Source organism: Girardinichthys multiradiatus, chromosome 19 (genome assembly GCF_021462225.1).
Source record: "Girardinichthys multiradiatus isolate DD_20200921_A chromosome 19, DD_fGirMul_XY1, whole genome shotgun sequence".
Classification (NCBI taxonomy): domain Eukaryota; kingdom Metazoa; phylum Chordata; class Actinopteri; order Cyprinodontiformes; family Goodeidae; genus Girardinichthys; species Girardinichthys multiradiatus.
Window position 1 is genome coordinate 24,414,582 of NC_061811.1, and position 576,716 is coordinate 24,991,297.

Consider the following 576,716-nt stretch of genomic DNA (forward strand, 5'->3'; position numbering starts at 1 on the left):
CAAAAATATTTGAAATATAGGCAACAGTAAAGGTGGACACAGACTTGCCTGGAGAAAAATTATTTTAACTTATTTGGAAAATAAACTTATCACAACAAGTAGGGAAGTTTGTGTTGGTTTGATATTTTTAAATAATGGTAGCCCCCTGACTGCAAGGGTAAGTGGATATACTGTAGCCAATGGACTGATAACAATGCTTCAAAACCTTTTTATTTCCCTTTATGTGATTCCACATTTGTAGAAAAACACATTTGTGTATTGAGCAGCTGAGTTAAGTATATGGGCTGTATCCATGATAAACTTGACAAATCCTCTTTGCTAATGTCAAACTGATTTTGGCTGAGGCAGTGTGATGGTGTGAGATGGCATCTCCCTAACTTGGAAAAACAAGTTTTCTCATCATTAGATGGGAAACCTCAATGCAGAGAAATATTAATATGAGATTTTACAACCAGTGACAAGCCTTTTCTTCACTCTTAGGGACCGAACTCTACATGCTGGAGACTACCACCAGAATTTGGGAGTGGAGAGGGTGGAATGGTATTAAAGTAAAAGGGGCTGAATAGAAATGTACACCACACTTTTCAGATTTTCATGTTACGTGGCTTTTTGCAGTCACCTAAATCACAATAAAAATACATTGAAGCTTGTGGTTATAATTTGACAAAATGTGAAAAGGTTCAAGCAGTATAAATACTGTTGCAAGGGTTAGGGTTAGAGCTTCATACCATGACTGCTGCTGATAACCTTCTAAAAGGATAGTATCATGTTCTTTAAAAATTATGTGGAACACTGATTTGCATCTCCACCCAGAATGACACTTCACTTCCAAGTACATATAAAATATGACTTGTTTTTTACATAGTAATCACTTTAAAAGGCATTTGGCAATGTTAGTTTTTAGTGCACTGCTTGTTAAATGTTTTTCCAAGTAATCCCTTGCTGGTGTGATTATTATTGCTACCGACGCATGAGGATACTTGATTTAGTGTGAAGGATCAAAGATAACAAGTGTGCAGTATAAATACCCTGAATGAAGCTGAGTTCCTCCAAGTTTCTTTAAATGATTTAATGATATACACTGCAGTGAAATGTATGTGCATATCACTTTAAAGCTTTTTTCAAAGAAACATGTTCCATTCACATACTGTCTGTTTGTGCCCATATAACTCGGTCATTAATGGATGCATTTTGATGACATGACCCAACCTCAGCTGTTAATAGTTAATAGCAAAAGCCATAATTTATAGAACAAAAAACCTGTTAGATTGGCACTGTCTGCTTCAAAACACACATCAACCCTTCTGCAAGTTTGCTTTATTGGCAAACTTCAAAGCTGTTTATGCTTTTGCTATAAATAAAATATACATAGTAAATAAAAATAATGCTACAGGGATTTTATCCAAATTTTAAAGACTAGTCTCGAAGTACTCACACACTGACATTGGTGGACTACATTGTAGCCACAGCTGCCCTGGGGCAGATTGACAGAAGTGAGGCTGCCTTACAATTGGTGCCACCAGGCCTGCTGACCACCATCAGCAGGCAAGGCGGGTGAAGTGTCTTGCCCAAGGACACAATAACTGAGACGGACAGAGCAGGGATTCAAACTGGCAACCCACTGCTTACAGGAAAAACCCCTACTACTGCTGCCACAGTCGCCCCGATGATTGTAGCACATTTCACAAGTTTAAAGCTAAAGGAACAGTGGCTATGCCACCTGGACTCAGCAGAAAGAGGAACATATCAACACAAGCCATATTTGGTCAAAAATCCAGAACTGACTGTTAAAGATGTTAAACCTTGCTGAAGTGCTCCATGGTTGAACTCCAAGATGTACACCAATACTAACCAAAAGGGCAAAAAAGTCAGCTCCAGTTTTCTCTTGTACTGTTTAAACAAACCAAAGTGCTTATGACATTTTGTTCTGTGGAGCGATGATCAAAACTGGAACTTTTTGGGCTCATGGACGAGCTGTGTTGAGAGGAGGAAAACTAAGCATATGCTGAAAAGAATATCATGCTGTCAGTGAATCATGGCAGTGGCTCAGTGATGCTCTGGGGTTGCTTTATTTCCTCTAACACTAGAAACCTTCAGCGGATTGTGGATTTACTCAAGTATCGGGAAATCCTGGGAGAAAATGTCCTGCTGTCTGTGGCCATTATTGGACCTTCAAAAAGGACAATGATCCCAAGCATATTTCAAAGTCCACGTCGGCGTTATCTCAGAGGAAGTCCAGAGAGATACATGAATAGCCAATCTTTGGTAAGATTTTAAAATAGGCAGTTATAGCTCACAGACCCATAAATATTACTGAACTTGAGGCATTTTGCCAGGAGGAGTGGGTTAAGATTTATCAGTAATGCTGCCAGAAGCTTGTGCTTGGCTTTGCATCACATTTGCACATAAGGCCAAATAACACTGAAAATGTTGCTTTACAAAGTACTAAAGAAGTTTGTCATGAACAAGTGGAATAATGTTGAGACTGCAATATAAAATAAAGGTGGCCTTTTTTGAGGATTTGGAAAATTCACTTGTTATATTAGTTGATACAATAAGCTAAAAAATCAGAATCCTAATAAAATATACTCTAGCACTTTTTTACATTTTTGCCCAGGGTTTCCAGCTTGGTTGCTTAAAAAAAGTTTCAGAAAGCTGCTTTACAGTGGAAGTCAGAGTGTGTGTGCACTAAAAATAGTTTGGGTGTGGAGTAAGAGGCAGGAATAGTTGTTTGGCAAGGCAGCCACTGTTTGATCTTTCCTTGGTGAGAGGGCGAGACAGTGGTTAGGTGAGAGGCCCAGGGCACAGAAAGCAGAGAGGAAGCTGCTTTAAAAGAAACTCCTGAGGATTACCATCCACAGACTGAGAAACCGTGGGACTGGAGGATGAAGAGGGACAGGCAGTAACATAGATGGAGCACTTCCTCTGTTGACTTTATTAACAATGTTCGTAAAGAATCTCCACCCTCACCTGTTGTCTCAAAAAGATGCATGTGTATTCAGAATTTTAAAAAAGAAGCAGCATCTTCTTGCACGGAGAGTGATGTATGGGTGTGATGAGAGAAGTAAGGCACACTAGGGGACTAAACTGAACAACAAATGCCTCACCGACTTAACCGAGCTGGACAAGAAAACCAGGAAGCAGAAATAGAAATATTATGTGTAAAGTACGCCCTTCTTGTGGTGGTTAGAGCTGCAATGCACAGAGTAAAACTGGGTGCAAATAAAAAAGGTTTGCAGCTCTGGACTGCGAAAACCACCCTGGAGAAGTTTGTGGCAGTCTTCTAGACTTTTAAAATAAGTTGAGTGTTTTCACAGGGTTTGAGGTTTGGTGGGAAGAATACCAATGTGTCAATACAGAGCAGTTGCTTGCTGTGGTTATAGTCTCTAGCCTATTTGAAATGCCTTTCATGCACAATCAAAACTCATTTTAGTGGGTGTTAAACAGAAGCTATTAAAACTATTTAAATTGTAATCAGTCATATTTGTAGAATGTAATGTTGAATAACTGGTGAATTCCTTACCCCACAGCATAAGGTTGAGAACATTTCTGCAAGATTTAAGTTTGTATTTTTTATGACTCAGAAAACCTCTTAAAATAATCCAGAAAGAGTTCTAACATGTTATATTAAGATCATTTGAAGTAGGTATCTAAACCACCACCGGTGGAAGTTTTAAACAAAGAATACTTGGAAACATTTATTTCAGCAAATTAAATTATTAATTATAGTTGATCTTAAAATTTGTTTTTTGCCACAGTATTTAGCTTTGGCTAACTTAGCAACTGCTAAAGGCATTCTTGCAAGGAAGGCAGTTGTGGCAAATAAAAAGTATATCTTAAGCTGTAGTGTCTGGAAAAAGGTTCTTACATGCCACCATGTCTGATTGATTTCAAAATTTGGCCCCACTCAGGAGATAGTATGATAGTGTTGTTTAAGTGTTCCCTTTATTTTTTTGAGCAGTGGACATTTTGAGTGGAAATTTAGGTGTTTTAGCTTTCTGAAATCAGAAATATTGCTTATGTTACTTTGTAGTAGTTTAAGCCATTAAGAGTAAAACCAGCAGACTTGCAACTTAAATACTATGGTTCCTTAGAAATCAATCCCACTTTTCCCAATTAAAAAACAATTAGCAGCCATGTCTAGAATTTAACAAGTATAATTAAAAATACTTGCGGTTTAATGTCATGCTTTCAGCTGTTTGTCAGATATTCAAATTAAAATGTCCCTTCACTTTAGATGTGCTCCACATGAGGGAGCTGTTCAGCAAAAGGTTAATGTGCATTCTTGCTCCTGAGACCCCTATTTTCTCTGTATACAAATTCAAGAGCATCCAAGCTTTTAGTAGATGTGTGAAAAAGAAAAGTGCACAGTGCCAATTCACGCGTCATCGCTTTATTCTTCAGATTTCACAGGAAACAAACTCAACACCTTGTTACCAGTTTTTGCAGGCAATGTTACATTCCATACTGAAAAAATGTGAGCCTCGTTATATACAGAAAGAGAAGCCGGTAGAGGACAGCGTCTAAAATCCTGACTGTGTGCTTTCGACGTGTGGATTCAGAGCGGTGTCGTAGTTATCACAGCTTGATGCAAAAGTCTGCTTAAAACATCTCCCAATTTTATTCAATCTTACAAATGGTGAAAAAAAGAAAAACTTCATTTACAATGGGTCATCAGTTAAAAACTTCAGTTATTAGGTACATCTCAGCCATAAAACCAGTAATATCAAAGTCTATACAACGTGCATTACTACAGAATTTTGAAACATTGGAATCTAATGGAAGGCGGTGAGCACCAATCATTGTTTTTGACAGCTAAATCTATTTCAGGAATGGTATGTGTTCACAGGAGTGTTGAGTTTAGAGAGTTGTAAACAACTGTACACTGCAATGACAACCTTTAAGACTCGCTTAAGGACTTTCCCCTTAAATATCACAATGTGTCACATCTTGCAGCACAGCTTTAGCTGCTACATCCAATTGCTCAGCACCAAATACTGTGATTAAATATATGAAAAAAGTCAGCAATGTTGTCATGGTGTAACCTTAAAAAAAAATCCACTCACATTTCGAACTTCCACACTCACCCATGGTACAAATGCAAGCACCAAGAAGCAGTGAGGAAGCAACACTCTCTGTTGCACCTCCTGTCCTTCACTGCTTGGGACTTTGCAGTCATTATGGATGAGATGGTTGCAGAGTAGTAAACATATACAAACAACAACAAAAGAGAAAATTAACAAAAAGAAAAACAAATTCCCTGGTTTTAGACAAGTCCTCATGTTCCTTCAGACAGGCTACATCGTCTCCTTCATTCTGGTGTGTTGTTCAGCGGGGTTACTCGGCGGCACCCATGGCCTCTGGACTGGCTGCCGTCTCTGGCTCGGTTGGAGAAGCTTTGGTGGGCTTCTCCTCTCCTTCAGCTGCTTGCTCTGCCTTTGGCTCCTCCGCCTTCACCTCCTCGGTTGCAGTCTCCTTGGCCTCCTCTTCACTTCCCTCAGCAGCGTTGGTCTCCCCGGCGGAGACCTCGGCGGATTTCTCACCTTCAGCCGGTTCTGCCGCAGCAGCCGCCCCCTCCTCAGTTGTCTCTTCAGACTCCTTCTTGGTCTTCTTGAAGGAAAAGCCACTGAGCTTGAAGGAGGGCTTCTTGAAGGAGAACCGCTTTTTCTTCTGCTTGCCATCCTCGCTAGTGGATGGGGTACCTTCCTCCGGCTTGGCAGATGTATCCCCGTTTGTGATGGATGGCTCCTTGTCTTCTTGGGCCTCGGCACCCTCTACTTTCTCACCTTCTTCTTTTGGTGCCTCTTCAGTGGGAGTGCTTCCATTGGCCTGTACATCGGCTTTGTTGGCATCCTCTGCAGCTGGAGAGGCATCTCCGTTGGTCTTGGCATGCCCGTTCTCCTAGGAGAAGGTCATAAAAACATCCAAATCACAGGGCTATTCAAAAAATTTAATCGAATTCCAAAGTTAGCAGTAGTCCAAAAAAATAATAATAATATATGTAGTCCCCCAAAAATTACAGACAACTGTTACTAGGAGAATGACGACACATGGCTCTGGCTTTTATCTGTAGGCTCGGGTTTTTTAAATTGCAATAAAGCCGGTACCCCACTAGAGGGCGTTCGGTCTGTGGAAACAACATAGGAATTTGGATTTTTTTAAAGACCAAATTTCTTCCATAAACTAACCAAATCGGTCTGCATTGTCCCAATTTTAATCGTATTATACATTTCAATTAAAATACTTTAAGATTTTCTTCGTTCTAAGGGGTTTATTTATGCAAAAAACGTTTATTTTCTTGAACCTGGCAACAAAGGCGTGGTACCGTTTTTTAAAATGGCCATGCCACGGCGAGGGGCGACTACAAACCCCTGCTGCACATTGTTCCACCAAAAAAGTCAAACATTCAAAACAGTCAAAACGATGAAATATTACAAACCTGACTTTTGCACATTTGTTAAATTAATGCAATCAAAGCTGCACAACATCATTCAAATGATAGGTTTCAGAGCCAGTTAAAAAAGCATTGTGATTAAATTTCGGTCCTGGAGCATTTTTTTTTAAAATACCAGGCTGCATTGTGGAGAATATAAATGCATGTGGCCACTTTCTCTGAATTCCGGTGAGCGTGGGGATGCGCTCCAGGGACCACGGAGCACGCCATTGACGCAACACATTGCTAAATTGAGACGAAATTCCGTTTGGGCAATTAAGAATTTAATAATTCAAGAAGTCTTATTTACCTGTCCGTTCGTCTTCGACGCAACTGCCGCGCCTTCTGCGGGCTTTTCGACCGCGGCTTCGTCTTTTCCAGCGGTTTTGGAGATTTGCGCTCCCATGCTTTTGTTCCAACAAAGGAGCCCAACCGATCAAATGAATGAACAAAGACCGCAAGCGTCCTCCCGAAAAAATTCAAGGCACGCCGATTTGCCTTTGCTCGAAACAAATAGAGGAATAAGCCTGAGACAAAACAAATGAGACCACAATGAGAGTAATTAGCACTTCGGGAAAAATGTAAGGAAGGCGCAAAAGAAATGCGATTTTTTTTTTCCCTCGAGCAGAGTTTGTAGATAGAGAGAAATTGGCCCGCTGCAAATGAGATGCGGAGTACAACGCCCAAGTCCGCTGATGAATGGGCGCTGAGGCGATGACGACAAAAGCCCCTGCGTCTCCGCCAATCAGGAGTCTGGAATGTAAAGCGGGGGGATGAACGTGGAGAACAGGGACGTGGAGTGGGGAGGGGGCGCGGACAATGGGAGAGACACAACAACATGGCCTACAACTTTGTGGTTCCACGTTAGAGGAAGGAGACAGGATAATATTCCACTGAGCTTCACTTTGAACATTGTATCTGAAGGCTGATTTAAAGATGTAACGAGGCTGTATGATGGCACTTTTAGGGAACACCACAAAAAAGGCTAAATATATATCTAATATTCTCATTTTTATTCATTCTTGTGTCTTGTTTGTTTTCACATATTTTCTTTTTTCCTGCGCATGAAATTCAAATCTAATGAACTGTATCATACATTTTATATTAAGTTGATCAGCTTTCTGGAAACAGATGTTTGTTTGTTTTTTGTCTTTCTTTTTTTTTTTTAATCTGTATTTTTATGAGATGTGATAGCCACTAGTTCAACAAATACAGTTGAAAACAGATATTTATACACAAAATACATTCTTTCATTAAGTCAGGCTAAACCTTTTCATGTTTTAGTTTAAGTAAAATTGTCATTTTTTTTTCTGTTTTATAAATGCCAGAAAATTTCAGGAGAGAATTTTTTAACTACTTTCTTCAAATTCAGAAGTTTGGGGTACAATTTCAATAAACAAAGATGATGATGTCATGGCTTTATAAACTTCTGATAGGTTAATTGTCAACATTTTAAATAAATAAAAAAGTACAGCTGTTGATGTATTTTAAGGCAACACCTCATACACATGCATTCCTTGTCATGGACACATCAAAATACATAAAAAAATATATTAGGAAGAAGTATAGTGAACCTTCAAAAGTCTGTTTCAAAATGGTTGAAGGTGCCATGTTCCTCTGTTTAAACAATTATATACATGTAAAAAAAAAACAGCCATCATACTGATCAGGAAGGTGGCCCGTTCTTATAGATGAATATACTTTGGTATAAAATATGTAACTCAACCCCAAATCAAAAGCAAAAGACCTTGTTAATATGTTGGTTAAATATGGCAAGAGAGTGTCATTATCCACAGTGAAACAAGTCCTTTACAGACATGGGTTGAAAGGCCACTCAGAGAGGAAGAAGTCATTACTTCAAAGAAACATAACAGGTCAGGTCACAGTTTGCAAATGCCCTCAGGATAACAGTTCTTAAAACGAGACATGTCCTGTGGTCTGATGAAACTAATATTGAAGTCATAATGACCAATGTTGTATTTGGAGGGAAAAGGGGGAATCCTGCAAGCTTGAGAGTACCATCCCGACTGTGAAGTGTAAGGCTGGCAGCATCTCACCATGGGGATGCTTTGAAACAAACGAGACTAGTTCATATCACAGAATAGATTGCATCACAAGGAAGGAACATTACTTTGAAATATTATAGCAGCATCTCAAGATGCGGATAGCGGAGCCCTCGGCCAGGGATGTATTCAACTCCCACCTCCGGGAGAGCTTCGACCAGATCCCGGGGGATGTTGGAGACATAGAGTCCGAGTGGACCATGTTCTCCGCATCTATTGTCGATGCTGCTGCCCGTAGCTGCGGCCGTAAGGTCTGCGGTGCCTGTCGTGGCGGCAATCCCAGAACCCGGTGGTGGACACTGGCAGTAAGGGATGTTGTTAAGCTGAAGGAGTCCTATCGGCTGTGGTTGGCTTGTGGGAATCCTGAGGCGGCTGACGGGTACCGTGAGGCCAAGCGTGCTGCGGCCCGGGCTGTGGCAGAGGCAAAAACTCGGGCCTGGGAAGAGTTCGGTGAGGCCATGGAGAAGGACTACCGGTTGGCCTCGAAGCAATTCTGGCAAACCGTCCGGCGCCTCAGGAGGGGAAGCAGTGCTTTGCCAACACTGTTTATAGTGGGGGCGGGAGACTGCTGACCTCGACTGAGGACATTATCGGGCGGTGGAAGGAGTACTTTGAGGATCTCCTCAATCCTGCCATCACGCATTCCGTGGTGGAAACAGAGGCTGGGGACTCGGGGTTGGACTCTTTCATCACCCAGGCTGAAGTCACCAAGGTGGTTAAAAAGCTCCGCGGTGGCAAGGCTTCGGGGGTGGATGAGATCAGCCCTGAGTACTTCAAGTCTCTGGATGTTGTAGGGCTGTCATGGTTGACACGCCTCTTCAACATTGCGTGGCGGTCGGGGACAGTGCCACTGGACTGGCAGACTGGGGTGGTGGTCCCCCTTTATAAGAAGGGGGACCGGAGGGTGTGTTCCAACTACAGGGGGATCACACTCCTCAGCCTCCCTGGTAAGGCCTACGCCAGGGTATTGGAGAGGAGAGTCCGACCGATAGTCGAACCTCGGCTTCAGGAGGAACAGTGTGGTTTTCGTCCCAGCCGTGGAACACTGGACCAGCTCTATACCCTCTACAGGGTGCTCGAGGGTTCATGGGAGTTTGCCCAACCGGTTCACATGTGTTTTGTGGACCTGGAGAAGGCATTCGACTGTGTCCCTCGTGATTTCCTGTGGGCGGTGCTCCAGGAGTATGGAATCGGGGGCCCTTTATTAGGGGCCATCCGGTCCCTGTACGAGCGGAGCAGGAGTTTGGTCCGCATTGCCGACACTAAGTCGGACCTATTCCCAGTGCATGTTGGACTCCGGCAGGGCTGCCCTTTGTCGCCGGTCCTGTTCATAACTTTTATGGACAGGATTTCTAGATACAGCCAAGGGCTGGAGGGGGTCTGGTTTGGGGACCGGTGGATTTCGTCTCTTCTTTTTGCGGATGACGTGGTCCTGCTGGCCCCATCTAGCCAAGACCTACAGCATGCGCTGTGGCGGTTCGCAGCCGAGTGTGAAGCGGCTGGGATGAGGATCAGCTCCTCCGAGTCCGAGGCCATGGTACTCGACCGGAAAAGGGTGGCTTGTCCTCTTCAGGTTGGAGGGGAGTCCCTGCCTCAAGTGGAGGAGTTTAAGTATCTCGGGGTCTTGTTCACGAGTGAGGGAAGAATGGAGCGGGAGATCGACAGACGGATCGGTGCGGCTGCCACAGAAATGGGGGCGCTGTGCCGGTCCATTGTGGTGAAGAGAGAGCTGAGCCGAAAAGCAAAGCTCTCAATTTACTGGTCGGTCTACGTTCCTACCCTCACCTATGGCCATGAACTTTGGGTCATGACCAAAAGAACGAGATCACGGATACAAGCGGCTGAAATGAGCTTCCTCCGTAGGGTGGCCGGGCACTCCCTTAGAGATAGGGTGAGGAGCTCGGCCATCCGGGAGGGGCTCGAAGTAGAGCCGCTGCTCTTCCACATCGAGAGGAGCCAGTTGAGGTGGCTCGGGCATCTATACCGGATGCCTCCTGGACGCCTTCCTCGGGAGGTGTTCCAGGCACGTCCCACCGGGAGGAGGCCCAGGGGACGGCCCAGGACACGCTGGAGGGACTATGTCTCTCGGCTGGCCTGGGAACGCCTTGGGCTCCCCCTGGAGGAACTGGAGGAGGTGTCTGGAGAGAGGGACGTCTGGGCGTCTCTGCTGAGTCTGCTGCCCCCGCGACCCGGTCCCGGATAAGCGGAAGACGACGAACGAACGAACGAACATCTCAAGACATCAGTCAGGAAGTTTATGCTTTGGCTCAAATGTATCTTCCAAATGGACAATGGGCATTAGTTACAAAGTGGCTTAAGGACGACAAAGTCAGTGATCTCAACCCCATAAAAAATAACATAAATTAGTCATACTAAACCAACATGTTTCATCTGACTGGAAAACATGTTAATGTTTTGGATTGGCCCAGCCATAGACATGACTTGAATCTGATGGAGAATCTATAAGGGGGGAACTAAAAGTTGGGGTGATGGCAAAGAGGCTTTCCAACCTAAAGGATTTGGAGGTCATTACAAATGCTAAATGGTCAAAAATATCTGTGGAGAGATACAAAAGGCTAATGAGAAATTTCCTGAATCATATGATTATTGCAATGCCAATAAATATTTTTTCATTGATTACAGGGAAAGATATGAATATTTTTTAAATACAATTTTTAATAAATCTTAAACAAAAAAAAGATAAATGACTCTTTTTATATTGGGTGATCTCTGTGCCGTTCCTTGTCTGAAATAAACGTACACCTTTAATCTTGTCTACATCTACTCTTCCATCTTCCACTTTGGTTGACTAATATCATCCTAATATAGGAAACTGTAAAGAGTTCAACAGTCTTAACACACAGCTTCTATTTTATTCAAAACTGAAGCTTTGTTGTCTCTGAATCTGAGTCATTAAATGACAGTGTGAAAACAACACGAATGGGTTCAGATGGCTGCAGCCTGTCTGCTGTTATATTATTAGGGCACCCTCCTGACATATGCCCCTGTGAGTAAACAGACCTCCCCTGTAACTATAAGTCCCTGCACCCATAATATCCCTTGTCGTTCCTCTTGCATAATAGTGTCTTGTCTGCTTGTTGCAGCTGGACCATCCCAGTGACCCAGATATAATGATACTTTATGGCTCTGCTGTCTGCTCTGCCATCCTGTAGCGCTCAAGCTCCACCAGCATCAACAAATCATTCCTCTCTTTCCCTTTCTCTCTCTCTCTCTCCCATCACTGTCTGACCCACATCTCCATGGTTACCGGTCCAAAATGGCTGTGAGGAAGAAGCTGAGCGCTGGCTGACGAAGTGCTTTAGCGACTGTGACCTCTGGTTGTGGAGGAGCGGCGTGAGGGGGAAGTCGAGACGGCACAGCAAACACACACTCCAGACTGAGGATTAGGGTGACTTCTTTTACCCCCATGTCTCTCACCCTGCTAACTAGGCCACATTTATTGTTGTCATATTCTGATCACATGCAAAGCTGCAATTATGATGAGAAGCTGCAATGAATATGTAAACCTGGGGACAAAGGCAGTGGGGCAGGGAGGGTTTTCAAAACACAACAAGAAGATTAAACATTTAGTTCACTGAACTGAACATTCTTAAATACAATGCTTGAAACCCAAGAAAAGAAAATATTGAACATTTACACCTTTGGATTTGTTTAAACCATGCAGTTTGATTATTTGAAGAAAGGTGTGTATTTTCAGAGTAACTTTTAAGTGGTCAAAAGATTTCTAGTTTTCAGAGATACAAATATAAAACAGTTGAGTATATCAAGGCAAGAAAGCAGAACAATAAAGCCAAAACTGTTAATAAAAAAATAAAAAAACTGCCATATATCTATGCAGTAAATGTTAAGGTCATCTAACTAAGTGAAATTTTTATTTTGAATACAAAAAGAATAGTGTCTGCACTTTGAAGCATAAGGGATGAATTTTTGTTGTATCTGAACAAAACAACCCATTTAGCAAACTCTCTATTTTAATTTGGGTCAGAACAATGAACAGCATCTTAGCTCCAACATGATGATTTCCAAAAACACTAATGGCTGAAAATCTGAAGGTTAATGCATCTCTCTGGTTCTGTGTCAGAGTTGCTGTTTTTCTCACTCTTTTGTATTTAGTGTTCATCAATTTGACCTTTCACACACATTTCACCATGGCCCTTCTCTTATCCTACACCAGTGGTGTCCTGAATCCTCAACATATGAATTTGTTGTCTGTTTTAATAGTGAGCATGAGGGCTGTTCCACACATACGTTCTTTGTTTCACAACAAACACACCTGGACTGTTTGTTGACCAAAAGTTCATTCTGAGTCTGATATTTGTCTTGTTTATCACTGCTGTTTTAAAAAGGAACTATTGCACCAATTGTAGATTTGGTTAGGTTTTGGCAAGTAGCAAGACATAAGACTTATCGAATTGAATGTACTCTTGTCTTTCCCATTTTGAAGAGTGGCTTAGAGAAATGGGTCACTGTGTCATGTCAAATCTATACTCCAGGGAAACTCATGGATTGTTGAATTCCTAGTCACTCAGATCAACTGAAAAAGATAAAGTATAAAGATGAAAATATTGTAACAGAAAGAGGCCTCATTTAAGTTAAAGTGGTGTTTCACAGATTCCATATGTTTATGCTTGTGATGGTAAGATAGAAAACTTTTTATTCAGACATCACTCTCACTAAACTAGTTGGCATCAAGACAGTGTCAAATGGTTATTATTGAAACTTTGGGATCCCAAGCTGACACTTTACCTGCATTTCTTTAACTGTAAACCTTGAAATTGTTTGCCTCCCTTAGCATCCGGCTGTCTGTGTGTGATGGCAAGGTACGCTTTGACCCTTATCAAGTCCTGTTTGTCACAGTAGAAGACTCTAGATATAGGTAAGTTTAGGCAAGCAATTTCCTTGTAGCACACACATCTGGCTTACCGTGACGGCATGTCTCTTGTCTTTTTTATGTGAAGAGTGGCTAAAGGCTGGAAAGCACCGTGTGAGTTTAAAATGGGTGCTGGCAGCACTGGGTCCTGGGTACAGGACTTGAACATGTCACACTGTGCAAGATCGATACTATAAAACCTGAGTTAGAATTCCTTCAATATTGCGTGAATATGCCAGACTGCATGACTTGTTGCTACAGCAGCAGACAAATCTAAAACATTTAAACAGAGATCTCAGTCCACAAGGATTGGACAGCAACTTATGGGTGCTAACACCCTTATTACTTACTTACTTACGTTATTTATTTTCTGACACAATATGCGGTCCATACAAAAACAGAGAACAACAAGAACACAGAAAATTAAAAAGCTTTTACAAAAAGGCTCAAATGCCAATGAGTTGATAAAATAGAAAAGTATCGCACTGAGCTCAGGCCAGGGTTAGTCTGTGTGGCAATGATGCAGTTTACAGATTCAGACAGCCTACACATGCATCTCTACATGATGTTACACCGTACCACAGGGCAGGTAGGCACACTTGCATCTACGAGCATTTTTCTCACACTACTCCATCATGGGACCCTCAGCACTATGCACATACCATCGTTATGTGCCACTTTTAGTCATTGCATACTACTCCTTTTATAGCTCCTCCACAGGTGAGCCATATACATTAAAAGTGCAGTAAGCCTTAAAGAGTTCAGACTTAACAGGTGTTGAGCACATTCCATACCTGTGAATCAGCATATTAGCTTGACCATAGAGCATATGAGTCTGCTCCACACGATGCATCATACAAAAGCTCCACACGCTAGGGCTTTTGTTAGAATTACGTTTTATATCAGTCTCTTCAATACCCAGAGCACACCTGCAGCAACTGTTGTAGGCCAGCACTAGGAACAAAAAACGACTAAATCATCAGCATACATGAAGTGGTTGATGATTCTGTTACCAACCCTACAGCCCGTTCCACAGTCATTTAAGAACATTGACAAATTATCCATAAATTCATTGAATTAAAAGGGAGAAAAAATACTGCCCTGTCTCACACCATTTGAAACACCAAATGGAACGTATGCAGAGTTTCCCCATTTTACATACCAAAAAGCAAGAATCCTTTCCAAACATTTAGGAACACCCCTCTTATACAACTCATAAATGAACTTTTCATGGTTAACATAACCAAAGGCCTTTGACGCATCAATAAAACACATAAAAATGCTGGTGTTGTGTCTGTTGTATGGATCTAACATTTATTTTAAAGCAAAAATGCATAGTCCATTCCATGTTTACGTTTAAAAATCAAGATGGTTGTCATGCTCCATAAATTAGAGAACCCATAAAACAAATGGCAAGCAGAGGGTTTTCTGCTTGCATATTTTAACTGGTCAGCAGAGACCCTGTCTGGAGTGGACCCCATGCTTTGTTGCTATCCAGCTTCATCACAATCTCATAGACTTCTTGTGGAGACACAATCAGTCTTATCAATATTGCCAACAATAACAGCATTTTAACAGCATTGAAAATGTCATAGTAACTTATTATTAACTGAGTCAGACTCTGACAGGAAGGCCAGAAGGATGAAAAAAACGTGTGATTTGGTTGCTGATAAGTAGAGTACAATAAACAGATGTGTGATACAGTTTTCCAAAAAGAGTAGCTTGATATTTGATATATGTACGATATTTGATATTCAGGTTGTCTTGCTTGTGCAAGTACTGAACCGGCAGCAGTGCAACTGTGACAGTAAACAACCACAGACCAAGCATTTAGTTTCTTTGCTCCTCAGCTCTAAAACCAACTCCATGAAAAACTGTGATATGTAGGAACTGTTGGTGAGTTTATATTTGGACAAAACATTACTGGTTATTGTAGGATTCCTATATAGTTCATAGATTACTTCATTAGTTAATTTTATTAATGTCTTAGCTACTGCAAAGAGGCGCAGTTGGTAGCGCTGTTTTCATGGAGCAAGAAGGTCCTGGGTTTAAATCCCGGCCTGGGGTCTTTCTGCATGTAGTTTGCATGTTCTCCCTGTGCATACGGGGGTTCCCTCTAAAAATGCCCTTAGGTATGAGTATGTGCATGCATGGTTGTTTGTCCTGTGTGTCTCTGTATTGCCCTGCGATGGACTGACCACCTTTCCAGCCACTCCTTGACCCTACAATGAAAAAGCAGGTATAGACAATGGGTGGATGGTTTTCTTTCTATTTATATGAAGCTTAATTTGTATTATTACACATTGTTTAGATGTAATTTCTTTTGATAATTTAGTTCTTTTTTATGGGTACACTTGCATTGACTTGCATCACCTTTATCCCTGACTGCATTTGCAAGCTGCAATTTGCCTTTTTTTTTGTGGTGCTTTTGGAGTAATATGTTATCTCTGGGACACAGAACCTGTCGTCTTTCTCAACGGTATGGCTGGACATTCCCATGGTGTTTATGCTTGCATATAGTTGCTTGAAAATATAAATCTGGCTCCTTCAGGCATCTGAAAATTTTACCCAAGGATAAACCAGATTGTCGGGGTCCACAATTCTCTTCAGCTTGTGTTTTTTCTTTTTTTTCTATGCTGACACACAAGGAAGCACTGTGGAAATGTTTAATGGTGCTTTACCATTAAACATACATCCACGGGTATGCCTCGTTGTAAATTAAATATTTTGAGTCAGAATATCAGAAGTCATGACAGTATCACCTGGGCCTTCACAAATTGCTTAAAAGTATAGGAATCTATGTAATGTAATAAAAATGTATGTCCCTCATTATTGTAGCATTTAGCAAATTGAAATAATTTAGTTAATTCTACCGGATCTAAAAAAGGAAACGTTTAGTCGATTTTATTGTCAGAGAGCACTTGTAAATATTTTCAGCAGTACTTTAGGGCTTTTTGCACATCTTTACAAAGGGAGCCAACCAGCAGGTGTGAAGGGCGCTGTACGTTTTGAAGCTGCTCTTCTTCATTAACCTCACATATTCTCATGGGAATGAAGGGGCAACAGTTGATTTCCCATATCATCAATCTTCCAGGCAGACAGGTAAACTCATGCAGGCATTCTGTGATTAAATAAACCCATTCAGGCCACATTTGAGCCCTTTTGACTTCCTCACTTCAAAACAAATAGCAGGGCTGCTTACAGAGAGCTGAAATTCACTTGATTAAAAACAAATCGCCAACAGTGCCCTGTTTTCCAGCGTTCTCGTGGACGAGGAGGTGCCCCACTTGTGCCCACATTGTAAACTCTCATTGGAGGAAAACGGTGTCAATCACGGAGGTCTGGCTCTGCATCAGCCCCACGCAACATAAAAAAACTGCTTCAAAACAAACCGGAAAATAAAGTCTTACTAAGGATGAACAATGGAAACGATTTATACGTAGAAAACGAATGGTGATGTTTATCATTATGCTTCTGTGTGATAAATAGTGAAACAATAATTGATAAAGTACGTAGAATTAAATGTGTTTTAACAGAATATTAACCTCCCTCCCGAATCAGTTGCTTTATTTTGAAAGTCTTTACCGGAAGTAATCATCACTGCTACTCTGACTTGACAGAGTTTTCTCTCCGCCGTCATCATCCGGACACACAGCGGCGACAGGCTCTCCGGCAGGGACGAGTCTCCCTCCTCTGTTCTCCTCTCTGTTTGAGAAAAAACAAACAAAAACACAGACAGGGGAGGAAAAAACATCAGCGACTTCCTCCACAAACCTCCCCTGAAGACTCCGATGGATTGATCTGATTTCCTGCGGTAAGCTTGGTTTGGTTTTAATTTTACTTTTGCTCCAACCGGTGCAGCCGCCTCGTCCTCTGTGGGCTGAATCCATCTCGGGAGAGAAGAGGGGAGAAAATAACACGTTTTAAAGCGTTGCGGTTATATGATCAGAACCACTTCGGTTTATGCTCATTTGCTTTATTTATAGTTTAAGCGCACTTGAAAGGAACAATCTGGAACAGAGGAGGAGAGCTGTGATTGCGGGTGATGTTTTGCAGCTCTGTGTTTCTGAAGAGGGGGCTCTTGTGTTGCATCTGCAGCAGGGACGGATGGGTTGCAGAGCAGAGCTGACTGCTGAGGCCGTGAGCACAACAGTCACCGCGACCCGCAGACAGCCTCCTATTGATTAGTCTCCTAGTTAATTGTCACATTCGTTGAGCTTATTGCATTGCCATGCTGTTAAATTTCCAATTAAAGTTGCTCTAATCTGGTTATCTGTTGTGTTCTGGAGGTGCAGCCATCCATCTCGGAGGCAAACACATATGGGATGATGTGCTTGCTGCCCTTGTGATACAAGTTAGGATGCAGTTGGTGTTTTGGCTGAGAAATCTTCACTAATTACTGATACTGGGAGTGCACAGGCCGTGTTAATGTTTCTTTAGGTCCTTTCTGTTCATAGACTAACATTGGTTTACAAACCTGGTCCTGATCAAAATATATTTTAGGGTTAATTATTTGCAAGGTAAATGTGATTGAATTAACTGTGCTGCAACAAGCAGCAGTGAGAAACAGGAGTTGTACAAGTGTACTGGGCTTTGATTCGAACAGAATCTACTCAAAGCAAAGTGCCCTGGAGAACATGTCAAGAACCAAGTAACATCAACCAAGCTTTTGGATTTGGACTGGCTGGCCACATGGATTCAATTTAGTCAAATTAACTCTAAGTTTAGTTTCTTAGCTTCACAAGTAAATGTATAAGCTTTTTTAACATAATAAACAAATGGTTTTTCTGATATTCCAAACTGTCCATGATAGCTAAAAAATCCACCATCACTGTGATTGAGGCTAATGTTAATACTCTGCTTCATGCTGCTTTTAAACCCACCTCTGATTGGCTGATCAGTAGTCCTCTCCCTCAAAGTATTGTGCTTTATATGTTTTCGCTTCTTGGATTGATATATGTCATAAAGTTTAGAATTAGACCACAAAAAACAACCGTCACCTTTTGAGTAACTTCCGCAATAACTGTACAATTGTTTGTGTTATAGATCTGTACTTTGTGTCCATCATATTTTCTTCAGTTTCAGTATTTCATTATTGAGTACTTGTAATTGATTAGTATTAAATGTGATTCTTCCTCAACAGGCTTTGGTAAAGTGTTACATTTTCCAGTTTTTTTTAAGTATAAGTTCTAAAAATAAAAGGAATCTCATCTTCTTCTTCCTTGCAAGTGCAGTTGTGGAATTTCACTGACAAGTTATAAGACTAATTAAAGTTTCGATAATCGGTAAGACTGAATGGTTTTTGCACGTTAAAGTCATTTATAGTAGCCAATATCTGCTACAACTGCCTATTCAAACAGTAAAACGGGATAGTGCTGGTCGCTACTTATGTTGTTACTCGTTTACCACTAATTTCAGAACATGGATCTGAATATGACACTAGATCCAACCTAACAATGTTCAATTTCCAAACTGGAAAACCAGTGGCATGTACTTATTGATATGGACAGTGACCAGGCTAACATATATTGGCATGGAAAGCTTTTAACAGTGTATTTCTCTGGGTTTTGTAGTTTCTAACACTGTAAGAACTACGTCATGAAAGGAGGTTGCCACATGAGTGTGAAATGTTTATTAAGTTACAAATCACTGGAAGCTGTGTCTAAAGAAGGCGACTACACTTTTCTTTCTCCTAGAAGAAAGACAGATTTGTCTGTCACATACTGCTGCCCCTTACCCACCTATTGCTGCACACTACCAGTCAGCTGGCTGAAACAAGGCTCATATGCTTTTTTTTTGTCCTAGAAGAAAGGAAAACTTGGCTGTTTGTAAATATTTCCAGTCATGAAAACATTAATAGTCACAGCAGAGAAACTGAAGGAGAGCCCCTCATCACTTTTTGTTAAAATAACGCTGTAAAGGATAAATTGATCGTTACCTTGTCCTGTTCCCATCTGCGGAAGTCTATGGGCAACATATTCATGTCTTTTTGTTGTTGTTGATCCCAGAATAATTGAATTACAGTGAAGTTAAAGAAAGGCCATCTGCAAATTTTCACATATCCATAGAGAATTTAGAGACAGTCAGTCATTTTCTACCGCTTATTCCAATATTCGTTCTCGGGGAAGCTGGTGCCTATCTCCAGCAGTCTATGGGCGAGAGGCAGGGTACACCCTGGACAGGTCACCAGTCCATCGCAGGGCAACACACATACAACCATGCACACACTCATTCATACACCTAAGGGCAAATTAGAGTGACCAATTAACCTAACTGGCATGTCTTTGGACAGTGGGAGGAAGCCGGAGTACCCACACATGCACGGGGAGAACATGCAAACTCCATGCAGAAAGACCCCCGGCTGGGAATTGAACCCAGGACCTTCTTGCTGCAAGTCAACAGTGCTACCAACTGCGCCACCGTGCAGCCCAATCTAGAGACAGATTTTAAATAAATGTGGGGCTGTACAGTGGCGCAGTTGGTAGCACTGTTGCCTTGCAGCAAGAAGGTCCTTAGGTCCTTGCCCTTAGGTGTATGAATGAGTGTGTGCATGGTTGTTTGTGTGTTGCCCTGCGATGGACTGGCGACCTGTCCAGGGTGTACCCCACCTCTTGCCCATAGACTGCTGGAGATAGGCACCAGCTCCCTCGTGACCCACTATGGAATAAGCGGTAGAAAATGACTGACTGATTTTAAATAAATGTCAAAAGAATTTGTCATGAATTCTTTTTTCTGTATCCTCTGTATCACCTGCAAATGGTGTGGCCCCTGTTTTTGGTTTGTATTGATTAATCGGCTTACGTTCAGCTGATGCATTTCCAGCATCCATTGCTGCAGAACAAACCAAGTGTTAGTGTAAGATGCCCAAATCAAGCTGGCTGAACAGATATTTGCAATAGTCTCAGTTATTTAACAGCATGACTCAACACACTTAACTGTGAACATTGTGGCACTAAAAACGCTGCTAGGCTTAAACCACATACTGTATGAAGCTCAGCTGTGGGTTTTATAACCCCACTGTTCATTCAGCACACGAAGAGCGCTTTGAAAGCTTTAACACTACATTTCATTGTGCTCATAATCTTGTGGCCAAGTGAAATGCGGCCATTGTCCTGCTGTTGATACACTGAATGAACTTGGTTGTCTGGCACAAGCAAATGTTGTAACTATCCAGAGAATGACAGCCATAAGGAGGAGATTGTCTGTGTCATAGCAAATCCAGCAGACAGAGCCGCTTTTTGTCACGTTTCATTCAAATGACACACAGCTTCAAGTGATGCTCTTCTATTACTCGTCTTTGTTGGTGGAACAAAAAGTAAAGTTTTGGACTTGGATAAGGTCAATGCGTGTGGGTTGTCAGTGGGAGGGGGGTGGAAAGTTCAACCTTGACTCTTACATATCAATAGTCTGAGGGTAATGTGACCCCACACTTTTAGAGAAACAGGCCTTTCTTTTGAAAGGATTGTTTGAATTGCAAAGTGATCATATTCATGAGAGATTCCTAAGTTAAGTGTTGTTAAATGATAAAGACATTCCAGGAGTAATGACAGGTTGAGCACAGTTTCACTGTCTGTTGGTTGGGTTTTAAAAGGCTCAATATTACTATTTTAATTAGGGTTTCTTTTTTGGATCATTTGTAACATGTATGGCAAAAAAAACAATACAATAACAAATAAAAGAGTGATTCCAATTAGGAATAAAATGCTTTCCCTGTTTTAGCTTGTTGGATTCGTTAATTTATAGGTGATCATATGATATAGTATAAAGGTTTGGATTAAATGCTGCTAAATATTTCGGACACCGTACATTTGCTAGATTTTCTAAACAAAATTGTCGACAAACGTTAACAAGATTCTGTTCAGAGCTTTTTTTCTCATATGGGAGCTGAAAAATCTAAAAAAACCCCAAAAATATAGCAAAGAACCATTTAAAATAACTTAAAACATCTTCATTAAACCTATTAGATTCACCAAAATAAACACAGTTTAGATACGTTTTCCTTGCAAGCACCGTGCCATAACAATGTCATTTTAAAAGGATTGCAGATGTCTAGGGAGAAGAGGATTGATGAATTCTACTGGAATCGTCTGGGGAAGCTTCCCACTAGAGGCTTCAGAGATCCAGACCTAAAGTGGCAGTTGTGTCACATCAATTAACCAAGCCAGATACGGGCATTCACAATGCATTCCAGGGCAGAGTAGAACAAATAGGTTAAATGCTGAAGATGAGGGAGGTATGGTAGAGGGATCAAGAAGGTACCAAAGAAGGCTGTGGGGATGAGGCTTGAAGGAAGTAGGGATGGGGGTTTAGGGAGGTCAGTGCTAGGGGTGAGGGTTGATGGAAGTAGGACTCAGGGTTTAAGGAGTTAGGTGGTAGCAGTGAGGGATAAAGGCAGCAAGGGTGAATGTTGAGGGAGTTAGGGATAAGAGTTAAAGGAAGTAGGAATGAGGGTTTAAGAAAGGAACAGGTGAGGGAGGGTGGAGTCAAGATAACATAATGAATGACGCTGAACAGTAATGCTTAGAATAAAATGATATCACTTTCATGTTATAAATTTAATAAGTCAAAGGGAATTTTCTTAAATTTACTTAAGCATTGTTTGAATGTATGCTTTGGATCTTCAAATAACATGCTCTTGGTGTTTTGAGGAATCTAGAATAGTATTGTATACATTAAATAATTAATAAATTATGTATTAGTTTATTGATGGTTTCATCTGTGTTGAGCAGTCACTGGGACACTTGTCAGGCCTATCTGACTATGTCCTGTTTAATCCATCAGTTTCACTAGTGGTTTTCAATCCTGGTCCTCACGACCCACTGTCCTTTATGTTTTAGATGTGTCCCGGCTGCAGTACGCCAAAATAAAATTATTGCATTACCTCCTCAACAGCATTCAAATGCGGCAAAGGCCTGTTAATCACCTATTTATTTAAGTCAGGTGTGTGAAGGCAGGGAAACACCTGAACATGCAGGACAGTGGGTCCTGAGGACCAGGATTGAAAACCACTGAATTAAACTACCCTGAAATTCCTATTATGTCACTGTACTATAGCTGCAGATTTTCTGAAAACAACACATTTTTTCATTATAGCTTCTACAGCTTTAGTTCTTATTTTAGGCGATTAATGTGTGTCATTTTAGTCATTTCATTTCCAGCCAAGCCCAAAAGGCTTTGGTCACATGCTAGCATTTGATTTATACGGACATTAGTAGATCAGAATCAGAGGTTTACACTTTAAAGCTGAGAGTACCTGTGTCTTTGTGTCAAAGTCAAGCCCTCCTACCTTAACTTCACCCCTTTGCACGCTGTGCAGGTACAGCTCTGTGTCTGTAGTAGGTCCCCTCTCCTTATCACGCTGCTGTGGGCCTCTTTGAGGCAAGCTGTTCATTTGGGTCTGAAAATAGAACAAGAAATGTTCTTGCTGAGACTGAGGTGAGGTCCTAAGGCTCTGATATCATCATGTGCTTTCTTTGGGGGTAAAGTTGTGTCACAGGTTGATCTGAGCTGCAATTCAGTCCCTTGAGAAGATGTTTATACCACCTGAATCTTTTTGCTCTTTGTCATATTACAACCATAAACTTCAGTTGGTATTATGGTGATTTTATATCAGACCAACACAAATTATAGCAAAATTGGGATGTAAAGGGAAAATAATATAAAAATAAAATAAAAACCTGAAAAGTGTGGCTTGCCTTTTTAAGTTGTCTACTTTGATCTGGCAGTTCTTACAGGAATATGCTTACATCTAAACCATTTCTTTATACACCGAATATCTGCCCCAGTTGCAAGTATTTTGCCTCTAATGCCTGGCACAAACTGTTCAATTTCAAAAATTGCACCAGCCTTGAACGTGTCACACTGCAGGATAGAAGATGTTGCTCAGCACAACCTATTGTGGGATCACAATTGCATCAGACAGAGCTGATAGATGTATCAGTCTATCAATAAGTAGGTACTAACGTACAGGAGCTAATGCACTTATTATTAGAGTTAGGTGCTGGAAAGAGGGAGAGGAGGACATGGGAATGGAGGCATCTGTAGAAGTGCAAACTGACGTCTGCAGCCCCTCCAGAGTTACCATGGGCGCCTTTGTTATTTATCTGATTAATGATCTGCTTTGCTTGCAGGTGAGTCTAGGTGATAGGTAACAGTTGTTCTGGATTTTAATTCGGGGTAACAGAATACAGGGAGTCAGGGTATGTTTATATACATCTCTGTAACTCTATGCGTTACATTAACGCTCAGCTTGGACTCCTGCTTACTTGCACTGCTTTACTTGCACAATGATCACCTGCACTGTTGTATTGCTCTTGCATCTTATACTGCTCTATATTTACTCTCACTCACTTAAAACTGTGCACTTATATTTATATTATATTGTAGATATGTTTGTACTGTTTAATTTGTACTGTATTGCACCGACTACGCCAAAACAAATTCCTTGTATGTCCAAAAACGTACTTGGCAATAAAGCTTTTCTGATTCTGATTCTGATTCTGATTCTGACATGACAAAGGCAGGAAGAAGTAAAATTTTCATTATCTTGTAGCCTGTTTGGACTTTTTATTATGATAAATGGTGTTGACTCATCCCTCTAATATAACTGAATAGCTGTCTCTTGGATCTAAATCTTTTGATTTGACATTTTTATGTTGCTACTGTAAGTGAGTTTTAGTCTTCCTGCCTGTGTTGAATTTGCTTGATTCATGCGATGCATCTTTTTCTGCCCTGAAACTTTTCCCTCCTGCCCAAACATGGCAGACTGCAGGCGTACAAGCACATGATTCACACACACACATTTATACAAAAGTAGCACATCCCTAAAAAAGCCAGTCAAAGAGAAATGGCAAGTGTAAATGGAGACGTCCCAAACGGTTTTACTTGAAAAGACGGGAGGTTTTCATGATTCCCCCACAGGCACCACAGTAACAGGAGATCTCCCCTTATTTACTCCACTCCCTCCAGGAGTGGATGCAGTGCTATTTCAACCTCTGTAGAGTCACACCAGAAAACAGACTATTACCATTTGTCAGTGCACTTAATATTTCATGCTTATGCAAAGCAGCAGCAGAACATTTATCTGGGATGAACTGTTTTGCTTTTGTTGGGATGGTGATTAAAATAGTAGTCGTTTCCACACTGTTGCTTCCAAGTTTGTGTTTAAAAAGGTCAGAACCTGATGTACAGGGGTTGGACAATGAAACTGAAACACCTGTCATTTTAGTGTGGGAGGTTTCATGGCTAAATTGGACCAGCCTGGTAGCCAGTCTTCATTGATTGCACATTGCACCAGTAAGAGCAGAGTGTGAAGGTTCAATTAGCAGGGTAGGGGCACAGTTTGGCTCAAAATATTGAAATGCACACAACATTATGGGTGACATACCAGAGTTCAAAAGAGGACAAATTGTTGGTGCACGTCTTGCTGGCGCATCTGTGACCAAGACAGCAAGTCTTTGTGATGTATCAAGAGCCACGGTATCCAGGGTATTGTCAGCATACCACCAAGAAGGACGAACCACATCCAACAGGATTAACTGTGGACGCAAGAAGAGGCTGTCTGAAAGGGTGCAACCCCGGATTGAATCCAAAAAACATAAAACCACGGCTGCCCAAATCACGGCAGAATTAAATGTGCGCCTCAACTCTCCTGTTTCCACCAGAACTGTCCGTCGGGAGCTCCACAGGGTCAATATACACGGCCGGGCTGCTATAGCCAAACCTTTGGTCACTCATGCCAATGCCAAACGTCGGTTTCAATGGTGCAAGGAGCGCAAATCTTGGGCTGTGGACAATGTGAAACATGTATTGTTCTCTGATGAGTCCACCTTTACTGTTTTCCCCACATCCGGGAGAGTTACGGTGTGGAGAAGCCCCAAAGAAGCGTACCACCCACACTGTTGCATGCCCAGAGTGAAGCATGGGGGTGCATCAGTGATGGTTTGGGCTGCCATATCATGGCATTCCCTTGGCCCAATACTTGTGCTAGATGGGCGCGTCACTGCCAAGGACTACCGAACCATTCTTGAGGACCATGTGCATCCAAAGGTTCAAACATTATATCCTGAAGGCGGTGCCGTGTATCAGGATGACAATGCACCAATACACACAGCAAGACTGGTGAAAGATTGGTTTGATGAACATGAAAGTGAAGTTGAACATCTCCCATGGCCTGCACAGTCACCAGATCTAAATATTATTGAGCCACTTTGGGGTGTTTTGGAGGAGCGAGTCAGGAAACGTTTTCCTCCACCAGTATCATGTAGGGACCTGGCCACTAACCTGCAAGAAGAATGGCTTAAAATCCCTCTGACCACTGTGCAGGACTTGTATATGTCATTCCCAAGATGAATTGAGGCTGTATTGGCTGCAAAAGGAGGCCCTACACCATACTAATAAATTATTGTGGTCTAAAACCAGGTGTTTCAGTTTCATTGTCCAACCTCTGTACATCTCCATCCAGCTCACATTAAAAGATAGTATTTTCTTATTCTTATTCTTATTATGATTAAGACATTCACTATCTAGCTGGAATGTATCTGCTCTACTGTCAGAGAGGGATTCTGTAAACACCAGAAGATTGAAGATGTGAATATAAACGTCAAAGAAGATTATCTGATATCTGGAGGATTAGTGACAAATCTGCAGTTTTCCTTCTTGCATTTCTGTCTGCGGTCTCAGCTTTGGTCCAGGATCATGCTGTAATGCTTGCTTCTATGAGCTTGTTCCCTCTTTTGGGTATTTTATGGGGGCTTTATGGGCAGTCATGAATCACACTGATCGCTCTCCCTCTGCAGTGGCTTCCCTCTTTGTCGTTAGTTAAGCAGAGTGGAGCAAACACTCACCTGCTTGGAGGAAGTGAAATAAAAACCCTGCACACAGGGTGGTGTGCTTCTCAGGATCCTATCATGTGCATTGCTGTTGGGTTCTTGTTCTGCAGGTAAAGCACAGCAGTGATTTATACTTGTCACCTGGTTTGCCAAAGCCACAGTTTGCTTTTACTGCAACCTGTTGACAGACAATGATTAAACATTTTCAGCAAAGTTTCAACAATCCTGGTATAACATCTCTTCCTCTGGAATACAATACCTTGCAAAAGTATTTGCTTGAACTTTTCTATTTTTTGTCACATTACAGCCACAAACATTGTATTATATTGGGTTTTTGATTTTATGGACCGACATAAGGTAGTGCATAATTGGGACACTGGGTGGCTCAGTTGGTAGAGCAGCTGTATCATGCGCAGAGGCTATAGTCTTCAACGCCATTGTCCTGGGGTCGATTCCCGGGTTTGCTGCGTGTCTTACCCTACCCTCTACACCTGTACTTCCTGTCAAAAAACTAATCAATCAGTCTTACAATCTTAAAAAAGTAATACATTATTGTTTAATGAAAGAAGTATACTTAACACATCAAAATCTAAGAAATGTGGTGTGTGTTTGTATTCAGCCCTTCCTGTTGTACCACTTTTTGAGGGAATTAAAGCTGTAAGTCTTTCTAAGTTTGCCTGTTGGTTTTTCACATCTACAGACTGAAAATTTGCCCATTCTTCCTTGGAAAAAAGATCAAGCTCAGTCAGACTGGATGGACATCCTTTGTGAGCAGCAAGTCTTGTCACAGAATTTCTTTTGGGCCTGGACTTTGACTGGGCCACTCTAATAAATGAATATGCTCTGATCTTATCCTGTGACCCTGGCTGTATGTTTAGGGTTGTTGTTCTGCATTAAGATGAACTAATATCGCTCTTATAAAAAAAAACCGCTGCCGCTATGAACTAAATAGAAAAAGCATGCAACACTTCAGGTTTCATTGTATAAAAAGAGATATCCTTTTCCTTTCACTTCACAATAATACACTGTTTTATATTGGTTTATCACATGGAAATCCCAATAAAATACATGCAAGTCTGTGGCTGTAAAGTGACACAATGTGAGAAAGTTTAGGGGATATGAATACTTTTTACTAAGTCGCTATAAATTATTACATGATTTGACAGATAATTTTTTTAAGTTCAATGCCAGTAATCCATAATCATGCCCACAACTGATATAGTTTTTGTGGTTGAGATTCTGAAGCATGCAAAGTGGTGGTAATATCTTGACAACCAAAAAAGAGAGGATTGAGATCTGAGTTATTTGGACACCAATATTGTCATTGCAGTATCCAATATTGTCGCAGTTGCATGCTTTCCGAACATTTTACAGTGTTTGTGTCAGTGTTGCCAAGCATATACTATCAATGATGGCATCAACTTCAATTTTTTAATTAAAGTTATAGAAATCTTTTAAATTCCTCATAGAATGTAAATCCTTTTATTGTAAAACCTCTTTAATTTTAAGCATAGAGGTTGATAATACTTTCACATCATTGTTCCTTTAACAGCCAGGACTCGTGATTGATGAGCCAACATCTCATCTTTTCCTTTGATGCGGAGAGCTGTGACAGTTTTCCTTCTCGCTAATACCACCTCTCTCTGTCCACAAACACTGTTAACAAGTATGTTTCCAATTAGCTGCGTCTGAAGTCAGTCGGCTTCTCGTTCTGATGAGAGACGACCCTGTAGTGAGCCATGTTTCACCAGCTTCAAGCCTCACGTCCAGGGACACCTTGAGCCTAGATGTTCATTAGCGTAACTGGGTCTATAAAGATGGCAGGGCTCCTTCTGAGGAGACCACGTCTCTCATTAGAGAAACTGGTTTAGAGAGGCCAAATGCTCCGTGCTCAGGGATAAAGAGCGGTGCCAGGAAGCGGTTTGCTGCTGTGTGTTTTTTACTTCAGTGCCCTAGATCCATAGATGTATGTGTGGAGCTCCTGTTAAAGTAAACAAAAATGAACTGCATGCCAACTCGTAAACGTGGTGGTGTGGGAGTAAATTATTTGCACATGTGTGGTCATGCAACATGTTGGCGAAGTTAACCATGAAAAAGTTTATTCATGCAAGTTGAAGTGGATATTTTAAAGTGAGCACATACAGCTCGGTCACAGTCTGTTGTTGTGTTAAATTAGAGAGTAAGTTTAATTTCAGCCTAATTGTAGGATTCTTCTGGAGGCTTTCTCTGGGTCTCAGAGGAAAATCTGAAATAATGGAAGATTAAATCATAATTTCCCCAGGAGAGGCAGCTTTGGATCTGTTATTTTCATCCACATCCTCATTCTCTCTGAATATCTCCCTCTCCCTCCCGCTCTCTCTCTCTGTCTGCTCACAGACGATAGAGGATGGGCTGCGTCCAATGCAAGGATAAAGAAGCAGCGAAACTCACTGATGACCGGGATACCAGCCTTTCACACAACTCGGGCTACCGCTATGGATCTGAACCCACGCCGCAGCACTACCCCAGCTTTTCCGTCACCACCATCCCCAACTACAACAACTTCCACACCGCCACCACGCAGGGGGTGACTGTGTTTGGAGGCGTGCACACGTCCTCGCAGTCTGGGACGCTTCGATCTCGGGGAGGGACGGGTGAGGCTGGATTAGCACAGCTTGTATCAGCAGGTTATCGGTGTGCAGATTTAATGCGCGCACTTTCACAACACTGGGGGCTAAAAACTGCGCTTTTAACTCTGTTGGTTATATTTAGATATTCTATTTACATTGCCTTGGAAAAGTATGTCCACGTCTTTGACATCTTCACATTTTGTCATGTGGCAATCTCAAACTGCGATGTGGTTGGTTAGGATATTAAGTGATAGACCAACTCAAAGTAGTGCATGGACTCCACCTGTGTGCGATTTAATCTCAGTGTAGAAACAGCTGCTCTATGAAGGCCTCAGAAATATGTTAGAGACCACTGATGAACAAATAAGACAGAAGTTTATAGCAGGGTTATGATATCAAACCAAAACTAAACAGTATGCCTCGTATATAAACCTGCCATGACGTGACCATCTACTAAACTGACAGTCCAGACAAGGGGATCATTAATCACAGGAGCAGTCAAAAGTTCCATGGTAACTCTAGAGGAGGTGCAGAGATCCACAGCTCAGGTGGGAGAGTCTGTTGACAGGACAGCTACTGGTTAAGCTCCTCAAATCTAGTCTTTATTGAAAAAGTGGCGAGAAGAAAGTCATTGTTGAAAATAGAGCCTTTAAGAAGTCCAATTTGCTGTTTGCCTCGGGCAATGTAGCAGACACAGCAAACACGTGGAAGAAGGTACTCTGGTCAGATGAGGCCAAACTACACTTTTTGGCCTTTCATGGAAAACTAATACTGCACATACGTGAACATATCATCCCCATTTTGAAACATGGTGGTGGAAATGCTTTTCTTTAGCACGAAACAAGCAGGTCAAAGTTGATGAAAGATGGGTTTCGCTTGAAAACAAGAAGCTACAAGACTTAAGACTGGGGTGGGGCTTTACCTTCTAACATACAGCCAGAGCTACAAGGGAAAGATTTAGGTTAAAACATTATTGCGTTTTAAAATGGCCCATTAAATTCCAGATCTAAATCCAACTGAGAACTAGTGGCTGACTTGATAATTGATGTTCACAGAAACTATCAATCCAGTTTGCATGAGATTGAGCTATTTTCCTATTGTTCTTTCAATGCATTTCTTGTTTTTATTGTGAATCACATAATTCTGTTATTTTTATCTTCCTGAAAAGCATTTTGACTTACGAAGTTGTCTTGCGAAGTTTAGATGAGGCAAAGCGGATGAAGACGTAGCACACATATATATTAAAATCCCAATAAAATCCATTAAGGTTTTTGGTTATAACTGGACATAAAGTGAAAAAGCTTTACAGGTGTAAATACTTGTATAGGTATAAACTGGTTTTAAGCCTCCAGTCTTTGTAACTGCATTTATCATGTGACATTCAACATAAAGCAGTATCAAAACTTTTAAACAGAGCAATAGAAATTGGAAAAAAATGTCAAAATACATTTCAAATCCTCTCATTCTGCAGCTTTCACAAAAAAAGCTCATCGTGGCTTGGTTATTTGATTTTTCTGTTCCAGCATTGCCGTGCTGCGATAAAGGAATCTCTCTGTGAAGGACATGTGACCTCAGCCTGCTGGTTAATGGAAAACAGAGTGACCTAATTTATAGCCGGTGCTCTGTGAGGCACATCTGACAAGCAGAAGGACCAGACATTTTGCTGAAGAGTGCAAATCCCTCTTCAGTGTGTGTGGGGCATCTGCTTAAGTTTTTTTAAACATACATATGATGCATACAGCATATCTTTATTTAATGCGGTTCTGAGTCTTCCTTGTCCCAAAGTATGTTGAGTCAGCATCATCATCTTGCCTGAATAAGAAATGTCTCGGATTATAATGCGAAGTGTTTATAATCATAGGATTCATAGGATTTAGATCCAATCAGAAAATGAAATAATTCAGGAGTTTCAGGCTTGTTGGGAGATACTGGGTCTGCAGAGTAATCTTCATCTTATAACAAAGCCAGATTGCATTCCTTATTTAGGACATTGCGTTAACAGTTTACTGGCAAAACTGCACATAACACGTAGATTTCTGTGATGAAGTCTGTGCCTGCAGTGACTCAACACCACAACATTAAAGTTGCATTCTATAAAACCAAGGCAATGAGCTGAAAAATGGCTAAATGTTCAGGGGAGATGATGCAGACTAGAATTTTGTGATGATTTTGATTTCTCACATGTCGCCTGTTTGCAGTTCAGTAAATAGAAAAGTATTTTAAGGGCCAAGCTTAACCCCCAACATCAGCATATATATCTTTCTTGTTTCCCTCCAGAGGAGATTTTGTTTGGGGTCTGTATGATTGTGAAGCCAGGTCCTCCTTCCTTCCTTATTCCTCCCTCTTTCACGGGGAGGAATAAAGAAGGAAGGGTGTGTCTATGTGTATTTTTTGCCTTAGTTCTCCCAACTTTCTCTCTTTTATCTGTCCTTAGTTTCCCTGCTTGTGTCTTTCTTTTGTGCCCTTGCATCTTTCCTTCATTGTGTCTATCCTTCATCCCTTGTGTTCCTACTCCTTCCCCTTTTCCGTCCTTCTACCCTTTCCTTTTTTGTAATCCTACCTGCCTCCCTTCCTTTTGTCTGTGCTTCCTTTCATGCTGCTTCCTTCTTTCCTTCCTTCCTTCCTTCCTTTTGTTTAGCCCTACATGCCTGCCTTAATTCCTTCTCTCCTTCCTTCCTTGTTTGTTTAGTCCTGCATGCCTCTCTTCTTTGTGCTCGTTCTTCTTTAGACCCTTGTGACTGTGCTTGCTTCCTTCCCTATGTGTTACCTCTCCATCCTTCTTTTCTTCCTGTTTTGGTCAAGATGAGGCAGACTAGAACCCAATAACAATTTTGTTACAAGACACTCTCACATATCACATAATGTGGTTTCATAAATATCAACGTATTTTAAGGTCAGACTTAAGAAAACATTTTAATTGAACTCCATCTCCCAGATCCTGAGGAAAAAGTTTTAATTACTACAAATTATAAACAGTCTTTAGGTCTTTTAGGTCTCTACAACATGTTGGCCTCTTCTAACCTTAACCAGCATATGTAACATTCTTGTTTTCCTGCAGGGGTAACTCTGTTTGTGGCTCTGTATGACTATGAAGCCAGGACTGAGGATGACCTCAGCTTCAGAAAGGGGGAGAGGTTCCAGATCCTCAACAGCACGTAAGTGTGAAAACATCTGTATGACAGCATGGGGAGGGTGGTGGTCGTGTTCTCCTCCTCTGACTTTTGTTTTTTAGGTTGTTTTTTTACCAAAATCTGAATGTTCTATCTGGGATGAAATGCCACGCAGGCGTAGATACTTAAGAGCTTTCATTTGTAACAGTTGAAGAAAGGAAAATAGTTCTCCTTGCAGGCTGACCAGACCATCCTCGAGGATGCTGTCAGCAGAACTCATCAACACCATTAATGAGTTAAACAACCAAGCATACACTGGAACCAGCTTGGTACCAGACTTAAATCACAAAAGCATTTGTACTTGTGGGCCTTTTCCATATTTTGTCATAGCCATGGACTTCACTATACCGGTACTTTTATGTGATTTTATGTGACCGACCAGGACAAAGTAGTTCATAATTATGAAGTGTAAAGATTCCAGCTCTAGACAAATTTCACGGGACAGGATCCAGAAAGGTTTCTGACCCAAGCCTAAAAACACTATCCTTACAGTAAAACGTGGTGGTGGCAGTATCATGCTTTGCTAGAATGGCCTAGTCAAAGTCCAGAATTAAACCCAATAGGTAAAACGTGGCAAGATGAATGCTCTAAGTCCAATCTGACTGAGATAATTGGGCAAAGATTTCAGTCTCTTGATGTGGAAAACTGGTATAGACACGCCCCAAAAGATTGCAGCATCAAGTGCAGCTAAAGGTGGTTTTACAATGGATTGACTGAATAGGACTGAATACAAATACTTGCACACTCTTCAGATTCAGAAAACATGCTTAACGTATTTCAACCTCACAGTTTTGCACTGCTTTGTCCTCGAAAGCCTGTTGAAAAAATCAATAAAGTTTGTTGTACCCTGACAAAAATTTTAAACAATTGTTGAAGAGGTATGAATACTTTTGCAAGGCACTGTAAGTATTATGCCATCCTACAAAATTGAGGCACTACAAAGCAATATATTTGCAGGAAGACTACCTTTCTGTGGGGCCGAAAGACGTCATCTTTTCATATTTTTGTCCAGATGTGGTCAGAAAGGAACAGATTGTCTTGCCAAGTGCTACAACATACACAAATATGTCTGTTTCAGTGTTTGTTTTTGAGTCCACGTATACATGTTTTCTCTTTAAAAGTACAGTGCCAGCTAACTGTTTCCCAAGCAAATTTTATTTATAAAAAAAAAAAATACAGGTTTGGGTTCATATTAACAAAAGTGAAAGGAGTAGTAAGATTTGGTAGAAAATATTTCACAATGTTTTGCTTGTGCCTCTCTTCACAGAGTTCTGCTGTTGTTCAGTTTTTGTTTATTCCAGCATGTCTGCTTAATTCACCCTCTTTCACGGTCCTTTCCAGGGAGGGAGACTGGTGGGAGGCTCGTTCCCTTACGACAGGTGGAACTGGATACATTCCCAGTAATTACGTCGCTCCGGTGGACTCCATCCAGGCCGAGGAGTGAGTTCACTTTTTCTCATAAGATCAGATCCTCTCAACCACAGCTGCACTCTGGGAGCAGTAGAGAGCCTGTCATAAATACTAAAAAACTTCCCTATCCGTCTTTGTTTTATTGTGACATGGTGTTACACCTGCTACAAAAAGTAACTGAAGTACATGCAGAACAAAGATTAAACCTCATGCGTTTTTGTTTCTCCTGCAGCTGGTATTTTGGTAAATTAGGCCGAAAGGACGCAGAGAGGCAGCTGCTTTCTGGTGGCAATGCCCGAGGCACTTTCCTCATCCGTGAGAGCGAAACAACCAAAGGTACCTCAGAGTCGTGACATGCTGTCATATTGAATGCTGTTGCTCTTTAGAAAAGGTGTGTGCCACAAACTAGTAATGTATACAAATACGTACAAGCAATATGTAGGGAATCTGCAGTCTTGAAAAGTCAAGAATTATATTTCAATAGTTTTCAGGGTTAGATATGTATGGAAAAAGAAAATACGAGAATGGAAAATGTCTGTATTTACAGACATTAACCTAGTTTTGCCCCACCTTCCTTTTTTTTTTTCTTGCTTTTTGATCATTCCTTTATTCCTCACATACAATCTTTCCTTCCTTACTCCCTGACTGCTTGCTCTTTCGTTACTTTCTTTTATGGGTCCTTCCTTTCTTGCTTTCTTGTGTTCATCCATCTTCCCCCTTAATGCCCTTCCTCCCTTTCCTTGTTTCTGTCCTTTTTATGTCCTCCCTGCCTTTCCTTTCCTTTCCTTACTACTTATTTTTTATGTCTTTCCTTCCACTCTTGTGTCCAACATATGTTCTTTATGTCCTCCCTACCTTCAACCTGCCTTACTTTTGTCCATCCTTTTTTTTCCCTTCCTGTCTTGGCTCTTGTGTCCTTCCATCCTTCCTGCAGATTCCATATTTCAAGCCTGCCCACTGTAGAAATATCTGCCATGAATTCATAGTGAGCTTTAGTTTTTGTATTTTAAAGTGAACATAAAGGACAGAGAAATTTGAATTTGAAGAAATAGTTAACATTTACATAAAAACTTGTATTGACCCTGACCATACTTCCATTTAAGTCAAATAGTCAGACATCGGACTCTTTTCTGCTCCCTGTTTTTTATAAACATCTGCCTGGCTATTTGTTGACGTACGTGTTGTCTCTGTTCCAGGGGCGTACTCTCTCTCCATCCAGGACTGGGATGACGTCAAGGGAGACCACGTCAAGCACTATAAGATTCGTAAATTGGACAACGGAGGCTACTACATCACCACCAGGGCCCAGTTTGAGACCCTCCAGCAGCTAGTTCAGCACTACTCTGGTGAGACTGCTTTGTTTAAGAGGTCAATAACCTATCTGAAAGTTTCTGATATTTTCTTATACATTTCCATCCATGTTTTCAGCCAGGGCTGCAGGGCTGTGCTGTCGACTGATTGTGCCCTGCCACAAAGGCATGCCTCGTCTGACCGACCTGTCCGTCAAAACCAAAGACGTGTGGGAGATCCCGAGGGAGTCTCTGCAGCTCATCAAACGCCTCGGCAATGGGCAGTTCGGAGAAGTCTGGATGGGTGTGTATCTTTTGGCACCAGCAAGGATTCGGACAGCTGTGGGCAAATTTGCAAAACAGCTGTATGTGATTATATTCCATATGAGAACTGTTGTTAATTTGCTGTTTCAAGCTGCACCCATTTTGCCTGGACCAAGATTTTTTAATGCGGATTTTGACTTAAGTTTCATGAAACATCTGGAAAACACAGCTTGTCCAATTTTCTCCCACAAAGTTGATTTATTTAGAACCTTGAAAATAAAGCAACTGCAAATTTTTATGTTTACTCCAGTAAGATGTCATTCGTGTTTCTCTTTAACCAGAATTTACTTTCTAAACTTTGATTGGTACCTAAGTATCTGTAGATTTTGCAATGTCAAGGCAAAAATTAATGGTAAATATGCTGTCCCTTCTTTAACGTCTTCACATTTTTCCCCATTGTTTCCACATAATTACTTATAAAGTTGCAGAGAAATTTAAATCAGAGTTAGATTATAAAGCAACAGTTTGTAACTTCTCATGGAGCATTGTTCAATCCATCATCTGAAAATGTAAATATGCAATGACATGGCCATCATTAATGAAAAAAGCAGCCAAAAGTCCCTTAGTTACTTTGGATGAGCTGCGGAGATCCACAGCTCAGGTGAGAGAATCTGGTAAACACTACTTTGTGCTGGTCTATCCCAGCAGGTCTGCAACCTGCGGAGGTGGAGCCACATGTGGCTCCTTAGGCCCCACCTACTGGCTCTGCTTTGGCTGACTCCACTTCGCTAGGCCTGTTTTGCGGCCATTTCCGTTACGAACTTTTTTAGCCCGTTACTGTTTTTCTTGGTACCTGCTCGTCAGCAGCTCCGAAATGGGACGTGAGCAGACTGCTGTTCACTGATTGGCCATGAGCATGGTCAGCCATATGTGCCCATGGTGCACAATTGTCTCGACCTAGGCTAACAATGAACCATAGATCAGTAATGCTTAACAGTGGCACAGCTCATGACGCTTTCAGCTGAATGCGGGTCTTCAAGCCAAAACTCCAGCGTTAATGAGAAAGTGGAAACACAACAGGTTTAGTGCAGAGTAGAGTGGAGTCGTGTGGTGCTGGAAATGTAAATGGAAAAGAGGCGTGTAGCTTGCATGATATAGAATTGAAAACTGTTTTTAAATATGAAGGTATAGAAAAGGTTAATTTAGCCATTTTATGTGTGTTTTCATGTAAAATATTCATGTAAAATTTGTGCCTTAAGATGGTGCCGCAGATGGTCGCCTCGGCGTGTTGGTGCGCACTGTTTTGTTTTGTTTTTTGCTTTAAAACGGTCTTCTGTGATGGTACCCGGAGCTCTCTCACCAGAGAAGAACTCATGAACATCAGGGCTACTACACCAGAGGAGTTATTTCCCCCTTTTCTGTTGTCCGACCGGACCAACACATGTCGTCCTAGCAGCCCTGGGAGGAAAGCACAGAGCGCCAGGAACACAGCCATCAGCTCCAGAACATTGATATGGACCCCGCACTGCCGCGGGGACCACACCCCCTGAGCCGCACGGTCTTGCCAGGTCGCTCCCCAACCCTTGGAGGAAGCATCCGTATGGACGACTTCCCTCCGACACGGAAGGGGGCCGAGCGGGACACCCGCCATGATGTAGGACCCGCTCTGCCACTGGGACAGAGACTGTAGGCACCGACGCACAACCCGAAGCCGTCAGAGCCGGTGAGTACGCCGGGAGGGTTCCAGGCCGACCCCGTTCAGCCACATCTGCAGGGGCCACAATGAAAGAATCCCCAAAGGCACCACGCTGGACGCAGCAGTGAGCATGCCCAGAAGACGCAGCCACTCCACAAACCGTGGAGCCCTGCCAAGACGGAAGCTCGGAAGCACGGCCAGGATATCGCCGACGCGCCGAGGAGAAGGACATGCGGTCATGGAACTAGAATCTAGAACCATGCCTAAGAAAATAGTCTTCTCCAGGTTCACCCTCAAACCCAGCTGACGTATGTGGGCGAGCACCGTCCGGGGGTCTCGGATCGCCTGATCGCGGGTTGCAGCACAAATGAGCCAGTCATCCAAATAGGGCAGGATCCACAGTCCCCGTGCCTGCAGGGGGGAAAGGGCCGCTGCCACACACCGGGTGAACACCCGAGGAGAAAGGGAAAGACCAAAGGGAAGAACCCGGAACTGGAAGTGCCTCCCGTGAAAGGCAAAGTGGAGAAAACGCCAATGGTCCGGAGCAATGGGGACATGAAAATAGGCGTCCTTCAGGTCGATAGCCGTGAAACAGTCTCCCGGGGAGATCGCCTGCAGAACCTCCTGGGTGGTCAACATATGGAAAAGCAGAACCTTGAGAAAACTGTTCAGACCCCAGAGGTCCAGAATTGGACGAAGACCGCCGGTCTTCTTGGGAACCAGAAAATAAACTGAATAAAAACCCCCGGGATCCCGCAGGGGGTCCACCGGAACAATCGCACCCTTGGCCAGCAAGTTGCAGATCTCCCGGTCCAGGGCCCAAGCCTTCATCGGGTCGTCATCTTGGCCCGGCTGGGGGTAGGAGGCCGGCGGCGGAACTGAAGACGGTATCCCCGGGACAGAGTGGACAACACCCACGAGTCCGAGGCGTGAACAGCCCAATAACTGAGCTGGCCCGGGGAGAAAAACCCCACCGCCGGCTCCAGAACATCACCGGCGGGCCCCCTGACCCCAGGAGGGCCTGGGGAAACGCCGACCGGGATGAGCAGACCGAACTGGGCGCAAACCCTGGGCCCCACCATGGTCCCCTTGGGCCCTTGTCGGTCTCGGTCTAGAAGACGTGCTTGTGGACCCCAAGAAAGGGACAGGAGGGGGGAGGGAACTCCGGAACGAGTCCCTAGCTGCTGCCGTGTTCTTGAGGCCTGGGCTGTATGCTCCAAGGCCTCCAGCGCGGCGGAACCAAAGAGTTCCCCTGGAACCACAGGAAGAGCCCTCAGCGTTTTACTGCAAGGCTCAGTCAGGGGCGATTGCGCCAGCCACACCTGGCGCAGAGCATGGACCGATGTAGAGAGCGTGCGACCAAGCTCACGTGTCATCAGGGCGAAGGCCTGCAGAGAGGCGTCCAACAAGCCCTGAGTTGACTGGTCCAAGGGAACCGACTCCAACAAAGAGAAGAGGCCCAACATCAGATGGGAGAGTGAGTTCCCCATGCGGCCCATCCGGGCACCTGAGTCGTAGGCCCTACACAGCAAATCGTCCGTGACACGGCATTGCGGTCATGGACAACGGGCATTAGTCCTTAACGCCTCATCGGGAGTAACGATAAGGGAGGCAATGGCAGACTCGACAGGGGGCATGCAGCCCAACCCGAACTTGGGTGCCTCGTGCATGGCAGCCAGGGCCCTGCCATCCGACTTCGGGCGTGAAAAGGCCATTGTGTCCGTCCAGCAAGCATGCAGATCCTGGACGTATTCTGCTGAGGGAGGAACAACAACAACAAAGGCAGCCTCGGCTTCACGGCGCCTAAAGAAGGCGCTAAATGGAGCAGGCTGGGCCAGGGGAACGTCCAGCTGCAAATGGCCCAGAGCAGTTTTAATAGCTGCAGACACCAGTTCCCCCGCACCTCCCAGGGAGGCACCGGAGCCCGAACTTGAGGTCCGGGAGCCCAATTCCGGAAAGGCCTCTCGAAAGAGGGTGCCCGAGGCCGCAACCGAAATAACATCATCCTCGCAATGCGAGGACCCGGCCTGTTCAGGAGGGGAAGACTCACTGCGCTCACTATCCCCCCGGAGAGACTGAAGGAGGGCCTTCATCTGGGTCAGCTCCGTAGAAAGTTGGTCCACTCTAGAGGACAGTCCCGGGGGCCCTCGCCGCTTGGCTCTTCTCCCAGACGCCAAGGGCACATCCTCAGCAGACCGTTTCGTGGAGGCCGCACCCTGACCAAGCAGCAACGGATCCTGCTGGACAGAGACCGTCCAGTCAACAGGCTGCTCCACCGAGGACAGCCGGGCCAACACCTGCATTCATCAACCTGCGCGCGAGAAGAAAGAAGGGGACTGGGCTCCCGGTGTCATGTGACTATATAGCCTCACGTGAGCCAACGGTAGGTCACATGTGACCATGTTGTTATTAATTTCTCGACCTGCGCATGCGCAAGAATGATTATTCAGTGCTTGAAGCACCGCCTCTGGCGGTCTGTAGGGATGAAATAGAACTGCTGTTGGGGAAAAACAGGGACTTTTATTCATCGGCAGTTTTGTGCTTCACGGAGACGTGGCTGTGTGGATTAATACCGAGAGCGGACAGAGACACAGAACTCTCCGGCAAAGCGAAAGGTGGAGGAATCTGTTTCTACCTCAACAGTGGTTGGTGCAACGATGTGACAGTGATTCAGCAGCACTGTTCTCCAGACCTGGAATCCTTCATCATAAACTGTAAGCCTTTCTATTCCCCCCGTGAGTTCGCTTCGTTCATCCTGGTCGGTGTTTACATCCCGCCGCAAGCTAACATGCAGGTCGCACAGCGCATGCTCGCCGACCAGATACTGAGTGTGGAGCGGACCAACCCGGACTCCTTAGTTATCGTCGTTGGTGACTTTAACAAAGGTAATCTCACCCACGAACTCCCCAAATATAGACAGTTTATAAAATGTCCGACCAGAGAAGACAGCATTCTGGATCACTGTTACACCACCATCAGAGACGCTTATCCCACGTGCTGCACTGGGCCAATCCGACCACATCATGGTCCACCTGATTCCTGCATACAGGCAGAAACTAAAGCTCTGCAAACCTGTTGTGAGGACGACAAGGAAGTGGAGCAGTGAGGCTGTGGAGAATCTCCAGGTGTGTTTAGGCTGTACAGACTGGGATGTGTTCAGGACTACTACCAACAGTCTGGACGAGTACACAGAGGCTGTGACTTCCTACATCAGCTTCTGTGAGGACAGCTGTGTACCATCATGCACCAGGGTGAGTTCCAACAACGACAAACCCTGGTTCACAGCTAAACTCAGAAGGTTAAGACTGGATAAGGAAGAGGCCTTCAGGAGTGGGGACAAAGACATATACAGAGAGGCAAAGTACAAGTTTGGCAAGGCAGTGAAAGAGGCCAAACGACTGTACTCTGAGAAGCTCCAAAACCAGTTCTCAGCCAACGCCTCTGCATCTGACTGGAAAGGGCTCAAGCAAATCACCAACTACAAGCCGAAAGCCCCCCACTCCATCAACGACCGACGCCTCGCCAACGACCTGAACGAGTTCTACTGCCGCTTTGAAAGACAAAGGGACAGGAGCAGGAGGCTGCGGTCCATCCGGACCAAAACCTCACGCCACAAGAACAGTTTTTTCCCCATCTGCCACCAGCCTTGTAAACAAAGCCCGGAAACCACCCTGACACTCTCCCTTTCCCCCACACCCCCCCTTTTTTGCTGACAGGACACCTGTAACCTGTAACTCTATGCGTTACATTAATGCTCAGCTTGGACTCCTGCTTTACTTGCACACTGATCATCTGTACTGTTGTATTGCTCTCGCATCTTATACTGCTCTATATTTACTCTCACTCACTTAAAACTGTGCACCTATATTTATATTATATTGTAGATATGTTTATACTGTTTAATTTGTATTTTATTGCACCGACTACGCCAAAACAAATTCCTTGTATGTCCAAAAACGTACTTGGCAATAAAGCTTTTCTGATTCTGAGTCTGATAAAAGAGTTTTAACATCAACATGACAAATTACATAAACAATTGTTTTTTTGTGATTAACTATGAAAACCCATGCTTTTTCATTAATATTCCATATTTACAATACTTTCAGTTAAAGAAAATGTTTATTTAAGTCTATTTTTGCAAAAGTCTGATTTCCTTTTATTAACTTTTGTTGCAAATACAAAAAAAGACATAAACATGTATATATTTGACCAAAAACAGGCTAATTTTATTTAACGGGTAAATGCAAACTTTGATAAACTTGAAAAGATCACGTAGGTCTTGCAGCTCAAGAATCATTGAACGTTGTGTTTGTAACAAGACAAAATGCAAAAATGTCTGAGGTGTAAGAATGCTCTTGCACGCCACTCTGCATTCATGCCTTTAAGGCTGATTCTACAACTCAGCCTCCCTCTGCAAGTTACCCTCCATTGATCTTATTCTATTTTGAAACCAGGTTGTTCAAAGACACACTAGTAGGAATCCTACTGCAGCTTCAATGCTTTTTATTTGTTTTATTGTTTTCATCAGGCACATGGAACGGCACCACGAAGGTGGCGGTGAAGACCTTGAAACCTGGTACCATGTCGCCCGAATCCTTCCTGGAGGAAGCTCAGATCATGAAGAAGCTCCGGCATGATAAACTGGTGCAGCTCTACGCCGTGGTGTCTGAAGAACCCATCTACATCGTTACAGAGTACATGAGCAAAGGTCAAGGCTCATCATATTATTTCATATCCTTCTTCTCAGGAACAAATAAGGAAATAACTGGGAAACTTCTGTTAGAGTGAAGTGAAATCCAACAGAAGATCAAAATTTAAACAAATAATTACCAGAATTACTGAAATATTTTGATCTCTTCTTTTTCTTTTAGGAAGTTTGCTTGATTTCCTCAAAGATGGAGAAGGACGAGGCCTCAAACTGCCCAATTTGGTGGATATGGCAGCCCAGGTATGCTGCTAACATTCCACTCTAATTATCACTGTGCCTTTTCTTTTCTTATGGTGAACTAATCCCATCATTCCCTTGTTGTTTTGTTTTTTATTTGTTGTAAATGTTCTAAGACATAAATCATTAGCCAAAACCTCAGCAACGATGTTAGCATTAGCTCTGCTTTTATTTTCTATAAAAAACATCCCAGTATCTGTGTTTATTAGTTATTTTATTTCTATTGTCTTTAATTAAACTGTTTTTATATACTTTGAATTTTATCTGAGTTTTATGTTTATGTTTTATTCTTTAAACGGCTAAACTGGGGAAAGTGGGTGAAAACTAGCTTTGGCTAGAAACCTTTGTCCATAACAGTGCATTTGTTCCTGCTAAATAAGTAAATAAAAACATTATTTCTGTAAATCAGGTTTGTTTGGTTAGCATCAGACAAAATCTATTCATTTGCATGAGTGCTTACAAACATCACATTCTTAAATTAGCAGTCTCCAATGAATGATTGTTTGAAAGTGAGAACTTTCAAGAAGTGCCCAAACCGCATTGAATAGAAAGATAATTAATAGGTTGTGTTGTGTAATAGGTGTAATAGCTTTGATAAAAGGGTCAAATGACTGATCAGGGTCTCTCAGCAGTTCTAGATTATTTTGTGATTAGTTGATTTGCAGGATTTGGTTTGTGGACTCACCGAAATGCTTTAGTGCATCTTAACATTTTCCATCAGTCAGTGGTTTTAATACCGTGGCTGATATGTATCTCTTTGCTTAACACACATTTGCTGACCTTGAAACTGTTCAGTTTCATGTCGTTCTAAATGTAAAAAAAACCCTCCTTTTCCCAGGTGGCAGCAGGAATGGCGTACATTGAGAGGATGAACTACATCCACAGAGACTTGCGTTCTGCCAATATCCTGGTAGGAGATGGCCTTGTGTGCAAAATTGCCGATTTTGGTCTGGCCAGGCTCATTGAGGACAATGAATATACAGCAAGACAAGGTAGGTCCGCTGGACACCAACACCCTATTGTTCTGAGGCTTTGTGCGGCTGTACACAGGATTATTTTCCTCATTGGGGGTTCTAAAACAACATAAACCTTTTTCTTCTTGGACAGTTTGATTGTCCAAGCAGTATAGGGCATAATGACGGTGCCAAAATCAGTATTTATAACTGAACAGGCACATGAAGAGGACAGTTTTCATGTGCCAACCACATAAATCTTTATCACATCACCAATCTTTTCTACAGCCGCACAAAACTTAGGCATTTTATTCACATAACAAATCTAGTTTACAAGATCAAAATCCATTTGCACATTGGTTTGCACTATCTTTAATCTAGCACGTTTCATTAAATTGATTGATTGATTACGAACAGTTATGGTGAATCGCCGATACATTTTAGAGATTGGAGTTTTAAGTTGACACAACTGGACTCAGTCTCACTGACCGTTTGCTTAAATATCTGGTAAAAAGTACTCTCTGTTTCTCCAAAAAGAGTAATTCAGACTTCTGTCATCTGCAGGTAAGATAGTGGCTGATAACAAGTTCCACTGAAACCCACTGAAAATATTCTAAGCCATCCATTTTACTGATTGTTCAGAAGCAATTGCATTTGAAACCAAACATTTACATATACTGACATTAGTTCTCTTTGCTAAATGACAATATAATGAAAAATAGATAATATTTATTACTTTACATACACTCTGCTGCTCTGCGATGGACTGGCGACCTGTCCAGAGTGTACCCCGCCTCCCGCCCGTAGACTGCTGGAGATAAGCACCAGCTTCCCCACGACCCACTATGGAAGAAGCGGTATAGAAAATGACTGACTGACACTCTGCCTTCAAAATAAGTCCTGATAATGATGATGATGCCAAGGTTTAGTTCTTCCTTAGGCACAGTTTCCAGATGAGCGTGCTACGTTCATCTGTTTGAAAACTGAAATGCAGGTATAAACGTCTGAGGTTCTGTCTCCCAGAGATGAACGTATTTTGGAGTAAACTGTGTGTTCCAGAACAAAAGCAAAAGCCAGTATGAAGATGCTGACTGAAGCTGGTGAAAAACGTCATTATCCACAGAGAAACAATTCCTGGGCTGACATAGGCTGGAAGAAGCCTTCACTCCAAATATGCAACTGCAAATCCAACATAACATGCATAACACAGATTACAGTTTGCTAATGCACTCGGGGACAGAGACCTTAATTTTAGAGACATGTCCCGTTGCCTGATGAAACTAAACGTGCTTGGCCATAATAACCATTGTTATTTTTAAGGAAGAAGGGGAAAACTTGCAAGGCGGAGAACATGATCCCAACTGTGAAGTAAGGGGGGTGGAAGCAACATGGTGTCGGTGTTTTGGTGTGAAGCTGTGAAATATTGAAGCAACATCTCGAGACACCTCCCAGGTTACATTTGTTCCTAAACTAATAAACAAAATTATCTTCAAAATGGACAATTACCAAAAGCATACCGCCGAATTAGCTACAAAGTGTCTAAAGGATAACGAAGTCAATGTTTTGGAGTGACCATCACGAAGCCCCGATCTCCGTCCCTAGAAACCTGACTCTATTACACCAGTTCTCTCTGCAGCAATGGGCCAAAGGTTGAACAATATACTAAGAGGAGCTTGTGGAAGGATACCCAAAACATTTGACCTAATTCATACGTTCAGAGTTTCCAGTCAGAAGAAAAACAAGAATTCCCACCAAAAATGGGAATTCGGTCTGGGAAAGTTGGGGCTCACAGACCAACCCTGAGTTTGGTACCCAAATGTGCTCGCACACAAATAGGATGTAGTGAACATTGCCAGTATAAACAAGAAACCATGCACTTCTGGTGGGTTGTATTTGAATAAACTACCTTCTACCTGCGTGTATGTTCCTCTTGTGTTCAAACGCATAAAATAGAGAGAAATCTATTAATACTGGCTTGTGTTGCTAAAAGCACTTAGCGCCAAAACAAATTGCAAATCCCGCTGTTTTCCAACTTGCAACTAGAACGCTCTCAACTCAGATGTGGTCTTTCCTAGCTCCAACGTCCCAGATAATCTGAACGCACCATAAACCTCTTAATTTAATGAACAAATTAGTTTGAATAAATTTAAAGAAACAGAAATAATACTGGGAATCGTAATTGACTTAAAGCACGAAAGGTTTAGTCTGACTTAATGTCATCTTAGACACAGTTGTAACATTGTAGTATGATCTGTGAACGCATTTCCCATCTTCCTCTAGTTTTCCTTGAATAGTCTTCTTGTCCCTCACCCACACAATCTTTTGAAATACTTGCAGTCAGAGGAAAAAGGTTGGTGGTTTTGTAGATGGAAAATGAGAAGAGTAAACATGAATTAATTTGTTCTGATGAAGTCTTTGGAAAACAGAAGGATGTGGTTGGGACATGGCTGAAAGGCAACTGAATATATACATAGGAACAGTGCATAACTTAGGCCAGAAGACTACATTTAACTGACTGAGATTCTAGTTGACAGTTCAGCTGTTTTCCTTCAAGGAGTCGGACATAAACTACGCCGAGGGAACTTCCAAGCTCCATTAGCCACTCTGTCAACATGTCCAGCTGCCCACTGGACAACAGTTCAAAACGTTTGATTGTTTAACCTGGGCCAAGTCCAAACGGAGACGATGAAAGATAATGAAATTGTTCTGTAAATTTTCCCAGTGGGATGCTATGATGTGAAACCGCAACTGAAGACTGTGACCTACTTACTCCTGAAGTATTTCTAGAGGATCTGCAAAAGTGAAGTAACAAACATGTTGCAGCAGCTGGAGAAACAAGTCTACCGTACACAACTAATGTCTTTGCTGTTTCAGGAGCCAAGTTTCCGATTAAGTGGACGGCTCCTGAGGCTGCGCTGTACGGGAAATTCACCATCAAGTCAGACGTGTGGTCGTTCGGCATCCTGCTCACAGAGCTGGTGACCAAGGGGAGGGTGCCCTACCCAGGTACGACTAAATCAGAATCAGATTGTGGAGCTTTGTGTGTTTTAAGCACGACTCTTCCTGTTGATTGGTCACATCTGATTTATGCTGCCTGTGCAAGGAAAAATACACAGTATGCTACATTTACAACCACAAACGTCAGTGAATTTTATTGGAATTTTAAGTGATAAACAAGCAAAAAGTGGAGTATACTATAATCTCCTGATAAGTAATAAAGTCCACCTTCAATATTAATGAATCTCTGAATAAATGCAGCTGTTAACTGTCGACACAGCAGACAGATCACAGATAAAGTTGAGGAGAACCTCAAAGCAGAGTAACATCATACATTATCCCATGCTTCAGCCCACCATATAAAAATGTGAAGTACAGGGGTAGCAACATCATGGTGTGGGGGTGTTTTGCTGTAGAAGGTATTGTTGCATTTTACAACCGAAAGAGTACGGCAGAAGTGCGAACTCACCAAGACATGGTCATCTACCTGAACCTCAGTCGCTGCAATAGCACCCTCATGCTCTGATTGTCCTCCCGTCTCCTCGTACTCTTGTAGACGCTCACACCGGACAGATGATCATGCCCAAGATGCAACAGGTCACAGAACGTGTTGGAAGCCAGATTATTACAACTTAGTTTCTAAATAGAGTGCTCCCCTAAGTATTTATGTACCTGTAGTACTACTTGCTGAAATCAAACGTAAAGTGACACAATCAGACTAAACATATAGTGAATTCAAGAGCTTTTTATAATGTTTTGCTAATTATGTTTTATAATAAATTAAGATAGAATAATGTTTCAGTTGCAAGAAAGTAGTTGCCAGCAGTTGATAAAAATCATGCTTGGTTTATTATCAATTATATTATTGTAATAATGGCTCAACCCTGACCTAAACTGACACACAGGGCAAGGAGAGCATTTATCAGGAAGGCAGCTTAGAGTCACAAGGTGACTTTGGAGGAGCTGCACAGATCAACAGCTCATCACAACTATTGGGTGTATTATTCAGGGAAACATGGTGGTGGCAGCATCATGCTGTGGGGATTCCTTTTTTTCCAGCAGGGACAGCGAACCTGATTGAGGCAGATGACAGGATGCCGTGAGCTAAATACAGGACGATAATCTGTTTGAGGGTGAAAAAGACTTGAAACCGAAGCAGAGATTCACTTTCCAATAAGACGACCCTAAACTCCCAGCCAGAGGTGCAGGTTTAGATCCAAGCATAGTCATATCATTTCCTAGGTATGCAAAAATGGTTGAGACATACTACAAAACACTTACAGCTGTAAGTGTTGAGACAGGTGGCGCTACAATGTACTGAATCAGGGTTTTTGTTTTTAAAAATATAAATGCAAACTATTTTTTTCTTATTTTTATTTTTTTTATATTTAAATCACGTTTCTTTCTTCAACTTGAATAATATGCAGCATTTTATGTTGGTTTGTCACGTAAAACTGCAATAAAATACACAGATTCTAACAAAAATAAAATCATTCTAAACATCGAAATGAGGTGAAAATCTTTTCTGCTATCATAATGAATCCACATTATTAAATGCCATGAATTATGTTGAAGTATTAAAACAGACAAAACATAGAACCAGCAGTATATCATGAACTGGTGAACTGCTTAGTGCTGTTGGTAGCTTTCAATGAGGTCAGTGAGAGTGAGAGGCAATCTGTCCACTTTCCTCTTCCCAAGGCATGAACAACCGCGAGGTCCTGGAGCAGGTGGAGCGAGGCTACCGCATGCCGTGCCCGCAGGACTGCCCCACCTCTCTGCACGAGCTCATGGTGCAGTGCTGGAAGAAAGACCCGGAGGAGAGGCCCACCTTCGAGTATCTGCAAGCCTTTTTGGAGGACTACTTCACAGCCACTGAACCTCAGTACCAGCCGGGGGATAATCTCTGAAGCGCCTCCACCCTCATCTCATGTCATTTCTTGGGTTTACCACTAGAGGGAGCCATGTACCTCCTTTTCTCTCATCTTAGAAAAGCTTTTTTTGACCGACTTCTTCCAGACGTCATGGAAACGAGAAAGGACGGCAGTGAACTGGCCATCAGCTCCAAGGATGTTGATTGGGCCAGAAGTTATTAACTTTCATAAATTAGCAACATGAGATGTGTACTTTGTATGTATTGTAAATATGAATTGCTTGTTTACTTAACTTTTTGTTGTTTAATTTTATATTACTTTTGATAATTTGGGAGCCTGTGGAAATTTTTTTTTATCCAAGGTCAGAAACGTTTCAGATTGAGTTTCTTGGAGCTTTGCTTGGCACTCACAGGTACTTAACAGTTTCACAAAACGATAACTGCTAGTGCGGTTGTAGGCATCTTGGACCCAAGTATCAGAAATTTTCCTGCAACATTTTTTACGAGGCTGATTTAACAATACTTCTCTTCTCAAGGAACTTAGATGTACTATAAAACCTGTTTTTGCCTTTTCATCTTTAGTACTCTTCTTATAATGCAAGGGAATGCCTTCACGCTTTATAAACACTAACCTGCATCATTGACTCGTCCGATTGAGCCCAAACTGTAGGGCTTCGGCACTCATACTAAGTGCATCCATAGCATTTGGGCTTAAGCCAACAAGTCTTAGCTCGGCTTAAAGTAATCTTTTAGTTTAGCTTTATGTAGTTGAAAAGGGGATGTCCTCTAAAGCTGCAACAATTGTTTAGGTGACTGCTTAGTATAACGGTCATGTATGTTGCATTGATGTATGGCGGCAGGCTGGATAAGACCTCTCATCTTTTTGCTTTGACATGCAGAGAATGAAGGATGTGTTCTAGTATTTGTCCCTGCATTATGTGTATTTTTAAATAGTATGGTTTTATGTTCAACCAGTGTTATATGTTACATGTTTTATTTTTATTTGTTATTACGAGGTGTCAAACCTGCCTTTGGAGATGATCCAGGACAAAGCGCCATTTCTGTGTGTATTTATGTTGCTTTCCATGGTTGGTAAAGTGAACAGTAACGTTTCATTTTCTCTCACTTCTTTTCCTAATTTATTAGGCATACAATATATATTTTTTTTTGCTCTCACTATTATTTATTGTCTGTCTGTTTCTTGTACACAGCTGGTTTTGAAATAAACAATCTTTCAATTATTAGATTTTTGTTACTAAAGTTGTTCTGGCTGTTACCATTCAACTAAGGCACGGCTCTTCCTTTAAGGCTGATGAGCAAAACCCTTTTTACTTAATGAAAAGAATGCATCATATGTAGAAGAATCGAGACAATATAAATTGAAATAACACAAAACCATAAACTGTTAGAATGACGTATAAAGGCCATCATCGGATGTGCAAAGAGGTTCCCCCACACATTCTTCCACTTTTCCTTTTTTTGTCACACTGAAATGTGACAACGTTTATTATCAGACAAAGATAACCTGAGTAAGTACAGAACAAAGTTTTCAAATGATGATATCATATATTAAGGCATAATGGCATAATGTGAAAAAGTAATTTTCCCCCTTGTTAAATCATGAATTGACTCTGATTACACACATTCTTTGGAAAGCTGAGTTCAACTTCACAAGCCACTTTATCAGACCTGTGAAATAAAAAAATGAAAGGGAACCTGTCAGACAACAGAAAGTAGGATAAAAGCTCTCAAAAAGCAACACATAATGCCCTGATCTAAAGAATACATGAGAAATGAAGTCTTAGACTTCAATCAGTCTGGAAAGAGTGACAAGGCGTAGGATTCCAGTGGACCACAGTGAAAGCTATTATCCACAAATGGAGAGGGCATGGGAAACTGGTGAAACTGCTGCCAAAATTACTCCACAGGCACATCGACAATCCATCCAGGAGTTGCTAAAGAACCAAGAAGAACATTTAAAGCAATGCAGACCTCACTTACCTCAGTTAAAGTCAGAGTTAGACACTAGGCAAAGAGTTCCATGGTGAAAACCACTGCAGACCAAGAAGAAAACAAAAACCCATCTCAGTTTTGCAAAATACATTTTGATTACAACAAAAATATTCGGTGGACTGATGAGAGAAAACTGGTACTTTTAAGAAAGTAAAACTGACAGCATTTCAGAAAAACCACATCGTACCAACATTTAAACACAGCGGTGGTATTACTACCACTGCTGAGGTAAAGTGTCCAGCCATCACTTTATGACCTTCAAGCATATTTGGTTACGCAGCAGGTGCAATATATTTCCAAATAAAGAATCCCATTTGATTTCAACTTAGTTCAAAGTAAACCAGTACTTTCCAATACAATCCAATAATTTCATCAGATTTTGATGGAATCACAGAGTCCAATTCAGTCTTAATTATAAAACCAGATTATTAAAAAGTTCTCTAAGCCCTGGTCCACTGCAACAAATCATTGACTTTGCAGCAATCCCTCATTTCTATCTAGCATTTGACTAAGTTTGAAATACGTATACACACTCACCAGCCACTTTATTAGGTACACCTTTTCAACCTGTCAGCCCATCTCATGGCATCAACTTCATGCATTTAGGTTTCTAGACGTGGTGAAGATGACTTTCTGAAGTTCAAATCAAGTATCAGAATAGAAAAGAAAGGGGATTTAAGTGACGATGAATGCACTGTAGTTTTTGCTGGGTTGAGCAGAGTAACTCAGAAACTACTGAGCCACTGGGGTTGTTATCCACAACCGTTCCTCAGGTTCACAGCGAATATATTGAAAAAGAAAAAGCCTCTGGTGTAGAGATCAGGGGAGAATGCACAGACCTTTTCAAGATGATAGAAAGACAACAGCAGCTTAAATAACCTGCTAAGATATGCAAAATAACACCTCTGATTGCCCAGCATTGGACCTTGAAGAAGATGGGCTACTTCTGGTTTCTTCAGCCTGACAAGGACTTTACTGCGCTGCAACAGCCTCCACAGAAGATCTCAGTCCAGCAGAGTACCATTGGTAGAACAGGAGATTTGCATCAAGGATATGGAGTCAACAAATCCACAGCAACTGTGTGGCACTAATATCTCAATATGGACCAACATGTGTGAGGTATGTTTTCAACACCTCATCTGCAATGAATGGTTAAGGCAGTTCTGAAAGTAAAAGCAGGTCTAACCCAGTACCAGTAAGGTAAAATGGTGGCCACTGAGCGTGTATTGACTTGGTGGTGACAGTCAATCAGGATGAAATTAGATATTTATCAAAGGAAATAAAAATAGAATTAGTGTTTACTTGATCTATTATTTTTCAGTTTGTCAGCTCAATATATTCTCATGATCATCTCATTACAAATTCTTATCAGTCACAGTTTAGTTTAAAGAAATATTTTTCCTTAAAATCATTTTAAATACAATTGGATTGTTTTATTATCTGGATCACTTGTTCTTTGTATTTTAATCATGGTTGAATTAAATCGTGTTTTAAAGTTTATGCTCTCTTTGTGAATCACTTCATGATTTTTATCTGTGAAAGGTGCTAAATAAATAAAATGCAATTTTACTTACTATTTTCCCCTCTCAGAATGTATTTGATTCTAGTTTAGATTCTAGTATTTGTTTAAACAAATGATGAAACTTCAAATTTAGTATACCTATATTGTGAATCAAACATTTTTGATTTATTTCTAAACAAGATATATTTTCTGGCATTCCTTATACATCTAGGTTGTAGATTGTTTAAAATAATCTGCATACTCCATGCTGAAGCATGTTCCAGGTTAGCTACACACAAGTTTACTGCAGCTCCCAGGAATCAGAGTACTTGATACCTCTGCTGCTGAGGGAGGAGAGATTCCTCCCTCCTCTTGTACCAATGAGCTCACCCTCTTTAGTTGACTTGGGCTTTAATCACAAGAGATTTTCTTTGCATGTCTGGAGGAGGTTATGTTTTAGCACAGATTGGAACCCTCCTCAGTCCCTTGACATTTTATTGTTATTTCTTAGTTTTATTTTGTGCAACTTTATTTGTGTTGATTTCAGTGGCATAGAATTTGACCCATTAAACTAAACAGAGTGATCCTTGTCCCTTCGAAATATTACAGTCATATTCAATTAATTAGAATGTGGGTTCAGACAAGGCTCGTTTGTCAGATTAAAAGCACCGTTTAAAAATAGCAACCATTAACCTGGTATTAAACATATTCTTCATTAAGCCCATGTTTCTGTATTAAAACATTTTTTTATTGGTCTGATGTAATATTCTAATCTTAAATGTTGTGTTTTTATTAGCTGCTAGCAGAAACTTATCATAATTAACAGAAATAAAGGCTTGAAAACATCAGCCTTTATCATCCTGTCCGCCCGATTCATCATCCAATCACCTTCCATCGCCTTGTTTTTAAAAGACCTTTGGCTGTGCTCGTCCTCGCTTGTCAGCTGAGCTCATCCCTCCTATACCTCACCTCCACCATCTTCCTCCACATCTATTCTGGCTTCCTTGCTCCCTGGCCGCCAATCCACCACCAGTGTCGGATCAGGAGGAAGACATCTCTAAATCTAAGCCTTACAAATGTTCATCTTTGCTCATTTCATTCACAGCATTCATGTCTTCCTCCCAGGTCCGAGCGCCAAAGATATAATAATGTAATTTCATTAAAACTTTTCTAATTGCCAACCCTCTCTTTGTGAGTCTTTTCATATTGAAATGACTGTATGTGCCACTGACTTGTATGAAATCTCTATTTCATTTCTGTGAGATTTCTATTTTTTTCTTTTTCTGTGTTGATAAAATCCTTCCGCCAGGTAAAGATATTTTGTCATTTTTGATAAATCTGCCAATTTGCATATATAGGGTGGAAAGAGTAATGTTTTGACAATTTATTTGTTGCTGCCAATTTATTACATTCCAAGGCTCAACCCCCTAAAACATTTTTCAATATAGGGACTTGGGAGGGTATGTATTTAGATTATAGATTTTAACCATTAAAACTGACTATCAAGGAGTCAAAAAATCATAAAAGTTATGAATTTTAGTTTTGTATTGGTGGAGAGTTATTGTTGTATTAATGTCTTTGCTCAAAACGTAAGAACTGATCACAATCTGTCATGGAGAGGTGTTTTTTTTGCAAGATTAAAATGCAAACAGGAGCGTGGGAGCCATATGGTGAGTTAATGGCTTTCATAACAAAACTGATAACTTACAAAGGAGTGCAAAGGACACAGAGCCATTTGGCTAACACTAAAATCCAGTAATAACAAGAGAGCTTATAAACATGGGGAGAAGTGAGACGAAAGGTATGACAAGCAGGTGAGAGTAATCAGATGAGAATGAGTAACAACTAAGACCAATGAAGGTAAAGGGAGAATGGACAGGAGCAGACAGAGAGAAACACAGAAACACGGGAAGGAACAGAAATCTAGAAGTACAGGAAAACAAAAATAAACTAAGAAGTAAGTAACCAGCTAGAGGACATAAACAACCAGGAAGAAACAGAGATCAAATAAGAAACTCAAATGCATAGAGATGACAGAATGTCTGTTTTTTAAAACTCTGAGTTGTTTAGCATCTTACAGAAAAAATCCAATTTGCATATATGAGGAGAAAAGAAATTGCTTATTTTTTAAAGGACACAAGCGGAACACAAAGTTAAGTAACCACCAAGAGTCAAAGCTAAAGCTGAATTAACAGCTCATGTTCTAAGCTGTTTTTTTATCCAATGTGATGTTTGCAGGATGTTTTATTCTAAAAATTAAAGACATAAACCTGCTAATCCTGCTGTTAAATACATTTTTATGGATGAGAGTGAGGGTACCATCGAAGCAGGTGACTGGTTCATCACAAAAGCACTCGACTGCTCTCAGACTGAAGCCTTGGGTTACTTCAGAATCACCAGCTATACATGCACGTTTTAAGTGTTGTGGGGTTGTTGACGAAAGCAGGAGAGAAAACAGGAAGCACGGAAAGAAGAAAGCCAACACAGAAGTGACTAATGTCTGTTACCTTGTCCTGGGAAGCAAAAACAACATGCTAAAAAACATGGGTTATTGAGTCATCTCACTAATTGATATTTCAACACACAAGAGCATGGGAAGTGTCCTCAAATATAAGGAGCCCTGTTAGCTACATAGCTGCAACATTATATAAAGAAAAATTCCCCATATTGTTGTTATTTCCAGGTTTGGGGAACATTGTTTGTTGTTTATTAAGCCAACTTCAGTTGCAGCCAATATGGGCTCCCCATTCAGCCAATTGATCTGACCTTGCACCCCCCCACAACTGCCATACAAGGGTTTGCAGAGCAGCTGGTGGGCAGAGCTTCATCTAAGAATAACCTGAACTTTCTGGGATGGAGGGAGGATAAAGTTATCCTGAAGTTATCTGGGGTCTTCGCTGACCAATACCCATGTGAGGCACCAATAACCCTGGGTGGGATCCTCTGCCTGTTCCCCTCACCCCATCCAGACCTGTTCTTTGCTTGGCTCCTTCCTCCCTTGCACTGCTGGTCCCCCACTGTCCCCAGATTCCTCTCTTAGCTGCCACACCGGCAGCTCCAAATTTCCCCTCAAGCTTTAACATTAAACAGTAAGTATTTATTTAATTTGATTTTCCGTTTTCCTTATCACATCGGATGACCGGAGGATGAAAGATCAACACGTGAATATGGAATAATTTACTTCGTGGGACATGGACATTTTTTTCTGTAACTAATGAGTTGATTTGGATTGGATATACTGAAGCTATCCCCAGTCAGCTCTACATGAGGAGGCTTGGTTCATCTCTCTGAGATAGTCTTCACATCACCATGGCTGAAGGTAGGACGGTTATACCTGGACGCACCAGCATTAATGTAAAAATAAACCAACTGCAAGTGTGCACTACAGCTCAAAAATCCTGAAAAATATCTGCTGTATTAATACATACTAAGTCATGGTTCGTGTTGAAAATGGTTACTATAAATACTGGATATCATGTTGCAGAAGAGTTTGCATTGCTCTCATGTGACGGACATGACCGCTGCTGCTGCTGACTTCAGGTTTCAAAACTGTGATGGAAAAAAAGTTCAGCTGTTCTGATTAAGGTTGTTTGGCTTCTTCTACCCAATAGTTTTAATCACTTCCAGCAGCTTTCCTGCAACTGTCAGGTCTTCATCTGCTGTTTATTCCTGAGAGTGTTGACTGCATTTGTATTTACTGAACCTTGCAAAGTTATTCATAGCCTTTTTCATTTATCACGTCACAGCCATGAACTACAGTGAATTTTATTGGGATTTTATGTGATACAATAAACACAATGTAGTGCTTGATTGTGAAAATAAAGGAAAATCATATATGGATTTAAATAGCTTTTTTACAGATAAAAATCTGCTAAGTGTGACCTGCATATTTATTCACCCCCTTTTACACTGATACCCTAATGAAATCCACTGCAACCAATTGCTTTTTTGGTAAACAGGGTCTATCTGTGTGTAAACAGGTCAGACATCTGCAACCCTACCAAGACATGACCGGCCACTTAAACCTAAAGTCAATATGACATCTGTTAATCGCACACTGAACAAATCAGGAAAGAAAGAAAGATATAATACATATATATAAAGCTAGAGGTCCTGTTTGTAGTTTGTGACAAACCATGTAGGAGACACAAGAAACACCTGGAAGAAAATGCTCTGGTCAGATAAGACTAAAAGGGAACTCTTTGGCATATGTGCTATGTGTGGTGGAAGACACTGCACATTACTCCAAACACACTATGCCGATCATGAAGCATGGCAGTGGCAGCATAATGCTTTAGGGATGCTTTTCTTTAGCTAGGGTCAGGATGCTGGTCAAACTTGATGATGGGAGATTGATGGAGCTAAATACAGGATCATCCTAGAAGAAAACCTTTTAGAGGCTGCAAAAGACTTGAGACTTGACCTTGCATCAGCACAATAATCATAAATATACAATGGATGGTTTATATGAAAGCACATGTTGGACCAGTCAAAGTTTAGACCCAAATCTACGTAAGAATCTGTGGCAGGACTTGAAAGTTCAACAACACTCTCCATCCAGTCTCACTGAGGTTGGGCTAATTTACAAAGAGCAATATGCAGAAATTCAGTTTCTAAATGCATAAAACTGGCAGTCTAAAGACTTGCAGCTGTAATTGCAGCAAAATGTGGCTCTACAAAGTATTAACTAAGAAGGGCTGAATAAAAATGCCCACAATAGTTTTCAGATTTGTATTTGGGCAATGTTTTGAAAATTATGTATAATTTTCTCTCCTGTTTAAGAATATAACCTCCTTTTATTGTATTGGTCTATCATAAAATTCCAAGAAAAACGTATTGAAGTCTGGATGTAACATGATAAAAGGTTAGGAGATAGGAATACTTTTGTAAGGCACTATCTCTGTCAGGGTGTGGCTTTGGCGCAGACAAGGGCTTGGATGCAGCATTTCAAAGCAGTCTTCAGCTTTATTCAAAAGGGTCAAAAAACATAAAAACACACTGCAGGTACTGACCAGAGTCTGAATCCAAAAAAAACGTACACATCTGTGACACTGCAGGAACATGGCATGATGAGGGTAGCGAGTGTGAGCAAAGAGAGGAACCAGCAGGGAACAAAGAGCACAGACCAACTAATATACAGAGAGACATGAGAGGAGAACAAATGGCAGATAATCAAAGAAACAGGGAACAGGTGTGACATGGAGACAGAGTGAGCAGGTGAACCTAATAGAACTAAATGAGGAAAAGGACTAATGACAAGATAGTGAGCAGACCTAAAAAGAAACTATAAACCAATACTGAAATAACAAACTGTGAATGAGGCAGAGGAAGCGAGGACAAGAATAAAAATAAACAATAACAATAGCTAACCTATAAAGGAGGGACTGGAGAATTAAGATAAAGAGAACCAGACTGGGAGGACTAGGAAACAAAGACCGAATACAGTGTAACTGAAAAGTAACAAAAAAAGAAACTAATAAGCAGAAGAGTTCAAGGGGGAGAACAAATACCTAACCACAAATAAAAACACAGAGATACCAGATGGGGAACTAAACTAAAGAACCCAAGGAAAACAGAGCACAATAATAATAATAATAATAATAATAATGGCAACAATGACAACAAAGAAAACCATACTAAGTCATTAGAAAAACAACAATAACTAAAGGAGCTATGAATGAGGGAGGGGAGAAAACACAGCCAAACACTCAACATAACACCAGGACACCACAGAGTCCAAAAAGGTGACAGATCCAGACAATCTCTGTATCACACTGACACCGACAAGTATGTATAAGGGATCCTGCTCTGTTTGTAAGGTTCTCACTGGTTGTCAGTACAACCGTTCTTCATTGCAGTTAATCAGGGAAATCACAGGATAAACTGGGAGAATTGATCAATAACAAAGCAACTCTTTGCAAATATTTCAGCAAACAATTGTTACAGCAACTACTCTTGTTGAAAGATATACCATTAAAGTTGCATTACACGAGGCAGCTTACCTTCTAGATGTAGATTTTACTCCATTTATTTTTAATTAATTCACATTTGTTGTTCTTGGTACTGTTATACTTTGACAAAGAGTTTTATACATAAGATTCAGTGTATTTGTTTTCACTGGTCAGAGTTCACAGAGAGGTGGGTAAGTGGTGTATTTGAGAGTTGTGATGTATGGCATCAGTCATTTGTTTTAACAATTCTAAACATTTATTTGAAAAGAGTTGTTTGAAAAACTATACCTGGGATGAGAAATCAATCATTATCTATTATTATTTCAGTGCCACCGACAAATACTGGCAACAACTAGATTAGTTGTGAACACTGTGGGCATCAGACAAAAACTGTTTTGTGTTATATTTTATCTTACTTAGATTAGGGTCATGCATTCTGAGACAAAAATTTAATATTGAACGACTATTAACTGTTATGGGAAGGGATGTTTTTTCTGACTCATCTTGTAGCTCAAACTGGAAGATTGTTTTGCCTCTTAGTGGAAAAACTATGCAATTACAGCTCATCCTATTTGAATTTCTACAACGCAACCGCTTGTTACTTTGTACAGGTTAACCTTCCAAGCATCTTATACTGGTCCTTCTCAAAATATTAGCATCATATTAGCAATATGTTTTATCAAGGGCAGGGTCAATGCAGCTAGCTATCAGGAGATTTTGGAGCACTTCATGCTTCCATCTGCTGAAAAGCTTTATGGAGATGAAGATTTCATTTTTCAGCACGACCTGGCACCTGCTCACAGTGCCAAAACCACTGGTAAATGGTTTACTGACCATGGTATCACTGTGCTCAATTGGCCTGCCAACTCTCCTGACCTGAACCCCATAGAGAATCTGTGGGATATTGTGAAGAGAACGTTGAGAGACTCAAGACCCAACACTCTGGATGAGCTAAAGGCCGCTATCGAAGCATCCTGGGCCTCCATAAGACCTCAGCAGTGCCACAGGCTGATTGCCTCCATGCCACGCCGCATTGAAGCAGTCATTTCTGCAAAAGGATTCCCTACCAAGTATTGAGTGCATAACTGTACATGATTATTTGAAGGTTGACGTTTTTTGTATTAAAAACACTTTTCTTTTATTGGTCGGATGAAATATGCTAATTTTGTGAGATAGGAATTTGGGGTTTTCATGAGCTGTATGTCAAAATCAACCGTATTAAGACAATAAAAGACCTGAAATATTTCAGTTAGTGTGCAATGAATCTAAAATATATGAATGTTAAATTTTCATCATGACATTATGGAAAATAATGAACTTTATCACAATATGCTAATATTTTGAGAAGGACCTGTATATTTCACACACAGGAGCCAAACCCCCCTCGGTGAGTGCAGCCGGGGGCTCCAGCAGAGCTTCACAGCCAAGCTCTCTCAGATTGAAAGGTCTGGAGCTCCTCAGAAAGGTCAAAGTCTCTGTGGAGCTGCTGATTGCACTGGCTGCTCTCCTGTCCTGGGTGGTGGTGGGTGTGGTGATGTTTGACTTTGTAGAATACAAAGCAGTACCAGGTGAGTCACAAACCCTTGGAGTGTGTTGGCTCAATATTATATAGATTTCTGAACGTTTTTTCCTATTTTTCCCAGATGTCCACCAAATCATTACGGACCCTGTCCAAGCTGTGAACGACGCTGTAGATGAGGTATCCAGTCTCCTCAAAAAGTTCCAAGGTACACATGGGATACATGTAACAAGACTGCATTAGAAGATGTCAAAATGTGAAAGAACTGAAATGGCTTGGTTATCTTTTTCAGAATGTGCTCCTGATTTAAGTAACCCCTCATCTGCTGTGTCTTACGCTGCTGAAGAGGTTATAGAAGCAAAAGATGCATTTGTTCGATATTTTTCAGATGACGAAGGTATGCCAAGGAACCTCTAGCCAACAAAACAAATGGAAACAAATATGATACTAATGTAATGTGCCTGTATCTAAACCACAGGAACCTTCTACCCCAGCTACATCAATCCTGTAGTAATTGGAAGAAGAGCTTTCCATTCAACCAATGACTTCATGTGTGGGATGATTGGCTCCTTCAAGAATACACTGTGTGTTATTGTGGATACTGTAATCAATGCAGAGTTGGACATAAGAAAAGGTGCATGCTCAATTTTAATTCCTATGTCTAATTTTATTATAATTAAATAAAACTTAATCAGTCTTCAGAAATTCCTGTTGCAATTGCCAGCTTGAACTAATTATAAAACAAATTTCCCCGGGTCGCCTTCTCCTCAGGACATTAAGACATTAAGAATATTCAACATTTCTTTATACAAAGTGAATATTTTATGGGGTGTCCTAATTCTTCATATAACTGTATCTCACATAGTTTGCACTACATTGTGAATCAGAATTTGTTTTATATCCTGTTTGTGTTTTTCAGGAACCACTGACATTAGCTTCATTGACCCTCTGGTACTCGGCAGGACATTTTTCAATGTTATAAATGACGCTGTTGGTGGAATAATGGGCTACATCCAGGAAATACTCTGTGCCATATTAGACACCGTGCTTGATATTTCTAAAGGTACTACATCTCAATTGGTTTTTTGTGTATTGTGCAGGATCCAGGTTCAAATAAGCTCAAAAGTTGTTAAAAAAAATCTAAATAAAAAGTGTAACTGGTCTATATTTATTTGAGTTCACTTTATTTATATTGTACTAATTCACAACAAATGTAATCTTAAGGCTGTTTACAAGAAAAAAAAAAAGTTATATACATGACAAGAAACAATCGAATCATCGAATACAATTCAATTACATACACTGAAACTGAATCTTGGATATATTATATTGCAGTTAAATCACTTCATAATGGCAATGTCAGTGATTTTGCTGAAACCCCTCCTTCTGAACAAGCATGTAGCGACAGTGGAATGACTCAGTTTTAACAGGAAGAAACCTCCAGCAGAACCCGGCTTAGTATGAGAGGCTTCTGTACAACTGACAGAGGGTTCAAGAATACCGAGCAGACAAATAAAACACAGAAACACCAGTCTTATTGTCTTTAATGTCTTTAATGTTAAAGAAAAACCGAGTAGACAGAGTTAATGGCAACAGTAGCTCAATTAGTGGCTTGGTCTGGGAGAAAAACAGCTAAAAAGAGACTGAGCCAGTAGTACTTAATCTAATTTACCTGAGTGAAGTACTAATCATTAATTTTAAAATGAGATGTATGTTTAAAATCAATCAAAACCCAAAAAACATATCGCTAGACTCATAGCGTATTTTATAGTCAGATATGTCTTAGGCAAATATGCCATGAGGCATCAGTTCAATTAACATAATACAATTATTTTACATTATGTTAATTGAACTGTTTAAAAACATAATATACTAATTATTTATTAGCCAACATTCACCTTTTTTTCTGGCAGTGGTCACTTAATGCCCTACAGCAACTCTTTAGTCTTCAATTATCTGTAACACTGAACATGATTCATGATGTAACTCACCTGAAGCTCTTCCTGACTGTCTTGTTCTTCTCAGGAACAGCAGACATCAGCTATGCCGACCCTGTGGTCATTGGCAGGAATTTTTTCAGTTTCACAAATGATGCTGTGAGTGGAATAGTGGGCTACATTCAGGACATACTTTGTGCTATTTTAGATACCATATTGGATATCTTTAAAGGTACGATCTCCCTGATTTCTTATATGTACTGTTTTGTACTAATAAAAACCTCACAAAAAATCCACCTTTAACTCTTTCCAAAGCCTGGATTTAGGCTTCATGTTTTTTTATATTTTACAAATATTTCTCTTGACTTTTTTTGTTTAAATACAAATACATGATAAGTTTCACATTTTAATAGTAGGATTTCAATCTTAAATAAGCTTAAACCAAGGACATCTTTTGTATTTTATTTTACTTTATTTAATTACTGTTCACACAGTTTAAAGTCAGTTTCTGATTTCTGTTAAAACTGGTAAAAGTTAATAAGTTAACTTCTTTTTTTTCAGCAGTGTTTTTTTTATTAACTTCTAACTTAAAGCAAGGTTGCTTTCATGCAAGCTGAACTCAGGTGTTTGCTATGATGTATTAATTCTTCCAGCTAAATTTGATGTTAGTAGCTTTTTATTTTTTTTGGAAAATGATTGCCTATCAGGGGCTGCACAGTGGTGCAGTTGGTAGCACTGTTGCCTTGCAGCAAGAAGGTCCTGGGTTCAAATCCTGGCTGGGAGTCTTTCTGCATGGAGTTTGCATGTTCTCCCCGTGCATGTGTGGGTTCTCACCAGGTACTCCGCCTTCCTCCCACAGTCCAAAGACATGCCTGTTAGGTTAATTGGCCACTCTAAATTGCCCTTAGTTGTGTGAATGGTTGTTTGTGTGTTGTCCTATGATGGACTGGCGACCTGCCACTTGCCACTGTTGTTTGGGCATGATAATGAATATTAATCATAATAATAACATCTTGTCCTTCCTTTCTGGTGCTCTTCACAGGAACCATTGACATCAGATTTGTTGACCCAGTGGTCATTGGCAGAAATATATTCCATATTCTTAATGAATTTGTGAGTGAAATCACAGGATACATCCAGAATGTGCTTTGTGTTAACTTGGATGTGGTACTGGACACATTAAAAGGTACTGTGTTAACCAGATTTATTGATTTTTATTTAAATACACAGTCCATTACATGGTATTCAAGGCTCTTGTTCCATTTTTATGAGTATTTTTAGTTTTTCTTTTTTCCTGCTGATTAGAAATCCAGGAGGCTGTGGGATTCAGCCCCTTAACAGCTCTGAAGACAACAGCAGAAATGATCAAAGAACAAATCAACATAATAATAAGCTACCTCTCCACAACGCTAATAGGTGAACAAGGTTTGTCATAACATATCCTTAAACATTATGTATTCACAGTGAATTTCATAACATTTATTGCATTGTTCACAAAAGCATGTTTTGGTTTTTCAGCGATCATTCCAGACGTTTCTGTGGACCCGATGAAAGTTGTTGAGGATGCAGTGTTGGAATTTACCGACAAGAAGGAGTTGTTCTTGGGTTACATGTCAAGTATGCTTGGCGGGGATCAAGGTGAGACTATTAGCAATAACTGTTAATCTTGAAATATTATGATACTTAACATCATATGCGTACTAATTTATCTGGTTTTAGGTGAGCCTGTCACTCCTCCGGTTGTAAATGTTGTCACTGAAAAAGGTTTGACTTTTTAATTATTGCTTTATAAAGCATATTGAAACATCCTGTCAGCAAATCATTGTAACACACTTTGATATGATATGATATGATATGATATGATATGAACAACGGCCCAGCCCAAAGCCTTGTGGTACTTTTCCCTATAGAAAGCTCTGAAACTGTTGTTTCTCCATCCGATATCAATCTGGTGAGAAAGAAAGGTAAGAGGTACAATATTTTTCTGTATGTATGTTGTGGCAAAATTACAGAATCTACCTCATTGAAACAGCTACATCTTTTTACTGTAGGGGAATTTCTACCTCCGCTTGAAAAAGGTGAGAAAATGTCGCCATGTTGTGAACAATTTATTTTTTAACAGGAGCAGGTGTGTTGCAAGAAAATAAAATGAATAGATTGGCGGAATGTTTTGCTAAAGACGTCTCTTGCATGTCAGCATTATCTGCATTTGTTTATCCCATTAATCAGGTTTATGATGTGGTTTTCCTTATTGAATGTCCTAATGTTTATTGTGTTACATATGCCAATCTTAAAACATTGTAAACTGTTTGGTGGTCTATGTTTTGTACCTCTTGTGGCATGACTGAACATGCATCATTATGTTTGTCATAATAAATATGTTAAACAACCCTGTTGTTACAGATTTACTGACTTATTTCCCTGTTATCACAATTTGTTGTAACCTTTCACAAAACTGCATTAATGTTTTTGGCTGTTATGACTTTGAGTCTTCATGTGTTCATGATGTTTCCTTTGTATGAATGCATATGAGAACTTAAAAAAATAAAATGTTTCTGTTTCTTGCATTTTCTGTGTAACTGAATGTAAACTGTATCTCGACTATTTATAGAGATGTTGTGTACAAAAGCAATGGAAATATTTGAACACTTACACTATTTTCTGTTTGCTTTTTGTCATTTAAATGCTTCAGAGCATAACAAATTTTCAGACAAAGAGAACCTGAGTCAATACCAAATGCAGTTTTTAAATGATGATTTCATTTATTAAGGAAAAAAGCTGTTCAAAAGCTATGTGAAAAGTTATTGGCACCTAAACCTAATAACTGGTTGTTCCAACCTTGGCCCACTCTTCTTAAAGTGTTTTTCATTCAGCTAGGTGAAAGGGTTTTTGAGCATGAGTGGCCTGTTTAAGGACATGCCACAGCATTTCAATTGCATTTGTATGGGCTTTGACTAGACCGCTCCAAACCCTTCATTTTGTTTCAGGTTTTTCTGGCCTTTACGGGGTGGAGTTGCTCGTGAGGTTCAGATCATTGTCTTGGTGCTCATTGTTAGGACATCATAATCCAAGTGCACTTGAGCTGAACGTCACAAACTGAAGCCTCTAAGATTTTCTGCTACAGAGCAAAATTCATGGTTCAAACAATTACGGCAAGTCATTCAGGTCCTGGATCGACAAAACAAATGTGAGACGGCCCTTCTGTGTTCTCCAGCAGTGGTTTTGGCTTTGAAAGTATCCCAGAGAAGCCATTTTCACACAGTCTCTTTCTTATTGTTGCATCATGAACTCTGACTGTAAGTGAGGCAAGTATGACCTGCAGTGCTTTAAATGAATTATTTTGTGACCTCCTGGATTAGTCATTGATGACAAATTGTGAAATATTGTCTTGAAGGGTTCACAACATTTTCTCCATTTGTGGATAATGGCTCTCACTGCGGTGACCACGACTCACCACGACTTTTTCATCTGCACTTAAATTCTACAGATCAGGGCATAATGTTATTTTTCACATCTTTTTGCCTACTTCATGTTGTCAGACAGGTTATATTTGATTGTGGCTTATGACATGTAACGCAGCTTTCCAAAAAATGTGGCGGATCAGTAAATTCATGATTTAACAAGGGTGAAGATTGCTTTCTTAAAATTGAGCCAGGTTGGTTTAGATAGCTTTATTTCCCTTTAATAAAATCACAATTTGAAAACTCCTTTTTGTATTTCCTCAGGTTACCTTAGTCTGATATTAACTGTTTTCAAATTTTAGGTTAGCAGAATGACAAATATATTTTCGTAGATTCATATTTCCGGGTCGCATGAAAAGTTCTCCATGTATAGAAGCCATAATAGTTAAATGTTTTTTTTTCACAACTGAAAAGGACCACCCTCAAAATAACCTAAGTGTCAGTGCCCAAATATTTCCAAACTTAGCTTTCCTGTTTATATTTGAAGTGTATTAATTGGATTATTAAGAGGATTTTACATGTTTTAATATTTGATTTGATTTGATTTGATTTGACTTATCATTTTCACTTATCATTTTGATTTGACTTATCATTTTCACTATTTCTGCAGTTTCCACAAATTAAATTTGATCTGCACCCTAAAGATCTTTTTAAGCTGCGTTTTATGTAGATTAGCAAAGATGTGGACAAGGGTTTGGTGATGATGACAAAAGTTCCTGATACAGTTGCAGAGATGATGCATGCTGTCGAAGATGAGGCTTCCTCTGCTGCAGTTGAGGCTGAGGCTGAAGAGGCCACTGGAGCTGCCGGTGAAGCAAGAGTGACCAAAGCAGAGGAAGATGAGGGTATTCAGATGTTTGTTTGCTTTATTCAGTCACATTCAGCAAATTGAAGATTAACAACTAAATATAATACTGTCACATTATTAGTGAAACATATTGAAGAAATGCAACGCAAGCTTTCACTGAAAGAGGAAATCATAGATGTTGAATTTGAGAAGGACAGAACTGTCGAAGAAGAAGAGACTGTAGATGAGATTCCATCAAAGCAAGATGCAGAACAACTAGTGCATGAGGAAGGCCAAGAGGAAGAAGAATGGAAATTAAAAACAGGACAAGAACAAGAGGAGAATGAAGTTAAAATAGAGGATATCTTGGTAGAAGAAGAAGATAAAGAGACACCAAAAAAAGAGGAAGAGTTGGAAGACCAAGAGGAGGAAGAGGAGAAACATAAGATTGAAGCAATAGTAGAAGATAAATTAGAGAAACAAGAGCAGGAACCTAAAACTAAGGAGGCTTTGGTAGAGGGTGAGGAGACTGAGGTGAAGGAAGAAATAAAAAGGGAAGGCATGGCACAAGATCAGGAGAAAGAAGAGGAATCCAAAGCCGACGAGGAATTAATTGACAGTGATGGGGAAGATGACAGAACTCTGTATGAAGGTGGTGAAGAAGGTTTAGAAAAACAGCCTTCAGTTCAACAACTTGACCTTCTGCTATCCAAAACCCCTGTTAACGACAGTGCTGGACCCGAGTCTGGTGAACACAAAGAGGAAAAAGTAGGAATATCTCCAGCATCTGATTACACTGAAGATTATACTGAACTAAAGCATGATCATGATGAAAACAACAACAACAGCGAGACCAAAAAGGCTAAACCTGAACTAAAGAGGAAGACTCAGATTCCTTTTGAAAAGCAGAAGAAAGCTGACTCCAAAACGCCACTAAAGGAACACATTGACCGGTATAAGACAGGTATTATCATCACATTTATCATTTTCATTTCCAGAAAGGCGTTGGATTATGCCTGAACGGTTACTGCTTTTGTTCTGATAAATGGCTGTGGTTTTGGACATTGTTTGCATTTTGCTGACATATATTATAACAGTCTATTGAACATTCTTCAACCAAATCATCATAAAGTGACCAAAGCCCAACAGATACAGTCACTCTCAAAAGTTTACGTCCATCTGTTAAAACGCCAAATGTTTTGGATAGAACAAAATAAGACCACAATAAATCATTTTAATCATGTGAACTTAATCAAAAAGTATGTTTAATACCTGCTTAAAGATTGTTATTTTCAAAGGGTACTTTTAATCTGATGAATGAGCCTCATGGGAACGCATATTTGAATCTATTTAAAATGACTGTATGTTTTAGCTAGGCAGTGTCATCGTTTTTGTAGCTGCTTTGACCCACAGGCAGAAATACACTCAGGAAAACAGGAAAAGTTTTAACAAGTTTATTAAGAAATATTTTGTTTGCTGGAGAAACAGGAACTCACCGCTGTATGGAGAAGAGATCAATGGTAAGTGACAGGTACAATTCTGGGTTGTTGATCTTGATATGTTTTTGCTTACAGAGGATGATAAAGAGATCCGCCAGGGGGGAGGAGAAGTGAGATGATGAAAACTCAGGTAAACACAGGTCATTCTGTTTTTCTTGCACTTGAGGTGGAGATGGCACCAGGTGGATGATCTTGGAGAGGAGCACGGTGGAGGGTGAGCCAGGTTCATTCACAGGAAGACTGAGGAGACTTGAAACCCGAATGCAGCCAACTGAGAAGATAATCCGTGAAGTTCTCTTGCGGAGAGAGAGTCTGGATCTTCTGCATACGCAGAATGGATGAGAATCTCGGAATTGGAGGTAACCTGGAAAGGAGGACACGAGAAGGTAAGTACTCAGAAAATAATCACAAGGAGACTTGTCTTGGCCAGCTAGAGTTACCACTGCAGGTTAACACTCAGGCGCCGGAGTGTTGGCAACGTTGAGTACTTTAGCTCCTCTCCTGATGAGGCTGATGGAGAACACCTGTGGACTCAGCTCCTACCGTGCATCTGGTGCCATCTAGAGGTTGGATGGGGTTAGTAGCAGGTAAAACAGGCGAACAGAAAGAAACTCTCAGAACTCCGACAGGCAGGAGGGATTTGAGGTCTTGCAGCCTTGTTAAAATGACAAACAATGGTGGTTGGTAGCCCAGAGAAGCTTCGAAAGGGGAGAAACCTGTGGCAGCAGAAGTGTCAGAATTATGAGCGTACTCAACTGATGGCAGGAATTGGCTCCAATCTGTGGGGTTGGTTGATATTACACAACGGAGGATAGATTCCAGCTCGTGATTCATCCTCTCCATTTGACCATTAGACTAAGGGTGATTTCCTGAGGTCAGAGATACTTTAGTTCCCAATGCTAAGCAGAATTGTTTCCAAACCTTAGCTGTGAACTGAGGTCCGCGGTCGGAGAGGATCTCCAGAGGTATACCATGGAGTCTGAAAACATGCTTCATCAGAAGTTGAGCGGTCTGAAGGGCAGAGGGTAGTTTTCTGAGGGGAATGAGATGACAGGTCTTACAGAAGTGGTTGATAATAGTGAGTATGGTGGTCATACCTCTTGAAGTGGGAAGTCCAGTGACGAAGTCGAGGGCTATATGTGATCAGGGCCGCTTAGGAACACAAAGTGGTTGCAATAGTCCTGTGGGTGGTTGGTTAGAGGACTTATTTCTAGCACAAATAGTACAGGCTTGTACATACTCCTTGACGTACCTATGAAGGGACGGCCACCAAAACCTTCTGGAGATGAGGGTGATGGTTCAACTAGAGCCACGATGGGCCGAGAACTTGGATGAATGGAACCAGTGGATCAGGTGGGACCGGACAGTTGATAGACGTAAGTCCGATTTAGGGTCCAGTTCCGGGACCTGGTTCATTTCTGAGGGCCTGGGATACCAAATTCTCCACATCCCACATGAGGGTTCCAACAACACAACTTTGCGGTAGGATGGGAGCAGGCTCCTTGTCAGAGTTGTCCGGGGAGAACTGTCGAGAGAGGGCGTCGGGCTTGATATTCTTTGAACCAGGTCTGTATGAGATCGAGAGGTTAAAACGTGAAAAGAAAAGGGACCAACGAGACTGGCGAGGGTTAATGCATTTGGCTGCTTGAAGGTTGGCTAGGTTTTTATGATCTGTCCATACCACAACTGGGTGTTCAGCGCCCTCCAGCCAATGACGCCACTCCTCCAGGGCCAGTTTTATTGCCAGGAGGTCTCGGTCTTCCACATCATAATTTCTCTTGGCTGGATTGAATCTGCAGGAGAAAAAGGCACAAGGGTGAAGTTTGCCATCAGAGTCAGAAACTTGGGATAGCACAGCCCCTGCTCCAATATCAAATGCATCAACTTCTAGTGTGAATTGTTATGATGGGTTTGGATGAATGAGAATGGGGGCTTGAGAGAAACTGTCCTTGAGCTTATGAAAAGCAGCATCTGCCTGTGGAGTCCACTCAAAGGGTATTTTGTAGAAGTCAGAGCGGTTAATGGGGCTGCAGTTTGACTGTAGTTTCTGATGAATCTTCTATAAAAATTGGCAAACCCCAAAAACTGTTGAAGCTCTTTACATGAGTCAGGAGTGGGCCATTCGAGTACAGCCTTAATCTTGACTGGATCTGAACGAACTTGCCCACCCTCTAGGATGAATTCGAGGAAGGTAACAGAGGTCTTGTGAAAGTCACATTTTCAGCTTTTACATATAGACGGTTCTCTATGAGGCGTTGAAGGACCAAGCGGATGTGTTGTTGATGCTCTGATAGGTTTCTTGAGTAAATGAGGATGTCATCTAAATACACAAAAACGAAACGATCAATGAAGTCCCTGGGGACATCATTCACTAGGGCCTGAAATACGGCCAGGGCGTTACAGAGGCTGAAAGGCATAACCAGATACTCAAAATCTCCAAAAGGGGTCTTAAAAGCTGTTTTCCATTCATCCCCCTGGCGAAATCAGACAAGAAAGGCAAGCATTACGGAGGTTGAGTTTGGAAAATATGGTTGCATCTTGTACAGGTTTGAATGCGGAAGAGATGAGTGGAACAAGATTAAGTCCCCTGTACTCAATGCATGGACGAAGGGATCCATCTTTTTTCCCCACAAAGAAAAACCCTGCCCCTAGTGGAGACGATGAGGGACGAATAATGCCTGCATCTAGGGACTCAGTGATATATCTCTGTCGTTCAGGGCGTGAGACATTATAGAGTCTACTGGAGGGCAGAGGTGCCCCAGAGAGAAGGTCAATGGCGCAGTCGTATGGCCTGTGAGGGGTAAGGACAGAGCCTTAGTTTTACTGAAGACCTTTTTTAGATCCACGTACTCCTTGGGAACTGAAGTTAAGTCAGGATACTCTGCTGTTCCAGGATCAGGTTCTGGTTGTTTGGGTAGAACGGCTGAATGTAAACAGGATGAGAGGCAGATAGTGGACCAGGAACTAATTTGACAGTTAGACCAGTTAAGGAGTGGATGGTGCTTCTGGAGCCAGGGAAAACCTAACACTAGGGGATTCTGAGAAACAGGAAGCACGAAGAAGGATATCAGTTCATGATGATTTCCAGGTATTATTAATTCTAAAGGCTTGGTCTTGTGTGTGATGTGTTGAAGGTTCTCACCGTTAATGGCATAAACCAGTCGAGGGATAGGAAGGAGTTCTGTGTCGATCTGAGCCTGTTCCACCAAACGTTGGTCAATTAAGTTTTGCTCACTTCCTGAGTCAATGAGACCGGATCAATAGAGTGAGTCTTGGGAGAACAAGATGGTAGCTGGTATGGTGAATCTGTTATTGGTAGGGGTGAAATGGTGGTCCGTCAGGTTCCCCTTTACAACAGGCGGACCCACTCGTTTGGTCGCACTGGGCATGAGGCGATGAAGTGTCCGTGTGTGCCACAGTATAAACACTGCTTGGATTCCATTCTTCATTGACATTCTTCTGGGGAGAGCCGAGTCCGACCAATTTGCATGGGTTCTGGAGAATGTGTAAGTGGTTCAGGGTGAAGTGCTGCAGCTGAGCTCAGAGGTGCCTCTGATCTCACAGCAAACCTTTCAAAACGTGACTTTCTTCTATCTCTCAATCTATTATCAACTCAAGTAGCTAAAGACTCGAGTCTTGAGTTTATCTAGCAAAACTAACTCATCCTTTAAAGATTCGTCAAGGGACTGGAAAAAAGTGGCTTTAAGAGCGCAGGTATCCCAACCTGAAGCAGCTGCTAGTGTACAAAACTCTATAGAAAACTCTGAAATTGGTTTGTTTCTTTGTTTTAACGCCCACAGACGGCGGGCTGTGTTGGTCTGATCAAAAATCTGTTTAAATTCACATATAAAGTCATTAGTGCAGCCGAAGCAGTTATTATCAGTAAAGCGAGCCTCAGCCCATCTTAGTGCTTTTCCAGAATGGAGACCTAAAGTAAAAGAGATTTTAACGTCATCATGGGGAAAAGATTGTGGGGAGCGATTAAACACTAGGGAGCACTGTAGAAGGAAACATCCGCAACTACCAACCTCACCGGAAAACTTCTCCGGATAGGGGGAAATGACGGGAATGAGTAAGTTGCTGTGAGACGGCGGACTCAGCGGAGTTTAGACTGTTCAGAGCAGGCTGGAGTAAAGAGGACATCTGTTCAATCTGTTGGTGTGTGTGGTGTTGATGTTCCAGGAGGGATCAAAGTGAGTTTCCGTGGGACTGGATCTGGAGGCTATGATCTGAAAGAGTCCTCCTGAGTGTATCTGCTGGGTCAGATTGGCCTGAGGGTTCTGTCAACGTTTTTGTAGCTGCTTTGACCCAAATGCAGAAATACACTCAGGAAAACATGAAACGTTTTAACAAGTTTATTAAGAAATGTTTTGTTTGCTGGAGAAACCGGAACACGCCGCTGTATGGAGAAGAGATCAATGGTAAGTGACAGGTAAAATTCTAGGTTGTTGATCTTGATATATTTTTGCTTACAGAGGGTTATTAGGAGATCTGCCAGGGGGGAGGAGAAGTGAATGGTCCAGGTAATTCTGTTTTAATTGCACTTGAGGTGGAGGTGATACCAGGTGGATGATCTTGGAGGGGAGCACGGTGGAGGGTGAGCCAGGTTCGTTCACAGGAAGCCTGAGGAGACTTGAAACCCGCATGCAGCCAACTGAGAAGATAATCCGTGAAGTTATCTTGCAGAGAGAGAGTCTGGATCTTCTGCATACGCAGAATGGATGAGAATCTCGGAATTGGAGGTAACCTGGGAAGGAGGACACGAGAAGGTAAGTACTCAGAAAATAATCACAAGGAGACTTGTCTTGGCCAGCTAGAGTTACCACTGCAGGTTAACACTCAGGCGCCGGAGTGTTGGCAACGTTGGGTACTTTAGCTCCTCTCCTGATGAGGCTGATGGAGAACACCTGTGGACTCAGCTCCTACCGTGCGTCTGGTGCCATCAAGAGGTTGGATGGGGTTAGTAGCAGGTAAAACAGGTGAACAGAAAGAAACTCTCAGAACTCCAACAGGCAGGAGGGATTTGAGGTCTTGCAGCCTTGCTAAAATGACAAAAAATATGTGTTACGGTTTGTAAAAATGTTTGTTTGGAACAGAAAACACTGAGCACCACCCAAAACAACACCATACCATTCCTTTTATACGAATGAAACTATTGCTTTTTATCACCAAACATGCATCCATATTCAAATTAAATGTACTTTATGAGAGGAAACTTTAAGATTTAAAACAACCTAACCAGAGTTAAGAGCATGTCAAAAGGCCTGTGGACAAGAAATGTTCTCACAATACGAGATATTTGGAGAACGTTTGCAAGGCAGAAAGGGCAAATATAATGAAATCAATAGGTGTTAGTCTGACAGACTCCTCTCAAAGAAGACTGAATGTTGAGATTGAATCAAAATGTGCTCCATCAAAGTATTAGTTTAAGGTTGTGCACCTATGTAATTCTCTATATTATTTTCCCCCAGATTTGTATGTTTTTAAGCTGAATTTTAAAGGATAAATGTCACATTACATGTGGAAAAGGTTTTTATCATGACTTCATTTTCTTACATGACAATCACAATACATCACAAACTGGATAATTTTTTGTATAGTTTCATACTACACCTGTGTGTGAGACGCAGAGAAACAGGAAAGGGTTCTCCTGGATAAGTTGAGCTAACAGCTACTAAGAGAGTGAGGCCTTTAAGGAGCTATTTTACTCAAAAGGTGGGTATTCACTAACTGCAGGAACCTAGCTCATTTTCTTGGGCCATTCTTGTAATAACCCCCCCCCTCCTTACCACTGCAGGATTTAGAGCTTTGTTTATTATTAAAGCCTGTGCTTAAAAATGGCTTGTAAGAATTTATTTCTGTTGTAAAATGCACCTGCTGTGAAAAAATCACTTTATGATTGTAGACCTTCAGGTTGTAATGCTGACCATGGCTTGCTTTCATCTCTATGGAACAAGTGAACTGGAAGCCGACGAAGATGTTGAGATCCCTTCATAGTTCATTACAGTAACACCTTTCCATTTAGTTTGGAGTCACTTACCATACACTATAAAGCACAATTACCATAACAGAATCAGTGTTTATTGTTATTGTGAGTGGAACTCCTTTTCCTTCCTCCCATAAACTCGATGGCAGAATAAGATATGATGTTCTGTGAAAGTATTTAAAATCCATTATGGTTGAACATTTCTGCCAAGTTTGGATTGACTTAAGGGAATTTGCCATAGAACAATTTATAAGTCATGTAATATTTGTCTCATGTCAGTTTTTTTATTGCTTGACACCCCCACGTAACGTTTCTACGTGGCTTGCCTCGTGGCTAAAATCCCTACCTTTTCATTTCTCTGTTAACGTTTTTATTATTGAGAAAATATATACAAAAAGGCTCAAATTTTGATTTAAATACATTTCAATCTGTTTTTCTAAAGATTGTTTTCTATTACACCTTGTTTTTCTTGTGGTTCTTATCTCCATTTTGGCCAGTCGATTTTTATGACAGAAGCGATTATAAACCCTGATAAATCAAAATAACCACGAGTGATCTGCTGCTGGTAGATTGTTTGCTGGCGTCACATAACCCCATTTTGATATGGTAGACTATAATAAGATTATAGTAGGTAAAGTTATCAGTTATCAAAGTGTGTCTAAAGATACCCAAACACAGATACAAACAGACACATAAACCTATAAAAGTTCTGAGGTGGAGTTGTAGATGAAACTTGCTTTGAATGAACGCTGCACTGCACTCAGCATGACTCCTTTCGGAGTCCAAAGTCTCTCTTTCAATTTCCGATGCATAAATCTACTTAAACACAATCCACACAACCCTTTTTAAAACTGTTAACCTGTGGGCAAAAAACTCAATGGAAGAATGTCTTCTAAAAACAACTTGCACTGCACAATAACTGAATTTATAACGACGAATACATCTTCATCAAATAGGACTTTTTTGAATGCTTTAATCAATGGCTAATATTTTCCAAGTGTCCTTAGCACACTTTGCCTGCTGCAGGAATATCTAGCCTACTGGATCAAGCCTCAAAGCAGTAAAAGCTCACACCCGATGCAGATGCTAATGTTCAAGATGCGAAAGGGCACAGAGGCCTTTGAACGGACAGATAAGAAAGAAAATAAAGGAAATGTGGATTGTCACAGCTGATACTGTCCTGGCAATTTACTCATGATAACACAATTATTTATTTCTAGACAATTATTTATTTCTAGACATTTCTGTTTGAAATGTCATATAAAAACACAATTTTGTATTTCCATATGCCAAAAATGACACATAAGCATATATTTTACTATCTGAAATGTAATCCAAACATTAAGATTACTATACCTTTGGACAATTTGGGAAAGCCCAGATGATGACATGAGTGCGTAAAGTAAGATTAATTCACGACCTCCGAGTTAAACAGAGGCACACCTGTTTTAAGGCTCACAAAAACAAGCTAATACAATGCCCCTTGTGTGAGGTTATGGGGAAATCAAAAGAAATCAACAAAGTCATCAGAAACAGAATTGAATGAACTTTTGAAGAAAATGGATGAGGCTGGTGGGAGAGTATGATTATCTACAGAGAAACAAATCTTGTACGTACATAGGCTGAAATGCCACTCAGAGAGGACGAAGCCATTAACCAATTTCTCAAGATATCTGCCAGGATGTTAAAACCTGGGAACAAAAAGTTCTACGAAATGGACAGTGACCCTAACGATTCCACTATACAGGTCCTTCTCAAAATATTAGCATATTGTGATAAAGTTAATTATTTTCCATAATGTCATGATGAAAATGTAACATTCATATATTTTAGATTCATTGCACACTAACTGAAATATTTCAGGTCTTTTATTGTCTTAATACAGATGATTTTGGCATACAGCTCATGAAAACCCAAAATTCCTATCTCACAAAATTAGCATATTTCATCCGACCAATAAAAGAACAGTGTTTTTAATACAATAAACGTCAACCTTCAAATAATCATGTATAGTTATGCACTCAATACTTGGTCGGGAATCCTTTTGCAGAAATGACTGCTTCAATGCAGCGTGGCATGGAGGCAATCAGCCTGTGGCACTGCTGAGGTCTTATGGAGGCCCAGGATGCTTCGATAGCGGCCTTTAGCTCATCCAGAGTGTTGGGTCTTGAGTCTCTCAACGTTCTCTTCACAATATCCCACAGATTCTCTATGGGGTTCAGGTCAGGAGAGTTGGCAGGCCAATTGAGCACAGTGATACCATGGTCAGTAAACCATTCACCAGTGGTTTTGGCACTGTGAGCAGGTGCCAGGTTGTGCTGAAAAATGAAATCTTCATCTCCATAAAGCTTTTCAGCAGATGGAAGCATGAAGTGCTCCAAAATCTCCTGATAGCTAGCTGCATTGACCCTGCCCTTGATAAAACACAGTGGACCAACACCAGCAGCTGACACGGCACCCCAGACCATCACTGACTGTGGGTACTTGACACTGGACTTCTGGCATTTTGGCATTTCCTTCTCCCCAGTTTTCCTCCAGACTCTGACACCTTGATTTCCGAATGACATGCAGAATTTGCTTTCATCCGAAAAAAGTACTTTGGACCACTGAGCAACAGTCCAGTGCTGCTTCTCTGTAGCCCAGGTCCGGCGCTTCTGCCGCTGTTTCTGGTTCAAAAGTGGCTTGACCTGGGGAATGCGGCACCTGTAGCCCATTTCCTGCACACGCCTGTGCACGGTGGCTCTGGATGTTTCTACTCCAGAGTCAGTCCACTGCTTCCGCAGGTCCCCCAAGGTCTGGAATCGGCCCTTCTCCACAATCTTCCTCAGGGTCCGGTCACCTCTTCTCGTTGTTCAGCGTTTTCTGCCACACTTTTTCCTTCCCACAGACTTCCCACTGAGGTGCCTTGATACAGCACTCTGGGAACAGCCTATTCGTTCAGAAATGTCTTTCTGTGTCTTACCCTCTTGCTTGAGGGTGTCAATAGTGGCCTTCTGGACAGCAGTCAGGTCGGCAGTCTTACCTGATTGGGGTTTTGAGTGATGAACCAGGCTGGGAGTTTTAAAGGCCTCAAGAATCTTTTGCAGGTGTTTAGAGATAACTCATTGATTCAGATGATTAGGTTCATAGCTCGTTTAGAGACCCTTTTAATGATATGCTAATTTTGTGAGATGGGAATTTTGGGTTTTCATGAGCTGTATGCCAAAATCATCCGTATTAAGACAATAAAAGACCTGAAATATTTCAGTTAGTGTGCAATGAATGTAAAATATATGAATGTTAAATTTTCATCATGACATTATGGAAAATAATGAACTTTATCACAATGTGCTAATATTTTGAGAAGGACCTGTATTTGTTACAAAGTTGTTTAAGAACAAAAAAAAGACAATGTTTTGGAGAGCATATCACAGAGCTGTTTTAATTTGAATATTCAAAACAAAAGTGTAGAATCTTGAGTTCTTAAAGTTAAAACTAATTAACAAACATTCTGTTTGTTTTAGAAGACACGTCTGTTAAGAAGCCTCCAAAAAATAGAGTTAAAGAAAAGGAAGCTCCAATTCTTGAAAAGAAAAAGGATCTCAAAGACAAACAAGAAGAAGGTGAAATTCCAAAAGAAAAAATAAAGATAGAAAGACCTACCAAAGGAAAAAAAGATGAAAGGCAGCCTCCCACAGAAGAAATAAAGGTCAAGATGTCTCGCAAAGAAGAAATAAAGGTTGAAAAACCGTCCAAAGAAGAAGCAAAGGTCCCAAAGTCTGTCAAAGAAGAAGACAAGGCCAAGAAGCTTTCAAAAGAAAAAATAAAGGTTGAGAAGCCTTCCAAAGAAGAAATAAAGGTAAAGGCTGAGAAGCCTTCCAAAGAAGAAATCAGGGTCAAGAAGCCTGTCAAAGAAGGAGAAAAGGCCAAGAGGCTTCCTGAAGAAAAAATAAAGATAGAAAGACCTACCAAAGGAAAAAAAGATGAAAGGCAGCCTCCCACAGAAGAAATAAAGGTCAAGATGCCTCGCAAAGAAGAAATAAAGGTTGAAAAACCGTCCAAAGAAGAAGCAAAGGTCCCAAAGTCTGTCAAAGAAGAAAACAAGGCCAAGAAGCTTCCAACAGAAAAAATAAAGGTTGAGAAGCCTTCCAAAGAAGAAATCCAGGTAAAGTCTGAGAAGCCTCCCAAAGAAGAAGTCAAGGTCAAGAAGCCTGTCAAAGAAGAAGAGAAGGCCAAGAGGCTTCCTGAAGAAAAAATAAAGGTTGAGAAACCTCCCAAAGAAGAAATAAAGGTTGAGAAACCTCCCAAGGAAGAAATCCAGGTAAAGGCTGAGAAGCCTCCCAAAGAAGAAGTCAAGGTCAAGAAGCCTGTCAAAGAAGAAGAGAAGGCCAAGAGGCTTCCTGAAGAAAAAATAAAGGTTGAGAAACCTCCCAAAGAAAAAATAAAGGCTGAGAAGCCTCCCAAAGAAGAAGCACAGATCAAGAAGCCTGTCAAAGAAGAAGAGAAGGTCAAGAAGCTTCCTGAAGAAAAAATAAAGGTTGAGAAACCTCCCAAAGACGTAATACAGGTTGAGAAACCTCCCAAAGAAGAAGTCAAGGTCAAGAAGCCTGTCAAAGAAGAAGTGAAGGCCAAGAGGCTTCCTGAAGAAAAAATAAAGGTTGAGAAACCTCCCAAAGAAGAAATAAAGGTTGAGAAACCTCCCAAGGAAGAAATCCAGGTAAAGGCTGAGAAGCCTCCCAAAGAAGAAGTCAAGGTCAAGAAGCCTGTCAAAGAAGAAGAGAAGGCCAAGAGGCTTCCTGAAGAAAAAATAAAGGTTGAGAAACCTCCCAAAGAAGAAATAAAGGTTGAGAAACCTCCCAAGGAAGAAATCCAGGTAAAGGCTGAGAAGCCTCCCAAAGAAGAAGCACAGATCAAGAAGCCTGTCAAAGAAGAAGAGAAGGTCAAGAGGCTTCCTGAAGAAAAAATAAAGGTTGAGAAACCTCCCAAAGACGTAATACAGGCTGAGAAACCTCCCAAAGAAGAAATAAAGCTAGAAATGCTTCCCAAACAAGAAATAAAAGTTGAGAAGACTCCAAAAGACGAAATTAAGGTTGATAAGCCTCCAAAAGCGGAAATTAAGGTTGAGAAGCCCCCACAAGAAGAAATAAAGGTTGAGAAACCTCCCAAAGAAAAAATAAAGGCTGAGAAGCCTCCCAAAGAAGAAGCACAGATCAAGAAGCCTGTCAAAGAAGAAGAGAAGGTCAAGAGGCTTCCTGAAGAAAAAATAAAGGTTGAGAAACCTCCCAAGGAAGAAATCCAGGTAAAGGCTGAGAAGCCTCCCAAAGAAGAAGTCAAGGTCAAGAAGCCTGTCAAAGAAGAAGAGAAGGCCAAGAGGCTTCCTGAAGAAAAAATAAAGGTTGCGAAACCTCTCAAAGAAGAAATAAAGGTTGATAAACCTCCCAAGGAAGAAATCCAGGTAAAGGCTGAGAAGCCTCCCAAAGAAGAAGTCAAGGTCAAGAAGCCTGTCAAAGAAGAAGAGAAGGCCAAGAGGCTTCCTGAAGAAAAAATAAAGGTTGAGAAACCTCCCAAGGAAGAAATCCAGGTAAAGACTGAGAAGCCCCCCAAAGAAGAAGCACAGATCAAGAAGCCTGTCAAAGAAGAAGAGAAGGTCAAGAGGCTTCCTGAAGAAAAAATAATGGTTGAGAAACCTCCCAAAGACGTAATACAGGTTGAGAAACCTCCCAAAGAAGAAATAAAGCTAGAAATGCTTCCCAAACAAGAAATAAAGGTTGAGAAGCCTCCAAAAGAAGAAATTAAGGTTGAGAAGACCCCACGAGAAGAAATAAAGGTTGAGAAGCCTCCCAAAGAAGAAGCAAAGGTCGTAAAGCCTGTCAAAGAAATGAAGGCCAAAAAGCTTCCAAAACATAAAATACAGTTTAAGAAACCTCCAAAAAAAGAAATAAAGGTCAAGAAGCCCCGAAAAGAAGAAATTAAGGTTGATAAACCTCCCAAAGCACAAATAAAGGCAGTGAAACAAGAGAAAAAAGAACCGAAGCCTCCTAAACCAACAAAAGAGTCAGAAAAGCCTAAGAAAGAACAGAAGGAAGAAAAGAAACCCCCTAAAGAAAAGAAAGAGGAAAAGAAACTTCTCAAAGAAGAAATAAAGGTTGAGAAGCCTCCTAAAAAAGAAACAGTGGTCAAGAAGTCTCCCAAACATGAAATAAAGGTAAAGATGCCTCTCAAAGAAGAGGCAAAGGTCCTAAAGCCTCTCGAAGAAGAAATGAAGATGAAGAAGCCCCCAAAAGAAGAAAGAAAGGTTAAGAAGTCTCTAAAAGAAGAAATAAAGGTTGAGAAACCTCCCAAAAAAGAAATTCAGGTTGAAAAACTTCCAAAAGTAAAAGTAATGGTCAAAAAGCCTCCCAAAGAAGAAATAAAGGTTGCGAAACCTCCCAAAGAAGAAATAAAGGTTGAGAAACCTCCAAAAGAAGAGATAAAGGTCAAGAAAACTCCAAAAGAAGAAATAAAGGTTGAGAAACATCCTAAAGAAGATATAAAGATCAAGAAGTCTCTACAAGAAGAAATAAAGATCAAAACGCCTCCACAGGAGGAAATAAAAGTTGAGAAGCCTCCCAAAGAAGAAATAAAGGTTGAGAAACCTCCCAAAGAAGAAATGAAGGTCAAGAGGCCTCGAAAAGAAGAAATAAAGATTGAGAAACTCACCATGGAAGAAATAAAGATTGAAAGACCTCCCAAAGAAGAAATAAAGGTTGAGAAACCTCCAAAAGAAGAAATAAAGGTAATGGTTGAGAATCGTTCCAAAGAAGAAACAAAACTCCCAAAGCCTGTCAAAGAAGAAGAGAAGGCCAAAAAGCTTCCTAAAGAAAAAATAAAGGTTGAAAAGCCTCTAAAAGAAGAAATAAAGGTCGACAAACCTCCCAAAGCAGAAGCAAAGGTTAAGAAGCATGTCAGAGAAGAAGTGAAGGCCAAGAGGCTACCTGAAGATAAAATAAAGGTTGAGAAACCTTCCAAAGAAGAACTAAAGGTCAAGAAGACTCCACAAGAAGAAATAAAGGTTGAGAGACATCCTAAAGAAGATATAAAGATCAAAAAGTCTCTAAAAGTAGAAATAAAGATCAAAAAGCGTCCACAAGAGGAAATAAAAGTTGAGAAGCCTCCCAAAGAAGAAATAAAGATTGAGAAACCACTCAAAGAAGTAATAAAGCTCAAGAAGCCTTTAAAAGACGAAATAGAGATCGAGAAGCCTCCCAAAGAAGAAGCGATGGTTAAGAAGCCTGTCAGAGAAGAAGAGAAGGCCAAGAGGCTACCTGAAGACAAAATAAAAGTTGAGAAACCTCCCAAAGAAGAACTGAAGGTCAAGACACCTCCAAAAGAAGGAATAAAAGTTGAGAAACCTCCCAAAGAAGAAATTAAGGTCAAGAAGCCTCCACAAGAAATAAAGGTCAAGAAACATCCTAAAGAATATATAAAGGTCAAGAAGCCTATAAAAGACGAAAGAAAGGTTGATATGCCTCCCAAAGAAGAAATTAAGGTCAAGAAGCCTCCACAAGAGGAAATAAAGCTTGAGAAACCTCCACAAGAAGAAATAAAGGCTGATAAAATTCCCAAAGATGATATAAAGGTAGAAAAACGTTCCAAAGAAGAAATAAAGGTCAAGAAGCATCCACAAAAAGACATAAAGGTCGAGAAACATCCTAAAGAAGATATAAAGGTACAGAAACATCACAAAGAAGAAATAAAGGTTGAGAAGCCTCCTAAAGAAGGAATTAAGGTCAAGAAGCCTCCACAAGAAGAAATAAAGATCCAGAAACATCCTAAAGAAGAAATAAAGATCAAGAAGCCTATAAAAGAAGAAACAAAGGTTAAGAAGCCTCCTAGAGACGAAATAAAGGTCAAGAAGCCCCAACAAGAAGAAATAAAAGTTGAGATGCCTCCCAAAGAAGAAATTAAGGTCAAGAAGTCTCCACAAGAGGAAATAAAGGTCAAGAAACATCCTAAAGAAGATATAAAGGTAGAGAAACATCACAAAGAAGAAACAAAGGTTGAGAAGCCTCCTAAAGAAGAAATTAAGGTCAAGACGCCTCCACAAGAAGAAATAAAGATCCAGAAACATCCTAAAGAAGATATAAAGGTTGAGAAACATCCTAAAGAAGATATAAAGGAAGAGAAACATCACAAAGAAGAAATAAAGGTTGAGAAGCCTCCTAAAGAAGAAATTGAGGTCAAGAAGCCTCCACAAGAAGAAATAAAGATCCAGAAACATCCTAAAGAAGATATAAAGGTAGAGAAACATCCCAAAGAAGAAATAAAGATCAAGAAGCCTCTAAAAGAAGAAATAAAGGTTAAGAAGCCTCCTAAAGATGAAATAAAGGTCAAGAAGCCCCAACAAGAAGAACTAAGGGTTGAGATGCCTCCCAAAGAAGAAATTAAGGTCAAGAAGTCTCCAGAAGAGGAAATAAAGGTCGAGAAACATCCAAAAGAAGATATAAAGGTAGAGAAATATCACAAAGAAGAAAAAAAGGTTGAGAAGCCTCCTAAAGAAGAAATTAAGGTCAAGAAGCCTCCACAAGAAGAAATAAAGATCGATAAACATCCTAAAGAAGATATAAAGGTCAAGAAGCCTAACAAAGGCGAAAGAAAGGTTGACAAACCTTCCAAAGAAGAAGCAAAGGTGAAGAAGCATGTCAGAGAAGAAGAGAAGGCCAAGAGGTTTCCTGAAGAAAAACTAAAGGTCGCGAAACCTTCCAAACAAGAAATAAAGGTCAAGAAGCCTCCTAAAGAGGAAATAAAGGTCGAAAAACATCCCAAAGAAGGAATAAAGTTGAAGAAGCCTCTAAAAGAAGAAAAAAGGGTTGAGATGCTTCCCAAAGAAGAAATTAAGGTCAAGAAGCCTCCACAAGAACAAATAAAGGTCGAGAAACATCCTAAAGAATATGTAAAGGTAGAGGAACATCCCGAAGAAGAAATAAAGATTAAGAAACCTCTAAAAGAAGAAATAAAGGTTAAGAAGCCTCCCAAAGAAGAAATTAAGGTCAAGAAGCCTCCACAAGAGGAAATAAAGGTTGGGAAACATCCTAAAGAAGAAATAAAGGCTGAGAAGCCTCCCAAAGAAGAAATAAAGGTAAAGAAGCCTCCACAAGAGGAAATAAAGCTTGAGAAACCTCCACAAGAAGAAATAAAGGATGATAAAATTCCCAAAGACGATATAAAGGTAGAAAAACCTTCCAAAGAAGAAATAAAGGTCAAGAAGCCTCCACGAAAAGAAATAAAGGTCGAGAAACGTCCCAAAGAAGAAATAATGGTCAAGAAGCCTCGAAAAGAAGAAATAAAGGTTGAGAAGCCTCCCAAAGAAGAAATACAGGTCAAGACGTCTCCACAAGAGAAAATTAAAGTTGATAAACCTCCCAAAGACAAAATAAAGGTCAAGAAGCCTCCACAAGAAGAAATAAAGGTCGAGAAGTCTCCCAAAGAAGAAATAAAGGTCAAGAAGCCTCTAAAAGAAGAAATACAGTTAAAGAAGCCTCCCAAAGAAGAAATAAAGGTCAAGAAGCCCCCACAAGAAGAAATAAAGGTCGAGAAGCCTCCCAAAGAAGAAATAAAGGTTGAGAAACCTCCCAAGGAAAAAAGAAAGGTCAAGATGCCTCCAAAAGAAAAAATAAAGTTCAAAAAGTCTCCACAAGAGGAAATAAAAATTGAGAAGGCTCCCAAAGAAGAAATAAGGGTCAAGAAGCCTCGAAAAGAAAAAATAAAGGTAGAGAAGCTTCCCAAAGAAGAAGCAAAGGTCCCAAAGCATCCTAAAGAAGAAATAAAGGTCAAGACACCTCCAAAAAAAGAACAAACGGTTGAGAAACCTCCTAAAGAAGAAATAATAGTAAAGGCTGAGAAACCTCCCAAAGAAGAAGCAAAGGTCCCAAAGCCTCTGAAAGAAGAAATAAAGGCCAAGAAGCCTCCCAAAGACGAAATAAAGGCTGAGAAGTCTCCTAAAGAGGTCACAGTCGTCAAAAAGTCTCCCAAAGAAAAAATAATGGTCAAGAAGCCACCCAAAGAAAAGCAGCAAGATAAGAAAGTTGTGGAAGAAAAAATAAAGGTTGGGAAGCCTCCAAAAGAAGCAACAAAGGCCGTGAGGCCTCCCAAAGAGAAGAAAGAAGAAAATACACTTGTCAAAGAAGAAATAAAGATTGAGAAACTTCCCGAAGAGAAGAAAGAATTTAAGAAATCTGCCAAACTGGAAACAAAGGCAAAGAAGACTCCAAAAGAACAAATGGTCGATAAGAGAGAACAAACTAAACTTTCAACAGAAGGAAAATCTGAGCGAAAACGCCCAACAGAAAAAAGAGAAGTAAAGAAACCTAAAGAAGGTAAGGACAAAAAGAAACTTCCCAAAGAAATTTCTTAAAGAAAACTTTTCTGAAATAATAATTTTAAAAGGAAAAGTTAAGTAGATGTGAAGTTAAGCCCACACATCTGTTTGAAATATATATATATATATATATATATATATATATATATAGGAGGAGGGAATGCTGCAAGTCACTGACTGGATGCAATCTGCTGGGTTTCCTTATATAGAAAAACTTTTTATTCTATTTGAATAAAAAGCTAACTCCGAATGCACTGTTCAATTGTTAGGATTAATTGGAATGTATGTACCTGACTGTTGTGAAATGCCTTGAGACAACATGTGCTGTGTATTAGTTGATTACCAGTCTATAGCCTATATTTAATAACCATCATAGGATTTCCAGTGTCCCTGATAGTGTATGAACAGCACCGTTTTCATTTTCTTTTATAAAATACAAACACAGCTGTGTCCCTCATAATACCCACAAGGCATCTTGTCTGTGCACAGCATGTAATGGTCAATGCACTGACACTACCTTGTTATATTTATTACTATTCTCATCTTTTTCAGCTGTAAACTAAACAAAAACAGTTTTTTTACTTTTTGCTGGCATTAACACTGCAATATCACATGTGGCAAGTGGGTAATAACAACTTAATCTTTAGAATCCAGAACCGAATTGCCAGCAATACCAAATACTAAACTTGCTGGATAACTGGCTCGTCTCTAACGCAGGTGCACCAAGGCAAAACAAAAAAAGCTAGTTGAAAGATTAGATGGTGAACATAACAAAAAGATAAACTAAATTTAACCAAGTTGATTCAGGCTTTATTAATTTGATTGGGCTCTCGCTCGATATGGGTTTTCTGTTCTGTGTTTTGTACATGCTCCTTAGAGATTTTACCATCCTCCATCTGGTCTGGGGGTCTTATCAGCATTGGTCCTTCATTGTTGTCAATCATTAACAGCTCACTAACGCAGAGTTCCAAACTATGTTAAACACGCTGAGGTAACTCCAATTCTAAAGAAACCCAATCTTAATGGCAGTTCTGTTGGTAATTATTTGCAGTTTCAAAACTGCCTTTTTGTAGTAAATTGTTAGAAAAATTGTAGAAAGTCACTTCAGAGATCTACTATGTAAGCTACAGATTTTTGACCCTTTTCAGTCTGGCTTTCAAAAACTGCACTCCACTGAGACTGCTCTTTTGAAGGTCTATAATTCAATTCAATTCAATTCAAAGATACTTTATTGATCCCCGAGGGGAAATTAGAATTCCAGTACAACCCATCCAAACATACATCATGACACAAGACAAGGGGGGGACGGGTCACCGAGGCTTTGCTGCCCACTCACAGGTGCTGCCCTTGCTAGATGAGAAAAGAGGCCACATTAGGTAAGTAGAGTGAAAAAAATCATATTTCACATTTTATCCTTAGCAGGATACAGTTTGAGATTGCAAAAAACCTCAGCACAAAGAAGCAACAAGTTTACAAAACAACATCATGCCGGGAACGGTGAAGGTGGTGTGGGGGTGCATATGTTTATCTTGAGCATGTGTGTGTGTGCAAGTAAGTCCATGAAGCACTGTCACAGAGGCCATTGTCCTTGATGGTTCGTTGGAATACATCAACCGGCCAAGTTCTGAGCAGGTCCACAGATGTCCTCAGGGAAGGGAGGGGGCAGAAGCATCATGTTTACATAACTTCCAGGAGAAGTTGAAGATAACCAGCACAACAAGGCCGTGCAGGAGAGCCATATTCAGAAAAACAATAATTATTTGGGTTAGGCTGACTTTTAATTTTCTGTCAGCCTTGAGAGTCTCGCTGGTGCTTCTCAAAGGCGAATCCAAACAGCCAAATTTCTGGTCTTTCTGCCAGATCCGAGCGAACAACTTTCTCCAAGATTTATCCCATTTCACCCCTGAGTCCAGGAACTGCAACCTGCCTGCAATCCTGTGTAAGGATCACATCCAGTCTGCGATTCAGCTCACGTAACATCTCAGTCTGAGTGTTGATCGCTCTGAAAATCCCATCACACATGCCAGACAGCCTCGCAATTGCCAGAACAGCTGCTGACACTCTCCGAATTTCTCGATATGCCAGGTAACCGCTGACTCCAAAAAGCAGAAATCCTGATATCAAACATCCAATTATATACACATCTTCAACATCCTCGACTGACATTTTCGACAGACACACAATCCTCCACTTCTGCCAGGAGTCCATCGTGTATCTAGAGAAAAATGTCCCGTCCGGGCAAGTGGGCTCTCCCGACCCCTGTCTTCTCGTCGAGAAAATTTGATCAATTGCATTGAGAGACCAGCTGACCAAATCCATATCTTGGAAGAATATGGAAGATGTGCAAAAAGAGGCTCCAAAAAAGACAAAAAAGACAAGATACAGAGCTGAAGCAGGGCAGATATGGGAGGGGTGCGGGAGACAGAGAAAAAGCGTCCACCTCCACCGAGAGCAGGAAAAGAAAAGAAAATATAATTATCTTTTAATGGCTTCTGATACAGGGAATTGTTCCGTAATAATTTTACTTGATCTTAGAGCATTATTCAATTCCATTGACCATAACATTTTATTAAATTGGCTGACGGTTTTTAGCTGGTATCTCTGATTCTGCACTGGATTGGTTTACTTCTTATTTTTATGAGAGGACTTTCTCTGTCATGCCAAACAAGGTGACTTCTAGGATCGCCTCTCTAATTTGTGGGGTTCCACAGGGGTCAGTTCTGGGTCTATTGTTATTTGCTTTTTGTATGCTTCCTTTAGCTAGCATCATTCAATCATTTAATGACATTTCTTATCACTTTTATGCTGATGAAATTCAACTCTATGTCTTTTAATCCTCGTCAGCTGGATAGGTTGTTCACCCTAGTCCAATGTTTATCCCAGATTAGTGATTGGCTTTCCAGCAACTGCCTTGTTTTAAACACTAAAAAGACTTAGATCAGAACATTCTCTACAGCTTCGTTTAGTAGACTCTGTGGACACTTTTAAAAAGCAGTTAAAAACCTTCCTGTTTAAACAGGCTTTCTGTTAAATGTTTATTTTTATTGTGTGTTTTATTGTATGTTATTTTATCTTATTTATGGCATTTCATTTTAATAGTTATTTAATTGATTTTCTGTACAGCGCTTTGTGATGGTTTTGTCTGAGACAGGCACTTAACAAATAAATGTTACTTACTTACTTACTTTACATGTGTGTCATATTATCATACCAAGGTTATTGTTTTAAACTTGTTTGTTAACATCTCAGAGAGTAGCAATTCAAAGGAACATACTCAAGGTTACCAACATACGCAAATAACATATGACCATTAACTTTAAAGAATGTTACTTGATAGGTATCAACAGGCATCTAAATAAGTAGTTCATCGTAACATTGTAACTGCATTCAGGTATGGTTATACATTTCAGTGATCATAATGAGGAGCATCAGTGTGGTATAGCGTCAGATTTCTGACTGTCTCCAAGGCTATAAATATCTCTTAAGTTGTTAAAGATATTGAATATCTTTAAGAAGTGAAAAAGACTCAAGAAAGAAGACAAGAAGACAATAAAAATACAAGGAAAATAAATCTAAATTGTTTTCAAACAGGAGAACATAGGAAAGCCTAGGAGGGAAGAAGGAAAATAGGACCAGAGAGACACACATGTTATCAGAGAAGTGCAGTTTGGTTGTGAAGTCTTCCAAATAGCGGTGCAGCAATTTTCCTTCCAAACAATAGCATGACCGGGCATTTTACTCTTTGTATTTTTGTTTCAGACATCAAGCCCAAAAGAACAATTAAGCGGGAGTTTGCATCTGTCCTCAGGAAGGATCATCTTAATGTAACAAAACCTGGTGAGACAATTTGCACTATTGTTAGATATTTATTGTGTGTTTTATTCAGGATGCAGTTCACAAACAGCTCTCAATTCAAAAATGGGAGTAAAAATACAGAGGAGCTTGAACAAGGTAAATCGGGACTGTTTTTGATTCTAAATCAAGTTTTGTTATTTTGCTCCAACATGTTGGTTTATGCAAGCCACTTATGAATTTTTTAAGGCACTTGCAAAAAGAAATACAAGCACATTATACTGTAAGTAGTTTCTTTTCATGTTTTTAGGTGTTAATTTTTCTATGGAGAACTTAAGCAAGCTTCTTCAAGGAATAATAAATTCATATACTATATGGCCAGTATTATACCCTGGTGGAGCTTATTTGCAACTTTAGGTTTCTAATGTTGTTTTGCTTCTTTGCTGTTTTGCTGTTATTGTGTAAAATGAAACTGTGTTTATTCAGAATGGTGTTAATCCTTCCAGTTAATGCCCATAAGGCTTGAAAAGTACAAAAACAAGCAGTCATACAAAATTACGAACAAATATTATGTTGAAAGGTATAAGCTGTAGCCCTTTATAGTGCTGAAATCTGAACATTTACATACATTGATGGTAAGACTGACTTATACTGGTGCTTAGATTTGTAAGATGTTGAAATCATTATGTCTTTACATAGAAACAGCTCCAATCAAAACCAAAAAGATGCCGACAGTGAAAAGTAAGACAATTGCTACGTTCATAATTAGATGAGGTGTTAGATGCTGCTTAAGTCCAGCTTTCACTTTCAATAAACATTTCTTTTTTTACAGAGCTGGAAATGCCAGACAGAAATGTGTCCATGACAAAGACAAAAGTGAAGGCTGTTCCATTGAGGAAAGGTACGTCTTTACAGCTAATCTTAAATTTTCTGAGTTATAACACTAGGGATGTCCCAATGCAGACTTTTTGTCCCTGATAAAAATCCTGGCCATGTAAGAATAGTCATCAGCTGATACAGAATCCCAGTCTAAATATTTAATCAAATTTAATACAATGAATTTCATGTGACTTTTGAAGTGCAGTACAGTCAACACTATTTCACCGGTATTACGACTCACTCATCAATCAGCATTCCAGACTCTGTGACATTCGTTTTACTTGACAGGAAAACATTTCTCATCCTAACCAGAGCTCCTGCAAGAAAGCCACGATATGCTGATCCAACACAGGTTAACCCCGTTAGGAAAGCTGCTATGATGTTGTTGCTGCACTTCATGTAAAACATGCATAGTTTTATTTGTTTGTAAACATATATTTGACTCAACATATCAGCTACAATCTTCTATAAATCACTCTCCCTGTAGATGCCATTGGAAAAGATTGTAAACAGAAAACCTAGGTTTGATCAATAGAATAATGTGAAAAATCTATAACACTGTTTTGCCACAAAAAAATAGATTAGGATTTTTAACCTCTTAAGCCCGAAGGGCCTTTCTTGAGGTTTATGCTCGAAATAACATGCCCAAATTGATTTGAGTTTTTCTCAGCAATTCCAAACTCTAAATAAATAATCTTGGTATCAAAGTAAAGCTAACACTTGTGAGATTCCACCAGAAGTGTAAATATCACAGTAGCTGCTATTGTTCCAGAGATAATGAGGATGGAAGAGAAAAGAAAATTGGTTTTTTTCTCCCGCAAGAGATTTTTTAATTGTACAGTATATAAACTTTTTACAAATATCATGAATAAAGCTACAAACTTTTGAAAACCCTAAATCCACTTGTGGACATTACCTGTGCAATGATTCATGGAGCTGAGGTAAACTAAAGCAAAGTTACAGAGCCTGCAGTAAAGACATACCTAGGCATTTTGCCCACTGGCACAGTATGGCACATGTTGGCACCATTTACAAAAAAAAAATGTTTTTACTTGGAAAACTTAATAAACGTTTTTTACATGTCTAAAATAGTTAGTTTTAACATATTCATTTTTAAAATTACGGTTATTTATTTTCTATTCTTAATAAAAAATGGAGAAACTGCTCTCTTTTGCTCCAACAGCATTCACATTCACTGACAGGCAGCTTTAGGCAGAGCAATAACTCGAGTTTGGTTGGTCCGAATTGCACAAACGACCCCTCCTTTTAATCCGTAGAGCCAATAGAATCAGATTATACCAAAGACATTGATGTTAGTCCCACCAATTACCAACTGTGTAAAGAGGAAGACATGTGATGCAGACTTTTTCTTTTGTCGAATCAACTTGTACCGCTTGAAAAGAACATTGGGAGGTGTAGTTACTTGATAAAAATAACGAAATGCCAGATTATTCTTTTAGAAGAGAACATTATGAAGGATAAAAACGTTTTTAGATTATGTTTTTCATTCGTGAGTGATACATTTGGTCTTCTTTTGCTGCTGGTTTGCTAAATCCTGGTTGGATTGCGATAAATTGTGTGTGTACAAGCTGCCGGGAGGGCATCTAAGACCAAGTTTTAGGGTGAGGGCATTCTGTGGAGTTTGATTACTTTCTGATTCAACTGCTTGTTGTTTTAACTGTTTGGTGTTCGTAGAAGTGGTTTATATCAGCTTTTAGCCAAGAGTCTGACGTTTTAGAGGATAGCACAAATGTCAATGTTTACCTAAGGTAAGGTAGAGCAATGAATATAATAGAAAATAAATAAGTACCCCTCCTAGGAAACTGGCTGCACAAAACAAGGCTGCATGCCCAAAATGTTTAATTTGGGCTTCCCAATAGAAATCTTTTGAAATTGCCTTGATCAGGACCATGAGCCAATACCTTGGACTGATGAGGACATCCCTATGAAAACAACCAAGCTTCTAACTACTCCGTTTACATTGTTGACTTCTGAACATTAATTCCAAAACAGAAAGTAAAAATCTTGTTTCTGTTATAGTTCCTGTGGCTCCAAAAGAAAAAGTGAAAGTGGAAAAAGTAGAAAAATGTAGTATATTAGCTGAAACTCTATAGGTTGGTTTTATACAACAACGTATGTATTTTTCATACTAGTGTATTTGCATTTTTTATTTGTTTTACCTTTATTACAAATCTTTTGTGTGAAATCCTCATCAGAAACCTGGTTTATTTTTTTTTACATCATCTGTTTTAGTTGCTGAGGTTCTTAAGGAGAAGAAGGTTGAACCAATCACTCCCAAGAAAGGTTTGAGTCTTTCAAGATATTTCTCTTTTTTTATTTATATCAACACATGATGTTTGTGTTATACTAATATCTTAGTAGTTTAAAAAATGTTTGTATTCTAAAGTTATTAGACGTTTTTTATATTTGTAGATGACAGTTTTATAGAAATGTTTAGAATTCAGTTCAACATCTCTATTGATTTTATTCCTGTGATTGCACCAGAAAATGTTTTTTTTTTCTTGTATTTTGCCTTGTTGTAAATGAGGCCAAAACGTTTCAGTGTGTTTAGAAAATGAAAAAGACTAATTATATTAATTCATCTGTTTTTCAGCAACTGTTATTAAGGAAAAACCAACACCTGCTGAAAAGAAGAAAGGTAATAAAATGAAATGGTTGTTTGTAAAATTAGAGTGAAAATAATAGATTCTGTAATTTCTATATTTACCTGGTGATAACGTGGTTTATTGACACATTAATTACAATGACAATTTACAGTTATCATTTTTTTTTTACAGTTATCATTTTGTTATTGTGTAGTTGTTACCTAGATTTTATAATTTGACACTCAACACAAAGTTGAAGTAAGGCAGGTTCCTATCAAATGACAGCAGTTTCATGTAAATTGATTGCTCGAAAGGAGATTAAAGCCGTTAGATGCCAGGGTAAAGACTGTTTAATTTCTTTTTTTGGCTTCAAGGTTTGAACTAGATGTTCAAGGTTATAAATAATTATACTTTCATGGATACATTTTAACATCCACAGAGGCCCCATTCCAATTGTTTTTCAACATTTTGGGGCAAGAAGTGTTTCTAACAGAGATTGTTTTTGGTGGATGAGGAAAAATCTGCCTTTTATATCTACTTACTGTCAAGAATCTCACCTATTTGGGAGATCTTTGGGGAAAGTAAGAGTGCTTGCTCCATTTTTGTTTTAAGTGTAGACAGCAAGGTGCTACACATCCATTTGAGATGTTCCTGTTAGAAAGGTATTTTTATGTCAAGAAAGTAGTCAATTTTCTTTTTAAAACAGCAGTCACACTCTGCTGTTACACACACTACATCATCATCCACATATGGTAATGTTGATTCTATTTATCTCAAAAGATTATTTTAATATTACTTTTCTGCTATGGAAAACAATGGAAAGACTGATTGTGATTTATTTATGTTTCATACTTTCTTTAGGTTTTTTACATTAAAAGCATCAGAACTAAAATTGTTATACTTGTTGCTCTGCTCTTGCTTTTCAGAAAAAGTTGTTCTGAAGAAGACCACTAAGCAAGAAGTTAAAGGTAAAGTATAAAAACATCTTTGTTGCCAACATACTTTAACTAAATTAAGCAAAAACCTTTATTTGAAAAAATGCAGAAACACTTTAAACTAAGTAATTATGCAATGGTGGTAAACAGTTATTTGTTAAATGTGTTGCAATTTGCAGAAGACAGAGTTCTTAAAGAGAAACAGGAGCCGGCAAAGACAGGTACAAATTTAAAACAATGTTCTTTTGTATAGTTCTTATCAGTGTGGCTTCAATTATTTATGTACAAAACTGTTAATTTAGGAAAACCTGGGGAGAAGAAGGTTGCCAGGGAGGAGAAGGCTGAAGGTACTGAATAGTTGCTGCAATTTCAGGTTTTATAATTATGTAAAATGTTTGGGTTAACATTATGCCCTCTTGTTAACAGAAAAGCTTATGGACAGCTTTCCCATGGATGGTAAGCATGAATTCCCCCTTAATGAATAAAATATACACAACTGTTCAGATTGGAAAATTAAAAAGATGATAAGAACAGTTGTGCTGGTATGTTTCTCTGCAGATGAGCTGCCGTACTTCCAGTGTTTCTTCCTGGATGAGGATGAGGCGCAGTTTCCGTTTTACGCCTTCTCCCCTCTGCACATTTAACTCCTAGTCTTTATCTAATCTTACGTTACCTTACTGATAATGACATGGTCCTATCAGACCCTGGGCTGCAGGGAAATGGCAGCACCTGTTTACTGGTCCAACTGGAGGTCAGAGCAGGACATCAGGGTAAACTGTGAAGGACTGATTTTATTTATGTGTTTTCAGGCCTGGTTGAGCTCTCTTTTTGAATACATGAATACAGTGGCATTGCCTTTATCTTTTATTTCCATTTCTTTCCACAACAAATTGCATTGCAGTAATATTTGCAAATCTTTTGCAAATCACTTTCCTAGGACTCAGTCTATATAGAAAAAGCCTATACGGCTGCAGAAAATAATTCATTTTGATGCAGTACTACAAGGTTAAATATTTGTAACTATTCTCTATCTTCATCTTGTCATCATCTCACTAATTTTAAGGTTTTTTTTTCCAAAACAAATTCCTCTTACCATATTTTTTAGGTTATGTGTAGTAGATCAGTTATGAGATGGAATGACCACGCGTTGCATCTGAGAGCTCCCAGACTGAATGGCAGGATGATACCTGCAATTAAGTTTTATTTAATAGAACCATCTGCACCAAGTGCTTGTTTAAACATTGGTGCTACTACATGTCCTGAACTCTCAGGTTTGAGTTTAGGTTGGTTTTGTGATGGTTTTTACCATCTGGTCTCTGTAATTCCTTGACTGTCCAAACATATGACATTGTTACCGGCTGTTTATTTGTGTACACAAAGAAGAAACTTGATATATTTGGGGTAAGTAGGTTCTTTTGTACTTAAGCCCAGGTAAATTTGTCTGTGTTTTGCTATGTACATATAACAATGCAAACCTATTAAATGCATCTTACAATACAGTGGAGACCTGTGTCATAACCTGAGCAGGAAACATCCTGATAGTGAGATGTTTACTGAGGGCTAAACCTGACATTGGTTATGCAGTAACAACTGATTTGCATATCCATTGCTTCTGATAAGCAATGTTAGTGACTGCATGGTTGATTTCATGCAGAGACTTAAATATTTTCTGAGCTGCGGTCCTACTTTGACCTGGCAACACAGAATTTTTGAGATGCTCACAGAATGAGCCTCACCAGCTGCATATGGTTCAATGGATTTTGCACCATATGCTGCACAGAAGACAGGAGTGTTCTGATTTAAGGCACCAAACCTGAGTCAAATGTAAAACTACATCCAGCTTCAAATTAAATTAATAGTCTAAGAATGGGGCAAACTTTGCAGCTTTCCAGTAAATTAAACTGTAAAAGCTACGATTTAGAGCGATGTTTAAAAAATACTCATAAAAGATGTGGTTGGTTTGTCCATATGTGACAGTGAGTTGTCCTCTCTTTGGATATTGTAGAAGAATGTGCAATACTTAGTATTTGACGATCCCATTGGTTTTATGGTATCTTTGGGATGTCAGTCTTTTAATAACCTGTGCATGTTGCGTGTGTGTTTTATGCTCTCAGATGTTGAGCCTACATGATGTTTTCCTCCTAATTAAAACCTAAATAATAGCAGGAATGCTTGAAGCTTTCAAGTAATTTGGAACCAGAAACACAGTTTATTTGACAAACATAATGTAAATAGTTTAATAAACAAAATAAAAATGTTTATTTTATCTTGAACCATTACCACTGGAACTGCATTTTCCCTGCTGTAAAATTGTATGTTTAAAGTTGTCAGGCATGCCCTCAGTATATTTGACAATAGAAACAGTCACTGTCATTTAACTGTCATTTAAACATTGTACTGTAAATTTTTTTTCCTTCAGGATTCCAACCACGACATCTATAACAATGACAATAAAGTATGTTTTTTTAGGTGGCAGCTGTGTTATTCCATTGTCTATCTACAGTGCCTTCCAAAAGTTGAAGCTTTCACATTTTGCCACACTACAACCACAAACGCCACTCTTAGTGCTAAACCCTACATTTCGAAAGGTTAGAGGGTCCCAATTGTTTTTGTGAACTACTTTTGTAACCCTTAAAAAAAGGGAGAATTTTCAGAGAAACATTGAGTAAATAAAGGAGTTGGAGCTCTCCTTACAAATCTCCTTACAAATTTTCTCGATTAATATGTCTTAAATGGGAAGTGTTTTGATATGTTTGATATCACTGTCAATAGTAGTTAATTACTAACTAGGTTACAACATAAAGGTAATAACTGATCACTGATCTTATCTTTACTACTGATAATTCAGGCTTTTGCAGGGTAAGAGTTGAGATCCCTCCACAACATACAAATGTCAGGTCATCATGCCCCTTATATAGAAAGACTAGGGTTAATGCAAATCAGTTTACACCAGTGACAGATTCCTCACAAAGAGGAAACTCTTCCCACTCTCCTGTAAAGAGGGTTAAAAGCACACCCAGGTGTTATTTCTATTACCAGAAAGGTGATAAGCGCTTTTTTCGGCATCTTTATTGCATACAAGCTCAAATATTTCTGTTTCTATTTAATGTTTTTCATTACACTAAAACTCAGGAAGCATATGGGAATTTCAGTATAAATCATTACAATGACAAATGTCTCCCACTCTTATCTGGAGGTGAAGAATGGCGCACTCAATCAGAGGAGTGGAAACTGCAGCTTGGCTTTAGAAAATGTGAGAAAAATCAAATGTAAAATAAAGTGTGTGCTTTTAATAAGTGTGAAATGCTCCAGTTTGTATCAAGGATACCTGTAGCTGGATAAAAGTGGACTGATGGGCTCCAAACTTGGATTTGAACAGCTAACATCAAAAAATTGGATTGATACAAACTCCCCATCTCTCAGTGCGTCCTGACTCTTTAGGGTTGGTCCACACACCATCGAATGATGCCTCTACGTAATGACACCACGACTTAAATCGGATTATCCCGAGGTAGGTGACATCAGCAACCCCCACCTCCCTCCAAGCTCCTCTTCGTCTCAGACCATCTGGAGGTTACTACAGGACATTCCCTACAATGAGTTCAGTGGTCAGAGTCGCTGCTCCCGCCGCACAGCCAGCTCCAGCCTACTCTGCAACCCTCCAGCTGTCACCTGGACCAGGCCGGCACACAGACACGGCTCTGTTCCCACGACTCGGGCGAGCATATCTCTGTAGCTGCATACAGAGCTGCTAAGAAAGGATGATTGAGTGAAAGAATGGAGATAAATGGGTATAGATTGTGCACTGAGGGGTTTAACATAATATAGAGGGTCTGAGAAATTAGCAAAGTTTAGTTCAGCAGTTTATTACATATTTTCTCTTTTAACACATCTGTCAGAAATAGTTTATCATCATCCGATCTTACAAAAGAATGGACAAGGGAAAGTCATCAGGGTTTAAAAAGTTACAATTACAAAACCAGAGAAATTTTCCATCATATTGTAACTATTGTCACAGCGTGGCACTGCATCCACCTCCCCCATCTATTCCAGCGTGCTACCAGTCTCTTCTGCACTCTGCCCTCACTTGCAAGAAAAAACCTTATCTGTTTGGAAGGTCATGCCATTGAGACTAAAGAAGCGCCACCCATCATTATTAAGAAAAAGCTGTTTTAAAAGTACAATTGCCAAGCTGTCCCGCTATGTCTTTTTGTTTTAAAGTTATACCGTGGTGTTTTTACTCAAGGTTATCATACCATAAGAATTTCATACCGGCCCATGACTACAAAAGAATCTCCATAATATTTATGTTATGAAAAAAAGTCAAGTTCAAACCATTGTTCGAAATGTATAAAAAGCATATTTAGTTTTCATTCCTGGTAAAAAAGTTTTTTCTGTTGTTTGTTGACAGTGCTGGGATGAACGATGAACCTGCTCCTTGAAGTTTAGGCCTTCTCATATGTTCGGACAGCTGTGACTCCCTCAAAGGTCAACGTCTAGAAAAAGAGAAGACAAAGCAAAAGACATCTTGCATTTACTGAGAGTATTTTGTAAAGGTAAAATAAGAGTCACAAAAACCTTCAAAGGTGAACTAGATCTGTGGGAATATTTGTTTAATATATCTGAAAAACTAGATTGCTTTAGAGCTATTGCTGCAGACAGTGGTAGTTTTCTAACTGGGCTCACCACCCAAGATGGCATTGTTTCAAAGGGCAGCACCGAGCACTTGACAAGAAAAGAAAAGTTCTCAGTCAGTTACGCCCTAGACAGGTTGTCTATTATTATTTCAAGTTACTTGGAAGTGGGTCCCTACCCCTGTATTGTGGATAAACTGACTAACAAAGCTGGTATCTGATTTTAGATGAGGTAGGTTAATGGGCTATTTCACTGTTTTTTAAAATCTGAAATTAGGTTCAATGATCTCTTGCTCACAATCTAGAAATACCTCAACTAGTTAAACTGAATACTGAGCAGAGATTCTGTTTGTGAAATAATTATAAAAACATTCTGTGCCTATTTTGCATTAAAATTGAGCCGAGCAAGAAAACCACAACATCTACTGAACTGAATGATTTTATACACTTTAGAGGTTCTGGAGATGGTTGGATTTATGAACTTCATTTCTGGAAAAATTAAATGAAATTTTTAATTTAATGTTTCCCAAACATATTATTAAAATTTAGTCTCATATCAGTCGTGTTAAACCAAATATTCTGGATTGTACATAGGGGACAGAATCAGGGGGCTCGCCCATAGGGGCATTCATGTAAGAACTGGCACTGGTGCTCTAAACTAATAAATGTAACCACAACGGCAAGTAAAAACAGCAGAAATGTGAATTAAACTCACCATCACCATCTTTCCATCCCTGATTTCTCTTACAAATTTGGTCTCCTTTCCACCCCACTTCTGTACCTGGACAAATTTATCTCCCTCCATATTGAAGGTAGACTGCAAGAGAGAAAATGAAATACATCAGCAGAACAACAATGAGTTGTGGCTCACACAAAACATTTTGCACTTTTTACCTTTACATGCCGGTCATCAGGTGTGGTCTCATCAAACTCCTCTCCCAGTTTGGCGGAGAGTTCAGTGTTCTTGAATGTGCTCAGAGTTTTCACCACCACCTTATCCCCATCCTGGCTGATCACTACTGTTGGTTTGGTGACATTGCCTACTTGTCTTGTGGCAAAGCCAACCCCTGCCAAGAGTATATAGTCCGATTTTACAAATATTTAATGCAGAGCAAAATTTTACTATAATTTATAATAAATATTCTCCCAAACAAAGGAGGAGATTTATGCAAATTGCTTACCTAGCGCCTTCATGTAGTCATCAAAGTTCTGACTATCCACCAGTTTCCATGTTGCGCAGAAAGCATCGACCATTTTTGTAGATGTAATCAGTCGCGGTCAGCCTGAAACTGTCACCTTCTTCTCTCTTCTAAGCAAACTCCGCATCCCGTGGGTCAAATTAATAGCGTCAGAGGGCGACACCCTTTTTCCACGGCCTCAAGAGCTGATTGGTTGTCCCAGAAACTGCGTGAACTTTGATTGGTCAGCACAAAACACGTTATTAGAAGGTTGTAACTGCAAGAAGAGATAGTGGGATAATCACTTCACACACTGTTAGATGACTATGGAAAACACATTCAAAAGTGATTGTTTATTGAAAATTGATTTCCTGATTGGTACAAAATTCTCTAAGTGAAACACATTAATTACACATAGGATGATGTTTTCAAGCCTTTATTTCTGTTAAATATGATTTTCCGCTTCCAGCTAATGAAAGCACGACATTTAGGATTAGAATATTACATTAGACTAATAAAGAACAACATTGTAATACAGAAATGTGGGCTTACTAAAAATATTTTTGAGGGTTATTTTCAAAAGGGACTTCTAATCTGACAAACGAGTCTCATCGGGACACATGTTCCAGTTAATTGAATTCACACACATAAGAGGATTTTAACTGGATCCAAGCGCTTTGGTCAGATGAGATTAGGATGAAGTATGTATGCCGAATGCTACAGCTGTTGATTTTGTTAAAAACGTTTTGCTAATGTGCATTTTCTTTTCTTTACCCCAAAATTTACACAAATGTAAAGGTTTGATTTTTTTGAATTTGTCATTGTGAGAGAATGCTGCTGCAATAAATGCTTTGATTCATTGTTAAACTTTCTTCCAAGGTTAAATACCTTGTGATGCACTGTTATGTTTTGTCATCTTTTGGTGAAGCTTGGACATCTGTGCTAAATGTCACTGCAACCCTTTGAAAATGTACCCCTGGCAAACAAATTCGTGGAGATCAATTCAAAGAAAACAACTCTCATTCCAAAGATTCTGCTGATCTGAACACAACACGCAATTATTTTATAACTTTATTAATCATTAGACTTTCTGTAAAGGCTACTTTAAATTGATACAAACAGCACTGCAACGATACAGCAGACCAATTCTTACCAATACAAGCAAACATTTGATATTAATAATCAATGTAGGATAGAAAACATGTTATTTCACTGTTAATACAATGCCAAGAAAACAAAGGTCAATTCAAAAATTTGTAGTCAAGAAAAGACTGATAAAAAACAGCATAAAACTTTTCAAACAAAAAAAAAAAAACAAAGAAAATTATTACTTTTCCCTAAAAACTTAACAGTTTAATTTCCCTGAAGGTCAAATATATTGCATGCAAACAAAACCTTAAGTATTCCTCAATGTAATGTCAGAGATCAAATGTTCAAGCATTACACTTTATTTCTAAAGCAAAATTTACAGCTTGTTAAAAAACTATCCAGTACATCCAGGTTGATGCGTGGATCAGAGGACAGAGAGCTAGAAACTGTGAGCATTCAAATGTAAAAACCATGATTTATTTTACGAGCGGGGCAACAGTTTAGAGTAAGAATAAACGGTGAAAAACTGAGTTTAAAAGAGGTAGAAGAAGAGGAGTAGGAGAGGTGGAATATGAGGTAGGAGAGACAGAGCAGCAGAGCAGCTTTTCCACATTAAGGCCCATCCCTCATCTCCCCTGAAACAAACGTAGCAATAGTTTCTGATCTAGAGACGATCTTTTTTATCCCTTCGACGCAATGAGAGGTTTCTGTATGAAAACGGCCAAAACTGCACCTTATAACGATGTAGATTTCAGGAAGGAAATTCATTCTTAATACGATTTAGTCATGAAAATCAATAAAAGGGAGAATTTTAAATTTACCTATAACTTTACTGTTTTCAAGGCCCAGGAGTTTAATCACCGTTTGTAAAAAGCAAAAGTAAATCAGCAGCAAATCAATGCAAAAAAAAAACCTGATTTACTTTTACTGATCAATGATATATTGCTGGAACAAGTTTGTTTTAAAAAGACCTACAAACTGTAACACAGCATAAGGAAAATACATATTACAGAAACACAGTCCAGAAGAAGAAATCAAAGTTTAAAAATTTGGTTTTGATGGATAACCAGGATGAGGGTTTATTTTTGTGGCCGTTAAACGATTTGTAGCAAATAACTGTATGCAAACACTCTAGAAATAAGAAATGGCACCAGACTTATTCAGTAGGATTGTCCAACAGCATCATGGCATTTTACTTCATGTGTAGGATGTAATATCATAGGAAGTCCTGACTTGTCTGTGCATCAACAGTAAAGAAGGATGCTATCTGAATACTCCAACGCTGATGGACAACGGCATCTCCAGCTTCCTGGATTTGGTTTTTCCACCACCATTAGAAGCTGCAGCCTGCTCCCTGAAAAAATAGGCAAAAATGCAGTATTTTACCCAAACAGCATAAATGACTAAAATAGACATTTCACAGAATTCCTGCTGCATCTATTTTCTACCACATTACTCTACAGAAACACCCTTGAAGCCATAAATGGATCACAATCATTTCCCAGGATTCATAGACTGTCCTAAAAAATCTGGAAAAGTAGGGAAACATTTTCTAGACCTTAATACTTATTTTATTACCTAAAAACAAAACACAAAAAAAAAAGCAACCACTTATACTGTTAGCCAAAATTGAGAAACCGACACAAAAGTCTTAATATGCGAGTTAAGAGAAATATGGAATTCTGAAATAAAATTTTGTAGGATCCCTTATTTCCCAGTTGCTGGAAAAATGGAGAAACAGGAAGTCACACCCTTTCCTGCATTGCTCTGCCTGTTCCTTGAGTCTCTGCTGGCCCTGCTGATCCTCTGCTGTGATGAAGTCCTTGTTGCTGTCAATCAAACGGTTCTGGGTAAGGGAAAAAAAAACAAGAGGATCAGATATAAAACTTTTAATATAAAGACCAAACAGACCGTTTAAAAAAAAAGGGTTTAATTGAGACCTTAATGCCGATTACGTCCCCATCTCTGATGTGAAAAGGTGGTCCCAAAAGTGATTCTGCCTTTTTCTTTTTCTTCTTTCTGGAAACCTGCTGAGTCTGAAAGTAAACGACACAAGATACATTAAATTCTTGGTAACAAGCCAATCAGCTCTTACTGTTACATCTCTGTGCAAGTTTCCTGCCTTGCTCTTTCAGGTGCACAAATAATACACATAAGAATCACTCAAAGTGTACTCCCAAAAACTAAGTTTCTTTTGTACAGATACCCAGTTGAAGATTTCTTCCCAGACATGCTTCTCAGGCTGGTGTTTGGCCAACAGCAGAGAATCAGGAGAGAGGCCGTAGTGTGCAGCCAGACTGGCGCGCAGAGATCGAGGAGAAGAATCATGGGAAGCATCCCAAACCAGCTCTTCTGAAGGATAGTAACTCCTCTCTCCTGGAACACCCATCTTTAAGTTCAGCAGCACTTGCTTTGGCCTTGTAATCAGCAAGAAATTATTGTTTTAAAGAAAACATAGAAAAAAATGCAGCAAAAGAAATCAAACATATAGGTAGGAAAATAGTCCAACAGTAAAATTTACCCAAGATCTTCTTCTTTCATAAGGCCCTGCACACAAAGATCTGTCCCACTGGTCAACTTCAGCTTCCTGAGCAGAAAGAAAACAAACTAAGTGGAGTAAGACCAACTCAAACATTCTGTATCTGTTGTCGGACAGAACCAAGAATGTATGAATAAAGTTTTCTGACCTGAGTGTGACTTGTTGTCCTCTAAGGATGCGCGTCAGCCGTCCTCCCTCCATCCACCAAACACGCAGGAAACTAGCAACAGGCACACATACGTCCTGAAGTGCTGGCAGCGTCAACACCTGAAGGAGCAAAAACATCATCTTTTAAAAAGCACTTCAAGATTAAACATAGATCCTCATTATACAACCTTCAGGTTAACCTGTTTAAAGTTGCAGGTTGGTGGAGTCTATACCCGATGGCTTACTCACACCCCTGGCAGATTTGGGTTGAAAGTCATATTTAAATTATACCAACATGTTGCTTCAGACAGGAAGTGATTTTAATGTTTTGGAGTGGCCCAGCCAGAGTCCTGACAGAGAATTTTTGGAGGGAGCTAAAGATTAGGGTGATGGCAAAGAGGCCTTACAACCTCAAAAGACATAGAGCTTATCATCAAAGATAAATCATCAAAATACCTGCGGAAACATGCAAAACGCTGCACAGCAGTTCAGGTTTAAATGGTGTAATGCTTCTCACTATTGATTACCACATGACTTCTTGTCAAATATATAAATTAAAAATAGACAAAAGGCTGAACTTTGTTTAGACCAGGACATTACTTAACTTTACAGTAAAGGCAAAGCTCTACAACACAACAGTCCAGGTGGTAAATTGACCAGCCTATAGTCCAGACCTATTACTTGCTAAACCCTTTAGAAAATCCACACATAAAGCAACAAATATAACAAAGGAGGCCTTGAAATGTGGGACAACTAACATCATTTTATTAAACAAAGTTCAAAATGTTTCATTTAAACTACATGATTCAGTCTTATTTCACAAACCCCTGAAAATGTTTGCAACAAACACAAGGTTCTTTTTTAACATCGGTCAGGTTAGCTTTAAGTAAATGTAGATATGTACCGTTTCTACTAAACTCCATCAAAGACAGAAGCGAAACTCTTCAGCTGGTTAAAAAGAACCATGAATAAAATCTAACACTGAAGGTGAAATGAATAGAATAGAATAGAAATTTAACAACACTGTGGACTTCCGGATAACACAAAACCTTACCTGAGTCTTTAAGTCCTCCAGCGTGGCATCGTCCGATATCTCGACCCTTCCTATGTTTCTCAGCTCCGCCATCTTTCCACCACTAATAAAAATCGACTGAGCACAAGATCCATCTGTAGTCTCTGCTCGGTCCATCTGCTGCTCAGCAGGACTGTTTTCTGTGGGATTACAGTCTGGTTCCACACATCTCAAGTCCATATAAAGCCACACAGGAAGCTTGAGAAAGCCCTGAGGAGGAGGAGGTAAAGGAACAAAATCTCAAAAGGGAACTTATGAAGATTTATCAATAATCCAAAGCAAACCTGGAAATGTTTGGGTACCTTTGGAGGCAAAAGTCCTTCAGTAACAACTAATGTCTCTCCATGGCTGATATTCAGCTCTGACAGGGAAGCATCCTGGGAATAAAAGGGTGTGGTTAACATGTTGCTCCTGAGCATTACAATCATCTTATGAAGGAGAATCAAACAATTTCTGCTAAGTAGCACTACATCCAGTAAGTAGTAGAACTTTTTCTGTTTGTTTTTTCTTATAGATTTTTATTTCAAAAACATAGACGATCCAATTGATTGTGATATAATTTGATGCCACCCGTTTCCTTTCAAAAGCCAACCTCTGCACCACATGTTGAAATGAATACACAATTAGACCAAATACCAAATAAAAGTACATTTGCATATGAATCAAGAACAGAAAACAATTGTTAAATTCTGGCATTTATTTTTTTTCTTCTTGAACGCAGCTTACATTTTCTTTTATATTGTGCCGTTTCATTTGTTTAATACTGCGATGTGCCAAATACTGATTAAAAAGGACTAACACTTAGTGTAACTTGGCCATAGTATAGAATTCATATGATTTTCCATACTGAACACTTCTGTCAGAGTCCAGTAAAGTAAAACATAACAGAACAACCAAACCACTTCAGTTCAGGGTGAGATGGACCAGATTTTTCCTTAAGTTTATCACTTGATTGCATATGAGATCAAACCGCCTATGTAGGTATACTGTTTATAACACCTATTGATTTACCTCATCCATTAGCGGTTCTCCAACCTCCTCACACCAATCTACCCTTCTTAAGTGCCAACTGGTACCTGAAAAGCAAAACATTAACCTCTGAGCAGGTACTGAACATAGAAACAGTAATTGTAGATAGTGACAACAAACGGAAAGAGAAAGAACAATGAAAACTTACCATTAAGTCCAACAGCATCCAACATAGCTTTAAGACACTGAAATATAAGTAATAAATAATAATTTTAAACAAGTACAAGTTTTGGGTGCACAATTGCATCGTGATGCATGTTTAATGATTATGACTTTCAGCTAATGAAAACCCCAAAATCAGTTATTCATAAAATTGTAATCATTATGTTAGGGTCTACAAAATCACAGGGAAGATTGCTAACGTGACAGTTGTCAAGTTAGTTAAGCCACGAAGTGTTATTTCTAAAGAAGCTGGTTGTTCACAGAGTGTTCCATATTAATGGAAAGTTAAGTGGAAGGAAAAAGTGTACCAATGCAACATACATAAAAGCCTTTATGAGAGGACTGTGAAGCAGTCCAATTCAAGGGGGAGTTTGGTCTGTGTATTTAACAGCCACCATACCCAGACCTATCCAGGACATGGGCTACAACTGTTAAATTACTTGTGTTAAGGCACTCCTTAACCAGAAACAACATCACAAGTGTCTTATCGTGGCTAAGAAATAAAAAGAAACAAAAAACTAATGTTTGTTAGTCATCTAAAGTTGTTCATGAAACAAAAGTGCATATACTGTACGGGTCATGGACATACTTTTCAGGAATATTAACATTTTGTAAGACGCTGAATATGGGGTTTTCATGAAAAATACCATTAAACATTTTAGCAATTACGTGGATGCTCAAATTAATTTTGAAAAGCCTGTTCTTAGCTTTAATATTTAATAAAAATAAGTGAAAACACTATTTTTTTTTAAATGTCCTCACTTCTTTGACAGTGCAAGTCTTCTCCACGATTATATCCATCTTCATGCCAGTAGAGGGGGCTGAGCCCACAGTAAAGTGCAAGAACAGCTGAAAAGCACAGAAAGAAATTCTCTAAACTTCAATCAGCCCACATACACTCACACCTCCTTGATTTGTTTTACGATGTAGGAAACTATTAAAGGTTCTGTAGTTTTCATCGGTGCCGCTGCAAAGAGAGACGGTTTTACTCAAGAAGCAAAAAAGCACACCTGTGATTCCTTGGGGGCATTTCCCGGACAGAGAGTCAACGTAGTCATGAGTCGCACGCCTGCATCCCGAACACTTAACTCCTCAAATACTGTTAGGCAAACCACAGTGAGTCAGCCAGTATGCAATTATAACTTAAAAAAAAAAAACTACAATTCAAAGACAGATTTATGGGGAGTACCTATTAAAGACTTTCAGGACGTCAGAGTTAGAGAAAGTGTCTACTGATATATTGCTAAAATGAGGGGGATTTCCAACTAAAACGGCCTTCAGCTAAGAAATGAAACACTACCTGGAGGAAGGAGTTTCCCAGAGCAGTCCACCTGCCTCAGACAGAGCTGCACACCTGCTTGGCAACACAAAGCAAACAGGAGTATGACCTTACAGTGGCTGGTAAGCCTTAAGCTTTTCCACAATTTAGCACATTATGACCACAAATCTGAATGCATTTTATTAAGATTTTATGACAGACTAACGTTTTATCTTTTTAAAAGGGGAATGGAAATGATACCCCCAAAATAAAATCCAGGGAATCCAATAGACTTCAGAAGTGGTCTAAACAGTAAATGGAGTCTGATTGTGTGTAACCCAATCTCAGTTTATATCCAGCTGTTTTTGAGAGCCTCAGAGGTTTTCTACAGGACATTAGTGAACAAAAGTATAGACCACGGAACACAGAGAACAGGTCAGGGTGAAAGGTTTACAGCAGTTAGGTTATAAAACAATATAAACTTTGAACATCTTACAGAGCACTGTTCAATCCATCATCTGAAAAAGGTAAGAGGACCCAGCTGCAAATCATTCCACTTAAACAGGCCAGCGAAGGAGACCATTAATCAGAGGGGCCAAAAGGCTCATTTTAACTCTGGAGGAGCAGCAAAGCGACAAAAAGAAAACCACTTTTAAAAAGAAAATGCTGCAGGCCATGAAGGGGCCACAGCAAAACGCTGCACATCTTCCTAAACATACCATCCTCTCCATAAAACATGGTGGTTGGGATTTTCATTCACAAATATCTCTCAGGTTTACAGAGCATGGTCCAAAACGAGAAAACATCAAGGTACAACAAGGTACCAAGGAATGCAGAATACTATCTCTAAAAGCACAAGAAGTAGATGGACTCCAACATTAGAGGACCAGAGCAGAAAGTGAGTACAACTGGAAGCCAAGAACAGGAAACTGGGGCTACAATTTGCACGGAACCAAAAACTTGACAACAGCAGATTGGAAAAACGTTGCCTGGTTGTTAAATAATAGCAATGTTTTCTTTTCAAAAATCCACAACAATTCTCGATTTCAGCTGCAACATTCGGTCCATCTCAACAGTACCAGCTGCAGGTGGTGTAATGCTGTGAGGGATGTTTTATTGACAGTTTGGGCCCCTTGCTAAAAACCGAGCATCATTTACTCCCCACAGCCTACTCGAGTATCGTTGATATGTCCGTCCGTTTATGACCACAGTGTAGCCATCTTCTTTTGGTTTCGTCCAGATAGATAACGCACCACGTCACAAAGCCCAATTAGGCTCAAACTGGTTTCTTGAACATAGAGATGAGTACCCGGTCCTCCAGAATTACCAGACCTGGGATGAAGTGAAACATCATGGATGCGCAGGCAACAAATGATGCAGTTTGCTCACAGATGTTCTCTGGATTTTATTTATATGTATCAGAGTAAAGGGGGGATACAGATGCATGCCACTTTACAGGTTTTTCATGTGAAATAATTTTTCAATTAGACATTCCTCTGTTAGTTTGTGCCAGTGATGTTCAACCCTGGTCCTCCAGGCACACTGCCCTGCCTGTTTCAGCTGTCTCCCTCCTTCAGCACACCATGCAGGGCAGTGTGCCTTAAAGACCCGCCTTGGAAAACATTGGTCAATGCTTTTGTATACATTAAAGTTTGTATGCATTATGAGACAAATTTGGGTAGGAATATTTTTGCTAGACAATAAAGTTACGCGAAGATTGAAAACAAAACAAAGTGAAAAAATCGTTTTAAAACAATAGCATAGCCATAGTTTGCAAAAACAAACTTTCTATAAAACAAATTGTAGCTTCAAGTTAATTACAAATAGTTTAAGCATCTTGCCTGAAGGTTGTTCCTGCAGCTGCAGCTCCTCTATGGCTCTTTGTTTCACTTCACATAGCAGCTGTGTCAAGACGAATTAAACAGAAAAAAAGCAGTCTCGGTGAAGAATATGATGCAATAAAATCATGATTAAAAAGGAAACAAGACAACAAAAAAGACAAATTACTGACCATGTTTCCTGTGGCTGGAACCTTTACTTTCTTCCTCTGTTCCTCTTCATCTCCATTTATTTGTGGTTGAAACTCCACCTGGAGCCAGCGGCAGTCAGACGGCGTTGTCACAGTGACCACATCCCCATTTCGGGTGAACACACTAAACCAGTAAAGAGCACTTTTGTTAGACACGAAAAAGAAACCATCCAAACATTCAGTACCTTGCAAAAGTATTCATTCCCCTATGAACTTCTTCACATTGTGAAGTTAGAACCACAGGCTTCAATGTATTTTAATGGGATTTCTTTGTTGATAGACCTACAAAAGGTATATATTGTAATTGCATATACAGGTCCTTCTCAAAATATTAGCATATTGTGATAAAGTTCATTATTTTCCATAATGTCATGATGAAAATTTAACATTCATATATTTTAGATTCATTGCACACTAACTGAAATATTTCAGGTCTTTTATTGTCTTAATACGGATGATTGTGGCATACAGCTCATGAAAACCCAAAATTCCTATCTCACAAAATTAGCATATTTCATCCGACCAATAAAAGAAAAGTGTTTTTAATACAAAAAACGTCAACCTTCAAATAATCATGTACAGTTATGCACTCAATACTTGGTCGGGAATCCTTTTGCAGAAATGACTGCTTCAATGCGGCGTGGCATGGAGGCAATCAGCCTGTGGCACTGCTGAGGTCTTATGGAGGCCCAGGATGCTTCGATAGCGGCCTTTAGCTCATCCAGAGTGTTGGGTCTTGAGTCTCTCAACGTTCTCTTCACAATATCCCACAGATTCTCTATGGGGTTCAGGTCAGGAGAGTTGGCAGGCCAATTGAGCACAGTGATACCATGGTCAGTAAACCATTTACCAGTGGTTTTGTCACTGTGAGCAGGTGCCAGGTCGTGCTGAAAAATGAAATCTTCATCTCCATAAAGCTTTTCAGCAGATGGAAGCATGAAGTGCTCCAAAATCTCCTGATAGCTAGCTGCATTGACCCTGCCCTTGATAAAACACAGTGGACCAACACCAGCAGCTGACACGGCACCCCAGACCATCACTGACTGTGGGTACTTGACACTGGACTTCTGGCATTTTGGCATTTCCTTCTCCCCAGTCTTCCTCCAGACTCTGGCACCTTGATTTCTGAATGACATGAAGAATTTGCTTTCATCCGAAAAAAGTACTTTGGACACCTGAGCAACAGTCCAGTGCTGCTTCTCTGTAGCCCAGGTCAGGCGCTTCTGCCGCTGTTTCTGGTTCAAAAGTGGCTTGACCTGGGGAATGCGGCACCTGTAGCCCATTTCCTGCACACGCCTGTGCACGGTGGCTCTGGATGTTTCTACTCCAGACTCAGTCCACTGCTTCCGCAGGTCCCCCAAGGTCTGGAATCGGCCCTTCTCCACAATCTTCCTCAGGGTCCGGTCACCTCTTCTCGTTGTGCAGCATTTTCTGCCACACTTTTTCCTTCCCACAGACTTCCCACTGAGGTGCCTTGATACAGCACTCTGGGAACAGCCTATTCGTTCAGAAATTTCTTTCTGTGTCTTACCCTCTTGCTTGAGGGTGTCAATAGTGGCCTTCTGGACAGCAGTCAGGTCGGCAGTCTTACCCATGATTGGGGTTTTGAGTGATGAACCAGGCTGGGAGTTTTAAAGGCCTCAGGAATCTTTTGTAGGTGTTTAGAGTTAACTCGTTGATTCAGATGATTAGGTTCATAGCTCGTTTAGAGACCCTTTTAATGATATGCTAATTTTGTGAGATAGGAATTTTGGGTTTTCATGAGCTGTATGCCAAAATCATCCGTATTAAGACAATAAAAGACCTGAAATATTTCAGTTAGTGTGCAATGAATCCAAAATATATGAATGTTACATTTTCATCATTACATTATGGAAAATAATGAACTTTATCACAATATGCTAATATTTTGAGAAGGACCTGTAGTTGTAAAGTGAAAGGAAAATGATAGATTTTAAAATCTAACAAATAAAAATCTATGGTGGGGAATGAAAATTCCCATCTGATTTTCCCTTGCCTTCACTTAACAAAAACATGCCCACAGCATGATTCTGCCACCACCGTGCTTAGCCTTGGGAACAACGTTTTCAGGGTGATGCGCAGTCTTAGTTTTTCATGTAGGCCAAAAAGGTAAATTTTGGTCTCCATTCATCAGAGCAATTTTGTCCACGTTTGCTATCAAAAGGTCAGATTTGTGGAGTGAATGACGATTGTTAGGTTGTGGATCTTGCCAACTCTACCAGAGTTAGTATGATTAATGATCTCCTTGCCCAGCCTGTCAGCTTAGATGGATGGACATGTTTTAGGGGTATCAGAGGAAAAGGAGCCAAATTCAAAGTGCACTTCATACATTTCGGGTTTCTTTGATTTTTCTGACATGAAACTTTCTGTTAGTTTATCACATAAAATCCAAACAAAATCCACTGATGTGTGTGGTTTTTACCACGACAACATGTGGGAAATCTCAGTTAGCATGATTACTTTTGCAAGGCACTGTAAAGGACATTGGGAGAGAGCTCACCTGCTGTCAAACGAGTCCGGCTCCAGGACTAGCAAAGCATCTCCGTCTTTCAGCGACAGCTCCTTCAAAGTCCGCTGCATATCGTCGGGCGGGAACACCCTCCATCCGCTTGCGCCCCCTCCCTCCCCTGCCCCCTGACCTCCCCCCCTTCCTCTTCTATTCTCCTGACACAGAAGACTCTCGCTTGGCTCCCCCAGTGCCTCCCTCACCTCCCCAAGAGTTGCGCCGCCAGCGAACCCTCTTGCTTCCCTTTGCAGTGCTGGACCCACTTTTTCAGAACCTGCGCTGTTATTTTGACATTTGACCCCATTTTGCCCCTCCTGCTCAACGTCTTCGCCCAAAAAAGGACGAACGACAGTGAGCAACACTGGTTCCCATTCAGCTCCACTTTGGACTGCGGCACCACAAACCTGAAGAAGCCAGAAGCACAGAAGTCTGAATTTTGTCCCCCTCCATAAAATACTGAGGAATTAGACCCATATAATGACAGTTTCCTTACCTGTTTACCATTCCACACAAACAGGTCAGTATTTGTGCAGATTCCTGCACTGTACAGAGAGACACTGTCATCTGCGAAGAGGAAAACAACAGAGAAATTACTGAAACTGATCACTCCTGAACCTAGTTTTTTCTTCACGCATTTTCTAATGCTTTTGCCCATAAGTGTCTAACCTGTAAGAGTATTGTATAGGTGTAAACCTGCAGGTAGACTCCTGGCCACAGTCAATGCCATATCTCCTTCCCAGAGTTCCTGCATCTATATTTTTGCAAAATAAAACAAGCTTAACCTTCCAGTGACTAAGAATTTCCAAACACAACAGCAGCTGTTCATTGCAATCACAGTACATGATAAATGGTGATCCGCAGATCCCCGACAGTCTTCCTACGGTCGAAGCTCAGGTTAATACTTCCACTTGGTTCCCTGCTGACTGGCTGCAGGACTCCATTTACCATCTTGTAGAAGGGGGCCAGGTGCAGATGCAGCTCTACTGTGTTATTAGCAGCTTCAAACACCTCACTGCAATAGAACAAAATAGTTAACTCCCCTCATCCATGCAGCACCCTCCATACTTAATGGCACCCCTGCTAAATCTGATTAAAAAGCCTCATCTTCTTTTAATAGATAGATAATAGTTTATTCATCTGTTTCTTATTTGTTTATTCAATGCCCCAAAAAAAATGTTAGATTTTCCCAGCAATGGATTTAAATTACTGGGGAAAAACAGAAATTGGAGTTTTGCCCTCTTATTAGAAAATACTATATACTGAAAAAATGTTTAAGACTTTCTTAAGTCTTTTCTAATGAGAGTGTAAAAAGGTGAAGGAAAAATACAGAATCTTGGTTAGATAACAGTCTTTCTTATTGCTTTATTCCTTATGCCTTTCTATAAATTCATATTTAATCAATTTAAATACTGAAATGTTCATTTATTTCATTAGCTCAAGTAACTAAGTGAAACACAAAATATTGATTAATTACAAACAGGCTGATGTTTTCAAGCCTGAATGTCTGTTAGTCAAGATGATTTTCAACTTACAGCTAATTAAAACATGACATCTGAGTTTAGAGTATTACATCAAACCAATAAAAATACTTTAATACAGAAATGCGGTCTTAATGAAAAGTATGTTTTGTAGCTCCTTAAAGATTGTTATTTTCAAAAGCTACTTTTAATCTGACAAATGGACTCATCTGAAGGCATACTCTAACTTATTGAATATGACTGTGGTTCTGTGTTAATATAATTATTATAATAATTATAATTATTTTGGAAAGTAAGTTTGTGGCTCAAAACAAATTGTATGTACAATGAAAGAAAGGAAAAATGGCTTCAGACTCTATAACATCAACACAATCCGTTCAGATCTTCTCAGCTCACCACATGGGTTTAATATACCTATGCCAGGTCTGGGGAAAAAGAAGTTTTACTTTGGATCAGCTTAAGATTTTCTGTGTTGATTTGGCCACAATTTTGGTTTTTGGATCATTATACTGCTGAAAGTCTCAGTGCGGACCTATTTTCAAAGAGCTCATGATGCCCTGACCTCTAATAAGGTTCATAGAGCCTTTGGAAGAGAAACAGGCCCACAGCCTAACAAATTCTCCACCATATTTAAGTCGGCACAAGTTGCTTTTCTATAAAGTCATCCTTTGTCTCAAGCCAGACCCATGGAGGGTTTATTGCAAAAAAAGAATTTGGTGTTTCTCTCTTATGACCAAAGTACACTGTTTAAGGTAAACTCTCATTGCATTAAACAAACTGCACATTTACACTGGATATACTTACTAGACAACTGGTTAGCATGAAGATAGCATCTAATGGTTGTTAAGGAGACTTAGAAACTCCTTGTAACTGCCACTCTGTGATGTTTTTTCTCTCACGCTGAGATTTGGAGATTTCCGTTTACCTCTCACTGTTAAAAAGTTAAATATGGATCCTCGTCCAGCATAATGGTCAAGTATTGTAAAAATGGACCCGTCTGCCATGCCATAATTAGAACCAGTAAAATTAGGCAGTCATGGATGACTAAAAGGTTCTTAGAAACCCCAATCAACAAGTAAAGTGCTTCCATTACATTTACTATTACTAGGCAAAGGCACTCGGATTAGAAGTTGTGTTTTCTGAAAAATTTCCAGAGATGTGATTGATTTACTGCTTTAAAAAGGGATTTTTAAGGCATTCAAACATCTTTATCAGGGTGGTGATAATAAATGCGGAGGGCTCTGGATAAGTATTGTAGTTTGCATTTGTCCTCAATCACAGCGTTACGGATCTTGGCCACAACTGAACTATAATGACTGAGTCAGATCCTACTAAGCAGCTGTACATATAATAACAGAGTAACATGTTTCACGTGTGTGCTGGTATCTGTACCGCATCTGCTGCAGCCTCCGGTTCTCATCCTGAGCCATCTGGATGAGCTGGGAAGGAACTTTATACTGTGGATTGTTTAGAGCTGCAAAAAAAATTTTTTAATTAAATAAAAAAAACACATAGAATTGAAAATTACTGCTCCTTCAATTTTAATCAATATATTTTATAATCAAGTTGTTTTACAGAAGTAATTTTTCCAATCACAAGATGCAAATATGTTACGTAATACCATCACTGGGCCTGTGCAGCTGTGTTTTTCTGTAGAACAGCATGTAGGCGCTCTCTTTGCCCTGGAACTGCTTCTCTATGTCAGACTCCCGGATGGAAGTCACAGTGGAGTCATTGAGGTCAAACCAGTGGCTACCCTGCTGACAGACAGGAGGATGCACCGTGAGAAAACAGTCACAAAATGAGTCACAAGACAGCCTTCAAAAGCCTAGATCAGACGTGGGAAACGTGTTTCCAGTGGGTCACATTAATATGGTTACATGGCAAATTTCATCATATTTTAGAGTCAGAAGCCCTAAATACAGGGGTTGGACAATGAAACTGAAACACCTGTCATTTTAGTGTGGGAGGTTTCATGGGTAAATTGGACCAGCCTGGTAGCCAGTCTTCATTGATTGCACATTGCACCATTAAGAGCAGAGTGTGAAGGTTCAATTAGCAGGGTAAGAGCACAGTTTTGCTCAAAATATTGAAATGCACACAACATTATGGGTGACATACCAGAGTTCAAAAGAGGACAAATTGTTGGTGCACGTCTTGCTGGCGCATCTGTGACCAAGACAGCAAGTCTTTGTGATGTATCAAGAGCCACGGTATCCAGGGTAATGTCAGCATACCACCAAGAAGGACGAACCACATCCAACAGGATTAACTGTGGACGCAAGAGGAAGCTGTCTGAAAGGGATGTCCGGGTGCTAACCCGGATTGTATCCAAAAAACATAAAACCACGGCTGCCCAAATCACGGCAGAATTAAATGTGCACCTCAACTCTCCTGTTTCCATCAGAACTGTCCGTCAGGAGCTCCACAGGGTCAATATACACGGCCGTGCTGCTATAGCCAAACCTTTGGTCACTCATGCCAATGCCAAACGTCAGTTTCAATGGTGCAAGGAGCGAAATTTTGGGCTGTGGACAATTTGAAACATGTATTGTTCTCTGATGAGTCCACCTTTACTGTTTTCCCCACATCCGGGAGAGTTACGGTGTGGAGAAGCCCCAAAGAAGCGTACCACCCAGACTGTTGCATGCCCAGAGTGAAGCATGGGGGTGGATCAGTGATGGTTTGGGCTGCCATATCATGGCATTCCCTTGGCCCAATACTTGTGTTAGATGGGCGCGTCACTGCCAAGGACCACCGAACCATTCTTGAGGACCATGTGCATCCAGTGGTTCAAACATTGTATCCTGAAGGCGGTGCCGTGTATCAGGATGACAATGCACCAATACACACAGCAAGACTGGTGAAAGATTGGTTTGATGAACATGAAAGTGAAGTTGAACATCTCCCATGGCCTGCACAGTCACCAGATCTAAATATTATTGAGCCACTTTGGTGTGTTTTGGAGGAGCGGGTCAGGAAATGTTTTCCTCCACCAGTATCACGTAGTGACCTGGCCACTATCCTGCAAGAAGAATGTCTTAAAATCCCTCTGACCACTGTGCAGGACTTGTATATGTCATTCCCACGACAAATTGATGCTGTATTGGCTGCAAAAGGAGGTCCTACACCATACTAATAAATTATTGTGGTCTAAAACCAGGTGTTTCAGTTTCATTGTCCAACCCCTGTATCTCGAAAGAAGGAAACAAAAATGAATCACAACCGGCCGTTGCATTGATTTTTAAACAAGACAAGTAACTATAAAATACACTTCTCTGACACAAAAGAACCTTTGGAGGAAAGTCATACGAAATGTGCACCATCATATATGGATATAAGCATGTAATCTGGAAACGTGGATCGTCTACTTATTGTCATAAACAGAAAGTAGATTGCTTACTTGACAAAAAAATCCTAATATGTTGAATTAATATGTGGTGGCATAATAGCGACACTGGAAAAGATTGAGTGAGTACTCTTCCTTTTCCAAAGATCCTCTAAAACGTGGCTGAAGTCTGTTAAAGGTGAGAGAGGCTGATTTCTACCCAACCACCAAAAACAAGTCTATTCTTTAAAACAATATATTTGTTCCAATATCTTGACACAATTGGAATACTGTCTTCAAGGGAAGGAGCAACCGCAGGCGGAGAAATGAAGACAACGCAGTTCATGTCACATAACTCTAAAGGAGTCAGCAGGCAGACCGTAGAAGCAGCAGCCATTGTTCCTTTTCTGCATAAAGTTTCTCAAGTGAGAAAATGCGTTTTTTCATTGTGAGTTTTATTTTATGGGTCTCCTCAGTCAGCACAAAGCATCTGATTCCCATGGCAATGATTGTTTACAAAAATCCATAACCGCTCTCTCCAAACGTTCCGCCAACATGTTTTCACAAGATAATTAGCTACAGAAGCAACCGGCTTTTATTACAGCCTTTTCTTGCCACCACATGTGTAGCAGCATTTACGCCAAGTAACCTCTTAGGGTCAAATGGCATGTTTGTTGTTAGAAAACAAAATGCAGACAGGCTCATAAAGTTTGAGCGGTGTAACAGACGGTTTCCTAAGAGTAACATGTTGACAGCTAAACTACAACTTTAAAGACAGAATATCTGTTGAAAAGTGAGACTTTCAACTGCTTCCATTCACTGCCACTAGATTTTACATAGGAGTGATAGCAAAATCCTAAAAGCACCAGACTGCCGGTCAAAACCTGACCAGAAATTGCAAGGTCTACCTGAATTTTATTTTTAGGCCCGAGCAGGAAAACTGCAAGGGCCTATTGTAATCGCTCGAATTCTTATTATTATTCCGTTGCCTCTTTGCGGGGCAATATGGGGACTTTGCCATACCCCAAAACTCACCAAACTTCACCCAAAATTGTCCCCCGCGTGAAATTCTTGATCCTTAATGTCGTCACCAGTGGGCGTGGCCAAACCACTTAGCCACGCCCCCAAATGTGAGGTAGCCCGAACCGTAAGTCGTAGAGATCTGAAATTCGGCACAATGCTAGAACTCCTCAAAACAAGAAAAAAAGTATCTTGGGGGTATGCCCTAAAATGCACAGGAAGTTGGCCATTTTGGGTCAAAGGCTGATTTTTGCCCGTTTTTCACTTTTACTCACCTCGAACTTAAACAAACTACTCCTAGGGATTTTGAGCTATCGACTTCATATTTGGGCTATATGCAGTTAAGGCATGGGGAATTAAAAGTTATCAAAATCGTGAGTTTTTGAACATGTTTAGGGGGCGTGGCCGGGGCACGAACTTGGCATTCGTGCCGAAAGTGAAAAATTGCAATAACCTTCCCAAAAAAAATACAAATCACACCAAAGTTGGCATGAAGGAGGACATTTGGGTTCCCGACGATCCTATGGGGTCATATGCTGACATCATCAAAGCCACGCCCCCTCAGAACCGGAAGTCACTTTTTTCACTTGGAAAGGTGCCTCTATGACCCACTTGACCCAATCAACTTGAATCTGTGTCAGAAGACAGATAACTAGTGGGTCTAACTTCGTTTGAAGCACAGTGACGTTTCATAAAAGGGCGTGGCAAGGGTGGCGCCGCAAAGTAGGACGTCACGCCATGGCCATACGTTTGGCTTTAATTTCCACATACATCATCTGATCTGCACCAAATTCCATGTGATTGAACCTTGTCCAGTTCTCAACAGAGATCTGATGACATATTCGGTGGGCGTGGCCTAATTCGTACACAGCGCCCCCTAGAAAATTTCAAAAAATCAGCCCCAAGTCATGCTTTGACCGAGAATTCTGAAATTTGGTACACATATGTAACTTCTCAAGACCTACAAAAAAGTCTATTGGAGCATTGGTCCAAACACCACAGGAAGTCGGCCATTTTGGATTGAAGTTGCCATTTTGACCCTCTTTTGGGCGTTTTTAGCCCGCATATCTGAGCGAACTCCTCCTACAGCTTTTGACTTAGAGATTTGAAAATCACTCAGTATACTCTTAAGGGATTGGGGATCAAAAGTTATCAAAACCTTTTTGATACATGAAAGTATGTGGGCGTGGCCACGCATCAAAATATGACTTCTCACCATAAAACACTAAATTGATATAGCTCCTACAAGGAAAGTCACAGACAAATGAAACCTTCTGGGATTGATCTGCCTCTAGGCCTCAACAATATTCACTGATCAGATGCTGACATCATCGAAGCCCCGCCCCCTGAGAACAGGAAGTATCATGTTTTCCTTTACAGACTCAATGTTTGATGTTCTTCACCTAATCAATGTCAAACTGTCCCAAGTAACAGATAACATGATGGTCTTAGACAGTCGCCAGTACTTACTGCTGTAGCTGGAGGGTGTGGCTATGATGGTGTGGCAAATTCTGATGTCACGCCACAGCCATACGTTTGGCTCTAAATTACACATGCATGGTCCGAATCACTCCAAACTGAATATGCTTGATCTTTGTCAGCCCCCAAACAGCTCTATTGGATTACATTTAAATCTGAATCAACAGCGCCCCCTAGGACACTTCAAGGGCTATATCTCCCTCATTCATCATCGGATCCACTTCAAATGTAGTATACATGATCATGAGTTAATGATGGACATTTTGACACAGTCAATTGATGATTTTGTTTTAGCCCCGCCCACAAACAAACAAGCGACTGCAGCGTCCTTCTGGAAGGTCCGATTTACTCGAAATTTTGAATGCTTTTTGCCACACTGAAACTCTGCATGACCGAAGATCATATGACATGTTGCTCACAGTACCACTTAGTGACGACGTGTTGAAGTGAAGCGGTGTCATCGTTGGTGGCGTGTATGAGGTGATGCCAGGCTCCTGCGGTCGCTCAACAGCCCGAGTTGCGTTGAGGGGTGCGAGAGCCTTCAAAGCTGCTTGCAGGTTTCTAGTTATTATTCCGTTGCCTCTTTGCGGGGCAATATGGGGACTTTGCCATACCCCAAAACTCACCAAACTTCACCCAAAATTGTCCCCCGCGTGAAATTCTTGATCCTTAATGTCGTCATCAGTGGGCGTGGCCAAACCACTTAGCCACGCCCCCAAATGTGAGATAGCCCGAACCGTAAGTCGCAGAGATCTGAAATTCGGCACAATGCTAGAACTCCTCAAAACAAGAAAAAAAAGTATCTTGGGGGTATGCCCTAAAATGCACAGGAAGTCGGCCATTTTGAGTCAAAGACCGATTTATGCCCGTTTTTCACTTTTACTCACCTCGAACTTAAACGAACTCCTCCTAGGGATTTTGAGCTATCGCCTTCATATTTGGTCAATATGGAGTTAAGGCATGGGGGATTAAAAGTTATCAAAATCGTGACTTTTTTGCCTTGTTTAGGGGGCGTGGCCGGGGCACGAACTTGGCGTTCGCTCCGAAAGTGAAAAATTGCAATAACTTTCCCAAAAAAATTCCAAATCACACCAAAGTTGGCATGAAGGAGGACATTCGGGTTCCCGACAATCCTATGGGGTCGTATGTTGACATCATCAAAGCCACGCCCCCTCAGAACAGGAAGTAACTTTTTTCACTTGGAAAGGTGCCTCTCTGACCCTCACGACCCAATGAACTTCACAGTTTGTCAGAAGAGAGATAACTACTGGGTCTAACTTCGTTTGAAGCACAATGACTTTTCATAAAAGGGCGTGGCCATGGTGGCGCCGCAAATTCAGACATCACGCCATGGCCATACGTTTGCCTCTAATTTCCACAAAGATCATCTGATCTGCACCAAATTCAAAGTGATTGAACCTTGTCTAGTCCCCAACAGAGATCTGATGACATATTCGATGGGCGTGGCCTAATTACTCCACAGCGCCCCATAGAAAACTTAAACAAATCAGCCCCAAGCCATGCTTTTACCGAGGATTTTGAAATTTGGTACACAAATGTAACTTCTCAGGATCTACAAAAAAGTCTATTGGAGCATTGGTCCAAACCCAACAGGAAGTCGGCCATTTTGGATTGAAGTTGCCATTTTGACCCTCTTTTGGGCGTTTTTAGTCCGCATATCTGAGCGAACTCCTCCTACAGCTTTTGATTTAGAGACTTGAAAATCACTCAGTATACTCTTAAGGCATTGGGGATTAAAAGTTACTTTTAAAAGATGATGTTGTTTTTGCCCCGCCCACAAACAAACAAGCGACTGCAGCGTCCTTCTGGAAGGTCCGATTTACTCGAAATTTTGAATGCTTTTTGCCAGACTGAAACTCTGCATGACCGAAGATCATATGACATGTTGCTCACAGTACCACTTAGTGACGACGTGAAGCAGTGTCATCGTCGGTGGCATGTATGAGGTGATGCCAGGCTCCTGCGGTCGCTCAATAGCCCGGGTTGCGCTGAGGGGTGCGAGGGCCTTCAAAGCTGCTTGCAGGTTTCTAGTTTTAAATTAGAATTGTTAATAGAAGCAGTCAGGGTTTCTTCTTTAAGTTATGAACTCATACTGGTGCTGGAGACATTGCTATTATGACCTTTGGTTTGGGTGTTGCTAGAGTTTTGTGTTCCACACATGGCACCATCCCTCTATGGCAACTTTTGATGGACTTGTGCATTCTTTCTTTTAGAAACATTTCTCAATTCCAGCTATGAATGTGAACATAATCATCGTGAGCTAAAAGCCAAAGCTCAACGGAAAATTAAAAATTTTAGAAATGATTATGTATTTACCCTTTAAACTAATCAAAAGGTGACACAAAAACATTTTTCGTTTGTGGTGTTAAAGACTGGGTTTTTTTTTTTTTTTTTGGTTAATCACAAAAAAATACTTATTCTACTAACTTTACTAATCAAGAAACTTCAGATGTAGACTTCTCATATCTTTAATGATTAAGCAGAAAAATGGAAAAATCAAATGTGGAACCTGTTTCTTAAATACCTCTATTTTTGGTTTAGGCTTTTGATTTGCCTCCGAGTGCAGATCAGAGTTCACGGTTTGCTCTGAAGGAGCCGGGGCATCGGCCACTGGGCTTAGGGAGTTTGATTTCAATGCCACTCGCGTCCCATTGGATATCAAAATGAAAACGTCATTGTGAGACTGCAGGAACTAAAAATAAAACAAACAAAAACTGGATCAGATGTATAATATATTTTTTTATTAGTATAGGAGGAAAAATGAGACATACCTTTCCAATGGGACCGTAGTGTTTTCTGAACCTTTTGCTCCAGGATGATCCAGTTTTATTCATGAGTTTTTGGCCAAGCTGATCCAACAAAACACTTTTTGATGACTCCTAGAGGACAGTAAAGGTACTGCAGTTTAAAAATGTAAGTCACAGTATGCCACAGTTGTACTGGAAAAAGAAAAATGGAAATTGTAGGTCAGAAGCCATCCATAGATTTAGGTGTACCTGAGCAATGATTGCAGTAATGATAGACAAAGGGTCATCTTCTTGTAGTTTTTGCTCAGGTAACTCCTTGACTTCCTCCTTTATTTTCTTTTGGGTTTTGGGTTTGCAGTCCTCTTCCTGACAACAAAATATGCATTCTATGACACATGCATGCTTACAAAAAATCCAAAAAGTGAAAATCTAGCAGCAACCGTTTCTGATTTTGAAAGAAAATCTGCATTTTTCCCCTCACCGGTGGCTCCCATAGTCCAAGCTCATCAATGTCTTTAATGTAAACATGGTAATGGCCGCCATAACAGCCTCCCTTATGGATAATCACGGAAAACAGTTCATATGTGAAATCAGAGTCCTCTGCGTCAGTCTGTAAGAAGGAAAACCGAGAGTTTTAAAGGAAACTCAAAGCAGCAGAACTTTTGTCGCCTCATCAGGTTATTGCAGGTGCATCTTAATAAACATTTCAAGCATTTATTTCTGTTAATTATGGTGTACAGCTACTGAAAAACCCAATATTCTGTTTTGAAGAAAATTGAAATATTACATAAAACCACTTTTAAAAAAGTATTTTTAATATAGAAATATCGGCCTACTGAGGTGTTGAGGAAGCCCAGGTTGTTGTAATAGTGGCCATCAGCTCTTCTGCATTGTTGACTCTGATGTCTCATCTTCCTCTTGACAAATTCTCTGTGGGATTTAGGTCAGACCAGATTCCTGACCAATCAAGAACACTGATAGCATGGTCTTTAAAGACACTATTGGTATCTTGCAGTGTTGGCAGGTACCAGGTCCAGCTGGAAAATAAAATCAGTATCTCCAGAAAGTTTGTTAGCAGATGGAAGCATAAAGTCCTCTAAAACCTCCTGTTGGATGCTTTGGTTGACTGTGGACACAGTGGACCAACACCAGTAGATAAAATGTACCTCAAATCATCACTGGCTGTGGAGACTTCGCACTAAAATTCAAGCAAACTGCTTTTCTAGTGCCTCACCATTTATCCTCTAAAATCTTCATTTCCAAATTAAATACCAACAAATGAGAACTTTGGTCTTCTGAGCCCAAGCAACATGCTCCTGACAATGTATCTGGTTCAGAAGTGATTTAACATAAAGAATGCGATGGTTGTAGCCCAGATCCTTGACACATCGGTGTGTCATGGCTCTTCAAGCACAGACTCCAGCCACAGCCAATACCTTGTGCATCTCCTTCAAGCTCTCATACAGTCTATGCTTCACAATTCTCTTAAAGCTGGGGTTATCTTTGCAGCTGGTGCACATTTTCCTGCATGTTTTCCTTCCTCTAAACTTTCCAAACACATGCTCTGATACAGCACTCTGTGAACCTCCTGCCTCTTTAGCAGTAACCTTTGTGGTACACCCTCCTTGTGGAATGTGTCAATGACTGTCTACTAGGTCATCATCATGGTTATGTCGGCCATAACATAGCCTTTCTTTATCATATTCTGTATATCTGATAAACTAAATCTTCAGTTTTCATTAACTGTAAGAAATAATCACTCAAATTAACAGAAATAAATTACATTTTTGATCAAATAAATTTTTTTTAATGACTTTCATATACAGAGAGAGAAGTTCAGCTAAAATCTTTCCAGTACCTGTTCACAAAAAGGTCGCAGATCGATGGTGAGTGGGAAGCTGTAGCGTCCAGTTTCCTTGTATCGTTCACATTTGGTAAAGTCAAAGCTGAACCGCAGCAAAGACATGGTCATAAACAGGGGCAGCTGCTTTAGCTTGGCAGACTGAGAAATGGCAAAGAAAAACTTTTTTTTAACCACAGCGAGAATGAACACTGCTTTCACAAAGCATTTTATTGAATTAAAATGTGTGTTATCGGTACTGACCTTGGCAGCAGTGACCAACCTGGAACACTGAGCACAACGATAAAGGTTATTGCCTTCAAACAACTCTTCCTCCACAAACATGTTCCACAAAGCCTCCTCCAGGCTGGAAACACCACAAACGCACACCGTCAGGTCCAGGAAGTCCTCCTGCAGATGACACAAAAACACATTTAAACCAAAAATGAGCAAACAAATATTTTCAGCATGATCTTTATGGGCACAAACCCAGCCTACATGGGACTGGTTCACAGTAACACACCTTCCTCTGGCTCACGTTTCCACACTCCTTGCATACGATGCTGTTGACAATAGTACCGTGGTAGAGGCGTTGGATCAATGTACTGCCACTGGTGCCCACAAGAGAGTGCTCCAATGCACTGAACAGAATCCTGTTCAGCTCCTGCACATCATGCTGATTCGTCCCCTTGAAAGAATAACAAAAAGGGCAGTTCAGATGAGGAAAGACACTTTGATCCTTTTTACTTCCATGTTGTAGCCATAAACAAACCATTTTGTACCCATATAATTTAAACAACTGTAAATTCATGTAGAAATTGTTACTTGATAAGCTTTCATGAAGTATGGAGATAGTAATAGAGATAGAAATAGTCGAAAAATTATTATATTCTCACATATATTTAATTGACTTCAGTGTTATTTCAATAAACTTCGTCTTTATATTTATTCTTGTTCTGAACTCTGTTTGGGCCAGCTGACCCTTTTAAAATATGACAAGTTGGAGTCATGTAACCCCATTTCCTTTCAGTAAACTAAGAGTGGAAAATTAAGGACATGCAAAATATCGCCCCAGTGGGTGCACACTGGCAAATGGTTAGTACAAAACATCCTGCAACATTAGACTCCATTTTGTTCAAGAAAAAAGTAACCGAGTCTTCTATTGATTCTTGTTTTCAAGAAGCAAACATCAAACCTATTTTTTTTCTTAAATAAAACAAGTCTGAGGCACATAAAATGCAGAAATGTAATATGACTGCACTGCAGTGAAGGCCAGACTAAACCTTGAGGCCTTCAGGACAACTGGTTCATAAAAGGGTTCATTTCTTGAAGCTTCATGGAAACAAAAATCCCCCAGCTGGTCAAAGACTGTTTCACCGCCAGTATTTCACGGGTAATTTCATCAATTGGTAACACACTCACTGCGTTGCAACAGCACAGCCATGGAAATGACCGCAAAGCAAAAACAAAAGTCAGTTAATCTTAATAAATACATTTGATGTATTAATTCATAGGAATAGCATCTCTAAGTTTGAGTGTAATGGGTATGTAACAAGACAATAAAATGGAATCTAATATTTCTTGGCAAATGTTTATGAATAGATAATTATTCAAAGTTTTAATAATCTATAATGAAGGAGGAACAACTGATTCCAAACTGCAGCAATGTGTTAGCAAGGTAAGGAAGAATGACCTAAGTACATGTTGTACTTTATTTCTTTACCACAACAAACACTTCTTGGATGGGAAAAACTGAAGATCGGAATTAAAAAAAGTGAACATTGCATTACAAAGAAAGTGACTTGGCTTTCTGCAAGTTTCAGCAAGTCACATGTAGGACTTTTTCAGATCCTTATAAGAGCAATATAAATGTAATTTTAGAGCTATTGGAATTAAACAAAATAACTTCTGTTACTAAACTGAACACTTTACCTCATAGATCTAAGCATGGTAGATATATCTGCTGAAGTTGGTGTTTTTAGCTATGGCATGGAACTTCAGTGCTCTTACAATTATAGGTTACCTAGGTGCAATGCATTCAAAGACAGTGGATACAGTAAGATCCGGTGGTTTTAGACAACCACTGAAATCCCTCATTTTAAGACAAACCTTTTCAAAAGTACACTTTTTAATGCCAAAGGAGCTGGTCATGAATAACCAAGAAGAAGGGTCTAATTTTGTTTCAAGAAAGCATCTAAAACAGGTCAGTTGTTTGGTGGAACGTTTTTTCTGGAGTGAATGTAGGGCATTAGACAGGACTGTTTACTGTCCTCTATTAGGGGGTGCTTTAGTTGTGTCAACACATAATAATGTCTTAATACCTTACCTTTATCCCATGTCATGTACAACTTGTGAACATTTACGTTAATTACTGTATCACCAGTCTGTAATCGCCACAAACCAACAGAAGCTATGGTTTTTAAGAGTACAGCTGCTTGTTTAATCACATCGCTGCATGTCTTTTTTTCCACTAGAGGATTAGGTTTACATGACCCATGGCAACTTGTGTCTCTAAAATGTTTTGTTCTCCTCGGGAAATAATTTGGCAGCTGGATGGCCTCCAGAAAGAAGTGGAATTCCAGTCAGGTTACTTGGGCTGACTACTATATTATAGTACAACCACGTTTTGTACACTTAAGCATGCCAAGGCGGATGTTACTGGGGGATATAATCAATCACTGAAAAAGAAAACCGTAATTTGAGCCTCTCCTTTTCCCCATCACGGACCTGGCTGCTGTTCCAGCCGAAGCTGTGGGTGAGGTCAGTGGTGCAGGCGCTCTGATGGTCTACCAGTAACAGACGGGCAAACAACTTCTGAAGCTCAAGAGGGATCACTCTGACCTGTAGAGAAAAAGAGCAAAACTGTAATATAAAATCTTGATTAACATATTTCTAATAATGTTATCTAAAGCATTTATAATATTTTTGTTAGTTTCATTTTGATGGAGTAAGGTAAAAAATTTTAATAGACATAATTTAGGGTTCGTTCTTGTCGTTACATAGTAACAAGTAAAACAAGGTGATATTTGCAGGTCTAACAGGGGAGGTAACTAGCCTGCAATCAGATACTTAACAGAGACAATTGCAACAGCCTGTCTTTTTATACTTGAACATATGGCTAATTGATTTCAGAGATATTTAAGTAAAATAAATACACAATAAAAAGAACCTAAGGAATAAAATAGGACATTCAGAATGGGTGAGCGACACCTTCTCTAGCATCTCATTAAAAGAACTGGGGTGACGCAAACGTTTAAGTGTTTTGAAACTGTAACTTTTTACTTTTTTGACATAGTTGATCACTCATCTACATTAGCTGCCTACTTTAGGACTGGACAAAAGTAATTGGCTATAGTTCAAAAACTAGTTCTCTGGTAGATTACGATGTTTTCCAGTAATTTCGCTGGGTGTTCCCAGGGTTCTCTTCTTGGACCAATTCTGTTCTCCCTTATCAATATTACATCTTCATTTTACAATTGTAAGTTTCCTCTTTTTGATGATGACATAGCTCTGTATTCTTATATAAACTCTGCTCAGGCAAAGAAAAACCTCAATTTAAGAAACCTCAATGATTTGAAACCAGAACTTATTACAACAGTTGACCACTCGACAGTAGTCGTCTTTAGGATTTGACAAAACTAGCTGCCTGAAAGATACCAGTGTGTTAAAATAGGAAATAGGACTATTTTTCCATGCATTCCCAAAGTTGTTCCACAGAGTTCTGTCCATAGACCATCTCTACTCTCCAGTTACGTGAAGAGTCCTAAATTTTAATCCAGTATTGAAAATGTGCCATTATCATTTAAAGCGTTCCACCAAATCCCCAATGGTTGTCCGCTAGATATAGATCTGGTGACTGTGGGGGTCACCGGAGCACCACCATCAGTCGTAACCATTAATGCAAGACAGGGTTGATCATTTTGTTTATGCCAAATTCTGACCCGACCATCGGAATAATGCAGCTGAAAGCAAGACACATTAAATCACACAACTCTTTCAACTTCCAATTGACAAATCTCACTCAGCCTGCGTGAGCTGTGACCTCAGTTTCCTGTTCTCAGATTACAGGAGCGGCGCCTGTTGCGGTCTTCTGCTGCTGTAGCCACCTACTGTAGGTTTAGAGGAGCTGCTCTGCATACCTGAGCAGTTATTTGAGCTACATTTTAAACCTGTCTGTTTTCCTCAGACATCAACAGCGGCTCACTGCATATTTTGTATTTTTCATAAGCTTTTTGATAAGCCCAAGAGAATGTTGTGGATAAAAATCCCAGTAGATCAGCAATTTCTGGAAAAACTCACACCAGCCTTAAAATAAAACCCGCCTAAATCCCTCTTTCCCCCTATTCCGATGCTGGATTTGAACTTCAGCAATTCATCATCACCACATCTAGGTGCCTACATGCAGTGAATTGCTGCCATGTTGACTGACTAAACAGGTGTAGAAAAAAAACAATGTCGACTGCGTCACTTACTTTCGCTCCTGGTTTGTCTTTGTCCTCAAGACACCCCAGTTCTTCAGGCCCCAAACTGAACAGCTCTTCTGTAAACACACATAGAAGACGAATTACTGAAATAAAAGGAGTCACCGGGTGACCTGTTGCACAGGCGGGGGGGGGTCAGCTGCCCGTACCTCTGAACTCTGGGGTGAACAGCAGAGTCTGGAGCAGAGAGTTGAGGTAACACGTCCCTCCCTGGTTTCTAATGCCGCACAGATTGCTTCTTCCACGGGGTGGAGGCGGTTCCTCGCTCCCCTTGGCAGTTCTTCCTTTGGTGGAGGCTGAGGCAAACCCCTCATCCTCCTCCTCAAAAAGGTTTCCAAACATGTTAAGTAGGGTTTTATTTCTTCAGTTTTCTCCCAGTTATGAAGGGATATATGCTCCCAATAAAACGCGTTAGCACTCCAGTGTGCACTCTTGCTATCTCATCTTGGTCTTGCCGAGCTCCCGGTTGATAATCGCCGGACTGACTCGAAAATAAGAGGAATTCACGGGGCTAAACATCGCGACCAGACCCTGATGTGAACGCTGTGGGTTTCTGGCTCAGTAAATCAATTGCAGTTTTGATTAAGCCCGGCGAAAAGAAAAGAAATCTCTGTCTTTGTCACAACTGTTCATAAGGAAAACACAATGCCGATTTATCCAAACAATAATTATAAATAAAACTTAGATTTAACTCAAAAATGGCTTCGATCGCAAGCTCTTTCTTCCGCTGTCAGCCTTAAAACAGTAAACAGGCGAAACGTAAATAGAAGCACCATAGCTGGACTGTAAGCGGCCATGTTTCTTCCTGGGAGAAAAATGGAATGATGCATTGTGGTATTTGTAGTACCTCGACTAATCAAAATATAAACTTGACAAGAAGATTATATATTATTTATATTTAACAGCTATATATTTTTAATTAGCAACTCAAATTACTGCTGTAAAAAACTGTTTGATGTTTCATTTATTTAAATAGAAACATTTACTTAATTGCAATGCTACATTTCCTACAAGATCATTTCACACAAGCCTTCTGGATCTTGTAGTCCTACAGCAACTAACCATGACAATGGTTAATCTAATCATGTGCTGGCAGTTAAAAGCTCAGCTTTGTGTCTAAAATGTCAAAGATTTAATTTTTTTAATTAATGCAGTCAGAGGCAAAATGCTGCAGTCCAGTTAACACAACATATCACATTATTTGTGTGTTTAAGTGACATCTTCTAAAATGAATTCCCTCTGTTGCTTTTAAAAATATTAGTTTTTTACATCTATATTTATAAATCCATTAAAAAAGACAAAACATAAAACATTTAAAAATTAGAGAAGAGTAAGGTAAAAAAAAAAAAAACATTGGAAACATTCAAGTTTGATATATTTAAATATATTACTAATATTAAATATGTAGACTAAACACATTGCCACATACAGGCAATAAATACATGTAGAATTTCCTGTTGTTAATATATTTTAGATATGCCACAAAACTTTCAAACGTATATTTCTTCATTTAAACACTATTTATGTTATTTAACACACTATCACGCACAATATTGTATTTATGGTCTATATTTTTCAATATATTTGTCTGCCATATAGGCACTCCATTAGCGAACACATTTGAATTGTTAAACAAAAATGTTAAATAAAAATATAACAGCAAATGACAAAGAATATTAACTGGTTTACAGAAATTTTATAATATTTTGGGGTCTGGAGTTGTATTTATTTCTCTCAGGATATTCACACAAACAAAATCCACATCATGACTGTGTTAAAAGAGGATAGCATGCAGTTGCTAGTAGTAGAGGTACTGCATGAAATTATACTGGCTAAAGCATAGGTAAAGTTTTCTTTCATAAATTTTATTAAACATTATTTTACAGTTAAATTATGTCCTAACACTTTAGGTATACAAAGAAATAAAAATATTCACAGGAACTTAATGTATCACACACAAATTGAAAACATAAAAGCCATGTGCACGCTCTTTCTTCTAGTAGGTTTTGAGCTTGAAAACTTTGGAAAGAGGTGCTTTGGCACTGGAGTAGATCAGATATGATTTTCCTTTAGAGGTGAAAAACTCCCAGTCACTGCAACCAATCGTTGGGAGCCAATGAACAGGAACAAATCCTTCATATCCCTGCCACCTATGAACAGATGCATAAAAAGAGATCAAATAAATGGGATATTTGCATATTCGCACTGGCCTAAACCTTTTTACGTCTTGTCGGGTTATAACTACAACCTTCAGTGTACTTTGTTTGGATTATATGTAATAAATAGGCCAACCCAGAGTAGTGCATAATTGTGAGGTGGATGGAAAATGAAACTTGGTTTTCAAAATTTTCTACAGATAAAAATCCTTCAAGTGTGGACTGCATTTGTACTCAGCCCCATTTATTTTGATGCTGCTAAATAAAACCCATTTTTATTTGTAAAAGTAATTTAAGAGCTGTTATTATTTTCCTTCCTCTTCATAAGTATGTGCTAAGTTGAGTTGGTCTAGCACATAAAATCCCAATCAAGTACTCTGAAGTTTGTGGTTTAACAAAATGTGGAATAAGATCAAGGGTTATAAACTATTTAGCAAGATATTGTACAGGTCAAAAATGCTAGTATTTTAAAAAGGTGTATACTAAATGTATAAGCATTTGTTTCTAAGAAGGTTTTATGACAATGCCCGTGGCAATAAGGATTGACGAAAGACGTCACACAGGGTGTGGACTTGTTGACATGCTGTATACCTGTAAAGAATGCTGTTGAGAGAGTAGGATTCTCCGTTATAGGAGTTTGCAACAACCAAGAAATATTCTTCCCTGAGGCTGAAGAACTCCCAATCCACAGCACTGGAAAGGAAGAAAATGTTTAGATGAGATGACGATAGTGTGAAATGACTGCAAACATCTTTAACCACAACGATTATCTCAAAGTCCATGTTTGTACATGCATCTGATATATCTCCTCTGCTAAATCCACATTGATACCTGTAGGTAACAATATCCTGGAAGCGAACAAACAGCTGTGCGCTCATGTCCAGCTCATAGATAGTTGAGTTGATGGTATACTGACTTGATCCATTACCCTGGAGTCTGTATCCATTGGCCACAGCCAGGAATACTCTGCTGCCAATCTGGAACATTTCCCAGTCTGTGGCGCAGAATGTCTATGGTTGCAGAAAGTCAGTGGGTCAGTCAAATATTTCTTATGGGACACGGTTAAGCCCAAAATTATTCATACCCCTGGCAGATTTAAATTTAAAATTATTATCATTCAACAAGATTTGTTTCTGATAGGAAAGGAGATATGCATCTCTCAAAAGATAACTAAACTACAAAAAAGTAATGGAATAAATATAGTTGTTTATATTTACATTTGATTTTAAAAAATATTATGTCGAATAATATGCCCTTTTCAACAATCAGTGGAAAAATCTCCATTGGTATTCTATCCACCAAACGCTTCTTATAATTGCCTTCCAGCTTTTTGCATGTTTCTGCTGGTATTTTGACGATTTATCTTTGTTGATGAGTTCCAAGTCTTTGTGGTTGGAAGGCCTCCTCTCCATAATCCCTAATCTTTAGCTCCCTTCACAGATTCTCAGATTAAGGCTGGGACTCTGGCTGGGCTACTCGTTAATTAATAACGTTAATATGACTTCCAGTAAGATGAAACATGTTGGTTAAATTAAAGCTGGAAAGGGTATGAATAAGTACTCATACTCGTCGTCTTCCGCTTTATCCGGGACCGGGTCGCGGGGGCAGCAGACTCAGCAGAGACGCCCAGACGTCCCTCTCTCCAGACACCTCCTCCATCTCCTCCGGGGGGAGCCCAAGGCATTCCCAGGCCAGCCGAGAGACATAGTCCCTCCAGCGAGTCCTGGGCTGTCCCCTGGGCTTCTTGTATCCGGGATCTCGTTCTTTCGGTCATGACCCAAAGTTCATGGCCATAGGTGAGGGTAGGAACGTGGACCGACCAGTAAATCGAGAGCTTCGCTTTTCGGCTCAGCTCTCTCTTCACCACAACGGACCGGCACAGTGACCCCATTACTGTGGCAGCCGCACCGATCCGTCTGTCGATCTCACGCTCCATTCTTCCCTCACTCGTGAACAAGACCCCGAGATACTTAAACTCCTCCACTTGAGGCAGGAACTCCCCTCCAACCTGAAGAGGACAAGCCACCTTTTTCTGTTCGAGAACCATGGCCTCTGACTTGGAGGAGCTGATCTTCATCCCAGCCGCTTCACACTCGGCTGCGAACTGCCCCAGTGCATGCTGTAGGTCTTGGCTAAAGGGGGCGAGCAGGACCACGTCATCTGCAAAAAGAAGAGACGAAATCCTCTGGTCCCCAAACCAGACCCCCTCCGGCCCTTGGCTGCGCCTAGAAATCCTGTCCATGAAAGTTATGAACAGGACCGGTGACAAAGGGCAGCCCTGCCGGAGTCCAACATGCACCGGGAACAGGTCCGACTTAGTGCCGGCAATGCGGACCAAACTCCTGCCCCACTTGTACAGAGACTGGATGGCCCCTTGTAAAGGGCCCCCGATTCCATACTCCTGGAGCACCCCCCACAGGGCATCACGAGGGACACAGTCGAATGCTTTCTCCAGGTCCACAAAACACATGTGGACTGGTTGGGCAAACTCCCATGAACCCTCGAGTACCCTGTAGAGGGTATAGAGCTGGTCCAGTGTCCCACGGCTGGGACGAAAACCACACTGCTCCTCCTGAAGCCGGGGTTCGACTATCGGCCGGACTCTCCTCTCCAATACCCTGGCATAGGCCTTACCAGGGAGGCTGAGGAGTGTGATCCCCCTGTAGTTGGAACACACCCTCCGGTCACCCTTCTTATGTAGGGGGACCACCACCCCAGTCTGCCAATCCAGAGGCACTGTCCCCGTCCGCCACGCAATGTTGAAGAGGTGTGTCAACCATGACAGCCCCACAACATCCAAAGACTTGAGGTACTCAGGGCGGATCTCATCCAACCCCGAAGCCCTGCCACCGCGGAGCTTTTTAACCACCTCGGTGACTTCAGCCTGGGTAATGAAAGAGTCAAACCCCGAGTCCACAGCCTCTGTTTCTACCAGGGAATGCGTGATGGCAGGATTGAGGAGATAATCGAAGTACTCCTTCCACTGCCCGATAATGTCCCCAGTCGAGGTCAGCAGCTCCCCACCCCCACTGTAAACAGTGTTGGCGAAGCACTGCTTCCCCCTCCTGAGGCGCCGGACGGTTTGCCAGAATCACTTCGGGGCCAACCGGTAGTCCTTCTCCATGGCCTCACCGAACTCCTCCCAGGTCCGAGTTTTTGCCTCTGCCACCGCCCGGGCCGTGGCACGCTTGGCCCCACGGTACCCGTCAGCCGCCTCAGGAGTCCCACAAGCCAACCACAGCCAATAGGACTCCTTCTTCAGCTTGACAGCGTTCCTTACTGCCGGTGTCCACCACCGGGTTCGGGGATTGTCGCCGCAACAGGCACCGCAGACCTTACGGCCGCAGCTACAGGCGGCAGCATCAACAATAGATGCGGAGAACATGGTCCACTTGGACTCTATGTCTCCAACATCCCTCGGAATCTGGTCAAAGCTCTTCCGGAGGTGAGAGATGAATACATCCCTGGCCAAAGGGTCCGCCAGATGTTCCCAGCAGACCCTCACTATGCGCTTGGGCCTGCCAAGTCTGTTCGGCTGTCTCCTCCCCCAGCGGATCCAACTCACCATCAGGTGGTGATCAGTGGACAGCTCAGCCCCTCTCTTCACCCGAGTGTCCAAAACATGCGGCCGAAGGTCTGATGATACGACAACAAAGTCGATCATTGACCTCCTGCCTAGGGTATCCTGGTGCCTAGTGCACTGATGGACACCCTTATATTTGAACATGGTGTTCATTATGGACAATCCGTGACTAGCACAGAAGTCCAATAACAAAACGCCGCTCGGATTCAGATCGGGAAGGCCATTCCTCCCGATCACGCCTCTCCAGGTGTCACTGTCGATTCCCACGTGGGCGTTGAAGACCCCCAGCACACACAATTATGTGTATGTATGTGAATAGGTGTAAACATGCAAACAGATATTTAAGTTGTAAACACCAGTTTAAAAGAAAAATGTCTGCTTCAGTTTATACTGGGAGGAGTTTGGGTTGACAAAATGGTTCGAAACCAAAATCAATGAAAACAGTGTAATATAAAGTCTTCAGAAAATAATATTAAGTTAACTTAACTTACAATACACTAGAGCTTTGTTTATTTTGGGATTTTGGCCAAAATTATAACTACAAAAAAAACAAAAACTGATGTACAGTGGTTTAAGAGATGGACACAAATGGGTCCGTGCAAATTGATCCATGCATGTTTTGGTAATTTGACATTGTCATCAGAAACCACAAATGAAAAATAAAACACAAGCAGTTATTTAAGTTTCTATTAAAAATACAAAATAAAAAAATAAAATGCAAACGTTTTTCTTTGTCGTGATCGGAAACGGACGAGTGTAGAATTTTAAATTTGGTTTAATTATCTTTGTATTCTTGAAATAATAAAAACAAAATAATTAACAAAGAGAAATGAAAAAAAAATATTCCACGACAAGCAACCAAATCTGTAACAATTCATATACAATGACTGTAGGAGGTGCTGTTTCTTCTTTACACCTCAAAGGTAATGCCCCACTTATTTTCATCAAAAAACAAATACAGATGACCAACAGCTTACAAAATAAACACATTTTCATTTTTTATTAATTTGGATGAGGATACCTATACAAAAATATTTTTAAAATCAGATTGTGAACCTGATGTAAAAGAAACCCTCCACTTAGCCTTTATAGGCAGGGACATCATCATGTGAAGGATTTACTTTGCTAACAAGTTCAATTGTAGCGTTTGTGACGTAAAAATATAAAAAAAATAGGTCAGCTTTTGGTTTCTTTGAGCCATTGATCTTATATTTTTATTATTTTCAATATGAAAAATTAATTAAACCAAACTTAAATCAGCTCATTCATTTTTGACCACAAAACAATCAAATAACAACACTGTTTGTTATTTGTTTTTCCTATTTTGGCTGGTTGATGAGAATATCAAATTAACAAAACACCTACAGACCATTGCTATTTGTTTTACAAACCTTCCAAGTTTTGTTTTTGTGATCACTGTTTTATATTGCCGGCCTGTGTGGGGGCTCTTGAAAATTGTATTATTTACTGAGGTAGTACTTGTTCCAAGTAGTGGTGTTTGACATATTGGCAACCTGGCTTGTCACCCAGGGCATCAATGTGTACGGGGTCAGCACAGCCATTCAAAAAGAATAAAAAATAGATTTCTATTGAATGTCAAGTGTTGTCCACAGTGAAAAACATGGGCAAACTAATGCCTCGCTAATGTCCCTGCAATTGAGATCTGATTTGAGATTTAAGAAAGTAAAAGGCTGTTTCAATGTTTTTTAAGACTTCATCTTTTAGACTTCTACACTCTATAAAGATTCTTTAAAAATAAGTTTGCTATTAGTGAAACCTTAACTCAATTTGTGAAAATAAAAAATGGGGGGCATTGGAGGGCCTTCAGTCATGCCACAAGTGACACTGCTTGTTCCTAAAAGTTTAAGAGCCGCTGTTTAATATAAAATCTGCATGTTATTTGGAGAGGCAAAACTTCTTTATGTTTTGAATATTGGTTTATTGGTTTTGTCTTTCCTATTTATAAGTCATAATTAATGGTGGGACCCACAAGAAAACGTTTCTCTGACTATGGTCAGATACTGGTACAAGTACATGGACTGAAAGTGAGCAAAACAGCAAAATGTATTAACGTTCTTCTCACGCATGAGCCAACATATTACGTCATGAAGCTTCACTGTTTGTGAAGCCAACATATATCAGAGATCCAGATTCTCGTGTTTCTCTGATGATTTCGGATAATTTATTGCTACCAGCCCCAAGGGGTTCTCACAAATCTCCACCCCCGCCTCTGGAGTTTCCCTTAATTACACATCTCTCTGTGTTTTCTCGCAGGGCAATCAGTGTGTCAACACTCTCACATCATTTGTGGCCAGACTCAGATAAAATTGTTCATATCAGTTACAAAGCACTTCCATCACTCAGGCAAATCATGCCAAACTATATCATCTATGTTTGCCTCTATCTTGATCATTTTCCATCCTTCCTTCCCATCTCTTATCCTTTTATCATTTTATTAATTCTGTTCTGACAAGATCTTTTTATTACTATCCCAGATACAGATCTCATCAACTGAAATCTACCCCCATAAAAATGCTACCTTCAAGTGATAACTTTTCACAGTGGTTAGATGGGTACTGTAATCAAATATGAGCCACTTTCTGCAACATTTTGCCCCATTTTGACGTAAATGTTCTTAACACACACCTTAATTGTCTGGAACACTTGAAATCTTCCATCGATCCAAATGTAGATGACAGAGTCAACAGAGGTGGTCACACCGTCAAAAGCATTTGCAACCACCAGGAAATGGTACGGTCCAACTTTGAAGAACTCCCAGTCATAGGCCCCCGAAGTGATCAGTGTCTGGTGGACCTCAAAAGACTTTGTTGATCTGTTCCACTTGTAGATCACACTGTTTATGGTGTGATTACTGTTTCCTTAAAGGAATAACAGTAAGAGAAAAATTTTATTTTAATCAAACAATTTAATCCAAAAAACTGCAAGGCAAAAAGGAGGATCCTGAAATACAGTGCCATGATGTAGTATATGCAAAATTTATAAACTAAATTTAATATCAGATAAAGATAACTTGTAGAGCGCGCAACTGATATATAGAGGCCTCAGTCCTCGACGCAGCCTGTTACGGGTTCGAGTCCCAGCCCGTTGACCTTTGCTGCATGTCTTCCCCCATGCTCTGCCCGTTTCATATCAGCTCACTTTCAGATTAATAAGAATGGTAAAGGCCATTAGTGACAAAAAAAAACAATAAAAAATGCTTATTTAATTCATTAAGGGAAAAAAGCTATTCAAACCAACTGATGTTGCCAGCCTTAGTTGTAGCAACTCCTATCAAGCTTTGTGACAACTGGCACTCAGCCTTTATGGAGGAACTGTGGCCAGTCAATTTAAGGTCATGCCGTGTTAGCCAGACATTCTCTTTTAGGGTTTTCTGCTAGCAGAAATCATACGGCGAGTTTTTAAGATCCTATTGCAGCAAAGCAAACCCAGCCCAACCAGCTATCACCACCATGCTTGAACATGATGCTCTTCATCTGAAATGCTTTCTGGGTTTTATGGCACACATAACGAGACACACCCCTTTTCTGCTCACAAAATATTTTCAGAAAAGTTTGAGGATGTAAGAAGGGCGTTTTTTTTAGGTCAGTAGAACCTTAACTGAGGCCTGCACAGCTTTAAGATGTTCTGGATTCATTTTTTTTGACCCACTGGAAAAGTCGCCACTATGCACTTGGGGTAATTTTCGTGAACAGCCACTCCTGGGAAGGTTCACCACTGTTTCATGTTTTGATGGGTTCCAATGGTGGTTCACTGGATTCTCAAAGCCTTAAAATGGCTTTGTAACCTTTTCTAATCTGTGTTTGAATTTCCTTTGATTATGTGTTGCTTTTTGAGAACTTTTGGCCTTTTTAATGTCAGATAGATTTTGTTTAAATTATTTATTGATTCTGCAAGTCAGTCAGTAAAAAGATGGTTAATCACAGTTAATCCACAATTTAACAAGGGGGTAATTATATTGAAATCTGCTTTTTGCATTTACTCGGGTTATCTATCTGATATTAAAATGTGTTTAATGATCCGAAACATTTAAGAGTAAAAAAATAGTAAAAACATGAAAAATACTTTTTTTAATGGTGCTGTAATATTTTACCCATTCTGTGATTGGCCACAGCAAGATAAGTCTGTTCGTTAATGTTAAAAGCCTCCCAGTCTCGAGCGCAGTAGGTCTGCAGAGTCTGGAACCTCACAAATCGTTTTCTTCTTTTGCTCCATTTATAAATTACAGAAAAGTCAGTTTCAGGGTCTTTGTCTAAAGACTTGTTTGTTCCAGTCCCAGAATTAGATACTACAAGATATGCCTAGGCAAAAACAACAAAACAGAGGTAATGAGGGTTCTATTTCAGGTTTTGAACTGAGGAAATTGTTATAAAAAAAAAAAAAGATGTGATTTCCATTGTCTAATACCTTCTTTCCTATTTGAAAATGTTTCCAAGCCAGAGCTCCATGAGTGCTGATGTTCTGGTAGAGCTGGAAACCCAAGTGGGTCCAAAGATACACAGCTGAACCAGAGGCTCTGTGAGCCATAGCAGCCATGAGACCCACGTCTTGTATCTGAAACACCTGAAAATCAGATGAAAATGAGTTCTAAACAAAACAACAAAGCAGTGTTGGGGGAGAAAACAGGTGGAGAAATACCTCTACATCATGTGTCTCTGAGCTGGTGATAAGGACCTGATGTTCCGAAACATAGTCCAGTCTTTTATGGTCTGTGTTTAGGAAAAAGTCATTTTATCACTTATAATAAGGAGAGACACTTGCTTGCTCTTAACAGTTGGATGCTTACCCTCCCACACAGTGATCCACGCCGATCCGTCACAGACGTAGAGGCCCTTTTTGAGAGGATTAAACCATAGCTGGTGTTGCAGCTGCTCAGAACATGGCCTCTCCAATCCCACCGACATTGTTCCTGCAGTTTCTGAAAGATCACATTTAGAACAGAGCAATCAGAGGTGATTTCCTAATGCTCTTACTATATTCCTTGAAGCCAAATGTACTAAATACCAGAGGAAGTGGCATGTCTGTCATTTTGCCTTCTGACAGGCAGGTCTAAGAGCAGAGGTGGAACTGACAAAGCTGCAAGCTGGGGGTCAGAAGACGGGCAGACCTGATGGGAGGCGTCTGAGTTTGGCACAAGAACAAGTTGTCGCATCAGGCCCTGAGTATGTGGTAACAGATGAGATGTATTTATCAACAAGAGCTTGGATGCTATCAGATCCTTGGAAATAAATCACAATTTAAAACTCAACTTACTGAAAACAAGCCTTTCCATCTCCCCCGACTGCCGATGTGGAATCTGGATCCCTGAATGTTGAGATCTGAAGGGAAAGCCCTGGGGGGAGCACTGTTTGCAATAAAGGACAATTATCCTAAATAAATAATGGACACAGCCTTCTAACCGTATTCATAACTCTTGATGTTTTTTAACATATTGTCACATTGCAATGCACATACTTTAATCTGTCCTAATGGTATTTTATGTGATAGATCAACACCAGTAGTGTATTAATGAAAAGTGGGGGGGAAAGGAAATAAGGTTTTTAAATGTTTTAACAAGTAAAACACTGAAAAGTGGCATTGCATTTGGATTTAGCCTACCTGAGTCAATGCCTCCTTCACAAAACATTTCCTTCACAAACTCACTAAGACAAGCCACCTCTAAGCGGCGTCTGGCCATTCATAAATCAAAAGTGGAGTCGCCAATATCCCAGACAGCTGTGAACCTTCAAAAATACAGCTGGCAGTGCAAAACACATGGAAATGGCTACAAATTTCTTCTTTGCAAACTGGCTTAAGCTCAGTCAGATTGGATGGAGATATCAATTTTCAAATCTTTCTACAAATGCTCAACTTTGCTTGGTTTGGACTTCCATCCCTGTCCCTTCTGAAGAAAAGCAACACCACAGCATGATGCTCCCAGCATCATGTGTCACCGTGCTGGGGAGTTATGTGTTATGGGCAGTGTTATTTTTCCACCACACATACTGTTGGGCATGTAGGCCAAAAAATCTAATTTTGGTCTCACCCGACTGGAGCACCTTACCACGCATGGTCCACTGTTGTGTCACGCTCATTGCATCATCCTTGTTGGATAATAGATTGAACAGTGCTCCATGAAATGCTTAATGCTTGGTATATCATTTATAACCAGTCCACATCAGTAACAGCCCTTTAAACATCTCCACTATTCTTACCAGCTAACCATCTTTCCACGAGCTGGGAATCTCCCCCACAGCTACCACGGGCCTCTTGGCTTCTCTGATTAATTCTCTCCTAACCAAGCTTTTCGGTTTAGCTAGAAAAGCTTGGTTTAGCAAGCCCTGGTAGCTTTGAGCTTGTGCCATACTATACATCTCACATCTGTGAGGCGTTAAAAGCTTGGGATATTGTTTTATAACCTAATCTCCAGAATGTCATCCCTGACCTGTCTGCCATGTTCTTTGGTCTTCGTGATGCTGTTTGTTCACTAATGTCCTCTGGCAAACCTCTGAGATCTTTACAGAACTGGTGGATTTATACTGGGATTAAATTACTCCCAGATGGACTATGTTAACTAAGTGGTTGCACTGGATTTTATTTAGGGTTATCATGTTAAAGGGGGCTAAAAACAAATGTTCACCACACTTTTCCTTTTGTAAAAAAAAAATTTGAAAATCATGTTTCCATTGTCTTTGACTGCAGAATTATGATCAACTTTGTGTTGGTCAATCAAATCCTTAAGTTTAACGTAAAGTTTGAGACATGTGAAAACATTTTTTAAAAGTCCAATACTTTCACAGGGCTCAGTGAGTCTTTTTTACTTCCTAAATAAGCTGAATTTCCTTTAACTAAAGTAACTTTCTTACATTTTGGACTGAAAAACGAGTCTTGAACTGTGTTCTTAGAGCTACAGAGATTGCTCCTTGCTATAGGTCAGAGGAAATTTCTTCTCACAACCATCTGCCACAAGACGCCATGGTATGACTGTAGGGTGCACATACATTTAGAGCAGCGACAGCATTTTTTTGTGGTGAGGCATCCAGTATTTGACAGGTAAACAGGAAAGGGCGATGATGGGAGACAGACAGAAATAAGGCAAAAGCATGAACAAACAAAGCTGAGCTTACATTTCCAGTGGTGAGCTGCAGTCCACTGTCAGCTTCATGTGGTGAATGCCGATAACTAAAACCAGTGTGTGCCACTGGTTAGGACTTAGATGGATGTTGTGAAAGCTCTGGTGCTCTGCTGCTTTTCCATTACTTTTAAAAACAAAGTTCAGGCCATTTTGGGATAATTTCAGTCCGAGGATGATCCCTCCAGGTTTCGCATCACTCTTAGTTTCCTTCTTCTGTAACTGCTGCTCATCTTCTGAAATAAACCCCAGATTTTTCGTTCCCAGTACTTCTTCCTTCTCTTTCAGTGCACTCCTCTCCACATTTTTTGGTCCCATCAGAGAAAATATATACTCATCTCTCTGCAAGAAAGTGAGTAAATACCCTGAAGACGGCTTTGGTAAATAGTAAAAGAGGACATTCACTTATAATACTATTTTTACAAACTTTAAATTTGTGTATTTAGTTTTACGTCACAATATTTTAGACCAAAACTGATATTTTGTCGTTTTTCTAAATTACACTACGGAGACACAATCTATTTTTCTTTCAGTTGTGTTTAACCATTAATTACCTGCACAATTCTACTGTGTAGTGAATGTTTGTATTTTTACATACATTTTCAATAGGACCTTTGCTTTTGTAACAGAAAATCATTATAATTGTGCCACTGGCTAATGCTTACCTTGGGTGAAATGGGATTTACTTTTACTGTAACAACAAGGGAGAATTCATTGGGAAAAAGGTCACAGTTTACCAGGAACTGGGAAGCAGGGAAGCTCATAGATGTATCCGGGCTGAGAAACTGGACCCCCCTCACCCCAGCCAACTCCTTCACACGGACCCCTGGGACAACTCTGGAGGTGTCCCTCTCAAGAACAAAAGACAGAAGATCCAAAGGAAGCAACTCTGAGGACAACACACAAATAAAACGGCAACAGTGCCTGTAAATGTTGTTCTATAAAGGGCTGGGAACTAACATACAAGTTACTAAATAAATCTGAAGAGATTCTGCAGAAATTAAATTCAGAAACAGTTTCAAATCCTCTGATTTCCAAGTTTATGTCTAAAGTAAAACTAGTTAAATGAAAAAAATCAACGCTTACTCCAACTTTTACGCTATTATAACAATTCTTTCCTCCTGGACCATTTGAATTTAGCTCCAATCATCTTCCCATTATTTATGTGAACAGGGAAATTCTGCAAATTGTCTATTTTAAAATCCCATCTTTTCCAGAGTCAAATTATGAATTTGTGACTTTTATATAAATCTGTCTATAGTGTTTTTGCTTGGTACCTGGACCAACTTAACTCCTCTTTAAAAATCTAGAATACTCAGACTAAACCAAACTCCTGAAATCAGTTTGTGATTTTTGATAATTTTTATTTATTTTTTTATAAAATAAAGTATCAAACATTTATTTTTTCTTATGTCTGTGGTTTGTGGTTGTAATTCGACAAAATTATAAAAGAAAAATGTGAACACTTTTGCAAGACCCCAAAACATTTGGTTGAACACTGAATTGAGATAAGTCGTGATGACTGGTAACCTATAAATACATTTAATTACATGGGTTGTTATTAAATATAACACCATTCTTAACTCAAAAGGCAGACTAATAGAGGAGAAATACTGACAGATTGATGAGATGTTGTTTGAATGTTTACCCTGTAAACCCTAATATCCTGATATGTATAGAAATATAACTGAATCCTAACCCCATGCAATGCCTGTACTTGTTTGTGGATGTTATTACACACACACACATACACACACACACACACACACACACACACACAAGCACTCCCAGTAAGCAGACGCAGACAGTTGGAATTATCCGAAAGAATTTTAGCTGCAGGGCTTTCCCAGCTTTTAGATGGGGCCATAAATAATCCAGTGGGTAATCATTAACTGGATCACTTGTGCTGAACTGCAATGAGGTGGACATTTCATAAAGTTTTGAATCAAAGAGATAACAATAAATAAAATGGTTTCCTACCTGTGCACTGTCTCCATGTGCCTGTCGTTGTCTCTGTGACCCTGGAAGCCCAGAGAAGGAGCAGTATAAATATCTGCATTGACATTATGAAAGGTGGTATGCTTCAGTTGCTAGCTAATAAGAATGTCTCCATGTCCAAGGTAATTTTCAGTCCGTTCCTTTTCCTTTGGACTTTAGCTTGAATGATGATTCATGAAAGAAAAGCTTGCATCATTTATCTTGATCCCAGTAAGAAAGAATCAGTTAAAAATTGAAGTCTTTCTGAATAGCTACTTGATCACATGTATTTAAGCAGCATGAAAGGTCCTCATGAGTGCTGAACAAAATCCACCCCTCTGTGAGGGGAATCCTGCACCTGCAGCTTCTTTTAAACACCGGAGCCATGCAAATCACTACTTGGCCTGTCACTCAACACAGACTGCCTGAAGGGTGAGCTGGCTCAGTGTATTTGTACAGTTATGGTTACAGCACACTGAAAGACAGATCAGCCTGTTCCTCCAGGCATACACAACTTCTGTGTGCAAACGGATGCAAAATGTCAGTTGAAGTGCCAATATGTTAAGTCTTTTTATTATAAGAGAACAAAATAGAAATAATACAGTACCTTTGGTGAACTAATGTTGCATTTACTGCAAATGATCTGAGCTTTGTCTCATTTGGGGTTTCTGCATATTTCATTACCTGGGAAACAAAGATTCAGTGCCTTGCAAAAGTATTCACCTTTTTCACATTTTGTCAAGGTACATTTCCAGTAAAATCCCAGTAAAATTTATTCACGTTTGCAAAACTGCAAACGTGAATAAATTTTACTGGGATTTTGTGTGATAGACCAAAACACAGAGCAGTGCACAACTGTGAAGTTCAAAAATTATACGTGTTTTTATTTTTATAACTAAAAACTGGAAAGTATTTGTTTGTATTCAAACTCATTTACTCTCAGACCCCTAAATAAGAGGTCAAAGGTCACATATGTAGTCAATTGCACCTTATATATACAGCTGTTCTGTGAAGGCATCAGAAGTCTGAATGCTATATTTAATGTTATATTCTGTTAAGTGAAAATATTTTTAAAGAAGCGATCAGCAAATAAAAAAAACAAAACACAATGGCTTTTTAAATTAACAAATTTACCTTCTAGAATTGCGCCGCTCAAGGTGGCAGCAGGTTGGAGTAGCTCTGTTACTTTTGATTCTGATTAATTCTTTTTTTTGGGAACTATTCCTCTTGTGGTGGATACAGTTGATTTTTTTTTGGGCGGCTGTCCACTCCGGTGTCGGATGCTGTGCAGCTAGGAGGATTTTTCTTAATACTTTCGATTTTTGGACATTTGTTATGATGCATTGCCATGGCAACGGGGTTGTTTCTTACAACCGGGAGCAGCTGATTAATATCTCAAAAGCTCAAATAATACTTCAACTACAACCCCAAATCCCTGATGAGTTGAAAAGCAGACGCCGTGGATGCAGAGCAGGAGATAAGAGAAGAGAGAGAAGGAGGAAGTTCAAACCATCTCATCCGTCGATTATGATGGGCAATGTGAGATCGTTGGGAAACAAGTTGGATGAACTCCAAGCCCTACAAAGGACCCATCCGGAGTACCGGGCATGCAGTATCATGTGTTTTACTGAGACATGGCTGCAGGATCATATCCCCGACTCCAGTGTCTCTCTGCCGGGCTTTTTAACCATACGAGCAGACAGAGATTTAAAGAGGAGCGGCAAATGTAAAGGAGGTGGACTGGCAGTACTTGTGAACAACAGATGGTGTAATCCAGGACATGTAACTGTGAAGTGTCATCTCTGCAGTCCAGATATTGAACTGTTGGCAGTACGTTTTCGTCCATATTATTTACCCAGAGAGTTCACCAGTGTTATTTTGGCAACACTTTACGTTCCACCTTCCGCTGTTGCCGACACTGCATGTGATGCCATCAGCTCAGTTGTTGCTAAGCTACACAAAACCCCAATGCTTTTGTGGCAATTTCTGGTGATTTTAACCATGCTTCACTCTCTGCTACACTTCCAACGTTTCAACAGTTTGTCAGCTGCTCTACCAGAGAAAACAAAACATTGGATTTGTTTTATGCAAATGTCAAGGACTCATACATCTCTACAGCAAGACCTCTAGGCAAATCAGATCACAATCTTGTTTTTCTCTGCTCGAAATATAAGCCCCTTGTTCAGAGACAACCTGTAATAAAGAAGACTGTGAGAAAATGGTCACAGGAAGCTGAAGAAGCTCTGCAAGGTTGCTTTGAGGCTACAGACTGGGACGCACTGTGCCAGCCACATGGAGAGGACATCAATGCCATGAATGAGTGTGTAACCGACTATATAAACTTCTGCGTGGATAACATCATCCCCACCAGAACCGTGAGATGCTTCCCCAATAACAAACCTTGGATCACCAGTGACCTGAAGGACCTGCTTAACAAGAAAAAAAGAGCATTCAGAGAGGGAGACAGAGAATTATTGAGGAGTTTACAGAAGCAACTTAAAGTCAAGATAAGAGACAGCAAGGAGGTGTACAAGAAGAAGCTGGAGAGCAAGCTCCAGCAAAACAATATCAGAGATGTGTGGACAGGGATGAAGAAGATCACAGGCTTCAAGCAGAAGGATGATCAGACTGATGGAGGTCTGGACAGAGCCAATGAACTGAACACATTCTTCAATAGGTTCAGTTCAGAAACAAGCTTCGCATCCTCCTCTCCTGCTCACAGCCAAACAGACATCCCACCCTCCTTTGACCCACAGCTGTCCAGTAACACCTCACATTTTTTATCTTCCACCTCAGCCCTAGACCCTTCTGCTTCTACATGTTCACCTTCAACCATATCAGAAGATGCTGATGCTTCCTTTGCTTCCTCCTTCCACCTGTGTGTCTCAAGAAGTCAGGTTGAAGAGACAACTGGAGAGACTGAATTGGAATAAGGCTGCAGGTCCAGATCATGTCAGCCCTAGAGTCCTGAAGGCCTGTGCAGAGCAGCTTTGTGGGATTCTCCAGCCTAGCCTGGCCCAGAAGAAGGTTCCGGTGTTGTGGAAGACCTCCTGTCTTGTTCCAGTACCAAAGAAAACTCACCCATCAGTCCTCAATGACTATAGACCTGTTGCCCTGACATCTCACATCATGAAGGTCCTAGAGAGACTCCTGTTGGCCCACCTGAGTAAGCAAACAGTAAACCATCAGGACCCCCTTCAGTTTGCTTATTGCTGTGGAGTTGGAGTTGAAGATGCTATCATACACCTGCTTCAACAAACCCACTGTCATCTGGACAAAGCCAGTAGCACTGTGAGGATCATGTTCTTTGATTTCTCTAGTGCATTTAATGCAATCCAACCTGATTTGCTGTCAGAAACTTCAGAAGACTCAGGTGGAGGCCTCAACAATCTCCTGGATCAAAGACTACCTGACAAACAGACCACAGTTTGTGAGACTGAAGGGTTGTGAGTCTAACCAGGTAGTCAGCAGCACAGGAGCACCACAGGGGACTGTACTCTCACCATTCCTTTTCACTCTGTACACCTCAGACTTCCAGTACAAGACAGACTCCTGTCATCTGCAGAAATACTGGGATGATTCTGCAGTCGTGGGGTGGATCAGAGATGGACAAGAAGATGAGTACAGGAAGGTGGTGGACCGCTTTGTGGCATGGTGTGGAAACAATCATCTCATCTTGAATGTGAAAAAAACAAAGGAGTTAATTGTAGATTTTAAGAGAAACAGGAATAAGTCAAACACTATTTCTATCATGGGAGAAGAAGTGGAGGTGGTGGAGGAGTATAAATACCTCGGTGTTCACCTGGACAACAGACTAGAGTGGAGATGCAACTGTGAAGCCATCTACAAGAAGGGACAGAGCAGACTGTACTTCTTGAGGAAGCTTAGGTCCTTTGGTGTTTGCAGCAAGATGCTGCATATCTTCTATAAGTCTGTTGTGGAAAGTGTGATCTCTTCTACCATCATCTGCTGGGGAAGCAGCATCAGAGCCAGGGACTTAAAAAAACTCAACAAGCTGATAAAGAAGGCTGGTTCTGTTCCGGGGACTCCTCTTGAACCTCTGGAGATCGTTGTGGAAAGACGGATTCTTCATAAAATGAAGAACATTATGGAGAACCCTGAGCATCCTCTTCATGAGACTGTCCTACAACAACAGAGTGTCTTCGGTCAGACGATTCCTCAGATCTGCTGTAAGACGGAGCGCTACAGGAGATCCTTCCTGCCCACAGCCATCAGCATCTACAACGACTCTTTGAGGAAACCTTCATAATATGAGCTACAACAACATCGAATTTCCCTTTGGGATTAATAAAGTATTTTTGAATTGAATTAAAAGTTGATTAAAGTTTGTTTTCATGGTCTCTGGACAGCAAAGACAAAGATTCTGGATCTCACTTTCTAATTTACATTAATATAACAGACCAAAAAGTAAGAACTCTATCCATTGAACAATCTTTCTTCCTGCGAGGCACAACAGGGCTGTGTGGTAAAATCCAGCTATGGTACAGAAAAGTCCATGTACACAGCTCAAACTGACGCGAGTTTCCTTATTCCTGGTTGGACTCATCAATCGCCGCAACAATCTTATCACTGTTCCTGTTGAGCTGAATTAGACCAGTCTGTTTATCAGAGATCTGGTGTTCTAAATCTGGACTATAGGGACAAAGAACCAAACTTTAACAGTGCTAAAACATTGTAAAGGTAATCACTTGGTGTATTATTTTCCTTTAAGTCTCCCAGGCTCTGTTAACTACAGCCTACATTTGTTTTCCATTTTTTGTTGTCAGAACTGTATCATCCTTAGATTTAATTAGTGTTTTTATTTTGCCTTGGATGTTTTTTTTTAAATAAATAAGTATCAAGCAATGTAAAGTTATATTTGACTACTTAGTGTTTCCGTATTAGGTATTTTAAGAAGAGTTTTCAAAATTTGGGGTCAGTCCTCAATTTAGAAATGCATAGAACAATATTGTTATGAGGGGCACGTTTATATCATCATAATGGCAGTATTATATTTGTCCATAACAGGTGAAAAGCAGTGGTCATGGCTGCAACTGTCTGGTTTAATTTGGGATGTTCCTAAAGTTTGGGAAGGGCCGTTTTAAAATAAACTAAAGCTATTCCAGACAAGCTTTGTTAGCATGCTCTAGTGCTGCCACCTAGCGGTCATTGTTTTACCTGTTTGTGAATCAAAACCCTCTGAAGACCAGACCAACTGCCAAATGGATAGTTGGAAAAACCTCAAAACATATTGCAGTGTGTGCACTTGCCCCTTTTTCCATAACTTTAATTTTCACTATCAAGCAGAGATGCAGCATTATCGTGTTTTAGACTGCGACAAATCCTTCTGAGCTAATGGAATGGTTTAAGAGTGAAGAACTTCAGCACTAACATTTTATAAGATCAACATGGTGTGCATAATTGAATATGATATCCGGTTTTCCCCATTTTTTTTTTTACAATCTGTAAAGTGTGGTGTACATATGTATTGATCCTCTAAGTAACTACTTTGCAGAACCATCAGCAGTTCTGCAGCAGCTGTGCAACTCTACAGGCTAGTTTTGCCAATTCTTCTTTAAATAGCTGTACAAGCTCAGATTGGGTGGACTCTGTGAACATCACATTTTTAAGTTTTACCACATATTTTCACAGAAATGTAGATAAGAACATTAACTGGGCCTTTCTGATGAATGTACTTCGATTCTAAACAATTTCATCTATGGCTGTTCGTTCAGGTGCATTGCCCTGCTGAAAGATGAACCTGCTTCCCAGTTTTAAGTTTTTTAACAAGTTTTCTTTCAGTATATCCCTGTATTCATTTACCATCCACATTCCCATCAACACTGACCAGATTTCCTGCAAGAAAAAATTCCCACTGCATGATACTGCCACCATCCTGCTTTCACTTTGAGGATGGTGTGCCTCATCAGACCACAGCACCACATTTCATTTACTCAACTCTCGCTCCATGTTAAGGTTGTGTTCTTGATGTTTGCGTATAAAAAACAGGAGATGCCGAATTCATACTAAGACTAATTTGCACACAGGAGACTTTTGAAGGGAGTAATTGAAGTGTATTTTATTTAGGGGTATCAGAGTAAAGGGAGTAGAATTACAATCCACACTTAATTTTATTTTAAAAATTAAACGTTTTCCTCTCACTTTGCGATTATGAGCCGTTTCGTGTAAGTCTATAATATAAAATCCCAATTGAATATACTGAGGTCTGTGGTTGTAAAGTTAATCATAAAAAAACAGAAAGAGTTCAAGCTACAAACAGAACCCCAGTAAATTATGCTGGGACTCCAGTTGGCTGAAAGTATTTGTAACCAGCTTAAAAAAATTTAAACACTAAATAACGAAGCAAGAGACAGCATATCTGAGTACCAAACTATATTTATTGTATACAGTAGTAAAAGACCACAAATAATGTACAAATCAGTAGAGAAACAAACAAGACAAGACCTGGACCCCATTCTTCATACATAACAGTGTAGTTCAGCCAGCCGCCAAAAAGACTTCTGTCCAGAGAAACCCAGTTGTTAAAATGCAAAGAATGTGAAAGGCTAATTTATAGGTTCTGATAAAATGTGCTTATATTTGTGACGAAAGTTAAACTCACAATCATTACCAGTAAATAATTTGTGCCAAGACGCGTCGCACAAAGACTTAGCCCTCCTCTAACACACCGTTTAACGAGGAGAGATGGCTGTTCGGGAGTCATTTGAGAACTTACAGTAAAATAAAGAGTTCAAATAGCAGATGGCAACTATGTATTTGTTTTCCAAAACAAATGGATACCGCAATATACTGGACTGCTAAAAAGGATGTATACAAAAATATAGCTGAATAAGATGTGAACAGGTTTAATATAAAAAGGAAATGGCTTTCTGACAGGCTAGTGGGAACGAAGGGGATTTGCTGTTATTTGTTTAGTTTTCTTGTTTGAAATGAGACTACACCTGCTCAGTTACAACAAAATTCAAAAACCAATGCCTTTTTTGATGCTTTGAACCTCAAAAGCAACCGTATTGCTCCATACAACTCCAAACACTCACTTTTGTGCACATCTGAAGCTGCTTCAAAAAGAATTCAGCTCATTTCATTCGGGACAGAAGGATCCACGTTTGTGTCGAAATAGAAACGGATCAAAACTAAGCAACTCTGTGGCCTGCGCTTATCCCCAAAACTCCACCGGTTGACCTTCCTGCTCTCCAGATGTGGAGTGATGCACCGAACGTCACACTCTGAACTCCAGAGAATAATCAGAGATGTCTCCTCTGTAACACTGCAGCAGAGCACATTTAAATACCACATCTCAGCAGATGATGTATCGTAAAAAAGTGATGTGCTTACAACGTTCTGCTTCGGCTGCATGTCCTTGCTTAAACTGGAAGCTGCTTGACCCCGAAAACAGCAGTCGGGAACAACTTCTCAGTCGCTGTCGCCCACAGCCGAACTCCTGCTGCAAGCCGAGCTGCTTATATCGCAGGGACAGATCACTGCCAGTTGTATAGCCCAAAACAATAAAAAATAAAGAGGAAAAAGATGCATTTGTTACTGAGAAACGACCAAAGCTAAGCCTACTTCAATGGCATAGAATTGTTTTACCCCCTGATCGAGCATTTCGCCTGAGCAAATGGCAATCTGTACAACAGATTGTTCTCTATTAGAAGCTGGAGAGAACAATACTAACGACCTAACTTAACACCTCAAAATGACACCGTTTTAACCTTGCAATTAGAGAAATATACATTTAGAGAGAAGCAGATGTTCTGTCTTTGGAGTATTGTTCTTAACCTCACAACTAATCTAACACCCATTTGGATATTTCTATACAGAAAAAAAAAACAAAAAACTTTAAAACGGGAGGCAAAAAGTACAAAAACAACGCAGAAGCACCTAAAACGTAAAGATACCTAAAATACATCTGTTCAAACAAACAAATAAAAAGCAAAGTGAAATAGCAAGCGGGAGGGTGGTTCAGAGACAATGCTTCACTTTCACGCCCCACTGTGACCCTTGGACAAAAAACCTGCAGACCCTTACACTCTGATGTGCTAGAAACAGCCACACAGCGGTTTCTGTGGTGAGCCGTTGGTCTGATTACAATCTGCAGCACCAGAAAGGAAATGGTGGTGCTACCTGACCAGCCGCAAAGACTGAAAACACAAGTTCAGTCTTGACTAAGAGAGTACATAAACCGCTGAAGAGCACTGACACATCAGGCAAAAAATGTCTTTGAAAAGAGAAAATAATAATAATATTATTAATAACAATAATAAGTTGGCCGGAGCAATCGGGGAGGGAGAGACAGTGAAGGTCTAGGGCATGGTCTGAACATGGCCGTCAGTGAGGTGGGGTGGTAGGGCTTAGCAGTTCCCGCCTGTCTGCTGCTGGAAAACATCTATAGTGTCTTCATCTTCCATCTCCAGCTGTAAAACGGATATGAACATAACCTCTCTATTAATAAATAAACCTCACAAAAAAAAAAAAGGATAGGATTGCATATTCCCAATTCATTTAATCCCACATGTGTAAAAAAAAACCTGCAATTATGTGTTAAATAAGACCAATGTCTGCTTTTATGTGTTTTCACCGTGTTGAAAAATGTACGCTGATTAATGTCATCGTACCTGTGCAGGTGTATCCGTCTCATTGATTGGCTGGCCATCAAACCTGAACCTGATCTGCCCTTTTGAAAGTCCCTGCAGAAGAAGACGGGTAATAGATGAACAACAACCAGCAAACTGAAGCATACAAATACAGGCTGACAGAGCATTCAATGTACTTTTTGAATGCAGAGCCTTGCAAAAGTGCTCATAGTTTAGATTTTGTCAGGTCACAACCACAAAAACATTTAAAATCCCAGATTGATACATTGAAAGTGAAGTGTTTTTGTATTCGTCTGCCTGAATCAAATTAGGGCCAGTGTCATGCGGAAGCTTTGTCCCAATCTCAAATCTTTTGCAGTCTCTTTCAGGTTGTCCCTGTATTTACCTCCAAGCACCCTCCCTGCAACTTTAACCAGCTTCCTGGTCCCTGCTAAAGAAAGACATCCTTAACATGATGCTGCTACCACCAAGTTTCACTGTGGGGAATGTATGTTCAGGGTGATGTGCAGCGTTAGTTTACTACTGCTTGAATAGTTAGTTTATTGCTTAGGCAAGATGCGAAGCATCTCAGCACTTTCTTTCCTAAATGGCTAACCTTACATGGGACTTCATTATGCTTTACTTTAGCCACCTGGCTGCTTCTAGAAGACTTCTGAAGGCAATTGGCTACACTGGATTGAAGTGAAGGGGGCTGTGTTGGTCTAATACAATTTTAGGAAAACACAGTTTGTGGTTGAAACAAAATGGAGAAAGGTTCAATGAACACTTGCTTTGTACTGTATTGGAAATGGATGTAATTTATACATTATGACAGCCAACTAGGGTTGCAGCTCACCTGTCGTTCGCAGTATGCCTTCATTAGTTTGCTGAGCGGCGTGTGTCGTTTGATTTTGAATTGGACGACTGACCCATCTTGCCCTGCAACTTTGAGGTTGATGTGGTCGTTCTCTGTCTTTACTCCTTCCTGCAGCGCAAACATGAATCAGAACCGTGGCAGTCGGAATAATGCACGTAAAGCCCAGTTCGGTCAGGGGCTTATGTTTTTAACCATCAGTGAAAATGCATGTCTTATGGTGAAGAGTTAATCAGAAGACCGTTGAAAAATTCAGGTAGTTACTTATGTGGCATAAACCAAGACATTGCATTAAATCAAAACTAAGTTATTTATTTTCCTAGAAGCCAAGCATGATTTCTAGCTTTTTAACATTTCAATACAACAGATTACACACAGAACGTTGCATCCATATCGTAATAGATATAGACTGTATCTTTCAATATTTATTGGGACTTTTGGGCCACAACAGATCTGGATATATTTATTTGATGACGTCTAATAAAACAAAGTAAATAAAAACGTGAAATAAATAATATGAGAATCGTGGTAAAAAAAAGAAAAAAAAAGAAAATACTAGCCAACACCGCCATATGTTAAATCAGGCCACAAGAGTATATTTTCAGAGGCTAACGTTAGCATAATTAGCTCTAGGCTAGGTTAGCACACCGGAGGTCCTTTGGGATCAATTGGAAGTTTAGCTGCCGGCTAACTGCTTTGTTTTGTTATGTCCCGATCGAAACCTTTATGAAAGTAAACAAGCACAAACACACCAACTGCAACGGTCATTTTTAAATGGGTGCGTCACAACCATTTGCGCTGTTTTGCCGCTAAACTACAGCTGCGGCGTGTGACCCTTTCGACAAAAGAGATGGGGGGGCACAACAAGATAAACATATACTGTAATACATTTTCTTCTAAAATGCATAGTCGAAAGACAGGATTAGCAGTATAGTATTTTTTTCCCCTTTACGGTCGTGTCGTTTCGGTGCTCATGGACTATATATAGATATGCGGGATCTCATTCATTTTGCGAAACTAACACTGCGCCGATTTGGAGAAACGTGCAAACCCAGGCCTTTCCATTGCACATTTGCGAGGCGATTTTGTACAAGCCTGACCCAGCCATCAGTACAGATGAACCGCTGTTTGATCCTCAGTATATTACCTTTGGCTTTTCCTCTGACATCTCGGTTAGTTTTTGTAGTTTTCTCAACAGACCGACACCGCGCTTTAAGTCTTCCTGCCGCCTTCTGCCCAACGTTTTCTTCGCTGGCGGGTACGCGCGCGGGACCACTGTTACGAATAAACGATTGGTCTGGGAAAACCACGTGGTGTCCCCATCCCGGAGCGCGAACTCGGGACCGCGCACGCATGCTGAATCCTGCATTACGCATACTGAAGAAAGAGTTTTTAAAGGTGACCTATTAATCTTTTCTTTTTTTTTTTTTACATTTGGGATAGGTCTAATAGGCTAAAGAAAACATGTTAATTACATTTTTCGCACAAAATTATTATCATACAATGAGATTTCACCTCCTCAGTTTCTCCTTTTTTGAGCTCCTTTCAAAATGAGCTGTTTTAGGGCTCTGTCACTCTTATGCAAATTAGCTGTGCCACCAACCAGCACTTTGTACACGAAACCAAAATAAGACACAATAATAAGTACTTACATTATCTGTCATGAACATTTCTTGCCATAAACAGTAGGGGATGGATTTTTCTTCAGTCTAAGTCTTTCTGCAAATCTGGAACTTTGCCCTCAAAAATAAAATGAAGCATGTGGGTCTTTGCAGCCAACAACAGAACATCTGCCTTTGAGGGTATCCATCGTAAAGCGCGTGTAACGTAACCCCGCCGGCGAGACGTGATCCTCTACTAAAAGTCAAGTGGGTGGAGCTCCGCTTCAGTTGCTAGTCAGGGGCGGGACTTCGGTAACGTTGCTAGGTGCCAGTGTAATTGTTACGTCACAATTTCACAGCTTTTGAACCTGCGCGTTTTATAGAAAAAAATAAAACATTCATTTATAGCCAAGAATGGCTGAATATTTTTCTTTGTGTTTGGACCATTTGTAGAAGCATTGGAGACCCAAATGGAAGTATAAAAACGATTAAAAAGTGAAAATGCATAATAGGTCCCATTCAAGCTTCCAAAGAGCGTCTTCCTCTATGAAATGAGTAAATTACATGAAAATACATGACAATTAAAATGTCATTTAACTTGAAATAGCTGGTCACATGCCTTTTAACCCATACAAATTATAATAAATATTTATGTACACATCAGCTTTAAGGTTTTTAAGGCCTTGATCCCATGAAATAGGATTCTACCTAAATAACAATACATCTACATACATACAAATAGTACAATAACAAAAAAGAAAAGTCCTGTCCAGTGTCTGGGGTACAAGAATTATTCTGGCAAACAAATTTCAGTGACTAGAAACTGATTAAATAAGAAGTGGTTGGACCAGTGAACATAAAAATATGATACACAGAAAAACACAGGATATGCTATTGCAGTGCACTTAAATGACGCTAATCATGATGTTTCCTTACTGCAGCTATGTGGTGTTGGAACTGGTTACTGTGCCACTATAGGGTGGGGACACTGATAAGCTACTCCAACAACGTAAGGTTAATTGCATTTATGATTAGAAAATACTTACTCAGCATTTTGTTGGATGTTTATTGCCTAAGGTTTTGTAGTTTGTTGTACTCCTGAGTTTTAAAGTGAGAATGAAGCAGAACTGTACTGTTCAACATAACAATGAACCAAAACATGCCAGTAAATCCATCAGTGACTGGGAAAAAAAGTCCTTGGCTGGGTCAAAGCCCAAATCAGATCTCTTTGAGATGCTTTAGGGTGACGTGAATCAGGCTGTACATGCAATGAGCCTTCTTAAAACATCTCACAGCCTAAAGTGATGAGTCTGGTCATCTTCAGACTGATGTTAGACACTGATAGATGGCTGCATGAGTTATTTCAGTCAAAGAGGGTAACACTAGCTATTAGAATTTAGGGTGTCCTAACTTGTTCCTCAGCCAGACAATGCATTTTGTTGGTATCTTAGCCATTACGAACACTTTTGTTGTTTAACTGTAATTAAATCACTATCTTTTTCAGAGGTAAATCAGAAACAGAATTCAATATCAATATGTGAAAATTTTTTACCATAGAGCTGAATACTTAGTTAGGTGTTCTAATTGTTTTTACAAATGTACAGTCTAAGTTCTTGGTCCTTGTATATGTAGATCTAACAAATTCTAAATTCTTTATTGTCATTATGTCACCATGATGAAATTTAGCTGAGACCTGGCTCAAAAGATACACATGTAGATTATGCTGAAATAGTCTGAGATGGGCTGCTGGTTTAGTTTGATTGTCAGCAGGGATGTTTGGTCTGCCTGCAGGGGGACAATTGCCAATTGCTTTAAAACTGCCGAGCATATCAATTAAAAATACTTGTACTTGTACTCGTCTTCAACTTCATCCGGGACTCAGACTCAGCAGAGACACCCAGACGTCCCTCTCCCCAGACACCTCCTCCAGCTCCTCCGGGGGGAGCCCAGGGCGTTCCCATACCAACCGAGAGACATAGTCCCTCCAGCGTGTCCTGGGCCGTCGCCTGGGCCTCCCCTTGGTGGTACGTGCCTGGAACACCTCCCAAGGAAGGCGTCCAGGAGGCATCCGGTATAGATGCCTGAGCCACCTCAACTGGCTCCTTTCGATGTGGAGGAGCAGCGGCTCTACTCCCAGCCCCTCCTGGATGGCCGAGCTCCTCACCATATCTCTAAGGGAGTGCCCCGCCACCCTACGGAGGAAGCTAATTTCAGCCACCTGAATCCTGTTATTGATGTGATCTTCTTAAATCATTTTCCTGTTGGAAGTGCGACAAACATTGCATTGTCCGGGTGGGTGTGGTCAGTGTCTGGCCCTTTTCTGGATTCATGCAGCTTAAATCGAGTCCAGATCTGGTAGACAACATCCCACAAGCGCCTGTGCTGTCTTCACCACTCGCAAAAACTATTCACTCGTCAGCCTTTACATACAAGGTAAATAAAGTTACATCCCAATCTTAGTCCATTGCAGCTACAATGCACCTGAGAAGGCTTTCCACAAATTTAGGAGTGTGTTAATTGAAATTTGTTTTTTTCAGAAGCATATTTCTGAGGGTCAGCCACTGATGTTGGAAGAGAAGACCTTAGCCCCTATCCCACTAAAAGCCCTGGGATTTAAAACCCCAGGATTTGTTTTACCTGGGTCAAAGGAATCCTGGATTATTTCTACATTAATGTAAAATGTCAAAATTTCCAGGGAAAATTACCATTTTATACTCTGGTACCATACCTGCTAAACGCTTTAAATTCACTTTCAGCTGCCACAAACAGATAACAGTTAGCAGGAAATCGCAGCGTGCTGTTGTGATAGATTAACTAGTGGCGGGTTAAACTGATTAACTTGATATGTGTATCGCAGATGTATCTAAGGGTACTTGGCTGCATCAATGCCTGATTAAAAACACTACCTCCAGGAACACAGAGGTTAACCATAACCAGTTCAACTTGCGACACACTAAGTTCCGCTCACATCTTAATATACCATATAAAATAATTGACACTGAAAAAATTTATAAGTAGCCGCAATATTAACTGAAGTGGACAATCTCTGCATTTTGTGATTAGCATATTTTTGAAAAAACATAATTATCCATTCATTTCACAGTTAAGGAGAGGTATTATACTCGTTTACCATACGCTGTTAACTAATCTAATATACCCATTATTCCGAAAAACTCCCTTAAGTAGGCAGCACCCAAATTCCCAGGATTCCTTTTACCCGGGTAAAAAAAAAAATCCCGCAGCTTTAAATCTTAGGGCTTTAAGTGGAAAAGGGGCTATAGTCTTCTCATCCAACATCAGTGGCTGACTTTCTGAAAAAAAAGCAACAAATTTCAATAAACACACTCCTAAACTCTTGTGAAAAGCCTTCTCAGAAGGGTTGAAGCTGTTCTAGCTGCAATCCCTATGCAGGAGTTTGGCCACAGGGGTGGCTGGGGGTGGCACCGGCTACCTCTGGAATCTGATTGGCCACCCCAGCTCGCCACCCCAACCAGAGCTGTCAATCAGTTTATATAGCGTTTGCAGAAAGGTTCGAGCAAATCCAGCATGTATTTGGTAAACTAACAGCAGCCTTCTGAGGAAGAAAGTCAACACGTGAATGAGCTGAATCTATTACCACGCGCTACAACAAGCTGCCAAGCGGTTCTCGCAGCACGGTGTCACAACTGGCAATGAGATGCACATGTGCAAAGTTTTTATTCATTCTGATGATGGTATAACTTTTTTTTTAAAGTTTAAGAACAAAAACATAACACAACAAAACATATACTGTATACACAAAAAATAATAATTTACTGCAGTAAACAAAAACAACTACGGGGTCAAAATTAAGTTGATGCTGTAGGGTTGAAGCTTTTTAATGGGAGATATAACTTTGGCAGTTTTATGACAGTCTCTCTTTTTTTTACCTTTATTAAAACACAGAAACGCGACAAAAACAGAAGGAAAGTATAATTACCCTTCTACAATCTGTGCCCCTACTTGCCCCACAAGAAAAAAAGTCTAGACACACCCCTATCCCTTTGAAATGAGAAAGGGATGCAACTCATTTTACTTTAGCCGCTTAATTTGCAGGAGCCAGAGGTCAGATGTATGGTCAATGTCTAACCAGAGCATTGAAAATTGTTGGTCCTATTTTGCAAGCAAATGTTTTAATCTCATATATATTTTCTCACTGTACAGATATTTGTATTCACTGTACATTATGTTATTCTGCCAGCCATATTTTAGAGGTTTCCCTGCTTTAACACGCCTGATTCAGATGACTGAAGTTCAGCAAAAGCCTGTTAATCAGCCGTCAATTGATATCAGGTGTACTGAAACAGGGAATCATACAGGGAAGTGTGCCTTGATGACCAGGGTTGGGAAACACTGATTTAGACTAATCTTGAGCCTGTTTAGAAATTTGCTTCTTTACAACTTACCTATGAAAATGTGATATTTTCACTCCAAGTCAAAAGCTATTGATTGCCTTGTGATGAACAATGTGTGTTGTCATAGTAGGATTCAGCTTTGGTTAGAGCTGTTTGGTGCAGGGCCGTTTCAGAAAGCGGGGTTAACAAGCTCCGAGTAGAAAGCACATACCCTGAGTAGACCTACTCCACTCTATCATGCCCAGGGTTTTCAGTTTGAGAACACAGGGTAACACGTGGGTTACTCAACTTTGAGTCCAATTCACCCCGAGTTAAGCACGAACGCGAGAGACCAGTCCCACTTGGCTTCCACATTGCTGATTATGTGGGCAGCGTTACACAGCAGCTTCACAGTACAAAACTACAATTAGCTGCTATGTCAACTACATTTGTATTGATTAAGTGTATTTAACACAGAACAGAATAGAAAACAGCAGAAAATGCTTTATTGTCCCACAGTGGCAAACTTTGGGTGTTCCAACAACAAAGCAAAATGCTTGAAAAAATACAGGTTCATACATCACTAAAACGATAGAAAACGTTACCTGACTAAACGCTATAAGAACTAGTCAGGAAAAACAATGTGGGTGTATAGTAAAGGAGAATAAAACCCAGGATAAATAACATTTTTTTTAACATACTGTGTGGTTATCAACAAGGCATACTTAACAATAATAAGTTAAGCCAGGTGACATTGGTGACAACATCAATGTTACCACTTGTTTATGGAAGCAAATCGTTACCATATTTCAAATGAAAAAGCATATTCAGAAGTGCTTTTTCATTTTAAGAATGTGGCTGCATTGCTTGACTCATAAATGAAATTAGTTATCAATAATCCTATTTGCATTTTAATTTTCTTCTTCAAGACTGCTCATTCTTTCATTTAATTAAAATGAAAAAGAAAAAGACATTTGAGATTTATTTTTCAAAATGTACCTCAGCAAATAGATACCAAAATTCAATTTGAAATGTAAAATTTGAAAATGAAAAAGCATTTCCAGAAATGCTTTTTCATTTTAAGAATGTGGCTGCGTTATTTGACCCATAAATAAAATTAGTAATCAATCATCCTATTTGTATTTGCATTTTCTTCTTCACGACTGCACATTTTATGCCATAATCAAAAAGAAAACAAAGCAGACATTGCTTTTTCGTTTTCGTGGTCTGCCCGCAAAGTACTGCCCAGAACTCGAAAACGAAAAAGCATTCCGAGCAGCGGGCGCAGCAGAGTGACGTCAGCAGCCGCTCTTCCTCAGCTCCCTGCTGACCGAGCTACCCATCTTGTTCGGTAGGGGGCGCTGTGCACGTCTGCAGTGCATTACATTGCAAACGTGCCGAGAAATTGATTGAATTGCAGCAGGACCGAGCTCAATTTGTGGCAGTGACAGGCGTTCCGGCGGCAGGCTGTGGCGAAACTGCCACAGCCTGCCGCAGGGTGGCAGGGGATTCCGCGAGGATGCCGGAAGGTGCCAGACCGGCCGTAAAAGCTTGCCAATGCGGTTGCCGCTGTTTTTGTGGAAGCTGATGCTGATTATCGGCAAATGGGTTGTCATTATTGTTATAGCCTGTTACCTTTACATAATGATTTAATTATTGATTATTATTTAATAAACAGCTTTAGACCCATAACATAAGGTGATTGTATTTACTTGACATGGAAAATAAATAGCACTATGTGTATGTGTGACGTGTTGAAAGGATGACGAAGATTTATTGCACAAACAGCCGGTTTATTATAGAGCATGAGTGGCTATTCTGAATCGTCACTCACAGAAAATTATAAATAAATGCTTAAAAACACGCTGGATGTCCCAGGCCATGAGAATGCCACCGGAACTAACTACCAGTTCTGCCTGCCACTGCCACAAATTGAGCTCGACCCTGCTGCAATTCAATCAATTTCTCGGCACGTTTGCAATGTAATGCAATGCAGACGTGCACAGCGCCCCCTACTGAACAAGATGGGTAGCTCGGTCAGCAGGGAGCTGAGGAAGGGCGGCTGCTGACGTCACTCTGCTGCGCCCGCTGCTCGGAATGCTTTTTCGTTTTCGAGTTCTGGGCAGTACTTTGCGGGCAGACCACGAAAACGAAAAAGCAATGTCTGCTTTGTTTTCTTTTTGATTATGGCATAAAATGTGCAGTCGTGAAGAAGAAAATGCAAATAGGATGATTGATTACTAATTTTGTTTATGGGTCAAATAATGCAGCCACATTCTTAAAATGAAAAAGCATTTCTGGAAATGCTTTTTCATTTTCAAATTTTACATTTCAAATTGAATTTTGGTATCTATTTGCTGGGGCATATTTTGAAAAATAAATCTCAAATGTCTTTTTCTTTTTTATTTTAATTAAGTGAAAGAATGAGCAGTCTTGAAGAAAATTAAAATGCAAAATAGGATTATTGATAACTAATTTCATTTATGAGTCAAGCAATGCAGCCACATTCTTAAAATGAAAAAGCATTTCTGAATATGCTTTTTCATTTGAAATATGGTAACGATTTGCTTCCATACTTGTTGAGCAGATGATAAACTGTGCTATATAATATAAAACATAACAAATAGAACATAAATCTCCTTTATTTAGTAAAGGAGCAGTGAATGTAACTGTCATGTATGCAGTCAATTATGCCTGGAAACCCACAAATATATAAAGATAGTGCTTGATAATCAAAATGTGATACCGACTAAATTATTGCTTTCACTGATACCTGCAAGTCACAAAAACAGTCCGACGGTGGGAGGGCTCAACTCCTGTCTAAAAGCTCCGTTTTAAAATATAATGTAACTAAACCTAAGCTATTTGCACCTGATGATAATAACATTAAAAAAAACATAACTAAACTAAAATCCCTGCCCTGACACAAGAGAACAATCTGACTTTAATGAAGGTTTGTGCTTGACATCATTGGCAAGTGCAACATCAACATTCCTGACAGCACAGCAGTTGCCTTTGAAAGATTTTCTGCATCACCTATGTCATACAAAAAGCTGCCAATGGAATAAAAATGAAATGCAGTCATTGTGTTATTGAGATAAATTATTGACTGTGGCAAATAACGGTAACGCTCGAAAATGTTTTTATTTCATTCATTTAAAATTCAAATGCAAATCAAAAAGGAGCAGAAAGAAACTTATAATACCTGCCTCCTATCAACACAATTTTTTTTATAATTCCAGTTCTTTTGAGCTGTCCAACACAACTGTACTATCAAATCATAATATCATAATATCAACAACTGAAAACAAGAGTCGACCCGCTACTCAGCAGAATTATATTTTTGTAACATCGAAAATTTCACTTTTTTTAAAAAAACATTTAAATGGACTTGAATGTTTTACTTTTACAGTAGACTGTTCCATAGACTGACCCCTATGATTAAAATAAACCTTTCCTTTAAAGTTGTTCTGAACCTGGCTTTAACAAAAACTTGAGCAACATTTTTTTGTGTAATTTCTTTGGTTGGAAAAAGACAAATTTTGTTGTTCGTGACTGATTTGTTAAAGCAATAAAAAAGTAAAACTTTTTATGCACACTGTATGTTAAAATAAAAATTATTGGTTGTAAAGCCTCATACATAATGTCTGAGTGTATTAATATGTTTGATAAATTGATTTGAAGGTGAAAATAGTTCATGACGTTATACATTAGTTTGTCATTTTCACATTTTTGAGTCTGATTAAGAATTAGCTGTTGACACCGATTAAATGATTTAATATTGTACATTTTGAAGTTGCTGACCAGAGATTTCACTTTTATCTAATTTAGCGCTTAATGTTTTTTGCTGTATAAAGAATGTTATATTGTTGTGAAAATGTAGTCATTTTCCAACTGCTTATTTAAATGCTTGTACTAGACCAGGAAGGGAAATCCATGGGCACATCAGCCCCACCAAGAATCTTTTTCACCAGCCGCCACTGATTGTCATGAAATCACTTCTAAAACATTTAAAACGTTTAAATAAATGTTTCCCCTTTTAAAAATATTCTATGTCTCCAGCTGTTACGAAACAGAGTAGTATTTTATACTCACCACTGTATCAGCTGCATTGAACTCTGCAACACTTCTGCTTGTGATCACTTCTGAATCCGATGTTTCAGACTTTGTGTCTGAGCTGGACTGATCTGTAAAGTACAAGATGACACATTCAATCACATTACTTATTGCATTAATTCTGCGTAAACAAATATTTTTGGCCAGATCAATTTCAGAATCACTTACAATAGGTAAGGTAATCCTGTACTTCACAAATGTATACGGTGATGCGCTGGTAAGCCTTGCCCACTGCATCCTTGAAACCTTTCAGAGTGAAGGGACTCTCAGTTTCTGGAATGTTTATTATCCTTGTCCCATCAGAATAGAGTAGATAAAAGGAGGCACTTTCCAGCTGTTTATTGAAGTCCTTCATTTTTTGTACTGCAGCTTTGTGCAAATGTTCTGCATCAACCTCTGGATTCACTACAAGGGGGAGGGCTGTTCCTCTTACAGGTTGTAGTATTCCACCCTTCAACTGCATCAGGGCTACTGAAATCTACAGATATAAAAAGATCAACGCAACTAAAATTCTTTACTGAAAAATTAAGCACTGTAGAATAGACTGAAGAACCAACAGAAGTTACCTTGACATCGTTTTCCCTGTGCTTTGTTTTTTTCCTTTTGAAAAATGATCGTTTCTCCTTCTGTTTTAAAGTCCGGAAATTGTTGCATGATTCCACTGCAGATGTTCCTGTTTTTCCAGGATCAAAGAATAATCAAATTTCATCAAGAGAGTTCCTACACCACCACTGTGGATTGTTCAGGCATACTGTGTATAAATGTATAACTATAATGTACAGTAAAGTCTCATTTGTTTTTTTATTTGTTTTACAAAATTACAAGTCTTTGAAAAGCTACCTTTAGTTGGACCAGTATCATCAGAAGGACACAAGAATTTTATGTCCTTGCCACACGAAGAGCAAAATGCTGTGGTTGAATGCAGAAAAAATCCACAAAAAGGACAATACATTGTACTCTGTAATAAAAGCATAAATATATTATTAGGACACCGGTCCAGATTGTACAGCAATCTCTTAGATGTATAATCCCAAGGTTGGAGCGTTGCTACATAACTTCTTTCCCCGTGTAACCCCTAAATTTAGCACAGTAAATGCATTCGTCTTTATGATAGTGCATGTCTACATTAGCTAAACAATATCAGTGTTTTACTTACTTTTCCATGCAAAAACCTTTGTCCTTCGTCCCTGCCTTCCGTTTAAGTATAACTTCCGTTGTAGCGTTTGGAATTTGTTGACCCCTCTGGGCCACCATAGTGAACTTTAATAAAATCCAAATTACATGTCTCCTGATCATTTGAGTTTACGTGTCCAAACAAGAGTAAAAATAATCAGTATTAATGTAATTAAACTCATGTCATATTGAATAAAATATAATGCAAATAACACAATGTTAGCAGCCAATATTGCTGTGTAACTGTGTTGTGAGTCATATCGACAGTATTTTCCCGTGTGTTCTCCAATGGGGAACCCACTGTTAGGGCAGTGTGTTAACAAGAGTAACTCAGGTAAACAATCCAGTCGCACTCCGAGCAACTGGCTGTCGTGGGGTCCGCAACACAGAAGTTTGGATAGGTTAGGTGGCTGTGTCATTGCCTGATTAAAACACTGCTAACGTAAATACACGGGTTTGAATAATGTCAGTTTGTCCTTTGGGGTCTATCCAGCACATATGTAATACTCCTCTGCGAGGGATGTAAAACAATATTGTTAAATCGTATTTAAAGATAATCAAAATATGTCTTAAGAAGAGACTGCGTTAAACATGTGATCCACCTGTATCTGGTGTCATTTGGATTGAAACAGACTGAAACATGCGGGATGGTACTTGAAATTAACAATTTACTATTTCTTTAGCTTAACAGTGGGAATTTGTCCAGCAGGTAGAATAATTATTATTTCACGTCTTTCACGTCGCATTCGTACTTTGTTATAATAAACCTGACATGTTCTCTAAGCCTGTAAATATATTAAATCAGCTCGCAAGTTCAACAAATGTATCTGTTTTTTCAGTCTTAAACCATATAATAAATAAACCTGTCCGAAAAATCGGTCACACAAAAAGAGTTAACCCGATCTCGGACTTACGTCCCCTTGTAATTGATCCAGATAATCGCGTTCCCTACCTGTCGTTCATTCTCAAACAAGCCCTTGGCGCTTTGGAAGACAGATCCAGATCAACTGGTGACAGTCACATTTTCAGAGTCCACTGATCACGGGGTTGATCTTAGTGTCAATAGTCAATATGTGTGCATATTGACGCAATGCGGATGTTAACGAGTAGAAGAATTGTTTTTCAGTGTTGCCTCTTACTACGGTGCGGTCACTTGGATGAAAGAATTAAGAGGAAAACTGTTCTGTAGTTTATATGTTCAAAGTTAAAATTAGGAGAAAAATATACACCAACATTAAGGTGAAATAGAAACAGAAAAAAAAAAAAACCTGCAGCCATATCTTCTGTAAATATGCTAGTAACTTCATAAAGAAATTCTTCTTTTAACATAATGATCAGCTGGGAACCTACATGCTTGGAAACGACAGCTTTTTCAACATTTCGCCCTTTCTTCAAAATATGACCTCTTCAATATTTTCACTTTAATCACGAAACACAGGTGCAACCTTTTTCTCTATCATGTTTTTCTGGAAATCACATTTCAAACCTTGACATTTCTACTTTATTATGAAACGAATAGGAGAAATTAATCCACCTCGTTAACTGTTTTTCTCCATGAAACCGTAATATGGTAGCGGTTTTGCAGGAATAATTTCAAAAATATGCAATACTATTACAATAAAATATCGACCTATTGAGAATTTCTTAAGATCTTAAAACGTGCTACGGAGTCAGACTGCATTTTGCAATGGTTTGTAGTTCTTTAAGCTGAACATGCCTTGCTTCCTGGTTCAGTAAAGGGGTCCTGAAAAGCCACGCCCACAGAACCATCAACGTATTCCAGCTGCCACCACAAATTAATCTCCGCCACACCGGCCGAGATCAGGCAGCGGGTCCCAGTCCAGCGTCCCGGTGTAAACTTGGCCAAAGAGAGTGAGGCGAACAAACGTAAAGAAAAATCCAAGCAATCCTTGTCGTTTTTTCAAAAGGTGACTTGCATAGAAAATTCTAAACTCAATTCTCACACGATAAGAGAGCAACAGGACTAGTGTACATGCACATTAGTATTATTATTATTTCTATTATTAAAACGTATTCTAGTAGTTGTTTTGTGTTGACACTTTTGTTTGTTTTTGTTTACAATGACATTAAATATAAACGGTCACAGGATATGACAGCTGTTACCATATATTGTGACCGTACTGTAACTTATAGCAAAACACTAAATAAGTGAACCAAACTGTTTCTGGTGAATGTTTTATTTCCCACAAAGCACAAAAATACTTTTGATAACTTATTTCAAAACTCTTACTGAAAATAGTATGTAAAAACAAAATACCTATAAATAATAGATTATATTATGACTCAATTTTCTTCATGTACAATTAACCCGTTTACATGCTGCAAAGTATAATACAAAGCCATTGGAAATTACAGAATTTCAACTAAACGTGTACTTTTTATTTAAAAGTTACATTTTCAAACATATGGTCTGTCAAAGGTTTCACTTGAAACTAATCATCTTTAAAAGATCAAAAACAAAATAAGAAGTATTTCTTTCTTATGTAAGTGCACATCTACTCTTCCAAATAAAAATTGTAAAGTAATTCCTCATAACTGTACAGTTATAGTAATAATAATCATGATAGTAATGACAGTAATAATAAAAAGGTATTTTTCAAGATAAACATATAAAAAAATACCATAAAAATGAACAACAATGATTATATGACAAACAGGGAAGAAAAGACGGTTCCATCTCAGCAAGCTGCTGGGGTTCGGATTTGCAACACAGTTGGCATGGTACCACCGGTCACATACATCACAGTGGATCTGTGAGAGTAAATGCAACAATAAGACATATTTGTAGGGGTCACATTACACATTAGTTATACAAATTTTACATAATGCAAGCTTTGTGCTTGTTAACTGTTAACTTAATAGAAATCACCTCATCCAGAATGTTATTCCAATGTGTTTTTGTTTATACATCATCTAATGCTTAATTGTCATGCTCTTGCCAGGGTGTCTGCTGCTGCACTCAGCAGTCAGGTTCATTGGCTGCACCTGTGATTCTCTGCCAGCAGCTCAGTCAAGCCAGTCATCTACATTTGTTTTTCTTCCCCTGTATACTGAGCTTCCAGAGTTCAATGTTGCCAGTTTATTTGAAAGCTTCAAATTGAGTAAATGTCCAGCGTTCCTTGCCTGCCTAACCTATTTTTGACCAAATCTTTTTTTTTTCTGGATTTTTCTGGAATTCCCCTGGATTTGCCCACGTTTGGACACCTCATTGGCTTTTGTTTTCTGGACATGACCTGGACTGTTCTCACAACCGCGATTTTTGCAAAGCCCTTTTATCTGTCAGCCTGTCAGAGATCAGGCCTGTCTTACGAACCTGCCTCAAGCTTCATCCCTGTCTGCCTGTCCCCTGTCATCCTTTCCAGACTCCAGATCAGGGTTTGTCTGCCTGCACCAAGGCTTGATTATTGTTTTAAATAAACATTTTAAAATGCAACACCGGTATCGGCTTCTCTTAATATCTGATTTTCTGTTGCCTATCACTTAAAAGTTTTATGGCACTAACATTTTTATATTTGACAGGAAAACACACTTTCTTCAACAGGTACAACCTGTCTCTATATATTTCCTTTGACTAATTTATTATTGTGCAAAACAATTACACACAGTGAAGATTTGAAGTACTTGCACCATGTGCAATTACATACACATTCTGCACAGCAGCAGACAAAAAGTCACTGCATCATGTGATTCACACTACAGAATAAATCATAGATAGATGTCTGTCCAATCTTCTCAACACTCCACTGTCATGCTACCTGAACAGAGCTTAGAACATTTTAAAGTACTGCAAACACCCAGGCTACTGCCTGTATTAGCTCATAGTAGTACATATATTTGTGAAACAAGTGGTCTGCATGTCACTAGTTGAACATAATTACCCATGTATTCGTTTTCTTCAGTTGTTTCTTCTGCTTGTCTCCAGTAGTTGTTTTCTCCCCACAATGGTGGCACAGCTCACTAAGATCATCAAGAGATAGTTCACAATAAATTATATTATTACAAACTACATCAAAGTTTTAGTCATTGCATTACTTTAAACTAGAAAGCAAAAAATTTAATTAAAATACTGGTCTCCATCATCAGCGTAAATGCAATATGTTTTCTGAATTGAGACACAGCTGACACGTCATTTCTAAACTGCAGGGATGCCTCTGCAAGTAGTTTTTCTGCATACTAATGATAAAACATAAAAAACATATAAACATGTGAAATACATGAAACACATTTCACATCTGTCACATTTGAAATCAATACTCATGGGGTGTTTCAGAATAAAATTAACATCTGGACCAAAGATTTCCTGTTATAAAAGACCTTCACATAAATTACACAGAAAAGACAAATCTACTTTGAGAACAAAAACTCCACAGGATGTTGAGTCCTTCTGAAGGGAGTGGGGCAGTGTACTTGCTGTCCATCTGGATACGGACAAGCCTCTTTTTCTGACGAAGGCCCTGTAAAGTATAAAGAAGAAAATATGTCAGTTCGATATTGTAAACCATATTTGTATGCTTTCAAAGCATAGTTATTTCAGTTCATTTTACTTTAATACCTTGTGAAAGTTAAGCATTGCTTTATTTTCAAACTGTCATTTCCCATGGGGTCCAAAACAACACTCCTTCTCTGTGAATGGTAGATTGCCTGTTAATTAGAGAAAACATTTCAATTTCTGAGCAAATATGACTAGCTATAAAAAACATTTATTATATATTTTTCATACTGCCAGTATCCAGTGACCAGGCTCATGAACTGCACCCAAAATAAGATGGTACTGATGTGGGTCACACTGAAAATTAAAGCAGTTAAATGAAATAGGTAAACATGTGTTTGGTCATTAAGTTCAGTGTAATACACTTAGAAAAACACAGAAAATATAATAAATAGTATAACTTATCTCAGTCCTTACCTTGAATCTTGAGGACTTTCCTTCCCAGATACGTGTCCACTCAAAAGAGTCTATGTGTAGAGCTTTTGTGTTTCCTCCCAAGTTATGTTTTTTCACTGCATTGGCTATGTATGCATTAAGAATCTAGAGAACAAATAAGTTTTTTTTTATCAGTGCAGACTTTGTTAAATTATTGAAAGATATCCAGCGCTTCAGATAAAACATTGAATCATTTTAACTAACCATAAATACATTTCCACCTCACTTTCAAGCTCTTGGTTTGGGCAAGTTCTGGCTATGTCCCAATAAAATAGTTTGTACGGGCCTATTTTTGCAAGCAAAACTTGGCAATTTTTGTCATCCCCTGCATCCTTCAAGCCTGTGTATAAATTATATAATTGTCATTTATGTAAAACATTTTAAGATTTATTAAAAATGTTACAATATATTGACAATGTTCAACAAGACAGACTTTTGCTTAAAGTTTATAAGATATTTACAGTTTTCATAAAAGGGTGTTACAGCAGCAGGAGGTGGTATGGCAAGAAATCTTCAAAAGAACTATCCACCTAGCAAGAGTCAACTATAACAAAATAAAAATAGGATCATTTTATGATCATTAGATTTTTAATGTTCAGAAATACGTAGTCAACATGTAAAACTGAAGATGAGTCTGTGTTTGTTTAGTCACTTCATAATGCTCTGGGATATCACAGAGATAGCTCGCTTTTCTGCCAAACATTAGCTTGAAAGGTGAGAATTGCGTTGTGAGCTGTTCTTTTGTCCTCAGTCTGTTCATTCACTTTTTGTAGTATGGCCATTTTTTGTAGTATGTTATTGCTCACCTCTGAATAGTGCCGTTCAGCCTCTCCACAAGCCCATTTGTTTGTGAGTGATAGGCAACACAGATACTTCTTTCAATTCCAAATATTTTGCAGACCTCTGTGTTGATCTGTACAGATTAATTATACATGTTTTAATTCAAAGTCAATTGACAAATTATTTGCCTAGATCAGTTAGTATGCGTTTAAGAACATCAAACTGATAAATAAATTTCAAGATGCAGTTTGTGACATCAGCAGCGGACTTGGTTGGAATGGGATATGCACTGACCCACCTCGTGCAGTAGTCAATAATAACGCAGATGTACTGGTTTCCTTGCTTGGTTTTTACCAACTTTCCAATAAGGTCCATTCCTATTAACTGAAATGGTACCTTAGCCTCGGAACATAGAAGAACATAATCATATTAAAGTCAATATCAACATGCACACACAAAAAAAATAAATAAATCCAGTAATGACTTTTTTGTTAATTTGCTGCTCGTCACAAAGTAATGTCTGTCTAACATTTGGACATGACATCTTTATCATGGCACTAATAACAATGAAAGAACAAAGGCTATATTGACCTACAGGGGTTGGACAATTAAACTGAAACACCTGGTTTTAGACCACAATAATTTATTAGTATGGTGTAGGGCCTCCTTTTGCGGCCAATACAGCGTCAATTCATCTTGGGAATGACATATACAAGTCCTGCACAGTGGTCAGAGGGATTTAAAGACATTCTTCTTGCAGGATAGTGGCCAGGTCACTACGTGATACTGGTGGAGGAAAACGTTTCCTGACTCGCTCCTCCAAAACACCCCAAAGTGGCTCAATAATATTTAGATCTGGTGACTGTGCAGGCCATGGGAGATGTTCAACTTCACTTTCATGTTCATCATACCAATCTTTCACCAGTCTTGCTGTGTGTATTGGTGTATTGTCATCCTGATACACGGCACCGCCTTCAGGATACAATGTTTGAACCATTGGATGTACATGGTCCTCAAGAATGGTTCGGTAGTCCTTGGCAGTGACGCGCCCATCTAGCACAAGTATTGGGCCAAGGGAATGCTATGATATGGGAGCCCAAACCATCACTGATCCACCCCATGCTTCACTCTGGGCATGCAACAGTCTGGGTGGTCCGCTTCTTTGGGGCTTCTCCACACCGTAACTCTCCCATATGTGGGGAAAACAGTAAAGGTGGACTCATCAGAGAACAATACTTGTTTCACATTGTCCACAGCCCAAGATTTGCGCTCCTTGCACCATTGAAACTGACGTTTGGCATTGGCATGAGTGACCAAAGGTTTGGCTATAGCAGCCCGGCCGTGTATATTGACCCTGTGGAGCTCCCGACGGACAGTTCTGGTGGAAACAGGAGAGTTGAGGTGCACATTTAATTCTGCCGTGATTTGGTCAGCCGTGGTTTTATGTTTTTTGGATACAATCCCGGTTAGCATCCGAACATCCCTTTCAGACAGCTTCCTCTTGCGTCCACAGTTAATCCTGTTGGATGTGGTTGGTCCTTCTTGGTGGTATGCTGACATTACCCTGGATACCGTGGCTCTTGATACATCACAAAGACTTGCTGTCTTGGTCACAGATGCGCCAGCAAGACGTGCACCAACAATTTGTCCTCTTTTGAACTCTGGTATGTCACCCATAATGTTGTGTGCATTTCAATATTTTGAGCAAAACTGTTCTCTTACCCTGCTAATTGAACCTTCACACTCTGCTCTTACTGGTGCAATGTGCAATCAATGAAGACTGGCTACCAGGCTGGTCCAATTTAGCCATGAAACCTCCCACACTAAAATGACAGGTGTTTCAGTTTCATTGTCCAACCCCTGTATGTACTAGTGAAAATAATTTCACGACTGGACTTACAGCATACAAGGACATCGACAGCACAAAGCATGCAAAAAAAAAAACAGTGTAAAATGTTTTATTAAGATTGTAACTTCATACACAAACAGCAGTAAAACAAGGCTAATACTAAAGACTAAAGTTGATTATGATCTAAAATACATCAGTGATTAAGCTTTTCACACACCATTGTGAATATGTTTTGCAAAAATGTTATTCCTAAAGGAACAAGCAACAATACAATCATAATTGCTTTTAGAAATATTAGAAAGATAATCAGAAACAAAAAGAGTTGTAACAAAAAATAACATCTCCAGTTATGGTTTTGGATTGAGCAGCAACTCTGAAACTGTGCAGTTACAGGTAGTTATACGTAGAAGATTATCGTTTACAATCAAAATGACTTCCATTTTGCACAATTAAACCAAATACTAATAAAAGGAACCAAAGAGAAAACTCCTCCGGCTTGGAAAAAACACTACAGCCCCATGTGTCCATTTTAGCTTCAGTGAAAGCCTTTTGGGTCCGTTTGAATCAACTCATTTATCAGCTTGTCAACTCTGCAGGCTGCCTACAGAAAACTGCTTTAAATTTCCATTTCAGCCCTTTAAGTTTCCATTAAATATTGAATTATGCACATTTTTACTGCCAAAAACCAAGCAGCAGATCATCAGATGTGTCCTTGGTTCAAAAAGCTCCACTTGTGGATCTCAGGAAAATCTTGCATATGGGTTTGGCCCACTCAGCCCTACAATGACAAAAAAAATAAAAAAAAAACCTTAAGTGCAACGTTTTTATTATTAATGAAAACAGTTAGAGGAAATTAATTCTGCTCAGGGAATCAAAGAATTGGCTACTTTTAACATTTATAACTATTTTCATGAACATTTGTGGAGTTTTATAGAATTAAAGGACTATTTAAAAAAAATTAGATGATGTGAAGATTCCTGTGATAAGAAACCAGTTATAATAAAAACTATATACAGTACCGCCCATAATTAATTGGCACCCCTCGTAAAGATGCATAAAACAAACTTTATATTTAATTTTTCTTTCCTTCAATAGCAAAGTCTAACCATCTATTTCAATTTTTGAATCAATCCTCAGTGGCAGAGTTGTTTGTACCCCTAATCTCTTTAAAAAACAGCATAATAGGCCTTTTTATTTATACTTTACTTTTTCAATTAATAAGGGCTTCTGCGAACTTCTAATTAGTAACCTATCACTTGTGAAATTGAAATAACAGAGAGGTCCATTCCATTCAAACACTGGCCATAAGCTTGATAAAGATTCATATTTATGTTGCCACCACGAGAGCAGGATGGTGAGGGGGGATAAAAAAGACTCCTCATTGGTAAAGAACTGCAGCAAAGTGTAGCATCTTGATGTCACTGAAGCTCCAAATAAACATTAGAAACCATCTACACTTCAAGTGACTTTTCCTCAGGCTGCGAGAAAAGAGCGATTTAAAAAAAAAAAAAGTTGTTTCTGTCCTACCATCTCAAACATAAATATTTGGAATTTGCCAAAGTCTTCATTGCTTTGATCAGTTGAAATTAAGATTGTGCTTTTGGACAAAGCTCCAGGTACATCGGCATGAGACAAATGATGAATATCTGGAAATGCACATCATGCCCACTGTTAAGTGCGGTGGAGGACTTGTGATGCTGTGGGTCTGTTTTGTCTTGTAAAAGTTCTAAAAATCTTGTTTTCATCCAAAAATCTGGCGGACTCTGGCAGTTAGAAAATAATCATTGGGTGTTTTAACAGGATAATAATTCAAAAGACATGGTCAAATCAACATAGTAGTGGTTCAGACACAGAATCTATCATATTCCATGGCAATCATAGTCACAGCATCTAAATCCAACAGAAAGCTGAAGAGAAGAGAACACATGAGAGCTCTAATCTTGTCAAATGTCATAAGAATTAAGTGCTATTCTATCGGGGATTGTGGTTTGCCAGCACGGGTGTCAATAAACATGCCACTGGTAACCAAATTACATCAGAAAAACTCACCGTATTTTTGCCTGATCTCCTGGTGTCTCTGATTCATCTCCGCTCTCCTGTAAAGACAGAACAACCCTCCATGAGCCACAAAGGAATTAATTCCTCAACCTGTCCAGCAACTGCAGAAGTCACAACCAGTTTGGGCTGATTACAGAATGACGTTTGCATTTTCCCCTCATCTGCACTGTGCTATGTAAGAAACCTGATACAGATCATGACTTTCAAAACAGCAGCAGCTGGTGGCACAACAACTTTGTTTTCTTAATCAGAAATCATAAAGAACAGTAAACTAGCTGTAATATTTATCTTAATATACTGTACACATAATCGTATAACTGCATAGCCTCTGAAAAATATATATGCTTGAAATAAATATATAGTATATTTTTATTCCCTGTACATCCATAGTAAAGTCATGGCAAACAACATACAGACTCACAGTGCTTTGCAAACGTAAATATATTGTCCCTTTAACATTTTCCGATTTTATAATGGTACAACAACAAACGTTATTGTATTTAATTAAAATGTTATGTCAACAGCATCCTGAAGACCAAGGGACACAACAGACAGTTCAGGGAGAATGTTGTAGAGAGGTTTAAAGCAGGGTTAGGTAGTAAAATAATATCTCAAACTTTGAAAATCTTAAAGAACGTTTTGGCCTAATTGAAAAATACTACGTGTGGTGGAAAACTAATACTGTACACACCATCTGCAAACGGAAACATAGTAGTGGCAGCATCATGCTGTGGACATGTTTTTCTTAACAGAGACAGGAAAGCTGCTCAGAGTTGATACAGTGAGAGCTACAACAGCATAGACTAAAGCAGGGGTCGGCAACCCAAAATGTTGAAAGAGCCATATTGGACCAAAAACAAATCTGTCTGGAGCCGCAAAAAATTAAAAGCCTTATATAAGCCTTATAATGAAGGCAACACATGCTGTAAGTGTATATTAGCTATGTTAACCTACTATCAAAATGACTAAGTAGGCTACAAATACATAATAAGCAGTCATGATTAAATGTTTATTTTCCCTGCAGCACATCCTGGAGAGAATGACGCACCACTTGACTACTCTGCTGTACGACGGTGCTTTAAGTTTAACTTCCATTACAATATTAATGTATTATGTTTTGTTGCATTGATGAAATTACAGAAATACAATAAAGAAATCAGATTTTTGATGTCATTTTTATTTTGAGGATTCGAAAAAAACGGAACGTGCATAACAGGCCTCCTGTAATTTCAGACCTCATCATGGAAATAAAATGCAGTCCTCTTCAATCCTCAATAATACTATACAATCCTATTCTCTTTCCCCCCTTACCTGGGCAACAGACAGAGTGCCATAAAACAGCAGCCTTTTGAAAAGGTAAAGTGAATAAAATTTAAATAATACAGTTTTAGTTTGATTTCTGTGCATCATCCTCTTCTCTTTAGTTTTCTGCAAATGCTAAGTCAGTGCAAGGGTAAAACGCAGCAGCATCCTCTTCTTTTTTGACACAACGCAGTCATCCTCGGACCTGAGCAACAAAACACATTAATATCCCTATGTGCCATTCCAAATATATACTGCCAAAAATCAGAAATCACTTTATAAAAAAAGCCACTTTATTACTAAATATGTGCCTATAACAGGATTGTGTTCTTACCCATTTAATGTGACTTCTGTTTTCGGACATCACTGGACAGCTTCTCAACATGTAAGATGTAACTTTAATCTTCACGCAACACCGCAAGGTTTCATCTGTAAGGCGGGTGCGGTATTTGGATTTGATGTAGTTCAGGTTTGAGAATATCTGGACAGGCATGTTGATGCAAAGATGGATAATGCTCCAAATGCATATTTCGTCATGTTCCTATAACTGTCAGGAAGAGCATTCCATGTTTCAAACACAAGTTTCTCAGGTGTTAGGAGGCTTTCAATTTCGCTCCATTTGTGGCTTTGGGCAAGCTGGGCTTTCTGGCGAGTGACGTCTTCAAGCTCAGCTGTCAGACTTTTGAATTTGGACACCGACAAATCTTTGTCAGCTATATCGGCCATTTCCATTTCAAGGTCAGCTTGATTTACTCCTGGGAATGTGTTCAACAAGGACAGGTCAATCTCCAGGGGTGTGACAGGGAAAGAAAGTGTCATTTTTTCCTTTTGGAACTCGTTAAATCTGCTCCCAAATGCAGTTTGCATATCAACGATCGCACCTTGTAAATAATCACCGTTGAGTGTGTGATCGTGGTGGGCTTCTTTGAACTCTCTCAGGGAGGGGAAGTGAGAGAGTGTGCCTCGCTGTACATCTCTGGCCAATACAGTCAGCTTGTGCTCGAATGACAAAATAGCTTCCAGCATTTACAGTGCATTGTTTCCCCGCCCCTGGAGACTTTTATTCAGCATGTTTAGGCGACTTGTGCAGTTTTTCCAGCCACTCAGTATCTTCCAGTTACGGGTAGTTCAGGTCTTTCCTTTTCAGGAATGTTTTCACGTGTTCTAAACAGGCAACGAAACAACGTAAAACTTTACCCCCGGACAGCCATCGGACTTTGTTGTGTAGTAGGAGATCGGAATATTTGCTGCTAACTTCGTCTAACAATGCACGGAACTGACGGTGGTTTAATGCTTTTGCAATCATCTTGTTCACCATCTCGATGACAAGGTTCATCACCTCCATACACTCTGGTGGGAATTTTTGTGCACACAGTGCTTCTTGGTGCAAGATGCAGTGAAATGCAAGCAGATTTCGATCCAACGCTTTTTGTAGTAAAGTCACAAACCCCTTTTGTGATACTGGGTGCCCCAGCTGTAGCCACTGAAATCAGGTGGTTGGTGTTTATTCCATTGTCATTTAAACACTTCAGCACAGAGTTCACATCCCTGCATAACAGCGCTACCTGTTCAATATCGATCACATCACATGACTCATCACAGGAAATTGAGTAGGCCGGCCTATGCTGGAGCTGAAGTAATGTCCTTGATTTGCTGATTGGTAACTTTGCCTGCTATTTTAATGGCCCTTTCTTTAACTGTCTTTGTACATCTTTAATTTTCTGTATTATAGCGGTTTTGTTTTTGAAGTTTGAAAATGGGTGCACTGATATTTTAATGAATGAATCTTGATGTAGCCACCATCTATGAACGGTTTTCCACGCTTTATTATCTCCCGGGTTGCAACAAAACTAGCAGCAGTAGTGGAGTTTGGAGATGCAATCTAAATCTTTCTTTGCGGTCCTCTAATTTCCCCAGAAGTAATGCAATCGCACTTTTTCTCTCACTCTAACTAGGTACTCGGCTGCAAATGTAGCATGCCTTCCCTGGAAATGTCTCGCCACATTACTCTTTTTGTTATTTGACAACTTCTCATTACAAAGCAAACGTGTTGGCAATCCTTCCGCATTGGCAATGAAAGCGAATGATTCGGTCCAAGAACTGATGAATCCTCTGTTCTCCTCAGCTATCGTTCTTTTTTTCCCTTTTGGGATCCATGGCCCATCACACACCCAAATATTAAAACAAAAAATATATTTCCCCCCATTTTTTCCAATTTTCATACATTTTTGAAAAAGCTCCAGGGAGCCACTAGGGCGGCGCTAAAGAGCCGCATGTGGCTCCAGAGCCATGGGTTGCCGACCCCCGGACTAAACCATACCCTCTGTTAGAATGGACCAGTCAAAAGTCCAGACATAAAGCCTACTAAGGATCTGTGGCAAGGGGGCTAAATATTAATGCATAACACAATTCACATTTTTGTTCATGATACACTTTGAAAACCTTGCATCGTTTTCTTTCGACTTCAAAATCATGCACAACTCTGTGTTGATCTTTTACATAAATTCCCAATAAAGTACACATGAAGTTTGTGGTTGTAACATGACAGCATATGGAGACTTTAAGGCGTATGAATACTTCGGCAAGGCATTGCAAATTTAAACTATGTTTAGGAGCGGAAGTTGAAATGAATACAAAAACAATTCAGCAACCTTTACTCAGACATTAGAAATACTCTACAGTGTGGAAATATAAATGCCTTATCATTAGTAGCTAAAGCTAAGATATATTTGGGATTTGCTGCTTATAGATTGATTATTATTAGGAGTTTTTAGTTATGCTTTTGAGAGTTAGAAAAATCCTTAAACAGTAGCTTCTAGTGTGGTCACACAATGAGTGTTTATTACTCAAGGTTAAAGCTTGCAGGTGTTTTCTGTCTGTATCGTGAGAAGCCAACAGTGGATTAGGGAGGCATGGTAACTCTTCTCCCTGAAGATTCCTGAAGACGTGTGGGAAACTCACCTTCAGCAAAAGAATGTGTGAGAAACTGAGAAGGGCTGCACAACAAATGTAAAATGTATATTTCTTGTAGTATGTGTGTCTTCAATAAAAGAACGGTGCAGGGGAGATAAAAACAGATGTGTTCCTGACTACGCAGATGCAGCACCTCTCTTCCCCGGCCAGGTGAATCAGCTTCAACCTCTTGTCCGTGTTTTGTTTTCTTAGACATTTAAGTTTAGTTTTTCTCGTGCAGAATTAAGATGCTTTGACCAAATAAACGAACACACAGGAGTTTAGAAGGACAACTCCAACAACAGTCAAAACAGAAACAAACTTCATGTCATGCTCTTTGATATTAATCATCACCTTTCCTCCTGCTTGGTTTTCGTCTTATTGGCCTGTCTCTCCATCTTGGCCTCAAATCGTTTGGATCTGACACACAGAAGAATTAGTGTCAGAAAAATATTTAATTATTCATGAGAAAATGGGCACATTTAAGGTATCCACATCAAGGCTGACACAAATAAACCACACATCAAAGCAAAAACAATAAGGCCCAAAAGGGATCTGAAACAAACCTACCACAAAACACGACACTTATCTGGAAGGCCTACACGTATATACTGTCTTTGACATCTTATTCCAATCATCATTGTAGAATAAACCAATAATATGCTAAACTAAAGGAAGTAATCATACCAACCTTTCCTGTAAAAACATATTGTTAACGTGTGCATGTTTTTGACATGACTAACTGTGGCTCAGTAGGAAGAGTCTGATGTCTTGCAATCAGAAGGTTGTGGGTTTGACTCCAGCTTCCTCTTGCCATATGTCGATGTGCCCCTGGGCAAGGCACTTAACCTCAAGTTGCCTACCGATCTGCGTATCAGTGTATGAATGTGTGAGCGTTAGTGAGTGTGAATGTGGCTCTAGTGCAAAGCGCTATGAGTGGTCTGTATGACTGGAAAGGCGCTATAAGTTCAGTCCAATTACCATTTACTAAATGAAGAAGAAAAAAGCAACTAGATGGCTCATTTTGCTTCTTAAAAAAAAAAAAGAGTGAAACAAGCCACTAGTTACTTACCCAAAGTTCTCACACTTGCAGCAGCAGAACATGCAGACCAAGACAGCAATGATGAGAACCGCACCAAGCACAGACAGGGTGATTATCAACGTCTGGAAGTTCACTACAGAAATAATGAAACAAATATTGTTTACAAATATTCACAATACCAACATATATAATTTGCCTGACTGCAGCATCAGCTTTTAATTCAATGTCATATTTAGAAAATGCTAATTTAGGTAATTTAAGCAATTTGGTCCCAACAGGAACCAACCAATGTGGGGTCCGAAGTTCCTTCTCAGAAATAAATAGATTTTTATGTTATGAATGTTACAGCAGTTAAAAACAGAATCTGTGTCCTCTCGAAACAGTAAAAAAAACACCTTAAAAGGATGATGGTGCAGGATCATTACTCTTTAGCCCTTTAAGATCACAACCTTCCTTCTATGATCTACACATGTTCATTATGCCTCACGATCTACTAAGGTCCTGACACGACAAGGGGGTTGAAGTCATCGTATCAACATTACACCCCTGATCCAACTTAGAAGGTTGTAATAAATCCATAAGCACTATAAACTGTAAGCAGTAATTACAGAATGAGCACAAAGCAAAGGCCGCAGCAGCAACTCAGTTCATGGGTACACAGAGAGCAGTGATATTTTAGCATCCTCCTCTGTCGGACCTGAGAATTATGTTGACCAGTAGAAGAAGGGAATAACCGTCTGAGGACTCCTCACAACTTTCCATTTAGAGCACTGAATGCTTTTAAGCAGCATGCATGAGGAGCGTAACACAGACTTCATCACTGGGGAAATCCCCAAGGGCAAATCCACTGCAGGTGAATTAAATTCAATTAAATTCATAAATAATTTAATTAGCCCAAAGGGAAATTAAATGTTGTTGTAGCTCATATTATGAAGGTTTCTTCAAAGAGCCGTTGTAGATGCTGATGGCTGTGGGCAGGTAGGATCTCCTGTAGCGCTCCGTCTTACAGCAGATCTGAAGAAGCCTCTGACTGAAGACACTCTGTTGTTGTAGGACAGTCTCATGAAGAGGATGCTCAGTGTTCTCCATAATGTTCTTCATTTTATGAAGAATCCATCTTTCCACAATGATCTCCAGAGGTTCCAGAGGAGTCCCCAGAACAGAGGCAGCCTTTTTTATCAGCTTGTTGAGCTTTTTTAAGTCCCTGGTTCTGATGCTGCTTCCCCAGCAGATGATGGTAGAAGAGATCACACTTTCCACAACAGACTTATAGAAGATACGCAGCATCTTGCTGCAAACTTCAAAGGACCTAAGCTTCCTCAAGAAGTACAGTCTGCTCTGTCCCTTCTTGTAGATGGCTTCACAGTTGCATCTCCACTCTAGTCTGTTGTCCAGGTGAACACCGAGGTATTTATACTCCTGCACCATCTCCACTTCTTCTCCCATGAAATAGTGTTGGACCTATTCATGTTTCTCTTAAAATCTACAATCATCTTCTTTATTTTAGTCATGTTCAAGATTAGGTCCAAAAGGGTCCAGAAGGGTGCAAGTCGTAAGCCCAACCCGTTTAATTTAGCAATGCCAAAATGAGCTGAACGCACACAGGCCCACTGACCTCAGCGAATCGCCTTGTAGGCTGTGGAAAGACAAAGTGATCCGTAATGAGGGATCTGGGGTGGTGTCCTTGTTGCAGAACTTTGATGTCAAATGGGCTTTTGATAAGCAGTGTCCCCCCATTTCAGTCATGGAAATGAATGTCTTTCATGAACGACAATGCTGAACAGAACAAAAAATTTAAGCTGTAATAATGACCATACATTTCCTGTAAAACTTTTGCAACCACTGATTTAAATAACTAAAAATCTGAATTTGGGATAAATAAATAAAATTAAATCTTAAGGAGACCTCTCCCTCTGTTTGAATGTGTTTCAGTCAGCTGAAGTATTGTGCATTCTGGGAAAATGCATTTGCCCTTTAACAGATTTCTTGTTTCTGCTTTTTTTGTCGCATCTAAAGGTTTCAGATCATCAAACAAGGTCTGATAGCAAACAAAGATAATCAGAGTAAATGCAGGAATTATTTTCAAATTATTTCATTTATCAGGGAACAATATGAGATCCAAACCAACCTAGCTCTCTGTGAAAAAGTGATCCCCCTCTTTGAAATAAGAATAATAATATGAATAACTACATTAACAATGCAGTCCAATGCAACTGCCTGTTCTATAAAATCAAGAAATGAGTTAAAAAAGAACCTGTCTGACAACATGAAGTAGATTAAAAGAGCTCAAAAATCAAAAACCTGTGCCCTCATCAAAAGACAATCAACAAAAGATGAGAAACAGTCATTGATATCCATCAGTCTTGAAAAGGTTACAAAGATGTTTTTAAGACTTCGAGACTCCAGCCCGCCACAATGAGAGTAGTGAAAACATAGAGCAGCGCTCAGCCTTCCCAACAGTGCCTAGCCTACCAAAATAACCCCAGGAGGAAATCAACAGCCCATTTCCAATCATAATTCGACATTAAACACACAACCACTACCCACATATTTCACTTTGTTCTGTCCCATGTGTGCTTACGCAACCTGCTTTGGTTTACAACTCACAGCACTCACCTAAGCAATGTTGTTCTGAAATTAAAATTCTATGATAATTAACCTTTAGGTGTTACAGAAAAAAACAACTGAAATCTGCAAAGGAGCAAACACATTTTCACAGCACTGTGGCAATTTTTCAATATTGCAATATTGAAATCACAACTATTCAACAAGATAGTAAATACCCTACATTTGTAGCATATAAAAAACAAAAGAGTAGATCTGCAGTGCAGAATGCGGTAGATTTTCTTTAATTAAATGTTTTGTGTAATCATTTGAAACTGAAATTGTAACACACATACCATTACTTGCACAGACCTATGAATTATCTTTTAAGACCGACTCGACATACCCTGTGGGCATGTCTTGAAACACGTGTTCGTACGAACTCATGTTGGAACATTTGTTTTCAACCTCATGAATTCAGCACAACGTCAGTACTGACAATAGACCTTGGTTTCCATTTTTTAAACACTACAAGAAAGTATAAAAAACTGTAGAGCTTACCGACATAAACATGGCAATGCATGACTTAACATTAGTATGCGTATACATACCTGTCTGCATTCTGAAATACATATAGATACCAATAGTAAAGGAGCACTCTATGTGTTACATTAACGCTCAGCTTGGACTCCTGCTTTACTTGCACTGCTTTACTTGCACAATGATCACCTGCACTGTTGTATTGCTCTTGCATCTTATACTGCTCTACAGGTCCTTCTCAAAATATTAGCATATTGTGATAAAGTTAATTATTTCCCATAATGTCATGATGAAAATTTAACATTAATATATTTTAGATTCATTGCACACTAACTGAAATATTTCAGGTCTTTTATTGTCTTAATACGGATGATTGTGGCATACAGCTCATGAAAACCCAAAATTCCTATCTCACAAAATTAGCATATCATTAAAAGGGTCTCTAAACGAGCTATGAACCTAATCATCTGAATCAACGAGTTAACTCTAAACACCTGCAAAAGATTCCTGAGGCTTTTAAAACTCCCAGCCTGGTTCATCACTCAAAACCCCAATCATGGGTAAGACTGCCAACCTGACTGCTGTCCAGAAGGCCACTATTGACACCCTCAAGCAAGAGGGTAAGACACAGAAAGACATTTCTGAACGAATAGGCAGTTCCCAGAGTGCTGTATCAAGGCACCTCAGTGGGAAGTCTGTGGGAAGGAAAAAGTGTGGCAGAAAACGCTGCACAACGAGAAGAGGTGACCGGACCCTGAGGAAGATTGTGGAGAAGGGCCGATTCCAGACCTTGGGGGACCTGCGGAAGCAGTGGACTGAGTCTGGAGTAGAAACATCCAGAGCCACCGTGCACAGGCGTGTACAGGAAATGGGCTACAGGTGCCGCATTCCCCAGACCTGGGCTACAGAGAAGCAGCACTGGACTGTTTCTCAGTGGTCCAAAGTACTTTTTTCGGATGAAAGCAAATTCTGCATGTCATTCGGAAATCAAGGTGCCAGAGTCTGGAGGAAGACTGGGAAGAAGGAAATGCCAAAATGCCAGAAGTCCAGTGTCAAGTACCCACAGTCAGTGATGGTCTGGGGTGCTGTGTCAGCTGCTGGTGTTGGTCCACTGTGTTTTATCAAGGGCAGGGTCAATGCAGCTAGCTGTCAGGAGATTTTGGAGCACTTCATGCTTCCATCTGCTGAAAAGCTTTATGGAGATGAAGATTTCATTTTTCAGCACAACTTGGCACCTGCTCACAGTGCCAAAACCACTGGTAAATGGTTTACTGACCATGGTATCACTGTGCTCAATTGGCCTGCCAACTCTCCTTACCTGAACCCCATAGAGAATCTGTGGGATATTGTGAAGAGAACGTTGAGAGACTCAAGACCCAACACTCTGGATGAGCTAAAGGCCGCTATCAAAGCATCCTGGGCCTCCATAAGACCTCAGCAGTGCCACAGGCTGATTGCCTCCATGCCACGCCGCATTGAAGCAGTCATTTCTGCAAAAGGATTCCCGACCAAGTATTGAGTGCATAACTGTACATGATTATTTGAAGGTTGACGTTTTTTTGTATTAAAAACACTTTTCTTTTATTGGTCGGATGAAATATGCTAATTTTGTGAGATAGGAATTTTGGGTTTTCATGAGCTGTATGCCAAAATCATCCGTATTAAGACAATAAAAGACCTGAAATATTTCAGTTAGTGTGCAATGAATCTAAAATATATGAATGTTAAATTTTCATCATGACATTATGGAAAATAATGAACTTTATCACAATATGCTAATATTTTGAGAAGGACCTGTATATTTACTCTCACTCACTTAAAACTGTGCACATATATTTATATTATATTGTAGATATGTTTATACTGTTTAATTTGTACTGTATTGCACCGACTACGCCAAAACAAATTCCTTGTATGTCCAAAAACGTACTTGGCAATAAAGCTTTTCTGATTCTGATTCTGATTAAAAAAGTTAAACAAAGACGTGTGTATTTAAAACTTGTTTGACCACCGTCTGTTAATACTTTAATGACGTAAGCATCAGCCAAAACAATCAGGACACCTGTACTCTAAAGGTACAATAAAAGGGTTTAAAAGAGACATGTGAAAAATATTCCTTTTGAAAATCCTTAGAACAGTTAGATCCCACAGAAGAAACTGGTTTATTTATAAAAACTGTGGCTTTGAGAAGCTGATATTTAAGGGCCTGGTTCAATCATAAGGCAGGGGGCGATGATTTTATTTTGGACAGAAAAGCAAAAATTCCTACTGCTTCTGAAGTATAAAACGCTGTCTGCATTATATATTGGTTATTTTTATACATTGACTGATATGTAAAATTAATATTCTCAAAATTTAGCAGCAGCTTAGTAACTAGCCTTATTTCACGGATTAGACCCCTGTTCTCTTTACAAAGTAACATAAGCATAACAAGCTAATATTAGCGGACTAACTAAGCCAGGTTTTCGCTCAGAGTAGTAGCCTTGCTTCAGCCAGCTAATTGGCAGTGTGTAGCAAAATGTGGAGGAGGGGCATCTGAACATGACCATGTGTGGCGTTCACTTTTTGAAGAACTTTATATTTAACAATGCTGTTTTTTGCATGAGGAACCTGAAGTGAGCACATCTTTTTTGTGCAGAATAGAGTCGTGACATTTACCTTTAAGAATTTGACGACTCCTCTGTGTGTGTGTGTGTGTGTGTGTGTGTGTGTGTGTGTGTATGAGAGTTCAGACTACTGCATACACATATATCCGTCTCCGTGGGGACCTGCTATTGCTACTGTATGTTTCTCCCCAGACTTTAAAGTTGACTTCAACATCTTCCGCTTTGCTTTAAACATAAAGAATAAGTTAAAGTCCTGTGCCCACCATCACAATGAGATGTGCCTGCAGAGCAGTCTGATACAGGCAACAAGTGAGAGTTTGCAGGAACAGCAGAGATAAACAAAGTGACGAAGTCGCAGCTTAATGCATTTAGTCACTTCTGTATAAAAGTACTCATTTCTAAAATGCAACCGAAATAACAGCCTAGCGTTTGTCCTTAATTTAGTTGACGTATTTAAGCTGAATATTTTAAAAGAGGAACACCAAAGGTATAGTTCTTTAATTAAAAACAGCTTTAATGAAGAAGTTATTCTGACAACTAAAAGATGAAAACCTGTGAATAAAAAGATGACTTTTTGAGGGTCGGCCTCATTATTATGCAGGTTGTGAGGACAAAGTGAACAAGAGAAATCTAAACAGTGGTAAATAAGATTTCAAACCAGAGGCAACAAATTATAGATGATGATATAAAAAGCAGAATAATATACGTATTTTATTTATTTTAGAAAAAAGATTTGTAAATGAAAGCGTTCACAAGCTGAAACTAAGACTCCGAACTTAGTTCAGATTGTTTAGGTGCTGAACTATAAAAACAAAATTTACCAGTGTGAACTGAACACTGAACTAGATCTTCAGGAGGTTGAACTTGCACAAAACTTTCCATGGTTCAGAAAAACAGAGAAAACCCAAGTCTTTTAAGCTGTCAAAACTTCAGATCAGTGCAGTAACTTAAATGAGTTATTTTCACTAAAATAAACCAGTCATGTACAGGGGTTGGACAATTAAACTGAAACACCTGGTTTTAGACCACAATAATTTATTAGTATGGTGTAGGGCCTCTTTTTGCGGCCAATACAGCGTCAATTCGTCTTGGGAATGACATATACAAATCCTGCACAGTGGACAGAGGGATTTTAAGCCATTCTTCTTGCAGGATAGTGGCCAGGTCACTACGTGATACTGGTGGGGGAAAACATTTCCTGACTCGCTCCTCCAAAACACCCCAAAGTGGCTCAATAATATTTAGATCTGGTGACTGTGCAGGCCATGGGAGATGTTCAACTTCTCTTTCATGTTCGTTAAACCAATCTTTCACCAGTCTTGCTGTGTGTATTGGTGCATTGTCATCCTGATACACGGCACCATCTTCAGGATACAATGTTTGAACCATTGGATCCACATGGTCCTCAAGAATGGTTTGGTAGTCCTTGGCAGCGACGCGCCCATCTAGCACAAGTATTGGGCCAAGGGAATGCCATGATATGGCAGCCCAAACCATCACTGATCCACCCCCATGCTTCACTCTGGGCATGCAACAGTCTGGGTGGTACGCTTCTTTGGGGCTTCTCCACACCGTAACTCTCCCGGATGTGGGGAAAACAGTAAAGGTGGACTCATCAGAGAACAATACATGTTTCACATTGTCCACAGCCCAAGATTTCGCTCCTTGCACCATTGAAACCGACGTTTGGCATTGGCATGAGTGACCAAAGGTTTGGCTATAGCAGCACGGCCGTGTATATTGATCCCGTGGAGCTCCTGACGGACAGTTCTGATGGAAACAGGAGAGTTGAGGTGCACATTTAATTCTGCCGTGATTTGGGCAGCCGTGGTTTTATGTTTTTTGGATACAATCCGGGTTAGAACCCGAACATCCCTTTCAGACAGCTTCCTTTTGCGTCCACAGTTAATCCTGTAGGATGTGGTTCGTCCTTCTTGGTGGTATGCTGACATTACCCTGGATACCGTGGCTCTTGATACATCACAAAGACTTGCTGTCTTGGTCACAGATGCGCCAGCAAGACGTGCACCAACAATTTGTCCTCTTTTGAACTCTGGTATGTCACCCATAATGTTGTGTACATTTCAATATTTTGAGCCAAACTGTGCTCTTACCCTGCTAATTGAACCTTCACACTCTGCTCTTACTGGTGCAATGTGCAATCAATGAAGACTGGCTACCAGGCTGGTCCAATTTAGCCATGAAACCTCCCACACTAAAATGACAGTTGTTTCAGTTTTATTGTCCAACCCCTGTAAATCTAATCTGTGAATGTGTATTTCTTACTCCAGCAGAGTCCCCAGCGGGCGTCATCTAGCGGGCAAAGTGAATGGGGTGGAAGGATGGTCTGCACCGGATACGTTACACATAACTCTGTCTTGATGCACCAGAGGCACTGCAAACAAACGCACACAGAGATCACTTTACTCAAACAAATGTCAGATTTCAATGTATTCATGCTAGTTGCATGTTGAGCTACATGACAAACCCATACACCGAATGGAAGGAAGAGACTGGTTACGAATCAGTTACCCCTCAAACCAGTCCAACAGGTTTGAACGTGGAAGACGAGCAACCAGCTAAAGCACCTCCACCTCGGACACATGTATTTCTCTGTCATGCATTAACAATTTTGTAGAGCCAGTATGAGATTATCTGAGCAGAAATCTGGACTCACCGTCACATTTCTCAGACATTCCTCACAGCTTGTCCCATTTTTTGTCTCACACACTGTTGGGGAGGGGAAATAAAGCTGGTTTAATTAGTGAAAAACAGGATTTTCTTTTAAAGCTGAAACCATTCTAGATCAAAAGGGGAGGTCCAACTAGCTCTGATATTACACAGATAAGAGCTTGAAATCCTAATTTTAAATACATTGATTACTGTTTGTTTTATTTATTCAGAGAGTTTAAAAAAAATAATAATTTAAAAACATGAAATTACTGACCAAATATATATTCGGGGAAAAGTTCAATAAAGATTTTAAGTTGCAAAATAACGATTCTTATTACATTAAATTCCGCCGCTAAATGTGCCATTTATTTATAGGTCATCGGTCACTTGTCTCCGTTCCTACCGTGCTCAGGTGTGGACTCGTCGGCCAAAACTGTCGCCAAACCAGAAACAAGAAGGAGAGCTGGGAGGAAAATCCACAAACACTTCATCATACAGCCGCTTCAACGACACTGATTCTCCACAGTTTTCTTCTTCGTCAAAGCTTTATATTTTAAAACCTGTGAGACACAGGAGAGGCCGAAAGTAGAAACGTTTTGCCAGCTCCTGGTAAACAGGAGAAACTCGAAACCGAAGTTACCGAGAAGGAAACAACACTGCGACGCAACCCCGTGACGCAGCGCAGACAAAGGGAGGCGAGGGTGGAGTAGTTACTTCAAAATACACTGCTCAAAAAAATAAAGGGAACACTCAAATAACACATCCTAGATCTGAATTAATGAAATATTCTCATTGAATACTTTGTTCTATACAAAGTTGAATGTGCTGACAACAAAATCACACAAAAATCATCAATGGAACCAAGGCCTGGTTAATAAATTTGGAGGCCTGGATTTGGAGTCACACACAAAATTAAAGTGTAAAAACACACTACAGGCTGATCCAACTTTTATGTAATGTCCTTAAAACAAGTCAAAATTAGGCTCAGTATTGTGTGTGGCCTCCATGTGCCTGTATGACCTCTCTACAACACCTGGGCATGCTCCTGATGAGACGGTGGATGGTCTCCTGAGGGATCTCCTCCCAGACCTGGACTAAAGCATCCGCCAACTCCTGGACAGTCTGTGGTGCAACGTGACGTTGGTGGATGGAGCGAGACATGATGTCCCAGATGTGACACACTCCAGCCACATGAGGTCTAGCATTGTCCTGCATTAGGAGGAACCCAGGGACAACCGCACCCGCATATGGTCTCACAAGGGATCTGAGGATCTCATCTCGGTACCTAATGGCAGTCAGGCTACTTCTGGCGGCCCTCCAAAGAAATGCCGCCCCACACCATTACTGACCCACTGCTAAACCGGTCATGCTGAAGGACGTTGCAGGCAGCAGATCACTTTCCACGGTGTCTCCAGACTCTGTCACGTCTGTCACATGTGCTCAATGTGAACCTGCTTTCATCTGTGAAGAGCACAGGGCACCAGTGGCAAATTTGCCAATCCTGGTGTTCTCTGGCAAATGCCAAGCGTCCTGCACGGTGTTGGGCTGTGAGCACAACCCCCATTTGTGGACGTCGGGCCCTCATGCCATCCTCTTGGAGTCGGTTTCTAACCGTTTGTGCAGACACATGCACATTTGTGGCCTGCTGGAGGTCATCTTGCAGGGCTCTGGCAGTGCTCCTCCTGTACCTCCTTGCACAAAGGTGGAGGTAGTGGTCCTGCTGCTGGGTTGTTGCCCTCCTACGGCCTCCTCCACGTCTCCTGGTATACTGGCCTGTCTCCTGGTAGCGCCTCCGGGCTCTGGACACTACGCTGACAGACGCAGCAAACCTTCTTGCCACAGCTCGCATTGATGTTTCATCCTGGATGAGCTGCACTACCTGAGCCACTTGTATGGGTTGTAGAGTCCATCTCATGCTACCACGAGTGTGAAAGCACCACCAACATTCAAAAGTGACCAAAACATCAGCCAGAAAACATAGGTACTGAGAAGTGGTCTGTGGTCCCCACCTGCAGAACCACTCCTTTATTGAGTGTGTCTTGTCATTCCCCTTTCCTCTGATTCCTCTAAACAAAATCCAATACCATCATCTTGAGAAGTCATTTAATTAGAAATTAAACTCCACTGGTGTGTAATTTAGTCTCAGCATAACATCAAATGTTCTGTGAAGCCCTCAGAGCTTTGTTAGAGGAAATTAGTGAACAAACAGCTTCATGAAGACCAAGAAACACAGCAGACAGGTCAGAGAGAAAGTTGTGGAGAAGTTTAAACCAGGGTTAAGGTATAAAATGATACTCCCAACTGCTGAACAATGTTTGGGCTGCATGGTGGCGCAGTTGATAACATTGTTGTCTTGCAGCAAGACGCTCATGGTTTTAATCCCGGCCTGGGGTCTTTCTGCAATGATTTTTCATCTTCTCCCTGTTCCAGGTTCTCTGTGTTGCCTTGTAAGGGACTGGTGATCTGTTCAGTGTGTGACCTGTCTCAAGGACAAGAAGGTATAGATGATAGAAAGAGTCTGGAATAATTGTGAACATACCATAACCGCCCACCTCATCCGACAGGCTGAGCAAGGAGAGGAGTAATCAGAGAAGCAGCGATGAAGCCCATGGTAACTCTGGAAGAGCTGCAGAGATTCACAGCTCAGATTGTAGAATCTGTCTTAATGGAGGAGTGCAAGAGGAAAGCCTTTTTTGAAAGCAAGCCATCTAGTTTGCAGTTCACCACAAGCCATGTAGGAAATACAGCAACCATGTGAAAAAGGTGATCAAGTCTGATTAAAACAAACTGAAACTTTTTAGGTTTATGGTGGTGTCAGCATCATGCTGTGGATGCTTTGCTTCAGCAGGGAAAAGGCAGCCAGTCAGAGCTGATGAGACGGTTGGAGGAAGCTAAAAGCAGGGGAAAGCTGAACACTTGTTAGAGGCTGCAAAATACTTCACACTGGTCTGAAAGTCCACCTTCCAGCAAAAAAAAAAAATGACCCTAAACATACGAGCAGAGCAACAATAAAATGATTCAGATCAGAGTTATTCATGTTTTAAAATGGCCCAGTCAAAGTCCAGACCTAAGTCCAATTGAGAATCTGATCTGATCGAGTCTTTGCCATTTTGCAAAGAAGAATAGCAAACATTTCAGTTTATAGCTTTGCAAAACTGGTAGAGACATACCCCCAAACACTTGCAGCTGTAAATAAAGCGCAAGGTTCTGCTACAATGTATTGACTCGAGGGGGCTGAGTACAAATGGATACTACACTTTTCAGATTTGTTTTGTTAAAAAGGTTGAAAACCAGGTACAGTACTATGTTCTTCCTTTTCACAACAATGTACAACTTTGTGTTGGTCTATAGCTTAAAATCCCAATAGAGTACACTGAGGTTTGTGGTTAAAATTTGTCAAAGGATAAAATAACTATGAGGTATAAATACTTGTGCAATGCAGTATATAAGAGCTTTGAGTTTAAACCACAACACAAATTGCTGCAGTTTCTATCTGGATAAGGCTGTTCTACAAGGTTACAGTATGAGATGTTCTAATACTGTACTTGACACTTCATAGTTTGTTTAATCTGGAGAAAGTGAAAACAATCAGAAACTTCTGTCTTTTTCTTATCTATAAAGTGCACAAATGAGACATTAACAGATCAGACAGTTTCCAATAATTTATTAAAGCATAATTTTGTAAAGCCATTTACAAATAAAAAAGAGACGACACACACAGCTCTCTCTTTCTCATTTTTTTTCCAACAAGCACAATGATTCACTATGTAGTGATGATAACAGGCAGAACAGGATGACGGGCTCGGCTTTGGCCGCCTGCGGCTGATAACAGGAGCCCTTGTGATGAAGTTGGCCTTGAAGACAAATTTGTGATCAGATATTGTAGACTTTTAATTTCAATTCCCTTTTTTGCACCAGCCGATCAAGTTTCAGCAGCTGCAGGGTGAGTTTCTCACACTTTATCAGTAATATCAGCAACAGATCCCCTCCAGGTTGCTCCAAAATTATGGCTTATGAAATGAAATTATCATACTTCTCCGTATAGTTTAGCCCGAGTCACGTGAAACTAGTGAGAAGATTCTGATTTTTATTGTATTTGATGGTTTGAGGAGTCTTTTCCAGGTAATTTTAAACCCACAGTTAAAACTGAACATGTAATGGATATTCTTTAGCTTATTGAGTGTTTATTATATTACTTCCTCATCAAAACTGCATGAAAATCTTTGTGGGTGTTCCAACTGGAAACGATTAGAAGCCTTGAATTTCCAATGTTAGTATTTTTTTTATTGTCGCAATACTATACAGTTTGACTTTTAAGCAACAAATATGTCCAATTTCTTCATCTTCTCTGAAATATCTTGCTTGAAAAGCCCAAAATTAATGTAGCTGAAGTTAAAACTCCACAGAAAATCAGTTAGAATGCAAGCTGAACTAAATGCACCAAAGAGTTGGACCATTTTTTAAACAATAATAGAAATCTCTTTGATGTGCGTGATATAGGTCTCTGGAGGTAATACATGTTAGCAATGCTGCCATCTAACTGCAGTGCACTTAATGATTAGACAGATCCGTACCACAACTTCTTAAAATGTCGTCAACAAGTTTCTCTCATCTGTTCCTCTCAGTGGTGGTTCATGTATAAAAAGCAACCTAAGCAAGCCCCTCCTTCTGCCACCGTCAAACCAATAGATAGTCATGTAAAACTGGTACATGTAAATCCTGCCCCCCATTTGTTTTGGTGCCCTGGGTAACAGTCCAAATAACCCATATCAATAACCCAGGATGTTTTCAGTTCCCTCCAAACAAACATTACAATACATACAATACATAGAGTGATAAATAAGCTCCATACCCTCCCTTTGAAACCCATGCTTTTTCTTCACTCAAACTCACAATTACAACACCATTCCTTGCAAAAAGTGGTCATATAAATACATCTCATTTTCAAAAAATACAGTCAGTACAACAGCTTCTCGTTCTTATTTCCATTTCCATTATATGCTCCCCCACACAGCAGCAATCCAGATTTCACATTTAAGGACATATAATATAGAGGGCTTATACAATAGTAATATAATATTGACAATAAATTGTTAAGTTGAAAGGTTTATAACCAGGCTGGAAACACAAACAGGAGCTTGTACACATGCATTTCAGTAACTTAGAAGATGAGTAAAGAGTTAAATTAGTTGAGTAATTAATTTAATAGGTGAAAATCACGTCTAATGACATATTTCAAGTGTTTATTTCTGCTCAGTTTGATGGCTTAAAATTCAGTTTCTTAGAAAATCTAAATATTACACTAGAGCAATAAAACATTATTTTTAAGGCAGAAATGTTATGGGATGTCCTACACTGTCATAGGGAGCTTTGTGATAATCCACAAAGGAGCATTGTTAAAGAAGTTGGCTGTTCACAAAGTGCTGGGTCCAAGAATATTAATGAAAGGTGGAGTGAAAGAAAAAAAATGTGCGTTAGCAACAGTGATAATTTGAATGGAATGTAAAGCAGAGCCCATTAAAGAGTTTAGGAGAGATTCACAATATGTCTACTGCAGCTGGAGTCAATGCTTTAAGATCCATTGCACACAGGCGTATCCAGGACATTGGATACAACTGCTGTGTTAAGCCACTCCTGAAACAAGGTTGTCAGCAATGTCTTACCTGGGTTGAGGAGAAAAAGAATTGGACTATTGCTCATTAGTCCGGTGTCTATTTTGTGGTGCACTTCATTTGGTAATCCAGATCCCAGAGTGTAGAAAAATTTAAGAAGCACATAATCCAAACTGCTTGAGGTCCAATGTGAAGTTTCCACAAAGTCCAAAGTCAGGGCAGGAGTCTTGCAGGAACTTTAAGACCACTTCCTGCTTCCCCCTGTTAACAAGCCTTAAGAAGATGCTAATTTCATTTTCCAGGAGAATTTGGCACCTTCCTCCCCTGCTAAAAGTACCAATACCTGGTTTAGCGACTATGGTTTTACTGTGCTTGGTTGGCTGGCAAACTGGCCTGAACCCCACAGAGAAGCTATGGAGTATTGATGAGAGGAAGGAGAGAGACACCAGACTAAACAATGCAGACAAGCTAAAGGCTGCTGTTAAAGCAACCTGGGGTTCCTAAACACCTCAACAGAGCCACAGACTGATCAACTCCATGCCACGCTGCACTGATTTTATGTAATATTCAACTTTTGAGAGAAACAGAATTTTCTGGATTTTCTTAGTCGTAAACAATAGCAAAAGCTTGAAACAAATATGAATCTATTTTTTTTATTATATTCTAGTGTACTGATACATGTGCCCCGAATTTCCTCCATAAACAAAAAAAAATTATGATTAACCAAACATGGCTATACAGTATTTTATGGCTCAAGGTAAAGTGGGACTGTGACTCCTGCAAACAATGACAATGGTAAACTTGTCAATGACTATGAAGACATGACCTTGATAGCAGCCAGCGGCAATAACCCGGTTTCTGCTTGTTTTTACTTTTCAGTGAGTCACAATAATGTCACAGCCAGTGCATGCTGCACAACATTGCCATCAAAATCCTCAGACGTACTGTGTCCATTATAACACTAATCTGCTGCATGTATTTTACATAACAGGTGTCACATTGTGTTTGGTATGGCATCTATAGGATTTACAGTGCAGTAGTCACCCAAAAAAAGAAATCAAAAACACTTTTCAACATGTGTGTGATTCATAGAAAATGATACATCTGTTTAGTTTATGTGTACATATTTGTGACTATACAGATTTATGCAGGATGTGTTATATCTTCACATAAATAGATATTAGTCCTTCAAGGTTGTTCAAGCTTGTTCTGTGGAAAGGTTTCCACAAAACAACCTTGGATCTCTTCATAAAACTCAGAACCACTTGCTGTTGCTGTATTTTGCTTGTGGCCACATGGTGGCACTAACAAGTGAGCATGTGAACACAATATGGGGCACGGATGCCCAAATCTCCGCAAATAATAATTATTATTCAGTACTTTTACTGAAAAGCATTGACGTTAAAGATAAACGCCTGGAAACGACATCAAAAAAGCAAGCAAGACAAAGAGTAAAACCTTACAACCTAATGGCAACAGAAATAAGATGCCATAAGAATAAAGAAACATGACGTGAAAGAGAGAGATCAAAAATCAGAGGAATGAGAGGCAAACAAAGATAAAGTGTGGCAGTGCGCAGAGGACGCAGAAGCCAACTGAAGACTGGGTGGCCAAATTGTGCTTGTTATTATTTTCTTTTCTCTTTTTTTGCCTGAAAATGGAAAAATGGGGAGCAGTTTGTGGTGTGCTTGAACTTCTACATACATTACAACAGCAGGGGGTGTGTGTATATTCCAGGTGAAAGTCAAATCTACTGATTTATTTTTTTCTGCCATGCTCTTTTTAATTCCAAGTAGAACTCAGACTAGAAGTGTTTGCATTTGGCTTCATTTTCCATATGTTCAAAATTCGCTTTTGACAGCTATTTATTTAAACTGACCCAACCTGTTGGATACGCTGGCTGCTGCAACTGCCGTCATCAGGAGCAAAACACTAACATGGCAGTTGAAGGAGCCCATTGCTGCTGAATGGATGAACTGAGGACCACAGTTTGGTGATCACCTGACCCAGGAACTAGCCACGCTGGTCACAGACATGATGCTACAACGTTTCTTCACCACCATGTTGATGTAGGCCTTCATGATCTTGGTGATCTCCCCAACCTAGAGAGGAAACACACATGATTTGGGCTGTGTATGTTCAGAATAGGGTCTGACATTGTCCTACTGGTTTTTGATATGGACGATGAGGCGTTCTGCCAGGGCAACACAGCCTAAGGGGCGCCACAAGGGGAAAAAATGTCCAGTTGCATTCCATATTAGTTTTGTAAGGCTTGTCTGCATGTTCAATCATGAAACATCTATCTGTCTGTCTATCATTTTCTCTAAGGAGTCTAAACTATTTTAATCAACAATCTTAAAAACTTAAATATTTAGACTGATCAGGCCTCTGCTGGTTAATTCTGTTTATCTTAGCTATTCTAAGTATATTTTTTGAAGTATATATTTTTGGTTTCAATGTTTCTAATAAGTTACTTTGCATGGCAGAAGGAGGGCTACAGTTTAAATATATATGAATCAATAGTACATTCACAAATCTGCAATGCAACTGGTACCAATGCTACCACATGTTTTGGGTTTAGCAGAGTCTGCATTTTTTTTTCACTTCTAATATTTGATGTGTGGATACCCACAATTATTTTACCAAACTATCTTGAATTATGACGTTACCTGATGCTTATCATTATACATCAATAAATTTGGTAATTTAACAATTCTTCATAACAACAGATCCCAAATTCAATAAAACAACACATGCAAGTACCTCTAAAGAAACTTATGTCCAAACTGGAAAATGCTCAAAAGCAGCTAAAAGCATCCGAATTAAACTTAAGCATGTTTAGTTGGAGGCCCAACAGGAATAGTAGAGGCAGTTAAACCAAGAAATCTCACCTGAGGAGTCTCGAAGTACATTTCCCTCTCATCCACAATGATCTTATAGGTGCAGGGTTGTGAAGCTCCAAAGAAGGTGATGTGCTCATACTGGAAGGTCTCCAGTGGTTTCGGTTCACCTCGCTTATACACAGAAACATTGTCAGCACTCACACCCATCCACAGATCATGAGGAAAACCGCCTTCCTTACACTGTCAGAAGAAGACATTTTTATTTATTTATTATCATCATCATGTCCACAAAATCCATCCTTATTTTATCTTTTCTCACCTCTACATCAAAGAGAGTGGAGCCATATCCAGGCCACTCCTTGATTATGCTCATGTACTTCAGCATGGCCTGGTGCTGTGGGATGCCTTGCAGACGGGCCCACTTCTCCAGTATGCTGGTGCGTGTTGCAGAGGTCTCCTCCTTCACCCACATCTCCAGCCTCTGCTCCCCTTCCACCTGAAACAACACACAAATCTCTGTCAAGCTGTCAAACAGTCAGCAAACCAGTGTGGCTGGCAGGAAAGAGGACTGAGAACTCAGGAGACTGCAGACAGTGAGGCCTGCACCTAAACATTATACAGTTTTGAAGGACTTTATCCTTCATTTATCTTTTCTGCATATATCTAGACAAAACATTTGGTACAATCGAACATTTTATAGGGTAAAAAATGTTTTATTTTTTTTACCACAGGTGGGAGAAATACATGTTCCCCTTATGTTAATACTTTGTAGAACCCTGTTTTTGCCAATAGGACAGCACATATCCTTCTTATAAAACATTTGACGTGGTGGAAGCATACAGAGAGCAGGATATTTGACCATTCCTCTCTGCCAAATACCTCTGGATCGTTCAGAGTCCCGGGTCCTCCTGGCATTCCTCTCTGGCAAACCATTCCTGAGCTGATTGGGTCATATTTGGATCATCATCCAATTGAAAGATCCACAAATGACCCATTTTCAGATGACTGGTCGAGTCCACCGGATTTCTATACAAAACCTCTCAGTATTTCAAAGAGGTCATGATAACAAGCACTCTAATGAGGTTGCCAGGGTCTATGGAAGAGAAACAGGCCCACAGGATGACAGATCCTGCAGCAAACTTGACAGTGGGCATGAGATGCTTTTCCACATATTCATCCTTTGTTTCAAGCCAACACACTTGTAATAACGGCTTACTACCTAAGAATTCCAAGAAAAAGTAAAGCATAAATTGGAAGAAAATGCTCAACTTACATTATTTTAAAGGGATTGTCAGGAGTACCAATAATTATGAAACAGGGATTTTGTAAAAAACTGTTATTTTGTATAAGATGTTTTTCCTGGGTCAATAAGTGTTCTCTAGTTAAAGAAAAAGATTGTGGTCCTGCAATACAAGACAAATTTACAAGGTAACTTACAAATGTGGCCGGCACTGTGAGATGCTTTAGGAAAGGTAGTTGGGTCCTGAAGGTCACATGTGTTGTTGCCACCTGTTAGATGTTTACTTAACTGAAAAACAGAATCTTTGTAATTTACATGTTTCTGAGTGTGAAACAGCCTCAACAGGAAAGTCAAGGTTTCATTGTAAGTATTACATAAATTATACTTATGGTGACTACCAACTGTATGCTTAGTGTTTGTTTTTTTTCTGTTTTTTCTCCCTGACAAGCGTTTCCCACTATTTGGTAGACTAGTCTATTTTTCCTTTCCATTTGCTGAAATGTTTTGAAAACAAGTCTTGATGCCTTGTAGTGGAGCAGGATTACCATAATCTGGATGACAAATAATCTAAAAAGACAAGAGCCACAACTAATTTGCACATTTGAAATTATTTTAAATAGTGTAAACATTTTTTCCTTATTGTTAATGGAAATCAAGGATCAGAGAGTCATACCTTCTGCTTCTTCAGAGAACCCGTTTTGCTCTTCCTCAAGGAAGAATCCCTGAAGGTTGGAGTCTTTCGTTTCTCAGTGCTGGACCCGGTCCCGCCCTGACCTCCAATAGTGCCGATCACATCTCCGATTCCTCCACTGCCTCTCGATCCGCCCGCAGCACCTACTCCCGGTTTGGTGGATTGCAAGATGCGATTCCGAAGGCGTCCGATTGGATAGACGCTTCCCAGACTCCATCCAGCCCGACCTGCCCCGTCGCCGTGGAGATACTGGAGACGTAAAGCTGCCAGGTGCTGCAAAGTCTCCTCTGAAGCTGGGAAGTGGCCGCTGATTAAAGACTCATGGGCCTGGGAGAAAAAAACATTGTCATCTAACAATCAAAATTTAAATCTGAACAAATCTGAAATCTTTATTCTGAAAATCTGTTTTTCACCTTGTAAAAGCTAACACTACCTTAATACAAGTTAATACCAAACGCAAACATGTTCAGCTTGTAATGCGTAGTAGACCTTATTTAGAATGACCCCATTGGAGATCTTTCAGGGCCAAAGGACAAACATGCTGATGTGCAAAAGCATTTAAGATTTATGCATATCCATCAGACTAATTTATCTTTCCTTGGCTTTGAGTTGCTGAGGAACCATCAGAACTTTGAAACAACACACGAGGAACGTTTCTGTCTAGTAATTCTGTGTAGAAATTTGAAACGGAGTAAAACTAAGTGATTTTTATCAGAAGGAACAATATACCCACAGTGCCTTGGGCAACTATTCATAAGCTTTTCTGCAGTTTATTACTTTACAACCAAAAACATCAATGTATTTTAGTGGGATTTTTTTTTTTTTTTGCAGCACTAGAGGTCTTTATTTTTCTACAGTAGGTAGACAGGAAAGAAGGGAGGAGACATTTGGCAAAGGTCGCTGGGTCTGGGACATGACAGCCACATTGAGGACTATAGCCTCTGCACATGGTCACACACTTAACTCCTACACCACCAGTGCCACGCCTGTTTTAGTGGGATTTTATTGTATTAATCCCCACATACTCTGACATCCTAAGTAAAATCCAATGCAACTAAGCATTTTTGGGGAGATGCCTAATACCTAACTACAGCCTAACTATGTGAGATTTAATCTCAGTGTAAATGCAGCTTTTTTGTGTAACAAATGGCACCATGAAGCCCAAAGAGCACAGCAAACAGATCGGAGACAAAGTTGAGAAGAAGTTTTAAGGTTTGGTTAGAAAACAGAATGCTGTGCTCTGAACATCTCAAGAACTGAATCCATCATTGGAAAATGATTAGAGCGTGGTACAACTGCAAACCTACCAAGACATGGTCACCCACACAAACTGACCATCCAGGCAAGGAGAGCATTTATCAGAGAAGCAGCCAAGAGGCCCATGGTGAATCAGGAGGAGTTGTGAAGATCCACAGCTAAGGGGAAAAAATTTGTAAACAGGACAACTATTAGTCGTATGTTGAACAAATCTGGCCTTTTAATAGTGGGAAGAAGAAAGCCATTGTGGAAAGAAACAAGAGATCTTTTCAAAAGTTGCTACAACTAACATAACAGAAAACAGCAAATATATAGAAGGTGTCCAGGTCAGATGAGACCAGAATGTTACTATATGGCCTACATGCAACGCACGACGTTTGGCAGACAACTAACAGTGACAAGGAAGCTGGTCAGAGCTGATAGTAAGATGGATGTGAATAAATACAGGACAATCCTGGAGAGAAAAAAACCTGTTTGAGGCTGCAAAAGACTTGAGACTGGGACGGAGGTTCACCATCCAGCAAGACAATGACCCTAAACCAATAGCCAGAGCTAAAAGAAAATAGTTCAGGAAGATGTAGCTGCAATGTGACAACATGCAAAAAAGGTTTGCTTTTGCAAGGTACAGTCTTTAATCTCAAAGAATAAAATGCCTTTAGTCTCTTTGTTTTTTGATGAAGCATACCTGTTCAAACATGAATGCAAACTCCACTCCCTCTTTGGGCATGCTCTCTACATCCAGGAAGCAGTACAGTTTAAAGTACAGTTTCCACTCTCCCTCCTCCTCATCCTCTTCACTGCCTGCCAGTCTGAACACAAAGAAATAGACAAATTGGATCATTGCACAAAACAAAACTATGAGTGCTGATAACAAAGCTTTGGTCCAAAAGGCTCCTACTTGCATTCTAACTTTTTAAGACACACTCACCTCTCGAACTTGGCAAGAACATCCGCCACAATCACTCTGCTCTCGAGTGCTCGGTCGGTAAAAGTGTTGTGTTCGAATAGAGAAAACAAGTTCTTGCTGTCCTCCATGGCCAGACCTCTGATGAGCTTCTCAACAACCTATGAACAGCAACAATAAATATGAAAGGCTTCATTGGTTGCATATTGCTAAGATGCACAGATCTATCTAAAAATAATAATTTAAACAAAGATTTTGTCTTGCAGAACCCTAACCTAATTTGTCCATTTTTTCCTGTTCACTTTGATGAAACATGGAAGAAGAGAATATAAAAATTAGGGCCCCATACTCTGACAGGCATTTTGATAAAAAAAAAATAAAATCCAAAGGTTGAACACTGACCTATTCTTTCAGTTGTGTTTCTGCAGTAAAACACTCCAGACATGTGCAATATGTTAATACTTGCACACACCTCTCCAGCTGTGGTGTGCGAGTTAATAGAGATCTTGCAGGAGCCTCCGCCATGGCAGTAAACAGTGGTGCTCATCTCCTGTCTCAGCAGCAGGGCCGCGATCTCCTCCTGAGATGGAACAAACTCACGAGTTTTGGTCTTCTTCAGGGATTCCCCAATGAAGCTCGCATAACGCTCAATCTCTGTGCCGGGATAACGCTCTCGTACCCTGAGTCACAAACACACCAACAGTGCGTTCCATAAAAACTGGTTTCATGAAACAAAGGCAAAGGATTCCTGTTGCAAAGCCGTACCTTTTAAGGTGAAAGCGGAGGTATCTGAGGATGGCTCGACTGGGCAGAAAGGTGCAGCTCATACAGGTGAGCAGGTGCCAGTGTGCCAGATTGGCTGGGCTGTTAGGTTGAGGCACATGATTGGTCTGCTTGATCACCTGACAATAAACCTAGTAGAAGAAAATATAAGGGAATTAACTAAAGGAATACATATCCTTACCCTTAAGTTTCACATTTTGTCATGTTTCCACCACCGATGCTGTAAGAAAGTCATCAAAGGTCCTATGAGAAGACTAAAATTAAACTTTTGATCTGCAGGTTATCATAAAACATGTAGTAGCAGCATCATGCTGTGGGGATGCTTTCCTTTAGCAGGGACTGTGAAGCTCATCAGAGGTGATATGATAGCTGGTGCTAATACGTTTTAGACAATGCAATACACTAGAGGTTACGGTGGAGGTTCACCTTCCAGCAGGATAGTGACTCTAAAGAAACAGTCAGAGCTTTGGACATCTTGTGGAGCACTGTTTAATCCATCATTAAAACATTAAAAAGACTATATCACATCTGCAAAATTACCTGGACATGGGAGTCCAGCTAAACTGAAAGGCCATGCAAGAAGATCATTAATCAAAGCAGCAGCCAAGAAGCCAATGAGAACTGTGAGGGAGCTGCAGACACCCGGAGCTCATGTGGGAGAATATGTTGACGGGACAACTATTAGTTGTTCCTTCCTTAAAAATGTTCTTCATGAAAGAGTTGCAAGTCGCATGAAGGGACACAGCAAACACGTGGAAGAAGGTATTCTGGTAACATAAATGTTGAACTTTTGGCCTACATGTGTAACAATGCCTGGAACCTTGAATGCCCCATCCACAAGGTGAAACATGGTGCTGGAAGCATCATAATTATGCTTCTCTTCAGCAGGAACAGACAAGCTGGTCAGAAATGATGGGAAGATGGATGGAGTAAGTACATGACAATCCTCGAATAAATCTGCTCGAGGCTGCAGAAAGACTTGAGGTTCTTGGAGAGGTTCACCTACCAAATCCAGTTAAGAATCTGTGGCAAAACTCTTTCCATCCAGCTTGACTGTGGTTGACCTACTGTATTTTCTTAAGAAGAATGGGGGAAAAAATCAGATGCTAGATGTGCAAACCTGGTAGTGATATACCACCAAATAGTTTTAGTTGTAACAGTGAAACATTTTTGTATAGTTAAGATTTTTTCAGATTTGTATTTGACAAACAGTTTAAAAATGCATCATTTACTTCACACAACCCAATTATCGCTCCTTTATGTTGATCTATCACATAAAATCCCAAGAAAATACATCATAGGTTGTATAAAAACAAAATGTGAAAAGGTCTAAGAGGTATGAGTACTTTTGAAAGGCTCTGGTATCTGTATATTTACTGACAAAGACACATACTTTCTTCTGGTGGAAATTAAATATTTTTGAAAATAAAACAAAGTACCTCATCCCTGAGAGGGCGCAGATCCTGGCAGGTCTGCAGGATGCCCTGAATGATGGGCACCGTGTCTGCCAGCGTCTCCATCTCCTGCAGTGAATTGAAAACTCTCACTGCCTCATCCTGCAGGCTGGCGTAGCCCTGCTGCCTATGCACTGCATGCAGAAAAAGCAATGTAGGAAAAAGAGAGAAAACTAGTAAAGAAGAAAGCCTTATAGAGAGCAGGAATAAAAATGAAACCCAAAGGGTAAAGCAGACAGTCACATGGGATGTTAGAAATATTATAGATTAACATCTATGAATATTTTCCAGTGCACAAGGAGAGCAGTAGGGAACAGAGTAAAAAACAGGGTCTGTTTTATGTGACGTCACTCACAGCTGGTGACCTCTCCGTAAGGTAGAGGCAGCAGAGGAGCATGCAACGGATGCTGAGTGTATCTGAGGATAGGGTTTCTCCTGTACATCTGCTCCACTATTTCTGGGTTTACACTGTTCTCCTGAGGAAATAAATTATGAACACTCATCTTTAATACTGATATAAGCTCATATATTTGAGTTTGCACTCCTATAGTGACTTGGTTTTACCTTGATATCTCTGATGAGCTGCAGAGTCGGAGTTTCGATTGGGGTTTTGCTTTCTATGACTCCCAGGATTGCAGCCGTCCATCTCATGGCTTCATTCAGCATTTTAGTATAGAGACGATAGCAATGCTTCCTTCCATACACAATGATGTTCCAGTAGCCTGTAAAGACCACAATCAATCAGTTTTTATGAATTTAAACCAGTTCCAGTAATGACAATATTAACTGAACCTTGGTTTTATCCTAAATCGCTTCTGTATGATCCCTGATTAAATATGCCCTTCATGCAGCTTCCCTTAATTTTCCATTTCTCACCAGTCTCCCTGTGCACCCGTTCATCCGGCTGGATGACAGAGCAGAGAGAGTTAAGGACCAGAGTCCCCATCTTGGAGGAGTTTTTCTCTGAGCTCTTGTAGTAATCCAGAGAGTTGTGGGTCAAAACAAACCAGCGTTTCTTCAGCTTCAGGGACGTGCTCTTAGCGTTCGTCTTCATCTCCTTGTGGAGCCAACCTTAAGATGATGAGAGGGGAGGAAAAGAGAGAGTAATTGAGAGTAATTAAACGTTACATATCAAGAACTGTCACAAGCTCCAGAATCGTGTCAGGAGAAATATACCATGTCTAAAAGAGGATCCGAATCATTAAAAACCATTAGACACTGTCTTTATGACAACCAGCTGTTTGGGAGTGATGCCAGAAAAATGCTTTTTTTCTCCTACTATTACTAACATAAACAGGTGGAGTTTTCCACACTTTGGTGCAAACATGTGCTTTGCTTAGATGGGAGCAAGTCTCTGAATTGCTTTCCCAAAACTCAGGTGTGTTTGAAGAAAAACATCCCCCTTGTCGCCAGAGGTTAAAGGAGGCTTTATAGAGCCCAGCGGGCTTGAGCCTTGTCACTTTGAGCCGCAGGTTCAAAACGCTGACTCAGCGATACCCAAAGCCGGTGCTGCTGAGGCAGTGGAGGACACAACGGGTCCAGTTTCTTAGTGCTAAAGTGATGTTAGGAGCATCATTGCTAACATAAGCTAACGTTCAAAGCAGTACAAACTTTCAGAAAGTTTACATTTACATGTAGATTTATATTATCTCAAGTAAAACATATGATCGAAGGTATAAAGCATAAAATGGTATGATCAATAGTTGCAATTCCAACTCGCTACGGGGCGTGTGTCTGGGTGAGATGGTTTTATATGCGAATGAGGATCTGTGATGTAAGCATGTTCCAAGCTGTACCGTTTGAACCAATAGGAAAATTAAACTGTAGTAGCCACTGTTCAACCCAAAGAGGGCAGCACTAAGACGGTTTTAAGACAAATATTGCTTAAGTAAACCAGTTTACATGAAAATGTAAAACATTGCACAGTAACATAAAGATAGCATCTTTAAGGCCCAATTTATACAGTGTACCTGCAAAAAAAGTCGATTTGGGGTTTTACTACCACTTTAAAATGGGTCGTTACTGTCGGGTTTTGGAATCTTTCTTTGTTTTTTGCCTGCTGCTTACACTGTTCCACCACTAGATGCCGTCTGAGCTTCGGAGGTGAGAAGGAACAGGTGCTCGCAACTGCTCATCAGTGAAGAGGAGGATAAGAGAGCAGTTCGCCAGCACTCCTACGCCTGAGTGTTTGCCTATTGTGGTAACAAGTGCCGGCCAAACCTACCTTAGCTTTCTGAAGCTCCTTTGTGATTCCAAAGTAACCTGCCTCGTCTTTATGTTTCTCTCCAGGCTTGACTCCAGTCCGGTTACAACTCTGTTGCATCCTCGTTTGTGCTGATTTCCTCATTTCAAGTTCCAAATTAAGTTCCTGGATTCCTTCTCCAGCTGGCGGCTGCTAAAACCTCCTCCTTTCTGGCTCAAGAATCAAGCGAACCCTGTCCACCCTCCGACGTACTTACCTCCGAGCCCGGCACCGATATTCATCGCTCAGTAAGAAAACAAACCTCAGAGAAACCGCACCACTGTGTGTTCTGTGTGAAGGAACTAATCCTGTATGCTGTGTGAAGGATCTAGTGGAATTCAACTTCAAGCAGGCACAGAATTCATCTATCCGGCCCCGCTTTGTCTCTCTCTCATACAAAGCTCCATCCACCCAACCAGTAAGTCTGAAAGAGTTTATCAAGAAAGTCTTATTACTATTTCCCATCACTTGCCAAGCCTTCTCTCCATACAGTGGGTGGAAACCAGTTCCAGTTCCTGTTATCATATCACTTCATCAAAAATAAACTCTTTAACTTTTTCTCTCTCTCCTGAGTGTTCTCTGCATGTGGGTCAGATCCTTAAACAAAAAGATGACAGTTACTGGGTCTTTCAGCAGGATAATGAGGAAACATCAGAATAGAATTGGTTCACCAGACACAAAATGAGCCATCTAGGCCATCTCTGAACTGGAGTTTGGCACCCTGTTCTATATGCTCCAATCTTGTGAAATGTTATAGAAGACTAAATGGTCCTCCAATGGCAAAATGATTAAAAACTATAATTTCTTCCCACAAATATAATATCCTTAAATTAAAGGTGGAATGTTTTTAAAATTTCCATTCCAATTTTATTTTGCAGAAATGAGCGTACTCGTACTCGTACTCGTACTCGTCATCTTCCGCTTTATCCGGGACCGGGTTGCGGGGGTAGCAGACTCAGCAGAGACGGTGGGAGGAGGCCCAAGGGGACCTGGAACACCTCCCGAGGAAGGTGTCCAGGAGGCATCCGGTATAGATGCCCGAGCCACCTCAACTGGCTCCTCTCGATGTGGAGGAGCAGCGGCTCTACTCCGAGACCCTCCCGGATGGCCGAGCTCCTCACCCTATCTCTAAGGGAGTGCCCGGCCACCCTACGGAGGAAGCTCATTTCAGCCGGGATCTCATTCTTTCGGTCATGACCCAAAGTTCATGGCCATAGGTGAGGGTAGGAATGTAGGCCGACCGGTAAATCGAGAGCTTCGCTTTTCGGCTCAGCTCTCTCTTCACCACAACAGACCGGCACAGCGTCCCCATTACTGTGGCAGCCGCACCGATCCGTCTGTCGATCTCCCGCTCCATTCTTCCCTCACTCGTGAACAAGACCCCGAGATACTTAAACTCCTCCACTTGAGGCAGGAACTCCCCTCCAACCTGAAGAGGACAAGCAACCCTTTTCCGGTCGAGAACCATGGCCTTGGACTTGGAGGAGCTGATCTTCATCCCAGCCGCTTCACACTCGGCTGCGAACTGCCCCAGTGCATGCTGTAGGTCTTGGCTAGAGGGGGCCAGCAGGACCACGTCATCTGCAATAAGAAGAGACGAAATCCTCTGGTCCCCAAACCAGAGCCCCACCGGCCCTTGGCTGCGCCTAGAATCCTGTCCATAAAAGTTATGAACAAGACCGGTGACAAAGGGCAGCCCTGCCGGAGTCCAACATGCACCAGGAACAGGTCCGACTTAGAGCCAGCAATGCGAACCAAACTCCTGCCCCTAGTAAAGGGCCCCCGATTCCATACTCCTGGTGCAACCCCCACAGGACATCACGAGGGACACAGTCGAATGCTTTCTCCAGGTCCACAAAACACTTGTGGACCGACCGGTTGGGCAAACTCCCATGAACCCTCGAGTACCCTGTAGAGGGTATAGAGCTGGCTCAATGTTCCACGGCCGGGTCGAAAACCACACTGCTCCTCCTGAAGCCGGGGTTCGACCATCGGCCGGACTCTCCTCTCCAATACCCTGGCGTAGGCCTTACCAGGGAGGCTGAGGAGTGTGATCCCCCTGTAGTTGGAACACACCCTCCAGTCACCCTTCTTATGAAGGGGGACCACCACCCCAGTCTGCCAGTTCAGAGGCACTGTCCCTGTCCGCCACGCAATGTTGAACAGGCGTGTCAACCATGACAGCCCCACAACATCCAGAGACTTGAGGTACTCAGGGCAGATCTCATACACCCCCAAAGACCTGCCACCTTGGAGCTTTTTAACCACCTCGGTGACTTCAGCCTGTGTGATGAAAGAGTCCAACCCCGAGTCCCCAGCCTCTGTTTCCACCAGGGAATGCATGATGGCAGGATTGAGGAGATCCTTGAAGTACTCCTTCCACCGCCCAATAATGTCCCCAGTCGAGGTCAGCAGCTCTCCACCCCCACTGTAAACAGTGTTGGCGAAGCGCTGCTTCCCCCTCCTGAGGCGCCGGACGGTTTGCCAGAATCGCTTCGAAGACAACCGGTAGTCCTTCTCCATGGCCTCACTGAACTCCTCCTAGGTCCAGGTTTTTGCCTCTGCCACCGGCCGGGCCGCGGCACACTTGGCCCCACAGTACCCGTCAGCCGCCTCAGGAGTCCCACAAGCCAACCACAGCCGATAGGACTCCTTCTTCAGCTTAACAGCATCCCTTACTGCCGGTGTCCACCACCGGGTTCTGGGATTGCCGCCGCGACAGGCACCGCAGACCTTACGGCCACAGCTACGGGCAGCAGCATCGACAATAGATGCGGAGAACATGGTCCACTTGGACTCTATGTCTCCAATATCCCTCAGAATCTGGTCAAAGCTCTCCCGGAGGTGAGAGTTGAATACATCCCTGGCCAAGGGGTCCGCAAGACATTCCCAGCAGACCCTCACTATGCGCTTGGGCTTGCCAAGTCTGTCCGGCTTTCTCCTCCCCCAGCGGATCCAACTCACCACCAGGTGGTGATCAGTGGACAGCTCAGCCCCTCTCTTCACCCGAGTGTCCAAAACATGCGGCTGAAGGTCTGATGATACGACAACAAAGTCGATCATTGACCTCCTGCCTAGGGTGTCCTGGTGCCAAGTGCACTCATGGACACCCTTATGTTTGAACATGGTGTTCATCATGGACAATCCGTGACTAGCACACAAGTCCAATAACAAAACACCGCTCGGATTCAGATCGGGGAGGCCATTCCTCCCAATCACGCCTCTCCAGGTGTCACTGTCGTTTCCCACGTGGGCGTTGAAGTCCCCCAGCAGAATAATGGAGTCCCCAGGAGGGGCACTATCCAGCACCCCCGACAAGGACGCCAAAAAGGCCGGGTACTCTGCACTACCACTCGGCCCGTAGGCTGAAATGATAGTCAGAGACCTCTCCCCAACCCGAAGGCGCAGGGATGCGACCCTCTCATCCACTGGGGTAAACCCCAACACGAGACGGCTGAGCTGGGGGGCGACAAGCAAACCCACCCCAGCCCGCTGCCTCTCCACGTGGGCCACTCCAGAGTAGAAGAGAGTCCAGCCCCTCTCGAGGAGATGGGTTCCAGAGCCCACGCTGTGCATGGAGGCGAGCCTGACTATTTCTAGTCGATATCTCTCGACCTCCCGCACAAGCTCAAGCTCCTTCCCCCCCAGCGAGGTGACATTCCACGTCCCTAGAGCCAGCCTAAGCATCTGGGGATCGGGCCGCCGAGGTCTCCACCTTCGTCCGCCACCCAATCCTCTTTGCACCGGTCCCTCACGGTTCCCCCTGCAGGTGGTGGGCCCACTGGGGGATGGTCTCGCGTCTCTCATTCGGGCTTGGCGGGCCGGGTCCCGTGAGGAGCAACCCAGCCACCAGGCGCTCTCCGACAAGTCCCAACCCCAGGCCTGGCTCCAGGGTGGGACCCCGGCTCCGCCGTACCGGGCGACATCACGTGCCTCAATTTTGTAGTCATTATGAGGGGTTCTTGAACCGCTCTTTGTCTGACCCGTCACCTACAGCCGGTTTGCCATGGGAGACCCTACCAGGGCCATTTAAGCCCCAGACAACATAGCCTCTAGGATCATTCGAGCACTCAAACCCCTCCACCACGTTAAGGTGGCGGTTCAAGGAGGGGCGGGGAGGCCCAGAAATGAGTGATTAATTCATTTTAAGGCTTTTTCCAAAACCCTACCAGGAATGCCAAACAATGTGGACTGGACTTAAAGATGTCATATATGTTAGTTTTTATTTTCTGTAGCTCTTACCTCTGACAAGGAATTCCTGTCCATCTATCCTGGCGTCTCCTTTGGGTTTCTGCAGCAGGCTGATCCAGTGGTGCATCTCCTCTGGTGTGTCACTGTTGCAGTGGATCACCCGGTTGGCCGTAATGATGACAAATGAATTTGGGCTGCAAAAAGTGAGGCGAAATTAGGTTAAATTAGACACTCTTCCATTCATCAAGCTTTTCTTTCTCAGTCTATTATCATCACTATCATCCAGTGCAACAGTTTATTTTGTCCCTAACCACACCTGTTACTTATTAGCTTTCTAGTCATCTGAAGTCAGATCTTTTTTTATCTATACATTGTATATCTATTTTTTATTGTTTAACATAAACATTCTGTGTTTCATTTCAAGACTTATACTATTCTCCCTGGCATTCTGGATGTCAGCTGTTCGCAATTATTTTTTCTACCGTTTGTTAAAAATTGACCACAAACCATCAATGGGATTAATCATCGTAATAATCTCTCAGCCATAAACATAAACTTTTAATGTTTTAATCCTTAGCTCGCTTTTGCCCATGACTTGATGCTCCATCGTGCTGAAAAAAGAAATGTCCCATTGCCAGATTGCTGCTACATTGATGGGCAAAAATGTTACTGGAAGATGTTTTAATTTTTATTAACAACAAGCAAAATGCTATTGATCCAACTCTCTTGAATGAGAGACCCCACATTGTTTCTTCGGCAGGCATCCTGTTGTCCTAGATGTCCTAAACAGATCGAAGGGGGCTCCATCTGAGTAAATAAACACCAGTCCTCTGCAGTCCAGTCCTGGCACTTACTGCAGTATGTCAGTTTGTTTTTGGTCTGTTATATAGACAGATATGGCCTCTTTGCACAAGAGAGTCCAAGCCAGAAAGCCTCACACCAAACAGTTGCAATTCCTGAGCAAGCTCTGCACTGGTGGCCACCCGATCCTTAAACTGAGTCCTTTTCAAGAGACATCTACCAGCCATTCTTGGGCACCCTGGAGTATTTCTTCATAGATAATTAGTCTCGCTCTCCTTGAAGTTCCTTGTTGATCTGGTAATTTCTTTCATTACTAGCAGCAGTGATATCTTTGCCTCTGAGTAAAGTGTAAAGTGACGATGAAAGCACATCTCTTTGTAGGTTAATGATTTCAGTTGCTGCTCCCCTCAAGACACCATTCTGCTCCGCTTACCTAGTTAGAATGACAGATGGATATCTGTTGTCCTGTCCATGTAAGTACTTTCCTCTGAGATTATTGAAATGATGCTACCAGGTCATTTTGTTGGGCTACCCACAGTGCAATGAAGGTTTATGTGATTAAGTGGGTTAACTTTGCGCTTAGTTGCATTTAATCTGATCACCCTATTCGTGACTCAATGTCACGCTAAAAACCAAAACACTAAAATATGTAACAGCAACATTTCTGTCAGGCTCAAAACATTTGGCTATGACTATGTGTTTTGTAATTTGGAGAATGTCTTGTGTCCTTGTCAATTACTGACCTTTCTACAAATACCCAAACTGTTCTATTGCAGTTTGAGACTAAATCCTTGGCAAAGAACGTTTTGCATTTTTCAGTTTGTTCTATATTGACGGCTCGGACTTACCGATCAGGGTTGTCTGATGCACAAACAGAGTCGATCAGTCCTACATCAAGAGTTCCCTGAATAAAAGATGAAGCAGACAGAAAACTTTAAATGTTACCACAATAAACATGACAAAAAAGTTAACATTATCAGATGAATGTATTGGTACACTAAGATAAAGCCTTACAACAGCATTTTTAGGATTGGCCTGCTCATGGGACATGTCCAGCAGCTGTTCAGGAGTGCACACTCTCACCTTACTGAGGACATTGAACCATCCACTACACAGGCAAATAGAAAATTAAATTACAAGTTACTAGTTTAAAAAAAACACGTTTCCATTTTCTGCAAAGAGCTCTATGTCACACCTTGCATCTTCAGGTGACTCAGCAAACACTTGGTACGTCCTCTCATCTGTAACGATGTTCAGAGCGTTCTCTTTTTCGTGGTTGTCCACGATCTCCCTGCAGAATCGCAAGCAAGGCAGATGTGTGAGAGGTGCAGCTGTTCGAACCAAACGGTTGAGTGTTTGAATAAGATGAATCTTTTAAAATCCGGCAGGTTAAGGTCCTACTTGGCCGCTCGGATGTCGATGGTTCCCTTCAGCTTCTCCTCGCTGTCGTTGTCATAGTACATGAGCTTGCTGTCTCTCAAAACAAACCAGCGCATCTTCCAGTTCCTTACAATGAAACAAGTGACAATTAGAACAGCTTCATACAATTTTGAGATCATTAGATTGTACTACAATGTTCTTTCAGTAGGCATGTCAGTAGACATGTTTTTATTTAGTTAGCATGCGAGCTGAGCTCAGTAGTGACTACAACAACCTCCGGGAAAGAGTGGAGAGCCCTCCCCCCTTCTTGTAAAGCCACCCAGACTTCAGTGACTCCTGCTTGGACCGGAACCACATGAAGGTCTCATCTTTTAACACACACCAACGCCTCTTCCACGGTATCATCAGACCAGCTGAAGGAACACAGAGGACATATTGACACAGCAAAAAAAATTTCCTTTCAACAGTGGCCTCATTTAGGCCAGTGAAATAACAAAGATTTTTTTGAACATGTAATAACTTTTGCTTATTTACATGAATGTTTTTTTTATTTAAATGTGCTATTTGGTGGTCTATTTTTTCACAAATATACACTGACAATAATTACAAAGCTAGGTTATAAAATACGGATTTCAATTCAGGATTTGACAAAATACATAGTTTTTATAAGATGGAAAAAAGCGACTGATTATGGTTTCTTGTATTTGGGTTGATGACATCACAGGAGGAGAAATAGTCAGGCTCACCTCCATGCACAGCGTGGGCTCTGGAACCCAGCTCTGCAAGAGACTCTCTTCCACTCTGGAGTGGCCCGTGGGGAAAGGTAGCAGGTTGAAGTGGGTTTGCTTGTTGCCCCCCAGCTCAGGCGTCTCGTGTTGGGGTTTACCCCGGTGGATGAGAGGGTCATGTCCCTGCGCCTTCGGGTCAGGGAGAGGTCTCTGACTGCCGTTTCGTCCTATGGGCCGAGCGGTGGTGCAGAGTACCTGGCCTTTTTGGTGTCCTTGTCGGGGGAGCTGGATACTGCACCTTTTGGGGACTCCGTCATTCTGCTGGGGGACTTCAACGCCCACATGGTAAACGACAGTGACACTTGGAAGGCTGTGATTGGTAGGAATGGCTTCCCCGATCTGAACCCGAGTGGTGTTTCATTGTTGGACTTCTGTGCTAGTCAAAGATTGTCTGTAATGAACACCATGTTCAAGCATTAGGGTGTTTATCAGTGCACTTGGCACCAGAACACCCTAGGGAGGAGGTCGATAATCGACATGCATGTCTTGGACACTCGGGTGAAGAGAGTGGCTGTGCTGTCCACCAATCATCACCTGGTGGTGAGTTTGATCCGCTGGAAGAGAAGGAAACCAGACAGACATGGCAGGCCCAAGCATATAGTAAGGGTCTGCCGGAAACATCTGGCAAAGCCGTCAGCCTGGAATGTATTCAACTCCCACCTCCGGAAGAGTTTTGAACAGATTCCGGGGGAGTTCGGAGATGGAGTCTGAGTGGACCATGTTCTCCGCCTCTGTTGTCGATGCTGCCACCCGTAGCTGTGGGCTACCAGTGGTGGACACCAACAGTAAGGGAAGGGAAGAAGGAGTCCTATCAACTGCTCTTGGCTTGTGGGACTCCTGAGGTGACTGATGGGCTGTGGCAGAGGCAAAAAACCCAGGCCTTTGAGGAGTTTGGAAAGGCCATGGAGAAGGACTACTGTTTGGCCTCGAAGCGACTCTGCCAAACCGTCTGGCATCTCAGGAGAAGGAAGCAGTGCTTCACCAACCCTGTTTACAATGGGGGTGGGGAGCTGCTAACCTCAACTGGGGATATTGTCGGGCGATGGATGGAGTACTTCAAGGATCTCCTTAAAATTGTCGTCACTCCTTCACTGGTGGAAGCAAAGACTGGGGACTCGGGGTGGGACTCTTTCATCACCCAGGCTGAAGTCACCAAGGTGGTTAAAAAGGTCCACGGTGGCAGGTCTTTGGGGGTGGATGAGATCCGCCCTGAGTACCTCAAGTCTCTGGATGCTGTGGGGCTGTCATGGTTGACATGCCTCTTCAACATTGCATGACGGTCAGGTACAGTGCGTCTGGAGTGGCAGACCGAGGTGGTGGTCCCCCTTCACAAGGGCGCTCCAGGAGTAAAGTGTCTTGGGCCCTTTATTAGGGGCAATCCAGTCTCTGTACAAGCAGAGTAGGAGTTTGGTCTGCATTGCCGACACAAAGCCAGAAATGTTCCCAGTGCATATTGGACTCCGGCAGGGCGGCTCTTTGTCACCGGTCCTGTTCATAACTTTCATGGACAGGATGTCTAGGCGCAGCCTAGGGCCAGAGGGGTTCTGGTTTGGGGACCGGTGGAATTCATCTCTTTTTTTTGCAGATGACGTGGTCCTGCTAGCCCCTTCTAGCCAAGACCTACAGCACGCACTGGGCAGTTCGCAGCCGACTGTGAAGCAGCTGGGATGTAAATCAGCTCAAGTCCGAGGTCATGGTACTCGACCAGAAAAGGGTGGCTTGCCCTCTTCAGGTTGGAGGGGAGTTTCTGCCTCAAGTGGAGTTCAAGTATCTCTGGGTCTTGTTCACAAGTGAGGAGAGAATGGAGCGGGAGATCGACAGATGGACTGGTGCGGCTGCCGCAGTAATGGGGACGCTGTGCCGATTCGCTGTGGTGAAGAAAGAGCTGAGCTGAAAAGCAAAGCTCTCGTTTTACCGGTTGGTCAATGTTCCTTCTCTCACCAATGGGCCTAAACTTTGGGTCATGGCTGAAAGAACGAGATCTCAGAAACAAGCGAGGAGGAGTCAGTTGAGGTGGCTTGGGAATCTATACCGGATGCCTCCTGGACGCCTCCCTCGAGAGGTGTTACAGGCACATCCCGCCGGGTGGAGGACCAGGGGACGGCCCAGGACACGCTGGAGGGACTATGTCTCTCAGCTGGACTGGGAACGCCTTGGGCTCCCCACGGAGGACCTGGAGGAGGTGTCTGGGGAGAAGGACGTCTGGGCGTCTCTGCTGAGTCTGGGTATTTTTAATTGATATGCTTGGCAGTTTTAGGTTTAAATTTATTTTATTTCAATTAAGAGGTCTTTTTGTGATAGAAAATATGATGCATTTCTCAAATGACAAAACAATATAAAATTATCTGCTTTTATTTACATTTTATATAATAAAAATTGTGTGTCAAAATAATTTAGAAACTTTTATTTCCATTGATACTTTCATGATTTATCTTCGGTCATGAGCTCTAAGTCTTTAAGGTTGGAAGGCCTCTTTCCCATTACCCCAATCTTTAGCTCCCTCCACAGATTATCTATTTCAGATTTTAGTCAGAACTTGCCAGGCCACTCTAAAATGTTAATATTTTCTGTTAATAGAAACATGTAGGTAAAATTAAAACATCGCTTTAAACTCAAATCTGCCAGAGGTATGAATAATGTTGGCCTGAACTGCATATGTTTGTATACACACAAGACTTAACACAGCTGTATGTATCTACGGTGTATAAGATGTCTATAAGCATCTATTGGCTGCAGATATTATGATCAATTATAAACATGCAGTTTGCTGAAGTACCATTTCAAGATTCTTACAGCTCAAAAAATACTAAAAACAACAAACCATGAAACATACCGTTTTGGAAATTTTGCATCAGAAAGAGATACTTAAATCTCTAAACAAAAATATCTGGGGTTATTTCTTTAAGCAAAATGCTGGGTTTGTGTTATTCGGTTAAACATTGGGTCAAAAATTGTGACCCAGTTTGGACACTTTCAATTTCCCTTAAATGTGAATGTGTGCATGCATGATTGTTTGTCTTTGTTTGTCTAGTGTTGCCCTGTAAATGACAGGTGACCAGCCAAGATGTACCCAATGACCGCCACGCACAGACAGGTGTAGTTTATGCTTGGATATAATTAATTTCATCCCAGAAATTGCTGGTTGTGTTATGTCGGTTATGCATTATTTTTTTAATCCCACTGATTGATAGTCTGAAAGTTAGATATAAGTCACTTTACCCAGGTTTTTGGGTTGAAAACCTAACCCAGTAGGATGGGTTAAACCCCAAACCCAAACTTGTTGTGTCAAGTCAACTCAGGCCAGAATAGGCCCACATCTGAACCCCGACTGAGTTAGGACAAAAAAAACAAATTGGGTGTTAAAACGTATCTTTCAGCCTCTGCAGTTTTTCATGCTTTGTTTTGTTTTCCATTGTATAAAAAAGTCCTAAAACTTCTTAAAGTAATAAATAAACAGGAATGAAAAGGATAAAAAAAACACACCCTTCATGTAGAGGTAACCATGGAAATACGGTGGCCCATTTCCATTGAGCAAAGTCACTCGTCCATTCGTCACCTCTTCATCAGTGTCCATCATGCCATCGTGTTCATCTTCACTGTCTGCATACTGCAATGTCACAAAAAAAACATCATCGCTTGTTACATAATGGTAACTGGAAATGCTACAAAAATATTCAAAATAGAACGCAATATGAGTTCAGAAGAGTGACCAAGGAACAAAGGATTCACTTTATAGCTGCTCATACATGTCTGCGTGCACGCATGTGAGGATGCGAGTAAGTGTGTGTCCTCACAGAGTCAGAGCTGCCTCTGTAGGACTCCACGCTGGTGTTGGTACAGGTTGACTTCCTTGGATGCTCCTCATCCGTCACGGCAGCACTCCCACGGTTGCTTCCAGACACCGAGCTGTCGTCCCCAGCAGTGACAGATCCCTCCTCATCTTCCTGATCGTAGTCGGACTCCGTATCGGCCGGCATGCTGTAGATGGGCTCCTCTCCATCCACGAGGCTCTCCACCATGCTCACTTTCCTCTCTGAATCTGGCTTAGTTTCCTCTTTTGTCTCTCCCTCTCCTGGAGGAGATGATGGTGGCGGAGGTGGAGGAACGAGAGTGCCATCTCCAGGTGGAGGGAGCAGAGGAGGCGGAGGAATTCCAACAGCAGGGATGCCGTCTACTGGAAGTGGAGGAGGCGCAGGGGGAACAGTTCCCTCTGCAAAAGCAGGAGGAGGAGGAGGGAGATGAACAAATATGTCCTGATCTATGGGAGCATCAGACTCAGCAGGAGGAGGGAAGTCAGGCAGGGGGATGCACTCTTCCTCAGCATGAAAGCCTTCGTCTACATCCTCTTCCTTAGATGCCCCTCCAGCTGTGCTTGCCCCTTTTGCCTTTTTCACCTCCGCCACAGGCTTGGCTCCAACGGCTTCCACTGAAGGATCCACACCCCTAAAGTTTAGGAGGTCTATCAGCTCTGTTGCCTTCCGGGATGCCTCCTTTTTCATTCGCTTGAGCTCAGCATCTCGACGCAACTGTAACTCCTGTTTGGAGGACTCGCACAGCTGCGACACCTCATCCTCTCGCTTTTTCTGCAAGCGTTCAATCTCTCTTTCCAGCTGGAGGATCTCCTCCATTTGACGAGCTTCATCCTTCAGGGGAAAAAAGAGATAGGGTCATACAGGTTTTTCATTCTGTAACTCAAACTGAGTATTATAAACTGCAGCATCGATAATTGGTTGGCTTTTAATTAGTGTCTAGTTTTCCTGCTTAAGGGGCATTGCACAATACAAGGATTTATATCACTTCACCTTTCCCACATTTTGTCACAATACAATAACAAAAGCTCAAAATGCACCAGTGAACAAACAACATCATGAAGACCAACACAGCAGACTGGTCAGAGATATTTTAAAACCAGGGTTAGGATATAAAACAATATCTCAAGCTTTGAACATCTTACAAAGCACTTTTCAATCCATTCTTCGAAAACAGAAAGAGCATGGCACAACTGTGGAACATGTGCAATAAGGTCTTGGTCAGATGAGCCCAAACGTAACTATTTTTTGGCCTATTTGTAAAACACTATGTGTGGCGGAAAACTGACTCCGCTCATCTGAACACAACAAGGTGTTGGCTCCATCACGCTGTGTGGATGCTTTTCTTTAGCAGAGACAAAAAAGTGGGTGAGAGTTGATGGGAAGATGGATGGCGCTAAATACAAGGCAGTCCTAGAAGAAAAACCTGTTAGTTGCTTTAAAAGACCTGAGGTTCAGCTTCAGGTAGGACAACAGATGTAAAGAGAGAGTCAGATCTGAGATCAAAGCTAACTCATTTGTTACAATTGTTCAGTCAAAATCTAGACTTGAATCCAGTTCAGAATTTGTGACAAGATCTGAAATTCTGTTAACATAGACTGTCCTTTAATCTGACCTTGAGCTATTTTACAAAGAACAATGGACAAGACTTCCAACCTGACAGAGACATGCAGCATCAGACCCAGATTGCAACTGTACAATTAACAGTGGCTCTATAAAGTTTTGGCTCAAAGTGGCTGAATACAAATACACACCACACCATTCAGGATTTTATTTGTAAAACATGTTGAAAACTATTTATCGTTTTCTTTTCCATTCCTGAAAAAAAAAAATGCTAGAAATGCAGCATTTGTGTCTGTTAATCTCACCTTCTTATCTGCTTCTTCATTCTCCTCTTCATTTTCCTCTTCACCCATCTTCTTCTTATCCTCCTCCTCTTTCTTCCTTTGTTCCTCTTCACTCTTCTTCTTCTCTTGCTTGAGTTTTTGAACGCGGGCTCGGGCCACCTGACCACGCCTGTATTTCTGCAGCACCAGCGCTGCCTTACGCTTCTTGACGAACTGTCCACGATGGATGCGCCTCCGCAAGTGTTTCTGCAGAACGACGATGCTGGAGCGAACCTGTTTGAAATGCTTCCTGTGACAGAAAAGGGAAAAAGTTGTGTTAGAACAGGACAAACACCAGGTAGGAGTCAATATCGTCCCTCAAGCATGAATTTATGATGGCTCTTACTTTGCAGAGAAAGTCAGTAGATGGGCTCGGATTATCATGGCAGCTTGACGCCGGACTTCATCCCTGTCTTTCTCTAAACGCTGCTCCAAAGATTCTTTCATGAACACCTACAGGACCAAGAGAATAGTAATATAAAGAATACTGATTCCTAGCATTAACTGGGAAAATCAAAACTGTATAATATACATCTGAAAACATACAAAAATATACACCTGTGTATTTACTGACACGTAACCTTTTTTCCTCACTGTCCAACATTAAATCATTTCAAACATTTCCTGTTTTGTGTCAATTAGGATTACCACATTTTTTTCTATTTGTTAAATCCCAAAATACAAATTAGGATGTTCACGTACGTGTCATCAGTATTTGTTAGAACTGTCTTTTAAGCGGTATGACTTGGATCACACATTTTGAAGATCCTTCCTTAAGCTTCTCACAATACATTGCTGTTTTTTTGGCCCATTTCTTCTGACAGAACTGGTGTAACTGGGTCAATTTTGTAAGTCACCTTTCTTACACATACCTTTTCACCTCTGCCCACAAAGTTTCTATGATCTCAGTTCTATGGAAACATTGTGGGTAGAGCTTTGTGATGGCCACACCAAAACACTGATTCCGGCCAAACATTTCAGATTTAGATGTGTCAAAGCATGGGCATGTCTCCTGAAAATTAGGCTCTTTTTTTTTTTTTTAAGATATTTTTTCAGCACTAGTGGCCTTTATTATTATTTTTTTATTTGACTGTAGGCAGACAGGAAAGAGAGGTAGAGAGAGTGGGAGGTATTTGGCAAATGTCACCGGGTCTGGGACTTGAACCCGGGACGGCCGCTTCCACTGTTAGTGTCCTTTTAGCCCAAGTCGGTCCAGGACTTGTTTACCTTTGGATAATGACACTCTCTAACTAGCTTCCTGTTCTTGTTCTAAAGGTTGATACGCAGATTGTACATAAAAACATGTTGATCTATATTGGCTGGACATTGCCAAGGTGTTCATATGTGCAAATAAACGCTTAAATTGATTAAAAGTTACTTTCAATTTGGTGACCTAAAACATAAAAGGGTAATTCTGTTTAATGTCAAACAGTGAGGAAAAAAGGGCAATGGTTTTTTTTTATACAGCGTATGTAAATATCTGATCTGAAAGCATCAACTTTCAAAAACTTGCCTTGGTCTTTCCCAGCTGCCACTCTTTCTTTGTCTTATCATATTTAGTTAAGAGATCAGTACTTCTTTTCTTATCATCCCATGCTGCTGGTACTTTGTCTTTTAAGATGATTTTATACCTGACACCGAAATGAAACACAATATGAGACAAAAGTAGAAACAACTCAGTAGGATGTTAAAAAGTTACAGAAATGGACCAGGTTAGTGTAGACAATAAGGAGACATGCCGTAAGAAGAAATCTTTGAATGTTCTGCGAACGGGGAACCCAGCACGACGGATCTTCACAGTCTCCAACATCCCTGAATATCTTAGCTGGTTCAGGACGGTCTCAGGGTCAAACACATGGGGATTCTACAAAGACAAAGGAAAAAGGTTTAAAATTCAAAGACTCTGAACACTATAAACCCCAATAATAAGAGAGAGAGAGGGAGAGAGAGAGGCATTAATGTCTGTTGGAGAAAAGATTCAATGATGCACAGAAAGTGACCTTTTCCATGTTGGGTTTAATGCAGCGAATGAAGAACGGATTGGATGCGCTAAGAGTGGCCATAAGAGCATGGAGGGAGTCCTGAGGAGACAAAGCCATAAATTAATATAGATTTTTTTTTCCCATAATGTAAAATAGCCCCATGGTAACACAATAATGAAACTCATTACTGCCACTTGGTAAAATAAACAACTGCTGATGAAGCCCAATGACATTTAAACACAAGCAACCTCAGATTCTTGTGTTTTATGATTCTGGCTTCAGTGTATTGTTCTGTCTTCTGCTTAGAAAGGAAAACATGTGAATAACTCACCCTGAACTGGGAGCTCACTGTGGGCTTACGTCTGGCTGTCCCCATCTTCTCCTCATTGTTTCTGCTGCCGACCTTCTCAAACAAGTCATAGATGAAGTCCAGCCTGAGAGGCAACAGGAAATCATTTACAGTAGGTTGTGCACCCGTAGGGTGCTTGCACTTAATTTTTTTCCTAAACTCCACTTTCGTAATTTGTAAATGAAATCAGCTAAAATATATACAAATACCATCATATTCAATAAATAAGAATATTTACTTCAACGATGCTCATTTGTGAGATTAAAAGTACCTTTTGAAAATAACCTTTAAGCAGGTATTTAACATACTTTTCACTAAGCCCACGTTTCTGTATTAAAAACGTTTCTGTTATTGGTCTGATGTAATATTTTAATCGTGTTTTTATTAACTGTAGGCAGAAAATCATCATAATTAACAGGAATAAAGGCTTGCAAACATCAGTCTGCGAGTAAATAATCTATATAATGTGTTTCACTTAGTGAATTGAGTTAAAGAAATTAAGTTGGACTTCCGTGATTATAAGACATTAATAAACTTTTTCTCAAATATCGCAGGAATCATTTGACGCACAATTATCGACTTTTTTGTACATTGAAATCTGCTACCTGCTGTCCTTGAGCATGTTCAGGATGTCATCCCTGAACGTGTCTCTGTTCTTCTCCAGGATTCCTCTCACATCATACAGCACCTGCTCAAAATAGGCACACTTCCAAAGGTTAGAACAACCATATGAAAAGTTTGCTGACATTAAAAGGTGCTTATTTATCCATAGCTCACCTCTCCAGCATAATGCTTGATCCCAAACTGATGATCTGCAACTCTGGGCTTCACATAGTATGGGTTTGTCTGCAGAAAACATAAACGGAGCACGGCCTTGAAAACACAAATAAATCAAAACAGCTTAAAATGTCAAGATGCAGTAATGTGTTGCATTAAATAACTCCTACAGAGTGTCTGCTGTGCAACTTCTCCAGCAGAGTGAAGTCTGTTCCTTTGGGGAATCGGCTCTCTTCATTCACTAGAGCCAACAAGCCAAGTTTCTGACATGAAGAAAAAAACAAGGTGTAACTACTTCTCGTTACAGAATCAAAATCAGAATTTGATAAGTCCTTTACAGCAGCAACTTCTCAAAATTAACAGCAACATTTCATACCTTCTCTATGAGGTCGAGACACTCCGCATTGTCCATCCAGTCAATGGCATCCCACTGAACACCTTCCCTATATAAACACATCCGAACCCCAACATTTATACTTTAAACAGGCAGCACCTTTTAAGCTGAATCTTAGAGAAACATGGCCCGTTTTTCAGTGTCACCTGTTGTACTCCAGTTGCTCCAGGGAGAAGATGTGCTTGTTGAAGTACGCCTGAAGTTTCTCATTGGCGTAATTGATGTTAAACTGCTCAAACCGATTAACCTGCAAATCAAAATATTCTAACTATATAAAACTATGGTTTATGCAAAATGAACCCTGAAATATACAGTACCTTGCATTTTGTCTGAATATAACCACATGCGTCAATATATTTTATTGGGATTTTATGTGCACAAAATGTTGCAAAACTGTGAAGGATAAATGATTTTATAATTTGTAGTTTTAGCTTGCAATAGCTCATCTTACTAAATACTTTTTTAGAACCAAAAAAGTATTGCTGAAATTCCAGCTAAATGTGGGTATTTCTTTGCCAGCTTTGCACATCTAGAGGCCAACATGTTTGTAATAGCTGACATTTTCTATTTCTATGTCATTGAAAATCCATCCATTTATTCATTTTCTATACCTACTTTTTCATGCAGGGTCGCGCGAGGGAGCGGGTGCCTCCCCATCACATGACAACACAGAGCAACGCAGAGACACACAGCAAAACATTTCCCATTTAAAATCTTACACTACTTTGTGTTGCTCTATCACACAAAATCCTCCCAAAATATACTGAACTTGTGGGCGTAATGTGACAAATACAGAAACAATGCTTTTCAAGGCACTACATGGTGTGCATTAAAAAAGGACAGTTTTAAATGCAGCTGATTACTTCCAGGAAGTTCAATAGTCAGGCCTAAGGATATAAGTCATTCATAATGATGTTAATAAAAGTCCCTTATCTATAAATCTATCATTTTTCTGTAATTGTACATCCTGTATAGGTTTACTGAGCTAGCTGCTTTGAGTTCAAGCATTTTTTCCAGCTCGCATTGCAGCACATCAGCAAATTTGTTCTCTATCAATTAGCTACAAAAGTGTATGAGTCTTGACCCAGTTTTGAGGCTGAGGAGCTTTTTGCAGAACAATGAAAGACTGGGCCGAATGAGCTCCAAAGCACAATAAACTTAAAAAACTTTCAGAGTTCTGACCTCAAAATTTTCAAAGCCGAAGATATCAAGGATGCCAATGGATTTGAAATTTTCCTTTCCTTTGATCTTCTGATTAATCTTGAGGATTATCCAGGAAAAACACTGGGAATATAACGCCATAGCAACAGAGTCCCTGGAATCGATGGCCTGCAGTAACGACAAAGTGAGTAAGGACAGGTGTGTAAATGGTTGAGCGAGATTATTCAAAAAAGGAAAATGTATATATGTGCTGACCTGCTCAATAGTGAGAGGCGAACAGATTTCCTCTCCTCTTAAAATTATGGATCGCTGAGTCAGGACTTCAGAGAGCTGGAAGGCATCCAGGCCCAGCAAATCACTGACATTACTGACCACTGAAAAACAAAACAAAACGTGTGTCACAGTTCTGCAGTTACTCAAATTCGATCCCTAAACTTACTGAATCATTTTAAATGAGTACCAGCCTGACCTTGCTTGGTGGTGATCTGAGCTCCTCCTGCAAGCATGAACTCCATGTTGCCGAGCTGTAGGACTCCTGACAGAAGTTTGAACATGTCTCTGATCTCTTCTTCTGTAAACCCTAAAACCTTCAGCGCCTCCTGCAAGGGCAGGACAAGGGCAGGAAATAGATAAATGCCGTGTTTTTTTATAACCTAGGTGAGTTATCTACAAGAACATTGTGATATGTTAAAATTTTGAACATTAATGTGAAGAACTAGAAATTCAAAGTTGCAGCATACTCTGATACGTTTGCAATTACACTAACAAAGAACTGAGTTAAATTATAGCTTAAACTATTCTTTACCTCTTTGTGTTTGTTGTTGATAAATATTTAAAAGCATTAGAACTGAACAGAAAAAAACAAAGACTGACCATAACACTGTTGTACAACTCTTTGTCATTCAGGCTCTTATCCTTCAGACAACCTGATTGGCTGAGGTAGTGGAAAGATTCAGCAGGGTCCTCCAGGAAGTAGAGGCCTGTTGGAAGAACCTTATTAGACTTTCAGACATGTAGATGTGTTCATACTTTATCTTCAGAATGATATGCTAACTAAAATATATTTCTCATCTCAGTTTAGTCTAATTGGTTATAGCTGTGTTGTAAAAGCTGATACATAGCTCAAATAGGAATCAGCATGAAGGCACACCAAAATCTGGTTCTCTCATTAAATCTATAAATTTTTACCACTAGGAATTATTATGTCATCACTTATTTTCTTTTCAATGTCCTGTCTTTATTTTTATGATAAATCCATTATAATTAAACTGACACAAGGCAACTGCACCCTGAAAAGACTACAATGCCTGAAATCTAAACCTGATTCACAAAGGAACCATATGTATAGTCAGTTGCAAAAGTATTGATACCCCTTAAGCCTTTTTACATGTTTTCATTTTACCACCAGAATATTTGTTGTATTTTATTGGTATTTTATTTGAAAGTCAGAGCGGAGTGAAAGGTCAAGACTGGGCCATTCAAACACATAAAGATTCTTTGACCTCCACCGTTGTAGCTCTGGCTGTACATTTAGGGTTGTTGTCCTGCTGGAAGGTGACCTTCAGCCCCGTCTCAGGTTATTTATATCTTCTGACAGGTTTTCTTTCAGGATTTCCCTCTATTTGGCCACATCCATCTTCTCATTAACTCTGGTATGTTTCCCTATCCCTACTGAAGAAAAGCATCCCCACAGCATGATGGTCCCATCACCCTGTTTCACTGAGGGCATGGTGTGTTCAGGGTGGTGGGTTATGTAAGCTTTCCTCCACACATAGTGCTTTGCATCAAGGGCAAAAAGTAAAAATTTTCTCTCATCTGGGCAGAGCACCTTCTTCCTTAAATAGTTTGTGGCTTCTTCTGGCTTTTTTGTTGCCATGTTTCCATTAAGCACAGATATGTGGAGTGTAAAACTAATAGTCTTCCTTATGAAAGATTTTTCCACTTGAGCTTCAGTAGGTTTGAAGATGCACCATACTTTTTCCTTATCTTGAAGGATGGACTGAACAGTGTCTGAATCACTTCTCAGGATTTTATTTGTGAAAAAGAACATTGACCATGTTCCTTCCACTATCACATAAAATCCAAATAAAGAACAATGAAGTTTGTGATTGTAACATACAACATCTAAAAAAAAGTTGTAAAATGACATCGCTTGTGTATCCTGACATGTTAGGTTATATTTATCATACTTGATTAATTTTGAGTGCTTTTAAGCACAAAATAAAGAAATGATTGGTGATATTCAAAGGATTTACTTTTATCCTCTTTACTGGCTCCTGCCAGCAGAGCATAGAAGATGTGGTAGTTTCTCTCTCCGGGGTTTTGTCGCACCACACGATTCTACAGATAAATATTTAAAAAAAGCAGCTGTCAATATTTTGATGATTTTTATGAGCTTGAGATTCAAAACTGAGTTTTAAGTTACTCCGTGTAAAGTATAACCTGACACATGAGGTATGAGGCATGTTTACCTTTTCCAGTAAATCTGAAAGGTAGAGTCAAGGAAACAACTATGACTGGAACATCTTTTCCAGTGATAAATATTAATATTTGTTGTCCCGCCACATACATTAAGGATACAGTCGATGACACACCCTCCTTGGATGTTGCCACACTCCGAGAAGTGAAGCTGGATGAATTTCCCAAAACGACTGGAGTTGTTGTTGTAAACAGTCTTTGCATTCCCAAAAGCCTCCATGATTGGACTGAAAAGGACACAAGAATCTACAGTTTTGGTGTCAAGCAGCATTGAAATGTATCGGCACGGCACTTCTTAACGATTGCATTGTTCAAACATCCAACAACGCTTCATATCTAAAGAAAACACTGCCACAACATTTCAGTGGTACTAAGAAACTTAGACTGGTCTGCTATGAGACATTTTTACCTGTCAATAAAGCAAAGGTAGTCTCAGACTGAACCCATCTACAGATTTTGTATTTATATTTTATTTGTCAGTTTTACTGACAAAGTAGAAAAGTTTTTAGCTGAAAATTAATCTGGTTCCTGTAAACGTGAGAGAAAGACAACAGGCCATCTTTCATGTCCAGGGTTTTCTATAAAGATTCAAATTTTACAGACAAAGCATAAACCAAAATTGAAAAGCTGTGTTTGAAAAACTAAGTGCACCCCATGTTTCAAGAGAGAATTTAAGTACACCCTTTCATCAAACTTTTTGACAGGTGGGTGGGACTTCCGGTGAGGGCGGGATTTCCGGTGGGCGCCATGTGGGCGCCATGTGGTTGCCATGTGGGCAGGAGGTCACGTGGTCAAGCAGGTGGTGTGTCCAAGGGGGCGTAACCGTGGTTGCTGATTGGTTGTCGTCATTAGGGGCAATACCTTAAATGAGTCAATTAAAACACAGGGGTGTGTTTGTTATAAATAGAACAAGACAAATATGGTATTATCGGAAACTGTTTGGCATCAGCACCAATTAAAAATAGAGGGGGTGTGTTTGTAAGCATCGTTAAACCTTGAATAACCCAATGAAAACAATAGGGCGTGCCTTAGTGTTTACTTTAAATACAGAGATAAAACTCTGCACTTTACATGCAGCATTCGTTGGAAAAAAAGAACACCCGTTCAACAATGGCTAGAGTTAAGAGAGTTTATCGTCAAGCGGAGGAGAAACGCAACGCGTGCCAAGATGATGATGATGAACAAGCAACTGCATCATATACTTCCTCAACGGAGATACCTATCGGAATTCCCGTCGTGACATACTCTACCGATGATGAGGATCCAACATCAACTTCAACAACCATGGTTGAAAATCAGACCTCGGTTCGGCCAAGAGGTATGTCAGTTCTGTGCGAAACCCCAGTGACCGTCTACCAGTATTCATCCCGTGAATTGAATGCTCCTAAGAAATCAACATACTACATCTGCAGGGTACAAAGACCCCCGTTCGACACTCTGCAGGAAGAATGGTCTTTGGAGCCATATGGCCTGGTTGGCAGCCGGGGTTATATTTTCATGTATGAAATAGGAGAGCTTTGCCTGTATCAATTGGATCAAGATGAGGTATTTAATGGATCACTGGCTCTGTGTACACTCACCCACAGCGACTGGGCTGTGTTAAAGCTTGCAATCCCGCACCTTAATGATAGCCCTGAAACAGTCTCAAGGCAGGAGAGGGAGGAAGAAGAAGAAGAAGAAGAAAATGAACTGTCTCCTCGACCTGTAAAACGGGCGAGAATGTTTCATATACCATCCGATGTTGAAATAGCTGAGAGAGAACCTCTCTTTAGCGCAGTGTGGGGGTCAAAAACCACAGCAAATGGCCGCTGGTCTTTTCGGGCAAGCAGACGCAGGAACAACCGGACGAGTCCCTCAGATCTGTTTGTGTTGGAGGCTTTCAATCAAGACTGCGGCGTATTCAAGACAATGCTGGCTCTGCCGTTTGAAGCTTGGGCAGAGAAGATGAGTGAAATTGGACATCGTCTTTCTGACCTTTTCCAAAAGTCACGAAGTTGGATCGATGTCATGTCAGTGAAAAAAACGCTGACGTTTCCTGTTTTACGTTTAGAACGAACCCTCTTCTGAGGACACGCCCCTTCCTATGATATATATACGGGGGGGATAACTGCAAGCTCACAGACACTGAGAATCGTATCATGAGAATGAGTGGACCGACACCATACAGGGATCTCTACAACCACCGAGCAGAGATCCACTTCTCTCCTGAGCACGATGAAAGCTTCAACATTGGACCATATCATCCGCCTTCCCCTGACCTCTTCTCACCATCCACCTCAACATCCTCATTCTCAGAGAACCACTTCAGTCCTGCATCACCTACAGGATACAACATGAAATATCTACCGCTTTCTCCAGACCTCTGCTCACCATCACCGCTATTCATGGCTGAGTCTGTAGACGCGAATGTCCTGCCTGAAGACATGAAGGTGGTCGTGGAGGAGGAGGTAGCCACCGGCTACTCACCCTCTACTGAAGCCCCTACACAAACCCTGGGACCGATGGAGGACCCTCAGCCTTCAGCAGAGGATGAGAGTAACCAGGAGGACGAAATTGACGGTTGGTTCTCAACCACCCTCATCAATACGGTGAAAACAGTGATACTTCATTTATTCAACATAACCTCTTTGAACTATCTCAGAGAAACCTGCTATGGATGTATAACGAACCACCCAAGCCAGCGTCAACACCATTGCCTGGAGGTACTGGGGGAGGATTATTACCAAGTCAACTTTCAACTATGACGACTCGTAACCCCCAGCATTAAAATGAGCCCTATGGAAGTGACCCCAGAAAATGCCTTTCAAGTGTTTCAGAATCTGTATGATGTCAAGTCCAACAGATATTGCAAGGACTCAGTGACAACGTTTAAACAAGGGGATCTTGTCAGAATATCCAAGGTCCGTGGAGTGTTTGACAAAAAATACGAACAGAGTTTTACGGATGAAGTGTTTACAGTCTATGACCGGATACCCCGTTCTCCATCCAAATCTTTGAGTTTGTATACAGGAGGAGAACGGGGTATCCGGTCATAGACTGTAAACACTTCATCCGTAAAACTCTGTTCGTATTTTTTGTCAAACACTCCACGGACCTTGGATATTCTGACAAGATCCCCTTGTTTAAACGTTGTCACTGAGTCCTTGCAATATCTGTTGGACTTGACATCATACAGATTCTGAAACACTTGAAAGGCATTTTCTGGGGTCACTTCCATAGGGCTCATTTTAATGCTGGAGTGGTAGGAATGGTTGTAGCTTCTAGCTAGGTTTTGCAGTACATCGACGTACCGCCGGGTATTGTTAGCTGTAAAATATCTCCACATCCTTGTTTTTAATGTGCGGTTAAATCTCTCGACCACTGAAGCTTTTGCTTCACTCGCTGTGGCAAAATGTTCAATACCGTGTTTCTCCATTAAAACCTTAAATTTCTCGTTAAAAAATTCTTTACCGGCATCAGTCTGAAGTTTTTTGGGGATCTGACTTTCTGTAAAAACTGATTCAAATGCCTTTACCACCTCAGCGGCTGTTTTCCTCTTCAAAACTCGTACATACGCCCTTTTTGAAAAGATGTCAATGACTGTTAATAAATAATTATAACCATCATTTTCCATGGCCAGAGCTTGCATGTCACAGAGATCAGCCTGTAACTGCCTCAATGGTCTGGTGACAAAAACTCTGTTTCTCGGGAACTTTATTCTTGCAGGTTTATGTAGAGTATAGGTATCTTCTCCTGATAAAAAATCTTTAACTTTTTCAATCGCAACCTTCTTTCCCGTTTCATCTTGCATAACCCTCCTCAGCCTATCTACACCCCCAAAACTTCCCGGATTTGAAGGGCTATAATATACTTTCTTCATCAGCCGTCTTCCTGCCATCTCTGCCTTATGCTCACTCTGCCAATTACTTGTTAAATAATGAGAAAAAACACACAGGAGGGTAGATTTATCCTTATTTTTTTTATTTTATTTTTGTATTTAATATAAACAAAAAACAACCAGAAAACAAAATCAGATAAAATGCAGATGAATTCAAACACTACTAGCTTTTAAACAACACTTTTGGGAAAGGTTACTATGTTCCTACTTTAATTGTATTTAATAGTAAAAAAAAAAAAAAGAAGAAAAATCATATAATGCAGATTAACTAAAGTACTGGAATACAAAAAAAAAAAAAAATGATACAACAAGTCATCAAACATGTGAGATCAGTTTGTCAGTCCATAGCACTCTGAAACAGAGTTAAGTTGTTTGAGATGTTTCTCATCGACCATGCGATCATAAACGTGCGCTATTGCACTGTGGATGCCTTGTACCGATTTCAGTTCATATAAAACCGTCTTGGCAATCGTCTTCACTCTGAAGTCATCCGCTTGTATGCTTCGAAGTACCAGAAGATTCTGAATAGCGGGAATGAGTTTGGGGGTTACGAGTCGTCGTACGATGCGTTGAAAGTTGACTTGGTAATAATCCTCCCCCAGTACCTCCAGGCAATGGTGTTGACGCTGGCTTGGGTGGTTCGTTATACATCCATAGCAGGTTTCTCTGAGATAGTTCAAAGAGGTTATGTTGAATAAATGAAGTATCGCTGTTTTCACCGTATTGATGAGGGTGGTTGAGAACCAACCGTCAATTTCGTCCTCCTGGTTACTCTCATCCTCTGCTGAAGGCTGAGGGTCCTCCATCGGTCCCAGGGTTTGTGTAGGGGCTTCAGTAGAGGGTGAGTAGCCGGTGGCTACCTCCTCCTCCATGACCACCTTCATGTCTTCAGGCAGGACATTCGCGTCTACAGACTCAGCCATGAATAGCGGTGATGGTGAGCAGAGGTCTGGAGAAAGCGGTAGATATTTCATGTTGTATCCTGTAGGTGATGCAGGACTGAAGTGGTTCTCTGAGAATGAGGATGTTGAGGTGGATGGTGAGAAGAGGTCAGGGGAAGGCGGATGATATGGTCCAATGTTGAAGCTTTCATCGTGCTCAGGAGAGAAGTGGATCTCTGCTCGGTGGTTGTAGAGATCCCTGTATGGTGTCGGTCCACTCATTCTCATGATACGATTCTCAGTGTCTGTGAGCTTGCAGTTATCCCCCCCGTATATATATCATAGGAAGGGGCGTGTCCTCAGAAGAGGGTTCGTTCTAAACGTAAAACAGGAAACGTCAGCGTTTTTTTCACTGACATGACATCGATCCAACTTCGTGACTTTTGGAAAAGGTCAGAAAGACGATGTCCAATTTCACTCATCTTCTCTGCCCAAGCTTCAAACGGCAGAGCCAGCATTGTCTTGAATACGCCGCAGTCTTGATTGAAAGCCTCCAACACAAACAGATCTGAGGGACTCGTCCGGTTGTTCCTGCGTCTGCTTGCCCGAAAAGACCAGCGGCCATTTGCTGTGGTTTTTGACCCCCACACTGCGCTAAAGAGAGGTTCTCTCTCAGCTATTTCAACATCGGATGGTATATGAAACATTCTCGCCCGTTTTACAGGTCGAGGAGACAGTTCATTTTCTTCTTCTTCTTCTTCTTCCTCCCTCTCCTGCCTTGAGACTGTTTCAGGGCTATCATTAAGGTGCGGGATTGCAAGCTTTAACACAGCCCAGTCGCTGTGGGTGAGTGTACACAGAGCCAGTGATCCATTAAATACCTCATCTTGATCCAATTGATACAGGCAAAGCTCTCCTATTTCATACATGAAAATATAACCCCGGCTGCCAACCAGGCCATATGGCTCCAAAGACCATTCTTCCTGCAGAGTGTCGAACGGGGGTCTTTGTACCCTGCAGATGTAGTATGTTGATTTCTTAGGAGCATTCAATTCACGGGATGAATACTGGTAGACGGTCACTGGGGTTTCGCACAGAACTGACATACCTCTTGGCCGAACCGAGGTCTGATTTTCAACCATGGTTGTTGAAGTTGATGTTGGATCCTCATCATCGGTAGAGTATGTCACGACGGGAATTCCGATAGGTATCTCCGTTGAGGAAGTATATGATGCAGTTGCTTGTTCATCATCATCATCTTGGCACGCGTTGCGTTTCTCCTCCGCTTGACGATAAACTCTCTTAACTCTAGCCATTGTTGAACGGGTGTTCTTTTTTTCCAACGAATGCTGCATGTAAAGTGCAGAGTTTTATCTCTGTATTTAAAGTAAACACTAAGGCACGCCCTATTGTTTTCATTGGGTTATTCAAGGTTTAACGATGCTTACAAACACACCCCCTCTATTTTTAATTGGTGCTGATGCCAAACAGTTTCCGATAATACCATATTTGTCTTGTTCTATTTATAACAAACACACCCCTGTGTTTTAATTGACTCATTTAAGGTATTGCCCCTAATGACGACAACCAATCAGCAACCACGGTTACGCCCCCTTGGACACACCACCTGCTTGACCACATGACCTCCTGCCCACATGGCAACCACATGGCGCCCACATGGCGCCCACCGGAAATCCCGCCCTCACCGGAAGTCCCACCCACCTGTCAAAAAGTTTGATGAAAGGGTGTACTTAAATTCTCTCTCATGTAAGACTACATTTTGCAGCAGTAACTTAAAGAGCTTATTTTCAGTTTAGTCTCTCAGATCACTGAAAGGAAATGTTGGCCCACTGTTCTTTATAATGTTGCTTCAACTCATTGAGGTTTGCAGAAATTCATTTTTGCTTTGGTATCCAGAGGTGTTTGTTTACTCAATGTATGCAAGCTGCCCAGAGGCTGTGGCAGCAAAATAAGCCCAACCCATTTACCTTCCGCCACCGTGTTTGAAATGTTTGTGCTGAAATGTTATGTATGGTGCTTGGCATTTATTGTTACCCTTCCACAATGATGTCAGCAGTCCAAGTTTTGTGAGTTATTCAGATGTAGTTTTTCAAACTAAATATGTACAGCTAGATCATTTCTAAAGAGAAACATGAGGCTCCCCCGATGAGCCTTCCAAACAAGTCATACTTGTTTAACCTTTATCTAATTGTACGACCATAAATTTTAAGACCTACCATGTTAACTCAGCCCTGTAGCATGAGAATGAAGCTTAAGGTTTTTGTAGTTTTTCTGAGCATGGCATGGTCTGACTTCAGGGAGAATTTGCTGGGCTTTAACCACTTGAAAGTGATATTTTTTTCTCAGTAGAACCGTGGACTTTGAACTGTTGAGAATTGGCCTTCTAACCATTTCCCATATTGATGGGCAACAATAACTGCTCCTCTAATGTTCACAAACAGCTGTATGCTGTGGACCAACAAACTGCCCGAACTCCTGCTTTTATTGAACTGTTCACACTGATCCAGTGCTTTAACTATCAGCACCTGGGTCGTAGTTTCCTTTCTCAATCCTTCTGAAGCAGCAAAGGTACACAGCTACACGATTTTTGCTCTGTCTTTGATTAATGAATAATGATTGGGTGCAATCGGTTGTGTAGCTCTGCAGACTTGAGGTGTTAGAAGCTCGTAAAAAACAGATAAGTGTTTGTTTCCTTATACGTAAAACCCTAGAACTGAAAGAGGGTGTACTTTCTTTTTCACATAAACAAGTGTGTTTTGCTTTAACACATGGCATATGGCACACTCAGCAGATTAAAATGTAAAATCATTAGTTTCATCCTGCATACCTGCTCTGAACAATGGCCTGCTCCACGTGTGTAGTTCTCTCTGATTGAGGAGTCCCGACTGAGTTCTGGCTCATCACCGACAGAAACTGCAGCAGCAGTTTAGTGCTTTCCGTCTTCCCTGCCCCTGATTCACCACTGGAACACAGCCCCACACACACACACATACACACACACACACACACACACACATACACAACCCAAATCCAATTATAAAGCCAGTGACCTTTTTCTGACATTCCAGTATCTCAGACTGGTCTGGCCATCTAATTGATACTGGGGCTTGATTGCTTCAGAGATATTTCATTAGCTTCCAGTCTCTTTCCATAAGGAGGACACAGAGGCTGAGTATAACTGAAAGCATGATTAGATACTGGACACTGCAGTCAGATCAGACCAGTAACTGCAAACCATCTTTAAGCAGTGGTGAAGGAGTATTTTTTGATGAAAGATGCAACAATTCATCAGTGACTTAAACTTAAACTTCAGTGTTCTGTTCTTTCATCAGCACTAGTCTACCTCCTTCAACACAAACTTTGAAACTTTTCTGCCTGACATTTTCAAACCTTTATTCTTTTTAATTCACCATTTGTTAATAATCTTTTTCCTGTTATCTTTCTTTATCTTCATCCTACTGATTCATTGAAATCCAAGGTGGACAAGCAGCAGATCCACACAGACATAAAGCTTCAGATCTGTTTAGGTTTTGATACCAATGTATCCAGCTCCTGGACTAATACAAAGTAGCTTATAATTGAATAATTAGAAGTAAAAGTATCCATGGTTTCTAAAATTGTTTACTAACAGAGATCTGAAAGGTGTGGCATGCATTTGTGTTCAATCCCCCTGATTTAACACTTTCTAGAACCCCTTTTAGCTGCAATTACAACTTTTTATTTTTATAGCTCAAGCTCTGTCAGACTGGATGGAGAGCAACTGTGTATGGCATTTTTAAATCTTGGCAAAGATTCTCAATTCTGAACTTTGATTAGGCCACACTAACACATAAATATACATTGATTTAAATCATTCAATTCCACCTCTGGTTGTATGTTAGGGGTGCTATGCTGTTGGCAAGCAACCTCTGTCCAAGTCTCCATTTTGTTTTGCAGCCTCCCAGTTCTGATCTGTATTTAACTCTATCTTCCTGAGCAGCTTTGCTGCTCCTGCTGAAAAGGACATCCTTACAGCAGACCAGTCAAGTTTTTTCACACCCAACTCACCTTTCCATGTCTTTCTAGACCTTGTTTTATATATTGGTGCACAATCCAGTTGAAACAGGAAGGGACCATTCCTAAATGTTACCACAAAGTTGGGAGCAAAATTGTCCAAAATGTTTTGGTATGGTGAAGCAATAACAATTTCTTTCAATGGAAAAAAGGGTCCCAAACCCAGCTCCTGCAAAATAGTCCTACACCAAAACTCTCCTTCCACCAAACTTTAAACCTTATACGGCGCAGTCAGTGATGTGACGCTCACCTGGCAACTGCCAAAACACAGATTTGTCGATTGGATAACTGGACAGAGAAGCATAATTCATCACGTCAGGGTGATGAATGTCTACACTGCCCTAGAGTCCATCAGTCACTGAATCTGATGCTTTGCAATGCACTTGGTGATGCAAGGCTTAAATGCAGCTACTCATCCATGGAAACCCATTCAATGAAACTTTCTACACACCTGAGCTAATCTGAAGACCACATGAAAAATGGAGATTTGTAGATTTAATGACCGCAGAAGGTTGGTGACCTCTAGGCACTATACGCCTCAGCATCTGCTGACCCTGCTGTGTGATCTACCACACTTAGCTGACCTGCTGTCCTCCCCAGTCCCTCCATTTTGTATTAATACCACTTACATCTGATTGGGGAATATTGGGTAGTGAGAACATTTTTACAACTGGACTTCTTTCACAGGTGGCCTGGTTACTGCATTTTAAACAGTTGCCATGGATGATACTGGAACACCCAAATTCAATGATTTGGAAGGGTGAGTGAAAACCTTTGGAAACATGGTGTATCTTTGTAACCTATTACTGCTTTAAACTACTCCACAGCTTTCTCCCTGACCTCTCTGCTGTGTTCCTTGGACTTCGTGATGCTATTTGTTCAGTAATGTTCTCTAATGAACATCCATGGTCTTTACTGAACAGCTGTTTATACAGAGATTGAATCCCACACAGGCAGCTTTTCACTAAGTGGCCTCTGACAGCAATTGATTGGATGTTTTTTAGGGGTATCATATTAAAATAGGGCTTTGAGATTATTGTTTGTGCAAAACTTTAAAACCATGTATTATTTTCCTTCCATTTCAAAATGATGCACTACATTGTGTTGGTCTATAGGATGAAATCACAAAACACTGTATTAAGGTTTTCAGTTGTAACCTGACAAAATGTGAAAACATTCAGGGGGCATGAAAACTTACACTCGACACAACCAACAAAGATAATTTGAACTATGAACTCACCTTATGAGGACACACTGACTGTCGTGGCGTTTCCAGATGCAGCGGTAACATTCATTGGCCACAGCAAAAATGTGTGGAGGGAGCTCCCCCAGATGGTGCTTGGAGTACAAGTCCACCCTCTCCAGGTCATACAGACCTGGGATCTGTTTATATGGGTTGACAGCAGCCAGGATGCTTCCAATATTGGTCTGAAAACAGCAATGAAGAAGTGTTTAAGATGACTTTAAAACGAAAATCATCTTGAAATGTATTAATACCCCTCTTGTTTGGGTTAGGGTTAGGGTTAGGGTTGTGAGATAGAAGGGCATATTTACACTACACACCCACTTACACACCTGCCTACAAACAGGACAACCCGCGTGGCTGTATTAGTGTACTTACGTAAATGTTATCCTTCTGGTAGCGTTGGTAAAGGTTGTGCATGATTGCAGCCTCATGCAACTCAGCCAGAGCCGACATGTCCTCTACCCCGTCGATACTGGACTGGTGCATAGCGTACACCCGCTCCCTAGTGACCTCAGCCTGCTGTAGGTAAAACACCTGCACACAAGGGAGCACACAAACTGTCACACATCACATTTTAGTTGTCCTCAGTCCATAAGGGGAGTAACTGCTTGTATAAAAATGACACACATCTGGTCTTTTTTTTCCAGTTGTTGAACTTAATGATGTTGTTGAACGTACTGATGCCAGTGCTCGATACATAAAATTAAATGATCTTGTTTTTGGAATGACAATAAATGCCAGCATTGTAGGATCTGTTATTTTTAGACCCATGATGACAATACAGAGCATTTTTGGCTCAGACCCCAGTTTCCTCTATGCTGTCCATCACCATAGCAACAGGACAGTGTAAGGGAAAGCGTGGGTGTGGATATCAGCCTTGGAGAAGAGGGGATCAAGCAAGACAGAGAAGGGAGTAGATGAGAGGAAGTGTTACAGACCTGATGAGGTGGGATCTGACAGGTGAAAACAGCTTGGTGCGTATTTAGGTCAGGCACGCACACAATGTTACTACGGATCCCCATGTCCGTGTTCCCCCCACACACACACACACACACACACACACACAGGTACTGGAGGTGGCTGCTGTTATGTTTCACCTTGAAGGTCCCTCACTTATGAAAGTTCAGCTTGTCTGAAAATGGAAACCATGCCATTTAGAGTATAGGGTTGCAGATATGACACACAGCAAGCCTTCATTCTGTAAGTGTGTATGTGTGTGTGTGTATGTGTGAGTGTGTGTGTGTGTGTGTGTGTGTGTGTGTATGTGTGTGTGTGTGTGTGTGTGTGTGTGTGTGTGTGTGTGTGTGTGTGTGTGTGTGTGTGTGTGTGTGTGTGTGTGTGCTGTAACAGATGTGGTGGAAGTCTGTTGAGAGTGGCGGGGGGGCTCGCTGTAGGCCATCAGACTGTTCCTAAATTAATCCTATTTCACTGCCTCTACATTTTTTTACTGTGCAGAGCTGTTACATGGAGGTGACTCTCCGGGCAGGAAAACAACCAAAAAATCAACATGCTATCATTTACCAGCTGTCTGTGATTATGACGTTTTTAGTCCAATTGCATGTAGTATTCTGCAGTTTGCATACACTCTTTCAATATCTAAATGTCAACATATAGATATTTTGTGTCTATGGGTAAATGTGTGACTTTCTTCCCCATAAAGCAGCTGAGCTTCTTCACTCAGCTGTGGTAAATTGACCTAAATATTTATCTTCTTTCATTGGAAATTATATATTGATGTTCGCTTATATCCACAGTTAACAGCAAAAATCTGCAATTACAGGGTGTTTGCCAGCGACAACCTGGCACTCGCCCACTGCCAATCCTGAGCCAAGTTGGGTTTAAATGGGGGCTTCTCCAAAACCATTACACTTACCATCCTTATTCAGATCCTTTCTGCAATCAGATTAACAAATTGTGCTTCTTATCCTGTTGCTTTGGTTACAAGGATAGTTCAGATTTTTTGAAATTAGGCTAAGATTTCATTTCACCATTAATAAAAAGGAAAAACATTCTCAGAGTTGTGGAAGGCTAACAGCTAATCAGAAGGACCCCTAGTCAGTGTTTATTTTGTTCTTATTTAGTTTTAGTCACAATTTAGTCATCTGTACACATTTTAATTTCAGTGTAGTTTTAGTGAACTAAATCTTGCTACATCTCTTCAGTCAACTCCGTTTATTAGAAAACATGGCCAATTAAGATAAAGTCGTAGAATACATTTTTAGTGGCCCTTACATCTTTTATGGAAAATTATTTGTTTACACCTCAGAGAATCATTCATCCTAGTACTTTGTATTTTACAATATACAGATTATTGATTCTATTTCGTTCAACTTTCTGTAGATTTCCTTTTTCAAATTTTAAAAACCAAAAATCTTAAGTACGATGTGCTTTGCATAGAAAAATACAAAATGCACATGCACAAACGTAACCGTTTCAGCTCAAGCTTTTGAAAACTAAACCTAAACTGGAAGTAATGGAGGCAGAACTGCAAAGACAATCATAAAAATCAACAAAACCAAAGGTAATAAGAGTGGAAATAAAGGAAAAAAAATTTACCAGAGTAAAAAAATAATGTATTTTTCACTCTAACATGTTGCTCATTAAAATTCTCCAATAAATTTAAAGAACATTTTGCCTTGAATATATCTAATATATCTAGGCACATTTATCTGCCTTTATCTTTCGATGAACCAGAAATACACGAGAGTAGACACTGAATATTGAAAATGTATCTCCCGCCCCCAAGGCTAAAAGCAAAATAAATCTACAACACATAAAAGCAACTGCATTTGACCTACATCAGCTTTTTGTGGATTCAATTAAAGTTACTTCCTGAAAACCTGACCATTAGATGGCGAAGTGACAGGACAGCAGTCTGTAAATCTCTGTGTGAGTTTGTTTGGTGATGGGCTAATCAGTGTCTGATCTGCGTGACGTTCACAGTTGCATGAGAGACAAGATGCAGTGACATGTCTTCCGGTCAAACGGTTTTGGCAGCTGTGTACTTGCAGCGATGTTACAGCTGGACCATGTTATCTGAATGTATGTCCAACCTCAGTTGTTGTTGGACAACGATTTTCCATGCTGCGATGCTCATTATGAGCTCTCACTATGTTGCATCATTCTCTTGTGCTCTTACTTTTTTCTTAATTTCTTCTTGGGTCTCCAAATTCCCTCCTTAGTCTCTTATCATTATTTTTCTTTGTATTTTGCTTTTCTTTTAGTCCATTGCATCTTCTCTTACATCAGCACTATAACGGAAATCCACAATTAAATTTCTCTTTTAATGTAATATATGTGGATTATACAGGTCCTTCTCAAAATATTAGCATATTGTGATAAAGTTCATTATTTTCCATAATGTCATGATGAAAATTTAACATTCATATATTTTAGATTCATTGCACACTAACTGAAATATTTCAGGTCTTTTATTGTCTTAATACGGATGATTTTGGCATACAGCTCATGAAAACCCAAAATTCCTATCTCATAAAATTAGCATATCATTCAAAGGATCTCTAAACGAGCTATGAACCTAATCATCTGAATCAACGAGTTAACTCTAAACACCTGCAAAAGATTCCTGAGGCCTTTAAAACTCCCAGCCTGGTTCATCACTCAAAACCCCAATCATGGGGAAGACTGCCGACCTGACTGCTGTCCAGAAGGCCACTATTGACACCCTCGAGCAAGAGGGTAAGACACAGAAAGAAATTTCTGAACGAATAGGCTGTTCCCAGAGTGCTGTATCAAGGCACCTCAGTGGGAAGTCTGTGGGAAGGAAAAAGTGTGGCAGAAAACGCTGCACAACGAGAAGAGGTGACCGGACCCTGAAGAAGATTCTGGAGAAGGGCCGATTCCAGACCTTGGGGGACCTGCGGAAGCAGTGGACTGAGTCTGGAGTAGAAACATCCAGAGCCACCGTGCACAGGCGTGTGCAGGAAATGGGCTACAGGTGCCGCATTCCCCAGGTCAAGCCACTTTTGAACCAGAAACAGCGGCAGAAGCGCCTGACCTGGGCTACAGAGAAGCAGCACTGGACTGTTGCTCAGTGGTCCAAAGTACTTTTTTCGGATGAAAGCAAATTCTGCATGTCATTCGGAAATCAAGGTGCCAGAGTCTGGAGGAAGACTGGGGAGAAGGAAATGCCAAAATGCCAGAAGTCCAGTGTCAAGTACCCACAGTCAGTGATGGTCTGGGGTGCCGTGTCATCTGCTGGTGTTGGTCCACTGTGTTTTATCAAGGGCAGGGTCAATGCAGCTAGCTATCAGGAGATTTTGGAGCACTTCATGCTTCCATCTGCTGAAAAGCTTTATGGAGATGAAGATTTCATTTTTCAGCACGACCTGGCACCTGCTCACAGTGCCAAAACCACTGGTAAATGGTTTACTGACCATGGTATCACTGTGCTCAATTGGCCTGCCAACTCTCCTGACCTGAACCCCATAGAGAATCTGTGGGATATTGTGAAGAGAACGTTGAGAGACTCAAGACCCAACACTCTGGATGAGCTAAAGGCTGCTATCGAAGCATCCTGGGCCTCCATAAGACCTCAGCAGTGCCACAGGCTGATTGCCTCCATGCCACGCCGCATTGAAGCAGTCATTTCTGCCAAAGGATTCCCGACCAAGCATTGAGTGCATAACTGTACATGATTATTTGAAGGTTGACGTTTTTTGTATTAAAAACACTTTTCTTTTAATGGTCGAATGAAATATGCTAATTTTGTGAGATAGGAATTTTTGGTTTTTACGAGCTGTATGCCAAAATCATCCGTATTAAGACAATAAAAGACCTGAAATATGTCAGTTAGTGTGCGATGAATCTAAAATATATGAATGTTAAATTTTCATCATGACATTATGGAAAATAATGAACTTTATCACAATATGCTAATATTTTGAGAAGGACCTGTAGACCGTCTGAAAGCCAAATGGCTCAGTCTGGGAACCCAGGCTGTTATTGAGCCGTCACTCACAACCGTTTGAAACAGAGCATCAAGTGGTCCTTGCAATGTCATTCAATTCAATTCAATTCAAATTCAAAAATACTTTATTAATCCCAAAGGGAAATTAAATGGCTTGTGAGGCAGGAGCTGTACCAAAACGCAGACAGGACCATGGAAGCAGCATGTACCATTGATTGGATTTAATAATAAGAAAACAAGAGAGCTTATATACAGAGGGAAGTGTGGAGAAAGACACAGAATGCAGGTGAGAGCAATCAGGAAGAAATAACACAGAGGAGCTGAATGGAGATTAAAAAAAAACTAGGAAAATCTAAGAAATAATCTAAATGTACAAAAGACTGAACGGACAATGAACTAAGAAAACTAATACACAACTAATACACAAATGATTGAACTAAAATGGCAGCACTTAGAGAACACAAACAACACGGAAATGATGTAAACAGAGACATAGAAGAAACCCAAAACTCAAACACCTAAGGATCATAACATCCAGAGTAATCTATAGAGCAGACAGAGAGGACAAGGCTTTACACAAAAAATCAACACATGCAAAAAAGTGGAAAAAAGGTAGATTTCCAGCCTCATGTGGAACCTGACTTGATCATATCAATTTTATCATGATCTTGATCATTTTAATTTGATCAATTTTAGCAAACTTCTTTTTTTTGCAAAATGCATTAAAAATTAAATGATTTACTTGTGCTCAGTATTATCTTACAATGGTGTTTTGTTTTTGTTGGGGTGGGGGGGTTCCACTTATTATAATTGTTTTTTTCATCTTTCTTCATGTGTTTTGCTCTGGGATTATTTTTGACTGTTTGATTATTGCCACTAAGAGCATTCTTGTAGTCCAGAGTGGTTCTGGTTCTTCTGGCAAAGTCCAATTTGTTTTCAACTCTCCAGGTCTTAAACATCAAGCTTGAGAAATGTATATAACTCGGGACGACCCACAGGCAAATGAATATGTGAAAGAAGGCCCTTTAAAGTGGAAAATTATGTCAGAGACATAAATACAGGTCCTTCTCAAAATATTAGCATATTGTGATAAAGTTAACTATTTTCCATAATGTCATGATGAAAATTTAACATTCCTATATTTTAGATTCATTGCACACTAACTGAAATATTTCAGGTCTTTTATTGTCTTAATACGGATGATTTTGGCATACAGCTCATGAAAACCCAAAATTCCTATCTCACAAAATTAGCATATTTCATCCGACCAATTAAAGAAAAGTGTTTTTAATACAAAAAACGTCAACCTTCAAATAATCATGTACAGTTATGCACTCAATACTTGGTCGGGAATCCTTTTGCAGAAATGACTGCTTCAATGCGGCGTGGCATGGAGGAAATCAGCCTGTGACACTGCTGAGGTCTTATGGAGGCCCAGGATGCTTCGATAGCGGCCTTTAGCTCATCCAGAGTGTTGGGTCTTGAGTCTCTCAACGTTCTCTTCACAATATCCCACAGATTCTCTATGGGGTTCAGGTCAGGAGAGTTGGCAGGCCAATTGAGCACAGTGATACCATGGTCAGTAAACCATTTACCAGTGGTTTTGGCACTGTGAGCAGGTGCCAGGTCGTGCTGAAAAATGAAATCTTCATCTCCATAAAGCTTTTCAGCAGATGGAAGCAGGAAGTGCTCCAAAATCTCCTGATAGCTAGCTGCATTGACCCTGCCCTTGATAAAACACAGTGGACCAACACCAGCAGCTGACACGGCACCCCAGACCATCACTGACTGTGGGTACTTGACACTGGACTTCTGGCATTTTGGCATTTCCTTCTCCCCAGTCTTCCTCCAGACTCTGGCACCTTGATTTCCGAATGACATGCAGAATTTGCTTTCATCCGAAAAAAGTACTTTGGACCACTGAGCAACAGTCCAGTGCTGCTTCTCTGTAGCCCAGGTCAGGCGCTTCTGCCGCTGTTTCTGGTTCAAAAGTGGCTTGACCTGGGGAATGCGGCACCTGTAGCCCATTTCCTGCACACGCCTGTGCACGGTGGCTCTGGATGTTTCTACTCCAGACTCAGTCCACTGCTTCCGCAGGTCCCCCAAGGTCTGGAATCGGCCCTTCTCCACAATCTTCCTCAGGGTCCGGTCACCTCTTCTCGTTGTGCAGCGTTTTCTGCCACACTTTTTCCTTCCCACAGACTTCCCACTGAGGTGCCTTGATACAGCACTCTGGGAACAGCCTATTCGTTCAGAAATTTCTTTCTGTGTCTTACCCTCTTGCTTGAGGGTGTCAATAGTGGCCTTCTGGACAGCAGTCAGGTCGGCAGTCTTACCCATGATTGGGGTTTTGAGTGATGAACCAGGCTGGGAGTTTTAAAGGCCTCAGGAATCTTTTGCAGGTGTTTAGAGTTAACTCGTTGATTCAGATGATTAGGTTCATAGCTCGTTTAGAGACCCTTTTAATGATATGATAATTTTGTGAGATAGGAATTTTGGGTTTTCATGAGCTGTATGCCAAAATCATCCGTATTAAGACAATAAAAGACCTGAAATATTTCAGTTAGTGTGCAATGAATCTAAAATATATGAATGTTAAAATTTAATCATGACATTATGGAAAATAATGAACTTTATCACAATATGCTAATATTTTGAGAAGGACCTGTAGAGCTGCAGCAGGACATAAAAAGAGATTTCTCTAAATGTCTTCCTCCATTTGCCCTCAGGTGGGTTTAAACTCTTTCTGTTAGCAGATCCTTATTTCATTTCAACACAAAGAAAATACACAGGAACTCTCTAACTTCATGTATGTGATGCAAGCCTACACACGTTGAGTTCTACGACCTAGAGTCTAAAAATGGACACCTCGCATTAAATAATTTATTATGAAGATAAACAGAAAAACGACTTCAGGTCGATCAGGGGGAAACAGAATAATCTAGAAGTGGAGCAAGAATAAGCAACTCTGATCTTTACTTAGTTATAAATCATACAGTAAGCACGAATAACTAGACTGTTCTTTGTTTTCTTCTCCCTTTTTGCCAGTAAATTGCATTTAAAAAAACCATGCATGCATGACTAATCTACATGCTGTAAGGCCATGCCAGAGATTATACTGAGAATAAAATATAAAGATTCATATTTTTAAAGGATAACTAAACATTTGATTTTTTTTTTTATTCATTTGATTTTTATTGCCAAAAAAGAAAGGAAACCCTATCATCAAACATTAAAAGTGACCAGAAAGGTGTAGGTAGAAGCAGAACTCACTTCACCGACTCTACATCTATTTTTGAACAGATCCTACACTCTATGTAAAAGTACAGTGCTAGTATAAATTTACCTCACTTATGTAGGCAATGATAATTTCTTATTCCTCAATATGAATTAAAATCTCTGTAATGTTTCAGTTCATCATTAAAGGAATTACATAAATTAATGATGAGGCGTTTTTGTCAAGGGGGATGAAATTACGAATACTTCAAAATCGCAGCCAGAAATACTCCATGAAACGAAAGCTAAAGGTTTTAGACTAGGTTGACCTCAGGATTTCCTAAGTAGAGCTGTGAACAAGAGAATGTAACACATTTAGAGAACGTTTTGCAAGGTTGAGAAGCAAATATTGTCAGGTCAAGATTTGGTATGCTGATAGACTTCTACCAAAGACAATTTCCTGTGTACTGAATGTTCAAATACCAATTATTACGTATTTTGATTTATTTAAATTAATACATAATTTATCTACATCAAATTATCCCATCATCCTAATACAGGTCAGTATAGAATTTCTATGACATATGTTTTAAATAGCAGGGGCGAACAGTGATAAAAGGTCATGCATCTAGGAACAGTTTGCATAGTATCCGTTTTAATGTGCAAAATATAGCATGATGTGCTAACTTGAATATTCCCTTTCTTGAGCAAACAACCAATTTTATCCTTTCACCATTTTCTACTGCTTCTCTTCTGTACAATTACTTTGCTCCTAACGTGATTTATGGAGACACTTATGCACATTCTGTGTGTGCACCTTTTTCATAAAGCTCTCTGATGTCTGAAGCTGCTTTGCATGATTCAGGAGCAGAGCCAGGGGAGACAAGCCTCTTCATTTGACTTCACATATTAACTGCAGCAAAAGTGAGGGAGTGTGGACCTGAGAGATAAAAATGGAAAGGCAGAGAGAAGAGCGCTGTGGGCACAGTGACCTATATGCTGAGCTGAGATACAGTATCACACAGTGCTGTGCACACCGGCAGTTCTCATCGCTGACCTTGGACCTGATCCCTCAGACCTCCACGTGTCTGATTAGGACAGGGGAACTGTCTTTAGGTAAAACCAAACCCTCTGATAGAATTACGGGTGAGTTTCTATTATCTCATCATTTGATATATTCAACTGTGTAACTCCTAAATCCCCAGAGAGTCAAAAGCTGTAAGACCATGAAGATAAAAGTGGGTCAGTAGATAACACAGTGTTAATCTTTTATATGCAGAATAAAACCAATAAAGTAATGTATGCACTTTTTATTAAGTTTATTTTACGGTGTAAGTTGTCAGCGGTGTGGTAGTTTTGTCTGTGCACATGAAGTAATGCATCCCTGCAGCCATTTCTGTCCTCGCCTGAGCTCTCACTGTGGCTTTTTCAGCTCACTGCTGTCATGTCACGCAAAACATAACCTGCATGTGTACATGCACACAAATGGGCGATGTTCACATTTATCATACAATGCATCTATAAAACCTAAATGTACATTTTAAGCTTTTATAAGGGGAATACGCTGATGCTAACTGTAGCCATAGCAACTATACCAAAACCGAGCTCAATAGAAGAAGCAGCATGTAAGATTTTTAATAAAAGCATGGTAATAAACACTTCTTCTGCATCAAGGAAAAATCTATTTTATTTTAATGCTGATTTTCATTACCTATAAAGCTATGTACTGACTCTGTCTTTATCTGACTTTCTAGTTTTTTTGCTGTCCCAGTTTCATCACAGGTTCATTCAACTTTCCTCTAATCAGATCTGATCCAAAACATATTCATAACTCTGTGAGATATATCCATGTTAAAGAGAAAGGGAAAAGTTGGTTGTGTGGGGTTTTATTGGTTTACTAGGAAAAAATACACAATTTAAAAAAATAAAGCACATCATCTGCAACCCAATGACATAAAAGGACTGAACAAAAAAAACATCCTTTGCACCATTGATGTCATTCTTTTGAATTTCATATTTTCATTACAGTTATTAAAAAAGTAAAGCCAAATCAGAACAAATGTCACATAAAGGATCTTTACATACAGGTACAGTTAAAATGCAGTTAAACTGTAACTGCAACAGTTTAAGAGAATCTGTGTAGCAAGGCAGTACGGCATCAAGATATTTGCAATACTATTGGTGAATATTGTGACGATGATAAAAAATTGCTATTCACACAATTTTCCTGATTCTCTTCTTTCTTTTCCATTATAACAGTTTCCCCACCATTTCAGTGAATTTTAGAATCTCAGTCACTGAAAATATACCTGATATCAAGTGTAGCTGGAGACCATCTAACTGCCCGAATATATTATTGGCATCTGAATAGATGTGACTCAAAATATGATATCCAACCAAGTATTGCATCTAAGCAGTCCTTTGAGATTGCAATATAAATTCCAATTTGATGTGTGCAGCTGTACTGTGGAGGGAGCTAAAGATTAGGGTGATGCCAAGGAGGTCTTCCAACCTCAAAGACATGGAGCTCATAACTACAAATAAATTCTCAAAATATCAGAAGGTAATTTGTTGGTATTTAGGTGTTATTGCTGTAATGCCACAAAAGATTTTTCCATTGATAATTGAAAAGGTTTTAAAAAAAATTAGGCATGCCGTTTTTTAAATAAAATGGAAATAAATCCAAATTAATACAGAAACAAACTTCTTGGTGGAATTAAATCTTTTTAATATCTAAATCTCCTAGGGGTATGAATAATTTTAGGTCTAACTGTATCTAAAATTCTAACAGTCCAAATCCCTAAAATCAATTGAAAAGATTAAAATCATTTCAATTCATTTTCAATTCGATTCAGTTTTATTGTGGAATTTCTATGCAGTGATCAGTGATTAAGAGGCAGGGTGGACCTCGAACAGGTCGTCAAAGCATCACAGGGCGACGCAGAGATACACGCGCCAATCCACACTGGAAATTTATAGCGTTCAGTTAAAGGAACCAACATGTTTTGGAGAGTGAGAGGAAGTCAGAGAACTTTGTATGTACTAATGTCTAATCCTAATTATCTTGAACTAGTGTTGCACACCAAAAAAATACTGATTTTAGATATCCTTAGCAAATGCTATCTGTAAACATAATTATTTATTTTGAAAAGAAACAGTGGGTATGGTCCTTACCAACTGTAATAAATGCAAACCAAATTTTTGAGCAACGGAGAATTGATTTCATCTTCTACTCTTAGTGGTTCTAAGTTTCATTCAGATAAACAATCAGCACTGACAACTGTGGTTCTCTATTAGTATGTCATTAATAAAGTGAAGTGATGAGGGATATGTTCGCTCATAAAAACAACAAGATAGCTTTAGTTAGGTTCACATTATAAACTATTACATTCTGTATGGTGCAGTAAACATATGTTGCACCTCAACTAATCTTAATCATGTTTTAAGTTTCTTTCAGAAAACCAAAAAACGTCAAACATGTGTATAATGGCAGCAACATGTTCTTATGCAGATTTAGACTATCGTTGAGTCACAAAGGTGAGTCCTTTAAGAGCAATTAAATCTTGCACCGTCATACAGGGACTTCTTTCTTTACAGTGAAGGTAAACAGCATGATATAGTTGTTTATTTTAGAGATAAAGTGCATCTAAACTGGCTTTATCTGGGTGATTTTGGCACCAAGAGCAATATACTAGACCTTTTTGTCTATAGAGTACAGGATATGATGTATGTGTAGCATACTAGTAGACTGTTTGAGTATCTGAAACACAGAGCGCATGCTGAGGAGAACTAGGTCAGGAAGACTATAGGAAGAAAGGAAGATAAAAAGGATGCAAACACAGAAAATGTAGCTGGTTTACTATTTAGTAGCAAGATGTTTGCAGGATTCACGTCCCTCTATGGCCCTTGGGATCAAACATGTATTCACAACCATGCAGGGGTACGTTATGCAAAAACAGTGGGGATGGATATGGAGTCATGGACGACAGTGGTCAGATCCTGCTGTACCAGGGTATAGCCCGCAGTCCTGCTGATTCTCTATCAAATATTCACCATCTCCTGCAGAGGCAACATTTAAACACCAGCCACTGGCAGAGAGTGGGAACACGAGGATGTAAGCAGAGCAGGATGGGGGTTGGGTTGGCCGTTTATAATCCACCGCAAAGAGAATGATCGTGCCTACAACCTCTAGTTTGGGAACTGTCTCTCCGTCCTTGTTGCAATCAAAGCAGATGCATCAAATGCTCGGCCTTTTAGGATTGTTTGAAAGGCCACAGAAACATGAATTAATTGCGCATTTATACAAAAGAGGTTAGAGATTCTGTGGTATGAAGGAGGGATTGAGTCTTAGGATTGTGACTTCAAAAGCATTAAATCCATCATTAGCTTGTTGTTTAAATGCTGCCAACTAGAGCAGATGGGCATTCTGAGTGCAAAACACATCCAAAAACATTTATTCCAAGGCGTAAAGTGTACATGTTTAATACACTAATATAGATTTTACATATACAAATACATAATTCAAAAACATTTGAATGTCCTGTTGGATTACTTTGGACCTCACGTTACAATGACAGATTTGTTGGCTCCCCTGGTAACCATGAGTTAAAGGCCTTAAAATAAATTCATCTTTTATTGTACCGGCATAATCTCAGACTAAATAAATTATTTTTTTTAATCAAACCTTTAATTTGGATACAACTGTTCATTGGGAGAAAAAAATCCCATCTTAAGAAATATTTCATGAATATTTGGTTTAAATAAAATCACAAGTGCTGCTAGGGCTCTAAACAATCCATTTAAAATAAATGCAATTTATTTTTTATTTATTTATACTTTTTTAAGTTGATTGACTTTCTGGAAACATTCCCTCATTACCTGTGGTATAAAAAGGTCCATTTCTCTTACCCATTAGGCTGGACCCAAGTCAAGGACTGGTATCTTGGGGTCTCCAACTCTCCTCATTGACCATTAAACACTTTTTCCATGACAACTGATTGTTTCAGAAGCATGCCAAGAAAGCTTTTCCTGTCCTACCATCATAAACATAAACATACGGAGTTTGCTAAACTCTACTGGGAATTTAACCAGAAACAAGAGCTTTAATCGGATGAAACTGAGATTCAACTTTTGGCCACAAACAGTCCAGGTCGGTTTGATGTGGAACAAATAATGACTGATGAATGATGTGGAAATGCTCCTTGTGCACATTGTAAAGTGAACATTCTGTAAATAAAGGTGCAGGAGGCACACTGCAGGCAAAGCGCACATCACTGAGTAACGAAGGTCCCCATTGCACTACTGTTGTCTGCATATTCCTTACCTCTCCATAGTCGGTTGTGACTACAAGGGTCCCATCTCCACAGGAGTTGACAATGGCTGGAAGCAGCTGCTCCTTCTCCCTGACCCAAACTCGAGCCCCCTGTATCGTACAGAAACATACAAACACTGAGGTTCAGCACTGCAACAAGCACAAAACATGTCTATGCAACGATTCTGCTGCTTAGGTTAAGTATTGCACCCTCTGCTGATACCAGAACTTCAAGGGAAAGCAGCAAAGCCAGCGAATGAAACCATATTAAAACCTGGGGTGTTTTTGATGAAAAGGGAACTGGTGTTTTCAGGGAATTGAGTCAATAAAGAGGGCTCTGGTAATAATAACAGAAAATGGAGCAAAGGATTGTTGACTGACAAAGTGCAGCAAGCCATAAGATTCTGTCCATATGCTAAGGAAGACAGATGTGCAAAATAGAAAACAGACTGTAACATCTGGCCAAACAACAGTATTTACAGTGGGATGATGTTTGCATCTGAATCAGTTATTGTTAGACAAAGTGACATTTGGATGTTGGCACCCCTGGTGCCAACATCCAAATGCCTTTCAGCACAGACAAGTCTCAGTTTAAAAAAATCACTGACCTCTGACCGGAAGCTACCTGAAAAAATGGGTGTAGCATGACGGAGGAGCTAAACATTAAAGGGCAAGAAATAGGAGACAAAACTCAACGACGCACCTGGAGCTGTGCAAATAAATGGGCCTCATGCAGTTCAGGATACTGCACCAGCACTGAATCTTTTATGCTGCTAAATCATGTGTCTCAAATCATGTCAGATGGTTTCAAATTCAGGTTTTTCGGGGTAAAACAATCATGATTCTCATTAATCTTTGATGCAAGAAAATTTAGGAACCATAATGAATACTTATAATTTTTTTTAACATTTTGAAAACTATGCATTTGATGAATAGCATAATGCAAAGAAAGCAGACAGAAGTTTAAGTGCTTATTCATGTGGAATTTATTTTAATGTGAATTTACAAGAAACTAGGTCTCTCTGTTTCCTTCTTCAGAATTCATTCTGTGACCTGCGAAATTGCTGTGTGAAAGAAACCTAGCACTGCACATCACCCTGATCCCCACAGTGGTGGCAGCATTATGCTGTGGGGATGCTTTTCAGTCCTAAAGAAAAACAGTTTGTGCCTGTAAAAGACTTGGGACTGAGGTGGAGGCAGGACATCCAGCCAGAGTTACAATGTGACGGTGTAGATAACAGCATATTCATGTTTATATTGATCCAGTCCTGACCTAAATTGAATTGATAATCTATGGCAAGACATGTAAATGACATAACGCTGGTAGAAAAGTACCTCAAAAACGAGATGCAATTCCAGTGAAAGCCGGTTCTATAAAGTATTAACACAGTCGGAACTGAATACACTTCCTTCCACAACAGAACTATGTACTACATTGAGTTTGTCTATCACATCCCAAATCCCGATGAAGTGTGTGGATGTAACACATAAATATGTAAAAAAACTCGTGAATGTGAATACTTTTGCAAGTTACTGTAAGTAGTACTAAAAGGCCATCCATATTATTCTTCTAATCCACATCATTCTTTCTCAGAGGAAATCAGATGTGTTTCGGAAACACATGTACAGCAGAGTGGAAATGGACTGTTTTAGGAATAGATGGTCCCGCACCCCCAGAACTGTCTGTAAAGTTTTTATTTTGTTCATTTTCCCTTTACTATTTATATTCTCTAGCCCATTTTCACATTTGTTCCTCTTAGCCCTTCTCCCATATAGACAGCCAACCATTTTTATACACATACAGTCTGCAGCAGTTTACTAAACATGAAGGGATTAATAAAGACTGAGTCTATTTGGAGGCTTGCTTTTTCCAAAAGTATAAACTCCTCTTGTTGAACCTTTGTAACTACAGTCTTTGTCAACTCCTGTTCCTTCTCTCTGTTGTTTTCTCCTCAGCATCTCTCGCTGTAAGTACTCCACTCCTCCATCGCTCTTCTAGATCCTCTCAGCTTCTAGTTGCAGTTTGTTGACTTCCTGGTTACTAATTCCATCTGATCTGTCAGATTCCAGCACACTGGCCTGTAACAGTGACCTGATGATCTCCACTGGCTCTAATCTCTCTGTACGTCACTATCTTAAAGGACAGTGATAATAAATGCATAAACACAAAGCACAATAAAAAATACCGGAGTTTAATAATAAACCAGACTTTAATGCATAGGACAGTTTTCTGTATTACGTTATCTGGCTCCTCTCTCCGGCTCAAAGGGCTGTCCTTGTTTAAACACATCTTAGCAGAGACAGGTTATAAACGACCTGCCGGCATTACAACCTCCACCCACCTACACACCACCACACTCCTCCCCCCCCCTCTTGCTGTCCTCAGCAGCTCCCCACTATAATGCACACTCAGACAGGCAGGAAGGGTTGTGCATATCAAGAGATCCTTTTTCTTCTTTGCATTCGAATATACAGATGAAACCTTGTGATCAACTTGCCTTCTCCTTTTTCCTCAACCATGTGAATCTCAAAACAGACAAATCAGGTCTTTAGCTTTGTCCACCAAGCATTTCCTCAAGCTTCATAAAATCCTAACCAACCTCAGTTGTCTCAAACATGACCCCTGACCTCCAACTAACAAGAACTGACTGAGTGTTACAGTGATGCTGTCTAATGAGTTTCTTGGTGCCAGAAGGGAATGTCAACAGGTGGAAAAATGTGCTTAAAATGTCAAAATGTAGCTTTATATATTTAACACACAATGATCTTTCTTCTAACTAAATATTCACAGCTTTCTGCCAGTTCACAATCTGGATCTTCTATTATACATTCATTTTAAGCAGTTACAGTGTCTTGTAAAATATTCCTACCTCTTAAACTTTTCACCTTTTTCATATCTCAACTATCTAGAATGAATTTTATTTTAATCTTAGCTTCCCTGTTTCTGCTTGTGAAAAAGCATCCCCATAGCATGTTGCTAACACCACCACGTTTCACAATGCGATGCATAGTGCTAGTTATATTCTGTATTTATTGTTTTTATGTGATTTATTATGAAAGTACACATAGGTGGACTCTATTTACAAATTACATGACTTCTGACAGCAATTAGTTGCGCTGGATTTTTTTTTTTTTTTGGGAGTATTTAAAACTATTTCTGGAGGTAGCATGACAAAATTTGGAAAGATAAAACCTAGTCTAGTTTGTAATATATTCAATAGTAAAAATGTAAACCTTTTAATCACTATGATGTCTTTAACCATGTGAAACCTTCAAAAAAAAAAAAAAAAAAAAACTGTAACATGTAGGTTTCCTCAAAGCTCAAACTGGAACTCAAATACAACTAAATTCTTTAAAAGGTATCCAGAAATAAGCATACAGTACATTAGTTGCAGACAGAAATCACACTAGAATGCAAACTCTTTGTCTACAGTTGGAAGCTAAGATGCACTGCTATCTACAGCAATAAAAGCCCTTCTGCAGAATAAAACTCCAAGCAGTGATTATACCAAGGATAAAAATGGAAGAACGACTAATGAAACCCTGCTCGACTAATAATATTTTATTACCCACAAAAACACAAAAGCCAGCCATCACCCCATAAGCTTGAACAACTGTGTGATAAATGCTTTGTTTCGGCTCAAGTAATTACATAGATGCTGGTGCTATTTGATCGAGGCACTGCCCCAGAGACCTCGCTTAATTAAGGACCACTCTCCCTCAGAGACTTTAGAGACACGCCCACCCTCCTCCACCAAGCACCAATAAATCCTCACCAAAACATATAACAAAATGGTTGGGAGGCTTTGAATACAGTTTAGGTTAAAATGAACGGATTGCTGTAGAACGTTAGAAATGAATAAAATATGAAAAAGGTGGCTGACCAGTAAGCAACTAATGGCAGACAGTTCATTGGCAGCTTAGAAATGGAGGGACTCTCAATCAATCAATCAATCAATCAATCGAACTTCAGAGCACTTTTCATATTGTCAGGCTTTACAGGGACTCTATAAGATCTCTACAGACTAAAGGCCTGTGGAGATCTTATAAATTGAGATAAAAGGAATGTTTTTAAAAGTATTATTTCAACATTTGGAGTTTTTTTTTTATTGTCCACCGTTTCCAGGAACAGTGTCTGTCTCCTCAGCTCCCTCGATTTGTACAGGTGAGATTTTCAGTAGAGCCTTGCTTGCATGCATTTGCAGAAATACTCAAATAGAAGTCATTTAATTTACATAATTAGTAGACAATTTGTATAATACTGAGTGCTGGTAAACCGCTTTGTAACCTGGTTCAGTAACATGTCATCTCATGTTTGATGTAATAGGTAGAAGAAATAGGTCAAAGCTGAGGGAACTGTTTTTATTCTGGGAGAGAATTGGAGGGCCACGGAGGTTCTGACTACTGATTTGTTGGTGTTTACCTAGACTGCGGATCTGACTAAAAATTTAACACTCTCTTGATACTGGACGTAGAACACCCTATGATGTCCAAGACCTCGACAACCATTCGAACATGGCTGAACTTTGCCAAATTTGGAATAGCTAATTCCAGTGTAAAGTCAACTTTGGCACCACTGTGCATTTAGTACAGTGGTGCCACCATGTATGCATGGTGGTGGCACATCTACTCTAAAATGTTTCTTCACAAATTGTGTAATTTTCCCATGTATATGGGAGGTTTCTATACCTCCACCATCAGTTTCAGTCTTGCATGGAGGAGCAACGACCATGTGTTTTGTCAGTTTATCAGCAGCATCAGTTAATGCAGGTAAAAGAGATTTTCTGTATTGAGTGCTCCAGACCAATTACCAGGCCATTCAGTGAAAAAAGGTAACGTGGTGCAGTGCCCTGTGCGCTTCTCTGAGCGAGTGCAGGAGGTCCAGGAAGTCACTCCTACCTGCACCAATCATCCTATATCTCAGAACAAGGCACTCAGAAAACTAAATTATCTGTTGTTTGTTTATCCCAGCTCCTGTTTGAGTTTTAGAGAAGAGAACTGATAAAACACAATGGATAAAATAAAGGATACCACTCATGAGATAAAGCTCTGCATTAGAACAATTATTTTCAATGATCCTTCTTGCCACCGCAGCCCATCCTGTCTCAGAGACCTAAACTGTGTCAGCCATATTCCACTAAAGGTGATAATACAATCAGGACAGCGAGGCTTTAAGCAGATTATGGCAGCTGGAAGGAAATCAACATCTGTTTATGTGTGTGGGCTGGGTGGGTGGGGTTGTCACCTGGCTGTATATAAGTCACATCTGTCACAGAAAGAGATTACAGAGAAAATACTGCAAAATAAAAATAATTTATTTGGAAGTTTTAATCCAGAACTTTATTCACGTTTTTTGTGACATGCCTATCTGTGAATGGAATGATACAGTTCTCTTGCACTGAACCTGCCTTCTCTGTTTTTGCATCTTATACACTAATAATTTATTGCATATTCCATTTTGACAACTCCATAAATTTTCACTTGCTGATTGCAAGAAAACAGAGGATGTTTTCCTAGAGGGAAAATGATGATTTCAGCAATCTGGCACACATTAAATGTCTTTACTCCAAAAGAAATAGTAGCATAAGGTAACTGTAACAGGAAACCCCACCGTTCTTTTTAACACTGACGAACAGTCTGGCTTTAGCTGAGATGTATAAGTCTGATCATCAACTTCACTGCAAAAGCAAAATGCAAGCTTTATCATTAAACACTGTATCCAAGCATAATCATAGAAAGTTGAGTGGAAAGAAAAAGTGTGGTAGGAAAAACTGCACCAGCAACAGGGAAAACCACATCCTTGAGAGAATTGTCAAGCAAAATCCATAACATTTTTGGGGGAGCTTAAGGAGTGGACTGAGGCTGGAATCAGTGCATCAAGAGCCACTACGCACAGACAAATGCTACACAAATCCCTCACACGGGCTACAAATGTCACATTCTCATATTTTCATTTTTATTGAATCTATAAATGAGTTTCACTTTCTGAAACGAGTGTAACAAACTATTGAATTGTTTCACCATATTCAAATCTTTTTAGATGTAGCTGTGTATGCACAGAAAATCAGGAAATTGTGCTATAAATCCATATGGAGTTAAGATTTCTGCATTTGAAGGAAATTGAAAATGGGCATAGCCAAGTGGCTCCTAGACCGCTCTAAACTGCAGCCCGTCAGAACAGTTTCACACGAACGTTGCATAGATGTTGCCTCAATACACTAAGACTGTTTGGTATAAGTTTTTAGCCCCAAAACAAATTTGCAAATACAATACTCTCAACTCTTGTGTAACATTATTCTGAGCTCTGAGCGCTGACTCAAAGGACATGTCCCCTGCATAATTTATGAAGGATCATCCAAACCTTACAGGAAGTCAGCCATTTTAAATCCTAGTCCTTCACAACCTAGAAGCTGGATGCAACTTTTTTTTCTGCTTCATAACAGATCAGTGCCAACTACAGGCTACATATACATACTGTGAGGGATTGAACGCATTGATTTGGTGGTTCCGAAGGGCCTCGGTTACACCACAGCTCTGAGCCAGAGCGTCGTTTAATGCTGCTTACAGCTTTAAAACAAATTGATCTTCCAGCAAACATCTTTTTGACACATGATATTGTGGTTGTGCATACAGAGGGTAGATTCCTTTTCAACACAAATATTAATTTGTAAGCTGGAAAGTAGATGTTTGTGTGGTCACTAAGATGTTTTTTTCTTTTTGCCTGGAGTGTAAAAATAACTTACAATTGGCTCAACTTTAAACTATGAAAACATGTCCTGTTGTTTCCTTTCTCATAAGGATGATTGGTTAATGTTAGAAACAAACAGAGAGCATGTTGGATCAGAGCACTGTCACATGTCTAGTCTAGTATATTGCAGATATGGAAGACCTATGAGTTTACAGAACATCCACATATACAGAGTAGCTTGTTTGGCTTCATTATGCATATTCTATTATTATTGTTCAGCTTTGGAAAGATGGTCTTTTAATCTGGAATATATTAAAGGGTAAAACTAATTATACAATTGTCTAAAGTTAACCAGATCAGAGGCAGTGACCAAAATCCACACAGTGAGTATACACATGCCTACACTCTGCATATGGTCTATTTACGTTAACACTGCAAATCCTTGAGAATGCTAATTATCATGTTCTCAGTCATTTTGATTAAAATATGGTCACACACCCTCACCAACATCCTGGCAACAAGACTTCACAGAAACAGTGTAGAAACAGGGTACCATGGAAACAGTGTTTTCCCTATCAGCATTTGTGGATGCTGGGAGTTTAAACATAGCAATACTAAATGTATGATTTCCACTGGAATGGTATGAAAATTATAGTGGTTTCGCTACTTTTTTAAATCAAGGTATACCTTCCACTTAACGGTAAAGTTTGAGTAGTTTTAAGGGTTATCTTCACTTTTTATAACGATGTACCTAAGTATTGATAACCAGTCCATTCCCGATGCCAGCATTGAAGGTGTGAGATGTAATAAAACATCCTTGGAGTGTAATGTGGCATCAGTCTTGATATTTGCTCTCTCTTGCACAGTGGCATCCAATGAACTCTAACTATAATTGCACAAAACTTAAAAGTTGTTCCCATTCTGTCTCTTGTCTCTTTCACACAGAATGACAAGTTGCTACATTGAACAAAGTCCTACCTTAAAGTAAACAAAATCTGTTGTGTATTTCAGGACTTAAGTAACCCATGATCTCTGCATCCGCATGGACCAGCTAAAAGGGCAAAATTAAGAGTATTTAGAGGCCAGCAGAGGATTACATCTGTATCCAAAGCCAGTTACTGTCTACCATCCAGCTACTGTCCAACGATAAGCTGAGAAATGAGAAGATGACTGCTCTCGTGTGAAACACAGTAACCCACTGCATCAACCACAACCCTGATCAGTCACTACAGCATGATAGGGTTCTAGGTTCTGGTTCTTCAAGAACAAATTTACATTTAAATCACAAGTTCAATCACTTAAAATCAAAAATTATATTAAGCTCAAGTAGTCATTTGACAAATATTGTTCAAACAATGTCTTGTTGTTAAAAAGCTGACTTACTTCTGAATGTACAAACACAAGGAATAAAACTAATGTGGTACAGCTCTGTGAAAATGTATTTCCCCTCTTTCTGACTTACTCAGACCAGAGTTAATAAAAAAATGCAGCTTTCCAAACCAACTTGGAGCTGTTCCAAAATGTAATTGCCCCATAACACCTAATAACTCATTGTGCCATCCTTGGTAGGAACAATTTCAATCAAGCAGTAGAGGAATTCGGGCCCACTCTTCTCTGCTGAATTGTTTTAATCCAGCCACATTGAACGGTTTACGAGCATAACCCGCCTCTTTAAGGTCATACCATAGTATCTCAATCGGATTTATGCTTCATAACCTAACAACGCTTAAGTTTAAGATCATAAACCGATAGTAGGATATTCTCCTTCAGCATTTTCTGCTAGAGAGCAGAATTCATGATTCCATCAATTACAGTCACCCCGGTCGTTAGGCAGCAATGCCGCCCCAGACCATCACACTACCACCACCATGTTTGACTGTGAGTACGATGTTTTTTATGAGGCTATTAGTTTTATCCCAAATTTAACTGCACGTAAGCCCTACAAAAAGTTTCACTTTTGTCTTGTCAGACCACAGAAAACTTTCTGAAGTCAAATTTGAGATTGGTTTTTCTGTTCTTTTTGGTCAACATTGGTTTTTGCCTTAAGCTCCCCCATGGAGGCCATTTTGCTCAGTCTTTTTATTATTGAAGAATCATAAAGTCTGAACTTAACTGAACTCATCTGTTCTTGAACATTTTTTTACACCTGGGCATGATGTGTTGCTTTTTGGGATATTTTTGGCCTACTTCCTCATGCCAGATATGTTCTATTTAAGTGACTGCCTGTTTCTACAGGTCTAGCAGTAATCAGTCCTGGGTGTTGCCAGTTAAATTTAAGCAATAAAAAGCTAATTTCAGTTAATTCATGATTAAACAAAGGTAGCATATTTATTATGTTCCCTTTATAAATAAAAATATTTGAAAACTGCTTTAAGTTTTTACTCAGGTTATCTTAATCAGATATTATGATCTAAAAAACAAGAATGATAAACAACTAAAACTAAAGAAATCTGTAAGGGGATAATAATTTTTATGACACTGTAAAATGTAAAATACAGTAAAGTATTTAGTGCAACTTTATTGCCTGAAATTTCTGGTCGGGGGGGGGGGGTTCTTTTTGCTAAGAGAACATGATGATTCTGGGGGATGTTGTTTCATCATGCAATGTCTAAATACCCTAAACGACATTTGAAAAAGGATTTCAGTTGCACACAAAAACCTGCAAAACAAGCAAGAGTGAGAAGGAGACAAGAGAGCTGCCAGAAGGGGGAAGGAGACCAGCAAAGCAACACTGAGCGTGGTTGGTTGAGTGAGATGAAGAAGCATCGAGAGAGTGGCCACAAGGAGAGACAGAGCATCAGAGGGAAGGAAAACCAAGGAGGAGAGTTGCAGAGCTGATGGAGCTCCTGAGAAGAACAAATGTGCTCGGAGCTGCTGAATATAGGTCACACATCTCCAGTGACTGCTTCCCTCCCTCTTCTGAACCAGATTCCTGCAGAAGCTACACACTTTACATCAGATATTATTATATAGCCTGCAATGTCCATCAAAACAGGCTCTCCTTAAATCCTCAATTATGTTTTACTGCATTTCGAAAAAAACTAAAACAAAAAGCATGCTCGGATATCTGCAAGTATATTATTTTCAGCTTATTTTTAAACATGCATAGATTTTATAGCCAGATAATACATATTTGTCTTCAAAGTAGTATTTTAAATTAATATGCTAATGTGATAGACAGGCCTGTAGCAACTAACAAGGCATATCGTTTGTTCTGTTTAACAACATGACAGAGAAGGGAGGTATCTTTAATGTAAACAGACTGATGTAAAGACTGACGATGTCTGTTGTACATTTGTGCATGTTGGTTTCTGGGACTAGTGATAATGCCAAATGTGCCCCTGAGACTAAATACAGGTCCTTCTCAAAATATTAGCATATTGTGATAAAGTTCATTATTTTCCATAATGTCATGATGAAAATTTAACATTCATATATATTAGATTCATTGCACACTAACTGAAATATTTCAGGTCTTTTATTGTCTTAATACGGATGATTTTGGCATACAGCTCATGAAAACCCAAAATTCCTATCTCACAAAATTAGCATATCATTAAAAGGGTCTCTAAACGAGCTATGAACCTAATCATCTGAATCAACGAGTTAACTCTAAACACCTGCAAAAGATTCCTGAGGCCTTTAAAACTCCCAGCCTGGTTCATCACTCAAAACCCCAATCATGGGTAAGACTGCCGACCTGACTGCTGTCCAGAAGGCCACTATTGACACCCTCAAGCAAGAGGGTAAGACACAGAAAAGAAATTTCTGAACGAATAGGCTGTTCCCACAGTGCTGTATCAAGGCACCTCAGTGGGAAGTCTGTGGGAAGGAAAAAGTGTGGCAGAAAACGCTGCACAACGAGAAGAGGTGACCGGACGGACCCTGAGGAAGATTGTGGAGAAGGGCCGATTCCAGACCTTGGGGGACCTGCGGAAGCAGTGGACTGAGTCTGGAGTAGAAACATCCAGAGCCACCGTGCACAGGCGTGTGCAGGAAATGGGCTACAGGTGCCGCATTCCCCAGACCTGGGCTACAGAGAAGCAGCACTGGACTGTTGCTCAGTGGTCCAAAGTACTTTTTTCGGATGAAAGCAAATTCTGCATGTCATTCGGAAATCAAGGTGCCAGAGTCTGGAGGAAGACTGGGGAGAAGGAAATGCCAAAATGCCAGAAGTCCAGTGTCAAGTACCCACAGTCAGTGATGGTCTGGGGTGCTGTGTCAGCTGCTGGTGTTGGTCCACTGTGTTTTATCAAGGGCAGGTCAATGCAGCTAGCTATCAGGAGATTTTGGAGCACTTCATGCTTCCATCTGCTGAAAAGCTTTATGGAGATGAAGATTTCATTTTTCAGCACGACCTGGCACCTGCTCACAGTGCCAAAACCACTGGTAAATGGTTTACTGACCATGGTATCACTGTGCTCAATTGGCCTGCCAACTCTCCTGACCTGAACCCCATAGAGAATCTGTGGGATATTGTGAAGAGAACGTTGAGAGACTCAAGACCCAACACTCTGGATGAGCTAAAGGCCGCTATCGAAGCATCCTGGGCCTCCATAAGACCTCAGCAGTGCTACAGGCTGATTGCCTCCATGCCACGCCGCATTGAAGCAGTCATTTCTGCAAAAGGATTCCCGACCAAGTATTAAGTGCATAACTGTACATGATTATTTGAAGGTTGACGTTTTTTGGATTAAAAACACTTTTCTTTTATTGGTCGGATGAAATATGCTAATTTTGTGAGATAGGAATTTTGGGTTTTCATGAGCTGTATGCCAAAATCATCCGTATTAAGACAATAAAAGACCTGAAATATTTCAGTTAGTGTGCAATGAATCTAAAATATATGAATGTTAAATTTTCATCATGACATTATGGAAAATAATGAACTTTATCACAATATGCTAATATTTTGAGAAGGGCCTGTATTATCTATGTTAGTCAAACAGAGGCTTTCTCTTGAAAGCCCATCTGTTTACTGTGCACCATACACCTGCCATCTGCACATAAACTCAGTAGCATTTCCAAATAAATTAAAGCTTCTTTGATGGAAAGGTTTAGTTAATAGCTCAAATATCAGTTTGTATCGTTTTATTCAGTCACAAATTACTGGTTGCAAAATGAAGATGATTTTTTGGTATATTTATAGAATAATTAGAAACACGTGAATCAGTTCTAAAAGAGATTTGAAACTCCTAAAAGACGGAACTGTGACTATTTACCTTTTAAATTTTGACAGGGCCACCTCCAGAAAGAGGTCGCAGGTGAGGGCCACTGATAATTGTGAGGTGACTTGCCTAAACCAAAATATTTACACTCACCAGTACACTAGTACTGCTTGGACCACCTTTTGCCTTCAGAACTGCCTTAATTCATGTGGCATAAATGCAACTAGGTGTCTGCATTTATGCCACATCTATCTTGGTCCACATTGACAGGAAAGCAGCATACAGGTGCTGCAGATCTGCCAGCTGCACATCCAGGATGCAAATCTCCCATTTCTCCAAATCACAACGTTGCTTTATTGGATAGAGATTGGGTGACTGTGGAGACCATTTGAGCACAGTGAACTGATTATCATGTTCAAAAATCCAGTTTGAAATGATCTGAGTCTTGTGACATCATGCATGGTCTTTCTGGAAGTAATCATAAAAAGAGCTGTACACTGGTCAGCAACAATGTGGTAGGCTGTGGCATTTAAACAATGCTCAATTGGTTTCAAGAGGCCGGAAATGTGCCAGGAAATTGTTACCCTGCTGTCTGAACGCTGCAGCTGACATTGCAACTCATCGGACCAGGCAACAATTTTCTGATCTGTTATTGTTTAATGTTCGTCAGCCTCAGATTCCTGTTCCTAGATGACAGGAGTGGCACCTGGTGTGGTCGTCTGCTGCTGTAGCCCATCTGCTTCAAGAGTCGGCATGTTTTCCTTTTAGGGATGCTATTCCACAAGCTTTGGTTGTAATTTTGGCTACTGTTACCTTTTTATCATCTCAAACCAATTTGCCCATTCTCCTCTCACCTCTGACATCAATAGGGCATTTTCATCCACACAACTGCTGCTCACTGGATGTGTTTCTCTTTTTCTGACCATTCTGTGGAAACCTGAGAGGGGATAGTGTGTGAAAAATCACAGCAGATCAGCAGTTTTTGAAATGCTTAGACCAACCAGTCTGGCACCAACAACCAGGCCATCTTCAAAGTATTATAAATCCCCTTCCTTCCCCATTCTGATGCTCAGTTTGATCTTCTGTAAGTCTTCTTCAAGAACCTTCTACAAACATAATATTTTTATTTTATATATATAATATGCCTTTCCCTGTTCATCCCCCTTGGTGGCACCACAGCAGTTTCATAACTTGCCTATTGCTTTATTCAGCCTGATTAGATACCATATTTTTCACTAAACTGCACACAACTTATTTAAGTAAAACACCAACTTATAAAACATTTGGAAAAAAATTACATTTATATGAGAGCATTTTGTTTCTTTTAAAGTGCCAGTGAGTTAGAAATTAACCAGTTGCTGTTTATGAGATATAGGCCGTTGCCCAGGGCAGTATTAAAAAAGGGGGTGGCACCAGATTAGGTTACATGATTTGTCGAAAATTTGAACGCATTTAATTTTGCCCCAGAATGTTAGATGACTTCCTGCATGTTGATTAATTGGCGGAGGCATAAAGGAGAGGCTTGCCCAGGGTGTCATTCATACAAGAACCGCTGCTGAACACACCTGTACCAAAAACATTAAAGAAATACTTTACAAAACCTTTAATAAATCACAAATTCCTTTCTGAGCCCAGTACAAGTGCTGATGACCCTGCCCTGCAATTTCTAGTAAATCCTTACTTTTATCCTACTATAATATCTGTCTCTGCTGACTGTGCCTTGTTTTTAGTTTACAGTGCATATTGTTTCAAATCTGCCATATTCCAATCCAAACCAGCTCAGTCTAAAAATATGTTGATTATACAGTAGTTTAATGCCACCTGACATTTCATGCTTGACTAGTGGGCCAGCCATCACATTTTCTGCCTGAGTTGACAGAACAACAAGGGATAGGGTTTAACTGTTCCCCTTCTCTGGTTTTAGGGAATAAAGCCACAAATGGACCCCTGCAAAAGTATTAGATGGTGGAGCGAAAGGAAGGAATTAGAGGAGGAACCAGTCTAAGTGGAGACTGGACTGACAACTTTGCTCAGTGCTCAGTCCTGCTGTATAAAATTAGGCCCGTGGGTATCAAATATGCAGCGTATGCAGGGCTCCGTCATAACTTAATAAGACACTCCATTTTCAGATCTCACAGAAGCTTTTAGCACGTGTTTTTGGGACTGGAGACCTTAATATATGGTGGCCTGCAGATCAGTGCCGGAATCAATATATTACAGACAGGCGGATGGGAAATGAAGTGCCATAGGTGGCTGTTGCATGTTGCTGTGGATGTATGAAGGCCCAAAGGCCTGTAATTGTCAGTCATCTTTTATCACTCAGAGTTATCACAGAAGGTCCCCACATGGAGAGCACTGATGACTCTGATACCTACTAAACCTTGGGTAAGTAGCAACATCCCAATTTTGCTGCTGGAAGATGAAACACCAACCTAGTCTCAAAGTTTCTGCAGGTTTTCTTTCAGCCCTGTATTTTACTATATCCATCTTTCCATCAACTCTGACTTTTCCATTAAGACGAGATTTCTGTAGTAGATGACTAGTAATTGCCTTGACAAGTCATTATCATACCTGAGCAAAAGATCTCTGTAGCTCCTCCAGAGTTAACACTGGCCACTCTTACTTTCACTAAATACAATTACTTCAAAGCTGCAAAAGTTAAATGATCTTTTAATTAAAGATAACATCAATTTGTATGAATTTTTACAATACAATAAAAATTTTATAAAGAACCACCATTTAAAAACTATTTTTAGGTTTTAAAATAAATAAAAATAGATAAAACATTTTCTTCAATGGATTACTCCTTTATGAAAAATAGCATCAAAAAGTAAAGTTTGCAACATGATGATAAAACCTATTCAGTGCAATATTCTGTGCAAATATTCCATGGAAACAGAAAAAATCACTTTTAGATTTATTAACACTCCTCCATTCTTTATCATTTTTGGATGAGCTTGTTTAAAGTCAATGTGGAAGGTCTAAAGAGCCAATCTCTGTAGTTCCAGGTTGCAGAGTCCTGGTTTACGCAGATAACCATGTTTATGATTTGGTGTTCTGCCATACTCTTTCTATTTTGTGTTGACAGTGAATGGTGCTCTGTGAGATGTTTTAAACTTCACCACAAATGTATTACATCAGGAGAGTTCTAATGTGTTCCTTGGTCCTCATGATGTTGTTAGTTCACTAATGCTCTTTAACAAATCTTCACAAAATAGATGCATTTATACTGAGATTTAACTGGATTCTATGTAAGAAAAAGGTGGCATCTGCAGGCAATTGGTTGCACTGGATTTCACGAAGAAGCATTAGAGTAAAAGGGACTGAATGCAAGTGTTTTCAGATTTTTATTTGGAAAAAAAAAATAAAAACCAATAGATGTCTGTCATTTCACTTAATAATTTTGCACCGCTTTGTGTTGGTATGTCAGACAAAATCTCACACGGAGATTTGTAGTTTTAGCATGGAACAAGCAGCACACACTTAGAGATTGCATGACATCGCTGCCAAAGTCACAAGCATTTAAACCCATATCAAATTAACTTAAAATGGGGGGGTGGGGGGGGGGCAGTTAAGTAGCTTGAAGAGGATGGATACTGGCACTGAATAAGACTTGTTATGAGTGGGTGACACAGAATGAGGTGCAATAAATACAAATAATCAATGTTTAATGATGGGTGACATGTTTCACCTAGGTGAATAATAGTATAATATAAATAAAGCTGGATTTATTCATTTTAATGTATATGAAAGCTTAATGTACAATATTTTCTTTTATAACCGACCTATTATTCAGTCAGTCAATGACACTATTTGCTTTTTCTATCTACACTATCGATCCACCCCCCCCCCCCCCCCCCCCCCTATCGATCCATCCCCCCCCCCTCCTCTGTTCTCCTGAACCAGCCCATACCCACCCATGGATGCCACTACCATCCCATTCACGGCCCAGTAATAAACGGTAGAAAGCTTCTTTCCATACAGTGCTGTATATTCTGACATGACTGTTTCTAAACACCATCGCTGTCTGCCCTTCCTTCACAGATTGGATTTAATCCGAAAGCCTTATGGATGCAAACGCCAGATCCAACACTCCTTTGGCCAATTTTGCTGCGGTTCAATTGCTCTGACAACACCAAGCAGACAGCCAGGCCCTGATGCTCTGCAGTGTTAATAAAATGAATGAGGCGCTTTACTAGTAAAACATGTGCAGATCTGCAATTGAATCAGTTCTGTTTCTTGTGCTTTCGTAAGGAAGAAGGAGACAAGCGGTTCCGACCCAACACCTGCTAAAAACATGACATGAATCAGAATGAAAAATGGAAAAAACGCATAAGGCATCTCGCAGCAGCCTTTAAAACCGCTTCGATGAATATGCATGCTACATGCACGCAAAAGTGCCGTTAATGTTTATCTGTAATGCAGTGACACAGATTCTGAGCGGCTCACCTCTGTGAAAAACGACTCCATCCCGTCTACTCCTCCCAGACAACGCGCGCCCGGCCCGGCTGAGCGCACACACGGGCTCCGCTGTAGGGTGCGCAAACCTCACCAATAGGAAGGCACACGTGTGTGTCAAGATGGGGGGAAGGTGGCGATGGTTCGGTGTGTCTGTTTCCCATTCACCGATTGCTTATTTTAGCCAGAATATTTCACGATTAGGCATAGACATGCACTGCCAGGGGGCTCTGCACAGAAACAGACACAAAACAAATCCAGAGAGGCTGGGATGAAAATAAAGAAAAAATGTCCACCCGGGGATCCGTCTGAGGAGCGCTAATTGAAGCGAGCGCCGTTTTCCAGCTCTGCCTCTTTTAAATAGTCCAGTATGCGTGTGTTTGTACGTGTTTGGATATGTGTATGCGTGTGTGAAGATGCTTGTGTGGATGTGAGAGAGGACCAGTTCGGGGGGTGAGCTTGAAACTATTCCTCGCACATACCGGCGGGGCGGTGCAGACCCAGCCTCCAACACAAAAACAACCATACATGTATGATCCTGGCAGCTTCAAACTACAAACCTAGACGTTTCTGCTTTTCATAATATTAGGAGAGCTTCTCTCAATCTATGAGGCTTGGTGTTAGTCCAAACCAATTAAAGAGCTGCTTTTCCAATTATCCTCCTGACATTGTGCATCATTCAGGAAACAACTAATTATTCATCATCAATTTAGCAATTAAACTGAATGACAACAAGTAGCTATATCACCCAGAAGGACTGGTTTGATCTGGATTATTTCTGGAGTATATAAATCAGTATTATATGTTTTCTACAGCTGGCACCAGAGGACATGCAAGGTGGAATCATGAGTGGAGCTACAGAGCCCTGCAAAAAAAAATTAAAAAAAATAAAAAAAATTGTGTGTTTTGGGCATTTCCTATCAGATTTATAGTTGAAACTGAATTTTTTTACACACTGTAAAAATACCTTTTATTTCACTGTCAAATATTACATCAAACTAAACTTCTGTTTTATGTACAGTGCCATTAAGAAACGTATCTCTATTTGCTACATTTTAGAACAATGAGAGAGAGAATTTTATAGAGACTTTTACATTTGTTAACTTTCAGCAAATGTCCTTAGTGTTTGGTAAAATTGCATGTAAACTGTATGATTTGGGTCAAATGTCTTGGACAAGCTTTTCTAAACAGCTTGCTGGAGTTTTGGTCCATTCTTCCAGAAAGAACTGTTGTAACCGAGTCAGGTTTTTAGGCCACTGCAATCAGATTTCTATATCTATTTTGTGCCACTAGTGGCCTTTATGCATTACTAGCTGAAAAGGAAGAAGGGCAAAGAGAAGGGGAAGACATGCAGCAAATGGCACATGACCGGGAATTAAACCGGGTATAACTGCATTCAGGACTGTAGCCTTCATATGGTGAGCCTGCTCTACCACCGAGCCATGGAGAGCCCCCGGAAGGAACCTTTAAACCCAATCTTTAAGTTCCAGGGTGATGCCTTGAGATGTTGCTTCAATATGTCCACATAATGTTCTTTCGACAAGATATCAGCTCTTACATGAAGTGCACCAGTCATCCCACAACATGATGCTGCCACCTATGTACTTTACAGTTGGGATGGTGTTTTTCCATCATTTTCACCTAAATGCAACAATGGTCATTATAGACAAACATTACAATTTTTATTCCATCAGCCCAAAGGTAATTTCTGTGAAATGTAAGGTTTCTCTCTAACTATTGTGACATTTAGTAAATAGAAATACATTTGGAAATTGTAACTCGCCAGAAGATGGGGGAAAAAACGGAATTTGCTTGAGAATTTTCTGCAGCACCCCTCCTTGAACCGCCACCTTAACGTGGTGGAGGGGTTTGAGTGCTCGAATGATCCTAGAGGCTATGTTGTCTGGGGCTTAAATGCCCCTGGTAGGGTCTCCCACGGCAAACAGGCTCTAGGTGACGGGTCAGACAAAGAGCGGTTCGAGAATCCCTCATGACGACTACAAAATCGAGGCATGTGACGTCGCCCGGTACGGGTCCCACCCTGGAGCCAGGCTTGGGGTCGGGACTCGTCGGAGAGCGCCTGGTGGCCGGGTTGCTCCTCGTGGGACCCGGCCGGGCCAAGCCCAAACGAGAGACGCGAGACCATCCCCCAGTGGGCCCACCACCTGCAGGGGGAACCGTGAGGGACCGGTGCACAGAGGATTGGGCGGCGGACGAAGGTGGAGACCTCGGCGGCCCGATCCCCGGATGCTTAGGCTGGCTCTAGGGACGTGGAATGTCACCTCGCTGGGGGGGAAGGAGCCTGAGCGGGTGCGGGAGGTCGAGAGATATCGACTAGAAATAGTCGGGCTCGCCTCCACGCACAGCGTTGGCTCTGGAACCCATCTCCTCGAGAGGGGCTGGACTCTCTTCTACTCTGGAGTGGCCCGCGGGGAGAGGCAGCAGGCTGGGGTGGGTTTGCTTGTTGCCCCCCAGCTCAGCCGTCTCGTGTTGGGGTTTACCCCAGTGGATGAGAGGGTCGCATCCCTGCGCCTTCGGGTTGGGGAGAGGTCTCTGACTATCATTTCGGCCGAGTGGTATTGCGGAGTACCCGGCCTTCTTGGTGTCCCTGTCGGGGGTGCTGGATAGTGCCCCTCCTGGGGACTCCATTATTCTGCTGGGGGACTTCAACGCCCACGTGGGAAATGACAGTGACACCTGGAGAGGCGTGATTGGGGGGAATGGCCTCCCCGATCTGAATCCAAGCGGTGTTTTGTTATTGGACTTCTGTGCTAGCCACGGATTGTCCATAATGAACACCATGTTCAAATATAAGGGCGTCCATCAGTGCACTTGGCACTAGGATACCCTAGGCAGGAGGTCAATGATTGACTTTGTTGTCGTATCATCAGACCTTTGGCCGCATGTTTTGGACACTCTGGTGGAGAGAGGCTGAGCTGTCCACTGATCACCACCTGGTGGTGAGTTGGATCCGCTGGAGGAGGAGAAAGCCGGATAGACTTGGCAGGCCCAAGCGCATAGTGAGGGTCTGCTGGGAACGTCTGGCGGACCCCTTGGCCAGGGATGTATTCAACTCTCACCTCCGGGAGAGCTTTGACCAGATTCCGAGGGATGTTGGAGACATAGAGTCCGAATGGACCATGTTCTCCACATCTATTGTTGATGCTGCTGCCCGTAGCTGCTGCCGTAAGGTCTGCAGTGCCTGTCGCGGCGGCAATCCCCGAACCCGGTGGTGGACACCAGCAGTAAGGGACGCTGTCAAGCTGAAGAAGGAGTCCTATCGGCTGTGGTTGGCTTGTGGGACTCCTGAGGCGGCTGACGGGTACCGTGGGGCCAAGCGTGCTGCAGCCCGGGCAGTGGCAGAGGCAAAAACTCGGACCTGGGAGGAGTTCGGTGAGGCCATGGAGAAGGACTACCGGTTGGCCTCGAAGCGATTCTGGCAAACCATCTGGCGCCTCAGGAGGGGGAAGCAGTGCTTCGCCAACACTGTTTACAGTGGGGGTGGGGAGCTGCTGACCTCGACTGGGGACATTATTGGGCGGTGGAAGGAGTACTTCGAGGATCTCCTCAATCCTGCCATCACGCATTCCCTGGTGGAAACAGAGGCTGGGAACTCAGGGTTGGACTCTTTAATCACCCAGGTTGAAGTCACCGAGGTGGTTAAAAAGCTCCGCAGTGGCAAGGCTTCGGGGTTGGATGAGATCCGCCCTGAGTACCTCAAGTCTTTGGATGTTGTGGAGCTATCATGGTTGACATGCCTCTTCAACATTGCGTGGTGGACGGGGATAGTGCCTTTGGATTGGCAGACTGCGGTGGTGGTCCCCCTTCATAAAAAGGGTGACCGGAGGGTGTGTTCCAACTACAAGGGGATCACACTCCTCAGCCTCCCTGGTAAGGCCTACGCCAGGGTATTGGAGAGGAGAGTCCGGCTGATAGTCGAACCCCGGCTTCAGGAGGAGCAGTGTGGTTTTCGTCCCGGCCGTGGGACACTGGACCAGCTCTATACCCTCTACAGGGTACTCGAGGGTTCATGGGAGTTTGCCCACATGTGTTTTGTGGACCTGGAGAAAGCATTCGACTGTGTCCCTCGTGGGGGGTGCTCCAGGAGTATGGAATCGGTGGCTCTTTACTAGGGGCCATCCGGTCTCTGTACAAGCGGAGCAGGAGTTTGGTTCGCATTGCCGGCACTAAGTCGGACCTGTTCCAGGCGCATGTTGGACTCCGGCAGGGCTGCCCTTTGTCACCGGTCCTGTTCATAACTTTTATGGACAGGATTTCTAGGCGCAGCCAAGGGCCGAAGGGGGTCTGGTTTGGGGACCAGAGGATTTCGTCTCTTCTTTTTGCAGATGACGTGGTCCTGCTGGCCCCCTCTAGCCAAGACCTACAGCATGCACTGGGGGGGTTCGCAGCCAAGTGTGAAGCGGCTGGGATGAAGAGTCTGAGGCCATGGTTCTCGACCGGAAAAGGGTGGCTTGTCCTCTTCAGGTTGGAGGGGAGTTCCTGCCTCAAGTGGAGGAGTTTAAGTATCTCGGGGTCTTGTTCACGAGTGAGGGAAGAATGGAGCGGGAGATCAACAGACGGATTGGTGCAGCTGCCACAGTAACGGGGGCACTGTGCCGGTCCGTTGTGGTGAAGAGAGAGCTGAGCCGAAAAGCGAAGCTCTTGATTTACCGGTCGGTCTACGTTCCTACCCTCACCTATGGCCATGAACTTTGGGTCATGACCGAAAGAACAAGATCCCGGATACAAGCGGCTGAAATGAACTTCCTCCGTAGGGTGGCCGGGCCCTCCCTTAGAGATAGGGTGAGGAGCTCGGCCATCCTGGAGGAGCTCGGAGTAGAGCCGCTGCTCCTCCACATCGAGAGGAGCCAGTTGAGGTGGCTCGGGCATCTATACCGGATGCCTCCTGGACACCTTCCTCTGGAGGTGTTCCAGGCACGTCCCACCGGGAGGAGGCCCAGGGGACGACCCAGGACACACTGGAGGGACTATGTCTCTCCCGGGAGGAGCTGGAGGAGGTGTCTGGGGAGAGGGACGTCTGGGCGTCTCTGCTGAGTCTGCTGCCCCCGCGACCCGGTCCCGGATAAAGCGGAAGACGACAAGTACGAGTACAAGATTTTCTGCAGCAATGCCTAGAATTACAAATAAAAACAAAGCCTCTAATTGTAAGAACTGCTTTCGTATCTGTGTTTCATTTCCAACTTTTGAGAAACCCTGCTAATATCAGAAAATGCATGATGCAGTAATAGTGAAACACAACGCTGTTGGCCATAATTACACAGCAAAATGTCACCAGTCTAGTAAACGCCTCCTTCCAATATGAACACAGAAGCAGAAATGGGTTAAAATGAACATGTTCTTAATCATGAGTTTGTCCACACATTTAAAGAATAAAATGAGGCAAAAGTTAACTCTAAGCATTCAGCAGATGTATCTCAATAGGTCTGAGTGAGAATGTGAGTAGACATCATATGTTGCATGTGCTAAAAGACATCACTCGCTGCGCCGCGGGTGATCAGTTTTACAACCGCTGCATTCATAAATCTCTCTTTCTTTATTACCCTCCTTCTCTTCCAGTTTCTTGCCTTCTGTGAACCCCCTTGTCTTTCTCCTCAGCACATCCATTAATGGCTTTGACAGAGCACACTATTTTTTAACATGAAAAAAAAACTCAGCGTAAAATGTCTGAACAATCATCCGCTACTCTTTTTAATATCTAACTGTTAAAGCCAGACTACACTGTGCATTTCCTAGCAGATAAATTTGATTTCTCTAAATGATTAAAAAATTAAAGTCTTGTGTCAGTTTCTCAATTGGGTTTAGGTCTGAACATTGACTAGGCCATTCTAACACATGCATAAGCTTTGATCTAATCTATTAGATTATAGATTTGGCTGTTTGTTTAAGGTTGTTGTCCTGCTGGAAGGTAAACTTCTTTTGCAGCCTCTAACAGATCTTCCTATATTTCCTTCTACTTAGCCCCATATAACCTCCCATCAATTCTGACCAGCTATCCTGGCCCTATTAAAGAAAGGTATCCCTGCAGTATGATGCTTTTACCACCATTGTTCACCATGGGGTTGGCAGTTTTGGGTGGTTCAAGGTGGTGTGAAGTGTTGGTTTTCAACCCAACATAGCATTTTACAGGTAAGCCAAAATGTTCTAGAATGTGGCTTTTAAATTGGCAAAACCTATTAGTAGGATTGTGTTTATGGACCTGAGTCTGCAATTAAAGGTTACACTATTACACTATTACACACACATGCATCATGTACACATACAACCTTAACAGGATTTTAGCAGGAAAAAACCTCCAGGACAACCAAGATGGCTGTCAGGGTACCTTATCCAGTTGGGCAAGAGTTAAGTTTGAAAGAAAATGACTGCATGAGGAAAAGGGACATCACATTCAACCCTGGAACCTCAGACATACACAGAAAGATAAAGAGAGAATAAATATAAGTTACAGCAGAGAAACATAATTACAGGGAAGAGTCTCCAGTTGCCACTTTAAAGCATCACCTAAGCCTGATTAACTGTTTCAAACAACAATGTTTTACAGCTAAAACATATGGATGTCAGTCTTTTGAATCCATGAAAAAGGAATCTTAAAGCTCATTTAACTTGTTGAAGGTCTTTAATACCAGACCTTAGTCATTAAGGATTATGGAAATTAAAATAAGATAAAATAATTTCTCTTTGTCAGCTTGCATTGGAGGGTTTACTTGATTTTTATTTATTTCAAATAATGCTGGAGCCCCCAAAACCCACCCCACCCCCCTTGATATTTAATGATGAATATGGAAGCATAAAACAGAAATGAAAAATGCTAAGTGCCTTTAATTTGTGACCACCAGGAGGCAATGTGGCAATTGGACGGCATTTAAATTTTTATATCTTTCAAAATATTTAGCCGCAGAAACCACTAACACCATTTTTATTTGAGTTTGGTATAGTGAAGGGGCCTGGTTGACCTTAGAGGACCTACCCTTAAACTTTTATTAATATCTTTAATATGATAGCTGCACAAATTAAGAATTTTGCTGCTCAAACCAGGATGAAAGTCCCACAGACATTTTATATCTGTTTAGTTTGATTTGAATAATGTGGGGGGGGGGATTTTAATGATATTTTAATGATGAAATCATAATGAAATCATAATGAAATCATAATTTTTTTAAATTAACAATTAAAATACTTACATTTGAAAGGAAAGATGCTACCAAGAGGTGTATTTATTCTGTCTCTCAATAGCATATTTTGGATTTATTTAAATATATTCACATGAAAGTATGATAGTTAGGGCTGCCTTAGGTACGAGCATTCAAATGAAAACTAACAATGATTAAACTACATTTTACAGTAAATGGTGCAACGTAACCTGCATAACTGCATGGAGATTTCATATATGTTTTGCTATATGCAGGAAAAGGCTTTAATCTAATTAAACAGCTTTGGAAAGATGCTCTCATCCTGATTCTCTAATCCATAAAGCAACCCCACATGCCACACCCTGCCCCCGCCCTTCTCTACCCCCTGCACCACCCATGGCTTTTACAGCAGCCTGACAGCCATTGAACCAAATCAGCATGCAGAACAACCCCCATAATTCCCAACAGGCAGCGGGGTAATTTAATCAGCCAGCTATAGACTGCAGCAGCTCACACATGCTTATACACACACCCAGACATATGATATCAGAATTACTCATCCCCCCCAACTCCAGACACTTCTCCCCTTTTATTAAAACAAGTACTTAAAAAGTATTTAAGGTGTAAGAGAAAAATGTTCTCTTAAAGAACACCATTTGTCACTCAAGGTTTGCGTGGTGGAACCAATCAATGAACTCCTCAAGCTTAATTCTGAAAGGTACAACACTTTCAGTCATTAGTGTTAACAGTGGAGCCGTCATACAGCCAATGAAGCCCAGCTGTCGCTCCTGAGGCTTAACACTCAAATATGAACATTTATCAAAGAAGACCAGAAAAATTATTTAAAAAAATAAAATTTATACATGGTTTTCAAAATTGTTTACAAATAAAAAAGTGTGCCATTTGTTTGTATTTGTCCCCTTTTAGTCTGTTACCCTTAAATAAAATCCAGTACAACCAACTGCCTTCAGAAATTATCTGATTAGTAGAGGCTACCCGTGTGTAATCTAAGCTCAGTAAAATCACAGCGGTTCTGCGAAAGAGAACAAGCAGGGGCCACATACAGTATAACTTTGGAGGAGCTGCTGAACTTCACTGCTCAGGTTGAGGGGAAAGTTATTAGCTAAGAGCTCAACTAATCTGGCCTTCATGGAAAAGTAGCAAAAAGAAAGACATTGTTGAAAGTAAGCCACAACAAATCCTGTTTAACGTTTGCCAATAACCCTATAGGTATGAGAAAGAAGGTGCTGTGGTCAGATGAGATCAAAATTAAACCTCTTGGCCTAAACCTACATATCACCCTGATTACACCATCTCCAGTGTGAAACATGGTGGTGGCAGCATCATGCTGTGGTAAGGTTTTTCTTCTGTTGGAAGCTGATCAGAGTTGATGGAAAGATGGATGGAAGAAAGACATTAGAGGCTGTAAACGACATGAGACTGGGTTGAAATTGTACCTTCTAGTAGGACAACACCCCTAAACCTACATGAAAATAATCTAACATGTTTTGTGCTAGTCTGTCAAATAAAATACCACAAAAATATACTGAAGTTTGCGGTAGTAATGTAACAAAATGTTAAAATGTTGACAGGGTATGAATACTTTTGCCAGATGCTATACTTATCTCACTGTGTGGAAAAACTTTCTTTCTTTTTGAGAAAAGCATTAGATAATCAGTATATAAAGCTCACTTAATTTCAACCGCATGGCCTTCCGTTCAGCTGGTCTTTGAGTTAATAGCACCAAATTCACAAAATCTATACAAATTTATTTAAGCACAAATTTGCAATTATTATTAGTTTGATGTTTTATCATGGTTCACACTAACAGCTTGCATCATTTTGGGTCTCTTTTTTGTCAGCCTCCAACCAGAAAAACCCCATTAAGAAAACTATCCTTCTGTTGTTGGTTGAAACATCAAAACATTGCCTATGAGCTAGTTAAACACAGGTAAGTGGACAATTAACACAGAAGGACACAGTTTTCCAATTATGTGTAGCCATTTTTAATGTTTCATTGTAAATTTTTAAACAATAATGACAAAAATATAATGTTAGATCAATTTGATTTCTGGAGATCACCCTAAGACACCTCAGTACAGCTGGGGTACTTGGATTCTGCGATCAGAAACCAGAAATGACAAACAGAAAAACAAGCAACATGATAAAGGAAGTTTTCAAAAATACGCCCAAACTAGTGAGGCAAAAAAAAAAAATAAGTGGGATAACAGATTTGAGGTATACAGAAGAAATAGCGCCTAGGTTTCCGTCTGAGAAAACAACAAAAACATGGGTCATTGTGTCATGCTTTACTATTTTAAACATAAAAAGAAAATCCAACCAAATTTAACTTTCTACTCATAAGTTTTTGAACACAAAATGAAACAAAAACCATCAGATATTTACATTTGATATTTTATGCTTTAAAATAAAAATAATCACTTGTGTTTTTGTTCTTCTTAACAGATTTCTGATGGATTTCCAATTAGCAACTTTAGAAACCAGTACTCTAATGGTCAGTCTCAAGGTGTATTTTCCTAAATAAAGGCAAAACTATTAAATAATAAAAAAAAGTTAATTAATAGTTCGTATATTGTAATACATTTCCTAATAACTGGAAACGTTTAGCAGAATTTGTTTACATTTGTATTTATCATTTAAGCATTAGCATTCATCCTTGCCTTTACTCTGAAAGTATTGTAGTACCGACAAATAACCAGGTGGTGGTGCTAAATACTAATTTAAAATCATTTAAATCAACTCACACCCAAAGGCGAAGGACCACACAGAGCCCTCATTTGTACACATTTTATTGGCTAATATCGTTTTTTGCGTCAGAGATACCCTTTTGTGATTGGACAATATTTCTGCCTGTTAGCTGTGACAGACGTCACATTTTAGGTGTTTCGAAAATGAAACTGGCTTGTGCCTGACTTCAAGAGAGAGTAGATAGAAAGCGAAAATAACACCGAGTCAACGGATAAAAAACACATTTCGACCCATTCAGAGAGGTACAGGAGAGCCGAAGGGTTTGGACTTCATGCAGCGAGAACCGAGACGGGATATATTTTTGGTGAGGGAGGCAGGCCTTTGCTGTCAAAGAGCGACAACACTCAGCGCAATAGCAGCTTCGGATGTTGCTGCTTTACTGATATACCTAACACTGTCAAACAACTCATTATAACAGAGTTGTTGTTGACATTTTAAGTACATTTAGCTGAGAGCTGCGTTGTTTCTTGCTAAATATTGTCAATTCCGTCATTCTTTTGTTGTCATGTCCACCAAGAAACAGGCAGTTTCAGGGAAAAGACTGTTTTATATATATTTCGTATCTAATTTAAGCATCTGATCTTTTTATTGCAGCTGGGAATGTTGATTAGCCTCCAGAGGAGGAGGGACCTGACCTGGCTGGAATGGATGTGAGTCTGTTTGTGTTTATTTGGGTATGTTTTTCTAACCTGCACTGAATATATGAGACCTCTACACTGATTATGCCTATGTGTTCTTACCATTTCCTGTTACAGGATGTGATTCTACCTGCATTACAAACTTCCTAAAAGAACAGAAACAACCCCATCTTTACATGCTATTTAAATTTGGGCTATTAAGTTCTGAGTCTCTGTGGGATCATTTCAATGTTGTTTATGTTTCGCTTCATTAGTTGATTCAGATTGTCTGTTGAATTAGACCACAGTGTATTCACGATAGATTAGGACTATTTCCCAGGCCATGCTTTACAAGTCAGTAATGTTGGCAAACATGCAATGTCTTGAATACTGACAGAGCATCTTGTTCAGGATGCTTAGTAAGGGTGGGCCAGAATTAGATTCTCAGTATGATAAGCTAGCATAATATCAAAGAATGGACACAAAGATTTTAAAACAAAAATGTAAAACATGATCTGACAGGTCTTATTTAAAACAGCTTGGCAACCAGCGTGGAGCTCATCAACATTTGTGTTAAAGGTGTTACCCTTCATAAGACTGATGGGTGGGGCTGTTTTAGTTTCCACACCTTGACTCCCTGCATTTTTTCATGACCAGAAATATTTCCAAATAGCCACCATCAGTCCTCTCCTTTATGGAGCGGTGTTTCTCTATGCTCCATAAATACAGGTCCTTCTCAAAATATTAGCATATTGTGATAAAGTTCATTATTTTCCATAATGTCATGATGAAAATTTAACATTCATATATTTTAGATTCATTGCACACTAACTGAAATATTTCAGGTCTTTTATTGTCTTAATACGGATGATTTTGGCATACAGCTCATGAAAACCCAAAATTCTTATCTCACAAAATTAGCATATCTTTAAAACGGTCTCTAAACGAGCTATGAACCTAATCATCTGAATCAACGAGTTAACTCTAAACACCTGCAAAAGATTCCTGAGGCCTTTAAAACTCCCAGCCTGGTTCATCACTCAAAACCCCAATCATGGGTAAGACTGCCGACCTGACTGATGTCCAGAAGGCCACTATTGACACCTTCAAGCAAGAGGGTAAGACACAGAAAGAAATTTCTGAACGAATAGGCTGTTCCCAGAGTGCTGTATCAAGGCACCTCAGTGGGAAGTCTGTGGGAAGGAAAAAGTGTGGCAGAAAACGCTGCACAACGAGAAGAGGTGACCGGACCCTGAGGAAGATTGTGGAGAAGGGCCGATTCCAGACCTTGGGGGACCTGCAGAAGCAGTGGACTGAGTCTGGAGTAGAAACATCCAGAGCCACCGTGCACAGGCGTGTGCAGGAAATGGGCTACAGGTGCCGCATTCCCCAGGTCAAGCCACTTTTGAACCAGAAACAGCGGCAGAAGTGCCTGACCTGGGCTACAGAGAAGCAGCACTGGACTGTTGCTCAGTGGTCCAAAGTACTTTTTTCGGATGATAGCAAATTCTGCATGTCATTCAGAAATCAAGGTGCCAGAGTCTAGAGGAAGACTGGGGAGAAGGAAATGCCAAAATGCCAGAAGTCCAGTGTCAAGTACCCACAGTCAGTGATGGTCTGGGGTGCCGTGTCAGCTGCTGGTGTTGGTCCACTGTGTTTTATCAAGGGCAGGGTCAATGCAGCTAGCTATCAGGAGATTTTGGAGCACTTCATGCTTCCATCTGCTGAAAAGCTTTATGGAGATGAAGATTTCATTTTTCAGCACGACCTGGCACCTGCTCACAGTGCCAAAACCACTGGTAAATGGTTTACTGACCATGGTATCACTGTGCTCAATTGGCCTGCCAACTCTCCTGACCTGAACCCCATAGAGAATCTGTGGGATATTGTGAAGAGAACGTTGAGAGACTCAAGACCCAACACTCTAGATGAGCTAAAGGCAGCTATTGAAGCATCCTGGGCCTCCATAAGACCTCAGCAGTGCCACAGGCTGATTGCCTCCATGCCACGCCGCATTGAAGCAGTCATTTCTGCAAAAGGATTCCCGATCAAGTATTGAGTGCATAACTGTACATGATTATTTGAAGGTTGACGTTTTTTGTATTAAAAACACTTTTCTTTTATTGGTCGGCTGAAATATGCTAATTTTGTGAGATAGGAATTTTGGGTTTTCATGAGCTGTATGCCAAAATAATCCGTGTTAAGACAATAAAAGACCTGAAATATTTCAGTTAGTGTGCAATGAATCTAAAATATATGAATGTTAAATTTTCATCATGACATTATGGAAAATAATGAACTTTATCACAATATGCTAATATTTTGAGAAGGACCTGTACGGGAAAACTCACTGCCACTTTCTATGCATCTTATTAAATGGACTTTAAACCATGTTGTCAGTAAGAATTCTGCTTCCAAGTTGCTGTCTCAAAAAACAAATGTTTTGCTTCTTTTTAATTGATTAGCATCTGAGGTATAAACCTCTACTGTTTTATTTGACACTTCTCTTCCTGTCTCCCTCCCTTTTGCCTTTGCATCATTTCTCCAGGCTGTAGCAGAAGCTGCTTTGTGAGACTGAACTAGCTCTATCACCATGGCGCACTTTGAGACCGAGTACCAGCGCCTGGAGGCGTCTTACGGTGACTCTCCTCCTGGCGAGGAGAACCTCCTGATGCACGTGCCCGAGGGAAGCAAATGTACGACACAAATCCTAAACAAGTGCTTTTATTATACAGAGAAACTCATTTATGTTACCAAACATCTTTCTTAGTTTGAAATTCTTCTTTTCCAGCCCACTGGCACCACATAGAAAACCTGGATTTGTTTTTTCAAAGAATATCCTTTTGGTCTTTTTTCTCCTTTAAGAACTTGTGTGCTGTGCATGAGAATACAGATGTCCACACACGCATAATATTTAACTTGTGATGCTATCCAATTTTTCCTTAATCTTGATTACGTCTATAATCTGCACCAGAAGAATGGATTCACCTGCATGCTAATGGGAGAGATCTTTGAGCTGGTGTATGTATCACATCCAGTCTACCGTTCTGTATGCATTTAACTAGTAGTGTTTACTGTGCGTCTAATTTTTGTTTCCATGCTGTGTATTTCATCTTATTTCTTTATGCCCACTTCTTTCTACCCTCTCTCTCTGCAGACAGCTGCTGTTTGTGGTTGGTTTCACAGTTTTTCTGGCTAACTGTGTGGATTATGACGTCCTCTTTGCCAACAAGTTTGTAAATCACACAGATTCATCTAAAGTCACCTTACCGGATGCAATCCTCCCAATGGATGTCTGCAGTGCCCAGTGGGTATCGTGTCTATATTACACCAATATATGTAAAGTGTTTTGCAAAACACCTTGGAACCTTTCCACATGGTGTCACATTACGACCAAATTCTTCAGTGTGTTTTATTGGGACTTTATGTGATTGACCAATACAGAATAGTGGAAGGAAAAGGATGCATGGTTTTCAAAATATTTACAAAACAAATCTTAAAATTGGACTATGCATTCATATTCAGCCCCCTTTGTTATGATATCCCAAAAATAAAAATCCAGTGTCTCCAGTTCCCCTCAAAAGTCACCTAGTTCGTTGGCGCGGCGCTGATGGTGTAGGGGTTAAGCGTGCGACCGTATGCGGAGGCTATAGTCCTCAAAGCGGCCGTCCCGGGTTCGAGTCCTGGACCTGGCAACATTTGCCAAATGTCTCCCCCTCTTTCTACCCCTCTTTCCTGTCTGCCTACTGTCAAAAAATTAAAAAAAATAAAGGCCACTAGTGCTGAAAAAATATCTTTAAAAAAAGTCACCTAGTTAGTCAAACATAGTGGTGGCAGCATCATGATATGGGGATGCTTTTCTTCTGCACGGACAGGGTAGCTTTTCAGAGTTGACGGGAAGATTCACGGAGCTAAATACAGGCCAATTTTGGAAGAGAACCTTTTGAAGCAAAGGTGTCCAAACTCTGGCCCAGGGGGCATTTGTGGCCCTTGGATAGATTTTGTGTGGTCATCAATCACAATTGAAGAATGTTCCGAATTTGGCCTACCAATAAAAGCTGTTGATAATGGACACTTTTAAACATTAGATTTTCTCTTACAAATAAATCTTAAACTGGAAAATATTAGCTACAACACAAAGTATCCATCTTACAATAATTACATTTGTATAATGAAGCGCCACAAATATCCAGTGACATTCCTCAAAGGCAGGCTTGGCTGCATATTTTCATTAGACTTGGCAAAACAAAGCTAGTGTTTTTGAAGGGGCGATCCATGCCCCATTCTTCTTGTTGAGCACACACAACAATTTTTTGTGTGCCAAGCCTGCCCAACCATCCGGCCATTGCCAGCAGCCCCAGCCAGCCCCTCCATGAGAGAGACGGGTGTAGGGATCCCAATAAAAAGCACCGAAGTTTCTGGTTGTAACGTGACAAAATGCAGACAAGTCCAAGACTCATGATTACTTTTTCAGTGCGCTCTGTATGTAAATGTACGCACAGATTTTGTCTCCTAATAGTAGAAGTGGACTTTCTTTTTCAGTATCCGAGACAATGCGTTTGTGATATTTGTTCTGATCATCTCTGGGGTGTTTTGGCTACATCGCTTGATCAAATTCCTCTATAATGTTTGCTGCTACTGGGAGATCAGATCTTTCTACATCAAAGGCCTCAAGATGACCATGGTGAGGCAGACAGTTTGTTTTGTCAGTTTGCTGTCTCTTCTTACTGATGTCAGTCATGCAAAGGTTCACTGTGTTGACTTTTGTAATGGTTACAAGCCTGACCTGTGACCTTTATTGTCCCTTTGCGTTCCAGTCTGAGCTCCCCTATGTAACATGGCAGGAAGTTCAGGCCAGGATCATTGAAATCCAGAAGGAGCACCAGATCTGCATTCATAAGAAAGAACTGTCGGAGCTCGACATTTACCACCGCATCCTCCGCTTTAAAAACTACATGGTCTGTTACAATCATCATGTAATAATATAGAAAGGGTTTGTTTTCAAGCACAATCAAATGCTGCAGCCTCATCCTAAACCTGACTTCTTGTACCTTTCTAGGTTGCTATGGTGAATAAATCCCTCCTTCCTGTACGATTTCGACTTCCTGTCCTTGGAGACTCTGTGTTTTACACCCGGGGTCTCAAATACAACTTTGAGCTCATCTTCTTTTGGGGACCAGGTGCTCGAACTGTTTATCTCAACATTTAATTTGCACTTGGTTTATGTGTGTATGGGGGAATTGGTGTTTCCTTACTTGCATGAACATGGTTACAACAAGGTTCTGAATGCAATTGGAACTTTTATATTGTTGCTTTCATGTTTTCATGCAGGCTCTCTCTTTGAGAACGAGTGGAGTCTGAAGCCAGAGTATAAGAGAGGAGGTAACAGGCTTGAGCTTGCAGATAGGCTGGCATCTCGTATCCTGTGGATTGGCATTGCAAACCTGCTGCTGTGTCCAGTCATTCTGGTGTGGCAGATTCTGTATGCCTTCTTTAGTTACACTGAGGTAAACGGCTAAAGCGCCCACTTTAAGGAACTCTAAAATTGTTTACACTTGCAGTTCTTATTTATTACAGTTGTATGTTATGTTTGTGTATGAAGGTAATCAAACGAGAGCCTGGATCTCTGGGGGCAAGATGCTGGTCTCTTTATGGTCGATGCTACCTGCGTCATTTCAACGAGCTGGACCACGAGCTCATGTCCCGCCTCAGTAAAGGCTACAAGGTCAGCACACCACCTCACCCCTCAAACGTGCCAAGAAAAGTCTGAAACCAGTTTTGTTTAGTGTTTCTCATTTCTGGTGTTTTAGATGTTTCTCTTCTCCAGCATACCTAATTTAAAGGAATGCATTCCTCCAAGTGCTGCTGAATCCTGTTAATCGCCCATTAATTTAAGTCAGGTGTGCGGCAGCTTAAAAACAATTAAAACATGCAGGACCGGAACTGAGAACCACTGCTGTAGAGCAAAGAAAAAGGAGTGGAGTGAAGTTAATAATTAATCCTGTTCTGTTTTCTTCTCTCTTTGTTATCTTTATATCCAGGCTTCATCCAAGTACATGAACTGCTTCCTTTCTCCGCTGCTGACAGTGGTTGCCAAGAACGTGGCGTTTTTCGCCGGCTCCCTCCTGGCCGTTCTCATTGCTCTGACCATCTACGACGAGGATGTTCTCGCAGTGGAACATGTTCTCTCATCAATCACGCTGCTTGGAGTCTGCATCACAATTTGTAGGTGAGAATCACTAAAATGAGTCTGTTCTCTTCCGGTCTAAATACAAACATGCGCGGTACCTGTTTTATGTTATGTTGGTAATTATTATTCTGGCATGTACAGTGCCTTGCTGTAATGTTCATATAAATCCAGCTGTTCTATGAAGGCCTCAGAGGTTTGTTAGAGAATATTAGTTAACAAGCAGCATCATGAGGACCAAGAAACACAGCAGACAGGTCCGGGATAAAGTTTTGAAGAAGTGTAAACCAGGGTAATGGTACAAAACCATAGCCCAACTACTGAAGACAATATGCACAGAGTGGCTCAAGTACAAACCTACGAAGACATGATCGTCCGCCGATTCCGACAGGCTGAACAAAGAGAGCATCAATGAGAGAAGCAGCCTCTGGATGAGCTGCAGAGATCCACTGGCTTAGGTGGGAGAATCTGTCCATGGGAAAAACTGTTACTTGTGCACTTCACAAATTGCTGTGAATGGCAAAAATTGATGCGTCACTTCTCCCTGAACACACCATTCCCATTGTGAAACATGGTGGCAACGTTATGCTGTTGGGATGATTTTCTTCAACAGTAAACAAATACAGGATGGAAATAAATAATGGGCAATTTTGGAAGAAAATGCGTTATATGGTGCATATAATCAACGTAATGGTTTCGTTTAAAGCATATGCTTGACTTGCGATGCCCTAGTCAAAGTCCAGGCCTAAACTAAAATGAGAGTCTTTGAAAATTACTTAAAAAGTAAAGCTCACTGGTTCTCTTCTTCCAGTCTGACTAAGCAAATAGAAACAAATAGGTCTGCAGTTGCATAGCTAGTAGAGTCAGAGCCCAAAACACTTGCCACTGTAGCTGTTGCGAAAGTGGGCTCTACAAAATGCTGATTGGGGCGGCAAACATTTTTAAACAATTTAAAAACAATGTATTATTTTCCTTTCACTTGTACAATTATTCACAACACAAAGGTGTTGGTCATCATATAAAAAAAAAAGGTTTGCAAGCCGGCGTACGGATCCTTTGTCTCTGGATGAATTAGGGTCCTAAGAGAAAAAATCACTACTGAGAAACACTGAGTGGAGTGCTTCCAGTGTGTCTGTTTTTTGGTTCTGTATTTGTAGGAAACTAAAACCCAGATATTTTTTTTCAAATAAAGCTTTGAATAAAACTACGATTTTCTTTATTATTAATCAGCCTATAAACATTTTAGTGGTAAAACTTCACCTGTTTAACAGAGTTATTTTTATTTTATTTATGTCAAAACTTTCATTCAGTAGATTAGTTAAGGTTATGCCCAGTATGGCATCTGTTTACACCTCAATTCTGTTTCAATATAATGTAATCATTTTCTTCCTCCTGCTTATCTCTCTTCAGATCATTCATTCCAGATAAGCACATGGTGTTTTGTCCAGAGCAGCTGCTGAGGGTCATCCTGGCTCACATCCACTACATGCCTGACCACTGGCAGGGCAATGCACACCGATATGAGACCCGAGACCAGTTCTCCCAGCTCTTTCAGTACAAAGCTGTAAGTGAAAAATAATACCCAGGATTAGATGTCAAGTGTCAGAAATTACTTATCCTACAGTATAATGTACGTTATACTGGCCGAAGGGCATGATGTTCTACCCCAAATTACTCTGATGCAATTTGGGGTTTAATTAATCATCATTTAGTCTGTGTCCCCAGATTTCTTCAGCTAACTGCTATGTTCTCCCTTCCAGGTGTTTATTCTTGAGGAGCTACTTAGTCCAGTGGTGACTCCCATCATCCTCATCTTTTGTTTGAGGAGGAAGTCTCTCGAGATTATTGACTTCTTCAGGAACTTCACCGTGGAGGTGGTGGGAGTCGGGGACACCTGCTCTTTTGCCCAGATGGACATCAGGCAGCATGGACACCCAGCGGTGAGGCTCAGCCTGACAGACGTCAGAAGCTTATGTCCAAATTGTGTGACAAACAGTAGATTAAATGGTGTTTGATCTCCACTCTGCAGTGGATGTCGGAGGGGAAGACCGAGGCATCGATTTACCAGCAGGCAGAAGATGGGAAGACGGAGCTATCGCTGATGCACTTCGCCATCACAAACCCACACTGGCAGCCTCCTCGAGAGACGACGCACTTCATCAGCCAGCTGAAAGAAAGAGTCCACAAGGAGGCTGCAGGCGCCTCCTCTGACACACACCCGCTCTCCTTGTCAGAGTCTGAAGTAGGGTTGTAAACAAAGACTTATCTTGGCGGTCATGTCTGATCTCTTCACAGGTTATTCATTTACTCTTTTGCCCTTTCTCCCTCTTGTAGCCAAGAAGTCTCGTTGCAAACATCTTGGCAGGTCCCTCAACACTAGCATCTGTTCATTTTGGCTGTGATAGCTCTTTGACTAATAATGCAGCCACTGGACTAACCAGCGGGGAAACAGCCTTGCGCTCTCTCTCGCCGATTAGCAGCAGTCTTCACCTGAGAGGCAGTTTGAGTGCTGCTCATAGAGCGAGTGGTTTTACTAGCAGAACAATGACAGGTTCTGGGTAAGTAAACATATTTTCAGATTGCTGGTCAGATATGCTAATATTTACAGTGACTTGCAAAATTATTCGGACCACTTTTTCACATTACAACCACATACTCCAGTGTATTTTAATGGCCTTTTATGTGGAACACCAACACAAAGTGGTGTATAATTGTGAATTGGAAGCAAAATTACGAATTACGCATGGTTTGAATTTATTTTAGAGAAAAAGTTAAAGAGGTCAGGTCTACATTTGTCTTTTGTTCTGTTGACTCTGATACCCCAAAATAAAATCTATTGAAGACAACTGGCTTCAAAAGTCACCTTTCTAGTAGTAAATGGAGTCAACCTATATGTAATTTTACCTCAATAAAAGAAAAACATCTGTTCTCTGAAGGACTCAAAGGTTTGTTAAAGGTAATTAGTGAACAAACAGCATCAAGAAGATCAAGAAACACACCGGACAGGTCAAAGATAGTGTTGTAGGGAGTATTCAGGTCCATGGTAACTCTGGGGGAGCTGCAGGGACCCGCAGTTCAGGTGGGAGAGTCTGATGAGAGGCCTTTATGGAAGAGTGACAAGACGAAAGCAAAGAATTTCCATTAGTAATTTGTCCCCATCCATGTAGGGAACACGTTAAACTGTAGAAGAAGGGTCTCTGGTGAGACGAGACCAAAGTTAAACAGAACTCTTAACACTGTACATCACCCTGTCGACACCATCTTCATGATGAAACATGGTGGTGGCAAGATCATGCTGTGGGGATGCATTTACTAAGCGGTGTCATGGAAGCTGATCATCACTGTTCGGCAATCCTGAAAGAAAATCAATTAGAGACTGGGATGGAGGTTCACCTTCCAGCAGGACATTGACCCATAACATTAACCCAGAGCTACAATGACATGGTTTAGATCAAAACATATATGCGATGTTAGAATAGCTCAGTCAAAGTCCAGACGTAAATCCAGTGGAAAATCTTTGACAAGACCTGAAAACAGAGGTTCAAAGGCTCTCCATTCAACCTGCGCTTTAACTATTTTTCCAAGAGAGAACAGGCAAATCTTTCAGTGTCTACATGAGCAAAGCTGGTAAGATGCATACCAGCTGCATAACAGCTGCATACCAGTATGCATACCAGTAACTGAGTTTAAAGGTTATTATTGACTGAATTCAGATTTTTATCATTAAAAAAATTGGAATGTCTTTTATCGTTTCTATTTCAGTGCACAATTATGGACTACTTTGTGTTAGTCTACCACGTAAAGCCTCCTGAAATTCACTGCAGTTTATGGTTGTAATGTTACAAAATTTAAAAATAGTTTAAGGGGTGGAAAGGCAAACGTTTAGAAAATAATGCAATGGTGATATTAGCGGTAATTATTTGTAAATATTGTGATGGCAGTATTGGTTTCCATAAACCCTTGTCTTCCTTGTCTTTGCAACGCACTGAACTTATGATCCATTTTGTGGTTTTAAGGACTTTATTCTGTTATTCTCTCATTTAGGTCTTATTTTGTCTCCTTTTCTACTCTTTCTCCTTAAGAACTGATGCCCGAACTGTGAGCTCAGGTAGCAGCGCGTGGGAGGGTCAGCTAACTAGTTTAGTCCTGTCAGAGTACGCCTCCACTGAAATGAGCATCCATGCTCTGTACATGCATGAGGTAAAACTTTAAGCTTGTCTATGTTAAGATGAATTATGAGTCTATTAAATCATTATTTCAACTCTGTCCTCTTTTCTTCTCCATTAAGATTCATAAACAGCAGTCTCGTGGTGATGTATCACGCCACACATGGCACAGGCAGGAGAGCGACGAAAGCAGCGACAGCATCCCTGATGAAGTAAGGAGCGAGCCCAACGCTCACTCCCGAAATTTCCCACGCTCGCACACTTTCCCAACCACGCTTACGAGTCCCGGTGCCAGTCCCGCCTCAGCCTCCGCCACAAGCGCCACCACCGTTGGCCAGGATGTGGCAAAGGCACAGAGCAGCACCCAGAGATGCCATAGTGGACCCGCTGCAGGTAACTGTCATTATCCAAGGTTCCTTCTTAAAATATTTTAATGTGCATGTTGTTTTGTTGATTTAACAAATTTGAGCTTTCAGTAACAGTTTTAGTGCTTTTTACCTTTTTGTGTGGGGTAGATATGATCAAAACGTGAGCGAAAGCACTGCGTTTTTTAAGCAGGAGAACAACTTTTTCTGCCTGTTTTGTCTACACATGATTAACTGGAACCAGATTGATATCTGTTCCAAGATATCAAGAATGATATTAAATTAGGGAGGAAGTGAGCAACTGTTCGCCTCCTATCTTTTTCTTTGGTTAATGATCTATTTTACTTGGAAGAACATAAAACATGCGTTACATCAAAACTAACATAACAGAAAACATGGGGAAAAAACACAGTATAGAATATTACTGAGATATTACCATAAATACAATCTGCCACTGCCTTGTAGATACACAAAATTAAAGGAATAAAATAAAGTGCATTCATTCAAATTCAAAATTTTGCTTATAATTGGAGAATTTAAAAGTATGGGGGAAAACATTTGATATGGTAACAAACAGGTTAAATAAAAAAAATGAGATCTCAGTTTTCCATGATAATCAGGGTAAACAAGACATTTTTCTTGCATAGAGTAAAGTTGACGTGACCAGAAAATAAAATTTATTTAAAATTTTTATCCATTTAATCAATTTAATGATTGGCTTTGACTGAGTTCTGTATATAAACACTGCCAAAATATACTACAGGTCCTTCTCAAAATATTAGCATATTGTGATAAAGTTTATTATTTTCCATAATGTCATGATGAAAATTTAACATTCATATATTTTAGATTCATTGCACACTAACTGACATATTTCAGGTCTTTTATTGTCTTAATACGGATGATTTTGGCATACAGCTCATGAAAACCCAAAATTCCTATCTCACAAAATTAGCATATTTCATCCGACCAATAAAAGAAAAGTGTTTTTAATCCAAAAAACGTCAACCTTCAAATAATCATGTACAGTTATGCACTCAATACTTGGTCGGGAATCCTTTGGCAGAAATGACTGCTTCAATGCGGCGTGGCATGGAGGCAATCAGCCTGTGGCACTGCTGAGGTCTTATGGAGGCCCAGGATGCTTCGATAGCGGCCTTTAGCTCATCCAGAGTGTTGGGTCTTGAGTCTCTCAACGTTCTCTTCACAATATCCCACAGATTCTCTATGGGGTTCAGGTCAGGAGAGTTGGCAGGCCAATTGAGCACAGTGATACCATGGTCAGTAAACCATTTACCAGTGGTTTTGGCACTGTGAGCAGGTGCCAGGTCGTGCTGAAAAATGAAATCTTCATCTCCATAAAGCTTTTCAGCAGATGGAAGCATGAAGTGCTCCAAAATCTCCTGATAGCTAGCTGCATTGACCTGCCCTTGATAAAACACAGTGGACCAACACCAGCAGCTGACACGGCACCCCAGACCATCACTGACTGTGGGTACTTGACACTGGACTTCTGGCATCTTGGCATTTCCTTCTCCCCAGTCTTCCTCCAGACTCTGGCACCTTGATTTCCGAATGACATGCAGAATTTGCTTTCATCCGAAAAAAGTACTTTGGACCACTGAGCAACAGTCCAGTGCTGCTTCTATGTAGCCCAGGTCAGGTGCTTCTGCCGCTGTTTCTGGTTCAAAAGTGGCTTGACCTGTGGAATGCGGCACCTGTAGCCCATTTCCTGCACACGCCTGTGCACGGTGGCTCTGGATGTTTCTACTCCAGACTCAGTCCACTGCTTCCGCAGGTCCCCCAAGGTCTGGAATCGGCCCTTCTCCACAATCTTCCTCAGGGTCCGGTCACCTCTTCTCGTTGTGCACCGTTTTCTGCCACACTTTTTCCTTCCCACAGACTTCCCACTGAGGTGCCTTGATACAGCACTCTGGGAACAGCCTATTCGTTCAAAAATTTCTTTCTGTGTCTTACCCTCTTGCTTGAGGGTGTCAATAGTGGCCTTCTGGACAGCAGTCAGGTCGGCAGTCTTACCCATGATTGGGGTTTTGAGTGATGAACCAGGCTGGGAGTTTTAAAGGCCTCAGAAATCTTTTGCAGGTGTTTAGAGTTAACTTGTTGATTCAGATGATTAGGTTCATAGCTCATTTAGAGACCCTTTTAATGATATGCTAATTTTGTGAGATAGGAATTTTGGGTTTTCATGAGATGTATGCCAAAATCATCCGTATTAAGACAATAAAAGACCTGAAATATGTCAGTTAGTGTGCAATGAATCTAAAATACATGAATGTTAAATTTTCATCATGACATTATGGAAAATAATGAACTTTATCACAATATGCTAATATTTTGAGAAGGACCTGTATTGTGGATCTCACAGAAAGTGCAGTTTACATAAGTTTTACCTTTTATGTTTCTAAAGGTTAGAAGTTAGTAGGACACAATCTGTGCAACATTTTAAAACAAGGTTCTTCTACCAAGAAATAAAAACATTTGTATATAGCACTTGCACATTTTCCGAGCTAATATTCACAAAGAAGCTAATTATGATTAGGAACAAGTGATATCTTGAAGAAAGATCTCAGGACGTCTGATTCTTCTTCTTAGAGGCAAAATGACGAATTCAAGCTGTTCTTTGTTAAAGGCCCTTTGTAAATTGCTGCCACATACTTGTTGCATTTTAAAAAAATGAAATAAAGTCATTTATAAAAGTAGTTACTGAAAGGCATGTTGATATGCATCATTATTACCCTTAAAAGGCAACATTTAACTTCGGTTTTTTTTTTAAGAAGGATTTATTCAGGTCCTCTACTTTAGCTAGATGCAAAAACAGTTTTTAAAATTAGCACACCCATCTTTGCGATTTGTGACTAACACGCTAACAAACAGACATGCGTTTTTGTTCAGTAATACTGGGAAAGAAGAAACACTCAGTTCTAGTACAAGAGATTCGTGTCTCAGGTGATGTAGGTTGGAATTATTCAGAGGAACAGCTCAGCCTGCAGCTTGACATGTGCTGTACAAAACGCTCTCATATAGTGTTTCTTCTCAACTACCTTTTCAAGACCATTTAGGTGCCAGTGGAAAGGCTGTGAGGACGGCCCGCATGCCAATGGGCGGTTGGGCAGAGGGTGGTAAAGCATCGTCACGACATCATGAGCCTCTACAAGAGGAAACTTCAGAGGATGAGCTGCCTCCTCACATACACAAGGTCAATTGTCTTTGTCTGGCAGAAGTTTGCTGTGTAATATTTTCTTTGTGTGCTGCTATTTTAATATATTTGTCCTCTTTTTGTCTTGTTTCAGGTTACATAAGCCATATGAAGCCCTACCTTCACAGATAACTAAACACTCATCCTCATCCTTCTCCATGCCTGTATCTTGGATTGAACTTTTCTTTATACAGACGGGGAAACAGAAATGTGCAGCAGGGTTTATCACAACCCCTTTAAACTCCTGAGAAGTGAATTTAACTGTATATGTTGCGTTAATAAATACAGCTGGATATTGTTGCAACCTGCTGACTTTTCTGTTTAAACAGTCAGATGGCATGAAACAGCATCTGTCGCAGGAGGACATGCAGGATCAAGTGTAAACAACAGAATGCACTAAACGTTTTTATGATGTCATATGATAAAGTGAAAGTCTTTGTGTTATTACAGCATAGAAAAACAATGTGAAAAATCAGAACTACAGGAAGTACCTAGCAGTAATCCAGACTTGCTTCTTAATTGCTCCTGCTTTTATAAATCTAAAAAGAAAAACAATCTAAATAAGTTATAAAAAAGTACAACAGAATGTGTTCAGAATGATGGGAGTCAACACAAGGAATTTCATGTGTATATATGTCCCCGTACTAAATAGCATTATTTATGTCCGGTTCTCTGTATTTTGATTTACATTTGACTGTTTTGCAAAAAATAATGTAAAATTACTATAATACTTTCAATTATATTTTGAATTATTTCTACATATGTGTTTTCTAAAATGGTTTAAGACTTTACCCTAAATGTGGTTCCATTTGAACAGATTTACGATTGTTGAAATGATTATTCATACAAAGCATCAGCCGTCTATGTCAACATATGCAAATTATTATTGTGGTTATTCCACAACAGAAAAACAGAATATTAAAATAAGGAAATTCACACAGGGCAGTTGGTAGCACTGTTGCCTTGCAGCAAGAAGGTCCTGGATTCAATTCCTGGCCTGGGGTCTTTCTGCATGGAGTTTGCATGTTCTCCCCGTGCATGCATGGGTTCTCACCGGGTACTCCGGCTTCCTCCCACAGTCCAAAGACATGCCTGTTAGGTTAATTGGCCACTCTAAAGTGCCCTTAGGTGTATGAAAGTGTGTGCGTGGTTGTTTGTGTGTTGCCCTGCGATGGACTGGTGACCTGTCCAGGGTGTACCCCGCCTTTTGCCCATAGACTGCTGGAGATAGGCACCAGCTCCCCCACAACCTACTATGGAATAAGCGGTAGAAAATGACTGACTGACATTCACACAATTCTTAAGCCAGCAATGTGGGATGTCTGTTAAGGTTTTGGTCTGATGTGACCCCAACCTTTGTTTATGAATAAAGAGGGCCCAAACACAAATGCATGAGAAGAGTTCAAATAAGATCACCCCAAACACTAAATCTTTGCCAGTCACAGCATGGCTGTTCTGTCTCCTTATCATTTGGAAAATATGTTAAATGAAGAATTGCACTTTGATCATTTGTTTTAACGCATAGGATGTATCTGTTTGGATCATTTTATATGCTTTTGTTTATTTTAAGTTATTTTACGTATCAAAGGGAAGTGCCATGATGAGTGACTGCTTTGACTTAAGTGTGTGCCTAATGATGTGCACTGGCATTTAAAAGAGAACACTGTAATTCTAAGGAACATGTATAGATGCAGGTCAATTTTAGTCATAACAGTTAATTTCTGTTTTGTAGATGCTGTATATTAGTTTGTACAGTTGTAAATTGATCTATTAAAGACAAAGCAATTACTTTGTTCACAGTTGATTACTTGTAGCCACTTCATAGCCACATAGAAGCATGTATCAATGGTGACATGTAGAAAGAAAAATTTGTACTACGGTCGCGGGTGGTAAAATATTTCTAGTGTCACCTCTTATTAGGTGCTTCAGAGCCCGGATAGCTCAGTCGGTAGAGCATCAGACTTTTAATCTGAGGGTCCAGGGTTCAAGTCCCTGTTCGGGCGTCAGATTTTTAATGGGTAAAATTTCCATTTAGTTTCTTATTTCGACTAACAGACCTTTAACTAACTTGATTTAAATGAATTATGAGCCCTTCTCACGCGAATGCCGGTCATTTAGTGCCAACACCGTTTAATAAGAATAGATACGAAATGGCGAGGTTAGAAATGACCCAGAGTAGCTTTAACACACGTGTGCTCCTCTGTGTTATTCATAAGTGTAGGTTGCTGTTCGACTTGGCTCGTATTTGGGAATGATGTCACACGCCAGTGGAGCGCGTTCTAACTGAATGACGTCACACGCCAGTGGAGCGCGTTCTAACTGAATGACGTCACACGCCTTTGAAAAGCGTCTAGTTGTAAGTAGGAAAACCAACAATAAGTGAGGACGAAATTTCCGACTGGGAAAGCCGGAGCTTGCCGAGCAGTCCATAGTTCCGCATCCAGTACGTCTGCAAATATCCAGTTTGTGGTGGCACAGTATACGTTAACGCGTCCGCCATATTGTGAGTGGCAAGTTCTGCTTGGAAACCAGTACAAATCCGGCTGGAAACGAAGTTTTACGTTGAACTTATTTTGATTAATCAGTTTTATATAGAATAATTTGTTTTACTGCATGTTATTAATTAAGTTTAATTTAATCAATTCTAACACTTTCCCGTCAGAACTGGCATTAAGTTCTTCAGCAATTTAAGCTACAGTCGCTCGTCTGTTGGATAGAACCCACGTCTTCACTGCACAGGTAGATCACTGTGCCTTAACCCTGTCAGGGAATAAACACCGTTAATTGATCAAAACATTAAAGTGGTAAAGTATGAACATGAATCAGTTTATTTTAACCTGGCTAAACTGAATTTTGAACTAGTTTCTGTAAAGGATGAACTGACACAACAGCAGGAAACAGAAGACTTTGAAGGTGGACATAAACTGGTTTCCTATATGTCGCCTTGTTCATTATCATTGCAGGGCACAGTTGTTTGCTTGAGGGCTGCGGTAACAGCACAGCTGGAGTGTTGCTGGTCCCACATCGGCCTGTTTTGCTGGACTGGGAGGTGGGAGGCATGGGTCCCCCCTTTTTTTCTAATTTGTGCAAGTAGGTGAGTGAGTGAGTTTATTTGGGTGACTGTGGATGGGGCTGGGACTGAAGCCTGGTACCCTCTGGCCTGCTCAGGTTGTTTCTGGTTGGGGGGAATTATGGGCTTGCCCCTCCTTGACTCTCCTCACTGCTCGCTATAACGGCCACCTGTGGCTGGTATAGGCTTAAGGGGCATGGTGCTGTGGGCGCTGTTGCACGAGCTGACCCAGCTTGATGTCTGGGGGACAAGTCCTCGGGTGCCGGGCTGGCCCTCTGCCAGGGAGAGGGGGCTTAGTCATGCAGGGCTCTGGATTCCGCATCTGACTCACACTTGGGTGACCAGAGCCTAGCTGGGTTGGTAGGCTGTCACCCTTGCTTCCTGGGGGTCCTCATGGACCTTCTCCCAGACTCTCTTTTGCTGTCCTCTGGGCGGATGCGCAGTCATCTTGTAGTGGACTGCCTGGCCTCTATGCTCCACGTGGCCCTCTGCACCCATCACTAGTCACAATTCATGTAAGGCCTACACCACATTTTGTATGCTCACACACACACTAATACACACATAAAACAGTAGCTGTGTTGCCCTGTAATTCTCACTATCAGTATAAACAGTTTCCTTCCATATTCTTGCTGCTGGTGTTGTTGCTGTCTGTGGTTTTTTTTGCCTCTTTGCGGGTGTTTTCCCCTGTTTCCTCATAGAGGCCATAGGATTGTTTGTTGGGTTTTGTCATTTTTGTCTATGCATTTCTTTGTCTCTGTCCTCTCTCTCTTTCTGTTACTGTCATTGTTATTCCTCTTCCCCTCTTCCAGAAGTGTATAGTAACTAAGTACATTTACTTCGTTATAGTACTTCAGTCCTTTGTTTTGAGGAATTGTACTTTACTGGGTATTTTTTTTAAATTCAGACTTTTGCTTTTTCGTTATATTAGAAACATAAAAATTGTACTTTTACTTCTTTACTTTGAAAAATCGGCGACATTGTTACTAGCTTTTATATTACTTTTATGTTACTAGGATTTATAGGTATAAAAGCAAATATGTTTGGCATAACTAGGGGAGCCAGAGGAGCATTCTGCTTGCCATGAAGCTGGACATGACAAGGAAAAAAAAGAAAATGAGACATGCATTTCTAAATGCAAAAAAATAAAATAAAATAGATACAAAATTGGAAAGCTCAAACGCATTTTTAAGACCCCAAATTATTGGGGCCTATCCTTTACCAAAATAATAGATTAGTTTACAGTTGACAAAAGGAAAAATATAGTGACAGATTCCTTTTGGCAACAACAATATAATACAATAATATATGTCGGCAGAGCACATTCTCCTATTTGTGTGGGGTTTATACATCTGGGGCCAGTTTCAGAAACCTGGGTAAGTGAAGACTTAGAGTAAGTTCTGGGGTAAGTATGTGCATACCCTGGGTATTCGGTTTCAAAAAGCCAGGTAGCCGTTACCTTGAGTCAAGTTACTACTGCGACATACTCCGTGACCCACCCCTGTTGTACTCAAACAGTTACTGTACAGCTTTGTGGTGTACCCTAGTCAGAGACCCACTAGGCTAATAAAAGAAGAATTCCACAGAATTGCAGCTATCACTGAAAGCAATAATATAGTCTGTATCACATTCTGAGTGATATATATTTATGTTTTTTGCGTTTGGACTGTTTGTAGAAGCATTGTAGAAGCAGACCCAAAATGGAAGTATAAACAAATAAATAAGTAAAATACAACTAGGTACATTTTGTTTATTCAACTAAGATATGCATGGTCTGTTTTCTTGTTTGATATTTTATTATTTCTTCATTATTATTCTTTTTACTTTAACTGGCCTTTACTACAGCTAAAAACAGGGACCTAACTGGTCCTTCAAAGAAAGAAATTGCCAAAAGACTAAATGAAGAAAACAAAAATGGGAGTGGCACAGGAGTGGGAGTCGTTCTGAATGGGAGCGGGATGGGAGTGGGAGTCAATTTACCAGGAGTGGGACGGGACAGGATTTTTTTCGTTATGCTGGCCTGGGATTGGGATGGGACAAGACATTTTTCTGTGGGAGCGGGATGGGACAGGAGAGAAAATCCACTCCCGTGTCACCCTCTACTGGACAGGTCACCAGACGATCGCAGGGCAAGATTCATAGTATGTTATATATTTTTTAAAATGTTATTGTAATGTTAAATCGAAACAACAAAGGCTATTGCTTTACACAATGCAAAAATATTTCTCACAAATTTTTACAACTGTGGTTTAAAATCAGTATTCACCCTCATAAGTCTCTTCAACAGTTTCTAAATATTTACAACTGAACTATTTTGCCTCCAGCGTGAACTTTGACATGTCTGTTTAAGTTACATTTTTGGCTAAATCTTTGTCCACAATCATCGCAACAGAAAGGTTTCTCTTCTGTGTTGATTCTCTCATGTATTTCCAATTCTGGTTTTACACAATATTGTTTACCACAAACATTACAACAGTGAGGTTTCTCTCCTGAGTGGAAACTCACATGACCACATAAACTAGGTCTCTGGCCAAATGTTTGTCCACAAACTTCACAGGAGAAAGGTTTAAGCCCTGTATGGACTCTCATGTGTGATTTTAACATGTCATTCTGCCTAAACCTTTGTCCACAAAGGTCACAAGAGAAAGGTTTCTCTTCACAGTGGACTACTTTGTGTATTTAAATTTAAATCTATTCAAAAACCTTTTTCTACAAAGATCACACCAGAAAGGTTTGTGTCCTGTATGGATTCTCAAGTATACAACTAAATTTGTTTGGTGGCCAAATCTTTGTCCACAAAGATAACAACTGAAAGTTTTTCTAAAACTTTTTTTTTTACCACAGTCATCGCAACTAAACAACTTCTGGATTTTCCTTTGCTTTGGGAGTCCATTTTCTTTACGCACTATAAAATGTTTCTGCTTATACAAAGAACCTGAAGACCCTAATCCTGAATGGCGTTTCATGTGCGCCTGAAGAGAGCAGCGGTGAACAAATTGTTTCGTACATTCAGGGCAGCTAAAAGGTATGTTGACAGTATTTCTGCTTGGCTCAGGAGCCATTCTTCCCTTCCAGGGACTGTGCAGGGGCCTCATGTACAAAGTGTACTTATGCACAAAAATCTTGGGGCGCAATGTTTTACGCACAACTTGGCATGTACTAAAATGAACGTTGCATGAAAGTGTGAGTAAATCCATGCAAATTTTGGACCTGCTATGAAAATGTCCAGAAGCCAGGCAAACTTTTTCAGTTGACAATAATAAAATACAGAAAACTAAAACTCACCTAAACACACGGAAATATGACTCCATTCAGTTTATTTAATTCATGGAGCATCAAACCTGATGTTTCTACATAACTTTGAGCTTTTATGCTGTTGTGTAAGGGAGTTTTTACTCTCTTTCCTCCTTGTCCGTTTCTCTCCAGTTCCAAGACCCAATCAGTAAAACCAGGAAAGTATTTACCTTGTGAAATAATGAGAAATGGTTAAGTATAAAATCAAGATTTAATGCCAAAATGATCAGTGTACAGAGTATACAATTGAACAGATACAGAGTGACATTCACCTTCGGTACCGGGCCCCCCTCAGCCCATCTTAGGGATGAATCGAGAGGAGCAAAGAATGGAGCGTGAGTCCTGCTTTTATTCAATTCAGTTTTATTTATATAGCGCCAATTCACAACACATGTTGTCTCAAGGCACTTCACAACAGTTAGGTACATACATTCCAATTAATCCTAACCATTGAACAGTGCAGTCAGAGTTAGTTATTTATTCAAATTGGATAAAAAGTTTTTCTGTCTAAGGAAACCCAGCAGATTGCATCCAGTCAGTGACTTGCAGCATTCCCTCCTCCTGGATGAGCATGTAGAGACAGTGGACAGTCACTGGTGTTGACTTTGCAGCAATCCCTCATACTGAGCATGCATGTAGCGACAGTGGAGAGGAAAAACTCCCTTTTAACAGGAAGAAACCTCCAGCAGAACCAGGGTCAGTGTGAGCGGCCATCTGCCACGACCGACTGGGGGTTTGAGAGAACAGAGCAGAGACACAAAGAGAACAAAGAAGTACTGATCCAGAAGTACTTTCTATGGGAAGGAAAAGTAAATGTTAATGGATGTAGCTCCTTTAGTCGTTTCATCTAGAAAGAAAGAACAGATCAACTCTGAGCCAGTTTTCAAGGTTAGAGTCTGAAAGAGAGCACACATAGTTAGTTACAGTAAAAGCTCAGTCAATTTCCATGTCTAGGAGAGAGAAAGGGTTAAACACTGTAAGACAGGGCCATGTGGATCATCGGTAGAGGGTGAGCATTAAGTTGTTGCCAGCAGAAGCTCGGACGATTCCCCTCTCCAGAAAGGTGTCACAGGCAGACACAGAGTCAGGCCAGGTGTAGCTTCTAGGAAGAGAATAGAGAGAACAAGGTTAAAAGCAGAAATAACAGCAAATAATGCAAAATTGGAGAGTAGTGTGAGAATGTAGCGAAGAGGGTGAAAGTGGTCATTAAGTCCTCCAGCAGCCTAAGCCTATAGCAGCATAACTACACAGATAGTTTCAGTTCAGATTATTTAGTTAAACGGCGCTTATTTACAACAATGTCGTCTCAAGGCACCTCACAAAGGGTCCCACTGATGGTCATTGTTATACTAAAAACCACAAGGATTGGGATACCTCTCTCTGTCAGACTGATCACAACCACCTGTTCTTAACCCTCCTAAAGGGTGTCATCCTCTTGTATCAGTTTATCTTTGATTGTGTTGCATCTTATGTGATATCAACAGTTATGGTGTGTAAGCTGTAGCAGTGAGCGGTGCGGCAGATAAGCAACAAGGACAGATGTATTTAATTAGGGCAGCAAAGAGATGATTAGAAAAGGCCACAGAATCATACATCCATAACAATGGTTTAAACCAGAGCGATGAAAATGAATCACATTTAGCATCATACAATAACCTAACGAACCTCAGAAAATGATGGAAACAACCTCAGTCAGATATAAACTGTGAAACTTCCTCTGTTTCTGTCACCTGCAGATGGAAATGCTCATCAGTCTGTGTGCTTAGGAGCACACAAACTGATGAGCATTCCTAAGGTGGACAAGCTGGCGACAATCACACATGTCCATAAATAGCTGCTAAAGTAGAGGGAGAGTTTTTTTTTTTAGAGATTGTACTGATCTGCTGGCACATGATGATGCATGGCTATTAAGCTGGTTTAGATTTCCCAGGGCAATTATTTTAGAGCTCTGTATGGAGCTGGCCTCAGTGTTACAGAGGGCAACCAGGGGAACCGTGCGATGCCAGTGCCAGTTCCAGATCTCACTACGCTGCGGTCCCTTTCAGAGGGAGCTGACTGACAAGTCGGGTATCTGTTTATAAACAGATAAATGACTGAAACAAAATGCTCAGGGTACTCAACCAGTAATAAATGTTTAGCATCCACCCACCAAAAAGGTCCTTCTTTTGTTCAGGGGTGATAAATAAAGCCCTGAACATAGTAGGGCCACTTTCTGGGTCTGCTCACATTATTAGCGGTAAGGAAATTTTCAATTGTTTCAAACAAGAACCAAACTGTTGTCATTTAAGTTGTTGGTCAGTCGAGGATGTATTGAACTGGTTGTTGTAGAATATGTACTTTGTAGGCAAACCTGCAGACTTGTATGACAGATCCAACCCAGATTGGGCCCCTACCTTGAGGCTGACTGACACAGCAACTTCATCAGAAACTGACCGCAAAACGAGACTCTATGAAACCAACTTCAAAAGGAACAGGCTTTGTCCCTGACATTATGTATCTGCAATTAGATAATGTAGTACCGGAAATTTGATGAACAATATATAGGAAAAGGTGGCTGTTTTGTGATAGTGATGATTAATCAGAATCAGCTTTATTGCCAAGTTCGTGCATACAAACAAGGAATTTGACTCTGGTACACTTTGCTCTTTTGTTCTGTTTTTGCATTACAGAATATACAAATTTACAATTTACAATGTACAATGTACAATGCAATATTCTGCATTACACAATATACAAATTTACAATTTACAATGTACAATATACACATATCTAATAGAAAAGGTGCATTTGCAACATCTGTATGCTGTTGTTTTGTACTCTATTGAATGTTCATCAGAGAAACAGCCTGGGGAAAGAAACTGTCTCTGTAGCGGCTGGTTTAAGTAAACAGTGCTCTGTAGCGGCGGCCTGAAGGTAAAACTCTAAACAGTTTATGTGCAGGGTGTGTGGGGTCTGCAGAGATTTTGGCAGCTCTTTTCTTGAGCCTAGACCTGTATAAGTCCTGGATGGAGGGAAGGTCAGCCCTGATTATTCTCTCTGCAGTCCTGATTATTCGTTGCAGTCTGGAACTGTCCTGTTTTGTGGATGAGCCAAACCACACTGAGATGGATGAAGACAAGACAAACTGAATGATGGCAGTGTAGAAGATGACCAATAGCTCCTGTGGAAGGTTGAACTTCTTGAGTTGCCTCAGGAAGTACAGTCTCTGCTGGGCCTTCTTTCGAACAGTGTCTATGTGCGAAGACCATCTCATGTCCTCAGAGATGGTGGTTCCTAAGAACCCGAAGTGGTCCACAGCCGATACGGTGTTGTTGAGGATAGTGAGGGGGGTGTATGGGGGTGGTGTTCTCCGAAAGTCCACCACCATTTCCACAGTCTTGAGTGGGTTCAATTCAAGGTAGTTCTGACCGCACCAGTGTACCAGCCGATCCACCTGCTGTCTGTATGCAGACTCATCACCGTCGAGGATCAGTCCAATGACAGTGGTGTCGTCTGCAAACTTAAGGAGTTTCACGGACGAGTCCGATGAGGTGCAGTCATTTGTGTACAGAGAGAAGAGGAGTGGGGATAGAACACACCCCTGGGGGTGAATTAATAAACCGTATTGCATTATAATTAATAAAATACCAAACAAAAATGCTGACCACTCAGAGTCATGATGGTGTAATGCATTATTTGACATATTTCATCCATTTATTGTTATTGGGCTTTAATATCTGCATTATTTCTGTTTCTCTATTGATAATAGCATTATGCACTTTTCCTTCTTACAACAGATATAAAAGAGTAAAGGACCGGTGTCACACAAAGGAGAAGTACAACGCAGCCAGAGTCTTGCTGGACCTTCACAATGTGCATGAACCAGAAATCATTTCACTGCATTCAACTGATGTTATGCTGTGCTTGACCTACCATCCAACTGTTTATTAGGAACAAGACCACAAAGTTACTAAATATGCTGCCGTAGATGCCAATTGGTGACATATCAGTCTACAACTATTAATGTACATTTATATAGCTTGTCAAGCTGTTTGGGGTTATAAAATAAAGACGTTGGAGGGGAGTTCCTGCCTCAAGTGGAGGAGTTCAAGTATCTCGGGGTCTTGTTCATGAGTAAGGGAAGAATGGAGCGGGAGATCGACAGAAGGAATGGTGCGGCAGCCACAGTAATGGGGGCACTGTGCCGGTCCATTGTGGTGAAGAGAGAGCTGAGCTGAAAAGCGAAGCTCTCGATTTACCAGTCGGTCTACATTTCTACCCTCACCTATGGCCATGAACTTTGGGTCATGACCGAAAGATCGAGATCCTGGATACAAGCAGCTGAAATGAGCTTCCTCCGTAGGGTGGCCAGGCACTGCCTTAGAGATAGGGTGAGGAGCTCGGCCATCCAGGAGGAGCTCAGAGTAGAGCCGCTGCTCCTCCACATCAAGAGGAGACAGTTGAGGTGGCTCGGGCATCTATACCGGATGCCTCCTGGACGCCTTCCTCGGGAGGTGTTCCAGGCACGTCCCACCAGGAGGAGGCCCAGGGGACAACCCAGGACACGCTGGAGGGACTATGTCTTTCAGCTGGCCTGGGAGCGCCTTGGGCTCCCCCCGGAGGAGCTGGAGGAGGTGTCTAGGGAGAGGGACGCCTGGGTGTCTCTGCTGAGTCTGCTGCCCCCGTGACCCGGTCCCGGATAAAGCAGAAGATGACGAGTGCGAGTACGAAATAAAGACGTACATGTGTTACACTCTGCTCTGTTTATTTGAATAATACCTTCAACAACTACCTGAGTCTTAGAGATCAATGCATTTTAATGTTGAATGTTAATAAACAGTTTCTATCTTAAAGGACTGAAGTACCCACAATTACATTGCATTATCAGTGTGTTAGTCCTCAAAGCAGGATCAAGCTATGAGCATAAAACTTGATGTAGTTCAGTAAAAAACCTTAAATGTGTTCAGTATAATTTATTTGTATGTCATAACAAACACAAAACGATGTCAATCTCACGCAAAGAAGACATAATAAAATTAGCAAGTGCACAAATTATGAAACGTAGGTAAGTACTTAATGAAAATGTCTTCTAGTTTCACCACGTGCTTGTAAAAAAAGGTTAAAAGTGCCCAAATACTTAAAGGATCGTAGTTTCTCCATAGTGTAGGCACTTTTTGTGAAGTAAATAATTCACAATGTCTATTGATGCCTTGCAGCTGACGTCACACGCTCACCGAACTCTAGCCGCCGCCATATTGAGTACCTTCTTTGGTGCCCTGGTCGTTGAAGATGCCGTCCGTGTGTTGTGCAGTTGGGTGTGATAATAAGAAAGGTGACTCAAATATTTCTTTTTATCACTCTCTACCAGTAGTGATGATAAATCTGCTTGTAATCTTGCATTCGAGAAGAGACTTGTCAGAGGTTGTGGCAAGTTCAGTTGGACAGTCTTTGGTATGTATTTGTCAGAATGACCCGCGATGACAGACAAAATAGCCGTTCCGTTGGGATTTCCTTCCTGGACATCACACTCATGCAGCTGTTGGAAGAACCTCATGTATTCATCCTCTGAAGGGACAGGAATGCTGGGCAGTGTAGTGGATTTTGATTTATTCTTCTTGGTCATTGATATTTTGCTCAGTTCCTCATACTGGATTTGAGATGTTTTGCCTGGAATGACCCAGGCACAGGCCTTCTGAGTGCTGGACTGTCCATCTTTGACATTGACTGCTGCCAGTAGTGCATACATCAGTGCAGCTGCATGGGAGCATGCTTCACCCAATCCAAACCCAACTCTGCTGACATTTTGCATTTGATCACCTCGTATGGATCTATACCGATTACAGCAATCTTTGCTTCGTACCTTTTTAAGTGTTTCTGTAACGCGCTCACACAAAATTTTTTATAAAGCCGCAGTAATGCCACTGTATTTACTATGTAACACCGTTTACAGGTAACAAGGCGCACATTCCCGTCACTTACTTCCGGTCTTGTGGGAACTATCCACGGTGTAAAAGCTCCAGTTTGAAACTAAATCTGTTGGCCAACCTACACAGGTCCGAAACTTTATTTGACATAAAAACATTCAAACCTAATTGGTTCACCATAACTCTAGGGTTAAAATCAGCCTCCATTGTTTTGTTGCCTCGCTTCTTGTGTTATAAAAGAGACCGTTCTTCTTTGGCCCTGTCCCAATACTCGCACTTCCACCTTTGTGTTCCTCAATTGCGGGTTCCCGCTGACAGGTTCCAATGTGTAGAATGTCCCAATTCTCCATAGTGGTCTTTCACACATCCCCTTTGCACCCTCGATCCACACTTCGGCTAAGCGCGCATCTAAACGTAAAGTTATGCATATAACTACTGTTCCCTGAAGGAGAGTAACCAAGTACAACACATGAGTATGGGATATCACGGCAAGCGTGTCCTGGCTGAAGCCACATCTTATCACACCTCCTAGGCAAATGATGTGATGATGACAGGCCCCGCCTGCACTATATACCTGTCCGTCATCGTCGTCATTATTCAGTTTGATAGCCGCTATTCACCAAGCCCAGCTGAGCAGCGGTGCAGCCATGTGTTGTACTTCGTTACCCTCCTTCAGGGAACAGTAGTTATATGCATAACGTTACGTTCCCTTTCAGTCGATTCACTCAGTACAACACATGAGTATGGGACATATATAAACGCTCTGCAGAACACCCATCAAACTTGGATCATGCACTCCATACTAGTGTAGCACTTCAGACCCAGCAGAAAGAACAGAGTGAGCCACAGAACGGGTTGTCACATCCAAACGATAAAACTTTACAAATGTATGCGGTGAAGACCAGCTGGCTGCAGCACAAATGTCACTCATGGGCACCCCTCTAAATAGGGCCCAGGAGGTCGCTATGCCTCTGGTGGAGTGAGCCCTCACGCCACGTGGCATTGGGAGACCCCTGTTGCTGTAAGCTAGAGAAATAGCCTCCACAATCTGGTGAGAGAGTCTTTGTCTGGACAGAGCTCTCCCCCTTGCTGGGTTAGCAATACACACAAACAGTTGATCACACAACCTCACAGTCTGTGTGAGGTCAATGTAACTGCGCAGTGCACGTAAAGGGCACAGGAAGTGTAACCTCCTTCGTTCCTCAGATGCAAAAGGAGGTGGACAAAAACTAGAAAGCTCCATAGTCACAGAACTGTAGTCCGAAGGTATAACCTTAGGAAGATAAGCTGCATGAGGACGCAAGGTGACCTTGGAACAATCAGGTGAAAAGTGTATGCAGGTAGGAATTACAGATAAAGCATGGAGGTCTCCAACCCGCTTTGCAGTTGTCAGAGCAAGAAGCAGAGCAACCTTATATGAAAGGAACTTCACATCTACTGACTCCAAAGGTACAAATGGAGAGTCACAAAGAGCTTCTAGTACCAATGTGAGATCCCAGGAAGGAAAACTGAGTTTAATCACAGGTCTGAGTCTATGAACTCCCTTTAAGAAGCCAGAGGATGAGTACCTGGTGTGACTCCATTAAAATCAATATGGCAGGCAGAAATGGCAGCCAAGTAGACCTTAATTGTGGAAAAGGAAAGACCTTTATCCAGCAGTTCCTGCAAAAACGTTAAACCTTCTACCATTGAGCACTGAAATGGAACAATGTGTTTGTCCTCACACCACTGCTCAAAAGCCCACCATTTAAAAACATATAAGCCTCTAGTGGAGGATGCTCTTGCCTTCTGGATTGTTGCCACCACATCAGGGGGGAGGCCTTAGGGTAATAAGCTGGACCTCTCAGCAGGTAGGCGTGCAGCTTCCACAGCTCTGGGTGTGGATGAAATATCTCCGCCCCTGCCTGAGTGAGGAGATCCCGGCAAATGGGGAGTTGCCACGGCTCTGCTTCCAGCAGGCTGATTATCTCGGAATACCATGACTTTGCAGGCCAACGGGGTGCTACCAAAATTAGGGACATACCATGTTTGCGCACCCTCTCTAGTACTGGTAGTATCATTTCCACTGGGGGGAATGCATACAGGAGTACATTGGGCCATGGATGGGCCAGGGCATCCACTCCCAGTGGAGCATTCTGATCTGTTATGGAAAAGAACGGAGGACAGTGGGTGTTGGCTCTGGTGGCAAAAAGACCTACTGTTGCTGTCCCAAACAGACACCATATCTGTGCCACCATGGAGGTGTGAAGTCTCCACTCTCTCACCCGAGATCCGCCTCTGGACAGAAAATCTGCACCCAGATTCAGTTGTCCCAGGACATGAGTAACTCTGATAGACAGAAAGCGCATGCTGCACCACTGCAAGAGGGTGTGTGATAGCTTCAGGAGAGGAAGTGAACGAGTCCCTCTCTGTCTGTTTATGTATGAAATCACAGTGGTGTTGTCTGTCCTGACCAGAACATGTTGGTTTAACAGAAACTGGCAGAAATGTTGCAGAGCCAGCAGAACCGCTAAGAGCTCCAGGTAGTTTATGTGGAGTTTGGATTGTACTGGTGTCCAAACCCCCCTCACCGCCACGCCTATTGGCAAACCTCGGCACAACAGTCCTGGTTCCCGCCAAGGGCTGAGAGCCGACATACAGGCAGTGGTTATCGTTAGCTTTCTGCTGCGGTGACGCCATTTACACAACCGGTGAGAACGGGTCCACCGCTGGAACGGGCGTATCTTCAGTAGACCGAACGGTACTACTGCAATCATAGATGCCATTATACCCATCAGTTGTAAGATAGTCTGGAAACGCAGTTTGTGTCCCAACTGAAACTGATTGAGGCACCGGTGAAATGTGGCCACTCTGTGGTCGGAAAGATGTGCCCTGCTTGTAAGGGAGCATATTTCCAGACCAAGAAATGAAAATTGCTGACTTGGGATCAGCGAGCTTTTCTGAGGGTTTACCAAAATCCTAAGGCCTGAATGTGTAACAGAACCTGAGACAGCTGCACTGTCGCCTGGTCTCTGGAACTGGCTATTAAAGCCCAGTCGTCCAGATAAATTAAAATGTGGACGCCTGTTTTTCTGAGAGGTGCTAGCGCTGCCTCAACACATTTTGTAAAGGTGCGAGGCGCTAGAGACAGACTGAAAGGTAACCCATAGCAACGGTCCTCTCCATCCAAGGTTGGAGTGCGCATGTGCGCCACATATGGAGATGTGCAGCTGGGCGACTGGCCTGTGGCACTGTTGGCGGAACGGTGCTGCCCTCTCCCGATGTGCGAGAGAGGGGGAGCCTCATTTGGCTGTCGCCTGCAGACATTTGATTTTGACTTTTTTCCATAGAAAAAGCTGTCTTTATTGAAACGTTTGGAGCATACATATAAACATTTGCAACAACTGTAGTGCTCAGAAACACATTCAACGCACCCAAACTGGGGGCTTTTAGTGCAAATGCATTTTTGGGGAAATTTTGCTTGGGAGACTGTGTGGGGGAAACGAAGCGCCTCTTGTGACTGGGATCCCGAAAAACACCAGCAAAACATATTTTGGACGGCAGCCACCAAAAACTGGCAAACATGTCTCCCTGCTCCTGAAACCCCTGAATCTTGAGCACCACAGCTAGGAGGACTGTGTCTTCTTCTTCCAGGACGTCAAGTCCCTCTGGAGCCCCGGAAGAGGACCCCTGCTCCAGGCCGTCTTTCTGGGAGTTTGGCCGTGGTTCTGTGGCTGTGCTGTCTGAGGGCTCAAGCTTACGGGCCGCGTCATCCTCTTCGGTTGGGGTGGCGGTACAGCTGGTTTGCAAGTGCCCGAGCTGGATTTGGGTCTCACATCTCGGCTGGGGATGACACATCGCAGTGCTTCGGTCTGCTTTTCCTTCAGCTCGAATTTCGCCTGTATGGTGTCGAGAGATTGCCCAAACAGCCCGTCGGCTACCACCGGTTCATCCAGGTAGATGGCTATATCCCTATCCGGGATGTCAGAGAGCGTCAGCCACAGGTGCCTTTGTGCAACCACCGTTGATGCCATCCCTCTGCCCAGGGACAGTGCTCCACAGCGGGATACACGGAGGATGTAGTCAGCGGTGATTCTCACCTCATTCAAGACCGGTATCAAAGGGATCCCCGGCGGTGTTGCGGCTCCAAGCTCGGCCAAGCGTATAACTTGGTATGTTTGCAGCATGGTAATGGAGCTCAGGGCACGAGCGGTGGTCGCTGGAGCCCTGTAGATTTTTTCCAATTGAGCAGCGGAGAACCTACAGTGCTTAGACGGAAGCAATGTTGGACCACCCACACCATGATTTTGGGACGGGGTCAGATATGCTGCCAAAGACAGTTCCATCAGATACTGTCCATAACCCGGCACCGTGACGCGGGTGGACAGTGGCTTTTTCCACGTAGACGTCAACTCAGAAACGAAGTCTGGGACCATAGGTAGATGGTGCTTAACTGCGGCTGGCTCCGAGGGGAGATAAAACCCGGTGAATCATGATGGCTTCTCCGCAGGAGGTGGGAGGGCCATTCCACCTCCAGGATATCAGCTGCACGACGGCAGAGAGAGAAAAAAGACGTGTTGCCCGGGTCTGCTGGCGCAGCAGCGGTAGTCTGACTCGGCAGAGACTCATCCTCATCATTGGACAGACCATGAACATCCAAACCGATGTCTAGTACGTCCTCCTCTCCCTGAAGGGGTTCTAGTTGAAGTTGAGACCGAGCACCTTCATTATCGGCTAACCCATCAACATACTCCATATGGTCTGCCCAGCTGGAAGTGGGGACTTCGACCGAAAAGCCGTCCTTGTCAGAATCGGACGAAACTGGGTTTTCCCGCCTCAGAGAGCAGTGGGTCTCGCCGTGAGACAGCCGCCCCTCCCAGCACCTTCTCAAGGAATTTAACCCGCCTCTCCAGGGTCAAGCGACAAAGCTGGCGACAGAACGCACATGCTTCGGGCTCCACCAACGCTCTGCGAGCGTGAATTATCCCGAGACAGATGGGACAAGCCTCATGCTGGTCCTTCTCATGAAGCGAGAAGCCGCACCCCTGAAGACAGGGACAAATAGACGACTTCTGCTTCGCTTGCGTTAGCTTTGTGCTCATCCCGAACCACGAAAGCCAGACCGAACTGCTTGAAATTAGCGCTTTGCGGACAGACATGCTTACCAGCAGGCAGCAGTGACTAACTCCAACAAAAGCAGTTGAACTAATTCCAAGTAGCCTTTCAAAAACAGACACAGAGCTAACCAGCAGCAGCTAGCTAGTCTGACTCAAAGAGGTGTTCTTAGCAAGGTTAAGAGCGCAAGACCTGAATAATGACAACGATGACGGACAGGTATATAGTGCAGGCGGGGCCTGTCACCTGTCGTCATCACATCATTTGCCTAGGAGGCGTGATTAGAGATGGCTTCAGCCAGGGCACGCGGGGCGTGATATTCCATACTTATGTGTTGTACTGAGTGAATCGACTGAAAGGGAACGGACTTAGTCAAAGTATATTACCCACAATTCATTGCTGCATATGAGGTTTTGTGCAAAAAGCTAACAAATTTCCATCTCTTAATGCATTTCTATATCTCCAATTTTCTTTTTTATTTCTCTAGAAACTGCTATCGGGCTTAGGTTACTATGTTCCTCCTCGTTTCTTAATTTTAATGTTATTTTAAATTCCTCCCTCAGTATTTTTCTTCTGACGATCCTCTTTTCATCGGAACTGCTTCCTTCCAACTCTTGCTTACTACCCTGACTTTCAACCTTCCCTTCTTCATCCATTTTCTTCTTCCACGTGCTCTTTCTCTCCTCCTACCTACCAAATACACCTTGTTGCAGCAAACAGAAAGGGGCGGGGACGGACCACACGACAGACGCATACCATATTTGAAAATGGTACCATTGTACTCTGGAAATGAAGGGGGCGCTATTTCCTATACCATCTGCAGTATCTCACAAATGGTACCATTGCACATTTCCAAATATGGTATGGGTCCGTCCCCGCCCCTTTCTGTTTGCAGGAGCCAGGTCCTTCTCCTACCTACCGGTGTCCATCCCTCAAAATCCATATCTTCCTTGTTCTCTACCTGCAATTCCATCTGAACCATTCACATACCAGTTTATGCCGTATACCGCCTTCACCAATATCCAAAAACAAGTTTGTCCAAATCAACAAGAAGCCAGTCCGGTGAGCTGCTCTCTGGTCCACTTCCTCATTCAAATCGTGTGGTCTCAGAAAACCAACACTTCGAGAGCTTGCCTGCTGTTGGTCTTTATAATTACATATTAATATCTATGGAGTGGAGGTTATTCTTCTTCTTCTTGTTTATTTTACCAGCGGTTGGAAAACAAATTAATGGTGCATTACCGCCACCAACTGGTAAGGACTATGGACCGAATGTCACTCAAAACAAATAACACCTCAGATCCTATCAAACACATTACTCTGTCTCAATTATAAATGGCATGGTAGCTTTTATGTCTTGAGTCTTTCCAAGATAAATAAATATGGTCTAGTTTTACTTTTATATTCTTAAGGTTTTGAATGATTTGATTTCTCTTATCCTGGTCATTCTGGCAATGCAAAAACATGTTCTATTGTCTTATCGTTCCCACAGTCACATTTCCCTGTCTGGTTTTCCTATTATGAATAAGTCTGAGTGGTGAAAGAATTGTCTCCTCCCTCCTGTTCCTTCGTGTTCTTCTCATATCTATTTTCCTTTGAATATTGTAAAAAACTGCCTTCCTTTCTTCCTCCCATTGCTTTTGCCACCTCTCTCTCATTTTTTTGACTTATTATGCCCTCTATTTCTGCTAAACTAAACCTAATATTAACAATAACTGAAAACCGTTTGGTGCCTTCCTTTGCTATCTTATCTGCTATTTCATTTGCCTTAACCCCATAGTGGGCTGATACCCATATAAAGTTAGTTGTAGGCCCCATCATATTGATTTTATAAAGTATTAGTTGTATCTTAATTAACATGCCTGTTCTGCTATGCTGCAAAATGGCCAAAGATGTACTATTGTGATCTTAATAGGCTAACCTCCTCAACCTACTGAACAGCTAACAGTATCAAAAGCATTTCTCCTGTATAAACTCCCACACTAATCCTTTCCCTACTTTGATCTAAAGTTGTGGGACAATGCACGCTATCCCGATTCGATTAGCTATTTTTTTTAAACATCTGTGTATATATGTACATAATTATAATGTTGCTTGATGTATTCCTATACTTTATACACATTGTCCTTCTTTTCCAATACTGTAAAATCAGCTGTAGCATCAGGAAGCATCAATGGTGGTATGTGTAGGTATAGGGACTGTTTGCAATACTGTATGTTTAATTGATCAGAATCAGAATCAGCTTTATTGTCAAGTTTGTGCACAGAAACAAGGAATTCGACTCCAGGAATGTTTGGCTGTCAGTGACGTTTTCTTTTCTTTTCTTTTTGTCAATATAAATAAAAATTATCTTTAAAATGTACATATATACACAAGTTTCTTTACAGAGAAGATAATGCGAAATTACTCTGGGACTCTGACTGTCATGTGTTCATCAGAGAAACAGCCTGGGGAAGAAACTGTCTCTGTGGCAGCTGGTTTTAGTAAACAGTACTCTGTAGCTCTAAACAGTTTATGTGCAGGGTGTGTGGGATCTGCAGAGATTTTAACTGCCTTTTTCCTGATGCTAGACCTGTATACATCCTAGAAAAAGAGAAGGTCGGACGTAATGATTATTATTACGTTTTTAATACCATAAATACTGAAATGTGTTTGCTTAAATGACGATCATAATATTCCTGTTTTATAATTTCCCAATCTAACCTTTAAAGGTACTGTTGCCTTTTTGTCAGTGATTTCTGTTTCATCCTAAACAACAGACAGTTTCACTTTTATCAAAATAAACTAAACTTTGTCTCTGGTGATATCAAGAAAACAGACCAAAGAACTTTGAAAAACAGATTTCCATCTGCCAGTAAATTACAAATAATAAGTTAAACTATTTACCACAATTGTTTCTACTTTGACTCTCAAATATACAAAAAATAAAGATTCTGTCTTGCGAATTTTGTTACCGGAATTTAAAAAAATTAAAAAAGGATTAAATGTATTTATGATGAATCAAATGAAGCCTTCTTTAAGTTTTAGTTTATGCTTTCTTACATTTTTTCATTATTTAAATTTTTTTTTTTTTCTAGATCTTACAAATATCCTAGTCCAACTTCAGATTACGTTCATACCAGATAGTTTTGCTTGATCTAAGCCTAGATGAAATATCGAAGCCTGAACCAGGGCTTCGGACCGCCATAACAGGGTTTTCTGGTCTATTGCATCATAGAAACGTTAACGATTCTTTTGAGATATAGGGATATAGTAATTAAATCCTGACATATAGTTGAGATATGGTTACCTTCCACATGTTCAGTATAAGCCAGTAAAACGGCATATTCAAACTGACGATAGGAAAGGTTAATTCATGAGCCTTATTTGAATGGCTAAAAGACCCGTTAATTAAACACTGCTGACCATAAACACAATTTTGATTGGTCAACTGTATTCTATCTTTTAGTGACGTCAACATAGGCGGGGCTATAAACGCTAAATTCATTTGATGAAAAAGAATATTACAATTTGATTGGCCCGTTGGTGGAAGAAAAGTGGTTAAGGGCGGAGTCAAACCGACTTGGCGGCCATACTGAATGTTGTCTGTTGACAGTTAGTCGTATAAGGCTCAAACATTTTAGTAAAACTAAGTAAGTATTGGATTAAAGAAGTAGAGTGGCTTTCCTTCCGGTACTGGGACGGATGGCCTAGACTGTCATCGACTGCATTATCAAGCTATGGATGAAGCTGAACGACAAAAGAAGTTAGAAGCTGGGAGAGCCAAGGTTTGTGGCTAACGTATGTTGCTAGCAGTTAGCAAACTCTTTTGTCATAGCTCTGCGTCCGTTCACAGCTAACTGCGCCCACTTTTGAAATAGTTTTTCGTGTAATTTAACGAGCTTCCATAGTTTATTGCTCCTGTTTTGTAAAATACTGGCCTTGGCCGTGCAGTTTAGTTTCTGTATTTATGAGTTAGCAAACACAACGTTTACTAGCTCGCCGCTAGTTAATCGAATTTGATATTTCTGTAACAACAGAAAGGTTTGCATTTTGATCTGTCCCTAATACATAAAGTGTTCATAATTCATAGCTTACATTTGAGGCGAGTCGAGGTGAAATGCTGAGGAAGCGCTGAGGAAGCCGATCTCTCAGGCTACATTATTACTTTGCATGGACTTTTTACAGTTATTTTGAGTAAATGTTTGTTACGACAGGTCTTAGAAGTTTGGGTCCGAAAAATACCTGCAGGATCTGCCTTATTACTTTCAGCAACCTTCTAACAGTCATAGTTCATGTTTTTAAGTACCTAGTCCACAACAATCAGGTAGTTTGTTACCTTGGCACACATTTTATCATCCCCCGAGTTAAAGTTACAGCGACTATAGCTCTAAAAAGGCTGTGGATCTTGGTATTATTTGAAAGTTTAGTTTATGCTCTTTCAAATTAATTAGATTTGACATAAAGTGCGTTTGAAACTGTCTACATGCCTACAAAATGTTTTTTTGTTTTTTTTGTTTTGCAATTGAGGACACGCCTCTTAAGTTATATGCTTACCAATAACCAACCACTTTCTGTCCTGTGTGTTTAGGGGATTGGATGTTTCTACTGCTTTTTAGTGTTATTTTACTAGGTTCATCTTTCATTAACTTTGAAAACCTAGGGCAGCAGCTCCACTGAGAATTACTGCACAAAATATTTGCATTTTATTTCCCTAATCTAGCAGTAAATTAGATTGATGGATAGACAGTGTCTCTATCACGAGAGTCTTGACAGAGTTTGAAAGCTTGGACACCTCAAATCATCTCAGCCTGGTTGAACACAGCCATGCTTTCTACTACCACCAACAACCAAAAGCAATTTGCAATACCGGCCTTTAAGACAGAAGTAAATGATAAATGTTAGGGGTATTGATGCAGTTTTGGTAGCATATGATGGACCAATAACATCCATACCAGTTTTGGGCTCAAAAGGCAGGGAAAGTCCATCCAACTGAACAAGGTTTGAAGGCTTATAGTCGGCCACATTTTGCATCCAAGCCTTCCTTTGCGAATAGTGTTGTAAACATTGAAATTCTGCTTTAATATTTTCTCTATTGTTTTTTTCCCCTTTAGTTGTCAGTTATCCTCAAACAATAGACATTCACAGACATTGAAAAATTGTTACATAGAAAGTATATCATCTGATATGTTAGTCATTGGTTAATGAATGATTTGTAGCTGCTATGTTTTCAGCATTGCCAAGCAACAGTTTTATATATATTAGTATTGGGCCAGTGATCATAAATGACTTGCCCTGCACTGAAAACAAGCTACATTGTCAAAAAATGACATATCAAACTGGGTCACTGGTTTAGGCCAGCTAATTATTGTATTCTGCTGTCAGTCACCTCCAGCTAATATTGGAGAGGATTGGTTTAAAATGCAGAACTACAATAATTATGGAGTGCAAACTTCCTAAACAACTGTAATGAAATATTGATATTTCTTATAACAGAATTTGTCCGACATGCCTCGAAACCAGTCGGTAAGTATTGAAACTGGTGACTAGCCGAGGCTTTTTTCTTTGTGTTGGGATTGATTAATGCTAATGTATTGGTTTTACTGATTCCTGCACATTATTGTTGTTGGGTGGCGGCCTGTCACTATAATCCTGTAAAATTATCAAGGGCTGGTATGATGACGATGTGGAAAAATAATATGGTTTCACGGTCTCACACAAAATTAAATTCAAAATGTTGGAACATGATTTATTTACTTCTAGTTAAAATAGAATGGCAACAATTATTAACACAGCTGCAAGGATATCTCTAGAAAAAATAAGCCTGTTTGCTTGTAAACTACCCCCACCTATTCTTTGAAGCGTGCGAAAAAAGTAGGAGCCTTATCACAGCTAGCCAACTGTCAGTGTTCAGCAACAGGTTGGGTAGGGACAACGCTATGTTACTTTATGCTGCACACAGCTGGAAAAGTTTTGTTACTCTGATCCGTATTCTGGCATCACATTAAAAGGCTTTGATCCATTGTAAAATGTGTGGTTTTGAATCTGTAACTTTTTAAGGCCATGCTACTGGTAACATGCCGGTTATCATGTAGTAAATAGACCTGACTTACATAGTTAAGTCATTTTGTAAAAAATAAACCTAGATTTTGCGCTGCAGATTCATTGTCATCATTATTTCATTGAATACATTGGCCACACCAAAGGTTTGTTGTGATGGGCCTTCCTGTCTGACAGTTATCACTCTTCTGCAATATGATATGATTGCTTTCATAAAAAAAAAAAATCATCCATGATCATGAAAAATAAAAAGATTTAGAATGTCAAGCTAAAACGATACTTAACATGTAATTGAAATGTAATGTATGCGCCCCATGAACAGTGCAGTGCTTTCTGAAGGCCATCAGATGGGGCAGTGGGTCCAAAAGATTACAGAAGCTTTGTTTTGCCTGTGTTTCACATAGGAGATGTTGCTATGGTAATGCTTTGCTGTTAGTTGCTCTGATTTTGCTCATGCTACCACATTGGAAGCACCGTCTGTCCCCAAAGATTTAACAAAAATGAAGATAAGCAGAGGGAATGGGGTTTCTTTAAGCCAGTTGTACGGCGTGTTTTAGTTTTGGCATTTAAACCATTTTTAACACTCTGCTTTCAGTGGAGTACGCTTCAGCTAGCTGCTTAGTCAGACTCTCAGCGGTGCAGAAAGGGCCTTGGGCTAAACACAACTCATCTGGCTTATGTCTTTCTGAGATTTTGATGCTCTGTGTTAGGTAGAATAGCTGAATATCACTGTGGTAGGAGGGTGGGTGCGTTTTCAAGTGATTATTGAGCCTCAAGCCAACTTTCTAGTATTAGAGTAGACATTAAAGGATAATGAAGCTGAAGAAACAATCTGAAATTTAAATTTGTCTTTTGCTATATGGGAGTAGAAAGCGAAACCTACTATGCGACTTTAACAGGAACACTGACATGCATGCACATACGGTGAAGTTGTGCATCATGTATGTGACTCATTGCACAGAGCAACAAGTAGGTCTCCACGGAGCGCGTAATCTCGGATTGAATTGAGCATGCACGCTCTGATGCTGCTTGCCACACATGGACCTTTGTCTCCTCCTCTCCGTGTGACTGCATCTCCCAGTCTCCACCCTCTACCCTTGGTCTAGACGTATGCCATCAGCTTTCAAGAGTTTGCGGATCCCTGTGCTCTGGATGATGTGCTGGGATGGTGGTTTTAGCAGACTGTCGTGCTGCCAGCAGGCTATGAGCTCTACATCAGGACCATTAAACCACTGACCCGATATGGGAGAAAAAGGCAGCTCTGACCCATCTGCAAGAAAACCAATCAATTGCAGACTGTTAGATATTGATGGACAGCAGTGACAAGCTCTCTGTCAAAGAGACAACCGGTGTGATCTGATCGAACCTAATGAAGGACGAGATGGGCCGTGAGAGAGAGGCAGCAAATAAGAAGAGGAAGGGTGTGTTGCAAAGAAGAATTGGATTGAAGAGAATTTGCACCAAAAAGGACCTTGAAGGAGTTCACATTAGAAGCATGGCTTAATCTGGAATTGTCTTTCGTTATGGAGTTATATCTCAAGGAGTTTCACAGAAGACTTGAGGATGTTTTTAAAAGTCCTCCTTGAGGAAAATTGCAGAGCAGCAGTACAGTGTCTTTCTTTTTCTTTTTTTTTTTTACATTGCTCTGTTTCTGGTCTACTGAGGTCATTCTGAGTCATTAAATTCTGCTCATCTCATGTGGGGGGCTGCAGTTTTCTGGAGATTGGATAAATTTTTAGCATACTCACTTTATTTTGAACTTTGCTGTCGTGGTAGGTTATGCTGTTCCCTATCATGGGTGCGAGTGGGATTTCTTCTCGCTTCACTGGCTTTTTTCCCCCCTTTGTATCTGATAGTTCCAAACTGGTTCCTATCCCTTTCAATCAACAACTTCTGCATAACTCTCTCTGTGAGCAAAAACCTATTGCTTTCTTTAGCTCAAATCTGGACTGGAGTCTTTTCTTTTTTTTTTTAATTCTTTTTTTCATTTGACGCCTGAATTTCACTATGCTAGTCGTTTGGTGGTGCTCTGTGATCCTGACCTATGTGTCCATCTACCTCTCGCTGTCTTTTCTGCGCAGCTTGCTAGTTTCAGAAAGAAGCGGGCGAAAAGCGACGGTGCGAGGGCGGCGAAAAAGACGCAGAAGGGGAAGGGCCAGACTGTCTCGAAGAATGACTGCTCAACGCAAGACCGTTGGGTAGAACCCCCTCTGCCACCGGTCAGTGCTACAGGGCTAGAAGGCAGGACGGATTCAGAGGTATAGTTGAGTATAGTTCTGCTGTGGAAATTTGATGTTAATGTTTTTTTGTTCAAATACTTCCTTCCTAACATCACACAGGCTTAATATGTTGTTCCTGCCCTTTGTCTGAACATAGACTTTAGAGAACTGGGTCACTAACCATCACATTGCCTTTAAGGCCTGTTGTCATAGCAACTTGACCAGGATTAACTGAAGCTTCATTTGTTTCTGTTTGTGTTCAGTCTACATGAAATGTACATTTGTTAACACAGAATTTGTACTGAATGTTTTGTTGAATTTCATTCTTCTTATTTTTGTTGTTATTAAGGGGGGCTCAAACTCTGAGAAGTCAGAAAATCAGCAAAATGACCAACAAGAGGATCAGTGCTCTAGTCCGGAGCGAAGCCTTTCCCCTGTAGAAGACCTGATAGAAGAGGAGCTGGATGCACTTACTGGCAAAGAGCAGCTCAAGGTATCCAGCATAGACAGCTAGATGCTCAGGGTTCTTGTGCAGTCCGGAAAGGTGCAGAATTATTTTCCGGTTCTGGATACTGAAGTGTGGAAATGACACTGTAGATTTTTTATTTTTTTTCCAGGATTTATTTTATCGATCCCTCCATCCATGTAACTTCAAACCCACTCCCCTTCTTCTCAAACATGCAATTTGCCCTAAAAAAATAAATCCTATTTAATTTGCATATAGATTTAAACCCAAAATTATTCATATTCCCGGCAGATTTAGATTTAAAATCCTTTTAATTCAAACAAGACGTTTGTTTCTGAGTGGAAATGAGATGGCCTTCTCTGAAAACATAACAGTACAAAAGGAGCAAAACACAAAAAATATTTCAGTTTTCATTTAATTTCACCTTTTCTTTTTTTTTTTTTTTTTTTTTTTAAACTAGGAACACTCATTAAGATTAAACATCTTTTACAGAAAGCTCCTGTCCATCCCTATGCATGTTTTCTTGGGTATTTTGATGATTTATTCTTGGCCATAAGCTTTGCGGTCTTTGACGTTGAAAGGCATCGTTGCCATTACTTTAATCTTTAACTTCCTCCACATATTCTGGACCACTCCAAAAAATCATTTCTTCAAGTCAGAAGAGACATGCTGGCAAAATTACTTTAAACCTAAATCTACAAGGTGTATGAATAATTTTGGACATACCTGTAGGTTTGACTATATATCACGTATTCCATTCAGGTTTTTGGTTCCTAAAGCAAACATTCTGTACCCCAGATGTACAGAGCTATACAAACGTCTGTACAAATAAAATTTTTCACCTCTCTAAAAACATGTTTTTGAAGAAATGAAATCATTTGTCTTGATTGTTCCTAAACTGGCATAAATTACTGTGTCTGCAGCTTTTGCAGCAGGCCGTTGAGAAGCGAAATGAAATCATTTCCAAGCTCAGCCATAACCTGCAAGAAGCCCTTGCAAGTAGAGACCAGGTGCAACTGGAGGCTCAGTCTCTTGCTGGACAGATTCAGGCTCTGCAGAAACAGCTCCAGCAGGTAAGCCCCTCTCAGAGCGGAAGCATTTTAGGATTTAGGTATTTTTGCTGTCCTCGGCTCCATATAGATGTTTCTGTTTGATTTCATACAGACCAGTGTAGAGTTCCTGCGAATAAAAGGTCACTCGGGGGCTGAAGCCTTTGGTGTTGTAGAGCATCACCATGGACTTTCTTCCCAAGCTACTAACATCAAGCATAACGAGGCAACACCAGAGGGACCAGGAAATGCCAGTCATGGCTCCCAGCAGAGCCCTGAAGGCTTCAGTACAGACAGCGACACTGAGACGGACACTGTTCTACACAAGCTGATGTTTGAGCTGGAAGAAGAAAGGAAGAAAAACCAACGCATAAGTGCTGAACTAGCAAAGGAGATGGAGAGAAACCTTCACGTGCTTTCATTGTTGGAGGAGGTGAAGCAAGGGAGGGAAGAGGAGAGAAAGGAAAGGGAGGCCCAACTGCAAGACCTCCAGACCCAGTTAAGCCAAGTACAAACCCAGTGCCTTACCATGCAGCAATACAAAGAGGAGAAGGAGAAGCTGAATAGGGAAGTGCTGGAGCTGAGAAAAGTGCTTCAGGAGGAAGAAGATTCAGAGAGGAGATCCAATTTGGGTACTGCCAGCTCTGTTTTTTCTCCCCAGACTCGTGAGGAAGAAAATAAGAGACTGAAAGATGAGATGAAAAGGCTCAAAGAGGAGGTTGAGCATGTCATGCAGCTGTTGGATAAGAGTGAAAGACAACTTAAGCAAAGAGAGAAAGAAGTGGAAGGACTCAAAGCTTTTAAGAACCAGGAAAACCATGCCAAAGCTGTCTTTACTGCTGAGGGGATTAATACAGAGGAAGCCAATCAGGAAAGTGGACCTGATGATAATGGAAATCTGGATACATCAGGACAAGGGGATATTCTGATGGCGCGGTACTTGACCTCTTTTCCTGCTGCATATTCACAATCTTCAGTGGTAAATGAAAGCTTCAAACAGCCCAGTCAGCTGGATGTGTCTGCCGACTGCAGGTGACAGAAGCTGTTGGATTATTATTTTTAAATTGATTGATTTCTTGTTGTTTCCTCACTTTTTATACTGGATGGCAATAACATTTCCTCTTCATGCCTCTCTGTACAGTTTTGAGCTTAACAGCGAAGTTTTCGGCGACCAGCCCCTGCTGTCAATTTCAAACCGCGTCTGTGAAGAAAACGAGAACATTGAGAACATCAGCAGCTCACAGTACGGTGACCCACAAGCCGGCAATCCCCGTGATCCTTTAGCCTCTCTCTGGCCTCACAGCTCAGCTTCTGGTGAAATGGGGTTGAGTCAAATGTCTGAGCAGCAGTTTGAGGATATTGATTTGGAGAAACAATTGCTGAGCCAGCAGTGTGGGGAGCTGCGTGAGGAGCTGGTTCTAAAGGAGCGGGACTTGGGTGTGTTAAGGGAGGAAGTCATCAAGACTGCAGAGGAGTTGGAGGAGGCACGGAGCAGGTAATGAAAATGGCAAGAAAATAGTTTGGTTTTGTCTCATTAACGACCTTTTTTTCTTTTGTATTAATCTAATCTTCCATGTTGTGTAACTGCTGTTGAGCTGTGAAAGACGTCTCTGCAAACTGTCCACCAACCTGCCAAAGTATGCTGGTGTGGTTTTCCTACTACTGGGATTTGTTTGACCAAAGCAAAGTAGAGCATGGTTGTGAAATGGAAAGAAAATTATGCATAAACTCTTTCTTTTTTTGTTATTATAAATGAAAAGCTGAGAGGTGTGGCATGGATTTGCTTTCAGCCCCATGAATCAGTTGTTTGTAGAAACTTTTGTTATTTTGTGGGAATCTCTAGGGGTCTCCAACTCCGGTCCTCAAGAGCTACTGTCCTGCAGCTTTTAGATGCATCCCTGCTCCAGCACACTTGAATCAAATGAAAGGCTCATTACCAGGCATTTGCCAAACTTGATGGCATGTAGAAACGGTGATTCAATCGTTTGATTCAGCAGTGTTGGAGCAGGGATGTATCTAAAAAAAATTTTGGTTTTTTTCCCCCTCCAGGATTACCCTGGAATCTCCTCTGTACCCCACACTTTTCAGATTTGATTTTGTAAAAACATGTGAAAGCCACCTGTTTTTTTCCTTCCATTTCACACTTTTATGCTTCTTTGAGTTGGTCTATTACAGAATGTTGGTGGTTCTCATGACAAATTGTGTATTTCATTTGATCATAGCTGCTTGCAGAGGCAGGCCATATGTGTCTGAGATAAATATGTAGAAAAACCAAAGACATTTCTTTAATGCATTAATGCTAGTTCATTAATCTCAAAATTTATGTCTTAAGCCTTTTTAAATGACCTCATCTGCTCAGGTGGGCCCAGGTAACAGAGGAACTGCAGGAAGTTCTCGGCGAACTTGAAGAAGAGAGGGAGAGAAGGAGACTTGTTGAGGAGGAGATGAACTTGAAAGCTCATGAGCAGGACAGCTCTACCATCAAAGCTTTAATGGACGAAATGGGAAATGAAACTGTAGGAACATTAATGGGACTAGAAGCTGGAAGAACTGCTGAAACCTCCCTGTTTAACTCTTCATCGGAATATGTGGGTGAACCTTCAGGGAAAATAAATGAGGAAACGGAGGAAAAGATTTCGCTTTTGGCCCCTCAAAATCAGGAGGAGCCGCAGGTGGAGATGAAGGCAAGTACAGATTCTACCAAAGACATTTCAAAGCCGAGTCAGGAGATCCAGATCCAAACATTACAGGCATATCACTGCAATACAGAATATATGAATATGCTTAAGATTTCAAAGTAAGGCAAAATGCCAGCTCGGTGAAATTAACTTATTTTTTGTTGTTTTCTTTCTATCTCAAGGCCTACTGTGACCATCTAAAATCCGAACTAGAGGAGACAAAGATGGAACAGAAAACTGCATCAACCCTCTTAAGTCTGAAGGTGGCCGAACTCGATGCTCTGTCCAAAGAGCTTGAAATGACTCGGGAACAGTTTCAGAAGCTCCAAGCTGAAGTCGACAGACTACAGCAAGAACTACTGAAAAGCCAGGACAGTCTAGACTGTGCTGAAAGGCAAAAACATGAGCTGGAGTCTCAAATTCACAGCCTGAGAGAAAACCTGGCCTGTATGGAGGAGGCGCAGGCTCTTTTTGTGAAACAGAGGGAGGAGGAGAAGAGAAAGGAACAGCAGATGGACGAACAGATACAAAAGATGGAACAGGTCCTAGAGGAGGAACTCGAACAGTTTGAGAACATGATGAAAGCCAAGGATGCTGAGGTGAGATGTGCAGAATATTAACAGGATTTATTCTTCCGTTTGGTTTGCTCCTATATGATTTATAACTTTATCCAACAGTTGGCTGAAGAGAAGGAAAAATGGGAGGAGGAGAGGCAGGAGAAGGAAAAGCTCATTGATGCGACTCGTTTGCTGGAGGAAAAAATGAAAGGAAAGGAAGAGGAGGTGAAGACTCTCCTTGAAAAGCAGGCCATGGCTGTGGAGGAAGCTTCAGGAAGACTTGAAGCTTCTCATGAGCAGGAAATAAAAGACTTGATGGCAAAACATCAACAAGAGGTGGGATTTACAAACTGTATAAACGTTGTCTTCAGATTGTGATTCTGGACATTCCAATGTTTCTATATTTCTTCCTGAATACACATGTAGATTTCTGAGTTGAATGATCACCTGGAGACAGAGCTGCTGAAACAGCGGGTCAGTATGGAGGAAGAGCAGAAGCGACAGATCACCTTCATTAAAGAGGTATCACTCAGTCGCTCTGACATATCTAAAAGTTCCCGTTATTTTTTTGTTTTTTTTTTTGTTTCTTTGCTTATTCCTTTTTCTGTTTCAGGTAACTGAACGGGAGCATGAGAGGATGGTGTCAGAACTGACGGCCAAACACAACGAGGAGCTTGAACAACTGAGGACAGAGTTGTTCCTGGAGCTGAGGGAGAGCATGGAAGCTGCCCACCAGGCTGAGATGCATCAGGCACAGGTACATTTTTATAATCCACAATTTCATAAAAATAAAAAAAAAGGGAAACATGTCAACTTTCACAAAAATTGTATTAAATTATTTATTGTATATAATAACAGTTTAGGCTTTGTTTAATATGGCTGTTGAGGAACTGGAAAAAACTAAAGTTTAAACATAGATGCTCTAACACTAGTTAGTCCTACTATGACACATAAAATCGCCAATAAACTGCAAACTGTGTTTAGGCCCAGAAGACCTTGGAGCTTGAAGCTCTACGTCTGAGCCTGACCACAGTTCATATGTCTCAGCTGGAGACTTCCCAAGCAAACGTGCAGCAAGAGCAACATTCTGCTCTCTGTAAGCTCCAGGCCTCAATGAGGGACACTTTCACCCAGGAAAGTGCTCTCCTTCAAGCTCGGCATCAGTCGGACCTGGACAAAATCAACCAACAGAACCAAGAGCAGCAAGACAGGCTGCAGAAGCTGCACCAGAAAGAGATTGGTGAGTACAAACACACTGGAACACTTGTCTGCAAATTTGTCCTGAAAATGTTTGCATTTTGTTCTGGTGTTTGACTGTTTTTAGATGAGTTGAAGCAGCATTGGGAGAGCCGCTCTGGTCAGGAGAGAGCTTCAATGGATGAGAAGCAAGATAAGGAAATACAGGTTGGGCTTGTTTTGATCTATTTATTGTTGTTCTTTGCAAAAACATCCATCTCACTTGAACTTTTTTATATTTTCTCACTTTTATATGTGATTGATGGAAAATAACTCAAAAGTTGTGAAATGGAAATGATACGTGGGTTTTCACAATTTTATAAGTACAATGTTTTGTGCGTTTGTATATTCAGGCCACCTCAGTCGGCCACCTTCAGCTATAATTACAGCTGAGCGTCTTTTGGAGGTATATCTCTACCAGCTTTTCATCTAGAGACTTAAAATGTTGCCCATGCTTTCTTTGAAAAATATCTCAATCCTAGATTAGATGGAGCATCACTTTTCAAGTCATGCCAGTGATTATTGGTTGGTAGGTCCGGCCAGTCTGTGTGAAATTGCCTATCTGCTGTGCTGTTCAGCTGGAAGGTGAACCCCTGCCCTAGTGTCAAGTCTTCTGCAGCCCCCAAGAGTCTTTTCCAGGATTGCTACGTTTTTTAGTTCTAGTCATCTTCCCATCAACTCTGACTTGCTTTCCTTTTTTCTGCTGAAGAAAAGCACACCCACAGCATGATGCTGCCACCACCATGTTTCTCAGTACATCAGTTGTGGGTTCAGAGTAATGTGTACGGTTAGTGTTCTGCCAAATGTACCATTTTGCTTTTTAAACAAGCAAGCTATACACTTCAGATTTGGAAAACGACTGTATGTGTCAGATTTTCCATTTCACAATTATGTGCTACTTTGTGTTGATCAAAATGTTTAAGACACACAAATATCTGTGCAAAGCACTGAATCAACCACTGTTACGTTATTTCAAAGCTAATAAGGATGTTTTTTCTTAGGCTCTAAGAGTACAGTGGGAGACGGAAGCTGAAACAATCTGCCAAAGGTCCTTATCAGAGATTCACAACCGTCTCAATGCCGCACAGACGGAACTGATCAACACCCAGGCCTCCCTTGCAGAAACAAGCAATGCTCTAGCAGATGCCAGAGCAGCTCTGCCTCAGACCCAGTCTGAACTGCAGGAGACGAAGGCCGCACTGGAGGAACTCCAAACGTCCAGTAAGGAGCAAGTCCAGAAACTAGAGGAAGACCTGAAACAAGCCTGCGCCGACAAAGATGCTGCTGCCAGTAAGTTGCGTCGTGGTACCCTTTCTTTCTCAGGTATGCCAATACCAGAGAAAGTAAAAAGTTGTACAGATTTGAGTCTTGCATAAACAAGTAAAGTTTTAGTTATCTGACTATTTTATGGAAGTACACATTTTAATAGAGTATTATGCACATTAGGAAATTAAGTAAACTTGTTTTTTTTTAATCAACCATAGACACTTGAAAATACTTTGGCACTTTTTTGTTATATTTTTATTCTTCATTTTGCATGATGTGATTAGTATATTTTTGTTTCTTTTTTTGTGAATTCTTAGATTCTTTGGAGGAGTTAGTTTGTAGTCATAAGACAGCCCTGCAGCAGAAAGAGCAGCAAATACTCCACCTTGAGGAAAAAGAGAGGCAACTGCAGCAAGAGGTCGGTTTACTCTAAAACATGATTGTTTTAAGGTCTTGGACAGTTAATCTGCTGTAAACATGCGTTTAAATACATTGATCTTAAAAGAAGTTTGCTCCTCATCATTCAGGTTTTGCACCTTCAGGAAGAGAAGGCATTGCTTAAAAAGAGCTCAGAAGAAGAAGTCGGTCTGCTGTGGACCCAGGTGGAAAGCATGAGAGCTAGCCGTCAAGAGCTGGGAGGTAAAATCACTACATCAGCCTGACCTCTGCAGGACTGTGTATGGGCACGTGTCTTTCAAGCTTGCTTTCTTTTTCTTCTCATTAGCACTGTGTTAAACATTTCTCTATAAACTGGTATTTTTGGGAGTGAAAAAAAACAAACGTGAAAGCAAAACTTGACACCGATTAAAACCATGTTTGTTCTTCCAGTATGGTTTTCAGACCCTTCTCTCTGTGTCTGCTTGGTCATCTTCCAGAGCTGAAGGAGCAGCTCATGGCTCGCTCATCTCAGGTCGACGACATCGAACATCTAAAGACGGAGTTCAGTGAGCAGAAACGAGAAATCAAAGTGCTGCATGAGACTGAGCTGGAAAACCTCAGGAAGTACGAGGACTCGCCAACACATTTAGGATCACACATTAAACTTGGACTCAGGCATGGCGTGGTGTGATATTTTTACTGAATGATAGCCTGTAGAAAAATTAAATCTATGGTTGTAGAAGTGACCTGCAAACAGATGGGTTACCTTTCAGATCTCATGTGTTCACTTTGCTATGACAGCATGAGTTTTTACACAAGAAACATTTGCTGAAATATGCAATGAGCTAAAGAGATGTAACAAATAATCTTCGTGTTGCAAAAATACATTTATCGCATAATTCGGCAACAGTAAAATGAAGTGAATGGAGTAAAATGATGTACAAGATATAGTACACCTGAAACGCCCACCTAATGCGCCAAGTGAAATAGGGTTTTACCCCATTTGAGCTTCCATACAAGGGCATAAACCATCAGTTGATTTCTGCTGTGGGATATTTGTGTGAGAATTTAAGAGTGTTACAGAGAGACGTTTAACACCTCTGAAAATAGAAATATATTTCAGAAACCCTGTTAGGAAGCTATAGATAATATTTAACATTTCATAATCTCATGATTTTAATAGAGACTGAAGTGTAAAGCTGCTGGTTTACTTGCATTGAGAAATTTTAAATGTAACTGCACCTGGATCTGTACGTTTGGGCAAACCACGAAGCAACAACATTCCAGTTTGTACTAATTTAAGGTTTTTTATTTTATCATAATACAAATTATATACACCTGTTTTATTGATTCAGTTATCAACCAAATTGCGTTTGACTTCAAAAACCTTTCTTATTGTGTCAAATATTGCTATTTAATTTAAAAAAGCCTGTAACTGATTTATATTTTTGAAGTTGTTTTCCACCGTTTTGATATCCTGTATGTAAAAACAAACAATATTTTTGCTGTTTTGAGTGCGACTATCTGCGTGGATAGCAAACCAGCAGGCTGCTGCTCTTTTAAATATTGTCATCTTAATAAGGCAAGTTAGGTTTATCTGCGTGGCAGCATTCATACACACAATTTAAAAAACAAAAACCAAATATGATGCTGCACCATGACTTAAAACTTTATAAATGGTATGAGTGGAATTTTACATAGATTTTCAAACATAATCTTTTAAAAACTTTTGAGACTGATAACCAGCTCATGCCTACTTTGCGCTGTGGTTTATTCCATTAACACAGTTTGCTTTGCAGTGCAATGTTGCACCAATAAATCTCAAAACGTCGTCCTTCCTTAGGTACTTTGAGAAGCGGCTGCATGCATCGGAGGAGACCTACAAAGAAGAAATAGCTCTGCTCCAGCTGAGGTTGGTCGAAAGTGCCTTGGAGGAATCTGTAATGAAAACTGCAGAGGACTGGTATGTTGGTAGGCCTTCATATGTCATGATGTTTCTCCAGTGCAGTTTGAAAACACCTTGAGCATTCATTCCTTTGGTCTCGGTTTCAGTACTTTGCATCACATTCCGGCCGAGGAAAAGGATGTAAAGGATGCACCTATTGGTCGCGCTGTAAGAATGTTTTGAAGCCAAATGATTTGATGTTTCATTAATTTACTTCCTTGAGTCTCTCTAAAGATACTTCATTGTTTGTTTTGTCTTATGCAGGAATTACTCGACAAGTTGAGGCTTGAGCTGGAGGCAAAGCATGCGATGGACCTTTCCAAGATTGAATCTTCTTTGGCTCTTTCTTATAAAGAAGAGCTGCAGCAGGTCAGGCACCATGTTTGACTCATGTATGCTAAAGAGTCAATAACCTGACATTTCCCATTTTAGTTTACTTTGTTGTTTCTCAGGTGCGCTCAGACCTCACCGACCATTACTATGAAGAGCTGCAGGGGATGAAGACCCGTCATGCCCTGGAATTGGAGCAACTCAGAGCCAAACTTTCAGAAAGTCATTTACAAGGTGTCTTACAATTACATTTCAACAAATAAATGCTCACTTTTCTTTTTAAAAGATCGTAACATTAAGAAAATCTTCATGCAGATCTCACTACAGTACACTTGAAGGCAGAACGGCAGGTAGAGGTAATAAAATAAATTTGGAACATTTGATTTGAATTTTATCTGCATTTTGTTTTCTTGTTTTATTTCAGTGTTTTATTCTTAATCAGGTTGAGGTAGAACAGAGGATGTGGCATCTCACTGAGGAGCTGCAGACAAGGACAACAATCATCCACACCCTTGAGAACAGCCTTGCTGCCTTGAGTAAACGGCAAAAAGCTGATCATGGGGAGGATATTCTGGAGAAGCAGAGAGAAGAGCTTCAACAGAAACATGAAAATGAGATCTCTGCCTTGAGGTCAGACCTAAAAAGGGAGAAGAAGTGCCTTGAAGAAGCTCTTGAAAAAAGAGCGCAGATGAAGTCTCTTGAAGTTGCTCTGAATGATGATGAAAAAGGTAAGCGTTCTTTAACATGAGTTATGTTGGTTACACTTAAGTGTTATAATTATTAAAAAACTTTGTCTTCTAGGCCCACAGCTTCTAATGGTGAAACAAAGATTGGAGGCTCAGTATGACAACGAGCTGCAAAAGGCAAAGAACAGCATGGCTGTAGAAATAAAAGAGCTCAAAGTTCGGCTTCAGGAGCAGAGCGAGGAGACGCTTGGACTAGCCCAGCAAAGGTCAGATCTAAAATGTCTGGGTTTTTTTTTTTTTTTTGACTGTCTTTGTGAATATTCTAATAAATCTGAATGTAGTTGAAAAAACCCAACTTTATTTTATTTAAAAGAACTGGAAATGCATCAAACAATTAGCCAGAGATCGCAATTGGCCAGATTGCCTTAATTGGCTCCAACTGGTGATCGGCAGGACAAATGAATCCATTTTTGTTCCCAGATCATTTGTAGTGAAGTGGAGGATTAGTTCTCATTGCCAAAGCCTAAACAGGATGCAAGGGTACCATCAGTGTATATTAAAATCATATCGGTGTCATTTTTTAGTTTTTATCCTGTTTGGAGGATGAATTCTCTTGTTCAGGAAGCCTAAATCAATAAAAGGATTGGAAGGACTATATTTTATTCTCAGAAATTAATATTATTATTTCAGTTGTAAATTGAATGATTTATATTAGGATTCTGTCACTAAAATAATCAACTATTTATAATCAACCTAATATAATCATTGACAAAACATTAACAAATATGAAACTACCTAAAGGGAATACTAATAGAGTGGGAGAATGAATATTCAGGTTTTCTTTAGCTGATTAAATATGTACCTAATATAATTTATTTTGCTTTACCTTTGAGCTTGTTTTTATCACCGTGTCTCCAGGTTCCGAGAGGAGAAAGCGGCTTTGGAGCAGCATTTGGTCCAGAGATATGAAAAGTCTATGGCAGAGCTGGAAGACAAACATAAAGCTGAGCTCGAACATGAGAGGACAACGCTCCAAAACAAGCACTCAGAAGACATGAATGCCCTCAGTGCCAAACACAAAGCACAGCTAGACTCACTCAGTGCCTGTCACAGAGATATGGTCATTGAGCATGAAAATAAGCACAAAGCTGAACTTGTTGCACTGGAATCAGCTCTCCATTCTAAACAAATGGAGGACCTTAGAAAGCTGGAAGCTGCTTTTCAGGAGACGAGTCAGGCACAGCTGGAGGCTTTGGAAGCAGAATTGGCTCGCACACACCAGGAAGAGCGGGATGAACTGGAAAAGAGAATGCTGGGTAACATGGACACTTTGGAGGCCACCTACTTAAAAGAAGTGCAGGTAAGTAGATTCAAAAACCATTAAAGTAAACCAGGTTGAGTTTAGTCTGCGCAATGCATGGTAGTATTCAAAAAATGCATCTTTGATTTTGTTTTTCCAGTTTAATGCTTTTACTTCATGTGTTCAAATTTATTGAAGGCTTTACGTGATGAAATTAATCAACTTGAGGAGAAGCATCGTCAGGACCTGATTTCCATGAGTTCGGAGCACAAACAGCTGATGGAGATCCAGGCTGCCGAGCAGCTGTCCATCAGAGAGGAGCTGAAGAGAGAACTGGCTCAGGTACACATGGAGAAGTTCAAGGCTATGGCAGCTGAGCTCAGCCACGTTCACAAGGTATGCAGTTCTGGCCTCATTATTGAAGTTCAATTATGTTAAAAAAAACACATCAACTATAATATTGTGTTGACTTTCACGATGATTTGTTTTACAGATTGAGCTGGCTGCTCAAAAAGAGACTTTAGACACAGAACACTGCAAAGCCTTGGAAGGACTTAAGCAGCAGGTACAGGTGTCCTTAAATTACTTTTGAGTTTCTTTTTTATTTTGGAAAGCCAAAAGTCAGACGTCTACTGGATCTTACATTAATTTGAATATCATTATATTATGGACTTTATTATTTATGACGTGGCCCTTGTTGGCATTTTTTTGTTCTGTTTCTTTTAATTTAAAAAAAAATAAAAAATTCACTTTGATTTAAAAAAAAAAAAAAAAACAGGTTCACTCAATAAAACTGCCGCTGTTTAGCAATTAATTGCAGATGTAAATTCTAAGGTTACATATAATTATCCTTAGGGCAAGATTACCAAATTTGACAGAGAGACATAGAGTTTAAAGTCAAAGTCACTGACAAATGAAAATATAAGACAAGAAAAGCCAATGCCTTAAAGTAGGACTGTATACATACATCGAATGTAAAGAAATGGAGGAGCAATTTTATATGTGAATTGCACAGGATGTCACAAATTAAGATTATGTATGAATATTAACTTGTGTGCGTTATGGTTATTGTGTACAGAGTAAAAAGAAGTGGTTATATACACAACGCTATTATATAAATTTTAATGCAACAATGTGGTGTACTGATTTATCAGACGGTCCCAATTTAGTTGCAGGGCTAAAGATGCAAGATGGTATAAGTTTGTGGAGGGTGTTTACTTTGGTGCATTGCGAGGGACAGGCAGCATTCTAACAGCCCGGTGTGTGAGGCTGTTACTTAGTCTGGTAGAACCGGGACAGAGGTTCTGGTACCTTCTTTAAGAGGGGAGGATCTTAAAGAGAGGGTGGGTTTAATTGGGTTGTCAGTTGTTAATAGCGGCTTCCTTCCGGTTCTGAAAGGAAGGGGAGAGGGGGACATTAATGGCCCCGCAGGCTGCATCTGCTGTAGATATATTTTTTGTAAGGTTTAGCTTTCATACTATTTGTTGTTGCTGGTCAGGACTGATGAACTTTCTCTGGTAAAAAGTATGCATGATTCGTGTAGAAGTCTTGGTGAGCTTTTGGCCGTTGAGGAGAGGTCCTTGGTTATCTCTCAGAAATTTTGTACTGCTGACTCTCTCTACAGAGGAGTAGTTGATGATCCAAAGAGGGTGCTCAGGGTGGCCTCTTCTGAAGTCAATGACCATCTTTTGTATTTTCTACATTGAGATTGTACCTGATTTTCTAGCTAATGAATTTAAGGAAGGACGACCCTGTGGTTGTCATCCACAGACATGACCAACATATTGGTCCGTTATTTCAGCTGGTAGTCATTTGTATGTAGGGTCAATAACAGGGAGCTGAGAACACATTCCTGAGGAGCCCCAGCACTTGGGATGATGACTGTGGATGTTTTTGTGGCGACCTTTAGAGCTTGAGTTGCTAATTGAGACAGTCCAGCAGATGGTTACAGGAAACTTATGGCAAAATGGGTTGATCCAAAAATCACTAGTTTGTTGTAACCACTGAGCATATAGTAAATAAATCTTGTTTTAAATGTTCTTGTTTCCACTAAAATGGATTCCTGTGCTTTTTTTCCCAGGTTCTAGAACTCGAGCAGCAGCACAGCACTGCCCTGCAGGAGCTCTCACAGTCTTACAGCTTTGAAAAGGAACAGCTCGTAGAACAGCAACAAACTCAGCTTCTGGTGCGTGTTATACATGAATGAGCAACACAGCATCTTAGTGTGTGTTTCATACACAATTATGAATCCTTTTTCAGTGTCCTGACCTGTGAATGATTGTGTTGGTGGCTCTTACAACCCATTAGAGAAGGGATTACACTAATGGCTTGTTTGCTCTGTAGATGCTGAGTATTTAGATTTTTTCTTTTATTTTGAAGCACTGAAATTGTTGCCAGCTGCATACCATGGCATTGAAATTGTTTGGATTTCTGTTGTAGGAACTGAGGGGAACTTCTGCACGTGAACTGGATGCTTGTCGCAGGGAGCTTAAAGAAGAGTCGGCAAGGCAACGGGAGCACTTCCTAGAAGAGGTGGAGCTCCTCAAAGTTCAATCAGAAGAGCGACTTCAGGATAAGATTAATCAACTAAAGGTAACAACTGAGCCGTTTAGGTAAGAGGAAAAAAAGATGAAAAGCTCAGAAATGTAATTTGGACTGATATCTTCAATTTTATTTTAATTTGTGTTTTAAAATGCGCAGTCTTTTCCAGTTAGTGCATTTTAAATATTGTGTAGTAATTGGAATATTGCATTCTTGTTGGAAATGTTACATAATAGCGAAGGATTATCCAGAGCTACAGTGTGTGCCAACTGTGATGCCCTCTCTAAGCTTCAGCTGCACCAGTTCAGTGGCTAGTTCCCTCAGTTGGACTCTGTCCCATCTGAGCTTTACTCAAACCCAGTTTTCTCATAATCCCACCATCGTTGACGTGGAACTGTTGACGTCCGTTTGTCTCCATTCTCAATCTGTGCTCTTCGGGGCAACGGGTTTCCGTTCATTCATCTGAACCACAGCTAAATGGGATGGATTGAGGGGTTTTATCCTGTAATGCTAAAGGTTTTAAGGCAGTAAAAGATTTTCTTTTAAATAGGCATTTAATTGTTGACCATTTGAAATGTGCAACCAGTCATTCAGTCAGACAGCCAAAGATCTGAAGCAGGAATAAATTCATAATTTGTTTTTTCTCTGCATCTTCTGATTCATGGAACCACGTCGCCTCTCTTGCTGAAGACGGAATTTGAAGAACGGAAAGAGGTGGAGCTTGAAGATTTGAGGCAGAGCTTCACATCTAAGCATCAGGAAAAGGAAGAAAGCTACACAAGCAAAATGAGCCAGCTCACCACCCAGCTCCAGCAGCTAGATGCTGTAGTTACCCAGGTACTGAAGACACTCGTACATAAAATCCCTTTGCACCATTGCATGGTGCAGATGGAAAGTTTTAAAATAACATTTAATATTGATTCCAATGATTGAATCACAGTTATGTCAGCAAAAAAAATAAAACCACCAGTTCATTGTCTTTACACAGCTTCTTTTGTTGAGACTCAAAAATTCAGAGTATGGGTTTAAAAAAATATGACATGTCTCTCAGCTGGCCTGTCAACACCTCTGGCTTTCCCCGGAGAAGCTGGAGGTGGTGTCTGGGGAGAGGGAAGTCTGGGCAGTCACTGCTGAGACTACTCCCCCCCCATTACCTGAGCCAGGATAAGTGTTGACATTTTAAAAGCCTAGTTGTGGCTGAAATCATTTTGTTCTGAAAATTACTAAAACATTTTCTTGTTTACTTCACCAAACCATGTTGAACCAATTGGTTACTATATATCAAAGGGCCTTCATTTATTCATTTTTGAAAAATTTGTTTTTAGTATGATGGACTTCATTTGTGGACCCCTAGGTTTTGTTGTCACGTGATTTTTCTGTTTTTTGTAAATCTGCGTCTCCCCCATCTAACTGCTGGAGATAAAGATGTTTGTTTGTTTATATTTGTTTCCATGGCACCTTTGCTCTTTAAAGTAAAATATTAACAAACACTCGGGTTGGCATAGAGAGCTTTAACAGTGGAGGTGGAGGCTGTTGCCATGGCAGTGGCTTTGTTTTATTAAGCCAGGTGGCTGCTAGAGATGAATTAAGGAGGGAATAGGAAGGAACAAGAGGGAAGAAATTGTGAAACCACAGGGAGAGAAAGAAGAGGTAGAGGAAGCAAAGGTAAGAATAGTAACTACTGTGCTGTGAAAAAAAACGTTTTGTCATTTAAACAAACCTGCAAACTAACTGCACTGACTTGGTACTCAGAACAGTTTCATGATTGAGAACTGGATGCCAGTAATGCTGCTAGACAAGGATATGTAAGGAATACTTTTGGCACTTGTCTGCTTCTAGCTGGCTTTAACAGGTGTTGGGAACTGTGTGAGCTGTAATAATAACGAACAAAAACTAACAGGAGATTTGATTTTTACTTCTATTTTTCCAAGTTTTTTTTGTGTAATTCTGTTCATACTTACAATTTAAAGACTTTATTTTTAATGGACCTTTATGTTAGGGCGTGCAGTTCAAAAATGTTTGTCTATTATATTCCAGATGTTGATTAACTTAATTTTACATGCTAATGTAATATTTAGCCAGTTGGACAGAGTCTCACAGCAGGATATGATGAAACCAGACACAAATGATATCACCCAAAATGCTAAGGGTTATCGAGTGTAGCAAACATATGAGAAAGAGGAAAGACAAAAATTGGGCATATATTGCCATATTTACCATAATTATTGACATCACGGTATTTTCTGGTATCGTGCAGCCCTGATTTGATTTAAGTGACTTGACACAATCCATAAAATAAATGAAAGAGACAAGAGGGAACACTTAGTTTTTGGAGTGAAATGATTTAAAAACTGTTTCCTCCTTCAGCTGCGAGCAGAAATTGGGTGCTTGCAGGTAGAGTTGCATGGAAAACGTTCCGAGATGGAGACGTTGGACACCCTCCTTCAAAGAAGGGAGCGTGAGAGTCAGGAGGGGGCCAACCTTCTCAAGATGCTCACTGATGACTTACAGGATGCCAAAGAGCAAAAGTACGTATTTGTTTTCTTAAGGTTTGGAGCAGGGTGAATAAATTGTTTCAGGTGTGTGAAATTGATGTTTGCTGCTTGATTTTTTAAGGATTCATATAACTATATAAGTTGCAAATTTTAGCACTGGCAAAGCCCCCCACATTTCAGATTTTAGTATTTCTTTAATCAAAGTTTGTACCTAAATCTAGTCATTTATGGCTGCAATAAATGTACTCCCAAAATGCATCAAATTGGATTTTCTTGTTCTCTCTGCCCCCAGGAGCAAACTGCACAATGCAAATGAAAAGATGAGTAAGGTGCTGATTGAGATGCTGCGTAGTGTCATAGCAACAGAAGAACTGATTGGACAAAAGATCAGCACCAGGATCCAAACAAATGAGCAGAAAGTACAGAGAAGTTCAACGGGGAATAAAGATCAAGAATCAGGTTCGTTGATCTTGGACTATAGTCCATATAAGATTCAATTAGTAGCAATAAAATACAATTCAGATTTTTTGACTTAAAGAGCAGCTGCTTAAATATATTTCTCTTAAATTATATGAAGTGAAAGACATTATTTTGCTTTTCTTATTCACAGGTATTTCAGTTGCAGATTTGACATCAGAGGACATGGAGCTGACCCAAATGCTCTGTGAGAGTCTGCTGGTTACAGACACTCAGATCAATCCAGGAGGAGAAGAATCGGCTCTTAAAGCTTGCAGCAGGTTACGTCTGGCGGTGGAGACACTCCTGGACCTGCTCAACCAAGCTCATACTCAGGTAAGGACATTATGAAGACATGGATAGATTTATTTGTACACCTTGGAAGGATGTCGAAGGACCCTTGATCAGGAAAAATCCAATCTTTAAATTGAACAAATTTGTTGTTTTTAGGAGGGGATATTTTGTATTATTCCTCTTTGACAATAGGACAGCACTTAGTCTTCTACACCATCTCAAAAGCTCGGAGCATTTGACAGATCTTGGACTGTTCCACTTTTTTGTTTAGGGGTTTACATGTTGGGACTGAAGATTTTAAGAGTTTATTTTGTGTCTTACAAACCATTTCAGTTCTGATTTGGCCGCGTGCTTTGAATCACTGTACTCTTGAGGCTAGCAAAGATTTCTATTTAAATTCTGCAGGTATTTCAAACATTTCTTGATGCCACTAAAAGAGTTCCCAGGGCCTTCGGTAGAGAAACGGGCCCTCACAGCATTACAGGTCCTACACTATACTATACTTAATAATGGGCATGAGGTTCTTTTCCACATATTCATACTTTGTGTCTGGTGCCAAATGCTAAATCTTAGTTTTGTTCCATCATTGGCTAAAAAAAAATGAGCCTATGTGTCATATCATTTTTGTACCAAAGGAAACCAGAAGTCATGCATTATTCATTAGATGTTCCTAAAAAAACAAAACTGATCAACCACAAAAAGCCAATTATTAATTGAAAAATGCTTCACTTATATGTGTTTTAATTGAATTGTGGGCGGTACCAATAATTATGACCAGTTATTTTGTAACATTGGATTTTTTTCCCCCTCCACTCTGAACAGATTATCTTAAATTAAAGGTTGTATTTTTCACACATCTTGTGATATTATGCTCTTGCAATAAAAGTCTTTTTTCAGTTTACAATCCCAACCAATCTGTCCGTGTCTGTAACTGAATTTGGATTTGTCTGTTTGCTTCAGCTGGAGCAGACATGCAGTGTTCATTTCACTCTTGAGGAAAAGTTCTCCCAGGGCAGAGAAGGCACCACCCAGCTACTTGAACAGCACAGGCTCCTGATGAAGCAGCTCGATGAGGAGGCCAAGCTGAAGAGCCGTCTCCAACTGGAGCTCCACAAGGCAGAGGGTCGGCTATCTGTTTGTTAACTTTAAATGTCAAAGTCTCCCATTGATTTACTAGGGGCATTCTTTAGGCTTTCACTAAGTTTTTTTTATTTATTTTTTATCTGCTTGTTGTTTTCAGGGCTTCTGGAGGGCTATGTGGCTGAAAAAGCTGCCCTAGAGGAGTCTCTGCAGCAGAAGGAGACTCGAGAAGAGAAGCTCGTGGAGGAGCTGGAAGACCTAAAGGTAAAGCTGCATAAGATGCAGGGCCTCACCGCGGAGGTGGACAGTGTCAGAGTAAAGTATCAGGAGCTCACTGAGGAGCACGGCATTCTCCTGCGCCAGAAGGAGCATCTCTCCGCTGGACTTGGGGAGAGAGAAAAAGGTGACTAAAATCAATTCAGAATCAGGATATAAATAAACAAAATCATGCAGAAAACTGCATCAGCTGTTTGAATTGGCCTGACCATACACTTATGTAATATCTGTGCTCAGATGTGCCATCTCTCCGTTGGCCATTGGCTCAATTTAGATCCTGACGCAGGTTTGTGGGTCAGAGTGGAGTGTGACTGTGTGTGTTTGAGGGGGGGATTACTTTGCAGTGTAGGGTTGCTGTGCCATTTGTTGTCGTTCTACTTTTAGCGCGGTATGCATATCTGTATGCATTAAACCAGCCTCTAGTGGATTATCTTGTTTTATTTTCTACATTTAAAAAGAGATCCATACCTTTCAGCCTTCTTTTTCTTTTTCTTCAAGCTTTGCTGGCAGAGACGGAGCGTTTGACCCAGGACAGACTGGACTTGCAGAGGCAGGCAGAAAAAGACCACAAGTCTCTCTCCCTGCGCCTCAGGAACCTGGAGAGAGAGCTTGAAGATCAGGAAACTAAAGGCCTGGAGAAAGAGCTGCAACTTAAGAATCATACTGAAGACCTTAGTCAGCGTGTTCAAGCACTCAAGAAGCAGCTGAAACACGATAGACAGTTTATAGAGGTGAGGTTATGATGCTTAATAAAAAATACCCTTTAATGTAAGGTAATACAGGGTATTATCATATCTTGCATTTTTATTAGGATTTTTATTGACTTTTTGAGTGTCACACGTCCGCATCAAGGACCGTCTTTCACGTAATTTGTTTTGATGCATGCAGGAGCAGGCTGTGGAGCGTGAACATGAACGAGACGAGTTCCAGCAGGAGATCCGCAGGCTTGAAGCCCAACTCAGACAGACAGTAAATGTAGATATCAAGGCACACAAGGTGAGAGCCATAACCACTACATTTCTTTCCTCAGTCTGGTTTGGCTGGATGCTGATCATTTCGCCTCTTCACCATTTTGCACCTTTTTGTTAGTCATCTAATACCTAACATTTTGAGTATTAAAAGGTGGCATCTTTCCATGGATGTTTCAAACCGATCCCGTGTCAGTTTGTTCAGTTTTCAAACCGAGGATTTAGAAAATGTGGTCATGTGACTGCAATAAATGAGCTGTATCAGCAGGAAGTGGGTCGGGGTAATTTTGTTTTGTCCAGAAGTCATTACCTCTCATAAGTGTTGAATGGTATGAAGACGGATCAAAACCACAGTCAAAGAAAATGAGAGGTAATATTAAATCAATGGAAAATAATTTATAATTAACATGGAGCATGGAGATGCATCCAGCTCAGTAATAACAGGCACCAAGTGGAACAAGTGTCTTCAGATTTTTGGATGTAAATGTGAAACTATATCAAGTAGCAGATCATATTTATTCACTGAAGTAGGCTTTTTCTAAATATTTATGGCCTCTTCTATGATTTTTGTTTTATTTTACATACATCTCTCTGTTGGGACGTCAGTGTCTTTGGTAAAAAAAAAAAAAGATATGATAATTTGTGTAAACAAAATATGATGTACACATGAGATTTGAGCATTTAAAATAAACTGCTTAACAATGGTAGGATTGTAGGAAACAGTTTATTTACAGGAATGGAAAAAGCCAGGGGTGGGTAAGGAATGATGGGAAAAATTTGCGAAGAGGTAAACTGAACCTCAGCGGATTTGGGCGCATAACTCAGCTTTTTTTAAACAAATGGCTTTGGTAACTGTTGATGTAGGCTCTTCAATTTGATTATTCATTTTTGATAAAAGCAATTTTAACTCCAAGTATTTGGTGTGTTTGGATTGTTGTGTATCTAACAGAAAGGAAATCACAAACAGAGTAGTTTTTCCCAACATAAATGCATAAAGCAGCTTGAATTCTTAAGCTAATGTTTAAACTTGTTTGATTTAAGGTGTGACTTTGTGCTTTCAACATGTAATTTCTGTGCAAGTTGCCAACTGGAATATAGTTGAATTAACTGAATTATACATACTGTATTATGTTTGCCAATGAGCCTGACTATTGCTATGTGCTTATTCCTGTGCTGAATGGATTGCTGTAGTTTGAAGACTTACTTCTTCAGGTATGAAATCTAATTGTAGCGTAATTTTTACTCCTGACACTTGTGCATGATTTCCCCTAGTCCTGTGTAATCATCCGTAGTCTTTTTAACTGTGCTTGTCATGAGTCCAGCATTCTTTCCCATCAATCATTAGCTAATAGAATAACATATCTCTATCATTACTCTTGGAAATGCTTTGACCTTAATCTCCGTATCATTGGCTGCAAATCTGGAATGGCTTGTACAACTTTATTGCAAATCATGCAATTTTCCTTTTTTTAAAATCGAACATCTCTACCTCAAACTTGAGATTGAAAAAACTGTCCCCGTTACCTCTGCAGGTGGAGAGTCTTCAAGCAATAATCAAAGATAAAACAGAAGACTATTCTTCATTACTTGAGGCCAATCAGCAAGCGCAGCGTGATCTAGCAGAGCGCAATGAGGAGATAGACAAGCTAGCGGGACGAATCCGAGAGCTGGAACAAGCCCTCCTCAACGGTGCCGAAAGTGTTGGAACTGTCAGTGATCTGGAGCAAGAACTGCACAAAGCAAAGCAAAGGGAACAGGAGCTCACACAAGTAAGAGATGCTTACAGACTTCCAGATCAGCAGTTTCAGTACTGGCAAACGACCTCAACAAAGTATTTTATTCGGGTTTTGTGTGCACAGTTGTTGGGTGATGAGACAATTTCGTTTACACATGTAAACCCAAACAGTTTGCCATGCATTTTTATTTCGCCTTTCAGAGTCAGTACTTTGCAGAACCGTCCTTTACTGCAATTACTGTAAGTCTTTTGGCTCAGGTCTCCACCAGCTTTGCACATCTAAAGATTCAAACTTGTTGCCCATTGTTCTTGCTCTGTAAGAGTGTGAACATCAATTTCTCAATTCTTGCCACAGATTCTCAATAGCAGTTAGTGTTGGACTTTGACTGGGGCTTTCCAACACATTGATATGGTTTGATGCTTATACACTATTCCATTGTCGCTCTGGCTGTATGTTTAGGGCCGTTGTCCTGCTAATGGGTCAAACGTCACTCCAGTCTCAAGTCTTTTGTAGCCTCTAACAGGATTTTTTCCAGAATTGTCCTGTAAGTTGTTCCCTCCCATCAACTCTGACCAGCTTCCCTGTCCCTGCTGAAGAAAAGCATCTGCACAGCATGATGCTGCCACCACCATGTTCCACAATGAGGATGTGTGCTAATAAAGGCTAAAAAGTAATATTCTGGTCTCATCTGACCAGAGTGCCTTTTCACACAAATTTGCCATGTCCCACACATGAATTGTGGCATTCTTCAAGAATTTCTTAACAAACATTACACTCAGTTTGACTACACTGGGTTTTACTGAAGGATATTGGAATAATCAGTGAGGGCTGATTATGAGATTAGCACTCTCTCTACTTTGTCACATAAAAGTCTATTATACTTTGAGGTTTTTGGTTAGAAGGTGACAAACATGAGTTTTAGGGTTTTGAACACATTAGCAGCACTGTATGTCAAGGAAAATGTTTTTCAGTGATCCTCTCCACTTTTCTATAAGGATAAGCTTGCTCTGGAGCAGCAGCAGCTGTCCAGCAGGCTTCAAATCTCAGCTCTCCAGTCCAAGCTGGATGAGACGAGGCACTGTTACCATGACAACACCCGTGACCCCACCCAGGAGCTTATGGATGCCTTGGATGCTGCTCAGCAAAATCTACATTGCAAAGAGCAAGAGGTCTGTTATATTCCATTAAAAAAAACTGCTTTGTGAATTATTTAGACACCAGATTTGCAGGTTTGACTGTAGTGCCACCTTTTGGTTGAAGTAGGAATGCTGGGATATCCTGTGAAACAGTCTCTTTCTGTTTTTAATTAATTATCATATCTCCTAGGTCGAAGTCTTGCTTAGCCAGTTGGAAAATGTGCAAAGTTGCTTGAACCAAAAAGAGGTTGAACTGAAACACCTCACAGCTCAGCTTGAACTACTGACGAATAAGAATGTGGCGCAAGTTCAGGAGCTCAAAAAGGAAATTTCTTCCCTCAAAGTAAGAACTGTTCTGTCTCTACATCCAATTATTTTCTTGTATGTAATTTCACTTTATAGATACTCTACAGGTATCTACATACAACATAAAATGCAAAACTGCATTAGTTTCACCATATTATCTTTTCTACCTGGTTAATTTATATTGGAAGTGTAAGCGAACTGCTGTGTATGACTTGCAGGACACAGTGTCCACCCTCACTGATCTGATTGAAAAAAAGGAACAAATTCAGATGGCAGAAAATGAGGAGGAGACCCTCCCTGCAGCACTTCTTCAGGAGAAAAACCAGGAGATCGATCATCTTAACTGCGAGATCCAAAAACTTGAGCAAGAGCTAGAGAGTGCAAGGAGCAACAAAGTCAGTGTAAGCGTTCTAACACAAAGTATCTCTAAAAGCTGTTTGCATGGATTAACTTGGGGCATCTCAAAATGTTTGCTTTGTCTGTATTTTTCTTTTAAAGGCTCTGAAGGTTGAGCTGGAGGATCTGCAATCTCGGGTCGAGCATCTTCAGTCTGAAATCACAAGAGTGCGTCAAGAAAAACAAGAAGAAGAGGAGCGACTTCATGAGGTCATTAGCACGCTGCAGGCAGAGCTCGCCACCCTGGGTCCCAATCTGCATGAGGTCAGTGACTCCCAAGATGGTGACAGCATCAATCCCTCACCTTCCCCCAGCCCTGAACCTCACATGGAGCACCTCCAGGAGAAGAGGGGAGGTCCAAACAGCCTGAAGCATGAAATCAGCCTCACACATTCTGCTGCCTCCTCTTCTGTTCGGTCTCGTCTCAAAGCCCTGCAGAGTCAGTTTGAAACTGCTGTGGCAGAGAAAGAAGGACTGGAACGCCTGCTTCTCTCTCAGGAGGAAGAGTACCAGACACAAGGGGAAGAGTTTGGAAAGAGAGTCAGAGCCGAGAGGGAAAAGTTGGATGAAATCCAGGGTCTCCTCAGACTGAGGGACACGGAGTTGGAGGAAGAGAAAGAAAAGAGAAAACTGTCAGAGGAGGAGAGGGACAGAATGAAAGTTAAAGCTGAAGAGGCAAACACAATACGAGAAGAGAAAGACCACCTGAACTCGGTTGTTTTGTACTTGCAGAAGAGTGAACAAGAGCGAATGAGAGAGATCGAAGCTTTAAAAACAAAGGACCACGAGATTAAGCTGGAAATGGAGGTCCTGAGAGAAGCCAGCCTCACTCTTGAGAAGCAAGTCCAGGAAGTAAGAGCAGAAAACGTGGAGATGGCTAAAGGGGTTGCTGAAGGAAGAGGGAGGATTAAAACCCTGGAGACTGTGAAAGGAGAACTTTCAGCAGAACGCGAGGCACTAAGGGGACGAGAGTGTCAGCTCCAGGAGGAAATCAAAAAGCTTAGAAAAGAAGTTGGGTCAATGAAGGTCCTCATCCAGGAGCTGACGTTTAAGCTAAGAGAAAAAGAAATCAGTCAAGAAGAGGCTCAAAAGGAGGTTCTGGTGAGTGTGTCACATTGTTAATCCAGCACCTCCCCCTAGTGTCTAACTGTCATGGCTGTAAGGGGCTTCTCTGATGGGATGAGTTGGATATGTCTGTGAGGTATGTCACTCATCCATTCAGAGAACCAAGGTTACATACATAACCTTAAGGTTTGCATTGCAGTCTAAATCCATTTATAAAAGCTATTGGAATCTTGTTTGTAGCACCATCTAGTGTCCAACCGGCATTGTTTTTTTTTGTACTCGTACTCGTCGTCTTCCGCTTTATCCGGGACCGGGTTGCGGGGGCAGCAGACACAGCAGAGACACCCAGACGTCCCTCTCCCCAGACACCTCTTCCAGCTCCTCTGGGGGGAGCCCAAGGCGTTCCCAGGCCAGCCGAGAGACATAGTCCCTCCAGTGTGTCCTGGGTCGTCCCCTGGGCCTCCTCCCGGTGGGACGTGCCTGGAACACCTCCCGAGGAAGGCGTCCAGGAGCCACCTCAACCTCTCGATGTGGAGAAGCAGCAGCTCTACTCCGAGCCTCTCCCGGATGGCCGAGCTCCTCACCCTATCTCTAAGGGAGTGCCCGGCCACCCTACGGAGGAAGCTCATTTCAGCCGCTTGTATCCGGGATCTCGTTCTTTCGGTCATGACCCAAAGTTCATGGCCATAGGTGAGGTAGGAACGTAGACCGACCGGTAAATCGAGAGCTTCGCTTTTCGGCTCAGCTCTCTCTTCACCACAACGGACCGGCACAGCGCCCCCATTACTGTGGCAGCCGCACCGATCCGTCTGTCGATCTCCCGCTCCATTCTTCCCTCACTCGTGAACAAGACCCCGAGATACTTAAACTCCTCCATTTGAGGCAGGAACTCCCCTCCAACCTGAAGAGGACAAGCCACCCTTTTCCGGTCGAGAACCATGGCCTCGGACTTGGAGGAGCTGGTCTTCATCCCAGCCGCTTCGCACTCGGCTGCGAACCGCCCCAGTGCATTCTGTAGGTCTTGGCTAGATGGGGCCAGCAGGACCACGTCATCTGCAAAAAGAAGAGACGAAATCCTCTGGTCCCCAAACCCAACCCCCTCCGGCCCTTGGCTGCGCCTAGAAATCCTGTCCATGAAAGTTATGAACAGGACCGGTGACAAAGGGCAGCCCTGCCGGAGTCCAACATGCACTGGGAACAGGTCCGACTTAGTGCTGGCACTGCGAACCATACTCCTGCTCCGCTTGTACAGAGACCGGATGGCCCCTAGTAAAGAGTCACCGATTCCATACTCCTGGAGCACCCCCACAGGGCATCACACAGTCGAATGCCTTCTCCAGGTCCACAAAACACATGTGGACCGGTTGGGCAAACTCCCATGAACCCTCGAGTACCCTGTAGAGGGTATAGAGCTGGTCCAGTGTTCCACGACCGGGACGAAAACCACACTGCTCCTCCTGAAGCCGGGGTTCAACTATCGGCCGGACTCTCCTCTCCAATACCCTGGCGTAGGCCTTACCAGGGAGGCTGAGGAGTGTGATCCCCCTGTAGTTGGAACACACCCTCCGGTCACCCTTTTTATGAAGGGGGACCACCACCCCAGTCTGCCAGTCCAGTGGCACTGTCCCCAACTGCCACGCAATGTTGAAGAGGCGTGTCAACCATGACAGCCCCACAACATCCAGAGATTTGAGGTACTCAGGGCGGATCTCATCCAACCCCGAAGCCTTGCCACTACGGAGCTTTTTAACCACCTCGGAACTTCAGCCTGGGTGATGAAAGAGTCCAACCCCGAGTCCCCAGCCTCTGTTTCCACCACGGAATGCGTGATGGCAGGATTGAGGAGATCCTCGAAGTACTCCTTCCACCGCCCGATAATGTCCTCAGTCGAGGTCAGCAGTCTCCCGCCCCCACTATAAACAGTGTTGGCAAAGCACTGCTTCCCCCTCCTGAGGCGCCGGACGGTTTGCCAGAATCGCTTCGGGGCCAACCGGTAGTCCTTCTCCATGGCCTCACCGAACTCCTCCCAGGTCCAAGTTTTTGCCTCTGCCACAGCCCAGGCCGCAGCACGCTTGGCCTCACGATACCCGTCAGCCACCTCAGGAGTCCCACAAGCCAACCACAGCCGATAGGACTCCTTCTTCAGCTTGACAGCGTCCCTTACTGCCGGTGTCCACCACCGGGTTCGGGGATTGCCGCCGCGACAGGCACCGCAGACCTTACGGTCGCAGCTACGGGCGGCAGCATCGACAATAGATGCGGAGAACATGGTCCACTCGGACTCTATGTCTCCAACATCCCTCGGAATCTGGTCAAAGCTCTCCCGGAGGTGGGAGTTGAATACATCCCTGGCCGAGGGCTCCGCCAGACGTTCCCAGCAGACCCTCACTGTGCGCTTGGGCCTGCCAAGTCTGTCCGGCTTTCTCCGGCGTTGAAGTCCCCCAGCAGAATAATGGAGTCCCCGGGAGGGGCACTATCCAGCACCCCCGACAGGGACGCCAAGAAGGCCGGGTACTCTGCACTGCCACTCGGCCCGTAGGCCGAAACGACAGTCAGAGACGTATCCCCAACCCGAAGGCGCAGGAATGCGACCCTCTCATCCACCGGGGTAAACCCCAACACGAGACGGCTGAGCTGGGGGGCAACAAGCAAACCCACCCCAGCCCGCCGCCTCTCCCCGCGAGCAACTCCAGAGTAGAAGAGAGTCCAGCCCCTCTCGAGGAGATGGGTTCCAGAGCCCACGCTGAGCGTGGAGGCGAGCCCAACTATTATTGGTTGATATCTCTCGACCTCCCGCACCAGCTCAGGCTCCTTCCCCCCCAGCAAGGTGACATTCCACGTCCCTAGAGCCAGCCTAAGCATCCGGGGATCGGGCCGCCGAGGTCTCCACCTTCGTCCGCCGCCCAATCCTCTTTGCACCGGTCCCTCACGGTTCCCCCTGCAGGTGGTGGGCCCACTGGGGGATGGTCTCGCGTCTCTCATTCGGGCTTGGCCCGGCCGGGTCCCGCGAGGAGCAACCCGGCCACCAGGCGCTCTCCGACGAGTCCCGACCCCAGGCCTGGCTCCAGGGTGGGACCCCGGCTCCGCCGTACCGGGCGACGTCACGTGCCTCGATTCTGTAGTCATCATGAGGGGTTCTTGAACCGCTCTTTGTCTGACCCGTCACCTAGAGCCTGTTTGCCATGGGAGACCCTACCAGGGGCATTTAAGCCCCAGACAACATAGCCTCTAGGATCATTCGAGCACTCAAACCCCTCCACCACGTTAAGGTGGCGTTTTTTTTTGTGTTTTTTGTTAATGGCCTAATTTTAACCCAGAGTTGAAAGCAAAAATCACAAAAATACAGACGCTGTAAAAACCTTCTCAGAAGGGTTGGGGTTGCAGATCAACTAAGTTTACTTTTTTAAATGTTAAGGTTTATTGAAGCAATATATCCTAAAAAATCTGAGCTCATTGGAACAAATGTTTAAGTTTCTATTTTCAACGTTTAAAGATTAAATTCATTTTATTTTTCAGTTTTTCATTTCTAAGCCACGTCTGCTCCAGCCATTTGTTACCACATTGAAGCAGTCCACCTAGGGCATTACGATGAATGCATCTACAAAATGTTTTTTCTACAAAATATGTTTATTGATTTTTAGGTTTATACAAACAGAAAGGAAAACATAGAACAAAAAAACAACAACCTGGCTCTAAGGTATAGGTGGCAAACTCAGAGTTTCACTTCAGAAAAAGAATAATGTGCACTCTAAGGAAGTAAGGACATGGTTACATTATAGAAAGCCCTACAAAAAAATTGCTGAAATATCCAAACCAACATACAACATAAAAGGATCTCAAATTTTATGAAGCACTTTCTCTCTATTGTGTAACTTGCTTGTTAAGTAATCTAACGACACATTCAAGTACAGTCCGCTGCCATTGTGATTTAGACGGAGCTCTTTCTGTAATCCAGTTCAGAAGATACATTTTCTTGCACAGAACGTAAGCATCATGTCAAGTTGTTTTTCACATTTCCCCTTAATGTTATTTGCATTCCACATAGGAAGCACAATGGGTTACATTCAGTAGCAGCAGAGAAGATCTTATCCAGTTCACTTTCTATACTAAACCAAAATTGCTGTATTTTTCTACAGGACCAAAAACAGTGGCTGAGATTACCTACCTCCGTTTTACACTTAGGGCAGAGAGGAGAAAGGTCTGAACTAAAACCGATTGCGTTGAGAGGGAGATATATGAGAACAATGTAAAATTTTAAGTTGGATGGCTTTTATCCTGTTGCAGATGTTCAAAGAGTTAGCATTTTCCCAAGCCTCCTCCCAGCCTCGTCACTGATCTCCATAACTAGCTCTTCTTCCCATGTCCTCTTCAAATGAGCTACGTTTGTGACCCCATATTCTTTTAGCAAAGCATAGCAAGTCTTAATTGAGCTTGTAAGTGTTGGCCTAAACAACTGTTTTTCACAATCAGAAACAGTTTGGTCTTTAAGTGTTGTTGTGTTCTTTCAAATGTAGTCCCTAACTTGTAAGTACCAGGAAAAAATCATGTCTATGAAGTTTGTTGTTAATTGGTGCAATCCCTTCTGATATAATCATTTATTAGTTCTCCCTAGTGTTGCCTGTTTGCAAATTTAGGTATTCTACCCCAGGATATTATTTAATTCAGATATATATTTGTATGTCAGAGATGGGCCCTTATAAACCTTTTAGCTATCTAGCCAGCCTTGAAACTGGCTTTGACCATAACACCTTATCTTTAAAATTTCAAAAATCATCTCTGATTACATGATTCTTTGTCTGGCTACAGTAGGCACATTTAAGACCATTCAGACCAATCTTAAAAGGAGCTTTTGATAGATTTAGCATTTTCTGTGATTTAGCAAGGAAAGATTATCAAAGGAAATGGGCATGGTTTAACTATTCCCATGCAGAGTCATTGAAGGATATGGTTCTGAAAGTGTGCCTTATAGCTTGCGAGTTATGGGCCAAAATGTGTTGACTCTAACAATATTGCCACCTACTGGTCGCTAGTATTGATTTTCTTTTGGCAAAGTAGCAGTGCAGGTACTTAAGTTGTAATAAAGGTCTTCAGATTTGCTCCAGTAAACGCTGCTTTATGAAATGAAATGTGAACATTTAAAACAATTGTTCCGCGGCTGAGGTGGGCCGTCTGTTTATCTGAGAAAAGGGCCAGAATTCGCACTACTCATTATTGAGTTCATTAAATAAAGTTGAATAAGAAATTCCAGATTTGCTGTCTGTGCTACACAGACTTAGGTTATATGATGCTGGAGTGCAGTGGCAGAAAGACGGAAGGAAATGTGGAAAATGATCCAACTAAACATTTACAAAAATTATTAAATTCAGGAATTATCAGAAAATTTCCAAAACAGCCTTAGAATATTAAGCCAGGGTTTGGTATGAGCTCGATATTCTTTTTAACGCCTCTAGAACAGAACATTTTTTTGAAAGAATAATTTGTTAGCAACTAACATTAAAATGTAGTGTGTCCTGGATGTAAATGGATGCACTCATCCCAACAATACTTCTTTACCGGAAGTTGTGTTGAAGAAGTGTGCAAACTTTTACAAATCCAAATGACTTGGATATATATATAAAGGTTAGCTTAAAAGTATGCTTTTTTTATGAAGGCATTGCGACTCGTAGAGTCTTAAGAAAGGTATTAGAGGTTTTTAACCAGTTAGCTCTGTAAACCTGCTTCTACAGGCCTTCATGCAAAGCTAATAATATCATGTTGCTTTTCCACCTCACATAATGCTGTTAAAGCCACTGCAGGCAGGATCACATCTGGTTATAGTTAGGGGCGTCGCTATTATGGTGCTACACAACACTGAGACTGCAGAAACCTCCTCACAGGGAGGAAGTAACTTTAAAATGAGGAAGAGTGAGGAGAATCTATGCTAGTTCATTGTTTCAACACTCTGTCGCAGTTTAAGTTTGTTTTTTAGTTGCTCTGTCGGGACAGGATGTGGTAAGAAGCAGCGTTTTTTTTTTTAAAAGGCACCATATTTTAGAGGTTTGGAGTGTATTGGAGTGTAGTTATTCTGCCCATCTGTTTCTAGTTGTGTATAACTGATTTTAGGCCAGTGCAGTTTTTCTGGTATGAATATTCTGCCTGCCTCAGTTATTTAAACTGGAAATCCTGCATGCACAACCGACTCTGGCATTCAGTCAGATGCCATTATGTTGCAAGACATTTACTCCAGTTATCCGATGCTTGTGAACATTTGTTAAACTGTCAAATGAAAAGTGACGAGTGTGAACTCAAACTTAATGAGATGATTATAAAGCTCACTTCTATTCATTTTTAACTTTCTGTCAGACCCATGCTGATGTAACCCTGGCCAAAGCAGACGTTGCCCTGAGACAGAGGGAGTCAGAGTTTGCCAAACTGAAGGCTGAAAGTGAGACTCTCAAGACTGAGCTGGCCGCAGCGAAACAGGGGCTGAGGGACAGCTCAGAAAGGGCTGGAGCACTTCATGAGAACAGACAGGTGGAAATATGCAAGCTAAAAACTGGGTATCTGTTATAATCTGTGAGTGTTTGATTGGTTTTGATGGAAGGCATCTCTGTCTTTCAGATCAAAGATGGAGATCTATTTGACATGGAAGCTGAAAACCAGCGAATGAAGGCAGAGCTTGAACGTCTTCAGGAGGATGTGGTTGTACAGGAAGAGGAGCTAGCCTATCAGCGGAGAGAACTGGAGCAGCTCCGTCTACGGTGTCAACAACAAGACATAGTTCCTCACCATCAGAACTACCAGATCAAGGGTATACGTAGCAGTGACTTACAATTACAGGAATATTCAATATATGCCTTTATTTAGTCAAGTTTCATTTTGTTCAAACTAAATATTAAAACTTGCATTTTTCTCTCAGATATTTCTCACAGAACCTTTGAGGAGGTTCTTATAGTCTCTCGTGATGAAGCCTCTCTGAGCTCCCCAGAGGTTTTGAGGAGACTCGAATGTTCTGAGGACAGAATCAGAGAACACATCCACGGCTCTGTTCTAGACTCCCGTCTGTCTGAGCTCAGTGGTCTGAACTGTACAGGCCTGGATCCTCCCCAGGAGAAAACATCTCCAAGGGTTGTGATGGAGCCTCCACACTCCAGGACCATCACCCCAGATCCAGCCACACAAAGTACCCACTCCCCGGGCTCTTTGTCCGTGTCCGACCGATTCTCTGTGCTGGATTCACTGGACCCTGACAAAGTAAGCAGTGAAATATTTGTATTATTTACATTTTAAACCTTATTTTATGGAACCTTTTAGTGTTTGGGTCAGGTGTCTGGTATGTCTGGTAATACTTTTTCTTTTTTATAGCTGGTTGAGTTGGAACTTGACCTGACAGCACCTCCGTCTCCACTTGGTTCCACCTCCTCCTTCTCAGCACAAGAGTGGAACAGTGATGGATACGGGAGCAGTAAGTTCTTCTGTACCCTGGTAGCAGGGAGGGTTTGACAGCTACTTCCGATTATGTGTGAAACATCTGTCGCCCAGGTTACACAGGTGGTTTCTGAGTAAAGCAGAAAGTTTTCTGAAACAATACTTTGACTCACTAACATTTGGTGCTCAATCTTTGTCACAAATGTTATTCTATAACATTAATATTTAACGCTGAGCAAGAAGGTATGTTTGAGTGTAAGCTTTTAGGTGCATTTGTTTTATTTTGTGTCGATAAAGACGAATAGAAATAAGTATGTTGGAATATTTACAGAGGAAAAAATTGTATTTGGGCTTTCATGGATAGCAGAACGCATCCCTCATCTACTCAAATTAAATTTAAAAAAGTGTCTACTAAAGGTCCTGGGCAGTCTGGAACAGTATGGGTTGAAGTTTTTACCAGGTTTGGATAAATATGGAGTATACGAGGCCGGCTTTACGCAGGGGCAATGCCCCTTCAAACAAATGCTTGACCCCCTGAAATTAATTTTAAATCACACAAGCACAAGCCCCCGCCTTGCCTCTCCCTCCTCCTCCTACACTGGCCTGATGTTTCTTTAAAAAAGGGCCGGAGAGGGGGGCATTTCGGCACAACACCTACTGAAAAACGCTTGCATTTTCTTCCAATCAGCATCCATGCATGACATGTTTTATACTCAGAAAATCCGTGATTTTCCTAAGACATGTTGACTGATGTTTGTCAGGTTCAATGAAGAGAAAGACAGGGAGATATACAACCAAACAGACAAATTAGACCATTTCACTAATTTCACTTCATTATTTTGATCTTAACGTCTGAAGAAAGAAAAGAAAAAGCATGGCTACAACCGTCTTTCTGAGTGTCCAGTAACTCTCACAATACAGTGTTGATAATAGAAACAAACATACAGTATTTTATAATTACAGAATGCTGGCCTAAAGTCTGTTCTGTGCAGGTAAAAGTCACTTTTACTCAAGGAGCTCTTTTCATGCAAGCATTTCTATTCTAACAGTTGAGGAATCATTTAGCTAGGTAGTTAACATTACAGGCTAATATATGTCGAAGGCTAAATATAATACTCTATTATATAGAGCAGCAAACACAAAATGATAAATAAATAGGAAATGTTACTTAGCTGTCTATCTGATTTTATTAGCCTAATAATAGACCCAATGTTAACATTAACTACCTAAAATGTTATAAATAAATTTGGCCTTTTTTTTGGCACCTGCCTCCAAAAATGTCTGTGCATGTTCTGAATGATTCTGGTTGTAGCTTTCTGGATATTTTTTGTATTTTCCCCCTTCAGCATGAAGCATCTCTCAACATCAAGCTTAATAAAGTAAAGGCTGCACTTCGGTATATATTAGATGAACTCTTAACAGGATTTTGGGCGTTTACAATTGACCAATATAATTTCACAGTGACAGTAATTAATGACCATCACTGATTGATGATGTCATGTTCAACAGATTCTCTTTTTCAAAATAAATGAACTACTGATGAGTAAAAAGACACATTTTGAGATGTGTAGGTTTTTACTTTTCTGCCACACAATGACAACTATTTTTGATAGAATTTTCCCATGAATAATTATAAAAACTCCAATTTGATTCAGTTTTATTTCTTTAGCACCAATTCACAACACGTCGCTTCAAGGCACTTTACAAAGTCGGTTCAATCAAATCATACAGATTTCAAGTACATACATTCCAAAAAACCCTAACTATCAAACAGTGCAGTCAGATTTAGGTTATTATTCAAGTTGGTTAAAGGTTTTTCCATCTAAGGAAACCCAGCAGATTGCATCCAGTCAGTGACTTGCAGCATTCACTCCTCCTGGATGAGCATGTAGAGACAGTGGACAGTCACTTGCATTGACTTTGCAGCAATCCCTCATACTGAGCATGCATGTAGCGACAGTGGAGAGGAAAAACTCCCTTTTAACAGGAAGAAACCTTCAGCAGAACCAGGCTCAGTGTGAGCGGCCATCTGCCACTCCAAACCCTCCAAATGTTGTGAAAAGCAACCCAAATTTGAACAATCCCTCCAAAGCTATTTTCTTCCTGCCCAACGTGTTCGAAAGAAGCCCAACTGGGGGGAAATCAGTCCAGTCTGGCAAATTGCACAGCAATACACAGTTTACCCCAATCCCATAAAGAAAACGCTAATCAAAAGCAACAATAAACATGCCGGTGCATGATGTGTATGCAATGCACAATAATGCCCCCTGCACACTTCCGCCTGCCCCCTCATATATGCATGCCTAGAACCGGCCCTGGGAGTGTGCCAAAAAAAATGTTTTTCTAGACTATTTCACTATCAAATGTTTTAAAAGTTGTATCCTTCATCTAATCAATCTGTCCATAAATAAATGTCTGATATCTGTTCATTCGTCCATCTGTTTGTCCATTAGTGCATTTATATACAGTACAGACCAAAAGTTTGGACACACCTTCTCATTCAAAGAGTTGTCTTTATTTTCATGACTGTAAATATTGTAGCTTCAAACTGAAGGCATCAAAACTATGAATTAACACATGTGGAATTATATACTGATCAAAAAAGTGTGAAACAACTGAAAATATGTATTTATATTCTAGGTCCTTCAAAGTAGCCACCTTTTGCTTTGATTACTGCTCCACACACTCTTGGTATTCTGTTGATGAGCTTCAAGAGGTAGTCACCTGAAATGGTTTTCACTTCACAGGTGTGTCCTGTCAGGTTTAATAAGTGGGATTTCAAGCCTTATAAATGGGGTTGGGACCATCAGTTGCGTTGTGCAGGAGGTGGATACAGTACACAGCTGATAGTCCTACTGAATAGACTGTTAGAATTTGTATTATGGCAAGAAAAAAGCAGCTAAGTAAAGAAAAACGAGTGGCCATCATTACTTTAAGAAATGAAGGTCAGTCAGTCCGAACAATTGGGAAAACTTTGAAAGTGTCCCCAAGTGCAGTCACAAAAACCATCAAGCGCTACAAAGAAACTGGCTCACATGAGGACCGCCCCAGGAAAGGAAGACCAAGAGTCACCTCTGCTGCGGACGATAAGTTCATCCGAGTCACCAGCCTCAGAAATCGCAGGTTAACAGCAACTCAGATTAGAGAACAGGTCAATGCCACACAGAGTTCTAGCAGCAGACACATCTCTAGAACAACTGTTAAGAGGAGACTGTGTGAATCAGACCTTCATGGTAAAATAGCTGCTAGGAAACCACTGCTGAGGACAGGCAACAAGCAGAAGAGACTTGTTTGGGCTAAAGAACACAAGGGATTTATTCAAAATTGAAGGCATACTGAACCAGCATGGCTACCACAGCATCTTGCAGCGGCATGCTATTCCATCCGGTTTGCGTTTAGTTGGACCATCATTTATTTTTCAACAGGACAATGACCCCAAACACACCTCCAGCCTGTGTAAGGGCTATTTGACCAAGAAGGAGAGTGATGGGGTGCTGCGCCAGATGACCTGGCCTCCACAGTCACCGGACCTGAACCCAATCAAGATGGTTTGGTGTGAGCTGGACCGCAGAGTGAAGGTAAAAGGGCCAACAAGTTCTAAGCGTCTCTGGGAACTCCTTCAAGACTGTTGGAAAACCATTTCAGGTGACTACCTCTTGAAGCTCATCAACAGAATGCCAAGAGTGTGTGGAGCAGTAATCAAAGCAAAAGGTGGCTACTTTGAAGAACCTAGAATATAAGACATATTTTCAGTTGTTTCACACTTTTTTGTTCAGTATATAATTCCACATGTGTTAATTCATAGTTTTAATGCCTTCAGTGTGAAGCTACAATATTCATAGTCATGAAAATAAAGAAAACTCTTTGAATGAGAAGGTGTGTCCAAACTTTTGGTCTGTACTGTATATAAACCTGAATATCACTGAAAGCTTAACGTATTTCAGTGATTTAATGTGAATAGTGACTTATATACATTAATTACACACAGCGTGATATGTTTCAGCTGTTCCTTTTGATGGTTGCGACGCACAGCTAACAACCCAAATATTCAGTTTATTAGAAAATGTAAATACTACATAAGACTCATTTAAAAAGAAAATAATATTTTAAACAGAAATGTTGGCTTAATGAAAGGCATGTCCATGTACTGTACAGTATATGCACTCAATACCTGATCGGGGCTCCTTTGGTAGGAGTTACTGCATAAATGGGCGTGCCATGAAGATGATCGGCCTGTGGCTCTGCTGATGTGTTTAGGAAGCCCAGGTAGCTTCCATGGCATCTTTCACATTGCCTGCATTGTTGGGTCTGGTGCCTTGTCTCATCCTCTTGAGACGACTTGATAAAACACAGTGGACCAATACCAGCAGATGACATGACTCCACAAATCATCATTGACTGTGAAAACTTCACACTGGATCTCTGGCAACTTGGATTCTGTACCTCTCCACTCCTTCTCCAGACTCTGGGACCTTGATTTCCAAATTAAATGCAAAACCTACTTTCATCTAAATATATTGTTATGAACCACTGAGCAACAGTCGAGTCCATTTTCTACTTAGCCCAGGGAAGTAATTGTCTGGTGGGCATCTATTGGGTTGGCAGTCTCATGATTGTGTAGGCCATAATTCAAAAATACTTTATTCATTCTAAAGGGAAATTAAATAAGCCACTACAACCTGCTGCCACCTTGAGTGGCGCAATTCTAGAAATATGATAATATGACCTTTCTGTATTAAAATCTTTCTTTAATGTTCTGAGAAAGGGAATTTTGTTGTTACCTTAGCTGTAAGCCATAATGGTCCAAATTAAAGAGATATACTTTAAATGCATCACTTTGTGTAATGAAGCAATGTTTAAATCCATTCAAAGTTTTATTTTTTGAATTGAATAGCTGAAATAAACCCTTCAATAATATATCAATGAAGTTGTTAATATTGTAAATATGTGTGGGCGATAGGGACTTAAAATTATCTGATATTTTCTGGTATTTATTGTGAAAACAAAACAAATAACATATGATTTACAATTTATTTTCAGTCTTTCTTAGGTACAGCTGTACTGTTGTGACTGCATGGCGCAGTGCCCCTTGCCTCACAAACAAATACTGCTCTTAAGACCCATTTTCAAATGGGCTTCTTCAGAACACCAGTTGTGTGAAAATTGTAAAAATATATTATAGTCAGTAAATGTGATTTACAATAAAAGTGATTAATCGTTGTCACAACAATGAAAAGTTTTTTTGATTAACAACTTTTAATGAGATTTTTCAATAACACACATATGGGAGTAATTGGTTACAAAGTGGTATCAAAACTTGTATATACAGGTCCTTCTCAAAATATTAGCATATTGTGATAAAGTTCATTATTTTCCATAATGTCATGATGAAAATTTAACATTCATATATTTTAGATTCATTGCACACTAACTGAAATATTTCAGGTCTTTTATTGTCTTAATACGGATGATTTTGGCATACAGCTCATGAAAACCCAAAATTCCTATCTCACAAAATTAGCATATCATTAAAAGGGTCTCTAAACGAGCTATGAACCTAATCATCTGAATCAACGAGTTAACTCTAAACACCTGCAAAAGATTCCTGAGGCCTTTAAAACTCCCAGCCTGGTTCATCACTCAAAACCCCAATCATGGGTAAGACTGCCGACCTGACTGCTGTCCAGAAGGCCACTATTGACACCCTCAAGCAAGAGGGTAAGACACAGAAAGACATTTCTGAACGAATAGGCTGTTCCCAGAGTGCTGTATCAAGGCACCTCAGTGGGAAGTCTGTGGGAAGGAAAAAGTGTGGCAGAAAACGCTGCACAACGAGAAGAGGTGACCGGACCCTGAGGAAGATTGTGGAGAAGGGCTGATTCCAGACCTTGGGGGACCTGCGGAAGCAGTGGACTGAGTCTGGAGTAGAAACATCCAGAGCCACCGTGCACAGGCGTGTGCAGGAAATGGGCTACAGGTGCCGCATTCACCAGGTCAAGCCACTTTTGAACCAGAAACAGCGGCAGAAGCGCCTGACCTGGGCTACAGAGAAGCAGCACTGGACTGTTGCTCAGTGGTCCAAAGTACTTTTTTCGGATGAAAGCAAATTCTGCATGTCATTCAGAAATCAAGGTGCCAGAGTCTGGAGGAAGACTGGGGAGAAGGAAATGCCAAAATGCCAGAAGTCCAGTGTCAAGTACCCACAGTCAGTGATGGTCTGGGGTGTCGTGTCAGCTGCTGGTGTTGGTCCACTGTGTTTTATCAAGGGCAGGGTCAATGCAGCTAGCTATCAGGAGATTTTGGAGCACTTCATGCTTCCATCTGCTGAAAAGCTTTATGGAGATGAAGATTTCATTTTTCAGCAAGACCTGGCACCTGCTCACAGTGCCAAAACCACTGGTAAATGGTTTACTGACCATGGTATCACTGTGCTCAATTGGCCTGCCAACTCTCCTGACCTGAACCCCATAGAGAATCTGTGGGATATTGTGAAGAGAACGTTGAGAGACTCAAGACCCAACACTCTGGATGAGCTAAAGGCCGCTATCGAAGCATCCTGGGCCTCCATAAGACCTCAGTGCCACAGGCTGATTGCCTCCATGCCACGCCGCATTGAAGCAGTCATTTCTGCAAAAGGATTCCCGACCAAGTATTGAGTGCATAACTGTACATGATTATTTGAAGGTTGACGTTTTTTGTATTAAAAACACCTTTTCTTTTATTGGTCGGATGAAATATGCTAATTTTGTGAGATAGGAATTTTGGGTTTTCATGAGCTGTATGCCAAAATCATCCGTATTAAGACAATAAAAGACCTGAAATATTTCAGTTAGTGTGCAATGAATCTAAAATATATGAATGTTAAATTTTCATCATTACATTATGGAAAATAATGAACTTTATCACAATATGCTAATATTTTGAGAAGGACCTGTAGAGCGTGAGCAGTTAGCTATATTATATTATGCTGAAAGAAAAACAAAACAATGAAATTTTTTATGAAAATGAGGCGATTAATGCTCCTTCCCATCTGTAATGTTTTTGTCCATTGATCCTTTCTGGTTTTTCTTCAGGATCATTGTTTTAAAGACTAACCTCTATAGAAATGTCTGCCAAAATCCTGTTGTTTTTTTGTTTTTTTTGTATTATAAAAAACAAAAAAAGTTGAAACCAGTTAACATTCTGGAAATGTGAAAATAGAAAAACATTTTTTATTTTCAGTTTTGAGATGAAAAATGTCAGATATCCTTGGTCTACCTGCAGTGTGGCACATCAGCTTTAATTTAAACTATCATTTGACTTTTTCCCTTTTTCAGATGTGAGTTCAGAACTAGGAGCTAGACTGAAAGTGGAGCTGGAACAGACAGAAAGGCTGGATGCTCAGTTTGTTCAGTATCTCCGCTGCAGAGGAATAAACCCCACCGCCAACACAGACAGTGCTGCAGGAAGTATGAGCTACAGCGATGACTTGTTGTCGCCTGAGCTTCAGGTAGGCTCTGCTTACAATAGAGTTTTCAACTGATGCTCGACCCTAAAATGAGTTTTACAGAGTTCTGATGTCTTTCTGCAGGGTCTGTTGAGAAAAGTTTACCAGGAAAGCTGCAGAATTCTCACTCTGAGCCAGCGCCGCAGCACACCTTCATCTCAACCCAACACTTCAGAGCTAAAAACCTTCTCATCTAGTCGGACCCAGCATCACTTTGAAGAAGGCTCAACCCTGCTGGACCACAGGGATAATTCGGCTTCCTCTAATCCTCCCATGAGCTGGCAGCAGGAGAAGAGAGCCTTGCAGGAGACTGTGGTCGCTCTTAGAGAGCTGCTTTGTCGAATGGCACAAAGACAAACACAAGTGAGTTTCCAAGATATGGTGTACTCCTGAGTTGGGTCAACCGGGCCATTTGTTTGGAATCTAGAGTAGAAATGTTTATTTTTGTAGATGTTATTGATGTTGATTCTTTCATCATTTGGGTTGAAGAACATTTTTGTCCTCCTCTTAAGACTGATTACAGTGATGATGGCTGGCACAGAAGTCAGCTACAGTCTGATGGACACATTGAAGCCCAACTGAAGGTTGAGCTGGAGGAAAACCAGAGACAGCTAAAATGTGCCCATGATGCTTTACAAGAGCATAAGAACAAAATGCTTTCACACAGGTATATTCGACACATTTTCTTTCTGTTGAAGGTTTGTGCCAGTGTTTAAAATGCATTTTGAAAGTTGTGCTTAAATGTTATTACTCTTATTTATTGTTTTCAGGCTGGCCGTAGAAGAGGCTGAAGAAGCTTTGAGAACTGAACAGAAAAGATTCCAGGAGCTTCAGCAAGAGCTGGAGCAAGAGAGAGCTCTGGTTCTCCGTAAAGACCGAGAGGAGGAGGAAAGGAGAGAGGTCAGAGAGGAACATAAGATAAGATTGACTTAGTTTCTCCATGGTGGGATCTATAAACTTGTTACAGCAGCTCTTAGTAACACTTAGCAGATAGTTATAAAAAAATGTGCAGTCAAAGAAGAACAAGTAGTAATAATAAAATAAAATTACTTATGTACAGTAAAAAGTGGAGGTCATTTGTGCTAAAGTAACAATGATTGCAGGTATTTACAAATGCAGAGGTTGTTGCACTAGTTATTATACGGTAGAATTGAACAGTCTGACAGCAGTGGGGATGAGGGAGCTGCGGTAGCCCTCCTTCCTGCACTGAGGGTCTCTCAGTCAGCGACTGAAGAAGCTGCTCAGCTCCTCTACAGTCTGGTGCAGTGGGTGAGAGTCCATGATGGATGTAAGCTTGGCTAACATCCTCCTCTCACCCACCACCTCCACAGAGTCACGTGGGCAGCCCAGGACAGATCTGGCCCTCCTAACAGGCTTGTTCCGTTCTGTCTTTTAGTCCTACTCTGTGCTGCCTGGGGCCCAACCCGGGGCCCATCATGTTCATGTTACAAAATCTGTAATGGTGTCAGCAAAACCATAAAAACCAGCGTGCCATGTAAAAAATAATTATATCTAGCCACTTTGTTTGTCAACACTTGATTGCTCGTACACTGAGACTGACCAGTATATGTTCAGACTTATGAACCATTCTGCACCCAATTCTACATCAGTTTCTGTAAATGAGGCCCAATGTATCTACTGATTACATGTTTAAAAAAGTATCCTAAAAATGACGTTAACTTTTGATATACACTCCTCCTGTTTCATTCCCAGGCTGTTCAGGTTTCCTCTGAGAAGTTTAAGTGTGAGGTTATGTCTCTGAAGGGTCAAGTTGAGCAGGAAAGGGTGGCCTGCAGCAACCTCAGGAGGGAGCTCCAAATCGAACAGTCCCGTAGTGTGCTGTTAGAGAAGCGTTTGGAGGATGCACAGAAAGAGCTAGAAGGTGAACGCAAACGATTTACCCTTCAACAAGAACTCCTCCTACAAGAACAGTCTCGAGTTCAGCGTCTCCTGATTGAAGCAGAATCTCACCTGACTGAAAGTCGCTCTAAGCTTGCAGATTCTCACAGGAAGCTTGATGAGGAGAGACAGCATTGTTCTAGACAGATGGATGAGCTGAGCCGCAGACATGAGGCAGATTCAGCAAAGGATCAGAAGTTCATCTCAGATTTGTGCTCCCAGTTAGAGCAGGAGCGAAGGCAGGGGGAGGACCTGGCGGCTGTGATGGACAAACTCAGGGCTGAGCTGTTGCAAAGCAGGAGAAAATGGGAAGAAGAAGACAGAATAAGACTGGAAGAGCTTCAGAAGGAAAAAGAAGCTGCCACCAGGCATAAATTTGCTGCCGAGGCCTTGAAAGAGCAAAAACAGGAGCTCAGCAGTACTCTAGAGATGGAACGACACCGGACCAGACAGCAAGACGTGAAACTAACACAGCTGAAGGAAATGCTTCAACTATTAAAGGAGAAGGAAAGGGAGAGAGATGACCAGTTGGAGAAGCAGAGGAGAAAAGAAAGACAAGAGCTCGTGGAAAGCGAAATGCAACAGGAGAGAACCAATAGCAACTTAGTGAGTGATCAGCATTGATCCTTTTTGTATGTGTACTACCTTTTGCTAAAGTAATCCTTTTATAAGTATATTTAAGGAGATGTTTACAAGCACATCACATCTTAAATGTTTCTTACTGAAGTTGGAGTTGGAGTTACTGAGGCAGAAGGACCAGCAGCGCATGCAGGAGCGGCAGCAGTCTCTTACAGACCTGGAAAGGGAAGAGAGGGAGATGGCTGCTCAGAGGCTGTCAGGAAAGACACCAGGACTGCTACACCATAAAGCAATGTCCCCACAGCGTCCCCACAGCAGCTCCCAGATGGATGGGGCCCAAGCAGGTGCCTCACAGCAGCACCTGCAGGTATTAAAATGCTCATTACCTGTGATCAGTTGAAATTAGATTAGGGATAATTGTGGCCCACCAGCATTTAAGTGTGAAACTCAGTTTCCTTCTTGTTCAGCAGATTTAATAAAAAAGCATATTTTGTCACTATAGATGGCATCCACATCATCATCCGATCTGTTTGAATCATTGGTGAAGGAGAACTCTGAGTTGACCCAACGTGTGACAACCCTGAGTCTGGAGAGGGCCACTTACAAAGGTAGACTCGCCAACCTGGAGAAACAGCTGCGCCGCACAGAGTGCGAGCTTGCCAAGGTCACCACAGAAACAGAAAATCAACCCATCAGTGATTCGGTCAACAGTAGGGTCAGTATACATACAGAAACACTACAGTGTTATTTAGTCTTTCTTATATGAGGATTGTTTTTTTAATCCAAATTCTGGCTGTAAAAGACGATTTAATGACTTCATGTTGACATTAGCTTCTGTTATTGGTTTAAAGCTGCAGCGTTATTATGAGCGCTACCTGCGGGCTGAGAGCTTCAGGAAAGCTCTGGTTTACCAGAAGCGATACCTGCTCCTGCTGCTGGGAGGCTTCCAGGACTGTGAGGAGGCCACTCTGTGTCTCATTGCTCGTATGGGAGTGCGGCCCTCGCCTCCCCTCATATCCCAGCGAAGACCCCTCTGGAGATTCAGGGCTGTGGTCCGAGTTGTGATAGCTGTGTCAAGGTGAGGCATAAATGAATCTCATCATTCTGAGCCTTGTGCATGAATTAAATGAACTTTAAATTGTGTTTTGTTTGTAGAATGAGGTTTCTGACCAGAAAATGGCAAAGAGCGATCAGAAGGGTTCCGTTATCTGGAACCACCAATGGGCATGCTCCAGGTTAGAAGACACAAATTAAAGAAATTACATTTTGACACATTAAAAGCTCAGATTTATGTTAGAGTGACAGAAAGTTGGGGAAATATTGTGAAGTGAATTGAAAATAATTAAGACCCCATTGTGTGATTCAGTTTGTCATTGCCATGTCTTCTGCAGGACCTAAAGCAGACGTTTTAAGGCAGCAGCAGCCAAAGATAAATTCTGACTCTGCACAGAACAGAGATGGCAGTGGTGCCCGAAGAGACGCTGTGTCATCTCTGGCTCCACCTGGCAAAACATTCAGACTGCAAAGAAGGTTTGGGCTACTGAAATGCACACTTTTGCATATTGTCATAAATTTGTAAATCGGTTCTTCATTGAGCTCTAATTTCTCCTCAGGCCACACTCCACTGCCTCTGTAGCCTCTGGTCACTCTGCTGGAACATCCCAGGATCCAGAACGCTCCCTGACAGAATATATCCATCATCTGGAGAAGGTACAGCAGCGGTTGGTGGGATCTAGACTAGAAGGTGAGTTCTGTACACTGCAGGGTGTTTAAACAAGCTTCAATTACAATGGGCCTGTCTCTCTGTCACTGTCCAGTCCTATTGAACTGAGCTCCATTGCAGACTGAGCAGTGCAGGGCCAAAATAAAAAGAATGATGATGTATACATTTTTGGCAACCCTCTCTGCAACATCGAACACTTGCTGTATTCAGAGTACATACAGTGAAGAGCAGAAGTTTTTATACACAGTGTAAAAAGACAAAGATTTTTCCTCACTGTCTGATGTTAAATCAGACGAAACTTTTCCTGTCTTAGGTCAGTTATGATTACCAAAACAATTTAATGATATAATGATTTGTAGACCCTACATTCAGTCAGACTCTTCAAGAAGGTGTAAAGGTTAATAAGTTCAACAAATATCAAGAATGTCATTAAAAACTCTAGGAAAAAACCAGAAACTAGTGCATGGACCATCTTAGACCTTAAGAGAGCTCCTAACGTGAGGAGATGTTAAGAGTAGCGAGGAGGACTTTTAGTGAGCCTAAGGGTGTCTTAAGCAGAAAAGATGGTGGAAAGACAGAAAGAACGAAGGATATTCTCTGTACGATGAACAACAATGGATTAATAAAACGCTACCGGCTCCATCACGCAGGGATCCACCCCTCAATAGTTGAGCAAATGAGAACCTAAACTGCTAAAATAGTCATACAATTATTAATATAGAGATTAAGATTAACTTTATCATTATTAAATAGTTTCAGCAGCAAGATTAAACAGATTAAAGGTGCACCTCTAGTAAGGTAATATTAGGAAGGATAAATAAATAATAGAAACAATAATGACTATGAATACAAAGTAAACAGAATTACAAATGTTGTCACATAATTATTTAAATATTTACAGACTGTGAAATACTTTCAAAAAATAAAAATTTGGCAAAAATTGGAAAAACCCGAAAAGAAGAAAAAGATAGATATAATCAGTCTTAAGCAACGACTCCTTGCAGGAATGTTTAGGCTGAAATAGGAGCTCTCTGAAAATCTTTGTGAACTCGGGTCCAAGGATAAATGTGGCTTTCCTAACAGGATTTTTGTGCTTCTGTTTTTAGGTTTATCTGCCTTCCAGTGTGACCCAAAGTAATCCAACCACTGAAGACTGAATGTTGCCTTTGTGTTTTAGCTCCAAACTGACCATACCTTAATGCCTTGAAGGATTTTTATAATATTTCTTTTTTTGTAATTTTACATGATTTCTTTTAAACACGTAAATTATTTTTGTATTTTTTAATGTAAACTTCTTTTTGTATGTCTGCTGTTTTTTTTAGGGTTATTCTAAAGATGCAGCTGGAACAAACATTTCTCAAGATTTTAAATAGTGCTTTATTTTGTGTTCTGTAGCTGAGAACGATTGTGCATCTTGCTAAATCTGCACTGGTTTCATACTGGAACTGAGCGATGCACACTATGCCGAGGGAGCAGATTGTTGTATAAAGATAAACTGTATATGCCGGTGTTTGTTTTTACTTTAACATTAAAGAAGACACTATGCTCTCTTAACTCAATCCAGAGGTCTAAATAATTGTGTTCTTGCTTATTCCAAACCCAAGTGTTTCTACCCCATTATTCAACCATGAACTTTGTGTTCTGTTCATAGAAAAAAAAAATAGTTTTTTCAGTATTATTATACATGTTCAGATTCTACCATAAATCACAGAGACCTTTAAAGCACAATGTATCATTGATGGATCACACTAGCATACTTTGAACTGGTGAATACTCCCTGCATTTTGGCATGCAGTAGTGGTAGTAATTCCTTATGTTATCTGGATAACAGGACAGACCCAAAATATATGCACATGGTCACCTATTTTCTTACAATTTCTTTAACATCAGCCGAGGGGTCCTTCACAAAGTGGGAAATGACAAGGGGTGTACAAATGCCTAACCTTTAGTTTCCAGACAATATCTTTCCATAATTGACTAAATACTTCATCTTCCATCAAGACATTACATTTTTTCCCACATTTCTTTTATATACATGATATTGTGGGTGATGTCAAATAAGACCTACTTATACAAATTTGAAATGTCTTTTTGTTGGAATTTTTCTTTCTATAGTTGAAATAATATATTATTGGACTATTAATTATTTTTCTTTATAGTTCATAATATGCCTACATTGGATATACCTACGCATTTTTTTTACATCCATCCAGACTAAATATGTGTAATCCATTTATACCCATTTTTCTATTTAATAACAAAGCTGATAACACCCTTTGTTTCACACTGCTTTATTTGATTCCAAATTAGTTCATCTCCCCTCCTACAGGTAACTGTGGCAGCTAATGGAGCTGAGACTCATGTCTTTGAAAGTCCAAAATTATGACTGACAATAGAAATATTTTGAGACTTTTTCAACATTTTGAACTATTGTAACTATCACTTTGAACCTCATAATTACGACATACCATGTTTCCTTTTTTATTCTTTCAAGGGAACTCAAATGGACTTTCACAGTTTTTACATGGCATTTACAGAGTCAACAAAGCAACATGAATTTGAAATGCAAAAATATGTAAACGCATGAAGAAAAAAACAAGGTGGCAATTAAGAGCATCAATAAAACAAGCCACAAGCCTGGCGTGTCCCAAATTACAAACAAAAAACATTTGCATAGGAATCAGCACATAGCCTTTTGGGGAAAAATAAGTATTGTTTCGAGTTTGTTTTCACAAAGAATGGAGAGGTCTGCATATTGGTCATCATAGGTACATCTGAGCTAGAGGCAGAATCATTAAAAAAGGAAACCACATAAAATGACGTTTTAATAATTAATTTTCATTTGCATGAAATAAGTATTTGAGGAAGAAGGATGAGTACAATCTTATGAACACTATCCCAACTGTGAACGACTGGGGTGAAAACATCAGGCTTTGGGGATGCTTTTCTGCAAAGGGGACAGGATGGATGGGGCCATGTATCACGAGATTTTGGGGAGCAACCTTCCCACAGTAGGAGCATTGAAGATGGGTGGTGGCTGGGTCTTCCAGCATGATAACCCTAAACACGTAAGAAGCATTTCAAGGTCGTGGAGTGCCCTAGCCAGTCTCCAAACCTGAACCCAATACAAAGTCTTTGGAGGGAGCTGAAACTCTGCGTTGCCCAGCGACAGCCCCGATACCTAAAAGATCAGGAGATCTGTATGGAGGAGTGGTCCAAGAACTACAAGAAACATTTGACCTTCCTTTTTCCATAGTAAAATACTTATTTCATGCAATAAAATGCAAATAATTATTTAAATATGCCATTTGATTCTCGGGATTTTTCTCACAGCTTAAGTGTACCTACGATGAAAATTACCTCACCAATGATTGTGTGAGTGGGAAAATTTGCAAACTCGTCAATGTGTCAAATACCTACTTTCCCAACTGTATAAGTATTACAAAGTCACGTCAGTTTGACCCTTTGGGCGTTCCGTAGGCCATTCACACCTGGATACATCACTTACTATTGGGTTGAAATTGAGTGTTATAATTATGTATTTTCCAGAACATGTGTCACAGTGGGTTTCTAAAGGTTCGGTTGCATTTTATAGACTATATTTTATTTATTTATTGCTCTTTAGAGAAAGTAGCTGTGATTGTTAAATGCAATCATGCAATAAATAACTATATTAACATGACTGCGTGGTAAAGACAGACTAAACATAGGACAGAGATGATGTTTGTTAGGGTCCCAATATGCAAAAAATAAAAAAAAGCTTGTCTTGTCTTTGCTGTCTGCATGGAAGCAACTCTGTCTTTAATGTCAGTTCAAACAACTGTGTGATGCCTGAAGAACACAGGCTTGTGTTGTGGAATTTTCTTATCAAAGTGTGAGAGAAGTTGACTCATAACAAGAGAAAATCCAGACTTTGTCTTTATAAGTTTTATTCAAAGGCATTCAGCGTTTGAATGACTGTCACTGAGCAAGTCAGTGAAACAGAGCCCCGATCAACATTTACACACAGTATTTATACCAAACATGACAGTGCTATCTCAACTTCAAAGAGTCTGTGTTTTATGACCCCAGACCCTTCTCGGGTTCAGAGGTGACAAAGTTATCTGGGAACCCATCTGTCCTTCCCAACACATCATCCTAACTGTGGGTTTTAACCATTAAACTTCTGATAATGGCTTTTACAGCTTCCTCCCCTAACATGTTCTGAGGAGTGAGGTAACCTAAAGGTAATACACTTTGGAACACTTAATAACAAGAATTTCCATCACACTCCTTTCTTCTGATTACAAGATAATCACAACTAAAGGAAAATTCTTCAAAACCATCACCCCTCTCAGCTAACAGATAATCCAAAGCCATTCTAGTTTGCAAACTCATCGTTCTAATATCTTAGGCTGATTGAAGTATAAGTCGTGACTATAGGTAGTAAATGATCTAGATAACATACTCCAGACCAAGTAGCAGGCAGATACAGATATAATCTATTTCCACACATCCAACCAATGTTCTGAGGACATGAGAACCCATCTCTACTGGGAAAAGTAACAAGAACCCTGGTTAATTTACCTGCCATGCCATACAACTTACCTCCATCCGGTAAGGCTGTCCTGAAATAGTAGAAGGAACAGTTCTGATAGGACATGACTCAAATTTATGTCTGTTGATTAAAGCACATAAAACAGATATAATAGCTTCGCAACCTACTGTCTTCCCAAGGAAATAAGGTGTACTTTCCTCCTGTGTAATACAAATATCTGGATCTATAATCGGATTTCTAATACCCCGAATTCTATAAAGAGTTCCTGTAGACGCACACGTTAAATTAATCTCACTAGAAAATCTACTAACATTTCTGCTTTCCCTTACACTATTATTCCTCAGATTAGCCTTACATTGTCTTTGCTGTACCTTTCCCAAAATGAACACAAGAGTTATAAAAAGACTTGCAATACCAATCATTAGCATCAGAACAGACCATCTTCCATTTAACTGCATCGTGACCTTAAAGTGGAATGTCCTTTCTTCTGGTACTGAAAGCAAACAGTTTTTTCCAAAGAAAACAAATTATAAACACAACTTAAAAAACAAAAAATCCTGCTGTCTCTCCTGAGTGGTCAGGTCAATAAATGGTCAGTTTTATGTAATCCAACTGTATCGCTGGAGAGTGTGATTGAGAATAAATAAGCTTTACAATATGAATTTTTAATGAAGAAATGTGCTATATGTTTTAAAAGTTTATTTATAATTCAGTTAGCATTATAATTTCAGATTCCAGGTAAACCCGACGAGGAATACACCTCCAAATGTAAGTGAATCTCAGTAAAGAAGTTAAAAGTTTGAAAGAGCTTGTTTTAGACATTTGCATAGAAATATTTTCTTCAAATTAAGACAAATGTGAAATTAAAAAAGGCTTTATTTTTGCTCTGATATTAAGCAAGATATTTTTTTTTTTAGGTACAAAGGAGCAGACAGGCCAGTTTATTAAGCTCAGGGATGAGAACCACCACCTTTTTACTGGAGCTAAAAACTCAGCCACCGTGGCTTGGAGGTACAATAACAACATTCTTTGCAGTCAGTTTCTGTCCAGTTTTAATAACTCCTATCTTTCTAACTTTCATAAATATCCATCCAGTGATTAACATACTTTTTTCGGTTTAGGACAATTCTGGAGAAGATGGACCAACAGGGGAAGGTCACCCCCTTTGCAGGACAAAACAATGTGGGACAATTTGAAAAAAAAAAAAGAATTTAGATTATGTTCAGAACTTCTCATGTCACACACAAATAAAAAAATATTTCTAAAAGTCTTGTTGGTTTCTCTGTTTAGTCAACTCTTTTTTTTTATTCCATCTAACTTTAGGATTGTAAGTATCCAGGGTCAGGAGAGGGAGTCAGTGAAAAGCCCACTGCTGCTACTAGGCCCTGGTTTGTCCTTATGGATGAGGTGTTGGGTCAGAGGTCTTCCACAACACCTCCTGTCCTAATTGCCTCCATCCCTGAGGACACTCCAGGGCCAAGCGGAGCGGTGGACAACCAGATGGAGAAGGAAGACAGTGAGCCAACAGGAAGGGGTCAGAAAAGAAAGACATTTTAAACAGAATGGGGGAAGAAAACATTCAAACAGATCAAGATTACAAGACAAAAGGCATAAAATAAAACTATGTACAAGTATTTACAATGGCGACAACAGGATCAACCTGAGTGACTGGTTCCTGGAAAAACCTCTTCAACAGAACAAAGAGGCAGATGTCTTTGTGAACAGAAAGTCTGGCGGTGTGGCTAAATCTCTCACAAGGTCAGAGACTTGGATGGGACGCTGCAACTGAGATCTGTGGTTAGTCTTTCTGGATGGTGAGCGAAGCATCACACAGGTGGTCTGCAGATGTTTGTGATTCCTCTCTCCACTGTCCACGGTATCGTCCATCAAGTGGGTTTAAAGGGCTGGCTGAATTGACGGCTGCCACATCACTAAGAGGTAATCGAAAAAATTCAGAATTAGAAGATGGTGCTCACAAAATATTACAATTAGTTATACCCCAAAAACATTAATCACATCTATAATATTATACTTGGCTGACACAGTAGTCATGTTCTGGTGGTACCTCCTCCAGGGTGGACACCTCAGCTGAAAGCTGGTCCTGCCAGAGAGCAACGCTGACTGCCTCAGTCCAAACCTCACCCTCATCCTCTTCTACAGCCTCCTCTGGGTCATCCTCTGGGGCCATGACATCCCCAGCACCAAGGCAGATGTTGTGGAGGATGGCGCATGCTGTTATGACCTGAAAACAATTTAAAAGAGGGTGCATATATATGTGTATATATTATGTATAATGTATATATAAAATGGATCTAGGTCAAGACTTACGTGAGGTACAAAGGTGTCATGCACCTCCAGCGCTTGCAGGAAGATGGCCCTGAATCTGGTTTTCATCATTCCAAAAACATGCTCTATTATAGAGCGTGTTTTTGGAATGATGGCTGTTAAAGCGCTGGGCTCCCACACCTTGTCTTGTCCTCTTGTAGGGAGTGATGAGGGGGAGTGGATATTGGAGGCATGGGTACCCTCCATCAGCAAGGATAAAATGCCCTGGAGGAGGATAAACTGTACAGTGGGCTGTGGCGGAGCACTCTAGAGTCATGCACTGACCCTGGCCAGCCCACATACGTATCAATAAAATGGCTCTCAGAAACTGCCAGCATGATTATGGAAGGGAAGAGTTTCCTGTTCCTGTAGCACTGACCATCAAGGCTGCTTGGACACCTGAAGTGGATATGGCAACCGTCAATTGCACCCACAGCTTTAAGAAAAACTCTGTGGCGTGCCAGCCCTGCAAACTCACGGGACACTGCCTTAAGTCCTCAGGGGTCTTTAGAAGGTAGATGACCTGGTGACGAATAGCCACGATCTCCTCTGTAACTCTGTGGACGATGCGATGGACAGTAGAGCGAGGCATCCCAAACAGTCTGCAGACCACTCTGTAGGATGTGCCACTTGCCACCAAGAAAAGAAAAACCAAGGTCTCAATAGTAGCACCCATCCATGTTGCCTATCCTGGTGCAAAAGATTAAGCAGCACTGCCAGAGACTCCCTGCTCAGCTGAAAATCAGGCCTGGTGTCCTCCTGGTCGAAGAAGCGTTTCAGGACTGGGACACTCAGGTTGATCCTGCAGTAAAGGGGTCTGGTCTAGAAAAGGGAAGAATGGAGATGGAAAAACACATTATTTTTAAGGCATACTTCTGGATATTTTAAGTGATCAAAGCAAGAAGATACTAATACACCAAAAACACTGCATTATTATATAATTATCTAAGAACAGCCAGAGGGGATCAAATACTTTATAATTCCCATATATCTTAAAATTTAAAGTTGTTGTTTATAATATATATATATATATATATATAAAATATGTCAACATACATTAGCCATAAAGTTGCTATCTCTTTGTTTATTGGCTAGTTAAATCAAACATCTTTTTTACCTGAACATGATTGTCTCTGGATTGTACCTGGAATCTTAAATTATAATGCTAACTGAATTATAAATAAACTTTTAAAACATATAGCACATTTCTTCATTAAAAATTCATATTGTAAAGCTTATTTATTCTCAATCACACTCTCCAGCGATACAGTTGAATTACATAAAACTGACCATTTATTTTGGTTAACCTTAATATCACCTGAAATGTTAAATCGATTTTCAGTAACAATTAAAATAATAACATAAACTGTTAGAAATCACTTGTGTTAAATGTTCACTGTGATGACTGCCAGCGGGAGCTTAGTGCCGATAGTCCGGTCAGATCTCTACCGGGCTAGCTCACCTCACCGCCGGTAGGGCTGGCGAGGCGAGCCGGTTACTACGCCGGGAACGGAAAACTCCGAACACGTGGGAGCACATTTGAAATTAAGCGATGTCTAGATAAATCAAGCAGATATTTCACGTCTACATAATTATATTCCCGCACTAAAAACATTGTAGAACTTAATTTGTGTCACAGAAAGTGTAATTTTCCACAATTTACTCACAGCTTTTGTTGCTATGGTCCGCCATGGCTTCCCCTGCTTGACCAATCCGCTTCGACCCGCAATGAATGATGGGAAATGATGGGCCGCGAAGGATATTCACAACGCATCCTTTAAATCGGGCAAAATAAGGACACATTTGTCGGCAGCATTTGCTCGGAATGATTCATGAATTGGAACAGCCTTCGTTGCCGCGCTGTGACGTAATCGGCCTACAAATACGGCCTTCGAAGGATGCAGCCCTGAGGCTGACTTCCGGGTCAGCCTCGGCGTTGGTACATTCCCTTTCCGGTTGATTTTCTGAAATGTAAATTTGTTTTCTGAAATGTAAAAGTGTTTTCTGAAATGTAAATTTGTTTTCTGAAAGGTAAATTTGTTTTCCGAAATGTAAATTTGTTTTCTGAAATGTAAAAGTGTTTTCTGAAATGTAAATTTGTTTTCTGAAATGTAAATTTGTTTTCTGAAATGTAAATTTGTTTCGCATCTTGTTAAATTGTTTTCTGAAATGTAAATTTGTTTTCTGAAATGTAAAAGTGTTTTCTGAAATGTAAATTTGTTTTCTGAAATGTAAAAGTGTTTTCTGAAATGTAAATTTGTTTTCTGAAATGTAAATTTGTTTTCTGAAATGTAAATTTGTTTTCCGAAATGTAAATTTGTTTTCTGAAATGTAAAAGTGTTTTCTGAAATGTAAATTTGTTTTCTGAAATGTAAATTTGTTTCGGTACTTGTAAAAGTGTTTTGCACCCCCCGGCCACCGTAGTCATGGCACACAGTTCTCTATCAGTCCAAAAAACAACCAGGGCCTTCCCCGGTCTGTTGGTGAGACATTGAATCATTCTTTGTCCACTTTAACTTCTCCAGGAGGGAGAAAGAAGAAACTTTGCTCCGGTTTCTCTTCTGCCCGCATAAGATGCTTTCAATATAAATCCAGTGTATCGCTCTTCTGGCTCTTGCAAACAGCATGGATCTTTGTCCATCTCAGTGGGTTCAGACTTCTTCTGAGTTTCGTTTTTTTTTTTAATAGAAACTCACACTGCGATTTTCAACATGCAGGAAGGCAGATCTCTCTCTTTCAGGCCGTGCCGGAGAAGCGTCTCTGGTGGAGTAGCCATGGAGAAGGGCAGGTTTCTAAAATCCAGACTCAAAAACGCAGATGTTGAACTCAAATCCCATATATGTGTGTATTTGTGTGTGAGAGAGGCAGAAGAAAAGTTTAGTATAGGTTCAGATTTTGCACAAAGAAATATTATCAGTCAGTCAGTCAGTTGTTCACCTGCCTGTCACTTCCTTTCACAACATGCATTATACTCCTTTCTAAAACAACTCTTTTCGACTCTCTAATGTCCCTTTTCACTTTTACCTTCTTTTCCGACTGATCGCAATATTTAAGACAAACAAAACTTCCTTCAGGAAAGTTTTAACTCTTTAACCCCTTAATTGATGCACTCTGTGCCTTTTAATCTTTTCCTTATGTTTTTTTTTTTTTCCATCAACTGTTTTACTTGAAACTATTTAACTTATTTACACTCAAACTTCCACGCTGTGAAAAACCAAACTTATCTTCCAAATTAAAGCACATTTAACACAATCATCCCCACTTTTTCCTCTCATTATTTTATAAATCAGAGTATGAAGAAGGAGACACCCCTGATGCCTCAAGGTTCTGGAACAATTTTTTTCCCCTTTTTACCCGTTCAGCAGCACGTCTGCCGTCTGGCTTTTCTCCTTTATGAGGTGTAGAAAATTGCTAAAAACCACCCGCAAAACCCTGTGTTCTGCTTTATCTCATTGTTACCAATGAGAACCTCCCTGCCATTCTTTTACAGGGTGACCTGGCCCTCAGCTGATGTCCTCCATCTCGCAACTCTGGAACCTAATTAATTAGTTAGGAGATGATGGTTAATGTGCAATAAAAATAATAATATACATTATATCATACAGAGCAACTTCTCACCCAGATATATTTGAAGACAAATAGTTCGGATCCAATCGGCCAGAAGCCGCAGGCGGGCACCCGGACTCTCTTCCCGTAATATGGAAGTGGACTGAGAACAACTCCCAGGCTGGCCAGGCGTCCGTGTCCCCGTCCTGCGGTCTCCTCTGGCACGTTAGATCCTGTTCGTGACGCCAAAATTGTTGTGGAATTTTCTTATCAAAGTGGGTAGAAGTTGACTCATAACAAGAGAAAATCCGGACTTTGTCTTTATAAGTTTTATTCAAAGGCATTCAGCATTTGAAGACCCTGACACTGAGGTTAGTCAGTGAAACAGAGCCCCGATCAACATTTACACACAGTATTTATACCAGAACATGACAGTGTTATCTCAACTTCAAAGAGTCTGTGTTTTATGACCCCAGACCCTTCTCGGGTTCATAGGTGACAAAGTTATCTGGGAACCCATCTGTCCTTCCCAACACATCATCCTAACTGTGGGTTTTAACCATTAAACTTCTGATAATGGCTTTTACAGCTTACTCCCTAACACAGATGTTCACTGGAGTGAGGTAAACCAAAGGTCACACACTTTGGAACACTTAATAAAAGAATTTCCATTACACATGTTATAATACATACAGTACATGTTGTGAGTGCAGGAGCAACATGTGATTACAGTGAGGACACTGCACCGAAACTAGCTTTGTAGTGACAACCCTTGGATTTGAACGGTTCAGTACATTTTGTTCAGAATGTTGGCTTTGTGGTTGAATGTGTGCTTCCAGTGTGTGAGATGGGACTTCTGAGGGAGCAGATGTTGATGCGGCTGAGGGGCCTGATGTAGCTGGAGCAGATGTTGATGCGGCTGAGGGGCCTGATGTAGCCGGAGCAGATGTTGATGCGGCTGAGGGGCCTGATGTAGCTGGAGCAGACGTTGATGCGGCTGAGGGGCCTGATGTAGCTGGAGCAGATGTTGATGCGGCTAATGGCAGGGATGAGGCATCTTGGCAATGGATATCCAAATGTTTTAAGATACCATTTTTATTTATGTACGTCTTTGAGCAGTGACAACAATGAAAGTGTTTAGCCTTTCCCGCACAACCAAGTCCACAGCTGTATATTATGTAGTCTATAAAGAACAAAAGACATGACTGTGATGTAAAAATCAATGACTCACAATTCGTAACAAAGACTTGTAAACGTACCCAGACATACCTCTATGATTGACTGCTTTGAGCAAGTGACTGGCAAGATGTGTAGCCATTTGTGAATAACCAGCAGGTCTATATAACTCTGGGGTACAGAAGGGACATTGATACAGGTCTGGATTTTCCAAGCTGGGAACAGGTCGAGGTTTTTCATCTCCTTTACGGTGCACTGTTATATGCTGTATAAAAATGTTTTTTAAAAAAAAGTGTAAGAATATTCAAAAAGACCACCAAGGGTACCATTTAAAATGTTTCTCTTATAGCTAAGCAAAAGAAAAATTGACAAATCCTAATTTGCAAATAAATATATATTTTACATGTATAACAAATTATATGACTGCAAATATTTTTAGTTAAGCCACATTGACACTTAATTTGCACAGAAGCCAGAGAACCATGACAGTGTTTTCCTATATCCACTTTATTTTGAATAATCAGTTGTGAGAATTATTTGGAAATATTTATTTTAATATCAACCTTACGTGATAGTCTGTTCAAATCCTGTGACGTTCTCCACTGCCATCTAGCAGACCGTAAATATAAAAGGGCGACTTTCCATTTACAAATCCCCAAAAACCTCAATGTGGAGGTCAACACTCCACCCATCTCCAAAATATATGACTAAATTTACAAAACTATTTTATATTTTATTTTTTTTCACTCTTCGACGTCGCTACGAACACGTTTGAAACGTTAGTACGATAGATTTCCTTTCTCCACTTACATTTTAAATCTGTACTTTTTCACCTACAAATTTGTACATGTAGGCTTCATAATACAAACTGACAACCTTAAAAATATAATTTCGAAAATTAACTTAATGACTTAATAATTGAGTTACCTTCATTCTGCGCTTCTCCGTAAAACTTCGTACAGGTTAGCTCTGGTTAGCTCTGCATTGATGCCTCCGTGAAAAACAGAGGACATAAAGCCAACCAATCAGAACCCCTTCTCATTGCCACTAACAAAAACATTCGCGCTTTGTGAAAACGTCACACTGACGGAGTGACGCACATCCTCTGCGTTTCAACACACCAATGCTAACGCTAGGCTAAAGCACCTATAGCCGTTGTGTCGTAGATTGCTGTTTGAGGCTTTAACCTGCGAAGAAATAGTCCTGGCCTGGGCAGAAGACCTCGTTCCATTTTTCTCGTATTTGTCTGGGATGTATGGATGGATAGTTGACGGAATATCGTCTCTGTTTGAACCCGTTACCGGGCAAGACCACACCGAGTGGCCCGCGAGAAGTAGCGGCAGTGGGGAAGGAGCACGGCGGCAGGACAGCCAAGGAAGACCGGCTAAACGGAATTACAAGAGGTCGGTGTTATTCTGATCCCGAGTGATTTAATTTCAGTCGCTCTATAATTCCTCCGTGACTTTTTTTTAGGTTTGTTTACTTAAGGCTGGCTAAAGTTCACATTATCTGCTAACAATGGTGGGGGGACATAGTAGGAAATAGTTAAAGATGTAAACGCTCTAGGCTAGGGCCGGTGGAAACTTGCAGCTTTTAGATATATCCTAGGTCCAACACATCTAAATCAAATCGCTAAATTATCTCTTCTGTACGCGATAAAGTCATTACTAATGGCTTAGTTATTTAACTCAGGTGTGTTGAAGCGGAGCTACAGAGCACAGGCCTCCAAGGACTGGAGATTGAAACCTGTGCCCACGATCATCTAATCCCTGTGTTCTGATTCTCTTTTCTCTTCTTCTCATCCCACTGATTTCCTATAAGTTGGGTCTGGGGACAGTGATAGCCATGAAAGGAGGCAGATTTTGGGTCTGTTGAACCATTTCTATGTTGGTTATGGCTTTCATTTAGGATTATTAACCTTCTGAAAGGCCCATTGATGTCCACTTTTAGGTTTCTTGTAGTGTCCACCTGATTTTTTTATTTAAAATCTCTGGGTATTTCAAAGCATTCATGATGCCATGAACTCGAACTGGTGGAAGAGAAACCGGTGTTGGGATGAAGTGCTTTTTCACATGTGCTTCCTGTGTTCAACATGAACCCCACCAGAAGAATCTTTTTCTTTTTTGTGCTTTGGTTATTTAACCAAAGCACATGTATCTGATGAAAGTCCATGTAAAGTATAGAAAACTCTATATGTATACATTTGAAATGGTAGAACAGAATACCCCCTCCCCCAAATAACACGTTGCCATGGAAATGGTGTCTGTTGGTTGTTATGGAGACTGGGTGATCCAAGTGTGCCACTCTGTGCTGTAGTTCTCCAACTTTGAGCTATTTTTGTTTCTATTTTTTAAATGCCCTTATCCTCTTAACTGCTCCATCCCGGATCCACTACAGTGATAAGCTGTGCCACTACCTACTCAACCTGACCTCCTGCTACAGCTGTACTCCTAGATTTTCTGAATTAATATTAATTGGGCATTGTTAGCATTTACCTGCTCTGCGTACAGCCGAATAGTAATACTTTCATCTATACTTTGTCCACTAGGGTTGTAAACAAGTGTTTCAGTTTTGTTCATATAAAAGGTTCCACCAGCTCCTAGATAAATATTACAAAAGGGGTTAAGTATTGTAAATAAGAGGCAGTGTTCTTATTTTCTGGTGTTACAGTGTGCATGTCGCAGATAATATTCGTCAGAGTGACCCGGTGGAGGCAAAACGACGCAAAAAAGGTATGTTGATCATGATTTATTTTAAAAACGTCTCTTGACTTGTAGTTCAGTAACTGTTTACTTATGTCCTGCCTTTTAGATGTTGTGGTCAGCTTTGTGAAGAAGACTGTAGCAGGTTTAGCAGGTCTACTGAGGCTGAAGAAACCGCTGTCAGGAAGGGGTGAAAATCCCGGCAGCCATGAAGAAACACATGTAGGTGTTATGTCTGTGTGTTCAATTGATGCATAATGTTTTGTAGATATGGATGATAAACTGTCTATTTGTTATAAACTGAGAAGTGGATTGAAACTGTCATGAGGATGTGTAGTTTTCAGTATTGTTTCTAAATGAGGACAGATTGAGAATACTTTTGATGTCAAATCCATTTTCAGGCTAAATGTAGGATAAACAGGGTTGATATCATTACACCACATCACAAACTAAAGTAGTTTTAGCTAACCAAATAAATACCTCTGGATTTTTATTTCAGTTTTGGGAAGGTGGTTTTTGTGAATCTGCACTCCTCTGTCAATGAACACAACATTCTGGAAGTGTTTCTGTCGGGCCTTAAAGCTCTTGAAAGCACAGAAAGTAGAATTTTTAAAGTTTTATTGATCAGATTCAGGTGATCTTGATACAGTAGATCACAACATTTTGACCTAAAATCTAGTCATTGTAAATACAATGGCAAAAAAATAATATTGCCCGGCGATCTCAGAAGATTTTCTATTCTGTTGAGTTAAGATATAAAGAAGGAATGGTGACTTACTATTTTGCGGTTGTTTTTAAATAATTTAGGGTATCGTATATTAGTTTTGGTTTGGTTAGTAATTTATTCATGGTTGGTATGGGAGGCAGCAACATCTGTGCCTTAAATAGATGACTGCCTTGGTCCAAAATCCACAGACGCTTTTAATGTATCAGAAAGGAATCACACTGCGGGGCTCCTGATGTGCATACCCCCTTTTACTCTACACGTTTCCCCTTGGGTCTGTTTTCAAGAAGCATTACATCTCTTTTCATAGTTACACGGGCATTACTCAGATTTGCATAGTTAAAACGTAACATTTGATTTTCTCTTACGCTGCTGTTTGTTTGTCTTGCTGAAACCAAATCCTGGTTACTTGATTTTAATAAAACACAAAATGTAAGTGATCATATTTGGATCTAGTGGTATTAGCAGAACTACTACTTTTGGTTCTGAGGAACCTGGAACCTTTTGTTAAACTGCGTGTGCAACATTTGAGTGCAGTGTCTGAGATGGTAATTCTATAGATAAGCCTCTAATTTTGAGAAATTAATCAGTTCTTAGTTTAACCTTTTTTTCTCAGTATTTAGTGACCAGGAAAGGGCAATCCTGGCTTTTATTACTTCCCAACTTGATTATTGCAACTCCTTGTATGTTGGTGTGAGCCAGGCTTCCCTGTCATGGCTCTAGTTGGTCCAGAATGGTGCAACTCGTCTTTTTGCCTTTTCATGTGCAGCACTGTGTGTTTAAATGTACATTACGGCTGGAATTGATTTGATTTAAAATATTTTTCACCCTATGTTTTAATTTAGCCTATCACTTTAATGGGCATAGACGAGCTTCACACTTCATGGCTAAACGGTACTGACTGGAAAATGGGTGAGTGATGATGCACATCTCTACGAAAACTCCTGGCTGGATTCATGTCTAATTTTTATTTTCTTCCCAGATAAAGCTGTAGGTGGGGTGAATGACATGAGTGCTAAGAATCCCTTCCAAAGCTCTTTACCTCCTTTAATAAGGAAATGCAAGTATGTGATCTAGTTTTTCTACAGCTTGTTTATGAGTCTCAATAAAACCTTTAGCACAAAGCCTCTAAAATGCTCTTTTTTTCTAATCTAGTGGAACAACGCTCCCTGCTGCACTCCCAGATAGAGGGAAAACCTGGGGGAGGAGAGCCTCCCTTCAGCTACTGCCTTCAAGGCCTGCTCTCAGAGTGGGAACTACTAATCCCGAACCGATTTATAATGGCTGCGGACACAACCGCTGCTATAAGCCCAGTCTTACTGTGGAAGAGGTATATTTGAACCTAAATCTTTTTGTTGTTTGGGGTATTCGGTTACACTTATATTCGCATTAAACCATTTTCTTCACTGTTTGGATTATCTTGCATGTAGTAATAATCAGGTCATCATTTAATGGTGCTTTATCATTCCATAACCACTGAGATCATCAGTTTTAATCTTTGTTTTAGGCCATAAAGCAGAACAACAAGGAGCACTACAGACGTTTACTGGAGATGGTGACGGAGAAATACAGCAAAAGCCAACCCCTACCCTTCAACCAAGCTAAACCACATGAGTGAGTGTTTTCGTCTACAGATGTGGGGTTTTCAAAGAGGTTTACTAAGCTCCAATCACCATGCACCTCTCATCCTTCCTCCGCCCCCCTAGTGAGTCGCTGTTACAAGTTCCTCACAAGACATCTGCTTCAGAGAGAACCTTTGACTCGGTCTCGAGGAGGGTGGTGTGCACAGGTAGGGCTCTCCTGTGGATACTGTTTGTCTTCAAAATAACGTCTTCTGTGTTTTTGGTTGTTTGTTTGTTCCAGGGGCTTCCATTGAATCAATGTTACTACAAAATGTCAGTGTGTTTGTGGGATCTTTGGATGGAATCATGTGAAAAAACTTTTAAATATATACATAGAATACATAAATGATCAAAAACATACTAAATAGGTTCAATGACCTATAATCCTAACAGAAGTTGACCAGTTAAACAGCTTAAGGCTGGTTCTCCTTCTCTGCTCCAGTGACCCCTTCAGGTCCCTTCTCCATCTTCTGTGGGGCCAACTTATCTGCCTTATTGCAGCTAAGTAAGCCTTTTGAACAAATAAGCTGGCAGTAAAAAGCCATGAAAAACCTTCCTAAACCCAAAGAGCTGTCCTTCGAAAAACATGTTAAAGCTGCAGACAATGTTTTGGAGAACATTGGAACATTGGAAAACACATCATACACGGATCTGAGCGTGAGGAAATGAAAAGGAGAAACATCATTTCTGTCATGGCTTTTTTTTGTTTTGTTTTACATGTTAAAGAATTAACTGACTGTCTGGGAATTAAACTCTCTAAGTAGTCAGATAATTATCTGATAATTATAGCCAAATTATCTGGGGAAGTCATGAAATCAGATTCAATTCAATTCAAAAATACTTTATTAATCCCAAAGGGAAATTAAATGTTGTTGTAGCTCATTATACAGGTTTCTTCAAAGAGTTGTTGTAGATGCTGATGGCTGTGGGCAGGAAGGATCTCCTGTAGCGGTCTGTCTTACAGCACATCTGAAGAAGCCTCTGAATGAAGACACTGTTGTTTTAGGACAGTCTGATGAAGAGGATGCTCAGGGTTCTCATTAATGTTCTTCATTTTATGAAGAATCCTTCTTTGCCTTGGAGTCCCCAGAACAGAGCCAGTCTTCTTTATCAGCTTGTTGAGCTTTTTTAAGTCCCTGGCTCTGATGCTGCTTCCCCAGCAGATGATGGCAGAAGAGATCACACTCTCCACAACAGACTTATAGAAGATATGCAGCATCTTGCTGCAAACACCAAAGGACCTAAGCTTCCTCAAGAAGTACAGTCTGCTCTGTCCCTTTTTGTAGATGGCTTCACAGTTGCATCTCCACTCCAGTCTGTTGTCCAGGTGAACACCCATTCAAGCATTCAGAATGCCAAACTGAACAAATGTCTCGATATCATAATGTGATATTAATACTATTAATGTGTCAGTTCTGTGATATTTGTTGTGTGGGTTCTCCTGCAGTGTTTTTCACATCCGTAGCAGCCTGGCTTATTATGATTAAATCAAGAAAGCATCGGTGTCAAAAGCTTAGTTAGGCAATGCAGTTAATTTTTTTTTTTTATGCCATTGAAACTTAAGGCAGATATGCAGTAAAGTCAAACGAGTAGTAATTCAGTTCCTTACAGTTTCTACGAGGTTTTAAAGTCACAAATTTAATAACAGAAAGTGTTGAACTTTTCCATATTAGGTCTTAACTTAATGAGTCAAGTTAATTCAGTTCAGTCTTAAATTTGTTTGTGCTTTAATTGCCTTTATCTTTCTCCATAAACGTGCTGGCTCCATTCATTGTTCTGGTTGACGATTTCAGGTGTTTTGCTTTGACAAAAAGCCCTAAGCAGGGAAGCATTAAATCCTAATGAAAAGGAACTGTTATGACGTTTGTAGTGTACTATAAGTGTTGAAATTAGTCAAGCTAGTTTTCAAACAACAATTCAAGCTGATAATTATACTTAACTAATAGAAAAAAACAAATACTAGAAGTTGGTTAATTAATGTAGTTCTTACATTTTAATCATAAGTCTTTAAAAGTATTGCACTTGCAGAAACGCTTCTCACATAATACTAATTTTCAGAAGGATTTAAATAATCTTCTCTTCTTCCCAGCTGCACCAAATGTGTTTACATACAGAAATACTACTGCAACTAAGGACAGGTTGGTTTTAAACTACTTTAATTTGATGTGACCAAGTGAATGTGTTTTTGTTTTTTCATCATCTCATTAACTTGTTTTTAATGCATCTTCAGGTGGGGAGGCCTAAGTTTTAATAAGTCACACAGTGAAGAGGAAATACAACCTGTTAGATATATAAAGGTAGGCATGTTTTAATAAACTTCCGCCTTGCCAAAGTATCCATCGGGTCCTGTGAGTAACGTTGACCTGCATCGCAGACAAAAGAGACTGCAGAGGTGGACCTTTCTACAGAAGTTGCTACTCGCCTTAATCTAGTGGACAGGGATGCTTCTGCACTCAGCGTCAGTGAAACTCAGTCTGGTTATGCCCCACATGTAAGGCACAGCGAAGACATACCCAGGCTGACCAAGGTGGTTAAATGTAATGTAGACATTAATGTGTTTCCGACCGCACCGTTACAGTTTGACATTTTACTGTGTCTCTTCTCTGTCTTACAGGAAATGGTCATGGAGGTTAGTGAAGCTTTGGCTCAGAGAGACCCCAACCTCGTTTTAAGCGCAGCTTTCAAACTTCGGATCACGCAGCGAGACCTATCCACTCTACAGGAAGGTGGATGGCTCAATGATGAGGTAAATATATGCTTAACTGCAGCCTGCAAAATCTTTACAATATGAATCTCAGAACACCAACGTTAACACTTTTTTTGTGTTGACTGAAGACCAGATTAAGCTCATGATATTTTGGAGAAAAATGTATTACATTGTGTCTGAATTTATTGTTTTGTGCCAATTTTTCTTTCAAGGTTATTAACTTCTATCTTTCCCTCATCATGGAGCGACGTTCCAGCGACAGTGGAAGGTTAAAGGTCTACACTTTTAGCACCTTCTTTTACCCAAAGCTGCGGGGTGGGGCAGGAGGACAGGCTGGAGGACATGTGGCTGTGAAGCGCTGGACCAAAGCTGTCGACCTCTTTATGTTTGACCTCATTCTCGTCCCACTGCATCTCGGTGTCCACTGGGCGTTAGCTGTGAGTCGGACTTATCACATAACTGTCAAGTTCAAATAGGTTGTATTTTATTCATTTTATTTAAATAAACATCGACAATCACGTACAAAAAACAAACTCGGATGAGATTCAATGTACAAAATTATGAGTAAAAAAGGAGCTGCTCTCACATTACAACAGAATTAATACAGATTGCTGGTCCTAATTTACATATTTTTTTTAAACGTAAACAAACATGAGCTGCTATATCTTTTTAAGTATTATTATTTAATACGTTCATTATGTCTCAATCATTTTTTTATAGGAATTCTTAAGGTGAATCACAGAAACTAATTTTAATTTCTCCAAATTATTTCAGTTTAGCTCCGTAAACTATAATCTGCACATCTGTCTAAACGTAGCCTGTCTATGCACTTTAAAACAATTTTTCTTACAAGTATTGTTGTTTGATGCTAATACAAAAACTTCTGCTAATTATTTATCAGTAATGTTAAGCCTTTTAGAGAACTAATAACATTTTCAAATTTTGAAACAAACATTTTGCTTAATTCAGTTGAAATGCTTGACATACTTTTCATCTTAAGTATTCTTTGAAATCAAGTTTTAATTGTTTATGATCTTAACTTTCTTCTAGAAAAACGTAACTGCAGATAACTTTTCTAGGGAATCTTCATGTATTGATATTAAATCCTTCCTTTAATCAGTTTAAAAATAACCTATTAATAAACCACTTCTTGTTTTGCATACAATATTCTCTACAATAATTTTAAACCATTTGCAATGCAAGAATATTTAGCATTAGAAAACAAAAGTAAACTTTAGTTACTTCACAAATGCAATTAAATATAAATTAAAAAGTTTGTGTTCCTAACTCTAAACCTTGTGGGACTCCACATTTAATCTGTTTCAGCACTGGTATTTCATTGTTAAAATGTATAACTGTAGATTTACCATTTGATTCCATGAAAGCATGCATTGGTTCTGTTTGATTTGATAAATGTTGTTTTCTTCCTTGTAGGTGATAGATTTAAAGTTAAAAACAGTGAAATCATATGACTCCATGGGTCAGAGACATGATGACATCTGTAATCTTTTACTGTGAGTCTAAGTTTTCTCTCTCTACTTTTGATATATATATATATTTTTTTTCTCAAGCTGCAATCTTTAGCATTCATTTCTTTGAGTTGAACTGTACTATAAATGATCCAGCTGTGCTCATTTTCCAGACTTTACCTTAAAGAAGAACACAAAGCAAAAAAAGGAAGGGAGCTTGACAGTGCCAGATGGACTGTTGGAAGCCTGAAGGTTGGTCAGCGTTAAACTCACTGTTGACAAAACATTTAATAACGTCATTTAAAATGTTATCTGTAACTTGGAGATTAATGTTATATTCTGTACAAACAGGACATTCCTCAGCAGAAAAATGGAAGTGACTGTGGTGTTTTTGCCTGTAAATATGCTGACTATATTGCAAAGGGGAAGCCCCTCACCTTTAAACAGGTAAACACAATATTTTTGTAAATAATGCAACCATTTGGTTTTTGTTGTTGTTACTGAAAGGTGCAGTTGCTTTTGCAGAACAGCTTTTGTCCTACTATGCTGCTACTTTGAATCAACAGATCATAACCCTTAGTTTTAGTTATTCAATTAAAGTGCTTTTAAAATATTTCAGTGTGTTTATACTACGCACCTTTTGTTCTAACTTTATGATCGCTTTCTTCAACTTTTGTAGGGCCACATGCCTCTCTTCAGGAAGTTAATGATGTGGGAAATCCTCAATCAGAAGCTGCTATAGAAGATTACAATCCCAGGAGCAACAGCAACTACATGTTGGTCTCACAAAGAATCGTGGGCCAGAAACATGAACTTTACTGCTTGAAAGATAACCCAGATATTTGAAGCAATCAACACTAGTCTTAACATTAATCATGTCTCTTTTCTTACAAAGAGACATAGACACTATTTTGAATCCAAGTTCTAATTGGAGATGTTTTGTTGATGGAAATTTGTGATGCAAAAAAGTTCTCACTTGTGATTAAATGGCTTTTGATTTAATTTTTTTTTTTACTGCTTCATATAGTGCTCAAAGTGCCTTTACCCTCTTGTTGAGCTCAGTTTAGAGCACGCTTTAAGGAGGATTTGTTTTTGTGTTTTTGCAAGTATAATTTTTGAGCATCTTGGCCCAGAATGCAGCGATTCTCTCCTAATGTAATGTGGATTCATAGCTAAATTCATTGAAGGATGTAAAGATAATTTTATTTAGTCAAGAAACTGTATTGTGTGAAAATGGTGAAATACCTCCTGTTTTGCCTTATGTCCAGAGACAATTTGCATGTCTGAGAGCTTGCTGTAATAACATTTGTTAAACATTATTATTTATAAATTGATTGGATGAAAAATAGGTTGTTGTTTTTTTTTGAATGCGTGTGTAATGTTTTTCCCCCCATAATTGGACTATGACTTTTGTTCACCCACACATAGTGCAGGTACAAGGACTTAGATTTTTGTATACTTCATAGGGAACTACTGTACAGGCATGCATGTTAGTCCTCATGCTTAAAATGTAATGCCCCCTCCTGTAATAAAGTGTTTTTTTTTTGTAATCGGAGTTTAAGTTTTTTTTATTAGTCCGGGGTAATCCTAGAGGGCTCCGGTGAACCAATGAGTGGGATTTTCTCAAGTCATTACAATCCAAGCTTATAAAGCAATGTGCTGTAACCTAGCTTGTAAAAGTTATTCACAACCCTTAAACTTTTACACAGTTTATCATTCTACAACCAGAAATTACAATGTATTTCAGGGAGGTCTTTTTTGTCAAATCAGAAGCTATTGTGCAACAGCAAAGTGAAAGGAAAATAATATAGTTTGCAAAAAATAACCAATGAAAATCTGGTTGCATTTATGGTGTGCATTTGTATAAAGCCCTTCCATACTGGGTGCTGAACTAAATTTGGCTGCAATTAGTCTCATGAGGTACAGTTTTCAAAATAATTAAATCAGTCCAACATCACCAGATCGATCTCTGTTTCTGATTATTATTATAATTTTTTTAAAGTCTATTTGGAAAATAATTTAGTGGTAGGTTTAGAGTAATAGAAACCCAACAGTCGAGCATTGTACTGATCCATTCATTCTGTTGCCAGCTCTGCAGCTAGCCCAATCCCCGGACATTGATACGATAGAAAACGTAAAGGGTGAAAAGATAGACATTAAACATGTTTCTGAGGGAAAACCAAGAAATGTGGAGGAATTGTGGAAATATGTCCAATCATCCCAGGGAGGAAAATCTATGGGAGCCAGAAGTTGATCAACTCCATGCAACACAGATGTGAAGCATAGTTCAGAAACAGCTTTGCAAATAAATGTTAGTTCAGACTGATATTCAAGCATTTATTCAGTTAATATGATTTAGTTTTTAAAAAACTGTTTTATTCTGAAAAGAACCGGAAGTAGCGTCATCAGCCTTAGAACATTATAGAAGGTTTCTGTTAGGCGGTCTGGACAGAAACGGCTCGTGCCGTGCGCTTTATCATTCTACTTTATTTACGTTGCTTTCCGGGTTCAGTATACATTTTAAACTCGTTTTAAATTTCTGACTCTAAAATGAGCGACCACGAGAAGGATTTCAGGGAGCAGGTGAGTTTTCTAAATTAAAAAATATCGAGTTACTTCGGTTAAGAGAGAAGCGGCTAGCTAACTTAACCGTTGAACGTCTGCAAAGGTTTGCTAGACTAAAGGATTAAGGTATGTTAGAACACATATCTGCATAAGACTTCATTGTATTTCACGTTACTCTTTATAAGCGGTTAATTACTTATAGTTGCAACACATCTAAATAATTGAAATTATAACCCAGAGCATGCTAGGCTAAACCATGCGGCCTGTGCAGATCGGGAAATATGGTTCCGCCTTTTAGAGGTACCTTCATTGTAATACATTCGTTTTAATTAACTCGAATTAAGCAATGAATTACGAGTGCTATAATATCAATATGTGATCTATGATCCTTAATTATTTGAAATTTAACGATTTTGAGCTAAATTGCTGAGTTTTTTTTTTCTGGTTTTTTCTTTATACCTTTTGGCTTCAACAGAAACCAACATGCTTTATCACCCTTGTTTGTTTTTTGTCAAGGTTAAGGTGGGAAGAAAGAAAAAGGCCCAAGACGTGTCAGATGTGACGTTTTTAATGTTTGAAGCTGATGGGGTTGATGCATGCTAATGTTTTGGAAGCTGAAAAGAAGCGATCAAGATCTGGCCTCACTTCTAGTGTTGTAATGGCAGATGGTAAAAGGGGGAAGAGGAGGAGGAGGAAAAAAGAAGTCAGATTCAAACGGAAGAAAGAAGAAATGAAGGGTTGTTATGAAGTAATGAAGTGAACGAAGTTATGAAGTTAAGATCAGAAGTATAACTGGGTATGAGTAATTTCCTAACAACATGTTATATTATTTCTCTTTTACCTTTTCTTTCTCCTAAGCATGCTTTATGTTTTTGCCCTTTCTGTATCAGACACATCTCTGATTGTTCCCTCAATTCTGTTGGAATTTTTTAAGTGGATCAGCTAATTTATTTAAATTATTTTTCACATTATGTTGTTTCAAATTTCCAAATAATTCCTGTTAAACCCTCTAATCGCCGTACTATGGTGCTTCTAAAAAGGGCATTAAGAGGGCTGAGGGTTCTCACCTCCTAGCCCTTTGTTACTATGATATAAACTTGTCTGTAAAGAGCGTCTGATACCTGTCTTTGGTCTGCTCAGGACTCTCGGGGAGGCTCGAGGAGTGCATCCCCTAGGGGCTCAGCAAAATCCACCAGCCACTCTCCCGCACGCTCTAAAGATGGCTCTCGGCGCTCCAGGTCCAGATCTCGCTCCCAGTCCAGATCAAAATCAAGGTGAAATATACCCCTTTCTCCTGTAATGGTTTGCTATTTTTAGAGTTCAAATGCTTTTATAAACCTTCATTTCTGGACAAAACAAAATAGATCAAGGTCCCATCGAAGTTCACGCAGACGCTACTCCCGGTCTCGTTCCCGGTCTCGACGCAGACACTCAAGGAGCCGCTCTCGCAGCTCAGATTACCGACGACGTAGGAGCCATAGCCGTTCCCCGATGTCAAATCGGCGGAGACACATCGGCAACAGGGTGTGTTACCTATTTGAAATTTGTGGAATAAGCTATGTATTTTAATTGTTATATATTTTTTTGGTTTTAAAAAGTCTTGCATTTGTAACAGTTACCACTTCTTTTTTTTAACTATATTTTACTTTTGTTTACCCTCCCAGGGCAACCCAGACCCCAGCGCCTGCCTGGGTGTGTTTGGTCTGAGTCTTTACACCACCGAGAGGGACTTGAGGGAGGTTTTTTCTAAATATGGTCCACTGGCTGATGTCAACATAGTGTATGATCAGCAGTCGCGTCGCTCAAGAGGTTTCGCTTTTGTTTATTTTGAAAACAGTGCGGACTCCAAGGAGGTAAGCATGTGACTGGGTTATGTATTTATTTGCAGTTCTGTTTTGCTGGTACTCATAATAATGTCTATTAGGCCAAGGAACGTGCTAATGGTATGGAGCTTGACGGACGCAGGATCAGAGTGGATTTTTCTATTACCAAAAGAGCTCACACTCCAACTCCAGGAATATACATGGGACGCCCCACATAGTGAGTGTTTGGGGGTTGGTTTTATTTTACATAGTTGGAGTATTTATCATCCATGATGTATATAAAGGTGACCCTTGAACCTGTCTGTTTGCAGTGGTGGTGGAGGGGGAGGAAGTGGAGGGAGTGGAGGAAGTGGAGGTGGTTCATCACGCCGTTTCTCTAGGGACTACGACCGTAGCTATGACAGAGGATATGATAGAGGTTATGATCGAGACTACGATCGTTATGAAGAACGAGAGTACCGATCGTACAGGTACAATTGTTACACAATGTATGAGATGTAAGATGAAACCACAGTATATTCTTCTTTAATCTTGTTCAATAAATCTGAAATGAACGTTGTTCTTCCTTTAACAGGCGCAGATCTCCGTCTCCGTACTACAGCAGAGGTTACCGCTCGCGATCTCGGTCCTACTCACCACGTATGTATATGAAATACACTTTTATCTTTTGTACTATGGAGGTTAAATGTATGGTTACCAAGGACAACTCATCCATGATATAAATTACCCGTTTGTTTATTAAATAAAAGCTTGAAATACAAATTAATTATCTAAATTTAAATTGTTCATGTACTTTAGTGAATGGTTATGTTTCTTGTGTCGTGCACTTCAATAATTTGTCGAATGACTAACAGATTCTAATATTTTATTGGGTAGCCTCCATATTTTACCAGAATCGTTTTGTTTGTTTTTTACTTAATCTGTATGCTTTGTTTTTGTTTTTTCTTTCAGGTCACTACTAGGCATTGAGGGTAGTCGGCTACAGTGTTACTTTTGGATGCTGTTTTCATTTTCGTGTGTGTGTGTGTGTGAGAAAGAGGCTTTTGCATGCATTCGTGTATAAGAAAGTTACACTTTTATGTCCAAACATGTCAAAGGCAATGTTGAATTTTCATGTCACTGGGTTCAGCAAAGATTATGGAGGATCAAAAGTCACGATTTTTCACTTTTTCAGCTTTGCTCTTTGCCTGACTAAATTCTGTATGTTGTGGCAAATAAAAATTCAGAAGGCTGTTTAAAGTTATTGGAAAAATACTTTGCTTGAACTGACATGTTATCTCTATAGGATTTTGTGCTTTTTTTGTTCTATATAAATGGCTTCTTTAAAATCGATGTTTTTTTTGTTTTTTTTTTTGTTAAAAATGAAATGACATTTTTGTCTTTGCTTGGTGGGTACTAGTGTATTGTTTTTGTATATAAGCAATAAAAATACCTGGGTCATTTCCTTGTCGGTCATTGATCATGCATGTTATGATATAGATGTTATTTATAGCTTAACTTAAAACTAAGTATACAATATGATTATTAATCTGCAGATATAACTAACTAGAGAAAAACTTTCATGCCACAGTTGGGCTGCTGTAGTTTTTCCTCAGTATCACATTTTTGATACAAATCATAAAAGTTGAATGAAACAATTGTTTTGAAAAAATAACCTTTTTTTTATTTTAAACACCTTAAAGGTCCTAAAAAGTGTTTACTGGTAATGTGGAGTTAAATTTGTCTATTATTCAATCAAACAAAAAACTAATCTCAATCAAAAAATATTAAGTTGTGATCAAAACTTTCAGAGTTGTAACAATTTTTTTTTTTTAATGGAATATTTTATTTTGAGGAGAAAAAAAATTTGTTTGATAAAACTTTTTTTTTGATTAAAATGACTCATTTTTTCTCACAGAGAAAAAAGTTATTTGCAAAACATAAACTTTTATTTGCGCAGGTCAAAAATCTTTGGTTACGAGTCTCGCTTTTTGGTTTTGACGCTCTCTGTTTTTGGTTGAACTCAACGAATTTTGAGTTCTGGAAACATGAACATTCTGGGCGGGGCCTAAAGACGAACGCTGTAAGACGTTTCCCTATTGGTTAGCGCTGACTAAAGCAGCAGACTCTGATCCCCCCACCTCTGAACTTCTGCTCGAACTGCAGGGCTTGCAGCGTCGCTTCAGTGAGGAGACATCAACTCTACAGAAGAAAACTGCGGTCAAGTGAGCCGAAAGTCAGAAATACGCGGTGACGTCAGCCGACACCAGCTCTCTCTTAAAGATTAGCGTCGCGCATACAAGGTTCATTACGGTAATGGAGCAGAAAGGACGCTGATCCTGGCAACGGTTGAGAAAATAAGAGGAAAACAGAAAAGTAACCTACAGAACATTTATATTACTTACATTTTTACAACTTTCACATTCATGTTTTATGTAAAAGAATAAATATTTTATATTTTACTGTACAGTTTTGGAGAAATATCTTGTCAAAATACCTCAAAATGCTCAACCTTTAAATGCATTTGTCCCACTTTCAGAAATTTATTTCTCCAAAACCATGAGAGGTGACAACACAATCTCTTCAGATTATATTAAAGGGTCATCTATATTATAACCAGAATTAGTATTTAATAATTTCACTGTAGGTTTCTGGAGAAATACACAACTACCCCAACAAAGTACCACCAACGCTTCTTTTTGGTGAGGTCGATGAGATTCTGGGAAGTGGTCTGGACAACTTAAAGTGCAAGAGCATCCAGATCTCCTCTGACCTCTCCTGGACTGGAAACGCCCCTCGCCTGTTGAAGAAGGTACAACAACAGCTCTTCTTCATCTCCTCAGCTGCTTACAGATATCTACAGGGCCACGGTGGAAAGCACTCTGTGTCTCAGCATGACAGTGTGGTGAGGGAACTGCACAGGAGAGGAAGTATCACGGGTTGTGAGGACAACACACAGGATTATGGGATGCCATCTGCCCGACATGGACTCTGTTTTATACTACACTTGGGGTAGTTGTGTATTTCTCCAGAAACCTACAGTGAAATTATGAAATACTAATTCTGGTTATAGCGTAGATGACCCTCTAATATAATCTGAAGAGATTGTGTTGTCACCTCTCATGGTTTTGGAGAAATAAATTCCTGAAAGTGGGACAAATGCATATAATGGTTGAGCATTTTGAGGTATTTTGACAAGATATTTCTCCAAAACTGTACAGTAAAATATAAAATATTTATTCTTTTACATAAAACATGAATGTGAAAGTTGTAAAAATGTAATTAATATAAATGTTCTGTAGGTTACTTTTCTGTTTTCCTCTTATTTTCTCAACCGTTGCCAGGATCAGCGTCCTTTCTGCTCCATTACCGTAATTCACCTTGTATGCGCGACACTAATCTTTAAGAGAGAGCTGGTGTCCGCTGACGTCACCGCGTATTTCTGACTTTCGGCTCACTTGACCGCAGTTTTCTTCTGTACAGTTGATGTCTCCTCACTGAAGCGACGCTGCAAGCCCTGCAGTTGGAGCAGAAGTTCAGAGATGCGGGGGATCAGAGTCTGCTGCTTTAGTCAGCGCTAACCAATAGGGAAACGTCTTACATCGTTCGTCTTTAGGCCCCGCCCAGGATGTTCATGTTTCCAGAACTCAGTATTCGTTGAGTTCAACCAAAAACAGAGAGCGTCAAAACCAAAAAAGCGAGACTCGTAACCAAAGATTTTTGACATGCGCAAATAAAAGTTTATGTTTTGCAAATAACTTTTTTCTCTTTGTGAGAAAAAATGAGTTATTTTAATCAAAAAAAGTTTTATCAAACAATTTTTTTTTCTCCCCAAAATAAAATATTCCATAAAAAAAAAACAAATCGTTACAACTCTGAAAGTTTTGATCACAACTTAATATTTTTTGATTGAGATTAGTTTTTTGTTTGATTGAATAATATTGAGACAAATTTAACTCCATACAGAAGATGCGGTGTCACAGTGTTTAGACAAATCTCCACAAGAGGGAGTTTTTATTTTTACTGTGGTAATCACGTGTTCATGCCGACCAATGACATCACAAGCAACTCAATCCCTTGCTGTGTTAGAAATGTACATGAACTATTGTAACTTGCTCTTTGTTTTTGGGGTTACAGCAATTTCACAAGAAGTCCTTTAGAAGTCCTTGTTTTTCTCTGCTCGAAATATAAGCCCCTTGTTCAGAGGCAACCTGTAATAAAGAGGACTGTGAGAAAATGGTCACAGGAAGCTGAAGAAGCTCTACAAGGTTGCTTTGAGGCTACAGACTGGGACACACTGTGTCAGCCACATGGAGAGGACATCAATGCCATGACTGAATGTGTAACCGACTATATAAACTTCTGTGTGGATAACATCATCCCCACCAGAACCGTGAGATGATTCCCCAATAACAAACCTTGGATCACCAGTGACCTGAAGGACCTGCTTAACAAGAAAAAAAGAGCATTCAGAGAGGGAGACAGAGAATTATTGAGGAGTTTACAGAAGCAACTTAAAGTCAAGATAAGAGACAGCAAGGAGGTGTACAAGAAGAAGCTGGAGAGCAAGCTCCAGTAAAACAATATCAGAGATGTGTGGACAGGGATGAAGAAGATCACAGGCTTCAAGCAGAAAGAAGATCAGACCAATGGAGGTCTGGACAGAGCCAATGAACTGAACACATTCTTCAATAGGTTCAGTTCAGAAACAAGCTTCGCATCCTCCTCTCCTGCTCAAAGCCAAACAGACATCCCACCTTCCTTTGACCCACAGCTGTCCAGTAACACCTCACATTTTTTATCTTCCACCTTCCACCTCAGCCCTAGACCCTTCTGCTTCTACATGTTTGCCTTCAACCATATCAGAAGATGTTGATGCTTCCTTTGCTTCCCCCTTCCACCTGTGTGTCTCAAGAAGTCAAGTGAAGAGACAACTGGAGAGACTGAATAGGAATAAGGCTGCAGGTCCAGATCATGTCAGCCCTAGAGTCCTGAAGGCCTGTGCAGAGCAGCTCTGTGAGATTCTCCAGCACCTCTTCAACCTTAGCCTGGCCCAGTAGAAGGTTCCGGTGTTGTGGAAGACCTCCTGTCTAGTTCCGGTACCAAAGAAAACTCACCCATCAGTCCTCAATGACTATAGACCTGTTGCCCTGACATCTCACATCATGAAGGTCCTAGAGAGACTCCTGTTGGCCCACCTGAGTAAGCAAACAGTAAACCATCAGGACCCCCTTCAGTTTGCTTATCGCTGTGGAGTTGGAGTTGAAGATGCCATCATACACCTGCTTCAACAAACCCACTATCATCTGGACAAAGCCAGCAGCAATGTGAGGATCATGTTCTTTGATTTCTCCAGTGCATTTAGTACAATCCAACCTGATTTGCTTTGTCAGAAACTCCAGAAGACTCAGGTGGAGGCCTCAACAATCTCCTGGATCAAAGACTACCTGACAAACAGACCACAGTTTGTGAGACTGAAGGGTTGTGAGTCTAACCGGGTAGTCAGCAGCACAGGAGCACCACAGGGGACTGTACTCTCACCATTCCTCTTCACTCTGTACACCTCAGACTTCCAGTACAAGACAGACTCCTGTCATCTGCAGAAATACTCGGATGATTCTGCAGTCGTGGGGTGGATCAGAGATGGACAAGAAGCTGAGTACAGGAAGGTGGTGGACCGCTTTGTGGCATGGTGTGGAAACAATCATCTCATTTTGAACGTGACTAAAACAAAGGAGATAATTGTAGATTTTAAGAGAAACAGGAATAAGTCAAAAACTATTTCAATCATGGGAGAAGAGGTGGAGGTGGTGCAGGAGTATAAATACCTCGGTGTTCACCTGGACAACAGACTAGAGTGGAGATGCAACTGTGAAGCCATCTACAAGAAGGGACAGAGCAGACTGTACTTCTTGAGGAAGCTTAGATCCTTTGGTGTTTGCAGCAAGATGCTGCATATCTTCTATAAGTCTGTTGTGGAAAGTGTGATCTCTTCTACCATCATCTGCTGGGGAAGCAGCATCAGAGCCAAGGACTTAAAAAAGCTTAACAAGCTGATAAAGAAGGCTGGTTCTGTTCTGGGGACTCCTCTGGAACCTCTGGAGATCATTGTGGATAGACGGATTCTTCATAAAATGAAGAACATTATGGAGAACCCTGAGCATCCTCTTCATTAGACTGTCCTACAACAACAGAGTGTCTTCAGTCAGAGGCTTCTTCAGATCTGCTGTAAGACGGAGCGCTACAGGAGATCCTTCCTGCCCACAGCCATCAGCATCTACAACGACTCTTTGAAGAAACCTTCATAATATGAGCTACAACAACATGTAATTTCCCTTTGGGATTAATAAAGTATTTTTGAATTGAATTGAATTAAATACAGTTTCAGTCAGCGTTGTATGTCTTCCCTCGCATCCAGTAGCCCCGCATGCTGCGATGGATGTGAGAATGACGTCATACCTCAGTTTGACATGGAAAAAAAGCGCAATTTGCATATCGTGGAGCTAAATACTGTTATAAAATACACTTAAAGCATTGTGTTTGATGAAAACAAATCAGTCTCCATTCTTTATGCATGTCGCAAAAATTGTGTGGAAATGTGTTTGATCAATTTTTTGGGAATGAATCTGATCATTGGAAATCATGTTTTTTTTTCCTTTAAATAATGACAAATTTGTAAAGAAAATCCATTTGGATGTTGTGCAGCAGAGCTGTTTAAAACTACCATCAACTGCAGGTGAGGCTTTATTTGCTCATTACTTTATTGTTCACATTTTTCGCGTGTTAATTAACACCTTAATAGATAGAATATAGAATGGCTGACAGCTGAGCAAACGAGATACCTTCAGATTTTGTTTTATGCCAAAAAATGTCGGGAAAAGCTCGTTTTTATGTAGTAAAACGGCTGGTTAGACGATCTCAACTAGCCTCTGACGTGTCGTCCGTCTGACCAATCAGAGACGTCTTGCGTCAAAACCCTTCCGCTTGGCGTTGCGACCTGCCTTTCCAGTGGAGTGGCTGGTGTGAGCAGACAGCAGAAAAGCAAACACCACGTTGGATAAGGGATTAAAGGTACCATACGAGTTGTTTTCTCTGCTAAACTGCTTGCCGGTGATTTAAAGGGATCTCTGAGCGCTTATATAACCCCAGTGGTCGGATACTTGGGGTGGTTCCAGTTAGCCACCTGCTAATGCTTAGCATGCTGTGTTTGAATGAGCGTACGAGTCGAGCTGCCTCCACGCGTTTTCAGCAGGGCTAGCTGAGAAGAATCTCGGTTTGTTGAGAAAAATATTAATGGTTTAATGATTCCATGAAAGATCTATAAATAAAGCACAGTATGTACATGTATGTCGTGGTTGAACATTCCTCTTTTACCTCCTACAGATGCCTCCAAAAAAGACAGAAGCTCCAAAACAAGCTCCAATCATTGGACGGTTCGGAACATCCCTGAAAATTGGCATTGTGGGGTTGCCTAATGTCGGGTAAATACCTGTAGGAGTACATGCTGAATATTGTAAATATTTTTAAGCATAGCTGAACTTAGTTACTGTGGTATTGCTGATGTTTTAATGGTTTTGTTGCAGGAAATCTACATTTTTTAATGTGCTGACCAAAAGCCAAGCTGCTGCGGACAACTTTCCGTTCTGCACTATTGACCCAAATGAGAGCAGGGTGCCAGTTCCTGATGAGCGATTTGATTACTTGTGCCAGTACCACAAGCCAGCCAGGTGTGTTGTTGTTCAGCATGGTTGTGATTATAACAAGCATCCACAGTGCCTGTCAAAGGTATTCATAGCATCTGTGAACTTTGAAATATTACCACGGATTTATTGATTGGGCCATTTTAATACACGGGATATGTCTTAGATCTAAACTATTCCATGTTCAGCGTCGTCCTTCTGCATTTTCCAACCTCTGACAGATTTTCCTCCAGGATTGCCCTTAAATTAACTTCATCCATTAGTGGTGTGCTTATGAAGCTTCATGAGACATTCTGCATATTATACCAGTTTTGAAGTTTCAAGCACTCAGGTGGCACCTAGTGGTTGGAGGAAACATTGGAACTTTTTGAAAGGAATTCACACTAAAATCTTTAAAGTATCTATGTATTACACATCAAACGTCCCTGGAAGGTGTGGCACGTAATCTGCCTCATGACTTTAACGAAATGAAGCAAGTTTCAACTTCCTCATTCTGTTACACTAATTTTCAAAGCAAGTTACACATTCGCAGTGTGGTCTGGCCCATCACCATCATCTGTCTACCTTTTCTGTCCCGGTTGTACCCTCCTCACAGCATGATGCTGCCACCACCAGGTTTAACAAGGGGGATGGTGTGTTCAGGGTGATGTTTAGTGTTACTTTTCTGGAACAAAAAGTGCTTTGCTTATAAATCAAAAAGCCCAACTTTGGTCTTACCTGACCAGACCACCTTCTTTCATATGTACACATGGTGTGGCAAACGTCTTATGCGTTTCTCTCTACTCTTCCATAATTTTATTGATCCATTATATAAAAAATAAAATTGCAATTATAACTTGAGAAAGTGTGTAAAAATTGGAATGCACTCTCTCACTGACTGACTTACTATTTTGTCTTCTCAGTAAGGTTCCTGCTTTTCTAAATGTTGTGGACATTGCTGGTCTGGTGAAGGGAGCTCACTCAGGGCAGGGACTTGGAAATGCCTTCCTCTCTCATATCAGTGCCTGCGATGCCATTTTCCATATGACTCGTGAGTAGACTGCTCCATGACTTCTGCAGCTGTTACCTAATGACATCTTCAGAGTGAGCAATTGTTGAGACCGTGCCAAAGCCAGTTGCACATTTCTGAATAAATGGAATAAGCTCCAATCTAAAAATCAATTAGAATTGTGTTTTATGTATGTAAGAGATGCTTTGGTCTGCTTAAGGTGCATTCGATGATGAAGACATTACCCACATGGAGGGCAATGTTGACCCAGTGAGAGACATTGAGATCATCTATGAGGAGCTGCGGCTAAAAGACGAGGAGATGATTGCTCCGATCATAGACAAGTTGGAGAAAACCGCAGTCAGAGGAGGAGACAAAAAACTAAAACCCGAATATGTAAGAAATTTGGACTTGTGGCTCTACTAGAAACGCATCTGTTTCTGCGTAACATAAAAGTTGGTCACAGAGCATTTCTACACCAATTTGACATGCTGATTGCTCCTTCAGGATATCATGATGAAGGTAAAGAGCTGGGTTGTGGAAGAGAAGAAACACGTCAGATTTTACCATGAATGGAATGACAAAGAGGTATTGACATGTTTGCATGCACTGGCATTGAAATACATGTATTTATGACTTGGGGTGAATTTTTGTTTTGAATTGCTCTCTGCAGATTGAGGTGCTGAACAAATACTTGTTTCTGACATCAAAGCCCATGATCTACCTGGTGAATCTCTCTGAGAAGGATTACATTAGAAAAAAGAACAAGTGGTATTTTCTTTTTGCTTTCCTCTCCTACTTGTTTCTACATTTTTCACAGATTTGCTTAATAATTGCCTTCATCAAACACTGCCTTATGATTTAAGGCTGGCAAAAATCAAAGAGTGGGTAGATGCCAACGATCCTGGTGCCATTGTCATCCCACTGAGTGGAGCTCTGGAGACTAAACTTCAGGAGATGGAAGAGGAGGAGAGGAATAAATACTGCGAGGAACAGAAAATACAAAGGTCAGACTAATAAAAAAAGAAAGTGTCACGTGAAGGTGTTAGACCCACAAAAATGGAGCTTAATATGCTGTGTGCCGTGCATTTGTTTTCAGCCCTTCTGAATCAATACTTCGTGAAATGAGTTTGTGGGTTATGTCCCCAACAGCTTCGATCATCTCTAGAGACTGAAAATTTGTCCATTCTTCTCATAAACTGCTTAAGCTTCATTCATTTGTGAAAAATTTTCAAGTCTTCATGCAAATTATCTATTGAATGTAGGCTTAAACTTTGACTGGGCCATACCAACAAATGAATGTGCTTCGACTTAAACCAATCCATCGTAGCTCTGGCTGAATGCTTTGGGCAGTGGTTCTCAAACCTTTCTGTTGCGATCCCCCCCCCTTGAAGAATGAACATTTATCATCCTAACAAAACAGGTCAAAAATGTAACTTTTATTAAAGAAGATAAAGATTATGACTATTCTTTAAAACTCATACAAATGACAAAATATGCACCAGATATGAGTCGGTCACTTTGTGCTAACTAACTTAATAGTATCACAGTAATATTCACAATGAGCCTTTTATCTACTGCACAAGTCTTTTCAATACAAGAATAATAAGGTGCAAACTGAGTAATGAACAAAGACAAGTGCAATTATTTGGCAAAAAATATCTCCTCAGCCATTGTCCCCCTTTGTCTTTGTTCTGGTTGTACCTGACATGTTGCAGAGGACGGAGAACCCTCTCTGGATCTGTCCGCGTTTCCCCGGTTGGAGTCAGAGTCCTCCAACATTCACATTACTTCTGCACATGCGCTGTATTTTGTGGCCAAACAAAACAAAAGGCAAGGCTGTTCTCCCAACCCCCCTCTCATGCCGACTCGCCCCAGTTCGAGAATAACTGGTTTAGGTTCATTGGCCTGCTAGAAGGTGAACCTCTACCTCAGTACAGCCTCTAGTGGGTTTTCTTCCATGGTGGCCCTCTCTATTTCTCTTCACCAACTTCTCCATCAGAGATTGTCTGCTTTTCTGCCCCAACTGAGGCTGCTGCAACAGTGTTTCAGGGCAGGATGGTGTGTTCAAGGTGATGTGTGTATTGGTGTTTTCCTACAAAAAACAATTCTTATTTTGGCCAAAAAGTTCAATTTGGGTCTCAATAACTCGAGCATCCCGGTCCACATGTTTGCTGCCTTCCCTACATGATTTTCTGCAAACGTCTGCAGGACTTTTAATGGTCGTCTTTCAACTAGGGGTTTCATCCCATTGATAAGATTGTCCCAGTTGAGCTGTGGATCTCTGCAGGTCCTGCAGAGTAACAACGGGCCTCTTGCGTGCTTCAGTTATTGTTGCTCCCCTTGCTAGCCATGTTGGTTTAGACAGATACAGCCATGTCTTGGTGAATTTGTAGTTTATATTTTTATTTTGGTGTATTCAGTGCCCAGTGAGATGTTCACGACTGTAAATTATATTATAATCCAACACTGCTTCAGTTGTATCCCTGACCTGTTTGCAAGAACAGCTGGATTTATACTGAGATTACCGTATTTTCCGCACAATAAGGCGCACTTAAAAACCATTAATTTTCTCAAACAATGACAGTGCGCCTTGTAATCCGGAGCGCCTTATATATGGATCAATTGGTTAATTGGTTAATTCATACTGGTTGTACACGGCGCTCTGTCAAAATGTTTCAGTACGACTGGTAAACTACAAAGCCGCACCGCTTGCAGCATTACGGCTACCGTAGTCAGGGGTGTCGCCGAAGTAATAGCGGTAAACACCTGTACTGTGCTTACTCCTAGTCCAACACCACTTGTGTGTGTATAACGACCCCAAAATTGCAGCTTTCAAGAGACACGCTTACGATGCTGAGTTCAAACTCGAGGCTGTCAGCTACGCAGTCGAACATGGGAATAGAGCAGCAGCGAGAGAATTCAACAGTTAACGCTACTATATTGTGAATGTACTAACGTTTGATTTAGTGCATCAAACTGTTTCTTTTACATGTTTACTGAATCAGGGAAAAGTTCCCTTTCACGTTTTAACTAACGTTTGATTTCAACTTCAACTTCATAGACTCCAATGCATTCCTAACGTGCGGTTGGCTCTATTCAATAGAATTCTATGTAGAGGAGACCTTACCATGAGAGTGAATGGAGTTATCAGAACGCTGGTTTGTAGTGTATTAATAAAGTTTGACTGACTGACTTATCTGACTGTTTTGTTGACATTCTCTTTAGCACAGCTCCATCTAGTGGATGCATAACGCAACCCCAGTCAAACGTTTGACTGTAGTAGCTTCTATTCTATGCGCCTTATAATCCGGTGCGCCTTATAGTGCGGAACATACGGTAAATCACACACATAAAAACAGTTTTTTTGCATTGGAATTATTTTAAGGGAGCTGAATAAAAGTGAGCGCCACACTTTTCAGATTTCTGTTAAACATTTTGGAAATTATTTTCTTTCCTCTTCACCAGCATGCACTAGTTTTTGTTGGTTTATCCCATAAAATCCCAATAAAATAAACTTTTGTTGTAATGTGACAAAATCTAACAAATGTCTGTGTACTTCTGAAAGGTACAGTATTTACTGACAAATACAAAGTTCACATTTTTCCAAACCGAAATGAGATGTACGTTTTATTTATGAGATTAAATTCCCTCCTCTGTTAAGCACATTAGACTCTGTGATGAAAGGTTACAAACTGTAGTTGTTGGTCTTTGTATTTGTTACTTATATTTATCATGTGTTTGTGTTTAGTGTTCTGACCAAAATAATAAAGACAGGCTATGCAGCACTCCAGCTGGAATACTTTTTCACAGCAGGGCCGGATGAGGTCAGAGCGTGGACCATCAAGGTGAGTGCTCTGAAATCCAGAACTTTACCTTGAAAATTCTGGTATTTACTGACGTCTTTGGAAAGAAAACTCTAAAGGTCCTAGTATCCATCCTTCCTCCTTTATGTCCTTGTTGTCTTATTTCTTTTCCCTGATTTTTTTTTTTTGTCCTTTCTTCATTCTTCCCTCTTGTCTGCCTTCACCTACCCATCCCTTACTTGTCCTTTCTTCTGCCCTTCAATCCTTCTTCCTCTTCTCTTTACTTCTTTCTTTCCTTGTTTTTCTTTACTTACCTCCTATTCTTTTATGTCATCCATTCTTGTTTCCTTTCACCCAGTTTTTGGTGGCATATTTACAGTACTTTCACACGAAATGCTTTGTACCGTGCCACAGTCCGGTTTTTGCAGCGGATCATGCCAGTGTGAACCCATCCATCCTTGGGTCCTAAAATGTACCAGAGAACACTGTTATAACTGCCAGTTTATCCGGTTCCTGGAGCGGTTCGCTTGCAGTGTGAATGCAGACCAGGCCAGCATAGCAAAAGTAGGAAGAGACGATGTAACCTATCTTCCTAGACCTCTCTTCCTCTCTTTTTCTACTCTGTATGTGCGGAGTAGAAGAAGTGGAGGAAAAACAAAGTAAGAGTGCAAATCCGAACGCAAAAGAAGTTTGAAAGTGTCTTGTGGGGTAACGTGGAGTAGTGAGAAGGTGCAGGCACACAACTACATTTGAACTACAAAGTAGCAACAGAAGCCCTGATGAGAAAGACTTTCTTCTTTGTGCTTTTTTTCTTCTCGATTGGCACAAGATTGAAGCAATACTGCCCCCGAAGCATTCCATTGCAACTGCATGACTTTATTTGCTCTAGTCTAAGAAATCTTTGTGTTAATGCAAACCTTGCCAACTCAAGGACCAGCAGTGTGAATACGCCCTTAAAGCCGTCCTACTGTCATATCTGCCATAAATGATGATGAACATTAAGGACTGGGACCTTGGTAAGCTTAGTCGGGATAGGTCTGACATTTTTAAGAAAGAAATTTGTCCGAACCCTGAGAAATGCAGCAGAAATTGAAAGGGACAAAATTGTATTAGTTTGCTGGATGTGGTTTGAAATCTCCTGTTGCTATTTTACTCCAATAGAAAGGGTCCAAAGCTCCTCAAGCGGCAGGGAAAATCCACACTGACTTTGAGAAAGGCTTCATCATGGCTGAGGTGATGAAGTTCAGTGACTTCAAAGAGGAGGGCAGCGAGAGTGCAGCCAAGGTGAGCGTATCTGCCGCATAGTTTTATCAAGTGTTGCTCAAACATGTTCTCTTGATTCCATCTGTTCGTTCTCAGGCTGCCGGGAAATACAGACAACAGGGCAGGAATTACGTTGTGGAGGACGGCGATATTATCTTTTTCAAATTCAACACACCCAACGCACCCAAAAAGAAATAAAGGGACCACATAATCGCCATGGGGGACGATCTCATTACAGTTCAGTTGGGCTCCAAAGAGCTGCACTGTCGGCTGGTTTTTATAATTCTCCTTTAAAACCTAAAATCAAATATTGGGCACAATTATCACAATCTCGTAGCATAATCCCAATCAAAGCATGCTTTCTATCTCAAGCTGGTTCATTATTTGTACAACATCCAAACAAGCTTGGACAACGTTAAGCTTTTATCATTGTCTATGAAAAACAGTAACTAAACTGAAAAAAACTGCACCAGAATGCAATTTTGCATTTTCTTTTATGATGATGCTAGATTTGGACTGTTTTTAACATTAAACATGCCTCTCTTCTTTTATTTTGTTTGTCTTCAATAATATTTCACCAGCAAATATCAATGAAGCTGTGAAACCTTTCTCGCTTTCACTTTATCTTCAAGCTTAGCAGCATACTTGTGGTAGATTACTTGATGAGCTGGTAGATCTTAACAGGACTCTTGGTTAGTGCTTCATTGATGACAGAACACGAAGTCTTCTTTTATTATAATCCTGACAAGGTCTTGGAGAAAAGCTTTGTTCTTGAAAACATACAAAGAAAACCTTTGTGACCTGTTAATGTAATAAAGGAGAATGAAAGCCATCATTCAGTGCAGGACTGAGCTGGGAATAGGATGGATGTTAAAGAGATGAGTCCAAGCTAACTGATGGTCAAACTCCTGAACTGAATTCATGCTACACTTATTCGCTTTTACTGACTTGCTCTGGCTTGGGTATTGAAAGAACAACAATGTTACCCTGTATCCTTTAATTAAGATGCATTATCATGCATCCGCTGGACTGTGCAGCTGCAGATTCATCTTGTACCACATTGAAAACGTTTTCATGTCATTAAACATTGTCCCTTAAAATGGAAATATTTAAAATGAAAGTGGCATTTACATAAGAAACGTTGCCCTCATTACATGCACGTCAGTAAAAGAAGAAAAATCAACTTGCTTTTGTGTTTTATTTTTCTGCACTGTAAAATGTCTTAAAAAATGAATGTAAATAAATTATATATAAATATATTTGTAGCAATGTTGCCTGGGCTGGTAACCAAAGTTGCTGTAAAATCACAGAGGTTTTCTGTCGTACTAGTCCTGTGGCTTAAAGTCTTTATTAATAAGATCCCAGAAAAACTGCCCCTCCCCCACCTCTTTCTGCATACTGCCAATCTGCAGGCTGAAAGATGATTACACTTGTATCCTCTGTTGGCAAAAAAAAAAAAAGCATGGCATTGAAACTAGATGAGTGCCTCCCTTCTTTTTAAGGTAATGCAGGTATAGAACTACTGTCTATTCTGAGTGTCTTCAGGTCGGACCAAGGAAGCCATTTGTTGCATCTTGAAAATGAAGAATTTTCCCAGGCTATGTTGTAGTCATAAATTTTTAAATCCTAAAAAATTTATTTAAAGTAATTTGAACTCTCAAAGTAAGGATTATACTCTGGACTTTAAGTTTTGAGTTTGGGTCGGCTATTTGAATATTTTTAAAAACTAAATACAATAAAATGAGTATATATATTGGTGCTAAGTTTAAAAAAATGCACAAATACTGATTCACCTGTATCTTTTAACAGGCTGATTTGCATATTCAAATATCACTAGGTCGTTTAGAATGCGCCATTAGAATCATGCTAACAATTTAATCTGGAATATGGGGAATAAAATTCACTAGTAATCATATATACATAATTCAAGGCTGCGAGACTTCGTACAAGGACAAAAGGGGGAAAAAAAGCTAAAAGATTTAAGATGGAAGGTAATGGGCAAAACAAAATGAAGTGTACAAAAAAGGACAAACATGTATGTAAATGTTTTATTTGAGTTGAAGTGATGGAGCGCTCGAACACTGGGATTTAAAGAAACTTTGTGGGGATTTTATCAAACTACATTCCATTTCTGGACGCGCTCGACAAACAGGAAATATACATTCTACAAAAAACGAGATTGGCATCCTGATCAGCCAATCAGGTTTCCCGACACTCCTGCGGAGCCAATTGCATCAAGGAAGAAGGGCGGGACGTCCTGTAATGTGATGCAAATTCGACGTCGAGCTTGTTTAGTCCCACCTTTTTGTGTTTCCCGCACCGTCAATCAAAATAGAAAAAAATCGACCCGAATTCAACGATCAACACTAGCCCGCCTTTGATAAAATAATCATGTTCGGAGTTTGGTTGGTTTGATAATCCTCCATAGTTACGCTATGACTGATACGTAAACGTCTAGCGCATCGAAGCGGCAACTAATCGGTGAGTTTGTGAGAGCAGCAGCGAAGCGAGCTGCGTCTTTTTATCATTAGCTCCTTCGCTAACTAGCTGGATATGGGCAGCTAACCGAGCTAGCTGCTACCTCTCAGAGTTGACAAAGTAAAACTCGTTCTGGGCCCGAGTGCTCCTGCAATCTACGTCGCAAAATTGAATTTCGCAGACGGCGGACCGGAGAGTGGGGATGCTTTGCGGGCTTTTCTGGCAGGCAGGAGTTGAAGATTACAGACTTTTGCTCGGTTTCTCCCCCTCTCCCTGCTAGCGCCAGAGCAGTCTCTGAAACAAGGAGAAATGGCGTCCGCGGACGTGGACAGCAGTCAGAGCGAGTTCCTGCAAGCTGGCGGCGCAGCCGAAACACAGGTATCCACCACATTTTCCACCTCCCTGCCGCTTTCCAAATCTGGTTGTGCTTTTTAGGAGCTTGAAGTTCACACGTTTTAAAATTTTGATGGCATGGGGTGAAAGCCGTACACTTCCTGTGTTCCCCTCAATAACGGCCACCCACTTTCCCCCTGTAAAACCCGCCCATAGTGGGTAGGACGCTGAAGTCAGTCACTTCCAGATAGCCGATATATACCTTGATCTTTGGAGGATGCTGGGATGGTGTTGTGTGTCACTGCTGTAATCATAAAAGTATCGTTCAGTGGTGTTGTAACAGCCACCCATCCCCCAACCTTTCCTGAGCCTGTTGTCTGTCTCCTGACTCAGTTCTTCCTCTCAGACTATTTCTGCATCATCTATCACTCTTTGCTTTACTCTCGCTTTTTGTATAGCGGGACATTATTTCTATACCTGACTGACAGACAGGAGCCAGTGTTATTCTCAGGTGATCCGCGTTTGATCGTGTTATGGTAATTCATAGACGGAAAAAGTGCGTGGGATTGTCTGGACCGGAGCTAAATTGTGTCGTTTGACAAGATTTGAGTGAACCAAGATCCTTTTAGTATGTTTTGGGAAAGTATTCATATACTTTGAACCTTTTCACATTTTGTCACACTACAAACACAAACTTATGTGCATTTTACTGGGATTTTATGTCATTGATACATAATAGTTTATCGTTGTGAGGTGAACAATTATGGTTTTAAAACTATTTTTACAAAAACATTCTGATTTTGGGGGTGCATTTATATTCAGCCCCACCTCTTGGGATATGTCCCTACCAGCTTTGCACATTTAGGGGACTTTTTGCCTATTCATCTTTGCAAAATAGTTCAACCTCTGTCAGACTGTAGGGCATCTATGAACAGCAGTTTTCAATCAGTTTCCACATTGTTAATTTAGGTTTGTACTTTGACTGGGCCATTTTACCACATGTATATGTTTGATCTGACCCTTTCAGTTGTATCTCTGAGTGTATATTTAGGTTCATTGTCCTGGTGAAAGGTGAACAACTGTGGTGCTCTTTTAACCATGTCCTGTCCAGCTTTCCTTCAACACTGACTGTCCTTCCGTCCACTCTTCCATGACGGCCCCATTTGGGCCAACTAATAGTTGTCCTGTTGGCAGATTCTCCCATCTGAGCTGTCCAGTTACCATGAACCTCTTGGCTCCCGTCGTTATTGAAGGATGGCCATGACTTTGGTAGTTGGTGGTGCTCCTTCCATTTTTAAATGGTTAATTGAACAATCCTTTTTGAGATGTTCAAAGCTGGAGATGTTGGCTTTGTACCCTAATCCTGACCTGTCTCTTGTGTTTCCTGGTATTAATGGTGTCTGTTCACAAATGTTGTTTAACAAACCTCTAAGGCCTTCACAGAACAGATATTCCTGCTTAGATGAAATTACACACAAGTGGACTCTATTTACTAACTAGATGGCTCTTGAATGCAGTTGATTTGGCTTTATTTTATTTAGGGTATTACGGGGAAAGGGGGCTAAAAACAAAATGCAAATGTAATTTTTCCGATTTTTATTTGTAAGACCCACGTATCCATTTTCACATTAGATTTTTCAGTACACCGTTTGTTTGTCACATACAATCTCAAAAAACCCAATTTTGTGGTTTCAAAAAAGTTTAAGGAGTGTGAATAATTTTGCAAGGGACTGTAAATGCTTCCCCTAGTTTATTGTTAGAGATCAAGGTCCGTATTCACAAAGAATCCTAAGACTAAAAGTAGCTCCTAGTGACGTCATTCTAAGAAAAATCTTTTTCCTTCGATAAGATAAAAGTTATTCACGAAGGATCTCCTGCCTTAAGAGAGCTCCTAACGTGAGGAAATGTTAAGAGTAGCGAGGAGGACTTTAGTGAGTCTTAAGCAGAAAGACGGAGAGAAAGGAGAGATATTCTCCTCACACTGAACAACAGTGAATTAATAAACCGCTACCGGCTCGATCATACGGAGATCCACCGCCTAAACAATCGAAAAAATGAGCATATAAACTTTTGTAACAATCATAATTATTATTATAGAGATAAGATAAACTTTATCATCCCCCTAGGGGGAAATTAAAAAGTTTCAGCCAGGTTAAAGGTGCATCTCTAGTTAGGTAATATTAGGAAGGATAAATAAATAATAGAAACAATAATAAATTACCATGAATAAAACGTGAACAAAATTACAAACAATATAGTACAGAATTATTTAAATATTTACAGACTGTAAAATGCTTTCAAAAAATACATTTGGAAAGAATTTGAAAAACCCGAAAATATATATACATAAATACAAATTCTAGTCCAGATAAATTACCGTAATCTAAACACTATATACACAGAAGTAGGATGTAAATGAGATGAGGAAGTATCTGCTGTGTTGTACATGATGATGTCAGCAGCCTAAATGGTCGTCTTCAACGCTCCCCGTCTGTGGAGACGTTCTGCTATCTCCTCTCTAGCTTCTGTTCTGGTACCAGAGCTGCTCAGATTCCAGGCCAGGTTTGTTCACACCGTGATCCCAGGTCCAAATCTACCTTTAAACACTCCTCTCTTCAGCCTGTGTTCTGATCGGTTTTCTCTGTTTTGTTTTGGTCATTTTACCATTGGAGATAACGAGGAGATCACAGTAAAATGCTGAATTTTAATATTAAGATGGAATGAATTAATATGAAATAGATACAGTATGAAAATGAAATAAGTAAACATATTAAGCATATCTAATTAATGATGAGCATGTAAATAAGCTACGTTTAAACCCTTTGGTGCTGTGTGACAACTGATTTAATTTAGTTAAGTTTTATCATGTTTTACACATTTCTAAATTAATTTCTCTCCACTAGGAGCCATTTGTTAGTGTTTTTGCTCAACCACTCCTCCTTTATAAGATAGAAGTTTCCGTCGTCTCCTCGCTCAGAGTCACTTTTAAGCTCGGAGTCCTTGCCAGGAATATTTCGGCTAAGATAGGAGCTCTCTGAGAGGACTCTGAGATTCTGTGTGAATACGGGCCCTGGCCTCAGCTAGACTCAATGATGCTTAGAAACTACAAAGCATGTCAGAAACAGAGGTACAATTATTAACTCAGACCCACATTTTAACAATTTTGTAAAGTCAATTAGTGAATCAGTGTAGCAGCTTCAAATGACTGAAAGAATAAGAGAGATATATTTAAAAACTGGTACCTGCTTTTATTTAGTAGTTTTAGATTAGATTATTTATGGTGTCCTTACTGGTTTATGTAAATAACTGGTCAGGATGCTGCCACCATAGTCCTGACCAGCACCAGCAAAATGGATCACACCACAGCAGTCCGTAAATCACTGCGCTGGTTCCCTGTTTGTAAAAGGAGAGATTTCAAAATTAAATTAAATACAACAAATGTGCCTCTGTCCTTAATGTCATTTTCCTTACCTTTGTTTCTTGATTTTGTAAAGGACTTTGAAATGGTCCTGCCTTGCCTTGAAGCTGAGATGAATCCCTGTCTCTTTGCTAATACGAGTGTTGTTTCTGCTCCCAGACAACAGATATGTCAGCCATTCAGTTGACGGGTTCAGACCGATGGGAGGTGTTGACCCCCGTCTCGGCTGCAAAGGAAGACCAAGGTGTCGTCCACATTCCAAACTCTGGGATTGTCACGTCTAACGGGCAGTACGTGCTTCCAATCGGGAGTCTTCCCAACCAGCCCATTTACGTTACAGCGTCTGGGAGCGAGGCCACGGCTAATGGCGTGTCAGGCATTCAGTATCAGGTAACAGACGTGACAGGAACGCATTGGTTATATTTTGTTAAGGTAACAATCATGCTCACAATTGTCTATTTGCGCTTGTAGGTCATTCCCCAAATCCAAAACGCCGATGGGACACTTGCAGGATTCCCAACACAAGGACACGAGATTCAACTTCTCCAAGATGGCAGCCAGAGCAATATCGGAATCAGCTGCTCCACAACAGCAGCTACAGACCTCCTCACACAGGCAGGCCAAGTTCAGTCCATCCAGGGTGTCTCGTTGGCTGGAGGTTCAGCATACGCTGGCACCGTACCTGTAGGGCTTCCTGGCAACATTACATTCGTCCCTATAAACAGCGTAGATCTTGAGTCTCTAGGGTTGACTGGGGCTCAGACGGTACCGATTGCCACTGGGGTAACACCCGAGGGCCAGCTGATTATGAGCAGCCAGCCGCTGGGGAACCAGAGCCAGGACAGCAACAACAAACAGTCGCTGGTGACCGTGAGCGACCCCAACACCAACCAAGAGATCTACGTGCCAACCACTTCCTCTTCTTCCTCCAACGCCTCCCAGCTCCCTGCAACCATCGATGGGACAGGGGTTCTGACCCAGGCCACAGCTGTGTCTGCAGGAGTGTCTGATCTCTCTTCCACGGAGAACTTCAACTCCCACAACCACCTACACCAAATCCAGGTCAGTATATCCAACAGATGTAGCTGAAGGAAACATTATGTTGACCTATATGTTGTTTCATCTCAGTATGAATACAACGGACCTATAAAGGCCTTTAGAGATTGACCTACTGGTATCCAGGAAACACACCATCCCTGTGGTGAAACATGGTGGTGGCAACATCATGCTGTGGGGATGCTTTTCTTTAGAGCCTGCAAAAGACAGCCAGAGCTACAATGAAGTGGTTTAGATCAGTGAGCAATCATGTGTCAGAACAGTCAAGCCCGGGGATTTTCAGAGATGTTCTTCCTGGTTTCTCCCTCAGCTTGGCTTATTTCACAAAGACAAATGGGCCAATAATTGTAGTGTGAAGCTGAGCAAAGCTGGTAAACGTTCCCCAGAAGACTGCAGCTGCTATTGGACCGGAACATGTTCTACAAAATGTTGACTGGGGAGGAGAAATTCATGCCACACTTTTCAGATTTTTGTGGGTAAAATTAAATTGGAAATATAATTGTAATAAATTCCATGGGATATTTTTAAGCTTGCAGTTTACTTATGATTTATCAACATTTGCCTTAAAGTGGGGGCTTGAGGTTAATTGCCGGGCTTCAATTAGAACTGTAGTCCAGTAATATAATTGTAATCACGTTCCTCTTTGTGAAGGTGTCCTCCTCCAGTGCCACCACTATCTCTCAGCCCATTCTGCAACTGTCAGGGGACACCCAGGCCCAGGTGGCTGCGGGCCAGGACCTGACCGGGGCCGGTCAGACTCTACAGAGTGTGCAGCTGGTCAACCCAGGTACCTTCCTCATCCAGGCCCAGACCGTCACCGCCACGGGTCAGATTCAGTGGCAGACCTTCCAGGTAGCGTTGTCCTGTTTCATGAAGATCTTATTCTTTCACAATCTGAAAGAATTTGTATAAATTCAGTTTTTCTCTCTCTCTCTTCCAGGTTCAAGGTGTGCAGTCGCTCCAGGGGCTCCAGTTACCCCAGGGACAGGGTCAGGCCCAGCAGTTGACTCTAGCCCCAGTCCAGACCCTTCCCCTGGGCCAGACAGGCCATGTCAGCCTCCCTAACCTCCAGACAGTCACAATTAACTCTATAACACAAACTGGAGAGCAGTACATACAGAGAGAGGAGGCGAGGAGTCCAGCTGGTAAAGCCACGGATGTGTTATCCTTAAATAGTTTGTGGTAGCCCCTTGCTGTCGGAGACCATAACCTCTCTGTTGTCTGCCTGCATTTGTCCTGGCTCAGGTATTCAGATAAAAGAAGAGCCGGACTCGGAGGAGTGGCAGCTGAGCGGCGACTCCACGCTCAACCCCAGCGACCTGAACAACCTACGGGTCCCGATGGTGGACGAGGACATGGAGACGCCGAGCGGGGAGGGCAAGAGGCTCCGCAGGGTGGCCTGCACCTGCCCCAACTGCAAAGAGTCCGGGGGAAGGTGGGTCTTTGATCAAACTGCCCTCCTATCTCTGCCTGTTGTCCTCTCCATGAACCTCGTGTTCTTACTTCTCTTTCTTTCCTTCCTACTGTCTTTTCATCCTGCCATTAATTTATTCCTTCTTTCATCCTTGCTTCCTCCTTCCCTTGTTGTATTCATTCTTTCCTCCCTTGATCTCTTCCACCCTTCTTTCCCTTTCTTTCCTTTCTTCTGTAGTACTCGTGTTTCTCTACTTCCACTTCTTGTGTTCCACCTCAACCCCTCCCTAGTTATATCCTCTAGTCCATCCTTCCTTGTGTCCTCCTTCCTTTCTCCCTTGTCATTTTTCCTTTGTATTTTGTCATAATTAATTTCCTCTATTTTTTATTTCCTGGTTTCATATTTAAAGATAAGCTTTAGTATTTTACAGTTTAAAACAAACAGAAAAGACTGAGAACTCTGGAAAATTTAGCCTGGACCTTTTATTGACTCCGTTCTTTCCCGCTCTGCTCCACAGGGGCTCTGGTGTCGGCAAGAAGAAGCAGCACATCTGCCACATCGTCGGCTGCGGGAAGGTCTACGGGAAGACGTCTCACCTGAGAGCTCACCTGCGCTGGCACAGCGGAGAGAGGCCCTTTGTTTGCAACTGGATGTACTGCGGGAAGAGGTTCACCAGAAGCGACGAACTTCAGAGACACAGGAGGACCCATACAGGCGAGTCCATCGCTGGGTTTGCAGATAGCCGCCTCGGTTCTCTGCTTGTTTGGATGTCTGTGGTGCTTGCATGGGCCTCATCTTTTCTTAGTCTGTGGGTGTTTGGTCGGGTTTACACGCTGAAGCATTTTGAAATCATAGTTTGACCTAGTAGACAGTTTCAGGGCTGTGGTTTTGAACCACAACAAAAACATAAATGCTGTCTTACCTTGTTGAACCTTCAGCCATTGTGCCCAAACTAAACTTTTAACTGGATTTTTTGCCCCAACCAAAAAGTGATAGAAAAGTGGTAGCTATGAAGTATGCTTGCTTTAAAGGTCTCTCCTATTGAATTATATTGATGATCCAGAGCCGGTTGCGGCACACCGCCGTGGGGGAGAGGTCCCGCGAGGGGATCCTCCCACACCGAGTGGCCGTCCCTTACCCGCCGAGTTGAATCCCCCGGGCAGACTGCGCGGACCCCACCCCCCTAACCTCTTAACGGTTTCACGCCCTGTTGAACTCTCTCTTCAAAGTTCTTTTCAACTTTCCCTTAAGGTACTTGTCGACTATCGGTCTCGTGCCGGTATTTAGCCTTAGATGGAGTTTACCACCCACTTTGGGCTGCATTCCCCAACAACCCGACTCCAACTTGTCCATTAGGAGTAGTAGTTCCTGCCCTCTAGTGGTAGCAACAGCACATTACACCGCTCAGGACAAAGGTTTACAGAACATAATAAAATGAAATGGAAGATAAAAGTTGTTGGAGTATATAATGTTTGGAAGTGAGCAGGCGGAACATAGTTTCATATTCATGTGTTCATTTAGGAGACGAGGCGCTTAAATGAACACTTTACCCCTATAGAATGAGGGGTAAGTAACAGTATATATAGGCACTTAGTAAATAGGCGTGGGCCAGTATATGATGTATATAAGCTATAACCTTGTAAAACTACAATGTATTAGATGATCTAATTGTATTTATTTCAGACAGAAAACAATTATTTCTTCTACTGCGAAAATAATCACACTTTTTAATTAGTTTTATATTAACTGTGGCATTTATTTTGATTTAGCCATATGGAATAAACACCTGCTCAGTTTAGTAGTAGTTCAATGTTTTGCAGAGTATTTGTTTGAGTTCGCTTTTTTGTTCTTATTTGATACATTTGACCATTTTCCTGGTGAAAAGCTTAAAGCTTGCTGAGTGTAACAATAGAAACAGTTCAGCACAGCTGCTGATACATTTGCTTTTTAATGGTTTCATTCAGTTTATTTATTTCTCCGGTTTTTCTGCTGCGGCTTCTTTCATTCTCTGTTAGTTCTGATAAAATTAACAATGGTGACGAGACACAGAGCAGTTTTTAGGGCTGATTACTGATGGGAAATCTACTGATTTCTCTGTAGGAGCAACAATTAGTTTTGTTGTTGGCAAGGATGTTTAATCTGTTCATTTTGTTTTTGTTTTTTTAACCTTTTTATAAATGCCATGTTTTTAAGTGTAACACCATTTGGCTTTTTCCCATCCAGTATATTGAAATAAGTATTTTACCGTGCATGAAAATATTTCTTTACCAAGTAGGAACGGTAAAATCTGATCTTCTGAAAGGACACCAACAGGGAATGTTAAATATATTGAAATACAAATTAAATTGCAATGGTTGTGGATCAATATTTTGAATTGGAGCAAATGGCCCAAAACTGTTACGGCTTCAAAATAAAATAAAAAAATCATGAATTAAAATTGAACCTGAAATACTTAAACACAAGTTATGCAAATCTAAAATTCAAAAAACCAAAAAAAAATGTCCAGATTTGATCCTGAGTACCCTTTCAGTTTGAACAAATGTTTAAAACAAACCTGCCATGTAAATCTCAGGTCACCTAACGAAGGTGTGTGTGTCCGACCTGCAGGAGAGAAGAAGTTCGTGTGCTCCGAGTGCTCCAAGAGGTTCATGCGGAGCGACCACCTGGCCAAGCACATTAAGACTCATCAGAACAAAAAGGGCGGCGTGCCCACCTCCACGTCTTCTCCCACCACCGACGCCGTCATCACCACAGACGGAACCACGCTCATCCTTCAGACTGCCACCGCCCACGACCTTGTAGCCAATCAGGAGATCCCTCTACAGCTGGTCACTGTGGCGCCCGGTGAGGTCCTGGAGTAGGGGGTGGGGGCTTTTTTTGATGACAGGCCGATCACAGGGACCTCTAGAGCTTTTCTCTCCCCTCTTCTTCTTTTTTTTAACATATGAATATATACGTAAATATATATGACAAATATATATATTTTAAGTGAGATTTATCTTGACTTTGTTTGTTTTTTGCAGGCTTTTATAGGGGGGCGAAAAGAAAAAAACATTAAATGTGGTTGCTATGTAAACGCGTAAACACGTCACAAAACGTGAACTAACACTCAAGAACACAACGTGAAATGCCTTACTTTGTATTATACTCTTGTATAAAATGCTGGAGGTTGCATGTTTTTTACACATTGCAGATGATGTGACTGTAACGGACTTTTACTGTTTGAGGAGGAAGGAGGAGGATGTCCAGAACCTCTCTCTCTGGGATGATCAAGGAATTTTCTGTTTTTAATTCTGATTCTTGTGGCAGGAGAGTTGTGAGTGAAACCAAGCGCTCTGTTTGAAGCAGCATGAAGCCCAGGTATAAATGCTGCTGCCAAGACTGGATCGCTGTTTTTAAAAGGAGTAGTTCAAAATGTCTTTTTGGCTTAACTTTAATACTGGAAACAGGCTTGAGGGAGTCCACAGAAGAATTGCAGCTGTAAAAGTCCACGCTGGCTCGTTCTTGTTGTGTTTCCAGTGTTTGTTAAACATGACCTCACTCACCTTTGGGCCACATGTAAATTAAGTTGGTTTCTACACATTTTATTTGCACGCAGCAGTCGTCTCCCAACAGAGCAGCGATGCGACGCTAAAAACAGAGTGCAGGTGGAGCCGATGGGCAGAGTGGGACGACGGCGCCGCCGTTTAGTCATCTGGAGCAGACAAAGAGCAACTTCTTCCAGTGTCTGGTCAGCTTGAGCAAAATGTCCCACCTGTCCTCCAGAGCACACAGTCCTCTGTGCTTTTTCACATATTGCAGAAAACAAACGCCCCTTTACTTTTGTTTTTGTTTCTGTTGTAAATTGATGTTGTATTTCAGTCTCTTTACTAATCCGGGTGTCATCTAAACCAGAACACACACGACGACGATCATAGATTGTGAAGGAGAACGTGTCCGAGTGTTGCCATGTGAGGAAAACAAAAGCAGCAGATTGTCATCTGACGGTCCAGCTACGACCGCGTCGCGTGGGACGGCTTTTGCAATAACAGCTCTGTTGCTAATTCTGGCCAGATGTCGTTCGAAAGGAAAACAATCACGCCATTTGATTTTTATTTTTTTATTTAATGTAATCCTTTCCTCAGTTTGTCTTCATGTTTGTAGCATTCTTTTACATGTATATTACTTATTTTCACCTTGTTTATAGAAGCCATTACTTACTTAGCTGAATTTGTTGTATCAAAACCTTATTTTAAAGTAATTTTTTAAAGATTTGGTGTAAAAATTGAATGTTACCTTTTGTAAAACCTTTTTTCAAATGGATCACAATAAAAGTCTAAAAGCTTCCAGTTTTTGGGAGATTTATGTTTAATAGAGTTTGGATCGTGTGAGACGAAGGTAAACGACATGAAAATACATCCTGAATCGATTTAATAAAATGAGCTGAAACAGTTTTCCCAGCCAGACGCTGGTGTCACGGCTGCTGCGCTGCTGATGGTTGCACCCAAATTAAAGGTCCCAGCTGCAGCAATAGAGCAAGAATTTCAGGGTTCCTACGAGGGTGGAAAATTATAGAGTTTGATATTTAGTGTTTTCCACTATGGAAAAGACTTTTTTTTTCTTCAGACTTCCCCTGTTCTCAAGACGTTACATTTGATCAATTTATCCATCTGTCATTGCCCATCCCTCCTGTCTAAATGTTCTGTATTTAAAACCAGGCCACTGTGGAAATATCTGCTCTAAATTTAATCAAGTTTTTTATTTCTACTTAAAAAAATGGTCTAAAAATTGAAGTCTGAAAAAGTGTAATTTTCACATGAAAAAGTTGTAGGAACTCAGATTTTTCATACATAATTTCCCTTCATGGTTGGGTTGAACCCAACACCAACCGTTAACCCCGAACCTTCCCTGTACCTGGAAATTATTCCTGACTCTGAGGTTGAAGGTCAAAGATCCTGCTCCTGTTGTGCTTCCACCACAGACCTAACCTGAAATCAGTGCAAACTCAACATCTGACATCCAATACAGAAAAAAATAAAAATAAAACACTTTATATTTGCGTCACAAAGTACATTCCTGCCATGTCAACCCACATATACATAAAATTAGAAAAACAGCAGAACAAGCGTTTGGACCAGTTTGTTTCTGATGTGTGGTCGGTGTGTCAGTGGTCCGCCCCCAACGCTCAGGAGGAACCTCTTCATCAAGCTGATCCTTTAAACAGAGTCCAAATCTCTGGTTTGTTTTGGATCTTTCACAGCTCTGAGTGAACATCTGACAAGAGGACAGAAACAAGATCACCAGGATGGTGGATGCAGATGGTTTGGCTGCAGAAATCAGCTGCTGAGAAGGTTCTGTACCTGTGTCCTGCTTCTTTGAGTGGTTTGCTCCCTCCTGGACTCTGGTCTGCAGGCGTTTTATCTCCTGGTCGTAGTCCGTCCACTCTGCTACGATCCTCACTGCTGCCTGCAGCTTTGGCTCTTTGGTCATTGGATTGTTGCACTGATTAGGAGAAAATAAAACCTAATTACAGACAAGCAGGTAGTCAGACTAGACCATGTGTGGCCCATGTGGAAACACCCATTATTATTAAATATTAATTATTCTGAGGTTATTCTTTCTAAATCATATTTGTATGCATTTAATTTTGGGTTTAACATCTATTATTAAATAATATACAATTATATATAAAAAACTATTAGACACTTAATGCACTTAATGATTTATTTGTCTTTCTCGAGGCCTTAGTTCAGATTTATACCGCTATCATTGCAGCTACTAATATTGGTCTCATATTGCAATTTATACTAATTGTCTTAGAACTAATTTTATTATGTAGTTATACACAATTACATAAATTTCTGATTATTTTATCAACCCTAAGGACGCTGACCAATCAGCAGCCTTCATTTACATCTCTATTGTCTACAATTATACGTATTTATATCACAATTTATAGCAGCAGCCTTTTTTAATTTATACACATTTAATTAACAGTGTGCACTAATTTTGGTATGAGAATATTACACAAATTGTTTTTATGAAACTATCTCTTTCTACATCTACGCCACCATTAATAATGTGGTAATGTAAAAATTATTAACAGAAATTGTCCTTTTGTGTTTACATACAGTTGAGCCCAAAATGAGTGTTTGTCCTGACAGGAGGGACTAACACGGCCCCAGCCAGAGTAGATTGAGATGCTAGGCTAAAGATTAGGGTGATGGCAAGGTGGCCTTCCAACCTCATCACCAAGACAACGAATCAAACCACCATAGGTTATAGGAAGGGTTTAATTGCTGTAATGCTAAGGAAGATTTTACATTTACATTTTATCTGAAAATGTAAATAAAAACTGCTACATCACTGATTCTCCTTTTATTTTGTTTGTCTTTTGACAGATAATTTTGGGCTTTACTTTAAAACTTATTTTAATTATATTATTATGGTCATTATTATTCTGCACCTGCATATAAGATTTGCTACTAAGCAAGACAAAAATACACATAAAAGACTTTGAAATAGAATTACTTCTATGCACTATAATCTGACCACCTAAGATATAAAGTATCCCTACATTGCCAGTCATCAGTCAGTCATTTTCTACCGCTTATTCCATAGTGGGTCACGAGGGAGTTGGTGCCTATCTCCAGCAGTCTATGGGCAAGAGGCGGGGTACACCCTGGACAGGTCGCCAGTCCATCACAGGGTAACACCCAAACAACCATACACACACTCATTCATACCCCTAAGGTCAATTTAGAGAGACCAATTAACCTAACAGGCATGTCTTTGGACTGTGGGAGGAAGCCGGAGTACCCGGTGAGAACCCACACATGCACAGGGAGAACATGCAAACTCCATGCAGAAAGACCCCCGGCTGGGAATTGAACCCAGAACCTTCTTGCTGCAAGGCAACAGTGCTACCAACTGCACCACCATGCAGCCCTACATAGCATTATTCTTTTATTGTTTGATTTACTGTTCTTAGATGACCATCACTAAATTGATGAAGAATAATTTACTGATGCTGTGCGTTCATTTCTTTGGCTTTCAGACACAGAAGCTGTGTCTGAAAGGTGATAGAAGGTCAGCCTTCTATCACCTAAAGAACATCTCCAGGATTAAAGGACTAATGTCTCAGCAGGACCTTGAAAAACTAATTCATGCGTTCATCTTTAGTAGAATTAATTACTGCAACGGTCTCTTCACAGGTCTGCCTAAAAAGTGGATCAGACAGCTGCAGTTGATCCAGAATGCTGCTGCCCGCGTCCTCACTAGAACTAAGAAAGTGGAGCACATCACCCCGGTTCTAAAGTCCCTACACTGGCTCCCTGTAGCTCAGAGAATAGACTTTAAAATACTTCTGTTAGTCTATAAATCACTGAATGGCTTAGCTCCAAAATACATTACAGTGTATCAACCACCCAGACCTCTCAGGTCTTCTGGCTCAAATCTACTCAGCAGAACCAGAACCAGAACCAAACATGGAGAAACAGCTTTTAGTTATTATGCTCTGGAATAAACTCCCAGAAAATTGTAAAAGCACTGAAACCCTATGTTGTTTTAAATCTAGATTAAAAACTTATTTATTTAGAGTGGCCTTTGACTGTTATCTAAACATTATTAGTTAAGTTTTCAGTCCAATTTTCCTTTCATTTTCTTATCCATCATTCTATTCTCTTTATATTTTCAATGACCTCTGTTGTTTGATTTTCTGTATCATTGTAATGTTTTTCCTTATGTACAGCGCCTTGAGTGCCTTGTTGCTGAAAAGCGCTTTATAAATAAACTTGACTTGTTACCAGATCTATTGTCTTTGCTGTCCTTTTGGAGCTGTCGTCACACCAGGTCTCGCACCACAACCACTCCTGAGGCAGAGACTTGATGGGAACCTGGTGGATCATGTTGTTGGGTAGATCCTGGAAAACACAAAAACCTGGTTAAAAAAGAGGTCCAAACAGGAAAACACGGTGCAATATTTGAAGAAGAAGATCATGACGAGGTACTCCAAAAGCTTCTGACTACAGGCAATTGTTTTAACTGTTCAAAATAAAAGAGAAATAAAAGAAGAAAAGACAGAATTTAAAGAAATATCCCTGATGCTTTGAGATGCAGCCAGGTTTGGACATGCCATAAATTCGCCTCTGAAAGTTTTTAAGCAAAATGCTGAAGGAAAGCAGTAGACAGAGTCTATAAGTGCACAGCAGTAAACAGTAAGTGTTGCTCAGAGACCTGGTCGAGGTTGGACAGACTGTTGGGGTCCTGGCTGAGTCCCTGGTACTGCCCTCTGAGGCGGTCTCCTGCAGCGATCTTCCTGAACTTCTTTAAGTCGACGACATACAAGGCGCTGCAGACCAGACATCACATTAACAACGATGTATAACGAAAGCGAGAGCATCGAAAAGAAACAGACTATGTATAGTGGCTTACAAAAGTATTCAACCATGAATCCTTCTGCTTTGTGCTGGTAAACATACAGGGGTTGGACAATGAAACTGAAACACCTGGTTTTAGACCACAATAATTTATTAGTATGGTGTAGGGCCTCCTTTTGCGGCCAATTCAGCGTCAATTCATCTTGGGAATGACATATACAAGTCCTGCACAGTGGACAGAGGGATTTTAAGCCATTCTTCTTGCAGGATAGTGGCCAGGTCACTACGTGATACTGGTGGAGGAAAACGTTTCCTGACTCGCTCCTCCAAAACACCCCAAAGTGGCTCAATAATATTTAGATCTGGTGACTGTGCAGGCCATGGGAGATGTTCAACTTCACTTTCATGTTCATCAAACCAATCTTTCACCAGTCTTGCTGTGTGTATTGGTGCACCGCCTTCAGGATACAATGTTTGAACCATTGGATGCACATGGTCCTCAAGAATGGTTCGGTAGTCCTTGGCAGCGACGCGCCCATCTAGCACAAGTATTGGGTCAAGGGAATGCCATGATATGGCAGCCCAAACCATCACTGATCCACCCCCATGCTTCACTCTGGGCATGCAACAGTCTGGGTGGTACGCTTCTTTGGGGCTTCTCCACACCGTAACTCTCTCGGATGTGGGGAAAACAGTAAAGGTGGACTCATCAGAGAACAATACATGTTTCACATTGTCCACAGCCCAAGATTTGCGCTCCTTGCACCATTGAAACTGACGTTGGGTATTGGCATGAGTGACCAAAGGTTTGACTATAGCAGCCCGGCCATGTATATTGACCCTGTGGAGCTCCTGACGGACAGTTCTGGTGGAAACAGGAGAGTTGAGGTGCACATTTAATTCTGCCGTGGTTTGGGCAGCCGTGGTTTTATGTTTTTTGGATACAATCCGGGTTAGAACCCGAACATCCCTTTCAGACAGCTTCCTCTTGCATCCACAGTTAATCCTGTTGGATGTGGTTCTTCCTTCTTGGTGGTATGCTGACATTACCCTGGATACCGTGGCTCTTGATACATCACAAAGACTTGCTGTCTTGGTCACAGATGCGTTAGCAAGACGTGCACCAACAATTTGTCCTCTTTTGAACTCTGGTATGTCACCCATAATGTTGTGTGCATTTCAATATTTTGAGCAAAACTGTGCTCTTACCCTGCTAATTGAACCTTCACACTCTGCTCTTACTGGTGCAATGTGCAATCAATGAAGACTGGCTACCAGGCTGGTCCAATTTAGCCATGAAACCTCCCACACTAAAATGACAGGTGTTTCAGTTTCATTGTCCAACCCCTGTATTTGATAAAATTCCAATAAAAACAGTAACAGGAGCTCTTTAGAAAGGCACCGTATGAACGTGTCTGAGGAAGATCGTTGAGCTGAACCAGCACCTGATGTGGTACTTGCGCCCGGCGAGGTGGCTCGCCCAGTACCCGGACTTCCAGAAGCGATAGCCGTCCATCTCCCTGCGGCTCTCGCAGAACGGCGTGTAGCCGTACGGAGCTCCCTCCAGGTCGAAGTCACGCAGATCCTTAAGGTCTGTTCGCACGATCTGGCAGAAAGCAGGTCAACTCATCACATCAACGCTGCAAATAGCTGCAGTTTCTGTTACAACATAACTTACATTGCAAATGCATTCTACATCTCTATGGTTCCTGTTAAGCCTTAAAAGGCCCAATCTTGTCACGTGAAAAAACATCTATTTGAAAAATCTATATTTCAAGTTCTTCTGTTTCTTCTTCTTGTTTGCTGGGCCCCTCAGCTGAAGAGCAAGCAGTAGGAGAACATTATCTGTTGCATTATCTGGACAGAAGCAGACTGAATAATAGTGTTTGTGCAGCAAACCTGGTCTGCATCCACAAACAAGATCTTGTCCACAGCGAGAGGAAACAGCACGTCCAGGAAGAGGATCTTGTAGCCCCAGATGATCCGCTGCTTCTCCGTCTGCTGGTGCAGCCAGCGGGGCCACTTGTACTGGACCAGCTCATACTGGAAACCATACTGCTTCGCCATGTGGGGAATGAACTCCTGCAGAGTGAAGCACATTCAGAAACATGAAGTATACAGCTAAATAAATTGAACACGATAATTACTAATAAAACAGCACGACTTGTCCATATTACCACAGTTCTACGTCCTTAGTTTTCATTTTAAAATACAAATTATTGAAGTTCACCATGAATTTGTGTCAGACTGTTCTACAGTGGGTAGACTGGAAACCTGAAGGAAACTGGAAAGTAGTAAGGTTGGGAGGGAGGAAGGAAGATAGGGAGGGAGGAAGGCCACTAGGAATAAAGGAAGAAATTAAAGATGCAAGGAAAGGCAAGAAGAGGGAAGGGATGGACAGACGGAGGGAGAACAGAGACATACATGACAAAGGAAGGAAGAAAGGACATAAAGGAAGAAAGAAGGAAAAGACAGGAAGGACAGAATGAAAGACATAAGGAGGTAAGTAAGTAAGTACAGAAGCAAGGAAGGAAAGATAAAGAGAAAAAGGGTGTGACAGAGGAAGGAAGGACACAAAGAATAAAGAAAGGAAGGACATAAAGAAGAGCATGAAGGAGGAAGGTAAGGAGGACACAGGATGTACATAAGGAAGGCAAAAAGGAAGGACACAAGGTTGAACGAAGGAAGAACAGAAGCAACAAAGGAAGAAAACAATGGAGGGAAGGAAGGAAAAAGAAATGACAAAATAGGAAAGAAGGAAGGACACTAGGAAGGTAGCATGAACAAACAGATGAAAGGTAGGACACTAGAATAGGAGAGAAGAAGCAAGGAAGGAAAGACAAGGTGGGAAAGAAGTAAGGACATGAGGAAGGAAGAAGGGACGCAAGAAAAGAAAAGGAAGGACACAAGGAGGAAAGAAAGGCAGGAAAAGGGAGCACATGAAGGAAAAGACAGAAGGAAGGATACAGCAGTGAAAATAGGATGGGGAATAAAGTCTAGAAATAAAATTATTTTGACATTCTGATTGTCTTTAAACATACTTATACTGAGATACTTTTCCAGACGTTGATAAACTACATAGGAACCAGGTTATTAGTTGTTACTGATACCAAGAACAAAGAGACCAGGTTTCTAAAACAATAAGAGTCTCAACGTTTCACCACTAAATATTTCAGTCCAGTTCTAGGTTTAAATCAACTGCAGCTGAAGAGAAATGCCTTAATGAAATGAAATCCCAGTCCTACCTTGAAAGCAGGGGACAGGTAGTTCTTCAGGAACCAGAACTTGACGGGGGTTTTGGTGTTCTTTAGAACTGACAGCATCATGATCCTGAGGGAGAAGAAAAAGAAGCGACTAAAAACAGTGGTGCTGACAAGGCATCAGGATCAATGCCAAAAATTAAAAGGGTGTCAACTATTTGAGGATTTCCAGGTGTATTTAATCCCCACCTGAGGAACCTTTCGTAAAGATGCCCCGAAGCCACGGAGAAAATGTTGATCACGTCGTCTTTCTCCTGCTTTGGCTCCTCAGCTTTCCCTCCACCTGTAAAACCTCTGAAAGGACAAAACAAAGCCAATTAGATGAGTTTGATAATACTGCTCATTAGTGACAAATATGCAATATATTTACAACTGAAGACACATGAACCTGAGCTGTACCTGGTCAGAGATTTCCAAAAGCCGGTGTCATTTTCCTCCGTCCCATCACTCAGCAGCTCCTCGTTCAATTTATCCGGCTTCTTTTGAACCTAAACAGCAAGAAATAATAAACTTCATTTAACGTTTAGAGGTTATTAGTAAGTAAAATGTTTAAAAAAAGAAACACTCAATTCTTTGCAGCGGTTCCTACAACATATTTGTAACGATTCTTTCATCAAGTCAATTAAAATCATCAAACATTAATGAACTGGATGAAAGTCAACTACTGGTAAGAGTTTAGTACAAGTAGTTGAAGGAGCTGTTAGTTAAAGCATTTTGGGAACATTATAAAGTATGAAAAAGACCGAGATCCATTCAACAGAGCAGGTCTTCAAAACATAGCTTGGACTACATGTTTATCTTCCCGTTCCTATTTTTTCCCGGACGTCTTGAACATATTTATGTAAACCAGGGGTGTCCAAAGTGAGGCGCAGGGGCCATTTTGCTGTCTTCCAAATGATTTTGTGCGGCCTGCGCCCACAGTTCAAAAAATTATACACATTTGGCACGCCAGCTGCAGGCTGATACAAACAAAACAAAATGCAGACATGTTAAAAATCTTAAAATGCACATGGCACAAAGTACTCGTCTTTACTTTCCAGTAATATCCAGTGACTTAATTAAGCAAACATTTTTAAAGAGTGATACAGAAAACTGAGCAGCAATTAGGGCAAACAGGGGAAACCCTTTTCATGTTTTAGAACTATTTATAAAACCCCTTTATATAAAAATCTGACCACTTTTATCATTTAAAGTGTTGAGTTTATTACAGATAAAAATAATTTCATCATTGATTCATTTGGTGATGTTCTATTTAAAACGAGCCTCTTTTTGTCCTCTTAGCTGATCTGGGGAGCAGTTCTTCAGGTTTTTCAAGCATCCTTTAAAGTCTTTGATTTTAGATCTAGCCTTTAAATATCCTATTTGTTTTTGACACTTCCTGCCACACATCAACACAGGCTCACATATGCCTATTAAAAGTAATTCACTCTATTATCACTGTAGTGTCTAGGCTAAAAATGAGCAAAAACAGCAATATTCAGAGCTCTAACTGTCAAACGTAATGAAGTTGACTGATGATATGAGCTTAAGTATCATCAAGTCAACTAAGAATATTACCGAGTGAAACTTGAGGGCTTCTGTCGCTGAAGCTTAGTCCAGACTGGACTGTTTATTTGGAGAGATAGGACAACGATCAGGTGCTGAAGCCAAATAAAGTCTTAAAACTGACTCAGATATGTTGTCAGGACTAGACTGATTATTATTATATTTTAACTGCACACGTTTCCACATATTTATGGTAATTCATTTTAGAGCATGAAACTTTTCTAGCTTTTAGAGTGCTGAGGCAAGAACATCCTGTTTCAGCCAGAGAAATTAAAACATGAAAACAGGCTAATAACAACCTAGACGAGGGAGGAAGATCTGCCTCCTAAATCTGAACAATTAAAATGGAAAATGTTTTTTATTTAGAACAGGCAGGAAGTTTAACACCTGTTTGTGTTCAGAGACCCTGGTGAGTGTCAAGCTTGGTGACGGAAAGTTTTGCGGCAAGATAGACACTGATTATTTGAGGAATAATACCCACGTAACGCTAAAAGTCACAGAACAGAGCATCTAAGAACCCAAATTAACAGGTCCTGCAGAAAACAGGAAATCAGCATCTCCACATATAAAGGCAGCAATCCCAGTTCAGTGTCATGATTGTAGTTAACGAGGGACTGAAGAGGGGATCCTCCGAACCCAACAGCTGGGTGAAGGTTTGGTTAAGACCCATGGAAGCTGTTATTAAAACTCAGGTTTCTCTTTCAAGCATGCTATGAGAGAACTGGAGGCAACCTTATGGCCTTTCTCAGTTAACATAGCAGGGTATTATTGTTTAAAAATGAATGTTAAGTGGATTTCTTTATATGAATTAATTTATTTTGACCAGTTGTTATTTTCTTCAAACAAATGCTCGAACTGTCAACATTTAATTTGGAATTAGGGACAAATGACAGTAATTTATAGAATAAAATCAAAATATTCACTTTACTCAAACACCTATTAGTAGTTACACTAGAGAAACCTACACATTGAAGTGGTCTCTATTTTTTCCAGAGCTGTACATATTTGGGTAATGCTTCTTTTACTGACCTTGCAGTAATTTAATTGAAGAGCCCTGCTATACACAGCTGCAAAACTACTCTGCCTGATCCACAACTACGACTTTGCTACATCCAGATCTTAGAGTTACAAAATGCTGTGCAGGGACATTGAGCCAAACTTCCTCCAGAACAGCAGCAGAGACTGATGAGGCGATCCAAGTCATTTCCAGGCAGCTGCTGTAATTTACAGGCAGAACAAAATTAGCTCAGCGCACCACAACATAAAGGGTGTAAAGGCCATCTTACACCCACTCAGAGGGACACCAGCAGTCCAAACAGTCTATTTACTGTACTGTATGTTAGAGTAGAGACCATAATTATGTTCTGACAAGTAGAACCTTTGGATTTCAAGCCGTTGAACCAAACACCCACTCTGACTGTATAACATGACTCTGAGGGCAGATTTGTGCCACACATTAAAGATGAACTGACCTTCACTTTAATGATTCTACTCTTGAAATTATTCAGCATGACTACAAGGTCGTCCGAGTCTGACGGGGAGTCGGCTCCGTCGTGGCTGCAGAAGAACAAAAGAGTTTATGAGCAGACTGCAGGTCTACAAGCTAAACAATGACTGAGTTAAAGCTTATTAAGGAATAAAAGTAGATCTCCACAATCTGCCTCACCTGTAAATCTTGTAGATTTCATCGGATCGTCCTTTCCTCAGCTTTAGCATCCAGGCGCCAGGGTTGGCTTTGAGCTGAAAGTAACCCTGTAAACCAACAGAGGTGTTCAAGATGAAAAACTTCATAAACTATAAAGTATGTCTGTAAATTTGTTGTTTTCAGGGTTCCAACTTTTCCAGACTAAAATTTCTAGAGAGGGATGAAGAATACGAGGGAGGAAGGAAGAAAGAAAGAAACAAAGAAAGAAACAAAGAACGGAAGGACACAGAGGAATACAAGTAAGGGCCAAAGGAAGGAAGAAGAGGGAGAGAGAAAGGTAGGTAAGGGGGGAAGGACAGAAATATGGACAAAGAAGAAAGGACAGAGGGAAGGACAACATTTAGACAATGCTACAGTGAATAAAGTCTGAAAATAAAAATATTTTTCCATACTTTTATTTTCTTTTTCCATACTTATCCAGACCAGGTGAACACTGAAACCAAATTCCAGACTTTTCCTGACTGTGCAGGAAACCTGTGTCCTATTGGCCAACAAGACAAGAAGCCTCTTACCAGGTTTGCCATGACGATAGTGTCCACGATGACGGGCTCAGAGGCGGCTCCCAGAGTGAACTGAAGGCCACGTGGAGGCTGACCTGAGCTGACGTCAAAACAATGGCCCTCCAATAGAAGGTGCTCCAGCTCATACTCTGCTGCTACTATGTTCTCCACCTGCAGACACAGGGGGGCAGCCAAGTACAGTTTACTTGCCTTAGCAACATGCATTAGTAAGGACTCCAAAGCAATTCTCCAAACTCTAGAGCACAATAGCAGAAACTTTAAGAAAGAAACTGGGCGAGGTCACGGTGGGAAGGTTCTGGACCTTAACTTTATGATTTACCTCTGTTTTATCAAAAGGTCCTCTTTTTCCAGATTTTCTTTAAAACGTCTCTAGTTAGAACATTACTCCCTTAAAATGTGAAAATAAAATAAGATGCAGTTCCAGAATGAACTAGTAAACAGAGTGAAAACAGGCTCAGAACTACATTTTCCAGATTAAACCCTCATTACCTCCTGGAGGTAGATGTTATCCAGGTCGTAGCGGGTGTGCACAGACTCTACCATCCAGCTCTCAGGTGTGTTGAGGTTCAGGGTGAAGAGCGGAGACTGAGGCATGTCCAGGAATTTGGCCAAGGGGCCAGGAGAGAAGGTCCCGTCAGCCTGAAACACCACCTCCGGCTCCAGCACGTAACGGTAGAAACTGTGAGACAATCCAGTCAGGAGATACAAGGAGAACCTTTACACGTTTGCATCTGTGCAGGTTCATGTCAACAAGTACTGCAAAGCTTGAAAAATATATATACATAAACCTGAAAAATACAGCATGCATTTCAATGAGATTTTATCTGCTTTGGTTATTTTTTAACCTGACTCTGCTTTACATTTCTCCAGAACTTTCTCCCTGACCTGTCTGCTGTGTACCTTGATCTCCATGATGGTGCTGGTTCCCTAACATCTGAGGCCTTCATGAAACAGCTGGATTAATACTAATATCGATGAGGTGGATCTTGAAGACAGGCTGGATTTCATTTAGGGGTACTGAATTAGCGGGGTCAAAAACCATGAAACACGAGTTGTATAATAATTCATGCTTTGTGTTTTACCTTTTTAGTGGCATATCTGACAGTTTGGACTGACAGTTCATGAAAACCCTCAAGTTGACGTTTACAAGCTGCTTCAAAACCTTCAAAATGTAACAAAACGAGATGATAGAGGACAAAGAGAAAGAGGTTGGAGACAGGACAGAAGAAAGGGTGAGAGCATGGTCATTAGCTGGACGGACAGACATGGGTCATCTGATCTAATAATAGAGCCCAAACCTACCGATAAAAGAGGAGCCAGTTTCTGTGCGTCTCGTGTTACTGGATCCACCACGGCGACAACATCAAAGTACACATCTCCCTCCTTAGGTCGGATCTTTACCGCGCTACCAGCAAATAGAAGATCAATGATCGAGTGAAGTAAACACAAAGATTTTCCTGTTTTCTTCAGAGAACAAATTGATTTTACAGAATCGCTGTTAAAACAAGCATAGCAACCCCCCACTGGAGAAATAACGCTCGATGAAACATTCATAACAGTAAATTATGTTGTTTCAGACGTACCTGTAGTGATCGTCTGCAAAGCCGTACTCTACCCTGGATTCTCCTTTGGGCTGAGAGGACAGCAGAGAATCAACCTTCATCACAAGGTCACTGGCCCTGAAAGAAACGATGCGTTGACTCAAAAAACGGCACGCTGTGGGAAAGTTCATCTGTGGAGGTTCTTATAGAGGTTAAAAAACCAATTACCTGTCCTCCTCCATTTCAAACTGCTGGACTTTGCTTTTTATTCGCTCCCCTGATGTTTTTAGGATGATGTTCTCCAAAAGCAAGTAGTCATCCTGGTTAAACACCTCGTTCCCTTCCAGCGGGCCGATGATCTGAGAAGAGGGAACAGGATCATCAAACAACTGCGACAGCATTAAAAGAAGAATCTGCACATTCTCATACAAACTTCCTGTTGCTTTTATTAAAGCATAGATTAAAATTCAGTCAAACAGGAGAAGTGTCTGATGTACCCTTCCATTGCTGATGACTGCCCTCTGTCCTTTCTTCAGTTTGAGCACATCGCGGCAGTAGGCAGCGTGGGAGAGCAGGAAGTCAAATTTGGGACCCTCATAAGCACTTTTGAACAACGACAAATCCATACCCTGAAGGAGAAAGGAAGACAACATAAACTAGGACCCCAAAAGTCACAAGCCTGACATACAGCCGAGAGACAGCTGTAGGTGCACCTCAGTAAATTAGGATAATCAGCAAAAAGTTCATTTATTTTAGTGATTTCATTTAAAAAATGAAACCCATATTATATTGATTTATTTCACACAGAGTGGTTAGTTTCAAGTGTTTATTTCTGTTGATTATTATGGCTTACAGTTCATAAAAGATTCAGCTCGTCTGCATTGTTGGGTCTGATGTCCATCTTCCTCTTGACAATACTTTAAAGATGTCTGTGGGGTTTAGGTCAGATCAGTTTACGGCCAACCAAGCACAGTGGTGCCATGGTCATTAAAGCAGGTAATGGTACTTCTGCAGTGTGAGCAGGAGCCAAGTCCTGCTGGAAACCGAAGTCAGCATCTTCATAAAGCTCTGCAGGAGGAAGCATGAAGTGCTCTAAAAATGTCCTGGTAGACGGCTACGTTGACTGTGGACTTCAGAAAACACGGAGGACCATCACCAGCAGATGTTGACATGGCGCCCCAAATCATCACTGACTGGAAACTTCACACTGGACCTCAAGCAAGGTGGATTCTGTGCCTCTCTTTCAGGGGTGAAAGAGAGGCACAAAAAGTTGGTAAACTCCCCTCATCAGAGATTTAGCATTTTATACCAAACACTGAGCTCAGGCTTACTGGAAGCTACAGGTGAACAATTCAGTTAGGTGCACAACGAGCTCTGTGCCTTACTGCTGTAGAAAGTTTCGCTCCACCTTTCTTTCTGCACTGTAGCTGCATAAAAATCTTAATGTTCCCAAAGAAAGTTTAGTGATAGCTGGGACTGCTCTCTGTTTAGGTGTCACTTTTAAATGGTGCACTACACAACGCTGCATTGCGCCCTTAGTTAAACACAAACGATCTGCATGTGTTCAGGTATAATACAACGCTGTACTGTAACGGATATTTTCAGTACGAATACTTGTACCGTCACGCCCCTACTCTCCACTCCACCAGACTCTGAGACCTTGATTACCAAATGAAACTAACTTTTATCTGAAAAGAGGACTTTGGACCACTGATAAACAGTCCAATCCTTTTTTTTCCTTCGCCCAGATAAGACATTTCTGACATCGTCTCTGGTCCAGGAGTGTCTTAACACAAGGAACCAACAGTTGTAGCCCATGTTCTGGATACATCTGTGTAGTGGCAACTCTTGAAGCTCTGACTCCAAACTCTTCAATGAGCTTTGCTTCACATCTTCTCAGGTCTGCAGTTACTTTTGAACCTTTTTCTACCACACTTTTTCCTTCCACAAAACCTTTTCATAATAGTGTTTGCAAATAGCAAGCATATTAAATTCATTAAAGATCTGTCAGCTTCTTTAACAATGGCTTTTTGTGGCTAACATCCCTTGTAGAAGGTGTCAGTGACTGTGGACATCTGTCAGGTTGGCAGTGTTTTCCAGGATTGTGTAGACCATAAATAACATGGCCAAAACACAACATTTCTCTATTATTTTCTGAGAAGCCCAGGTTTGCTTTTTCCATAATTGCAAGCCATAAACATCAGAAATAGAAAAGCAATAAATCAGTGCATGTAATGCAGCTATTTACTATATAGGTTTCACTTTTTAATTTGAATTAGTAAAATTAAGTAACGTTTTAGTGATATTCTAATTTATTGATTTATTAACACAAAGTGCTGCGATTAGTGAACGCCTCACCCCGACGGCGAACTCTCCGATGTCCATGCCCTTCTCCAAGGCCTCCGCTGTGTCCTCCTTGGACATCTTGGTGATGAAGTTCTTGGCATTATTGGCAGACTGCGTCTGCATGGCGGCCCAGATTGCTCTGGCCACGCGGCTCGTCTCCGCAGACAGATCAGATGACGGGTTGTTGATCATCCCCAGTCGAACGTTGTTGCTGGTTTTCTGTTATGGAGCAGGCAGCTGTGAGACTTTAAGGCTTGCATGGATTAGGTTTGGCATTTATGGTGTATGAAAACACTCATATACCCTTAATGTCCCCATGCTATTTCACAGTGCTCTTTTGAATTACTTTCTCCACTCAAGTCTGACGGAAATCACTTACTTTGCCTCGAAATATTTTACAACACATCATATTTCTGCAATCATACTGCTTTTAAAGGAATTTCTCACCATGTGTCTGATGGCATCGTAAAGCAGTTGGCGTCCTGAGGGCTTATCGAAGTCTCCGACTACCCAGAAAGTCACAGGACGGATGTATCCATCATCTGACGAGCAGGGAAAAAAAGGTTTAAGAAAGAAAATTTGGCTGAACTTAGGGTAAGTTTACTGCTTACAAGTATTACTCGGTGCATCTTGAAAAGGCCATTTAAGATAAAAGTCTTCCAGTTCAGTCAGGAAGAATGGTATCTGCGGGCATTTATACCAGCAACTGGTAAAGAAGTATAAAAAGCTTTAAAATAAATTTCTAATTCTAATTTTGGAACATTTATTCAGTGGGGAAAACAAATCCTATGTTGATAAATCCAATTTTTAACTAAATCACAGGAAGCACAATTATAGGTATAATTATACCTCCTCTGTCAATCCTTTGTACAGCCCTGTTTAGCCAACAGGACAGAACTTTTTCAATCACCTTTCCCGAGGTTGGAGGATACAGAGAGGGGAATCTTTGACCATTTGTCTCCAGAATCTCTCTAGATGGTCCAGAGACTGAGGCTTTTATCTTTAGTGAAATCAATCTATCTTTTAAAGACTTTGGATGCATACTTTTATTTCATCCAAGTTGGATTACTGTAAATCTTTAAACATAAGCAGTTCATCTTCACACAACTAAAAGGTTTAAACATATTTCTCTTGTTCTTAAATGTGCTACATAAATAAACACAAACTTTCTGATTATAGTCCAGCATACACATAAAACCACAAACCCTCCAATTATAAATCACTTTGTCCTGCCACATCAAACAACTCGATCCGTCGAAATCACAGCTTGTGCACTTTCAGATCATGCAGCTGTGTTTGTGGAACAAAGTGGGCGTGGCCTAAAACTTAAAAAACATTGACTGGTGGAAAGACATGGGGGATTTCTCCCAAAGGGAAGCCAAATGCACAGTACTGACCTCTGTGTCATGATCCTCATGCACGCTTGTCAGATACAAACAGTGCTTTAAATATAACAAAATTCTACAGCCAACACTACAGAAGCTGCTGTTTTTGCTTTGGACTTTGTCACGTTTGTTCTTATAATCACCTATGACTACCTCTAATAGTTCACAGTGGTTTCGAGTTGAATCGGGGATGTAATATTGGTGGGGGGATTTGACTTCACCCTCCATACTTACATTTCAGGTAATCCCGTCTAGATCATGCAATAAAAGGAGGATCCGAAAGCACGTTTAGTCTCAGTCCAGTTTGACCAAAGCACTCGGTTCCAGCTATTCTCAGCAGAGTTCAGCAAAACTCCACATATTTACATTTGTTACAATGAGACAAACAAGTGCTGCACTTCCTAACATGTGGTTGGCATGCTGATATCATCTCTAATTGTGGTTAAGAAGACTTTATGACCCCAAGACGCCACTAGATGCTGCAAAAATGTTTTTTTTTAGACCCCTCTTACGATCCTCCTCAATGTGCACGGCAGCCAGAAAACTAGGATTTTGAAGTTTCTAATCAACTAACAAAGTATAACCTAAAAAGATTTCCTGCCATGGGATTTTGTGTGAGATTATGCTACTGCAATAAAAGAAGAATTAATTTTTAAGGCTTTTAACAGATCTTTACCATGGGTGGCAACACATTTGTCCACAATTACATGTGCCGCTCACAATGAAAGCTTTGGTAACTCGGAGGTTGAGAATTACCACAACTTCAAATTCTTCCTGATTATTTTTTATCTATTCATTTTAAAGACATATGTTCATGGAAAACGGATCTGGCAGAATTTCTTCTAATATACAAAAGAAAATCCAATATTTTACCCTCGTGTTTCAGTTAAGAAGCTTGGCTTCACTAAATAAACTGATGTATGCAATGCTTTCTGCCCCCCTGTTGTGCTCCTTTGTGACATGAGGGATCTGTCTGTACAAATGAACATATCAAGTCAAAGAGAGGCTTTAGTTTATTCAACATATCAGAAGCTAATGTACAGCAACAGAATTACAACAAATGGTTTATAAATTATCTTTTTTCGCTTGAAATTATCATTATTTCACTCTTATAATTTTGCATGCAGCTACTCTATTAAATATCATGCAATCTCCCTGAATATTAGAAGTAAATGTTAGACCAATGGCAGTTGCATAAACACATTTTAATACTCGGACACAATAATCTCATGCATCATTAGTCACTAGTGTCCTCTGAGAGATGCATCGCAGATGGAGGAGTAATGCTGAAAGAATGCCAGCAATGTGGTTGATAAAAAAAGAGCAAGTGAGGTAGTAGAGGGAATAATTTGGAGAACAAGGGTGATTTTACCATGCCTGTTGGTGGTGGCCATCCCTGATGCAGGGAAAGCTTTAACAACACAGAAACACGGAGCGGGGGAGGATAGGACAGCAGAACAAACAAGGAGAGTTTAGGCTTGAAGATGGCTGGGTTTTCTTCAGTAGAACAATAGATGTCAAAGACATACTTTGGATGTTGTTTTCATCTTTACCTTTCTTAGTCATGTAGTTCATGCTGTTGGCTACTGCTGTGCTCTTGTCCTTGGTATCCAGGGTGGAGAAACGAGCATAATCATCAATAAAGTAGTTGTCTGCAAAAAGTGAAGAAAAAGGAAAGAGTCAAGCAAGAAAATTGAAGACTTTTCAGAAGAAGTCCCATTTTTTCCAAAAGTAGATTAAGAATGGTGGATTTTGTAGTTAAACTTCCAAAACTTAACTCTAGAAAGAGCTTGAAGAAAACTCTTGTTGTTCATAAACAGACGTTTAGAATGAGCAGAATTGAATTTGCACATCTTCATAATTAAATATTGAGCTGGAGCTCAGATAAAGATAATACAGACCTCAATTAACAAAATGAATGATGTTATGAAACATTATCAGTCATAAAGCTATTATCACAATAGTTTTTTCCCCAATTGCGACAAACGACAAGTTAACAGCCATCTTTTGTGAAACATCAAGTTCTGTCGAGTCAGTCCTAATGATCACCAGAACATCTAGTGATGAGAGTCTAATGATCTATACACAGTCTGCGAGTGTCAACAAATGGTTAAATAATTAGTCAATTTCTTTGGAAAATAGTTCAAGCAGCACTGCTGTTGGAGCATCTGACAAGCTAAAAGTGAATCTTCCTCAGAGCAGATGGAGCGTCAGCATAGCATAGCATGAGATACGCAACGTCATTACCAGAACATTGGTGCGGTATGAGACTTGCACTTGTATAAATCCTGCAGCAGTGGTGCTTCTTCAGATCTGCTGTAAGACGGAGCGCTACAGGAGATCCTTCCTGCCCACAGCCATCAGCATCTACAACGGCTCTATGAAGAAACCCTTATAATATGAGCTACAACAACATTTATGTTCTCTTTTGGGATTAATTAAGTATTTTCGAATTGAATATGTTTGCTGGACAGAACCATTCAATTAATTAGAATATTACTAAAATTTCAGTTTATTTCAGTAACTCCATCACTAAGTGAAACACATTATTTTGATTAATTATCCACAGATGTATGTTTGAAAGCCTTTTTTTCTGTCAACTAGGCTGAGTTCCCACCTCCAGTTGAAGAAAACACAACATTTAAGATAAGAATATAACATCTAACCAATAATAAAAACATTTTCAATACAGAAATTACAGAAGTACGCTTAATATTTGCTTAAAGGTTTTTTTTAAAAGGTACTTTTAACCTGGCAAATGAGCCTCATTAGAAAGCATGTACTGATTTATTGAGTATGGCTGTATATGGCATCTCTGAGCTGCCACACAACTTTTCTACATGCCCTCAAATATCTACAGCAGCTTGAATTAGCTGGAAAATCAATAATATGTGCTACAGTTTCTGATGTATACAGAGGTGATGCTGGGTTGTTTTTTACTTAAAGTGCATCTTCGCATGCTATTGAAATGCAATGAAAATACATTATACTGATATGGGATAATACCAGAGGTGGAAATAGAAATTGTACCAGCCACTCAAACACCATATAAGCCACAACATGTTTCATTCACATTCATTCTACAAAAACAGTAAGAGAATATGTAAAACAATATGCCACATATGTATGCTTTAGGACCCTATGAAATCTGGTCTATTTTGTCCAAATTGATTTGTTTTGTTTTTATTTTTCTGAATTACATGTTTGACAAAGTTTACACATTCTTTTATTTAAAATGTATTATAATAATGTAGTTGAAGAGTCAAACTTTCAGAAGTTTGACAAAAATAACCTAAATTAATGGGGTTCATTTTTCAGTTTAATGTAAAGTTCCTAAAAGTCAACCTGTCCGCTGTATAAAAACAGTCCAAGGACAGCTCTGTACAGGGACGTGAACTTAAGATTTCATCAGTATTAATAATAATAATATTGTTAGATCTGTTTTTTAATGCCTTTTATTAATTAAGTATGGTAGTACACTCGCCGGCCACTTTATTAGGTACACCTGTCCAACTGCTCGTTAACGCAAATTTCTAAACAGCCAATCGCATGGCAGCAACTCAATGCATTTAAGCATGTAGACATGGTCAAGACGATCTGCTGCAGTTCAAACCAAGCATCAGACTCGGGGAAGAAAGGTGATTTAAGTGACTTTGAACGTGGCATGGTTGTTGATGCCAGACGGGCTGGTCTGAATATTTCAGAAACTGTTAATCTACTGGGATTTTCACGCACTACCATCTCAGAGAATGGTCCAAAGAAGAGAAAATATCCAGTGAGCAGCAGTTCTGTAGGCGCAAATGCCTTGTTGATCCCAGACGTCAGAGGAGAATGGCCAGACTAGTTCGAGCTGATAGAAAGGCAACAGTAACTCAAATATCCAGTCATTACAACCAAGGCATGCAGAAGAGCATCTCTGAATACACAACACGTTGAACCTTGAGGTGGATGGGCTACAGCAGCAGAAGACCACACCGGGTGCCACTCCTGTCACCTAAGAACAGGAAACTGAGGCTAAAATTCACACAGGCTCACCAAAATTGGACAATAGAAGAAAAACGTTGCCTGGTCTGATGAGTCTCGATTTCTGCTGTGACATTTGGAGGGTAGGGTCAGAATTTGGCGTCAACAACATGAAAGCATGGATCCATCCTGCCTTGTATCAACGGTTCAGGGTGGTGGTGGTGTTGTAATGGTGTGGGGGATATTTTCTTGGCACACTTTGGGCCCCTTAGTACCAATTGAGCATCGTGTCAACGCCACAGCCTACCTGAGTATTGTTGCTGACCATGTCCATCCCTTTATGACCACAGTGTACCCATCTTCTGATGGTTACTTCCAGCAGGACAACGCGCCATGTAATAAAGCACCAATCATCTCAGACTGGTTTCTTGAACATGACAATGAGTTCACTGTACTGAAATGGCCTCCACAGTCACCAGATCTCAATCCAATAGAGCACCTTTGGGATGTGGTGGAACAGGAGATTCACATCATGGATGTGCAGCCGACAAATCTGCAGCATCTGTGTGATGCTATCATGTCAATATGGACCAAACTCTCTGAGGAATGTTTCCAGTACCTTGTTGAATCTATGCCACAAAGGATTATGGCAGTTCTGAAGGCAAAAGGGGGTCCAACCCGGTTCTAGCAAGGTGTACCTAATAAAGTGGCCAATGAGTGTACGGCACCGCACTGCATTCATGTGTCCAGCACAGCTGTCGGTCTAAAGAGGATTCCCGTCTGAACAGGTTTCATGAATTGCCACATTGCTTCTCTATTCTTCTGCTACTGATGCCGTTTGCAGCAGTCTTGCAGCAGCTCAGGTGCATTCCTGCCCCAGACAGGTCATTTTCAGGACCTGAACACTGTTCTGTTCAAATTGCTAACTCACTGCTGTGTCATGAGGGTTGATCATTTTACCTGCATTTACCCAGCAGCAGATGCCTAATTCCACCACTGGGTATAACACTGTTGCATTTTATTATTGCATCCGCCTCCATTTCTATTGTCAACTCACTTGTATTGGACAAGTCCAGGTAGGTTCTGCTGGTGGACAACACTCTGGAGTTGATACGAGGAACAACATTGGGCTGGTTCATGATAAAGTCGACGACATCGTGATCTGTAGCCAGCTCACCCTGCAAGAGAGTTTACAAATTGGGAGTTAGGATGTGAAAGCTATGATTTAGTGAGGGCATTCTTCACTGTTGCCACAGAGTTGACAGTGATGCATCACCTACTATTCTGCAGACTTTCCAGGCTTAAAGCCACAGCCACAAAACTAACAAATGACTTCTCCAGTGCATTTATCTAAGTTTTCCTTCTGGAAGTTTAAGTTCAGTGTTAAACAAAAGAAAATGATGACTAACACCCTGTTGATCAGTACAATTGCTAAATTCAGCTCAGTGAATGTGCCTGAGAAACCCCTCTTTAAATAGACACTTGGCTCATGTGAATGATGGAATCATATTAAAAGAGGAAATATGACAGATGGTGCATACTCACGCTGCGTGCCAAACACAAAATTTATCCTATGACCAAATCCCCAAAAGAAGTAAAAATTAAGCTTTTTCAACAATCTAAAACCATCTAAAGACTTTCTGACCTTTTATTTGATGTTCGTTCCAGCAGAGAGAAAAGTCTAACATCAATACTCTCACTGCACTGGTCAAAAATTAAAGATTGGTATCAAGCTCTTTTTGATGAGATTATGCCTGTTTTATGAACTCAACAACAAAGTGCTGAAAACTACAAAATACAAAGCCTTACAAAAATATTAATATCCTTTTAACTTTTCCCTCTTTCCTCACATTTCAACATCATCATGTATTCTGGAGGGTTTTATCCAGTACAACAACATAAAGCGATACATACTTGTGAAGGGGGAGGATATATGATACATGGTAAATAATACATGTTTTTTACCTGTCCTTCTTAGCAAAATAGCTCAAGCTCAGTCAAATTAGATAGAAATGATCTGTGTACTTCTAACATATGAATATACTTTGATTTGAAACCAGGCAAGGCCAACTCTAGGCATAAGAGCCAATTCCCTGCAGGTTTTAGATGCTCAATAGCTTCAATAGAGGGGATTCAAGTGTCTGAAATAGCTCCTCAGCATGGCATCAGGTCCTCCAGCAGCCTGTTAATGAACCATGCCTTTGATCCATGTGTGTTGGGCCAGGAAAAGATCTACAACAAGCTGCACACCCACTTTTGTCAAATGGAATTGGCCATCCCTGACCTAAACCATTCCGGTGAAGCTCTGGCTTTTTATTTAGGGTCGAGTCTTGCTGGAAAGTGAACCTCAGCCCTTGCAGCCTCTTGCAGGCTTCTTAGAAAATTACCCTGCATTTAGATTCCTCCATGAACTTTGACCAGTTCCCCTGTCCCTGCAGAAGGAAATGATCTCCTCTGTGCGGATATGTATGCTGAGTATCCCTCGTGCCTTGTGGCAAACTTTAAATAGGATTTCTCAATGGCTGTAGTCCTGCCACTCATCCAGATTTGTGCCTGATTTTCCCGGAATACACAACTGAGCTCTGACAATCGCTAAGCATCCCCCACAGCATGATTCTGTCACCGCTATGCGGCACCAGGACACAATCAGTCAATAATGCCAACATGGTCTCTATGGTGCTGTTTGTCGACTAATGCTCTCTAACAAACCTCTGATGGTTCACAGAGCAGCTGAAGATATACCGAGATATAAATCAAATAAATCAAATTTAAAGAGCAACATTATTTAAATGCCCTGATAGATTGTATAGGAGAGTGTATGAGCTGCAAATTACCAAGTAGACTGCTCTCTGGTAGAAAGAAGTGGTTTCCAGGATTTTTTGCATCGTGGTGGTTTCCAGTTCATCAGGGTCCAGCTGCTCACGCTGGTAAGGGATGCCATTGTACATTACCACCGGCAGGGGGCCCACTCCTGTTTGCTCATAGTACGCCTTCCCTTGCTGGGAGGAAAAGGTCAGTTTGTAATCAAAAAGTAAAAGCAACCAACTGAGGGTACATGAAAAATTATCCTGTGTGATTCAAGATGTTAAGGTCAACAGAAAAACCGCATCTATATTAAGTAAAGCCAAATTCTGTTGAATTTACCTTCCTGTTGCTGTCGTAGCTTGAATCAGCTCCAAGAACACTGCTGACCTCCACGTAGGGAAATCTCTTCTCCAACACTTTAACAACGTCTCCAACACTCAGCTTTCCACTAATCGGCACATGGTTAAACATCTAAGGAGAGGAAGGGCAATGGGATAAGCAGAAAAAAAGCAGCATTAGACACAGTGGGATTAAAACGGTAACGGGGGTTTCAGATTTTAAGACAAGTACTTACTGAGATGACAGCTTCAAATGCGCTGTGGCTGTCCACCTCGTCAGTGATGTAGTTGTAGGCTCGGACCAGCGCCACGCCTGCGTCCTGCATACCGTCTACGTCATCGTCGACCGACACCACAAACACCAGTCCGATCCTAGATCACAAAACAGCCCAGCAGGTTTCATACACACTTAAAAAGCGAAAGATGTTCTGCAATTTTTACCAAAAAAATTATCTTTCTTTGGAGCTGCACATTTAGGCAATGTCCTGTCCATTAAAGAGTAATTTAACTTGTCGAGGCCTGGTGAAACCAGGTTCCATGTTGAGTGGGAGGCCTAAATCTAACTAGTTAAAGAGGTGCACAGTCCACATTTGTCTTCATGGCACAAATACCAACCTGAGTGGGATGTTGTTGGCATAAAACATCTCTGCCACGCTCAGCAGTTCAGCAGCATTCTCCTGGGTCGGATCCAGAATAATTACCTGCAAAAGAAACTCTTTGAGCTCTGGCTCAAATTTAAACAGACTTAGTTGGAGGCTAATTACTCAACATTGCTCTTACAAGATTGTGGAAGTTCTTGCGGATTTGCCTGATGACTCCAGGAAAAGTTGGTCTGAGCAGCTCCTGCACGTTGTAGGGCCAAGAGCTGTACTTGTGGTCCGTCTCTAGGTTGTTAATCCACTAAAAGGGGAGAAGCAGTTAGTTGAAATGAGTATAAAGTTGCCAACAAATAATTACGTCTGACTGTTGGCAGCTTAAAACTTAAATATGAAGAACTTGAGGTGTGAAGATTTCCTGGAAGAGATATTCCTCAGCGATCTTACACAGATGGCGGGGTTGCGAATATCTACAGCGTAATCAGAATCAGACGATTGGACGTTGAGTTTCAGGATATCGTGGATGTAGGGGGATTCAATGAGCAGGGAACGCAGGCCCTCCATTACCCTTGCTTCACTGCGTAGCACGTCCAGAACACTGAAGGTAACAGTGAGAGAGGTTAGATAGAGCTTATCTGAACGAGAAGTACTCCCGCCTCGGTCCTTAATAAAATCCCTATAGAGCATCTGCTTTCATCTCTGAAATAAAAGAGTAGCTCACATCTGCATGCTGATAATCTTCAGTTCTTAATGAGATAAAATCAAAAGCAACACACAGGTCCTGCTAAACGTATTCACAACCCTTGAACGCTTTCACATTTTGTTATATTATAAGCACACGTTTCTTATTTGGATTTCATGTGACAGACCAACAAAAAAATAATACATACTCGTAAACTGGAAGGAAAATGATACACCGTTTCTTTTGTATGAAATAAAAACCTGAAGAGTGTGGCATGCATTTGTATTTAACGACCTGAAATAAACCCCAAAGAAACAAACACAGCAAGCACGGCAGGGATAAAGTACTGGAGAGATTTAAAGCAAGGGTTAGATAATAAAACAATAACAGGCTTTGAACATTTCATCGAACACCGTTCAATCTATCATACAAAATGAAGAAAAGCATAGCACAGGTGCAAACCTACCAAAACATGGTCGTCCTTCTAACTTACAGACCAGAGAGAAGAACATTACTTAGAGAAGCAGCCACGGTAACTCCGGAGGAACTGCAGGACTAACATATTCTATATTCTGAACTGTGGATTTACAGAGAGAGGCAAGAGGAAAGCCTCATTTGAAGTTTGTCACCTGCCAAGCAGGGGACACAGCAAACATGTGGAAGAAGATGCTCTGGTCAGACAGGACCAAAGTTGAACTTAAACTCTCTAATCTACATGCAGCATATCGTATGTGAGGAGCTTGTCTTGGTGAAGCTTGTTGGTGGCATCTTGCTTTGGGGTTACTTCTCCTTAGCAGAGACAGGAAAGCTGGTTAGAGTTGATGAGAAGATGGAGCTAAAAACAGGGAAATCCTAGTTGAAAACACTTTGACAGCAAAGGACCTAAGACAAGGCCGGAGACTGACCCTCTAGCAGGACATCAAAATGATTCAGAACAAGTATATTCATTTATTACAATGGCAGAGACCAGAGGTCTTCAACCATGGGGTCGCGACCTCAAGTGTGTCCGTGGTGGTACTGCAAGGGGGGGTTGTGAGCTTTTTCTTATTTCAAAGTTATGTCTTTAAACACAGATAAACATGAATCCAACACGTACTAAATTAATGCATTTCAGGACACCAGCTGAACTGTGCTTCACTCACAGCATGACGCTACATCCATTCTGCACACATAGAGAAGGAACAAATAAGAATGAGTTAGCATTTTTGTCTCCAGATGTTCAAAGCTGGTGGAGACATACCACCAAAAGACTTGCAGCTGATTTAGGGTAGCGGAAATACAAATGCACTCCACACTTTTCAGATAGTTATCTGGAAAAAGAATATTTTTAAACCATGCACATCATCGTCCTTCCAGTTTACAATTATGCACCATTTTGTATTGGTCTATCACCTACAATCTTTTCTGAATCTGAATGTTACCTATTGATTAAAATATTAAACTACTAAACCTTCATTCTGTGCTGAGAAACGAAGCTCTAGGCTAAATGATTCTAAGCTACATTACATCAAAAAGTTAATGCAATAAACATGTATTATCTGAGCTGGAATTACAGCCAGTTGTCTCAGTGACCGTTTGTACCTGAAGATGTCTTGTGTGTCCAGATCAATATGCAGCCCATTGATGAACAGGGCTGAGTCTCCTGGCTGCAATCCCAGTGTTCCTTTGAAAAACTGCAGAGAGAAATGTCAAAAGTGACTAAGTGGCCTGCTCACAACAAACGCCGCAACTCCTCGTCTAACACCAGCCGAGCGGTTTGCATCATGTAACATCAAAATCGTCCCTTTGCACAGTCAATTATACTGTAAACTAGATGCAACGGTCATTGTAGCGCGGTAACGAGGCAGGCTGACGGCTCCAAACGAGGCCTGACAGCTCTGTTCAGTGTATTTCGAGCAATCTGAGCTCAAGTTATACAAATCTAATTATTAGGGGGGGAAAGGTGTGCGAGTGTCTGTGTGGCTAGGAGGAGCTGTGAGTGTTTGTGTCTCCGTTGAGGAAAAAGAAGAGCTCCAAGTCATTTTGGCGCAGTCAAATCTCATTATAGAAAGACAAAGACATCAGATTAATCATACTTCAGACGCTGCAATTACAACAAGACATGATTAACACAAATATTGCTCATCCCAGTTAAACTCTGAGTGTGGGAGAGAGACAGGAAAAGAGCCTGGTAGCAAGTGCTGGTGTCCAAACTGCTCCAATCAATAATCATTTCTCGCCGTAGGACGCACAGCGCCTGCTGAATGAATCACCGATTCAGTAATTAGGACGTCTGTCTGCACACCCCCGCTGCCGACCCAAACTTCCTTCTTCTGCACGCCGAGATAATGAGAGATGAGCGCCAGGTGTCAGGAGGCACGAGGAGGCAGAGAGAGGGAGTGAAAAAGCATCGACAGGAAAAAAGGGGTGACTGCCTATTCCATTATTGCCAGGGCAAAGCCAAACACACTGTCAAAAACTAAAAGCTTTTTGAAGTTGGATGCTGTTTGCAATTCATCACATAACAAAAGGTGACAAGAACAAACAATAACAGGAGGAGCAGTTCTCATTTTGAGATATTTCCCTGCAGACTGAAGCTGGGGGGGCTGAGGAGCTCTGCCTGTGGGTGCATGCCGTCATGTTATCTCTTCTCTTTACTGGATCACACCAGCGAGCCTTCAAAACTACATTATTCCAGAGCAGCGCCGTATCAAGTCAGCAGGATGACCGTGGTACATGTACAAAAAATGTTTTATTTGAATAACCAAAAGGAGCTAAGAGTCTGAGATGTTATCAAGTTGTGCTCTTTATTGCCCATTCCTCAAGGTAGAACTGCTCCATCTCCTTCATGTTTGGATGGTTTTCTCTTGTGAACAGCAATCTTCAAGTCCAACCACAGATTCTCAACTGGATTGAGGTCTAGATTTGAACTAGGCCATTCCAACACATCTAAATGTTTCCCCTTAAACCACTGGAGAGTTGTCCTACAATTAGGTTGTACTGGATTTTATTTAGGGGTATCATTGTAAGGGGAGCTGCAATTTGAAAACCATTTTCCTTGAACTTCACAATTATGCAGTACATCATGTTGCTCTATCACATAAAATCAAGTTAAAACACAATGTAGTCAAGGGGTGTGAATACTTTTTCCAATGACATGTGTTCACTGAACACTGACAGACTGACCTAGCTTAGGAGGAAGAGGAAGGTATTAATATGTTGAAATATTTCGAAACCCTTAGATGTTAGTATAAATTCATCTGCATTTGAATATTTAAAAAACCATCAGTGTAAGAAAATAAAGACAGATATACCTCCGTTCTCTGAGAAATAAACCTCCACTTTTGAAAAAAAAAAAAAGAAAACCCTGCAGCAATATTTTCCTTTAATTGGATTGCTTTACAAATGCTCTCATCAAAGTGAAAATGAGCACTGCAGACAGATTTTTTTCCTTCACAGCCAGGATCCCTCGAGCACCAAATGTGTGTAAATTGGAGGAGAAAAATACAGTTTTTATTAAGAGACAAAAAGAAAAAGTCCAAAAAGTACAGAAGGAACCTGCTGCTTTTTAACAGTCAATTTAGCACACAACAGTTTAAATAAAGACATTCATCTTCTGTTTGAATAAAAAAAAGCCACATCTTACAGCCAATGTTCTCTTTTATGTGTTAAAATTCATGGCAACACATGCATTCATAAAAAAAAAATAAATAAAAAAATTGGTCAAACTGAAATCAGCAGGTCAAAGGACACGGGAAATTGGTATTGGCCACGAAAAAGCCTGTCTGATGCATCTCTACTTTTAGAAAAAAATATTTTTTGCTGCATCTTTATAAGTTAGGAAAAAAACCCAGAGAGAAAAAGATTCAAAATGATTTATAAAAAGGGGAGAACAAACTTCTACCTTTTGGTTCTCCTCAATCTCTTTGCGGATTTCAGAGTTGACCACGGTTTTTGTGATGGACCTGTAGGCGAAAAAATAAAAGACAAATACTGTGAAACTCAGAACGTGTCTGTGTGGATAAAAACCCAGACTTATTACTGACGGGACTGCTTGTGTGCATTCCCGCTGTACCTGGCTTTGGTGGGGAAGTTCTGACTGAGGTCTTTCATAACATTGAGGGCATCAACAGCGGGAGCTGCAAGAATACGAACTGCTGTCTGGAAACTCAGATCTATACAGGAAGACGAGGGTTCAAAGAAAAGGGGGGCAAAGAGGGCAAAGAATGGAGGAGAGAGAGATGAGTGGACGAAAATGAAGAGCAAACATGAAACACGGGAGAAATTTGATGTAGGACAAGTTCAAAATTTTGAGCTTCTGCAAAAAAATGTTTTAGCACAACTTAATAAAGTTACATTTTTTCCAACCATCTAAACTAATTGGTTTTAAACAAGCACTAGTCTTTATTTGTTGGTGTTTTTCTACTCAGTCCATCAACTCATACCTGCTGTTACCTAATCCACCCTTCTTTGTGGTGGATTCACAATTTAGTAACATATAAAAGAGGAAAACTGAAGCTTGTGCAAATTTCTAATGCTTTAAGAGTGAAGAATATAATGTACGTAATATTAAAATATCACAGAAAAGTTACTTGATTTCAGTAATGCAACTCAAAAAAGGGAAAATCATGCATTATATAGATTCATTACACACAAAGTGGTATGTTTCAAGTATCTATTTCTGTTAATTCATGGTTTAAAGCTAATGAAAAAAGTACTGGTCTGGTTGCAGAATACAAATTCCTTGGGCTCGATGTGCAGAAAATACATGTGCATTAAGAGCAAGGCTTTCCAAGGAAAGGAAGGATACAACATCCTTTTTTTCCAATGCAGTGAGCCTCTCTGTAATGGTGTTGTAGGCTGTGATTATTAGCCCCTGGAGGTCTTCCGCTCTTTGTAAACAGGCTGAGCTAATGAGCCCCAGTGGGTTAGAAGATAAAGACAGGTGCCCTCGTGTCAGTCTGACAGTCGAGCTCAGCCTGCTCTTCCCCTCACATCCTTTATTCGACACAATCAAAGCATCTCCGCGCTCACATCCTGAAGACGCCTGATCATAGACGACTTTTTATGCGTGCAAAGCTTGTGCAAAAATGCAGATATTTACAGTGAGAATATCTGTCTGGTAAAAGAAATGAAAAACAGTATATGTAACAATAAATATTGCAATCACAATTAGCAATGCCATAAAAATGCTGCAGACAGTTCTCTCATTTTAAACATATTACAGCTCACATGTACTGAGAGGGCACTGAAGGATCATACATCCCAACTAATTAAGGTTCTGCTGCTGGTTGGAATTACTGATGGAGTGATTTCAGTGTTGGAGCAACAAAAGATTATTTGTTTTTGTCTGTATTTAATCATGATCAAAGCATCCATTATAAAATTAACTTATAATTACATTAGCATTAAGGGAACCGGGAGAATATGCTAATCATCTCTTGTAATTAATTTATTCTCAGAGCTTTTATTGTGTCAAATTAAAATAAAGAACACACAAAGCACTTTCAACCTGAATATTAAAAGACGAAATTAAATACTAAAAGTTTGTGTCATCTATATGTGTGAGAAAAAGATTTTTTTGGCTGCACCTTGAATATAGTTGTTTCTTTTTTAATAGGGTAATACAATAATCATGACACTACAATATTCATCTACAGCGTAAATATCTACAGCAAAAATATAAAAGCTGCACAACATAAAAATAAATCATGCAGTGGCAACATTATGGATAGATATGGATGACTACACTTGCAATAAATTGACATTTTGATCATTCTCATTTGTGGTCTTTAGCATCTAGAGCACCATAATCTGTGTCACCAGACTCCATCCAACAGGCTGTGTTACATTTTCATGCAAAGTCTGAACTCATGACGCTTATAATATATTAGCCAGCAGTGACTGCTTTCACAATAGTCTTTCTAATAATATTGTGCACACAAATAATGCAAAAACAATATATTTTTCCCATATATTAAAAAAGTATTAAGATCCTTTGAACTTGTTTTAAACATGTCTAATACAAGAAGACCTTGGTACCCCTGAAGGAGCTGCAGAGATCCACACCTCAGGTGGGAGGATCTGTTGACAGCATAACTGTTGAATGTTCACTCCACAAATTCAATATTTATGAAAAAGTGGCAAAAAGCCATGTTCGTCTTATTTAAAAGTGTGCCATAAAGTAGATAGGGAACAACGCAAACATGTGGAAGAAGGTAAAGAGAAAAGACCAAAATATAAAGGTTTTTGTCCTGTATGCAAAACACCCTGTGTCACAGAAAATTAACACTACACGTCACCCTGAACACATTATCCCCACTGGTGATGGCAAAATCATGCTGTGGAATTGCTTTACTATAGCAGGGACATTGATGGTGGTGCAAGTTTATAGGAAGATATATAGACCTAACCGCAGGGCGGTCCTAGAAGAAAACTGGTCATAGGCAGGACAATAAACCTTAACACACGACCAGAGCAAGTTTTCTTAATGATGTACTTAATATGAATGGTTGATTTACACTACCATTATGCAAATGAATTCTATTAATAACTGGTAAATCTACAACAGATATCACAAGAGCAGCTCCACCTTTAGTAAAAGCACCCTCTCTGTTGGGGGCAGCTTATTAGGCAACCGTTACTTTTTTCAGGCAGGGGAAGCTATAGTCTGCTTGCATTCAAGAAAATAATGGAAAACATTGTCAAGATCACATCAGGCAAGCAATCACATCTAATGTGTATCTGAATAAGCACTTAATACATCCAGCACCTGTAATAGTGACAGGCACAGGTATGTAAGAGTAATGTGCGTAATGTTCTGCCAATGGAAACAAGATGGAAATCAGCCTCTGACTAAAGTCCGACACATTTACATGTAAACGTTGTTTGATGTGTAACGGGTCAGGTCGAAGCATAATCACACTTTAGATCTGCCCAGTCTGTTTTCTTCACCATCACAATTATGCACTACTGTATGTTGGTTTATCATATGATATTTCAATAGAATATATCGAAGTCTGTGGCTGCAACGTGACAAACAGTAAAACACGTTTAACAGGTAAGAGTAGGTTTCATTCTTCTAAATACAAGGCACTGTAACACCGAAGGCTGAGCTAGCATCTGTTAGAGACGGGCATGACTAAAATAGTAGGCTTAGTAAAGAGTAGTAAATATACTAAGTAGGAAACATTTGAGATCAATTCTTGAAAGTACATGAAGTGAAACAGACGTTCAAAACAATTACAGCACAACTAATTGTAATATGTTTGATTCTTCAAAGCCTCCTAAGATCAGTATCAGTCAATAATCAGTTATAAATGTGCAGGCAGCACAAAGGCCCTACAGCTTTTGAGGACATCCTATAACAAAGCTACCTGCACGGGTATCACATCTTCATAAGGGTGTTTCTGCATTACCTACATTACTTCCCTATGTATATTAGAGATTTCTGCACCTCTACCATCAGTTTCAGCCTCACTCCTTTTATTAGACTACCTGCAGCATGAGAGGATGCACGTGACAGGTTTTTTTTTTCTGTACAAATCCATCAAACTGCAGAGCATACCAAATCATTTAATTCTGGCTCAGCACTCTGTGGAAAGCAAGTAGAATTAGAAAGAAATTAGAATCACATAACCCAATATCTGTGTTTTTCACTTACTGCTCTGTACTGTCAACCCATAAGCTCTGAAGCCAGAAGTTGCTTTTTGAGATTCATGATGAGACAAATGTATTATCACACCCACATGACCTACTGTTCATGCTTTTTTCTTCACCATCATTAAACATAAAAACAATAGCAGGGCTTCTCTTTTACAACATAAATAAAATGTCCATTAGAACTGATGTCTAAGAAGTGACAACTTTCCTGTCTCTCTGCAATCATCTGCGCTATTATGAGGTGTGCGTGCTTTTCCCCAGCTAGGAGCCCTACTTCACAGGGAGTACAGCACATACTGATCTCTATGTGGAAGGAGGGTGAACATTTCTCTTTTCTACAGTGTGAACTGTTCAATTGAACTGTGTTTTGAAACCCTTATTGCTGGAGATAAAAGGAGCTGGACGTACCAACAGTCACGCTAAGTTACACATCACGGATAAACTACTACAGCTGCTACCCAGCTAGTCTACTCAAATGTGCTTCTATGGCTACTACGAACCACCATGATCTCACCTAAGAAGCTTTGTGCAGGATTCAAACTATCCTAGTATACCACCTCTGATTTGTGAACGCATTACAGTTCTGATGCACCCTAGAAGACCTCTCCAAGTCCCTCCAAAAGCCATCTACATTTACCTTGATTTTGACGTGGTGGTGCAGTTTTAGTACAGTCTAAGGATATTCTAGGGTCAAGTGCTTTTTAGAATTATTACAATATTATCTTTTGGCAATCATAGTAAAGACATTTACAGTTTAATTCATCTTTATGTACTTGGGAGGATTATAAAATGGATGTCTTGAAAGGGGACTGGAATAGTGCTGGCAGGTGTTAGCTGTGAGGTTACATAGCCTCAGCGTTACAAATGACCGGTCAATATGGCTGCTGTATATTCATCTATAATATCATAAATGCTTCCACTGTTTGCCGTTTCTTGCTAAATGACTTTATGTGTAAATACAGAGAAAGAAAAAATGATTATCTGCTGATGGTTAAAGAAAGAAACCATGATTTGGAGGGAGGCCCACCTTGCATTTGCCAGACTTTCAGATCTGCCATTTCATTGGTGCTCTCGACTAAATGCTTCCTCAACTCCTTCAGCTGTTCCTTCAGCTCTGGATAGAGGGTCCTGGCAAGGCAGAGAGAGACACAGCTAGTAGGACTGAACTTCTAATTAAGAGAGAGAGTGGTTGGAACCACAGATTGATTTAATTATTTGCAGGTTAGCTGAGCAGAGATATGGTCAGCGCTTCAAGGGAATTAAGTTTGGAGAGTAAAAAGAGCGAGGGAAAAAGAAAAGCTTGGCTGCAGTTAATACTGTTGGAACCAAACCAAGCTTGTAAAAATTTATCGCAGCCCAACACAGAGACACTCACTTCAGTTTGCCAAAAAGGAATCCCTGGACCTCATCCACTGGATCGTTCTCGCCAATCACTTTAGCATTCACCTCCGCCCCTGAAAGCAAAATCAATTAACTGGAAATTCATGTCAGGACTCCTCGGCAATTACACCAGCATGAGAGTTTGTGTATTGTTGGGAGAGTTCCACACCTTGAACTTGTGTGTCATCCTTTGCCTTATATTCCTGGCTTTTAATAGCCAGCTCTACTCCGTACCCCGACAGATACACTTTGTTTTTATTAGGTTTCTGAAAGAAATGGAGGAGATTCTGGTATAAGAAAAACACATTTCAGGGAGTCATTTTCTCTGTCCAGGTCCCCATACTTTTCCTTTTTAATTCTGTACTTGTGTTAATATAAATACTGTTCACTGAGTCAGGTATTTGTACACCGCTCAAAGCCTAAAACATGGAAGCTGCAAAAACGACATAATATAAGGAAAAGGGAGGATGGACAGACAGAGGGACAGATGGATGAACGGATGAAGTGACAACAAAAGGGTCAACAGGTGAATAGATGCAAGGCTGGGTGGGTGGTTGGATGGTTGTAGGATATAGAATAAAGTTAGTATATAGTCAACATTTGTCCATTCTCTATTTTTCTTTTTCCATACTTATGTAGATGTGCTAACTACTTAAATTAAACTCCAGACATTCACAGGCTGTGCATGAATCCTGGCTACAAATACACAGATGGCAAATGTGACCAAATTTTTGGATCTCCAAAACCGTTCCATCAGCTTTGCTGTTGTCCTCTTACCTGTTGAACAATGAATCTAATTTTCTTTACCAAGACAATTGCCTTGCGACTTCAGTGACAGATAACAAGCTATTACTGAACACATTAACCATCCAGTAGCAGGTCCTGAATTGGCCTTTTTTTAGTTAAGCATAAAGAATCGATGCATATCAAACAGATGGTGAGAATAATTTAGCATAATCAGAGGGAGAAATAAAAGGATCAGCTGTATTTGCATGTGAGAAAGGAGGAAATTCAAGTTCAACTTGGCATGAAAAACTGGAGAAACACTTCATCCCAGGTGTAAATGAGAAGCCTGGTTAAACTGCTAAGTTTTTTTTTTTTTAGTTAAGGAAAACTGAGAACACAAGTGCACTTAAATCATTATTTTGCCATATGCTCACTAATGTGGACATCTGGTATAGTCTGCTGTAGCAGTGGAGATAAATAGTAATTGGCCTGCTTTTATGAATTGCTTATCTAGTTTTATTATCCACTCAAAGCCATTTTTTAAACACTACAAGTCGCATCCACCAGTTCACTTATTCATCAAGCAACAGCAACAGCACCAGTAGTGGTATGGTTTAATGCAACATCAGCAAAAATGGCTGTTTGATGGCAAACAAGATTCCTTAAATGGATATCGGAGATAAACAACAAAATCTGGTGCTTGAAATATATTCTCAAATATATTTTACACAGCACATTCAACTCATGTTTGGGCAAAAAAGGTAAATAGTTAAAAAAAAAAAAGTTAGGTGTTTGATTTCATAAAGCCTTCACAAACATCCAAATTTAAATTTCAGCTAGAAAAATAAGCAAAAATATAGAATGAGAACTAATACGACCCACTTTCAGCACTCTGAGACTGAAATTAAACGTCTAAGCTGCTGAGGTGTTGCTCTGACCAGTACATGACCAGCAGCAGCACTTATTTATCAGGACAGGTTCATATAATTTGGTGAATTCTCTGTACGGGTGACAGAAAAACAATTTTTAAGTAAGAGTCAAGAATGCTTGTTGGAGAACGTTAGTCAGTGGAAAAAACAAAATAACAAAAAAATATTAATACAATATTTGACCAGAGTAACACTGCTTGTGTGAGTATATGAACACCTACAGCCACATAGTGACGAAGCACGTAAGCTGCCAAGCCTTCATTGACTTTGGATGTTAGGATTTGGTGGAACTTCTGGAAACCTGGTGTCCCGAGCTCTGCGTAGAGGACGACCACAGGCATATCTGGATTGGATCCTGGGTATCTATGATCACCTTTGAAAAGGTATGGCTTTGGTCTGAAACGGAGATAACATCCCATGACGAATCAGTACACTACTGATTCGAAGACCACTGCATGGACTTTGCACGTATAGATCTGTCGTTACCTTTCCGGTGCAGTTTTCAACAGTCTCGCCAAGCTTTCCGGATCACAGGACTTCTCTCCATGGACATTGATAAATGCTGAGCAGTCAGGAGGATGCTCAGTGGACGCTATCTAATAAAAAAAGCCAACAACAAATCATGACTTCTCTGACAGGTAAGCAAACGTTAAACCAAGCAACACCCCTCCTGTTACCTGGTGGAAGGAATAAACTGTGGCAGAATAGGCTCTCAGGGAGAGGGCAAACTTCAGCATGTTCAGCTGGACGGAGCTAAGCAGAGCACCAGCTTTCTTCACAATCAGCTCATAGTAAGCTTGGTCTGTGCCTGTGGAAAGAAAAAAATACATATGAAGAGATCACAGGTGATCAGTGTAAAGTTTTCAGTATGATCCAATGCTTTGCTAAAAAAACCTAAAACCTTGGGATGGGAAAATGTTATGCTGCCTAACAGAAGCGGTTACAGAAACCAAAAAACCAAGAGGTGAAAAGGTGCACAGATACTGTGGTTTCTAAAACTTTTCTCACCCTTCAACATTTTCCTTTTTAATTTGCTAGGCCAATACAACATGTTGTATAATAGTGACAACAAAGGAGCAGAGGGCCAGCCAAGAAGCCCTTAGCAACTCTGGAGGAGCTTCAGAGATCAGGCGGGAGAATCTGTCAACAGGACAACCATTAGTCGCTAACCCCAAAAATCGGGCCTTCATTGAAAAGTAGCGAGAGGGTCTTCATGGCTGAAAGAAAGTACCACTAAGAGTTTGCCACAAGTCATAGAGGAGGCCAAAATAAAACTTTTGGCCTACTTGCAAGAACTGTGTGTGGTAGAAAACCAACACTGATTTCTCCTCGAAAACCATGCTTACAGAGAAACATGGTGTTGACCCCACATGCTGTGGGGATGCCATTTGTCAGCAAGGAAGCTGATTGATGAGATGATGAACGGACAACGAACGACTGGCCCGGGCCACACGGGCCATGACAGGTGAAACTCTGGTCTTCCTGTTCCCTTAGGACTGCATCTTCCATTGTGTTAATCGCACCAAAGGAAGCATAAATATATAACCACTCAAACACTCTGATCATCACTACCACAGAAAATACAACAATCCAATCTAAATTTATTACCCTGTGAATGGGGAACCCTGATTTAGATCAGTGCTGCCCAAAGTCGGATCCTAAGGGCTGATGTCCTGCATGTTTAGAGCACATTTCAGATCATCCTTTCGTTCTGTGGTCTACATGTGTTTATTACGGTTTAAGATCCATTGAAAGGTCCAAACACTGACTGGGTTAATGATATTGACCTACCAATAATATGCCCCTGATCCTCCCAGGAGGTAGTAATGACAAATAATAATCAATACAAATAAACGCAATTTTCAGATTTTTATGTGATTGTAAGAAAAACTTTGAAAACCATGCATCATTTTCTTTCCTCACAATTATGCTCTGCTTTGTGTTGGTCTGTCAAATAAAACCCCAAGAAACTACATTAACGTTTTTGATTAGAGTGACAAGATATGCAATAGTTCAAGAAAAGTCAATACTTATGCATCACACTGTGTTCCAGCTAACAACGTGCCAAGTTGTCTTCTCACTTTAAAATGAACCCATGTCACCACTTCTGTCACAGTAGCTGTGACCCAGCTGCTGTTAACAGGGACGGTTTCTGGCTCCTTTGCATCACACTACTGCGTGCATAAGTACTGGGTCAAAACACTGACAATGCAACACAATTACTGCCAAAAGGCAGCAAAGGCATCAGGAATTCAGAGACTGAAAGTGAAATCTGGTGTTAGGAGTCTGCAGCAGTTTTACATTACCGTCATGCTCTCCTTCAATGTTCTGATTGGCCTCAACAAAGTCCCAGAACCTGTCCTGGCTCTCCTCAGCCAGAAACTCACTGAAGGACAAACAAAAAAGATAGAAGAAACACTTTTATGAAATAACCATGTACAGTGGTGAGAAAAGTGTTTCCCCCCCTTTATCATTTATTGTTTTTTTATGTATCAAAACGTAATGTTTTAGATCAAACTAATTTAAATACTAGACAAAGATAACACCAGTTAACACAAAATGCAGAGTTTGAATGGAGGTTTATATTATTAAGGGGAAACAAAGCTACAAGCCTCTGGGTGAAAAAATTATTGCCTCCTTAACTGAATAAGTGGTTGTACCATCGTTGGCAGCAACAACTGCAATCAAGCGTTTGCAATAACTTCCAATGAGTCTTTCACGGCGCTGAAGAGGAGTTTTGGCCTGCACATCTCTGCAGGATTGTGGTAATTCAGCCACATTGGAGGGTTTGAGCATGAACCACCTTTTTAGGGCCATGACACAGAATCTCAATTGGATTCAGGCCAAGACTTTGACAAGGCCACTCATAAGTCTTCATTTTGTTTTTCTTAAGCTATTCAGAGGTGAATTGCTGATGTGTTTTGGTTTATTGTCCAGCTGCTAAACCCAAAATGGCCGGACTTTCTCCTTCAAGATGTTTTGGTAAAGAGTAGAATTCATGGCTCCATTTACCACAGCAGGTCTTCCAGGTCCCGAGGCAGCAAAACAGCCCCAGACCATCAAACAACCACCACCATACTTTACTGTTGGTACGATGTTCTATTTCTGAAATGCAGTGTTACTTTTACTCCAGATGTAATGGGACACACACCTTCCCAAAACCTCACCTTTTGTCTAATCAGTCCACAGAGTATTTTCCCAAACGTCTTGGGGATCATTAAGATGTCTTCTGGCAAAACTGAGACAAGCCTTAATGTTCCTTTTGCTCAGCAGTGGTTCTTCCTGGAACTCTGACATCTTTGCCCAGTCTCTTTCTAATGGAGGATTCATGAACACTGAACTTAACTGAGGCAAGTGAGGCCTGCCTGTCTTTGGATGTTGTTCTGGGGTAGTTTGTGACTTCTTGGATGAGTCGTTGCTGCGCTCTTGGGGTAATTTTGATCAGCTGGCCACTCCTTGGACATTTTAACCACTGTTCCATGAGACTGGACCCAGCTTTCCAAAGATATGACACACCATAGTTGTCACACAGGGGCATGTAGGTTTGAATTTTTCCCCCTGCATAATAAACACCTTAATTTAAACACTGTATTGTGTGTCTAATATTTACATTTGTTTGTTGATCTGAAACATTTGACAAACCTGCCAAAAAACACAAGAAATCACAAAGGGGGCAAACACTTCTTCTGACCACTGTATGCAACTTAACCGTTTAGGTTAACAACAAAATCTGTTTTTTTTAAGCAGGCAGTGTCTAAGAGAGCAGTTTAAACTCAGTTGCAACAGAGGACAGATAGCGATTGACCTACCCTGACACATTTATTATTGTGAGAAAGCTATTACAGCGATGTGCTGTCGTACCTGGCTTCCAGCAGCAGAGGGGTATCCACCCATTTGGTTGTAAGAGTGGTGGTGATGGCCTTTGAGTCTGCAGCGCTGGAAACAGGAGACAGCAGCGACAGCAGCAGTACACACAGAAGCCACATCCTCATACCTGACAAGACAATAAATGGGGGTGGTGAGGAACAATGAAAACCATTATTTAACGTGGATCAGAATTTTAAAACATTCCAACGAAATTTAGCGATTGAAATTTGCAGAATGCAGACAAACCAAACGCCTTCTGGAAAAAGGTCATATGGTTAGGCCTGTCACGAGAACAAATTTTGCTGGATGATAAATTGTTCCGGAAGTTACTGCGATAAACGATAATACTGTCGTTTGGAGACCATCTTCAACCAGTATAATGATAACAGCATAATAATGCAAGTAGCTACACCCTCTTAAACTCTTGAGCTGTTGAATCACAGTGGCAAGAAGAATGTTTGGTGGAGGTTTAAAGCTGAAAAACACCAGATCAACTTCTCAAGCACAGTGGTTGCAGCATTATGCTGTGGGGTCGTTTGCTGCCAAAGGTGCTAGTGTATTCTCGAAAGTGGACAGCTGTACCTCAAAACTATTCAACTTTACCTCAAATCAATAGTGGTTGGTATGGAGCTAAATTGGGGCCATAAAGTTTTTTCAAACGAAAAAAATGTTTATCTGAAAAATAAAACTTTATTCAAAAGAAAAACATTTGAACCTGAAAAATTCTTTTGAACCTCTCCCCAAAAAATTTGAAAACTGGAAAAAAACGTTTTGCAACTGGAAAAAAAAAAAAACTGATGTGAAACTGGAAAAAACAAGTTCAAAACTACTTTTCAGATTCAAGTTTTTTTTTTTCAAACTTGCAGATTTTTTCAAACGTTTGGCCCTGTTTTGGCGTGGACAGGGCATCAGGTCACGGGGGTGCGGAGTCATGACTGACAGCTCAACACAGCGGCTGAATAACATATTCCAAGCTGTACAGCTGTACCTCAAAACTATTCAACTTTACCTCAAATCAATAGCGGTTGGTTAAAATTGACATTAAATTTTAAGTTAAACTCAAATAAAAATAGCCATCCCAATATCAGCAAGTGCAGTATGGCAATCGCAAGGGACGGCTCAAATGCAATAATTAGTAGGATACTGTATTTCATGCAAATCAAAAATGTCTTTGGCTGGTCAACTGGACTTTCTTTGCTCTTAATACAAACACCAGATGTGTTTCATTACAGGCTGACGAGCTAAACCTCAGAGTGGTGGACACTTTGTGTAACGGATAAAGACTGATAAAGTCAGAAAAATGTGGGTTAATCTCAACCAAATAATAAATCACTATTTTCAGAAACAGTATCGCAATTATGTATTTTCCTGATATTGTGGGGTCCTAAACTATGCATAGGCGTTGGGCTCATGCCAGACATAACCAATTTAAATGAATTCTACCATTTCTAAGAAGAAGATTGGTCAAATATCTATTCAGAATTATGCCAGGAGCTTAATGATGGGTACAAAAAGTGTGTGATTTTTCTGCAGCTCGCAGCAGGGCTTGCTATATATTTCAGCCTGTATATATAGATCTGGCTTTGCATGCGTAAGAACAAATTCACTATAAATTCTCATTTGTGCAACCTATTTTGGTTTAAAAAATGTTGAGACAGTTCAAAAGCCCCAGAATAGTAGTGCCCCACTTTGCTGCAATGGACAAGTGACGGGAAGTTATTAAAGTACAATCTGCTTCAAGTGAATCTTGAAGTCACAAGAAGCCAATAATCTAAGCTGCACTAGATGCTTACAGTCTTTTGTAGTTTTATAACATTCAGATAAGGCACTTCTCTGCTTTACTGTATCACAGGTTCCAAATTAAACCCATCCATGTGGTGCAGCAAGAGCAGTCAGTCCACTCATTTTGCTTTTGCCACTATATGGATGTTCAAATGAACATGCCACATTTTCCAGCTTATGTACAGTCTGGAATAAAAGTCAATCAGCAGATTAATTGTCTAAACTGAATCATTCAGAGCTCCATTGTTTGCAGCCCTTTTGTATTTACACAGCAGAAGATACAACTTCATATGTTTATAGCCTCATCCGACTCCGCATAGCAATGACACAGACCGCTGGAAACTTGGACTAAGCAATGACAAGTTTTAAAGCATGTATGACAAAGTTCCCGCAATGCTGACAGAAATCGGTTTTCTAGCATAATCAGCCATTATACACTTACAAATATACAAATTCAGCCTACTCTGCATTTGGGACCAGTATGTGTCGGTGTGGTGATGATGCTAACCCACTGATGGGCAACTGTTAAGAGAAAAAACTCCAGTCTCTGAATTGCTGGTGTTTTTAGCTAATGTATTCACACCCCCTCTAACTTTCCCACATGTTGAACTTTTATTGGGCCATTCCAACACATGATGGCACTTTAATCTAGCCCATTCCATTGCAGTTCTGGCTTTATGTTTTAGGGTCATTGCCCTGCTGGAGGGGAAACATTGGCCCCAGTCTGAAGTCTTTAACAGGTTCTTTTTTTTCCACGATTGGTCAGAATTTAGCTCCATCCATCTTCCAACAAATCTAACCAACTTGCCTGTCTCAGCCACAACAAAAAGTATCCCTCAGCATCATACTGCCCCTACCATGTTTCACCCTGTAAATTCTATGTTCAGGTCTTGGTAGGTTTACAATAGGTTTGTGCCATACACTATTTCTCACTATTTCTATTTGTTGATGATGGATTGAACAATGCTCAGTGAGATGTTCATAGCTGGCAACCTTTTTTTAAATGACCTAAACCTGCTTTACATTTCTACACAACTTTATACCTGACCTATCTGATGTGCTCCTTGGTCTTCACAATGCTGCTTGTTCAGTTACATTCTCCAGCAAACCTGACCTTTAACAGCTATATATGTATGCTGAGTTCAAATTGCCCAAAGTGGCCCCTTTTTTGCAACTTAGAGGACTCCTAAAGGCAATAAGTATATATTTTTCGGAGTATCAGAGTAAAGGAGGCTGAATACAAATGCACACCAAACGTTTCACTTAATTTTAACACTACTTTTTACAGCGTGTCTGCAGAGGGTCTGGTCAATTTCGTGCAGTAACTTAGAATAATTTGGTGAATTTGTCTATCATAGTACCTTCTGTCTGAGCTGTTTTTTAATGAGGCTAAAATGTATGTATTATTATGCTCAAGAGTCTATGCTTAATATAAAAAAATAGGTAATGAACAGCAAACCTGTTGAGTCTATCAATAATTTACTTTGTGCAGAACGCTTAAGCACAGAATAAACTAGTAACAGAGGACAATGGGCCCAACTCTGGTCATTTTAAAAACGATATAACTAAGGGAGAGTAAAGCTAGTTGGTGGGCAGGAACATAATTAAATCGTATCCAAGTAATTATAGGTTTACGCCTCATTTCTAACAGACAAAGCTGATGTGCACCTGCAGGGATCCATCAACGGTAAATAAAAGACTTCCTGAACTCCGTCCAATAGGCAACTTCAGCGTGGCTGCTCTGTCCAACAAGCCCAGTTTTGACATCTTATAAATCCTCGGAGATGACACGTTAGTGCTAATAGCCAACTGTTGTTGCATTTACCAAGCCAGTTGTTTGGATTTTACAACATTGAACGTTTTTAAAGGCAGTTATATCAATAACCAGTGTACAAAAATCACAATGAGTTAACCAGCCCGCCGCTGGTTTGTAAACGGCAGCCAACAATATAAACTCCTCCAATACAAAAGGAAAATCATCCTCTTCTGTTTCTGTGAAAACACGTTTGGTCACCTTCTCTATGAGAAAATTTTAAAAAGGCCTTAAATAGAGTCACATTTAACTCTAGAGCGCTTAAAAACAACGAATTATGCTCACCGAAGCCGGCACTGTAGCTTCCTGTATCTACGATCCGCTGTGTGTGGGTCCTAACATCCGGCTTAGCTGACTAAATTATTGCCTGTTCAGAATGAATAAAATACTTGGAGCAGTTTTAAACAACCACATTTAGGTTGATAACTTTGGAGAGCCGTTTCATTCAAAGTTAAATAAATCAGTAATAAATATTCCACGAAATAAATAAATATCCCAATGAAATAAAACAAAATAATTATGTTAAAAGAAATGTTCATCTTATTTTATTTTATTCATTTCAAGATTTATTTAATTTACTTAAAGATTTATTTAATATACTTAAATATTTATTTATTTCATAATGCAGTTTTATTTTGTGACACTTTTATTTTGTAAAGTACTTTACCTATTTCAGTGACTTTTACTTTTTAATTCTGTTTTTCATTTTAAGCTCTTTTTATTTCATGTTCTTATATTCAAATGAGGGGGCGGAGTTTTATCTGTGGGGCGGGACAGCAGGGCCGACCTCAATTCGTGGCTGTGGCCGGCTGTATGGAGCTAAATTGGGGCCATAAAGTTTGTTCAAACGAAAACAATTTGAACCTGAAAAATAAAAGTTTGTTCAAACGAAAAAAAATGTTATCTGAGAAATAAAATTTTATTTAAAAGAAAAACATTTGAACCTGAAAAATTATTTTTTCAGGGACTGTGGGAACTGGGATTATCTGTAATACATCATCAATATTCTATATATTGATGATGTACATATATATATATTCTATATATATATGTGATTGGTTTTGAAAGATAACATGCTTCATCGATAGAAGCAGCTTACGTGAATACACGACGCGCATCTCAGAGGAGAAAATATGATCTTGACAGATTTGCACAGCATTTTAAGTCCGTGTTGGAGATTTCCCATGCTCTCAACATCTAGCAAAAAAACCGCCAGACTAAGCGGCGGTATGAAACCAGATGCCAAACGAGCTGGTATTTTCTGAATACCCCTGCATAATTAAGCCTGGTCTTTTTTTCTGATCTCCGCTCTTCATTGTCAGCTTAGCTGGCCGCCCTGCAGCGCATGTTCATGTGTTACAGATCAGCTGTTCGCCAGCGAGCAGCAAAGTTGATCTGCCTGACTGGAGCAGAGGAGAGGTTTGTCCGAGCTACCGCAACCTGTTGGCGGTCAGACCTCTCTGAGTTTCTCCAGTCTCTAGTTTCCAGAAGCGATCACACTCTATCTAACACTGACTCTTAAAGGAACGACTCTCAAACAGTTTCTAACTTTCAGCTCCTTTAATCTAAATTAGGCAGAGTAGTGATTACAGAGATCAGCGCTGAGGCTCATCTCGGACCGTCACAGTTTGTAAAAGGATGAGGAAGAGCACCGAAAGAAAGTCACATGCAGTTTTATATCTGGCACTTCGATGCAACGGATGTGCCCTCCCTCAGTGTTTATTAGTAGACTGGTGTGTCACCACTGTGGTGTCTATCTGGTAGGTTGCTGCTGCATTCTAATCAAACCAGTTACAGCCTGTTCCACCATCAAACCCAGTGCCCCAGCCACAGGTCATTCATGACAAACCTTGGGCCATTTATCCTTGTAATGTGTGTCGATGAGCATTCTTGTCCTATTCTAACAAGAAAGAAACGTTAGAACGTATGCATTATATCATTATGGTATAAGTGGGAAAAACAGCTATGAGTCATGTAAAAAAAGGTTATCCCTAACAGGTTGATATGGCATAGTTGGTCCAGAAAAATATCAGCGCCCCAGAAACTGTTGCCTCTTCCGCACACACACACACACACATTTATATATATATATATATATATATATACATAGCAGAGAAATGCACTGCGGACCTCTCTGCTGGATGCCAGACACAAACGGAGATTTATATATATATAAAACGGTGGTGAAGCAAACCACCGTCCCACTAAGCCAGCGGTCCACCGGAAATTTTCCCGGTTGACCCATATGCCAGTTTGCCTGGCTGTAAAAATACCGTCTCGTTTTGCATCTGGTTTCATACCGCCGCTTAGTCTGGTGCTTCTTTTGCTAAATGTTGAGAGCATGGGAAATCTCCAACACGGACTTAAAATGCTGTGCAAATCTGTCAAGATCATATTTTCTCCTCTGAGATGCGCGTCGTGTATTCACACACATATATATATATATATATATATATATATATATAGAATATCAATGATGTATTACAGATAATCCCAGTTCCCACGGTCCCTGAATGCAACAGCTGGGAATATGTTGTTCAGCCGCTGTGTTGAGCTGTCAGTCATGATTCCGCACTCCCATGATCTGAGGCCCCGCCCCCCACGCCAAAACAGGGCCAAAAGTTTGAAGCCGAAAAAAAAATCTGCAAGTTCGAAAAAAAATACTTGAATCTGAAAAGTAGTTTTGAACTTATTTTTTCCAGTTTCACATCAGTTTTTTTTCAGTTGCAAAACTTTTTTTTCCAGTTTTCACATTTTTTGGGGGGATGTTCAAAATAATTTTTCAGGTTCAAATGTTTTTCTTTTGAACAAACTTTTGTTTTTCAGGTTCAAATTTTTTTCTTTTGAACAAACCTTTATTTTTCAGGTTCAAATGTTTTTTGTTTGAACAAACTTTATGGCCCCAATTTAGTTCCATACACAGAAGCATGCCTCTGCCTGCCAGAAGACAGCATGCCGAGGGAGCCAGGGGATTCTGCGAGCAATACCCTGGCTCCCTCCGTAGAAGCGTGCCACGGCGGTTGCTGCTGTTTTGGTGGAAACCAATGCTGATTGTCGGCAAACGGGATGTCATTATTGTTATAGCCTGTTACTTTTGAATGATGACGTCTTTTTTGGGTTTTATTTAATAAACGGTTAGACCCATAACTTAAGGTGGCTGTATTTACTTGGATGGGAAATAAATAGCACTATGTGTGTGTATGATGTGCTGAGAGGATGATAAAGACTTATTGCAAAAACAGCTTCCACCAAAACAGCGGCAACCGCTGTGGCAGGCTTTTACGGCGGAGCCAGGGGAGGGAGCCTGGGGATTCCTTACATAATTATTTTGTTTTATTTCATGGGGATATTTATTTATTTCATAGAATATTTATTAATAATTTATCAATAGTAGTATTTATTTATTTAATTTTGAATGAAACGGCTCTCCATAGATAATTTTTTATACCTCTTATTATTTATCGGTAGTATTCAGCAGTAGATACACTAACAAGAATGAAACACATCTTCAAAAGGCCAATCGTATTTTAAACAAAGAGTTACAATATTTATCTTTGTGGCTGTATTTTATTTTATACGGACGGACGGACGGACGGACAGACAGACAGACAGACAGACAGACAGACAGACAGACAGACAGACAGACAGACAGACAGACAGACAGACAGACAGACAGACAGACAGACAGACAGACAGACAGACAGACAGACAGACAGACAGACAGACAGACAGACAGACAGACAGACAGACAGACATTGTGCTTAGGGGAATAACGCCTTGTTAACAACTTCATTAAGAAGTCGTGTGATTCTCTTATACTTTAAATGTGACCTTTAATCTGATAATCAAACAAGTACAGCATGACAGGAGAGGAGTGGCCCATAATCTTACCCCATACTACTGATTTAGTTAAATGAAATAGTTTTTCAGTCGGTATGTTTTGAAGCACAAACAGCAGAAATGAGCTCTCTCATGGATCACTTTATTTTCATTAAGCTTGGGCCTCTCTGCTCTCTGACTACAGACTATAAACTGCTGTGTTGAAAACAATCCAATTGATTTTTTTTTTCACCTAGTCACTAGTGTCTAACTTTAAGGCTACCAGTGTGAAGTAAACCATAACATGTATTACTAATAAGTAATACTTACCCTAAAATAAACTCTTTTTTTAGGTGGCACCAGGACCCACATGACCCTGAAAGGACAAGGGGGTATAGACAAAGAATATTCTATTAATGTGCTCTTGCCAATTCAAAAGTGTAAAAACACCAGGTGAGCATTAATATTAAAAGTTTATATACCTGCATGTGTTAATCTGTATTTTTCTCTGTGAGAGTTTGTTTGTTTACATACAAGAATTATGTCACTTTGATCTGACCAAAAATATTTAGAAACAGTAACATTTCAGATGCCCTAAATGTTTTTGGCTGTTTTTAACTATAGCATGTGATATATTCAACGCTGGATTTCTAACTAAAGTATTTTATGTATTTTGGTAGGTGCAGTCCAGTACAACATGCCCCAAATTGAAAAATTATCTTGTGATTTTATTTAGAACGTGAAAACAATTTTCAAGTAATCTGATGCTGAAACAACCAGCATTCTTGTTGGTTCCCTTTGTAAATATTACATTTCTTATAAGATACTCAATGCAATGGAGCTCTAAGATGTAAATGTTGCTCACACAATACTTGTTTGGATGGCAGCATATGTTGCTCCAAAACCGGTATGTACCTTTCAGCAATAAAGATGTGCAAGTCACCCATGCCATGGTCACTAACACACCCCAATACCATCACAGATGTTGGCTTTTGAACTTTGCATTGATAACAATCCAGATAGAGCTTTTCCTCTTTGGCCCAGAGGACACAATGTTCATGATTTCCAAAAACAATCTGAAATGTGGGCTCATCAGACCTGAGCACACTTTTCCACTTTGCATCAGTCCATCTCAGATAAGCTCAGGCCCAGAGAAGCCAAAAGTGTTTCTGGGTGTTTTTGATACAGGTCCTTCTCAAAATATTAGCATATTGTGATAAAGTTAATTATTTTCCATAATGTCATGATGAAAATTTAACATTCATATATTTTAGATTCATTGCACACTAACTGAAATATTTCAGGTCTTTTATTGTCTTAATACAGATGATTGTGGCATACAGCTCATGAAAACCCAAAATTCCTATCTCACAAAATTAGCATATCATTAAAAGGGTCTCTAAACGAGCTATGAACCTAATCATCTGAATCAACGAGTTAACTCTAAACACCTGCAAAAGATTCCTGAGGCCTTTAAAACTCCCAGCCTGGTTCATCACTCAAAACCCCAATCATGGGTAAGACTGCCGACCTGACTGCTGTCCAGAAGGCCACTATTGACACCCTCAAGCAAGAGGGTAAGACACAGAAAGAAATTTCTGAACGAATAGGCTGTTCCCAGAGTGCTGTATCAAGGCACCTTAGTGGGAAGTCTGTGGGAAGGAAAAAGTGTGGCAGAAAACGCTGCACAACGAGAAGAGGTGACCGGACCCTGAGGAAGATTGTGGAGAAGGGCCGATTCCAGACCTTGGGGGACCTGCGGAAGAAGTGGACTGAGTCTGGAGTAGAGGGTGACACGGGAGTGGATTTTCTCTCCTGTCCCATCCCGCTCCCACAGAAAAATGTCTTGTCCCATCCCAATCCCAGGCCAGCATAACGAAAAAAATCCTGTCCCGTCCCACTCCTGGTAAATTGACTCCCACTCCCATCCCGCTCCCATTCAGAACGACTCCCACTCCTGTGCCACTCCCATTTTTGTTTTCTTCATTTAGTCTTTTGGCAATTTATTTCTTTGAAGGACCAGTTAGGTCCCTGTTTTTAGCTGTAGTAAAGGCCAGTTAAAGTAAAAAGAATAATAATGAAGAAATAATAAAATATCAAACAAGAAAACAGACCATGCATATCTTAGTTGAATAAACAAAATGTACCTAGTTGTATTTTACTTATTTATTAAGTGATCGTTTCCTTTGAACAATGACATCACTTTTATGTTTCAAGTTGCTGAAACAAAAGAAAAATGCACCTAGTAAGAGAACTGTACTTGGTGAACAAAAGTGCAAAAAGGCATTACCTTTATAATTTAGAAACTGTACCTCAATGGTTCACAGCCCTGGTCCTCAGGGACCCCTTCCCTGCAAGTTTTAGATGTGTGTCTGCTCCAGAACACCTGATTCAAATTCTGACATGACCTCCTATACAGGCATCAAGAATGGAGGGTCAAACTGGACAAAATTAATACAATAAAATCATCATTAAATAAATAAATGTTGTGAATGTCCCATAAGTGAAGTAAATGTAACATGAAAGAAATGTAACATTAAATGTGCCATTAAATTAAAGGTACCATTTATTTATTTAATACATCATTAGAAACAATAAATGTACCATTATATCATGAAATGGACTATAATGCAATTAAATATGCCACTGAATAATTAAGTATAATTTTAAAGACGACATGACGTAATTAGTGGTACACTTAATATTTAATGATGTATTAAATAAATTGTACATTTAATGGTACATTCAATTTTGTTTTTTTCACAACATGTTTATTTAATATCTTCCCTTGATGAAGACTTTCTACAAGGTCCGCGAGGGGACAAGGGGGATTTTTTCTCTTTTTTGTGTCCCCACACAATAGTCTTTGCGTTATTTCGCAATACTTTGTGGGATAGTTTCCAAACCAGATAACTGCAAAAATGAAACAAACACTCCACCCGTTTTGAGATTTATTGAGTTTTATTTTGAAATCAACCTTAAATAAAATTATCTTCAATCAGACTAAAAGACCGTTTTTATCCACAAGCTGTCAAACTACTGAACTCTGGACCATAAAACTGCACGAAACCACATCTGTGACACTTTATTTCCTTATTACTGCTGCATGATGTGTACCTTTTTTTGCACGCCATTAGTGTTTTTGTTTTTATCGTGATTTGAACGGTTCTTCTTATCCTAAGCATTTAATCGCATTGTTGACTGCGTGTTAACCTGCATATGACAAATAAACCATATCAATCACATATCAGTGTTTGTTTTATGAGCAGTTTGTCATCTGTGCTGTTGTTCCAAAATGCCGAACGCAAAAGTATTGCGTGGAGACGCAAAAGTAATAAATTTCCCCATGTCCCCTCACGGGCTTCCGTACCTTACCTCTTAAATCTTTAGTGCACATGCAGCAATTTTGTTGGTCAGATGAGACTTGACACATGTTGGTACTTTTGGTTTGATGAATGAAGAGATGCAGGGCTGATTTAATCCAGAATCTGTCTTACAAGTGTCCCTTAATCACTGGTGAACTTGATTACAACTAAACACGTTTTACAAGCAGCAGACTGCGTGTTAAAACCGCTACATTCAACTCTCCTGAAGGTCGGTAATATTTGCGACTTTCCTGTCAGCTCTATGAGTTTAATAGATAAGTCCTTATTTCTGACTTTACGTTACAAATCCAATTTTAACACGTCCAGTTCTCCACCTGCGTTTGCTCCCTCCATCATCCTGAACGCAGGTGGAAAACATCAAGCAGAAGCACTGTTGGCTTGTGGGTCGTGTAGTTCGTTTGACTCACATTATAGTATAGGCTTCTTGGAAAAAAACTACACAATGGCGGCGTCGATTCAAGTTTTTTTTTCTTAAAGGTTATAACAAAGTCTCAGTTTTACATTTCCAAAGACAATTGATCCAAGTTTATTTTCCCTCCTATTAGTTAGCTCCCGCTCCCGTCTGCTCCTGTTCATTTTTTATCCTGTACCGTCCCAATCACGTGATCTTTACTGATGCTGTCTCCCGTCCCGCGGGTTTCCCGTGGGAATCCCGTGACCCGTGGGAGTCCCGAAAAAATGTCAGCCTCTAGTCTGGAGTAGAAACATCCAGAGCCACCGTGCACAGGCGTGTGCAGGAAATGGGCTACAGGTGCCGCATTCCCCAGGTCAAGCCACTTTTGAACCAGAAACAGCGGCAGAAGCGCCTGACCTGGGCTACAGAGAAGCAGCACTGGACTGTTGCTCAGTGGTCCAAAGTACTTTTTTCGGATGAAAGCAAATTCTGCATGTCATTCGGAAATCAAGGTGCCAGAGTCTGGAGGAAGACTGGGGAGAAGGAAATGCCAAAATGCCAGAAGTCCAGTGTCAAGTACCCACAGTCAGTGATGGTCCGGGGTGCCGTGTCAGCTGCTGGTGTTGGTCCACTGTGTTTTATCAAGGGCAGGGTTAATGCAGCTAGCTATCAGGAGATTTTGGAGCACTTCATGCTTCCATCTGCTGAAAAGCTTTATGGAGATGAAGATTTCATTTTTCAGCACGACCTGGCACCTGCTCACAGTGCCAAAACCACTGGTAAATGGTTTACTGACCATGGTATCACTGTGCTCAATTGGCCTGCCAACTCTCCTGACCTGAACCCCATAGAGAATCTGTGGGATATTGTGAAGAGAACGTTGAGAGACTCAAGACCCAACACTCTGGATGAGCTAAAGGCCGCTATCGAAGCATCCTGGGCCTCCATAAGACCTCAGCAGTGCCACAGGCTGATTGCTTCCATGCCACGCCGCATTGAAGCAGTCATTTCTGCAAAAGGATTCCCGACCAAGTATTGAGTGCATAACTGTACATGATTATTTGAAGGTTGACGTTTTTTGTATTAAAGACACTTTTCTTTTATTGGTCGGATGAAATATGCTAATTTTGTGAGATAGGAATTTTGGGTTTTCATGAGCTGTATGCCAAAATCATCTGTATTAAGACAATAAAAGACCTGAAATATTTCAGTTAGTGTGCAATGAATCTAAAATATATGAATGTTAAATTTTCATCATGACATTATGGAAATAATGAACTTTATCACAATATGCTAATATTTTGAGAAGGACCTGTATATGGCTTTCATTTTGCATGGTAGTTTTAACTTGCACTTGTAGATGTAGCAAAGAACTGCATTAATTGACAATGGTTTTCTGAAGTGTTCCTGAGGCCACGGTAATATCTGTTACAGAATGATGTTGGTTTTAGTGAAGTGCCTCCTGAGGGGTCGAAGATCACGGGCATTCAATGTTGGTTTTCTGCCTTGCCACTAATGTGCGGAGAATCCTTTAGATGATATTATTAATTGTAAATGATAACATCCCTACATCCCTTGCCACTGTATGTTGAGAAACACTCTTAAAATGTTGGACTATTTGCTCACACAGTTGTTTATGAAATGGTGAACTTCTCCCCATCCTTGCTTGTGAGCAACTGAGCCTTACATCGATGCTCCTTTTATACCCATAACACTTACCTGTTTCTAGTTAACCTGTTCACCTGTGAAATGTTCCAAACAGGTGTTTTTTGAGCATTCCTCAACTTTCCCAGTGTTTTTGCCTCTGTCCCAGCTTTAATGGAACATGTTGCAAGCATCAAATTCAACATGGATGAATATTTGCAAAAAAAACAATAAAGTTCATCAGCTTGAACATTAAATATTTTGTCTCTGTTGTGTATTCAGTTTTATATAGATTGAACAGGATTTGTACATCATTGCAATGTCCCGTCTTCATTGGAATTGGGGTTGTAAAAAACTAAACTAACATCTAATTCTGTTAAGCGTATTATCCACTGACAATTCTTAACCAGTCCCATTTCATACCGGTTCTAAAGAATCCAGTTTAATCCAGTACAATACAATCATACAGTCAGATTCAGGTCCAGATCCACAGATCCAAATTCAGTCCAAATCACAATGCAAAAAGAGTCTGAATTAGTTAACTGTTAAATGGTAATTAGTTAAAGTTTATCTGTAAAGGGAAGCCCAGCGGTTTGTATTGATTTTGCAGCAATTCTTCATCCTCAGTATACATCGGGAAACAGTGAAAGTGAACAATCCTCTTGAAGGAGAAAGACACTTCCAACAGGGTCAGTATGAGTGACCATTTTACACTTGGGGCTGAGAGGAGGAGACAAAAAGAAATCACCCAAACACTGAGTCAGGATTAATCTCAACAGAAAAGAAAAACAAAAAGAGCACACCTAGGTAAGGATAGCTCTGTTAATGGGTGTGTTTAGGAGAGAAAACCATTTAAACACATAAGCGCTGGGCCATGAGTACTTTCTATGAGAAAGAAAAAAAAAGAGTACGCAGAGTTAAAGGTAGCAATAGCTCCATTAATGGGTCCAACCAGAAGACATAACAGCTAAACGATGAAGCAATGGGCCAGGAATACCTTCTGTTGAAAAGAAAGTACACAGATTTAAAGGTAGAAATAACTTTGTAAGTGGCTTCACTCAGGAACTTAATCCAGATAATTTTACAAAGAACACTGGCAATCATTTGCTAATCTTTTCATTTAATGTGTATTCAACATGTTCTACATGGACTGTTCCTTTGGGGCAGATTGGTGACATATGACAGGCTCCCTGCCTACCTGTTGCCTGGTCTCGATAAATAAAAGAAGATGAAAGGTACGGAGTCTGTGTCCCAGGGTGCAAAGACATGGCTGATGATTTTTCATTTACTTGCTCTGCAGCCTAAATTAAATTGGACAGCTGATCCTCCAGGGGGAGCAGTTCCAAGGTTTGATTTAACATTATATAAAAAGCAGCTAAATTAATTATCCTGCTGGATATGACCTTCACTTTGACATGAACATGTGGACAGCTCACATATAGATGCTTAAACACACACAAAGTAAACTAACTTGAAAGTCATCTGTGTCCCTACGAAGACAGGCCAAATCATCCTTATAAGTCCTCACAAGTACAACTAAACTGGGCCTGGAGCACCCTCACACTCGCTTCCCATTGCGCCTGTTCATTTGTCAGGAAGGTGACATCTTCAGATGAATTATGGGAGATGGTTGTCATCTTCTCCGGGGTCACATACGAAATGGCGAGCCCAGGCTGTGGGCTCCCTCTGCTCACGCTATCATACGTCAGCCATTTTAGAGGTTGAAAGCCTCGACGGGGGACCGAAACGACCTCAATTAAACCCCCATTAATATTAATACATTTTGTCGTTTCACGTGAGCTGCTGTTAATTAAATGTGTCCCTGGCTGTATAATGGGGGTCAGCTGGGGTCTCTAACATGAAGGTAATTTGCCACATTACAGCTACTGAACACAGAGCGGCTCTGAGTTTAAGTCTTAAATACAGCTGCAGAGGAGGCCGATTGCTGCTTATAACATTTACTCACATAAATAATCACACAATTTTTCCAGTTAGACCAGTGGTTCCCAAAGTTTGGATCAGGATCAAACTGTTGGTCTTGGTGCACGAATCAGAGTGCCTGGAAAGAATAATCTAAAATTAAATTTAAAAATGACACTCAATGCAACTTTTTTTTTCAATGATTTTTGCAAGATCCTAAGATATTAAAACATTTTTTAATTTTTGTCCTAGTGAAAACACTAATGCTTTAAAGATGGACAGATAAACACCAAGTAGTGCATAATTGTGCAGTTGAGAGAAACTAATGCAGGGCTTTCACATTTGTTTAGAAAAATGTGGTGTGCATTTGTATTCAGCCTCCTTTACTTTGATACCCAAAATAAAATCACCTTAAAGACACCATCTCCAGGAGTGAAATACAGCGGTGCAGCATCATGGTGTAGGAATGCTTTACTTCAGCAAGGACAGGGAGGTTGGTCAGAGTCAATGGCAGGAGCAATCCTGGAAGAAAACCTTTTAGAGGCTGCAAAAGACTTGAGACTGGGTCGGAGATTCACCTTACAGTAGGACAACAACCCTAAACATTCAGCCAGAGCTACACCGGGGTGGTTTAGATCAAGGCATATTCATTTGTTAGAATGGCCCAGCCAAAGACCAGGCCCAAATCCAATTGAGAATCTTGTACAAAAATCCTGAAGAATGTTCACAGATACCCTCAATCCAATCTGCGGTTCAGATACTTTGCAAAGAAGACAGGACAAAGATGTCCATGTACAGAAAACTATGTATCATTTGTTTGTTCTTTACAACTATACAGCACTTTGTGTTGGTCTATTGCACGAAACCCTAATAACATGTACTCAAATTTGCAGCTGTAACATGATAAAAAGTGAAATCTTTGGCGGTATGAATACTTTGTATATCCCCTTTACCAGGAATTATGTGTTTAGCCCTCAGCTGTAGTTCAAAGGTTCCAAAACATCAAACCTTTATGTCAATGCTTCTGCAGATCAGTTTTTCATGAGCTTCTAGCTTAAAGCTCCAAACGGTCATACTCACAAACACAATAAACATATGTTGTAGACCTTAATATGATTGGGGGATTCTTTAGATTGCACTCCGCTAAGTGCTGCCTGAGAGGTTTTATTCTGTGGTTCAACTGTATTGTCCCTGCAGATATTTTGGTGTTGTCCTGAGAGATAAGCCAGATCCAGAGTGGACGGTTAGATAAAAGCACCAGATGTTCAATCTAATCATGTTTATTTTTTTGCACATGGAAAATTCTGGACCCTCACACTGCTCTGATCTCTCTTGCTGCCCTCTTCATTTACCAAATGCAGATTACTTATGTATGGAAATTTATCCACATTGTATATATGACTATGAAAGTCTAAGCCATGACATCTGTTGGAAATGACCCAACCAGAAACAAAAAGGGCTTAACTCCATCATGATCAGTGCCGGTGCCTGTAAGGGCAATCCTCCAGCATGACAATAGCCGATCTCTGATGCATGAATGCAAGGCACTTAATGCGACCTTATCAGCAGAAGTCCATGTTGGAAATAAGCAATACTAATGCCAAGGTTCCACATTTTCCAGGAAATGAGCACGGGAACCATACAGAGAAGCTGCCGCCAGTTTGACCCCTTGATGATGGATGGCAGCCAAAGCCTGTAGAGTCACTCATAGCTGGATCCCCCCCTCCCGTTCCCAGGAACGAGTTAGCACTTTCTCACAAACACTAGCAGGAGCGCACATGTGCATCCCTCTGTGATAGCTGAGCCACTATTGTTTGTTTAGCCCAGCTGCAGTTGAAGTGACAGTGATCCAGAGCTATGGGGAGGATTAAACAGCCAGATTTAGTAAGGGAGACTGCAATGCTCTTCCGTTCCCTTTCAATCTGTTTTATATACAAGTTGCAAAGAGGAAGACTTTTCTCCTGTCCTTCATAAAGACCCTCTTGGATTCCAAATCATCTTACATTCCTGCTCCTCTTTGTCTGTTTTCATCTCTCTTCATCTTACCATCACTGTCCATGTAAATTATCATCCCACCCTGCCTCGAGGGGTCAGAGTTGAAGATGCTGGTGTATGATGAGATGGAGGGTGAACGCCTACACTTTGCTCCTTTGCATCCAAGGACAGGGGATTAAACACCCCCCCCCAGTTTGTTGTTGTCAATCTCTTACCTGCCACAGGAGGAATATTTGTGTGCATGCGAGTGTGTTCAGCAGTCCAGTGGTGTCTGCGCGGCAAATTAGGCTGTAGATCACTTTTAACAGGCTTTCTAGGGTCACGGTCCCATGGTCAGTTTGGGTGGGTGGTAGAAATGTCCTCCAGCAACAGATTGGTCTGCGAGTGGAAATGCAGAAAGGCGAGTGGCGTAACATTTGCGCGGGTTGTCATAACAATCACAGAGAGAGCTTTTATAATAGAGATCTCTTTGTCTTTCAAGTTCTGTACTTCAAATGTAATTTCCATCAAACATAAACAGGAGATCAGATAAAATCATACAGTGCCTTTCAAAATAATTCTCACCCCTTGAACTTTTTTTGGCAGGTTGTCATATTACAGCAAACTTCGATTTATGTTATTGGGATTGACAAAAACATAGTGGAAAACACAAGTGGAATTAAAGTAGTTTTCAGCCTTTTTACATATTAAAATCTAAAAAGTGTGGCGTGCACTTGTATTCAGCTCCCTGTACTTTGACACTCCCAAATAAAATCCAGGTATAAAGTAATATTCCAAACTTTATTCATGTCACAGAGCATTGTTCATTCAATTATCTGAAAATAGCTTATGACACATCTACAACCATTCGAAGACACAACCGTCCACCTGAAGTGACAGGCTGGTCAAGGAGTACATTAATCAGAAAAGCAGACATATTTGAAATTTTTGACATACAGTTGAAAACCAGGACTGCACATTACCATGAAACATGGTCGCAGCATCCTGCTATGGGGATAGTTTTCATTCGGCAATAAGGAACATCTGAAGCAGCTGCAAGGATCCACAGCTCAGGTGGGACAATTATTAGTCGTGCACTTTCTTAAGAGTAGCATGCGGAAAGCCATAGGTCTGCCACAAGCCATGTGGGGGACACAGCAAACCTGTGGAAGGAGATGCTTTGGTCACATGAGACTGACGCTAAACTTTTTGTCTGTCCTGCAAAATACCATACAGGTCCTTCTCAAAATATTAGCATATTGTGATAAAGTTAATTATTTTCAACAATGTAATGATGAAAATTTAACATTCATATATTTTAGATTCATTGCACACTAACTGAAATATTTCAGGTCTTTTATTGTCTTAATACGGATGATTTTGGCATACAGCTCATGAAAACCCAAAATTCCTATCTCACAAAATTAGCATATTTCATCCGACCAATAAAAGAAAAGTGTTTTTAATACAAAAAACGTCAACCTTCAAATAATCATGTACAGTTATGCACTCAATACTTGGTCGGGAATCCTTTGGCAGAAATGACTGCTTCAATGCGGCGTGGCATGGAGGCAATCAGCCTGTGGCACTGCTGAGGTCTTATGGAGGCCCAGGATGCTTCGATAGCGGCCTTTAGCTCATCCAGAGTGTTGGGTCTTGAGTCTCTCAACGTTCTCTTCACAATATCCCACAGATTCTCTATGGGGTTCAGGTCAGGAGAGTTGGCAGGCCAATTGAGCACAGTGATACCATGGTCAGTAAACCATTTACCAGTGGTTTTGGCACTGTGAGCAGGTGCCAGGTCGTGCTGAAAAATGAAATCTTCATCTCCATAAAGCTTTTCAGCAGATGGAAGCATGAAGTGCTCCAAAATCTCCTGATAGCTAGCTGCATTGACCCTGCCCTTGATAAAACACAGTGGACCAACACCAGCAGCTGACACGGCACCCCAGACCATCACTGACTGTGGGTACTTGACACTGGACTTCTGGCATTTTGGCATTTCCTTCTCCCCAGTCTTCCTCCAGACTCTGGCACCTTGATTTCCGAATGACATGCAGAATTTGCTTTCATCCGAAATAAGTACTTTGGACCACTGAGCAACAGTCCAGTGCTGCTTCTCTGTAGCCCAGGTCTGAGGAATGCGACACCTGTAGCCCATTTCCTGCACACGCCTGTGCACGGTGGCTCTGGATGTTTCTACTCCAGACTCAGTCCGCTGCTTCCGCAGGTCCCCCAAGGTCTGGAATCGGCCCTTCTCCACAATCTTCCTCAGGGTCCGGTCACCTCTTCTCGTTGTGCAGCGTTTTCTGCCACACTTTTTCCTTCCCACAGACTTCCCACTGAGGTGCCTTGATACAGCACTCTGGGAACAGCCTATTCGTTCAGAAATGTCTTTCTGTGTCTTACCCTCTTGCTTGAGGGTGTCAATAGTGGCCTTCTGGACAGCAGTCAGGTCGGCAGTCTTACCCATGATTGGGGTTTTGAGTGATGAACCAGGCTGGGAGTTTTAAAGGCCTCAGGAATCTTTTGCAGGTGTTTAGAGTTAACTCGTTGATTCAGATGATTAGGTTCATAGCTCGTTTAGAGACCCTTTTAATGATATGCTAATTTTGTGAGATAGGAATTTTGGGTTTTCATGAGCTGTATGCCAAAATCATCCGTATTAAGACAATAAAAGTCCTGAAATATTTCAGTTAGTGTGCAATGAATCTAAAATATATGAATGTTAAATTTTCATCATGACATTATGGAAAATAATGAACTTTATCACAATATGCTAATATTTTGAGAAGGACCTGTACATGGAGGAAAACTACCACTGCCCATCACCCTGAACACACCAGACCCACGGTGAAGCACGGTGGTTTAAGAATCATGCTGTGGGAAGAGGGAAACTAGTCAAAATGGATAGAGCTAAATACAGCTGAATCCTGGAAGAACATCTGATAGAGGCTGCAATAGGCTTGAAACTGGGGTGAAGGTTCATATTTGAGCAGGACAACCTTAAAGATGCAGCCGGAGCTACAGATCAAAGCACATTATGTATTTAAAGGGCCCAGTCAAAGTCCCGACTTAAAGCTAATCATGAATCTGTGGCAAGACCTGACAATAGATGTTCACAGTAGGGATGGGAAATATAAACTTATTTTAATCACAATATTTTGTGGTATTTATTGTGATAAAATTTTTTTTTTCCCTGTACACAGTGAGATTCACAATAACAAATACTGCGCTAAAATAAATCTTCTCATTCAGCAGTGCAACAATTTTGCTAAGCAGTACCTAATACCTGCTTTCAATCATATTTGCACAGAATGTATCATTGATCTCATGTAACAAAGAGAATTGAAGCCGTAAAACTAAATCCAAATCACAATCAGTTTTTATGAGGTGTAAAAAAATGCCACACATTGAGTTTGCTGCTTTAATCAAAGGATGACTAACTCTTATCTCAATAAACAACATAATTGCTGATCTTCAGTTTACAGATGCTCTCCCTCTATCTCACTAAAATGTTGGCAAGGTGCTGCAAATGTTTGGCATAAAAAAAAAGAAAACACACACGACTCAGGTCTGTAAAAATGAAATATTTTAATTGGTGGTTTGATGATTCAGTTTTGCAATCATAAGAAAACAAATCCAGAAAGATGCATACATAAGGAGGCAGAGACAGACCGCTCACCAATTAGAAAAAAAACAACAAAAACCAATCCTTTTCACACCTTCTTTAACACGTCTTTAAAAGAACAATGACGCTTTGCTTTATTGTCACAAAGGAAACAATATTAAGACATGGGATAACAATGAAATAATATATTTGAGCATACCTTTTCTCTGGAATGATATCAGTAAAAAGCTTTATTTCTTTCTCACACACACACACACACACACACACACACACATACACACACCGCTCAGACAAACAGTATTTGATTCAAGCCTGATTATCATTCAAAACTGGAACGCTTAAAACAAAAATAAACCTCCATATGTGGAGAATGGGTTTTGCCTTTTGCGCTACAACAAATGTAGAGCTCCATATTGGACTGGAGCCCAAACACCAATGCAAGCCCGGCTTTGATTTACACGTTATGCCCTGTATGCCTGAAGCTGTGGCGTTTTCAAGTCTCCAGTTGGAAAAAAATGACGGGAAAGCTGATATGAAAAGGGAGGTTTCTCTCCTTCCATATTCGTTTCTCTGTCCCTATTGCATTACTTTAAAAACTGTGCAAAAAGAAACACACTGGCAATGGATGAGTCCTAATACTTTGTTCTTCTCTCCTTCCCATGATGAATCATTACTTATTTAAAACCGGGCTGATCACACCACGAAGACAGGATTCTGCAGTGATTAGCTGAGACTTAACTGTCCAGGCTTAAAAAGAAAACAGCCAGCATCATGTTTTCCAGAGATGAAGGAAGCAGGACACCTGCATCCATCATCTACATGTAGTTTGAATTACAACACGCACAGAGGCTCATTTTTTTTCCCAGCGCATTTCAATAATCCCCTCAGTTTTCTCACAGGTTTTCTCTCACATTTCACCATAATAGTCAACCTATAACACAAAGTATTTGTTGATTTGTCTGAAACACATTAATACAGACAACCCTCAAATAAATCAGAGTACATTTATTTCACTATAAACCCATGTGACTTTGTTTTACCTTATTTTTCATAAGCAGGTCTCAGTAGCAAAATATAGACAAACGGCAAGAGATTACTATAAATAAACAGTGACTTGCAAAGGTTTTTACACCCCTTATAGATTTACATTTTGTCACATTGCAAACACAAACCTGTAAATGTAAATAAATATTCTTTATTGGGATTGTATGAGGTAGAACTCAAAGTAGTGCACAAATATTAAGTGGGAGCAAAATTAAATATTTCTTAAAAAAAAAAAAAGAAAATCTGAAAAGTGCATTTGTACTCAGCCCCCTTTAGTGTAACAACCCTAAATGAAGTGCAACCAGTTGTCCATCCATCTCAGTGTAACTACAGCTGTTCTGCGAAGGCCTCAGAGGTCAGAGGTTAACCTTTTTGGGATACATGTAAAATACTATGTGGGATGAAAAAGACCTAACATCACGATCCAAAAGTTATCGCCACGCTATAATATGGTGGTGGCAGCATCATGCTGTGGGGATGATGAGTTTCAGCAAGGAAGACCTTGGCAAGTTGGGGGAGCTACAGATATCTACACCTCAGGTGGAGGATTCTGTTGATAGGACAATTATTACTTGTGCACTCTACAAATATGGCCTTATGGGAGAGTGGCAAGAGAAATACATTGTTGAAAGAATGTCATAGGAGGTCCTCTCTTTCAGACTGAAGATGCTGCTCTGATCAGATGAGACCAGAATTTGCATTTTTGGCCTTACTGCAAAACACCGTGCTGAGGAAAACGATTTTGCAAAGAAGGAGAGCAAAAATATGTTGATATGCAGAGCTGGTTGAGACAGAATGCAGAAAAACTGCAGCAGTAACTGCAGCAAAAGGTGGTTCTGACTCGGGCAGCCAAAGCACAAATGAGTGTCAAACCTTTCAGAATTTTTATGGATCACTTTCCTTTCTCTTGATAATTATGCACTACCTTGTGTTGCTCTATCAGTACAATCTACAAAAAATACATTAAAGTTTGTAGTTGTACCATGGCAAAATGTAAAAAGGTTCAAGAGGTTTGTTTACTTTTGCAAGGCACTGTAGCTATAACCTCAACTGTAATCTCATTACTTCATGCCTTAGTCTAACATTCATTCAAAATGGGTTTCCTACACAAACCTTGTAGGGGTAAATAACTTAGGATGCGTCTCCAAATATTTTTTGAAGATATCTCAAGCATCTACTTCCAGCTGAGATTAATAAAACGGGCACCTGGGGTTAAACCAGCTGCCGGCGGCATGTCAACATCCAGCCCAATAATCTGTGGAACAGCTCTGGCTTAACCTCATGCAAACATTTATCTGTACAGGTCAACAAGCCGGGCCCTGTGGGATCGTGGAAGTACCTTTGAAGATGTGACCAAGCAGCTGGAAAACAGTTCAAGAAATCAGATTCTTTTATTTTCACAGTAAGGTCTGCACATGGAAGGCTGGAGGATTGAAACTAATATGGGTTGTGCTGAGGTTCAAAAGCTGGATTAGAAGTGCAGATTGGTCATAATATTTGTTACAAATATAAATAATGTGAAGCTACAAGCGTGGGTTACAACCAAAACATGGAAAGGAGACAAGAAAAGGGCTTGCAATAATGTGATCTGACAGCAAAAACAACAGAAATGACAAGATAATTGGTCATAAAACAAGTCGTTCACAAACATCCTCTGTCGGTCATTCTCACTATTTACAAAGGCAAACACCAGTCTGGCTTCCTGTACACACTATTTACACACTCACTCACACACTCTCGCAAACTCACAAGTAGTCAAAGAAATTACTGTAGTACAATGCAGACTTAATACCTGGCAATAATTATGTTGACTATGACCTAGGTACATAGAGGCACTGCTACCTCGCCCAGTCCGGTCATTGTGCTGATGAACTGCAGGTCACCACGGCAACGTTTGCCCTTTCAGAAGGTGGGACAGAAGTTTTCATGAGATGGCTGCTTTTACAACGCAGTCAGGAAATAAAAAAATCCAGGACGAAGAAGAAGAGAAGCTAAAATGCCACCCACTACATTAAGAGCTCACATCGCCATGGTGACCGGTAGTTCTGCAGCTCCCATTTCAAGCATTTTTGTCCCAGTTAAGGCTTCCAAAGCACTTGCCGCTCGCGCTGCACGGTTCCTGGCAACAACCTGGAGCACATTCACTCACCTCCCCTGTCCCGCTGCTACTGGTTTCTTCACACCTATAGGAGATTCTGTTCTGTAATTGGCTGTCTTGCTTTGCAGGACTGAGACACACCAAGAAAAAAAAACAAGGAGAGAAAAGGCAAAATAAAGAAGTCGTTAAAGTGACAGGAGCTTTGGGAACCTTTATCAAACACACTGGCGACACCCTTCCAAAAAGAAGCAAGGCTTCAGTAATGGCTATGGTCCAATGTTCATCAACCTAATCCTTTCTGACATATAAAACAATACAAAAAAAAGAAAGATATGGAATTTTCTTTAGGCAGCAATGTTGGTCTCAGTGTTATTACAATTCTGCTTTTAAAAAAAGCTTAAAGACCAAAACAAAAATAAAACCCATCTTAAAAATCAGAATGACGAGTTTCAGGACACACCTATGCCTGTGTATGAAATGGGTGTTTTATGCAAGCGCGGAGCTTTCATCACACAACTTCCTGCAGTTTTTTTCTTTTCCCTGATGCAGTCTCTTACGCTGTCGTACTTTTGTTCTTTGTTCAGAGCCTTTCCAGTTTCTCTGATATGGGAGCATCCGGTAAAGAATTACTCAAGATTTCACAGACCTGGTTTTCCTTTTTTCGTGCTCCCCTCCCCGCTGTCAGGCTGCAGAAGAGGTGAGGGATGCGGGAGGCAAACCTAGGACGTTGTCAGCAACTTCTAAAAATGTTCTCCTCTCCCGTTGCTCAGGAAGTAATGATGATGGCAGAGACAAAGAAACGAGGAGATGTAGCAGGGAGGCGAAAGGCCAAGCAGGCGCCGATAACAAGTGGGCAAACCTCAATAATGAGAGCTGATGGAAGCTACCAGCCTTCGGTTGCTATAGCAACCCCCCAAGACTACAACTCTCACAGCCCAGATCTCTGGTGGTCTGCGTTTGGTTTGGGTCTTTGAACAAGGCGACGCCACGTCTGTGTGTGTGTGACTGTGTGCATGAGTATGACTTTCATATTACTTATGCGTGTCTGTCGTTTGTTCTCGTTCTGTTGCTACCAGCGGTTGATGATCTGGTTCATGTAGTCCTCAGTGGGGAGCCTGGCGCCCGCCTCCTCCGTTCTGCCCCCTTCCTGGCCGTCCTCCCTCTCCACCCTCTCCCCGTCCTCTTCCTCCAGTGTCGATTGTGAGCTAGCCTGGCCGTGGGAGGGCCACAGGCTGACGCTCAGGCCGAGGCCCTGGTGGCTCTGCTGCATGTGGTTCCTGATGCGCTGCTGCCGCCGCTCCTGCTGCCGGGTGTACTGGTAGCGCTGCTGGAACAGGTCCCTGGCGTAGTCGTAGAGCTCCATGTCCAGCTCGTTCAGCTCCTCTATATGCTGGACCTGTACAGGAGGAACAAGGTTTCTATTTATTGCCATAAACGCAGCAAGACATAGCCTTATAGGTGTAAGAGACGAACAAAAAAGAATGAAACACCAATTCGATTTAAGAGATATGTTAAACCAAATGGAACAAGAGATTAAAATTGGATTTTTAAATTTACTTTACTACAGCTGCCCTCCTCTTTTCCTTTCATTAAAAATCAATTGTGTTAAAAACACAAGGAGTCATTTCTGCTTCAAATCATAAGTTAAAAGATATGCTTCTCTGTTTAAAACATTTGGAACAAAACTAAATTAGTTTTGAAGCTAAAAAGTTGATTTAGAGTGGGGATTTTCTTTTACAAGCATAAAAAAGCCTTTCCTCTGTTTTGTGTAGTAGGCAAAATAATTTAAGTCCTTTAGTGGTCTGTTAAAGTAGCCTTGATGAGCTGTTTATTGCTTGTTTAGGCTCTTGCATGTTCACATATCCAGACCTCATCTAGCACAAATGCAAAATGCATGTTGACTGAAGGCAAAAACATAAATGCTCTAGTAGCCAAATCCTTTATTTAAACGAGTTAGAAAATAACAAGCAGACAACAACAAAATAAACAAGCAAGAAAGTAAGAAAACAAATAAAGAATGTAAGTAAATAATAAAGAAAACACAGAATAATTCAATAAAGGCTGTGTAAACAACAGCTTCTGAAAATTAATTGAAATTAATTAAGGCTGGAGTATAAAAGCTTAGAAAACCACTGGGTGCCACTGCTCTAACTTAGCTCCAAACAGAAATTAGAAGAAATGTTTAAACACCTCATGCAGATTGTTCATCTCTCTGTCCCTAAAACAGAGAGCGGTGCATCTAAAGTGTTATGAACTCATCTCCATCTTGGAGTTAAGCATTTAGTTAAAAATGTGGTTCTGTCAGGTCAGTGAACTGAAGCTTGACATTTTGATTTGCTTTATACTCACAGCACAAACGCCTTTGCAGAGATGTTTACAAGTCATTTTGTTCATGGTAAATCTTAACGTCTTTCTTTCTAGTCTTTGAGGGGCAGGACCATGTCCTGAGTCATTGAAGGGTAAATCCAAGTCAGGACTCAGGTTTTGGATCCCAAGTCTCAAATGTTTAAGGGGGAAGACCAAGCCAAGGCTCAAGTCTTTTGTCCCAAGTCCAAGTCAGGTCATCAGCATTTGAAGGGCAAATCAAAGCTGAGTAGTGAGTCATCCAAGTCGAGGCTCAGGTTTTCTTGTCCAAAGTCTGGCGTGTTTAAGAGACAAGGTCTCGAGGGTTTGACCTGTAAGGCCAAGTCAGATTCCAAGACTTTGAGGGGCAAGTTTAAGCCATGTCTAAAGTCTTTTGTCCCAAGTACGATTTGAGCAATTAGTACTAAGTTTAAGTCCTGGGCAAGTCCAAGTCAAGAAGCCAGCCAGTGACACAGCAAGTCCAAGTCAACTTCCAACAATGTGAGGGACAACTCCAAGCCAAGTATCAAGTCTTTTGTCTCAAGTTCAAAACTTGAGCCTTTAGTCCCAAGTTCAAGTTCAAGGGTAAGTCTATTCTTTGAGTGACAAGATCACATAAGGTCTTAAATCTTTGAGGAAAGTCTCCATTCTTTTGCAAGTCACAAGTGGGTTTGTGTAACTTTAAATCTGACTAAAGCCTAAGTCTCAATGTTAAGTCCCCATCTCTGAAAAAAAGGAAAGAAAGATAATACCAAGAAAAAATATCAAGACTTCAGATATCCTGAATGGTAATTCTGGAAATGAGAAAGATCCAACTCAAAGTACTCATGTACTGCCAATGTAAAAACAAAAGAAACACGGAAAACGTAAGCTTGTTTGATGCAGCTGGCTTTACTGGAATGTGCCATCAGCTGCGTGTAAATTAAATACAGAGGGAGAAATGTGTTTAATTAAGAGAATCCTTTTGAAACCTCTGATCAGTTGCAAGATGAGATTTGTGAGCAATGTGTGTGACAACAGAGGGAGGTGACATGTTGTGTCCATATTTGGAAATGAGAGATTTTCATGCATCAGCAGGAGGGACGCTGATGCAAACCCAGATGGCTTTAAGGCCTCAAAGAGTTTATCCGTCAGCGAGAGGCAATTAAATCATCGAGAAACAAGGTTCAATCAGAGAAGCCTTGCATGGACCTTTAAGTCATGATGGGTAGGAGTGCACTTTTCGTCGCTTCACAAGAAAGTATAGGAGAAATGTTGCCTTTAAAACCTGCAGCCCAGATATCTGAGAGTTTTCTGTTTCACACAAAGGTCTCTGAAATTAGATTTCATAGAAATGCTAATTTTAAAACCATTTTTAAACAAAAAATACCACACACAGACTCCCCACATGCTCTACTCCAAACCTTTACAATGAGATTATTTTCTCCCTTTTATACGAACCACTGGTCCACCTTTTGAGTCTGGCAGCTGTGCATATTTTATTCTTTCTGAGTGACCCGGTTTGATGTTTAAATCACCACGCTGCTGTGTTCCGGAGGTAGATTTCTTTATTTTGCAGAGAAACTGAGCTTAAGAACTTCCCACACTGGGCCAATCAAAGTGTGAAAAACTGGTCTGAAGCTGAGGTCTTTTAAACAGTTAGTTATCTCAGTCCATTTCACAGGAATACGCGACCAGTGTGTTTACCTTGTGTCTCCCTGTTCATACAGCAATCATCTCCATTTCAAAGATATTTTTTGTCACGTTTTTCTGAGAATATTTACTTTGTTCTACAAGAGCACCTCAAATGAAAGGAATACCTGAATTAATCTTAAAGCACAGACTGTGCCAATTTAATTATGGTAATTAAAACCAAGTAAACAAATTCGACTCGCCTTAGAAATAAAGTGTCGTAAAGTAGTTTAGAAAGAATATTTAACCCATGTTCTTATAGTTAGTATGTTTGTGGCACTGACCGTAGCGTTGTCCAGGTCCACCCCTGCGGCCCGGGTGCTGTTGTACTGCATGAAAGGCCTGATGAAGCGCAACCTGAAGGTTCGTTCAAAGAGAAACTGGGTTTTCCTCTGGTACTCTGTGAGACCAAAGAAGGCCATATCTCGCAGGTTCTTCTTGGCCGACTCCAACAGGAGCTGGGCCCTCTTCTTCTCTGGAACCGTGGACATGTTATAGCAGCCGACCAGGCTCAGGTCGGCTAACATACGAACCTGTTGGCAGGGGAGGAGTAGTAAAAGAAGGTTTATGAATAAAGTTTACCTCTAGAAACCTTTATTTATCTCCATAAACTCTCCTATCCAGTCTGACCAGCTCCCTTGTTGCAGCTGAAAAAAGGCATTCCCACAACATGATGCCTCCACCTCTATGTTTCACAAAGCGTTCAGGCTGTTACAAAGAGTTTTCACTTAATTCTTTATAAGTAGGCCAAAATGCTTATTTTGGTCTCATCTGACCAGAGCACCTTTTTCTACATGATTGCTGTGATCCCTATATAGCTTGTAGCAAACTGGAAACAGGACTTTCTTCTTTGACTTTCTTCTTGTCCCTCTTCTAAATAACTTGAGATTTGGAGACTGCATGACTAAAAGTTGTCCTATAAACAGATTTTTTGACTTGAGCCATGGATCACTGCAGCTGCTCCAGAGTTACCACAAGCCTCTTCTCAATCAATGCTCTCCTAGCCTGGCCTGTTAGGTGGACAGCCGTGTTTTCAGAGCAGCTCAGCTCCTCTGGCTGCTGTTTATTTTACTTATTTTCTCTGAGGCCTTCACTGAACAGCTGAAACACACAACTTTTACAATAGATTGAACTCTGAAGGCTGGTTGCTATTGGATTTCATTTAGGGGGTCTGAATACAAATAAATGCCAGTGCATGCCCCACTTTTCTGATTTTTATTTATGAAATATTTTTAAAAACATGCATCCTTTTTCCCCCCTCATTCAACTATAAAGCACTACGATGTCTATAACATAAGACCCCAACAGAATCCACTAAAGCTTGATTCTTCATACTTGCAATACTTTAACTCCTCCTTTTTTGAGAAAACAGAAACAGCTCTTTATTGTAAAATCAATTGCATTTAGTACATATTACAGTACAGCAAAAAAAGGTTCAGCTGACAACACCATGTACACCTTAGCCTGCAGGATGGGTAGTGTGTATGGCAATAAATAAAAGTCACAGGAGGCTTAATAAAACCCCTTCAGGTCCAGATGAGATAAGCTGGCCAACACAATGAGGTGGGAGACTGAGATGGTTGAGAAAAAATAGGTGTGAACTTGCTGTTTTTATGGTAAGAGGGCAAACTCCTGACTGTGTCAAGGTGTGGAAGAATATGTGTATTATATATTGTAGTAGTCTACAATTTCTAGGAAAAAAAAACAAACTAAAAAAAAACGCTTGCCTTCCAATTTTACCTTTGTCCAAATATCTTTTTCTTAGGATATTTAACACGTAATTCCAGTTTTCCTGAAGAAACTAATTTCCTGTGTTGTCATTTTCAAGGGAAACCAGGCGCAGTTGCAGGCTAGCAGGTAATAAATCACCCTGAGCATCCTCTTCATGAGACTGTCCTACAACAACAGAGTGTCTTCAGTCAGAGGCTTCTTCAAATCTGCTGTAAGACGGAGCGCTACAGGAGATCCTTCCTGACCAGAGCCATCAACATCTACAACGGCTCTTTGAAGAAACCTACATAATGAGCTACAACATTTAATTTCCCTTTGGGATTAATAAAGTATTTTTGAATTGGATTAAATTGAATTGAACAAAACCCACCAAACGAAGCTCATCCTGTACTATATATTTTTGCATTGTTTCAGCAGTTCATTATACATTGTCTCCTTGCTGTGTACCTGTCTGTTGTTGGCCAGGTTGTACGGACAGTCCATGAACTGCTGCAGAGTGCACCCCGACCAGTCGGAGCCTTCGTAACAGGAAGGTAGCTCCTCGGGCGTCGGGGTTCGGCCGTCGCACATGTGCAGAGAGGTTTTCCACGTGGCTCCCCGTTGTACGTGCCTCCACTCACTGAGGTAGCGGGAAACGGGGTCCCTCAGCAGAGTTATGTAGTAGAACTTCCTGTTTGGTGGGGAGGGGATAAAGGTAAGAATTAATGTCCCTTGCATAAAACAGACATCCAGGGTTCAGCTTAGCGTTCCTACACAGATTTTTATGACAAAAATCTAAACATTTTCAGATTCAAATCTTCAGAGATGTCCTTTACAGCCCATTTTATAGATAAAACAGATGAGATATTACTAGACAGGTGAGTAGATTGACAAAGACAGGTGGATGGACGGGTCCACAAACTGACGGACGGATGGATGCAACATTTAGAGAATGTTATTGTGAATAAAGTCTATAGATGTAAAGAATTATTACTCTTTTCCCACTCTTACAAAGACCTTGAAAAACCTTAAATCAAATCACAGATTACAGAAACTGTCACAAAAACACGTATGCAATTCCACACGTAGCCATGTGGAGGCACTGTTTGCAAGAGTTTACAGAAAAATTTATTTCACACCATCCTAACTCCAAGTGACTAAGGTCCTCATATGTTATTTCTATTTAGCAGAAACTGCTTTCTGATGCAGAAAAAATGTGTGTCTGGAAGACAGGAAGTGGAAGTAAAAATGAGCAGGAAGCAGAGGAGGACAGAGCTGATGTGTATCGCAGTGGAACGACTTAGTGTTTGAGGCCACACCGTGCAGGAACAAAAACTTGCTGGCACAAGCACACCTCCCTCTGCAGCACACATCTCCATGCTGCAAGCCTCGGTGTCTCAAACAGCCTTCCTCCTGCTTCACCCTGGCACCGAATATTACGTCTGCCTCAGAGATGACTCATGCAGCATCTGAGATTCGGATGGGACTGTTTCTCTAGTGTATGTGTGAGAAGTAATGGTCCATGGCGCAGCTTCAACATCTCTCCGGAGGGGACACTCCCACTTGAGTGGAGACCTTTCCAGGCCCAAACACTCATGGTAATTACTGCGGTCTAATCAGTCAACACATCCTCATCAACTACGCACACATAGAACTTTCATGTGCGTGATTATGTTTGGATATGTGACGACATCGCCGGCACAGATTTTTCGGGGCAACAGACGCAGGCCAGGAAGGTGCTGCCCTCCTTCCCAGCATGCAACACATCACAGGAATGTTTGCAGAGGGAATTTTGTTTGCTGACAGGACTCAATGAAGTCGGCTGGTTTATACAAGCTGACTCCCTCAGACACAAACAGACTTTATGCATTCATTGCTAACGTGCCTTGTAGAAGTGTTTATCTCACTTGACCTTTTGTCACATTACAACCAAATAAATTCTACGTATTTTGGATGGAATAACTGTGGTATGGATTGACAATGATTTATTGTTTTCAAAGCTTTATATTAATGTGTCTGAAAAGTGTGATGTTTGGTAATTTTCAGACTTCATAAGTTAATTTTGAAACAACAGCTGCAAGTCATTTGCATGTTGTTACCAGGTTAGACATCTAGTAACTAAAACTGTGTGCATTTAGCTTGGAAAATAGCTCATATTCAGCCAGATTTATCAGAAAGCATCTGAATACAATTTTTAGTCAAGTCCTACCACATATTGTATTAAGGTTTGGACTTTGACTAGGCCATGGTAACACATTAACATGCTTTGATTTAAATACTTCATACCTCACTTGTCTGCTGTGTTCCTCCGTCTTCATGATGCTGCTGACTCACTAATTTAATCTAACAAACTCTAAAGCCTTCAAAGCACAGATATATTTGTGCTTGGACTAAACTACCCTTATCTCACTCCATTTAGTAATCAGGTCCCGTCTGCAAGCAACTGGTTGCAATGGATTTTTTATTTTGAAAACAATTTGAAAACCACGCATCATTTACTTTCCACTCCACGTGCGTTACTTTGTGTTGGTCTCATATAAAATCCTAATGAAAGTTTGTGGTTGTAATGTGATGAAATGTGAACAATTTGATGGGGTATAAATGCTTGTAAATTACAGTGAGAGAAAATAATGACGCACATGAGGTATTAGTTTCTCAATACCGAAATAAAAAAGGCACACCTAGCTCATAAAAAAAAAACAAACCTCGAGCAACAGAGAGCATCTAAATGCTAAATCTATCAACAGTCAGGAGATCCTGGTCAGAATTTACATTTCTGAAAGGTGGCTCGAGCAGCAGCAAAATAAACCCCAATCTGCTTTGGCATCAGAGCAGGCTTGATCCCTCCAAATGAAACAAATAAAGTAGCGGCGGGGGGATCACGGACAATAAAACGACTAAAGCTCCAATCGAGCGGCAGCTGGGAGATCCCAGACCACCGACCCCAGACAGACCCACAATCAGCAACCATAGACACAGGTTTCCAAACTCCAAATCCCATCAACCTAAACCTAAAATCTCATCCATCCTCTTCTGCTCCATGTCTATTGAAAAAAAAAAAACAACAACAAAAACGCAGCCGAAGTGGAGCCTGCAGGAGAGCGGGGGTACATTATGGAGATTCCTATGATGACATTATCAGTATTTTTAACACTCCCCAGAGTGCTGTGTGTGTTTGTGTGCCAGTTCATGAGCCTGCTGTGGGTTTCTGAGCAAGAATATGCCTATTAAATCAGTGATGACATTTTCCCCCTCTTGGCTCCCACAACAAAAAAAAAGGAAAAATCATAGTGCTGTTTGGGCCTCGCTACACAGACTGGAAGAAAGAGAGAGAGAGAATGAGGGAAAGGGTAAAAAACAGAGAGGAAGACAGGAAAAAGAAAAAGTAAGAAGGAGGTGGCAGAAGAGAATTTCAATTAGTTTTTTCTAATACTGTGAAAGCAGTGAGGGCCCCGAGCCCAAGTGATTCATCAAAGTTATGGCTCTCACTATAATGAAGGCTCAGGCATATTACCACACAAAATAAATAAATAACATGCACGCAAACTCACTCACACACGCAAACACAAGCCTCCCCGCCATGTCTGCTGGGTCAGACAGACCGCATAACCGGTGTCGAAGAGGCTCACTCGCCTGGTAAAGATCTAAATGTCTGGCCTTGGACTTAGATCCCTTCGTAATGAGGTTTTAACCCACAAACATCCACTCGCTCACCAGGAAAGTCTGCTCCCAATCACTCACACACACACACACCTTCCTGCTTGAAAGGCGCCGGAGCATTACACCGGATATTTTAACACCACGACAGGTGATCCTGCTTGTCAGTTTAACCTAAAAGCTAATAGGAAGAACTCACTCGAGTCTCACTGTACACATTTAGGAACATCTCCGTCTGGCTGAGCGCAGGCATTTGTAGTCGCGGCACAGCGCCTCGTATCGCCCTCTCCCAGACTATATTTGCGTGCAGCACATTTTTCATCAAGCCTCCTCAAAAAAAGAAGTTCATTTATAAATACACGGAGTGATATGGCAGCACAAAATCTCACCTATCAGATGTCAAAAGAGTGGCTTCATTGGCTTATTGATTCTTACAATCAGACTAATTGTGTGTAGAGCTGGAAGGAAACAAAATCAAATCCTCCGTTATGTGTGATGAGGCTATTGTCTGGAGCACTGCCAAGCTGAAGCAGAACAGACTACTGTTTTGTCTTTTGTCTCACTTTTTCTGTTTCTTTTTCCCATTGATACTTGCTAACGAATTCAGCGCTGAGGGTGTGAGCGTGCAATGAAGCCAGCTAGCAGTTTGGTTGGCAAAAACAAAGCAAAAAGCAAAGAAAAATACACCATGCAGTCTTTCCTCAATTTTATTTTATTTTTTTTGCCCTCCTTTTCTCACCATTTCCAACGCTGTGTTTGTAGAAGTCAGAATAAGCTGCTTCTATCCTTTGCTTTTTACATCATCAGGCTTAATAAACAGCAAGAAAACCTAGGAACTGGAAAATTGCTGAAGATGGTGCCAATATGCCACTTTTAATGACTGGGCCCAACACACATCAGCTTTCGTCTTCAACGATCATCCCTGGTGGAGTTGCTACTTATGTAATAATCTAACCTATGAAATATTGAGGCTTTTATTTTGAAGAGTAACTAAGGCCTAACATCAAATTCAGTTCTCAAAGGGAATTTGCATTTAGGAACGTACCTTTGTAATGCTGAAACTATGAAAAAGAAAGGTTTATATTTTGATAAGTCTCTATGAGCTTTATTTTGAAAGGCCAACATAAACATTTTTTCCCATCACTGGTTTAGTCCCAACTGTCATTTTTGCAATATTCCACCCTATAAAATATTGATCCATTTGTTTTAGTGAGTCTCTGAAAGCTTTATTTTGAAATGCCAACAACTGGTTTCTTTCATTTTCTCATTTGGAATCTTCTTTCGCAATAACCAAACCCAGGGCAAATCGAGGCTGTAAACAAAAACCAAACTTTATTTTGAAGGACTATAGGTATCCAGCGGGGTTAAATTGTACAGCTAGCAACATAAGTCAATAAAGCATTTTCCTCCTTTTTATGTGTTTAAACACAAGAAACATGTTCTCAAAAGATATTTGTTATATGGTGATGTTTATTGTTTATACCCGCAGTTTAATAACATTTTCTGTGTGCGGAGGCCATTTAATGCAGATGCAACTCATATTTTACAGTGACCGTGTTTATATGAGGTGTCTGGGCATTATCAAGAGGAAACATGGGGCACCTGGGTCTGCTGGGGTCCATGAGCGCCAGGAGAAAATGAGCCTGTTTCCTGTGGGCCACAAATCACAAGTTTTACCTCGTCTCTTTAACCTCATTTCCCTCCTGCTTAAATCACTTACCTCCTCTTGTTAGACTTCCTTTAGTCCGTCTAACCCTCATCTCAAACTCATCAGCTGCGACTTATTTCATTTAGTAACATTTAAACCAGAAGTTTGGAACAATAACTTACACGGTGCCATAAGTATTGAAATTGAGCAAAAAACTGAATTTTGGTTTCAATTTAATATGAAGGAGTTACTATTTTTAAACTAAGACTATCTTCATATGAAGCAACAAGGGAACCGCAGCTGCTGGTTAGGAGCTGCGATTCACAGGAGACACAAAAATCTATGTTTCCTAAGGCAACCCGGGAGAAAAGAAATTAATTAGAGACCTTAAATAAAAGGTTATGGCTCGTACACATTCTCATGTAAGCACCCAGACACACAAAGAGAGACGCCAACTGCATCCCGCCGTGCAGAGCAGCTATGATTTATTAATAGTCCATGGATGTTTGTTGAAACCAGATCTGCTCGACAAAACAGATTTTTTTTTTTTTTGCCCGTCTCTAAAAATGGAATCTGGACTCAATCAACTAAGAAACTTGAAAAGAGAAATGGCACAGTGGAAGATACAGGTTTGTCACCTAAGTACCACAAGTTTAAACCTGATATTTGCAGAGAGAGGGAGAGTAATAGTGCACATAGTGAAATGAGAGAAGAAAAAAAACATGCAGATGGAAACTAACAAACAAAAGTCCTTTGAATATCAAATTTCCTCAGAACAGGACTGACTACAGGTCAGCCTACCATCCGCCTTTAAATGTGTAGATTAAATAGAATGCTTTTTGCATAAATGCACCGAAAATATCTCTGAAAACTAAGAATAACGACACAATTATGGTGTTCAGCATCACTGTGGAAAAACTAGTCAAACATCTTGATTGAGAAGTTCAACAGGCTGTAAACAAATTAAGTCTCCTTATTGGGGTTTAGGGAAAGCTCTGCTAGGCCCGACATGTGTCCCCCCCCTGTATTCTGAGGCACAGATGGATCCGAAGAATGCGCTGGCGCTAAGTGCAGATGATGTCAACCATCAGCATGTTAGGAGAAGGGGCAACATGTCAGAACATGAAGCTCAGAAGATGGTAGTGAAATCCTTCCTTTTTTCTCTAATTGCCATCAACACGCACCGTGTGTTGGGTGAACACCAACAAACAGAGCAAAAACAGTGAACTGCCAGGTTGGAGACAACAGCCACACCGTCAGGGTCGACGACAAGCTTCTGTCTACAAACACTTGGACCGTCAAATTTAAATCTCACCGTCTGTGCGAAAATGATCCCTCAAAACCAAACCTTGCCCTCTGACCTCCTTCCTATTCTCACACTAATTTAATCATTTCCTCCTGTGCATCCTGGGTATCTCTGCCTCATAACAATCTACTGAGATGGGTAGAAACAGGAAATTCCGATCAAAAAAGCTCTGCAGGCGTGTCCTCCAACTATGTTGACTCGATGTCCACCTCGATGGATTGCCTCTCTTTTTGTTAGTTGATCAATAACAGCCTCAGGACCCAGACTGGCTGCCTTCATAATGCGGACTTTAAACGTTAAACACCTACTATAGCAGAAGGGGACAAAGACAAACAATGGGATCCTTGTGAGGACATCCAAATCAGAGTGATGTTCTGTTTAAATATGATGACACTAGCGGACATTTTTCATGGTTTGGCTGAAAGCAATGAGGTTTTAAAGTTAAGGAATCTAAATATGTTGTTTCATTCAGACAATGTGTTCAACTAAACAGGTATTTGTGTGTACTAATGTTGGGATCTTTGCAATAAAACATAATTTTATGGACTATGAGCGTCGATTCGTTATTTTCTGATCATCACTGATTTAATAGGCGTATTCTTGCTCATCATCAATTAAGTGGAACATTTTCAGAGCCATAAATTAAATCCATTGTTTTGGCAACCCCCTCTAAGCCAAAGAAACATCACAAAACTAGAGATGCGTCAATTATTTTGCCAGAGATTGGAATCGACTAATTGTCCTGATCAGTACTGATGTTCAATCTGCATATCACACTAAAATATCTGGATTTTCAACAAAGGAACTCCTGTAATTATTGCATGTCACCTTGATGCACTTTTTTGAGTCTAATAAAAAATGGGACTAATGTCAGGGAAATATTCTTGTAATTTTGGATTCAAATCTAGCACACATATAAAAAGGAAAGCGTTTATCTTACGTGTTAAAAAAAATTGACTTGGTCAAAATTTGAATCAACAGGTCAGACCCGAAAGCAGAACTGGAAATTGGTAGTGGCCGGGAAAAGTCCGATTGGTGCTTTTCAAAACAAAACCCATAAATAATCATTTTAATACAGTAGCCTGCAGCTATTTCATGAAGATTTAGACTCATCTAACTTTTCTGGAGTGGCTTGTTCTTTTGTCTTTCCCCTTTTGAAGAGTGGCTAATAGAAATCGGTATCTTTGTCATGTCATATTTGGACCCCAGGGAAGGAGTTGTGGATTGCTAATTAAGGTTTTTACTTAGATTATCTTAAGGAAGTATACATTTTAAAACTATATATAATAATAAATTGTGGGACTGGTGATATAGCTAAAAACAATTAATTTAATGTTGGATATTTTCTCTCAGTTAAAACGTACTCCAGGTCAAAGGTTACTGCAGTAAAAGATGAATTTAGGCTTTTTACACATCGTAAGAAAGGGTACCAACTATTAACTATATGTAATTAAAATAAATTTTTTAGCCCACCTTTAAATAACATACTAAACTATCAAATACTGAATCACCTCCAATGATTAGCGCCCTTCTTTTAAACTATTTTAGGGGTTTAAACAAAACATATAAAACTGTGTTCTTTTAGCTGTTGCAAAATTGTGACTTTTATTGGGTTAGATGGTTGCGGGTTCCAAAATGAACCTCCTACCCCTTTAAACACAGCAGTAATTAATTTCAACCAAAGACAGAATGTTCAGAGCCCCCGCAGGCACTAACAAAGTCTTCAGGGGTGCACCTCTCTGCCATGGAAGGTATTCCCACAAGAAAAAAGAAAGTTGGCAGTGGAGGTACGAGTTGCCAAGCGACCATAACCAAAGGAGCGTGTGAAAACTTATCTTACGCCATGAGCACAAGATAACACACGGTTCACTGCATTTTAGCGCAAAAGCCTCCTTTTGCGTGATTACATGTAGGAGCAGAGCTGCACACAAGTGAAAATTCACGTCGGATAGAAATGTGGCAGACAGCTCGCCGAGCTTGTTGTGGGGTGCAGTTCAGGATTGTGCAAAACCAAAGTGAGGCCAGGAGAGAGCAAGAAAGGGGGAGGGAATCCCCTGAGTGCAAAGCTATGTACAGCAGGAATGCCTGGCCGCCTGTTCTCTCATGTAACTGGACTGGCAAGAACCCACATAGCTGTCTAACAGTGAGTGAGAGGTCGGCAGGGAATAAGATGGATGTGCTGGGAAGAGAATTTCACAAGTAATCACCCATCATAATTTATAAGTGTTTTTACAGCTTTACTTCGAGTGTCCCGGAAAGCGTTGGAAAAAATGACGACATGAAGATACATCAACAGGCTATATCCATTTCTCAGCTGAAAGGAAGGCTGTCATACAGTTTAGAGTGGTGGTGTTGATACATTTTCTGTTTAATAACCTGAAAAATAGAAGACGTTTAAGGGGAAATCTCTAACCTTATATTTACCCACTCATAAATCTAAGTTCTATACAGATTCTGCTAGAAGAGGTTGGAAGAAAATTAAGGGAAAAGATTTGACAATAAATATTCTTATTGTCGCAAAGTAACACAAATTTTTTTATGGAATGTTAATGTTATTTTTCTCACCATGATAGGGTACATGAAGTGTACCCTATCATGTTCTGGAAAGCGCTGGTTTTCCAGAACTTTCTCCTCACCCTGAGCAGCTGCGCATGGAAATGCAAATGTACACGCCAGTGGGAAAGGACAGTGTGTGGACATTATCCAGCCAGCTCTGTAATGCAAAGACTATGTGATCCCTGATAAAATTCACGGCCCAAATTCAATTTCAATCCCTTGGAGTCTTGGAGGTCTGATATGAAGACAAAAAACAGGCATGTAAGACTGACCTTAAGCAAAGTGCATGAAACAGTACATTATCCAACTATTGTCCATCTGCCTTGTCTTTCATCCAAACTCAATTATCTTGGTGTTAATTTATTACCTAATATTTGAGCAACGCAACAAGCGAAACTCGGATGTAAATAAAGGTGGCACCCAGCAACAAATACTAGCTGCAAACTCTGCCTTAAAAGGAAATAATTTGGACAAGAGCCGCTCCACACGCAGGCTGTGTAAAACTGAAGTGAAACCTACTGAAACAGTACAAATATGAGAAAACATATCACATGGTTCCAACCAGAGGCGGAAGACAAACATCTGATCCTACGCTGCCACCAAGGAGCAAACAATGTTGATGCTGCCTTCAGTTTGTCTTGGAAGAGGAAGCACGGACCTGGAAATGTCGCTCCTAAGTTGAGAGGGTTCTAGTTGTTGATTTATTGCTAACCACTATAAGCCATGGAAGCCACAAATAATACGTTTCTCTCCATTTTATCCGTTTAAGCACTAAAAGAACATGTTCACATATAGATAGTTTACATAACTTTGCGTGCCGCTTGTTTAATGAGGTACAGACTGTCGGAGGAACCAATACATTTCTAATGTCAGCATCTTTCACTTCAGCTTATATGCATGCAGCCATGTTGTAAACGAACTCTGGGCTGTTGATGAGAGCTGACTTCCTCAGCACAAAGAGAACAACAACTGAGCATTTTTCCCCCGGTTCACAATTTTTATTCATTCTTTAGCTTTTATTTCTGCTGTCTCTGGTATTTATCCTGTTTTTGTTTAGATAAAAGGTCTCCGGATCTTCTGGGAGGGAGGTGTTCTGTGTTTGTGTGACATATTATATGACTTATAATGACAGTGTAGCCTTCAGAATTGCAACTAAATCAATTCGAGAAGAGCCAGAAGCAGGAGTTTCTAACTCACCGTCCTAATGATTTTATCTGCTTCGTTAATCTAACACACCTGAATCAAATGAATTAAGTACCTCCTCAGTCTCTCACCAAGTTCTGCTTATAACCAGTCATTATTTTGGTTTGGATGTGGTGAAAGAAAGGTGCATCTAAATGTTGAAGAGGAGAGGAGTAGGAGATCCTTGGCCTGAAGATACTCACCCCTAGCCAGCACCAACACTCAAGGGTCTGCAGGAATTTTCAACAAGGGCTTTTTGTGTTCTATATATGAAAATCTCGTGCATTTTCCACATGGGAATATGGGAGGGTAAGGAGTAGGATATCGAGACAGAAGCCTTTACACCATAGAAAATGTCCAGATCATATGCAGATATTGCAAAACCTCATGGGAGAATGTGTTTTTGACTTTACGGTATGTCTTACTCAAACAACAAAGAGCATTTCCAAAAGAACACCAGGTCAGCAATAAAACATGATGGTGGGAGGATCATGCTTTTTTTGGTTACTTTTCTTCAGACGGAAAAGGTTCTTTACATATACTAGTCCATTTCAACCCAAAACCTTCAGGTGTTCGTTAATAAGATGAAGAAGGATGTTATTTTCCAGGGTAAAATTTATTCAAATCCACATATGATTGACTTCATGAGAGGAAGTTTAAACTTTAGAAACAGCCTATGCTGAGTTTAAAACTAAACTGAACAGAATATCTGTGGGGTCTCCAGAAGACCACACAGACAACATAATCTGACAGATTTGGAGAACCTTTTGAAAGGAAGAGTGGAAAAATACCCTCAGGTCAGGATGTGGGATGGTGACAGATCCTGCCAAAGACTGAATGCTTGTTTTTAAATCCAAAGGTGCTTTAACATAGTGTTAATTAGGGATGCACAACAATAATAAAGTCTAATTGATGCTGTTTGTATACTCCCAAAACTGAGAGTATTATTTATATTGTCACTTTTTTCCACGGCTGGTTCCATGAAAGCATCAATAAATATCAACCTATTTGAAAATATTAATAAATACAGTTAGTGCGTGCCATTTAGTGATTGAATAACACATTTAAATGTGTCAGGCTTACACTGCAGTGACATGTGGTCACAGCCATACAATCTGTTGCCAAAAATAGACGGCAAGGATATTTTCAAGTACTTTTTGGCATCGCTTTTGTTAGGATCGCATCAAATGCCACAAAATACATCAGGGTAAAATTTGAAGTCTATATTACCCATCCCTAGTGAGCACATTTACTAAGCTGGGTTATTGCAACTTTATATATTTATACTTTTAACAGATATGATTGTTTTTCCAGTTGTACAGGATAAATGTCACATTAAATGGGGAAAATGTTTGAAAGTTATTTATCATGGTCTCATTCTCTACATCACAAAAACATGGTGTTTTACCAGCACTGTGCACAATGATTTAAGGGCCTCAGTATTTGGTATGAGGTGTAAATAATCGTTAAGGGCGCTGTATACAAACTTATGAAAGCTTTTTCTCATAACCATAAAGGTATGAAAATGAAGAATCAGAAGCAAGAAGCAGCGGGTGGATCAAATCAACACAAATCCACCTGACATCCCAGAAATCCCCTCCATCGAGCATCATGTTCATCTGCCTCCTGTTACTGAGGTCAAAGCAATCATTCTACAAAACGCGTTGACATATGAGTATGCTTTGCTCACACCACCACGCCCAGTCCCCTCTCGCGCACACACCTGCATGTCATGACATAATCCTTGCCGCAAGAGGAGAAGTCAGATTTTCAGGAATGTCCCAGTGGCTTGCTTAGTGCAAAGAGGGGAAAAAACAGAGGAAGGGAATGAGAAATAAAGAAGAGGAGGAGGTGACACGATGTGGAGTTTGGGGGCAATTAAAAGGCTGGGTAACGAGGCTAATGAGTAGACAGGTGGCCCTATTACTGAAGCAGCCGAGCACTCATTAAACACACAGAAACTCACAAAATCTTCCCTGTGGCAGGGATTAGTGTGTGGGACCCTGTTTTCCCCCGTTGATCAGTCGTCATGTCCGAGACAGGATGCAACAGGGTGGCTCTGTGCCTTCGCATTGTCTTTGAGTACACGACTTGAAGCCAGAGTGTGAAATTGGATAGATGAGGCAGTTCAAACTTCCCCACCACCACGCAGACTCACAGATGCAATGTTAGCCTCCACAATGTTGTCGTGCGTCTACATTTTTACCTGTGCTTATGAGTAAGCACTTGTTCGTAGGAATAAACAGGATAATGAGATCTTGCTGAGCCAGTAACTGTTGCAGATAGCATGCGAGAGGCTCAGAGAGAGGAAAAAGACAGTGGCGCGGAAGGTTTTTCAAGGTAATGGTAAGTGTTTGCTGGGAAAGAGGGAAAAAGGGTAGCTGTAATTATACAGAGGCGTTAGTGTGGGGGTTGTTTTTCAAAGCACACATACAGTAGAAACTTAATAAAAAGATATCCACATGATGATTTCCTCCATCACAAGGAAAAAAATGAATTTAACTGGGAAAAGGATGGCAAGGTTAAACAAAAATGTAGTAGGGAGGTTTCTTAGAGAGGCAGGGAAAAATGTGGAGATGGGAGAGCTGACGGCTAGAACAGCCCATTGACATTTCAGGGGTATGTCTGCATATGAATAGAGCTTGTATGGAGAGTGATTGTTATTATCTTTAGACAGAGAGGTGGGGGAAGAAGCCTAGCTAGTCAGTGAAGCAGTCAAGTCGGGAGATGGGCAGGATGCTGGATTTTTGTTGTCCGGTTCAGGAGTGACAACTTCAACCCCAGGGAGCTGGATGGCGACAATCGGCTCTTTAGAAATGGAGGGAAAAAAGTGTGAAGGGAGGGCTTTGCATGAGGTTTATTTGTGTCTGTGTGTGTGTATATAAGGGTTCCTCCAAGACCAGTTAAGTCAGACTGCATGTCGGAAGACTGTGCCAAACATGCCCCACCTGTTTAGAGAGGGCCAAGGGCCTAATGAGCACAGCCTGGAGGGGTGGAATAGCATGAGCGACACACAGAGGAGAATACATCAAAATTCCAGGGAATTAAAGAATAATAATGACACTCTCTGTTCCTTCCCACAACAATCCAAATGTGTTTTTCACACTGTACAATGTGACCGCACTGGCTGCTGCAGTTTTCTGTGTGATGGTCTCATGAGACCAGGTGATCGCAGAAAGCTGCTGAAACACTAGCCATTAGGTTTTATGACGTTTTAAGCAAAAAGCTCAATTTATAAACCAGGACAACTATTTTTGTCTGCACAATTAACTTAAATATGGGACGAATAATGATCAAGTCATATCAAAACAGAGTAAACGTGCTAACATTAGCCTTACACCTTCCTCAGCAGGAGTTACATGAGTTAACTCAACAGCGTAGTTGAATGCTTCGAGTCAGATACATTTGAAGAAACCAATTGAGCTACATTCCTTTAAAAGGTGAGGCTTTTTAAAATTATTATTAATATTATTGTTGATTTTTAAAAAACCTAGTTAAAACATGTAGAAGCATTATATTTACAATGTACCGCAAAAACGTATAATTCAAGTATACATAGAGTTACAAGCTGCTTTATTAAGCACAGCATGCTAGTACCCAGTTAGACCCCCTTTTGGTTTAAGAACTGCCGTAATTCATCATGGCACAGATTCAACAAGAGGTTGGAATCATTCCTCAGAGAGTTTCGTCCATATTGATAGATAGCAACGCTAAGTTACGGCAGAACTGTTGGCTGTGCACCCATGATGTTAATCTAATGTTTTATCACTTCCCAAAGGTGCTCTATTGAATTTAAATCTGGTGACTGTAGAGGACAATGAGAACAAGTACAGTGAACTGATGGTCACACAGTTTTGGGACTTGGTGCATTATTCTGCTGGAAGTAGCCATCAGAAGATGGGTACACTGTGGACATACATGATACTAGTAGGCTGTGGTGTTTAAACAATGCTCAACTGCTGCTAAGAGACCTAAAGTGTGCCAAGAAAATATTCCCCAGACCAATAAAACATTAGCAGCCTCAACTATTGATTCAAGCCAGGATGGATTTGAGCATTCACATTGTTAATGCCTGATTCTGACCCAATTATCTGAATGTTGCAGCTAAATTTTAGACCCATCAAACCAGCGACATTTTTTAACAACTCGTTATTGTCCAATTTCAATGAACCTGTGCAGTTTTCTGTTGTTAGCTGACAGGAGTGTCATTTGGTGTGGTCTTCTGCTGCAGTAGCCCATCTGCTTCAAATTTCAACATGCTCTGTGTTTACAGATGGTATACCACATACCTTGGTTGTAACAAGTGATAAGTGAAAGTATCCAGTGAGTACTGAATATTTCCCTTTTTCTGACCTCTCTCTGAAAACCTGAGATGCTTGTGTGTGAAAATCCAATTAGATCAGCATTTATGAAATACTCAAACAAACCAGTGTGACTCCAACAGCCATGCAACATCCAAAGTCACTTAAATCCATTTCCTTCACCATTCTGGTGCTCAGTTTAACTTCACCTAGTTGTCTTCACCATATCTAGATGCCTAAGTGCACTAAATTGCTGCCATCTGATTGGTCAATTTGCCATTTGTGTTAACAAGCTTAATCAGATCAGTAATCAGTACCTAATAAAGCAGGGATGCATGATATATGACAGCGATATTAGTCATTTTTTAACATATCGGTATCGATAAGTCCAATAAGTGAAACTGGACCAACATTAAAAACTGATATTTATTACCATCTTGTTACTATTTTTGTATGTGTATGTGGAAGGAGGGGGTTGGCCATGTGGTATTTATTTGGCCATGTGACAGTGAATGTGATGCAGTGCAGGACTGTAGGGTGTTTAACTGAAGCAGACAAGCAATGTCAGTGGTGTGGTCGTTTTTCACGGTGTTGAAAGGGTAATGAGATATATATAATATATAATATTTGTAAACATCGGTTATCAGCCATAACATCAATATTAATATCAGATATCGATATCGGCCTGAATTTTTATATCGGCACATCCCTAGAATAAAGGGTCAAGGGTGTATATACGGCACTGTTTTTTTTAACTTTGATGTGCTATCGGATTCAGATTCACCATCTGCAAAATGCCTGGTCTTCATTATGTCCAATTAGAATCAGATACACGATAAATCTCCATCGGAACCTCCCTGCTTTTCATTCTTTAGTTTGTGTAGTGCTTACACACATAATCTGAAATGTGAGCCTAAGTTTGAGCCTTAAGGATACTGACAGGTAGATTTGCTTTGTGTTTTAATATCTTTGCAAAGACAAAGCTCTGTGATTATGCAGCCACAGCTTCTGAGGTACGTCACAAGGATTTCACAGCTAAATTTAGCCTTTGTTATCATAAGCACGAGAGAATACAGGGAAGATACATGTGGTAAGGAAAGTTTTCACAAGCACGCATACAGCCTCTAATCAGGCAGAGGAAAACAAGTGGCCAGGAGAATGAAAACCAGAGATGGCTGGAGAAACGGCAAAAAAGAGGAGGAAGCATAATGAAATTACAGGAGCCAAATATTGTGCAACAGGAACAACAACAGTTTTCAAGACAAAATGTCTCTGTGTTAAGAGTGTGTACACGAGTGTGTCTCTGTGAGACCCTGTGTGTGGGTACAGGGTGAAAGAAGCCCATTGTCTAGCAGTGTAACACAATCTCACAGCTTCAGATTTGCCTCAAATGAGCTGCGAGGCTGTGGCATCCTTCCTTCAATCCCCCCTTCTGTCCTCCTTTGAAAGCTGTTCAGGGACACTCAAGCTAATGTCAAAGGAATAGTTTAACATTTAAAGTAATATTTGTTCTTTCTCACTGTCGGGGGCTAACATCAATATCCCGTTCATCCGGTAAATGAAAAGTTACAGTTAGGTGGTCTTAACGGAGGATTAGAAAGCTTAGAAATACAGCCTTTTTTCAAGTGAAGTTCAATCATTAACATTTGTGATTTGTAAAACCACACCTGAATGTTAAAACGTTGGTTTAGGAGCATCTGTCATGATACACAAAACATTTACTTAAGCGTCTGAGTTTTTAAAAGAGTCAGGAACTTCCCAATATTACTTACAGCTAAAATGTAGAGTGAAAAAGGCAAACTGAGATCGTTTTTTTTTTATGTAGGTTCCATAGGAGCATAAATTAGTTTACATTTCAAACTATGACAGAACTCAAGTATTACTACATAAAACGAAGCTGCTACATGAACCAAAACTGTCAGGTTGAAAGTCCTCACGGGCCACTATATATATATATATATATATATATATATATATATATATATATATATATATATATATATTTGTTTTTTTCCCCCCCTGACCAACAATGAACTAAACAAGCAATTTTTCAGCAAAACAAATGAAGCTGATCTTATTTTCATGGAAAAAGGTTATTTAAATTGTGGTATATCCAAAACATAAAAAGGTTTTGTGGGTGCCCCATAATAAAAGCCATGATGTGCTGTGTTAGTTTTAAACATGAATTATATACTCTGACATATTGTCCAAAGATTATAGTAGCTTTTGTAAACTAGTTAAGCACAGATAGGAGCAACATATTCATGCTTTCCTGCAGAAACTCAAGTCAATACATTGCACCAATTGTACTCGCCTTTAATTTGGTATTGTAGTGGGACTTAGTAGGAACTCTCTAATGAATCAAATCAGCATCAGGGATATAAAATATCAGTGAGAGCATCTGTATGTTTTACACATCATCATTTATGTTCTGACACACATTTTGACACACAGGGCTAAAATCAAGCTTTAGAGATATTGACAGGTGTCTTTTTAACTCTCGCCAACATTGTGAATAAAGCAGCTTTTTCAAAAACCTCCTGCTACCTATACAATTAGTAACCGACTCATGGCCTTAAACACTTAAACTCACATTCAGGTGACATTTTATCCTGATAAGATTTGAATAGCTTCTTTTATTCTTTACACGTTTGATGATCACACATTTACGCTTGCATCCCGGACTTAATCAACTGGCAGCTGCTAACCCCCGAGATTAAGGCCAGTGATACCGACGTCATTTCAGGCTACAAAGACAGCAGAAGAAACAAACAGAAACATCTAGCTACCATACACCGAGCTGCAAATTGTTACTGACTAGTGAAGAGGGGAAAAAAACAAGCTGTTAAAATAAAAGAGTCGGCTACATATTGACCGCAAGTTTGCACGATTCAAAAAGGCTGTTAATTCTGCACAATTCTTGCACATGAAAGAGTTGGATGATGATAATCTTTTAAATGAACTTAGAAAAGCAGAATGGAGACAGAAAGCCTGAAAGAGGAAAAGATTTTAAAAGCTAGTGTTTGCATTTGAAGTAAGTTTTCAGCAAAGGAAGCCAGCGTTTGGTCAGTGATAAAATTGAATTAAATCTCCATTTAGCAGGACTGCAACTCTTGTGGAGGTTCTCCTAAACTCTTGGTTTTAAGCCGTCACAAATGACACTGAGAATGTTTGAAAAGCTTGCTGCCTCCAAACTCCAAACCTGCTTTCTCAGAATGGCATGGGAAAAGGCTGCGGAAGGAATCTGAAGAAGAAAAGTGAAAAAGACAAGGGCGAGGGGGGTTTGGGAGATTTTTGGGGGTGCTGAACCACTCATTGATATGACAGTTTGATTTTCTGGACTCTGATGTGAAGCGGCTTAGGAGAGCATCCTTCTATTATAAGGCCCCTGACATCTAGCCTCTCCAGCTCTTCGGCTCACACCCCCACCCGCGTGTGTGATTTAAAGTTGCTGCGTGTGTGATTACAGTACATGTGCTTTCACCATGTGTGCGTGCGGGTGTGCGTTCGTCCCCAGCAGACGCTCCCCTGAGTTTCCAATCTCGGAAAAACATGTAGGGAGGGGAATGCGAAGTCGGAGCAGCTGTCGGTCTGGCAACGCTTCTAGTCAACCAAGCAGGATAAAAACTCACCAACATCAACACCCCGACATTTAATACAAGGCAGATGTGCCTAAAAAGTGTGTGTTTAAGCTTCAGTAACGGTTTATGTTATCACCAACTATTAGAAATGCAAATTCAAAATTTGGTAAGCAGGTTGACTGCTTAATCCTTGCTGGATTAGCAGGTTGACTTTTCTTTAAAAAAAAAAACAACCAAAAACACACATAGCATGATGAGGGGAATTTTATTTCAGAACAAAGTGAAACCAAGCTGTGAGTTTTATTTTTCTTTCTTGCAACAGGACACAATCAACATGGAAAAATACCAGGAAAAGATGAGTTTCCCAACCATTTAAAAATAAATGCAGGACAAGAGGTCAGAGAAAGCATTTGTTCAAGACGGAGCAGCCAAAGCGGAAGTGAATACAGTGTGCTCAAAGTCAAGTTTGTATACTCCTTTAACGTTTTGATGTTACATTATAACCATAAACTTCCATGTATTTTATCTATATTTGATTTAATAGACCAAAACGAAGTAATGTGTAACTTAACTCTTAAGTGTGGCATACATTTGTATTCACTCCCCTTTACCCTGATAGCAACAACTGCCTTAAGAAGCCAGCCTCAGAGGGTGTTAGATAACATTGGTTAGGTTAGGGTCAGGCTATAAACCATTATTAGAGGAATTTCAACATCTCACAGAACATTGATCCATTCATCCGAAAACCGAAAGAGTTTGGCACAACTGCAAAACCACCAAGGCGTCGCCGTCCAAGGGGACAAGGAGAGGATTGATCAAAGAGGCATCCAGGAGGACCATTGTAGCTTTGGAGGATCTGCAGAGATCCACAGCTCAGGTGGGGGTGTCTATAGACAGCAATGTATTATTTTTATTTTCAACACTAAAATATCTTAGAAAAAGGTGATGCTACACAACAGACAGTTTACTCTGCAGCTGCAGACTGGCCATTGACTGAGGTGGTTTTCTAACATGCTTAACCTTTAATCAGTCTGCCAAATCTTAAAAATACAGAAATCTTCAAAAAAGGACAACCTTTAGCAATCCACAAATAAGCCATGTAGGGAGGGGAGCGGAGATGTAAGAGAAGATGCACTGCTCATATTAGACCAAAGTTAAAGGTTTTAAATGCTATGTGTGGCAGAAAACTAACAGTGCACGTCATCTTACATGGTAGAACATGGTGGTGGCATCATCATGGTGTGGGGATGCTTTTCTTCAGCAGGGACAAGGAGTCTGATCAGAGTTAAGAAGATGGTAAATGGAGTTAAATTCAGGACAACCCTGGAATAAAATGTAGTTTCTAGATGTGTCCCTTAAAGGCAGTTGTAGTTAAAGATGGCTCTACAAAATATTAATTATCAAATATTATCTGTGCTACAGTGTAGGTGATCATACTTTTGCAGGCTTAATAGATAAAAAAAAAGTTGCGCACAGGCATCCGTGTTGGTTAAGCCCTCTAGGAAAGAAAGTGGAGGAATATACACCTTTTAACAACTATTTTAAATTGTTCACTGAGGGATATTCAGATTACATCCTGAACTTGAAAAAACCCTGTGAACTGAGGCTTTAGTTGTCCACTCACATTATCCCAACGTGAAGGCTGCATCTCGCTTAATGCCAGTAATTAGAATATAACAGTTCAGTTCTGCGGTTCAGACTGGATATTTGTCAATGAAATGCCTACAGGGAAGTAATGGTAGTATCAGTGTATGCAAATGTGTGACAACACATCCTACCCTCTCCAAAACTAACAATACAAGATTTTGTCTCCTTGGAATAAATCAAAGACTGTGTGGGTGGAGGGTGATATATAATTATATTCATGTGCCCAGACACGAGAGACACACAGATGAGCACACAAGCACAATGATTAAGGGAGGGGAGGAATCGAGGTGAATCCCAAACAAATCCTTGGATCAGATGCTGTGGCAAGGGTTGCAACTGGGAGAAGGAGAGGCTGCGCTGTGTGTGGGGGGTCACAGTAAGAGTCCATGTGCTGGTAATGACAGTTTGTTGGGGATAAACCGATAGCAGACCATGTTCTACAAGACCAATATACAATGCATATTAGGCAATTCCATATTGTGAATCAAGAGAGTACTCAGCACACACAAGGAAACACGTCTACACTGATGAACCAACGCCTTTTTATGCCAAATCTGCAAAGCTTTGTACCGACTACCTCTGCTCAGTCTGCAAGGAATGGAAAAAAAGGAGAAAAAGAGACAAGAGGGAAAACAGGAGATGGAAAGGAAGAGTAGTGGCAGACGCTCAGAAGACAAACTGGGCAATCATGTCTTCTGCTCCTTTTTATTAGCATTCAGAGGAATCTGGAGGAAACAGTTTGCAGTCTGGCCCTTATCAAAGCCTCCATGCACGCCTCCCACACTGGGTCACCAAGCTGAAAGCTCACTGTTGCTTTTTTCCCGGTCTTCCCACCACCTATTATCTGTAAATCCACCCACACCGGTTCATCCCAGTAAAGCAAGAAACATCACTGAACACTGAAAAATAGATCAACCCAAACACACACTGGGGAGGCTAATCAATCTGAGACAAGTCTGTTTAATCTAGCCTACAGCATGCTGTCTACGATGGGGCCTTTCTACCTTCACAATGCATTGGAGAGTGAAGCTGTGATGCTCCATCCCGTCATTAGTGCAGTGGTGATAGGAATGAAGGAAAATGGAGAAAACACTAGTATTGGATGAGTCAGACATTGGCTGAATACGTCAGACACAATGGCACACAAAAGTTTTCACACCCCTTTTACATTTTGTCACTTTGCAAACGCAAGCTTCAATGCATTTCGTTAGAAAGTTAACACAGCAGTAGTGCATAATTCTGAAGTAGAAGGAAAACGATGCATCGTTTTGATGGTGTGCAATTGTACTCAGCTCTCCTTAGTCAATACTTCATTGAACCACCGTTCGCTCCAATTCCTTTGGAGTATGTCAACCAACTTTGCAAATCTTTTTACAGGTGTTTATTTCTTTAATTTTTCTGTTAAATCGCTCAATCTCGGTCAGTCTGGGCAGAGACATCCCTGAGCATCAATTTTCCAGTTTTGTGACAGATTCCCAATTACATAGAAAAAATATATAAATACTTTGATCCAAAGCATCCTAAACTATCTCTGGCTGTATGTTTCGGGTTGAGATGGAAGTGGATCACCTCTCAAGTTTTTTGCAGCATATAACAGACATTCTTTCAGTACTGTCCAGTATTTGGTTTCATCCATCCTCCCATTATCACTGAGCAGCTTCACTATCCCTTTGAAGAAAAATGCCTTGAATGATGCAGGCAACACCTTGTTTCACCATGGGGAGGGTGTTTAGGGTGATGCTGAGTGTAAGAATTTAATGTTTTGCATGTGGGCCAAAAATTCCAGTTTAGTTTGATATGACCAGAGCACCTTCATCTACATCTTTGATGTGTCCACTCCATGGCCTGTGGTAAACAGCAAGGATTTCTTTAACAAGTGCCATTTTAGCCTCCAACCCCCGCCCCACCAAAAAAGTCAGATTTGTGGAGTGCACAACTGATAGATTCTCCCACCTGAGCTGTGGATCTCCGCAGCTCCTCCAGAGTTACCATGTATCTCTTGGATTCCTATGTGATTAATGCCCTCATTGTCAGTTTAGGTGGATGACCATGTCTTAGTTTGCAGTCGTGACAGACTTTTTCCATTTTTAGGTGTTGGAATAAACAGCCTTTTTGGGTATGGTGACATGCAGCGGTAATGACACTGAAAGGTGGTTTTACAAAGTATAAAAGGGGACATATGCTTCTAAATCCTTCTTTTTCACAGTTAAATCATTCAGTTGTGGTCTACATAAAGCAGAACAGCATTGCTTTGGTCTGAACACAAACTTGTTGTTGTAGCTCCACAGCCTCCTCTTTTACCCCTGTTCTGAGGTGCATCTGAGAGCAACTTGTTTTGGTGCCGTCTCTTTAAATGCTACTGAGACACTTCACACCCCACCCCTCTCCAGGTCAAAGAGCGCTGCACTTTAACCCGTTTGGCCATTTTTGTAGTCTGATAACAGAGATACAATTATCTAGCGCTGCAGAAACGAGCCAAAAACGTCAAAACAATGCAAAACTGTTTATGTAATAATATTATTCAAAACACGCAGTGCGGTTCTGTCCTCAAAGAGCTAAAAGCGGCACTCAGCACTAACATTAACAGAAGGACGATGCTAGTGATATCAAAACAATGGCCAGGGAGTCATATATCAACACACAAAAAGTTAATGTCTAAAATAAAGTTTGCTGCCATTTTTGTGTTATTTAGAGCTTACTGCTTTGATGTGTCCGTCGTTTCCATAGACAGAAGGAACTAACCCCTTAATCAGATGAAGTCTTTTAGCAAATCCTTCCTGATACTGGTGGAGGTCAATGAAGGATTCATCCTTGAAGCGGGGAAATAGGAATTTCCCTACTGATGTGGGTATCTTTCCATGAAAAATAAAATTTAACCAGGCACTTTGAAGAGGCTCTGATTCTGGAGGATGGTGTAATGAATTGTGTGGGTTAATACGAACTTATCCTCTGGCAGCGTAGGTATACCTGAGCTTGGATTACAAAATTGTAGTGAGAAATAAAAATGGCGGATTTTTCAAAATTGATCAGCCGGAAGTCAATGACCTTATTTAGCTGTTCTACATGAAATACTGTCACATAACAGTTAAAAAAACGTAACAGAGAACAGAGAAAACTGGACGGACTAAAAAATATGACCTAAACAGAGTATAAAGATATCTCCGCACCTGGAGAGAGTAAATTCAACTTATCTGCACTCCTGCAGATTCCAAGTAAACAACAAAATGTATGTTGTATTAAGTGGCCAAAAAAAGAAATTTCAAACATATACTTTTATACAAACGTACACTTTTCCTTCTACTTCAAAATTGCACACTACTTTGTGTTGGTCTGTCACATAAAATCCCAATAAAAGACATTTATGTTTGTGGCTGTATTGTAACAAACTGTAAAAAAAGAGTGATAGGGGAATGAAACCTTTTGCAGTGGAAAACTGCACAAACAGCAGCTGGCAGAAGCCTCAAACCTGCAAACATAAATCTTAGTAAAAAGTAAATAAAACCATCTGCAAAGGTTGGAGGTAACCATGCTCCCCAGCTGCGGGTCCAATTCTCTGTAACCCCCCCCACCCCCCATGGTCCCACAGACGAGACCGTTCTATTGGAATGTAAGTGTGGATGTGTTTGTGTGTGTGTTGGAGGGAAATAGGTAAGCAGGGAAGGAATGATGATCCTGTGATTTCCCCTGGGGCTACATCTGCCCTCAATGAAGAGGCCACCTCTAAAAAGCCCCATCCGACATTCTTGGAAAATTCCGCGGACATTCATCACTCGTTCCAAGACCCCTCCTCGAAGCCCCCTCGTGGGCCTGCTGTGTGCACCTCTCCCTCCCTGCATCCACTAAGGCCTTTAAAGTCTGATCCAGAAATGTCCAGAATGACTGCCGTGAGACGAGCCAGAGCCAGAGCACAATCCCATCCCGCCCGCCCTGCAGCACAGGGGTCATTGTTCATTCCTCAACTGTCGCTCACTTCATCTCTTTTCTCTTCCTCTGCAGGGATTTGCAACTCTCTAATAGAGGCATCTACCATGTCCCACTAACTGCTGAAACAGCTGGAGCTGGGATGCATTTAGAGTGCTGAACATTATGTGTGTAGCCTGGTGCACGGGGCTGAACATCTGTGCCGAGAGGAGCGATGCAAAATTATGTTGCAAGCACCAAGCCAGGAATATCTGTCACAGTCTTGAAAGATCGATGCATCTGACTGCATGCACACACATGCACGAACAGCTGAGGATTGGAGAGCTTGAATGGCATGCTGGTAGCCAAACACTGCAGCAGCTCTGGATTTTTTTTGTTTTTTTTAAATCATGCACAATAAGTCACAAACCTAATTGTGCCTGACTTCCTTGGTGTCTGACAATCTGCTCCTTGACAACCAGCCCATATAAGTGACAAACGGTGCCCTCTACAATCGTCGTCCTAGGTAACCGCTGTGTTTATCTGGGGCATTTTAGAGTTGTTTCTGCCCTGCTTTCCACATAAAGTTCGATAAGGTGACGCTAAGCATGAAGGTCTGTATTTAGCCACAACTGTCCAACTCTGATTTAGCACCACAGGTAATTGTGCAGTGTCAGAACGAAGCGGGCAGGGAATGAGTTAGGGCCAGTGGGCTGCAGAGAAGAAGGGGTAGGCCAAATTATGCTGAATAGCACTGCAGTGATATCCCTTTTTGCTGTTGAAACAATGCATTAGCGCCAACTACTTTCACTGAAACACTGACATCAAAGCAAGAATAATGGCTCATTGCAGAAACCTCAGCTCGATAGCAAGGGAAAACAAGGCTCTTATTGTAATCTCCAGGCCTTTTCCATCTCTTGTGCATTTATTCCAGCTTTAATCCTTTTCACATTTCTCAGATTCCACTGCTGGCCCATTAGATGAAGAGAATTACAAATCCCAAGTACATTTCCATCCCATTCTTCACCCTATGCTCAATCAACACTTGGCAGCAGAGGAAAGAAAACACAGGGGAGGAAACAAGGGAGTTAAAGTCAGACACATCTGCGCAACATAAAGCTGTTTACACGAGTTATATCAAATTTCAAATAGGGTTGGGCGGTATCCAAATTCTGATACCTTCATACCGTCTCCACATTTTACCTCGGTAAACGGCATTACCGTGACTAATTAAAAATTATGACTTAAGGCTGAGACGGCATCACCAAACTGTTGACTTGTGCCTACTTGTTCAGAAATTAAATACCAAACACTAATAATGAAACAATAACAACATAATGTGCACAATATTAACGTTTATTAGAAACTGCTTAAAAAGTACAAATATAACAGTCAAAAAAATTAAATTACCCTGACCACCCAAAATAGTTTTTGCGCAGAATGCGCAGACAAATCAATTAAATTACATCACAGCCTGAACAACTTTAAATAACAAAAAGAGCGACCTTTAAAAAAGTGGTAAAAGTAAAAGAAACAAATAATAGCAGTGAGCTGGGTGGCAAGTGTCAACAGGTTTAGTCAAGATTTTTAGCCAGAAAAACCAGCATGTTAACTTTTTCTGGATTTAACAGGGAACGTTGGGGACTTACAACTTTTCCCGCGGTGCTGAAAACCCGTTCCGACGGCGAGCTTGTGGCACAGACGCACAGGTGCTTTCTAGCCACCCGTGACATCAGGGGAAAACGCCGGGCAGCACATTTCCACCACAGAAGTGGGTCTTTGTCTGCTTGGATAACGGGCTCCAAACAGTAGGCTGTTATTTCAGCTCCAACTCGGTCTTCTACGCTGCCGATGGGACCTGCCACTGCATCGGCTTGTTTTTGCAGAAGACTTCCCAGAGTCACCCTTTTTCGTGGGGGTTCGGGTTGCGCCTCTCCCTCTTCCACTCTGATGATGACCACTGGACCTGCTGGTGCTTGGTTCTCTAAGTTCACGATCTCAGCCTGTAATTCTGCCTTGGTCTCAGCCAATGCGCTGGCATCAGTCTCATATCCTCCACGGTAACGAGGGTCGAGGAAAGTGCATTTTCGCATTAATTTGCGCACTGAATCGGATTCATATTTGGCCTCTAGCTTTTTTAGAATTCCAGTTTTGATTGACTTTGTTAGCTGGAGGTCATATTCTGACAAAGCCAACACATTGTCCCTGCATAGCTGGAGTATGGGGAGGATAGAGGAACTGGTCACATAATGTTCTCCTGACAAAATATCAGTGAAGTCACCGACTGGTTTCAGTGCGTCGTGAACAGCTTTCAAGACGTCTGTGTCCTGCCAGGTCAGGGACAGGCTGCTCCTTCTGTCGTCAGACAAGACGTGTCTGATCCCCTGGGCCTGCTCCAGGATGCGCTCCACCATTGCCAGTTTGGAGCCCCAGCGAGTTGCGCAGTCCTGCCGATGGATGAATTAATTAATTAATAAACAAATGAATTAATAGATGAATAAACAAATGAATTGATAAATAAATAATAAATAAGCCCCTTAATGTATATGATTATATTTTTAGTTTGCCTATGTTATAACAGATTCAGATTTTTAGATACAAATTTCTGCTTACCGTTATGAGGCTATGTTCTGGGAGTCCCAACTCCACTTGCTTCTTGTTGAGTTCACTCTTACGTTGCCAGCTGTGTGAAAAGGCCCCGACAATACAACGGCACACTCCGTGGGCGCGCTCGGTTTTTTGCCTATTGTCATGCATTGCATTTGTGACAGCCAGGTTTAGATTATGACCGAAGCAGTTAAGCCACGGCCACTCCAGGGACCTGATTGCGGCAGAAATGTTGGCAGCGTTGTCAGTGGTTATGGCTGAAAGTTTTTTCTCGTCAAGTTGCCAGTTCTGAAGTGCAACTCTGAGCGCTGCAGCAAGGTTGTCCGCCGTATGACTCTCAGGAAAATACGTTGTTTGGAGGCATTTGGATTCAAGTTTCCACTCAGGTGTAATGGTGTGGACAGTCAGGGACATATATGGAGTCATGTTAACTGATGACCACATGTCAGTTGTTAAAGAATAACTCTCGGCCTCTGACAGCAGTACTTGAACCTCGTCTCTAACTTTAATATATAAATGTGGGACGGCTGTTTGTGAGAAATGTTTCCGTCCTGGTAGCTCGTACTGGGCATCTAGGACCTTTACCATGTCCTTAAAGGACTTTTTTTCCACCGTGTGGAAAGAGACCATTTCCTTTGCCAAGTATTTTGTCACTGCATCCGTGCAGGTTTTCCAACGGACACTGTCCCTTTTGTACTTCGTTGTTTTCCCGAAGGCCCCTATTATTGTCGACTGCGTATAAGTGGCGGTGGACTTAGTTGTTGTTGGTTTTGGTCCTGCATCGGTATCAGCGGGAGGTGTTGAAACTGTTGCGCTTATTGAACTCGGGGCCAAATGCATCCTCGCAGCAGTGAGTGGATGGTTAACTCTGAGATGCGTCCTTAGGTTTGACGTGTTTCCGTCCCTTGCAGTCACCTTTTTATCACATAATTTACATATTGCCTCATCAGTATTTACTGGCTCCCCCTTCTCATTTGCTAGGAACCCGAAGTATTGCCAGACTGCAGATGTCGTGTTCTTCTTAGCGACGAGTTCATATGGTGCGCGACTTGCCATCTTTCTCTCTCTCCTCCTCCTCGCTGTCACGTGGTGACGTCACATTCATAAACATCAAAAGTCTCACTACTGTGGAAGTAAAACTGAAAATTCAACCACATATAAGTGCTGCTGGACATAGATTAATTTTTAGACATTGATTTAATTATCTTATATTTAATCCTTATCTCCTATATTTTTTAATGATGTAATGACGGTATTGAAACTGATACCGTTGCTTTTGAAAGATACCGCAGGTATACCTTATTACCTTATTACCGCCCAACACTAATTTCAAACAACTTTTAATCACTGCAAACGGTTATCTTAGAGCTTGATTAAATGACATTTGAGGGAAGAAGAAAATAGATTTCCAAATCTAACATTTTATATGGAGAAAACAGCCGTTGCCAAAACAAGGTCACAGAGGTGAATTTTTGTTGCGTTCGATCATTTGATCTTTTTATGGTTTACATTGATGTACAAGAGTGTGTGAGAGTAATGTAATACAACTTCATTCTACTTTAAAACAAAGACAGAATAAATTAGATGATACATTTTAGGAAGATTGTAGCTTGGCTAGTTCTAAACAGCAGTCCTTATGAGCAACTTCTGGAGAATGTAAGACCATATGGTGTATCTTGAATAATACGCCTAAGCAAGTCCCTATTAATGGTACAACCCAACCAATTCAAATACAGTAAATTATTTGAGATTCTGGGCCAGGATGCAGTCCTGCACAAAGCACCTAAACTAGTTGCTCTATTTTCAGTAGTGTATATACAGCCTTTGTTCAAAGGCACAGCTGACAAAAGTAATATTTTTGTATCTGGTGCTTGTGCAACCCCCTTTCTATTGCCACCCTGGGCAACTGCCAATACAACCCATATAAAAAACTACTACTGTCTACTAAAGCTGCACAATATATTGAATCACAATCATCATCGCATTATCGGTGTATGCAATACTGTATTCGGAAAGGAATTCTTGAATTTCGTAGGTTATTTTATTTCAAGAGTCATTAATCGACACTCATGATGTTTATTTTTGGTGGCTGAGATGCTAAAGCTCCCAGAGGGTAGAGGATATACAGGTCCTTCTCAAAATATTAGCATATTGTGATAAAGTTCATTATTTTCCATAATGTCATGATGAAAATTTAACATTCATATATTTTAGATTCATTGCACAATAACTGAAATATTTCAGGTCTTTTATTGTCTTAATACGGATGATTTTGGCATACAGCTCATGAAAACCCAAAATTCCTATCTCACAAAATTAGCATATTTCATCCGACCAATAAAAGAAAAGTGTTTTTAATACAAAAAACGTCAACCTTCAAATAATCATGTACAGTTATGCACTCAATACTTGGTCGGGAATCCTTTGGCAGAAATGACTGCTTCAATGCGGCGTGGCATGGAGGCAATCAGCTTGTGGCACTGTTGAGGTCTTATGGAGGCCCAGGATGCTTCGATAGCGGCCTTTAGCTCATCCAGAGTGTTGGGTCTTGAGTCTTTCAACGTTCTCTTCACAATATCCCACAGATTTTCTATGGGGTTCAGGTCAGGAGAGTTGGCAGGCCAATTGAGCACAGTGATACCATAGTCAGTAAACCATTTACCAGTGGTTTTGGCACTGTGAGCCGGTGCCAGGTCATGCTGAAAAATGAAATCTTCATCTCCACAAAGCTTTTCAGCAGATGGAAGCATGAAGTGCTCCAAAATCTCCTGATAGCTAGCTGCATTGACCCTGCCCTTGATAAAACACAGTGGACCAACACCAGCAGCTGACACGGCACCCCAGACCATCACTGACTGTGGGTACTTGACACTGGACTTCTGGCATTTTGGCATTTCCTTCTCCCCAGTCTTCCTCCAGACTCTGGTACCTTGATTTCCGAATGACATGCAGAATTTGCTTTCATCTGAAAAAAGTACTTTGGACCACTGAGCAACAGTCTAGTGCTGCTTCTCTGTAGCCCAGGTCAGGCGCTTCTGCCGCTGTTTCTGGTTCAAAAGTGGCTTGACCTGGGGAATGCGGCACCTGTAGCCCATTTCCTGCACACGCCTGTGCACGGTGGCTCTGGATGTTTCTACTCCAGACTCAGTCCACTGCTTCCGCAGGTCCCCCAAGGTCTGGAATCGGCCCTTCTCCACAATCTTCCTCAGGGTCCGGTCACCTCTTCTCGTTGTGCAGCGTTTTCTGCCACACCTTTTCCTTCCCACAGACTTCCCACTGAGGTGCCTTGATACAGCACTCTGGGAACAGCCTATGCGTTCAGAAATTTCTTTCTGTGTCTTACCCTCTTGCTTGAGGGTGTCAATAGTGGCCTTCTGGACAGCAGTCAGGTCGGCAGTCTTACCCATGATTGGGGTTTTGAGTGATGAACCAGGCTGGGAGTTTTAAAGGCCTCAGGAATCTTTTGCAGGTGTTTAGAGTTAACTCGTTGATTCAGATGTTTAGGTTCATAGCTCGTTTAGAGACCCTTTTAATGATATGCTAATTTTGTGAGATAGGAATTTTGGGTTTTCATGAGCTGTATGCCAAAATCATCCGTATTAAGACAATAAAAGACCTGAAATATTTCAGTTAGTGTGCAATGAATCTAAAATATATGAATGTTAAATTTTCATCATTACATTATGGAAAATAATGAACTTTATCACAATATGCTAATATTTTGAGAAGGACCTGTATTGTGTAATCATACAGAGAGCGAGGAAAAATGTGTGTTAATCACGATCGATATCATCACTGTTTTAAGCAACAATATTGCAACTACATATTTTCCTGATATCGTAAAGATATAACTCCTTAACTGAGATTTCTAAAAGGCACCCATAGTTTTTAGTCAAGGTCGTTATACCTTATAAAGCTCATGCCAAGTGCATTGCTGCAATAGCTTCGGCCTTCAACTGGCTGGGTCAATAACCTGAAAACTGAACCAGAGCTAAATGATCATGGTTGTCAGCTCTGGTTCAGTTTATCCCTTAGCAAATTTACTGAAAAGTCCCCCAATTGGCTTCCTATAGTAGAGCTTCTTTCCATGCCTGAAAATGTTAGGTACGAAGATAAAACAAAGCCGCAAAAGTACAAAATGCCACAGGTAAATTTAAAATATATTTAAAACCCCGGGGGGCAAAGTGTACCGGAGTCAAATTCCTTGTTTGTATGTACGAACTTGGCAATAAAGCTGATTCTGAAGTACAAGAGCATATTGACGAGCTCTCACTGAAGTCTCACGCTCTGTTGTAGAGCTTACAAACTTCAATTGAAAACAGTTTCCTTTTAAATGACTTCATTAACATTTTGTGCTTATACTAAAAAAAGCTAATTCTTTTTCCTGCAGTAACAACTTCCACACTAAACAGTGATGCTGTTAGCAACCTATTAGCACTTTGGTATGGTGCATTCACTGATCAGAAAAAGATTGGATTTTTGTGTTTTCAAACAGTTGGATCTCCTTTCAGGGCCAGTCAGACTGAATTTCGTCCGATTCTGGTCTCCCGTGGCTTTCTCAGTACATCTGTGCTTTTTAATTTTATGATGCAGGTTTAAAAAGGGATTTCAAATCTTGGTCTAAACAGTAAACAAAGACTAATATGCTTCATGTACGTTTACCTAATATTGATAAGCTGGAGGATGTTAGGTCCTCCAGCTTATCAATGATATGGGATTCACCAAAGATCAATAGGAAAGCTGTGCTGCAGCTCAAGTTTAACTCCAAGTGATGAATTGATTATCCCAAAACTGTTATATGTAAAACTGGGAAGTTTGTTTGGTAGATACTCAGACTGCAGGGTGACAAAGAAGTGACCGCAGATACAAAACTACGACATGTTATTGACTACAGATCTATGGCCACAAAGAGTCTGTGGGGGAAAAGGCGACAAACTGGAAAAATAGATGAAAGACTTTAATGTAAAGCATCTTCGGGACTCTTGCAGGGATTCAGTGATAACAGTCATAAAGGATTTTATGGAGTTTTCTACATCTACAATGGCAACCTAGACTGAAGTCCCAATTTCAGGTGTATGCAGAGTTCAGGGTATTGTTTTTAGAGGCTCAGGCAGAATAAAAGAGGCCAAAGGGGGAGACTCTACATGAAAGCAAGACAAATCTAAAATTTCATAAGGCTGACACAAAGCGGCTGTAACAAATATGAGCATCCCAGTTTGTATCTGACTGAAGTCCATATTCCCCACTTCTGCAGACGTATGTCTAAATTAAAAGTCAAAGGGACACCCAGTATGAAAATAAAACCTTAATTCAATCAACAGGCAGACTGGAAGAACTTTCAAACCTCTATTAATCAATGAGCTGCAAGGACACCTCAGCTTCAGCGTCACAGAATTTAGTCAGGGAATTTAGACCTGCTCGTCTCCACTGGATGGGTGCTTTATCAATCTTCCCTGCAGGAGACCATTAAAAAGCTCCAAACTACCCTGAAGCAAGCCACCAGCAGCCATTAAGTGATTATTAGGGTATTCACGATCTCCAGGGGTAACTGTCTTCTCTGTCACCATAGCTGCAAGGTACAGTCAGAAGCCTGGAGGTAGATATTTTGCAATGATTGTGATAGTTACTAGTGTCTGGAGTGTCTGAAGGTGTTTTCTAAAAAGACACCTCATTCATATAATTGCTTGCATTGGGCTTAAGTTTTTATTCTCTACTGGATTGTCTCAGTTTTTAACAAAGTTTCAATAAATAATCTTCTGCTTACTTGAAAGATGTTTCTTTTTGCAAACTAGTGTACAAATAAACTATCATCAACCATCTTATTAAGGACTGCATTAAACACCTTTACCTTGCAGACTGAATAGGGACATATGGTTTCCATGACAAATATACAATAACAGTCAAACATTTAGACACAACTAAGTCACATTGGCTTTGTGTTAACTGGCCTCGTCTGCTTTTATTTTGTAACAGAAACAAAAGTAAATAAATAAATTAAACCCATCTCCTGGAGCTACAAAGAACAATTACTAGCCATTTTATTAGGTACAGCTTGCAGAGTACTGGATTCTTCATGGCATAGATTCAACATAGGGAGACAAACATCTTGCAGAGATTTTGGCCTATATGGACATGAGGTCATCATACAGTTGCTGCAGATATGTCGGCTGGACATCAATGATGAGAATCTCATATGGTACCACATCTTATAGGTGCCCTGTCTTACCATCTCAAGATTGTTGCTTAAATTGAGACTCATCTGACCAGAAAGACCTGGGGATCCTGTGCGAACTGTAGCCTTAGTTTGCTGTTCTTAGTGGACAGGAGTGACATCTGGCCTGGTCTACTGCTGCTATAGGCCATCTGATTCAAAGTGCTACATGTTCAAAGATGGTATCCTGCATACCTTGGTTGTGATAACTGGTTATTTGAGCTAGTGTGGTCTTTCAATCATCCTGAACCAGTCTACCCTTTCTCCTCTGACACCAACAAGGCATTTTTGTCCACACAACTGCTGCTCACTGGATAATCTTTCCTTTTTGGACCATTCTTCATAAACCTGAAAGGTGATGGTGTGTGAAAAGGTCCTGCAGATCAGTCCACCCCGTCTGAATCCCAACTTGATATATGAATGTGTGTGTGTTTGTGAGTGAGAATGGGTGAATTTGGCTCTAAACTAGAAGTCACCCTATCAAATCAGTAAATTTACCGTTTAATTTATCTGGCCAACTGGACAGACTCATACTCATTATATTGAAATTACATGCCTTCCTAATAGTGTGCAGTGTGACCATGTTACCTAAACCATAATGTATGAGTTTATTTCTCTTGGTACTCTACTTATTTTAATGAATAGGATGGTTCAATAATCATTAAAATGCTCAAATCTCACATATTTAAATTAATTGCATCTTATTACAAACCATTTTTATTGATTATGGTTCTTCTGACCCCATTTGGGCCTTCTGATTCTTATGCAATATGCCAGACTGAAACACCTTGTCAAACCAAAACAACTGTGAGCAACCTCTTGCCAGGAGATATTTATCAATTGGAGTCACAGAACAACACACAGGAGATTACTTTTACATTTCAGTTATCAAAGTGCAGACAGCTTTGTTTAATCCATGGGAAAATCTGAGTAATAATGAGCAAAGCTGCAGAGGCCAAAAATGGCAAAGGGATGAAATATCTACAACCACAGTGCTTTGACTTTGTTTTGGCCACCTAGTTGTCGTTTACTTTGAGATCAGTCTTTTTAGCTCACGCTAAACAATTCATTTAGTTCCTGTGGATTGTGCCTGTTGTCCTTTTTACAACCTTTAACACTAAACTTATGACTGCAAGTAAATAAACAGCGGGTACTAAAGGGTAAGCGTGGTGATGGGTGGTGTCATTTTTGTTTGATGTATCAAAGAGAAAAGTCCATGATGATGTAATTCTGCAGTGTTTATGTCTTTTGGTTTTGTCCCACCCTGATACTGGCTCCCACATGTTTATAAAGCAAATTCAGAGGTTCCTTTCGGCCATTGTTTGGAGCAGGGAAACTTGATCAGACTTCATGTTAGGCAAACAATTAAAAAAATTGTTTTGGACAATGTAAACCTGTTTAATTTTGTCCTCTTTGTCCTTCCTGTTGCCAGTCAACAAGACACAAAAGAAACCACTGAATATAAGTGGATCTGACAGCATAAACACAACCTCAAAGATTTATCTAACCCGCAGAGAAATGGCCAACAACATGCTAATGTTCAGCCAATCCACCACACCTCCTTCTGCTTTATGCTACTCTGCTGTCATCTAAACAAAATTAGTACAAAAAGGAAGATCTGCCTTTTTCCTCTACCTTCAGGAGGAACCATTAGCTGCCATTCACAATCAGAAAGTACAAAACTCAGCTTCTGCAGACTTCTATCTGCTATACACTCAGAGTAAACATGGTTCCTAATTTGATTTCGTCTGCACGGCTGTGCCATTGTTATTTCACTGTGCCTGGGCAGAGTGTCTTCAGATGGCTGCTGCATTATGTTACTCTGCTTATCGTCAATTGACTGACAATGACAGGAAGACGTCTCTGCCAGGAAGGACCTCTGAAAAAACACAAATGGATTATACAAACTGTCATGCTGCAACATCTTATTTGACTTGTACGTTAGCCAAAACTAAATTCAAAAGGCCCCTGGAGAGTGTCACTCTGGAAAGGATATTTAAATATCTTTAAGTCTACAGAGTAGTGAACAAAACATTTTGCCCTGTTATTTCTTTCCATTTTTGCCTTTCGTCACACCTAAATGTTTCAAACAAATGTTAATATCAGAGAAAGAGAACCAGAGTGTTATATTTTTACAGTACAAAATGCTAGTTTTACAATTTTAAAATGATTTAATTTTTTAAGGGATAAAAGCTATCCAATTCACCTAGTTCTATGTGGATAAATAAAACGGAACCCGTCTAACTACATGAAGTAGACTAAAAGATCTCAAAAAGCAGCGCAATCTAAAGCCATTGAAGGACAGGTAAGAATCAAAGTAATTGACATCTATCAGTCTGGAAAGGGTTACAAAACCATTTCTAAGGCTTTGGGACTGTAGCAAACGAAGGTTAGAGCCATTTGCTACAAATCAAGAAAACATAAAAATTTGATTTGACCAAAATTACTCTAAGAGTCAATCGGTGACTCATCCAGGAAGGCACAGAAGAACTCAGTAAAACATCTGAAGAAATGCAGCCCTTAGTTAAGGTTAGAGGTCATGATTAAAAAACATGTAAGCAACGTGGCAAAAATAGCAACTATGAAAAAGTTCCAAGGCTAAACCACTGATGGCCAAAAAGAACACAAAGGCCTGTTTCATGTTTGCCAAAAAACCATCACTCAGACATTTTAAGAAAATATTCTGTGGACTGAGGAAACATTCTGGAAGGTGTTAGTCAAAAAAACATCTTATCTAGATTCAAACAGCGTGGAGGTAGTGTGATGGTCTGGGGCTGCTTTACCTTCTGAAAGACTATAAGATGGTACCATGAATTTGGCTCTTTACCAGAAAATCCTGTTCAAGCACACTTGTGTTATGCAGCAGGGAAATACTCCGAAGCACAGCAGCAACTCAACCTATGAATGGCTGGGGTAAAAAAAGGAAGATTTTGACTTTAGCTTAAATCATACTGAAATGCTGTGGCATGACCTGAATTAAAACAATTCTGCAAAGAAGAGTGGGCCGCAATTCCTCCACATTGACTTAAAGGATTCATTGTCAGTAATTGGAGAGTAACTTTTTTCGCAAAGGGCCTGTTTAGTTTGGAAAGCGTTTTTTTTTTTCTTAAATGATATCTGTTGAAAACTGCATTTTGTATTTACTCAGGTTATCTTTGTCCTTGATGATCTGAAATGATTAGATACGACAAAAAAGTAAAAAGAAAAAAAAAGAAATCTACTTTTCAAAACAATGTATATAGCTAAAAATTTTGAAAATTTAAGAAAACCGAAGAGAGAATGATTTCTCTGCCTGATGGAATAGTAAAGGTTTCAAAAAAAAAAAAATAGCTGCAGCTGATGGCAACTCAGACACACGCTGGCAGAATGAGTCAAGTCTGATCCAGTCTGATCCAGCTCTGCGCAAACCCACCGTGCAGCGGAGGTCAAGGGCACCCTGTTGCAACCTCCACCTGTCAGCACAGGTCGGCAGGAGAAGGATTATAGCGAGGCGCACGGGGACAGATTAAAGGGCGACACCAGCAGAGATCTGTAGCGCCAATCTGCCGAGCGGCGGGGATCTGTCACTTTCAGAGCATCATGGGATGAGACGTGATTGATGTCACATGCAGAAGCTTGCACTTGTAAAATCAGCTCCAAAAAAGCCATGTATAAACAGACATGCGCATGCTCTGACAAATGCCTCTCTGTTCCAGGTTGATGTGCAGTTTCCTTTGAACCCTTGCTCTCTGCAGCTTCCAAGCATGTTACTGCTCCAAACAGCCCCAAGTCAGAGGGAGTAGTAATGCTGATAACAACTCTGCTAGCTTAGCTTTAATGTACTGGAATTTGAAGGCGCTGCAGAAAGTAAAAAGCCTTGAGGGCTAGATATGATGTCTGCAATCAGAGGCTACAAAAAAATATTGTCACAAACGTCAATGTGTTTTTTCCCCCCAGATTTTATGCAGTTAAGGCAAAGTAGAGCATAACTGTAAAGTGAAAAAAATAAATCAGAATCAGCTTTATTTGCCAGGTTTGTGCACGTAAACAAGGAACTTTGGTTTGACTTTGGTTCCACTTTGCTCTCAATCTTGACATTTTATTTTTAAACCTATAAGAAGGGAAATAAAAAATTTTCAATTTTTGTCCAAATGTTTATTACAAAAATGTTTTTTAGTGAATATTTATATATACACAGTGCAAATATGGTATTGATATGGGCACTGACTATGCTGTTTTTCAGCTTCTGATGTGCAGCCTTGTGGTGGGATGTAAACACTGGCCAAATCAAACGAGGAGAACTCCTAAAGAAAATGATCCCCGCAGCGGGGCGGGTGAGTTAAGGGTGATATGCAGTTAGTTTATCACCATACATGGAGTGTTGCATGTTCAGTTTTGGTCTCATCTTAGAAGAGCACCTTCTGCTTCACGTTTGCTGTGTCCCCTAAATAGGTTGTGGCAAGATTTTAAGCTGGACTTCTTCTGGCTCTCTTTTAACATGATTTATTTTCACCACTCTTCTATGAAAGCCAGATTTGTGGAATGCATTATTCCAGCTGAGCTCTGGCTCTCTGCAACTCCTCCAGAGTTACCATGAGCCATATTGGTTGCTTTTCTGATTAAGGTTTTGATTCATGTCAATGTATGTATCATATGTATGTAGCATCTTAGCGCAACAACTTGTACAGTAAGGCCACGCTTTGTCCGAATGCTGACATCAGTGGAAAATGTGCACGACGCACACTTGCAGCTCGCCCTTGGGGAATGTGAGGCCGTTGCTGTTGGAAACAGTTGAAGTAAAACATACAAAGGAGAAACCAATCCAGATGAGCTAATAATGCTGTTTGAAAACACACATGTATGCCTGACAGACGCTTACGGCCACACAGGAACGCTTAATAAACACATCTGCAAAGTCCCATTACGTCTTTCAGCGGGCCCCTTATATTCCCCTCTCTGCCGCCTCCTGATGTTTGCTCTCATTCAGAAAAGCAAAATGTGGAAAACACACACGCCTCCAAACACTGATTTAATTAGCTGATTTAATTAACTGATTACCAAACTTCTATCTCAATGCTACAAATGGCAGCCAGAATTATTAATCTTAATAGCAATCCTGCTGAACTTCCCACTCACTAGCTGTTGCACAGAAGCAAACGGAAATGCTGCCCTACTTTCACACTCCGTGTGTATGTGTGCTTGCAATCAAGTCACTGTAAAATCCAAATGCTCTCTCTGTCATAAGTGAGCAGGTCCATGCACGCAGAGAAAACATCAGTGTACCTCATCTCTTAGGTGAAAACACACACACACACACTGTGGTTTGAAAACTGTCCTTCTGGTTCTCATAAGCTGTCACTTCTGATCTCCAGCTGCAATTAATTCAATGAAGGTGCGTGCACGTACAAGCTTCAAGCGTGTTGTTTTCTAACAAAGGAAAAAGAAAGGGTCGTAGTTAAATTAGCTAGTTTCATTCCATCAGTGCTCATCATTATTTCATGGATCCCTGAATATTTCATTCACTCTGTTTTTCTGGACGTGTGTGTCAGCATGCATGCATGGCTTTGTGTATGGGATGTGCATGTGTGTGTTTATTGCTCTGCAGCTTCCCAAAGAGCATCTGTGTTAGTGTGTACTTGTGTGTGTGTGTGTGTCTGTGTTGGGACATTAAGTATTAACTGAGTTGGGTGGTCCCAGAGATGAACGTCCGGGTCCTGAGCAATCCCAGCATGCTCCGCTGCTCTCCTGTCTCGCCTTTCCAGGATAGGAGCCTGGGGAGCTGTCAATGTTCTCTGTGCAGATTTCCGTTATTGAGAGCACGTGTGTGTGTGAGTGCGCGTATTGTCTGAGAATGGGAGGCGACCCATCTAAAAACCCAGAAGAGTTAATAATGCTGTTTGAGAATCTCTCTTCAAACACTTACACACACTCTCTCCAAACGACAAGTGCCTGCTTGAAAACACACACACACGTGTGCGAGCAGACAAACAAGCACACATGGGGCCCCTCTCTTGCTTCCTCTCTGAATGATACGTTCTTTTCTGTCCCCTCCAATCCCCCTGAGAACGAGGAAAGTAAGACAGACTGAAGAGAATGTGATGGGGAGCGCTGACATGAAACAGGTGTAGCCAGAAAATGTCTCGCCAACATCACACCTCCTCCCTTTCTCTCATTCCTGCTTTTTCTTTTTTTTTGTCTTCCTTGTTTAGTCTTTTGGAAATCCTTCTGTTCCTTTTCATTCATTTTACCCAAATCTGGGTCACCCTTTTATTTCATTTCATTACGAGGCGCACAGCCGGTAAGGTACAGGGAGAAAAGAAAATTTCATATTAAAAAAATTATAATAATAAATAATAATAAAAAGATAGTGGAAGACCATCCAAACGATAACAGATATTAGGGCTGAGTAATATATAAACTGTTAATGTGATTCGGTTTGTTTCAATGCAACAAAGCAAAGAAATTATACTATTCAGTTGAATATATTTAATTAATTACTTTCTACAGTCTTTCACAAACAGGTCTTGTCTAATTCTAAGGCACTTTAACAAAACCTGACCTCTGAGGTTTGGTGCAATAAAGACACACAGAATCTCAGCAGTGAGCAGAAAAATGCATTTTCTATATCATAAACAATAAAGAATAGAGTTGCTTTAGTTTATTTTATAACTTCTTGCTTTATAAAGAATCAAAGCTCCTTCTAACCAGCACCAGAATCACTTATGAAAGTTAACTGTAATGACAGTGATGCAGTTCGGCTGTGCTGTTCATTTTGTTCCCAGGCTCTGAGACATGAAGTACGCAATAAAAAAAAAATAATACCAACAATAAAAACATGGAAGCCTTATAAAAAGCTCTTTTGTTGGTAAAAAAGATGAGGCTGGATATGTTTAAAGATGATTATGGCATCTGCAAACGGCCACTAGGGTGCGTTGGGATTCTCCTCGGATGGTGAGCCTGTCACCAACAGTAACACCCTTGTTTAAAGGATGGCGTCAAACACATAGTAGGAAAACAGTGAATCAGAGCAATATTAGAAGAAGACAAACTAAAACTATGCCTATTTTGTTAAAATACCGAGCAGGAAGGCTTGCTGGTTTATCTCGCATTTATATCTCAGGACCAACAATGGTCTTTCCGGCTCTTTTTTTCTTCTCTTCTGAGTAGACAGGGTGCAAACAAACTCGTTATTGCCCCCTAAGAGGCTTTAGTGAAAACTGTATCTATCTATTAGGCTGAAAATAGTGTATAAATAGGCAAGTTTCGGCACGGTCTCCAGTTCGTGGAGAAAGAGGTATGTCAGGACCTTAATGCATTTCTGATATTTGAGGGCATATTCTAAAACTACATTTATTTTGTGTGAAGGTTTTAATTAGAGGTTGACTAATTAAAAATGTTATGGCTAATCTCCTAACTTTTATCTTTAACTATGAACAACAAAATACAGGTGGTTGTGGATAAACTAAAATAGTACCATCATAACTTTTTTTTTATGGTGATACAAAGCATCAGTAAAACTGAAATAAATCACAGAGTATCTACTTCTCCACAAAACACATCATAGCAGACTAACTGTTCTTTCCGCATACCAAAAAAAAAAAGAGATTCAATTACTGCTTACAAGATCAAAATAAATAACAGCTGTGTATAATTCGAGAAGAATAAATTAGCTGTTGGGTTTGAATATTAAGTCATTCAGTCATTTATTGTAACCATAACGGAACCTTAAGTAGCCTTTGTGAGATCAGTTCTAAATATAAGGACCAGAGGACATCACACTGTGTGTGTGTGTGTGTGTGTGTGTGTGTGTGTGTGTGTGTGTGTGTGTGTGTGCGCGCGCGTGTGTGTGAGAGAGAGAGAGAGCTCTAAAACAGCTCTGTGGTTAAACAGGATTTCAGTATTTTATAATAAATCAAGACAATGTGATTAAGAGTTGAATTTTTAAACTGTTTTTGGCATCTTATATTAGTGATATTCATGGCTAGCTATGAGAACTGTCCCTGTGTGTTATCTCTATGGAGTTAGTGGACCTTTGCCTCAATTTTAAGATTGAGAAGCCTTTTACACCTTTTTTTCTCCCTCTGACTTAGTGTTTTTAGTATCCCTGAAGTTTTTAAAAATTAAACAAGTCTTTGACATAAAACTAAGTCTTCTTCCCCCAGTAACAACTTCCACACTGATGAGTAACCATTAGTGCTTTGGTGTGGTGCGTTTACCATGGTGAAAAAGACCTTTAGTCTCCCCCCCAAAAAAAAACAACTTTGGATTTTATTGCTCAATAGATTGCAGGAGAAGGTTTGGGATGGAAACCGAGTATGACAAGGCACTACTTGACCCAGTCCATAAGGTAGGTATTAGTCTACTGACTGGGATTGGGAAGTAGCAAGTTATTTTGGCTTGAAATACTCCACATCTAGAGCTGACAAGAGGAAAGATGCCTATAAACAAGTTCACTTTATCCGCACAGGTAAACAAACAGAGAAGAGCTCAACCGGAAGCAGATTTTTCAACAAATGATAAAACTGAAGGTCGAGGAAAGAAAGGGAAAAGAGCTGAGGCAAACAAGGATGCAGAGGGAAATATATGAAATGAACAAAACAGACGCATCAGCTGCACTACACAGAGAACACCTTTTTTTGAGAAATGAAATGCACCACAGAACAATGCGCAGACACAAACACACACACTAAAATCCTTATATGCACGCAAACATGAGAGCAGGTTTGCACAAGCGATGTTTCAGGCCTAGTCTGAGCTGCAAAGGAAAGATAAGGGACTGGAGGGTGAAGGAGGCTCAAGAAAAAGCAAACGAGACAGGAAGGAGAGAATACAGAATGATGGCAAATTGGAGGAGTGACGCTTCAGAGGAGAGGGAGCTCTCAAGAGATGGTTCAGGGAAAACAACATCCTGCAGGTGATGAGACCTACACACACTCAGAGACAACAAAATGTTCCCACTTATCAAGAAATTACATGGACATTAGATAGTCCCACGGCAGGCCTGAGTGGGAAGAAAGGAAAAAGCCAATCCTACGCGGGATTGCTAAAACATGCCAACATAAAGATGACAAACACACGAAAGAAGACACATAAAACCTTGAAACCTGCAAAGTCAAGTTAAAGTTTAACTAGTTTAGTAAATCAACACACACGAGAGCTTTTGTGTGTGCCCGACCTTTGAGTGGAAGCATGCGTGAATCTGTTAATCACAGACGAGAACAAAGTGTTTCATTAACAAAAGCAGACGACTCATGTTTGAGTCCTGGGACCACTGAACTGATTTTTACAAACACACAAGAGGGTTGGATAAAAAAATCAAAAATTTAAAAAAGCTCTTACCTGCTCCGGAGGAGGCCACGTTGACCAGGATGTAGAGCGTGCCATGGAAGAGAGAAAACAGAGAGAGGAGAGGGGGATGGTGAATAAGGATTTGCATCGACACCTTGGTGTCACAATGCGTCTTGTGGGACTGTGCAACATGAGACGACTAGACATGGCATTACAGTATGCCAAGGTGTTACAGAGTTTAATAAATACCACATTTTCCTGTTATACCCTGGAATAACCAGTTTTTACGGTTATTCCAGAGAAATGACGTACCAGAGAAATGCTGGTCAGAGACACAGAGTAATAGTGTGAAATCTTAAGGAGCGCTCCCATCCCTCTTATTCAGATAACAGTTTTACATATATGACCCATAAATACACAAAACCCATCTAATCTGAATTGAAAATAAATTGCAATGTACTACAACAAAAACCAAAAACATTTTCAATAAACTGTTTTGAAACTTAAAAAAGGAAGCAGGTTGCAAAGCATTAACTTATTAAAAAGGTACAATTTAAATATACCATATGCAATTATTTCCCATAAAATCATAAATATGCATGCAGGTTTTTTTTAATCTTGTTAGTTGAAACTCTTTAAAACAATATGAACACATCAAATATAATCTATTAGTCCAAATCAACAGTGTATTCAGCTTTTTGGGATGAAAATGATAATTCACTCTTCTATGTTTAGTTAAAGGGAGAAACAAAAGGCTAAACATTGATCGGTCTCTGCATTTATTTCCTGCAGCTGACGTCAGGTTTGGCAATATTGGCGCCCCCAACTGGTCCACATCGGATCTTTCTGGTAGAGTAGTAGCCGATTCAACTGATAACTATTTCTGATTAAATATTTTTATATTATCATTTTGAATTAAACTTCATGATATTTCTCATCCAAGAGAAGGTGGTGTTAGCTAGTTTTATAAGTCCCGGACTTGAGAAGAATTCTTTAAGCGTCAGACTGTTATTTTGAAAAATAAATCCAAATTCAATTTATTTATAAAGCAAATTTAAAAGAAAGTTGCTACTCAGTTGTTGGTAGGGGTGCACCAATTGTAGTTTGCTGGCTGATCACCGATCTTTTAATAGCCTGACCTGCCGATTTCGACTGATACGTTTTTTTGTTTTTTTTAACTAACAATGTCAGGTGTTATAAGGTCACAATACACCTTCAAAGTTTCAATCTTATTTTATTGAAAAACATTGAACAATGCCTTTGAGGGCATTACCTCCTGTGCAGTTTTAACAAGTTTGTATTGTTTCAAATATAAATGAAATGTTTGTAATGGGATTACAAATTACAGGTTGGAGTGGAAGGCTCTGTGGTCTGGAGGGGGCGGGGTGTGAAGAACCTCATTTGCATTTAAAGAGACCGCAGCAAAATGAGACGGTCAAAAAGGAAGCTTATAAAATGAACGCCTGAGGAGCTACAATAACGATAAATTCAAACCAAAGCTTTGCAGTTCCACTTTATACAGACCACATCTGAATGATTTAAACAGAAAAAGGGAGGATTCAAAAGCATGATATGTCCACTTTAAAGTCCTACAGATGCAATATTATCAAACTGGGTGAAAAGCACAACAATAACTAAGTAAATACATAGATTTCCTTTAAAAAGACAATAAATGAAATAAATGCTGCAGATATGTGCACAAGTTGCCAAAGCTTATTTAGATAAACTAAAAAGTTATCAAATGGTGAGAATCTCATGCTGGCCCATTACTCCAGACAACCTTTTAAAGTCCTAAAGCAATCACAGAATCAGTTAATAAAAATGTCATTGCTTCATCCATTTCTGGGACGGAAAGGTTAGCATCTGACAGACTGACAGGGGAGGCAAAATTACCAGACAGACTGACTGGCTAAGAATGGGAGAGAGGACAGTCGCAGTCTGAAAGGTAGATTGTGTATTTTTTTCTTGATAGCTTGACAGAGGGGACAGCAACCAGACGGGCTGACAGACATATAAATCGGGAAGACAGAAGGAGACGGACAAGAAGATACACGACATGTTGGAAGTGACAGAAGCATCATGCCAAAAGAAGGGAATTTGTGCAGCCACAAGGATGGGAAAGGCTTGACACCTCATTATAAATGAATGAGCGATGCTTGCTCAAAGAGGCTGACACTCAGGGGAGAAACACAAACACACGGTGAGAACCCCCCCCCCCCCCTCTTCATGGAGTAGGCGACCAGATGGACAGGTAGAGAAGAGAAGAGAAGGCAGAGAGAGCGAATCCTAGCCCACTTTGGTACTCCTCCAGATCTTCTGCTGCCGAGGGCCGGTGCTTTTAGACGCAGATCCAACTTGGACACACGCTCGCTGCCAGGCGGGTATGTTCAGACAGATACTAACAGAAGGATGGAGAAATGACGGGGGATGGTGACAAACAAGAGTGAAAGTGTGAAAAGGGATGAAAAGCGCTAGTGGTTACAAGCGTGTGCGCGTGCTAGTGCCTGAAATAGGCCTGATGGCAGCTGTCAGCTTCTATCTGATGGGAGACGGCAGAGGAGCCGGAGAGAGACGCCGAGATGACAGAGTAAGCACAGGTAAGAAACAGAGAGTCAGAAAAAGATGCTGACAAACACCGCAGGAGGAAGATAGATGGAGGGGGAGGAAGTAGAGATGGGAGCACTTATACCTCAGGTACCACATCCCCCAGCACACATTCACAGCAGTCAAAGGTGTCAGGAGTCATAAGCACCTGTGTGTGTGTCTATCCAGCGGTAGAGTCAATTTGACCCCAAAAATGTTAAATTAATCAAGAGGGGACGTGGCAAAGCTGACACAAAGTGAATGTATAGTCATACATATGTATAAAAGCATTAAAATTCAAGGTTACCATCAGGTGACAGACCGGCTCGTGCACGAAGATCGATGGGTGGGAAAGTCACGATGTAACCTCAATTCAGCAGACATATGGGGAAAGTTTCTATCTGGGTTTGAAGTAAGCATGTGCTGCTGTAATATTCTCACGCTATAATAACCTCATTTAAAAATATCATATCATGCCATTTAACACAAATTTAAATGTGATATTTGACATAAACTGATCTAATCAGTTTTATATAAAAACAGCAAATCAACAATTGTTCCTGTTGCTGCTAAAATAACATTCATTTTCAGTAGAGACGCACCAATCAAATAGACTCCTTGGTCGTAGCCTGTAAGGCAATGCGAGGTGTTAAAAGTGATGAATGTTGCTCTTTTAGTTTCCACACCATGATTGTCCGTGTATTTCGCAAACAAAACAAAAAAACAGCCAAATATGACTTTCTGACGAGCGAGGGAAAAGTTTAGCAGCTTTCCTTCAGCCCGCTGCTTGGCAATGTGCAGCTAAGGAAGAGTGAATACTGTTCATCTACACTACATACAGCTGGGGAAAACAGGAGAAACTGTATGGTGGGACATTTAAGAGATTTTTCAAAATGTAAATTTTTTAAAACACACTGGAATAACATCATACTTTTAACCATCTCATGCTCAGTTAGAAGCAGGTATTGGCATATTCCCACCTAGTTTTTGCAGTTTTATTTATATGTTCTTACAAATTTGAGGTCATTCTTTTGGAATTAAAATAACAAAGCCATATTTTTCCAAAGCTAGTCTGAAAATTAAGACTGACTAACTAAAACAGATAATTTAAAAAATAAAAATAAAGTAGAGCTAAAATGCTGGATTATAATTGTTCAATGAACAGCCTGGGTTGGTAAACTATGCTGGATGTATAAATTGGGGTCATTTGGTACTGGCAGAAAGTAATCAGGACTATTAACTATGCTACACAACATTTAGTTACAATATAAAATGTATTTTAACAAACTGTTGGATTTTGAATTGCCCATAACTGAGCAAGCAGTGCTTCTAGATTTTGCTGAGACTTTCTAAATGAAGCATATCTATAGGTTAACAAAACAAAATTTGTTTACACGATTTAAATTTTTGATTATTATTATGCCCCAATGACACTTCCTGCTCCTAAAACCTCTTTAAAATGCTTTCAACCCTGCAAAATGACTTTCACTGTTTCATAGAAAACTTAGATATATGGATCATTATGTACACATACGGTGACTTTAAGAGCCTATATATTATTCTTATTCACAGGTTATTCACCGTGAGGTTTTAATGAAATTGATTTCATCGTATCCCCTCTCACTTTCAACTAAGTACTTCTCTGTAACTCAAAGCTTCTTGCTAATGCTGGCTTTCCTAAGTGTGCCAAGTTAGCCAGTATCCAGGAACAAAGCAATTTTGTTTCAGGACAGAGACATTAAGGACAAAATGCACATATAGTGAACAAGACATTTTAGGCAATTTAGGAGACAGATTTTCCAGAGGGGAAAACTGCTTCCCTTATGGGGAACTGTGTTCTATTTAACTTTTTTTACAGGCAAAAACAATGAGTATGCTATAAAGCTAAGATAATACCCCATAAAAGGCATGGTATGTAGTGATATGCACCAATCAGTTGTCCAGTGACAGAAATTGGCCAGTTTTCCTTTTAAAATTTCTGTTAATTAAATGCAATAAAACTAAAAACTTTGAATGTTTTTGGCCCATAAATGCCCCAACAGCATGCATTTTATATATTTTGTTTTAATAAAAATCTGATAAAAGGTTAGAAACACATCCTTAGATGTATTAATGTCAGCAATCATTTTTTTTTTTTTTACGTTTTATTGCGGCAGTAGTGCCCTTTATTTTATTTTGTTTTTTACAGTAAGCTGACATGACAGTGGGTGGAAAGAGGTGAAAGACATTAAGGTTGGGCGATTGGACTAATTTATCGACCATCGACGATAGCCTGAGCCCTTCAACGGTTGCTTTTTAAACAGCTATATTTTGGGGGTTTTTGGCCTACGGGTCAACGGCAAAACTTTGGGTGTGTCCCAATTCAGGGGCTGGATCCTTCGAAGGCCGTATTTGTAGGCTGATTACGTCACGGCAACGAAGGCTGTCCCAGTTCATGAATCCTTCTGAGACTCCTTCAAATGTGTCCTTCTTTTGCCCGATTTGAAGGATGGGTCATGAGTATCTTTCGCGGTCCATCATTTCCCATGATTCATTGCAGGTCGAAGCGGATTGGTCAAGCAGGGCCAGTTATGGCGGACCACAGCGGCAAAAGCTGTGAGTAAATTGTGAAAAAGTACATTTTCTGTGACAAATGAACTTCTACAATGTTTTTAGTGTGGGAATATAACTGTGTAGACGTGAAATATCTGCTGGATTTATCAAGACATCGCTTAATTTCAAACGTGCTCCAACGTGTACGGAGTTTTCCGCTCCCGCCGTAGTAACTGCCAGCTTGCCTCGCCAGCCTTCCCGGCAGTGAGGCTAGACCGTTCCAATTCGCAGCTGCTCACTTAGGGCCTCCGTGGTTTTAGAGGTTGACAAAGGACCCAGCCCACGTAGACCGGGTCCTGTGAAGGATCCAGCCCCTGAATTGGGACATACCCATAGTCGGGCATGGATGTCCAGGGACTTTTACCACGGCTTACGCGGTGTCATACAATACACTGCTCCGCAGGAAAAAGTCTCCACATCAAACTGTTTTATATGTGATATACTGCTTTGAGCAGCCGGTCGCGAGTACGGGAGTGATAGCGTAGCATACTCAGCAGGATGGTGAGCACCTAATGTTCAAGTTTATCGTGTTTGAGGCCTTTGCTGGCAAACCGCTTTAGATACATCCTGTGGTTTACCTCTTATATCCAGTTTAAACCCAAAAGGAATAGTATAGACTTGGTATTTCCCTTGACAACTAGTCCCTCCATTTTTGGACATTTGTGTTCTCAATTTGCAAATCAGTCCGTGGCTGTTTCCATTGCTCTGGCCACAAAAAAGTCAAAACGTCACCTGCGCGAATATATCGCCCATCATCATTTGTTGGACTGACGAATATTGGTTGGAAAATGTTATATATTGCCAAATCTCAAAAGATATGCAGCAAAGGTTGCCTGGGTCGGGTGTTGACCCGTGACAGGCTGCGTTGAGGATAAAGCTTCTGAATATGGGTCACGTGTTTACCCCTGCGCCTCCGCTGTGCCCTGAATGTGGTCAATCTTATAATTACATAAATTTTGGTTGGATTTAAAGCTCCTAATACTATCACCAAATCTGCAACACCTCTTTTGTTTATCATTGCAATTTTTGTTATATTCATTGAATCTAAACGTTTGAACAAATTAGTTTTTTTATGTGTTAATAGTCCTTGGAATGACAATCAAAATTTCAATTAGCCGGGCGAACCAGAAAGACAACCAGAAATCTGTAGCTGCCAGCAAAAGTTTGATTGGTAAATCTCTAATCTCTTTGACTAAGTTGTGACAAAAGAAACGCCCATTCGGTACACAAATATCTCAATAAAACTAGAAACGGACCAATCAACAGGCCAGAGTGAGACAATAGTTCCTGGTTTGCTTGGGGTCATCTGCGCCTAGAAAGCCTGTCCATAAAAGTTATGAACAGGACCGGTGACGAAGGGCAGCCCTGCCGGAGTCCAACATGCACCGGGAACAAGTCCAACTTAGTGCCGGCAATATATAATCAGAATCAGATTTCAACCAAGATGGCGCGGACCAATGCGGACCAAACTCCTGCTCGGCTTGTACAGAGACCGGATGGCCCCTAATAAAGGGCCCCCGATTGCATACTCCTGGAGCACCCCCCACAGGACACCACGAGGAACACAGTCAAATGCTTTCTCCAGGTCCACAAAACACACGTGGACTGGTTGAACCCTCGAGTACCCTGTAGAGGGTTTAGAGCTGGTCCAGTGTTCCACGGCCGGGACGAAAACCACAGGCACTGCAGACCTTACGGCCGCAGCTACGGGCAGCAGCATCGACAATAGATGCGGAGAACATGGTCCACTCGGACTCCATGTCTCTAACATCCCCCGGAATCTGGCCAAAGCTCTCCCGGAGGTGGGAGTTGAATACGTCCCTGGCCGAGGGCTCTGTCAGACGTTCCCAGCAGGGGCAGGAGGGGGTCTGGTTTGGGGACCAGTGGATTTCGTCTCTTCTTTTTGCGGATGACGTGGTCCTGCTGGCCCCCTCTAGCCAAGACCTACAGCATGCGCTGGGGCGGTTCGCAGCATCTATATCGGATGCCTCCTGGACGCCTTCCTCGGGAGGTGTTCCAGGCACGTCCCACCGGGAGGAGGCCCAGGGGACGGCCCAGGACACGCCGGAGGTACTATGTCTCTCGGCTGGCCTGGGAATGCCTTGGGCTACCCCCGGAGGAGCTGGAGGAGGTGTCTGGGGAGAGGGACGTCTGGGCATCTCTGCTGAGTCTGCTGTCCCTGCGACACAGTCCTGGATAAAGCAGAAGACGACGAGTACGAGTACAGGGATTATCTGGTTAGATGCTATATAACTGGCACAATTCTTTCCTCTTGTTTTTTAACTAATTAAAAATAAGAACTTTCTGTATGTTTGGTCTACAAGAGCATAAACCAATGGCATGCCTACTGTGATGCACATATTTTAAAGTTTATTGAAACGAACACTCAGATAAAGGTTAATAAGTGAGGTTAATTCTTTAGTTTTCCATCAAAAAAAGCAGCACATTTTTCAGTTAGTATTGACTACCAAATGGCCTGACTGGTGCATCTCTAAATAAAAACACCATTTATATCTCAGTTAATGTTCAGTTGTAGCTAAAACTGTCTGATTGTTCTGCTTCCCAACTCAAAAACTAAAGAGGAACAATCTTGACATTTAAAAGTCGTTTTAGAAATCAGATAAAGGAGGAGGTCAATTCCTCACCAGCCAACATAAATCATGATTCATCGGCTTTCACTCTATATCTGGATCCCAACATTCATAACCACACCTACAGTCTGGTATACAAACAAAGCACTGACTCTCCATTTAAAAATAACCTTTAAATAATTAACTCATAGCACAATCTTTGAAAATTCAATGGTTCAGGCAATAATTTCAATTTGGTACATTTCTTTTTCTTTGTGCCTCCTTACGAACTCAGTCTGATTGTTTTGTTCCCTGGTGAAATTACATGCCGCAATTTCAGTCCAATAAGCTGAAAAGCATTTTTAATTGTAAAGATCTGCTAGACGTAATTTAATGGTAAAACTGTGCAGAAGCCGACAAATCAGTTCGGACTGCTGACCCAAGAAAACTGATCTGGTGTTAAATGTGCAAAAATTGGACTCTGAGATAAATTGAGAAAACTTAGCCACCAGAAAAGCATTTTGTCCAACTGATACAATAACATTTTGGCTAAAAAAAGCTGCTTGGTTTCTGTTGAATATTTAGTAGTCCCCAGTTTTCTTTATTTTCTGTGCATTTGTCACTATACCAATAGAGAATAATAACAGGTTTCTTTGTACATAGAAGAGAAGACGTTCTGTGGAAGGGCTGAATGGTCAGCAGATTGACAAGGGAAGCTATTTTAATGCTAAAGTTATGTGAATGAGAACAAAGTGTTTGTTTGCTTCTTCCAGTACAGGAAGATACCCATGATAATAAAAACATTCAGCACCAGACAGATTCCAATCAGGGATTTCTGTAGGAGCACAAAATCTGTGTCATCTGGTCTGATCGCACCAAAGACAGTTTAAGCATTGGCATGTAAACATTTATAACCATGGTGTCAATTTTAGAAATGGAAAAACAAGCTTTCTCCTCTCAGTTACCTAACCTTAGATAATCACTCATAATTCGGTATTTAATACTTTAATTATTTATTATGCTAAATTTATATTGTGTTGACTTGCTAAAGCTACCACTTATTATTTTCTGAGCTCTGTGGATAAAACAGCCCGGTATACCCACTGAGAAGGCCTGATGGTCACTGGTACCAAGGTGTACCAAGGTTTGTTTTTAAAAGATATTTTAGTACTTAAAAGGAAATGCTGTTCCTATTTATGTCATATTCTTCCTATACCTTTAAAATACAGTTATACCCTGATGATGCTGAACTATCCACACATGCCAAAACTGTTGTTATGATACGAATGCCTCAATGGCGAGAACAATTATATTTACATCTTAATACAAAAAAAAAAACCCGATCCCTTATTTTTCTCTCACCAGCCAGCAGGAGGCCAACAACAAGCAAGTGTATTTACTAATGGAAAAAAAAAGTATCTTGGTGTAGTCTTTTAGGAAACACGTTTAGGAAACACCTTAAGAACATTTACATTTAACCTGGCAGATTTCTGTCATATAAGACCATTCCTCAATTCCTGATCCGCAAAGCTTTAAAGCACTGTAAAACGCAGAATATCGTAGACTTTGTGGACTTGATTTAACAAATCCGGACAACATGCCTGGTCAATCAGACTGAAAAACAGAATAATATAGATTCCTACCTGTCCGTTCTTTTTGATATGACTCAATCAGAGTAATGGGTAAAAAAGGGTTTAAATTTGAAATTCATAAATCTATGCTTGAAGTCTTTTAGCAACAAAAGGAAAAGGTCTGAAAAATGCATGCAGCTAATGAGCGAGTGTCAGGGTGAAAACATGGGAAATTACCTTAGTATATCTTAATGTGATGCTTTCCATGTTATATAGCACTGCATTATCACGATAGGCTGATGAACCAAAGAACTGTTCATGTCTGTCTTTGTGTTTCGGGGAGTGTTGTTAAAACAGCAGGAGAGGACATTATAATGGACCACTTGTTTGCAGTTGTTCCATGTTTGACCTTTTTACCCCATCTCTCTCTCATGCACACACACACACACACACACACACACACACACACACACACACACACACACAGTGAAATGCTGAAAGGGTTGACCTCTTTCCACTGATTAACATTCCATTAGGAAAGGAGCAGGAAGAAGAGATACTTTCCATTTACCTACACCTCCATCGTTGTCCTCTCTTTTTACTCCATTTTTCACTTTATCGTTTACTTCTGTCGGGTCAATTGAAAGCAAATACAATACCCAACCACTTTCCCTCACTGCTGACTTTTTAATTAAGCTTTTTAACAGCCTCTCTACCTTCAGATCCACTTTTCCCCTTAGTTACGCTAATGGTTATGTACATGTATGCATATGTTTTGAATTATGCAAGGATGTTGCAGCAGGTCTGCTATGCAGAACACACAGCAACACTAGAACTTGACTTATCAGAATCGGGCCGACTATGTAACTAATGATGATAAAAACTTATAAAGTTAATTTATTTATTAGCAGAGGCACACGCTCTATCCAAGGAACACAAACAGGAAAATAACTAGGTGTTTCATTAACTGTGTTTCACCTCCAGAGCTTAATAAAGACCTGTGACTCACACATCTCCAAGCCTGCCCTCTGAAAGCTTTTTGTGGCAATGGTGTGCATCTGTGCCAGGTCAGGGATGAGTGTTAGACGACAACATTTGACTCCAGAGTAAAAACACTTCTCCACAGACATGCTAAAACTTGCGAAACAACTTGCTACATTCTCAGATGGCATACTTTCTCTTCTGTTATCAGACCAACAAAAGTATGGCTATAGTCTTAAAGCCACTTTATAGCATTCAAGCTTTTCTTCTTTTGTTGCCTTCTGATTAATTTTAACTTGCTGTGTTTAGACTGTGCCCCGTATGACGAAACAAACTTAGCAGTCCAATGGGTGATTATTCTTATTGTCCCTTGAATCCGACCGAGTCAACACATAAACTTCCTACAGAGTGAACCAACTGCAGAGTATGGATGTTGCATATGCAGGTTGGTTTAATGGTTTCCCCCCATGGGGTTTAAAATTATCTTACTAAGCTGCAAAGAAATTTGGTAAAGTAAAAGACATTTTCTCTGGATTTTAAGAGAATAGACTTCTGCAAGAAATTTGGCTTTTTATAATTATTATGAAACAGACTCCTTTGCTGTGTAAACTAAAGTTTATGCATCAAAATCAAGATAACAATTAATAAATGTTAGATATTATTATAGCTGTAACAATCTATTCAACATTTTCCTTTATTTAAGTAGCTGCAGGACACATAGTTGCTTTGCTGTTTTATATAAAACCAATTAAATAGCCTTTTTGTTTGAAAATTCTGTGTAAGTACTATGATACTGGAGTATTGTTAGTCAAGGTTATCATACCATGAGACACTCATACTGGCCCCCCAACACCTAAAAGAGATGTCTGAAATTATAACATTTATCAGAGTAAAAAATGAACTTCTAGAATAGTGATGTTATATATAGTAAGATACAGCATGCAAATGGAAATGAGACTTTGCTAATCTACACTGGCTTGTATGAGTCACCTTAAACTGTAGCGCATCGGTGCAACAGCTGCAAATGCAAAAACACTGTTGTTTCCACTGGTGCCTAATTATCACTTTACTGCTAAATTAACCACATCAATTATTTCCTGCAATATTTATCTCAGGGCAGATAAAAGAATATTTTAGGTTTTTAAAAAGTAAAAAGGTTTTAAACACTAAGACGTCTCATACATGAAGACAAACAAGATGAGTCATAACTGGAAGTGAACAACCACAAAAACAGACCATGAATTATTACTTGGGGGGAATACAAATACAGAGAGATAGACAAAAGATGGATGAAAAGAAACCTGGCACACCTTTGAGAAGAGCACCTTTACAAGCTAGACGGCTGTGTGTATAGCGGGCCGCGCAGCTACATGTGCATACGGATTAAAATGTCCGCACAAAGAGAGCGGAGGGAACAATAAGTGTTCATATCTGCGTGAGAGTGTGTTTGTGTGCAGTTGAGTGTGAGCCAGACTCCAGCTGAGAGGGGAGGCAATGGCGATTCGCACTGACCTGAAAACTGGCCAGCCAGTCACCTCAAAACACACACGCACAGCCACACACACATGCACATACACAAGAGGAAGAATGTTGCTGAGCATTAGGAAAGAACGGTAAAAAGTTAAATTTTGAAATGCAGGACAAAGTGATAAAGATAGATAAACGCACAACGAGGTATAAAGCGGGGATTATGAGGAGAAACGGGTACTGACACCCTACTGCACTGGCTGCTGAAATTAAAATGAGACGAAAAGGTGCAGATGGATGGAAAATTGAGGAAGGGATCATGTTTAATGCAAAAACAATAAAAGGTGTGATAGAGTGGATTTAGATCTCACGAGATTTTGTATGGGTGTATGTGTGGTCATTTCTCCCTTTTCCGCCTCCTAAGGTCCCCTGCGGTCAAGAACGAATCCTCTTTCTCCCTTCTCCCTTTTCATACCCTCGTTCCCCCTCTCTTTTTCATACACTCCCTTCATCCCCTCCCTCTCTTTTAGCACAGTACTGAATGGCCCCTCTCCCTCTGATGAGTGACTGATGAATGAAGTAGCTCTTTGAAGTCAAGAGTCACAGCAAGGCTGGTCAAGCGTGAAGAGATGCCCGGACAAAAGACAGCCGAGAGCGAAGGCTAGGAAAAGAAAGAATGGAAGGGAGGAAGAGGGGAAAAAAAACACGCAGGAGGGGGGTATATTCAGCGAGACAAAACGTCAAACGGCAAACAACCATAAAGTCTGGAAGCGATGAAGGCAGGATGCGAGTGTGGGCGAGAGTGTGTGTGAGTGGGAGCATGGTCTGCATATTTGCATGTGTGCCTCGGAGGATTTGCATGATGGTGCTCAAATTGCAAAGGACAGCATCACGCAAGTATAGTCCTGAAATCTTTCGGTACTACAGGGACAGCCTGGGGGCGATGGGGGGGGGGGTTCGAGTTTCAATGGATTTCAAATGTCTCTACTCACTTGGCTTTCTTGCTCTGCACGTTGCAGTCAAACCCCCACAACAATTTGAGTAATTTCCCCATCTTAACACAGGTTAGGGCATAATTGTAACTTGTTTCTAGGCATCTTTCAGCAAGTCAATATAATGTTTTTGGAGATGCAACGATCAGGCTTTTCATGGTCGATACCATAAGGCGTCCAATGGGTCATTACTTTAAAACTACCATAATTTCTGGCTTTTTTTTTTTAATCTTACCTGGCAATTACACTTTTTTATTTTAAGGACTACAACCCATAAATGCATTTTTGATGCATTTAAATAACATAAAAAAGTCTGTTTTCAGTATTTGACCTACAGATCACCAATGAGAGGAAATTGCCCAGATCCAATCTCTGGGTGGATCGTTTTCTTGTTTGATTTTAATTGTGCTAGATAATTTATTTGGTAGAAGGTAAGGCACACCTTGTGCTTTAGGTGGTGCTAATTCATGACATCAAAAACAAGAGTGGTCTGAACCATTCTCGTTTTTCTTTGCTGCTTATTGTAAAATTTTAAGAAATGATGGACAGGTTTTAGAATTTAAACAACCTACGTTTGCTTTTCCTCATCTTGCTTTTTGATGGCTTTGTATTCTTGTTAACTTTCTTGTTAACCAATTAACTGACCCCTGCCCAGAGGTTCTGAGCCCCTTTTCCTTCTAGGAACATGATAATAAAAGAGATCCCAGTGGGTAAGTTCCCATGGTTGGAACACATTTAGACGAGTGGGTCTCCAAAACACCCGCCAGTAACTTCTCCCAGTGGATTAGAGGGTTATTAGAGGGGGGCGGATTGACATGACTATGAACACTGCAGCCTTAGAATGAGACGTCTGCTGAATGGATTAGGAGGCAATCTGGACTTTTCTCTCTGAAGGATCCCTTGAGTTTTAACCTTGAGTCTTCTTTTGTTCAATTTGATTATGTCTAAATATCTGGCTTTGGTTCGTTAAGGTTTAGTTTCCTGTAAGCTCAGAATTACGATATATTCTACAGCTTTGCTAACAGCTCACATCCAGGGCTTAGTTCAGGGGGGATTGCTCGAGAGGACTTCAGCAGTGGGTGACCTTTTCTGGTCTAGAAGTCTCTTTAAGATCAAAACGGATGTTCAAACAGTGTTCAGCTAAGAATTTCTAAAAATACTCACCTAAACTGAAAATATTAAACTCAAATAGTTTGTTAGAACAAATGCGGCAAAATATGAAATCCTGATAAATGGATCTTAATCCCTTCTGAATTTTCCCACATTGTGTCACATTATAGAGACACACTTCAATGTATTTTATTGAGATTTTGTGATAAAACACAAAGTAGTGTAAAATTTTTAATCGGTGGGATAATAAAATGTTTAATATTTTTTATAAGTAGAAATCTGAAAAATATGGTGTGTATTTGCATTCAGCCCAACTAAGTCAACACTTTATGGAATCACTTTGCGCTCATTTTAGCTGCGAGTCTTTTGTTCATTCTCTTTTGCAAAATAGCCCAAGATGAGCCAGATTGGATAGAAAGACTTCCCTTAGATTCCTTACTAGATTTTGACCTGAACTTTGACTAGGCCATTTTAGCCGACTAAAAGCTGTGACATAAACCCTTCCATTGCTCTGGCTGAACGTTTATGAGTGCTGTCCAGGTAGAAAATCAACCTCCGCTCGAGCCTCAAGTCCTTTCTAGCCTCTAATGTAAATGTCCCAACAGTGGACTTGAGTCTTTAAAGAGCCCTCTTAATTTTGCTGCATTGGTTTAAGGAAAAGTATAAAACTGAGGGCAGCTGCCTGTTCCTCGACATCTTGACAGACAGCATGAGGCTGTCGGCAGACACATTTCTTAAGCTGACGGATCAAACGGCTGATCTCAACATAACACGACTACTTCGTAAAGTTCTCCAACAAGGTATCAAAGCAGTTCTGTTTTAACGGATTGACTGGTTGAACAGGTTTGAAACACCCACACCCAAGAATTCACTTTGTAATTTGGCAATCACCCCAAGACCACCAGGTTTTTGTTCCTTTCTTCTCTTATCCAGGCAGGTAGAAAGAAAGAAAAAGCAGAGCAACCAGAGAGAGAAATAAAATGAGGGCTCCTCCATCATGCGGCTCCCCAGAGGAAGAACTCAACCCTCGACCCGTGTTTATCTCAATCTCACATCAGATCAGATCACTGGCAGATAAAGGCACATCCTGACACATCACTTCCTCTCTCTGGTGAAAGCTGACACGAGCTTGGGACCTACAATGACAGTGTGCTGGCAAGGGTGATGAAGAAGTAAAACTTTTGACAGGGCACAAAAAAAAAAACAAAAAAAAACAGGGGAACTGAAAGAAAGGGAGGAAGTGAATAAAATCTACAGTTAGTTGGAAGTGGGAAACCTACATACGAGTGGCGCAGATCCACAACCGTGAGGAGGAAGGAGGAAGCAGGGCAGCAGGAGACAAGGAGGTGAAGGGAGACTAAGAATAGTATTACTGGATTAGCTTTAACACTGACCTTTATGAAGCAGAGCGACACTCACTTGCTCTCTCACCTGCTCTTTACTGCCATCATTGTCCTACTTTTGGACTTTGGAGTCACCTCAACAAGAACCACTCCAATGTGGCAACAAAAACGATAAATAAAATTACTAGCTCGACCTAGGTGGTCATCCATTTATTTTTGACTTTGTCCTTAAGCTGATTATAGTTGTGGGTAAGTTTGGCCATTTACGGTAACACAGTTATCCTCATTTAAGATGACTGCCTCCAGATTTTGAGTTTGCTTTGTGAAGCTTTTTGCACTTGTCCATGAAAAGTGTTACATCAATAAAGCGGATCTGAGCTGAGGTGTGAAAGCACATGGCTTACTACACATGACCAAAAAAAAAACCAAACAAAAAAAAGACACTAAAGCATAAACCAGCACAGTATATTTTATTTTCTGCTGTATGTCCTGCTTTTATATTTGTGTGAAATGACTGTAACTAAAAAAGAAATGTTCAAAATGTATTACAGAGTCCTGTGATTTCATTACATCTATTCAGTTGGGGAAAAAAATTACTTTTAGTTTCACTAAATCAGAAGTGGCACTTTTATATGCGCACCTAACAATTCATACACAAACTATGGAGACCACAAAGAGACATAGGGGAAGTTTTTTTCTTTCTTTTGCGACCCCATGCAATACTTTTGTGTTCGTTCACAATACTTTTGCCTTCCCACGCAATAGTCTTTGCATTATCTCGCAATACTGTGGGATAGTTTCCAAACCAGATAACTGAAAAAAATGGAACAAACACTCCACCCATTTATGAGATTTATTGAGTTTTATTTTGAAATCAGCCTTAAATAAAATTATCTTCAAATCAGACTAAAAGACAGTTATTATCCACAAGCTGTCAAACTACTGAACTCTGGACAATAATACTGCACGAAACCACATCTGTGACACTTTATTTGCTTATTGCTGCTGCATGATGTGTACTTTTTTTGCACGCCATCAGTGCTTTTGTTTTTATAGTGATTTGAACGGTTCTTCTTATCCTAAGCATTTAATGGCATTGTTGACTGCATATGAACCTGCATATGACCAATGCCATACCAGTGCTGTTTGTTTTGTGAGCAGTTTGTCATATGGGCTGCTGTTCCAAAATGCACAGCTTTCTCAAAGTATTGCGTGGGGACGCAAAAGAAAAAAACTCCCCCCTGTCCCCTCACGGGCTCCATTAAAAACAAACTGTAAATGAAGTAAATTCTTATTTTTACTTTATGTTTTTTAGTTCATCAGAGTGTCAAAGAACTGTGATATAAACATGTTGTGATACAGAGACCCATTGCTCTTAGGCACTCTTCAAAATGGGAAAGACAAGAAAACACGCCATTCAAGGAAGACACCAGAGAAAGTGTGGGGGTGTAACAGCGTTTCTTACCGTTTACAAGAAAGACAATCATAAATAAAAAATGGCATTAACAAGATTACTATAACTGTAACCAATACATAAAATTATTATTGTAAAGTAACAGTTACTATTGGTCTGATGTGCTTTCAATAAAAGCTGCTTGATCATGTTATACATTTGACTTTTAGGTTTTTGTGTAAATACCCTGACACTGCTTTTCAATTGAAAGTTATTGTACCACTAGAATCTCTAAGATGTCAACTTTAGATTTCAAAAATAAAAATTTAAAATGTTTAAAATGTCAGTGATTTCAAGGTTTTAAACAAGCATTTGGCAAAGAACAAAACAAACATTTTGTTTGCCGATGGCCTGAAATTAACGGCAATAAAACTGCAGGAAGGTAAGTTGCTGCGTTCAAGTGAATCACAGGGGCACATTTCATCATGGATTAGTAAACAGGCTCGCAGCCGTGGAAATCGAACAAGTGTACAGTCCTGTGGACACACACATCACACACATTCACACATCACACATTCACAAACATGCAATGGCCTGCATCTAAAGGCGGAATTAAAAATGTAAAAAAAAGCTTTTCGGGGATCTGTGCAGTTTCGAGAAGGATCAGACTTGGTGATGAACAGCTCTTCCCTGAAGTGATCTCACAAACCAAAAGCAGAACTGTGACAAATTGCTTTTTCTTTCCCTCCTTCTGCTTTATCTTCATTTTTCAAATGCCATTAATGCTCTTAACTTTCCCATGCACAGAATGACACACATGCACACTGAAAAAAAACTGATATCATCTGGGCTGGTTTCTGGTATCTGGAGTACATCAAGAGGGGTTAAAGATCTGGTGAGGTCAAGAATCCAGCAACACTTGAAATACTGTGTATAAATGAAAAAATACGGATGATTTTGGCATACAGCTCATGAAAACCCAAAATTCCTATCTCACAAAATTAGCATATTTCATCCGACCAATAAAAGAAAAGTGTTTTTTATACAAAAAACATCAACCTTCAAATAATCATGTACAGTTATGCACTCAATACTTGGTCGGGAATCCTTTGGCAGAAGTGACTGCTTCAATGCGGCGTGGCATGGAGGCAATCAGCCTGTGGCACTGCTGAGGTCTTATGGAGGCCCAGGATGCTTCGATAGCGGCCTTTAGCTCATCCAGAGTGTTGGGTCTTGAGTCTCTCAACGTTCTCTTCACAATATCCCACAGATTCTCTATGGGGTTCAGGTCAGGAGAGTTGGCAGGCCAATTGAGCACAGTGATACCATGGTCAGTAAACCATTTACCAGTGGTTTTGGCACTGTGAGCAGGTGCCAGGTCATGCTGAAAAATGAAATCTTCATCTCCATAAAGCTTTTCAGCAGATGGAAGCATGAAGTGCTCCAAAATCTCCTGATAGCTAGCTGCATTGACCCTGCCCTTGATAAAACACAGTGGACCAACACCAGCAGCTGACACGGCACCCCAGACCATCACTGACTGTGGGTACTTGACACTGGACTTCTGGCACTTTGGCATTTCCTTCTCCCCAGTCTTCCTCCAGACTCTGGCACCTTGATTTCCGCATGACATGCAGAATTTACTTTTATCCAAAAAAAGTACTTTGGACCACTGAGCAACAGTCTAGTGCTGCTTCTCTGTAGCCCAGGTCAGGCGCTTCTGCCGCTGTTTCTGGTTCAAAAGTGGCTTGACCTGGGGAATGCGGCACCTGTAGCCCATTTCTTGCACACGCCTGTGCACGGTGGCTCTGGATGTTTCTACTCCAGATTCAGTCCACTGCTTCCGCAGGTCCCCCAAGGTCTGGAATCGGCCCTTCTCCACAATCTTCCTCAGGGTCCGGTCACCTCTTCTCGTTGTGCAGCGTTTTCTGCCACACTTTTTCCTTCCCACAGACTTCCCACTGAGGTGCCTTGATACAGCACTTTGGGAACAGCCTATTCGTTCAGAAATTTCTTTCTGTGTCTTACCCTCTTGCTTGAGGGTGTCAATAGTGGCCTTCTGGACAGCAGTCAGGTCGGCAGTCTTACCCATGATTGGGGTTTTGAGTGATGAACCAGGCTGGGAGTTTTAAAGGCCCAAGGAATCTTTTGCAGGTGTTTAGAGTTAACTCGTTGATTCAGATGATTAGGTTCATAGCTCGTTTAGAGACCCTTTTAATGATATGCTAATTTTGTGAGATAGGAATTTTGGGTTTTCATGAGCTATATGCCAAAATCATCCGTATTAAGACAATAAAAGACCTGAAATATTTCAGTTAGTGTGCAATGAATCTAAAATATATGAATGTTAAATTTTCATCATGACATTATGGAAAATAATGAACTTTATCACAATATGCTAATATTTTGAGAAGGACCTGTATTTTCTTTATACGAGTTCATGTTTGGGTACGAGCGGTATGATGACTTTGAGTAAAAACTTTCTCCAGCCATTTCTCTTGCATCTCATTAAAACCTTAAATTGGAATGGTGTAATGGAAAATGTTTAAAACCTGCTACTGGGTTGTGGGTTAAGATCAACAAGAATCAGCTAAAAGACACATGGAAACCCCTTATATATTCAATGCACGTATAAAAAACCCTGTCTTAAGAGGAAAACAAATTAAATTGATCGGTTTATCGTTCAAAGGGGTCCTTAAGCATTATGAATCAAGCAAAGGGACACTGAAAATATTTCCAAACAGCCAAATCTGTCTTTTTGGTAAGTGTGAGCCAGCTCACCAGAAGTAAGCAGCAATATGTGGGGGAGGGGCAGCATTGCATCACTCTATGCTTCATAAAGTTGGAAAAAACTCAGGTCATTCCAAAACATTCTCTGTCATCTCTTAAAACAGCAAGTCAAAAAATATTGAGACGGTAACGTTTTAAGACCGTGATATATGTTGATGGCGGCACAATTTGTTTCGTTTTTTTGTACTTGTTCTAGTTAAAATCTCTGAAACCATGGTGATTTTCCTCAAAGTTATCACACTGTGAGAATAACACCCAAGCCTGTTGCTCATTTTAATAGTAATAAAAAGATTTTATTTGTAATGCACTTTACATTCCCAACAAAAAAGTGCTACAGCTGAAAAATTAAAAACGGGGACATTGAAATGCGGATAAAATACACAAGTAAAAGTATTGAGGCCATTAAATGCAAAATAAATAAATGCTTCTAGGATGCCATTAAAAACAATGGGTAAAGATGAAGGTTTTAAGGCCTGTTTTAAAACATGTCGGGGTCTGTGGAGCCCTCAGATGTGGAGGCAAATTGTTCCACAGCCGAGAGGCGGCGCATGAAAAGGCCCGAACTCCCATGGTGCAGGATCGAGTCCTGGGAATGTGCAGAACGTCAGTGTTGGAAAAACGGAGAGCATGTGAGGGACAGTGAAAGGTGAGAAGGTTTTTTTAAAATAACATGGTGCTTTACCATGAACCTGAAAGGTAAGCAGAAAGATTTTGTAGATAATCCGAGCAGAGACGGGAAGCCAGTGAAGAGAATGGAGAATGTTTTCCTCACTGTGCAGTTCTGAACATACTGTAATCTCTGTATGTTCTTGCCAGGAATTCCAATGAGAAGTGCTTTGCAATAGTTAAGTCTGGAGGAGACAAAGACATGGACAAGCCTTTTTCTTTACAAAATTTGATAAAAGTCAGCTGTACGTGTAACAAAGCCATCCCGGTTGCTTGAAACTCCTCCCATTAACTCAAAAAAGGCAATGCACGGTTAGCATTTTTCCCATAATTCAATTAACACGCCTGTCAGCCTGTCCTCTCTGTTCACGGGCCTCTTTTGACCGCTGCCTGCTCACGTACATTGAAATGGAGGAAAACTGATGCATTCATTTGTTTGCTTACAAAGAAAAAGAAACAAGAGCTGCTCAGAATGACAGAGGAGAGAGGAGAGGCTCCCAGATGACATCCTGTCTGAACCCGTCATATCCAGGAGCATGAAAAGACAGGCCGTTAATGGATGCAGAGAGCACTCCCTGAGGATGGCTTTCTCTTTTTCCTTTACTGGCTTCAAGGAAGAGTAGAAGACATGACGAAGATAAAAAAAGAATAGGATACCATCAGGTGAAGGTAGTCAGAGTTGATGAGCAGAAGGAGACCAGAGGATAAACATAAGGCCAAACCGGGAAGGAGACTCAGCCAGACTTTGCTCCAAGGCAGAGTAATTACTTCAGCAGGGCTCTTGTCTGAGTAATAGCCTGTAATCCTATTCTCATGGACAGCATACCATAGCATTCCATAGCACCACTCATTAACCAGCAAAGACATACCCACTAATCACCCAAGTCACTTTTTAGCTAGCAAAGCTAATGCTAGGCTAGGATAATCAATAGGCTGTAATCCTGTTGGCGGAGCCGCCACAGCGTAGCGGCCCTAATTAGGAGCCATTGAAATGTCTGCTAATCATTCAGCGCACGGTTATTTGTCCACGGGGCCACCGAGTTTACTCAGCCGTGGCGTTGGGTTGACGTTTGACAGTCAGCAGCAGAGACCAGAACAGAGAGAGTGACACAGAGACTACCAGAGGCTGTGTAATGATTAAGAAGCACATCAGTCTTAGCTTTTCTCCCTCCCCCTATCTGTCCTTGGCGCCGAGCATACATCCAGGATTGGGTTTTGGAAGGCTCGGCGCTCCGTTTTGTTGTCATTCAACTTTTATCAGTCAAACATAAAACCCTTCCCAATCTATAACAGCTGATCAATAATGAAGGCTTCAGGCGGAGAAACGATAAACTGCAGACCACCGATGGAGACAGTTGTCGGTGTTAAAAGCGGATTCTGCTCCCTGTCCTGTTCTTTAAAAAGGCACCGAGGGTGAAACAGCTGGGACAAATAAAAGTCTGGATCGGCTTTAACTCAAGTTGACCTGTTCTTGGCGTGAGTCTCGCCGGGTTTCCAGTTGATTTTACAGTATAATACTCCACAGTCCTGTGGTATTGAGGCCTTTTAGTAGTTCTAATCAAACACAACGAAACTATTGTCTGCAGAGTCAAACCATAAGCCCTGCATGCTGGAGCGTGGGGCCCTGCAGAGGTTCCACACACCTTCTGGAGCTAAAGTCCAAACTTTGAACTGTGCTTCTGGGTTATACCCGCGGATGAACTCGAGCTGAACCCCCGTAGTCAACAGGCAGTGGATCGCTGAAAAGGACCCTTCAACACTCACCTCGAGCTGCTGATGAAGAAAAGACACGGGGGACATATCTCACCCTTTTATGTGTGAGATTGCGCGTGAGTCGACTATTCTTTCACCGTCCCGTGAAGGGCAAGGCATAAAACCTGAAGAGCCCCTTCCTCCAAAGTATTATTAACTGTCGGCCAGATAATCAAAGGGTGAATTTAAGACCTTGAAGTTTGTGTGTGACGTGTTGTTTGGGTGAGTTATAAAGGGCAATATCAAAATAACATTTTATTGCTGAAACTCATCTAAAAAACAAGAGATTTTTCCAGACTGAGATAATTTCATCAAATCTCTATTAAATCAAACTATTGCTACACACATGTTCTGGCCCACTCGGCGTTCAGTTAAGGCACAAATGGGTCAGTTCTGGTGAGAAACTCTCTGCTAGGAACAGAGCAGTTATTAGTATGAGGATATACCAAGGCTTTTAAATATTTTCAAATTTCTAAACAACTCAGATTTTCAATAATTTATTTTCTACGGTTTAAATTAAATCCCCACATTTGAATTTTGCACATTGCCTTTTGAAAGTATTCATATCCCTAGAACCTTTTTACATTTCGTCATAGTAAAACTGCAAAGTTCAATGTATTTTATTCGGATTTTATGTGATAGACCAACTCAAAGTGGCTGATAACTGTGTAAATACTTTGAAGTACTTTGCAAATCTACAGATGGAAATTTTTACCTATTGGTCTTTGTAGAGTAATTAAACCCCAGTCAGAACAGATGGATTTTTGATTGACTTTAGATCTGAACTTTCACTAGGCTATTCCAACACATGAATGTGTGTTGTTATAAACCAATGAAAATTACTTCCGGTTCTCTGTTTAGGGTTACTATTCTGCTGGAAGGTGAACCTTCAGGTACAGCCTCCAACAGGTTTTCTTCCAGAACTGCCTCTCTGTCATTGCTAAAGAAAAACATCCCCACAACATGTTGCTTCCACCACCATGCTTTATCCCGATGATGGTGTGTTCAGGGTGATGTGTCAGTTTTACATACAGGCCAAAAAGTTCAATTTAGGTCTCCACTGACCAGAGCACCTACTCTTAGCAAACTGTCAATTGTCAATGCAGTTGGTAAATGATTTCCAAGAGAAGAGAATCAGACTTGTCCCATAATGGAGGGGGTTGCTGCGCTCAGTACAGCTGAAGGGAATAACCGGATGGAGGGATGCTGGGAACGCTGAAGCATAGTGCAGCCACAGCCGCGGGATAAGCGGCCATAACCAGCTTTGGAGAGCATGGCTGCCAGCGCTTAAACCCAGTTAATCTGATTGGATTAACGGCAGGATTGCCTGACCAAAAACACAGAGTTTGTTTGTGGAAGTGCCAGCATGTACCGCGCTTGGATTTGTAGTTTATGCCAATCCGCTAGGACGGCCTTTGCACCTTCCTAGAGTTCGTCTGGATTCGAGGTCGTGCTGGTCAGTTTCTGGCATCATGCTGGGCTACCACATGCACATGCATCCGCTCTCATGCTCCCTTACCACCCTAACCGCCTCCCCAACCATGCATGTGCTTATTCACAGAGCCATCATAGAGTGCAGAGATTTGTGCAGTGAATCTGAAACAAACCCACTGAAAGAAGAATGTCCAGGGCTTGACAACCATGCTAATCGACCAGCCCCCTCCCCAGCAATGAGGCTAAATGTTTTTACTCCCCCCCCCCCACCCCCCTTCATCTTTTATCTTTTCAGTCACTCTCTGACAGCTCTTCTCTTGTCTCATCCTCTTAATCGCCCTCTCTGTCGCCTCTCTCTTTGCCGGCACCCCCTTTCCCCCACCACACACTCACACATGTAATCATTCATTAGAGCCGAGGCGGTTGTCCATTAGGCAAAGCAGCCATTTTGGAAATTGCAGCAAATCTTCCATGAAAAGACATTTCCTCTAATGCGGCAGTCATGCTCGGAGGGAGAGGGAGAGAAAGATGGCAAAGGACGGAAGAAAGACAAGAGGGCAGAATATGGAGAGAAGAGGAGAAAAGAAGGTGGAGAGTGAAAGAAGTTGAAAGACAAAACGAGAGAAACAGGGAGCCCCATGGCCATAAAGCCACCAAGCGAAAAAGCAAGCCTGCTGTTTGATTATGAAGTGACACCATCATGGATGGAAGGATGGAGGGAAGCATGGCAGCAAAGGAAGAGGGGGAGGTGAGAGTGAAGGAAATGAAGGGAAAAAAGCAGGGGGTGATCAGAGAAAATGTTGAGATGGAGGCAGTAAAATTAGCCCCATCGCTTTGCTTACCAAGGCACTCTCTAACGGAGAGCACAGGATTAAAAAACAGATACCAACAACTTTGGAAGATGTGTGCAAGCTTGCAAAGGACAGATGGTACACCCTCCCCCCTTCCATCCCAAAGTGTGGCTCTAATTTGAGTAAAGTGAAAGCAACCTCCTTAACCAATTACAACTCTCATCTCTTAAAGCATTAGGGCCTGTTTGAGGCAATCGTCTCTAAATGTGTGTGTGTGTTTGCACTCGCGAGTTTGTCCAAGGGATCAACGAGCAACATTTAAACGGATATGAGATGTCTGACATGACTGATGGTCTGTAAGTGGCGCTCTGCTGAGTGTGTGAGATCTGTTCTCCCACAACGCCTCTGTTCATCTCCACTTCACCCAATCACAGATCAGAGACCCACCTGACTGTCCATTATGCACCTCTCATCTCACCCAGCTCGCTCCATCCTAATGCACTTGCATTGCCTTGCAAAAGTATTCACATCACTTGAATTCTCACATTTCATTTTTATTTTAAAAACCATCATAACAGTGGTGCATTTGCTTTACTCGAACACCCCTAAAATAAAATGAATGCAACCAAACCCCTGGCCTTAACAGATAAGTTGCGTCCCATTCTGCTTTGCAAAATAGCTCAAGATGCCCTTTATTTACCTCCATCAAATAATGAACGCTGACCAGCTTCCCTCTCCCTGTTGAAGAAAAGTATCCCAGCATGATGCCGCCACCACCATGTAGGGATGGTGTGCACAGTGAGATGTGGTGTGTCAGTTTCCCACCACACACAGCAGATTTGCATCTAGGCCACAAAGGTCACCTTCTACATGTACACGGCTTGTGAAGTGCACTCCTCATAGCCGACACATCTACTCTAATCCTTTGCAAAACCTTTCGAATCAATCTCATATTTTTCCGAATATAGATAAGGTTAAACTAATTAAGCTGTAAGAGCTTTCCTCCCTGAGGAAAAATGTTGTGTTTTAGTCTAAAAACACCTCTTCAGCATTTACATTGCAGCTGGTTAGTTTAAATAGCAGATACACTTTGATTTATTGCATTACTGTGATTAAACATGGGATTGTATAAACTGTAGCCATGCTAGTCAATGTCCAAATGCTTTTGGCTACCATTGAGGTGTTCCCATTTTCTTATCAGATATGTATTTTTAAAACATTCAGGACATCTGGTTGTCAAAAACCATATTGAAACTGTTCAATTCACACTCGCTTTTTGCAGCAATTTTGAATCATTTGCGTGAAAATCCACTTGACAGCTGCAAGAGAACCCAGCTGCAGAGAGAGAGAGATATGATGGATCTTAGCACATGGACCGCTGCTGCTGTATGGTCGAACATTTCTGGATGAGCGCGTTTCTCTTTCCTGCTTCTCATAAGTACAGATTCAACTCCAAAGCCACTTCCTCTGAGAAAGTGAGCAGATGTTCTGTATGTGCAACGTGTATGTGCCACCTAGGCTAAATTTCCTCCACACTGACAAGAGGCACAGACGACGCTGTCACGCAAACCTCCCCCCCCTCACTGCGCTTCTTAGGAGCACAGCTGATCTTTTTCACACTTTCACTCGTCCTCTTGCCCCGAAGACAAACGCTCCTCGCATGAACGCAGTGGCGTGACGGAACCAAAACAATGAGCGCAGCGAGAAAAAGAGGCCAATGAGACAAAACGAGAGGCAAACGTAGATGTGACAGCGAGAGAATGTGCTTCAAGTTCCCATTGTTGTGTTGCACATAATGTGGAGAGGCACCACTTTTCTTCGGGTCGTTATTAAGCTTATAGTTTCTTGTTTCTCCTGTCAGGACAGATCGGAAAGCTGATTAAACCTGAGGGCAGAGACTGTGTCTGTATGCAGACCTTTCTTCTCCTCGTTCTGCTCAGCGTGCACGAATACACGCTGCTGCACAAGAAAGCAAGTTTAGGCTTCGAAACAGAGCTCAGAGTGATGGAAGCCCGTATATCCCCACGTCTGCTGCGATCTCTCAGCTAGACATGCAGAGTGACCGAGCACGTTATCACCTCTGACCAGGGGGAAAGACCACAGGAGTCAGGGCTGACGCCAGAGCAGAAAATACCAGGGGTAACGTGTGCATGTGTGTGTGTGTAAGTCCCAGCGGTAATAATCACCCGGATTAGAGCGGAGCCAAACCCCTGCAGGGTCCTCACCTCCCCCCCACCCAGTTCCAGCCCTACCCTACCCTGCCCTGCAGTACTGATCCCCAGTTTGAGCAGTCATTGGAAGTGGAGCAGCCAATCTTTCACCCCGAACAAATTTCAGTATTACTTCTAAACCCTTTGTCTTATTGATCGGTAAAAGTAAAAAAAAAAAGTAGATATTGACCGAGCTCAGGCAACACAAAGGCACACACTCCCATTCAACAAGCGCACCCTTCAGCCGCAAGGGTGCAGTGAAATGGAAGTTGATACAGCCGTCAATATGTCTGCGTGAGGGATGCAGCATGTGGGCTACAACAATGGGGAGGCGTGGGGAAGAAAGTGGGTTACACCCTAATAAGAATCTGCATTGATGTCTGGGTTTCTTGCAGTCAAAACAAGGGATTACCGCCGAGTGTTACACAAACCCTGCGATGAATCAGCCAAACCCCAGAGTGTAATTCATGAGGGGGGTCCGAGCTAGCTGAGAGATTGCAGCGGACGTGGGGATATACGGGCTTCCTTCACTCTGTGAGCACTGTGAACTTGCTTTCTTGTGCAGCTGCGTGTATTCGTGCACGCTGAGCAGAACGAGGAGAAGAAAGGTCTGCATACTGGCAAGGGGGTGGGGGGACGCAACCTCTTATTGGCATCTATCAACAAATGTCAGAGCTCCTGTGGCATCTGTGACAGCAGGGCCGGAAATGTCAATCAGTCTCTGTCTCCCGGCCTCCGTCATCATCCCACTGCTTGAAAAGAGTGGAAGTGATTCTTCTTTTCTTGAAAACTCCCATCCGGTAATGAGATGGCATCCATGAATGAATTAAGGGTAGATTTGAAAGTCTGAAGCATTAGGCTTATGGGGCGATAATGCTGTTAGCTAATGTTCTGTTAACCTAGTGTCACAACTAGAGATGCACCGATCAATGAATAAACCATAAATAAATCGTTAGCCTGATCAGAGGTCAAAACTTTATTTTGCAGCAAAATTATGTTTAAGGGATTAATAAGCAATGTGATAGTTTATTACGTTTTATTCAGTAGAATTTGAATTAGAAATACTCTTATTAGCCTTTCCTGGCTCGTTCTAATTTCTGGTTTTCTTTAAGGTCTGACAGTTTATAATCCAACACAAAATGAAGGAATTACAACATAATCCTTAAAGCATATGTCAATAACCTTTATCTGACCATCAAGGGAAAATTGGTTGCTTTGAGTATTTGTGATTGTGCCATCTGTGGATAGGGACATACACTCACAATTCCTTAATTTTCCGATGGACACAAAACGACTACCTCTTTAAAAATAACTGCAACTATTATTTTATCTTTCATTTAATGCCTCCAGGAAAACAAAACAAAACAGAAATCGTGGAACTGGCCAGGAAGTGCCTGATCAGTACATCTCTAGTCATTGCTGACAACAAACACACACTTTCTAAGGAATGATATAAAGATAGTTTGGAATGAAAGTTGCTTCTGATGAAATAAAAGTTACTAAATAAAGTTTTCGACAAATATAGATATCCAGTACTCAAGTGGATGTAAATAATTAAGTTTTAATTACTAATTAAAAACCATCAACTACATACCTCCCTCCCTATTAATAAAATCATTGCTAGTCAAAATAGTTATAACAATAATAAAAATAATAATTTTGTTATATATATATTTTAAATATAAAAGAAAAAAATCTTTAGCAGTCTGATTTAAAAGTTCGAACAATATTAGACTAACTCTGGCTGTAAACACCAAACAGAAATACCTAATGGACTTCTTTAGATGGTTCAGGTAATAAAGCAAAACACGTCCTGGTTTACCTCTGGTTCTTCTGCTTGCTCTCCTTCTTGTTGAGGACCCCCGGCACGCAGTTGGTGAGCTCGGTCCAGTCGGCGTGCAAACCGCAGCTCCAGCCGGTAGAGAACCGCGAGAAGAGCCAGGTCTCCTTGCGGTTTGGCCGGTAGCAGGTACACTTCTTCTGCCCCGGTCTGCAGTCGCAGGGAACCTCCAGGCGGACATTCTGGACCAGGTGCCGACCGAAGGTAGTCCCCCCTGTCTTCTGGATGTGCAAAAACACAATCACGTCCTCCCCTTTGATTTGGAAATCGATGGTCCTCACCAAGTCCCGGACGGGGAAGTAGTATTTCTTGACGTAGTGGGGGTCCGGAGTCGGGAAGATGTCCCCCTCGTCGTCCTCCGCGAAGTAACCGTGCGGGGAGCCGAAATTGATCACCCCTGGGGCCACGTACTGATAGAGAATCAGCATAAAACACACGGATCCGACGACGATCAACAAGAATTTGCTGCTCCTCTCGACCATGATCCTTCCCAGTGCGGTGGTCCCTGCAGCACGCTACCATTTCCCAGTCAAGCCGACAACAGAGAGCGGGGCGCTCGGCTGCTTCATGTCCGCTCTCTCCCCCACCTCCTCAGCCAACAACCGCTCGTCGTCGGGGCTCAAATGCGGCTCACTCCGTTCCGAACCGACCGGCGAAGTTGGTTCATGGTTCTGTGAAAGCGTTCAACTCGGTGAAAGACGCATTGTGAAACTCGCCGAAAGCCCACCCATCAGTGGCAGACCCCTTCCCCGCCGTGTACTTTCCGCTGGGTTCCAGTCAACACAACAGCCTCACTGCATCACAGCGGAGCTATGTGTACCCAGGATGCAGCGCGAAACCCACCTTTTCAACCTCTCTCTCCGAAAACACGCTGAAAGGGAGAGTCACTTTAATTTATTGGTTGACGGGCCACGGCTGCGTCAGACACTTTAAGCCAATAGAAGGACGGCACCAAAAACAAGTTGAAGACATAATGTATTTTAATAGGATTTTATTTAATAAACCAACACAAAGTCGTGCACAATTGAAAAATAAAAAACATCCGTGATTTTGAAGGCTCTTCTACCCTGATACCCCTAAATAAGGTAACAAATTGCCCAGGAAGCGCATTAATTGATGCATTTAATTAATCCAGGTATGATACGTTTCGCACATCTACAAACATACCAAGACATGGCTGTCCACTTTAAATGAAAAACTGGGCAGATGAAGTGAGGTGGAAAACTAAAACTGTACCAGAGATGGTCTGTAACTGAACAGAACATCCCCATGAGTAAACAAGGTGGTGGCAGCATTATGCTGTGGACATGTTTTCATCAGCAACAACAGGGATGCTGCCCAGAGTCAGAAGATAGAGAGGATGGAGCAAAATACTGGACAACGGCTGACCATTTCTAGCTCATCTTTGAGGCTTTTGAAATGGGAATGTCCAGTCACTCCAGTGGTAATTTTTTGTCATAAAAGATTATTGAAAATCTTTCATATGTCACCTAAACATCTGTGTTTGTTCTTATATGATAATACACACATTGCGACAATACAATAAGGTTTGAAAATTAAATGTTAAAGACGTTTGAAGACATTGTACATATATCATTTTTAACTTCTTTAACAATATAAATGACAACATTTTACTAGCAAACTAGAAGACCCCTTTTGGCCACATGCTTTCTAGATTACGTATCCATGACTTTTAATATGTAACCAAAACGTTTCAAGAAAACAACATGTGGAAACCATAGACTGTATATAAATGATAATTAATATTTGGTGAGGATAAAACAGGACAGAAGTAACTCTAACCTGAGAATAACCAAAAGGTGTCAGAGTCTCAGTCTGTGTGTGTTTGGTGCTCTTGTCTTCATAACCATTCAGTGTTTCTCAGTTGGTGCTGGAGTTCTCAGGTGCGCTGGATGACAGGTGTTTCCTATCTGCTGATTGCTTGGAGGAGTACTTAAGCGGGAGGCTGCCAGCATTTTGATGCCAGAGTGTTTGCCTTAGTGGTAACAAACTCAACCTCTACTGATTTTTCCGCTTCGTTCATGTATTTGTATTTTGCCCCCTCGCAGGTTTTTACCTGAGGCTTTGTTTACCTTGCTGAGTTCCGACTTCGTTCCAGAGTCTCTCTGTGCATCTTGATAATCAACTACTGAGTTTTGGATCAACCTTCTTGTGGATTTCTCTTACTACAGTCTGTACCTTTTGGACATGGACCAAGCTGGCGGCTTCCCGTTTCCTTCAACTCCAGGACCAAGGCATAAGCGTACCCTGTTCCATCCTCCATCACAAGCATCAGCACCTGAGCTCCATTTGGTTGGCACCAAGACCACAACCAAAAGACAACTGAACGATCTCTCTCCGCACGTTAAGACTCTGGATCCCTCTACCCCTGGCAGTTCAAGTTGTAGCAATTTAATAAGCCATTTCTCAGATCTAAGTGATCAGTTGCTTCATATTATTAATTTGTTCACCAGTCCATTCTTCTTACTTCCTTCCTCGTCCCTGATTATGTTGCTGACAATAAAACCCGTAAAACGTCTGAGTGTTCTCTGTATGTGGGTCAAAACTGTACTGAAAATGACAAAAAGGGGCTGCGATTGGATAAAAAGGTGACACTACTTATGAAGCCATTTTAAATGGATCATCCAAGCACCTTTAACATCTCTTTAAATCCAGGGAGCAGGGGGTATCGCCTAGAAAATGACTTTCTCTTCTCCAGCCTGTGTTTAGTCTCTATGGTAACCAACTGTTGTACTGGCCAATGGGTGGTGGTAGTCTTGATTTCATCCATTACTGCTTTGGGATTTACCATATCCACCACAACATCAGGATACAGGATTCACAGCAAGACCCACCACTTTTAATATAAAAAAGAACATTGTCTGGAAGTGTTTTTTTTTTTTTTTTTTGTCCAGGTTATTTAATTTTGGTCAAGCTTCGTTTTAAGTTGGTCTATAAAAATAGGCTGAAAATTTAACTTTCTTTAGGCCATAAGTCTTGTCCAAATTTAGCCTAAACAAAGACAGTAAAAGGTCTGCTTGATTAGCCTCAACCACCATTCAGCCACATATAAACATCAATAGACGTCTTTATGCAGTTCTCTTTTTACCTTTAAAATTTTATCCACAATTGTATGCTATCTAGATGAAAGGACTGTCATCTTTCCATGCCTTTTCAACAAACTTTGGCTTGGGGGTGGATTCAGAGACATTGCTTTGGAGCTAGTCAAAAACAAAACACAGCAGCCATTTAGTGGCAGATATACAGTACAAGATGTGTGTGTGCCAACAGTTATCCAGTAATCCAGTCTATTAGGTACAGCATTAGCAGAAAATCAAGAGGCGAAACTATTCCAAGTATATTTACAGAAAAACAAATAAATAAACAAATTAAAGTTGTTATGACTAATGCAAATCCTTTAAACCTATGAAGTTATATGTACTTAAACTGAATAATTTAAGAAATACATCCGGAAGTCAAGGTTACATTACCTCTGTGCTTTAGGGGTGTGGTGCTGCAGGGGTGGGGCAAGCTACAAAAGGTCATTGTTAAAGAAGATGTCTGTTCACTAAGTGTTGTATGCAAGCAAACCAGTGAAAGTTAATTGGAAGGAAAAACTCTGATTCTCAAGCAACAGGGATAACAACAGTTTTGAGAAAATTGTGATGCAAAACCCATATAAGAGTTTGGGGAGTTTTACAAGAAGCTAAAAGCAGCAGGAGCCACTCCACACAGACTTGTCCAAGACATAGGATGCAACCTTTGTTTCCTTCAGATCAAGATACAACTTCAGGAGACTCTTACCTGGATTAAGGAGAAAAAAAGACTGGACTGTTGTCTGGTTTAATGACCATGGTATTACTGTGCTTGATTCACGAGCAAACTGGCCTGACCTTGACCCCATGGAGGATCTATGGTGCATTATCAAACATTAAAAGCTGAGAAACATCAGACTTAAGAATGTAGATGAGCTGAAGTCACCATTGAAGCAACCTGGAGTTCCTTGACACATCAGCAGTTCCACAGGCTGATCACCTCCTTGCCATGCGACACTGATGCAGTAATTCATGCAAAAGGAGCTGTGGCCAAGTTTGAAGTACATTTACAGTATAGTGCATGGACACATTTTCAGCAGTCTGACATTCTTGTGTTTAAAAAATCTGTTTTTTTCCAATTGAGCTTAAGGGCTATCCTATTTTCTGAGAAACTGAATTTGGCATTTTCACGAGCTGTAAGCTATAATCTTTAAAATAATCAGAAATAAGGAGTGGATTTTTCTTTCTTAATTGAATTACATTTTCTTTCCTGTGACATTCTTATTCATTGAGATGCATTTAATTTACTTAAATTTAATAAAAAATGTGCTTATTAATCCAAAAGGTAAATTAAATCTGTTCCTAAATAAAACTCTTGAAATTGTGATATAGCTTTTGGGGCTGGAGTGCCAATGTGCCATTTGGCGACCCCTTACAAAACTTTCTACAGGTGACTTTGTTTCTAACATTTTTACCCATTCTGATTTTCAGAAGACAATAGAATAGAAATAGAATAGAAATAACCTTTATTATCCCATAGTGGGGGAATTCAGGTGTACCAGCAGCAAAGTGACAGGTAAATCAAAGCATGCAGATTCACACCAAGGTGAAAATATAAACACAAAGTAAGAATAAGAGACTGAACAAGAAGAACAAATTTACAGCATAAGAAGTAAAATACTGCACAGTAATTCAAAATAGCATACACAGATTCAAAAACATATAACTCACTGTAGGGTAATTTAAAAATGTACAAAATGTCATGTCAGTCAGTCATTTTCTACTGCTTATTCCATAGTGGGTCGCGGGGGAGCTGGTGCCTATCTCCAGCAGTCTATGGGCGAGAGGTGGGGTACACCCTGGACAGATCGCCAGTCCATCGCAGGGCAACACACAAACAACCACGCACACACTCTTTCATACACCTAAGGTCAATTTAGAGTGACCAATTAACCTAACAGGCATGTCTTTGGACTGTGGGAGGAAGCCAGAGTACCCGGTGAGAACCCACGCATGCACAGGGAGAACATGCAAACTCCATGCAGAAAGACCCCAGGCCGGGAATCGAACCCAGGACCTTCTTGCTGCAAGGCAACAGTGCTACCAACTGCGCCACCGTGCAGCCCCAAGAAGAATGTACAAAATGTGCATGGATATTTGTGCATAAAACACAACAACAGACTATTTACAAGAAATGGGAAAAAAATGTGCAAATAACAGTAGGGATGTCAACAGACTATTGAGTCTGTTGGGAGAAGTAATGATTATAAAGTCTAAGAGTTGCTGGGAGAAAGGATCGGCATTAACGTTCCTTTGTGCACATAGAATGCAGGAGTCTGCCCCTGAAGCTGTCCAGTTCTGCTACACCGTCATGCATGGGGTGAAAGACATTGCCCTTCTGTATCCGTCCACCTGCACCGGGTCGAGGGGGCAACATAGGACAGAGTTGGCCTTCCTGATTGCCTCAACAGCTTCATTTCAGCTGTAGACAAGCTACTACTCCAACATACTACTCCACAGAAGTTGGCAGCACAGAGTAAAAAAGAAGTCTTCTTGAGTGGCACATACACTCCAAAAAGACCTCAGTCTCCTCAGTAGGTAGAGTCTGCTCTGACCCTTCCTCTAAAGAGCATCAGTGTTGTGGCTCCAGTCTAGTTTATTGTCCATCTCAACGTCAGTTCCCTGGATGTTCACGCTGTCAGTGTGGTGGGTCTGCAACTGTGAAAATCCACCCCCAGCACAGGTTTTCCCTGCGTTGACCTGGAGATAAGACAACAGTCATATTTAATAATTTAGAATATGCGCTCCAATGAGGCTCATTTGTCAGATTAAAAGTACTTTTTGAAAATAAGTGTTAAGTAGGTGTTAAAAATACTTTTTTATTTACCCAAAATTCTGTATTAAAAATGTTTTTTTTTTGTTGGTCTGATGTAATATCCTAATCTGAAATGTCATGTCCTTGACGCATGCGGTGGAGAAGGACAAAGCACAAGCAGGACATAGGCAGGCGCATGGTGGACGGATACATTTTGTTAAAAACTAAAACTTAAAGGAAGGAAAACTCAGGAACCAGGAGTAAGAGGAAAGCAGGATGAACAGCAAAGCATCAGACGACCCGACAATGAAGGAACAGAACACATGGACTTAAAATACAACCGAGGACATGAAAAACAGGTGGGTGCAATTAAAAGAAAAGACATGTGTGGATCATGACAGTTGTGATGAAAATCATCATAATTTACAAATGAAACCCACAGTCTGTGTGTAATTCTCCTATATATGGTGTTTCACTTAATAAATTGATTTACTAAAATAAATTAACTTTTCAGTAGGATTCTAATTGAATTAATATGACTGTTAGTCTTCAGAAGAAAATAATATCAATAAGAATGTGCCCTTAATGTGTGTAAGTGTTCAGAACAAAACTAAAGATAATAAAAATGCACCTCTTTCAAACTTTTACTTTCTTTTTCGACAACACGCCTCATAAGTCACCAAAACATAGCGGATAGCACCCAGAGTGGCGTGCAGACTTTCAGGCGGGCTGTTTTACCTGAAAGTTGAGCTGCCCGACAACCATGAGATCAACAGCTGTGGCTGCTCCTGCTGCCGCTGCTGTTCAGTTTGACTGATCAATTAGTCGGGCATGTTAATGTGAATCCTAGGATGCTGATTGGTGAAATATGTTTATGCTAATCATGTGGGCCAGAAGAAAAGAGCAGCATGGTTTAACTGCTTGCTGTAGTTAAGGTGAAACTGTCAAGTTTAACCTGGGGGTTATCTAGAGCTTGCCATACCTTTGACATTGCAGATATTTACTGTGATAATAAACAGTGTATGTGGCTATCTTGGTGAGCTGCTAGACCTCAGCCCCCACATGAAGCTCAGATCAGCGTTTACATCAGCACAATCAGCAGATTTGGAGCTGTGAAGGCGGCGGTTGGGTTTTTCTCGTGGTAGATTAAGTTAGAAACTAATAAGGGTGTGTTTTAGGTCTGATAATGTTTTTGTGTTCAGTCAGGCTTTAATATCTTGTCTGTTTTCTGTAATGTTTTAGTTTTTGTGATTTCCCAGTTGGCTGTGACTCGCAGAAAGCCCATCACAGTTTAATTTATGCTCAGTGGATTACAATTGGGCCAGGTGGTCCCTCTTTATGGATGCTTCAACATCACTACTACACATTTACTGGCTCTGCAGTAACATTGTAAACAATTTATTTAAGGATAATGCATAAACTAGTAGTGACAACTAGTGGTGTCATCTCGTTTTTCCCTTTAGTATGTTGTAATTTTCCAACAAACAAGGGCACCTCCAGGAAGTTTTGCAAGAAGTGACTAGATAGGAACCACCAATATATTTAAAATTTTTGCTTTTACTGTGTAAAAGCAATGAAACAAGAAGTGTGAACAAATGAAAAGAAAACAACAAACAAGCCCCTGCATGCACAGTCATGTGAAAAAATTAGGACACCCTTTTAAATACTCATTTTTAGTCCCCTATTGGATACTAGAGTGGATGAGGATCCATGAAGAGGGTCAGGGAGGTTAAAAATATATTTCAAAGCTTACATGTGTAATTCAGAAAAATAAAATGGTTAACTAATCAATGGTCCACCTGTTATTAATTGCTATGATTTATTTCTTAATTATACTGCATCTTTAAAGCCAGAGCTGCATGTTTAGAATCAGCACAGAAGATATGAAAGAGAAGAGAGAGCCTTACTTTTGCACTTTCTACTACGTCTTAATGGCACCAAGAGATATTTTCCTGGTTTATTGAGTAACACTTTTTTTGTCTACATGTAGAACCTGGACTATAGGACTGGCTGCAGCAATGAGATGTAATGTGTTGCTCTAAAGGACCTTTTAATGTGTTCAGCTACGTTAGGATTAAATGCTTTTATTTTGACTGAAGTAAAGGACCAGATATTTTCACATTATAATGCAAATCCCTCTAGAAGCTCAGAGAGAAGGTTGCTACTGTTTTCTATCACAGATCATTTAACTTCACCAGTAGCTCAGGTGAAAGTTCCTCATCATGACCCTGAAGATGCTCATTAGAGTGAACCTCCACCTCATGTCATGCTGGGTGAATAAGTGATTAGCTGTAACTTACAATTAGCCCATTCCGAGTCAGCATTCATGTTTTACAGCTATCTTCTCCTGGGTTATACCGCTCACCTGTTCCTGAACACACACACCCACCAGGCTCCCGGTTGGCTCCACGGTTGCTCTGAAATGAGCTCTGTTTGAGCCGCTCAGTGTAACTTTTCAGGTAATGAAGGAGGCAGGTCGACCTGGAGTAAACTGCTGTTCTGGACTTCTCCAGAATAGAGTCCGTCTCTGGCTGTGTGCGTAGTTGCGCATTTGCGGTGAAGCCCAGATCTAACTACGCGCCTGAATAAAACCATTTGGTTAGATGAGACAAAGATTGGACCTGTTGGGAACAGAACTTCAGGTTGGTTTGATATGAAACAAAGGATGATATGTGGAAAATAACCTCATGCCCCCTTTAAGTATGTTGAAGGATCTGTTTGTTTTCAAAGGGTCAGAATCAGAGACAAGATGAAGCCCAGGTGGACTCCAACCCGCAGAGGGAAATGAGGGATTTTGCACCAAGAAGGAAGACAAAGCACACAAGGACCTAGAAGGCCCCTAGGTCCCCAGTATTTCCTCAGCACCTGACCACAAATTGACAGGCTCAGTTCTAAGCCGTCTCCATATCCATAACCAGCATAAGGACCAGACAACCAAATGTCTATGACTCTCTGTGTAATTTCACATGGGTAAAGTTCACTGTTCTCCAGCCAGAGCCAAAGCCCTATTGCTGCATCTCATGAATCTGTTGAAGCCTCCTTTCCGACACAATACAATAAGCTTTCCCACAGAGTGTGAGTAGAGTACTGTCTCAATAACTGGAACATACTCTCTGGTCCCCTTTCATACAAACCGAGACCACCGACCCAGTCTGCCACTCTACAGACTGTGTCCAAATCTTCTATGTGACATTTTAGAGCCATGTCAACCAATATGGTATCCAAAGCCCTCAGCATCTTTAGCATCCCGGGCCTCATCATCTCCACCCTTGGCTCTCTGCCTACATTAATCTATTTTAAAAGCTCAGTGACCTCTGCCTGGGTGATAGTCTTTGACAAAGTAACCAGATTTGATATTCAGTATATTTTTTCAGAAAATCCTTGCAAGATCTTTCTTGATAGCTCCTCAAAATTCCTCCCATGCCAGAGTTTGCTTGCACAGAAGCCACAAACCTTTAGGCTACCCAGTACCATTCTGCTGTGCAATGAGGAAATCTTGGAGGTCCTTCTCTGTATGTTACAAAATCATGAAATATTGGGGTAATATAAGTAATTAACTGCAGCAAAACCATAGATTGCTCACATTTGATTTTGTTACAAAGTTTCAAAGATGTTTTTTTTCAATAAAAGGGTTTAAATTTTCTGAAATTTTAAGTATATGAATGTGCTACTGTAATAAAAGATACATTAATTCAAATGGCTCTTACACATCTTTTCCTGAGGATGGTAATAGCTATGACCATCACTGAAAGACAGATCATCTCACACAGGTTCAACCCATGTCCCATGGGTTTGCCCACCTTTTTGGACACCCAGAATGTTTCCATGACTTCATAAGTGAGATAAACAGTCTCTGCTATATCAAAAAAATCCCAGTTTGGCTCAGTCTTGGTTTTCACTTCGACAGAAAACATAATTTTTTTCCCCACAGCGATTATCCCTGCATGATTATTTCTGAGCGGGCGAGGGCAGCCGGCATGCATGAGCCTTGAATAATTCAGCCTGCTTATTTACATGGGCTTTGCTTACACTGAAGCTGCATCTGCTAGTCACACCGCTGTTAAACACACCCATGATTATGACTTGTGCCTCACCCCCCGGCATTACGCGTTTGTATTAAATACCGACAGATTTTTGAGGAGAGTGTGTATTCATTTGTCAGGCAGCAACACAGAATATTTAAACTTTATGTTTGCGGGTGTTAACGTGTGTGTGTGTGTTTGTGTGTTTTGCACCCACCATGGGCGGTGCCACTATGAGCAGTGTTACTTAAAGAAGATGGATGTCACAGAGTGTGTTGCCCTCTGGCTCCAGTATAGACTTATGACAGTCTGTTTATCATCAGAACCAGTTTACTGTTGCTTTTGCATAATGATCCTGTTTAGATGGATATTTTCATAGTGTTTCCAAATGCTTTGAGTCATGTATCATGCCCTGTCTCAGTGGCTCCCATGAGCACATTGCATCTCCTTGTTTCTAATACACACAAATGTATTTTAAGCATATTATATTAGCAAAGTTCTGTTGTGAGAATGAAATGTCTAGGAGAGCCATGAAAAACATCATATACTTTGCTGTCAATAAGTGTTTGCTTCATTTCATACAAACATATCCAGAGTAATTACAAAACGTACTTTTTAAAAGATGATTTCATTTATTAAGGGGGAAAAAGCTGTCTCATCTAATAACTAGTTTTGACACTTTGAGAGCAACACCTCTACCAAGTGACTGTAATATGAGGCTATTATCTTTTAGAGGTAGAGTTGCTGTTGTGTTTGTCGTCCTGCTGCATAACCCAGGAGCACTTGAATGTATCATAACGGACTTATTTGTTGTTGTCAAGTAGAGAGCAGACCTCATCGCTCCTTCAATTATTGCAAGCTGTTGTGGTCCTGAAGCAGCCCCAGCCCATCACACTATTCCAAACTAGTTTCACTGTCGGTGTGATTTTTCTTTTTCGGAAATGCTGCGTTGGTCCCATGTCAGATGTCACACCTTCCATAAAGCTCAACTTTCGTCTCATCAGGCCACATAATATTTTCCCCAAAGTCCTAGGGATTGTCAATGTGTTTAGTTTTTTTGTCAAATGTGAGACATTTGGTCCATTTTCTTGCTATTTTTCATAGAAAGATAAAAACAGAGAAGATAATAGCTGAATCATGAACACTGACTTTAAATGCAGCAGTTAACACCATGCAGTGCTTTAGACATTGTTTTGGGTGGTTTTGTGACTTCCTTGATGAGTTGTCAAAGCCCTCTTGGAGTAATTTTGGTAAGCAGTCAAGTCTTGTAAAGGTTTACCTATATGAATAAATTATTCCTTAAAAACATTTTAATTTTTAATTTTGACATTGCAGTTAGTATCTGTAAAAGGTATTAATCAAGAAAATGTCATAAAAGACTTGGAAATGTGTTTGGGAGACCACACTTTTTGTCCTGTTGAGTATTTTGTTTTGAAAAGGAGATGCGTAAAAGTATTTTTTAACTCATAATGTTGGTTGTTCTCAACTGTGGCTCCATCTTCCTGGAACATTTCACAGCAGTATCTGAAGTTGTCCAGTTTAATTTGATTGGTCTTGAAAGTTCTGTAAAAAATGGTATTACGTGTTTTTAGCATCATAAAATGCTCAAATAGGAACATTGTTTTGGATTTTACTATACCTAATGTATCTGATAAAATCTTACCCTGCTCTAAATAATTTAATCAGCTCAGTTTGATTTACTGTTTGATTTCACTGGAGTCACTTACGCCTTAGAAATTACTTTGAAACCCTTTCCAGACTGATGTGAATGACTTTGTGTTAGGATTGTGTTCTGTTGGAGGACATATTTGTTGTTTCCTTACCTTCCAGAGTCAGAGTGGCAGGGGCAGAGCCTTCTTCACACACCTGTCCTGGATCCTGCTGATGAGTGCAGCTGGCATTTAAGCTCCTGGATGTGATCCATTCCTTGCTGGATTATTCAGTGACACTGGTACTGAATGAGACAGCCAACAATCGACCCTTGAGATATTCTCGAGTAATCTTGTGTTTTCTTAAGGACACTTTGTGAAGTCTGGAACTCACCTTTTGCTGGAGCTTAAGGACTCTTGGATGTGGACTCACTTTCCTGGAAACTCTCACCTGAAGGTCAACAATCCTCCATCCTGCCACTCTCTCTCTCGGACCTGGAACACAAACTTACCCCGAAAACGGAATCACTTACCTCCTGGATATCATTTGCTTCCTCCTCCGAACTTACCTCCCTCCCAAGAGCCTGTAAGAAAAAGATTCATTCTCCTCTTCATACTCACTTGTACTTCTTTGGATTATTCATTTAACATCCTCCTATTCCCTTGCAGGATGAATAAACTTCCATCATTTCTTTTGTAAATAAACTTCACTTAAACTTTTCATTAATCTCTGCATCATTGTTCTGGTTTTGCCTGTACTTAGGTACTCCTCTTGTTACAACTCAACACTTTGTTTTTCCTATTTTTTGAATTCATTTATGTCAAGACATGTGTTGCTTTTAGCCCACTTCATGCTGTTAGACAGGTTCTACTGAAGTGATTTCTTGATTCTAGGTCAGGAAGTAATCAGGCTAGTGAAATTGAGCTTCTCTTTAAAAAAATAAAATACAATTTGAGAAACCATTTTTCATGATTTAGTAAACAATGTTTCCAAACTGCATAGAAATGGGTTGGTTTGAACAGTTGTTTTTCCATTAAATAAAATACCATTTTCAAAACTGCATTTTCTATTTGCTGAGGTGATCTGTGTCTGGTGTTAAATCAGTTTGTTTATCTGAAAGAAGTGTAGAAAAAAGCAGAAATAGAATAAACCTGTAAGGGGGAAATTATATTTTTCACAGAGCGGCAAAAACTTTCTGTGCATTTGGTTTTCATTGCCATGTTGACACAGCTTTTGTTGGGTTCAAGTATAGTCTATAATTCTTTGTGGAAATCTGCACATGCTGGCTCCGGAAACACACAGTCTCACCATGTTCAGGCATGCTTTGTCTGGTTGTGGTTTGTTTTTCAATTAGCCTGCAAATACCAAATACCAGTGAGTGCACACAAAGCAAACAGGAAGACTCAAAAAAAACCTAAAGAGAATAAAACAAGCACAAACAATTAGCAGAACAAGCAGAAATGAACCATTTTCACCTTTCTAAAGAAAATTCAGGATTCAGATTTTGTTAGGAATACACAAAGGTTTAGCAATCTGTTTTGACCCATAACGTCCCCGAATTAATCCTTCCTGGAAACAACTTTGTTTGTCTCCAAGGGGAAGGGCATGCTGCAGAAAGAAAAACAAACTCAGAACTTGTATTTCCTGCATGCCATTGTTCGTAAGTGTACTTCTGAGTGTTCACAGATGACTTTGGGGTTGTTATGTACCTACATGCAGGTGTGCATTCTCACGTGGGAGTTTCACATGGTCCCTTTTATTTGCCTGCAGAAGAGACTTTTCATTTGTTTGACTGATGTTTGTGGGTGAAGTGGAGCAAAAAAAAAACGGAGGACAGAAGTCTCCATGAGGAGATGTCTGATGGAGTAAAACTGTAAGCCTGAGATGATAGACTGGTCCTGAGGAAGACTAATCTTTACCTATGATTAGATTGCACTTTGTCATAGATTCCATCATTTACACTAATGTTTCTTGAAACAATGAAAATCATCAAAATCTTGTCACTTTTTTATGGAATTTCTCCTCTGTTTGAATTTGTAGGAATAGTAAGGCTCTCAGAATGTTTTAACACTGATCAAACTCTGTAATCTATCAGTCACTGTTGCAAGGAGGCCTGTTCTGAAATTACATTGAGAAAACTATCCTGGGATGAAAAGGTCTGTTGACCAATTCTCGAAAACAGACCAGACCTGCTAAGATCATTTAGACCATAAAGTAATATTCTCAGTATTATCAGTTTAATTTTGTACAAAACAGACATCTTAAGGGGCTGTCACAATGTTTCTCATCTTGCCAGCTTGTTGGTGTATGAAAAATGTAGAAATGTGTCTTACATGAGTCATAACGTTAAGATATTGAGCACAATTGATGTGAAACATCAATTCCTACACAATTTATGAAGTAGTTGTCAGGACAGAGTGCTGCAACATCATCATCCTGTTTTTTTTATGTATGCTTAATAGGTTAAGTTTATAAGTGCTCCCAAGTGCTCCAATAAATATTAGCTTATTTAATTAGAAAAAAGGTCAGACTGCCCCCTGTTGGTGCCACTTCAAGTGTTTAACATGCTGAGGTGAGGGAATCTTTGTTTGTGCAGACTGAGCTTCTGCATAGCATTTCAAGAGATTAAGTAATGTTATTGTCAATTATCTGCTTCAATATTTGAGCAGCACCAAATCCTGTTGCAACTGTGCATATATGCAATGTACACGACATTTCTAAGTTGCCTGGCTTTTGCTATCTTCAAAAATCCATTGAGAGACTGGTTTAGCTGGAAATCAAATTGTGTTCATTGCAGTATCAGATGCATGAAAATGCAACACTTGATGTTGTTTACTTAAAGGTTGCATATGTTTGTATGCCAAGGCAGATACATAATAGTGTGACAAAAATATTTAATATAAGTGTTTAAGATGGTGATTACTGCATGGCAAAACAAGGGAGTGATTATTACTTGCAAGTTGCAGCTGTGGGTAAAAGCATTTAGCTCAGATTGGTTTGGGAATGACACTAAATGAATACACAGAAAACTGGGAGATTAACTATGCACAAGTGAACAGTAAGACCAGGGTATCTTTTAAAGCTCCGCCCTTGAATGCCAAAGTCACTGTTTTTCAGTAGGTTAATTTTTACATTGATCACACAATTTAAAGTCCATTTAACTTAATCTACTTTTATGTTCAATAAGCCTTTAATTTCAATGTAAACTCAAATATAAATTTTTTTGTGTGTTCAAACTTTGCCATCTTTTCCTGGTTAATTTCATTTTCTAAATTACTTAATACCTATCTTTTTTAACTTTTTATTTTTATTTACATAAAAACATATACATTCTGTTTCAGTTCTCTTTAGGTTTCTGATGGGTTCACCTCCAGGTCTGATAATAGCTTCTGGTGTATTTGCAGCTCCTTGGGAATGCTGCAAATACTCCAGAGTCGAATGATCACCTCAATCAATTCCTTGCAAAAGTATTCATACCTCTAGAACTTTTTCACATTTTGCCACATTACAAGCACAAATGTTGCTCAGAAGGGAAAAAAACAAGGGTTTGATGGTTTTCACAAATTCTTTACTAATAAAGATCTGAAATTGTGATATCAGGTATCAGAGTAAAGAGGCATATCTGGTACCATCCTTCCATCCATCCATCCATTGTCAATACTCACTTGTCCTTGCAAGGCAAGGTATGGGCAGGTGGTGGGGTACACCCTGTACAATTCACAATACTTTTTGACCCTCTGATCCCCAAAATGCCATGTGCGGCAGAAAGCTAACACTATACATCACCTTGAACACAATCCACTGGCTTAAAGATGATGATGGCAGCATCATGCTCTGGGGATGCTTTTCTTCTTTAGTGAAAGGGAAACAGGTTAGAATGGGTGGAAAGAATGGATGGAGCTAAATACAGGGCTATGTCAGAGGCAGGTACAGGGAATCTGCTCACAGTTAATGTGAAGATGGATAGAATACCAGGCAATCCTGTAAGAAAACCTGTTAGAGGCTGCAAAAGACTTGACTGGGCAGAGTTTCAACTTTCAGCAGGACAACAATAAATTATGAAAGTACATTCATGTATTAGAATGGCCTATTCAACTTCTAGTCCTAAAAACAACTGTGAATATGTGGCAAAACTCGAACATTTCTTCTTGCAAACATTTTCCATACATTTCCTGACTTCACAGTTATGCTCTATTTTTTGTTGATCTTTCACATAAAATACAAATAACTTACACTGATGTTTGTGACTGTGCTGTGATACAATCTGGAAAAGTTAAAGGAACATGAATACTTTTGCTACCCACCTTTTACAACAATGCACACTTACATTTTGAGTCATATAGACACAGTAACTTAGTTGAATCCATTTAAGTCTGCATATAGTTGGCTTTCATAACAATCTTTAATAATCTATGTGCAGTTGCAAGTGAATTTCTTTCTAAACTTCAAAACAAATGACATGCAGTGTGTTAGATATGCAAATACTTTTTCTGTTACCTGTTATTTCTGTTCCTAGTTTTTCACATTCACTAAAGTTGAACATTTGAACTTAGGAGTAAACAAGTGTGAACCTAACATCACCCTATGAATTCACATTTAGCCTAATTGACTGTTATATCCTTATTCAAGAGGCCACTTTAAATAAGAAATGAAATAAAAAGACACTTCTTTACTAATGTTTCCAATGTGGCAAATTTTACGTTGAAACTGTTGTCCTTTGTGCTGTACTCAGTCAATTTTAGTTGTCCTTAAAGCCCCCTGAATAAAAAACTAACTTGAATTGAAACAAGAAAATAAAGGAAGCACTAAAGGTCAATTTATTTTGACCCATCAAGACTATTTCTTTCAGTCAGGAAGTCTTCCAAGTGAAAAGCTGCAACCCACTTCTAAAACTGCCAGTTTGATAATCAGACACTATTTTTAATAAGATGAAAGGGAGATGTGACAGTAGGGGTCTTAACAATTTGTTCTGTTGTCCTGGTATTTTACCCTTCATCAAACAGAAACATGTTAATCTTTACACATGGTGAGACTGTGCATGCAGTTTGTGTCAACATTTAATTTCTTCGTTATACCTTTAAAAAGTGAATACATCATTTTACTTTGTATGTTGTGGTGTTTGTACACGACTCCCATCTTTAGTTGCTGCACAGTTTCTGTGTTCGTAGACATTATAGACACCAGAGTTCCCGATGGAAATGCCCTGTAATCGGTACAGAATAATATCGCGTTCAGTATCAGTTTTCTCTGTCAAACATTTACCTTGGGAAATTTAGCTGCTACAACGGCTCAGGATTCAAAGAACCAAAGTTCTTTGTTTGAGCAGAGAGAAATCTGATCCAGCTGCTGCTCCAGTTCTTGGAAGACAATGGACGACTAATGGAAGATACGTAACCTCACGCGCTCTTTTGTCCCCGACTCACTGTCTCTCTTTTTTTCCTCTTCAGACAGTTTTTTCTTAATTCCTCTGTCGCTGTTCTATTCATGATGTCTGTCCTCTTTCTCTTTTCAAACCAGCCAGCATCAGACTCTCCCAGACTGAGATCCACACTCTATCCTTCACCACATTGGCTTTCACCTCTAAAATAAATGAGCAGCAGTTGATGTGCTGTTGGTGGTTTTCGCTTCATCCAAGTGTCCTCCTCACCTTCACGCCAGTTTCACATAAATGGCATGGCACCCTGTGAAAAGCATTGCTCTGAAGACAGCTTTAGAGTCTGGTCTCTGGACTGTGTCTCTCTGCTGTAGCGGACGGTGACAAAGGCTCAGTTCAATCATGCAATGAATCATCTGAGAACATGATAAACGAATACTTGCAGATCGCTCATATCAGTGTACGGTGGTTGCTGATTGGGCTTGTTTGTGACTCCTGGCAAATTCAGCGTCTATTTCACGGGAGAGTCAGAAATTTCCATGCAATGTTTAAAAGGATGAGGTGAAAAAGGAGCAGAGCTTTGAATCTTTAGGAGGGAGCATATAACCAGCCACTTAATTTATAAAGCAATGGACCCCTCAGTCACCAGTTCTTAATCCAATATTGAGATATGGTGGAGTAGGAGATGCGCATAAGGGATGTTCAGCCAAGAAATCTGCAGCAACTGCGTGTTGCCATCATGTCAATAAGGGCCAAGATCTCCGAAGAATGTTTCAGATACCTTCTGAAGGTAAAACGGGGTCCAACCCAGTACTGGCAAGGTGAATCTAATAAAGTGGCCGGTCAGACTTAGTGTATTAAATGAAAGAAATGATTATTTGTAATATTTCTTAATGGAAACATTGAAAGATTGAGGATGTTTTAATCAGTTTAACGTGCAATTTACTATGAAAAAAATGGTCTGTTTTCACATTCTTCTAAAGATGACTCCTGAGGATAGATTCCAGTTTTGATGTTTTTTTAAGTTGCAACTGATTTTACAGATTTAAACCACAACACCATAAAGAAGATGGAAGAAAATGTTCTGAGGTATCTACTACAGAATTATGTTGCCTTCAGTGCAAATGTGCCTTGGCATTGTGGCAGACGGTGTGGTGAGTGCACTTAGCACTCACAGTAAGGTGAAGGTGATCTGTTGGTTAGGAGCTACAAAAATGGACAATAGAAGACTGGTGTAAAGTTATTTTCTCTGATGAATCCTCCTTCTGATGGTTTTGGTCATCTGGAAAATCATTTCTCCAGAGATGGACAAAAAAAGTTAATTCCATGAATCTTGTGTTGTGCCAAGAGTGCAGCTCCTGATACATTTCATTGGTTTGTTTCTCATCTAAGGAGGTAGGCTTCTTTTAAATTTTATATGAGAAGACCCCAATGAGCAAAGAGTGGGATCAAACCTTCCTCCAAAAACAGCTCCTACCAAGCATCCAGGCACAATGTGATGACACTCTAGAGCTTCTACAATGATGTAGTACCGCATCAGATCAAATGATGATAAAAGATTTGGAGCTGTGTCCACCCAACTCCCCAGATCTTAATGCTCTTGAGAATCTTTGGTCAGTTCTAAAAAACAGACGCCAACAAATTGTGATCAACCCTAAAACCTTATAAGACAAGAATGGCTTTTCAACAGTCTGTACCCAAACATTGAGATCCAGCATGTCAGACAGATTTGTTGAAGCTGTAAAAAAGGATCATTATTGTAAACAGACATTTCACAAAACATTTATAAACTTAAAAATATATGAAATGTTTTTACTGTGCTCCAGAAACATGTCAAAAACAAACATAAAAGTTTGAACTTATAAACACAACATTTGTATCTCAACTTTGAAGGTTGACTTTAGCTGAAGGTGCTTTTGTATTAAGAATGGTAAAATGATGTACAACCAATGTTTTTAAAACCATGAACTTACCTTCTGATCAGTTATAAGCCGGTTAGTTTCCGTCATTACTTTCCATAACTTGCTATACCTGTTTGACCGTCCTATGTTGCTTTGCAAGCTCACCATTATTACATGTCTTTATCGTTCTCGGTGTCCTCTATTTTCTTTAAGATGTCAACATTTCTAAGTTCTTGTTACAATAAATTATCATGATTGAAGGGTCGATCTACACTATGACAGACACATCATCTGTCTGTCTGTCTGTCTGTCTGTCTGTCTGTCTGTCTGTCTGTCTGTCTGTCTGGCTGGCTGGCTGGCTGGCTGGCTGGCTGGCTGGCTGGCACACAAACTTCAAAGTCCAGTCCACAGGCTTCATACAATCTCTGTTTGACATCACTTTAGCTTCACAAAATGCTGCTGCACATGGATTCTGGACTGCAATAATTTCCCCTTGAACTATTTTACTTCCTGTTAGTGGTTCCTTATCAGATGTAGAGAGAAGATAGACCTGATCCCACGATGGATTTTGAAATATGGAAGCCAGAGTGCTTCCATTGCTCTCCTCCCTGACCGCCTCCTCTGCCTCCTAAGTATAAGCAGATTAAAGTTAATGATCTAAAGTGAATTAGATATTTAATCATCTTATCATCTTAGTGTGGTCAGGTCATAACACAGCACTGATCTGAAATCCCATCTGTTTGACAGAGGCAGGGCACAATAAGCCATATTTAGGGGTCAGTTTGTAGCCTTTACTAAATCAGTTTGGAAATTGAGAAATTAAATTCATTCCTGTTTTTTTTTCCTCTTGTCCTCTCTGCTTTAGTGTGATTCAAAAATCGCATGATTGAGGACATAGAGTCCACATGTAATGCAACCGGGTTGACCTCAAAAGATAGAAAAATAGCCTGAGTGATACCCCCATTGATTTATCTCATTTCTTCCTCCCTTTTTATATTATTCTTTTTTCTTCAAGAAAAGCTCTCTTGATCACCACCTCAGCTGCACTCTCTGTCACCCTCCAGCTGAACTCTCACTGATTGAGGTGAGAGAACTGAGACTTTGCACACTTCGTTGCTCTTCACACACACACGCACACATACACACATTTGGCGTGATTTCCCCCGTTGAGTCTCTTTTTCTTCCCAACAGAGTTAAGGTGTCCTCTTTAGCTGTCTCTTGATCCTAATTTCACTGCACCACTTCATCTTCTTGAAGTTCTAGATTTATCCCTGACTGCTCAGGTTCTACTTTTCTATTTTCAACAGAGTCTTTCTTTATTAAGTTTAAACAATGCTCAGTAGAAGTAATGATTTACCTGCAGTCATCGGGGGCACACAAGTCTTTGAATGACGAATTTAAACACCTCATTTTCCAGGGTGAAGTAGCCTTAATACATTTAAAGATAAAAACTTTATAAAGGTTCTTTTCATATCCACACAGGGTCAAAATTACACATACAGACCATTAATATTTGGTTAGTTGTCCCTTAGTAAGTTGGACCTTCACCACAGGCTTCTGGCATAATTGTGACTGGAAGTAAATATAGTGAGTAAAATTAAACTAATATACCACCTTTTAATAAGTGCATATGAAAAAACTTAAAAACATTAAACATCAGCGCGTATGAATAGTTACGCAACCTAAGAACACTGTACCAGCTGTCAAGCACAGTGTTGGTTGTATCATGCTGTGGCACTGTTTTATACTGCCAATGTTACAGATCCATCACACAAAGTGGTTAAAAGATGACTACCTCCAAGTTGTTCATCCTTACATCAAATCAACAGCAAGCTGATTGAAACTTGGAGACAACTGGGTGTTTCTGCAGGATCAATGATCCCAAACACATTTAAACTGGGTTTGGAACAGATGAAGCAGCCATAACCCTCCTGAAAGTTTATGAACTGTGGTTAATCTGTCAAGAAGACTGGTCTAACATCCAGCCAGAATTATGTCTGGACCTTGTTGATTGCTGCAAAGAGTTTGTGGCTTCTCTGAAAATTGCTTTATCCAAATACTAGTAGGACTGTTTGTATATATTTTAGCCTGTATGCTTAATTGTGACCCTACGTGTATTAGAGACAATACACAATAAACTTTTTGTCATAAAATCATAAACGTTGAATGTTATGTGGAAAAAAAAAGTTAAACTGAATCTTTTTGTGTATTTTTACCTTAAATCCACCAAAGCTTGCAGTTCCTGACCAAAACCAGCAAACTCCTGATCCACAGCCAGAAATATTTGCTAGCTCTTTTATAGCGAAAGGAAAGAGATTAAGAAAAGACACAAGATTTTTGTTATTGCAAAGATACAATGGCTCCAATAACACAGTTGGGTTCTGAAACAGAAACATTTTGGTCTCATCACAGCACCAAAAGAATGCAAACATCAAGATGGCTGCAGTTTGTCAGCCAAATGCCGAGAACAGCATATGTGTGCCCCCAAATCAGAGCATGTACCTATCACAGTGTGGCAGACTGTCAGTTCAAATTAAAGCACACAGATGTGCCTGTGGAGGTTTAAAAAGAATTCCTGGACACAAACCTGCACACTTACACACATCTGTGGAGAGTCCTGCTGGTGCACCAAGTGAATTTGTGTAAATGTCACATTACCGAGGCAGCCAAATGTGCCTTTCCTTAAAAGAAAGCCAGATAAAAGGTCATAAAAAAGGTAAACTCTTCTCCTTTGGGATAGAGAAAGTAATAATTTATGTTGAAGTTTTGAGAAATATCTGTTGTAAAGTTTACTGTATGAACTGCATTCTGATTGTTGATTTACTTTTATGCAAATTCAGTATAAAATAAATTCTGTTTATTTCTCTAAAAATAAAGTCAGAACCAAAGCCTTTTCAGTCTGTTTACTTCCTCTGTGTCTCAAAATACTTGAGACATAAACAGGCACAATTTAAATCCAGTTACATCTGTTCTAATTTAATGTAACTCAATGCAGTTCCATCATAAACCAGTTCAAAGTCAGATTCTGAGTGTTTATCATTGCGAAATCCAAGTTTGTGCAAAGGTTTCTAATAAAGGAACTCAGTCGATTGCGTCCATTCTTAACTTTGATTCAGTGCCTGGTCCTGAGCAAACCTGCATGTGGAGGTGAGCTTCAGTAGCGGTAGGTGGCCATCTGATCAGACCAGGAATGACTGCTATGGAAATAAAGATCATGAAAGACAATGATAACAGTAATCCAACTGAAGCCTAATCTTAAACGTAGATACTGTCTGCTGTCTGAAACCAAAATGGGAACAAGTTTCTCTAGAGAAGAGCCTGATAACCGAAAGCAAACATCACCTTTTCTTGCAAATGTCAGCTTATCTTGCTTCCCACTTCACAGGAGATTAGTATTTCATAAGAAATTAATGATTCCCCCTTCTTCTGCTGCATTTCAGCAACTGATGATAAAGGAGTGTGATAACATTTTTCTTTAACTTCTCTGTTTAGTGTCTGCAGTCCACACAATTAAAGTAATACTAGGCAATAAGTCCTATTTCATAAAACAGCAAGAAGCTACTCTTTCCATTAAAACAGCAATAAGATGATAATCAAAATGATTGCCCTCCTGCAGATAAAGTAATGAACTTCCTTATTTTTATATGGTTAACTTCTCTTAGGCTGGAATTGGCTTATGTCTGCATTCCTGCAGTGTAAAAATACATTTATTTTTGGAAAATCAGTTGGTTGTTTTCCTCATTATTTTTATTAATATCCGATAAAGACAAGACTAAGTTACCTTTTAACTTTTAATATATGTTTTAATTTCTTGAAACTGCTTTACAGTTTGCTTTACATACAACTAAATGAACATTCAATTCTGTGAAGTACACACAGATTTAGACTGCTTTTGGTCACACTTAAATGTTTCAGATCATCTAGCTGGTTTTAAGATCAGACAAAGATTACCTGATTAAATTCAAAAAGTTTTCAAATGATGATTTCATTTCAGTTATTAAGGGAAAAAGCTATGCACAGCAAACTCGCCTTACATAGGCTGCAAATTCATGATCCGTTAAAGCATAATTGTGATTAACTGTGATTAGCCACATTTTTGGAAAGCACCAGACCTGTTGAATAAAATAAACACTGATCCAAAGAAATTCAAGAACAGATGAGAAAGCTGTTGACCTATATTAGTCTGGATAGTGTCACAAAGCCAAAGCTAAGACTTTGGCGAATCACAGTGAAAGTTATCACAAATGGAAAAAAAACATGGAACAGTGGTAAACCTTCCCAGGAGTGGTCAACCAACCAAGAATACTCTAGGAGCACATCAGCAACTCATCCACAAAAGCATAAAATGACCCAGAACACAATCTAAAGTACTGCAGACCTCATTTGCCTTAGTTAAGATTAGTGTTTATGATTGCTGACCAAAGACAACACAACGACCCTTCTCACAAAATGTCACAGAAGAACATCTGGAGTTTTGGACTGACATGACAAAAGTGGAACTATTTGAAGGATGTGTGCAGTGGTGGTTATTGCATGAATGGCCAATCCTTCTGCAACCACCCAAAACCAATCAAGATGCAGAAAAGTATCTGCATTCCTGGGGCTGCATAAAGTGCAGTTCAAAGCATATAAAAAACTCTCCATTTTTGCCCTCACTACTCAAAAGAACCCACAATAATAATTCAGTTTGCCCCAACACATCAGAACCAGTTCACTCACCCATTTCAGTTGTTTGGGGGCTGCCTGTCCTCCTGCCGAGGGCAGAAAGCTGCACCTGTCAGCTGGCAGATGCTCTTTGGTGCTTGGTATTAAATCAGGCCCTGTTCTTTATCGTCTTCACACATGTGGAGTCATGGTTTCAGTAACTGCACCTGTGGGTCCACGAGTCCGGGGTTCAAACCATCTCCTTTGTGATATTTCATGAATCACTTACTTGGAGTCCCTTTTCCACATGTTCCTATTCTGAAACAGAGTCAGGAGAGAAAACAGAAAATAATACATAAATACTGAGCAATCCAGATCCATTGCACTTCATGCACTGAGAGCATCTGTTTTAAAAACGTACACTGCGGTACATCCTGACCCGATGAACAAGCAGGTCTTGTGAGTCAATTAGTCAGAAACTGTTTTCTTTTGTCTAAGGAGCAAGAAGCTCTGCTATGATAGTCTGGTCTACACCTTTGCTTCAGTTGTGTCTGGTCATGGAGTTGTATATGCTTTACTAGGTTTTCAAAACTTTTAAGGTAGGTTTAAAAGTTTAGATGCAATCTTAGTCACAATCATAGCCACTTAGATCACATAGTACACTATATAGCCAATAGTATTGGGTCGCCCCACCAAACCAATGAATTCTGGTGTTACAATCACTTCCATGGCTGCAGGTGTATAAAGTTAGGTTTGGAGAAACTTGAATCCTGACTACAACCTTCTTGAACACCTTTGGGATGATTTAGAGCAGAGGCTGCAATTCTGGTTTTCTCATCTAATTATGAACACACTCCTAAACCTTGAGGAAGCTTAGCTAAAGTTGCTGTTGCTGGCAATGGGGGGTCCATCAACAAATTGTTCATTTAAAAGTAGATGGACAAATGAAGGAATTACTGAAGAATGAAAGAAGTGGTTTTACTTTGACAAGAACTATATCAATGGCATAACTATCTTGAGTTAAAAGTTAAAATGTTAAATATGCACATGTTTTTCTGTCTGGTTGTAGTTGTGCTCTCTTCAGCCATGATGACTGTGCCTGCAGTGGTTATTATTATTTTAGTTCATAGACACGTCTTGGTCCTCACCTGATGAGGCAATCCTCAAAACTATAAGGTCAGAATGGAGTGTGTAAATTTATAATGAATCCATCCATCCATCCGTCCATCCGTCCATCCATCCATCCATCCATCCGTCCATCCATCCATCCATCCATCCATCCATCCATCCATCCATCTTCTAGACCGCTTCTTCCGGGTCGCAGGGTTTATAATGAATGTTGCTGCAGATTGTAAAACACAGTGGAAGGATGCTTTAACTGATTCATTCAGAGATATAAGGAGCTGTTTAAAAGTAAAAAGTGGATCAGATACTTATGTAGTCACATCATGTATATATGTCTACAATATGTATATGTAATCAATCAGTTCTTGTACAGCCACATATAACACAAAGTGTTTTATAGAGGTTAAAAAACAGACATTAAATCATGAAAGCCACTAGAGACACATACATTAGAAATTATCAAATTAAGTAATAAGACAGACAAAATGAATGATAGTTAATAATATTAATAAGGAACTGCGGAAACCCTATCAGGGGAAATAAATCAGTTACATTTATTAAATGACATTTACACTAAAATTATAGTAACTTCCAAAGATAAATAGGAAACACACAAAAACTTAAATGCCAACAAATAACATTTAAGATAACAATTACATCAGAAACACGTGAAAGATTTTTGCCAAGATTTCCTAATAACTACTGTATAAAAAATACAATTTTTATTACTTTCTGCATTGTAAATACATAGTGAAGCAAAATATATGGAATTATGTAGCAAACATACAATTGTGAAATAACTCAAAACATCTTTTTTATTTAAAATCTTTCAAAATATCCCCCCTTTGCTTTGATTACTGCTTTGCATACTCCTGGCCCTCTCTCGATGAGCTTCATGTGGTCGTCACCTGAAATGGAGTTTCAAAGAAGCTACCAGAGGTAGGAATACTTAAATAAAAACAAACAATTTCTTCCCTACAGTAAGTACTTCTAATCTAGCTCAAATATGATTGGATTGTATTTAATTCAATTGATTAGAAATGAAAATGAATTGGCCCTCTTGTCCTGTAAATGGTCTTAAGATGTCATAAGCTGTGTATGATAATATATCAATGAAATGAAATAAAATTTGATAAAATGGCATCTTATATCAAAAACCAAAATGTGCACTTCAGTAGTTGAATATAATCACTTTTTCATGTGACATCAGCTCATAATAAAGAAAAAGCGGTAAGTATTTGCATTTAAGGGTCAGTCAGTCAGTCAGTCATTTTCTACCGCTTATTCCATAGTGGGTCATGGGGGAGCTGGAGCCTATCCCAGCAGTCTTCGGGCGAAAGGCAGGATACACCCTGGACAGGTCGCCAGTCCATCGCAGGGCAGCATTTAAGGGTGTGATATCAAAATATTTTTGCCGTTTTCCTGATTATGATGATTTAAAGATATTTTGTTGTGACAACCAAGATTTTTCTTGGGCTTTGGAATATATGTTCAATCAATGATCTTTGATGAATTTTACGGGGTTAGATTAAATGTTGTACTAGAACCTTTATTCAGTCAAAAGTTCAAATCAGTTACTGTAGAATATTTTTACCATTAAAAGACAATATTATCTTGCATTCAAGCCGTTTTCCTTACATTATTTTCCAAAGTAAACATTCTAGTTTTAACTTTGAAATTAGGGTAAAAATTATTTACTGTTTTACTGGAAACTTGACTTTGCTCAGATTCAGTTAATTTTATGTCTACTGTGTACAGTTATGCCCCAAACTATTCATATCCCTGGCAGATTTAGATTTAATTTGTTCCAGAAGATTGTTTTTGGTGGGAAATGAAACAGGTATATCTAAAAATATATAATTTTTTAGCTACATTTTTTACATGGGATATTGAATATTTTATACCGAGTTCAATCAGTCAAAAAAAAAAAAATCTCTATTGGCAACTTCTAGCCTTTGAGGTTGGAGGGCCTCTTTGCCATCACCCTAATCTTTAAGTCCCTCCACAGATTATCTATCAGATTTAAACCAGGACTCTAGCTGGGCCACTTCAAAATGTTAATTGTACTTCTAGTCTGAAGAAAGATGTTGGTTAAATTAAAACATTACTTTAAAGCCTCTGTCCAGGTTGTACCCCGCCTCTCGCCCATAGACTGCTGGAGATAGGCACCAGCTCCCCCGCGACCCACTATGGAATAAGCGGTAGAAAATGACTGACTGACTGACTTTAAAGCCTATCGGGGGTGTGAATAATGCTAGAGGTAAAACATCACCAAACAGACTATTTGGTTGATTAAAACAGTTCTATTCATTTTCAGGTAAATCAAACACCAAACTCTAGCACTAAACAGGACAGGGTAAGGGTGTTCACACAGGTTTTCACTATCCAACAGTTGGAATGGGATTTGGAGATATCAATGGTTCTAACATTAATTTTGTAATGTCTAGAAATCTTCTGAGCTTCAGAACATACCTTGAAAAAGGTGAATATTTGTTTAAAATGAGCTGTTTTACACCATCATGGAAATAACTGTGCATGCTAGCAGACACCTAGAACTACTGGCATGCTGTAGTCTCACAGTTTCTTGTCAAATTGCCCGCTGTGAGAGTTAGTCAATGCACTTTCAGCAGTTTTAAATGTGTGATAGATTAAATTGCCAAAATTAGGCAGAACTTAAACCTCCTGTAGGGAGCTGCTACAATTCAGTGCAGAAAATACTGAGAATAAAAACAAAAAAACAGGATGTGACCACATAATTTAGATTTTATGTTTTCCACTACTGAACTAGTAACGATGAGAGGAATACTTCATATCTCTCTATCTGTCCCTCTGTTTGAGCTGAGTTGTATGGATGAGTAGTTACATCATTAGTATGCCATTAGCCCTGATCATTGATTCCTCCTGCAAATCTCCACCCTCCTTCCCGTTCGCTGACACAGAATTCTGTGGAGATCCGTGAACTTTATCACCTTCGGCGTTCCGGTTTCCTCCTCAGAATTCCCACTGGGTCAGCATTTTCCTCCCCTGCAGACCTTTTCTAATTATCTCGTTCCTGCTTTCCAATAAATAATTACAATAAAGGCCATCAATCAAAACCGAAACATGGATAAGTGAAGAGAAAGTCCAATATTCCTTTGGCACAGCAGGGTGCTCAGGCATTAACGCACCACAGTCCATCACTGCGTTTATGACAGCGGGGACGAACTGTTGTGTGTTAATGTCAGAGCATCCTGTTGTGAGCCTTTGTAGCCACAAGTAAATTTTGCATAAATCACCTGCTATGAGATAGATGAGAAGCCCCAGTGAAAACAGTGCAGACATAGACTGCTTTGATTAAGCAAATTATTGAAACAACGTTAAAGCAGAGGGAAAAGAAAATATATTTTTAAATCTATTTTTATAAATAAGCATCTGAAAAGTGTGGCATGCATTTGCATTTAGCAACCTAAAAAAAATGTTTTTTAAAATGACCTTTTGCTGCAACTACAGCTGCAGAATGCCTTTTCCAGCTCTACGTGTGTATAGACTGAACATTTGTGCTCATACAGTTGTTAGCACTGTAGCCTTGCAGCAAAAAGGCCCGGGGTTCGAATCGCACCTGGGGTACATGGGGTTTGTATGTTCTCCTGATATATGCTTGGGTTTCCTGCGGGTACTGTTGCATCTTTCCACAGTCTAAAAATATGTTCAACTGGTTTTTCTAAATTGTCCTTAGGTATGAGTATTTGCATGATTGTTTCTCCTGTGTGTCACTGTGTTGCACTGTGATGGACTAGCAACATCTCCAGGGTGTACCCTTGCCTCTACTAGAACACCAAAACTTGCCAATTCCTCCTTCTCAAACTCAGACATATTAGATAGAGAGAACCTGTTAGCATCAATGTTCAAGTCTTGCCCCATATTTACAATTGGCTTCAGGTGAGACATTGCAAGTTATTGTTTCAGATCTGATTTAAAGAAGCAGAAAGTTTCTGCATATCTCATATTTTCAGGGAGTTCGTTCCTGAGTAAAAGAGAATAGGAACTAAATGCTGGCTCTCCATTTTTAGTTTAGTTCTGGTCTTGGGTACAAAGAATGAGGAGCTGTCTGATAACCTTAGGGGTTGTTGTCAGGGGGAGATACAGAAAGGTCTGCACTTTGACTGAGCAATCCTAACACAAGAGTATGATTTGTTCTAAACTGCCCCAATGTAGCTCTGGCAGCATGTTTAGGGTCACTATACTGCTGGAAGGTGAACCTCTAGACCAGTTTCAGATCTTTTGCAGCCTTAACTTGGTGTTCTTTCAGGAAAGTCTGTTATTTAGCATCCATCTTCCCATCAATTCTAACCAGCTTCCCAGTCCATGCGAAAGAAGAGAATCAACATCAAAATTGTTAAGGGGAAACTGACAGTTGACTTCATAAAACCTTTTTGATTGCTTGTGGTGTCCACTATGCAATGGCACCCTAGGCAGTGAGCCATAGTGCCTGTATCAAAAATGGCCAGCGGTCTTCTGCTACACACAGCATTTTGTATATAGGCCAAATACCTCAAACTTTGGTCTGGTCTGATGATACCACCTTCTTCCACTTGTTTGTCATGTCCCACATGGTTTGAGGGAAACCTTAAACTTCTAATTGCATTAATTTAACGCTAGCTTTGTTCTCATCACTCTTCTTTAAGGGCTAGATTGGTAAACTGCACAACCTGAGCTGGGGATTCCTGCAGCTCCTCCAGAGTTACCATAGGCAACCTCTTGGTTGCTCCTCTGATTAGTGCTCTCCTTGCCCAGTCTGCCAGTTTAGTAGGACGGCCATGTTGTGACATACTCTTTCTATTTTAAACTTCTCCTTAACTTTATCCTTCACCTGTCTGCTGTGTCCTTGGTCTTCATGATGGTGCTTGTCCACAGATGTTCTCTAACATACCTCTGGGGCTTTCATAGAACTGCTGTGTTAACACTGAGATTAAATTACACAGAGGCAGACTGTATTTACAAATTAAGTGACCTATGATAACAGTTATTTCCACTGGATTTCATTAAGGGGTATCACAGTAAAGTGAGCTGAATAAAAGTGCACAGCACACTTTAATTTGTAAAAAAAGCTTTGAAAACCATGAACCATTTTTATTCAATTTTACTATTTTGCACTACTACTATATGATAAAGTCCCAATATATCACATCAGTGTTTGTGGTTGAAACATGACAAATGTGGAAAAACTCAAGGAATGTGAATACTTTTGCAACACACTGTGTGTGTGTACAGTGTATGTGTGTTTTTTGAGTGATGAGGGCGTCCAAAGCAAACAACATATGATCAAACATTACTGTTTGACCAAGAATTAAACCTGGGCTTTGCCCCCACACACTGCACACTAAGCAGCCTTCTTGCATTTTTATTAGCAGACACACTTGACCACACACCCACACACACACCTGGATATGCAAATGTCAGTCTGCAGAGAGCGCCGTGGGCAAGTCTCTTTGGTGCCAGTGATAGGTTGCTATCTGTCTTGCCTGGAGGAATGGCAAGGCAGCCAGGCCACCCGCCAGGCTCGGTTTGGAGTGGAGCTCTGATAACGGGGTAAAACTGTGAGCCTACCTCGGCGTCGGCCTGCAGGAGCCTCCGCCTCAGGCCTCCTCTGAACCGACGCTGTAGTCTAAATGAGTTTCTGCGCCTGGCAGCTCAGCAGAAGATGATACCAAATGCACACGCACACATACACACACACACTCGCACACAGACAAAACGCACAAATGCTTATCTACACTCTCACCCAAGCCTACACCTGCTTGGCCACTTACAGAGGAAAATTAGAAAATCATAGACGAACATTGTCTGTTAAAAGAGTAAACACGTTAGTTGTGTTTAAACGTGGGAGCCAAAATGCATTATGGAGGCATTGTGCTCTGAATTTCAACACTTTTCCACCCCCATACATTCATCATGAAGCAAAGCCAATCACCCACAGATACACATATGTATGGAGGCTCATTGATTTCAAAAAGGAGAACTGACTTTCAAAGCACTTTAAAGTATTGTTCTCTTTTTTGGTCTTTATTATACCCATTTAATTGGTCCAATGTAAGCTGGAGGAGGCACAAACAGCAATAAATGGGTTTTCATCAAAACACAATTCCATCTGAATATGACCTGAAAATATGCTGAACATACAAAGATAAAGCAGTTTGGCTTTGAGATATGTGATGGTTTGGTAGACAGATTTGCTGAAATGGGGATTTCGAGGTAAGTGTTTGGTATGAAAACAGGTTTCTATTAGAAAAAGGTAATGGGTAGAGCCAGGCATGTCTGTCTACAGGGGAGCTGATGGTGAGAGAGAGACAGAAGGAAGGGAGATCATTTCTGAGGCAACGTTGAGGAGACAGCATGAAACAATTCACTAGGCATGTCTAAAGATAGAGAGAAGAACTGAATGGCCTGGGAAGAGAAGGTTGACATTGAGCGGTTAACCAGCCAAAAACGCTGCATTCTAAACAGGTGAAAAATGCGTCACCCAACGGGTCTGTATGCAACATAATGATGACTTCTCATCATCAGCCGCTATCACCTATGTGCTTCAGCTTACATCCATTACGATGGGCTGTGGTGATTTTCACTTGAATCAGCCTGATACTTCTATCATGATTTTCTCATGTAGAAACACAAATATATAAACAAGAAACAGAATTCAGTCATTTAAATGTATTGCCAGGAAAAATACCATATTGTGTCCACCCACAGCTTGATGAAAGGAAATTACATTGATAAATAATAAATAAATATGTTTCTAAAAGTGTAATTGACATGAAATTCTCTCTAGATGTTGATAATGACCTATCCAGTCCACACAAGCAAAGAAATCATAGTGTAAATGTCCTTTAATTAAGCAATGTGTGATCAAATGGAATGATGGCTAAAAAGTATTGAACACACTTAATGAAATATATCTACTGTAACACTTCATACAAAAAGCCTTTAATGGAGATAACAGCTTTAAACTATCTGCTGTATGGAGAAACTAGTTTCATGCAATGCTCAGGTGATTTTGGCCCATTCTTCCACACAGTCACTTTTCAAATCCTGAAAGATTCTCCCTCTCTGAAGTCTGAGTCTTAGTTGTTTCCAAAGATTTTCAACAGAATTCAGGTCAGGGGATTGGCTGGGCAGTTTTATTTTCTTTCTTTGAAACCTATGAGTTTCCTTGGCTGTACAGGTCCTTCTCAAAATATTAGCATATTGTGATAAAGTTCATTATTTTCCATAATGTCATGGTGAAAATTTAACATTCCTATATTTTAGATTCATTGCACACTAACTGAAATATTTCAGGTCTTTTATTGTCTTAATACGGATGATTTTGGCATACAGCTCATGAAAACCCAAAATTCCTATCTCACAAAATTAGCATATTTCATCCGACCAATAAAAGAAAAGTGTTTTTAATACAAAAAACGTCAACCTTCAAATAATCATGTACAGTTATGCACTCAATACTTGGTCGGGAATCCTTTGGCAGAAATTACTGCTTCAATGCGGCGTGGAATG

The 576,716-nt window shown here is 40.6% G+C and overlaps 18 protein-coding genes, 3 long non-coding RNA genes and 1 other non-coding gene across 58 annotated transcripts; 10 read left to right on the forward strand and 12 right to left on the reverse strand.

Moving 5' to 3' along the window:
* Positions 1-4,377: 4,377 nt before the first annotated feature.
* marcksb (myristoylated alanine-rich protein kinase C substrate b) lies at positions 4,378-7,136 on the reverse strand. Its single transcript, XM_047392923.1, has 2 exons — positions 6,744-7,136; positions 4,378-5,901 (listed from the first exon to the last, which is right to left on the reverse strand). Exons 1-2 carry the CDS (start codon positions 6,837-6,839, stop codon positions 5,338-5,340), a joined length of 660 nt encoding a protein of 219 aa, XP_047248879.1. The 5' UTR covers positions 6,840-7,136; the 3' UTR covers positions 4,378-5,337.
* A 9,877-nt stretch (positions 7,137-17,013) lies between these two features.
* LOC124855451 (tyrosine-protein kinase fyna) lies at positions 17,014-48,667 on the forward strand. Its single transcript, XM_047345332.1, has 12 exons — positions 17,014-17,201; positions 28,594-28,850; positions 31,885-31,981; positions 33,338-33,436; positions 33,639-33,742; positions 34,603-34,752; positions 34,835-34,999; positions 41,184-41,363; positions 41,527-41,603; positions 42,439-42,592; positions 45,428-45,559; positions 47,252-48,667. The coding sequence occupies exons 2-12, from the start codon at positions 28,604-28,606 to the stop codon at positions 47,458-47,460; spliced, it is 1,614 nt and encodes a 537-aa protein (XP_047201288.1). The 5' UTR covers positions 17,014-17,201; positions 28,594-28,603; the 3' UTR covers positions 47,461-48,667.
* A 5,191-nt stretch (positions 48,668-53,858) lies between these two features.
* LOC124855180 (titin-like) lies at positions 53,859-93,100 on the forward strand. 18 transcript variants are annotated; one of them, XM_047344818.1, is made up of 29 exons: positions 53,859-54,256; positions 58,259-58,456; positions 58,532-58,615; positions 58,700-58,804; positions 58,886-59,041; positions 59,327-59,470; positions 60,433-60,576; positions 61,387-61,530; positions 61,650-61,769; positions 61,863-61,982; positions 62,064-62,108; positions 62,255-62,308; positions 62,396-62,422; positions 64,531-64,650; positions 64,735-65,556; positions 75,581-76,383; positions 76,504-76,743; positions 77,326-82,411; positions 86,173-86,250; positions 86,905-86,946; positions 87,038-87,106; positions 89,125-89,172; positions 89,338-89,388; positions 89,699-89,743; positions 90,617-90,658; positions 90,805-90,846; positions 90,928-90,972; positions 91,052-91,081; positions 91,184-93,100. In XM_047344818.1, the coding sequence occupies exons 1-29, from the start codon at positions 54,247-54,249 to the stop codon at positions 91,267-91,269; spliced, it is 9,000 nt and encodes a 2,999-aa protein (XP_047200774.1). In that variant the 5' UTR covers positions 53,859-54,246; the 3' UTR covers positions 91,270-93,100. The 18 variants fall into 18 exon arrangements, with proteins under 18 accessions (XP_047200774.1, XP_047200776.1, XP_047200783.1 ...); XM_047344816.1 differs by having other exon boundaries at positions 53,860-54,256; positions 64,735-64,847; positions 65,070-65,556; positions 76,504-82,411; XM_047344820.1 differs by lacking the exon at positions 76,504-76,743 and having other exon boundaries at positions 75,581-76,347.
* Positions 93,101-94,475: 1,375 nt separating this feature from the next.
* Positions 94,476-96,601, reverse strand: fabp7a (fatty acid binding protein 7, brain, a). Its single transcript, XM_047344831.1, has 4 exons — positions 96,441-96,601; positions 96,154-96,326; positions 95,975-96,076; positions 94,476-95,121 (listed from the first exon to the last, which is right to left on the reverse strand). Exons 1-4 carry the CDS (start codon positions 96,511-96,513, stop codon positions 95,071-95,073), a joined length of 399 nt encoding a protein of 132 aa, XP_047200787.1. The 5' UTR covers positions 96,514-96,601; the 3' UTR covers positions 94,476-95,070.
* Positions 96,602-96,857: 256 nt separating this feature from the next.
* On the reverse strand, positions 96,858-125,481 carry usp40 (ubiquitin specific peptidase 40). 3 transcript variants are annotated; one of them, XM_047344829.1, is made up of 31 exons: positions 124,833-125,481; positions 124,675-124,742; positions 122,930-123,043; positions 120,726-120,890; positions 120,467-120,613; positions 120,221-120,364; positions 118,844-118,972; positions 118,612-118,728; positions 118,387-118,494; positions 118,140-118,307; positions 111,389-111,524; positions 111,160-111,241; positions 109,130-109,301; positions 108,956-109,040; positions 108,783-108,853; positions 108,284-108,693; positions 105,745-105,886; positions 105,575-105,635; positions 103,776-103,829; positions 103,486-103,574; positions 103,238-103,324; positions 102,462-102,498; positions 102,296-102,360; positions 101,587-101,661; positions 101,267-101,494; positions 100,214-100,332; positions 100,048-100,113; positions 99,733-99,943; positions 99,467-99,562; positions 99,278-99,372; positions 96,858-98,880 (listed from the first exon to the last, which is right to left on the reverse strand). In XM_047344829.1, exons 1-31 carry the CDS (start codon positions 125,023-125,025, stop codon positions 98,790-98,792), a joined length of 3,825 nt encoding a protein of 1,274 aa, XP_047200785.1. In that variant the 5' UTR covers positions 125,026-125,481; the 3' UTR covers positions 96,858-98,789. The 3 variants fall into 3 exon arrangements, with proteins under 3 accessions (XP_047200785.1, XP_047200784.1, XP_047200786.1); XM_047344828.1 differs by having other exon boundaries at positions 111,389-111,527; XM_047344830.1 differs by lacking the exons at positions 120,221-120,364; positions 120,467-120,613; positions 120,726-120,890; ... (1 more) ...; positions 124,675-124,742; positions 124,833-125,481 and adding an exon at positions 119,199-119,585 and having other exon boundaries at positions 111,389-111,527.
* Positions 125,482-126,387: 906 nt separating this feature from the next.
* On the reverse strand, positions 126,388-140,280 carry LOC124885069 (thrombospondin-type laminin G domain and EAR repeat-containing protein-like). The gene is made up of 13 exons (XM_047393264.1): positions 139,532-140,280; positions 138,217-138,440; positions 137,547-137,893; positions 135,694-135,784; positions 135,445-135,598; positions 135,227-135,358; positions 135,079-135,149; positions 134,848-135,003; positions 134,534-134,741; positions 133,069-133,301; positions 127,671-127,849; positions 127,431-127,532; positions 126,388-126,833 (listed from the first exon to the last, which is right to left on the reverse strand). Exons 1-13 carry the CDS (start codon positions 139,614-139,616, stop codon positions 126,680-126,682), a joined length of 2,136 nt encoding a protein of 711 aa, XP_047249220.1. The 5' UTR covers positions 139,617-140,280; the 3' UTR covers positions 126,388-126,679.
* A 5,626-nt stretch (positions 140,281-145,906) lies between these two features.
* sumo3a (small ubiquitin like modifier 3a) lies at positions 145,907-161,167 on the reverse strand. Of its 4 annotated transcripts, none has more exons than XM_047345799.1 (8): positions 160,222-160,585; positions 159,906-160,023; positions 159,632-159,738; positions 159,234-159,543; positions 159,045-159,136; positions 148,979-149,107; positions 148,165-148,236; positions 145,907-147,030 (listed from the first exon to the last, which is right to left on the reverse strand). In XM_047345799.1, exons 2-8 carry the CDS (start codon positions 160,015-160,017, stop codon positions 147,028-147,030), a joined length of 825 nt encoding a protein of 274 aa, XP_047201755.1. In that variant the 5' UTR covers positions 160,018-160,023; positions 160,222-160,585; the 3' UTR covers positions 145,907-147,027. The 4 variants fall into 4 exon arrangements, with proteins under 4 accessions (XP_047201755.1, XP_047201754.1, XP_047201757.1 ...); XM_047345798.1 differs by having other exon boundaries at positions 145,907-147,963; positions 160,222-160,372; XM_047345800.1 differs by lacking the exons at positions 145,907-147,030; positions 148,165-148,236; positions 148,979-149,107 and adding an exon at positions 157,509-158,002 and having other exon boundaries at positions 160,222-161,167.
* Positions 161,168-162,438: 1,271 nt separating this feature from the next.
* LOC124855770 lies at positions 162,439-166,671 on the reverse strand. Of its 4 annotated transcripts, XR_007035142.1 has the most exons (7): positions 166,262-166,671; positions 165,990-166,096; positions 165,166-165,288; positions 164,980-165,045; positions 164,812-164,900; positions 164,138-164,713; positions 162,439-163,010 (listed from the first exon to the last, which is right to left on the reverse strand). It is a non-coding gene; the product is annotated as an uncharacterized LOC124855770 (long non-coding RNA). The 4 variants fall into 4 exon arrangements; XR_007035141.1 differs by having other exon boundaries at positions 165,166-166,096; XR_007035140.1 differs by having other exon boundaries at positions 165,990-166,671.
* A 1,234-nt stretch (positions 166,672-167,905) lies between these two features.
* Positions 167,906-184,204, reverse strand: pttg1ipa (PTTG1 interacting protein a). The gene is made up of 7 exons (XM_047393038.1): positions 183,933-184,204; positions 183,534-183,586; positions 183,143-183,251; positions 175,197-175,299; positions 174,479-174,544; positions 169,862-169,908; positions 167,906-168,590 (listed from the first exon to the last, which is right to left on the reverse strand). Exons 1-7 carry the CDS (start codon positions 184,021-184,023, stop codon positions 168,553-168,555), a joined length of 507 nt encoding a protein of 168 aa, XP_047248994.1. The 5' UTR covers positions 184,024-184,204; the 3' UTR covers positions 167,906-168,552.
* A 2,974-nt stretch (positions 184,205-187,178) lies between these two features.
* On the reverse strand, positions 187,179-260,775 carry myo10l1 (myosin X, like 1). 3 transcript variants are annotated; one of them, XM_047345483.1, is made up of 43 exons: positions 260,392-260,775; positions 244,099-244,197; positions 231,005-231,163; positions 230,624-230,811; positions 228,158-228,292; positions 220,654-220,778; positions 220,545-220,558; positions 220,329-220,413; positions 218,947-219,053; positions 218,543-218,672; positions 218,329-218,447; positions 218,095-218,241; positions 217,059-217,159; positions 216,895-216,961; positions 216,689-216,781; positions 216,519-216,587; positions 216,347-216,429; positions 215,724-215,826; positions 215,411-215,491; positions 215,150-215,274; positions 214,924-215,041; positions 213,757-213,863; positions 213,393-213,660; positions 211,510-212,358; positions 211,199-211,322; positions 207,202-207,340; positions 206,949-207,053; positions 206,743-206,838; positions 206,562-206,655; positions 206,396-206,451; positions 204,798-204,940; positions 199,190-199,384; positions 198,878-199,035; positions 198,669-198,789; positions 198,299-198,447; positions 196,842-196,990; positions 196,549-196,756; positions 196,101-196,237; positions 195,858-195,981; positions 193,898-194,242; positions 192,304-192,480; positions 192,033-192,224; positions 187,179-191,243 (listed from the first exon to the last, which is right to left on the reverse strand). In XM_047345483.1, the coding sequence occupies exons 1-43, from the start codon at positions 260,410-260,412 to the stop codon at positions 191,139-191,141; spliced, it is 6,210 nt and encodes a 2,069-aa protein (XP_047201439.1). In that variant the 5' UTR covers positions 260,413-260,775; the 3' UTR covers positions 187,179-191,138. The 3 variants fall into 3 exon arrangements, with proteins under 3 accessions (XP_047201439.1, XP_047201438.1, XP_047201437.1); XM_047345482.1 differs by having other exon boundaries at positions 207,199-207,340; XM_047345481.1 differs by having other exon boundaries at positions 211,462-212,358.
* On the forward strand, positions 200,235-201,113 carry LOC124855535. The gene is made up of 3 exons (XR_007035105.1): positions 200,235-200,803; positions 200,881-200,973; positions 201,048-201,113. It is a non-coding gene; the product is annotated as an uncharacterized LOC124855535 (long non-coding RNA).
* A 9,631-nt stretch (positions 260,776-270,406) lies between the features above and the next one.
* On the forward strand, positions 270,407-285,690 carry atg9a (ATG9 autophagy related 9 homolog A (S. cerevisiae)). The gene is made up of 20 exons (XM_047392904.1): positions 270,407-270,624; positions 270,915-270,970; positions 273,486-273,633; positions 273,729-273,772; positions 273,894-273,958; positions 274,095-274,244; positions 275,480-275,621; positions 275,755-275,895; positions 275,997-276,117; positions 276,269-276,444; positions 276,540-276,662; positions 276,979-277,166; positions 278,535-278,688; positions 278,885-279,064; positions 279,154-279,366; positions 279,459-279,682; positions 281,207-281,324; positions 281,413-281,683; positions 284,727-284,872; positions 284,967-285,690. Exons 3-20 carry the CDS (start codon positions 273,531-273,533, stop codon positions 284,973-284,975), a joined length of 2,568 nt encoding a protein of 855 aa, XP_047248860.1. The 5' UTR covers positions 270,407-270,624; positions 270,915-270,970; positions 273,486-273,530; the 3' UTR covers positions 284,976-285,690.
* Positions 285,691-286,802: 1,112 nt separating this feature from the next.
* trnak-uuu lies at positions 286,803-286,875 on the forward strand. Its single transcript has one exon. It is a non-coding gene; the product is annotated as a tRNA-Lys (tRNA).
* Positions 286,876-305,760: 18,885 nt separating this feature from the next.
* On the forward strand, positions 305,761-355,784 carry pcnt (pericentrin). Of its 8 annotated transcripts, none has more exons than XM_047344883.1 (59): positions 305,762-306,000; positions 310,354-310,530; positions 310,841-310,984; positions 311,881-312,030; positions 312,122-313,038; positions 313,148-313,501; positions 314,366-314,690; positions 314,867-315,283; positions 315,362-315,577; positions 315,668-315,763; positions 315,855-315,998; positions 316,226-316,481; positions 316,566-316,645; positions 317,479-317,800; positions 318,061-318,161; positions 318,271-318,382; positions 318,619-318,745; positions 319,965-320,084; positions 320,174-320,234; positions 320,331-320,435; positions 320,519-320,630; positions 320,712-320,752; positions 320,839-321,124; positions 321,198-321,348; positions 322,001-322,442; positions 322,581-322,778; positions 322,876-322,947; positions 324,463-324,567; positions 324,822-324,974; positions 325,614-325,760; positions 327,291-327,451; positions 327,711-327,877; positions 328,029-328,210; positions 329,129-329,291; positions 329,409-329,651; positions 330,023-330,255; positions 330,413-330,520; positions 331,684-331,704; positions 332,025-332,261; positions 333,224-333,397; positions 333,555-333,707; positions 333,889-334,071; positions 334,169-335,167; positions 341,474-341,644; positions 341,732-341,921; positions 342,030-342,364; positions 342,476-342,575; positions 349,855-350,027; positions 350,109-350,387; positions 350,537-350,691; positions 350,795-350,924; positions 351,738-352,529; positions 352,651-352,869; positions 353,005-353,217; positions 353,354-353,580; positions 353,658-353,737; positions 353,894-354,032; positions 354,116-354,246; positions 355,332-355,784. In XM_047344883.1, exons 1-59 carry the CDS (start codon positions 305,953-305,955, stop codon positions 355,361-355,363), a joined length of 12,369 nt encoding a protein of 4,122 aa, XP_047200839.1. In that variant the 5' UTR covers positions 305,762-305,952; the 3' UTR covers positions 355,364-355,784. The 8 variants fall into 8 exon arrangements, with proteins under 8 accessions (XP_047200846.1, XP_047200839.1, XP_047200840.1 ...); XM_047344884.1 differs by having other exon boundaries at positions 333,889-334,065; XM_047344887.1 differs by having other exon boundaries at positions 317,479-317,767.
* A 9,426-nt stretch (positions 355,785-365,210) lies between these two features.
* Positions 365,211-366,867, reverse strand: LOC124855880. Its single transcript, XR_007035175.1, has 3 exons — positions 366,737-366,867; positions 365,903-366,074; positions 365,211-365,816 (listed from the first exon to the last, which is right to left on the reverse strand). It is a non-coding gene; the product is annotated as an uncharacterized LOC124855880 (long non-coding RNA).
* A 39-nt stretch (positions 366,868-366,906) lies between these two features.
* senp2 (SUMO specific peptidase 2) lies at positions 366,907-376,578 on the forward strand. The gene is made up of 17 exons (XM_047346006.1): positions 366,907-367,212; positions 368,480-368,541; positions 368,621-368,733; positions 370,081-370,147; positions 370,218-370,299; positions 370,391-370,565; positions 370,743-370,849; positions 370,942-371,024; positions 372,947-372,995; positions 373,088-373,154; positions 373,232-373,384; positions 373,472-373,603; positions 373,777-374,001; positions 374,999-375,078; positions 375,207-375,285; positions 375,385-375,480; positions 375,713-376,578. The coding sequence occupies exons 1-17, from the start codon at positions 367,061-367,063 to the stop codon at positions 375,773-375,775; spliced, it is 1,785 nt and encodes a 594-aa protein (XP_047201962.1). The 5' UTR covers positions 366,907-367,060; the 3' UTR covers positions 375,776-376,578.
* Positions 376,579-377,449: 871 nt separating this feature from the next.
* Positions 377,450-380,861, forward strand: LOC124855482 (transformer-2 protein homolog alpha-like). Of its 2 annotated transcripts, XM_047345382.1 has the most exons (9): positions 377,463-377,616; positions 378,115-378,394; positions 378,739-378,872; positions 378,963-379,122; positions 379,263-379,451; positions 379,523-379,638; positions 379,733-379,891; positions 379,996-380,060; positions 380,373-380,861. In XM_047345382.1, the coding sequence occupies exons 4-9, from the start codon at positions 379,090-379,092 to the stop codon at positions 380,381-380,383; spliced, it is 573 nt and encodes a 190-aa protein (XP_047201338.1). In that variant the 5' UTR covers positions 377,463-377,616; positions 378,115-378,394; positions 378,739-378,872; positions 378,963-379,089; the 3' UTR covers positions 380,384-380,861. The 2 variants fall into 2 exon arrangements, with proteins under 2 accessions (XP_047201337.1, XP_047201338.1); XM_047345381.1 differs by lacking the exon at positions 378,115-378,394 and having other exon boundaries at positions 377,450-377,616.
* Positions 380,862-386,334: 5,473 nt separating this feature from the next.
* LOC124855895 (obg-like ATPase 1) lies at positions 386,335-394,340 on the forward strand. Of its 2 annotated transcripts, none has more exons than XM_047346030.1 (11): positions 386,335-386,471; positions 386,784-386,881; positions 386,984-387,127; positions 388,003-388,130; positions 388,309-388,484; positions 388,596-388,676; positions 388,762-388,859; positions 388,955-389,095; positions 391,840-391,936; positions 393,056-393,178; positions 393,254-394,340. In XM_047346030.1, the coding sequence occupies exons 2-11, from the start codon at positions 386,784-386,786 to the stop codon at positions 393,353-393,355; spliced, it is 1,188 nt and encodes a 395-aa protein (XP_047201986.1). In that variant the 5' UTR covers positions 386,335-386,471; the 3' UTR covers positions 393,356-394,340. The 2 variants fall into 2 exon arrangements, with proteins under 2 accessions (XP_047201986.1, XP_047201987.1); XM_047346031.1 differs by lacking the exon at positions 386,335-386,471 and adding an exon at positions 386,480-386,673.
* An 899-nt stretch (positions 394,341-395,239) lies between these two features.
* On the forward strand, positions 395,240-406,184 carry sp3b (Sp3b transcription factor). Its single transcript, XM_047344769.1, has 8 exons — positions 395,240-396,013; positions 399,546-399,776; positions 399,858-400,448; positions 401,094-401,294; positions 401,383-401,587; positions 401,688-401,877; positions 402,374-402,570; positions 404,464-406,184. The coding sequence occupies exons 1-8, from the start codon at positions 395,945-395,947 to the stop codon at positions 404,715-404,717; spliced, it is 1,938 nt and encodes a 645-aa protein (XP_047200725.1). The 5' UTR covers positions 395,240-395,944; the 3' UTR covers positions 404,718-406,184.
* uggt1 (UDP-glucose glycoprotein glucosyltransferase 1) lies at positions 405,940-449,371 on the reverse strand. Its single transcript, XM_047344768.1, has 41 exons — positions 449,324-449,371; positions 445,438-445,570; positions 443,883-443,962; positions 442,254-442,384; positions 442,063-442,172; positions 441,798-441,972; positions 440,091-440,187; positions 439,917-439,995; positions 439,569-439,669; positions 434,955-435,054; positions 434,784-434,844; positions 432,482-432,573; positions 430,666-430,816; positions 430,403-430,522; positions 430,238-430,323; positions 429,859-429,994; positions 429,624-429,755; positions 429,314-429,478; positions 427,537-427,657; positions 424,070-424,168; positions 423,889-423,927; positions 421,579-421,673; positions 421,144-421,350; positions 419,283-419,414; positions 419,014-419,144; positions 418,828-418,923; positions 418,547-418,649; positions 418,327-418,406; positions 417,734-417,923; positions 417,236-417,394; positions 416,685-416,770; positions 416,491-416,575; positions 413,873-413,961; positions 413,663-413,767; positions 413,459-413,543; positions 412,113-412,295; positions 411,659-411,819; positions 410,071-410,185; positions 409,641-409,757; positions 407,196-407,337; positions 405,940-407,109 (listed from the first exon to the last, which is right to left on the reverse strand). Exons 2-41 carry the CDS (start codon positions 445,566-445,568, stop codon positions 407,090-407,092), a joined length of 4,587 nt encoding a protein of 1,528 aa, XP_047200724.1. The 5' UTR covers positions 445,569-445,570; positions 449,324-449,371; the 3' UTR covers positions 405,940-407,089.
* Positions 449,372-465,752: 16,381 nt separating this feature from the next.
* hs6st1a (heparan sulfate 6-O-sulfotransferase 1a) lies at positions 465,753-545,463 on the reverse strand. The gene is made up of 4 exons (XM_047344950.1): positions 544,603-545,463; positions 475,141-475,363; positions 473,247-473,495; positions 465,753-470,344 (listed from the first exon to the last, which is right to left on the reverse strand). The coding sequence occupies exons 1-4, from the start codon at positions 545,100-545,102 to the stop codon at positions 470,018-470,020; spliced, it is 1,299 nt and encodes a 432-aa protein (XP_047200906.1). The 5' UTR covers positions 545,103-545,463; the 3' UTR covers positions 465,753-470,017.
* LOC124855242 (E3 SUMO-protein ligase ZBED1-like) lies at positions 499,643-502,114 on the reverse strand. Its single transcript, XM_047344949.1, has 2 exons — positions 501,064-502,114; positions 499,643-500,897 (listed from the first exon to the last, which is right to left on the reverse strand). Exons 1-2 carry the CDS (start codon positions 502,111-502,113, stop codon positions 500,025-500,027), a joined length of 1,923 nt encoding a protein of 640 aa, XP_047200905.1. The 5' UTR covers position 502,114; the 3' UTR covers positions 499,643-500,024.
* Positions 545,464-576,716: the final 31,253 nt, after the last annotated feature.

Bases quoted from the DNA above. Each gene is read 5' to 3' on its own strand.
- LOC124885069 (XM_047393264.1), bottom strand. From the start codon at position 139,616: ATGTCAATGCAGATATTTATACTGCTCCTTCTCTGGGCTTCCAGGGTC. The intron at 135,785-137,546 runs GTAAGCTCAGCT...TATTGCAAACAG, and splicing joins TGCAGCTCACCACTGGAAAT to TGCTCCCCCCAGGGCTTTCC. The intron at 126,834-127,430 runs GTATACAGCATG...ATCTGTTCATAG, and splicing joins CTCAACAGCATTCTTTACAG to GTGGCAGGGATATGAAGGAT.
- uggt1 (XM_047344768.1), bottom strand. From the start codon at position 445,568: ATGAGGATGTGGCTTCTGTGTGTACTGCTGCTGTCGCTGCTGTCTCCT. The intron at 413,768-413,872 runs GTACAGCTCAGG...TTGTCCTTTCAG, and splicing joins TTTTGGAAATCTCTGACCAG to AGGTTTTACAGGTGGAGGGA. The intron at 412,296-413,458 runs GTAGGACTGGGA...TTCACTCTGCAG, and splicing joins ACCTGTCCCCTGCTTTCAAG to GAGTTCATTCCCCACATGGC.
- marcksb (XM_047392923.1), bottom strand. From the start codon at position 6,839: ATGGGAGCGCAAATCTCCAAAACCGCTGGAAAAGACGAAGCCGCGGTC. The intron at 5,902-6,743 runs GTAAATAAGACT...ACCTTCTCCTAG, and splicing joins CGTCGAAGACGAACGGACAG to GAGAACGGGCATGCCAAGAC.
- hs6st1a (XM_047344950.1), bottom strand. From the start codon at position 545,102: ATGGTCGAGAGGAGCAGCAAATTCTTGTTGATCGTCGTCGGATCCGTG. The intron at 475,364-544,602 runs GTAAACCAGGAC...CCCACCAAACAG, and splicing joins AGCAAGCAGAAGAACCAGAG to GAAGTTCTACTACATAACTC. The intron at 470,345-473,246 runs GTCAGTGCCACA...CCTCCTGTACAG, and splicing joins TGGACCTGGACAACGCTACG to GTCCAGCATATAGAGGAGCT.
- fabp7a (XM_047344831.1), bottom strand. From the start codon at position 96,513: ATGGTCGATGCTTTCTGCGCAACATGGAAACTGGTGGATAGTCAGAAC. The intron at 96,327-96,440 runs GTAAGCAATTTG...TACTCTTGGCAG, and splicing joins TGACTACATGAAGGCGCTAG to GGGTTGGCTTTGCCACAAGA. The intron at 96,077-96,153 runs GTAAAAAGTGCA...TCTCTCTTGCAG, and splicing joins CTGATGACCGGCATGTAAAG to TCTACCTTCAATATGGAGGG.
- usp40 (XM_047344828.1), bottom strand. From the start codon at position 125,025: ATGTTTGGAAACCTTTTTGAGGAGGAGGATGAGGGGTTTGCCTCAGCC. The intron at 103,575-103,775 runs GTAGTGTTTCAT...TTTGCCTAACAG, and splicing joins TGGGAAACTCCTTCCTCCAG to TATTTGAGGAGTTAAGTGTT. The intron at 100,114-100,213 runs GTCAGAAAACTT...CTTTCTGCTCAG, and splicing joins GGACAACAAGTCACACTCAG to GAAGCTGAAGTTGACCAGTG.
- pcnt (XM_047344883.1), top strand. From the start codon at position 305,953: ATGGATGAAGCTGAACGACAAAAGAAGTTAGAAGCTGGGAGAGCCAAG. The intron at 321,125-321,197 runs GTAAGCGTTCTT...TTTGTCTTCTAG, and splicing joins TCTGAATGATGATGAAAAAG to GCCCACAGCTTCTAATGGTG. The intron at 354,033-354,115 runs GTTTGGGCTACT...ATTTCTCCTCAG, and splicing joins ACATTCAGACTGCAAAGAAG to GCCACACTCCACTGCCTCTG.
- LOC124855895 (XM_047346030.1), top strand. From the start codon at position 386,784: ATGCCTCCAAAAAAGACAGAAGCTCCAAAACAAGCTCCAATCATTGGA. The intron at 388,485-388,595 runs GTAAGAAATTTG...TTGCTCCTTCAG, and splicing joins AAAAACTAAAACCCGAATAT to GATATCATGATGAAGGTAAA. The intron at 391,937-393,055 runs GTGAGTGCTCTG...TTACTCCAATAG, and splicing joins TCAGAGCGTGGACCATCAAG to AAAGGGTCCAAAGCTCCTCA.
- senp2 (XM_047346006.1), top strand. From the start codon at position 367,061: ATGTATGGATGGATAGTTGACGGAATATCGTCTCTGTTTGAACCCGTT. The intron at 367,213-368,479 runs GTCGGTGTTATT...CTGGTGTTACAG, and splicing joins GCTAAACGGAATTACAAGAG to TGTGCATGTCGCAGATAATA. The intron at 375,286-375,384 runs GTTGGTCAGCGT...CTGTACAAACAG, and splicing joins GGACTGTTGGAAGCCTGAAG to GACATTCCTCAGCAGAAAAA.
- LOC124855451 (XM_047345332.1), top strand. From the start codon at position 28,604: ATGGGCTGCGTCCAATGCAAGGATAAAGAAGCAGCGAAACTCACTGAT. The intron at 34,753-34,834 runs GTGAGACTGCTT...CCATGTTTTCAG, and splicing joins GCTAGTTCAGCACTACTCTG to CCAGGGCTGCAGGGCTGTGC. The intron at 35,000-41,183 runs GTGTGTATCTTT...TGTTTTCATCAG, and splicing joins GTTCGGAGAAGTCTGGATGG to GCACATGGAACGGCACCACG.
- atg9a (XM_047392904.1), top strand. From the start codon at position 273,531: ATGGCGCACTTTGAGACCGAGTACCAGCGCCTGGAGGCGTCTTACGGT. The intron at 275,622-275,754 runs GTGAGGCAGACA...TTTGCGTTCCAG, and splicing joins AAGGCCTCAAGATGACCATG to TCTGAGCTCCCCTATGTAAC. The intron at 279,683-281,206 runs GTAAGTAAACAT...TTTCTCCTTAAG, and splicing joins AGAACAATGACAGGTTCTGG to AACTGATGCCCGAACTGTGA.
- sumo3a (XM_047345798.1), bottom strand. From the start codon at position 160,017: ATGTATTGTCCTTTTTGTGGATTTTTTCTGCATTCAACCACAGCATTT. The intron at 148,237-148,978 runs GTGAGCTGCAAC...CTTCTTCTGCAG, and splicing joins AGGCATACTGCGAACGACAG to GGACTTTCAAAAGGGCAGAT. The intron at 147,964-148,164 runs GTACGATGACAT...TCCGTTTTACAG, and splicing joins AGACGGATACACCTGCACAG to CTGGAGATGGAAGATGAAGA.
- LOC124855180 (XM_047344807.1), top strand. The intron at 64,651-64,734 runs GTATTCAGATGT...TCACATTATTAG, and splicing joins CAAAGCAGAGGAAGATGAGG to TGAAACATATTGAAGAAATG. The intron at 76,384-76,503 runs GCTGAGAAGCCT...GAAAAAATAAAG, and splicing joins AGGAAGAAATCCAGGTAAAG to GCTGAGAAGCCTCCCAAAGA.
- sp3b (XM_047344769.1), top strand. From the start codon at position 395,945: ATGGCGTCCGCGGACGTGGACAGCAGTCAGAGCGAGTTCCTGCAAGCT. The intron at 400,449-401,093 runs GTCAGTATATCC...CTCTTTGTGAAG, and splicing joins ACCACCTACACCAAATCCAG to GTGTCCTCCTCCAGTGCCAC. The intron at 401,878-402,373 runs GTGGGTCTTTGA...TCTGCTCCACAG, and splicing joins TGCAAAGAGTCCGGGGGAAG to GGGCTCTGGTGTCGGCAAGA.
- myo10l1 (XM_047345481.1), bottom strand. From the start codon at position 260,412: ATGGAGTCGTTTTTCACAGAG. The intron at 228,293-230,623 runs GTGAGTTCATAG...GCTGTGTTCCAG, and splicing joins AGTCAGTGTGTCCTCATAAG to TGGTGAATCAGGGGCAGGGA. The intron at 215,042-215,149 runs GCATGTCTCCTT...TTTCGGTGTCAG, and splicing joins TTCAAAGATTTCTTCTTACG to GTATAAAATCATCTTAAAAG.
- LOC124855242 (XM_047344949.1), bottom strand. From the start codon at position 502,113: ATGGCAAGTCGCGCACCATATGAACTCGTCGCTAAGAAGAACACGACA. The intron at 500,898-501,063 runs GTAAGCAGAAAT...ATCCATCGGCAG, and splicing joins CAGAACATAGCCTCATAACG to GACTGCGCAACTCGCTGGGG.
- LOC124855482 (XM_047345381.1), top strand. From the start codon at position 377,584: ATGAGCGACCACGAGAAGGATTTCAGGGAGCAG. The intron at 379,452-379,522 runs GTAAGCATGTGA...AATGTCTATTAG, and splicing joins ACAGTGCGGACTCCAAGGAG to GCCAAGGAACGTGCTAATGG. The intron at 379,892-379,995 runs GTACAATTGTTA...TTCCTTTAACAG, and splicing joins CGAGAGTACCGATCGTACAG to GCGCAGATCTCCGTCTCCGT.
- pttg1ipa (XM_047393038.1), bottom strand. From the start codon at position 184,023: ATGATGAAGTGTTTGTGGATTTTCCTCCCAGCTCTCCTTCTTGTTTCT. The intron at 175,300-183,142 runs GTAAGAAATACA...TTATTTCTGTAG, and splicing joins CCGCTGGGGACTCTGCTGGA to TGAACTTCCAGACGTTGATA. The intron at 169,909-174,478 runs GTGATGATTAAT...CTGTCTTTACAG, and splicing joins AAAACCAAGCAGGAGGAAAG to GAGAGCGGAGATGAATCAGA.